The sequence below is a fragment of the Vidua macroura genome, chromosome 6 (assembly GCF_024509145.1).
Source record: "Vidua macroura isolate BioBank_ID:100142 chromosome 6, ASM2450914v1, whole genome shotgun sequence".
Lineage (NCBI taxonomy): Eukaryota > Metazoa > Chordata > Aves > Passeriformes > Viduidae > Vidua > Vidua macroura.
Genome location: NC_071576.1, coordinates 7,064,660 through 7,641,375, shown reverse-complemented (window position 1 = coordinate 7,641,375; position 576,716 = coordinate 7,064,660). Strand labels below are relative to the sequence as shown.

General features: G+C 42.9%; 9 protein-coding genes and 1 long non-coding RNA gene across 21 annotated transcripts; 4 read left to right on the top strand and 6 right to left on the bottom strand.

Annotated features, from left to right (window-relative positions):
- Positions 1–184,410: 184,410 nt before the first annotated feature.
- On the bottom strand, positions 184,411–356,651 carry BRF1 (BRF1 RNA polymerase III transcription initiation factor subunit). The gene is made up of 18 exons (XM_053979768.1): positions 356,429–356,651; positions 342,753–342,833; positions 313,649–313,822; positions 287,904–287,935; positions 279,009–279,081; positions 269,776–269,925; positions 268,097–268,190; positions 258,351–258,477; positions 257,345–257,384; positions 257,162–257,254; positions 256,207–256,485; positions 232,319–232,380; positions 230,259–230,340; positions 230,105–230,160; positions 228,034–228,290; positions 193,454–193,505; positions 190,262–190,430; positions 184,411–188,092 (listed from the first exon to the last, which is right to left on the bottom strand). The coding sequence occupies exons 1-18, from the start codon at positions 356,613–356,615 to the stop codon at positions 188,055–188,057; spliced, it is 2,046 nt and encodes a 681-aa protein (XP_053835743.1). The 5' UTR covers positions 356,616–356,651; the 3' UTR covers positions 184,411–188,054.
- BTBD6 (BTB domain containing 6) lies at positions 273,649–277,087 on the top strand. Of its 2 annotated transcripts, XM_053979770.1 has the most exons (5): positions 273,649–274,233; positions 274,483–274,780; positions 274,977–275,067; positions 275,342–275,460; positions 275,697–277,087. In XM_053979770.1, the coding sequence occupies exons 2-5, from the start codon at positions 274,572–274,574 to the stop codon at positions 276,727–276,729; spliced, it is 1,452 nt and encodes a 483-aa protein (XP_053835745.1). In that variant the 5' UTR covers positions 273,649–274,233; positions 274,483–274,571; the 3' UTR covers positions 276,730–277,087. The 2 variants fall into 2 exon arrangements, with proteins under 2 accessions (XP_053835745.1, XP_053835744.1); XM_053979769.1 differs by having other exon boundaries at positions 273,649–274,780.
- A 19,930-nt stretch (positions 356,652–376,581) lies between the features above and the next one.
- On the bottom strand, positions 376,582–392,208 carry PPP1R36 (protein phosphatase 1 regulatory subunit 36). The gene is given in 10 exon segments (XM_053979682.1): positions 376,582–377,235; positions 383,915–383,949; positions 383,952–384,016; positions 384,445–384,512; positions 387,871–388,002; positions 388,498–388,541; positions 388,662–388,780; positions 389,474–389,557; positions 390,683–390,747; positions 391,978–392,208. Coding segments are annotated over 10 exon segments (1,215 nt in total). The 3' UTR covers positions 376,582–376,863.
- Positions 392,209–400,621: 8,413 nt separating this feature from the next.
- HSPA2 (heat shock protein family A (Hsp70) member 2) lies at positions 400,622–402,994 on the bottom strand. Its single transcript, XM_053979399.1, has one exon. The coding sequence runs from the start codon at positions 402,912–402,914 to the stop codon at positions 401,010–401,012; it is 1,905 nt and encodes a 634-aa protein (XP_053835374.1). The 5' UTR covers positions 402,915–402,994; the 3' UTR covers positions 400,622–401,009.
- Positions 402,995–409,383: 6,389 nt separating this feature from the next.
- ZBTB1 (zinc finger and BTB domain containing 1) lies at positions 409,384–434,322 on the bottom strand. Of its 3 annotated transcripts, XM_053979398.1 has the most exons (3): positions 432,477–432,624; positions 421,147–423,058; positions 409,384–410,663 (listed from the first exon to the last, which is right to left on the bottom strand). In XM_053979398.1, exons 2-3 carry the CDS (start codon positions 423,036–423,038, stop codon positions 410,627–410,629), a joined length of 1,929 nt encoding a protein of 642 aa, XP_053835373.1. In that variant the 5' UTR covers positions 423,039–423,058; positions 432,477–432,624; the 3' UTR covers positions 409,384–410,626. The 3 variants fall into 3 exon arrangements, with proteins under 3 accessions (XP_053835373.1, XP_053835372.1, XP_053835371.1); XM_053979397.1 differs by lacking the exons at positions 409,384–410,663; positions 432,477–432,624 and adding an exon at positions 432,949–434,322 and having other exon boundaries at positions 420,541–423,058; XM_053979396.1 differs by lacking the exon at positions 409,384–410,663 and having other exon boundaries at positions 420,541–423,058; positions 432,477–432,623.
- A 1,832-nt stretch (positions 434,323–436,154) lies between these two features.
- On the top strand, positions 436,155–439,912 carry ZBTB25 (zinc finger and BTB domain containing 25). 3 transcript variants are annotated; one of them, XM_053981425.1, is made up of 3 exons: positions 436,155–436,264; positions 436,944–437,123; positions 438,264–439,912. In XM_053981425.1, exons 2-3 carry the CDS (start codon positions 436,951–436,953, stop codon positions 439,399–439,401), a joined length of 1,311 nt encoding a protein of 436 aa, XP_053837400.1. In that variant the 5' UTR covers positions 436,155–436,264; positions 436,944–436,950; the 3' UTR covers positions 439,402–439,912. The 3 variants fall into 3 exon arrangements, with proteins under 3 accessions (XP_053837400.1, XP_053837399.1, XP_053837398.1); XM_053981424.1 differs by lacking the exon at positions 436,155–436,264 and adding an exon at positions 436,367–436,650; XM_053981423.1 differs by lacking the exon at positions 436,155–436,264 and adding an exon at positions 436,367–436,866.
- A 5,235-nt stretch (positions 439,913–445,147) lies between these two features.
- AKAP5 (A-kinase anchoring protein 5) lies at positions 445,148–454,685 on the bottom strand. Of its 7 annotated transcripts, XM_053981038.1 has the most exons (4): positions 454,127–454,685; positions 453,463–453,583; positions 450,320–452,759; positions 445,148–450,067 (listed from the first exon to the last, which is right to left on the bottom strand). In XM_053981038.1, the coding sequence occupies exons 3-4, from the start codon at positions 452,124–452,126 to the stop codon at positions 449,619–449,621; spliced, it is 2,256 nt and encodes a 751-aa protein (XP_053837013.1). In that variant the 5' UTR covers positions 452,127–452,759; positions 453,463–453,583; positions 454,127–454,685; the 3' UTR covers positions 445,148–449,618. The 7 variants fall into 7 exon arrangements, with proteins under 7 accessions (XP_053837013.1, XP_053837008.1, XP_053837007.1 ...); XM_053981033.1 differs by having other exon boundaries at positions 445,148–452,759; positions 453,420–453,583; XM_053981032.1 differs by having other exon boundaries at positions 445,148–452,759; positions 453,452–453,583.
- Positions 454,686–456,738: 2,053 nt separating this feature from the next.
- Positions 456,739–496,892, bottom strand: MTHFD1 (methylenetetrahydrofolate dehydrogenase, cyclohydrolase and formyltetrahydrofolate synthetase 1). The gene is made up of 28 exons (XM_053980665.1): positions 496,758–496,892; positions 488,825–488,909; positions 486,456–486,515; positions 485,720–485,773; positions 485,227–485,363; positions 485,005–485,105; positions 484,568–484,704; positions 483,044–483,155; positions 479,136–479,263; positions 478,393–478,490; positions 477,670–477,843; positions 477,032–477,168; positions 476,695–476,741; positions 474,312–474,419; positions 474,136–474,210; positions 472,269–472,371; positions 471,040–471,116; positions 469,939–470,079; positions 467,312–467,380; positions 466,657–466,768; positions 466,327–466,466; positions 465,855–465,896; positions 464,739–464,839; positions 463,876–464,053; positions 463,406–463,513; positions 462,048–462,200; positions 458,059–458,167; positions 456,739–457,877 (listed from the first exon to the last, which is right to left on the bottom strand). The coding sequence occupies exons 1-27, from the start codon at positions 496,796–496,798 to the stop codon at positions 458,078–458,080; spliced, it is 2,808 nt and encodes a 935-aa protein (XP_053836640.1). The 5' UTR covers positions 496,799–496,892; the 3' UTR covers positions 456,739–457,877; positions 458,059–458,077.
- Positions 496,893–516,156: 19,264 nt separating this feature from the next.
- LOC128809105 (uncharacterized) lies at positions 516,157–516,512 on the top strand. Its single transcript, XR_008437612.1, has 2 exons — positions 516,157–516,280; positions 516,401–516,512. It is a non-coding gene; the product is annotated as an uncharacterized LOC128809105 (long non-coding RNA).
- A 27,040-nt stretch (positions 516,513–543,552) lies between these two features.
- On the top strand, positions 543,553–571,360 carry ESR2 (estrogen receptor 2). The gene is made up of 8 exons (XM_053980452.1): positions 543,553–544,019; positions 548,181–548,356; positions 551,155–551,271; positions 559,071–559,370; positions 563,904–564,042; positions 566,591–566,724; positions 569,006–569,180; positions 571,171–571,360. Exons 1-8 carry the CDS (start codon positions 543,586–543,588, stop codon positions 571,358–571,360), a joined length of 1,665 nt encoding a protein of 554 aa, XP_053836427.1. The 5' UTR covers positions 543,553–543,585.
- Positions 571,361–576,716: the final 5,356 nt, after the last annotated feature.

Below are 576,716 nucleotides of genomic sequence, written 5' to 3'. Positions count from 1 at the left end.
ATCCAGACTGGGATTGATGTCAGGGGCACAAACACAACACAGATGGTACCTTCACCTCCTGGGGTTTCAAGCAACCTGATTGCTGCCAGCACCTGCCTGGGGAGCTGTTTGTTCCCCAGAGGGCACCATGGATAAGTGTTTTCCAGCACATGAGTGAGGCTTCAACTCCTTTGCTCATGAAAGGCTGGTGGTTTCCAAGCAGCTCCAACTCACTGACATCCCAATTTCTAATGCTCCAGTGTTCCTCCTGCTAAGCCAGCCAGCAGAAAGGAGAGGGATGGATGTCCCTCGTGCTCCCTACAAGGAGAGACCATCACAAGGGACAAGACTCACTGGAGACACCACCTCATTGTTGGAGGCAAGAGTGGTAAAGCCAAAATTCTCAGAGGGGACTCATCAGACCAGAGTTACTTACAGTGGTGTCTCTCAGGTCCCATGGGACGTGCAGCCCCAACCCATGGGCTGAAGGAGAGGGAAGGAATGGGTCTGCCATGGACAAAGCAGGACAGGGAGCCTCAGGTGTGGCAGGAGGGAAATTTGCTGCATGGGAGCAGAATCCCTGAGCAGAGCAAAACCCAGACTGCAGCCACACAGAGGAGAGGTGGGAGAAGGGAGAAGGGAACTGCCTGCACGGATGCTTTGCTGCATAAATGGGCTGGAAATGAGCAGGGACAGCTCTGCCAGAGGGGACACAGACGGGACACTTGCTCCAGCTCACATCATGAGAATAGGGAAAGATCTCCAGCCACAGAAGAGGGCTTTCATCTTGGTACTGTGCTCTTTGCTCTCCATTAGCCGAAAGATCCCATTTGTGAAATTAAATCTTCAGGAAGATTTCAGGGTCCCAGCCCTGCTAATGCCTCTTCCTAACAGCAGGCAGCAGTATCCAGAAAGCCTGAAAACTCTAAAGGCCAATCTTTATCAAATACCTTAATTAGAAAATGTGTGCAGCTGAAAACAGCTGCATGATGCCTGTAGGGTGGAGACAGTTCTACAGCTGGAGATGGACTGGGGGGCAGCAAGGAACAACATCACAATCAGAGGAGGGTTTGATGGATGGAGAGGAAAATTTTACACAGACAGGAAAGAGCAGAGCTTTCTTAGCTGTGCCAGTAGTGGAAGGGAAGATATCAAAGAACAGCAGGAGAGAAAGGAACAAAGCAAATAATTAGGCAAATTAAATATTTGTCCTCTTTGCATTATGATATGCTGAGGCAGTTAGTAGTAGAGGATCTCACTAAAGGTCAGCCTGCTCAGGGAAAGCAGTCAACTCCTTTCTGCACAGAGCCAGAAAAGAGCAGCCTGAAGCAGCTCCACCTGAACCATCCCAAACAGATGTGCATCTAACCGGGGTTAAAATCCCAGGGCTGAAGAGTCCACCCTCTCCCCAGACAATCCATTTCAGCATTCCACACATCACTTCGAGGAGGCTTTTTCTAACATTTAAGCTCTGTTTCTCCTTGCCATAATTTCAAGACTCTTCTCTAGTCCCCTGCAAACACAGGGAACAGCTGACCCTGGCTGTCTCTGCAGTCACCTTTTACACTTACAGCGTCAGTTATTGCATCTCCACTTTTATCACTCTCCCTATCCAAGGCTTGTGAAAGGACCCTGTTACCACAGAAGCTGACAGTCTCACATCTCTAACGGCGTCACTCTATAAAAAACACCCTTCTGAGAAAGCCAAAGCCAGGCCACCATTCTGTTTATGGTCTAAAGCCTGAATCCTGCGTGACTTTCCCAAGGTCAGATGACAAGGCTTGAAGAGAAGGAAGCTGCATCTCCCACTCTCTCTCTCTCTTCCAAAGCTACCCACTGGGCTCTCCTCCTCCTGTTCCAGGCTGCTGGGTGAGAACTGAGTGCTGCAGGCTGTGTTCCTCAAAATGACTCACTTTCGCAGTGTTTTCATAATGTGGAGAAGAAGGTGACTCAGAAGCTGCTCCTCAATAAATAAATCATGGGCTGCTCACAAGGGGTGAGCTACAAAAGGACAGTGAGTCTTTTCAACGCTGTGCAAGCAGCTTGTGTTGTACCTCCCGACCACTTCATAGCTGGAGCCTCTCCAGCATCTGCCAGACTATTTAAGATAATCTGTCTGCTTTATCTCAGGATTGGTGCTATGAGATTGTCTGGGGGCCTTGTCCAAAAGGAAAGCCCCCAGTTTATAAACACACAGCAATAAATGGCCTCTCCCCAGCTCTCTCTCGAGGCAGCAGGTCCGAGAGGTGTGATTTTGCAGACAGGGAGCGAGGCCCACGGAGATTTGGTGATCTGCCAAGAATCACACAGGAAAGCCATGTCAGCTCAAGGAATTAAACCACACTCTGCTGAGCCCCAACCTGACTGTGTGCCTGAGCCCAGCTCCTGACTGTTCCTGCAGCAATGGCTCCCGCTGAGAGTGCATAGCTCAGAAGCTGTCCATGGATCTTAACCAGAAAGGAGATCAAATTAAATATTTGGAACTGGTTCTCCAGCACACTAACCTGAGTTCAAGTATTTGGGTTTTAACCTTTCCATATAAAAAGAGAGGTCCTTTCAAAAGTAAAAAAAAAAAAAAAAAAAACCCAAAAAAAAAGTTATTTTTGGGAAAGAGAACTCACCCACAGAAGCTCAGGGTACTTTCTAAGTCTCTTTGATTCACTGGGCTTTCAGGACATAGGGAGCCTGAAAGTCCCTAAACTCTGAAGCTCTGGGGCAGCCCAAGGAATTTAGGCTGTTTGTAGAGTGAGATGGGAACATTTCTCTATTCAAACACCCAACTTCTTAACCTGTCCCGAAAAGCAGCTTGGACACACACAGACATCCTTACCAGATGCCTCTTTCCATGGAAGGAAAATCCAGGCCTGAGGCCAAAATACACACCTTATCTAGAAGATTAGAAAACCAGGGTCAAGGGATGTTCTTAAGTACAGAATATAAATCGGCCTCAAAAAAAAAAAAAAAACAATCTTGAACATATTTCAAGATCTTAGTCCCTCTTTCTTTTACCTTCTACTTCCACTCTATGGGAAACCTTGAAATCTAACTTGGCCCCATTTTTACATGATTTCTCCTGCGAAGCTTCAATTTCTAATGAGCTCTGCTTATCAGCCCATTTTTACCGTCCTCATAAGCAAAGCTCATTTAAACAGTTTTAGTGCCACACTACATGATCATATACCAGTGGCCCTAAAAGAGAAGTTGAAAGGAAGAACTGTGCAGGCATAAAGCTCCATTTGCAGTGACCAGGAGAGCAGATCTCAATTCACCTGAGAAGGTGCTTGGTGCACATTATGTTATCCCAAATTGTAGTCTTTTTTGTACCTTCTTCATCAGCTCAGGGATCTGTAAACAACCACTATAAATTTGGAAGATAATATTGATGCCATTTTGCAGGTGACATGTTTAATAGTTAATATATTTGATTCAGGAACTGACAGCTGCAGTTTAGAGCTGTAAGAGATTTGATTTAATAAGAGATCTATCCAGGCAATTTGGTTAATGCAAGAAAGAATTTGGTTTGCAAGTGATCCCTTCCCTTAGAAAAAGGCAGCAATGCCTATGTTTCAGTGCCCTGAACCAATTACTCTCACACTCCATTTCAGCATATGAGATCTGCATTTCCCAATTAATAAACATCTCATACTGCTCACTTGACTTCTTTGGTGTGTCAAGTGTCTGCAGCATTTCTGAGTTGAAAGCAGAGTCCTCCAGCACCTCACAAGTGACGGCAGAGTGACCAACTCACTCAATGCAGATGCCTTGAAATCCATGCAGCAAAAATGCCAGGATTGTAAAGGGAGAAGGGAATTCCAGAATCCTATACATCTGAAAATAAGAAAGCAAATGGTGAGGCAGGACTGTTTCCTCCTGAAGGAAAAAAAAAAATCCAAATATATGAAAGGGACAGGACTATTTTAAGTTTGATGTCAAGTCACCTTAGGCCCTACATGCAATATACATTGTGGGGTTGTCTGGATTTATACAGGGAGGAGGAATTTTGGTAGTCTTGGCTTAAGTAGGTGCATTTGTTGTAGCTGTCTTTTGCTAAAGCCACATTAGTGATTTCTGATGCAAAATGCTTCCTCCCAAAATGCCTGGTCTGTATCCCTTAGAACACTATGAAGGTTACACCATTGTACACCTGACACCTTTCTTTTTAAAGCTCTTACCAATTTGTCAAATGTTGTGTCTTCTTTCCTTACCCCATGTGAGACATCTATCGGACACCTCCAAAGTCCACTTTTCCAAGTAAAATTATAAGCCTAACAGACTTGGTGTTTCTTCACAGTCTGGAATAGTTCTACCCATTTTGGTTTTCATGGACATCCCGTGTCCTGGACCAAATCAGGGTGGACATTTTCCTTTTTCTGACAAAATAAACACTTAAGTCTGTATTTATATTACATTAATTCTGTTAAAATCAAAAGCTTTTTTTTTTTTTCCTAGTTGCCTTTCTTCTCAACCTTCTTCTGCCCCTGCTTCTCCTTCTGGAAATGGCACCATGTCTGCTAAAAAGCTTTAAAGGGGAATGGGGTTTTTTGACTGCATGTATAGAAAATATTAATATATATTTATCTCTTTTTCTTCTTCCCCTCTAGTAAGGAAGTGCAGCATGACTTTAAAACACCCAGATACAACCAGTGGTGACAAGCTCAGCAGAGAGGCCAGCAGTGGGAAACATCTGAAAGCAAGAGGATTGTGGGGTCTCTCATGAGCTCCCTCTCCACAGGAAAGGTGGGAGAGAGAGTGTCCACCTCACATGAAGGGAGCAGATCAGAACCAGGACCTGCTGTGAGGAAAGGTGCCAAATTTGCAGCATGAGCAAAGGCTGGTTGATGCGACAAGCACTGTTACTGCGTAACTGCGGATGGATTCAGTCCTTTGCATGTGCCCCAGCTCTGCCTCCACATTTAATTTATGCAGGATGCATATCCACCCTCCTGCCTTCAGCAGTGCCCTGGCTTATGCACGCATGGTCTGATTAACCTCAATAAATGTGTGGAGGGGAAGGGGTTAACTTCTTCATTTGGAATTTGGTTCCACTGCTGATGCACCAGCAAGAATTGAGTCCACTGACACTTGCTCTCTCTCCAAATCATATTAGCTTTCCAGGCTCCATAGGGATAAGAAAAAATAAAAAAGAATTTAAAAATCCCCAGAGCCTGGTCAGACAGTGCTTACAATCTGGTTAGGATGGTTTAAAGACTTATCCCCCCCTCAGCTGCGAGGCAATACTTGGATTTACTCAACTGCAGAGGCTCATCTGCTGTGTCCTCACCACAGACCCCAGCCCTGCAATTAACTGTGCACTGGCTGACTGCTCTCCCTCCTGGAAACCTGTGACCCACCAGAACACACCAGGGGCTCAGCAGCTCCTCTGTGACCCACAGGATGGAGGATCAGAGCTCTCACCAGGGAGCTGAACAGCCTCAGCCCAGACACACACACACAGGTCACTGAGCTATTCAGCAAGCAGGGCTTCATTACTATGCTTTAAACACAGTGCCCTTTAAAAACATAGGCATACTTTTTAATTAAGCCTTTGGTGTTTCTTTTCAACATCAGATATCTCAGTGTGCTGTCCTTTCTTTTTCTTAATATAATTTGATTGGAAGTGCATTTGGCCATATCACATATATTACAAAAGGCATTTTTTTCCTCATTGCTTCAAATTATTTTTCCAATCATATTCTATATACTGTGCTCAGGAGTGAATTATAAGGAGTTAGGCAACATACATGGTGTTAATTAGATAGGGGACGTGGAAGGCAATTTTTCCATGACTCCAGGGAAACCTTTATGTTATGCTTATAAAGCAAACGCAAACGGCCATGCGATACAAAGTGCTCCTTAAAAATCAAGTTACACACTGAAATAAAATACTAAGAGCAAAATTAGTTTCTCCAATTTAATTCAGTAAAACTTTAATAGCATATGACTGCTCACTGCAAAAGTCATTAAAAAAATTATAAGGAATTCACAAATGACTGATAATGTGAAAACACGGAGGCTCAGATTCTGCTTCCAACAAAGGTCCTGGTGCAGCAAAACGCTGGAGCCCTCACCTAATTCTGCACTCCAGGAATGTGCCTGTGGGCCAAAGTTAACAGCCAAAGTCACACTGGCTTCAGCAGGAGGCTGATCTGGCGCAGGAGGACGTGGAAGCTTTGATCTGGAGGGAAAGGTTCAGGGAACATTGGAAACCTGGACTGAGCCTTGTGCACACATCAGTAATTGTATGTGCTAATCAGGTAAACACTTCTGAAAAAGAGGACAAGCTTGAGCAGGAGAAAGGCAGGCGCAGCAAATTAAGGAGCCAGTGGGTCTCTTTTATCTCTGGCTCCACGATAACCAGTGGAGGATGTTGGAAGACTCGCTGCATGCACAGGAAAACACAAATGGAAATTTTCCTAAATGTCATTCAGTAACTACAGACAATAGATGGTTCTTACAAAAACGGAACTGTTAGGAGCAGGAAGATCAGAGGGAACAGAGCTGCCACTCATGTCTTTGCTATGGTGGCTCAGAAGAGCACAGTGGTATGAAAAAAATACTTTTCTGGAAAAGTGACTTTTTCAGTAGGGATTTGCAGAGTTATGACTCGCCTCACATTTCTTTTTGTGTAAAGTGGAGGGCATAAAGCACAACCAATCATATAGGAAACTTTTCAACTAAAGATTTTTCTCTCATCTTTGTGATAATTAACACTCTTTCATTAAAATGCTGTGTCCCCCCTGGCCAGAGCAGAACTGTGCATGCCTTGCACCCTGCTCTTAATAATGTTTTTAAGGTCTTGAATCTTATCAATTAATATTTTGGAGTGATTCATACCATTTCTAATATGCAGCTACTGAGCAGAATCATGCAGATAAAAATATTTTCTGAGGAGATTCAAAATAATTGCTTTTTTAAATTGCTGATGGGGGTTCTGCCACTCAAGCAGTTAAGCCTGAAAATGTGCTTAAGAGATTAAACAAGGAAAACTGAGCTGGTCTGGTAGCTGGCCCCTTTCCATGTGTCAGAGAGTTGTCACTACTCCAAGTGCAATGAGATGACTTAGGATTTGCTGTGGTTCATCCTGCACACAAGACAGACAAGGCGCAGAAGTTTCTGTGTTCAGCCAGGCTTTGCACAGCTTTTTTAAACAGTCACCAAGGCACTGACTGGTTCATCCGAGGGAAATATGTGTGCCAGGGAGTGATATGGGGCTTGGAATCAGAAAACTGCTGCTGGCAGATCCAAACAGGCAGCGTGCAGTTGGCGTGGGACTCCCAGGGAGGTTTGCAGGGCGATGGCTGCAGCCCCTGTGGGGCCAGAGCTGTTTTTTACCTCTGTGCACTCATCAGGAGGGGACCTGTCCCGTCCTTCCATGGGAAGTTTCCCACATTATTCAAAAATATAATTTCTTAACACAATGGTGCTTTCTGAGGGACTGTGCCCTTTGTCAAGGCTGAAACATGGGGCTTGTTTGCTGCACAAAAACACCGTTTTGGATCCACCACCAAACTGCGTATGTGCATACACCCCTCCTCTGTTCAAGATTGTGTATTTGTGCAGTTGTATATATGTTTTCCCATGTTCATTCATGAAAATAAACAGTGAGGAAGCCTTTGAAGTTTCTCTGTATGCAAAACTAAAAGCAGATGGAAATTTTCTCTTGATTTTATGTATATAAATACAGTTGAGTCACAGTATATATATCATTTTTCTTCTAAAAGGAGAGCCCAACTCTCAGCTTCCCTATGTACTTGTGGAGCCAAAATTTTGGGTCATTAGAGGGTTGACTGCTCCCATGTCAGGTGCCTAAAGACATGTCAAAGCTGTCTAATTTCCATATATTACATCTAATCTCTTATTCCCTGTATAGCATTTTTATGCACTGCAGTATTAAGGCACCTGGAGTCACCAGTCACTGGTTAGATGCCCTGATTTCACACACCTGAAGCCCTTCAGCAGCCAGGGAATCTGCATAGCACTGGAGAGGAGCTGATCACTTAAACATCTTAAACTCTTATTCTAAAAATCCAGTCTGTTTTTTAGGCTCATATTTTCAAGGATGTCTTCCAGAGCTCTCTCTCTCATCTCCAGGGAATGTCTGTGCTACCCTCTAATGGAAGAGCCAAGGGAGCAGGGAGCAAGCAAGTTAATTTAGTGTAAGCCATAGCACAAGCCTGCTCATCCCTGCAAAGCTGAGGGCAGGCAGGTGAAAATCTGTAGGTGAAAAGTTGTAGTGAAAAGCTGAGGGACCTGCAGGACAAAGAATTCCATGTGGGCAGGCCCTGGCAGGTCAAGGAGGAAGGCAAGGAAGACACGGTCAAGAGGCCCCAGAGACTGAAAACCTAACAATAATTAACTCACAGGTTCTCCTTGGAGGCTCACAAGTTCATATTCAAAAGATTGCCCTACTTTCTGCTCTCAGATGATTTTTGCTTCGCAGCGCAACTTCATTACTTGCTTTTCACCAAGGGGACTCCCTCCTTCCCAGGTGCCAGCTTCAGGAGGCAGGCATTCTCCTTGCTCTTACACAAGCTAGAGAGCTGACACTGAGTCCTTTTTTTAGGTAATTTTGTCCATTTAAAAACCAAAAACTCAAATATTTATTTGAAAAGAAAAGAAGAAAATGCTGGCCTAGAAGAAATTATTAACCATGCAAAGGGGAAAGGTGAATAACACAATTAGAGAGACAATCTAATGGCTGTGCTAAAAGCAGATGGTTTGTTCTTCTGAAATTAAGCCTTGAATTTTATTCTCCATTAATAATGGAAAATTTGACTGATAAATCAAACATGATTAGTGGTGTGGAACAGAGATAACACGAGAATAAGCAGTAATAACTATGCCTTTCTCTTGCAAAACTGGCCTTTTTAGTGTTCTGCAAAAGGAGGAATGCTACTTGTGACTATGGAAATGTGCTGAGCTTTGTAAATAGTTGATTTTTACTTCTCATCCTGCTGTATTCAGTAGTATCTCTAAATTGCTCGTGGTCCATGTTGCTCACCTGAGCACCAGACCAAAATAAATATGAAAATGGATCATGATAAGGACACTAATAAAACAAATGCAAATGCTTCAGTCCTTAAGACAGCTCAACATAGGCTGGTCTGTTATTGCTGGAGAAATCTGAGTTTTTAGGAAAATATGTATCATAACAAGAATATCAAATTGTATAAGTATTGGATAATGCCTGAAATACATCATCTCTGCCTGGATACCAAACTTGTTCTAATAATACCATTCATCTGAAAAAGATTGTATAATTGTTTGTCCCAAAGACCTGTATAGTGCACTGAATAAAATCCATAACCTACTAATTGTAGTGTGGTTATCAGTTATTTTAAATTAGGACACACAGATTCAAAAAGCTTTATGAAATTCCATTTTAAAATTTCAATCTCTTTTTTAATCAGAAGTGAGTATTAGGGAAGACCCCACGCTGTTGTCCTCAGTTCACATTGTTTTCCTGTCATACAGCATCCAAAACAAAGTGAGATTCAGGAGTACCCTGGAGAGATTAAAATCATAGGACATTCTGGTTAGAAAATAAGTGAATGCAAATTATTGTCTGGTACAGTCATTGCACCACTGCACTGCATGTCTCCAGTCCTATCTTGGATGGGCTTTGGGTCCATGTTGTAGCCCTGTGTCCAGCTCTGACTCATGGATCCATTTCCTACTGACTGCACCCTTTGTGTGGGTCTGGTGCAGCTCTTGCCTTCTCTGGCAATGCTGAGGGACCCATCGAGCTCTGCCCACCACGTTTAGACCCTGTAGCACTGCACCCCTCACTGCCCAGGCTGGGATCACCCTCATCCCCCAGCTTGTCCTCCCTTAGGGAGAGGCTGTCCCTTACTGCCCTGGACAATGAGCTGTTCTGTCACTTCAGTCTGGTCAGCTCCCTCCTTCCAGCATCCCTAGGAATATGTTGCCAGAATTATCCCTATCTTTTCCACCTCTCCCATTTTTCAGCCTGCACTGGCTTCCATGACCTTCCATGAAGATCCTTTTGGTGTGCTGGGACATTCCTGACAAGAACAAGGATCTTAGTAAAGGAGGGAAAATCAGGTATCTCCCTTCAGAGAATCCAGGTATCTATTCCAAATCCAAGTGTAGCATTCTGCTGCTGACTCTTCACAGAGAAATAGCTTCAGAAAATTTAGGTTTGTGCCTTCTTCACATCCACTAAAAAAGGAAACACCAGATATGGAAGATGGTTAATTAAAAAAAAACAGAGGGGAATTCCTCTTGATTGGATGGGGCTGGCTGGCTGAGGATATCCTCAGGTAAAGTGTTCTCCAGCAGAACTGAAGCATTTCCTACACAACATCCCTAACCCTTAAGTAGAGCCATTCACAAATTACTTCTGAGACCTCATAGGCCCTGGCTCAGCAAACCTTAGCACTGAGAGTGGGGCTGAATCCTTCAGTACCCCAGGGTGACCAGCAAAGACAGGTATTGAGTGCTCAGTGTGCCAGGATTTCCAGATCCTCCTGTGGAAATAGCAGCTTTCTCAAGTAGAGGTAAAAAGCACAGGCAAAAGGCAGAACACAGCAGAAAGTAGGTTCCCCAACACCCACACAAGCAAAGCAGCAAAGCTCACAGAAGGAAGCTAGAGAGGTTAAGTACCATATTAAACTGCTGAAATAAAGCCAGAAAATGCTGCAGCTTCTTTTTACTTGCCCTATTGGAGTGTTGGACAGAGGTTTTGCAGTCAGCACAGACACTTAAGACATGGTGGGCCAACTCAACAGCAAGCAAAATGAGTGAGCTCTCCCACAGTCACAGTCTTGTGCCAGCTGCAAAGTCCCTCAAGGGCTGATTTACCTCGTTGAAATGTAAGAACACAGTCAGAAAGAAGGTTCAATTCACAGGAGAGCTACATGAACTTCCACCCTGCCATTGGCAGTGTTTTCTGCCTCTGAGAATCTGGGAAGAAGAGAGAGGAGAGAAATGCAGAGTCACTCCTGTCACCACACCTTTTGTCATCAGCTGGATGTCCCATAGCCATACACATCTGCTGTGCAATTATTGCTGTGCAGTGAGGCCAGCATATACTGCTGGAAAAGCTGTATGTCATAAAATTGTTCATTAAGTCCCAGCAAAAGGTGGGTGCATAAATCAGGCTATCAGTGCACTTTCCTTGGGAAGTGGAAAGAAGTCTGGTCTGAGCCAAAATCCATAGAAATCCAAGATCTCTCCCAGCTATTACCACTGGCTTCTATTGGAAAGTCTTAAATCCTTCCTGAGTGCAGAAGAGGGGAGAAGGAGCTGGAATGGGTCCAGCTGAGGACACTTGGCTCCCAACACAAGTCCTCCATTTCCCCAGGGAAAAACCTCCCTGACCTCTTCTGCTCAGCTCTGTTTACCTTGCTCCCCTCCCCACAGGGCTTCCACCCACACAGGGCAGGAGGAGAAAGAAAATGGGATGGATTCTGCCAAAAACTGCAAAGTCACAAAGCCCAGAGCAGCTCTGAATTTGCAGAAAACACAGCTTCTCTTGGAAGCAAACTGCAGCCTTGCAGTACTCACATGGGCAACTTAGAAAGGTGTGAAGGGTGACAAATCAGCAGAAGACAAGACCTATTTGAACAAGATTCCAGATTGAATGTTTTTAATTATAGGCTCTGTGTTTTAGATTCTGTTTTTTTCCCTCTTTCAGAGAGGCTTTTGATAACCATTCTTCCATGAGCCTGCTGAGCCACCTAAGTGACACACCACGGCAAGACCAAAGGTCTGAGATTTGGGTGCTCTCTGTGCTGTGCTGAGTCCCCTGGCTTGCCTGGCTTTCCCATCCCTCCCCTCTGCTCTGCTGTCCTGTGTTTCCCTTCACTTGCTCTGTGCTGTTTCTCTCTTAGGAGGGTCCCAGTTTCGAGATCTCTTCCCTCCTGTTCAAGCAGTTATGTGTGGGTTCCACAGCACTCAGACCTGCCAAGGCAATTGCTGCTTTCACAGCCATCTTCTGTCTTGATAGTCACTGCCTTTCTCCTCCAAAAATCTTTATCTCTGAGTTGAAAAGAAAAATGTCCATAAAAAGGCAAGTGTCTCAGCTCAACTCCCATCTCGGCTGGAGTCAAAGGGAAATTCCCAATGACTTGAACAGCACCAGAAGATAACACAATCCTTTATCTGTGCACTAATGGTCTTCTGCTGCCATTCTGCTCAGCCAGAGAGTCCTGTGAGTTCCCACAGAGCACACAAAGTCACTATTACTTATTCTCTAACACAAGACAGTCCCACCAGAGTTTTTTCCATTGCCTTGGATGGACTTACTGTGTGCTAATATGCATGTAATGTGAACATCTGTTTCAGTTTCAAACAAAGACAGTAGGAATTCGGGGAGTAAACAAATAAAAGGAACTGTAGGAAGCAACATCATAGGATGGGCAAGGTGTGCAGCCTGGCACGTGGGCTGCATTGCAGAAGGTAAATGCTCTGCCTCAGACCACACAGCCAGACACAGGGCTGAGAACCCAGCTCCAACCTCCCACAGAGCCCTCATTGCACTGGGAAAGGATAGACTGCCAGGGTGGCAGCTTGGGAAAAAGAAACAAGGAGAACCCAGGACAAAATGGCATACAGAGCATTTTGGCAACCCCCGTGTTTCAGTCATCCTTGCTCAGGCTGTACACGAGGAGGTGGTTCCATGAAGAATGAGATGATGAACATATTACTGTCTGCAGGGCCAAACCTGAAACTGCAGTCCAAGACAAATTCCAGGCAGCACTCACTGACTGAAAAGGCTCTTTCAAGCCTTTTATTCATTGTTAATGCAGAGAACCCATCAGTGATCCAATCTACAAGTATATATATATTTGAAAAAAGGAAAAAAGTGGCTTACAGACATTGCTTGCCTGTTATTTCAGGCTTAAAAGACAAGCAAAACCTTCAGAAAATATACATGGTTATTTCAGAAATAACATTAGTATTCAGTAACACAGTAATTATTTATTGTTTTTATTCCTGGCTGCTCATAAGACTTTCAAAGCCATGGAAACAGCAATCACCTACCTCTCTACTTTGACCATTTCAATATGCAGTGGTGTTAGATTTTGGCTGGCTATAAATATACACACATATATATACAGGCACCAGGTGTGTAACACACCTGCATGTGAATCTGCTAATTATCTCAAACCCTCTCAGGGTATAAAAACATGAGGGGTGACTAATTGGTTACAGAGGGTTTCCACATTGCATTTACCCCTCGGTCAGTGCAAAATCCCAGGTTTGCAGCTAGTGGACCAACAGTATCTCTGCCTTGGCACAATTTCACGTTAACCCTGTTCAGAACATTATTCCCAAGCCCATCCCGAGAGCTTAGGACCTTCCATTTGATTTGGCATGTTTGGTCTCAGGTAAATGTGATTTGTCAAAGGGGTTATGCCAGCACCACCCTTCCAGCCTGTGTTCACGTCCACACTCACCTGTGGCAGATAATGCTGTTATCACTCACTACAAAAATGCTTTACACTATCTACACACAATGAGACCCTGCTTTCAGCTGATACAAATTTTGTTAAATGTTAACTAAAGAACTTAGAATTTCCCATGTGGGTGTCCCCTTTAGCTGAATTTTACTATTCTCACCTCAGGAACGAAGCAGGAAAAAAACGGGTTTTTAACTCATACTAAAAAAACACAAGGAAATCCTTGGTTAGATGATTATATCTGGGGGCAGGAACCTGGCAGTGGTGGCTGGAGGACAAAAGTTTAACAAGGACATGCTTCCCACACCCCCATTAGATTTAAAAACCCTGTCCACATTTAGCCAAGTTTATGTTCTGGTTTCTGCTTCCAGAGGTTCTTGCTCAATCTTCAAGGACCACTGTCCTCACAGGGGCCAAACCAGCCATGCTGGCTGTACTGTGAGAGGGTACCTGGGCTGAAAGCAAGGACATTGCCTCTCCCACTCTCTCAGCTGCATTTTTAAAAGTAAATTAAACAGCACCAAGGCCTGTAGCACAGTCTATAATGTTTAATTATTAGCATGCTGCCTGGCACAGTTTTGGCTTGTCCTGGGGAGTACTCTGAGAGACTGTGTCTGGGCAGGGTTCAGAGAGCAGCACTTGCCAAGGGCTATTCCCAATAGGCAGAAAGGATAAAGCCATCCTGTTATGGGAGGAAGAGAGTTTAGCTGTATGGATGTGAGCCAGGCTGTGCCACTTGCTCTGAGTGCCAGCAAATGGGCTCTGGCCCAGTTTAATTACAATGAAGACATATAATCGGGACTCCTCTGTCAGGCATTGGCACTGAGGAAGGAGGAAAAATCAAACAGCGGAAAGGGAAGAGCTGAATCCACTGGAGGGGAAGGGATGGCAGCAGGAGAGGGTAATTTTAGAGTTCCAGTTTGGGGTAGGAAAAAATGAGAATGGGAGCTGGTGTGAGGGAGAAGGTAGGAATGGACAGAAAGAAATAAAGAGGTCAGGAAGAAGGATTTGGATATGGATGGGAAATGCTTTACTTTGAGAAGTTTTGTAAGTGGAACTAAACAAGGTTGCTCAAAAATAAAAAATGAGATGAGAGAAAAAAAGTATGAGGAATAGATGAGATTGTGGAAACTGGAAAAGGTTAACTCAGGAGAATGGGACAAAAAAAATCAATCAGGCCCTTGGGCAAGCAGAGGCTACAAAGCCTTTTGAGAGAACAAGGAGAACTTCTGTCCTCCAGCATTCATGGCCCACCTGGTCCTGAAAAGGAGCTCAGGCTTTATCAGGGGTTTTCATGTGTTGCTTACATATTTGGTATCTTTATCTTTGCCTTTCACCTGTGTCACTTCTCATTCTTTCAGAAGCAATTTAATCTTCCAATCTCAGCAGCCTCATGGTCAGGTGGATGAAATGTCAGAAACTGTTAAGGTAACCCACCCTGTGTGTATCCCTGAGCAAAAAAGTGGAGCAGCAATTTCCATCAATAACTCCCTGCGGAGATTTGGAAAGGCTCCATGTTCCCTTAAAGGTATCCTTGAAGAATCATTTTAATTAACCGTTTACCTGCTGCACATTGCCCCAGGCTTTCAGCAGCTGACATTGCAGTCACTTTAGCATCAGCCTGTCACTTGTCACATGAGCAGTCTAGGTAGGATGCACTTGCAGTCTTTGATTTCTCTCAAGAGAAGTACAAACCACTCTGGGGTAAAAATCTATACTGGGAACTATCTGACCCACCTGAAAACTGAAACACAAGAGACCTCAAAGTTCTTTCTCATTGCTTCTGCAACATAAATATTTCTTTTTACTTTTTTTTCCCCCTTATAACTGAATATTTTACTGACCCTGCAAAAAAGAGAAATCCTCTTACCATGATCAGAAATGAACAAAAAAAGCAGAAAGCTCCCACTGCTATTGTGCTTGGAATATAACAGTCAAGGTTAGCACATAATAGCTAAACAATATGCATTTGAAAGCCGTCAAGAGAATAGTGCTTTGTTCTAATGAAAAGGATTGAAATGTTTTCTACTGTCTGCCTTGACACTTCATGTTACAGTACTTGGAATTACTTCAGTCAGGGAAGCTGTCACATCACTCATAAAGTGCCTGTAGAGCAGCAACACGGCAGCACCGAGCTGATGCAGTGCTCCCACAAAAAGGATCATTTTTATCCTCCTTCCTTGCCAGAACCACATTTGCTCAGGGACCTCCAGAGGAAAGCAGATTTCTGGTAGGTTGGGTTGGTTTTTTTTTTTTTTTCTTTTTTGACTGTTTATCTGGCACTGTACCAGTGTATCCTGTGGGCCAAAGCACAGTGTTCAGCAATTTCAGCAGAAGGAGCTGCAGGGTGAGAGGCTGCTCAGGCACAACACTGTCCATTTTAAGTCTGCCCACGTGTTTTTTGCTAATCCCATTTATCTCAAGATATAAACCACAGGGTGGAAATTCTGCTCCTGACCATATCAGGCATGCAGAGGAAAAACAATTCAAACTGCTATAGGCTGTGTCTGCATTATTATCAGGCAGGTGTCTTAAGATGGGGCTAAATAAGGCTAACTGGGACAAGCCCAGTGCTGTAGAGGGAGGAGGTGTCTGATGAAGCTGTATGAGATGGTGTTGGGTTTTGGAAATATTTAAGCATAGAGTCAGGAAGCAATTACCCTTTCAGGTGTAAACCAGTTCCAGAAGGACATTCTGGCTTGTGGAAACAGCCCTGAGCAAAAACCCACTTGGTTTGGAGGGTAATTAATGAGATCAGTAATTAAAGAAGCACTGAAGTCATTCCTGCTGCCCTCCTCCCTCATCAGTAAAGGACAGCCACAGCCATTCTCAGAAGATTAATTCATCCACCGTAGTGGCATAAAATTATGTAATGGAAAAGCATAAAAGCACAGCTCTGTGAACCAAAAAGAAAAAAAAAAGGGAGTAATAACAAAAAAAAAAAAAAAAAAAGCAAACGAAACAAAACCCCAAACCAAAACAAACAAATAATAAAAGTTAACCAGCTCTTCTGCAGTTCTTCTGCAGTGAGACTCAGTTCAGCTTTAACTTCACTAGTGTGTCATTAATGCACAGGTAGAGCTGCAGCCTAGCACTTAGCATCACCAAGGAACCTAGTGTGCATCCCTCTTATCACTAAAAAATTCCCAATTCTTTGTGACAGGAATATCTTTGGTAACTGTGGTCTTTCGTCCCTCTTCATTCATCTGCCATCATCACAGACAGTTGCTCCTCACTCCTGGGCTGAAGATCCGACCCAGATCAGCCTCAGGCACAAAAGCAGGAGAAAGGCAGAACTTGGTTACCTCAGCTCAGGGCCACAGTCCTCAAAAAACCTTTGTGGACACAAGTTCTCCTTGGATATGACCAACATGGCCTTTGCCTCTCTTCAGGTAACTGAAGCAGTCACCTGCACACCTCAGGAGCGTTTTTGAGTGGTGCTCAATGCACTTTCAAGTGAAGTCCCCACATCTCAGTAAGGCAGGGCAGCCCTGGGCACACAGAAGTGCTGCTGTAGATGCTTAAACAGATTTTGAACCCAGACACTCTTGGGATTAGGCAGCAGCAGATTCATGTACAGTTTTGTCTGCAGGACCTAACTTTACCTCTGCTCTTTGTTGGGTACCCAAATCTTCCTCTGGAATGAATCTCAACCTAAACACACTCTTGCCAGGAGCAGAACTTCTGCCCTATTTCCATTTCTACCTGGGAACCATCAGCACCCTCTCACTATCTAGCCTGGAACTAATCAGCCCCACATGTCTGCTATGCAGCAGTAATTACCCTCAACCTCAAAGCAGGGGTTTCACGCCTGAGCCTGGGAGAAGTCAACAGAAAAATCTCTACCAAGAACAGATGTGTTCACAACTGGCTAGTGGGCAAGTGCTCCGGGGGGATCCTGGTAGCCAAAGAGAAACACGGTTACGCAGTCATTAAATGGTTCCATTAAATGGCTCCTCACTGTGCTCAGCTCTCTCATGTGCTTCCACCCGACCCACTGCGTGTCCCCTGACCATCTGAATGCTATTTCCAGTCCCTCCCGGTGTTGGCTTTTGTTGTTTTCCCACCAAACAAACCAGCACTGACATCCTGAAGAGTTGACAGAGAGGTCTGTCAGGGGGCAGTAACTTAACTTCCTTCTCCTGAACAGAGCAGCCTTTGGGGCCAGGCAGCCTGTGACAACAAAGGGAAAAATTAATCCAGAGTGTGCTCTTTTTTGATCAGAAATACAGAATTAAGAGTTTGAAACCAAGCTCTCCTTTGCTCATCCAGGAAAATAAAACCTCACACCTCAGCTTAAGGAAAGAATAAAATATTTTTCTCACTTTTGATGCAGAAGATAAAGGTGGTGTTAATGACCCAAATGTCTTCATGCTAATATTCTAAATGATCTTTCTTTAATTTAGAGGAATTAAATGGTTAATTAAAGGGTTATATTCATAGTGTCTGAGTGTATGAGGCAAAATTTTTTTGTAGGTAATTACGAGCTCAGTCTTTCTGAAAACAACACAAGTGTATTGCAAGCGTATTTCCCAATGCAATGAACATCATTCCTATTTTTAACTAGGTAAAATATGACGATCAAGGGGCAATCTTTAAAAAATAATACAAAACACATTGCTCTTCATCCTTCACCAGAATGTGACATGATTTGTGACAAACACCAGTGTATTCCAATACCTTTTAGTTCAAAGCCAGAGGAAGGAATTAACTTGCAAATGTTTCTGTGAGCAGGAACTCTGAAATATTTAGACTCAGGAATTTTGATGTATGTTGCTCTGAAAAACAATTTAAAATAATTAGTTATTAAATACAGTAACAACAAAAAATAACAATGAAAACAATGGGGAAAAAACCCAAGCAGTTTTTATATGAGTAAAATATTGTCAGAGAAATAAACAGAACAATATTTTTAATTATGTCAAACAAATATTTTTAATTATGTTAAAACAATAATTTTAATTATGTCACTTGTTTTAAGGTGTCAGAGTTCACAGGCAACTGCTGGATTTTGATGAAACTGCCATTTTCTTGGCCACATGGTATTTCAGAGGACACTGTTTGCTAGGCAAGAGCTCTGGGTTCACTTCCCACCTCTGCTGTTTTACAGACTGCTCATACCAACTCAGGCAAATCATTTGGCACTTCCAAGCCTTGCTTTTGATCTCAGTAGCCAGGATAATATTTATTTTCTCCCACCCTTGCCTAGTTTGGTTAGCTTGTATGCTCTTTGAAGAGAGACCTGCCTGTTCCTCCTTTAAATAGCACCTCCCAAGAGGGCAAAGAGGAATAGCTTTGTCTTGCTTGTACGTGGGAGTAATGAATGACACGCTCTAGGATGTGCTTGCAGTCACCTTCAGCTCCTTGCTGATGGGCTCTAGTGCTGTGGCAGTAACTTGTGAAGCTGTGCATACCTCAACCCCCAGCCCAATCTCTCCCCTGCTTCAATGAAGTAGTTGTGACAAATGGCACCTCGTTAGAAAACTAGCAATGGCAAAATGAAAAATAATGGGTGTAGGAAGCAGCAGGAAGCACAAGAACTACAGTCAGAATGGAAGCACAGTGCTGGACACCAAGGGCAGAGGGAACTCATGGCCCTTTTGGGTGTTATTGGCTGTTATGGTTGAGTAGACACTGAGCACCATGAGCAAGCACCTACAGCAGTTGTAGGGATGGAGAGATGCACAGACAGTTCTGCTTTTAAATGTGAAACTGGGAGACCATTTCATCACATCTTCTTCCAGACTGAATAAACCCAACTGAAATCCAGAGTAACTCTCTTGCTGCTTTTGCATCAAGCACAGGGGAGGGAGATGTGGCTCTCACCAAGGCAGCCAACAGCTGTAACCACCACAGGCTTCAAAAGACCGTGGCTCATTTTTCAACATTAGCTCCTTCCTGTAATAGAAAGATGAGTTAAACTTGTCTTCTTGGGAGCAGCGAAGCAGCAAGAAAAAACCTCAACTGTGCCTCAGTCACAGCAGGGCAAGACACAAAGTCATGTCCTTCACCAGATCTTTCTCCAAAAAGTGTGACTTTTTTGGAGGAGAAATGCTGTGGCTCAAGCAGAACAATTCATCACCATTTACCTCCACAAAACCTGAAAATCAGTTTCAGTAGAAAGAGGATTTTCAGGGGCAGTGTTGGATGGGCAAATACATATTATAAAGTCAAGGACAGTGGAATGCAATCACAGGTTTCTCAGAAGGTTCTGGGCCTTCCTTACATCTGCCTTCAGACACCAAACTAGTCATGTCCCAGAGCTGCCTCCTGAGCCAGAGCAGGCTGAGATGGCATCCAAATCCACAGCATGCTGAAATGCTTACAGGTATCCCCAGGGGATTCATCTGCTCAAGGTCAGAAATAGCCATTGTGGCAGGAGCTTAATTCACCGTGACTTTTCCATCTCAAGTGGCAGCTAAGTGTTGTCAGTGAAACATTTTCTGGTCACAGCTTAAAGGAAGTAGAAATGCTAAGTGCAGGTGAGCCTCTGGCATCCAGACCAGAGCTATACTAAAAAGTGAGCCAAATGCTGTTCAAAATTGAGCTAAAACATTTGGAAACTTTGTGACCTGTCCAGTTTCAGGAAAAAAAATCCTGAAGTATTGCAGGTATCAGGCCTAGGCAATGACTAAAACACTTATCCAGACCCTTCCAAGACTCAAAGATTTTTACATCTGCTATTGGCCAACCACTTGGCACCTGGTCTCAAGTTTTAGTGATCTGGATGTCATTATAAACCATTCCACTTGATACATGAAGCAAAAGAGTATATATGTGGGAAAGCAAAGTTTAAAGACCTAGAGTCCTCCCACCCAATATAACTGAGTACACAAACAACTCTCATTGCAAGCAGCTCCTTCCTCCCAGTCATTAGAGAACCAGCCTTTTCACCAGACATTTATTAAGGGACCACTCAAGAAGATGCTTGCTTGCCAGTGGAAATTGGCCTCATCAGAAAAAAAAAAAAAAAAAGCTTAGCACTTCATGCAGCACTGCCAGCAAATATCATGGCTCTGTTAGACTGGAGAAGAGCAAATGAGCTGCCATACGGGGTCAGTCAAAGCCCCATCCTGGCTGGTGCCCTGGTTTGGGCAGTGAGTAGGGGAGGAGAAAAGGAGCCATGCAGAGGGCGAGCACCCCAGGCATATGCTGGGTTCATTCCCAAGTGGGAAGTTGCATCCAGACCATCAGGTTTAATAATTGACAATGGGACAATCAAAAATAGTTTTAAATTTCAAGCATAATAAATTGACCAACGTTTACAGAGCCCAACCTTTCCTCCTTTCAACAGTCCACCAGAGTAAATTCATACACTTTAACAGAGGTGCATTTGTGTTGGGTTTTGTTTAAGCTGGCGTGGCGTAATTAACCAGCCCCTCAATCAACGGCTCTTGAAATTTGTCCCTCCCTCTTGGCCTCCCTCACCCTTTCATAGACCACAACAGAGACTTTCTAACATGCCCTTCCTGAAAGCTGTCCATCAAACTTGTCCTCTTCCTTTTCCCCACTCAGCTGAACTTTGCTTTTCTGTGGATACTTGCACATTAAATTCAAGTCCCTAGACCAGGGCTCAAAAGAGCACTGAAGCAAATGAGGCCAAAAAAAAACTGAAAAAACAAAAGTGTTGAATTGTGAGGTTTTTTTTGATCATTCAAATGCCCATGAATTGTCAGAAAGCTGGACAGGTAGTACCTTTTCTAAACAGAGTCTTTAATTTGGAAAAAATATTAAAAGCTCAGCATTTCACGCCTCCATTGAGATATGCCTCTGGCTACCCTTTTATTTTTCATGCCGTGTTTTCTGAAATGTTACATTCAAGAGAATACATTGCCTTCAAATCATGTACACATGCATGTTTATTAAGTCATTACCATAGCCCTAAGTCCATAAAATCACTGTGGACTGCAATACCACATGTGCATCCAGCAATTAGATGAATAAATTAACCCTGAAAATTTTCTGCTTGAGGTGGAAGGGAACTACTTGTACTCTGAAAGTTGAAATAACACTCCAGAATAGAGGAATCAAATCATTTTGTATTTAAAAGACTGCTACCTGGCTAGTGCTCAGGGAAAAAAAAAAAACACCACCTAATCATGCTGATGAATACCAATAGCTTTAAATTTCTGAGGAAAAAAAGGAAGGAAAAAAGAGCAGAAAACAAGGATTTGGCAGAGCACGCAGTTCCAAAGTGCATTACTCCGTCAGTGTCATTTTCTATGCGGCAGTGTTCTTTCAATTATTTCTTCCCCTCTCTTCCTCTGTGCAAAGAAAATTGGCAGAAAAAGTTGCCTGCAGGATCAGAGAGGGGTATTTTTATCAACCTACAACTAGATTAAAAAATTCTTTATCTGAAATGCAGCAGAGGACTGGCCTAAATTAAATCCCATCTCCCTCTGCTTTTGAGCTGTGAAGGAGTACCACACAAATGGCATCTTGCTTAATTTGTATTATTTTGTAATTTCTGCTGGATTTAGTTTGCACTTGCACCAGTTACTTATGCAAAAAGGGAGTGGTACAGAGAGCTACATTGCAAATGTCCAAAAGGGGATGCCAGATGAGGGATGTTTGCTGAAACATCTGGTCAGTCCATCACCTGAGGACACAGAGCAGGTCAAGCCCAAAGCTCTGAAGAGCAACTTCTAACCAGTGCATCAGTACCCAGATATCAGCTTGTTACTCTTGCTGCAGTGCCCTCTTTATCTCCACAGAGACTGTTCACATGGCAGAGCCTTTGCAGAACCTGGGCTTGCATGAATTTTTAACGGTATTAATAATCACTGTTTGTGGTGTTGCACTGCAGTGGGACTACCAGGGAGCCTTCCAGTAACTGGGTCACAGAACTGCCCTCTGTCACCGTGCCCAGCCCTGCTGACACAACCACCAGGTGTCAACTGTACCCACACTCTTGGAGCAGCTTCATTCTGCCCATTTGATGCCAGTCTCTTTCAAAAGCACAGCCCCAGGGTCCTGATGTTGCAACACAGGAGGACAGTAAACAAAGTTGTGAAAGAGAGGCAGGAAAAAACAGGACCTGAGAAGTTGGCATCATGGTCTGACTTGTTTCTTACCTGTAAGCAAACCACCTGGCTCATACAGGAAGGGTTATAAACATTTGTCTCTTTCCTTTCAACCCTGTTAAAGGATACTACCACCCAAAATGAGGTTGAGTGAAGAATCAGCAGAGGTCCTGTCCAGGATATTTTTGGATAGTTGTTCCAATTTCTGCTTTGCTGGCTTCTCTGGCTCTGTCTCGAGTCAGAGTGTACAGGAGCAAAGAGCTATTAACGTGCCTCAGCAGTGATTGCTGTGCACAGTGTCCTGGGCAGAGACTTTTCATTTAATTTTCATACATCATTTACAGCTTGCTGCACCCATTCCAGAAAGTCAGCACCAATCTCCTTAAGTTAACATGGAACAAACAGGAAAGGAGATAGAATTCTTCTGTTGTTATTTAAAAATCTTGTCATGTCTGGGCACATTTGGTGTTGCCACCGATTTCATTTCCAATATACTTCACTGATATAACGAAGTCATTTCCTTGAGAATATACAGGGGAGTGCTGGACAGCATTAATGTATTAAAAAAACAAACACAACCAGTTTGCTTGTAACAAACCTATATTCAGCATTGCCCTTTGTTTGTTGTTGGGTATTTTTTCCTCACATTTTATATTAATATGATAGGCCAGATTCTGATTTTCAGCGTTGCTGTAAACCCCTCCAAGGAGCAAACAGAATTTCTGTGGATTTGTAGGTGTAACACAGATAAGAATAAGGCCCTGAAGCTTGTTTTGAAATAGATTATACAGCCCCACCTGTTTATTATTCAATTGGGACTGCTAAAAATTATGAAAAGTGAAAAGAGCTCAAGAGAAGTCCAAGAGTTATTCTGCCCCCAAGTTGAGCAATCATTATGTCTGTGTCCTTTAATCTTTTATCCACACTGCTGCAGTTACACAGTCTATGAAGAGAAGTATAATAATAACTCCTTTGCAGCCTCTGAAGGCTGTAAGGAGGATTAATTAGTTAATGTTTACACAGTACAGGGGCCAGGCTCTGTGCTGATTTATTCTTGATGCATGTCAGCAGGGGTGGATTAAGGTGGGAGCCAACACAGATCTGAGTGTCTTGCAAAGAACTCACCAGATTTGATGTTACCAATTTGCCCATTGTTTAATTTTTTTTCTTTTTCTTTTTTTTTTTTTTTTTTATGACTTCATAGAGCTGAAAAGGCTTCATAGCTATCCAGGGAGCTCTGCACCTCTTCAGATGGCTGTGAGGACCCAGCCTGGCAGTGGTCTTTAGGGAATATCTCAGCTCACAGAGATGAAGCCACAATAAAAAGCTCTCCAGAGCAAGGAGTGGTGGCACAGAGCTGTGACTCCATGAATAAGGGGACAAGTATACTTTCCTTTAAAACAAATTCAGGCTACAAAAAAATAGTTATTTAAGGAAAAAACTGATTTGCTGGTTCTCCTACATATTTGCTTTGCACAGAAGATACTTCAGTGGCACTGGTGAAGTGATGGTGCATACTCTTAGAGTAAAGCAAAATAAGCACAAATGAGTCTAATCTGGTTTTCACTTTTGAAATTCCTCTAGACAGTGATTGCATGTCACTGCATAGGAGCATATGGCACTATTACTTGATCCTCTTACCAAGGACAATGTTAATGACTTTTGCCTAACTCAGCAGTGCACACTGTTGAATGGTTAAAAGGATGTTCCAATAAACAAAATGCAAAAAAGCCAGGGCCTGTACTGTCATCCTTCTCCCCTTTGCCCTTTGAATGCTGGCCAGGAACATCTCATGTATCATATGAAAGGATTGCTGTGGTGAGAGCACAGTGACAGTCACACTGGTACCAGCTGCAGCAGTGAGCCCTGCTGTGCAGAGCTTGATTTAGTGCCTGCCTATTCTGGGAATCATGAGAAAGGAAAAATACTGTACTATTTGCCCCATGCAAACTAGGTCCCTGTGTAATTTTCCCGGAGGTGCATCCCATAATTTTCCAAAATAGTTCAAGAATGATATTTGGATGAGCTTTCATGTGAAACAGGCCAGATTAAGTCCTGTGACTGAACAGTGGGCCTTGATGCTTTATTCAGCTATCTATATGAGATGCCCCAAACCAGAGAGACTAAGTAGCCCTTGTCAAATAACAGGTCTGCTGAAATCAGCCTGTCTTACAGTGCCCCATAATACTCCTGACTGACAAAGTAAAAGCATCAGGTCCAGAAATCCTGATAGTTCCTAAACTTCAGAATGTATAAAGCAGTAACACATCAAAGAAAAGGGGAACAGAAGGAAAAAAACCCCTTGTATTTAAGACTACCACAGCTTACACAGTACTTTTTGTCAGGCCCAGCTCTCAGGATCTCTTATGTGAGAGTTGTGCAAGGGAGAAGTAGGGGGGAGAACTCTTTGCCTCACTGAAGTTAATAGCTAGCTAAATTCAGGGGAGCTCAATTCCTCTCTCCCTGTTTGCTTCTTGGAATACCATGTTCGTTGTATTTGGTCCTACTGCCCTCTGCTACACAAAGTATTACTGCATTCCCGGGCAGAATTTCCTCATTTTTTTGCTTTAGTCATGGGCCCATAAAAAACTGTTTCAATGGATAGAATTTTTAATTGCAGGAATAGGGAAATAGATATGCCATCAATGTTAATATTCTTTGATAAGTGGCTGTCTAGAAATCACTTCAAAGTAACGAAGAGACATTGATGTAATTTCCATGGAGAACAGTGCTTGATAGACAGACACACGAGCAGGTAAATAGAACCCTAAGTTAGCAGGATGGCACATACATATTTATATATAAATTCATGCTGATGCAAAAGGGCTCCTTCAACCGATACAGCGAGATGCAAAATATTTCGGTGAGTCACTCTATTAACCAGGCTCAGGAGCCGCTAAATGAGAGAGGAACTGGGAGGCTACATAAAGACAGCAAGCTCCTGGTGGCCCTCTCACAGGGAAAAAATTGAGGGAGTGCTTCCTGAAGTTGCAAGTACAAATGAAAGGACAAAATACCTATGAAAAGAGTCAGAACAAGGGTAGGACAGCACCAGGAAGGTAGTTGGAAGTGCTGAAGAAAACAGGAAGGATTCCAGTCCTAGCTTTGAGGACACGCTGAATCAATAAGCCACAGACTGACATACAGTGAAGGTGAAGAAGATTAAAAGGCTTTTTAAAAGAATGTGTTAATGAAAAATAGGAACTCTGGGCGGTGAAGGAGTAGGAAGGTATTCAAAAGAATTTTTAAACACATCTGTGAATTTTTAAAAATTAGCAACTTTTGATGAGCTTTAATTTAAGATGCTCCAAAAGTAGACTAATGTAGGCACAATGATCAAAGATTTTTAGGGACAAAAACTCTAAAAAAAATCCTCAGGAAGAAGAAAGCTTGGAAAATATCCAAAGAGGATTATCTCATGAGAGACATGGTAAGAACACTGCTTCTTTATTTTTCTGTTCGTATTGAACCCATAGTAAACTGTTGATTTTCAAAGCAGCCACAAAAAATCAATCGTCAGAATGATGTGCATATGACCAGTCTGGAAACATCCAAGTGGGAGTTCCCTGGTATGATCTGTGCAGTTTGAAAAAGGATCATTCATAGCAGCGTTACGGTGGTGTCTGGGGGCCTGGCTATGGTCTCTTTGTTCTAAGCTCTGAACAAACAGTGCAGAGAGTTTGCCTGAGGAACTAATGACCTTAACAGACAAGACAAAAGTTGGAGAAGGAAACAATCCAGGAAAGACAGACTATTCTCCCCACATGTGCCAAGACAGATCTATGTCTTTGTGTAAGCAAGAGCCAGTTACCAAAAGCAGGCTGGAGGATCCCAGTCTTTTGAACACAATCCCATTGTCTGAGCAACTCCAAAGTTCATACAAGAACTGCACACTCCTGGTTACCTTTGGTTTGCAGGTCATAAGTCAAAACTTAGACCTCCTATAGGAGGCTGCAGCATTTAAAAAACATGTGCTTTTTACTGGAAGGAGGCTGAATGTAGCATATGTAAAAGATTAGAGGAACATCAGGCAGCTGTTAAAGGTTTGCGTGATATGAACTCAGCTTTGGCAGCATTTTCTGCAAAGAGAGAGGTAAGACAGAGCAGGAAAAGTGTTGGTAGCAGAGTGGTCTCAGTGGACTCACAGAATTTCTGACACCTAAGAACACTGTGGCACAGGCATGCAATACATGAGGCCATTAACTTGGTCATAATTGTTAATCACATTTTCTTAATTGTTTGGCCTCAGCTGCCTTTATTCCTTAGAAGACCTAGAGCAGAATTCCATGCTTCCCTGGCATTTCGCTCAGTGACATGCTGCCTGCCAGGGCACGGAGAAAGCACTGAGATCATTTCCAACTAAAAAGGTGACTGGAAATTAAGCAGAAATGGCAAGAACATACCACACAGAACTGAGCACACCCCAGGCCTGTACCAACATCCAGAGAGAGGAAGATCAAAAATAAATTGTTAATAATCATAGAATGATTTTGGTTGAAAGGGACCTCAAAGACCATCTAGTCCCACCTCCCTGCTAGACCAGATTGCTCAGAGCCCAATCCAAACTGTTCTTGAACACTTCCAAGGATGTGGGATCCATGTCTCTGGGCAACCTGTTCAAGTGCCTCACCACCCTATAATCTTCCTGTGTTATCCCTAGTCATGAAATGGGAATAATTTTGGAGTTGTTAAAATCTCAGTACGCTAAAGTCCTTTGCTCATCACTGTATGTGGAGTTATAGAAGCATTCCTACACATTAAAAATCCATCTCTTTCCAAAAAATGGTCAAAGACAGAAGTCCAGGGTAGAATATTAGACAGAAAGGTGATACCTCCTCAGGATAAACACCTTGCCTACACAGGCTTTCTGAGTCAGAGGTACTGGCAAAAGTCTCCATTAGATTACTTTTCTTCCATTAATCTGCCTAGGGCTGGTTTGCTTTTTTTGTTTGTTTTGAACCCTATAAAACAGGCACAGCAACCTGTGGCAAGAAGAAGTTTCACAGAACTGCACCATAAGAAGAAACATTTTTTTCTGCCTCCTTTGAACTAACAATCTGCTAGGTTTTCCTCATACCTCTTATATTCCCTTATCTAGGGGAGTACAGTGACCAATCCCTGCTTATTTACTATTTTTATGGCATCCCAGCTGTCAGTATTGATATCTCCAATTATCTCCAGCTTGGAGCCTGTTATCTCAGTCAGTTGTTCCTCAGACAAAAGCTCTTCCATATTACATTCTTGCTGCCCATCTCTGAACCTTTTCTATGTATTCTATATCTTTTATGAGATGGGATGTACCAGAAATGCATACAGCATTAAAGAATTACAGAGTGACATAAAAATGCTCCCTGTTGTGTTCTCTGTTCCTCTCTAGACTTTTTAGCATTTTATTTACTTCTTTATCAATATCACAGATGATGCACCATGCCATTCAGGAATGAGATTTGAGGAAAATAAATATGTTTTCACGGACACAGAAGCTACTACTGGCAGCATGGCCCAGACAGTCTTAGATGTAATTGCCAACAAATTAATTCACCAAAGAGTGCTGAACCACTGATGCTATTTTAGGCTTCATTTTGGTAAATAGAAAGCGCATTACAGAAGTGATCAAAGAAAATAACCTTTGACTGAGAGATCACAAGTTGATTCAGCTTAAATTAAATGAAGGGTAAACAAAAGTAGGTCTGTAATTAAGGTTCTACATTTCGAATGGGCGAAATTTGAGAAATTAAGGGGACTAATTAGTGAACTCAGCTGGACTAAAAAGCTGAAAAGCATGAATGTGGGAAAGGCCTGTGATTCCTTTCAGTGAAAAGTACAGAAATTACCTTCAGTGCATGTCCCAAGCCAGGGAAAAATAAAGCCTGTAAAAATTAGTGTTAATGTAAGTGAATGGGTAAACTACCTCAACAAAGTGTAATAGCAATCATGGAAGGGCCAGCAAAGAATGGAAAAAAGACAATCAGCAAAGAGAACAGTATTTTAGAGGCCAAGAAGCCTGAGACTGAAATGCCAAAACTCAAACTGAGCGAGACATTGCAAAGGATACAGAAGTAAATAGAAATGGGCTGTCCAGCCCTATGAATAAAATAAACACTGTGAAAAGGAGTGGAGCAGACAGGCAACAGCTGAAAGACTTGACAGTTCCAGCTGCAAACCTAGATGGTTACTTTGTACACACTGATTTTTCAGCAAAGATAATAGTGCTAAACAACGGTAGGATGGCTGACAATCTCAAAAGTATGGCAAGGACCACATCTGAGGGAAAAGCTAAGCTCAAAAAGCATAGCGCCTTCAGAAGAATCTCCATCTTCTTGGTGCTGCAGACCACAGTGGCCCAGCACATCCAAACAGAGAGTTGGTAGAGGGGAGGGTTTGGAAAAAGGGGAGAGAAAAGGAAAGGGAATAGGAAATGAGAGTAATGAGGTGAGCCAATACAAGAGGTTAAAATTAACTTCTTGTGATGTGCTGTTGAATTATCCCCAGGAGCCAGAAACTTCAGAGACAGTGAAGGCCACAGTGGGATGATGGGAATTTTCATTCCCAAAACTTGTGTTTTGCTCCTCTGAGAACAGGCTGTCTGCCCCAAAAGCTATCTATCTTCTCTTCCTTCCTTAATATGGGAGAGCTGCAAATTTGAAAAATCTACAAAATACTCTTGAGAGGCAGCAGTACTGGGCTAATGAGAGTGCTCTCCTATATAAATATTGGCTGTAGGAAAGTCTCAAGTAAGGCTTGGAATAAATGGGATGACCTTTTCATTTGGGAGAGTTTAAAATGCGAGTCGTACCATCTGGGAAAACTCAACAGAAAAGCTTTTGGGAAATTTCTCACTGCTGAATGTTTAGGTTTACACCATTCTAAATTAGTGCAAAATAAAGTAAATTTGGTTCTGCTTGGGGAGGGCTCATCAAGAGGGCAGTATTGTCTACCAGAGGTACTGAGACAATAACTCATTTAGAGAATTATTTAGCTATCAACTGGGAAACACATCACTGTCATTTTCCAGGGCATATATGGCTTACAAGACATTAATCAGGTATCCATTGGAAAAGAAAATAGTGATACTTTTACAATAAAGTGTAATTTCAAGGGTGATTAATAAGTGAATAAATAAAACAACTTTCAATATGAGTAGGTGCATTTTTTTATCTGTAAAACTCCATTAAAAGAGCCACACAGCCCTTTCATCATACTGAATTAATGTTAAAATATCTTCCTGACCTCAGCTGCACTCTGCAGCCTTCCACACTGCACCACAGCTTTCAAACAGCCTCCCAGTGAAGCATTTCCTTGCCCTTCCTTGCTGCACTCACATATCCAGCATGTGCAACATCTGTCCCACCAAATGACCCACTCGTGGAGTCCAAGCCCTGCTCAGCATCTGCTCTGAAAAAATTGCTGAAATCAGCAGCAGCAGAGAGGCCAAAGCCCTTTGAAAAATCCTGGTCTCGGTCACACTGCAGAGCATCAGCCACAGGGTTGCCATATTTCTGTCCCAGGTTTTCAGGAAGCATCAGTCATGCTCTGCCCACGTTCTGCAGATGGTCTGTGCTGAGAAACACATGGCATTTATTGTGCATATACAGACCATCTGTCCAGTGTACAGACCAAAGGCCCCTGGAAATGCTGGACACATCACACGTGCTCCAGAGCAAATCTGGGCACGTGCAGAAAATGCATCTGAAATTTTTACTCTGCTTGAACAGTTTCTGAAATCCTGGACAGAAGTAATGAATAGCTTAACTTAAAATACTGTAGGGGAAGAAAGTGTGTGTTCTCAGAGTACAACAGCTCAAAACACTCATTTTCACTGGATATGAAGGATCTTACAGTGCTGCCTGCTCTGTAGTGTGCAGAACACTGGTTAAAGTATCCCACTGGAAGGGAACCAGGACCTCTCCACCCCCCAGAATGGGTCTGAACCCTCTAATCAAACAGCACAATGAATCTCAGCCTTAAGAGCCAGAAATGCTGGATGGGAGTTGTCATAAACTGAAAAACTTGGCAGCTCCAGAGCAGTGCCTTGAGATTTCAGGAATACAACCTTATTTCTTCCCAGCCATACTCACTCCCATCAAAGACAGTTGGGGTGACTGCCTCACATGTCCCTGGACTGATCTCTGCATAAGGAGATATAGAAGATCTGACACAGTTTCCCTATGGTCAAACTCCACAAAAACTCCACTTTCCACAGCTCTCTCACAAACCTTTTGCAAAACAGGTGCTGGGTGAGGGATGTATGAGCAGAGGATGGTACCCACTGACCAGTCAGCCTTAAAAAAGCTGGTGAAGCTCAGAAGAAGGCTCAGCTTCTCTGCTATCACTCCAAGTCACTGTGATCAAATCTTGTTGGATACTGAAAGATCCCTAAGATAATTTCTAGCAGTGATGTTGTCACTTATACAGAAATGTATTTTCTTCCTTTTTGCCTAGGTAATCTCAAATGCCTTTGTCATATCGAGACAAAAGACATTGCTGGACCTATTGCAAAGGAAAAAAATTGTACAGAATCTGCTGCAGCCTTGGGAAGATGCACAAACCTCTCAAGGGTTATGTATGCACATGATAATGCTGCTCTGAGCAACAGGGCACCCACATGATATTATATGTTCCCTGATAGAAAGGAAGCTATAAAGAGATGATAGTATACTTAACACCTGGATATTTCAGGCAGTCCTGCCCTGGGGCTCTTCTCTGAATCATCTGATCACATATCACCTCAGCTGTAGTTCCCTGGGTGGAGAGGAAGAGTGATGATAGCATATGTCTTCTCCAAAGGTTACACCTGCCAGCCTGAAAGGCCTCCTGAAGATGCAGTAGCAGCTAGAGGTTACTCAGCTGCTCTCCACCTCTCACTTTCTCTTCTCCACATAAAGGGCAGCAGAGCAATTACTGAAGGAAAGGAAGGAGCAGCCTATGCCTGCACACGTGAGGATCCTATTACAGGAACATAAATCCTGAGTCAATGCCATTAAAATGCAGCATGAAAAACACCAACTTTGACAAAGCTTGCTTTATTAGCACTATTTAATCACAGGAAGGTGCCTGGGTGCACACCTGACTGGGAAAACCTGTGTGGTGCCACCAGTAGCTAAATCACACCCTGGACCTGCAGTTAGAGACACCCCAGGATCCTGCTGTGCCCAGGGGACATGAGCCTTCAGGGGACAGCCCATCACCCTCCTCAGACATCTTTGGGGCAGAGAAGAGGTGGAAATCAGCAGGATAGAGGGTGCTGGAGCAAGGAGTCTGTTATGAAGTGTCTGACAGGGCAGTGTGGAAGCTCGGTTGGAGGAAGACATCAAGGGAAAAGCATCATGTCCCAGTGGTTGTGTGTACACACACCAGCCACATGAGGGGTCTCTGGACACTTGGTGCAAGAAAGAAAAGTCACCAGGCCTTGTGAAATCATAAACAGAAAGAAGAGTCAGGTCAACCCAAGCAGAGCTGTGCAGTGAGACATCACAGTGCAGCCCTGAGGAGGTGGAAAGGGAGGGTGGCAGCGGCGCCTGCTCGGCAGCTGGGAGGGTGAGAGAAGCTGCAAAGGTGAGTCTGAGAGGGAAAATGACTCACAGGTTTGACGCATCAGACAAATGGCAAGCATAAATAACCACAAACACCCAGATGCTCAGAGCTGGGCAGCCACAGGAGATAGCCAGATTAGAAAATCTAAGTAAATGTGTGTGGGAGTGGGTATGAGATCAGAGGAGCAGGGTCAGGCAAGCTCAAAAAACAAGCTCTGGAAGTCTTTAGCATTCTATTAAACTTGGTCAGGAGAAAAGGAAGCCTTTGAAAGTGGTAAAGGGACAGGGACATGTAATACCATAGCCTGCGCGGAGAGAATAGCATGGCTTTGGCATAATGAAAATCGCTGTGCACCATTCTTCTCTCACTTAGCCTCGTTTAAACCATGAATAATAACATGGAAAACTACAACAGGTTAAAGCCAGTGGGAGTGAGAGAAGAATCACATCCTTTTTGTTTAGAGAGAGAGGCCTGCAGGGAAAAAAAATCCAAAAGGAGATTTACAGTAGTCAAGAGGGAAAGCTATCAGGGATGGCATGAGCAGGAGTTGCACAGGCAGTGCTGTGACAAGGCACTGTCTGGAAGAGGAAGCAGATGTGCAAAGAAGGTTACTCAAAAATTAGGGGCAAGCAAAATTTGATGTAACTTCAGTTAGAGGGACAGCTTTGCCACATGCCCCAAATCACAAAACATCTTTTTCTACCTAGAAATGTGAGCCCAGGACTGGCTGTGCCTGCACACATGGGTTCATGGCAGCTTCTTCAGAAGGTTTGGGAAGGGTGGACAGTGCTTCCACCACTTCCTTTTCTGGCAGCTGAATTACATGAAAAGGACAAAAAAAAAAATAAACCCAAAACCATCCATCACTGCCATGAAATCAACTGTTCCGGTCACCACATGAGAGCAATGCAGATGGAGCAGGGCAGGCTGAGTGGGAGAGCTGTGGGGACCCTACTGATGGCTTTGGAATGTTGTCCCCACATAAGAAAAGATTTATAAATGAGAGCCCATTATCAAGCAAAGAAAGGTCTCTAGAGATGTTGTTGTCATTTTAGATGGAGCTTACAGGGCAAGAGGTTACATGAGATATCTTTTAACACAGCTAACAATTGCTTCATTTGCCACAAGGAAAAGAAAAAAAAATTAGTTTGGGACCCTATAATAGAATAGTTTGGGGTGATAATTTTGTGCTGACAATCCTCTGATGCAAAAGAAGAATGAATATAAATATTTATTGGGGTTTGTAAGTGAATCTCAGATTTTTGAACTGGGCAGGGTACACTGTCTTGCTGTTTGTCATATTATACATATAAATTATCCTGCTACCACCATCCTATCAAATTGAAAACACAGCGTAGCTGTGCTGTTTCTGCAAGAGAGACATCTTCTGTTTATTTCTCATTTAGGGAAAAAATGACATTGATAGCAAGCAAGAGATTAGTGCGTGTTCCCGGATAGGAAGAATAGCAGTGGTGGAAAATATCCCCTATTCCCAAATGATAGGGATGAGTATATCTAATTAAAAAATAATCTTTTATTGTCTGCCAACTCAATCTAAGTTTCAATATACAAACCAGCAATTACAGGAAGTAGATAATCAGTTATGCATTTTAAAGACTTTCTGCTGAATTACATGTCCTTTAATTACATGTACATTTTTTAAAACAAAAATTTGATTTCTTGGAAGTGAAGGAGAAGAAGTAACCAGACTAGGAATGGATTTACTCTGTTCCTGTATATCTACGGCCAACAGAAATTATTTGGAGTAATAAAAGCTAAGCATCCTATTTTAAATCATGTGTCACAAATACCTCTAAGAAGTAACTTTCATTGCCCTGAGGCACCTCATGTCTTCTTGTTATCCTTCCGATTTTTGAAGCATGAGCATCGTTGAATTTTAAGCACCAAAACCAAATGCTGAGAACTTTAAAGGTGTTGCTGGCACATGTGTATATATGTAACAGAGGCTTTAGTTGGATACACATTTTTCTGTCATATATACATGGTTAATACACAACACTTGTTCAGAGGTTTCTGTGCAGTGGTGTGATTTTTTCAAAGTACATTAAGTATGCCAAACCTGCAGGTAGTAAAACACAGGGTATGAATGTCAGGTTTAAAATATTCAGGAATGTAAGCGGAAGCAGGCACCCCTCTTACCATAAGGAAGGCTCAGGAGTCAATGTCACTCTGGCAGCACACATTTCTGCCACCAGCACCACTCCAGTTCTCATTAAAACTCACTCCAGTGTTGGTCAGAAGGGAAACTGGGCTGGCTGTGTGCTGGCTTTCAGACACACCAGGCCTCCCAAGTATAAAGGGGCAAATGGAAAAAGGGTGATGGGGGCCTTACAAATTGGGCAATTTGCTGATTACCTGCTGCTGATACATGTTGTTATTTCTGTCTCTTAAGAAGCACTGCTGAGTATTGTTAGATCCCCACATCTTCTCCGTGCTGTGTGCCCTGTCTCACAATTCCCTTCCATAAAGCTTGTGACTCTCTTCCATAAATCAGATTCTTTAACAGTGATAGACATCACTACAGCTTCCTCCAAACAGATTTTTGCTGCAGGCACTGGCTCTTCCTCAAGAGTGCCACTCCCTGGCACTGATTAGCTCTAAATCTAGCAGGAACTTTTACAGACTTAAACATCAAATTTGGTCTTCTCCTTTTTTTAGAATTCTGGGTGGCCTTTTGGTTGAAAGACTTTTTTTTTTTTTAAGGCAAAATAACCCATATATGTGCAAACACTGCTGGCTCTGCTTGCATGAGCTCACCGGCAAGCTCAGAATATGTGTTGCCCTTCTGCAGTGTTCAGCACTGAACATGTCTCTGCTCTCCAGGACAGGCTGTGAACTGCAGAGAACAGGTCTCTTTCAGTGGCCATCTTCTGGCAGCATGCTTGGATGAGAAAGTCAAAGGGGTGACAATATTCTGGAGAATTGCTCTGGTACAGGATCTGTGGATGTGACATTCCCAGCTCCTCTGGTGCAGAAGGTGGGGGCAGGACACAGGCTTCAGGCCAGGAACATGCTAATGCTGATTTATGGCTCCAGCAGGAGGAGAGGAATCCGCTTGCTTCATATCCAAGTCTCTCACCTTTGAGCAATCATACCGACTCAGGTGTGAGTAGATGCCAAAAAAACATATTCAAAACCACTTCTTTTGAATTGCAGGGTAAGGGACTACCACTTCCATGGAAATGTCACACTTATAAGAATTATGTTCGTCACATCTTGCTGGAGGAAAAATTGTCACCAGCATCCCACTTCACTTGTGTCTGCCCTGCTCAAGTGTGAGAGATCAGATTGGCACCAGCTCACTTATCCTGCCTAATTGGATACAATTATTGACTTCCTGCAATTTAGTGTTTTATTGGGATTTTGTTTTGCAGAGGGATTTGGATTTGGCAGACTGCAGCTAGTGGTGCTGCTGTGTTTTGGTTCTCCTGGACAGCTGCTAAGTGCCAGTGCACTTACCAATCTCTGTACAGCCTTTTCTTCAAAGGTGCAGAAATTCAAAGGGCCTGCCTGCAAAGGGCTCTATTTTCAGCTGGTGCATCTTGTTTAATAGGAAGGGGCATTAGTGTTTGGCCTTTATTTATCCTTCATTAAGACATTGTGCATTCAAGTTGTTACCTAGATGTATTTTAATATATGTAACTCTCATTCTCTGAGGCCAGTATCTATCTTTTGAAGGACACTCCTCTTCTTAGCATCTCAGAAGATATTAACGATAGCACCATTTTCCTTTGAAGTCAGCCTATGCACCACATTCCAAGTATAGCTGCAACAATCATTTTAATGTGCCAAACAGCACTTTAAACCACACCTTGTCAGATTTTACTCCTCCAGCTTCTAAAATCAGTCACTTTTACCTTCTTTCAATTTATTTTCTGTGTGAGAGATTTTCCCCAAAAGAGACAGGACTCATTAAGGAAAATCTGCCAAGTCCTGTTTCCCAAGCACTCACCTTTTTCTCCAAAGGTTCCCCCATTGCCCCCAGTCATGCACTATCACTGCAATTAACCAGGCACATCACAGGTGTAAAAAGGACTTTTCAGTTCAAAGAGGAGTTTTTGGTCATGAACACAGCAGTGTCCAAGCAGACTCCAGCTGTTGTTGCAGTTCAGCAATGCAGGGTGATATCCTGCAGGAACTCTTAACAGATCCTCCTCCATTATCTCCTCTTGGATTAGGAATAGGACTCTACATTGCCTCCAAAAAATCAAATATTTTTTTTCTTCCTGGGCAACTACCACACATTTCATCCACTAGCAGGAGGAAATAATTTCAAAATGGGCAACACACCTTTTTTTCAGTATTCAGCTCAGGAAAGGACATTTAATTCTTGTCCATGCAATTTCTCTTTTTGTCCCCTTCATGAGGAGAAATTGGGTATACTCCAAACAGATGCCTGAGCACAGGCCATTGCATCAGCTCTGCAGAAAGCTGCTGGGGTCTCTGGCATTAACAGGTACCAGCACAGCCAGCTCCATGGATCTGCAGGAAATGCAGACACTGAAATTTTAAATGAGAATGGGAAGAAACTATATTTTCAGCACAACATAAAAGCAATCTAACATACACACATTCCTTGAGAAATAACTAGTTAAAATGCAGTTTAAAAATAACATGTTTCCTCTAAAGCCATATAAATAAGTTATTTGATCATATTCTCTGGCCTCAGCTTTACAAGAGGTCAAGGTAAAGAACATAATAGCCCCCAGTGGCTGGGAAAATCTGTGAGTATATGGTCATTTGCAGTTTTCAACATTCTCTGAAAAATTTATTCCAGCCTCTATTTTACATCTAGGTAGCATGACTGATTATGAGTGAAAAAAGTCTTCAATGAACAGAGTAATCAATAGAGCAGTTGATGCAAAGGGCTTTCTGGGAGTAACAAGATACATTTCTCACAAAGGAAACAAGAGCATGGCTGCTTTTCCCCAGGGCTCCTGCATTAATTAATGTGTTCTTATCAGAGTGATGATGACAGTGGTGTATGGCAAAGTTGTATAAATGTCAGGACAAAGAGCAAGAAGAAAATGCATTTTATCAGACATCAGGAATTGTCTGCTAGGATTGAAGAGTGGTTTCTGGCCCTCAGCAGTGATGTGCTGAAGTGAGACACAAATTGGTGGTGTCTCTCTCCTGGAAGAAAAGAAAACCTACAGGAGCTACAGCAGGCTACAGTGCTGGGTTTCCTCTCCAGCCATTTTCCTGTCCTGACAACCAGCCAGGATGTCACCTTCTGCTTGTCCCCAGTCTCCACAGGGGCAAAACACTGATGATAAAGAGTATTTCCTGCTCTTCTGTCCCCCATGGTGGCCTCAGTCTTACCTGAATTCTCTGTGTAATGATGCAGAAGCACCTACAAGAGTCACCCTGGTTGCTTATAGCAGCTTTAACTTTCCATGCTAGGACTCTGATATCAATATGTAGGGAGAGGATTGTCCTTAATATAACCATAGCTGGAATTATGTATATTTTCATTGCTCACCTGAGTTCTTTAAATCTTAAAAGCTTGCAAGTCTTAATTGCAGTCCCCACCTGTTTCTATCATGGTTGTTGTTTTTCCCCTCAGTCCAAAGGGCCCAGGTCTCTGTCCCCCATCTTTGGCCAGTAGAGAACTGATCACAAGGTTGTTCAAACAATATGGGAAATTTGCCTGTCCAAGGTTGTTAATTCACTCCCTTTTTGCCCTGCACTAGCCCACCAAATCTGCTGCAATTGTGTGTTCAACCTGCACTCAACATTCTTTTGGTTTAAAAAGCAAAATCTTTGGGGCAGAAGCCACATGGCCCTATCCAGGAAGGATTTTAATCCTCCTGCCTATATTAGCCAAGAAACTCACATGAAATAAAGAGGAAATTATTTATCCCACATATGCCAACACCAAGGTTCTACCACTGTCACCCAAATACTGTTTTTAGAGATAGGCCACTGGCCTGATATGACTGTGGTAACAAACCAGATTGCAACTCTGAGGTTACTTAAAGCACACTCTCCAGTTATGGTGGCTGCCAAATCATGAATAATTCACCACCTTATGTCAGAGTGCTTGAATCTGTGCACCATAATTGCAGATGATGTCAGCTCTGGGATTTTCCTGAGAGGCTAAAAGCTACTGTAGAGAGCCATTGTCTCTTGTGGCATTTTTTCAGCTCCTAAAGCAACAAGTAATGCAGAAGTATAGGTCTGAAAAAGACAACCTGTAATTAATATCCCACAAGCAGTTAAAATGCTGTGAGAATGATGGAGAGCAGCTGATTTCCAGTCATGGAAGTTTGAGCTCAGCAGCAGTTAAGATCAGCTGTAGCAGGCAAAGGATTCCACTTCTGGTGAAAAGGGCTCCTGGTTTGAGTGACAAGAATCACAGGAATGGCAGGAATGTGTGTCACTTTGACCAGTCAAAACCTCTTTGCCCAAGCAGCTCCCAACTTCTGGTCTGGAAATCTGCCTGTGTTGTACAGGAACAGCAGGCACAGGGTCACATCCAGGGGCACTGCAGGGTCCTGATTCCCTTTTCTGAAAAGGAGCCATTCCTAGAAATGCTGACAGCCAGAATTTGAATACAGTGCTTTTCAAGCAAGGAGGAGACAAATTTCCTGTATTCTTTTTCCCTTTTCTTTCAGAGTTCTAGTGTCAGAGTACAATTCTAATGCCAGAGCTAGGAGTAGAGAGAGGACAAGGGACTAGAGAGACAGGAGAAGGACACTCATGCACAACTGGACTCAGCATGGGCATATCTACAGGCTCCCTGGCTGATCAAGGCACACAGCTGGGAAAATGTTCCTCCTTGTATCTAACATGCAACTGTCTTCATTTTGTTGTTTATTTTGTTTAGTTCATTCTTTACTGGAGTGCTTAAGATGTACCAGAATACAGCACAGTAGTATGAAGCTCAGTTAAAGCCTTTGACTTGAGCTTCTCTTTATTTTTCCCAAGGAATGACAAGGATGTCGCCACCCTGCATGTTCTGACATGACAGATCTTCCCCAGAACTACAACCCAGAACAACAGACTGAGTCACACCCGAGAGGGCTCCCCACTGAAATTCCCAGCAGGCTGGGCTGCCTGCCCTCGCCTCCCAAGCCCATGACATTGCTAAAGAGCAGCCTGGTGTGTGCTAATTTTTCAAGCTGCCCTCATGGGGCCAGGCATAGTCTATGTGTGCCACAAAACACAGGGCTGGTTAAACCCAAAACAGGGCATGAGGCTCAGCCTGGAGCTGGCATTTGTCACTAACTTGCAACTTGTTTGGATGGGTGAAGGTTTGGCTCATCGCAGTTAACCATGGATATGCCTGTTGCCTCAAGCAGCTTTCAGAAGAGTGACACAAAAACACTCATGTTACAGCCAGGAGAGAAGAAAGTTTTGACAGATCCCCAGAATGCCCCACACCAGGTCTCTGGAAGGAACAGGCTGGGACACAGGTCACTCCAGAGCTCTGCAACAGAGTGTCAGTTCAGCAGGGATTTTATTCTAACACCTCTTTTCTTCCTAGTGGGCACAGACAGCTGGTTTCCATACAGCTTTAAATTTACGAGTAATCAAATAGCAGACCCTGTTAATTACCTGTCCCTATTCAAAGGAAAGTGCAGTTTAAAGGCTTCAGTTATGCTCCAGCAGCTGCATTAATGTCACAAGGCTTTATTGCAATGAAAATCCAGGAGCTGGTACTCCAGCCCTGCACAGAGTTCCTACGTGACTCCTGTAAAGGGCCGGGAAACAGCCAAAAGAAATACTAGGATGGGAAAAGGGAGATGTCCTGATTTCAGCTAGAGCAGAGTTAATTTCTTGTCAGTAGTGGTTACAGTGCTATGTTTTGGAGTCAGAATGAGGATGGTGCTTATAACACGTTGATGTTTTGTTTTTTTGCTAAGTCGAGTTTAACTCAAGGCAAGGACTCTTCTTTTTTCTTTTCCCATGCTCTGCCAGTGAGGAGACTCCCAAAAGAAACTGAGACGGAACCTGGGTGAGACAGGTGACCTGAACTGACCAGAGGGATATTCCAGACCCCAGAACATAGTGCCCAGTATATAAACTGGGAGGATTTACCCTGACAGTGCCAATCTGGGTTCAGGAAGGGGGATCTGACACTGGCCAGTGGGTGGTGAGCAACAGTATTGTATGTCGCCTGTTTTTTCCCTTATTATTATAATTTACCATTGTTCTTTTATTTCACTTTATTTTCAACTGTTAAACTGTTCTTATCTCAACATACATGTTTTACTTCGATTCTCCCCTCCATTTCAGCAGGGCGGGAGAAAGGAGAGGCGGGAGGTTGAGCAAAAAACTATGTGGTGTTTCATCTCCAGCTGGGCTTAAAACATCAACAGGGGAAGACTTTTCTTGCACAGCTCTGAGCTATTTTGTTTTTCTTGACATGGAAGAAAATGCGGGGGGTGGGGGTGCCAGGGTGTCCTGGGGTGCAGTTATTCTGGACTACTAGCAGTGCAGGGAAGGAAGCCCTTTAAGCCAGAGCTTCAAAGCAGTTTGGGGCCATTTGAACAAGGGGAAAAGGGTAGGTCAAAGTCTCAGAGAGGGCAAAGAGACTAAAATTAACTGGTGCAAAAATTAAGGGGCTAAAATTAACTGGTGCAAAAAAAAAAAAAAATGCAGCCATGAATGAAGCCCAAGGAGCAAAACTCCTTTAGGAAACCTGGCTCCTAACAGACCAGAGGAGCAGAATTACCACAAGGAAGGTGTCCCCTGAAGGAGATGGACCCAACTCACCTGACAGAACAGTGCAGGAGGGTGTGATAATACCCTGAGCAAGGGACCTTCACAGAGACCTCCCTCTTAAAGAGGCTTGCAAGGGAACAGTCACTCAGGAAGGAGCTTTGTCCTGTCCTCTCCCACAGTAATTGGGATCATGAACCACAGGTCATTCCCATTACCACTGCTCACACTCCAGTTAGGAACTTGTCTCCCCAGGGTGGTTCCATGGAGGGGTGAATGCTGTTGCAGCTCCTAGCTACATCTTAGAACTTCATTCTGTGGTGGGCACCATAAAAAGAGTGTTAATTTTAGGAATTCCCTGTGTGTGGTCAGACTGAGAGTCAGTAAAGGGGCAAGAGAGGGGTGGTTGTTTGCTTATTTTCATTGAAAGCCTAATTTTCTGTGGAATGTTCTGTTTTCTGTGTTTTCTAATATGAAAAATTACTCTTCTCAATGCAAAATGTTGCTTTTTGTCAGAAATAGAAACTCTAAAAAAAAATCTCCTAAAAAACAATAAAAAGAAGTGCTTTTTTGGCTGGAAAAAGCAACATTCAACATATTCTGGCATTTCAAAGTGAAATATCTCAGAATTTGGAAACAAGAATAGCCCACCTCAAGCCACTGCTGTGCCCATGGGAATCGTAGTGTGAGCTCCTCAAGTCCACAAAGGTGTCCATAAACCAGGCTGCAATGGGAGGCTTTGTAGCTTCCCATCGAGGAAAGACAACGAGACATCGGGAAAAGGTCAAAGAACAGAGACCATGGCATGGCCTGAGACAAAGCTGTAACTCTTATAAGCCCCCATGTGAGCAGGCACTCTTCACTGAGTTGCCAAAGCAAAACTTTTGGCTTGGTTTGGCTCAACTCCAAATGAAATGTTTTGGTTCTTGAGGTACTTTGATTTTCAGAAAAAAAAAATACTTTTAAGGTTTTCAATAGTCAATAGTATCCCATGGCAACCTTTAAAGAGAAAAATATTTTCATTCTCATTTACATTTTCATTATGATAGATAAACAGATATACTGGCAACCTGTCTTCCCACACCTTTCAAGGGAATGAACCTCAGGGAGCAAAGTCCCTCTCATTGCAAGAGAAGATCAGGTTCAAGGCCACCTGAGGAATATGAACACACAAAAGCCCATGGGATCTGATGGGATGAATCCCAAAGTCCTGAAGGAATTGGCTGATGCAGTTACCAAGACACTCTCCATGATATTTGAAAAGTCACAGCAGTCAGGTGAAGTCCTTGGTGACTGGGAAGGGGGAAACATTGTACTCATCTTAAAGAAGGGTAGAAAAGAAGACTCAGGGAACTCTGACCTGTCAGCCTCACCCCTGGGCCTGGGAAGATCATGGAACAGATCCTTCCCAAAGCTGTGCTAAGGCACACGGAGAGCTGGGGGTGATCTGGGACTGCCAGCAAAGCTTTACCAAGGGCAAGTCCCACCAGCCCAGTGGCCATCTATGATTGATCAGTGGACAAGGGAAGATTTAGAGATGTTTTTTATCTGTCAAGCCTTTGACATGGTCCCACACAATGCCCACATCTCTATCTTGAAGAGATATGGATTTGAGGGATGGACTGTTTGGTGGACAAGGAATTGGTCAGATGGTCACATTCAGAGAGTCATGGTCAACAGCTGAATGTGCACATGCAGACCAGTGACCTCAGGATGGGGTCCATACTGGGACCAGTACCACCTAGCATCTTTAACTGACATAGACAGTGCCATTAAGGACACCCTCAGCAAGTTTGCAGATGACACAAAGCTGAGTGGTGCTGTTGGCACACCTGAAGGACAGGATGCCGTCCAGAGGGACCTGGACAACCTTGAGAATTCCATAGGAATCTCATCAGGTTGAACCAGACCAAGGGCAAGGTGCTGCCCAGGGCAAGGGACAGGGAAACTCCTGTATCAATACAGGAGCTGGGGATGGAGGGATTGAAAAGAGCCCTGCAGAGAGTGACTGTGGGGTACTGCTGGATGGAAAGCTGGACATAGACAAGAGTGTGTACTCACAGCCCAGAAAGCCAGCCGTATGCTGGGCATCATCCAGAGCAGAAGGGCAGGTGTAGGGAGGTGATTCTGCCCTTCTGCTCTGCACTCGTGAGACCCCACACAGGGCACTGCATGCTCAGCACAGCAAAGATTTGGGCCTGTTGGAGCTGGTCCAGAGAAGGCCCAAAAAATGATCGAGGGATGGATCACCTCTTCTGTAAGGAAAGGCTGAGAGGGGTGGGGTTGTTCAGTCTGGAGAAGAAAAGGCTCAGGGAGACCTTAATTCACTCCTTCAATACTTAAAGCCACATCAAGAGCTTTTCATGTCAGCAAGGACAGCAGCTTCAACAATTTTGAGCAGATATTACTTTAGCTTGCAACTGGAAACCTTCAATGAGCCTCCACAGTTAACCCAGGCAATCTAACCCAGTCCTTAACTACCTTTACATCAGGAAGTTTTTCCTAATGCCTTAATGACATTTCCCTTGCTAAACTTTAAGCCCATCACTTCCTTTGCTGTCTGCTATGGAGAACAGACTGCTCTGCAGCTGCTTGTTGCATATCTGAAGATCACTGAATCACACACCAATCCGCTCTTCTCTGGGCTAAGCATGCCCAAATTTTTTTCAGAATCATGTTTTCAGTTTTTTGACCTACCTTGCTTCTGTTGATCTACATTTTTCATGGAGTGTAGTGTCCAAAACTAGATATGATATCCCACCTGAGGCTTAAACTGGGCTTTGTTATGAAGAAGAATGTCTCACCTCTGTTAGTTTTCAAGTAAGTTCTTATTTCAGTCCCTAACACTAGCCAAGATTATGATATTATCATTAATTCTTCATCTTTATAAGATAAATCCTAAAGAAATTCCAGAAGCTCAGATGGTGTGACCTTAATCAATGAAAATGCACTTTGTCTTTCTAACAGAGTAGCACAAGATGGCTAAAACCTCTTAATATTCAAGACTTGACAGTCTGTTTATGTTCTGTGATTGGAATATTTTTCTTTGTCAATAAGATGAGCAAATTTACAGCTCATGATACTGTGAGGAGCCTGGAAACCCTTCAGCACTTCTAATCGTCGAGATTTACCCTTAGAAGTAGAGTGGGTTTTTTAAACCATCTAAATATATCCTCTTAATTATTAGTCTGACTGTTACATGCCTCAGAATGTAAAGGCTTAAATCCCCACATCTAATTAAAGCTGTGCATGGAGAGCCAGCCAGAAGACTAGGAGGGAGCAGTCCATCTTTGCAACAACTAACAACTTGCTGTTTTCCCTATTTTTGAAACAAACAAAGTAGTCTTTTAAAGATGAAGTAGAGGAAAACAAGTGTGGTTTGTACCAGTCCTACCACTCAGTGGTGAAACTAATTACAGAAGAAAGCAGAACCAGACAACCAATACAAGCACATTTGCAGCCATGAGAAATAAGTGACAAACATTTGCTGTGATCAAACCAATAACTTAAAGTGCACTTTACAAATATTTCTTATTCATCTCTAATTCCGGAAGCCCTTCTTTTCCCCTGTTGTGCTAATTGTCTTATATCCAAGCCTCTGGCCCCCTGCCAGATATTTGCTGTTCTCTGAAAGGCTTCTCTATTCTAGAAGATAAATGCCAGCCCAGCATGGAAATCATTTAGCAGCCAAAGAACTGATGGATTTCCAGTTTTGTTTCACTGTACTTCAGGACTATTGTAGCTCTAAATACTGTCTGTCTTTTTGGTAATAGGTGTTGGGTTTTTTTAACACCATTGATGTTTGGTGGCAGTTTCAATAGAAGGGAATATCAAAAGAATTTTAAATAGAATATTCAAGCATGGAAGGGTTTTGGTTTTTTTTGTGACTTTGAAAAGTCACACCGCTTTCAGATCAAAGTTCCCAAACAAGGGTTTGGCTGGAAGATTAAAATAAATGAACCCTGACTAAATAAATTAGGTGTTGGGATTTTTAAATGTCATCTGCAAAACTCAACATAGCACAGCATTGACTTCAAGCCTTCTGAGTTCAAGCATGTTATATATTCATGAAGGCAACCTGCCCCTGTCCCTTTTCTCTGGCCATATAGATGGAAATCATCCTGCTGGATTTTTGTCTAGCCCAGGCCAGCAGCACAATCATGATCTGAAAATATTCTTCAAAAACTGGTAGAGGAAAAACAAAGATTAACCTTAGTTATCCACTCTCTTGAGCTCTCAGCTACATGCTATTTCCATTGCAGAATCTTTTGCCCACAGTCCATCTCCCTTTGTTCATCAGCCACCTCCCTCAAGGGAAGAAGCACAAGTCGTTTAGGCCTCCTCAAGTCACCCAGAAAAGGTGTCCTTTCCAAGAAAGTACCAGCTAGGCCCATGAAGGTGACAAGTTCCATGTTGATAATGACCGATACAAAGAACTTGGAGAAAGTGACTCTCTGCTGGGGAACTGAAGTGTTTGGGTGTTGAAACTCCCTTTTTCCTTCAGTGCAGCATTAGCTGAACCTTATCCTGATAAAGTGATTTATAAAAATCAATACTGAATGTCCTTTCCCTAACTGGTTTCTACCACAGTGTCCCTGCACACCCCTCTCCAACTCAGGGAACAGGCTGAGCTCTAGTTGCAAACATCTGCTTGTATGTACTTTTGGGCTTTTTCCTTTATTATTTGAGCCTCTCTCCTGTGCTGAGTGATAATGAACTCCCATTCATTGACTGTGTGCCGATGAGGACATCTTCACATCTCTCTGCAAACAGGCAATTGTGCGCCATCAGCATTACATGTCATTATGATGCAGCTACAGTACTTCAGCCCTTTCCTGTACTTTGATCAGCAAAGATTAATTACCCTCGACTGAATTATTAGTGGTGATTAAACCTAACAGAAAATAAATGGGACTGCAGTATTACTGGGTTATAATTTCACCAGTGTGGTCATTTGCAAGCAATTTCCTTATGCACAATTTTTTTCTTAATCATTATTCTCTAAGAGTTTTTCTATCATGTATTAATTAGGAGGAGACAGCCAGTACACAATACCACATTGTACATTACATGACATATGCAAATCATATGCAAAGCCCACATACAGCTCTATGTACAAAGCTCAAGCTGACTTGGTCAAAACTTTAATTGAAGTCAGTGGAGGTTGGCTCATGGTGGAGTGTGATCTTTGTACATGCAGCTGTACGTGAGCTTTGCATATGATTTGCATATGTCATGTCATCTTGACCCAAGATTTGATCAGTTGGTTTACAGGGTCAACTTCTATTAAAACTACAGCTTACAGTGATTTCCTGTGAATTCTGAATGTGATAAATATTAAATGAGGAACTTACTGCAATCACAGTGGAGTTAGGCAGGAGCATCACTTTGGTCCTCCTCAGAGACTTCACACGTCCCACACGCTCTCCACATCACTCTGCTCACATCCTACATGGGCAGAGACTGAAGAGGCAGACTCAGGAAGGTGAGCAGGGATATATGGCACCCTAAGCACTGCCAGGGTTAACCTCCCTCCAAGGTTAGCTCAGCTCTCAGAGCATTATGAAATATAAACCCCTGGCTTTCACTTTGGCTCTTCTGTAGGACCAGGTATTCTCAGAGGTTTTGTTACCAGAAGAGCTCTGTACCACGTGTTACCTCTAAAGCATCTAGGATTTACCTTCCATTGCAGGGACAGCATTTTATTGTTACTTGTCCTCTTTTTCCCTCCAATTCATCAATACACCTGTAGCAAAAAGAAAAAAAGAAAAAAAAAATTGAAAAAATTTATTTTACAACATCCTCCCTTACTGCCCATATCAAACCAAGAGGCAAATAAATTTTTCACCCCAGGCTTCTCATTCCCCAGCCAATAGTCCCTGGAAAGAGAAGGAATTGCTGGAACAAGCCTTCTTTTACATAACAACAGTCCATAATTTTGCAGTCTGAGCAAGTCTTGGTTTTGGCTTGAACCATAAGGTCGCTCATTAATTAGCCCAATCCCCTTCTTCAGCCAGACCTTTTCTTGTTCACAACAACTGTTTGCTCAAATGTTTTTGCTGTCTTATTCTGAAGCAAATCTGATGGCAGGCTGTGAGAGCTGTGGTGAGCACCGTGCTTTTAAATTCCTCTGTTGTAACTCCAGCCTGGAAGTGCCCGCTTTGCCTCTCAGAGCACCACTTAATGGTCTCCCACAGGCTGCACCATTACCTGTGAGGACAGAGCTCCTGCAGTGGCCTTGGCTCCAGAGCCAGAAATAACCAGCAAAGATTTTTTTCTCTGAGCAGAAAATCTCTACTCTAAACCAGAAAACAACTTGCTTTTTATAAGATTGTAATAAGGTCAATAAGAGGCCTTCCAAGCCAATACTCTGTCTCCCGCAGTGACCAGTAGTAAACACTCAGGGAAGAGAGGGGCTTGGGGGGTTTTGATTTTTAACTCTTCTTTGGCAGGAAAAGTAATTCGCAATACCTGAACTAATACAAATATTTTCTTCATGTTTCTGGCAAGGGCTGTACAACATGCAGTCAGTAGGAATTACTTGGTTTTTCTGACTTCCAGAGCTGCAGAAAGAGCTCCTGCTCTATGGCTTTGATCAGCCTTTTGCTTTTCCATCACTGAGATCCCTCAGCTCCTGAGCCATCTCTCCCTTCTAGATAGGCATCCTGCACAACATGCATGCAGTCACAGCAGCCCTTCTTGTGGGATTCTAAAACCCAGAGTCCAGCTATAAAATTTTGCCCTATAACTCTTCAATTATTTGGGAAACCAGCTACAGGATCAGCTTTTGTTCAGTGAAATCTACACAACAGCCTTATAATTTTAGTGTCACAGGAAAGAACATGTTTTGCAAAACTGCAGGGGAAGATAAGTGCCAAAAGGGACCCTTTCATTTGATGGTCTAGTGTGTAAATCACCTCTATATTTGTTAAAATGCTTGGATAAGTAATTTGTGACTCTGTCAGAGTGATAAATCCAAGGTTATATATAAGTATACACATACACACGCATGCACACTGCAGATCAAAAAGGCATCTGGCTGACAAACATGAAAAAGAAAACAAAAGGTGTAATTGTCAGCTGTCTGCCTTGGACACCTGGAGCAACAGCTAATGCAATCATCTGAAAGGCACCTCCGAGCTCCTGCCATGGCTGTGGCTTTCATGCCAGGCAGAAACTTCTTCCAAAGGCAGCTAAAAGCCCACTGAGCTTGATTTAATTTCTCTACCCTCTCCTGAGACCTGTGACAAAGAGATCTGGGCAGCATGGCTTGGTTGCTTTCTTATGGGGTTGTTTCTTTTTCAGGAAGAGCGGCTAAGAAGATTTTCAAATTAGTTTGGTCGCTGTTCCCCATTAGCTTTATACATTAGATGTGCACATCTGTAGCTAACAATGTGATTTTGTACTACAGCCTAATTAATGTTTTGTTTTTGTTTTTTTTTTTCTTAACAGTCCAACCGAACTAGGAAAAATAAATAACTACCAGTCTGTCTGCATCTGTGAGAAGCCACCCTTGTCCTTGCTGCCTCCTCCGCAGCGCTCCCCTTTCACAGGTGGTGCTTTGCGTGTGCGGACCGGCCCTGCCCGGAGCGAGTCCCCGCGGTGCGGCTGCCCCGGCCCGGAGCCGTGCGGAGCCGCTGCCGTGCGGAGCCGCTGCCGGGGCCGCCCTCCCCTCGCTGGGCCCGGGGCAGCGGGCGAGCAGCTGCTCCGGAGGCGCTGCCGGCGCTGCCCGTGGAGGGCGATGCCAGCAGGCAGCACGGAGCCACAATGTGCGCTGTGTGCGGCCGCTGAGAGCTCGGACGTGCCTCTGCCAGCCTGTCCTGCGCTTCCCTCCGACTAGTCCTAGGCTCAGGAGCGCTCTGAGCCCGCTGATCCCTCTGGATAATGCAGCAAATCCCCCTGCTGTTCTGCAGGGACAGCCAGGGAAGAGCTGTATGACGCTTCGCTGAGTTTTTCTGCCTCTTGAGTTGGTGGCATCTCCCCGTTTGGGGCTGGCAGGGGAGGTGAGCAGCAGTGACAGCATGTGACAGCAGCCACGCCGTGCCAGCCCTCCCAGGGGTGGCAGGTCTTTGGCCCCACAGCGCACGCTGCTCTCATACTGCCCCAGCGCTTGGCAGCCTGGTCACCCCTCCCAGTCAAGGGGGGCTCCCCAGCCAGGACAAGTGCTGAAACACACACTCACCTCTCTCTGGTACGCAGTAGGGTTTTCATCCCAGGGACTTTCCTTGCCCTGTGAGAAAGCCTGCATCCTACAGACGTGCCGCTGCAATGTCCTATTGCTGTTAAAAATAACCTTTCCCCTTTTGCCTCAGGTATTAAACCTGGTGCTAGTAAAGAGGGTTTGTGAAGACAGTGCAAATCAGTTACATCAGAAATGTGCTGTCTTCTAGCAAGAAAAAACAGGTTATTTATTTTCAGCACCACTGTCCTGAATTCAGAGTTCAGTATCCCAGACCATCTGTATGGTGCACTGCTTGCTCAGCTGGATTACACTGGCATAGCTCCTTTGAACTGATGGAGCAATGCACAAGCACAGCAAATGGGAGTCTGGGTCTTAAAAATAATACAATGGAGCAAAACTCTACCTGGCCCTTAATTCACGGGAAGAAGAAAGGAAGAGCAGGTGCCAAGGGAAATGCTATTGCCTTGCAGACAGAGGAAGCAGAGCGATTTCAAGCAGCTCTGGAAGCTCCAGTTGTTTTATTTTGCAGGGAGATTCCCATCCCAGCTGTGCCAGCACACATGCTGGGAACATTTTAACTGGAACTGGCACTTATGTCTTAAAGAAATGGCTAATTCCCAGTACGTGTAAGAATCTATAGCCTCTCTGTGCCAGAACTGTAAGGGAGAAAGACAACCTCATTCCCTAGAGGATGTTATTATCTCCCCAATATTATTATTCCTCAAATTCCATAATATTCAAGATATTATTATTCCTCCAAAGCCTTGTCAGCATGAAGCTGCTTGTAATCCAATCCCCGCCGTACGGCAGCCAGAGATAGAGCCCCCCCCGAGAGGTATTTGGCGCTTCCCTGGAGAGCAGAGGACCTCGGCAGCTGGAGGCTTCATCCCGCCTCAGCTCAGGGGTGTACAGGCATAGACCCCTGCACCCTGGACTGATTCGGGCCTTAATGTATCCAAAAACAGCCAAGGTTTTAAACCCACTCTGCTTCTCCCCCCCAAAGGCACAGCGCTGCCTGGAACAAAGAGTCACAGCCGTGCAGTGGCACATGACTCCCCGCATCAAAGCCCGGCGTTAAGCGGGCAGGGTTAAGCCTGCCTGAGCCATGTGAATGGGAAAGCCCAGGACTCTGCCTATTCTGGTCACTTCTAGCCTTTGATCACAAAACTGGTGCAGATTGTACAAAAAGGCAGCAATCCTTGCAGAGACTCTCCCCTTCCCTGACTCCTGAGCCAGGCTGCCCTCCCCCGGGAGAGAAGACAGAGGGCTTGAGGGCAGATTCGCCTCCCTTGCACATCTAGAGTGATTGCACTGACGTCTGTGGAGTTATTTCAGGTTTGAACTTGTGTAAAATAGATAGCTTTTCATCGGAAGATTCTTGCTTGGGGCAGCAATTAGTTTTGCTCTCCTTGTGCTTGCTCTGGAAAGCCCAGATCATTCACACCATCTCTTAGCAAAGTGAGCCTGGACGACACTGTTTGACAAGGTATCTTAAGCAGCTATTCAGCAGTAAAAAGTGAGACTGGGATGTGATGGGCAAAATCAAGACTGTTTCTGAATTTGCTCAAAGCTAAGGAGATTAAAAAATATATATAATCAAGGGCAGAGAGGCAAGGAAGCATTTGGGTGTTCATATCCCACCTAAACACGATGTCTGTCCTTCAGTGATTCATGACAAGAAGAGAAATTGCTTTAATGCTAAACCTATAAAGCCTCATATTTCAAAAAACACCCTGTCTTAGAAATATTGCTTTTTGCTTATTCAAATTCAACCCATATTCTTCCTCTAGTATCCGGCTAGAGAAGAAAAAAACAGCATTCTCCTTCTCCTTTATTTTCTTCAGATTCAGTCCAGTGGAAATTTAGCAGCCCAGATTTACTCAGGCGTTTTGAAGTCAGGCTGTGGTTCCTGCTACCTGATCCCACTCGTCTGGCATCTGGCACAGTCCTGCTTTTGTTTCCTATGACTTAAGCATCAGGCTTTACTGATGTGTGGCCATATTTTGCTCAGCCCTGCAGGTCAAGTGAATTCCATGTCTGTATTGGTTCCCAAGGGGCCAAGAAGGCGGTCGGGTATGAGCTCTCACATAACCTCTTCTTCTCCAGCCAACTTTCCAAACGGCTCTTATTGCTCTTCATGTTCACTGAGGGGCTTTTATTTAACTTGGCAATCGCTGTCACTTTTCATGTCCATTTCCGCCCTCTCCTTTTGATGTGTAAATTATCCCTAGATATTGGCAAACAGGACAATTTGGGTATTGCTGAGCACCCCTAGCCTGACTTCCCCCCACCTTCTACAATCATACAGGCCTCATTGACTATCCTTCCTCCAGCCCCCACTTTTAATTTGTTGAAGCAGCCTGAACATACACAGTCAGTAATTTGACCACTTTTAATCAGACACTGCAGCTTTCTGTATCCCAAGTCCTTGCCCTGGTTCCTTTCTGATTTACTGTATGTACAAATTGGTCATGGTGCCAAAGAGGTCCTGATGCAGCAAAGTGTTTTGGCACGTGGCTTTAAGAAAGAGACAAGCTCTGTGCTGCGGAGGGACCAGGCTCCCCAAACCCCACTGCAAAGCCAGGAGAGGATTTAGGCCCAGCACTCTTCATGGCCCATGGGCTCTGCAGCAGCACTCTGGGTCCAAACAGTCCGCCCAGTGTTTGGAAGGAGCCAAGTTTGAGACCTGGTCTTGAAAGGAGCTCAGATCTAAGCATACCCGAGAGAATGCAGCTGAGCATCTGAGCGTCTTTGCTAGGGTTGTTTCCCCTTCACTTCAAGTGCCATCGTGCTACCACTCTTGGGACAGACACACGGTGTGTCACAGCACCCCAGTAAGAATAACCCATGACAATGTGTCACAGGTGTCCTAATGAACCTTTGTCCAAGTACCCTCTGCACTCCAGTTCATTAACCTCAAAGTGGTGTAAGAAAAACACAGTACCTGTGAGCCCAGACCAGGACATATGTAAGCACTAGACTGGTTCAATAAATTGTGTACCAGATGAAAGCCTAAATGAGGGACCTCTGAAGGGTTTCTCACAGAGAGTCAAATTATCCTGCCTGGGGTAGTTGGTCAGCAGCTGGAAGCAAAGAGAGAATGACGAGTGTGGTTAGCCATGGGAGAGAGGGACTGATTTCCTCTTTTCTGTGCTTGACTGGTTTCCAGGGAAGGGGAACGGCTGTCATCTGGTTATGGTGGCACATGTTTTTTCTGTATTTGCATTTCAACTCAAGGGCATCAAGAGCAGCTGGAAAGCAGCTATTTTGTCCTGTTTAAATAAACAATGTGTGTGTGGCAGGTTGGCATTCTCACCGTATCCAGCCTTCACTGTATCATCAGCTGTGAGAGATGCTTATGGCTTGACACTCAAAAAATTAAAGTGCTTCTGACTGATTCTCTCAAGGTTGACCAACAGGTCCAAAAACAATCCTTTTCTGCACAGGCTGGTGTGGTTAGAAGTAAGTTTTGTGCTTTTCAGGGAAGGGATAAGCTCAGCTACAGATTGTCTTGTTGGGAGAGGGTCTCCTCCTCCTTTAACCCAGAGAAATGACCCACCCTAACGAGCTGGCTCAGAGTGTGCCATCCAACCCGGCAAAATACCTCTGGTGAGGGAGATGGTAGGGCAGTTCTTATAAATACAACACCCAAAAAAATATAAGGGAACAAAGTGAGTGCAAGGAACTATCCTTTTAATAGATCTACACAAAACACATGCTCAGGACCTTTAGTTTTTCTAGGCTAAAGCAAGGGCATCAGTCTTGTTTTCCTAGGACTGTTCACACCTGAAAAGCCAGGAGTTCATCTCAGTGACTTTGAAGCAGTAAAACCTTGAAGATATAATGTGGCTTAAACACATGGAAATTCCTCCAGGCCTTAATTAATTTAGTATTCTTCCACAGAAAGACTGTTGGTGTAGTAAATTATTCATTAGATATTATAGACTCACTGATCTCAAATTTCATACAAAATTACAGCAAAGCTTTCAAAATGTGGGGGAAGAAAAAAAACCCAGCTCACAAATTAACCCTTGCATAATGCATTTCTAAAATTACATCCATAGGGGATATTTTTTTGGCTGACTTTTTTTTTTTTTGTACGTTTCTATCATTATTGCTAATACATATAATTGCCTTTCATTTAATGAGACACTACTAATTTCATATGAAAACCAACAGCCACTACCAGCAAAACCCAGGAGTTCATTTTACAGAAAACTGAGACATATTCATCCCTAGTGCTTTAGTTGTTTCACTCCAGGTATAATAAACTAGGCCAGTGGACAGAGTGTGTCAAATAGCAGTTGCTGGTTGATCTGTCTCGTACTCTCAATTTTATTCTGCCTGGAGAGTCCTCCTGATGAAAACACACCACACCATAAAACAGATTAACAAACAGAGCATAATGATAGCATTTTCCAAACCAAAATGGCACCCAGCTTGGTGCTCTCTCTCAGTGAATCCTTGCAAATATTCCTTTCCCCAAACACTCAGAACGTAAGCAAAATATAGAATCTTTTTTTTGAATTGCTGCAGAGGGTTTGAAAACCTGGCAAATCAGGTCCATAACACACTATGAAATATTCCAAGAGCTGCACTTATTTACTGCAAAAGCTGCTGAAATTTAGAAATTTTCTCTCAGGTAGAGAAGTATGTTGGGTAATGGGAGTGTCTGTTAATTTTTTTTCACTAAGAGAATCAATCTCTTTTTCTGAAAGAGATGGATCATATTCATGCAGTGAAAGTAAAAAGAATTTGAATTTATATTAATGCAGCCAAACAAACTATTCATTGTTAAAAGTACTCTGTGATTTTGTTTAGTTAATAAGATGTTAGAAAGCATTGTGTGCAACCAATGCCACAACATATTCAATAGAAAAATCAAGATACTAAATATATTCACTCTGGACTAAGATTAAACAGATCATCATCAAACACTCAATAATCAGTTGTCTGACTATTCATCGTCACCCACCAAGGTAGCTGGGATACAAAACACACAAACAGAATTGTAAATGCATCTCACCTTCCCCTCTGTGCACTGGTAGAAGCCTGGATCCTTATTAATATTGAGCAATATATCCTTATTGATTTGGTTTTAACATCCTCATTTCAGGCACACTCCTGCAATAAAGTCACCTTCCTTGGTGTCCCTTCGTCCAGTCTCCCCTGGGATGCTGAACAACCTGGACTAGTGGGAGCTGTCCCTGTCCATAGCAGGGGGACAGAACAAGAAGAGCTTCCAACATAAACCATTCCATGGTTCTGTGTTTTCTAACCCACGTGACTCTAACCCTCTCCCATTCCACAGTTCCAGACTTTGCCACATCCATCCTGGATTCACATTTCCAAGCCCCCCATGTCACAGCCAGGTGTGAAAGCCAGCCTGGACCTAGGCCCACACCTTGCTGACTGGTTGGGTGGCTGCTGACCTGCAGGAGGGATAAATTTCTAATAAAATCTTTCTCCTTGACACAGGTCTTGATTTGCACCAAATGTGTAGGAATGTAATATCTGAGAGGTGGCTGCCCTGTGTCAAAGGTGGCTGAGACCAGCCAATGGACTCAAAAGTTATTAAGAGAATGACTGGCAGGCAGGCAGAATAGGATCATGTCTCATTCCCTAGGGAAACAAAAATAGAAAGAATTGGAGTTTTTTTCCTTTTAATCCAGCAAGGCTGAAAACAAGAAGTGCCTACAATTCAGGTGTGGGGTCCTTGAGGGGGGGAACAGTAGTAAGCGAGGTTATCTTCTTTATTTTTTTACATTAAATATTTTATAATATTGTTTAATATGCAGAGGCATTATTTTTTTAAACTAGATCTAAATTTTGGCCTGATTAGGAGTGGTCTGAAGCTGTACACTACATAAATAGTTGTAGAAATAGAAATGAAACACCATGAGGTAGCCAGAAAGTCATGAGAGACTGAGACACCAAACTAGCTAATTTTGATCCAACTGAGTTTTTAGCCTAAGTTTTAACATAGTCAGAGAAAGTAATTTGAATACCAGAATACAAACATATATTTTGTCTTCCATAAGAATTTTGCACAGATCTTTTCTGTCTTTGGGAAAGTGAGGTATAGTGATTGGAGACCAGCCTACAAACTGTCAGAGGCATTCATAAATCTTACCTATGAATTTTAAAAATGAGATAAATGGCATATTTGTGTAAGTTTTCTTGTTATAAAGAGTCCTAAGGAAAGAAGCAGTCATGGCAAATGTCTCCTGTGTGTGGTTCAGACTCTGCAAGCAGAGATTCTTGGAAATTTTTGGCTGAAACAAGATCATCAAAAATGGCTTGCTGAGTAAAAAAAGAAAATAGATTTAAAAAATGTCTTGACAAATGTTGATCTAATCCACAAAAGACTCTTGAGTGAACCCTGGACTCCTCACAGTTCTGCTGTCTTGGCTAGCAAGGTGTGCTAGTTCCAAGGCAGATGTACTTGGCAGATAGCCTCCAGGATTTGAAGTAAGGGTCTTTCATCCCTCGGCTGTTCATGGAATTAGCAATCTTTCCAGCTTTGAAGCCAAACCAAATAAAAAGTATTCAGAAAACTAGAAATTCTTCTTTTTTTTTAGCCAACTTCTCTGCATGTATTTGTCTTTTAAACTAGAACTGCACAGCACACCTCTGACTTTATGTTTCCTGGCCACATGCAGGAAACTGTTGTTTTCTATATGGATTTCTCTTAGAGAAAGAGACAGCAAATTCTGCTTCAGCCTGGCCCCTCGGAGGGCAGGCCATCTCTCCCAGGCAGACATATGAAAAGTTGGCCATTCATTGCAGGTCTGCTCCTCAATCCTCTGGACAGCCAAGCAGGCACGTGGTTCACATGGGTGTTCAGCCCTTCTGAGATGCCCCCAGGAACCCTGCTTGGCTGCTGCAGCATGGGTCAGATGTAGGTCCTGTGATAATGCTGCCAGACCCTTACTGGTTGTCTTGGATACCCTCACACATCTCAAAAGACCTCAAATTGTATAATGTTTGAGGAACTGGATCCCACCCAGCAGGCTGATGTGATTTTGTGCAGATATTCACCTCATCCACACACCAAAACAACTGGACATGGTCTCGACTAATCCAAAAGCCACATCATCCTATTAGCACAACACTGAGTTTAAAGTCATCAACCCAGACTCACAGATCACATCTGTTTGCAAAAGACCATGTACATGTAACTTCTTCCAGAGAAGAGATCCAACAAAGTCCTTGAAATTCTGGTTTCCAGACACAAAAATCACTTCATCATTCCTCTCCCCACTTGCTGGCTCCACTCAGGCAAATATGCTTTATTTTACTAGCCCAAAGCATTCCTAGAGCTGGTCACCAACAAAGGCATCCTTCATAACATCACTCCTGTGGGCAATGCTCTTAGTTGCTTTTCCTGGCCCTTAAATTCCCTAAGAGGGACTACAGCACTGGCAGCAGAAAGAATGACAGCCTGGTCCCAGCATCTGGCCTGACCACTCTGATGACTCCTTGCCATAGAAGGCAAGCTTCAGTGAGAAAGAAGTGCAGGGCAATTTCTTTGACCTGACTCATTTGAGAGAGGTCAGGATTCCTGACCCAGTAGCTGTTCCCTAGATTGCCAAGGACCACTCCCTTGAAAGACCAAGTGCTGTTCCAAGAAGCAGGGAAGGGGAGAAGCAGAAGGAATGCACTGCCACGGTCAGTTCTTGTCCTAGAGAGATTGTACTCAGTCTTCTCACTGTCCTTCATCTGTGTTCAGAGCACCACTGTTCTCTTGGACTCGTCTGCTGTAGTTCACCACAAGATGCACTGGTGGAACAATTATTTACTTATAAGACCTTCAGATATTGAAAACTACCCCCAACATCTTACCAAGCATATCACAGCTTCCTGCACCACTTTCCTCTTTTTACACCAGTTGCACACTGCCCCCAGTGTGAGCTATCATCAGCCTGAGAGTTTCACAAAAGCTGAAAGACACAGGGTGGGAAAGCAGAATTTTTAGGGAGCTGTAGGGATGAGGGAGAATGACAACAGAAATATCCATCCACCTGAGACACATACCCAGAAATCTTTGAAACATCTGTGTATTGTATGCCACAGGTTACATCACTTAAAAATGTTTTTCTTTTTAAATATTCGTTTCAAGATCTTCCACAAAAGAAATCAATTACTAATGACATACAGCCCTACTTTTCTTCCTGAACCCGTAATTGCTTCCAATTTTAAGCTAAAATTAGTCATTCATGCTATCCAAATGAGCATAGTTTAGTGCTGATGTACGTAAGTGATGCTTTAGATTGTTGAACATAGCTGATCTTTGACAGCTTCTTCTTATAAATAACAGTTTCCTCTTTACACTGAGAACTTTTCAGAGGCGACAGATGTTTGAAAGATGGGACTGAATTAGCTGAATAGCCTGTAAAACCCACCAACCTGAGATTTGCAAATATGAAAACTCAGAATTCTTACAAAGACAGCTTGCAGAAAGCGTAAATCACATCTGCATAAATGCCTCTCTTTCAGCCTACATCCTTTGCACGTCATATTGTCAGCATTTAACACATAATAAATAATAAACAACTTAATAGTTAACAGTGCTGACACAGACAGGCTGCGTTGCAGAGAGGACGACGCTGGGAATCCATTAAATGAAGTAAAAAGCAATGGTAATGGTGATGGTAATATAACAAAACCTTTTGTTTGTTCAACAAGATAGAAAACACTACAGGAAAGCAGAGCTGTGTCAGACACAGACCTGTCCTCCATCTGTGGTTCATGGGCACGTGCTGAACGAAGGATGCTAGGGAGGCAAGGTTTTTTTTATTACTTCCTAACTTAAAAAAAAAAAATTAAAAGTTGTCCCTGTGGCAAAGCATGAAGCTGACACTTCATTCCAAGTTTAACATCTTTTGTACCTTGCTCCCTGTTGAAGAAAAATGAGCATGTTCCAGCAGCATTTCAAATGACATGACTTGTACTTGTCACTCAGATAAACTGTGCTCTCGGCAGGCACAGCAGAGAGTCTCCCAGTGATAAGCAATTTGGTTTTATTTACATATAAACATATGCAAGTACATGTGCATGCATGAGGAGGCAAAACCAAAGAAACATGTTTGACACTTGGGTAGGGAAAGATGAGTTTCATAGTAGTGCCTTTTTTTGGTGAGAAGGAGAGGGATTCAAACCACAACTTCATATCAGCCCCCACATTTTCTCTGTTCCTTCCTCCTGGGATCACAATTTTCTTCATCTAATGGGCCCTACAATTGTTTTTCACCTGTTAAGCCCCTTCAGATTCCTTACAATACCCAGTATACAAGTTATACTTCGGAGGTGCGGAAGCAGAATTTCACACACAGACAATTTTCTTCTCAAAATCCCATTTTCAACATTACTTCTATCAGTAAATAAATCAGACAGTTCTAATCACATTATTATTCCATAAACATCACCCTTTGATTAGCTCTTCTCTCTGGAAAATTCAGACACCAGTCCCAAACTAAATGAACATTGTCTGTTCAAGGGATGTTCTTCATTCTGTGTTTCTTAAAGAAAATGGCTTCAGATTAGTAAAAATTGCAATGACTGTTTTCTTATGCACTCAGTTAACAGCCCAAAAAACATTTTACAAAAGTCACCCACAAGGAATAAGATAAATAGCACCATCCCACTGCTTCCTAAGGTAGGAGGCAGAAACAAATTACCCAACTAACACACAAAGTATACAGAATATATTACAAAGAAAAATATGCATTATAAGAGCTAAATTTATATACCAATTAAGTTGTCCATCTCTTTGAAATCAGACATATTACCTTACTACTTTCAGGCTTGTGAATAGCATTTGTGAGCACTGAAAGGCACGGGTACCAGGAAATTTTTCATTTTTCACACTGTCATTACAGGAGCAAGGTTTTAAAGGCAGAAACAATCCAAGAGCTTCACAAGAGTCACACAAGTCCAGACACACACCTGCATCAGTCACCACCTCTTTGCAAGCATCCATCTTCTCACAGTCCCTCAAGTTACAAAGGGAAGTATTGAATGAGAGAGAACTGGAGAGAGGCTGTTCTAACCAAACCCATGGAGAAGACCTTACAACCCCCCCAGTTCACTCCATCCCCTTGTGTGAGCCCCAGCTATGAGCCTGCACCTATTCCATGCTGAAGCATGATTAAAAATGCCCTCTTGTTCTGATGATCTTTATGATTTTTTTTATTTTGACAGAAAAACACTTTATTTCCTCCTTTTTTCCTACTTCACCTTGCAGTCTATGTTTTTATTCAAGGTGGATCTGTCCCTTCTACAACTGTGAAGCATAAAACACTTCTGAGAGCTTCCACTAAGAAATAAAAATTCAATGCAAATAAGGCAAAAGCAGCAATCACAGAAATTGCCCCTCTTGACCAACTCCCTCTGTATTATTACAGTGTGATTACAGCAATGAAGAAGCTGTAGAAGCAGGAGAGCAGCCTTTCAGGTCCAGCAGGCTGAGCTGGGTATGGAAAATAAAATATGCAAGTGTCCACACAGAAAAATAAGTCAACAATAGACATTTTTAAAAAATCTATTGAAAAAGTCCTCCCATGTATCCTGGGATTCATCACATTCCAGAAGATTTTACTGGCTATATTCAGTAGGTCAGAGAATGACATGTTTGGGGATTCCTCGTGCAGTAAAGACTAATGGCGCATTTCAAGGACATGTAAAAGGAATTAAAAGGTAGACTATTACTTAGCTTGGAGGTGCCCCAGTACTCTACCCTGTATCAGAGCCTTCATCTCACAAAATGGAAATAATCACAACCATCTTTTTCAGGTTACTCTATAATTTGTTCTCTTTCAGAGATTTTATAGTTGCTAATCAACCTAGAGACTCAGGTAGAAAGGCACTACGTAATTATGTGATTAAAGATCATGTCAGCATGCAGATGCCCAGAAGTCAAAGTCTGAACTCTTTCTGTCACTGAACATACAAGCTTTAATATGATGTCTAGAGTTTCACCTCCTGATAGGCTGAAGACAACACCAAATCCTTGGTGGGACAGAATGCTAGAATTCAAGTCCAAAAGAACAGATCCCATATAATCAATTAACAATCATGTCACAATCATGTCTGTGAAGCTCTCACCACATTTGCAACCAGCAGCTGGGCATTGATTTGCAGGAGCTGGATTTGTCTGCAGAGCAAGATATGTCAGAAAACAAAGCAGAAAAACAAATCAGAATATTTAATACCATTGAATGGTTTTAGTTGGAAGGGACATTAAAGATCATCTTGTCCCTCTCGTAGACAGGGACACATTCCAATAGACCAAATTGCTCCGAGCCCTTTCCTGTCTTGCCTTGAATCCTCCCAGGGATGGGGCATCCACAGCTTCTCTGGGAAACTTATGTCAGTGTCTCACCACCCACCTAATGATGATTTTCTTCCTTATATCTAATCTAAACCCTTGGCACCCTATACTTTCATACTGGTGCTGATACAGAGTCTCACCAAGTTCACATGGCAGGAAAAGAAACAGAGAAATACAGGAAGTGCAATTTATAGAACAGATCCTCCTCCTCATTTACAGATTAGCAAATTTTCTCCACTTAGCCACTATGCCCACACTTTGCATAATTAACCTATTTCATTAAAAGAGGGACTATTTTTCTTATGCAAAATAGGAACCCAGGTGCTGTAAGTTATGAAGATTTACTTAGAAAATCCTATTTTCAAATCCTGCTCAGGCGCATTTCCCAAACTAAACCTAGCAATATCACTGATTGAAACAAAGTGACAAGGTGGGAAGGGGAGTGAAAAATACTGAGAACCAAGGACATCACCAAATGAATAATGTTTAATCCGTCTTAATGCTACCAGGAAAATTAAGTTTAAGCTGCACATTTAATTAGTCTGCTAATGCTGTTTGATGGGCCTCCTCGTAATGCCAAGACCACTGGGATCTTCTGTGTGTCCCCAAGAAACCTGAGATTTTTCATTATGTCTGCATCTATGGCAGAGATACGATGCACTCACCCTCCTCTTGGGCTTCAAGCCTATCAGTATTTACACATAATTCATGTGCCTTTTGCTCGTGCATTCGCAGGAAAATGGCCTGTGCTGTTCACAGAGAGTTTTTGTGTTGTCGCAGCTGAGCTTGTGAAAACTTCACCTACTGCCACTTTTAGGCTCCCTCCAAAAGGCTGGATGTGTTTGCCAGGTCTAGCAGTGCTGCTAGCAGAACTTCATATCCCTGGAGTCTTAAAAATAATATCTAGGGGCAGGGGTTCCTGGCAAGATGGTCAAAACACAGCTCAGAGGGCTATCAGCCTCTGTGTTAATAATGTAAGAAAATCCCTCCTGTTAGGGCTTTGGATTAGAGCCACTAAAGAGTAGGTGGATGTAAAGACCACAAAGTTATTCTGTTTCATTGATTAGCTTAGAGAATTTGTTTGTTAGAGATTGCATGAGGTCAGGAAGTCCAAAGGCTCCTTAAGACTCTGTTTGGTCAATGGATTTTGAAGAGCATCACAGCACTTTAACCTTTCCTCGCAGAGCTGGAGGCCAAATGAAGCTCTCTAGCACTAATTATGGAGAGTCAGGTTTACTCCTAGCAACAGGATCCACCAACCAGCAGGTCCAATAGCATCCTCCTGATTAAGGAAAAAAAAAAAAAAAAAACACAAAAAAAACACCACCAAAAACCCCACAAACAGCAACAATTCCTGCCCCCCCACACACATAAAAACAAACAAAACCAAATAACAAAAACAAACAAACAAAACCCAAATGCTTAATATCAGTCTGATCCTTCTAGGTGCATGGATTGGTCTTCTAAGGAAACACACAGAGATATTCAGTCAGATCTGTTTGCAGCAGTCTCTTTTTCAAGTCAGGACAGCAACAGAAAATTGCAAGTTTATATCCCATCTGCATGGTACTGATTCTAGTCCAATCTCCAATAAAATGTTTTAATACAGCATAACAAAACTTGACAGCATATATTTTGATCTGAATCAAAGAAGGCAAGTGGGGATTACACACACATTGAGACAAGTTAGTCTGACTACACCTTCTCTGTTTTTTGACTGAGAACGGTGACTTTGAATTTCAGCTCAATGGAAATGTTTTTCCCAATAGAGGGACACCTAATAATGAGGAGAGATACCAGATATAAAGAGTTCTCTTCCTGACATTAGGCAAAGACACACACACCCATGCACTCTAAAGTAAAAATAAATACATGTCTGTGACCAGGCTTATCAATATGGACAAGATTATTTTACCAACTGCATTGTATGCCTTCAGTATTTCATTATGAAATCTGCAACAACTACTTGCATCTTATATAGCACCTTTTGCTCTTTGGCAAAGCACATAAATACTCTTTGCATCCAGCAGTGGGAAATATTTTCAGTGCATATGTTCTTGATTTATAAGTTTAATTAGAAACTTTTATGCTTTATACTGAAATACCCAGAGAACAGTTTGACTTGTCTGAGCATAAGCAACAGCATTAGAATTCCAAACACATCTTCCTTGTATCTGAATGTTAATGCCCACAGTTTCTTTTGCAACCTTCAAAGAGAGTATTGCAAGGCACACAACAAAAGGTTGGTATCACATTCTCTGTTCTTACCTTCCAATTCATGTAGAAATTTTAGTGCATGCCAAACACTGTGCAAAAGAAGGACTTCTCTGAAGGCAAGAGAAGAAAGGTGTAAAAACTGTGCTAGGGCAGGACCTAACCACAGCTCTTGCAGACCTTCACAGATGGCACTGGCTTGTCCCCACAAAGGTAATGCATTAACTTGCAAACAATTTTAACACTGTCAAGTAACAACCACAGCTCTTGGTCCTGAGTACTCAGCAAGAAAAATAACATCTAATACTTCCAGAATTATGCACAACTGAGGTGGCATCATTAACTTCATCTTATAATTAAAGAAACCAAGGCACAAGGCTTGAGTGATATTCATCAGCAACAGGAAAGCCAGGCATACAATTAACATTTTTGTGGCTGCTCACCCATTAAACACAGTCCATGGAAATAATAGGATAAAGCTAAGTTTAAAGGCATAAAGAAGGAACAAGATGATTCTGTGTTTAAAACTCTGAAATTAGGGCTTAGAGCAGCAAAATTGAGATCCTAGCTCTGTCACAGACTTACTAAGAGATACTGAATGTTTCATTTAGCCCTGTCATATTGAGTCCACTTATTGTAAAACAAGATTAAATACATTTTCTTTCTTGCAAATGCAGAGCATCTCTCTGCCTCTTCAGTAGGTTATTCTCCATACATACTCGGTTTGGCAAAAACACTTTTTGCTGAAAAAGTACTGATCAAAATTGTTCAGCCAGCCATAAATGGGGAAGGAACTTTCTCATTATCTGGGTTTATCAAAGTTTGAAAGGGTCTTGGTCTTTTCTAAGGCTCTGCACAGTACTGTAGCAGAAACAAATGTGATCCTGGTAGAGTACAGATTAATCTCATTCAGAGCATCAGTGGAATAGAATGAACTCATTACCTTAAGAAACAAAATATTATTTCTAAACACAGTCCTTTGTTTAGACACAGTAATGAGTCAGAAATGGCAGTGGCAGAAATTATAAAGAAAGCACATCCCACAAATTATTTTGAACTCTGAGCTGAATGGTCAAGTGTCTGCAGAGAAGGTTAATCACAGGAATAAAGACAGCACTCCAGAACCCTCCAACTCTGCCAATAGGATTTCCACCTACTTCAACTCACCAACTGCTTCAGTCACAATTGCACCACTGAATATTTGTGCCTTGAGAAGGGATACCATTAACAACAAGGGGCCTTTAAATATTTCTGAAGGACTAGAGACTGGAGGATCTTGCAATTCCCCTGCTCCCTTTTAATGTAGAGAAACTCAGCGTAAAAGAAACTCAACAGAAGCATTTTCTGGGCAGCTTTGACTCTGTCTCCCACCCCACACTAATGTGGCAGCTCTTCCCAGATCCTCTGTGTCGATGCTACATCAGAAGCGAATCCCTTTGCCTGTGAAAAAGAACAAAGGGCACTGGCTGTGGCAGCATGTCAGCAGCAAAGAGCACTGGGGAAGAGGAAAATCCAGATCTGAATTCTCCTCAAAGAGCCAGGACTCTGAGTTCAACATAATCCATGGTTTTACCAGAAAACTTTGATAAGGTGGTTAATTATTGTCTGAGTAACCCCTTGCTATCCCTAAAATCGATTACCTCTCCTTCTGAATTGATTAAAACAACCCGTTGCTATTTTCTCACGATCCTGGTTGTCAACAGCCCTGTTAGATGCTCTCTCTGTAAGCAGACTATTCTCCTTTGGCTTTTTCAAGTGCAACTCCTAAGCAGAGGATCAGTCAGTAGGAAGTTTTGTTTTAGTTCTCTTTCTCCTCTCCACAGCCTCTGCTCATTGAAGTTATTGACTGACAGACCAAAGTGAAAATACCTTAACTTTGTACACTTAGCACGAAATAATCTGAAAGCTATAATGTAGCACTTTCTCACACAAAAAAAAAAAAAAAATGCACCCTGATGCTTTTCACCCTTTATTTGTAAATCAATGAATCAATTATTGAGCCAGTAAGTTCGTTCAGCTTCATAACAATAACTGGAGGGTGTCCACAGGAACAAAAGCATAAAGCAACTTTTTGCTCCTCCAGAGTATTCCCCTTATACAACCTCTGAGGTCTTGTGTTTTGTTATTCTGTTTGTAGATCTTTCACCAATCATCAGAACAGGGGCAATGTAGTGCTGGGACTACCAACATTGTATCTGAATGGTAATGTCCAGCTGCATCTCTACTGCCTGGGTCAAATTGTAGTCTAAGGGCACTGATTTTAACAAAAAATCTCCCTGCTATCACCATTCAATATTTTATTGTCGTCATGTCTGGGCCACCCAGCAATTTTTGTGTTCCCATGATGCTGATCTGTATCCAAGAATAACTGGGGTCCCAAAGATCCAGCAATCCAAACTGATAGGACAGACTCAGGCATAAAGAAAGAGAGTGCTATGCTGCCTATTTCTCAAAACTGGGATTATAAAGCAGAAAAAGATCTTGTGGTCAGCCCTGACTTGCAGTGTTTCATTTATGCTTATTTCTCAAGATTCAGCTCCAAGATACTCCAACCTTCAATGACAGCAGATGAGACAGAGCAGATCTGAGCTCTGAAGATCAAATGTCCTCCTTGACCCATGGGTCAGGTGCAGCACATGCAACAGGAGAACACTGTGCTGCTTCAACACAGGTCAGGACTTATCTTCAAGGAGGGAGCGTACCAGCGCCAGGAATACGATTCAGGGATATGAAGAGATTTTCTTGTACTGGCTCCAAGAAGAACATACTGGAGAGCTGGTTAAACACCTTCTTCACTATGTTTTTGAGGTGAAAAACATTTTGATTTTAACAAATTCACAAAGAACTTCGTTGTGAATACAGAAATTTAGGAGGTTTTGATGAAAAGTTAGCTGCAGCAGAGAAATTGAAATTCCCTTCTGTATCAGCTCTCAGAAAACACAAACAACCCTAACTCATCTTATCCTACATTTTGACAGGATGAGGAAAAAAAAAACACCTTTCTGAAGATGAGGTCCAGGAATACATAAGGTCCAGGAATACGTAAGGAAGCAGCAGTACTTGTGACACAACTGTTGCATGGGCTACCAAATGGCAGGCAATATTTTGGGAACACCCCACTCCCACACACCCCTACCAGGTCTAAAAGCATAGGAAAAAAAGAAAGTGTGAAGGAACTCAAGGCTAATCAAGAAAAACTACTGTCAGAACCAAGAATAAGCTCTCTCCTAGTCTATACCCTTTTAACCCCGAACCCAACAGACACAGAGATCTCCTCTAAGTCAGGCTCTGTGAATAAAGCCAGTCCTACACATGGCTCTGATGCTATGAGGGATTTTGAAAGAAAAAAAAAAAAGGAAATAGAAGAAACAGGGTCAAAGCATAAGACTGTAACCACAGTTCATTCTTGTATCACTTTTAAATTACTCTTAGTCATCACAAACTCACAGAACTGTCCCTTCAAAGTGGTAGATGTCACAGAGCTGAAGCTGAGGGCATGTTGATGCAAAGAAGCAGAGAAGCAGGCATATGTCTGGATTGCTTTAATTTTGTGGGTTTATGTCAAAGGCTGAAACGTACTCTAATGCTCCTGCATATTTAATTTCCCTTGTTCTTTTCAAACACTAACAAATGTGACTGCTTGCACTGCCAAGACACTGCAAATTAAAACAATATACACAGTCAAAATGTGACCTTGAACTATTACTAGATCATAGCCCTGCTTACATCAGGCACACCAGCAAGCATGTTCCTCTCCCAGTGCAGTCCCTTCTCATGGCACGTTATGTTACCCAACAGGACAGTGTGGCAGCATAAAGTCCATTGAAATCATGGTACAGTCCAAACTTCCCATCCATTGCAATGGGAGATTGTCTAGTAAAATTAATTAGACCTGCAGGGAACTGTTCCAGAGTCTTGCCAACCCCAGTGAACAAAACCCTCAAAGCTTACCAGTTTTAGCTCAGAAGTTCACTGATGTTCTCCCAGTAGGATCACTCTTCATCGTGAAAACTGAATGTACTGCTGATATTTTGTGTGATGAAGACCAAGGCCTAATGAAAGGCATTTAAATCTGTGCCAGCGAAAAGGAAATTCAGAGTTCTGAAAAGCAAAGAGATGTCTGAGCAGCTGGAAATACTCGGTATGATCCTCCAGCTGAACACAACTGCGCTGGCAGACAGGAAGAAAACTCAGGAAGGAAACAGGGCTTGCTCTTACACACCACCCCATGGACTACCCTCTTAAGGGTTTTCCCCTGCCAAAAAAACAGGAGAGGGGACAGGAGGGAGAGATCAAGAACACCACATGAGAAAAAAACAGCCTAGAGTAAAGTCTCAGCATTATCCATTGTCCAACCAGATGAAATACAGCAGTTTTACTTGAGCAGGACATACTGCTGGTGTCCTTCACAAATCATTCTAATGATGGAACCAGACTATTCAGCTATCTTCTGCACAGAGAAATATGAAGAACTGGATACATGAGGAGAATGGTAATGCTTGGCTAATTAATCCATAGAGTAAATGCACTTACTTAAATATAACCACTAAAGGTAGAAAAGATTTCTGGTTTTCTTCCTGTGTGACTACAGCTGATTTCAAATTGGAGAAGAGAGATCACTCAGGATGAAGAATCAGTTTTACAAGAGGAGACTGAAGGTCTAGCTTGTTTAGACTAGCAAAATAGCTGGTGAAAGGGGGAAGATTTCTCTCTACAAATCTATCTTGAGGATAAACACCAGAAGACAAAAGAGCTATTTGACTTAATGGCCAATACTGACACTAGAACAAATGAATAGAAATTGGCCATGGATACATTTAGGTTGGAAATTAAAAGAGGTTTCCTAATCGCTACAGCAATTAGGGTCTGAAACAGCCTGCCAGTGGGAACAGCAGAGCAGAATGAGTTCAGCTGCTTTTAAGACAAAACTGAACACCTTCTGAAGAGCTTAGAGAGAGGTGCCTGGACTTGGGAACAGAGCTTTCAAGGCAAAGCACATTGGTCCATGGCTATTCATGGTTATAGCATTAGGCACTTTATGTCCAACCTGCCCACAGACACAAAGTCTATTTTATCCTGCACAAGACTGTTAGCAGTGGCCTTGGTCCATACAGGTGTTTATGGTACCAGAATCCCCCCAGCTGCAGTAAGAAGTGTGTGCCCTGAATGCTTTTCAAGCCTGGCACTTGTACAAGGAAGGGGAGTTTCACCCAAAGTCCTTATTTATGTATTTCACTTAAATTAGTAGCATTAAAAGTCCGGTCATTGTCATCCTTCAAGGCCTCTGAGAGAGTCAAAACTGACTTTCCTTGTGGCATAGGGTACTGCCTACCCAGCCCCTTTCAGACAGGGATCTCCATAACCATGTAGCCCCTCATGGAACACCAAGGGAATATCTCATCTCCCCGAGGCTGATGGTAGCTTTGCCATCAGCTGCAGCAGGACTGGGATTGACGTTGGCCGTCTCCTGCTGGCTTGTGCAGCCCAGAAACAGAGAATTGACAGGTGGCAATTTGATAAAGTGCACTGGTATGAGCTGAGCAGGAGCCAGGATAGCTAGAACAGAACCAACAGGAGGGTGCAGGCGATGGCTACTGATCCTGCTTGGAGAGCACTCTGTCAAGTCAAAGTCCACCATGGAACCACAACAGACAATTTGTTATCCTCAGGCAAATGGACACAGGATTTGGCAATGGGCTGTGACTCCCTGAGTATCCAGCCACGTGACAAGAAACTTCTGTGCAGGAATTAATGGGAGAAGCTCACCGTGCAAGGGGTTAGAACACAAAATCAGGTGACTGACTGGCCCGTCTGTTCCATGAAACAAAACATTTGCCCATGTTATATTTTTATGTTTATTTTCATTTTAAATTTCTTTAAAACTATATAGATAACATACTCCCTAATGGAAAGTCATTTAAATGCCTCTCCCATGATATGCAGAACAATTACCAGAGCAAACACATCTGTAGGTTTTGTTTTCTTATTACTGGTGGTTGCATTTGGATTTGTATTGTTTACTTGAAATTTAAAACGTTGTTTTTCAGTATTCTATGGGAGACCACAGATTGCAGGTTAACCTGCCTGGTTTGAAATAAACTGAAAGTCTGAATCACACCCAACCAATCCCTAATTATTTAAGTGAGACAGATGGGTCAACCCAGTCATTCTTGCCAAGAGAGTGGAGAGGCATCATTAACTGTGGGAGGATGGGAGGAGGAAACCACATAAAGCATGGAGTGCACCTCAACCAACATCATGGAGAGGGAAACTTCTCCACTGGATGATCTGAAGACCAGAAGACACAACAAGTCCACTCTCAGTCTTTTTACCTAGAGGTAAAAAGGTCAAAAACTACCAGCAAGGCTTGAACAGAATGCTCTGGGATGCCAGAAGCCAATGCTCCTGGTAACAGATATCCTTAGAGTGACTTTTCACAAGCTAACTCCTGACAGTGAAGCCAGATTCAAATGTCACTACCGCTTACCTACATTTGAGGTGAGGTTGAGAAAGCCAAAATTGCTTAACCAAGATGAAAAAAAAAAAAATACTCAAGGGAAAGGAGACTCTTGTCAACGTGTGAAATACTTGTCCGGGAAAAATAGAGATGACTGATAAACCTCAGTGGTACCCAGTACAGAGGCAACAGGCACAAAATGAAACACAAGAAACTCCCCAAACCCGAGAATTAATTGCAGAGGGAGCTGAATGTGAGAACTGGTTGCACAGCATAGTTGTGGAGTCTCCATTCTTTATGGTATTCAAACCTGACTGGATATGACACTGAGAAAACTCCTCTAGCTGAAACTGCTGTGTGCAAGAGGCTTGAATGAGACAGTTTCTAGAGTTGCCTTCCAACCTCTCTGATCCTAAGATTCTCTTCCACAAAATACTGCTGTCTAGCTGTACAGCACAGTTCTTTTGGGCTGATTTTGAGTCATAGTGGTTCGTCTGTCCATTTTCCACTGTTGTTAAAATAGACCAAGGAGTCTGTGAAACCTGTGTGATAAAAGCAGGAGGCAGGAACACACAGACACTGAGGCTGGGTAAACAAGGAACACCTCTGAACACAGCTTTGTCAGTCAAGAGAGAATCTCTTGGAAAGAACACCCTTAGTGCTACATCTTCCAGGATGAGCTGCTGTAATCATCTCACTGCAATGTCAAAAGAACACAGAAAGGTTTGATACCCCATTTCTGCTTGATTTCAGCATGGGAAAAACAGCAACTTCATGCCTCCATTATGAGGGCTCTTCTGAGACTCATTAGCCTCAAGAGCAGTTAGAAACCTTGGACAAATCTGGTCCTTCATCTCTCTCTACTTCAGCTGTTTCCCTGTAAAATATGTGCCATTGCTTTGCCTGCCCCAGCAGCTTTAAAATAAGAGCCTATCCTTTGCACTAGCCAGAATGGATGTAACATCCAGGAAATGTTACATGTAAAAAGCCTTTTTTCTCATTCCTTCTTCCTGAGCAAAAGAGAATCTGACTGACTCTGCTGGCTTATGACTCAGGAGAAGTTTGTTCATGAGTGCAGAAAGAACTTGCCAATGTTTCCTATTAAAAAAAAAAACCCATGAGACCTGAATAATTAATATCCCACCAGTGAAAAATTGGTCTAATTACCAAAGCAATCCCCCCAAAAAAATGTTAATTGCTTGGCCTATGTTCCTCCCTCAATGGAATGACTATATTGACAAACCTCATACAGGAAGAAAAATCTGGTGGCCACAAGACACACTTGTTACAAATGGATCAATAGCAATTATGAAGTTTTCTTGCATTTCTGAAACTGCTTCAGGCTTCAATCTATCTTAAGACAATATCATACATTTTTATCAAGGTACATTTTCTCCCTTTTTTGCTTCAGCTGAAGATGATTCGCATTATGTTGGGGACAAAATAAACATGATGAAAATTTTTAAACAGTTTTAAACAAAGGAAGTAATTATCAAGCATTGGCAAAAGCATTCAGTTAAATTGCACTCGTGGTTGAAATTAATTTTCTGAAGCAAATTCTGAAAGAGGCAGAAGCCAACAATCAATAATCTCTTAATGAGGTGCAAGAAAAACATGTGTAGACATGACAGGTTTTGATGGCTAATGAGCTTCATAGGAAGAACATTGTTCAGAGGAAAACTCTGAAAGGCACAGAAAATTGATTAATTGCCAGACCAAGATATTGCAGGAAGGCATTTGGAAATTCAGCAGCCCTCAGTCCTCATATCATTTACACCTCCTGTGCGACGTGTTAACTTTGGAAAACATTATAGCTGCAGGGTGTTGTTTTTCTCCCCCCATCTCCCTGGCTGCTAACTCACAATCAATCTGCTTGCTGTGATTTGTTGCCTCAGAAACAAAGTTACCTGGTAAAACTTTCCCATACTGTTTGTGGGGATGAAGAACTGAATGCAAAAGACAGGCCATGGGGGGTCCTGTTTTTCTTTTGTGTTAATAGCTGCTCTTCTGGATGTAGGACATAACTAGGCTAACAGACATTTTGGTCTTCTGTCACTTGTGCTCACAGGTGTCGGCAACACAACATAAAAGATTTCACATTTACTTAAAAAAAAAAAAAAAAAATCAAAAGAACATGGCCTATTTTCCTGCAGTTTAACACCTTCTTTTAAGGTACAGAACTAAGCTCCACTCTATTTCCTGTCAGCAACAAAGACACAGCTCATGTAGGTGGGAACACAGGATCCCAGCAGTGGGGACATGGAATGCCAGCCTGGGACAATTGATGCCTTCTTCACTTGGGTCTTACTGCAAAGCGTGGTCTTGAGGAATCCCCTGAGGCCAGTGGGAAAATTTGGAGCAAGACTTACCCACTGTAGAGGATGATCAGTCATGGGAATATTCAAACAAACTGGACAACAAAGTCCTTTGGGACTTAACTGAAATCAGGGCGACATTCATCCATGAACGCTGGGGGCCAATGTCACTTCGAGGACACTCTCAATACTCACGGGAAGATGGCAAGCTCCTGTAGATGGGGTGGAAGCAAATGTTGCTCCTACCTTCAAGGAGGCCAAGGAAGAGGTTCCAGGAAACAACAGGCCCATCAGTCTTCCCTGATCCCTGGAGTAAATCCTCCTGGAAACCATTTCCAAGTATATGAAGGACAAGTGGGTGATTTGGAATGGATTTTAGAAGGATAAATCATTGCTGACCAACCTGACAGCCTTCTGCAATGAAATGATAGGCTTGATGAATGAGGAAAGAGCAGTGGATGTTGTTTATTTTGACTTCACTAAGGCTTTTGCCTTAACTTGTCTGCCATAACATCTTCCTGGACAAATTAATGAAGTACAGACTCAATAAACAGGCTGTGAGGTGGACAGAAAACTGCCTGAGCTGCTGGTCTCAAAGTGTTGTGAGCTCCTGCCCTCTACTACCACCATCTCAAAAAGTTTCACTTCCACAAATTTTTGATATTATGTCCTACATCCCCCTTCCATCCCAACAAAGCCATTAATACAGCCAACATGCATTTTGTTTTCCAAACCTGAGTGACCACCTTAGCCAGAATCAGGAGATAAGCAAGCAGCTTACTTTTTCTTTCCTTATGTGAAGTAAAATATATTTCCACAGAAAGTGCAAGTATCTTTCTTCAATAAGTAAACATACTTCATCAAGGATCAAAACACACTAAGGCTTCACTAATTGTGGGCAAAATAAGGAAATACAAATATAAGTGAAAGAGAGAAAAAATGAAGATAATTTATAAGTCCAAAAGTTCTGAGTTCAAAGTCAGCTGTAATCACCTGTAAGCTCTTTGTATGAATAGTGACTGGATTGGAAGATCATAAGTGATCCTACTATCTCAGATGATAACCTTGTCTTACTTGCAGTGCCTCTTTTTGTAAGCAATCTGTGCCTCGAGGTCTTTATTAAGGGGACAGATGGTTATTTCTCCAGACTTGTCCTCTAATATATAAGGCAGAGACTAGAAGACAAATATCTCCTCACCAACAACATAAGACATAATAAAGAGATGAGGAGAAAAATTATCCTGTTTACACGGCTCCTCACATACTGACCACTCCTGTAGATCTGCTGTATGATTAACAGCAAGTTATAAATGGTGTAAACTCATCTGAGAACCTCATTCGATCCCAGAGACAAACAGCAGTTGCCAGCACATCTAGACATTGATCCAGAAGTAAAATGGCTCTTAAGGAGAACAGGCAAGAGCACAAGGCATTGGCTTCAAGAATCCCATCTCTGCTGATAAATGTGATACACCAATTACTTCACCTCACTCCCTGTACTCATTCTTTTTTCATTTGCTGCCTAGCAGTACAGTCATCACTTCAAGGTAGTGATTCTCTCTCAGTGCCAACATGATTAGGAGCTGTTCTTGTTTAAAGCCTCTAGCTGTCATTTTTATTTTTATAAAAATAATTTAGGTTAAACACTCCTGGAGCACTGCAATTTAACCCTTGGGCACCACAAAGTTCCTATACATGGTGATGATAAAGTTAGCTTAACCTTAGGGATATGAAGTTAGCAGTTTAGGCCACTACTGGAGCTGTCCAAGTCTTTATGTTGTGGAGCAGATGGAGACACCATCTCATTTGCCCTACTGTGATTCCCAAACCAAATATTTCCCAGCCTAACTCACACCTGCAGAGCCCAGTGCCCCTCCAGCTGTGTTTCTCAGACAGACAGACAGAGATTGATAGCAGCACACAACGCGTCAGATGAGGACTTGAAAAGTCACTGAACAAAACCAGGTAGTCCCACACATGGGGACAGGGACACAACAAAAATGGGGCAAATAAAAACCCAGTTAGGCAATGGTGTAAAAAAACAACTTGTGGACTTATTTATAGGGTTTTTAATAGTACAAAAGAATTCTTCAATTAAGAAAGCATTTGAGAAATAAAGCAAAGAACAGACTTGCACCAGGCCTGACCAAAACATGAAGGTGAAGCTCTCCAGTTTTGACTTCTAGCCTAGTGAAAAATATGTTTGGCTGGAATGCAGGAAGACAGGATTTGAATTCCTCTTCTATCCCAGAGGCTAAACTTCTTATGTCTCATATCAAAGAATCTCTTATCAGAGCTCAGTTACAAAAATACAGCAACACAGCTTGCAGCTCACATCTCCTTCATCTAAATGTGCAGACATGCAGCTGGGCCATCTGTCCATGGACAAGGTCAAACAACAAGAAAGAATAACATCTCTTGGACCCAGCTGGAAGAACAGAAACCTCACATACCCTTGCTTGGTCCCTCAAGTAGGATCATGACAGAAGAGAGGGGACAAGGCTGGAATTCAGCCAAAGCCAGGAGCTCCTGCCTCACATAAAGGTATTGCAAACCAGGTTGTCAAGGAGTCTAAAAGATGTTCAGTCCTACAAGTACCCTGACCACAAGTCTCAAGAGTTACTGTCTCTAGCTAAATGCAAAAATGTAATTATCCCCCATGCAAAACAAAGAGCTCTAAGAAAAGAAGCCCAGTACCTCCTGTCTTAGAAGAATCTCCAAACCCAGTGGGGTTCAAGTCAGAAATGAGGGTTCTCCATCCCCCAGGTAGAGAGAAGATGTGAATAATATCTCAGACCAAGGTCCTAAGATTGTTACAAAATGGGGGATGGGAGAAGGGGAAAACAGAAGTGAATAATACATCTGATCACTACTTTGAGAGAACAGCAGCTGACCCTCCTCAGACTCCAGGACAGAGTGATGACAGTGAGCCCCTGCTGGGGAGACATCATGGAAATTTAGGCACCACAGCACTGAGTCCTTCTGCTCATCAAGCTTTCTGAGTCTGATTCAAGACTTACCAAGTCAATGTAGAGTCAGACTGATTTCAGTCAGCTAATTAAGCCTTGAGTACTCATAAGCTTTACTGTGACCTAATCCCCATTAGAGCTGTAATTGCACAGATTGATTTATCATTTGATACTGAAATTGGTTAGACTCCAAGCAATAAACTCTTTCTGACAAGGTTCTTTCTTTTTTTTTTTTTTTTTAACAAAAAGTATGTTGTTTCACAAAGTTAATCTTCTGGAGGAACGTACAATTCTACTGAAAAATTTTCTGAAGAAAATTATTTCAATAGCATTTTGACTGTCAAAATGTTAGTCAGAATGAAAGTTCAGCTTTTTTTTCATATACTTACACTACACTTAACTGTAAAGTTAAATTTAAAAGGTTACAGCATCTTCTCAGAAATAGAAATTGCAGCCCCTGGCAGCTCTATTCCCAAGAGTTGCTGTAACCCCCTGCTGTGTCTGTGCTTCATGCTCTCTGCCCTGTCTGGTCCACAGAGGAGGAGAGTCTGCTGAAGTTGCCAAAAAGAAGTTTTTGCCAGAAGTCCCACCTCCTCAAAAGTTGTTCCATAAGCAGTGGAACTCTTGAAATCTGTTTTTTCTATGATTTGGTGCCCTGCAGCCAGATTATCCTGTGCCTAACAAGGTGCTAGACCTTCCCTCTCAAGGTTTTCCTGTATCTGGGGAGTTATTCCAGTCTTTACCCACGTGAATTCCTTCCCGCCTAACAAGAGATGGAGTCGACCTTCCCTCCCCATCCACTCTCAGGAAACCATCAGGATGCAAATTACCATCTCTGTCAAACTCAGCTACAAGAGACCAGCAGGTTTAGAACTCATGACAGTCAGGTGCATGCATGTACACACACAAACATCCCCCCTGCTCATGAGCCTGCCTTCCTAAGGAAACCAGCCTAAAAATAACCAGCTGTAGTTGCAATGTGAGCTGTGCCTCTGCTCCCTGTCAGTATGCATTACAGCACTTCTTAATTTCACATTTCCGTAGCTTGTCTCAAAAGAAAACCTGGTATTTCTCCTGTGATCTTTTCCTAGCTTCTTTATATTTTTACCACTGTGTATTCATATTGTTTTCCATGTCAGAGCGGTCCCAAGACTGCAATATAGGCTTAGACATTCTGCATTCAACTTCTTTGCTTAAAGTACTTTATAAGACATGAATTTTAATAATTGTTAGAACAGTGCATTTTATTTTTAACCGGCAAGGTAGCTCACTTTATATGCAACTCAGGCAGAAATCTACAAAAGGTAATTTAGCTGTTAACTGGCACAGTCTATATATGCCAGCAAAAATGCACTGTCACTAGAAAACACTCTATTTAATAACTATGTAGCAGAAGGAGTTAAAAAGAGGTCTTTTTTCCCCTTCAGGGAAACTATTTCTTTAGATTGGATCTGGTAAATGCAAAGTAGCACATGCTAAAGACTCCTGTGCAAGTACTTCAGGTCATTTTTTTGAAAAAAATTGTTTGTATAGTAATATTTGAGATCTTCTATATGGTCTTGCATTGAAAGCCACAATGAAAAGTTTGCATGTGTTCTTTCTCCACTGTCTGCTTTTAGCTGGCCACCATACTCTCCGCTCCAGCTTTGTGTTATTTGTGTTTCTCTGACAGCATGAGCCTCACAGAAAGTGCCCTTTTATTTTGTCTTTCCATACAGTAATAGTTCATCATCACCAAAATCCAATATAAGCTACTTATTTTCAACACATTCTGTAACACAGAACCTTTGCTCACAAGACAGACTTCTGGAAAAATAATAATCCTGTATAATACATCTAAATCCCTCCTGATCAGTAGCATATTCCCAAATAATTTCCTTGATTCAGCCAAGTTTCCACTCAGAGGCACAAAATCTGGAGGGGAGAAAGTTGAGCCGTCCAGGTGGCACAGACAGCATTTCACATCATTCCAGCAGCTCAGGCACTCCTGCTTCTCCTCACTGTCTCAGGTTCAGGGGAGGGACATGGACAGAAGCAGAACTGCAGTATTTGCTGAACATCAGATCTCCTTGCATCAGACCAGAGGCCCAAATATTTAATGCATCACAAGGGAAGGTTCAAACACAGAACACCAAGAAAGAAAATGGTGCAGTTATAGCACCAGAGCACACTGTTTTTGTTTATGTTTGCCAGAGTTTTCAACTGTTTATCAGAATGGCAACAGATGGCACAAGGCAAACGCACGCACTTTTTCACAGTTTCCTACAAAACGAACAGATGTCTTCATTACATGCTACATGACCGCGTTTAACAAAATGTGACAAGAAGCAGAGGTAGAGAAAAATGGCATATCCCTTTCCTAACCTGAATTGCCTCTTGGCACAGATTTGAGTTGTGCCTGAGCATGGGACTGAATGCACAAGAGGGAACTCGGAGCGATTTTGACTTGTCTCTAATCCGTCGTATCCAGCGTGCGTGAGAAACAGAAGCAGGGACTTTGGGGTGGCTCCGTCCCTAGGGACACGCAGCAGCTCTCTGGATCAGCCAAGATGGACAAAGAGATCTTTTCATCATCTCTCCTTAGGAATGTTTTCAGGGGATGACAGTGCTCACCTGCATGAGGGGAGCCCCTCCAACAGAGCCCACATGAACCTTGAGACCTTTTGTCTCTGCCAAAAAGGACACGTTATCCACAGCCCGGTGCTGCTGGGCCACAGACAGCCCTTGTGCTACCCAAGCACTTCCAGAGCCTCAGCAAGGAGATATAGCAGACCTGAACAGTCAAAATGCTAAAGGTTTCTCTAATGATGTGAGTGAGTAGAGCACCATCCACAAAATAAATCTGTTCTGAAAGAAAGGCCCGTGTTGGGTTAAATACTGCCTGTCTGCTCATCTGAGTGGCTCAGCAACTCGAGGAAATGCACGTCTTGCCACATGAGGGAAGATAACAGCAAGAAGGCTTGCTCTGTGCTGGAGATTGATGTCTTCAACATTCATTTTTGCTAACTGCTGCTCCAGCAATCAGACAGACTTTTTTTTATTTTCAAATCAGCAAAAGAAGAAATGGAGAGAAGTGTTCAGGTTTGGTGGGTAATGGGCACTTGACATCCACTCATTCAGGTGTTCTGTAACTAGCTATGGCTCTTAGTAGAGAGTGAATCAGAGTAAAATCACAGCTAATGTGAAAATTGTACAATAGGGCAGCAGACATTCATATATTTTATTTAGTTTCTGCTGCAGGGAACAAGGCCAGCCATTTCAGACAGCTCTCTGAGTTAGACCATAGACATAACTTGCAAACCCATGTGCATTTGTGACTGTAAAGGCAGGGACAGAAGCAGAAAGGTCTGCAGCAAAGCACAGCCTTGGACATATTTCTTCCAGCTGGAAGCTTTGAATTGCTTAAATGCAGAACTATATTCCAGCCTGTTAAAGAAAATTTTAGACTCCATGTAATAAAGCTAAAATCTGTCTCCAAGCCAGGCTGTCACAACACAGTGGGAGGACAAACCCATAGTGAACAGAACAGATTTGCAGGCACTTCTCTTTGCCCACAATATACAGAGTTACAAAGGAAGAGAACGAATCCTGTCCCTCCTCCCAGAGCTTCTCCAAATAGGCCAACAGAGTGGAAACTTTCATATTGCAAAATGCTAAATCAGCTAGTCAGGGTTTTGTCAGGCACCAGATGTGCCAGTGAGGCAAATTCTCTTTCCAACTCTATCTCCTAGTCTTGCTGGGTAAACCTCAGAACTGACTGTCTTTCTCCTTGCACCTTTAAGGGCTGTACAGTCCCTGTGAGGGACTTTATACGGTCAAGGTAGCAGTGTACAAACATTGGCAGACTCCCTTTTTGAGAGGTGTTATCTGCCAGCCCAGGAGCAGAGACCCAGAATCTCCTTCATCTGGTAGCAGGTCACCTCGAATGTCCTGAGATACCTGGAAATTTTCCCATCTAGACACACACTGTTGGCCTGCAGCATCATGCAGTGGGCTTCATAAAGTCGTAATCCAGCATGAAACAGAGAAGGCTCCAGAGTTCAATAAACTAGAATAGTCATCAGATAAAACTGGTGATCAGCTGCATACTATTTATCAACACCTATTTGCATCAATGAGTTGTTGGTCAGGCTGGTTGACACGGCCTGGCACAATGACACGTGGCATCCCTGAGCTGCACAGTGCTGTGACAAAGGGGAACCCTAATGGCTCAGAAGGGCCTGGAGTACACAGAGCAGCTTATTGCTCCTCATTTTACCCTGCCAGAGGCAAAACTAACTAAAAGTTCTCCCTGGGAAAATAGTTTCCCCTCACTCACAGAGGGTTTTATGCAATGCAATCCTCTTCTAGTCACCCATGGCTGTCTCTCTCGGGACGAGACAGCCTTTGCTGCTAGTAAAATTCTCCCACATAAAATGAAATATCTAAAACCCATCTACATTCCCATTCCCAATATCAGGAATCCCAGGTAAATCCTTTGGCTTTCAGATAACTTGTGCTCAGACTAGCAAAACTCCATTCCTAACTAGTTAGGAAGACACCAACCAGACTTCTACTTCAGAATACCATTTTCAGGAGTTGATCCTGTGCTGATGAGAGGCTGTAAGACCTTTCCCAAGGATTTCAGCAGATAAAATCAGTCCCTCTGGTAGCACAAAGACCAGAATGTAATTGCAGGATGACTACCATCCCCTGAGGAGAGAAAAAATATCAGGATGCAGCAGAGCAGGAATTCTCCCAAGGAGCAAGGAAGAAAACATTTGTCATGACTTTAGGCAGGAGCACTCTCACCATTCTTTCAACCATTTTATGACTTTAATGACTGGCTTCTCACTGTCTCAGCAGCTTACAGAATTTTCTCCTCCCTTCCCCTCATCTCCAGCCTGAAGATTTCATCTGCAGCTGCTCACAGAAGTATTGTCCATCTGGAAAGCAGTGACTGCTAAACCCAAAGTTTCTTATGGAGCTCCTGTTCTTAGCAAACTGCTTCTCACAAGCCTTATGTTCATCACCAGTTCTCTGGGACTCTTCCTAGTGGCATCTGGCAGCCCCTGCAGCAATAAGAGATCACACAGGATCTCATTAGCAGCGCAAGGCACTTCACAGCAGGGGCTCTGTGCTTCAGTTGCAGTGATGTCCTTAGCATTTATGTCCTGAAAGAAAGTGCAAAAGTACAGGCAGTGGTGACACAGAACACTTCTTGCATGTGACTCCAAAATCTACAGCAACAGTCTCACTTACTGCACAAAAAGGAAGAAACCCAAATCTATCCTGTGTCTGAGTGCATGTCTGTGTTTTTGTGAGCACATTTAATGCAATCCTCAAAACTGTTCTTAATGCAGTTACCTCTGCACAGAAGGGGCAAAGTTTGACTGTTTCCATAACAAAAGATTAGAAATCTTTTTTTCTATTGAAAGGGGTTGGGGGGTTTGAAACTAGATCATCTTTAAGGTCCCTTTCTACCCAAACCATTCTATGATTCTCTGAAAAACCAAATACAACAGAGATTTCAAATATCTACATCAAATGGCCAATTTCTGCATGTGTCCAAAACTTTGACTTGGGTGTCCTTCCCACCCAGCCCAGAAGTCACTTGTCATCTCCTTATCTTAGCCAAAGGTTCATTGGAGTCTCTGTCTTCATGTTATCTCTTTTGAAGAGACACAAAGGTGGACACATTACAAATCATGTTTTTCAAACAAAAAACTACTCATTAACATATTCACTTCAGAATAAGACTTCTAAGTTTGAGGTTCTCTACAGCCTGAGACTACAAGCTTAGTTCCTCTCTTTAAGTGAGTCTCTTCTCCATTAACCTAGTATTTCTTCCTGGCTATACATCTTACCTATCTTGCAGAACCCACAAGAATAATAAATAGGACCAACCTACAAGCCAGGAAGCAGAAAGAGCTGTGACAGAGAAGCCCTGCCATCCCTGACATCATTCATACATTAGCAAAGAGACCCTTTGATGCTCAGATTACACCTCTTCAGCACTAGAAACTGTCTTTGCTGTCATTTTAAACCAATTCATCGGTACAACTGCACACACTCTGAAGGATTCATTGAAGAAAATGTGTGCAATCTGGCTTTTGCTGCAGCATTTTCCCCCATACAGAGGAGAGGAAAGGTCTCTGGCATTGGCATCTCTTTGGTAGAAAAGTCAGAAGGTTAAATAGCTTGAATTATCTGGACATATCAGACTTTCCTCTTGGAAGGAAGCACGAGCATCCTGAAGCAAAGTTTCTCCTTCAAAAATTCAACCCTCCAGTTCTGCTTCCTCCAAAAATACTTGCCCTGTGAGTTATCATCAGCTATAGAAAGTGAGAAAAGACCATCCACAATTTGTTACATCTTTTGCTCAAAGATCACTGCATAATGAAGAGAGAGACCAAATCAGACAGCAGGTCTTCCATAAACTGAGCATTTGCTTACACACCAGCAAAGGAACTCATAAGACTATGTTTAACACCATCTGGGGATCCTTCCATACAATATTACCATCAATAATAACAGAAGCCTAGCTACAGATTGTTGTACTCTGTGACAGCTAAATATATCAGGCCTAATTAGATAACACAGGCCAAAAAGCAAAAATCTTCAAACACAAGGGAATGCAACCACAAGGGCCAGGAAGATGAAAGAAACCCTGCAAATTAAGTGAAGGGATGAACCTGGATTGAAATCACCAGTCTCAACACTATAACTGAAATTTAGGAAAGGTCAGCTCTAAATAAGGAGCCTGGTTTGAACTGCACAGCTGGGGTCTCTCTGTGACTCAAACCAGAGAGCAGGCTCCAAACACTCCTCAGAGCTAGAAAGAATGCACTGGGGAATTTACCTCAGCTGGTGTATATCAGCCTGGCTCCATTGACTTCAATTAGCGTGATGTTAAATCTCCAGTGTTGACTTCAGTGGGATTACAGTGATTTACATCAGCTGAGGAGCTAGCATTTCACTTTTAGGCAGACTCTTCTGTAGCATCTTCATTAGTGGAAATGCCATATAAAGAGAAGAAAAGGAGTCATACTCTGTTCTTACATCTCCAACTACCTCCTGTAATGGGTATATCACAAATGCAAGACACAGACTGGCAGCCAACTATAATTAGCTCTGTTTTGTTGCAGTTCAATCTGTGGTTACAATTACCCTTTCTTTGCTATAAAGATCCAGCTAAGAATTGCTGGAGCCACTCCTTCCCCTTCCTGCCTCTCCCCTTTATTTAACAGCTCTAAAAGCAGGTTTTCATAAAGGCACAAGGTTCTTGCCCTTTCCTGTGCATGCACAGCTGGCAATTACTGCTAGCAGCCAGCCTTCCCACCTCCCAGCTCCATCTTCCTGCCTGTTTTCCCTAAATCTGTAAACACAGGAATAACTATAATCTTGCTGGATATCACATGTGTATCCCAGGTTTGAATTCTACAAGATACTTAAATCCAGTAAACTGTGAAACATGCAGCAAGACACCGTGGTCCTCCCACAGGCTGCACTGCCAGATGTTGCTGGAAAACAACATGCTGGTTCCTCCCACATTCTAGATGAGCCACTGCTCGTTAAACACTGAAAATATTATCTGAAACACACAAATATGGCCTTTTGAGGAATCCAGGGAAGGCATCCATAATTCCTACTTCTAGGTACCCAATCTCAGTGGTGTGATTAGGCTGCTTTACAGCCAGTGGAGACTTCAGAGACAATTTAAGAGCTAAACCAGGAGTTTACCTCTCCCCGTGGAACATATAACATGCCTAAACTCATAAATTAGGTACCTTTATTAGAAAGCCTTAAGATGGCATGAATATTCTCAAAATACCTGTAAGAGCCATTTCCCCCCCGAACCCTTTTTATCGCCTGACAACATGAATCAGACAAAGTGAGGACCTTTGCTCAGTCCAGGATTCTCTTAAAATATGAACTCCTTGAGATTTGCACAGCTGTTCAGCATCAGGTCCTGCTGCCCAGTACCAAAACTGTATTTTGGGTGGAAAGACGTAAATCATGGACTTCACGTTTCCCGGTCAAATTACAGTGGTTTCAGACTGATCTAAAATGGAAGTTTGAGTGTCTCTGTGAAATTGGCTATTTTAAATACATTTTTCAGCCTGAACCAAAGGATTTCTCTCCAATGTTGTTTTAAATTTACATTTTCTACATTTTGTCATGATGTTCTAAGGTTTAGCTCAAAAATGCAGCATTTTAACTTTAAAAGAGTTCTCTTATGACTCATTTTTTATCTGAAAGTATGAGACTAAACCCAGCTCTAACATGTCTAGTTTCCTCAAAAATTCATTTTCAGTAGATAAACAGGATGTTTAAATGAAAAACATGCCATTCTAATTTGTGTATCAGTGAAAAATACACACATAAATGTACCAAAATCTTATCCTTAATCCATGCACAAACAGGGACGATTTCCTACCAGCTCCTGGTCCTCTAAGGACTACTTTGAAGAGCCAAGTTTCTCTATGACCCAGGTAAATGCCTCTCAGAAGAAGATTTGATTTAACAGAGAATGGCAAAATTCATAATCTGTCACTTTTTCATAGCTTTTTTATATTCTTGACTAAGTATGGAACAAAGTCACATGTAGGCTCTAGTATAAAAATACTTCCTTTACTGGGACAGGCTGTGACTTGGCTACAGGAAAGGTGCAATAATTTCTCCTTGCACACACACTTTACAAGCTATGATGCCTCAAATTCTCCTGTTTCCTTGTTCCCTCTTCTATCTTCCTACCCTCAAGGGCCTAATACCCATCCACTCTTTCCTGGAAAATAACAAGAATCATACTCTCCATGGATACACAGCTCTCTTTTCTGGTAATTAAACATATTTTCAATTTAATGGAATGTGAAGGATGGATTAAAACTGACTGTAGAAGGAAATAAAGGTGCACACACTACTTAGAACTTTTTAAAGCGTAGTCCTATATGAAAAGGTTCATATTCCCTTAGATGAAGTTTATTCCTTCCTTATGTATTTGTACAGCAGTTGTCATCTCACAATATTGGGGTTTAAGACTCACTCCCCAGTCATTGGTCATCATCTCCTACAGAGAGCTTAAGCCCAAGAAAATGCCTTTTTGTGTCAAGAATAACTTTTGTCTAGAGTGTTTCCTGGGTAGTTGATGGGAGGATGAATTTACTTTTCTAGGAAAATGTCACTGAAATGTAAGACACGCTGCTTTGGTTGTTATAATCTCATTGTAACTGGTTTTTTATTTCCCCTGTAAAATTCCCATTTTCAGGACTTTTCCTCCTTCCCTCCTCTTCCCACAGAGCTCACAGATTTTTCCCCTGGTTTTGCATCATGCCATTTTCCAGTCATGGTTTGCATAGCACATTCCTACTCTGCTGTGCTTCTAAGCCTCAAACTAAAGTAATTTTAATTTTAACCATAAAACTGAATTTAGCTCTTCTGAAGGTCTTTAGTGTGAGTCCAATGGAAGTGGGACATTTTGACCTTGCAAGACAGTCAGCTGCAAATGACATCAGGAACTGCCATTCAGCAGCTGCATCTGAAAAAAAAAAAAAAAAGGAATATGGAATTATGAATAAAATTGTCAGAGACCAGGGAGAGAGGAGGCAGGGATGATAGAGAATTCCCAATTTGTTAAAAAATCATAGGAGAGGATAGAAAATGTTCTGGGCAGCTGCTCTGAAGTGAGATCCTGACCTACAGGAACAGCTTAAAAATCGTGCAGATTTTGTAATTCTAGTTCCTCTTACTTGTCCTTATAATTCTAGTTCCTCTTACTTGCCTTTTGAGTAGCTAAATACAGATTCTATTTCCAGGTTTTGAGACAGAGAAAGAAATCAGACTCTTGGCTGGTCACATGACCCCAGGAAGCTGGGATTCAAGAAAAAAGATTAGATCTTTTGACAAATCATGTGGGTATTGACTCAAGTACAGGTTAAATGGTGCCCTGAGCAACCTGATCTAGTGGGTGATGATGATGTTCCTGACCATGGTGGGGGATCTACATGACTGATGTCCCAACCATTCTATGATTCTGTGATTCCATGGCTCACTGGAAGTGCAGCCACGCAGAGCTCTGAAAGAGCTACACTGTAATAGCCATTAAGCAAAGAAAATTATTCTACTCTTCATGTTTTCTAACCTGAAAAGGAGTGGAGGAAGCCCCAGAGCTTCTCCCCTTAAAAATTACTTCCTCTTTAAGGTGTCCTCTCTTTCTCAGTCTTGCATCTCCCCTCTTTTGACTCCTCCTTTCTTCATTTCTTTGTTTCTTCCTCTTTTCGCAGTGATCTCACTCCAAGTTCAAACATGATGCTTTCCTTGCACTTCTGCTGCCCCTGGGCCCATCCTGGGGAGCCAAGGACAATTCCTGCTGCCATGACCAGACATTCCCAAAAACTCTGATACAGCTTGTGGCTGTGCCCTTAACCTCCCTCTCCATGTAATACAATTTAATGACCTTTTGAGTTTACTTTGACAGAGAAATAAGGGATCCTCATCATTACAGATATTTTCCAAATATTGGCTTTGCCCTATTGACAGCTTTATCTGTATTTGGCAGGCCTGTAATTACACAAGAAATTAATATAAACTCTGTTTTTAAGGTTATATATTGAATATTTACCTAGGAGCTGTAGAGTGGTAATCCAATGAATTGCATGAAACCAATAACAACACTAAGATTTTGTACACATCCCAAATCTCTCTCCTTGCCATGCCAAATGTTTTAAAATTCTTGATCTTTTTTTTTTTTTTTAAAGAGTACCCATTCAAAAAATCTTTTCTCTTTCTTTACTCCTTGCCTCTGTGTTCCCTATTCAACATTTTTAATGGCCTTTTTTTCTAATACCGCATTCACCTCAAGTGACATTAAGCTGATGTAATAGAACCATTTTAATCAGTAACAATCAATTTTATTACTACAAAAACCTTAGGGACAGAACATTAAATACATACCATGTAATTAGTTTTGATAAAACAAGCCTTCATTTTAGCAAATCAAATATAATGAAAAGGAAATTTAACAACTATAAAAATCTGTGGCATAAAGTAGGAGTGAATATGCATTCTATATGCACAGCAGTACAGCAGCATATTTAATTTCATCCACACACATAATCCATGTGAGGGCAAAGATGAATTCTGGAAAGTCTTTGGAAATGAAGGAATGCTCCAAATGTTCTTTTATTGATAATATCTACTTTAATTGCTTTGTTTATAAGCTACATCAGTGATTGAATCTTAGAAGAGAGCTCAGCCTGCGAGGAGGCTGCAAAAGCACTAATTGAATGCACTTATTGATGCAATGATGCCAAGATGAGAAGCAGTACTGAGGAAAGCAGAGTAAATATCCACTACCTAGCTAGTGATAAAACCAGAGTTCCTACCTCTGTATTTATTCACAGGGTAATTAATATCTGACATGGTTCTGCATCCTCTGTGCCACAAAGGCTGGAAGTGTTTACAAACAGCCATTAGTCCTGTGCCAGGAGAGCAGGCTGGGCACATAACAGCCTCCCCTGTAGGCACAGACCAATATTTCTCCAGCAACCAGGAATTCCAGCTGAGGTCACCAGCAGCATGAAGGCACTTTATTCTGCTTCTTACAAGGACCATGTTCTTGTGCAGCTCATGATATTCCTCGAGCAGGAACATTTAATAGGACTGAGGGGATTTCGTGACAAATTTTTCTTTTTCATTAGCCAGGGGTTGTTTTGTTTGAAATTATTTGGAAAATATAAATAATGTTTCTACACTTAGTAATGGTCCACTGGGGGCATATTTAAGTTGCAATTCATCAGCCTGGAGTTTTACCACACAGAGTGTAACAGGAGCTGCAGCCACTGAAACGCCATCTTTCCAGGCAGGATTCAGCAGTCTCCTACTCCAGCCTCCTCTCCTTCATTTCTTGGCCAGATGACCTCCTGGTCCTTGGGAAAGACTCAATTCATTTTTCAGATAGTCATTAAGATTACTTTATACTATTCCACCCCAGGGGGACTGAAAAGCTGCACCAAAATCCAGAACAATTGCCATTATGTTCTTCTCAACAGAAAATTGGATTTTCTACTAAGCTTAAAACCTCTTCAAAGAAACTAGATTGCTTCAGAAAGTCTTCTGATTCTAAATCAGTTTTCCCAGAGCAGATTTTGAGTCAATATTTTCAAGGGGTTCTCATCAAAAATCCTGAAGCTTAAAAAAAAAAAAAAAAAAAGTCCTTGCAACTTCACAGGAAAAGTTCTTCACTAAATTCTGTCTATAAAAATTACATTTACTACTTTCCTCAACTCTTGCAACATGAAAAATGAAAACAAGGCATCTCATAACTAGTTCTACTGCAGCATTTTCAGGTCCTGATTTGTCTCACTCTTCCCCACATAAATCAGGAACCACACCACAGCCAAGAGGCTGTAACTACATCTGAGGAAACCCTTCACACTTTACCAAAAATATCCTCTGCAGAAACCAAGGAACCTGATGCAATGGAAACCCTGTGGCCCAAGAACTGAGGAAATATACCTGAGTCTGGGGAACTACAGCCACTGTGGAGTTCCAGGTTTGGGAAGGACCCATGAGATGAGCGATGTCAGCTCTGAGGATGGGAGTTCCTGAGGTTCTGGATCTGGGGCATGGCATCCAGCACATCACTCCAGGGCAGAAAAGCCTTGGTCTGCAAGTCTTGGCCATGGGATGGGACTTGGGACCTTTGGAGTCAGAGGTTCCAAACAGGCTGCTGGCCCAGCCCTGGGCTACCTTCTGCAGGCTGCCCCTAAGTCGGTGGTCCTGGGACAGCAGAGCAGCAGCCAGAGTGGCTTGGTCTCTGATGGAGAGCTGGGACTGTGAAAGCCTGACTGGCACTGGCACCAGTCCAGCCACAATTCCTGAGACACAGAGCAGCTGCTACCAGCAGCAAAACTGACAAGATCATCGATTTCTCTGAGAAGCTGCAGCATCTGGGGAGCAGATTTCATTTCGGAAACGCTGTGTGTTGATGTGTCAAAAACAGTCTTTCCTTGGGTTTTCTGGTTCATGTGAAGTAAAGAGGAAGGCTTGTTTTAGACTGAGAGGGAAAAAAAAAAACCCACCACAGTTTTCTGCCACCTGGAAACCCTGGGGGTTTAGCTGTCTATATTTGGCACAGTTTATGTCTGATGAAGGAAGAGAATTGGGCTGAGAATCCTGCAGGATCAGCCTGACCCATCCCTTTGCTGTGCCTTATTATCCTTCAGTCAGGGGCTGCTCACAGCCTCGTGTAGGCCAGGTCAGCTCTACCAAGGGGGATGTGCAGTCACATCCTCAGCCTTGTATTCCTCTGAACTAGTGGTGACTTATGAACAGGGACAAAATTTTCCCAAGTCATTGCAAGTCCCACAAGCCAAAAATAATTGTTCGAAAGAAATGTTTGACACTCAAAACTGAATCCTTGATTCAAGGTGACCTGCAGTTTTTATTAATGCTTTGATCACCTCTGTGTCTATGAAATGATTAGATTACCATGTGTTACATCTTCACATTTACTCATACCTCAGAGGGTCTAATTTGTGCCTCTGATGTATTTCTGAAGCAATTTCTATGGAAATATATTTTTAAAATTCCTTTAAGTGTATAAATTGTATTATTAATTCAACATACTACTTTTGCTTCATTGTTCTTTTTTTTTTTTCCCTTTCCTAGCTGTTAGAATACGTGAGAGGAAATTTAAGCTGATGAGCCAGTAGGAATGTATCACCTCTTTGTATGACTGAAAGAAACATTCTGGTTCCAATCTGGACCATGTGAAAATAATTAATGTGCTTAAATTCCTGCAGTTTGATAATTCAGGATGAAAAATCTTGGTTTTGCCAAAGTCAGTAGCAAAATTCTTACTGATTTGAATGGGGTAGAATCAAACCTAGAGAGTGACGACAAGGCACCTCTGTTCAGCACATTGGTCTCTCCTGTTATCTGTGCAACACATGGAGTTTGTTGATAACTTAATAGTAATAAAATATTCAGTGACATTTTTAATGTGTGTCTGCATATGCACTGCAGCTGGATGAAGAAGTCATCATTCCAGGATCCTAACTTTTTGTCTGATCACAAATTACCAGCCAAGGCAGTGGTTTTCATCACTTTTATTCTATTTTTCCTAAACGTGCAATGGATCAGTTTAGGAATGCAAGCTGCATTTTGTAACTATCTTACAAATAGCCTGTTCATATCTGCCTTGATCCAAGGGAGAACTTAAACCTGTCCCCAGAAGGACTTACATAAGATGTAAAATATTTCCTTGTCCTGTATGTGCTGGCTGGACACGACAATTAACACATCCCAGCTTCACTAACAGACCTCACAGTTCCCTCACAGGATCCAGGAATGGAAAGGTTGTACAGGGAACAGAGGTACCCTGTGTCCATTAATGGACTACAGCAGATATATAGGGGAGGGTTCTAAACCAGGGCATTGAAACACTTCAAGAACACTCCCCTGATCACCAGCAGCCTGAGGCTCAGACTTCCAGCAGCAGAGGGGCTCGAGGTGCTTTGCTGGTGTTTACTAAATCTGCGTGCATTCTCCTCCATTAACTTGTCCATTAACTCCCCATAATCTCGCATGAGCTCCCAACAACCAGAATATCCTGCATCAAGGAGTTCCTCAGCTTCACACCCTGTCACAGAAGATACAGACTTTTGCTACACCCCCCACCCACACAGGATGTGAACAGACAAGGCCTTAAAAAATCTTAGGAAATATTTCAGACTCTTGAATAGAAAAGATTATTGTTTCTTTGCCAGAGCAGTAGAAATAACACACTGTCAAAGGTGAGGGACACTGCATGATCCCAACTTTGTCACTGCCCAGGGTAGATCCTTGCTCTTACATTTTCCTTGTGAGTTCCCCATGTTACAAGTAAATTTCAGAAAGGACATAGCATCATTTGTTGTACAAACACTCTCATGGATAATTATTTACTATATATTTCTGCTTTCTGCAGAAATTACGGAAGGATAAAATCTCACTTTCTTATCTGTTCGCAAACAAACCAATAAGCAAGGCTGCAATTGCAGCCACTAGAAAATCAATCACTGACATTTCAGTTGGTTTAGCTCATCTGAAAGAGCATACATGGATATATTTGTGCTGTATTTGCCCAATTCTAATATACATTCACGTGCCTGTATACATTCCCATGTCAAGATGCAGTAATTAGATCTATGAAATACAAACAGCCAGGGTTTTATAGTGTTCTTCCTTCCTCCCCAACACTCCTACACTAGTAACTAGAAATAAATACACAGCAACATGAGGAAAATGGGGGAAGGGAAGGCTTTAAAAATGATCTACTGACTTCTGCATGGAGGGGCTGGTTAGGGTAGTAGCAAACCCTCTCAGGGAAAACTTGCTAAGTGGATTTACTGCACCAAGATAACCCAACATGCTACTCCTTAATTACCAGTACAGGATGTGACATGTCATAGCACAGCTGTGGTGGCACTGTAATATACATCTGTCTCCAGCCAGCACCACCCTAAAAGAGCAGTTTTCACAATAGATGTTACCTCCCTCTGGAAACAGGATTCAAAGAAACAATGGTTTTGGCTTCATCCTGAGTGAAATAGCAAAGGGAAAGGGTAATACCTACACAGCACCTTTATTACGTGGGATTTAGCTAGGACTTATGAAATGTGATGAGCTAAACACTTTTGATAGCTGAAGTGCTTAGACTTTCAAATTAGCCATGTTTGTTTTAGAAAGATCTTCAAATAAAACTGGGATGAATTACCTCCTCTTGATTAGAATCCAGTGTCATTCATTTTCCCTTAAAACAAAAAGAATCAGCATGATTGGAGGGAACTGCTGTAAGCATGTTCAAAACCCAGGTCTGCCTGTTTGTGTGTCTGTGTGTTTATTAGTAGACCAAGGAATTATTATTGGAAAACAGCTCTTGTTTTTTAAAAACAATCTAGCTTGTGAACCCTTCCACCAGGAATCAATATGCAAATGCTGATACAGATGTTACCTAAGGTACAAGCCAGATCAAAGCAATGCTTGCAAAACAAGACTCCACTTTTTGGGAAAGGTGCTGATGGTGGAGAGGGATTAAAAATAAGTAGGGCATGATAATTCCAGCATGAAACTCCACTCCTTACGGGTAATGCACCAACCCACATAGAAGATTGCTGAAACACTGAAACCAGCTAGACTGGCAGGGCTGATAGGGGAAATGGAGTCCCTCACGCTGAGACTTCAAACAGGGTCAGATAGCACGGGGATCTGCAGGCTGGGGCAGGAAAGGTAAGAGGATAGCAGAAGATCGGATATCAGGGACTTTATAGCTGGCCTGCTGCCAGCAGACAGGTCAGAGGCAGAAAAGGACACAGTAAAGGAGAAGAGGGAAGGCATTGTCCAACAGGAAAATGCATTACTTGGGTTCCTTCTGTTCTCTGGAGGCTGTCATTCAAGCTACTTCAATACCTGCAGAATGCAAAAGCAAAGGTGCCACCAGTGTTTTAGTTGTTTGGTTGGTCTAGCTATAGTTAAGGATCCTTTACTTGATATTTAGTAAGTCTGGTCTGAATCCCCAGTGCTTTTAACATCACAGACCTGATATGGTTGGACTAGATGATCTTGAAGGTCTCTTCCAGCCTTGACAATTCTGTGATTCTGTGACAACTGCACACAAACTTAATCAAAGAAACCATACACCATCCACTTTCATTAGAAGATGGTTTGCATCCCAGCAAATTCAAGATTCTCAGTCAAAAGATGGAGTCTGAAGATGTTCCCCCCCAGTAAAAGTATCCTGTATAGGTCTTCTCCTGTTACAGCCTCAGAGGTGCAAGAATGAGGCAGATTTTCAGGAAGAGATGTCTTTCAAAAAATAAAATTAAATTAATAAATCTCACACACAGAGATGCAACTGGAAAAGGCCCTGCAGCCCATCTACAGATCCGAGACAGAAGCAAAAAACTTCAGGCTAAGAAGATTCTGAGACAAATGTCACAAGATTTATTTAATTGTACAAATTGCCTTGCCACCCACTTTTAATAAATGCACAACAGTACTCAAAGCTGCCTGAATAACAAGGTATATTAAAAGGTGGAAGGTGAGAGAAATTTAGAGTACTAAAAAAAAATACATCTCAGTCATATTAAGCAATCCTCCTTTCAAGGTGGAGGTCTATTACAGCAAAGTACTCTCTGCAGCTCTTACAGGGAGTAAGAATTGGGCCCATTGCCTTTTAAACAAGGTGTCAGGAAATAAATGTACATTGAACCTTTTATGTTTCTCCTCTCGTTGTTCATATAATAATGAGCAGACACTGTCACAGGACCCAGAAGATTACATTTCCCATCTGTTATAGAAAGCACAGAGCAATGGTTTTACATTACCATGTAGGGTTCAGGACCTATGTTACTATTAAGAATGCATGCTGACAGGAGATTCCAATTAAGCAGCGGAGGAAAGGGGGAAAAAAGCTGGAAAAAAGGCTGCAAAAATTTGGCTTTGAGTCTTAATTTCCTGGAAAGCTACAAGGCTTTGGGCTGGTTCTTCTCCAGGTGAAAATGCAGAGCTCTCTACACAGTAAGAAAAGCACCAAGAATAAGGCTGGACACGTGGCCATGAGCTATTGTCCAAGAGAAATGAAAATCAGCCTTTTGTGTGATTTTGCACAGAAAAGTCAATGAAACTTATTGACTGATTTACTTCACCCAAACAGGAAGGTCAGGGACTCTGCTCAAGGATGGCTGAGTTTGGATCACACCTGGTAAACAGGAAGGGCAGGGACCAGTGTGACAAACCCAAACTGGATATGCTGGAAACCAGAGAGCAAAATAGCAACAGGATGGCTCTGTCACTGCTTCGCAGGATACCTTATCCAACACAAGTCCCAGGAGGACAGGTGACCTGGAAAGCATGAACTCTAACACCAGCCTATGTTATTATTCTCCCCCTTTAGTCTCTAGGCCACCATGACAAGGCTGACCCTTTGTCCTGTTCTTGAAAAGAAACTGTCTCAGGAAGAGCCTCTGGCATTAGCTGGTGTTTGTGAATAAAGCTGACACAGAGCTAAAGATCAAAACTCCCCTTTTTATTCCCTTTTTCCATGCATCTTCTTATTTTCATTTTTAATGTATTTTCTAGCTTTTCTTTAATGTTCTGTTTAGCAAATAAAATAAAAAGCATCTAGTTTAGATGGCCACTACTGGTCATTCTCCAAAGCTACTGTGAGGTTGGAAGGTGCAGGCAACATCTGGACATAGCACTTGAAGACATGGTTTAATTGTGGACGTGGTTGTGGTGCTGGGTTGATACTTGGACTTGGTCATCTTAAAGGTCTTTTCTAGCCTTAAAAATTTTAGGATACTGTGATCTTTTGTGTTCTGTATATTTTATATTGCAAATACATTTGGTTTTGTCATTTCCTCTGCCTTTAACAAAAAGTCTGTAGGTGATTTTTTGAGCCAAAACTCAGCAAGGTGAAGCCTTGCACTCAAACCCATACCTGATGTAGGTGTTTAAAATGGCACAAGTGGCAGAATCTGTGAGTCCTTTCCATACATTAAAATCAAGCATGTGCAAGTGCACCTCTCAACTGTGGTTGAGACTGAAAGCCCTGTTAGCAAAATAAAGCTGCTACTGCCAAGCCCTTGTGTCCAAGCAGGAGCAGCTACAGCTCTAGGTGTTTGTCTCTGCAAGGGCATCATTTGTCAGAGACCACAAAAGCCCCAGGGCAACAAAAGCCTTGCCCCCAGAACAGTGCAGGACTCAGAAGCCACAGATCCCAACCCTGCCCCACGCTGCTCTGCAAACACAAACTTTGCAGCTGGTTGACTGTGGCCCAGCAGAGCAGTGTTGTAAGTAGAACAACCTCCAGCACAGAAATAGAAACGAGAGCACCATGACCAGCATCGATCTGGGCACACACCAATCTCCCAGCCCATTTCACAGACTGGGGAGAGCACAGGGGGCTCGGAGTTTTGCTTGCAACCCTCTGCAAAACATGCTGTGAGCATCCCAGGGCTGGTGAGAGGAGCAGTGTAGTAGTGCTAGTATTTACTCCCCTGCCATCGTGTGATGCAGAGAGTCTGAACATCAAAAAGAGAAGGGGTCATAGCCTTTAAATCATCCTCCCTAAAGCTTCACTTGATGGGCAATCAACAGCAGTGCTTTTGAAGAGAGCTACAGGGCCAGAGAAGTTATGAAGCGAGGCAGCTGCTCTTCTATTCCAGACACAAATGCTACAGATGAGCAGGCTCTGTGCTTCACCCTCCTGTGCCAGTCAGGGGAGGAACCTTGCAAGGGAGGCTTGCAGGATTTAAACTTTAAACTGCTACTCCATCTGCATACAAACCTGCTTCGGGCTTCAAAGCAAGGGCTACACACGGCCTGACTACACAATCAGGCTTTGTACACAAAAGAGGAGTTAAAAATTAACTGTGCAGGAAAGAAGGAAAGAAAGGAGGTCACCTGGCCAAGCTGTGAGCACAGGAGCAAAATGCTCACAAGTAAACTTATTACAATAATGTGGTCACATATGTCACTAGCCAGAGCAGCCCCGTGCCCTCCTAGAGCAGGAGAACAGATGTCTCTGAAATGAAATCACCTAAATGACCTGTATTTTTTGGGCATCACCTTTTTTCCCTTGCTGCCAGATTTGAAAGTCCAATTTGCCAGGATAATATCCCCTGCATGGATGGAGGCTTTCAAAGTTGAAGCATTCGTCTCTTAGCAACTGGAGAGGCTTGAAGGATCTTTTTTTTTTTCCTTTCCCTTGATACCCACTGAGATATGTCAATTATTTAAATCTCCCCAAATAAAGATAAAGGACCAATGTCCTCATCACACTCCCCATCCGAACCACATAATGCAAAGAAGAGAACTCCATGAAGGGGTTAACAAAACACAATTACCTAGAAAAGAAGGAACAACCCAGCCTGCATCCTACTGTCAGATGCAGAGTCCAGGGCAAGTGATACCCATAGGTGCATGGTCTTTTATGAGAAGTGGCAATGCCAGGAGAGAAGGGACAAACCATGTGCTGAGATGTGAGACTCACACTCCCTCTAAATGTGATGGAGATGGTCTGGGCATTTAAGCACAGAGGTCCTGCTCTATGGTAGATGTCCCTCAGGAGACAACTCAATGCTGGGAGGAACAGCACTTTGGTGAGGGCATGGGTGCTGGGAAGGGATGGGCATCCTGATGGAGTGCCACACTACCCACTGGGGAGGAGCAGCAATATATTCATTGATATAAACCAGCAACTTAATGAAGCACATGAGACAGTGGTTTAACAAGATTTAAATACTTGATGGTGAGTATTTACTTCATAGGGGAAACAAAAGTGTCAGGGAGACCCTCCTGTTACGAGATCAGAAAAGTCATGAGGTTCAGAAGAGACCCCCTTGTGTCCTAACCATCTTTTCAAAGGACAGTTCAGGCGCAGCTGGATCCAGACTTAACCCTAGAATTGGTCAATAGTTTAATACTAAGGGATTACATGTGCACAATCAATCCTTTATATCATTTAGCTAGGATTTTGAAGCTTATCATGCTAATATAAATATTAGCATATAATATAATATTACCAAGAATCTGCTGTGGCAAGAAACCTCTCATGCTCAAGGAGAGAGGTGTCGCCTCGAGAAGAGATCTGGTGTGCAGCCTACTGCTGTGCAGGAGAGCTCAAGAGGCCCTGGGCTGTCAGCTATTTATGGAGTAAGATGGTTAAATTATAGAGATATTGGTAAACAGCAAGAAATGTGGTTCACCATTCCAGCCAGTCCCTGGTTACCACATTGCCCTCCATCCCCCCTGAGGTCCAGAGTAAGCTGGATGGAGCCATCACAGCCCTGCTGGTGGTTATGGCACACGGGGAGGCAGCTGGGAAGGTCACGGGAGCAGAGGGCTCTGCAGAGCCAGGGATGGCTGCTCCCCCAGGCAGGAACACCCAGGAGCAAGGGGGATCTAGCCCTGGCAGTGCTCTCACCAACAGGCACAGCCCCAAAGAGCCTGGACATGGTGAGCAGAGACGGATCCTGGTGTCTATCCACAGTCCAAGTCCAGGCAGCTGGTGCAGCAGATCCAGGGGAAAACCAGGGAGTCTAATCAGGAATAAATGGACCCAAAGCCATAGGGAGGGCTGGAAAAAGGGCTACAACGTGGGTCCAAAGCCCACCCAGAAACAGAGGTGAAATACAAGCCTAGAAATAATCTACAAGAACATTCAGAGTGTCCAACCCTGAGAGCAGATCCCTACAGCACAGCACCAAAGAGGTGGGTTCACCAACAGCAAAGTTCATGCAGAGACTGAGGGCATAAGCTTGAGCTTAAACAGAGTCTCTGGCAGGGGTTGCGTTCCAGGTGAGGCTGAACAGAGCTATTAAAACTCATTTATGCCCTCAGAGCCCTTCTAACAATGTGTTTGGAAGCATTGGGGTATGGACAGCAGAAATAAGTTATGGACAATATTTTAAATTTCTTCCTCCATGAACACTTCTCTGCTGAATAACACCCTGCAGCATCATCCAGGTCATATTGTTCCCTCTTCTTCACAGGCAGCTTGTGGCATCGGGAGAGTACCCACCTCACACAAATCGCTGAGACTGCTGCCACAGAGCATTTTCTGCACTGAGTTATGGGACTGGAATCCCTAATTGACCAAAATATCCCCAAAATAACCCCAGTTTGGCCAAACCATGAGCATCCTCACCAGCCTTCACTTCATATGGCACAGGTAACAACATGTTAGGGGAGTCCTTCCCTACTGCAGGTACAGTACTAGCAGAGGTCCTCACCATCTCCCTATTCCCTTAAAGCTAAAAATCAGTGTAAACTCACAGACTAGCATATGGTGTGTCTGACACTACAAAAACAGTTAAACTTGTCAGCATAATTTCAAGAGCTTTGCAGGGATCTTTAGTGTAAATAGCAGGGATCTCCAATGCAAGCAAGGGGAAGGTGGAACCTGAGGCAGCTGAGTCAAGCCTGGCAGGAGACAGGATTCAACACTGAATAACAGAAAATGGAGACATTTCCTCCTCTGCCTCACCCTCAATTGTGCTTTTAAATATCCCAGAGTGAAGGGATCAAGGGGGTCACATTCCTGGCTGGATTCCCAGCTCTGACTCAAGTGTAGCACTGTCCCATACACAGATTTTTAATGGAGCAAAATACACTTGAAATAATTTGTATTCTAATTAGAAACATTGCCTGCAATTTAAATTGAAAAAAAAATCGTATCTAATAAACAGAATCTATTATATCCTCACTGCTGTGCCAAGGTGTTTGTTATGCTGTATTTGCTATCTCTCTTCAACCTGTGGAAGCTTTAACAAGAATGAAAATACATGAGACAAAAATAAATCCATATCTACTTGTGTCCTTCTTTACACACACAAAAGCACAGTAAAATGCAGCTAACCTCAGCAACCAAACCTGACTTAATATTTTCTTGTAATAAAGAGGGTGAAAAACCAAGAAGCATTCGCTTGCATGGGAAGAATAATACATTCTTGGATATTTCTCCCTGAAAGCAATAGGATAGGCCAGAATTTTCTAGTTTAAATTAGGAGATAGATATAACTCAATGGCACTAGTGGAAACTAGTCTCCTTTGCTGCATTTACATCTCACAGTTACTCAACATGTGGGCACACATATTTGATGATGTAGTATAGCCCAAGAACCTGCATGTGAAAAGAGACAAGGTCAGTGTTCAAAAGTGCTTTAAAAACCCATAATGTCAAATGATCTGCTCAGCCACGCTCAGCCAGCGGACTGGAAGCACAGTAAGATGTCAGCATCTCTGGTCAGTGAGCAATTGCACTGCTGAATTCTCAACAAGCAGCAAATGGGCAGGGCAGTCCCAGCAAAGACCTTATGGAGAGTGACAGGTTCAGCCTAATACTCCTTTCTGCTTTTAGCAGCACTGGTTATTCCTTCAAGGTCACCTCAGCCTTGAGTTAACAGCAGCAACTGTCTCAAAGAGCTTGTCTCACATCCCCCAGTCCTTCTCTTATGACTGGGAAGTGGCATTTGGGATGGCCACCCCACAAAAAATAGACCTCCCTTCCCAGAGCAGGCAGTGAGCAGTACTGGGATGTTCTGCAGGCTCTGCCCTCTGCCTGAACACCCTCTGGGGCTGAGAAATCTCAAGAAAAGTTCTTGAGCTGCTCTTGCACAAGAAGTTCATGTGCTTTATCCTTTGCTCCAAAGCCTTGTCGGAGCCCTGTTGCTGTACACATGGGAAAGACACTTCCCAGACATAAAGAAGAGCAGGATGAAGGTTTGCCCACACCTAAAGAGTCGCTGTGAACTCAAATAGATCTATTTTATGGAAAACAGAACAGAATACAAGGTACAGTAAAAGCACACAATGTAGGTCTGGTCTACTGGAATATGTACAAAATTAGAACATAAAACAACTGTCCTTCCGTTGTGTGCACCCTGTCAGAAATAAAAAGGCAAAAGTCCCAATCATCACGTGCCCTTTTTAAAATTATTTTCTGCTTCTGTTTTAAACTATGCAAGTTTATTATTGTGTATACTAGCTGCTGGAAAGGTATGGGTTTTGTAATTATTTGTGAAACTCAGAGAGTATAAGCAATAAAAAGAGTGGCATTGTTTTGAGGTTATTTTTATTATTTCCTCAAAGGAACACAGCCCACCAAGGCTACACAGTTTGCATAAATCTTGTAATCTTTTCTTACAAATGTGTACAGAAATATTTCCCAGTGTCTGCTGAACATGGTGATAGCAAATACATGTAGGCACAGCATGTAATTTAGAGAATATTTTTGTTTTATTTATAACATGGAAGTGAACAGGACAGTCTGTTTGCAGTTGCCATGGAAATTGCTGGCATTGGCTCACTTCTTACCAAAGAGGTAGCAAAGAGCTTTTGACTTTTTTGCTATTTAACCTCTTTTAATATTAAAATCCTATATACTGCAGTAGTACAAATTTCTCCTCTTTGGAAGGTCAAGGGCATTCTAGAGCTATCATTGCTAAGAAGAAATTAGCTAATTTGAGTTCTGTGCATATGCTTGGTGAACATGATATGTCTTGAAACAAATTGAGGTCCTCTGCTTAGAAGCATTTCTCTTTTTTTCTTTTTTTTTTTTTTTTTGAGAAGCCTTTGGATTGTGAAAGCTACAAAAACTGACAAAAGATGTGCAGAGGAAGTTAAAGTAAAGCACTTCCACATAATTTTTCCTAACTTCTCCCTACCTTGTTGCTCACTAATATAATCCCAAGAGATTCTCACCAGTGACATACATTTGTACTTCACTGACCACCCTCTCCACTCTTCAGCTTCAAATAACAAAAGTAACACAAAATCCTTCCTCCCTTGCAGAATTACGACCTAAAAGCGGCAAAAGTAACTCTGTCAAGTCTGTGGTATTTCACTTTTGCCTGTGCAGCTAATGGCAGGTAAAAAGCTCCCAGTTAATATAAAATTAGTTAACAACATAAAACCCCACTTGGATACGACAGCAAAATTCATTTTCAGTGAAGACCCATTCTGCCTGTATCTGTACAATCATGGAGTAGCAGCACTGAATCTCACACAGCCTCAAGCTCAGTGTTGTGAAGGCTGAGTGTCCTCAGGATCCAGCAAGGGACAGAGGAGAAGCATCCACCTTGTCTCAATCACCCATATTTTATTGTTATCAAAGATTAAAAGGCCTGGAGCATCCACTTTTTCCTGTAAGCCTGACCACTGGGGAAAAAACACACAGAAAACAAACATTTATTTAATCCACAACTTGTCTTTTAAGAAAAGATTTGAAAGTTTCTGGTGATGGAAAATCCACCAGCCCCTTGGAGACTGGAAGAGGGGTTAATCCCTTTTTGGGGGAGAGAGGCTCATTTAGCCTATTTGCAGCAGGAAGGAAAGAGGTCAGCCCAGGGGAAGTAGGGAAGATAATTATTTGTTAAAACCTGCAGTTCCTCCTCTCTCTCAGTATGTCCCAGATATCAAGGATGTAAAACTTTATAGTCCTAAGAAAAAAAAAAAAAAGAAACAAGAAAGAACATCAACAGCTTTAATGCCAAACCTAGCTTCCTTTTTACAGCCAATCACAGAAACTGAAAATATTTTTAAATACTGAATAAAAAAGGAATAAGGAACATCTTCATGCTAAGAAGTCAAAAGGTCATTTGCCCACCTTGGTCCTCATTAGTTTATGCACAACAACGCATTTCAACCATTCCCTGCATCTCTTTCTCCTGTTAAGCCCCCTGCCACTCATTTTTCAGCTGGCACTGTGCAGTTTCCCGCAGGCTCCCGGTGTCTGCAGTAACTGTCGGTGGCGTAGGGCATGTGATGCTCCCTGATCCACACGGTCGGCTCCAGCAGGCTGGGAGCGAGCTGAGCTCCGGAGTGCAGGGCTCAGAGCTGCTGCCTTTGGCCACAGAGCTTCCAGCCCCGGCAGCACAGCTCCTGCATCCCCTTCTGGAAAACAGGAGAGACCACTCGGCAGCGCAGGGCAGCCAGGACACTGCAGACATTGCTGGTACCAACGTTAGGTGAGGAAATTAAAAAGATATGGGAGAAAACGGGCTGGACTCATGCCATCCTCTTCAGAGGTGAGCCACAAATAATCTGTCACTAATGCAGGTGATGAGAGGCCAGGTGCCAAGTGCCCTTCCTAGCACCTTTACACGGGGCAGGCAGCACCTGCCCCTGCTTTCACCTCACTTCTCAAAGCAGTCACGGGCAGAAGTGTGGGTAAAAAGGGCAGTTCGTCTTTAACGGGGAACTCTTCAAGTCAATATATTGCTTAACAGGCAAATAACACAGCGCTCTGGACAGAGGTGAAATGTGGAGCTCATCTCTCTATCACAGGAGCCTGGCAGCAGCATTCAGCACCAGCTGGAAATTGTGCAGGGTCTTATCAGGCCAGGCTGTCAGGAGGCAGTCGCAATAATCTAATCTTGATGTGAGAAATGCACGGGTAACCAATTCAAGGTCAGGAGAGCCACAGACCATAGATATTTGTTAAAAGATAAGGGAGCCTCTGGAATAACTTTTAAGATCTTGATTTGCTGAGGTAGGAAAAGTATATTTAAAAAAAAAAATTAAAATCTGCTTTCCAGCAAGGAAAAGTGCAGGTAGCCATGATGGACAAAGAGCACTTCACCTCAGACAGAGCTGCCTTTCAGCACTGCTTCAGTCAGTTATCCATCTGCATCATTTGTAAGGAGCAGTAATAGGCTGCCAATATTTTAATAAGAAGCTGCCACAGAATTCCCTCTCAGCTGTGATAGATCTGCAAGCTCGAGGGAAGGGTTGTTTGTGGAAGGAACAGGCAAGAAATTAGAAATCTATCCATTTGTCTTCCCTTCCCCACTGAAACGTGCACTTCAGCAAGCCTGACGCAGCAAAGGGGACACTGATACCGAGAGATACAGCACTCCACCCACCCTGTGTGCTGGAAAGCCATGAGCTCCCTCCAGAAGCTATTTAGACTCATTAGCACACACTGTGCCGGTGATAATGAGTCCCGTCTTGCAGCAGGGCTCCCCCAGTTACAGGGGGTTTAAACAGGAGGCAGCTGATGCCTGTCTGGCTGAGAGAGGGGCAGGGCTAACCTGCATCCCTGAGCCCAGCTGCACTGCCAACCCCCAAGAGACCAAAGCAGAAAATGATAGGGGCTAGAGAGACCAGGAATGTACAGGCAAGTAGAAGGAAAGGTAAGCAGGATGTCAATCAGAAATGAAGGATTCCATGTTCTGAGCAACCTGAACTGGTGCAAAGTGTCCCTCCCCACAGCAGTGAGGTTGGAACAAAATCTTTAAGCTCCCTTCCAACCACTCCATGATTCTGTGATTTCAGGACACTAATTATTTGCTGGCACACCTGCAATATCACCACTCATCTGGGTTTTTTTTTTTCCATATAAAATCCCATGTCTCACAAAAATGAACACACAACCACAAAACCATCTCTGCTCTGAGTTTACAGTATAGATGTGCATCAGACATTTAGGGCTTTGGGTCAACCCACTAGCACCATCCTAAAGCAATACCCTTGGCTTACCAACCGCTTTTGAATAGTGGCATAGACTATTAGTAGTCTTGCATAGTGGGCAAGACTTCCTTGGGTTGGAATTAAAAGTCACAACTATTTATGCCAAGGAAGACATGGACAGAGTGGAGGAAGTCAGATCATCTATCCAAACCCAGATATCTGGAACAGAACACAAAAGCACTTCTTGGCAGCTGGGTAAATTAAGAGGGACAAGATGGGCCTCAAAGAGACAATTAGCCAGTACTTTGCTGCCGCTGCTGCCTGTCCCTGGTTGCAATGTATTACCACTATCTGCTATTTTTATTGAACTTCTGCAGTCAGATGCATGCTAATATTTTATTTCTGAGGGACAATCAACTACTATAATGACAGTGCACAACCCTGTAAAATGCACCGCTGATCAAGCTCACCAGCTGACACACAGCAGTTAGCTAATGGCTTCTTAATTTCCTCTTTCTTTTCCCTTTTTTTAAAGGGATGATTGTTGGCATTTCAAGCTTTTCTTCCCAAATATTCAGTAAAAATGCAGGTACATGGTATGAGTTAGTGTTTTTTGAGAAGTTTGTTTCTGAACATGATTCAGGTTTTTTTTTTTTAACCAAGTCATCCTATTTTCCCTGCTTTGAGTTTTTAGTCTAACACAAGAAGTCAGGTTATTCCACTTCTTTCAGTTCTTTTACTTAGGTAAAAAAAAATGTCTGTAGAGGATGTTTTTCTTTCTAGCCATAGTAATGAAACACATTTGCTGGCTTCACACCAAGGATTGCAAACAGGTATCTGTCCTTGTTTAATTTCACAGTAAATAAAGTCTTCTGTACATTCTTATAGCTGAAGTAGTTTAAAGTAGATTTATTTCTATCTCTAGTTCTTATGGCTTGGTTAATACCCATAGAAAACTATGTTGGACTGCTACAATGTAATCAGAGCCCTGGTGGAAAAGCAAGAGTCACAGAATAAATATTGTTAAGGAAAAATTAAACTAAAAAACTATCTAGAGAGAAGTGAAAAGGTATTAACTTTGTCCCCTGTCCTCAACCCTCTGACAGCCCAGGGGATTCAGAGTTTATAGAGACTACCTTTCTTCAAACGGTAGAAAAATTGAATTAGCATTGTATTTGCGTGATGATGTTATCAAGTGGAAGGAGGGGAACAGGCAGAATATGGGAACAGCAACAAGTTCCCCTCTTTTTTTGTGGAAGAGCAGAGAAAAGGCTGATAGAAAAGGCCAGCATGATCTGGTCCAAGGTCTATGGCCAGCATGGGGCAGGCATGATTTTTTACAATTCCCATTCTACCACTGCAGTATTTCATGTACTTCTAGCAAAGGTAATGATGCTTTATTAGTTTCCACAACGTCCCTTTCCACTCTGTGGTCAGTTCTGTTCTATAACTTCCATTTTTCCATTATTTCCTCCTTTCCATTTAGTTTGTAATTGCCGTTTTCCCCCTCCAAAGCCCCTGCCAGTCAACCATCATATTGGTGATTTGGGCTGAAGTGGCTCTGAGTAAGCTCTAATGACAGACCGGCCCCGCTGCGCTCAGCAGCCAGCAGGCAGGGGAAGAAAAAGTCCTTTGCTGCAGCCTTGCAGTCCCAGCCCCTCCAGCCTACAATGCTTTGTCTTCTGATTGTTAAAACCTTATTTAACAGCATCCAGCCAAGGTATTGCTAAGGGCAATACGGGCACACGCTCCTCGGGAGACCCACATTGTAGGGGACACTTCCAAACCAATAACCGCATAGCCTCACTTGAGTCACAGCTCCCTCCATCCCTTCTCTGATGGTGCATTCACCTCCCGGGGCTCATTGCCACAGGCTGGCTTCTCGTGAAACAACCTCCCCCTCTGGAGTCTCCCAGCACTACCTTTTCTGTGCTGAGCCTGTTTTATAACAGGCTCCTTGTTCTCCTGGCACTGTCCTGTGCCTCAGGATTGCTTCCTTCCACCGCTGGCCAAACCCACAGCCTTAAAGAAATCCGGAGCTCCCCTGGACGCCCGGCTGCGCCTCAGTGCTTCTGGGCATGGATAGCACAATGCAGGGCTTTATCCTCCCCCAGCCCAGGGCTGGATGCATAGGACTTCTGTGTGTGGAGCTGAGTTTACTCGCTCCAGTCCCTAAAGTAAACGTGGCTGTGCAGCAGCATGCTGGAAGAGAGGAAAACACCCCACAGACATCGGCTGTGAGGCTCCAGTGATGAAGGCCCTCTGTGTTTCACCACATCATAGGAACACAGAAACCTAGAATAGTTTGGGTTGGAAATTACCTTTAAAAGCATCTGTTTCCAGCCCCTCCACTAGATGAAGTTGCCACCCGCTGGATCAAGTTGCTCAGGGCCCCATCCAGCTTGGCCTTGAACATTTTCTTCCTAATATCTATCCCAAACCTCTTCTAGTTTTAAGCCAGTCCCACTTTTCCTATCACTCTGTGCCCACGGGCATAACAATTTAAACAGCCAGATAAGAAATGACAGAAAGTCTCTTCCCAACAGCATAATGATACTCTGTTGGATATCATCATATCAACAGGAAGCTTATCAATCCTGAGATAGGATCGAAGAGATTGTGACCAGGGCCTAATGGCTTCTGAGGCTGCAAGCCAGTGCTGAAGACTCCAGCACTGTGTATCAATTTCCAGTCACTAACATTAAACCACAGTGACCACAAAGATAAGTGCCCACACAGGATCTAAATTAAATAGGGTCAGAAAGGGCAACATGAATACAGGGAGATAATCAATAAGCTTTGCTACCAACACAGATGGGACAGACTGGTGAATTTTTTATGAAACAGTTACTTCAAAATGAAAAGAACTTTGGGTTTCTCAGTGTTCAAGAGCTTTCTGATGAAATACTGGAACTCTCCATTTCATATCTTTATCTCCTTCTGAATAAACTGTTTTTTCCCTATTGTCCTGATACTGCCCCTCATCAAGGCAAGCAGATGGTAAAAACTTTCAACAGTATTTTTAAAGGATGATTTTCAGCATTCTCCATTTCACCACTCTCTATCCAGTGATTTTTGTAGAGCACAACCCAAAGAAGTCTGTAAATACCAGTAACAGCCAATATATACCAGTACACTTTCAGGAAGGTATAGATCATCCAGCATTATCAAGCTGGGGAAGAAAGCACAGAAAAATGTTTTCCAAAGGAAAAGATGGCTAAGCCTTATATTAGAATTTATATTATGAGAATATATGTAAAATATTCCTGATGGTAAAACTAATTACAGCCTGGAATAAATTTTTGCTGATGTTTGTATTGAAAACTGTATATTCAGATGTGAAGGAGAGTGGAAAAAAATTAGGGATGTTGCCTAGTTCGAAAACAAGTAACTTAGTTCTAATTACATAAACAATAAAACCAGGAGAAGCTTTCCAAAGGCTTCAATATGTCTCTGGGCAAAACTCTGGTAGCTAACTAACAGCAGCAGAGCTTCAGGTTGACCAAGATCAAGGACTCACTGAGAACATTAAGCCCAGCAGAGCACCTCAATATCTTATCAAAGAAACAAACTGACAGAAAAATAGATCTTTCAAAAGTCATGAGATTAATGGATCCCTAGAAGGCTGTAAGTATCTAGTAAAGCAGACAAAATCACCTGGTCAAGTTCAGCTAATTCTGACCTAAAAAATTCAGGATGAAAACAAGAATTAACTAGGAAGACAAGACCAAAGTGGAAAAGCATAATTCCAGTCAGAACTGTTCATAACTTAGAATTTCCCTCCTACTGGAAAGTCCAACATTTCACAGTTTTTATTCAGAGTATAAATGAAAACTTGACAGCTTAGTTTCCTGTAGGAAGAAAAATGTTTTAGTTATTTTTTTCTGAAATATATTTTTCATCTTTTTTTTTTTCTCCAAACCAGATGAAAGAGTTTGTAGCCCTGACTCCTAGAAATCCCCCAAATAGCCAGAAAATTGAGAGAGAACTAAATTGCCCACTGCTATCAAGACATCTCCCACTGTCACAGCTGAGATGGCCACAATACACAGAGTATCACCACATGATTTCAGAAAGCTTCAACCCATACAGAGTAACACCACTCCAGAAGGCTTCAAGCATCTGCTCCTCTTGTTCGCCAGCCCAGCCTTTTGTACCCTCATGGTTCATGCAGTGCACCTGTGTGCCCTCTGCTCCCTTTGGTGGTTGCTCAGTGCACCTGGACACTCCATGGCTCATTGCTGTCAGTGCTGCTCACCTGCTCCTCACAGCTGGACCCACTGGGGCTGAGGCTCAGCCACAGCCCCACTCCCAGTTACCACAAACTGTCTACCTACATCCCACCATGAAACTAAAGAGTCTTTCTTTCAGCCCAGCCTTCAGGTCTGCAGCCTCTGGCCCCAGTGCAGCGCTGCACGCTGCTACTGTTGATATTGAGTGCTCTGAAGAAACGTCCCTCTAGGTGCACGAGAAGCCCCTGCCCAAGACAACTTCACCTCTGTTTCAGTCAAGTCCGCTGAAATATGAAAAGGGCAGGAGGTTTATCACAAACTTTAGTGCTGAGGAGCAAAGTGGGAGCAGTCCTGGCCAAAGGTTTGGGCTTGGAGCCAGCACACACAACAACAGACAGACACACAGCCACAGCCTTCTATTGCTGGCCAAGCAAGGAGCAACTGCAGATGCTGCACTAAAGAAAGCTCGTGCTCCCCACAGCTGTTTGCAGAGAAAGCACTCCCAGGACAACCACAGCCCACATGAAAGAACCTAAATGTGCTTCAGCTGCAGAGGACAAGAGTCCAAAGTGAATCGCCCTTGTTTCGTCACAGCTCTAAACTGGCGGGTCTTGACTTTCTATTACAGGGTGCAGATGGTCCTCTGGAGAAATCAGTGGAGAGAGTAGACTGGTGAGAAGGTGGGAAACATTGCCTTTCCAGTGTTCTGCCCTCCAAACTCTGTAGTCCATGCCTTGCCCCAGACATTCAGTCCATGCCTCTCTCATGAGATGAGGGCAACTTGTCCCCAGGTAGTTCTTGCCTCACTGCTGCCTGAAGGGAGCATCATCAGCTGCCAAAGGACTGGGTTGCTCTTCTCCTTGTTCTTCCAAAAGATGAGCTTCCAGCTTCTCCAGGGCCTGGCAGTAACATGCTCCCCATTCTTCCAGGAGCTGTGCCATTACATGGTGGAAGTTGTTGGCCAGTGCTGCTTTTAGCAAGAAGGGCCTGAAAGACACAAGCCAGCTCAGATCCAGCTTGACAGAACCCACACTAGAAACTCCAACCTACCTTATTTCAGAAGATGAACGATTATCAGGACAAGCACTATATTTTCAAGAAAACCTGGCCACTTAGAGAGGCCCTGTAGCAGACAAAGTAAAAGCTCACAAGCCTTTCCAGCACCATTAATTACCAATGTAACAGGCTGGCTTCTTTTAAAGACAGTAATAGCAAATTCCGTCCCACCTCTCTAACTGAAAATTATTGTTTGAAACAAATGGTGCATTTGAAGAGAAATGTCTTTTGATTTTAGAATCCCACACATCTTTACACACAGTGTTGGGATGCCCTAAAGTGTTAAATACTTCCCCACCATCCTCTTCCTTGCAGAAATATCTCTCCTCCATTCTTCCCTCCTCCTCCTTTGACATTAATGACTATAATTGACATTATTGTGCTGGCCTAGAACTCAGGCTGTCTTGTGCTAGGTCTTAGCTTTGCCACAGATTTTTTGTATGACCTTGGAAAAGTCATTTCATATCCATGCATCGGCTTCTACATGGATGTATGTAAGAAGTTTTATTTTGTATAATCCTTCCCTTCTTTGGCACAGAAGATGCACAGTGCTTAAGAGAATGGGGCCCCACTCTAGGCTAACACCAATAGCCATTCCTGCTAAATAAACCCTGCTGTAGACCTTTCCCACAAGAACTGCCAAAAAGCCAACACAAAACCAAGTGAGCCATAACTTGAGCCTTCTGGAGGGAGATGCAAGAATAATTTTAGGACTCAGTTTCAAAGGGTAAGTGTTTCTCTTATAAAAAAGCACCACACTGAATACTAGAAGACCTAATCATAAGATCCTCCAACAGATCACTGCTACAATCAGTTAAAAAACAGGACCTAAAGTAGTAAAACAGCCAAATGTTGCCGAATATCAGTTGGAACTCAGTGCCCAATTCCCTTCCTGCTGCTCTGAAAGGCTGGGGTGGAAGAACAGCTGATAACTTTTGGAGTTTCCATTATCCCTGCTCTCCATTGCCCCTTTTTTGTGTATACTGGGCCCCTGTCAGTGATATCCATTTAACAGCACTCTCCTCAGCAAAGGCCCATAGCTGCACCTAAAATAAATTGCTCTACTAATCAACACAAGCTGAAGTTAAAGGGCTGAGTGGCTCTATGAATATCAAGAGTGGCATTCAATCTGTGGGATGCCATCTGTGGCTTAGGCTCAACCAGAGTGCCTATGTTTAATTAATGTGGCTGTAATTTGCTCAGATCTTAATAGATCATGGACAATTCCACTTAATCACAACACAAAATTTGGCATATTTGAGCCATCCCACATGATATTCTGTGGGCTAAGAGCTGATCTGATGCAGAGTTTGAACTAACTCTTACTCTCCATAGAAGTTTGGGTCATTGCAGAGGTCAGGGACGTGTAAAGCAGCACAGGAAATCTGAGATTGCTGTTGCCTGTCCTGTACCTGACCTGTAAATAAACAGAGGATTGATGTGTCTAACTTTGCCAGTGCCTTCACACTTAAAAAAACAGAGGTCTCTCACTTGAAACGTGAGAGCAAATCCTGGAAGTGAGGAAGAGCTGCCAAAGGCCAGGAGCAAAGAGAACTCAGGGATAAACTCATTCCTTCTGGAGTAGCAACTACAAGGTGAGAGTAGCGCTTGCAGCAGGGAAGAGGAGACCCCAGGTTGAGGGAGATGGATGTGACAGAACAGAGGATACAGAGAGGATCAAAAGCAGCATGAGAATGTATGGGATACAGGGGGAAGGAAGGAAATATATTCTTTCCCAGTACTTCTTTTTTCATCTAGCATCTTCCTGTACCTAAAGTATTTTCTTGATTATGTGTGTGGTGAGACAGTGGAACAGGTTGCTCAGGAGAAGCTGTGTATTCCATATCCTTAGAAGTGTGAATTGCAGCAAATGGCTGCATTTCACCCTCTTAATCAATAATGAAAAGGTGCCTATTTATAGAGACACTGAAAGTTTGATTTCCATAAAGAAGTTTAACGAAAGCTAAGGAAGTGCAGAAGAAAGGTGTAGGGGATGGTCAGTTCAGAACAGTCTGTGAGGGTCTTTATTTTGTGGCATGAAACCCATGATGAGAAAATCAGAAATTACTGGTCAGCATTTAACCAATTTCTGACACAGAAAAAGGTCTCAGGGAGGAGTTTTGATTTCAAGATCACCCAGCCCTGATTTCCCCTGGGAAAACCCCAAAGCACCCTGGTTTGTGCACATCCTTCTCAAACAGGAGGGCCTGCTGAAATGCATAACAGCCTCAAAATCCACAGGTATTACCTCTCCTCTGCTGACATATCAGAAGCCCTAAACAGCCAAAGTCCAGTATAAAGAAGAAATAAAGAAGCTGCCATTTCCCTCCAGAGGCTGCGTCCAAAGCAGAGATGGTGACTGAATGCATCTTTCCAGAGGTCTACACCTGAACTATTGGGATATATTCCCTCAGTTTTTCCTTTAAAAGAAATTCAGGAAAAAGCCCACCCCATCTCAAATTGCCAGGATGCCACTGCAGTAATAATGCTTGCCAGAGAAATGTAACACCCAACGCAACTGAAGAGTGTCTTCAAAGACCTGAATAGCTTCATATGATATAAAGATTTCTTTTCATCCAGCTGAGAAGGCTCCAACATGAGGAGAGCTAGTGATACAAAAGCTCTGCCAGAAAATAAGCACTGAATAGTCCTTTGCTGCTGCTATTTTACAAAAATGACACCTACCAGCAACACGGGAGATCTGCCATCACTTGAAGTCCAAATTCTTTCCCGAAGTGCTATTTCTGAGGTGTTTTCTCAAGTGGTGGTGTCTGTACCATGGGTGGGAAGTGATGCAGCACAGAAGAGGGAGAGAGTCACTAAAAGCTGTGCCAGCTGCTGACCATGACATCCTCAGCATCACAGACTCATCAGCTCTATGTGGCCAAAGGCAGAGCACAACACAGGTGTGTAAGTAGCTCTGGAGGGCAGGGAGGCACTCAGAAACACACCTCAAACTCTGCCTTCCTCAGACAACATTAAATCAGTCTCTCTGGCACCTCTATCGTGTGCCCACAGATCACCCTGTAGTATCAGCACAAGTGTTTCCCAGCAGCAGTAAATCCATCAGTTCTGCCCATGTCATGGCCGAGCTCCAGCCACTCCAGCTTGCTACGGCTGTTGGATTTGACACTTTCTCAGTGCTCTTTTTCACCACTCTTTCTGGGATTTGAAGACATTTCTCATTACTCTGAATGTGTGCCTTTCTAAATGGTAATAACACCCAGATACTGGGACAGTTTCACAACACTGCTGTTGTTTGCAGTTGTTGTTTCCAATTTGAGACACTCAAAGCCTCATTCTCACAAAGTACTCCGTGTGCACGGCTCCACACTGCACTGAGTGTAATGCAGGGCTTTATCTCCCTTGCTATACCTGGCACTTCACACAGATGCCACTGACTTTCAGTGCCTAATATTCCTGTTTTCAGCAGGTGGCAGCTTGTGCTGCACTAGTGGTGCTTCACCAAACTACAACCAGGCCAGAAACTCATCCTGTAACCCTCCTTAGCAGGACTGGCATTGGTCCTCTCCACTCCACTGAATTGCAGATAATTGAAATTAGTGGCAATATGCACTCACTGCAAACTGCTTAAATTTATGCCACAAAATTCTGGATCGCTGTCAGAGCTAATATGACTATTGGAAGTAGATGTGACGGGACTCATCTCAGATTTTGCTTATCTTCTAGTAGGACAGTGTTTTGAATCTGCAGCGCATTCACCTTAGTGTGTCACTTTTTGTGGTGTATCACTTTGAACATCCCTTTTCTTTCTCAGTCTCCTTTCCTATAGAGTTCTGGATTTCTGTGTGCTTTATGTAATTCATTTTAGGCTTGATAACTCCCTTTGCTTGTGAAATGCCAATTTTCACTGTTTAATGCTTTTCAGGTTATTTTGGCCCCATGCCTTAGTGAGGATACAGTGAGGATCTCAAAGACCTAATCCTTCTGCTAAAACAGTTAAGTCCCAGATCAGTACCAGATCTGACACAAACTCCAGATCTCCAATTTCTGTTCTTCATTTTTGCCCTCCTGAGGGAAAAGATTAAAAAAAAAAAAAAAAAAAAAACCAAAAAAAAAAAAAAACCAAACCAAAAAAAAACCACCAAAAACAAAAACAACCAACCAAACAAACAAAAACCCCAACACAACTAGTGAAAACATCAAATGCTTGAGAAAAAGCTGTTATCAAAATCAGGTCACCTTCTGCCACATTCCTGTTTGCTGGCACTTGTACCTTGCACATACAGAGTGAAATGGGGAGGGCTTTTATCCCCCAAATAACCTGCATAAAAATGTTTAGCTCTAGCAGGACTTTTGGTGGTTTTGGTTTTTTGCTCAGTGTGATTTCTTTTTCCCTGGGTGGTTTCTTCTCCACTCCTGAACCCACAGGTTGTTCAGAACCACTCAGAGCAGAGGTGTTTGAGGGTCATTCTGTTTTAACTGTTTCATCTCAAAGATCAGATCCCTGTGGCTCTGACCCTTTTGTGCATCAACATATGCTATAGAGGGCAGCAGTTTAGACAAAAAATGGATGGAAAAATCTTGAACAGTAAACATCGATAAACGTGGAGGAGGAATGGAAAAATACAAGTGTTTAACAACAGAATTGTAATTTCCTAATGAAACAATCAGCAGAACAAAGAGCTTCTCTCCCAGCACAGGGAGAGGCAAATGGAAAGGGAGAGCCTTGGGAAGCCAGAGATAAGAAAATCACATCTGTTGGACTCCCCTGATGGTGCTGGCCACCAGCCCTTAACGATCCCTAGCAAAACTGTGTACATGTCACTAAACCAGTCCAAGCTTTACCAGCTGGAACAGTGGGCACTCAAGTTCAAAATGAGCCAATTTTATCCCAGAACATCAACACTAAATTGTTCATGTCCAGTCATGAAAAGGATTTCAGCCTAAACAGATGGAGTTTCAAGATTTAACAAATGGTCAGTATAACACAATAGGGTCACTGGAGTTTCTGCTCCTGGACACAAAGCCCTGTTGGTAACTGTGCCCATGCATGAATTTGCCATGAAGGCAGGGGGGTTTTGCCCCCTCCCTCAGGCTCACCACTTGCTGTGAACCAAAGGGGGCGAGTGGGAAAGGGGAGCTGCAGGGTACAAGTCAAAGGGGGCGCAGTGAATGACGTGTCTGCAGCACCCGTGTCACGCTGCCTGAAAGGAGAGCACCCCAAAGACAGAGGGCTCAGAGGCACAGGGCAAAGCTGACAAACCTGCCAGCCTGGCAGCGCTCATGGCCTGAAAGGAACACCAGGGGTAGAGGAAAGGTTAAAAAAACATCAGACCAAGGGATGAGTTGGAAGGGATACAGAAAGGGAAAGCAGAGATGTAAAGGCAAACCAGGACCCCAGATGAAGTTGAATTTATAGCAGCCAGATAGCACCACTCCCACCCCTTTAGCAGCTGGAGCATCAGTCAGCTGAACTCTAATGGAGTCAATTTGCTGCTGGGAATAATTACTAAATTACTCCCATTTGACCACTGAAGAGGCTGAAGTCAAAATAAATGAACATCGGGAGGTAACTGTTAGTGTCACCGAAACTGCGGGAAAAACAAAAACCCTCCAACAGCATTTTTTAAAGTTAGAGAGCCAAGGCATTACTTTATTATCTGGATGTACCACAGAAATCATCTCATCCACATATAGCCCAGGTGTAGCATGATACATGACTTTTTCAGATCTTTTATACAGTCAAAACTCATAGAAACTAATTGGGTCAGAGTTCATTGGTCCCAAGTTGTGTCGTTCTTAGTATTTGGTCTCCTATTAGATCTGGATTTCTTTCCTTCTGATGTTAACTAGGTCTTCATTCCTTGATTTCTTACCAATCTTTTCTGGAGGAGATGTCTCCAACTCTGCCAGCAGCAGAGTCTGGGGTAGATGTTTATATATATGGCCGCTGATGGCCCTTTATCTTTTGGGCTACTCCCAGTCTGTTGATATGTTGAGTTCATCAGACCCCACCTGGTGGAAAAATGCCCTTGAAAGACACTTAGAATTCTTTTTCCTGAGGCAAAGGCAAACAAAACCCCTTGACTAAAGTTATATAAAAATTTTTAAACTGGTGTGCTTTCCAACATCAGGAGCAGGCTGATGCGTTGTGAGGTTTTCTTTGCCTGCAAAGGGAATCCCCAGCACCCTTCAGCAGCACCAAACTTCTCTTCCTGCAGAGCCCTTCTATCAAGCTAAAGTTTCTGCCTCAGTTCCTGCCAAGCCCCAAGGAAAGACCTCTGGGCCCAAATGCCAGCTGATAAATGAAAGGGTTTATTTGAGGAATAAACAAGGGACAAGCCTTGCAGCAGCAGCACTTCTAACCCTGCCCTGGCCCACCCCCTGTTGACAGTGGGGAGAGAAGATCAGTCACTGAAGAGAAGAGGAAAGGGGCTGTTTATTTACCATTTCTGAACAGGCAATGGCAGTCACAATCTTTGCTCTCAGCCCTGGTAGCTGAAGCTGCTGAGGGTACAGCAGCTCCTGGGGAGTTTCTAGACCAGTGGCACAACACCCCTGTAAGAATCTGTGTGTCAGAAGATGTGTGTAATACAGCACTGCTGGAAGGTCTGAACAGCATGGGAGAACCAATTTGTTTCATGAGAGACTCCTACAAAATCCTGGTCCAAATTGTTAAAAATATGTTGGAAACTATTGTAAAATAGTTGATAGTTGTTAAGCATGTACTGTTAGTTTGGTTATGGTAAAAGGAGTTTGAAGGGGTAGTTGTAAGAAATACGGTATACTCAACGTACCATATTCCTGTTTTTAACAAGATGGATTCAGTTCAGCCGTTTCACCTGGCTGCCTCTGCCCATTGCAGGATGAAGGCAGGAGCCCAAAATGGAAACTAATGAAAAGTGCAGATGAATTCCCAAGTGCTCTAAAATAAGCAGAAGTTTTGCCAAGAGGCAGATCCAGAAAACCACTTAGGCACCAAAGCCCTCAGTATTTCTCTTGCAGGCTCTGACAGCAGGTAGGAGACATCTCCTGGCTAAGCCCCTCGGCTCTCCCCAGGGGCTGACCTGCCTCAGGCCCCACAGCCTGCTCTCACCAAATGCTGAATTGCAACAGAGGCCAGGCTCCTCTTATTTAGATGCTTTAATGCCTGCCTTTTAGGAGCTCTTTCTTTTATAGTTTTTTTAGGGGTCTTCTTTGAATCTTTTCCCAAGAGCCATCAGGGTGTTTATTTCCTCATCCTATATAGGCAATTATTCTGTTACTGTTGCCAGGATAAAACCAAGAGTGAGGCCCTGGCTATACAAGCCTTGTGTGACAAGCCCTGGGAGACCTGTCAAAAGGGAAATGAGACTGAAAGAGATGGTTTCCCACCCCACACACCCCTCCCCACCTCACTTCAGCACCAGTTGATGATTCATATGCTGCCTGTCACTCAGTGGGAAAGATATTGCGACACTCCATCAGCATCACCCAGCCCTGATCCACACAGACATCCCTCAGAGAGGCAAGCTTCAGAGTTAAAAGCAGCAGCACTCACAAGGGAGGGAGCCAAGATATTCCACAGTGAGCCTGCACCACCTGAAGATGCCTGAATACACTCCTGTGGTTATACAGCAGTTCAGTAACAGGTCCCAGACTGTGAATCCACTTGTCTCCCTTGTTCCTGTCACCTCTTCCACTCCATCTTCCCCATGCAGCTGAGTGAAGGATCCCTGCAACCCCCCTGTCACTGACAAACTTTGGTACTTTGTCATTTGAAGAGAGAGTGTTCATTTTATTTCTTACAGGAGCTCAGTAGCCCTAGGTCTCCCTAGTGATTTGGCAGGTTTGAACTATTTTGAAAGAAGTCAAAAGAAAGTTCCAACAATTCCCCACACCTGAAGATGATGAGGAGCAGATCCTCGCACCTTGCTATAGTCAGGGCTGTGCACACAGAAATGGCCCTGGCAGAGACTGCATTCACTGGGTGCCTCTCAGCTGCTTGGACCCCCTCCTTCAAATTAACAAAGCTTGGTCTTGAGAAGGAAGGGGATCTCAGCCTATTACACACTCTTGCATTTGCTCTTTGAAATGCAGTTGCATTTTCAAAGCACATTTCAGCTGGTAGCTGAATGCTCCCTCCTGGCTCCAGGCCTCCCAGTCACCCACCACAAGCCAGGAACAGAGCACCAGCAGGAGACAGTGACAGTGACACTGACAGTGACCTCACCCACAGTGCTGCCCTGCCATTGCAGCAGAGATTCCCCGAGCACCGGGGCTGCAGCGTCATCGCTGGCTCAGAGGTGGCCCCAGAACCAAGGGCCACCATTGCTCAGAGGTGGCCCCAGAACCAAGGGCCACCATTGCTCAGAGGGGGCTCCTCAGCCCCAGCATTCAGATCTGCCATCCTCATCATTTGGCAGGGCCTTTAAACAGATTAGGGATACAGATAAGGTGCTCTGCACATTATTCATGGCAGAGCTGCAGGTAGTGGATGAGCAGAGCTGGTTTTGGTCATCTTCCTAACTGGAATGATCTTTCCCTGCTCATGGCCCAGCCTCCTGCCCTGCAGCGTTAGTATGCAGGTCCCAGAGACTCCCAGGGTGAGTCACTGAGTGTAACACATCACAGTGCAACCAAAGCTTTAATAAACAAGGCTCTGGATTTTTAACTTTATTTCCATAATAAAAGCTTTCTGTTATTATCTGTGCACGTACTTGTCAAATCAGAATATTCACAGGGATATTTTTAATTCCCAGTCACTCAATAACTTATAAGGAATGCAGAGCAGACACGAAAGCCAGGACACCTGGGGTCCTGTGTCTTGGAGCACAAGCACAGCAATGTAACTCTGAGTGAATGTACTGCATATCTGCCCAGGAGGATTTTCCAGCCTTCTTCAGACTTATCGTTGCTGAGATTAAACCCTCCCAGCACTGGGCAGCTCTGCACTTGCACTGCACGAGGGTCAGTGGTACTTGGCACCTCATTTGCCAGCCAGGGTAGCTGGCATTCCCCAAGTTCATCTGTCAGATCAGACCCAAGGAGGAACAGCATCTTCTCAAAGAGAAAAAAATTCCAGCTGAGCTTTGTAGGAAAGTTGCCTTGAAGACAACTTGTATTCCCCAAGGGCTGTGCCACCTTTCTCACTGAGCAGCAGCCACGGCATCCCAGACTTCACACCCTGCTGCTGATCCGTGCTGTGACACTGCTCCTAGCTCGACTCCAGGGTAACAGCCCCTAAAGCAGGGACTTTCTGCAGTCTCCTCACGTCTCCAACTGTTCATTCTGTGTGGCCTGGCTCACCTTGGCATGGAGACAGACAAAAATCAATACTTGACCTATCTTTAGATGTCTCTGACATATTTCTCTTCAAGACTTCTATCGTATTTGTTTACCTACAATGAACTAATGTTTTCCAGATTTTCTAATCAATATTAGCCAGGACTTGAAAAAGGTGCTGAGCAAGATTATTCAAAAATGATCCAAATGAATCAATGAAGACAGCTAGACTACAAAGTTATTACTGTCATTGTACTGGGGAGACAGTGGGCGATGCTGGGCCAGGCTGGTATTTTGGGAGTTTGTTGTGTGACTGTGCAACAAAAGTCCTCGGGGCTGGGCTTTAGTGATACCTCCATAAATTCCTAATGCTCACAGTCATGGAATAGATAAGATAGGCAGTGGAGATCCAGAAGAAAAGGTTCACATTTAGAGCTGATTTGAAAACTGTTTTTAGGACGTGCTGGAAGAATGAAGGGGTGAAGGGACTGGAGGGGCTGATGCTGGGATCTGTTCTAGAAACCCAGAGAGAGGAGAAATAAGGAAGAGAAGAAATGAGGACAGGAGGACATGGACAATTCAGGGTGAAATCCAGAGGGTTTCAGAGAGGGTCAGAGGGCCTAGAATGGAGGCAGGTCCCAAGGGGCATCTCCACCTGATCCCTCAAATTAGACAATTAGACCAATTGCCTCCTGACAACAAGCTGTTACAGGAGGCTGCAGCTGTGCCCCTAGAGCCTTGGCAGCCTGGTCCTACCCCTGCTTTAGCCTTAGGAGAGGTGCAGGTTCCCCTCAGGGAACAGTGGGGTGGCACAAGGGTAGTGGGCTCCTGACAATGCCACCATGCTGGAAAGTTCCAGGGTCCTACAGGTCCCACAGCTGCTGCAGGGCAGAGGGCAGAGGGTTTCTGCACTGCCAGAGGGTGTAATTACAGTAGTCCACTCAGAGGGAGCAGGGTGCAGGGGTACATTCAAGCCATTTCACTCATACCCTTGAGAACTGAGAGCTTCTGCATTGTTTTCAAGGAGAATTCTTTCCACAGGGTGAAAGGGAGCACCCCAAGGACAGAAGGAGCTGAAGACTGGCAAAGGCCTGCTCTAACCCACAAAGCTGAGATGCAGGGATCCATAGATAAGGCTCAGAGATGCTCTGACATCCTGGCACCATGTGGAGCCTGTGCTGCTGCCTGCTGCCCAGCAGGCTGCCACAAACAATTTCCATGCCAGCTTTGTCCCTGCCCTCTTCTAGCCTCTGCCCCCAGCCCTCCTTCTTCTGCCATAATCCCACATATGAGCCCAACTTTGAAACTCTGCCTTTGCACTGTGTTTTTTCCCCTCTGCAGTCAAAATTGCTGCAGCTTAACCTCAAGAGGGTGAATCTCCCAAAGAAGCAGAAAGGCACTGCTCTGCACAGCGCCTGCTAAAACCCAGCCTGATTCACCCCAGAGCATCTGACACTGCACATGTGTGACCAGCACACATCCCTCAGATGTCTCACCCTAGGTGTCACAGCCATTTCCTTCTGTCTCATTCCATCAAGCAGAGGCAAGTTCTGTCCCTGTGACTCACTAAGGACTTTGTTGAATTATGTTTGGGATTGGTTTTCTGCCTGCACTTAAAAATTGCCAGAGATAGGAGCCCTGGTGATCTGATCCAAAGCTCCCTCTGAGTGCACTGGATGTACTCTTCCTTCTCCCCTGCAAAAGGTGAGCAGCAAGGATATCACACTGTTTGGATGATGAAGGCCTCTGGCAACAGCATATAATCCTTTCAGGCATCCTAAATCTGGGGAGCTAAAACTACATGAGGAAGTGAGCATGAGTTTCATGAGTTTCAGGCTCAGGCCTCTCTCTCCAGCAAATCCTGGTTCAAGTTCTGATAAATCCAGGCTTAGAGAAGCGATTTAGGATTGAGCTGCCCCTCATGGGCGCATGCAGGGAGAGGCTGGGTAGATCAGGACATGAATTCAAAGAGGAGGTAACTATAGGGACTGCCTGTAGGGAACAGCCCCTGGAGCAAGGGTTCCCGGAACAATACTGGGATTTACATTCGAAGAGAAATAGCTGATTGCCTCTGAGGGCCTTTTTGACATTCATGGGGTGCTGGCAATCAAGAGATCAGGATGTGAGAGCAAACAATGGCACTGGTTTCTTGGACAGTGCAGATAAAACCTCTGGGAGTAGGGTTAGCTGTGGAAAATGCTGTTGCTTCTTAGGAAAGAAAGGGAGTGGAGGACTTGGCTTCTCCTTTGGCACGACATCTATAAAAGGATGAAAATAGACCATGACTATCCCCCCTGCCTTGGTCAAAGTCGTGCCCTGACCAGGCTGACCCACAAGAAATAGCAATATCTATATTTCCTTCTGCTGTACCAATGGGAAAGTCCTTCACCTTTTTTGGATTCAGCTTGGGCATCTGCACAAGGCACTGTGACACACTGAGACATTCCTAAAGAGTCTTTTTATGTCCCTACTAATTACCTATATTTTTAATTGCAGAAGGGAAATTTTGAAAGCCACACAAAGAGCAAAATCTAAAAGAAGATTAGTGAGGTGACACAGAAATGCCCTGAAAGTATACATTCAGGTAGCAGCAAAAAGACTTTTTGTCGTTGCTTAGAGGCATACACTAAAAGTATATTTTCAGTGCCTGGCTGCCACAAATAACTGTACTACAATTAGATGTGTGTATTATAAAATTGTGTGGGCGTGGTAATTATCACCCTTTGCAGCAGAATATATTTATACAGATCCTAAATTACAGCAGAAAGAAACATCATTTGCGAAGGTTTAAAAAAAAACCTGTTGGGGGGGAGGATTAAACTTTCCATTTTATTTTTGGGAAGTATTCTATGAAAAAGTAGAATGCATCACATGTTGTGTTGGCCTAGGAATGGGTAACTATGCAGTCAGCGGGAGAGGTAGCCTGTCTCTATTCATCACAGGAGTGTGTAAGTGTGCTTTTGTGTGTGCACACATCAGAAGGACCATTCCAGAGCTGCTCTGGTGCTGCTCTCTGCCTAAAATTCTCCTTACAGCAAGCTGAGTGTGATGTAGCAATCCAGATCTCACTTTGGGTGCACAGCAGCTCATGTCTGCATACCTAGGATGAGAATCAGGCCTTGTCTGTGCAGCATCATCTCACCTTTAGGTAGCACTGCACCTGCAAATGCTTCTTCAGCTCATGGAAAAGTCATGGGTACAGCTGTGGAGAGCAGCTGGATCCTATGCCCACAGGGTATTTTCTCCAAGAATCTTCCTTTTTCAGTTCTAACTTTTCAGTTCTAACCTTGCATTTGGTTTCCAAATGCAAAACATCCTTGATCCTATAATCTACTCTAGCCTGAGATTGTTTTCTTATGCTGTACTTCATACAGCAGACACAGATGAATCCACCACAGCTTCCACCTTTGCCTCTACTGTGATTTTATTGGAGATTCTTTTCATCCCAAAGTGTTTCTATTACACATGGATCCATCACATTTATCTCTTATGTAAGACTGCTTAAGCACTTTCTTGCAACCTCTTAACATCTGCCTAAAGCCACTACAGCTCACTGCAATGAGATGGAGCTTGACTGGGAGCTTTTTATTATTTGGAATCCAATATTCCCAGCTTGCATATTATATTTGCAGAAGCCTTGTGAAGCTTTATAAAAATTCTGTCACATATATTCTATTTTGATAGGGCTATTTTCATTGTGTTTCCAACTCTATTATTTAAAAATTGTCTAGCTCGGTCTCCCAAATACCATTTTCAGGCAATTTCTTCTCCTAATTTGATGAGCATCTCCTCTGTCTCTCTCTCACTTTTTACATAGCTCTGTTCAAATTTTCCAAGAGGTCAGCTTAGAGGGCAGAACATGTTCTTTATAACTGGTGTATTCTGGGTTTTCTTGGCTGTTTAAACAGAATCAATATATTATCCTTCAGTGATGTTGTATTGACTCTCCATCTGCTGAAGGCTGTAGTCTTATTTGGTCACAGCATTGTTTGTGTGAGCTGGGGGCCAGAGGTCAGCAAGGTCATGACTCCACCACAATAGCAGGTTTTGGTGTGCCTCATTTCCTCCCTCACCCATCAGCTTTTCAAAGGCCTGGCAGCACCGGGGTGATGAAACAGAGTTGGGCTGATGAAACAGAGTTGTCTGCAAATTCAGGATGGAGCAAGGCAGATCATTGGCTGCTCTTTGTGCTGATACCACACAGCAGGATGATGGAAGTTTTTTAGGGCATCCTTGAACTAATTCCCAAAGTTACTGCCCTCTGCTGCTACAAGAGCTCCCTCAAGGAGTGCTTTTATAGGATACCCACAGCCAAGCACTGTAGTAGAAAGATCAAGACCAGTGCACATGTGAGACAGCCCCACCAGCAGCAGAAGCCAGTGCTGCACCAGTGCCTCTCTCAAAGGCTGCAAGGAGGTTTACACAGCATGCAGGGGTGCTTGTGCTCTCAGCCCTCCTCAGGCTACAGGCCCTGTGTGACACTGGGGACAGATCTGGCTGAGGAGGTTTCAGATGAGGTGTGTGGGCTGCAGGTACCATCTAGAACAATAAATCAGTGTTTCCAGCCACATTTCTGACCAGAAATTTGTCAAGGCAGTTTTTCCAGCTTGCATAGGAAAGATTTTCCTACCTACCCTCAGTGAACACCTGGTTTCTTACAGCAACACTGATCAGGCTGGCAGGAGCCAGATCAACACTGTCCACACAGCACTGGTCAGATCCAGCAAGTCTATGGATATTTTTTTTTTAGCTATGTATTGGAAAAAGCAGTAGTGCTGTGAAAAGAGTATGAATGCTGAAGACACAAGGAAAGAAAAGAAACCAAACAATTCAGTTTGCACAAGAACAGCTATAGCAATAAAGTCTGGGCCTACAAACTAGTACTGCAGTGAAGCATCAATTCTAAATCTATCAGAAAAGTTGCACTGTTGATCAGACTTGAAGGTTTTAGAGTGAACAGACAGACGAATATCCCAACATGAAAACATCAGGGACTCCTAAAAGCAGTGGAAAGCACCAGCACTAGAGTCAGGTTTCTGAGTTTGCTCACCAGCCATGGCACATCCTTTTATATCAGTGTACAGAGAACCAGCAGGCTGGCAGAAACAGATAAACAGAATTTCAAGTGGAAACTGTTAATGGCAGTACCACTCATTAGAATTTTACACTGAATGACAATCTTCCCCTAAAAACTTTTTTTAAAAAAGTGTTTTGGCAAAAAAAAAAAAAATAGAAGCTGTAGATCCTGATAGGAACTCTAGTTACTTTTTTTTTTTTCTGTTAATTTGTCTACAGTGCCAGATCCTCAAATGTGTTGTATTTCCCATAGAGCATCAAAGCCCTAGGAGAGGATATGTGAGAAGATTCAAGTGTTGAAAAGGAGGGGGCACATCTGAGAAGCACAGAAGAATAGAGACTCAAGAAACACCTAGAACTCAAGCAAAGAACCACTGCCCTACTTTGGTTCCTTGACTGAACAGTTTAATAAAAGCCACAATTTTCTATAAAAGTGTCTACCAAAAACCACATCCCACAGGCTGCTCCCTCCTAGACACCTTCAGCCTTGCAGGTGTGCAGCCTTCTCCACACAGTCCCAAAAGGATCATCATTGATCTTTCAAGGATTTAAGGTCAGAAGTTCATTATGAACTACTGACTACTCCAAAACAAAGAGCCACACCTGGCCAGGGGTAGCCTACAACTGGTTTTGGAGGTGCTTTTCCCTGACACAGACCATAAGCATCAGAGCATCCATGCCAGCCACAGAAAGAGGCCACAGGTGGAGCAGCACAGCACACAGCACTCTGCTTCTAGAGTCAGTAGGGAATCATGGAATCATTATGGTTGGAAAACACCTTGAATATCACCAAGTCCAACTGTTATGAAGCTGGACATCTCCCTGCAGAGCAAAGGAGACTATTGCTGTGCTCACCATGCCAGAGCCCTCCTGGGGCATGAGTCCCCAGCCCCCTGCTCCACATCCAGTCTGGCAGCAGTGCAGTTGGGTCCCTGCTTCTAGGTTTCCTGAGTTATTTCATGGCCAGTGAAGATATTTTCTGTTATAGATGGATAATGACATAATCCATCTATAACATTTCCTTTATGATATGATAACAATTTACAAGATTTCCTTCTAGAATATATTTACTTTTTTTAGTGAAGATGTTTTCCTTTGTGACGTAACACAGATTTATAAGATATTCTTCTGGAATATATTTACCTTTTTGACCCAGGAGGAAAAAAAAAAAAGAGCTAATTATTAGTGATATGGTCTACAAACAACTATTGCAAAAATTAAAAAAAAAAACAACAACAAACAAAATACAAACAAAACTTGAAAAGATGTAGAAGTTTCATCTCAAAAGTTTTCCCTTTTTTGCTTGAACTTGAGGTTTGATGAAAGGCAGAAATTAACAACCACTTCAGAAGAGAACAATAGTATTCAGCCAAAACCCTTGAGATTTTTCATTGAAGATTTCAGCACTCTTGTTTTGGGGGTTCATTGTTTCTATGTTGATGAAAAATCTGTGCAAGAACGCTTTCCCCAGTGGGTTTTGAAAATTAGAATTAGAAGTTCTTGCTTCTTTTATTGCATTTTTTTTTTCTCCTATGGGCCCTTCTCACCCAGGTTTACTATTTTTATATTGAGTCCCAGCTGCTAACTAAGCCTTGGCTTAGTGCTCTTACTGCAATGATGAGGCATTTCCATTTCTGATTTCTAGCATATGTTGCACTTAATATAACACTGCCCTTGTGCACCAGTTACCCTGGAATAATGGCTGTGCCAGCAATAGAACAGGGCTATAGTCCCTCGAGAACAACCAGGGCATGAAACCTGTGCCAATATGCAGATGTCACACAGTTAATAGAACAATGATAGATCCTTGAGCTGTACAGAGAGGTATTTTTGTAATGTATACAGAAATATGTTTGATACTGCAATGAAAGCTTCTTTTTTTAGATTTCTCTTAAATGAACTTGGAAAAAAATATCTGCAAAAGAGCCAAGAGATAATGACGAAAACCCGAACAAATAATTCTGGGGATGAGGCATCCACAGCCTGAGCTGATTATTTTTTGTTTCTTAGGTCTGTAGCCTGGACTAGATGATTGCAAAGACCAAGTTCTTGTGTAGGATTTATGGGACTTTATCCTTTTCAAAGAGGAAGAGACACTATACTGCAAGATCTGCCTTTTGCAAGGTTTTTTTACAACTTCTGCTTTGGGAAACCAGAGCAGAGCATCTGAAAAAAGATAATAAGCAATGGATTTGAAACCACTATTGAATGCAATTAGCAAAGATTATTTGCTGATGGCTGGTACTTTGCATGATGCTGTGAGCAGTGTCACAGGAGGTTTTCTAATGGCTGTGTTGTGCAAGATGCTGAGCTTCCTTCACTTCTGGAGATAACAGGTGAGGCCACACCAGTCTCACCAGTGACCTGACTGAGTTCTGCACCAGTCAGGATTTGTGACTCAGATCCATTTTTGCTTTATTCTAGGAAAGGTTTAGCTGAGCCAACATCTTCAGGGCCACGAGGTGAAGTTTTCAGCTGCAGCTGAAGAAGAGCATCTCCTTGCCCTGGGACCCAGCCCAGGCAGCCTTTGGGAAGGTGCAAGCTGGAATTTCTGGGTGGCTTGGCTAAATCTGCACACCAGACCTAGCAAGCAAAACCCACCTTAAAGCTCAGCTTTTGGCTGGTGTAGAAGCTTTTGAGACCAGTGCTTATCTCCCATCCATACAGAGCAGCAGAGGCAAACACAGGGCTGGGAGCACTTGCTGAAGAAGCAGCTTTCCCTGCTGCAGGAGTATTTGTTTCTGCTTCCAACTAAGTCAGAAGTCAAAAAGAAATTCTATCCAGGAGATAAACAGTGCATTACATAAGACTTAATAAAAAGTAAATTGTCATCAGATTTATCACAGTTAGAAAAAGGCTCTTCAGTCTGTTGGCATAAAATAAATACTAGGTTTTAAGAGGCTTGTGAGAATGAATGAAACAGTATATTTGGAGTTCCATGTCCTAAGGCTTTCTGTGCAGGGACCTGTCAAGCTTTTGGAGCAAAAATGTTTCAAAATATTTTTTTAAGGTCATAAAATTGTATAAGATATAACTCAGAAACATCAGGTCTTGATCAATTTTGCTTGTATGTGTAGTATTAAAACAAAACAATAAAATCAGATTTAATATTCCACAGCGAATTCTGATCACTGAATGTTTGTTTTCCTCTCCAGGCTGAACAAAAAGCTAAAATATCAAAGTTCTTTTCAGAATTTAAGTTCAAAGATTATTTAAACGATGAAAGATCTTATTTTAACATCATTAGAAACAGCTTGCTTCAAGGCTGCTTGGCACAACTGCATCAGCTTATGGTCCTTGATGCCTACTACAAGTGGATGTTTGTGAGTTCATTGCTCTTATCCTTCTGTGGGTTGGGCTTCATACCAAGCATAGATCTCCTATGATGCCTCTATAGGAACAAAACCCAGTCAAAGCAGAAAAACCAGTAAAGGAGCCAAGTCTGTGCTGTGGGCAGTGATTTTAGGATACAGACAGACCCAATCTAATAATGTTCAAAACAAGAAGCTTCAGTTCAGCTCAACAAAATAAATATTTTTATTTGGATAAAAAAAAATATACCATTTTAGGGGATTTTTTTTCCCCTTATGGATTTTTTTTTTTGAGAATCTCTGTGTCCAACCAAAACTAAAATGCAGAAGATTTTACCATTTGTTATGGATAGGAATATTGCATTTAATCTAAGGATCACTTAAAAACCCAGCACTGTATGAACTGATAATCTCAATTCTTTGTCCTTTAAACTGATACTTTCCAGTAAATCACACAAAAGTCTCAACAGGCAGGAAAGACAATGACTCTTGATTGGAAAGAGAAGGAAGCCAGTCAGTAAACTCAGATCCCAATTAGCTCCAGCTTTAAGCCAAGCAAACTCCCCAGTTTAATGGTTCACAGGGGAACACATCTATACAGTAAAAGCTACCAACCAAATAAATTCCATTGCCTTCCCCCAGACTCCCCTACTCCCACAGGTCCTTCAGACAAAAGTCTATTTCCCTCCTTAGTTGTTAAAAATATTTTTAGTGCTCTTCACATACGGAAGGCAGAAAAGGAAATAAAAAAACAATAGAATTTGATACAAAAGCACCCTTCTCATTAGGACTTTTTAAATAGCATTAGAGCTCATTGAATTTCATACACTATTAACATTCTTACTCAGTCCAAGGCAAACCAGTCAAATCCAAATCTATCAGATTTTACAAGCAAAGGAATATTGCCAAGTTCTAATATTTCTCCTGCATTCAATGTTAGAATGGGGTATGGAGTCTCTTCCAAATTTCAGATTTCCTCTTTTAAAAATCCCTTTAAAATCTACTACTCCATGGCGTTAAAAACAACAAGAAACCAACCAACCAAAAAAAAAAAAAAAAAAAAAAAACCCACACACAAAAACACAAAACCAGAGTTAAAAAGGAAGTTAAATCTTGAAAGCAACATCTAGGCAGGATTCTCAGATAAACAGTGTTTTGGGAGTGAAGCTGGCTTTAGCACAGCAATCAGCCAGGATTTGAGATTAAAAAGTAGCTAAGACCCTACCAGACAAAGCCTTTGTGCAGATAAAGCTGACTGTGACAATAATAAAGCCCCCAAAGACACAGAGGCATGTCTGAATCCTTGGCCAGTCAACACCAAGCTGCCTCTTCAACCGGGAAAAAGCAGCCAGGGCGCCTGGTGCCACTGAAACCAGTGAGACCAGGCATGGGCTTGAAGCCCAACAGGAGATGCTGGTCCCTCCAGTGCTGCTGGGTTGAGTCCTTCCTGCACAAGCACTGAAGGCTCACACACATAACTGCAGGGATCTGCAGTCTCAGCCACCTCCACACAGCCTTGCTATAAGTGCAGCCACTTGCAAAACCTTGGTGGAAGCTGCGTGAGGTGCTGTGGCTGCAGGAACAGCTGCCTGAGGGGTGTGTGTGTGTGTTTGATACATTTTCATTGAATGGCTGGTGAATAGAAGCGATAAGGAAGAATAAAGTCTGTAGTTAGAGCTCATTTTGTATGGTATGGGATGTCTTGGGGGTTTTAAGGGTTTAATATATTCTCTGCTCCTGCTGGATCTCAGCACAGACCTCCAGATGAGAATATCTACTTGAGATGCAGGTTGCACTACAACTCATTTATAATGAATATAACAACTTGTGAAGTGGATTTAGAAGTCATTGAGTTATAGATTATTTGGGTAAACGGGGCACAAGCACTGCAGCAAGAAACCCATTTAAATATTAAGGAAAGCTATAAACTGAGAAAAGAACCGATGACAGGGTAATATCATGTCAGAACATGCCCTCCAGAGAGGGACCTCTACTGTGTATTGATCTGAAAGAGCTCCAGAAATCATTCTGCAAGCCCATAAAGCTCAGCAGTAAATGCAGAAAGGTGAGCTGCAAAGGCCAGCAGAGAGAGATGGGATACACGAGCTGGACCAAACCCTGCCAGCCTCATCTCATGAGTAGTTTCTCTCCCCTGGTCTGTAGCACACTCACCAACGCAGTGTTAATCAGTGAATAGGAGTGGAAGAGTCACTCCCTTGGACTGAAAAGCCATTTCTGGGAGGATTTTCACCCTCTATGTATCAATTCTCTTACTGTTCACAGGTACTTTATTAAAATTATTGATAACAACTAGTCATCCAAACGTTCCCATGTCAGAAGCAGCAAACAGGGTTTTCAGACTTGCCTGGCACTCTGCTTAGTTCAGAAAGGTTTCATTAAAGTTTCAAGACCCCTTGAACCCAGCATTGTTCCTCCCTGCTGCTATCATACACATAGCACATCCAGGTGAGGCTGTGTGATTCAGCAGGAAGGGCTCAGCAAGAGAGGTGAGCACAGTCCATTCAAGGACACGTAGCTCCTGAAAAACAAGCGGTTCCTGTCTGGCGTGCAATTTGCAACACAAAAGCACTGTTACACTTGTTTGTCCTCTTCCCTCCCTCCCGCCCTTGTTTAGAGAATGCTCTCCCATCTTTTGCCGCATCAGGGAAAACACTGCATGTGGCTGATGGGCCAGGGGCACCCGACACCGCTTACTCGGGGCTGGCAGGTGCTTTTAGCGTGAGCACTGAAGCACGCTCCTTGGATGATGGAGCACTCTACACAACATTAAAAATGCCGAGGAGCAAAATTCAGGGAGAAGTGCAGGAGACTGTGAAGGTGTGAACTGTTGTGCATTGAGCACAAAGAGAAACACGGTCCCAGTGAGATGGGGACTGGGGAGAACGAATGAACTCAGTCTCAGCGTTACACCCAGTCTTAATCAATTTATAGCAGGACATTATAACCGGTAATAACAATCTAATGGGAGGGCATAGCTGGCACTTCTGAAACCCTTGGATCTGAAGGTCACTCATTTTATCATCGAGACAATCTTTTAAAAGCCCCGTTGGCGTGAAGCATTAACGGGAGGTGATCAAGGCTTTTAATCTAAAGCCTTTTATCCACAGCAGGCTGCGGTGGCACATCATGCACCTGAAGACTGGGAGCATCACCGAGCACACCCGGCGCGGTGCTGGCCCCCGAATCAAAGTGCCCGGACACCAGGAAGGGGCTGCACACCACATTAGCCCTTGCGGGCTGCCCTCCGCGCTGGTGGCCGGCCGAGCGGCGCAAAGGCGGATTCCTGCGCACGGAATTCCACCGGAGCGTCTGCCGCTCCAGCAGCCGGGTCAGGCTGCGCTGGGGGCACCGCGCCAAAGGGGGTGGCTTTTATCAGGGCCAGACCTCTCCTACAGCAATTAGTGGCAAAGCCTAATAACAGGATTAATTAGGATATTGCCAGAAGAGACTAATTGTCTACTGCAAAACTGGCTCCTTAACCCGTTTCTTGGCTGAAAAGTTTCTCAGTGACCTGTGTGAGAGCTCTGCAAGCCAAATGCAGGCACAGTCCTGAAATGAAGCTGAGAAGGGAAAAGCATGGTAAAGGGCTGTGAAGGGAGAGAGGGAAAAGCTCTCCATTCACAGGACTTCTTTATAAAGTGTATGGGCAATGTCCCACTGAACCTTGCTGATTAAAGACATTCCAACATCAATGGGTGACAGAGTTCCTTCTCTGATAATATTTCATGAGTTCCAGAGCTCACAGTTTCCTAATGGATATCAGTGAGCAATTTCTTTTTAATCATCACTGAAGAACAACAAAACAGGACCCCTATTTTCCCCTCAGCTCTTACACTAATTTCTTTCAGGCCAAAATTAGAATCACGTTAATTACAACTAATCTAATGGCTTTCATTCCATGTTTTACCTTTACAGCCACCTTAACAGGAGATACATCACTGCCTTATTAAAACAAAACCAAACCAAAACAAAACCAAACCAAACCAAAACAAAACAAACAAAACAAAAATTAAAAAAAAAAAAAAAAAAAAAAAAAACAACAAAAACCACATTGCTTTCTGCATGCAGTTCTTTTTGCATGTAAAGATGCAGAGTGTATTCGGTGTAATACACACCGAACTTGTATTACTCTTACACTTTATAAAAATCTAGGGATTGGAAATCATATTGCACTTTAGAAATATGAACTATTGGATATTCCTTTTCCCCAAGATAATAAGAATGAGGTATTCAGTTAGAGTTACATCCTGAAAATCTGGTCCTTAGTATTTTGCTGTTGCCCTGGGGTTGTGAATTAGAGATGTCCTAAAACAGTAATACAATTCCACAGGACATCCATCTCAGTCCTGCCTGGGATTGCATGGGAAAAATGCACTCCAGTTCCATACAGATCTGTGAAGGTTTTCAGAAACATTCCTCCTCCTAAGATGTGGCAAGAGGCCAGCACTTCAAACATTTTTGGTTACAGTGAAATCCCCCAGGACCACAATTTGGAAACATCAAAGCTCAACATTCTCCCCAGCATTCTCCAGCTGCTAGTCTGGCACCCAACAGTAAAACCGTAGCTGCTGTGGATTAAAACTGGCATGGTTCCTCTCTCACCTATTCCTTGAAAACAGTTCAAAATCCATTGTTGCTGCTTCTTCAAAGGCCTGTACCTCTGAAAAGCACATTGCAATCTACAAGTGTGAATCAGTGTCTTTGAATTTTGGTGACTCTGCCTAGTAGGGTGCTTAATCCCACCTGGGATTCCCAGCTCAGCAGCAGATAAGAAGCCAGACAGGTGATCTGTCAAGAAGCTATCAAGAGTTCCTTAGATGAGTCTAGCCTTGAGAAAGACATTCAAGAAGTCCAGGCCCTTGAGGAAATACAATTAGTCACCAACAGCTCACTCCTATCATTCTCTCGCCCACACCAAGCGACTGCAGTAAATCCACCAGTGGGAATTGCACACTATCCAGTTTCCTGGTATTGTGCCTCTGCAAAGAGCTCAGATCACACTAATTGCTACTTAATGTTCAGGACAAGGCAGAAGAGGGAAGAAGAAAAGGAGAAAACAAGCAGAGAGTAGTGGAAACTGGTAAGAGCTCCGATGTGAGAGGGAAACATCTGGAATAGTCATGAGAACATTCTTCCAAATGGCTGTGAATTGTCATTCCCTCCTAAGGGACCCATGAAAAAGTAACTGTGTGCAAGGACAGAACTCACCCTGGCTTCCACCATGCAGAATCAGCTTTTAGAAGAAATTCTCTTTCAGACTTTGGAGAGAGAAATTGCCATCCTCCCTGCCCAAGACTGACACTAGGACCTGATTCCCTGGCTCACAGGGAGGCTGCTGAATAAATAGGGAATTCTCGCTCCATCACCTGAGCAGTGAGGCTTCCCAGCAGGCTGAGCAATTGCTCTTAATCCTGACATACCAAGCCAATTGCTAACCAACTCCTGACATTATAGTTTTGTTAACACTGCACATTTGGGATGCTGGATAATCACACGTTCTCTCTCCTTTTTATTCCTTCTTTCCCTTATCCGTGTCAATATTTCACTGAGTTAAAGTAGTTGCTCTATTCTCCTTCACCTTTTCCCTCCTGCCACCAGTATGATTTTATTAAAATTACGTACTTGTTTATTCCAGTACAAATTTCCCCCATTCTGAAGCCAAACAAGAAGAAGAAAAGTTGAATTTAGAAAGATTTGGAATTCCTGAAATAGAAGACAGCTGAGAAACGACTGGTATGTTAAATCATTCAACTTCACAAACACCTTTCTCTCATTTAGGCTTGACAGATGTAAATGCCAGCCAGGTACCACCTGCTAGTAATGCTATCTATACTTAAATTAAGCAAAGACATAATAGAAAATCCTTTTCATGTATGTTAGCCATCTGCAGAAGAGTGGCTCTCTAGCTCCTTCCCCCCCCCCCCCAATTTTTCATTTATGTCATGTACAGTGGTGGGAGGACAGGCTTAACACTTTCTTCAGGTTAAATAACTAAGAAATCATCAAATGCTCCTAAATCATGTCACAAGTTCTGCCAGTGTCCTGTCCTGAATAACATATTTTTTTTTTATGCAACCATGAATCAAAAATACTGACTAGGCCTGCAGTAACTGCAGTGATGAGATAGCAAGAGAAGGGCAATCTATAAGAAAGCCAGTCTTCACAAATGTACACAGAACAAAAATGCCTGCCAGACAAAATAAGAAACTGAAGGATTTTATCCATTTAGAAACCAGGCAAAAAAAACCACATTCAATGCCAGATTGAAATTCAGACTGAACAGGAGGTTTCAAACCAATTGCCAGGTCCACCAAGCAGCAGCACCTTCTGCTGTGCATAGGAGACTCCTGGTTATATTGGCAGGTGCAGAGAGATCTGCTTCGGGCATGGCACCGAGGTCGTGGCGCCAGCTCACTGAAGGTCACTCTGAACACAATATACTCCAGAGACCTGGCTTATCTCAGCTGAAAATTGCAGGGGGTGGAAGGATGGGATGGTGATAGGCTTCAAATAAAAAGATCCCCATGTTTGAGGTTTTTCACTAAAATAGGATTTTCTATCAGGAGAATTGCCAGCTGCAGTCTGAGACCCAGTGGCCCCTACTCACAAGGTGATACACTCAAACAAGAGGCTTACAGACCATGATATTTCCTTGTTCAGTGTGTGAATGCCAAGCAAATACTCAGTTAAAACTGGGTGTTTTAGAGGTGGAAAATTGGATGATTGCAATGCTCACCTCTTTGTGGAGGATGCCTTGCACTGGGAGGAGGGAATGGGAGCTTGTGAATAATGCCTTGCACTGGGAGGAGGGAACAGAGCCTCCTCTAATTTTTATACTGTCTAGGCAAATGAACAATCAAAAATGCAGGGACAAGAGATTCATCAGTGAAAAAAAAAAGATAACATCTTCCATCTGACAGTCCCCATGCCAAAGGAGAAAATCTTGGACATCCACCCTGCGGGCCCCAGGATTTATCAGGATCTGAGCCCTTCTATGCCAGGAACTGTGCAGATTACAATAGCATACATATAACCAGCCCATGCCCCAAAACACTTGTAGGGTGGTTTTAAGATGCTGTCATTAAGTGGAAAGAGGGGGGAAAGGCAAACACAGGTCAGTATCTTGGGTTTGCTATCTGGAGTGAGACAGTCTCACCCAGTCACCCGCACACCAAAACCTTTATCTCCTGCCTTTCTCCTTTGTTTAGCCCCATGTACCAGGTGAAACCAGTTATCCTGTTTGACACTGACAAAGAGACCCTTTTCCCATCATATCAGATCGCTCAAAGTGCTTGGGAGAGAGAAAACACATCCCCAGGTCTGCACCCAATTTTCATTCTGATTCTCCCTGTACAACCTCCTCTGGAAAAAAATCTTGGATTTGGTATAGGTAAATGCTTCCTAAAAAAAGCCAAGGACCTCAGGATGTGTCCTAGGGATGACAGAAACCTGTGGCATATACAAGTGGGCAGATCCAGTTCTCTGTCTTTAGCTCTATCTGCAGTGGTGCAGTTTTAACAGAATTGTTCAAGCTCCTTCTCAAGGCTGACAGCGAGAGCTGAGTTCAACTCTTGTTAATTGTATCACTCACTGGTGGAATGTCCCAATGTTTCAGACATCTTCCAAAAACCTTTAGGAAAAAAACAATGTACTTGCTTTCTCCACTTTCTTCTTCACTAAAATCAGTCACGTGTTTTCTTGAGGTGGCTCAGCTCTGCTGCTCTGTGGGTAAGACAAACTCTTGTAAAGGGACAGAAGGAGGCTTGATGTGTCCTGAGAACTGCAGGTAGTTACCACACAGCCAAAAATCCTGGGGGCAGCCACTAGGAGAACAGCAGGTTAATGCATTCAGCAAGCAGTGGCAGCTCCATCCCAGGACCCTTAGACATGCCAAGACTGAGCCAATATAAAAATCTGCTCAGTAGAAATCTGTCTCAGAGCAGCAGCTCCAGTGCTGTGAGCTCCACAGGGGCAAGCAGGGCAGTGATCAAATCCAAAATCCCCTGCACAACCTATCCAAATGTCCTGCTGGGACAGGACCTGAGGGAGTGTAATCTCTGGTGAGTTGCTGAGAGTCTTCTGCCTGTATGGCCCCTTGTGAGACCTCCAGATACTCATCCCTGCCCAGGAGGTTCTTGTATACTGGTAAGGTCAAGACTTGGGCAAGCAGCAGCAGGGAAACTCAGTATCTAGCACAATTATGGCTGAAGCAAATAAGAGTAAATGTTAGTGTGCTAGACACTGTACATAAACAGCTTCAATAAAAAAATTCTGAATATATAGGTTGTAAAACTGCATATAGGACATTAAATACATAGAATATCAAATTCTGCACTCGAGTTCCCCTTAGACTGCTGCAATGTGTCAGCTCCACTGTGTTTCAGACACACTCAGATGTGAGCTCAGGCTGGGATGTTTCCCTCCTACCCGGCACTGTAGCCTATCCTCAGGGAAGAGTTCAGAGAGAGGTATTCCTCACTGCAGGGAAAACAGCAGTGCATTTTAAACCCACCTCTAAATAACCCTGACAGTCTCTCAGAAAAAAAGGATTTGGTTTTCTTTGGCAGCAACGTCTGCTGCACACCCAGATGGTTTCTGTGCCCACCCCAGCAGGCTCAGCCCAGCCCAAAATCTGTCAGAGTCTCTGACAGAAGCAAACACCAAAGAACAGCCTTTCACTTCTCCTGGAGATGCACAGAAAAATCCCTTCCTCTGCGATGCAAATTCCAGCTCTCTCCACACCTTTCACACGCCCTCCTCTCCACTACCGTCCCTGAGCTCAGCTGCCACCAAATCTGACTGATGAAAGGTGGCAGCTCTATTATATTAATTCCTTCCAGAAAACAGGAAAAAAAGCCTCACATGCTTTTCATATCAAACTCATAGCACATTTCAGGGTTTCTCTGCCTGCTCTGGCTTCTCTTCTGCACGAAACGTGGCCATTGAGGGGAGTGCTCCCCAGCCTTGGAGATGCTCTTGTCAAACAAATGGCAGATTTTCACTTACTGCTATTTTCATATTGGATTAAGATTAAGTATGCTCTTTGGCTGATCCAGTATGATAGCTGCCTGCAGCTGCTCCAGTCTTAGGGACCCAAGCCCTTTCTGGGTGGCTGGAAAGGTGTGCTTGTAGAAGACACCTGAACTGCTCCAGTACATGAACTCACACCAAAGGCACAGTCTTAACAGAAAATTAACAAAAGCCATACCCCTAAATTTTCCCAAAGTAGGAATCTTTTTATATACAAATTGTCATGCTGCATAAACTCAAATTAAAACACCTCCTGTAACTGCATCTTTATTTTAATGACAGCCTGCTTTCATCCTCATATTCCGCTGCCCATCATACCACTATGGATGGTTTTTACAGCTTAAACACCATCTTGATATCAGGTAATTGCACCAATCTATAAAAAGTTTCTCCACATGACAGTAATTCCCAATAAACAGTCATTTGATCACCTGTATCTCGGTCTTTTTCTTTAGTTCCCTTTTAGAAAGCCTGAGCTATGGTTTGTCCCAATACTGTGCCCTGAGTGTTGGCAAAACCCCTTCACCACAAGATTAACCACAAGGAACGGAACTGGACCAAAGAACCAATCTTGCCTGATAAAGAGGTTATTTATTAACAATATTCACAATTTATTCAAGGCAAAACACACTGAGGGAGACAATTGTCTCTAGTGTCTTTAGAATTTAGTGTTTCCCACACTACATTTGCTTTCTAAGCAAGGCAGCTCACTCACACCCTCACCCTAGACTGGGTCTTTCTTGGAGGGCATCCTCAAGCTCAGAGGCATCTTTCCAGAATCTTCCCCAAGTTTCTGACCAAGCCTTCTGTCTCCAGAACAAGCCCCAGCAGAAGCAAAGCAAATGTCCCCAGGACACCCAACCCACGTCAGAAAACTGGCCCAGGCAGCCAGCTTTGTAATGAGCACAAATCAGTCAGAAAAGCTGAAAACACTTGACCGTTGTCTTCTCCACCCGTGTATAAAGGAAGGAGCAAAGCTCCCAGACTCCGGTCACAGCCGGAGGACTCGGAGGCACAGCAGGTCCCAGACGAGCCCCAGAGAACACAAGGCAGCAGGATATGGAAACTTCCCTTGGCGTCCAGACATGCCTTTTACAAAGGCAGGGGAACTAACTGCATTTTGCCACTCCTCAGTTTTGGGCCAGTTCCCAAAGGCTCTTTGTGCCCTGCCGGGCGGAGGAAGCCGACCACCCCGAGGAACAAAGGGCTGGGGGACAGCCCCGGCTTCAGGCTGGTGCCGCTCTCCTTGGCAGCAGGCTCTCCCCTGAAAATCCCTACCAAGCTTTTTCCTTTGAGACTTTGTCCAAAATCCTCTGCAGTTTAGAGACTGCACAGCATTCAGTGGCCTTTGAGCTAGACCCTCCTCTGCATTACTCTACTGGCCACAGCAGTAGGGAATGGCTCTACAGCAATTCCTGGGAAACTGAGAGGAAAAGCAATGGGTGGCCAGACATGCATCACCTCCTTCGCAGATTTCTGGTAGAGGGTGCAGCCCTGCTGCTGGATGTAGGAGTCAGACTCTGACAGAAGAGGATTATTTTGAAATCTAACAATGAAAGACTGTTGTTCTCGTTACAAAGTGAAAAAGAGAGTGAGAGAGGGAAAGTCCCTTCTGCAGTAGTTTCTCAAGCACGAAAGAGAATATGAACAGGTTTTTGCAGGAGCAAAAGGGGAATTGGGGTCACCCCATTACTCTTGTACAATACTTTGCCATGGAGAACAGCTGCACATTTAAAGAGTGGTTAAAGTGGATGCACATGCAGACGTGCCCATTTATTTAGCACTGCTCCTTGGGGCACTGCAGCCTCAAATCCCACAGAGGGGTGTCTCTCCCTCCCAGCATGGCCCCCACACCCAGATGGGCTGGTCTGGGGAGCTTCACAGGTCCCCAAGCACACAGGAAAGTAGGGCTCACCAAAATGAGAAGTACCTCTCTCTCTCTCTCTCCCTCCTCTCTCTTTCTTTCTCTCTGTGTGAGGCCATATCTCTGGTTTCCACTCCCCAGCGCAGCAACACTTCCCAGCCCACCCAAGTAGCCCTTTGACTGTGTCAATGAGACCCTAGAAAAGGACAAGGGGAAGTCATTAAGTTGTTTTTAGAGCAAGGAAAGACCCTCCCAAGTAACTTCACATCGCCAAGATGGCCAGTCAAAGAACAGCCTTCACCCACTACCCATGTCTGCTGGCCTCAGAGGAGAGAGAAAATCCCAAAGCTTTTGGATGACAAACTGGAACATAACTGGAACATCTGCATCTAAGGTGAGCACAGGAGGCAGTGTGGGTGAGCAGAGGACATGGAAGCACTTGGGGACAAATGCTTTCTGCCATGGCTCCAGCAATCTGTAGCACACAGCCACTCCTGTTCCCAGGCTCCTCCATCCCAGCTCTCTGTAGCAGGGATATGTACTGCTGGAACTGGGAGTGACCTCGGCTGGGGTGGGTGCTCACATGAATTTCCTGGTTCAGGAAACTCATCCACCAATGGGTTTACTGAGGAAGAAGCTACCACACACTCAGGTCATCCAAACTGCTTTGCCAGGCCACTGCAGCACCACGTGTCCTACCAAACCCAAATGTAAAAAACACGGAAAAAAATTTATTGACTGCCACACAAGAAAGAGAAAAGTAAAGTCATTCACTATGGCCAGTGCACTTTGAGTTTGGGAGGTTATTTCCTTGCTCCTGGGGAGATGTGGTTGTACTGGGGATGGGGATTTTCTCCCGGTCACCCTCCTGTCCCAGGCCACACAGCCACACCAGGCAGTGATAATGCAGGGGTGAGAATTTGCAGCCCTCTCTGGGAAACCTCGATCTGATTTATTCAGTGTATCTTCTCTGTTTTCTATGTTAGGTGCCTGGCATTAGTCTGTATTAGGAGTAGCAGTTGAGCCTCTGACTTGGAAGAAGTGGGGAAGACCAGGATGGTGTTTTTTCCACAGCTGAGAGATCCCACATGCCTGAGGAATTTCCCTCTCCTGCTCTATTAGTAGCAGTAGGAGTGAGTGATGGGGGCAAAGCTGTTATCACATTACAGTCTGAAGTGCCTGTGCTCGCTCCCAGCTTTCCCACTGGATGAGAAGTGTAAACACCTCTCCCTCACAGCCCGTGCCCCGGCACATGGAGAGCAGCAGCTCCACCGTGGAGGTGGCCAAGGAGACAGTGCAGCAGGCTTTGGGTTTCCTGCCAAGGGAGTGCAGGGACAATCCAGCACAGTGAAAAATGATCTGAGGGGCTGCGCTTCGAACTCCCCCTGCTCTGTCTCTATCAACTCATTCCTCATCCAGCTGCTACGAAAATACTCCTGGAGTGCTCAGAGGTTATGTACTATGGTTTGGCCATTTGCCAATTCCGTGAGGCTTTTTTTTTTTTTTTAATATTACAGCCTTAAAACTCCTACTAGAACTGGGTCCTACAGCACAAACCTTCATTGCTAAGCTTAGCTGCCAAAACATTGCATCAGCCATCACAATAGCCTGGCACCAACTAAAGAAATACGGCATCTTCTCCTTGTGCTCAGCTCAGAGCACAGATGTCAAAGTCATCGATGGCTGGAGCTGCTTGGAGATTTTGGGATGAGGCTAAAGTTTTGTCAAAACATTCAAGTTCCCTGGAAGAGGAATTGTTTTATTCAAAGCCTCTTCAGTCTGATAAACATTAGCTTGGTGCAAGGCAGAGGTTTCCAGTAGGTCAGCAACGAGAACTGGGACCAGTTCAAAAGCAGGTGATGAATGCAGGCAAAAGTGCAGGGCCCCAGACAGCTGTATAATGTCATTGCAATGTTGGCCACCATCCTGATAACAAAGCTGCTTTACTGAGCAGCTGCATGGTCTAGGGACATCCACTTGCCAGAAAAATGGAAATATTTTACTAATGTTCATAGTGAGATCAAAAGCAGACATAGAGAAACCAACATTTCTGGCCAAAGAGACAGCCTAGTTTCCAGACAACTGTCTTCAAGATCTCAGATCCAACTCTCTGCCTCCAGTCTCTTTGCATGCCTTGCGTCCTCACTCAGACATCTCACCTTCCTGAGGATTAATTTTCCTTTGGTTTCCATGCTACTCTTCTGTCCTGTTTCTACTCATACCTCTCTCACAATGTCTCTGAAGATCCTCCTCACCTCCCTTGTCTCCTGATGAGAGGACCCTGCTCTCAACACTGCCTTTTCCCATTGCTTCCAAGACCACTCCCATCCCAGACACAAGTTCAGCAATCCCCTCAATGCAGGTGGCTCCTTGTTCAACCCTGACCCCAGACTGCCCAAACAAAGCCATGCGCTGTCCTTCAGTTGCAAGCTTAGACCATGTCACTGAGACAGACTCAAGCCTGCCTTGTCTTTCCACATCAGAGCCAGCTAGGTCGTCCTTCCAGGAGGAATTCCAACTATAGTTTCCCCCCAGGATCAGCACTGCCAAGCTGAACCTTCCAGGTTCAGTCTTAATACCGCTATACAGGCATGGTCTTTTCTGCCATTCTGAATAGCCAAAAGCCTGGCCAAATTCTCAGCTTCTCAGTTACTGCAGCATCATCTCTTCCATCCCTCACAAATGCAATCCTCTCCCCTTCAGAGCCACTCTGAAGGCTGCTGCAGAGACACACAGTTTGCATCTGTGTGCCCTCAAAAACTCACCCCAGAGCACCAACTCCAACAGAGTCCACTTTCTTTTCTTTTCCGCCCACTCTCCCCACTACCTATTATCCCTGGGCCAAGAGACCACCTCCTAAGAGCTCAGGCTGAGATACAGTTTTCCACAACCACTCTTTCAGACAGGTACCCTGACGCTTTACACATCTGAGCTGATCCTTCAAGTTCCTCTTTGCTACGACACCTCCAAGAAGCTGGATCCTTCGAAAGTTTCTGCTGGCTGGCATCATGGCACTGATCCTTTCTGCTGCCTTATCTGTCTGTCCCCACCCACTGTTGCTAATCCTGTATTTAGACTGCAAACTCTGAATTGCACCTGACACCACCAAGTCCTGACTGAGTTAGGAAAAACAATTGATAATAATAACATCATACACTATCCTGACTACCAGCCTTAATTCAGTTCTTGAAAAAGCTTTAAGGCACTTCGTATTGTATCAGTTCCATTCACTCCCTAAAGCACTTAATCCTGAACACACCACTCTGGTCTCAGTGCATCTTCCTGGAGCCCATCAGCAGTGGAATCACAGCAGAAACCGTGGCCATACCCACCTGCACTGCACTCAAATCATGGAGAGGCAAAGATGCTGTATCCTGTTAGCAGTTCCCAAGTATCCAGTAAAGTTCCTACATGAGAATCCAGCCAGCTGCCTTGTCCTGCTTGAGAAAGGTGTTATTGTCCTACAGCTAAAGTAACATTTAATGGGTTTGATGGTGTGCTGGGCATGGAGTTTCATGATTCACCACACTTGCAGCATTGTCATTCCTGGGCAGGAAATAATTCGGACACTGCTTTAGGCTGTGTGCAAAGCACTGTTGCTCATATTTATGATGCACAGCATGTTAGTACCACAACACCAGGCATTTTTCAATGCACACAGAGTTGAGCAGAGACCAAGCTCTAAACTGATTTTTAGGGTTGGCACTAGATCCAATTTGGATCTTGCCAAGCTGTCCAAGCTCAGGATTGGCCTGTAGCTGTCTCTCATTTTGGGCCCAGGAAGGCCAGAGGTAGCTGTTCATTCTGTTTTTGCATGGCCAACCCAGCTGCTTCCTGCTCCATCCACTCACCATCAGACATTGTCAGTTGTGTTTCTTTGGACCCACAGTGGCAGGAACTGGTCTGGAGGAGCACTGGGGTGGCTGTAATGGCTACACTGTGCCAAGATCACTGCCTCTCATTGCAACAAACCAGCAGGCACTGCAGTGCAAAGCTGCACCAGGCAGAACATTTTTGCCACTGAGCAGGTCCTGGCCCTCAGCATGACCCATCTATCCCACTTCCAGGACCAGGCTAATGTTGCTGTGCAGCCCTGTGCCAAACATCTGTGTCATCCTGCTCAAAGGCACCTGGTGAGCTCTGACTCAGATCAGTTTTTCTGATGCAGACGTGCTCTCAGCCAGCTACAGCCATGATCCTGCCTGGAAGGGCTTTCAATGCCATCAGTCAGACAAGCAAACATGAATTTGGGTCACCTCTGCCTGTAGTATTTTTTCCTCATCCCAAATGTCCTTCTTCTCTCCTTCTCTCAGTCCCAAGGACTCTCCCTCCTTGTGGTTTTAGCAGGACAGGGAGTGCTGGAGCTGCCAAACTGGGTATGTACCTTGGCTTCATCCTGACCTTGTGTTGGAAAGAAACTTGTTTATCTAACTTTCTACAACACCCATGTTTCCACCAGAAAAAGCCATCCAGACGTGGAAAATTGATTTACAAGTCCAAACCCCAGGTTTGTTTCCTGTGCAGGGTTAGTTTGCCTTAGCTCTAAGAGGGATGCCTGCTAGACCACAACAGAATGACAGTAAAAGCTGTGCCCTTAGAGTGGCCAGCAAGCACTGCATCCAGCAAATCAACACGGATTTGTACCAGAAATAAATAAATAAATACTGCCAAAAGACACATTAACCTGCTTCTAATTGGGAAAGCTGCAGAATGGAAAGACTGTGTGAGAAGCATTAGGAGTAAAGCCGGGCAGAACAAATGCCTTCTCCAGACACATTTTGGAAAAAATTCTGCTAATAAGGAACCCATGTTGTTGCACAAGAAGAGAGTCTCTGTCATATTATTCCCCAGCACCTGATGCACAGAACAGCAAAGGGCCTCCTGTATAAACAACAACTCTGCCCAGGCCATTTTTAGATCATGAAGTTGTTGCTGCTTCTGAGGCCGTACTTCAAAGGAGCCAGGACAAACAAGGTTCACACAAATGTACGTGAAGAGAAGGTAAACTGCCAAGGAAGACAAAAAATAAAGTCCAGGGAAAGGAAAATATTTTATGAGTTTTCTTGTAAAAAGAAACTTGCATGGATGGAGGAAACAATCTGGTATTTAGCTGAAAGACAGGACCAGATAAATTAGAGAGTCCCATAAAGACATCACCCAAAGAGAAACGACTGTAGAAGACTGATAATCTCAGAGAAATGAGCTGGAGTGCAAACAAACAGGCAGTGTCACTGAAAGGAGATCAGTATTTGAGTGTGAAAGAAAAAGGCCCTGCACTCCTCAGACTTTCAGACAAGACCAGAGTGTGCAGCCAGCTCACAAGCAGAGGCCATGGCCGTGCCCAGACCAGGGACACTCAGAGCAGGGCCCACATCCATGCAGCACACAGATGTATTTCCATATCTGAGGAAAACTCACTGCTTTAATCAATGGGACCCAAAATCTGACAATGACAACCTGGTGGGTGTGCAAAGAGGGGCCCCAGGGTATCCTTTGGGTTTCACACTAAACACACAAAGAAAACATTGCACAAGAGCCTTCCTTCAGCTACTGCTTGGAAACTACCCACAGCTGACAACACAGCTTCTCCACCAGGACAGTCTGAGATGACCCTTTTATAAAATATTGTCAACATGCATCAGCAGTTGTTCAGATCCCCTGAGGCCTTCCACAAACACATTGAGGCTGGACACAGTATGCAAGGTAGATCTCCAACATCCCACCTGCACACCAATAGTCCATCTAATGCTTTTAGCCACATCCAGATAACATCTCTCCTTAATCAGCTTTTGCCAGTGTTTCCCCGTTTTTGCTGGAAAGGGGAGGAAGTCTAGCCTGTCCTCACTACTCTGAAGTTGACTTTCAGAAATACAATAGTTTTGTCTCAAATCTCCTCAATGTATTGTATCAATTCACCTCCACTGCCATAAACCATGTGAATGGGCCTCGGTGTGTGGGAGACAGACGAATACAGAAGGAGCAATTCTCAGGCTATGAAAGGAAAAGGGTTGGAAAGCTCCCAAAAAAAGGTCTTGTGCAGGTCAGTACAGGAGGCTCAGCTCTGCACCACTGAGGGAGGAAGTGGCTTCGTGTTACTGATAGGTGAGGTGTGTGAAAGAACAATAAAATGCTTCAGCTGTGGGACACTTCAGGTTACACTTGGACGTTTCATGTCACACCTAAATTAGCACACGTCAGAAGTGACATTTTCAATGGCACTAATGCCACTGAGCTGCTGCAACAAAAGCTCAGGGTTTTATTACACAGGGTTTTATGAAGCTCTCGCTTACAGAGAGGCCCCTTTACGCCTGTCTGGCACTGGAGAATGGCCTTACAGTGGGTGCAAACAACATCACATTCATCTTTGTGCCCTCCACACTGGCAGAGGGCTGCAAAGGGGCCCTGTAGCAAAAACAAGGCCTCAGTCCAACCTATTGTCTTAAGGAATTATATAGCCTAAATCACCAGAGTACATATTTTCTTCCATAAAAAACTAGGTTCAGAGGATGGTTTCACAAGAAACAAAACTTTAGGATGTATAAACTGTAAGATGCTAAGTGGGTTTTTTTCATTGGGTCATCACAAAAATTTCCATCCCACTGTGCAGCTTTGCTTTGTTAGCATTTTTTTAACATTGCTGATGAATCCATAGAGCACCTTCCAGATGTGCAGCTTGGTATTTCAGTTTAGGAGCATGAGTATAGCTGGACTCTTCCAGCTGAGCTTGTTTTTCTCCAAATTCAGAAAAATAAAATATATATACACATATATAAATAAATGCAGTAGTCTTCCCCGAGCTTAGGGCATTTCAGATCTAGGTTACTTCTAAAAAATCAGTCCTATTCATCCATAGCCAATTTCTGCTTTCCCAGATACTTCAATGGGAGCCCAGCTTTACACCGCCAGCCCCAAATCCAGGCAGCACAGTCTGCTTATGGGTAAGGCATACTCCTACAGGCAGAGAAAATGTTTTTAGCGTAGCTCCCCCTCCTTCCACGCACTCCTGCACCCCCAGCAGTGCTGCTGCCAGACTGTGCCTTCAGATCCGTGAGGACACCAGGAGCAGGACGGGGCGCCCAGCGAGCGTCTGGCTCGCAGGCGCAGCCCCGAACGCCGCGGCTTTGCAGCAACGCTCGGCAGCGTGCGGCGAGGAATTAGGTTAGCACTGATTGGGGCAGGCTGGCAGGAGCATCCTTTGCTTTACCCATAGACAGGCTGGTCACATGAGGAAGAGCTGGAGTGCGCACAGAGCCTTCTTTAATTAAAGTGCTACTCGCCATTTTTCTGGCAGCGCTCCCAGAAAAGCAATAAAATGGCAGCAGAGAAAACAAATACTACATAACACACTTCCACTCTCCTTTATGTTCCCAAGACCCCCCCTTCTCCCCCAAGCCTAATCTCCTTACTTTCTTTTTCTTTGTTTTTTGTTGTTTTTTTTTTTATTTTTATTTCAGTTAATAACTATTCCTCATTTGTGACAGGCTAGGAAAGGAAAAGGTCAAGAGGGAAGAAAAAAAGGGTCAGGAGAATTGAAGAAGCCATTCACTGCTGTTCATGATTAAACATGTGGAACAATGTACCTGCTTATTAGGACATCTCCTGCTCCGGGAGAACATCTGCAGAGCGCACACACCTTTTTCGGAGCCGCGAACACACACCGGCACCTCACGGGAACATAACAGCATTCACGTGCCAGTCGTTATGGAAACATTTTCCTTCCCCCCCCCCCTTCCTCCCTTGGATCTACTGCTTAAACAAGCTTGGGATTGTCAACACACCAATAGCTGTTGTCTTATCCCAAATTAGCCAAAGTTCATTTTGTTTCTCCAACCTCTGGCTCCCATCAGAAGAGCCCAAGGAGAGAGGAGCGGTGCCTGTCCTGCAGCACACGGACATTTCACAGATGGATCTGTTCCCAGTGAGAAACCTGTGCAAGGATAATAATAGCCACAATGCTATTTTTGTTGTTGCTGTTGTATTATTAGGCTCTCTCCAGCACAGGGCACGGAAACAAAAATGCAGGGACACACAGAACAAAAATGTGAAATCAAAGACAGGTACACGTTTGTCCCAGGACAGAGGAAATGCATAATCATCTTCTGAAGGGGACCAAGGTTATCAGGGACAGAGGTGCTGAAACACAAAGGGTGTTTCACTCCAGGAAAGCATGTTGGAGTTGAGAGAAATCAGGAGCTAACTCAGTTCATGAAGTTTAACTGGAGTGCAGTGGGACATGGGGTGTGAGAGCCAATCCTCTCCGAATGCGAGGAGGGAAGCTGGACCTAAATGAAAAACCAGTCCCAAGTCCTCAAACCCAAAGCCCGCAACGGAGCTGATCTGAAACAGAGAATGTCGGAAATCTGGATTTGAGGTTTTCAGCTTGAGCCCATCTCTGTGTCTGAGATTTACAGTTTGACATGTTTATATTGAAACAAGATGGCTATAAATACAGTATATTTTTCTCCCAGTAGATTCTAAGGAGAGGAATGTTTAAAGCACTCAGCAGGGGACTAGCACAGCTCCCAGTGAATTTAATTATAAACTCTCCCTGCTTTTGCTCCAACTAGTTTAGGCTGGGAGTAGTTAGACTGCTTTTGAAAATCCTGCTTTATTTTTGAATAGCTGCAAATCATCTATATTTATATAGCTGGATGTGCATCCTAAGAACATACACAAGAACATATTTTTTATTAGGACAAATCAGAAATTTTCCAAGCAGAACTCTTTTAATTTAGAGGGTAAGGAAGAGAGGACAAAATTAATTCTGCACATAGGGGAAAAAATAGCAGTTTTGACAAAGCAAATTGATATTGTAAATAACCAAAGAAATTATTTCACTTTATATCAGTTGGCCTGAACCATTACCTCTCAGAACTGCTGGCATAGCCTCAGGTGCTGTGGATGGAGGGATGGACCTATTCTCTGCCACGGGCTGGGATTTCTGGCCAGACCACATGCCCAGTCATGCACAAGTCTCATTACTGCTTTAAAAGCAGCCAGGTATCATTTGTGAATAAAAGCAACATGGCTATTAACTTCTTGGGCAACACTGGCCTACTTAAGAGTTTTATCAGATCTATCTGATGATCCATGGCAGGGACAAGAACCTCTTGCAAAATTTTATCTGTGGCCATGTAATCCTGTGTGATTATTTTTTCTCATTGTCTGAGCAGAATTATTTTGTCTCACAAGCATTTCTGGCATTTTACTCTGCACAGAATGAACGAGTTTTAAAAATGGAAAAAGGTGGAAGGCAAAAAAGCTATTGTTGATGTACAGAGTCTTTAATTATAGTACTTTACCTTCGGAGAAAACTATTTTTCATTAACTGAATGGGTAGTAGTATATGATGGTGATTAAGTTTAATGGAGCTGAATCCAAGGTAGGGAAGATAAAGTTACAACTGAGAATTTACTTTAAGTCCAAAGCCAGCTTCTGTTTGGAGAGGTGTTTGATGGAAAACTGCACTGCTTCTAACTAAATGAGGCTTAGATAGGTATAATTTTGTATGTATTAAAATTAAGGTTCCTCTAGGCATAAACTATGAAAGTTTCCACACAATTACCACTCTTGAGGAGCACAGAGAGAACACAGCATAAAGCAAATGTCACTTTTTGATTTAATAAATGAGACCAAACACATGCTTTTCCACTGGGAGAAGGAAATAGAGCCATCAATGAGCGAGGTTTAACCAAAATAACAGAATAAACTTCAAAACCATTCAGTCCAGTAAATTCTGCCTGTTCCAGTCTAAAGGAAATGTTTTTCTTCCTCACTCTGGTTTTCCTGACTTGGGCTGTCTCTCCTCCTGCCTCCTGTGGACCCTCCATCCCCTAAACCCTGGATGGAGACTCGGGGCTGTGTATGAGCGTGGCCTTTTCACCCCCCTCTGCTCCCTGCATTTAATCCAGAGGTTTATCCCAGGGAGGATAAGTGCAAGTGGGAATTTCTCCGCCACAGGCTCATTTGGAGCCAGGCCCCTCGAGCCAGGCAGTGACCTGCCCCTATCTCTCAAGCACCATGAAACACAGAGAAAAAGGCTCTAACTTCTTCATTAACCATTGTCAGCACAGGGAGCAGAATAATGGAGTAAAAAGGTGGGAAGGTAATAAACAGACACCATCTCACAGGGATGGCTTGACGAGACAAATATCAGACACCGAACAAAATGCATCCCCTCTTAAGTGGCATTTCTATATTTAACACCATGTAAAATGTGATAATTTACACTGTCACAACATGTCTCTTAGAAACAGTCCCATTTTACTTGCAGTCAGCCAAAGTCTGGAACTCAAATTCCGACCTCCTTTCTAGTAGGAAAAAAAAAAAAAAGAAGGAAAGGAAAAAAAAAAAGGAATAAAAAATAAAAGGAAAAGCTAACATCTGGCAGAGCTGGGTATTTATTAGACTTTATAAAACTCCAAGCTTCTGTTGTACATAAGACAGGCACAAAAGGGGCCCCCAAAGTGTTATTTCCCCACCAGTGTGAAACAAGTGGCTTATTCAGTAAGTTTTCAAAGAACAGAGGCAAATGGATTATCTCAAGGAGAAGTTAAACACAGAGAAATGCACTGTAGCTCACTGTTGGGTTTAGCTGCCTGCTGGATGTGGAGGAAGGGGGAAAATCTATAAAATCTATCATCGTGGTGTCCAGCTGAGACTTTACACTTCTCAGGGAAATCTGAGCTGTGAAGCACCAACAGCTGCTTTTCTCCCAGCTTGTGAAATCACCCACAGAACGAAAGTGTTTTCTTAAGAAATTCTCAAAACACAGCAAAGAGGAGCTCACTAAATCCTCTGGCTCCTGAGGCCGGGTCAGGATGACAAGGTTTTTCCAGCCTAGCTGTGACTGTCAGGCACAATGAGGTGTGATTTGTGACCAGTGTAGCTGGGCTGGTGAAAGCCCCAGTCCAGGGAGAATTACACAGGCTTTTGCTTGTTTTCCTTCATCCAGCCCCACCAAAACACGGGTTACCTGCTCAAAGCCAAGTCCCTCACCAGGGGTGCCTGAGCAGTTCCCCACTCCCAGCTTTCCAAACAGGGGCAGATCCAAGGTAGGACTGAAAGTCCTCTTCACTTTGCATGCTGGCACAGTGCTCCTGGGATCTGCTCCAATAGGTGTGCCCAACACTTAGATCACACACAAACCCAGTGTTTCCTTAGGTCTGCAGGGTAAAAGAAGCACCTTTTACCTAAAAGTGTTCAGTTGCAAAGTGAGAGCCAGGACCCGAGAGTGACCTTGTAACAAGAGCGATAATGTTCCTACCTAATTCAAAAGCAAAAAAAAAAAACTGTTCTAAATTTGGATTTGTAAGTTGTTATCTTTTGTCTTGCTGAGACTGAGATGTTTCTGGTCTCTTCAGGATGAAGGATACAAGGGAAGGCTGAGGATGGTGGATAAAAGTGAAGGATGCAAGGGGGTTTATGAGCAGTCCCATGGGATGATCAACACAGTACTTGGTCTTGGGGCTGTTTATTGGGCACAAAAGTAAGAGAACGGTACCAGAGCGACGCAGAGCTGCTGGAGATTGGGGACAAGGTCCAGCCTGACCATGACACAAGTTCCCCAAACCCTGGGGTCAGCTCAGGGAGCTCAGCTGAGCCCTTTCCTGGTAGAACCCAGCAACTCTGTGCACTGTCTGGGCGAATTAGTTTTTCTTTACACCAGAGAAATTCTGGCTGCCATTTTCCAAAACAAGCAGGTCCTTAACACAGAGATACCATCAACCAGTAAAATGAGTTTGAGGATTTCTGCTTGGCACAGCAGTGCAACAGGCTGGAGGAGGTAGACCTGATATGTGAGAAAGCAATTTTTTTTCAAGTATACAGGGAAGCTGCGAAAATATCCTGCTTCAGCCAACCTGAAACAGTTTGGGTTGCACTTGCTGAGTACTCTTAAATGTATAAATAGTTTCAGGGCATTTGGCACCTTTCACAGATTGAGAGACACAGCTGATGTCTCTTCTGCTGCAGCATCTCAGGCGTTAATCTCAGTTCAAATCGCATCCCTGTTGAATTCAAAGTCTTTCTCCTCCAAAAATAGCCTGATCATGCAGCTACAGGGCATGTCCAGGGGTGGGCACAGCAGGGTATTCCCACACAGAGTGATCAGTTTCTTTCCTGAGCTTGGCAGGACAGAGAGACAGACTAGACAGATGATCTGCCTCTTCACCCTTCTGCCCATTCATGCTTCACACAAATGGTAGAAGAGATGGAAATCAGCCCAATTCCAAGGCACCCTCGTGGAGGGCAATGACTGAGACACGAGCCCTCCTCTCAGGGTATGGTCAGAAAGGAGAGGGTCATGACAGGTATTAGTATCTGTTCTGAATGTCCAACCTTTCACTCTTATTTACAGGACTCATTTTTGGTCAAATAAAGCATCCATTTAACCCCAGAACACCTTTTTTTTTCTTTTAGTCTGCAAATCCCGATCCAGTCAATTTGGGGCCAATCTAAGTAATTACAATAATTGCTTTAATGTTGAGCTATTCACTCAACCTAAGGTAATTTATTCATTCAGCCTATTCCCCTTCACCTAGACTCCAGGTTTTATTCCACCCAGCAGGGGTGACACCCAGCCCAGAGTGCCTCTACAGTGTCCTACCACCCTTGAGGATGGTCCCCACAGCAGGCACGGAACACCTTTGCTCTGCATCAAGTCGTGTCAAAACATCCAAAGAAAAAGACCAAAATAGCACCCTCAGTCCTTGTCTTACTCTGTCTGCAGCAGAGATGTGCCAGTTACCTAATGGCATCAAATTAACAAATGAACAGGTCTGGTAGACCAATTAGCAGAGAGTGCAAGCAATTTTCAAACAGGCTGCAATTGTCAGCTAATGACCTTGGAAAAAGCTTTTATTTTTCTGGCTCACTCAGAAAAGTCCATATTAAAATTGTTGATAGCTGCTGAGTGTCACTTTTTGGGCTTTCATGTCATGGAAGTGAGCTGGGTAAAAAAAAATATTAAAAAAAGGGGAGGCCAAATAGGTGTAATTCAAGCATCATCTCACTGCCTTGGCAGTCATTTAAGAGCACTGCATCTTTGCTCAGCAGGCATATCAGCTTCTCTCTGGGGCCATTAACTTCTCAACACCCAGTAATGCACCATGCATCTGCTGGAGCACAACAGGATGGGCTGAAAGATCATCTCAGGTGCACCCTGCTCTTCCAGACATCACTGGGGCTTTCCTTAGGGAAAGGCAGCTCCCTTCTTATGCTTCTCAAGGAAAAGCCTGGAACTGAGTCTTTCCCTCTGCCCCTCCTATTTCTTAAATAAAATCAAGCCAGTGTGTTGACCCACAGAAAACTGTCCATCCCCATCCAGGAATTGATAATTTGTGTGTTCCAAAGGTCGGTTACACCTCAGTGCCTCCCAGGAGAATACATTGCTGAACATAAGGTGGGATAAGACAGATTTCTGCATACCAGAGCATTTCATTCGGGACCATGCTGATGTGCCACTTTATCTTACATCAGCTGGCCCCTTCCCAGGGGCTGCCATCAGTCCTGGAGCTGCCCAAGAATTAACAGCCAGTATCACACGAGCCCTCTGGGCAGGAGAGGGAAGGTTTCCTCACCCAGAGGAAGCTGCTGTGGCTCTGTTGAAGCCAGCTGAGTCCCAGTGCTTTGGAACAGGGAAGGGAAATGACCTCATGGGGAAACAAAATCCCAAGTGCTCGGGGCATGCAGGTTTTGGTCCTCATTCACATCCCTCCAAGGTGAACCAGCAAAGTTTTGATAAGATGGCCAGAAACACAGAGCATGTTTTTGGTTGGCTTGGAACTCCCCAATCCTCTCCTCAGGCAACTGGAGTCCATGACTCCCAGAGAGATCCCTCTAAAAAGGATAGTATAGAGAGGGAACAAAATAGTCCAGGAGAGCAGAACCACTGCTGGTTATTTTTCTTGATTTTACCTCTGATTTTGATACATTCCTTTGCAACACACCCATGATATTTCAGGTGCTCCCTTCTCTAGTACCCAACTTTTGCCACACCTGGGAAGGTCACGCTGGTGTCTCTGGTGGTGATCCCCCAAGGCTTCCTCGTGCTGCCATTTCCACAAAATTCCCAAGATCTGAGTGTCTTTGAGACCTCCATGCCTCTATCAGCTGCAGTTGGAATCAACTGAGAGGCTCACCCTTATTAAAGGTCAAGAAGATAGACTGTAGGTGGATAACTCCTGCAATTGTGTGTGCCTTGTTCCCTTAGGAAAGCAGGTTAAAGATGGAGTGGAAGGGATTAAATTCTCTGAAAATGCTTCAGAACATGTTTTTCTAAGAAATATACTGCATATCCACAACTCTTCACAGGAAAGAGCAAGATGAAAAGATTTTAATGGTAATTTGCCTCAGAGGAACAAATTATGAATTACTTCTGGCTCAGATGCTCCTGAGTAAGGGATCAGACCAAAATGAGCCTGACAAAGCCTTTGTAATTTCTCCTTACTATGAGGTAGTAATAGCATCATCTGTCCTGCAGCATCAGGGTCACAGATGATTGTGTAAATCAATAAAGTAGACAAACATCTTTCATCTGAATCAGCTACTCTGTGTGCTGTTTATTTGCTACCATTGTGACTCAGAAAGCTTAATTCCTATTCTGTTATTGGACCTGGTCCAAGACCTCAGCAAGCTCCCGTGCCTCAGTTTACCCAGTATAAAACAGGGATATTGGTATCAACACAGTTTCAGAAAGGGCTTGAAAACAGACACTGATATTAAAAGGTGACCATGACAAATCTCTTGCTGTCACATAGCCTTGAGTGTTCCACAATTTGCTATTGCAATGAAAAAAATAGCAATTCAGTACATCTCCACATACAGGTGTTGACAAGCTGTCCTTTAGGCACCCTGGGCACTTCCAGAAGCAAGAAGAGATCAAAATAAAGAGCAAAAATGGGCTACTACCCCTCCTTTAACTCTGCTGTCTTGCAGTTTCAGCCTTGGAGGTGCCTGATGCCCGGGGCTTGCTTCCCTCATTGCCAGCCCGCCTTAATCCCTCCCTGGGGGTGTTGGGATGGATCCAGTTTGGTTCGGTCTGCCCCTCTTCTCTTACCGAAGAGTTTTCAGGGTAGTAGTGAAATTTCCACAGGCATGGCACAGACGTTGCCAGTCCTGGCTCACAGGCAGGGAATCAACGCCATAACTTCATAAAGACCCTCCCAGACTCGTTTTCTCTGCTCTGTTTTGGGCCAGGCATTTTCACACGGGCTCCATCCCCACATCACATCTGATAAGCTAAAGGGCATAATCATTCACCTAAGTAAGAAGTGGGAGCCAAGAAGTTTCAAGTAAGAGAGAGGACATTTTCTGCTGAGATAGGAAGTGAGATGATGAGCTGATAAGTAGGAGAGATTTTACGTGGCTATGAATGCCTTGTGTTTATATGGCCTTACACCATAAGGGTGAGTTAATAAACAAGATGTACTTATATGGCTATCTCTCACGTCCAGGTGGTGATAAGTACATTGCAATGGCATAACTCTACATCCCATATAACCAGATTAAAAGGCATGACTTCTTTTAGCAACACACCGTACTCTTTCTGGACATAAATTTACTTTATATTTAGTATTTATTTATAATTTTCTTGGTATTTATTTGGCATTCACCGTGTGTGTGTGTGACAACGATTACATTTCATGCATTTGTCTCTGTCTGCATGCATGGATTTGTACCCCTATTGCAGACTTATTCAAACCTTTTAGGATTCAAACATGCCCTGCTCCTGCTGCTTGAAATTTCACCTGCACACCTCACCAAAAACGCTGGGTTCAGAGCACTGCCAGACTGGGTTCACCACACCAGAGAAATGAATACCCTGATTTAAGGTCATCACTTTGCAATCACACCTAACACAAGCCAGGTTAAATTAAGCAAACAAAAAAATATTTCAAAAGTCCATAGAAACATCATCCACCACCACCAAAAGGTCACTTCTTATAGTCAAAGGATGTAAACGGAGAATGCAAAAGTGCATTCACTCAATAAGGGTGAGGGGGATAATCAAGAGTTGGTGCAGCCTTGTTGCTCCCCCTCATTAAAATCAAGGTCCCTTCAGTCCCAGCAGCACTGATGCTCCATCAAGAGGACGCAATTCCGCCGATTTTCCCGCGGGGCTGGGGAGACCTCTCCTCTCTTTGGAAGTGCAAATATACTCAGCTGGGTGGCCAGGTGCAGCCATCTCCTGTGCTTGGAAGCCATTAGCAAGTGATTTAAGTCCTGAAGGAGAAGCTGCTCAGTCCCACCCGGGCAGGTGCTCGGCGGGAAGCCCTTCCCATCCTTTGTCGCAGGAACACCAAACGCCAGCTCAGTTCCCGGGTATGCACATATGCTAATGCTCGCAAATGCTTCTCCACCCAGCTGGACCCAACAGGAATCTGTCCCTTTTGGATGCAAATGCCCCTTGAGGGGGCTGATACCCCCATTCTTATCTGAGAGAAATTCTCCTGCTCTGTTGGGGATGAATCGCTTCTGCTGGGAAACACGTTGCAGGTGTGAACACCTGCAGAAGGGTGCCCGCCTGTATTTCCTTTTGAAGTCTATCTCAAACAGCATTTGTCATTCATTTACTGTGAAAAAACGATTTCATTTTTTTATTGAAGTCCACTTGAAATTTCCTGCAAATCATGGTTTTATTCCTCCTGGCACATGAAGGGGATCTGCAAAGGGGATGAAGGGGAATTTTCAAAAAATGCGCTCGTTTTCAACTTACTTTCTTTCCTCAAAATCTCAAAACTTCTGGTGCTTTCTCCTTAGGTGTAATTCTGAAACGAGAGTTGTATTTTAGAATACAATAACAGTAAGTTTGTTTTCTTTTAAGAGCCTTAGCCAGGGGTTAAAATGACAAAAAGATCCCTTAAGCAACAGCTTTCAAATTTCTTTTTTTGCAAAGTATAACTAACCAACCCATTTCAGATGGTGGAATATTATAAATGATGGAGGGAAACTGCACACTTGGGTATGTACATGAAAGCAGTGAGTTGCCCCAAGGACACAACTGCAAAAGCCCTTCTTTTATACTGCCTTTGGCAGGGGAAGAAAATCTTTAAACACATTAACCAATTTAAATAGGCAAAAGGAAGTTATTTCCTTTAGAAACTATAATGCACTCTAAATCAAAGAAACTTTCTGGAAAATGTAGTAGACATGAGATAACAGATAAAAGACAAACCAAAAGAAACTCAACTAATTGCTACAGAAAACAAAAAAAAAAAGTATGTTCAAACTCTGTTATGTTAGATCCCTGTTCCCTGGGAGCACAATTTTCCTTCAAAAAGAGAAAAGAAAGAGGCATGTAGATCTGGTTTCTGTCTGCCTCAGTTCATCCAGTGTGTGCCCAAAAGATAACCAAGAGAGTTTGGTCTGTGCTGTCATACATCTTTAACATCTCAACTAGCCAAAGGGATGCTGAGGATGTCAGGGAAAAGAGCAGCCCTGTCGGACCCACCTTTGATCTTTCGTATGTGAGTTATACAAATAAAACACTGCACATTAAAACTGGTTTGGTCTTTCCATTTACTGTGATAGAGAGGCAATGCTGAAGCACAGAGATGACTGAAAGGAGAAAGGGTGCTGGGTCAGAGGATGCAGAGCTCGCCTGGGGACATCTAAAGACTATTTTATGAACCAGGCTACAGCTGAAGTTCATAGACCAATTTTACTGCAGTGCTGCCCACTGAGCCCCAGTTAGCAGGACTCCTGTGTGGGGTGTAGATATCTGTGTCTGCCAGGTTACAGCCCATGATATCCTTGCAAATTGTTGTTCCTCTTTGTAGATGTTATAATTATTGAAGAAATCCCTGAGAAATGTGGTAGCTCAGGGACTAACAACCTGTACAGCCAGCCCTGATCCAGGAGGGGTCACACCAGGCAGAGGATCTGTGTGGATAATCGTGGGTAAAACCTGGTTTGCCTCCCTCAGCCCACCCTGACAGGTTGCATGTATCACAGCTTAGTTTTTTCTGTCTTCACCTGCTTTTATCTAGAATGAGGGAGAAGGATTTGTGATTTAAATGTCTGAGACCATCGCTTCAAATCGCACCTACCCCTGCTGAGAGCCTGTGACAGGTGCCAAGGATGCTGTTTGATAGTCAGCAACATCAAGGCTGACTCAGATGATGAGAGAAACCTGTCCTCTGCTGAAATCAATGACAGGCCTTTGCAAAGTGCCCTACTGTTCTGTTTGTGAAGCATGAGACCCTGGGAACACTATTTGGTGTATATATATTTTGTTGGCATGTTTCATTACGTAGCCACTTGACATTTCCTCCAGAAGGGCATTGCTCACTATAACAAACGTGTTTGAGCAGCGAGTCAATGCCAGCCAGCTAAGAAGAGCTTTTACTGCCTTCTCTGTCTGCAAGGTTAGAAAGCTGGGAGGAGAAGAGAAATCCATTTATTCTAGCTGGGATCATGGTGTGATCACCACTGGGGATGTGCTCAGCACATTCAGTCTGCAGAGGTCTGCTGGGGATGAGGGCTGAACCCTCTGGGGTACCACAGGACAGTGGGAGCTGTGGCAGGTGAAGTACTCTGACAATTCAGGTGCACTGCAGGGAGGTACTTGGCCTCCTTGCAGACCTCTCAACATCTCTCCATCCCTCCATTACTCACCTGGCAGCAACAGGCACAAGAAAACCCCAAGAGAGCTTAAAGCCAACAGGAGCTCATGCCTGGGGCTGTGTGTGGAGCAATAAGGAGCTAAGTGTCTGCAATAGCTGCTCAGTAAGTGAGCACCATCTCTCCTCAGCTGAGACAGGCTTTAGTGGAAGAAATAGGTTGTGACAGTGTAAGTGAAGATGATATCATGGGGAATTAGGGTTGCATGAGCAACCCTGAACCTGGCCTTCCCTAATGCTGAGACCTGAGCAAGGCTCTGGGAGCAGCAGTGGGATTTCTGGGGAAGCAGTAGCCCACACTTAATATAAGAGTAATCACACGGTGAATAAAAATACTCCAGTTTTCTGGTTTTTTGAAACCTCCTTATTTCCCTCAAAGAAAGAAGGGATATAAGACCTTCATAGCACCATGTTGCCACATACATTACACAATTCCTCCCAACAAATATTGCATTACACCAGGTCACATAGTCCTACAACATGCAAGATAACATCTAAGCCATGGGGCAAGCTGAATATCTCTGCTTTTTCAGCCAAAAAATATGCATTCACTGTGGTCTTTGCACTTCTTCATCTGCTTGACTTTCCTATTCTTGTCTCAGCCCATAGTCTTCCAAAAAAGTAAAGGCTTCTAGTTAGAGGTGAAGGTTAGTTTGAGATGTCATGCCCTGGTCTTAGTGCCCCCTGGGATAACCCTGCCATGGTCCAGTCCACAGCCCTTCCCAAGCACACAGCTCATCCAGCAGTGGGATTAAGACACAGAGGTATCTGTGGCCAATAGGACCTTTCAACTCCAAGCTTCAGCTCTGAACAGTTGTCTAAAACTATCTGGGTCTGTGGGTCCTCACCTTTAGCTTTCCTCTGGCACGAGGTTTCAAATCAACTCAGGTTTGCTCTCTCTGGAGACACCAGAGGACACTCCCCTGCCACACTGCATCAGAAAAAAAGAAATCAGTGAAATGTCTGAGACAAATCTAAAAACAGCATCCTTCTCCATAAGTTAAATATTTTTAATAACAGTCAAAAAATCTAGTACAAGTCCAGATTGTCTGGCCACCTCTTCCTGTTCTCCAGGCTGTTAAATCAATGCCTGTGCTGAGTTGAGTTTTACTTTGTTAGCAGTAGCTCTTTCTTTTTTTTTTCCAGACCACTGCTTCTGTTCTTCTTGGGGACATTTGCCATCTGTTTTATAATTTCACCATTATCTGATGGTAGGACTCAATGACCTTTCTAAACTTTAATTAAAGTTTCTTTCTTTTTAAATGATCTTCATCAAATTCATGTTTCCAAGCCACCTCTCTTGTGAATATTTTATCATTCTGACTGCAAGGATTACATGACAGAAATATATTAATTACTTTTTATTTTATCAAACTGATGAATTAATCTGTGATTGGGTATGAAAAGGGTAGAAAATGTCTCCTGAAGTCTACACAGATGTCATGTTAGTCATTCTATGAGTCACTTTACAATTTTTACACTGTTTGAGTTTTCAACTGCAAATGCAGGCTTTAGCAGTTCAAACCCAACATGTGACCACCCAGTTAAGCCTCGTTAGGCATTTACAACAGCTGAACCTGGCTGCATCCTGCACAGAGCAGTGGCATCACTTTCCCCTGCAGAATGTGCTGAAGAGGTCATTATCTACCCCAGGTGGAGGGACCAGGACGGGAGCACTTGGGATGTGAGCTCCAGGTAGGTGACCTCTGAGCAGGGAGATTCTCCAGTCCCAGATGGAGCCTTTCCTGGCACTCACTGTGGCCCTTTGGCCAGTGCTGCAGGGCTTCTCTGCGTGGAGGAGAAATACTCAGTGACAGGCTCCTTTCTCCACTGTGGAATTCTTTGATGGCTGCTGTCAAGACAGTCAAGCTGAGCTTTAGCATCTCTGCTCCACTCTTCATCCATAAAACAGAAAGAGGAGAGAGGAACACACTCCTGTACGTCCCAGGGAGCTGTGGATAAACACATCAAAATCTGCCGTGCTGTCAGGCGCTGTGTCTGTGTGGGGACATTCAAACTCACAAGCTTAGAAAGTCAGCCTCTGCTTTTGAGTAATCAGCAGGACAGGAGTGATTAGTCTCCCCCTCTGCTAGCTTCAGACAGGGACACTTCCCTCCAGGCAGGGGAGGAAGGGAGGAACCTCGGTTGCTCTGTTTCCTCTGCTGAAGGCAACAGAGCCCCAGTGATGAACTGTGAGTGCAGGCTGGGCTGCATCTGTTCACCTGCTCTCGCTGCCAGGGCTGCTGCTGCCGTGGTGCTCCCAGGGCACACAGCTGGAAGGGAAAACCTCTACAGGGGCTGAGAGGTGTTACTCAAATTAGGAACCACATTTATCACTGAACCACCTGGAATACATTGATCTCTTTATTGTGCTTCCACAATAGCACCACACGGAAGTGTCACAAAGGTCTGTTTGTTTAATATTTTGTAATGCCAAGTGTGAGGTTTTACAAGAGTATGGCCAGAATGGAATTAGAGGATTAAGTAGCCTAATGTTCAGACTGATGGTTAAATCATGAAAAATAGGAACTATTACTCAACAAACCTCTTAGGAAAGCAAGGAGAAGGTAAGATGAGTCCATCCCTCTCTAGTCCCAAAGTATTCTGTGGTCTCATGGAGCCCATCCCTGCCAGCAATGAGGGAAGGACTCTGAAGGCAGCTCTGGAGCAGTTTAACCTCAGGTGACATTGCATTTGTTCTGTGCCTTTTTGTCCCCTAGAAAAATCCCTATGGCAAGGAAATTCCACCTTGAGTTAATAGAGGGTGATTCCAGATTCACCTAAGGGAAAGAGAAAAAGAAACTGGGAGATTAAACCCTGGATATTAAAAATGGGCCCCTGGAGCATCACAGCAAGTGTCCAGCTCCCTAACACATTCAAACACCACTAAATGTGCTAACAGAGTACATGCACACCCTGACATGAAAATTGTCAGAACAGAGCTCAGGGAAGGAAGAAATGTCTTTCTCTGGCAGGGAGGAGCATCCCTGAACCCCAAGGAGTTTGTGAAGGACACCAGTCATTTCTAACAACCAAAAGACAACACACTACTGGTATACCCATAGAACACTGGTGTTTAGGCTGTCCTAACCCCCACCACTGCACTTCTCTGTCTCAGTACAAGCTATACTTGGAGAAATCTGCCTTTGTTCAGATGTGCAACTGAACAACTGTGTACACCTCTGAACAGCCGTGCAGGGGATACCTCAGTTATGCATGAAATATACATAAACTGATGCTTGAGTTGGGAGTTTAGGCACAGAAGGAGAGCCCTGGCTTTATGACAGGGCTACAACAGGAAGGGAACAGAGTGTGAGCTGTCTCTCCTCAAAGGTATTGAGCCTCTCAGAGTGAGTGAGAACACCAGCAGTGCTGGAATACCTGCATTATGGGTGGTGAGAGGATCCATGGAGGCATTCTGTGTCATCTGGAAGCCAGATTGATGCTAACTTCCAGTACACAATCCTCAGGGACACTGTATGTCTTGAAAAATGTAGATGTGAAACTTACTTTTAAATTGAGGGAGCAAAGGGACACTGTTTTCACTAAAGCAGGACAGGGAGCAAGGATTCCTCCGCTCTCTACTTTGGTTTCCTCTAAACCATCTGTGCTAATTGCTGAATTGTTTTGTGCCTTGGTTTCCCCTCCACCCCTGAGAAGTGTCCTAGAAGTTCACAGACCCTCAATAGGGACACAATATTCTCTTAACTCTTTTGGCACTCTAACCAGCCAGTGCTGTGCCTGTCCATCTGTCCATCCATCCCTCCACCTGCAGGAAGCATCACTCAAGTCTGTCCCCTTGCTTTGGCAGGCTGTCTCTCTCCATGCACCCTGCTGTGCCTCTGCTGCTTCCCTGATTCCCTGCCCTGACTGCAGAGCAAAGGATGCACAGGACGCTTTGGGACTATTAGCTGCTCTGAAAACAAACCCTTCCCCTCCCACGCTGGAGTCTGCCTCACATACCAGCACCTCGGGGAAATAACTCAGCTCCACTGCCTGCTGCTCACCTCCCTGACCAGCTGATCCCACTGATCCCACTGATGGTTCCCTCCCACCCAGCAACTTCCCGCTGAATTTATGGCACAGTCCAAACATGTTGCACTTGGGTTCTTCCCCTCTTGCGGTTGGAGAAGGAGGAGCAATTGCATTTGTCACCTCTGATGGCACACCCAGAGCCCAGGGAAAGTGAGCCATTATTCTCATTTACAAACAGGTAGGTAATCTCTTCTCACATGCCCTCAAAAATCTTTGTGCTATCGGAGCAGGCTGTGCAGATTAGCTGATACTGGGAGATTGTCTTCAGCAAAGCAGTAAAAGCCTTAAGTGCACTAGATTGGTTTTTGATTGACTTTTGGAGGAATAGTATATCAGAAGAATCCCAATATGCTCTCCCTGTGGTACTTTAAGTGGATATAATGGTCAGAACTGACAGACAGTAATGAGCCTTGTAGACAGGGGCAACTGTATGTTATTTAATTTCCACTAAAGAAGATACCTCAGCATGGAACCTCAGGTCTAAGACAACACACAGACACTCAACAGCCAGATTTTGTTTCTAACACTGCTGAAGCACAGGGTGGTGCAGTTCCCTCTACTGCTTAAAATTTGGGGGCAAAAATCTTAAATGTCACCAGGCAAGGAATGCAAATAAAAAATTACTTCCTCTTTGGAAAGGCTGAGCGAGAACTCTCTCATACACCCCACTTCCTACCATCTAATGGCTTTCACACAAATCATTTCAAGCTGAAAACGTGAGATCACTGATTAGTATCCGGGGAATTTCAGCTTGGATGTGGGAGAATGGATCCCCTTCGCATCAAACGTCAGACAGCAAAACATGGACACCCTGCAGCCAGGGATACTGTGGGGTTTTTCTTTGAAGTTGTGAGACTTGAAGTAGAGTTTCTTAGAGAACGTGGGTTAATTACCCTGTTAGACACTCCACACCAGGTCTCAGGAGGGTCTCCTTGGCTTTCCACTATCTCCTGATTGAGAAAGAGGGGAAGCTAATTTTAAAATAACACTTTAATGAAAATTCCGGACGATCCATAAAACATTTGCTAAAATAAACAGGCCTGGTTGGGTGCTTTCATCCACTCTACCAAGATGTAAACAGACTCCTTTCTGACTCACAGCACTGCTGTTTTCTCATGGTTTCTTCCCAATGGACAGCAGGACACTGAATTTCAGCTCTCTCTGGCGGGGTCAGATGGGGCTGAAGGCAGAGCAGGCAGCTGCCAGGCCAGCAGGGAGGAGCCCCTGCCCTGTGCATCCCCAGCCAGGACCATTCCCGGGAGAGAAGCGGAGCCAGCCCGCGCTGCTCCAGCGCCCGGCCCATCGCAGGGTCCTGTCTGCTCTGCTCCCAGCAGTGCAGCACAGCAAAGCAGCACAGCAAACCTCTCCTGAGCCCCCTCCCAGCACCTCATCCCACTGGCTGGCAGACCCCATCCACCCTCCATCCCCTTTCCTCGTGACAGGGGGCTGAAGTGGCAGGGGAATATATTATACTGCCCCTGTTCTCATAGTGTTGTAAATAGTTTTAATGGATTTATGACCTCCCTTCAATTTCTAGAGAGCTTGCCCTATGTGGACCTAAAAACTGGAGTCATTTTTAATAGTTTTTTTCCTGGTTTTCTCATATTCCTCTTGGTTTTCTCAGCAGTTACCCCATCGGTCTGTGCTGCAGCCTATCCACTTACTTCCCTGTCCTCTCATGTCCTCTTTTTAATTACATGCAGACAAAGATGATAAGTCCCTGACAGATTTGGTTAAAATGACCCTAAGCCTGGAGGTTTTCCTTTATGGCAGCTACAGCTTGTCCCCTCACCTTCTAAAGTCAGGGCTGGTGTGGTGCAGCCACCGTGCCCTATAAATGTGCTTAAAGTCCTGACACTGTTTGCCACCTGGATGGGGAACAGACTCATCCAGCCTGCTGAGGGAGGCACAGCAGATAAGAGGCTAATGCAAAATCTATAGGAAATTAGATGGCAGTAAATCTGCTTGTTTAATGAGAGATTCGGGTGCTGAGGCTTGGTCTGCTTTCAAGAAAAGAGGAATTAGTCGCTGCTCAATCCGTCTGCTGCCGAAGCAGAAAGACCAATATTGAGAAAATGCTGTTTGTGTGCTCAAGATGTGTGTCCAAGGGGTCCTGGCTGGAATGCACTAAAATGTGTGGAGCCCTGTGCCAGTGACAGCCCGTGAGTCCCTGACAGCCGAGCCTGGAGCCACACACAGGGACACACTCTCCCACAGCAGCCCTCAGCCCACATGGATCGGGTGGAAAAATGCCTTTATATGTCCCCAAGGGAAGGGAAAACGTCGTGTCAAGGAGCTCCAGTGGAATTCAGGGCAGGCCTCAGCGTGGCTCTGTGGAGTGGCCTTTTACCGTGCTGTTTTCAGCACACAGGCAAGAAGAAGCCGGGTTGTGGCCGTGGCTGGCCATCACCCCAGGGCTCAGCAGCTTCTGCAAGGGCTGAAACCCCTGCTCAGCTACAGCTGCTCTGAGGGGCTGATAGCAACACCCCAGCATTCCACCCCCTCGTGCCATGTTTCTCAAAGTCCTGCTTTCTGTCCATGTGCAAGTTTGGAGTGAATTAAATTGATTCAGTGGCAGTGAATTAAGAGGTTAAAGGCTGCCCAAGAAGTGCATTTCTAATCCCACCAAGCCATCACAAACTATTGTTTTTCTTTAGCTTAATGTTTTACTTAATTTCTTTGTGGTTTTTTCCAGATTTTGCAGCATTCTTTTCTCTCTAGAGATGGTCTGAAACTTGCTGCTTGTATGCCTGGGGATGCACTGGATATCTGTGACCCCACCCACCACCAACCCCTCCAGCCCACATGAAAACCCAAATCACACTTGCTAAACTGAGCCAGAGGTGATAGAGAGGCTTTTCTCATTCTCTTGTTGTAGCAGGGGGCTGTGACAGCTGGGAGACCCAAGAGTCTCCATGATTTAAATGGGTTTCACTGATTAGATAAGAGCTGCAAAGCCAGCACAGGCAGCTCCAGAGCTTGCTATGACTGTATGTAGAAGATTTAAATAACAAAAGACACATATATAAAACCCCTGGTTGTCCTGCCTCGTAATTACAGTCCCAATATACTAATACCTGCCACAGCATTCAGAAACAAAAATTCACACAGGTGCAGTAATTCAACACACTGAGCTAGCTACAAAAATCTTTCCAAACTCATCTCGTGGTGCCTGCCCTTCCTCTCCCAGTGGGATGAGAGCTCTCACCTTCCCAGAGGCTTTACAGAAAAACTCGCGGTTTTAAGTTCATTTTTACCAAGTTCTCCATCCCTCAGCACTGGCTCAATGGACCTTGTCCTTAGAGGAAAGTTCAGGGAAATTAACCCACACAGGAAACAGCTAAGCAGGATTTGTCTTGCCTCTCATGTTGGGAGTTGAATGACAGGGGAGAGGTGATAAGGCTCTATAAGCTCAGGAGTCTGGAGAGGGTGAGCAGGGACTGATGTCTCATTGCCTTCCACAGCACAGGAGCAAGGTGGCATCAAACCAGTGGATGGCAGGTTAAAAACAAACAAAAAAGAGGGCTTTCTAAAAATAAAACAAGAACTAAACCAATAAAACCCGACCAACCAAACAAAAACACAAAGAAACAAACAAACAAAAAAATCAAATTAAAAAAAAAAAAAAAAACAGCTCTGGGAGATCCTTGCAGCACTGCCCTGAGGATGCTGAGGGTTTACCTGGCTTCAAGAGGAGAATGAAAGAATGAACATCTCCACAGCAAATAAATCTGGGGGTGGTTAATCAGGCTTGGGAAGTGCCTGGTAGGGGCTGGGGGTTGTTGAGGGAAGCCACTCCCTCACGTTTGCTCTGCTCATGTTTGCTTCTCCCGGCGTGGCCAGGATCCAGGCATCCAGCAGCCTGCAGGATCCTGGGGCTGTGTCAAACCCAGCGATTCCATGGATTCCATGGACTGGGCTGGAGCAGCCCCTCCAGGCCAGGCTCCAGGGACACTACAGCACCAGAGGCTGCAGACACGGGCTGGCTCATCAGGAGTGTCCACAGCTAAGCAGGAAAGGCAGAGATCCACGAGATGGAGTGTGCAGAGCAGCAGCCAGGGCTGCCAGGCTGGGCTGGGGCTGCCCCCGCACCCACACACGTCCCATGGCACCGTCTCTGACTGCTCCATCTCCAGCTGCACGCTCAAAGGAAAAACAGCATCGAGTGCTTAGACAGTGGTTTTCACTTTCCACCACTTTCTAATCAGCGACTAATTAATTCTCAATGCCCCAGTGAGGTAAATATATCTGTTTCATGCATTAATACATATATATACTATGTTTGATCTTTCCTTAACAAGTCCCCGTAGCCCTGGAAATCCACACTGAAAACGGAGAGGGGGGGGGGAAAGAGCACCAGCTTTGAAATCCAAAAGATCTTCATTTGTATGTGAGATTGAAAGTAAAAAGAAAATAGTTATTTGGCAGATCTGTTTCCGCTGAGGGATTGGTTTGCCTCAATTTGTATTTAATAAGTGTACCACCAAAAAGTATTTAATGCATAATGTATACTATAATACAACTAGCACTACACTAAATAATATCCTCTGACTTCAAACATTAATGACTGTGTGTGACTATTTCTTTTGAATTTCAAACTACACAGAAAATATTTGTCAGCAGTAAAAATAAGCTTGTGATAGATAAATAAAATACTGGTGCAATAAACCCGAGCCATGATGTGCCTATTTAAATGCACATATACCTCTATTTAATGCAGAACAGTGAATGCTGGTTTGGGATAACATTCTGCTAATGTGTACACTACAATATAGTAATATTCAACATCTTTTTTCCTTCAGCTGCAGAAGAATTGCCAATTCAGTACAACACTTGCTGCTGAAGGATATGTTTATATCTTCTCAATTTTATAACTTCTTGGTTTTATGCAAAGATGAAAGAAATTGTTTCACTCACATACAGACAGGAGATTTCACACCAAAGTGTATTTAGATGACATAAATCCAATTATTGCCATTTTATTTAACTGTAGTTTTTCCATTTCTGGGAACTGTGCACTAGGCTCATTCTCTTTACCCAGGGAAGCAGCAGCTTTCATGGGAACCTTTGGGACAGCAACAAACTGGGCTCTGGAAAACACATGAGCATTTTTAGGGCCATGCTTAGATCCAGTTTAAATACATTCCTAAGGCTGGGAGCACATTTAAGTGCTGTTCTAGCTTGGGCTGAGTTGATTCAACTTCACAACTGTTATCTGAGCTGGGACTTGAGCTCTTCTATTTTTATTTTTATTTTTTCCAATTGGATCTGATATCACACTTGGCTGGCAAGATAAGATGCAGTACTACAGCAACAGACAGTCTTGTCACTATGATGGTTATGTAGATCAGAGACTAAAAGTTTGTCCCTCACAACATTTTTTAGTCCTTCTGTTGTTCAGAAAATTCCTCATCTCTGGAAATCTGCCCTGAGCTGTCACAGGAGACCATCCTGAAGGACCTGATGCTCTTCAAGCCAAAGTCACACTTGACAACACAAATGTCAGTTCACCCACAGCTTTCATATGGGGCATGGTGCCAGAGGCAGGACTTGGGGGCATAAGATTGGGAGCTCCACACAGGAAAACCAGCCAGAAATATTAAGGTGCAAAAATATTTTTTTTAAAAAATGAAGTTCTCAAGATGGCCAGATTTTATTAGCTTGGACTGAACTTATTGGGTATGTTCCAAATTAAAAAAAAAAAAAAAAATGAGGGGAGTGGAATTCTTGGAAATTCAGCCATGAAATACATGGCTTTGTTTCAACCTTCATAATGAAAAAATAACAAAGTCAAGTACCAGAGCAGTCAGACTTTATGTTCTCAGTAAAACAAAATATTTTGCCTAATATTTCACCTTGCAAAAATACTTTTAAAAATCTACTTTGAACTGATCTAACCTGGGCTTCCTTCACATTTTGGCCAAAGAACAAAAAATAGAAATCCAGCATTTGCACAGTTCCCTTGTGTTCATGTGGGCATCCTATTTTGTTCTGACCCAAAAAAGATCTTTCAGTCCTCTGATACTTGGTGAAAGGGAGCACCTGGGCCTCCCACCTTGTTCTGCTCAGGATATGGAAGCTGAGCACAGGCAAGTGTCTCAAATGTCTTTAAAAGCCTCTACAAATTCTGTTTCCAAAGAAAAGTTAAAAGTGTGGAACAAACACAGGTGACGCAGAAATATTTCCTTGAGTGTGCTGAGAGCCTGGAACAAAGATCTGTGGGGTGCCTCTCTCAGCTGATGGAGAGATGGTTCTTTCTCCAGCTCTTCAAGGCAGCATAGGAAAAAATAACTAAATGTATAATCTGGCAATCTCCGTAAATAGCAATAGGTCAAGGGCATGCTCGTTTTGGTACAAGGAGGCCTTTACAAGGCACTCAAATTATGAATGCTGTGAAAGTGCTGAGTTAACCTATCTGCTGGTAAGTGCAATTTTAACCCAGGGTGCAGGCATTCTTGTGGCACACAGTTGTCAGGGTGGGGTCAGAGTCAGGAAAAGATGGTTTCTGAGGCATTCAGGTCTGTGCCACTGCTTTATTACATGAGAACCAGTGATAGCTCTGAAGTATGGGCCACATGCTGCTCTCTGTTATACTGGATTAAATCTGTAACCCATAGGGTGCTAAATCTGGGTTTACACTTGCTTTGAAAATGCAGAGTCTGGTCTCTGGCCCTGCGGAGCGTCAGGAGGTGCAAACACTCGAGACAGTCACTGCAGCATCCCCGGACTGCACTGAATGCAGCATCCTCTGCAACCCAACCCTCATTCACAAGCACCCAGCCAGTTTTCCAGCCAGCCTGTCAGAGAAAAATGGCCACAGAAGAGCAGAAGTATTCCCAAACCATGAACCACTCAGTGTTTTCATATGCTGCTCGGTTGATTTTAATGAGGTTTCTTCAAAGAGCTGCAGTGGACACTCCGTGCTTTTACAAAAAGCCGTGCAACCTCCATCACCTGAACTTCAATTATCCAATTTCCCTGGTACCTGGAAAGGCAATGCATGGTAATTACACTGAAAGTTATTTTAGTAACTCAATCATTCAAATTTTGCCAAGCTCCTCATAAATTCAGAGAAGCCAAGGTTATGCTATAGACATGGGTGTGTTCACATGTCAGCTTTGGGTATCTAAAAAATTAAAGACTTGACAGCAATTTAGAAAATGAGTTGCTGGGTTTTTCAAACACCAAGGAGATCAAAGGACTGATGCAATTTGGGGAGATGTTGTAATCATTAACTATTTCAGAAGGGCTTTCCCAGCCAAGTGTTCAGCTTGAGGAATTGTTTGGAAATGTACAGGATAGCTCTGCATCTCCCAGCCTCAGAACCAGCACAGAAATATGCATGGGATTTACTGTGACAGGGAAAAAACCCTCCTCATTTGGAGTTGGGCTAATCTCAGAGCAGGACAGCTGAGGCAGGAAAAGCCATTTAAGTAATGTCATGTTTAAAAGGCCTGGTCTGACCTTCATCTCTATCTGCTTTCTTGCAGGGCTGCCTCTGAAGTGCTGTACAACATAAATAGCATCTGCCCTGGGATTTTAGCCTGAGCTTAGCAGAAATGGCTCTGGTGGCTGTGATGCACCCTCTTACAGTGATTAGTCACTGAAGTTTTCCAGTTCTTCTGCCATTTGGGGCATGTGTTACACTTCTATTTATCCAGACATGATTGGGGAGGTTGCTGATTGGTAGTGACTGAGGGTACTCTTACTCAGCAAACCTGTGTGCCAGATAAAAATAGCAGAGAGCACATAAAAGGGGAGGATGAGAACCAGCCCAGCAGAGAAGGCAGCTTTAGGACACAAAGTTTTCCTTCAGCCTGCAAATCTGTTGGAGTTTAACTTGTCTCCAGAATCCAGTGATCAGACTGGCAGGGACTTCAAGGACTTTCTTGCCCCCTCTGTAGCACAGACAGCTCAGACAGCTTCCCAGGTGAGTTACACAAGAAATTGCTGTTTCAGGGACTTCAGCTGATTTGCGCAACCTCCTCTGCCCCTTTTCTGATGCATTTACACTTCTTCAAAAAAAAAAAAAAAAAAAAAAAAATTCCTGGGTCATACAGGGTGTCAAGAAGTTTCTGTAACTTATGGCAGGGTTTTATGTGGCTCCTCAAGGTGACTGCTGGGTTCAGGAAGAGGTCAGAAGCAGGATCCCTATGAACTTTTATGCACAGCTCAGCCTGCAGCTGCTGCAGTTTTAATAATGCTTCTCCTCAGCTCATCACCTCTCGTCTGATCCCGTTTGCACCATCATCCGTTCTCTGGTCTCTGAATGATGTGGTCACTGACTGGAGCTGGGGAGCAGCAGGGGGGATGCTCACTCTTCCCTTGCACTGCACAGAATGTCCTGCAGCAAGGAAGGCAGAGGGGGACCGTGCTGCTGGTGGAGAGAGGGAGGGAGGCAGGGAGGGCTGCACAGCCCTCCACGGGATGCCCACATGGAGGAGAGGGCTTGGTGCAGGCACAGGAGCAGGGACGAGTCTGCAGAAGCACCAAGGGAGGCTGATAAAACATCAAACCCTAACTGAAAGCAGAGCATAAAACAAACCAAGTGCCAGGCACATGGATGTCCTTATTGGCTTTAACAATGTTATTCATTCATTTAAAAGCAAGCACACACACACTTTCCAGCCAAGGACCTCGGAGGGGCTGGCAGGCAGCTACAGCGCCTTCTTGGACGGTGCCTGAAATCAGAAGAGCAGCTCTAATTCCAGCAAAGATTTTGGGACAAGTATTTCATGACATTTCCAAGCTTTGTCTGACCTTCTGAGAACCTCACAAAGTTTCTCAGAGCACTGGCAAGGACAGACTATATATTAAAGGCCTCTTAAAAGCCCAGAAATTCTTAGCACATCTAGCAAGCTGCCAGCACCTGATGGAGCAGAATCAACAGTCCTGACTGGACAGTGAAATCACTCAGAAACATTCAGCCTCAGGCACTCACTTGTAATAGCAATCTGAGCACTGAACGATTCGAGCATTTCTTCTCACCACATCTCACATGTTGTACAGGGAAAAAAAAAGACAAACCACCAAACCATGAGACATCTTCTTAGTGCAAATCTAACTTGCCAGCTCCTAATCCAGAGCTCTGGATAGCCAGGGACATCATTTCTCCATAGGGTTACCTAATACACCATGGGGTGGGATGATCCCACGTGTGTCCTCTGGGAACTCTTGGGATCCCCATTAGCTATTTGTAAATTTGTGCTTGAGGTTTCTCTTATAGCTCCTGCCTGGACACAGCAGTGCTTCTAAATGCTCCACACAAGTCCACAGGCCCCTGCTATGATACCTCATCCAGTCCCCTGGGTTTACAGTCTCCATGACCCAGACAATGCAGGAAGGGTGAGGAAAATTGCAGAAGTGAAGATTGTGTGAAGTGAAGATTTAAGAAGCCTCCAGTTTTGAAATCCAGTTTCCAAAGTTCCTCCTTCCCATTGGACCCCACAGCTCTAGTTGCAAACAGGGCCACTAAAATTACCCCGGGTTTGATCTGGTTTTAACGTAGGGTTAAAAGAACATGTATCCAAAAAGGATATCTTTAACCTGGCTCAGGTCAGAGACTCAGTGCTCAGTCATTGTCAGGGCAGAGCAGGGCATTGTGATCTGTCCCTGACATGTCCCTGTTTCTGTCACATCTAGACCTGGCCAGCTGAGCCCCCAGGGACCCTGGAGAAACCATTGGTCCCACAAAGGCACCTGGTGAGCAGAAAGGGTTTGCAGAGCTAGCAGAGACACTGAGGAGAGTGCAAGCACTTTGGACTTCCCTAAAAAGCAAAAAACTGCTCGGGTGAGAACAGAGGTTTGGTTGCTTCCTTCTGCCAAGATGGAAGTTCACATCCCTCTCTAGAAAGACCTGGAGCAACATGTGCCTCATCCAAAGTCAACTGGCATGAATGGGAGCTGGGTATTAACTTCTAAGGCCAAAACTTCCAGTCCTTAAACAAAGAGAATATGAAATACAGACAAAGTGCCCACCATTTCCAGCATGTTTTCAAGGAGCAGTGTTCACTCCCTGAGACTGAGGAGAAATCTCACTAAGACAACAGGAAGAAGTTAATAAAGTTTTTCCATGGGATGTTTATTTGGTGTCAAGTATCAGTCAGTTTGCCCATCTGGGATATTAATAATGCAAATAGTGCTAAAGGTTGCTTTGCTCAGAAAAAGCCACAGGAACTTATAGAGTTCATTAGACTCACATATTTCCTCTCCTCCCATTTAAATAAAGAGAGGGGACACCATGCCGTTTCCTTTCACACAAAAGTGTTGGGCTTTGGCAAGGTTTTTACATTATTTAATTAGCCCACTCAAATTTCACTGAATTGGGAATATTCTAGTGACAATAATGTCCCTCTCCTGCTGAGTATCAGAAGGTGGAAAATGAAAAGCTCTGTCATGCAAATGCAGCCTCAGCAAAGTGCCTAAGGTGGTTGGAAAATATCGTTTAGTCCAATTATTCTTCCCACGATTCTTGTGAATTTGGGGAAATGAAAATGAGCCAGAGATGTTCCCCCTCTCTGAAACCTGCTGCTGCCTCACTCCAGGAAAAGCCACTCCACGGACCAGCCTTGCCCACTGTTGGTGCAGTGCCCCAGTGCAAACACCTCTTGCAGTCACCAAAAAGAAAATCAACCAACACAACACGACCCCAAATATGATTAGCAGACAAAAGCCCGATCCAGAGCCTAATGTAAAATATCCTCCTGCCGTTCATGGGAGTTAGCAAGCAGACAGATGACTCACTGATTGATATATTATCCTGCCCTGCCAACACATCTGGGTACATTGCAAAGTGGAAAACAGTGCATTAATCTCTGTCAGAGGGAAATCAATGGGAATCAGGCACCTAATTCCCTTAGCTGCTTTGGGAAGTCCCGCCCTTTCTCCACTTACCATAAATCAAATTTAAAAGAAAATCTTCCCCTGCCTGTGAACATACTGCATCTGCCCAGCCGTGATCTCTTCCCTCTGAAATTCATCCCTCAGCATCTGCTCCTGGGGCCTGAGGACCAGGTGCCTCCATGGTTCTTTCCAAGGCCCGTGGGTGATGCTGCAGGAGGCTGTTACGGTTTTGTTCCCTGAGTGAGAGTCACCTCCTCTGTACCCAGTTATCCTTGAGCTGGTAGGTACAGGGGAAAGCAAAATGAAGGTGTCACCTTAAAATAAATATAGAACTGAGAATCAATCATTAATTTTGCAGTCATGTACCTACTGGCTGAGCTATTCTGCTCCTCAAAGCACTGAAGCTTCTGCCTGCAGTAGGAGCATCAGTCAAAATCACTTTCGTTATTGGGTTGGTACCACTTCAGCAATTTAGATACATATCTATGAGCAATCGCTTCCTCATTCCTGGCTTGCCATGTTCTGGGCAGGATTTTCTGAGGAAAAGCTGATTAATCACAGGAATTTGAGGGTAACAGAAGGGCTGAGCAAGATGGATACCAGGTGGATTTGTCTTCTGCACAATATGGAGCTGGGTCCACAGAGTGGCAAAACGTATTCCCTGCTGCCAGGCTGCTGAAGTTCACTCCCAAATCTGTGTGTGGTGGGCTGAGCCCATGCACATCCCCCTGCATTTCCCACAGAGGGAAGAGATACACGTGGAGGAGGTTTCCTGAAGAAGAGGTGGTGCTGCCTTCAGACAAAGAGGAAAGAGATGACCACCTGTCCACCCCCCTTTTCCACACCTCTAGAAAGCATCTCAAACCAAACTATGAAAGTACAGGGCAGCCAGTCTGGGACCAAGGGGACCTGGCTCAGCCATGCCTACAGAACCCCCCCCCCCAGCCCTGCTGCTGCTCAGACCCCTCCACCAGAGAAGATGTGGGTCAGTTCCAGCCTGGGCAGCGAAAACATCAGTCTCCAGTATCCCTACTGAACAGCAGTACCACCACCATGCTAAAAGCAAACACATTTTCTTTTTTTTGGTCCTCAGGTGGTGGTGGTGTTTTGTTGTGGTGGATTTTTTTTTTTCGTCTTCAAAAGACATTGATTCATGTTAAATTGTATAGAAATAATTCTCCTTTCACAGCACCACCTAAGTCCCTTTCTGTCACAAAGTCCCACCCCTGTAAAGCTGTTGGCTTCCTTCCTATTAATTTTCTCCTTCAGAAATCAGGAGATTTCTGAATCAGGAGGACAGGCAGAAGTTATCCCTGCAGAGATGTGAGCTCAGCCAGGAGCAGGGAGCACTGTAAGGCCCCAGCTGCAGCCCAAAAACACAAGTGCTTCAATACAGAACAGCAATTTTTTATCTTACACTCTGATATTGCTGCTGCACCAAAGGAGTGATGGAAAAACTTCCCAGACAAGAACAAAAGGCAGGAGAGGAGCAGGGGCATCTGGCTGGGGGCAGAGGATGCAGAGCAGCTTTCTCCAATGCAGGAAGGAAATGCTTTGTTCAGAGCTTATGCAATTGAAAATGCAGATTCAGATGGACCCAAAGAGTTCACAGATGCATGTCAGGCTGGTTAAAACAAAAGGGAGCTGGAAGGGTTGGCTGACAAAGGGAAGTTTGACTACAGTATTAACAAATTTTTTAAATTAACTTTTCTTTGTGAAGCAGTGTTTCAAAAGTTTACACATTATCCCTTACTATAAATACTAGAGCAAGTGTGCATTAAATGTAACTTACATTTCAGGTGTGTGTGTGTGCATAGTAAATATTCAAAAACACACAGTTTCTCTGAAGTGAAATCGGATATCTCGACTGAGATCAGACAAAGTGTTTAGAACAGCTTTTTTTTTTTCTTTTTTTCCCTTCAATGTTTTAGCTCAGCCAGCAAATCTGAACGTCCATCATCACCCTGCTTATTCTTCCGTCCTGTCTGATAATGCATCTCCACATGGGCATCAGAAGCTGTGGCTTCCCACAAAGCCCACCTTCCAAAAGCACAAGTAAATAAGCCTCAACAAGCCCCACAAGAGCTGCCAAGGAGCAGAAAAAACACACACATGAAAATGAACTAGATCAAATCCGGAGCTGTGCATTCGTTTGACAGGTTGTGTCCTCTGTAGTTAAAATAAACCTACTGTACCAGGGATGTTTTCACTGTAGTGCACAAACATCAAGTGCTAAGAGCATTTCAGTTTATTGCAAAGAATCTGTTTCCCAGCAGCTGCTCCAAATCCAATTGCATTTTTCTCTGATCTTGCTATTTTTGCATCTATCAGAGACTTTAGTCTCCTGCTACTTCTACAGGATCTTAAACCCGACTCTGACAGGCTTCAGGAAGCAGGACAGCCCTGAGAAACCCCTGGCAGAGCAGCCTCTCCTCTTGCAAGCTGCTTTCCAGTTTGTTCGTGCTGTTGCTGTGTTAATGAGGGTTTGCAGGCACATTAAAAAGTGCATCATAGAACCAGAGAATCACAGATTGGTTTGTGTTGGAAGGGAACGTACAAAACTCTTCTAGTGCCAACCCCCCTGCTGTGTGCAGGGACATCTTCCACCAGACCAGGTTGCTCAGGGTCACTTCCAGCCTGGCCTTGAACATTGCCAGAGATGCAGCATCCACAGCTTTTCTGGGCAACCTGTTCCACAGTCTCTCCACCCTCTCAGTAAAGAATTTGTCCCTGCTATCCAATCTAAACCTATCATCTCTCAGTTTGAAGCCATTCCCCCTTGTTCTGTCACTCCATGCCCTTGTAAAAAGTCCCTCTGCAGCTCTCCTTATTTAGGTCCTGGAAGGTGCTATAAGGTCTCTCCAAAGCCTTCTCTCCTCCAGGCTGAACGATCCCAACTCTCTCAGCCTTTCCTCACAGGAATGGTGCTGCAGCAGAGCAGTGTCCTGAGGGGCTCCCAGCTCATCCACACCTCATCCTCATGGCAGAGCTGATAGCCCCCCCAATCTTCACAGCCTTCCCTGAGTGTGCAGTTAATAAATACAGGGGAAAACATGAAATCCACAACTGTTTTCTTTCCTCGAGCCTCTGTGCTGGCCCAGCCCCAGGACAGTCCTGTCCCACTCGCTGGCAGCACAGCATCATAGCAAAATAAGGATAAAATGCTTCCCCCAGCCATCTGAGCCTCCTCTGGCTGCTTTCCTGGGGGTAAAGGGATGAGCTCCATCGGAATAACAGTGCTGCCTGCATAATCCTACAGCAGGAGTAAACATTCAGGCTTAACTGTTTTGCAGGCACAAACTGAGCTGGCACAGCAGGAAGATGCTACCCCAGTGCATCAAGACTGTGGGTGGCAAGGTTTATCCCCAAGAACCTGAGCTCCTACAAAAGGAAGATAACCTCATTTAGGGTAGAGGATCTTAATGCAAGTTGGGAAACTCCTGTTTCATTCATTCCAGCAAAGCCCCTTTGCCCCCATCCCTTGCAGAGCCTGTGGCAGCACAGGGAGGGAGAGTGCTGGCTGGGATATCACTGCTGGCAGGGTTTGAACCAAAGCTGGGGACACAGCTGCAAAATCAGATGGTGGCTTGGCAAACAGAATTAACTGAGTGTTATCACCCTCCTGGCCTCAGAGTGGCTTCCACAGCACTTTAGGATTCCTGAGTTTTATCCCTGGCCATCCACAGCATCTTACCTTGCCTTTGTTTGCCAGCTCTGCTGCCATGGCACCCTGGCACACATCTGGAAATGCCATCATAACTGAGGAAGCAAGACAAAGTTTTTGCTTGAAAAATAAATAAATGCAAAATAGGTCAAGTTCTTTTTAGGGAGACTTTTGCCCAGGCCCCATCAGTGGGTTCTTTCACCGAGTGATTGGTGTGACACTGCAATATGATGTGTGCTAGGAAGTGGTAGGTGGGAAAAGAGCTGGCAGGGAAAAAGCCAAGAGCTATAAAGGTGCAGGGAAAAAAAAAAAGGAGGTGAGATTTCAGCTGTTAACACACAGTTTCATGTGTGCAAGCAGCACTTGGCACCCGCAGCGTGAGGGCGGGAGTCGTGCTCATTGCTTTCACAGGTCACCCCGCCAGCCCTGCCCCTCCACTGGGCCCACAAACAAGGCAAAGCTCATGTACAGCCCATGGATTGGGTGCTGCAGGGGATCTGCATGCCAGAGACCTCCATCTCCCAGGGGCTGGAGCCACCTGAGGTCCTACTCACCCTGTGGGGACTGGATGCTGCTCCACAGGAGGACAGCTGGCTGTACACACCACAGATCAAAAACAGTATTTGAGCTAATTAATGCCAAGAGTGATCATGAAAATCAGTGTAATCACATCCCTCTTCCCATGACATTGATGCATCCACTTTAATTGGCTTTTCTGTTGGCCCAACATCTCTTGGTTTCTAAGCAGGAGAGGTTTTGCATCACCAGTGCTTGACCCTATTGAAGACACTTCCAGGAGCCAGCCCCAGGCAGCCCTGGAGGTGGGATGGAAGGACGGTGATGCCTATCAGGGGGGCAGGGCAGGGCTTGGGATCATTCATAAACACATTCATTTTATGTTGCTGCCAGAAACAATCAGCAGCAGGACAGTCAGAGATGTTGGCATGAACACGTTGGTCATTACATTCCAGACTCATCCTCTGGGATTCAGAGAGACCAGCCTTTATCTCCCTCTCCTGAATAAACAGAACATAAAACCAGGAGAAACTCCCCAGAATACCAAGAAACCTTCCAGTTTTCAGCCTGGATTACTTCATGGTTAATTTATTCTTATTTATTCTTATGCAACCTTGGGTGTTTTTTTTTTTTTTTTTTTTTTTTTTTTTTGCTTTCTATTTTCCCCAGTGCCTGCCCCTTTGAAGTATTTTTAGATTGAACTCAGATCCTCTCTTTGCCTTTGTGGGGTAAGACAAGACACACTCTTCTGAGTCTCTCCTAAGATAAATGCTCTATTTTCCTACCAATCTGCTCCCATTTACAGCCACATCCCAGGAGTGACCAGGACATGAGATCTGGTAGTCCAGGGTCAGGCTCACACAACCAACTCCTTCCCTTTGGGGCTGCACTTCATGGTGACTCTCCCTTGCTCAGCATCCCATGGGCCAGACATCCCTTCTGCAAATAGGTCCCAGGCACTGGAGTGAGGATAAGGACACAATTCCTGTTGTGCAAGGTGGTCCTGTCATAGTCATAGCATGATTTGGACTGGGACAATAAAGATCATTTAGTTCCAAATCCCCAGCCATGGGCAGGGACACCTTCCACTTGTCCAGGTTGCTCCAAGCCCTGCCCAGCCTGGCCAAGAACACTTCCAGGGATGGGGCCACAGCTTCTGTGGTCACCCAGGGCCTCACCACCCCCACAGTAAGGGATTTCTTCCCAATATCTGGTCTAAATCTGTCCTCTCTCAGTTTAAATCCATTCCCTCTCATCCTACCAAGATGCCCTTATTATAAAAGGTCCCTCTCCAGTTCTCCTGTAGCCCCTTTAGGGTGCTGTAAGGTCAGCTCAGTGCCTTCTCTTCTGCAGGCTGAACAGTCCCAGTTCTCCCAGCCTGTCTCCATCAGCAGAGATGCCTCAGCCCTCTGAGCATCTTTGTGCCCTCCTCTGGACTTGCTCCTACAGCTCCATGTCCTTCTTGTGTTGGGGCACTCAGAGCTGGACACAGTGCTGCAGGTGGGGTCTCACCAGAGCAGAGCAGAGGGGCAGAACCGCCCCCCTCGCCCTGCTGCCCACGCTGCTCCTGATCCAGCCCAGTTTATGTTTGTCCTTCTGGGCTGGGAGCACACATCGATGGCTCACAGTGAGTTTGGTGTCAACCAAGACCCCAAGTCCTTCTCCTCAGGGCTGCTCTCTATCCATTCTCTGCCCAGACTGAATTTGTCCCTGGGATTGTCCTGACCCATGTGCAGGACCTTGCACTTGCCCTTGTTGAACTGTCCCCACAGCCCAGCAGGTGACTGGGAGCTCCTAAACCAACACCAAAGCTGAGGAAGGGAAGATGCACAAGATCCAGGGATGCAAGCAGGGACACCCAGCCCTCCTTTCTGCCAGCTGCTGTGCCTCTATCCACACTGTGAGAATCAGTGGTGGTTGTCACCAAATGCCCTCTTGCTGCCACTCAGGATCTTGTCCCTCCTAGCAGGATGCCCCAGGGCTTGCACAAAGCTCCTGACCCAGAACTTTTTAGTGGCTGCCCCGCTCACACCCCAGCAGCTCTCAGCTCTGTGGTCCTGCCCCCACACATCTCAGCTTCTCCTCTCTCTCAGGAGCATTTTTGGGAATTTCACAGTGAGGCAGCTCCACGGTGCTCAGCAGTGTTTGCCTGGGAAGCAGCAAGCAGCAGAAGTGGTCTAAATACTTTCAGGATTCTGGCAGTTCAGAGAGCAATACCCCAGGCAAAGAAAAAGATATCTTGATTAGAATAATTATAATTGTCTTTTCCTTCGTTCTTTCTACAGAAATTCCAGTCTAAATTATCATCTAATTTCAGAGAGCTCCATGACCAAGATTATCTATGAGTCATTTGTAATTATGTGCCAGATTGTATTAAAGCATGAAAATACAAAGGTTTCTCATCAAATACTGAGGGAGTTGGGGGAAGAGAATCAAATTACATTGGAGTAAGATAACTGTTCCAACCACTTTCTGATTCATGGCATCCAGCAAATGCAAAGGAAAAAAATGGAGAAAATTCGCATTTTAATAATTGTATAATTGCGAAAACCGACAAATTACAGGAAATCACAGTTTAAGGCTGACATACCATCCCCTTCCAGTTCTGCTCTAGAAAACACTGTAAGGAGCTTTAAGACTCTCCCATTCTGACTCCACACTAGTTCCCATGGGAATTTCTACAGCAGCTTCGCCCTGGGCCTGAGTTTAGTGTTAAAAAGTGGATAAAAACTGCCCGTTTAGAAATGCAGTCTGTATCTATCCAAACAGCTTTAGCTGGGGGCAGCAAAGACAGCAGCTGTCTTCCTGCACAAAAAAACCCACTCCAGCAGCAGAAAACATCCTGGGACTTCTGCATCTCTCTCTGGCAGCCTCCCTAGCCTGACTCTCCCGGGACAGGACCTGCACTGGAAAACTGGGACTCCTCTCCCACAGCAGCACATCCATGGCCGCAGTTCTGCAGCATCAATGAGGAGCCCCAGGGTCAATCCAGGCATGCTGGATGCTGTATTTGAAACAGCCAGAGGGAAGCAAAGGAGAAGATGTTCTCCATGTGGAAGCATGGGAAGGAGAGGAAGGAGGAGAGGGGATATTGGAATGAGGGTCATTGGCTGCAGGGACGAAGTTTGGGGCTGTGTGTCAAGGGAGACCCAGATGACAGCCCTTGACAAGGCTCTGTTTACTTCATAAACAAATGCACACATGAATTATAAAAGAAATATTAACATGCTGTAGAAATTGGGTGGGACCAATTGTCCTTCCTGAGAGAACTGAGTCCTGTTTTTCCCATATAACTGAGCAGTCCTAAACAGCAGGAAAAAGTCTCTAACCCCAACAGCCATGTAAAAACAAAGCACAAGATGATGAGAGATTCCATGTGATACAAAGGTCTGGGATGGGTCTCCCCAGAAATTTTCACACCTTTGGTTAACTTGGATGCTGCCCTTCCAGCCAGAGCCAGGGCTCCTGCACCTCCCTGCCACTTTCCAGGGCAGCTCACGCCTTCCTCTGCTCTCCACAGTCACAAACGTGGCAGGCAACTCATCCTCACCATCACAGGCACAGCTCTTCCAGAGAGCTGTTTTGGGAGGAAATTAACTTCTTTTGTTTTCCTTGACTTTGCTGATGGCCTCTCAACAAACCTGCAGGCAGAGCTCTGCCACAATCCACAGGAATTCCCCACTACCCTGGGAAGGGGTTGCACTGGGATTCGTGCCCTAGAGTCCTGCTCACAGGTTTGCCCAGCTCCAGGGAGAGATCAGCCATAGGGTTACACAGGTGCCTTCAACCATGCCTGGCTCACACAGGCCAGGTGAAGCAAAATGGCAATAATAGCACTTATTTACTCAAGCAGTACCACCATTAATCTGTTTGGAAAATCCAGGGAGCAATTAAACTTTTAAAAAATTGGCATCTAGCATCCCTAGCTTTCCATGGTAACCATCTCCTTCATTCCTCGGAGTTACCCTTAAGCCATTCCTGCCAGCTGACCCCATGACACATCTCACTGTGAAAAGGAGAAGCCTCCACATGTACCCATAGCACAGCTTTGAAGCCTTCCAGGGGACATGAAAACTTACTCTTTTACTCAGAAACTCAGTCCCTTCCTGCTGCCAGGAGACATCCTGTTGTTTTACCCTATTGAAATGAGGACAGCTTGTTCTCCGTGGGATGCAAGTGTTCCCTGGAGCCTTAAGTACCTGCCCTGCCCTTTAGTGACCCCCTGCCCCAGAGAAGGGCACTAACTCCCATTTTCCTTCCCTATCACACTGGTGTGCCTGAAATCAATTAGATCCTTCAGGTGAAGCATCATTTAAAAAAGAGTTCCAGAGGCAGATGGAGCAGTCACTTCTGGAGGGATCAGAGCATCCTGGGAATCTCCCTGGAGGGCTTCTGATGAGTCCAAGCTGCAGCACATGGACACAGGCACCACAGCAGTGAGCCAAGGGACAGGAGGAGACCCACAGCTTTCAGGATGTGGCTTAACTTGGCACACATGAACTTCAGATTTCACTGATGGAGCCCACATTAAACAAGCACAGGCTCCAGGATGTGACACAACTTCAGTAATAAAGCTTCAGTGTGGGAACTGCCAGAGAAAGAAGCTAGCAGCAGCATCAATAAATGTGCAGGGCAAACAGGCCAGCTGCAATTTATTCTGCATGTGCTTCAGACATTTCACATTGTCTTCATTCTTCACAAAGTTTTTGTGATGCCTATCGCATGAGCATGTTCTGAACACCAAATTTAGCTGCAGTGAGCATTGCTTAGCAGCCTCACAAATGCTCCCCCTGCCTATTGTGGAGGGGAAAATAAACAAATTATTAATCTGAGATATTTATGGTGCAACATTTTACGATGACTAGTCAGCCTGACTATACATTAAAAGCTCTTTTGTTTTGTTTTGTGGCACACTATGGCTAGTTAATAGTAGAAGGGAGGCACTCCAGCCTTTCCTTTCCTCAGAACAATTAGGACTATAAAGGAGAGGTGAGACAGGTGCCTACAAGATTGACACTCTGTCCCAGCAACTCACCAGCAGTTCCTTTGCATTCAGTGGAGAGCAACAGGTAGCCCAGGGAGTCACCAAGCTAAGGCTTTAAATGAAGGAAAATGTCCCTAGAGAGTAGACTGCCATGTGTATATCTGCGGGCGTGGCTGGCACTGCCACACCTGAGAGCCCAGAATGGTGAATTTGGAAGTCAGTGATGTAAACAGGCCACATCAATGGTGCACAGTCAAAACAGAGCAAGAACAGGAGTCCCTGTATGTTTTCGTATGACCACAGAGACACGGGTCTGCTTCCCAGAACACCCTGGCATGGAAACCTTCCCAACTGCAAAGGTGTTTCTTCACCCACCTGAAACGCAGGGCTCCTTCCTGCCCCTTTGTCCCCTTGGCCACCACACAAGCCAGCACTGCAATTTGAGAGTTGGAAACTGTAACCTCTGCAGTGCCAAGCCTGGCAGAGCTCTCCGGAGTGGGCTGACTGGAATTCTGCAGGAATGACAGAGCTGTGGGTGGCAATTTGCTGCTCATCAGCCCCGTGGCCACTTGAAGGCTGTATGCCAGGGCTCATCACGTAGGCCATCTACTGCAGGGGGCAGAGATGCTTCTTGTCTGTCCCTGGCAAAGGGAGGGATTGTTTTCCCTTGGCAAGTGACCCTTCTTTCAGGACAGGGCTCCACAGAAATACCCACTGTTGGACAGAGGAAGCAGCAGAACATGACAAGGGTCTGTGTTACCAAAGAGCTGCTCAGGAGCTAATGGGGATGACTGCAGGGATGGTGACAAAATGACAGAGGATGCTTCCTATTTGGTATTAATATCACAGAGCAGGGGAGAAGATGAAGAGCTGGTGCTTCCCTTGATACATCCCTTCACTACTGGGATCCTGAAGGGCAGTTCACCCTGATCTCTGCATCCCAAGCTCCTCCTGAGCAGCTGGCAGGGAAACACTACTTTTTGAGGAAGGAAACTTCATGACAAGTCTTTGAAGCTCACAGGGCTTTTCAGACCAACTGTTATTTTCCTCAGGGCTCATAAGTAGAAGAATTCTCCTCTGCTGAGTGTTAATATCCCAGCAAACTGTCCCATTTCCCCTTCTTTGTATTGGTCAGGGCATCTCTAACAAGTCTCTCATTAGAGCTCCTACACACATTAGAGATGTTATTTCTTGCTGGTGTGTAGTTGGTCCTACACACTTTATCTGGAGAGAAAGGGGAAGGATTTCCTTGAGGACCTGTGCTTAGCTGTGAGGCTCTTCCAAATCTGAAAAAAAAAAAAAGTTTTTGAGATTGGATCAGCCAGATCTAGAAAAACCTGCAGGACAAAGGTCCCCAACAGTGCAAAAAGCTGACACTGAAGCTTGGCCAGGTGTAACACGGTCAGCATCCAGAGGAGGAACAAAGGGTTGGACAGCCTAAGGAGGTAGCCAGGCAATTACTCATTTAGGAGGCATTTTTTATTGCTTTGTGAAGCATGATTCATCTCTCAGTATGGACATGGAGAGTCGATCCTCTGGCTGTGCAAATGAATCAGCACACACTCCCCTCTCCCTGCCCCCATGAGGCTGAGACCCTGCACAGCCAAAACCAACCCTTGGAGGAAGCTGGTCTGAGAGTCAGCAGCTGCTCACACCACCACAAACAAGAATTCACATGTTTAAAGGGATATAAACACCTCTTGTCAAGGACTGGGTGTTGTGGATGTGAACATATTCCTGTAAGGCAGCTCACACCTCCTAAGAACATGGCACTGGTTGTGCAAGAGAGAAATATAGAACTGGAAGAACCATCAAGGCCTGGAAAGGGTTTTTTGGTCCACCAAGTTCTTACCTGCTTCCAGCACAAGCATCTTATGCCTCAGGAAATTTAGCAGGAGTAGGATAAGGCCAGGTTTTCCCACATGGAGAGGGTCTCAGTGCTCTCCAGCCTCATTTATCTCATCCCCACATGCTGCTGATGCTGACATCCAGAGATGTCCAGAAGGAGTTGTCACTCTGCTGCACTGCCTGTCAGGGGGCTGCCTCTAAGCTTCCCAAAAAATGTCTTGACTGCAGCAAGGGAATGAGGTGAATATACAAGAAATGTACTATTTCTCCTGAATTGCATCAAGTTAATGATATTTTCCTCCCCCCTTGCACCTCTGTAAATCAGCACATGACTGTGGGACTCAACAATGTTGCACTGATGTAGAACCACACTTGGGAGGGAACTGGCTGGTGTAAATCATCCCTTTCTATTTCCTAGTACATAATCTAGTGCCAAGTTCTGTCAAAAACATGGAGAAAACATTCACTAGATTTTTCCAATGGCAATAGTCTGTCTAAACACAACTTTAAATGTCTGCCATTAAAGTTTTCTTCATCTCATTAAAGCAACTTGCAAAACCATCTGCTAGCTAATGAAGAGTTTTTAAAGCTTTAATATTTTATTTTATAGTAAAATATGCAAAGGGGAAAACAGGACAGGTATTTAGAAAGACAATGGCAACAATCTGCTGTTCTTCCACAGAAAGCTGATGATGTTCACTCCCATGGCTAATTACAGTGACTGAACACTTCAGCCCCCTTGAATATTCCTTGTACAAATAATACAATTCCTATTCTCAGGATATTTGCCTAACACACAGCAACTGAAAGCAACACTTCCAGGAACTATTTCTCAGCATCCTTCTCTTCCAAAAATACCAGTGACTGGTACATTACAGAGAAGGGCAGACAACATTCCTGTTAAAGATCTACGTGCACTTGCCAGAATCCCTTGGTGGTTCTAGATTCCCTCAGCCCTCACATTCACTTCCTTGAGTTGCTCAGAAATCAAACAAGAGATGAGAAATCATGGTGAGATCATCAAGGACAGTGATCAGCCAGACTCAGAGCAAAGGCTTGGGCGAAACCCCAAGGGACAGCACTGCTCTTTCCAGGAAAAGGAGCTGTTGCCATTACATCCCAGTCCCTTTTCCTGTGGAGTCACAGAGCTGGGCAGGATCTGGCTGTAATCACCAGCAGAAGAACAAACTGGGTTCATGCCCCTGTGAGCAATTAGTGGCAAAGGGTAAGGATAGCCATGGGGAGCCATCTGAGATGGTTCCACCACCCCCCTCAGCAGTATTAGGGAACAGAGAGCCCATCTCAGAGCTGAAATGAGGAGGAATTTCAGGTCACAGCTTACCAGACCACGTCTCCTCCACTCGCTGCTCGCTTCTTCACCTCTGACGTGGGACATCCCTGGTTCTGATACCTGGACCACCTGATACTTTCACACTCCATGTTTCACCACCATTCTCTGTTTGTGCTGCTTCCCCCTGCTTTTTGTCTCATTTAACATCTCTGCTCCTCAGTAGTGATTGCTTACTCCTGCTGAGCACCGAGGACTCTGCTCAGAAGGAAAGCCACAATCCTAAGCACAGTCCTTGCAAAATATGGCAACAGAGGGAATAACTTAAAAAAACACACACATCCCACCCCAAAACCCCCCAAAGCACTTTCTTGGATAGCAAGCCACCCTATGGCCCTATCAACCTAAGATATAACCAAGAATTTAATGACAGCTAAGCCTGACTGTGAAAGTAGGCTTGAAATTAACTGGCAGAGCTACAACCTGCCTTTCAAAGCTCTGCTAAGTCCTGTAATGGCTGTGTCTTCATCCTGCCTACTGCTGATCTTCACTTGAGGTGTCACAGATGGCCTTAATTGCTTATCTCCTTCTGAGCTTCATACCTGCTGTGGTAGATTAACAGATGGGACTGATCAATGGGCTGAACGCAGCCCTTGGGACCCCTAAAGCACCTCTCTGCAGTGTGATTAGTGCAATGGTTCTCCCCACTCACATAAAATTTGTTATCTTCTAACTGATGTACTGTCACGTCTCACCTTTGGTGTAGCCCCCTGCACTCTGTGCTACATCCACAGGCGGTGACAATACCTGGGGTCTGTGCTGGGCAGCTTTACAGGGCTGCCACTACCCCTGCTGACAGAGACCTTTTGCCCACCAAGAGGACAGGGGAGATCACAAAGTCCACACTTGCACGTGTGCCAAGAGCACTGGCCAAAAGTGTTTCAGATGGCATCTTATTCATGCAGTGCAGCCAGCAACTCTGAACCAACATAAATTATACTGGGAAGATGAACAAGATGAAAGATCCTTCATCTTACCACAGGCAGAAAATACACTCAGACTCTGTCTCGTGGTGCCTGATGGCCCAGAAAGAAAACACAATGATTTACATCGTGCTGATTTGCTGTTGGAGACCTCAGAGCTTATCATAGGTCCTACTGATTTAATGCACCATGCAGCAGTAACTAACAATTTCTCAGTGGCCTTGCGTAAGAATTTGCTTGAAAGCAGCGAGTAGAGTTTTGAAAACATTTGCTTTAGCTGTATTTTATGCCATGCCAACCCATGAATCTTACCTGAATGGTGCTGGTGTGTGTTGGACTCTCCTCTGCTGAGCTCCCAGAGCATGGGCAGGAATCACAGCCGATACAAGGATTAATCTGTTTCCCAGACACAGTGCTGTGCTGAAGAACTCTTATTCAATTACAACACACCCAGCTCAGAGAAAGGCTGTGACCACCTAGAAAGTTCTGACAACCTCAGCCATCCCCATTTATATTAAAAGCAGCAGAATAGGTAACTCTAGATAACTCCTCTTTGTTGTTTAATTAGACATGGCTTGACAGAGTAAAAAGGGGACTTAGTATCTGGTTTTACACCAGGACTGGTTTTACCCACAGTATTCTGTTTTACCCCAGAGCACTTCTATCCCTTCCTTCACTACTGCTACCACCTCTAGAGACTGTTGGTAACAGCACAGATCCTTGAGTGATGTCAACCAGCAAAGCTCTTCCTGCCTCATACTCACTGCTTTTTGCACAGTGCAGTGCACATCATTACAAAGAATATTCCCTCATCTTTCTGGTTTTAATGCAGCTTTTCTCCTTAACATCAAACTACAACCCTTAAACTCACTCTAAATAATTAATATTTTTTTTTCCACTCAAGAAACAATGATAGCTCACTATCTCTTCTTCCTCATCTGGCTTGGTGTCCTACCTCTTTCAATACCCTCCAGTGGACTGCTCAGGCTATAAATGATGAATATAATGCAGGATATACCATGAAACAGAAGAGTCTGGAACTCTTGTGTGGAAAATGGACAACACTGCCTCACCTCTGCTGCTGCCAAGATGCAGCTTTTGCCCCTTTTAGTCTCTGTGCACAAATCCCTTTTACTTTTCCCACAGAAGAGCACTGAAGAAAAATTACCTGGAAATCAGAGTGCTGGTACTGTTTCTTTTCATTGCTCTGTTCAAATTCCTTTCATTTGCTGTATTTTTCTGCTTTTAAAGAATTGAGAAACTTTACTAGGAACACTGAGAGCACTAAGAAAGCATTCTTGCTAAAATTTGGCAATAGAAATGGGTAACACAGTGATTGCCATCCTCGTGCCCAGTACTGTGTGACTTACTGCCCTCCCACACAATAACAAATGTACAGTTCAGGCTACACGTTGTTAAATCCTGTGCTCCTGGAGTCCCAAGGCAAGAAGAGAATTTTATTTTGCATTTTTATGAACTGTATGTGCCTCCCTAATTTCCATGAGAATGCACAACAGGTCCTGAAAGAAAAAAATAATTACAATGAAGCAACTCACCAAGTAAATTTGTTATGCCCTAAGTCCTGAATTCTCACTGAGCCTCCTTTCTCATGTACTTAACTCCTTTTGTTAAACAACCACCACTCACCAAGATCACTGCCAGGTATCAGGGTGGGCAAAAAAAACCCTGAATAATGTGCTGTAACTCTTCTTATAGAAGAGACAGGAGTAGAAAACTGCAACAGCCTCTTCTGCATTACAAAACACAAACATAAGAACAAAAGTGCTATGACCTACTGGTGACAAATGAAGGTAATATAAAGCCTTGTAAGATTTCAGCTTTATTAGCATTATTTAACTTCTGAGACCATTAAAGGAGGCATATTTGATGAATGCAGCTGTGGGGACAGAATGGATTTTGTTATGGTGTGGCACAGAAGAGAAAAATGAGAGGACAAAGCCAAGAGCTGTACAGCTTGGGAAGAGCAGAAAAGATGAGGCCAAGGCAGTCAGAACTTTTTAACAGCTCAGATGTTAGCAGGGAGAGGGCATCCGTGATGGACACTGCTGGAGAAGTGCCCAACTCCCAGGGGAAATGGCTGGAACAGCTGAAGAGAAATTCAGATAAAAACATCCCAATGTCAATGAGAGCAGAAGTGTGCCTTGATCACACTATGGGAACACAGTGAAATGCTGGAATGACACATACTACCTTATCAAATCTACTGTTAATCATCCTTTTATAGGCTAAAACTTTGCAGAGACACTCCTGAGGATCCAGTAGTACCTCGTTTTCCAGCAAAAACTAAAAGGAGCAAACACCCATCTGTACAAAGGGCAGATGTGGATTTTTGTCTCCAAACTGTGGCAGCCAGATGTTGATAAAATAACATGATTTTTAACTCAGCACACACCTTATTTATCAAGATACAACTTTCAGAAACAAGCACTGGAACAGTTCCACTAAATACACACACCATATATTGTTCCCACAGTCAGTTAATTATACAGCTTAGTGGAAAAACCTCATTAATGTTATGCACTTTACAGAAAGTATCTACATCTATCAGTGGAACAGTATCTTGTAAAAAACACTTGCCTGATTGTTGTGTCTTCCCTTTTAGAGACAAAAGAAAGCTCTAAATGACAAATTTTGGCCACGACCAACCAATCATGCAGCAATCAAAACAGAGCATTTTTAAGAACTAAGACAGAAAAATCAGAAATCATCAGGAGAGCATCATAGTAACAGATGGGCTATGTAAAGGTTTTATTTTTTATTTACAGCAAATATATTACAGTAAAAAAGGTTAACATGACTCATGGTTGTGGAAGGATGGTACATATGCATACATCAAAAAGGTTTCATTTCCTTGGCACTAACTGAACCAAATACAAGGATTCAACACAAAAATAAGAAACAGAACATTTATTAGGCAAACTCTAACTGTACACATCTGCATCTGGGGTTTCAATGCAATCCAAAGAACACAAACAAGTCATCAGGATGGCAAGGACTTTTTTGATGAACATGTTTAACCCTCAAGACAAGGCTGTCTGGCACCATTTAAAAGTTGCTGTACTGAACACACTGATTTTAAAGAAATGTCACAGATGATTAAGACACTGAAAATGCACTCAGCACAGTGAAGAAGCCCATTATTTTCCTTATTTCTTTTTTTTTACTCCCACAATACCAGAGTGTTAAAAGGCTGCATGGCAGACAAGCTGGATGCAACAGCTGGAGAATTTTGCCTGTCAAGCAAAGTGACTTGCAGCAAGAGATGTGCTTTCTGCAACAAACCAAATGATACACAGCTTGTGTGGCTTCAAGGAAGATGATCTAAGAATAACAAATGTTGAAGCCTTATAAGCTCTTTACATCATAATCAGAATCCTGAGAAAAGCAGGATCCAAATTACTCCGAGTGAATTTGGGCTTACTTATACACAACAAAATTGTCCAGCTATACCAACAGTAGTAAACAGAGTTAATGCAGTGTTAATCCTTTTACATTTTAATGACTATCTATAAAAACAGAAACTAGCATGTTCAAATCTGTTTACATTTCCTGAGCTTAGTTAAAAGAAAAAGGAATGAACATTACAAAAATCCCAGTAAGTCACCAATAAATTAAAAATGTACATAACCACTATAGCTTAAGAAGCTCAGAGTGAAGTCTGCCTATCCAATATCCTTTCTTTAGGAATCCTGTACAGAAACCATGCCATTAACTTCACCAGCAATACTGAGATGCTATGGAATTGTAGGTCTTTATTTTTTTTCCTTGCTCTTCCAGCAGATTGCCTGATGGCCTTTCCTAATCAAATCATATGAGAGCATTCAAAAACTGCAACCCTCTACTTGCAGTGCACAAAACAATGTTCTCAGCAACACAATGTACTACTGAAATTCAAATTTCCTAGCTGTAGTTATTTGGGTGGGCTCTCAGCTCCCACACACAATACCACCACCCTGGCAGCAGGTTTGGTATCCTGTGGGGGAACAAACCAGGAGACTGGACCCTCAGCAATATCCATCTTAGCCCATCTTAGCGGTTTCTTTAAGAGCCAACATCTTGCATTTGAGAAAAGCACTCGACCTACATGAGTCATACACATGTTTATTTATGCATGTTTATTTCCTGCATAGAGAATACTGTGTACCTTGGAATAAAACCCAAGCCTTGAGAATTTACTGAGAGTATATTTGTAGCAGTGCTATGGAAGGTTAATTCAAACCCAAACAATCAAACTCAACGGTCTCAAAGACTTGCAGAGCACAAACTTTGATAAAACAAACCACTTTTTAGAAAACTGTCTGCTTATAGCATACTTCTATTTTATGGTGTAGATAAAAGAGAGGTAGAAAGGTTTATCTCCTCAGTATCAGTTTCTGTGCAGTATTTATAAAATGTCAGAAAAAAAATCTATAGCTTTTTGGTGAAAATGCCAGCTTTTCTCCTAAGAATTACAAGGAATCTCTTCTTTCCACTTAAGTGCTGTAAACTAAGCAACTGGAATCTGGTTCAGAAGAGCTCTTCTTTCCAGTAGCCTTACCACACCAATTTTGTTACTAAGTTCTGCTTCTAATAAGTCACTACAGAAATACTCCTATACAGGGCTCAAAAATTCCTCACAGATACAACCCACCAAACCATATTTACCAGCCAAACAGTATCAAGTCTGCTCCTAAAAAAAGCACTCACTCTTGCTCGACTTGCATGATCCATCTTACGCAAGCTACCAAGAGGGATAGAGAAGAATGGAAGTGTGGAAGGCCCTGTGGCCCTTCTCCTCTTTGGTGATGACCTCAGATGTGAGCACGATCATCACCCTGTCTGGCAGAGCATTCTGAAGCAGCTTCTCTTCCTGCCACAATCCAATCTCTGCAGCAGGATGATGGATGGCGCTTTAGTAATGAGCACTCCTCAAAAAAGATAGGAAGGAAGACCCGACCAGGAGACACAGCTGAACAGAAACCGTGCTGGTAAGATAAATATCCATCTTTCCCTGGTGTTAAGAGAAGCCTGCAGCATTACGGTTTTCATGATTGTCATCAGATAAGGGAGGGAGATGGAAACATCAGCTGCAGACATCAAGAGTGTGATCCAGAGTGCAGTGGATTTCCCACGGAGCCGAGAGCCTCGGGTCCAGCAGTGCCAGGGGAAGGCAGGTCAGAGGCACCAGGGTGGGATCTGCCCACAGGGGCTCCACTCCTGACCCCTGCTCTCATGGCACTGCCAGAACTGATCTATCTGTGACAGAGGACCTGCCTGCTGACATTTCAGGGCACACAGGGCTGGAGCTCCAGCTTTATTCACATAGCAACAACTGTTCAAGGGTGGGATTTGAGCCATGAAAGTCAGGCTGCTGCATGGTGACCTTTAATTTACCCAGTGAATGCTAAGCAAATTACATTAAATTAAATTCAGTCAAAGCAGATGCTAGCTTATTTATTAAAAAGCTCAGCTTTCTCTTTCTTTCAACTGGTTTTAGAGACCAGCAGCTCTTGGGAGCAGACCTTCACTCCAACTTAGTCAGGCAAGAACAGCTCCACAGAGATGGCCAGAGTGACTCTCCTGCAGCAACACCAGCCTAAAGAAGACCTGGCTTTCCCTAAGGATGCCCAGCAACAGCTCATGAGCACAGCATCTTTGCCTCCTTGCTCCCTGCACTTTCTACCCGACCCAGGTGTTCTCCCTCCTTCCACAAAAACCACATCAGACTCACGGTGGAAGACAGTTCTTCATTGCCTTCTACTGTCAGATATTTTAAGAAATCCATGAATTTACTAATATACAGAAGTATTTACTCTGTTTCAGAAAACCAGTGCTGCTCTGCAAATATATAACTTGTCATTAACTTTTGACAGGGGTGGGTAAGGGAACTCATATACAGTAACATGGTCGCATTCACAATCCAGGTTGGAAACATTTCTTTCTGTCAGTTGTAGCATGATGAGACTGACTAATGCTCCTGTACTCAAATAATCAACAGGCCTTGTCCTTCAACCTGCTCCCTTTCAGCAGTATGCCTAAAAGCAGTCACATAAATAAGAGATGGGCTGCTTTCAGCCACACAGGCTTCATGCACAGTCTGTTTTGTCTCATTTCTTTTGTTCTCTGGAAACATTACTCTCATTAATTTAATTCTCCATCTATGATCCACCAAAATAAAAATAAATTCAAGTAGGAATCCAAACTGGTTATTGCTGGGTTGTGGGTCAATGTAAACTGACCAGACCCAATGCCAACCTCGAATTCACTTTACAAAAGTAAGGATTGTTTGATTACATTTGCTGACCATAGACAGCTTCTTTCACTATTCATAGAGTTTGAAGACCGAAGATTTGCTGAGAACAAGACACAGCCCATGTCCCCTGGAAGTAAATGGAGCTAATAGCCATCATCTTCATCCATATCACAGCCATAATCTGAAACACACAAAGACAAGGGCATATAAAAATGCAAATATTCTGGGTAGATAGAAAACACAATAGAAGTATTGCTTCTTTAAGGTTGTTCTCTTGCTATGTAACTACAAGATAAATTTTGCCTTAGGCAAGCATTTTAAAAATCATCTGTTTTCTTAGGCCTAAAAAGGTTCTTGCATGTACTTCCCTCAATGAAATAAAATTATTTTTAAGCATGTATGTGTAAATATCTCTTCTCACTTGTCATTACACCCTCATTTAGGAATACTTGGCACATGTAAAAGTGAAATACTTGGTTTAATTTAGAAGCTAAGGTGATCAAGCCTGATTGCCACAAGTGACTTGGCACACAGTGGCTGATAAGCAGCAGCATTACATTTACAAGTAGGCCCATTTTTCACCAGATACAGGCACCAAGGAAAAAGCTGGTTTGTTTATATTATTCATGGATTTATGAGCTGAAATTGCAAGGGTTCAGAGATAGCTCAGAGTTTCCATCAGCATCAAAAGAGCCCTGGAACGAATCCTGACCAATGCATCTGACTCCGATCTCCCCTATCTTCTTACTTCTAGACTTAAAATCTTTGCCCAGATTTTTAAATCCAGTTTTGTTTTCTTAAACAATACTGAGTGCAAAGACTGTGCTGTGTGTCAGAAGGCAAGTCTGTATGTTTCTAATGCACCAATTTCTCTTCTGTGTGCTTCTGAATGCACTGACACAGATATTTTCTGCTGTGCAGAACCTATGGATAATTATTACATAAGAAGAAAGTTAAACTTTATTTTCCAAATCCAATACAGGGCAACATCTCACCCAAAGAGACAAGCAAATGCTCAGAAGCAGAATTAAGTGTAATCTATAATGATTTGTGTAGAATGGGTGAAGTTCACCATCTGTAATTCATGTAGTTATTCCAAGCAGACAGGTCTAAAATCCACAGAGAAAGCAGCTAGGAAAGAGTTATTTGCTGTTCTGAGCAGCTCTGTACACCTGCATTCGAATTCTGGGAATACTCCTTTTCTTTTCCTCTTTATTTTTATTTTTTAACTCTAATTTTTCAGCTGTTGTCCAGACCAGACAGGGAGTAGTGGAATGTTCTCAGAATGGTTCAAAATTAGTAACATTCACAAAGAAAAAAAAACAAAAACTCAGTGACCTTTATTCTATTTTTGTGGGGGGTTTATTAATAAACATAGACCCACCCTCCCCCACATGGATGCCTTTTCTTGGGAACGTTATTCTAATAATAAATGCAGGCAACAAACTGTTTTTCCTACAGTTCAGCAATTATTTTCCAGCAGAGAAATCAATTTAAAAGCAACAGACACTTTTGTGAAATGTATACATATTGTCCATGAAAACTAAATGAATAGTGATGGAAAGACTTTTGCAGTAAATAACATTTCAGTAGGAAACTTATTCCCATCTTGAGTCTTTCCAACCCATAATTAGCAGCTCCCATTTTAAAAATAATTTTGTGTATTTTCAAAGCTTAACTTCTAAAGGGAAGTTTTTAATAAAGGATAAATGTGGATGTGTCCAGCTAGGAAAAACCACAGTGGAGAGGAGACTGCCTTTTCCTGCCAGCAAAGAAATCTAATTAAACCAGTGGCTTTGCTGGGTAACCCAAAGAAATTAGCACACATCTGTGTACCATACATGCACCACCAATGCCATTCCTGCACTTGGGGAACATCTGCTTCCTCCTAACACCTTCCCCAGAAACAGAGTGTGATGATTTGTTCTGTTTTGAGCTGGACAGACAAGTCCCCAGGGCTCATGGACAGCCTGGACATCCCTGCAGCCTCCACTGAGGAGGCACAAGGAGCAGGGAGGGGAGGCTCAGGGGGCTCCAGGCACAGCCAATGGAAGGGTTACTGACCCTCTAACTCCTCAGATCCACCTTAATAAACCTAATTCTGGAAAACACCTCACACTTCAGCTTGTTCTTGAGAATCTCTTAGCCTAAAGCTCGAGATGCAAAGTTTTCTCAGGAGGTGTCTCTAAGGTCAGCTTTCAGACAAGGGTGATTCCAGGCTTCGCACAGGAATGGGCAATGATGAAAAGGCAGCAGGAGCTCCGGGTCAGGGACAAGTAGGAGAATCCTGTGTGTCCCCACCCCTGCAGGAACAAAGCCCACAGCACCAGAGATGATAGCCCCAGCTCACCATTTCCTCCCATTAACTGCAAGGCGCTCATGCAGTGATCTTCATCTTCTTCTACCTCTTCCTCTTCCACCTCTTCATCAGGGTTGTAAGCTACTGGGCCACTCTCCACAAGCACAGCTGCTGGTTTTTCTACATCAGAGGCTTCAGCTTGTGCATTTGGAAAGGTAACCTGCATAAAAGAAGAGAGAACAGTAGAGCAGCTCTTCCTTTGGTCCAATATTTGTACAGAACTTTAGCAGCTTCCAAACAATAGGGACAGGAGAGATGGAAGCTCATGTCCAGTGCTACAGGTTCAAGAGTTCTAATGGAAATCTGAATGAAAGTCAGGCAAAACCACCCAGTTTTCACTTATTCCAGAACCAGGCAACTGAAATATCCTGTAATGGTAAGAGCAGAACAAGGATTTTCTGGCAAGCACAAGGGGAGGAGAAATTTGGGAGCGAAGGCTCCTCAGTAGAGCTCTGTGGGAAAACTTACAAACCTCTCCCACAGTGTGCTCAATTCACATCAGGCCTATTACAAAATAACAACGTTATTGACAATTTAATGATAGCAAAAATGTACCCTTCAAATCAGAAAAAGCCCAACATGTATTAGTTTTGACAGCTCTGGTCGGATTTATTTGGCGGCGCAATGAGCTGTGGAACAAATAGCACTCTGTAGACAGCACTTAATGTGATGGCAAAGCACTCAGTTGATAATACACACTGGCACCTGTACCATTACCTATGGAATTCAGCAGAATAATGATCTCCAAACACTAACTTGGGAATGAATCATTGACAGGGCCTGTTCCATCCTCCCCAGCTGCTCCAAGGTTAGGCAGGACACAGCATGGAGGGAGAGAAAGGGCAACACCACAAGGGAACAGAGGTGAATTTGGAGTAGGTAATGCTGCCTTTGGTTCACTAAGGAGACATCTGGGAACAGGGCAGGAAGCAGCAACAAAGCCTGTGCCAGTACAGCCCAGGCTCTGGTCTTTCTGCTCTTTCTTCTCATTTTCATGGTGTGCTCAGTCTGGAGCTCCACCTCCTGCTCTCATCCAGGGAAGAAACATCACAGGAGCTTTACCTCCATCAACTCTGCAATACGGTATTTTCCACACCCATTCTGTACTTGGACTGTTTGGGGTTTGTACACTAGAGCCCATGGAACACAAAACCAGATAATTAGTAGCAATTTGAAGAACCTTAATGATTAACCATGAATGCTGTGTTGTCATGTAAAGAATTCTGAGAAGGGAATATTGACAGTACCTGTCACCAGTCAGCTGTTACCAGCACTGAGTCATCTTCCCCAGTAAGAAAGATGGAAAATACTGGGACCTCTTCCTTGGAAGGACCAGTGGTGAAGTGCTTCTAAAATGAATGGTCCAAAGGAGACCAAAAAAACCCAGCTCCTCTGGTCCATACCATGAGAAAAGTGCCACAGTGCTCTAGTTCTTAAATTTCAGTACACAACTCTGTACTGCTGCATGTTCTCCAATTCCATTGGCAGCAAGCTCTGATAAAATGCTGCAGTTTATTTTTATTTATTTATTTATTTATAAATGTATTTACTTGGGATGCAGTAGCTCCCAGAATCCCTGTAACTCCAGGCACTTCAGAGATACACCGTAAGAGAAAATCCCCGTACCAGAAAGTTGATAGTCTAATTATTCAAACATCAAAGCTGTTCCTGAACTTGTCATATACCATGACAGTCAACCTAAAGAATCTGCTTGAGTTTTTCAAAATCACCTCAGGGTTTGCTCCAATAGCTCATTAATAGGGAAAAAGACACCCATTAATTTTAATAGAAAATCAAGTATTTAGATATTCGGATCAGTCAAAGACAGGTTTTCATTATTTTTTAATGCTCAAATTAATCATATTATTTAGAAGAACTTCCCTCCAGTTTATATTTTCTACCACTGCTTTTGCCTCTAGAGTGATCAAATTGAGTCCATCTTGGTATAAGCAGAAATAGACACAAGAGTTTGAAACAATTCAGCACCACAATATACATCAATTTATATGTTTAAAAGTATCCATCTGCTCTGAAAAAGTGGGTGAATATAAAGGAGCTACAATTGAGTCATTATTTTTTAAAATTGCTCCATGCTAATTAAAATGTGACCTTCTTCTAATTATCATGTCCACTTCCAGACTGCTGTACTTCTAAAAATGTGCAGAGTTTTCTAATGAGCACAGAATAAGAAGTGAAAATGTATTTCCCTAGGCAGGATATCAAACTGTTTCTGAAAATCAATGACTTTTAGTCATGTTAAAAATAAGGCAGTCAAACAACACCTTTAAACAGAACTTCCTGAACTCCCAGACATCCTGGACTGGAGTTTGGTCCTTAGCTTTATTTATGGATGGGCAATTGTCAAAGGTGTTAAACTACCCAAGGGAACTGGCTCACTTTCAGAAGGGTGTCGGTGTCACACATTCATGGGCAAGAGGGACAAATACCTTTGGTACACTGAATTTTTAGATATGCAGTAGACAGTTTGCTGTACACAGAATGCCTGTGAATACTCTGTACAGTGTGAAAATAATAGTGAAAGAAAGCAGCTACCATTGTTACCTGGTTTCACTATCAGAAAATAATCACGATCCCTCTGGGAGGTGCACAAAGCCACCCAAGGAGAGCTTCTGGCAGTGGCCAGTTACCAGCACTAACTTCTCTGTGGCACTATTACATTTTCAAACTAGACAAGCAAAGCAGAGTAAGCCAGGCTGTACAGGGTTAGCTCCTTCCACACTGGTCTCTGACAGAAGCCCAGCCCATCCCTGGGGTCAGCTCTGGCTGCACAAAAGTGCAGTTTGCAAAGTCCTTCTTCTCTGTGAGGACAGCCCAAGTGCTGAGAAACAGGCACGAGCTCTGCCCTCTCCTACTCCTCCTGACCATTTATTTGACAAGGAGCTTTTTAGATGCTTGCAGGGAGTTTGCTCTTTTTTGCTGTCCAATGTAGCATCATGAGGCTGTGCTAATGTTCCTGATGGATAAATAAGGCAAGTCTGGGTTAGAAAACAGCCGAGCTCAGCTTTGCAGTGTTCACAGTAACCAATTCCTGGCCTGATCAGACAAACAAGACTCATTTCTTTTACCCTTATCTGCCACATGACCACAGCCAGGCTGAAAATAGCTTGTGGGAATTTCCAAACTCAACCTGTTGCACCAAGAGAAGTGCTGGACTTTTCATACCTCTTCAGTGGCAGCCTTCTTAGCAAACTGGGTTGAAATCAAGGGTCTTAATCTGCAAAGAAAGAAAGAAAAAATGCTGAACATCAGAAAAGTTGCACAAGAGTTTGACACAGAGTATTCATTCTCCAAACAGTGAAAGCACTTTGCTAGTGTTATGTTGTGCAATTACTTTTTTAATGATTTAAGATAAAGAGCAGAGAGCCACAAATGCCACGATAATTAACACACACATTCCCTTGGAAGCATCTGTCCCAGATCAAGGTAATAATAAAAGATGCCAGCACAGTAGCAAACCCTCATGTCAGACTGCAGCCCCAGCTTCTCCCCATGGTCTTTGAAATAGCTGTGTTTGTCACATTTTACAAAAATCGAAAGAAAACTGATTTTTGGAAGAATGCAGACATGGCAAGACTGGGCCACACTCTGATTACCTAGCACTGGTCTGCAACTGCTTCTCTGCATCTGATGATACATAGAGGATACCAGTAATATTATGCATGCAGGATACCATCATCATCACAGGCAAGAATTTAACATCCAGCTACAGAAAACATAAAAAAAAAAAACACAAACAAAACAAACCAGGGACCCTGAATACCTTGAATGAGAAATGACAGAAATTGAACATAAACATTTTTTAAAACTCTGCATCAGATGTGAAAGAGACCTGCATATTTGGGGGAGAAGAGCTGGAGTATAACTTTACAACTAAGTGTTAAATATTATTACTTCTGAAAAACATTTCATAGTCTGTTGTTTCCTTGCTGCCAATAAGGCTGTTCTCAATCCATCATTTAGTGTTATTTTCTGGTCTCTCCTGCTCATCTAGATGTATCTAGTCACGAAGAGGATGACTTGCTTTCTACAGAAACACTGCTCAGACAGTTCCTCAAGCACGTCTTTTAACAAAGTCTAGGCAAACAACTTAATGAATACCAATTTATGCCTCCAGAGATACAGTCTTTTATGATAAGCAGTATTTTACTCTCATTTTTCTCTTAGTCATTTCTCCTTGTTAACACACAGAAACTCCTTGTTTTCCTACTTATTTATTTATTTCAAATAATCAGCAGGAGGAAACAAAACCCCAGAGAATGAGCAGGGGAGACTCAGATCATTATCTCTGATGGTGGAGGCAATATTAAAATACAAGATATTAGCTAAGCTCCAGAAAGGTTCAAAAACTGGCCATCTCTGAAATGCTTTGCAGGACCCAGAAGGCATTTCAGTAACTCCAGTAATCGAAGGTGCCTCCTCCCAGCAGATCAAAACAAAAAGAAGCTAAGGGAATGTTTCAGGAGCAATGCCACTGAAGAATCCAGAACACGTTATTGTGCTACAGATACTTCTTGTCATATTACATAATTACAAAAAAAAAAAAAAAAATCAAGAAAGAGATTCACTTGACCTACATAAATATCTATTACTTAAAAATCCTGGTCAACTTCTGGGCTCAGAGAGATTATATTTGAAGACATGGACACACTCCTCCCTATGTGCTCAGCCTTCTCTTTCTGTTATCTAACCCCAATTGTAGAGTTTTCACCTTTAAATGTTGTCAAGTCCAACCTGCTGCAAGGAGCAGGGGTATCTTCAACCTGACCAGGTTGCTCAGAGCCCTGTCCAACCTGACCCTGAATGTTTCCAGGGACAGGGAATCCACCACCTCTCTGGGCCTGTGCCATTGTCTCATCGCCCTCATAACAAAAAAATTCTTCCTTAATTCCCGAGATTTGAGAGCACCTATCTACTTTCAATCATTCTTTTCCAAAAAAATCACCCTGTTTAGATGTTTATAAACATATGGATGCAGCAGAGCCAAAAGGTTGCATAGCTGAAGGATTCTAATTACCAAACAGGTTGTGTTTCATTGACATGACTGAAAAACACCCAACACTGGTAAGAAATAAAGGACTTTTATTTTAAATTCATAGTCATGATTATTGCAATTAACATTGTACCAAAGATAGCACCTTTTCCCTCCTGCTACCCAAAGACATCAGACCTCCCTGGAGCACCCTGAAAATATTTCCTCCCCCCAATTAAAATCAAGCTGTTGAGTAAGACTCACAAGGTAATCAGAAACTGCTGACATTTCTTTTAGAGCAAATTATACATGTGCTCACACAGTGAAGAAAACAATCACAGCTACAGGAAGCAGAGTAAACATTCCAGTTTCATTTTAATTAAAATGGTCCCCTAATGAAAATAAAAAGATTCACGTTTATGAAAAGCCTATTTGCAAAAACTTTAGTGCTACATCCAAGAGCCCTTCTATACCATTTCTCAGCAGCAAGGGACTCTCACACCCAAACTGAAATTAAAGCTGTATTTCTGTTCCACAAGAGCCACTCACAATATGCACATCTTCACTTCCTTACTGCAAATACAGCACTGCCATCTGATTTGGGCAATACAGTTTCTCTCTCAGCATAGTACAAAATGCATCCAAAAGCAATGGGGTGGATCCTGCTCCTGCCATGGATGGTCAGCACCTGCTGCAGGCCAGATCCAAGGGTGGATCTCATCACCTGGGTGGAATGGCCCAGCCCACTGCCCCCCATACTATCTGCTTCCTAAAACACCAGCCACAACACTGGAAAAAGGTAAAACCATCACAAAAACTTACTACCCCACTGAAATAATGGCTTTGATTCAAACTACAGCTATAAAAGTTATAAATATATAACCTCCTTGGCTTTCCTTATGCCTAGGGAGAACCCTACTATTACTGTACAAAACCGTTTAAGAAGGTTTTATAGTTGGGATGTTGTTTTGTTTCTTAAATGCCCCAATGTCCTGACCTCCTTAAACCAGAGCAGCTGCTGCCACACCAGCCATATGGAGCAATAAATTACTGGCTGCCATGGCTACAGATACAGGCTCCTTCTGCTGTCTGGCTGCACCTCAGAGGGTGGAAAAAAGTGTCTTCATGGAAAAGCATGACCACTTTTGAGGCTGGGACAGGTCTGAGTATCAATGATCAAAAAGCACCTTGAAAAAAAATCAGTAACTGAAGTATCTTATCCAGCTTTCACTGGGCATGACTCAGCCTCATCTGTAGAAGGTTACCAAGGTACACACATGCACATATACACTACAGAAGAAAGATCCTGTCCATCAAAGTCCAGACTGAATTAGAGGTTCACAAGCTCAATAAATAATAACATCCTACATTAAGGTACAATTCCATATATACTGAAGTGACAACAGCATCCATTGAAAATGTAATGTTGTGACTGGAAAATAACGGGGCTCCTGGTCTTCCAAAGTGTGCCAGTTGTCGTTCACTATTTATGATGACTTCTAGTTTGGGGCATTTTCCTTTTGAACTTTGCAAATTAACACAGTACCCTGTGGGAGGGAAAAACAGAACAAGCAACTTTCTGAACAGCAATGTAATCCGTAAAAGGGGATAAAAAAGATTTCACACAGCCCCAAGTGTGTTACATCCACACTTCAAACTACTTCAAAAATTATGCAGATCTACTAATGCTCATGTCAGCCAACACTGGAAGCAGATTATCTTGACATGTTTGTGACAAAAACTAATGGCATGGTACAAGGCATCAGAGGCTGCTCCCTGCCGAATCCACTCCGCTCTCAGCTGAGATGCACACGATAACGTCTGGGTTTGTCCTCCAGCTTAACAATTTAAAAGAAGATTCAATATAATAGCTCCTGACAGGGCTGGAGATCACACAGACTGAACTTTCAAAGTGTTTTTCTCTGCAAAACAAGCTGGCTGTGACAAACAACAGTTTTTATTTTGTTTATTATTTAATAACAAAAGATTACACAGCATAGTACATAAAAGAGAAAGAGCAGTGAGAGGTAATAAACCCACCTCACTTGCATCAGACTGTTCATCCACCAAAAAGTTTGACAATACGATAACAATCTCCTCAGTGCGATCCTACAAGTAATTTGGAAACTCACCCAAAGCTCTTTTCTTACTGAATTTTAATTTAATCCACCCATGTAGGGAACATCTTATTGCTGCTTACCGCCCATACTAATTTTATACACGGATGGTTCCAGAATATGCAATGGGAAGCAGAGATTGAGCAGAGCCCACAGCCACAAGCCTGCAGTGTAATTATGCAGGTCATCCAAGACAACTGCCCATGAAACCTATATATCCATGCACAGGTCTTTCATGTGCAGGGACAGAAAAAACTACTGAGAAATGACTCAACAAGAGACAGGTCAGGTTCTTCACGCTGGCCGAGATCCTCCTCCCACCTGAGGCCAGATGGTTTTGCCTCAGGAGGTCAGTTTACTAGACATCTGTGTGAGAAGGAAATGAATATAAATGTTTATACAGGCTAGGAGTGCCCTTTAATTAGGTACTGTCAATGTTATCCTTACCGGAAAGCTGGGATTACCTCTCTGCAAGGATTGAAATCTCTTCTTGGAAACACAACAGCATCAGGAGATACTGCCCGCTGTCCTGCCATTGGGTCAGGACAAAGGGGTGACCCTCCCGGACTTGGATGACTGCTGTTTCCCAGAGGACAAAACAAAGGCTGCAATGACAACCATGACCCTGGAGCACTTCAGGATTTGCACATCCAGCTGTGGATCCCACCATCTTCTACATCTGCTTCTGCCTGAGAGCCAGATGCTCATGGGAGCCTCTCCCTCCGCTCGAGAGGAAGTGGAGGCACACAGCCAAGGCCAGGGCTGGCTGTGACACCCATGAACAGCAGCATGATGCCCTGAAGAGAGGAGCTGGGGGTCAGGGTGTTACTGCACCACCTCAGAAGTCCAGATACAACCACAGACACCATCATGCTCTGCAGAATGACAAAGCACCTGTGATACTCGCACCTTGAAACTGTGTGTGCCTGAACATGAGGTAGGCAGGTAGTTTTGGCTTTCTCAAGACCAAGCTCTTCACCCTGTCCAGCTCACCTTCACTGTGAAAGCCCCAAGGAGCTTCCTTGAATCGCTCCCCCACGTGCCAGGGCTGCAGAGACCCCAACTAATGGCAGAAAGGCCCCAACTAAGAGCATGTCCAAACTGCAATGAGCTCAGCTCCCACACAGCAAGGTTCCTTAGGAGGTGGCTCAGTGCTGCCAGCTGTACCAATGTGACTGATGGAGCAGCAGGCAGGGTATGAACCCTCCTGGATACTAACAGACAGCTGAGCCAGTTCCTGCTAACTCTGCTCCAACATCCCTGTGTGAACTCCAACTCCACCAACAGTCAATGCTTTCCTCCTGTTTCCAAGCAAGCAACACTACGGAAAGAGCCATTTCAAGCAGGAAAAAAGCAAACTGAAGTTGACAACAAAAACTAAAGTGGAATGAGGAATTGTTCCCACTTCTGATTCCCACTCAGCCCTCTTTCATGCTGGATCAGAGGAGCTTGGCTTTCATCAGTGCAGCACCAGACAACACGGCACTGAGAACATCTTCAGTGCTAATGAGAGCAGCCTCTCCCAGCAAATGCCTGGAACTGAGCACTGAGGGACCAAAACTCACAGGAGGAAACTGGAAAAGTAGTAAGAACCTCTATTATTCTTTAAGGAATAGATTTACCACTGAGGAGCTAAGCACCTACATCACTCACCAACAGGCTTTTGAAAAGCAGGAACTTTGCTAGTGTGTCGTGAGTTAAACACCTATTCCAGGCTTTTCAGAGAGGGGCAGGGGCTGTAACATCTGTCTTCAATAACCCAGCTCAGAGTGGGCAATATTTTTCTGCATAGCTGCAACACTTTTTCCTCAATTAGATACTGGAAAATAGCAACTTGCTGTTCTTCCCACTGACTAAACCAACAGATTTTCAACAGCAAAAATGAAAAGAATGACATCTAAGGCCAACTCATTGGGACCAAATGAAATTATGCTCCTGCAGCAGATCCCAAACAATATCTCCACATATCTGCTTCTAAAGGAAATTGCTGCAGACCATGGGAAATTACAATTGCTTCAGGACAAGACAGGCTGACTGATCTAATATTTCTGGTTGACACACCTTCTTCCTGGGTTTGTCAATAAAGACACTGATGAGTTCATCTCTCCACAGGTCAGGAAAGTATTAGTTGAAAATATGTTATTCCTTTCACCATGGAAATTTTTCCAGATGAAATGATGGCAGCAAGGCAAATCTGCACCTTGCTGAGAAAAGCTACTTAAAATAAGGAAGCTATGAAGCATTTTAATGAAGGTAAATGAGTAATCATAATGGTCTCAGTTAAGCAAGTCTAATGGCAGTGTCACTTTTAAAACATGGGCGTGAGACAACTCATGTGGTGACAATCCATATGTCTTAACTATCATGTAGCGCCGTCTTTCAAATGGTAACAGTGCAGAAAGCAACTGCTATGGCAGAAAGAGCCATTATTAGCAGATAAGGCAAATAAAAATAAATTTTAAATGGTGCTTGAAACTATAGTAACAAGAAGTGAAATTTTAAAAGTTAAATGAACACATTATCATCTCAACAGAAGGATTATGCTATTGAAAAATTCTCAGTAGTAGCACTGCCGTCTGTTTCTGGTGCAAATGTATTTTTCTAGACTCAAGCAAGGAGGATTACAGATATTTGCTTTTGGACAAGTGTTTTGATCAATCTTAACCTCATGAAAGCTTCAAATGAAGCAAAAGATAAAAAGAAAACACCTTAGTAACCTGCAGTCTCTGGGAACAATTCATTGAAGTTGTTATACCCAAAGGTGATGCCAGATCGATCGCTGGCTCTTCCCTGTTGACATTACAAGGACAAAAATAATGCCAGACAAAAGAGGAACTCACTTCTTCCACACCTCTAGCAGCCTATACCACGGGGCAAATTCAGTTTCTCTCATCCAATTACGCAGGCAAAACTAATATTTCAGAATTCAGGCAACTATAGATTCATACAAGTAATCCATCAAGGAATAAAGATGGATGACTGATTTTTTTTTTTTTCCTTGTGTCTGGTCTATTATCCATTAAAGAACAATTTCACTGGCAGCCATCTGGAAATCAATGTATTCCAAGCTTTATTTTATGATTACCAACATTCCCCTTCATAACTCATTTCTAATTATAAGCAATAAATCATTCCTTCTTGCTTGTAATTTATAACAGCCAATTATGTCAAACCTCTTATTTAAATAGCAAATCTCACTGTAAAACATCACATATTTTGAGGTATGCACAGAACATCTAATCACGCAGCCAAATGGTAGAGCGATGATTTTAATGTGGGTATTGCAGCCACCAAGAAGACACAAGTGGAAGAATCCACCCTCCCCTGTGGCCTGTACAAACCAGAACTTTTCAAAACTGAAAGCACAGGTCTCATCTGCCTGACTTGATGCAGAGGAGAATTACATGCAGCAATAAGAGAGCCAGGACACAACTCAGGGAAGGCTGGTGTCAAGGATTCCCTTTACTGTCAGGAAATGAATAAAGAAGCTGCGCCAGAAGAAGCTGTAGGTTGGTTAAGTAAGAACTTCTGGGCAATGTCTAGTTTCATTTTAAGAACTAACAGTGAAAGAACACAGCTCTAAATTTAATATTTAAAAAAAAAAAACAACTCAAGTAGTTTTTCCCATGTCTGGATTTGTGTTTGAAATGGGCTGGCCTCCTCCCCCCAAGCCAAAGGACTCCCCCATGCACTGCCCAGGTGCTCAACATCACACCTACTCCCTGTTACATGGGTTTTGTAGGTGTTAGCATAGAGTATGAGCAAGACACTCACTCAGATCACTTCTCCCCATCCCTCCCAGCCAGGAAGGATCAGGCAGAACAAAGCAATGAAACAGTCAGCAGAGAAAAAGTGTCACCAAATAAATCCAAATTCTTCCTTTGGGGAGAAGCCTTCAATGGTGGTTTGCTATGGCAACACTTACCAACAGAACATCAGCAAAGAAATGTAGTGGAGGATGTCAGAAGACCAAACAGGGTCAGTCCAATAGCACAGGCAAGGACACAGAAAAAATTTTAGTTATATTTGTTCTTCAGTGTAGGTCTGAGTAACAGGCATGTGAGTGCAAACACAAGAGAGAGGCTTCTTATAAATAGCTCTGCTGGGATTTGTCCGTTAGGAAAAAAACCTCACTCTTGTCAGAAAAGTATTTGATACAATTTTGGATAGAGAATTTATTACATGAGAAACTGATCTCAGGAACGTGGAAGTGGTTCCCACTGAGATTTTATTCGGTCATCACACAGCTCGAGTCTGTTCCAGCTTCACATCGTGTCATCTGGTAAGCGTTTACAGTAGGAATCTAGGGAACTGGATTTGGAAAAAATCCATCACAACTGACCTAAATCTGATCTGACCTGAATAATCAAACTGAATACCAAATTCAAAAATGGCCAGACAACAGAAAGGAGTGGGAATTCTTCAGCTGCAGGAGATATCTCACGCTCTCCTCGGCTATACATTGTGTTAGGCACCCCTCTTTTCTTTTCCCAAACAGCCAAGGCGATGGAGGCTGTGGGAACATCCCCTTGTTCCAAAGGTGTCAAAGACAAATGCACAAGTGCTGCAGGCTCCACTGTGCTCCCTTTCCTTTTGAAACACCATTCACTCATGAGAGAAGGTGGTGGTGCATTCCTCCCTGCCAGGCCGCACTATGATCTAAGCGAAGCACCTGGAAATGAGGAATGGAAGAGAGCAAGTGAATAAGAAAATCCAAAGAGAATGCTTTGGAAGGGCACTGGTGACCATGTCAGTACCATCTGGTTGTGTCTTTGCCACAGAGTCACCCCAGAGGGTGGCTTTGGCTGACGTGGTGCTGCAACAACCACCGGGAAATGTTTTGTTAGAGCCATGGGCACACCAGCCCACCCTACAGCCACATGTCAAAGTCACAACCTGCCTTGTCACCAAGCTATGCCCGTGTTGCTGCTCCAGGGGGTTACACTGCCAGCTCTGATTTATTGCTAGACACTGAGCTGAAGATGTACAGGTGCAGCACCACCTAAGCAACACACAGCAACTCTCCATAGATGGACCATTATTTACAGAGACCTTGTAGTGATGTGTTCAACAAAAAGTTTCACCACTTTCAAGATTCCTTATCTTCTTTTTATGAGAGATGTAAGTATTATTTATTAGTCTTCTCCACACACAAAGCTCAAAGGCATTTTAACATCTGGTTTACTCTCTCAGCAGTGAGAACAAAAACACTCTGAAGAAAACTAAAAAATCACTGGCTTGATGTCGGTGAAACTTGTATTTATGAGTAGTATTTCTGGCAAAAACTTTGAACAAGGATGCAAAAAACAACCTGTAGAAAACTAAAGGGAGGAAGAAACAGACACCAAAGCCTATAAATTTCATTTTTGAAAATAAGGCGTCATTCTTATTATGCCTGTGGATGTGTATCTTCCCCATACAGAGTTTGAAAAGCTTTATATAAACTATACTTCTAAGCAAGCTTGTAATTAGCTAGGGGCAGGCTTGGCTTTAATTACAGCTTGAAGAGGCACACATTATGGAAATACTTAGCTAATAACCACAGTGATGCTCTGTTGATGGCTGAGGTCAGGCCAGCATGTGATTGCCATGCAACCACCTGAGTACTTTCTGTCCTGTGTAAACTGGGCTCCCTAATGAAGGAGCAGGACAGGTCTGTCAGATCTTCCTCCCTGCTCTGCCATACAGGCTAAGTCAGGCTTTGCTGGCAGCAGCGCTGAGATGTCCTGAGTGCCTGCATCTGGCCTCCCTGCTCCTTACAAGAATGCTGTGGGATACTTGTTCTCACCTCACCTGGAGATGCTGTGCAAAAGGAACCTGACAGAGAGAGATGAAACCGCACCATTTCAGCATCAGGCAAGGACAGACTGCACCCAGTGCATGAATTGGTCAGATATCAGCATACACTGTGAATATATATATACATTAACCTGTACAGCTTTTTTCCAAGTTAATATGAGGTTGATCCCACATCCCATCCCAAAAACCCAACAGGATACTCAACAGGAAGAATATACCTCCAATACAAAATTCCTGCAAGTTCACACAGCACTCTCACAATTTTGGATCCAACCTTTGCTGGCATGAGAAAGGACCAGAAAGTAAACTGTTCTTTATTTCAACCTCAGAAACTGCTTGCCTGGCAATCTCTACTTGGGTATAAGTATGCATGGATAATGAAGTGCAAAACCAATACAAATCACTGGGAAAATGGCTATTTACCATTGAATATGACACAAACCTAAAATATGCCTTGCTACACACTGTGGGTGCTTGCTCATACACTCTGTTATGAACCAGTGCATCGCTGAACTGGGTCACAGAAGCTCTTCATGATCTAGAAGTCCTGTCTCCTTCACAATGCATTTGGTACAGATAAAGAGATGAGTACAAAAATGCAGCCACACTTTTTTACAGAAAGAAAATTCCAAATGGAAATATTATGAAGGAAAACAATTCTAATTGCTGTTTTAAAATCTGTGTGTAATATGTGCAGCTGCTTCTGAGGGATGAGAACACTGATGTGGGGAGCAGACAGCACCGTCTTCTCTGGTGTAAGGTTGCACATCTGTGGTGAAGTTAGGTGAGCTTTGCAGGGGATCCTATGGGTAAAACAGACTTGATAGTGTTTTGCTTTAATACAGCTTAATACTAGCGTTAACAGATACAATTATCCAATAGAAAGCTCACTCTAACTGCAGGGGAGATGCCTCTCACAGCCGCTCACGCTGGTTTAACTGGATCAACTGGAAAACCTGTCCAGGTGAAGACTGCACTGCCCGCACGTGGCTGGTGAACAGGGGGCACCTCTGGGCCACCAGTCCCTAATCTGGCTCAGTCAAAACAAGCCAGGTCAGCCTGAGGAGACCTCTGCTAACTATTACCTTTCAAATTGCTGGAGTTTTCACAATCAGTTGAAGAGCACTTGCACAAGCACGTCAGGCAGCAGATTGAGCACGGAGAAGCTGAGTTCAGCTGGGAAGATGTTTTCCTGACCTTGGCTTACACCCAAGGCTCCTAACACCACCTTCCACCTGGAGAGGTGGAAGGCTGACCCCAATTTCCAACACTCAGATGGCCAAAATTTCTGTAACTGGGAATCAGCCACTCCCCATCAAAGCAAAACATGGCAAAACACATGTGACAAGATCTGTTTAAAAATCCTTACTCCACCTCAATTTTTCACTCAACCCTTCCAAGAAATTGTGGCCCCTGCTGTGTAGCTCTTCAGCCAACAAAAATCCAGCTTCTGAGAAGCGCCAATGTAACAGCCAAGAAAGCAATTCCTCCTGCTGAACATCCTTTCCTCCACTTCACTGTAGCAATGGAAGATGCATTAAAAAGGTAAAATTGCTGCAGCTACAAGGCTCCATGCAAAAACTGCTCATGCACATCCTCAGCTCTGTGTACACAGAAATACCGAGGGGCTGGAGTTGTCCTCCAGCATTGTGCTGCTCCATCTGAGAGGGAGTCACATAAATGCTGTGTAAGCTACACTCCTACCACAATTACTAAGATATGGGCTGTGAACAGTAAAAGAAATTCAACTGAGCATGAAATGTGCAAATAATACAATAAATAGATATTTATACACTGTCTTAGTTATACAGATTTCCTCCTTCCCATCCAATCATTCATATTTTGTCACCGTATTGTGTCTAGTTTTTCAGACAATTTTGGACATATAACAGATTTTAGTACAACTCTAGTGACAATGTGTATAATCTTAAACAAATGCTATCCATCTCAAGTAAATCCCTGCTTTTTCCCTTGTACTTAGCAGTGCTTGCTCTCCAACCCCATCGTGAAATAACTGTATTGAACAGAGAAGCCAGCAAATTCTCACTGTAGTTCAAATCCCTCTAAATACTAACCTATGTTTGAAGATCAATAAAAAAATTGTACTTTCAGGTTAATCTTCTGCCTCTTTTTTTTATTTTTCTTTGAATAGTTTGAACTTCAACTCCTCCCAACAAAAATTCACAGCAAAGAAACTGATATTCCTGCAAGACCTGAGCCACTTGAAGTGAAGTGCTCAGCAGCATTGTGAGGCTGGGTATGCACAGCCCCTTTCCAGGCTTTGTGCTGCACGCACCCTCTCCAAAGGCAAGGGGCTCCCTGCTGCACACAAAGACCAGGCTGTTCGGGCTGAAGTCACAACTTCAAAGACCAGCAGCACAGAATTTGCCAACTCGCTTGGCCATTCAAGCAAATGTCAACTGAAACAAAAGCACACCGAGGAAAAGTTGTTACTGAACGCCACGCTGGGAAAATAATGCAAATTTGTATCAATGATCAACTTAGCTTTAACTGAGCCTAATGAGCAAGCTGCTTACGTTCTTTTTTTTTTTTTCATCACCACACTCATTTTGCTCTGTAAAGGCATTTCTGAAGCATCAGTTTCAGAAAAAAATTGATTAAAAAAAAAAAAAAAAAAAAAAACAAACAAACAGTGACACCCTCTCCTGCTTTTTAAAGAAACTTCAATGCATAAAGTTTAGATCTCCTACATTCTGTACTTGGTCAAAATATGCAGTAAATGCCTAAGAAGTGCTTGGCCCGAGGGAGACAACAGTCTGCACAGGCTCACTCGTAACACACGCCCGCCTTTCAGCTGTTTAATCTCCATACACTGTATTTCCTTTATCAGTACCACAGCATTGTTACACTTTGCCATAGTTTTTTGTGTCTACAAAGTATCGTGAGAACATCAATATTTGGCAAGCTAACACTTGGGCTTTTAGCATGACATCACAGGTTACTTTGTTTTACAGACATCTCTGGGTTACTTTGCTCCGTTGGTTAGTAAAATGTTACAGCAAATAAATAGTCGTATAAAAGAGGGCTTTTTGTTGTGTGGGTTTTTTTTAATGCAATTTAAGTGCTCTATTGCAACATAAACACTTTTTACTGTGCGTGTTTTTATAGAAAAAGTTTACAGAGTAAACTGCTTTAAAGAAACTGAATCAGATTTAACACACACACAATAGACTTACATTAGAAATTAATTTGGTAGCAATTTATGATCCTTTGGTGTGACTTTTCACAGTCATTCTTAGAGCAAGAATGTATAAGTTCAGAAGTGTTATGTTTTGCCTGACCTCAACAGGGAAATGACAGTTCTAAGGTTCTTGTTACCTCTGGGCTTCTGAGTATTAATAATTTATTTGAAAATCTTAATACAAGAGAACAAGAAAGCAGCCTAATCTCTTAAACAACATGTATGTTTCTACCATAAACACACTTCACACAAAGGTGCTAAAGCCAATTGCCAACACTGGCAAAAGTTGATCAATCCAATACTGAATTCATTTACTGCCTCTGCGTCTTCCCACTGAATTCTGATGCCCATGCAAGCAGTCCTAACCTTCAAATTCCCCATCCATCTCACAGGATAAATATGAAAAAATACACTTCAGAGACGGCATACGAGCGATGTGGTGTTTGCACCAAATGGCAGCACCACGCAGAGAGCCCGGGAGCAGATTTCTCTCATCTCTCAACAAAAGCAGTCTCGGGAGGTGCTGTCACCGCAGTCGTGCCCTGGGCTCCTGGCCCACCAGCCCTGCTGGCAGCACGAGGAGTGTGTTTGGCAAAACCACACTGGAGCAGCTCCCTCGCCTGCCATGCGCCGATCCCTGCGATCCCCGCGGCCCCCAGTAACAGCTGTCGGTGTTCAGTGCACTTTAGCTCAGACACAAAATCTACGGGGTGTTCCAGCTCCCAGGAAGCTCAGGGCACAGGCTCGGGAGCCTGGGATCACCAGTCGCTCTCCTGTAGACATCACCTGAACAAATCCTCCAGGATGATGCAGGAGAGGCCAGGCTGATGCTGATGCCTGACCCACCAAACCCAGCTCTGCCCTCCTCCCATTTCCCAGTTTTCAGAAGAGGACTGCATCAGACTCACCCCAGCATCAGCAACAGCATCTCAGACCCAAGCAAACCCGACTGCTCCCAAATGCTGGTATCCACCTTGGCCAGCAAGCAAGTCCAGGTGTGTGCCCTTCTTACACAACCAGCATTTTTGCAGCCTGGCTTTTGCTTTCCTTTCCCTCACACATTTCAACATCACGGTTCAGATGAGAAGATGTGAAAGCCCCTTACAGTTTTTTAAAGATAACAACACCCCGAGTAGGTATCTTTAGCAGCAAGAGCTAAAAAGTGAAGACTCTACGTGTCAAACTGCAACTCAAAGTTGGCTTTAGTTCTGACATGAACAGCGTGCAAGCCTCATATTTATTAAAAACAGATGAAACAAGTCCCAATTCTTTTTGAATAGCAAAACTACCGACGAGACCGGTGGAGTTTAGCACAGTGGGAGGTTTAGTTGTCTATCACCACACGTTTAAACACTTGAGGTCTCTGCAATAAATGTTGAATTGAATTCACCATCAAAAGACAAAATCCATGTTCTATCTGCCAAAATCTTTAGCAGCCTAAACAGAAAATGTCACAATTGATTTTCACCAAGGGTACAGAAATAAAAAACAACGTTTTCTAGTCTTTAGGGGACAGATAGATAGACAGATAAACAGCATGACAGACAGATGAATTTATTACTACAGGTAATTTTTTTATTCCTTCTAAGCAAAAATTAGGCTTCAAATGGATTGTTACAGCTAAATAGATTAAGGAAAGAAACTCCAACTAATGAATAATTTTATAGTCAAATTCTCTGGTCTGTCGCAACCATCGGCCTAGAGGTATGAAGCAAGCAGATTTTTTTTTTCTAAAACACTACTATTTTATTTGCATTAAGGTTAAAGAGCTTCCTCTCTCCTTGACTGGTGTCAGATATAGTAAAATAAAACCATTTGAAAGGAGAAAAAAAAAAAAAAAAACAAACAAAACTGCCCGGAGAGATTAAAAGTGCTGTTTTGGAGGCTCTTTTACTACCTCTGGGCTCACTTCACACCACAGAGCTGCTGCTGGGGTTTGTCTGCAGAGCCCTCCCAAACCCCGTCCCCCTCACCCCCAGCCAGCTCCAGCTCTCGCTGGCAGGAGATGCATTGCTGGCCATGCAATTCCACCAATTGGAATCCCCTCTTCTCTCTAAATTTAGCATGGGTTTAAAACTCCTGATTTAAAGAGTGCAGTGAAATACAGAGCAAAGGAAAGGCGAGCCAGTGTCTGTAAACTCTCAAGGCTGACTCCCAGCATTTAGTGAGCACACGATGCTGCAGCGGCTGCTGAGCTGATAAGCCGTCTGCTCTGCTCTCAGCCAGGCTCCCACGTCTGAGGGGGCTGTGAAATAAGCAACTTCATACACTGCTGTAAGGGAATTAATGCCAATATTAGAAAAACTTATTTGAATAATTTGAATAATCAGACTCTGCAAAATTCAGGCCTACTAAGCAGCAAGCTGGACCACTTTCAAAGCTACCACGTAACCTGTTTTCATACAACCCTTTCAACATGAAAAACTGATCTGCACCCAGCATCAGTTTTTAGTTTGCCACACTAAAAAGCCCAAACAAACAAACAAAAAACTTAAAGCAGCTGCTCCTACTTGAAATGGTAAAACATCTGTGAGAACGGCCACCAGACTGGAGAAATAATTAGCTGATGATTTGTTTCTTTAGGACTAAACCCACTTTAACAGGGTCAACAGGAGCAATGGTGGAGAGAGGTCAAAACAGCTTCACTTCACACCAGCATTGCAGGCAGGAGCTTTCGGCTGCCCCCATTCCAAAGAGCATGTGACAGCCCCACTCATGCAGGAGAAACAAACCAGCCCTGGTGATTTACAAACTCCTTTTAAGATGTTTTCAAACCCTTTTGCACTTCTACTTGTGTGAGTAGCCAGAAAAAAGAAACTTTTCAGGTGCTGACTTCAATGAAGGGAGATGAAACTGGCCCAGCCTGGCATCCTCATCCTGCCCTCTCACCCATTAGTGACTGGAACATGCAGCATCCTCTGACTGCACAGTTATGGTTCACCTCCAGCTACAAAGGATCCTTGGAAGTGAGTAAATGCTTCACCATCACCATTTATCTTTCTTCCAGTTCATGAGTGCACTAAGGAAGAAATTCGGACTTTGTCTAATCAGATACAGCTCCAAAAGGAGACAAAGATCTTAATTCTCTCCAGTATTTGGTCTTCAACCTGTATTTTGACTATACTGTTTTCCAACACAGCATCCAACCTTACCACCACTGAGATTCCTGCTGTCCCAGCCTTTTCCTCAGCTGTATCCCAGCTCTATCATGCCTTGTGCTGCTGTTTCCATCATCAACACCCCAAAAGCTTGCACACTTCCCTGTTCGTGGGCTCCTTACTCCACACTCTGGATGGGGCTTCAGCATTTTCTCCAGATCACCACTATTTTCTCTCTTGCTGAAACCACACTAATGACTCCCATTCTCTCATTTGCAGAGGCAAATGGTTCTCCAAGACAGACCTAATGCCTCCCTAATCTGTCACATGCTGTTCCTCCAATGAGTGGCCCAAATTGGTCTTTTTGTAGAGCCTCATATCTAATTTGCAGTCCACTATCTCTTTATCTTTTTCAGCCTTATGGCTTTTACAGCTTCTGCTCCCATGTTCCTCTGCATTTCAGATTGTAATTCTTTGGATGCATTAGCCTGGATGTTTTCCAAGATGCTCTTTTTTATTTCCTACTCTCGGTTATATTTTTTTTCCTTAGCAGCACTACTTTGCACAGCCATTTTCAGTCGACTTTGCTGTATGACTCACTTTATTGTCTCCTGCAGATTTCATTAGTGCAGTTCTCCAAGTCATTATGGGGTAGGACTGAATTTCATGCATTGTTCAAGTTTTCCACAAAACATCTTCTTGCAAGTTAGCACCCTCCTTGCTGTTCACTTTGGCAGTTGTGGAGCTGCTCCTCAAAAGGAAAGATCTTGGGGTAAGAGAATCTGCCTAAACAGAGCAAATTTCCTGAAGTGCTAAGAGGAAAATGCTAACAGAGAATCCGGGTGTATCATCAGCAGCTCCTGGAAGACTTTGGTTTTTCCCATGACCTGTTTTGTTAGGTATTTGAAGGTAACTCCTTGCCAGGAACAGATGGTGTTCAAGCAGACAACTGGCAAAGGAGCCAGAAGAGTGCACTGAGATGGTGGTGTGTGAAAGTCTGGCCCGTTATCCAAAACAACGGTATGAATACAACAGGAGCTGCCAAAAGGCATTGTTTTGGAAAGAAAATGTAGTAAGTAGGACAAAAAAACCCTGTAGGTGACGAAATTTAAGAAACTTTCTGATACAAGGATGGTGCCTTGGCTATTAGCTCAATTTTTGAATTTGTATCAAATAGTCTACAGATGGTTGGAAGTGAGTAATGCTTTGACACGTGCCCGCATAAAAGAATATGATAATGATCTTCCACAGATGTGATGGCACAATTAAAATAGCGGACAAGAGAAGCACTTTTTGAGAAACACTTAAAACCAAACAAATCTTAATGCTCCACCAAATGCCTTCAAGTGGCTGAATAAATTTCTTCGCCATTTTTACTCCAATATTACCTTACTTCAGACCAAAAAAAGGGTAACACAGGAGACCTTCAAAAGAATTACACTATACATTATGTATGGGTTTCAGATAATCTCTGCTAACTCTAAAAACATTTCATTTTCAGAAATTGCATACTCCCCCAGCATAAACATTTCTAATGATGCAAAACAGAATCAGAAGGGATTCATCCCCTTTCTAATGCTAAATATTGCACAAGTAACTACCATCTTTGTAATCTTAATGCTGCATCAACACAATATCCGAAATAGAATACAAAATTGAGAATAAATTGTTAGGAGATTACTCTTCAAGAAAACTATTGCCAGTAAGCTCCTAATAAGACCTGTCACTTTGACCTTCACGCATATTTTTTAACACCTTCACTTGCTGCAATGTTTGTGTGAGTCTAAGTGCAATGAAGAGCCCATTTAGGGAGCAGTCTCTTGGGCATTATGCCTCAGCAAGCCACAACCTTGAAATACCCATGGAACCATTTAAAATATTTACAGCCCCCAAGGTCAAGCTCTGGAGTGCCTGGACAGAAATCTATCACACTCTGAGAAATGGAAACATTTCTGCCAAGCCTCCCTCCCTGAAAAAACTATGGTTAATAACAATGTCAAAGAATTGTTTTAAGCAAACCCAGCAGATACAAGGAAACTCACTTTTTTTTTCCTCATAACTCATCTCTCTGCAAAACACAGATAACATTAATCTTTAGAATGCCCCCTATAAAAATTAGGAAGGAAGCCTAACCACAGATTTCATGCCTTTATTTTGAATGACTGTATTTTTGGGGAGCAGGGGATGCTGCAGGTGTGAAGCCAGAGCCAGCATTACAACTCCAAGTGCCAAACAGCAGCAGAAAAGCCCCATAGAGCTGTTTACCAAGACTGCCCTGTTACTCTATTACTCATCAGGGAGCAGTGGGGCCAGAGCAGCTGCTGCATTTCAGGTTGTGATGTAACTCACTGTATTGCTGCAAAGCCTCCCTGAATGCCCTGAGGTGTCATCACCCGTTCATGCCAGCTCCATATTTCTCTCCTATCAGTGCATGTATCTACCATGTAATGGACATACAGGCAACTCCACACTTTGCAACATCACAATCCATTTAGAATTCACTTTTTGCCCCTTAAGCATCCCTCCCTGCACATCATCTGTAAATTATTTTGATTAGGGTATCTTAAGTACAGTCAAATAATTTTGATTATGATATGATGTTCTCATAATTGAGCAATTCAGGGAAAGTTCTAGTTTTATGCAGGCACCATTTTGAAAGAAGTTCTCTCTGTTCCTCCCACTTAAACAGCAAGTTGATCTTTCTCATGCTAACCAACAACTGAAGGCTACTGAAGAGCTACAAAGCCCACAAAATTATACTTGCATAACCATTAACTGAATGTTTGCTGCAATCAAGGCAATAATTAAAAGCCATTAAAAACAAGCCACAGGCTGACCCAGCATCAGTCTCAACCCTTTCAGGCAATGAGAACTGTCACTAGAAGTGACAACTTTCTGGCTCATCAGGACACTGGCAAAAAAAAGGCCCCAAGAAATCTTGTAATTTTTTTAACAAGATCCTAGTCTATCTCACAAGTGATGTTTTCCACTGCCAGATGGTCGATAGGAATGCTAATGGAAAGAGTTGAAGCTGAAATAAATCTGCCACTTTTAATCAATCACAGACAACCATGTCATCAATAAGGGACTCGTGTTATGACAAACTCCCTTTGGTTCTCTACAAGCGAAGTTGATAAAATGCATCACATCTATGTATTCATTACCAATATTGGGCAACACGAACACAGATGTTTTTGAGGGTTAAAGGTGATTTTTGAGGTTATTCCTCCCCTAGCAATGCGGTGATTTTGGATCCATCTTGAAAAAAAAAACAAAACCAGTTACTAGATGTTAGAAGATATTTAGATAAGAAATCAGTTGGAAAAAAAAAACAAACAAACAAAACCCAACAAAACCAAATGCCACACTACTATAAGCTCAGAAAGTCCCATTAATTTATAGAATCATAAAACAATTTGGGTTGGAAATTACCTTGAAAGGCCATCTAGTCCAACCCCCAAAAATCAGCTACTACCTAAAAGAAATGCACTCCTGATTTCCAAGTCTTTGCCCACACAAACAAGGTGCACTCTCCACTGTTTAGAAAAGATAATTATGAAAAGATAACTTTGCAATATCCTGACACTCCATCTATGTCTCTAACACTCCACTCCAACCCCTCCAAACATCTGATGACCACAAGAAACTATAAAGGCAGAAGTCACCAAGATAAACAAGTTCCTTTGTGAAAACTGGAAGTATGAAGTGGAGATTCAACAGAGTTCCCCCATCAAAGGGGAAGGAATCAAGCACATGCCACACAGCCATCAGCTGTAGAACTGGGGAACATCCTTCAGGAAAGGAAGGGAATGACCAAGGTAAAAAGATGGCAACCAGTAAAAAATTAGAGTTTGCTACTTCCATTGCTTACCGGTTGTTTTCCAAACATATTTTTAACAGAGACTTCCAAATTCAGCCTCAGTACTGATCATATCTTTTTGCTTTCACTGACAATTGTCCATCATTGTTTCAAAATGTAATTGCAAAACCAAGACTCCACCATTAGGTGAAGGAAATCTAATATTTTCCCAGATTAGAGGCAATGTGGGATTCAGTTGCTTGGAAGAAAAAATAATAAATTACCAAAGTTACTACTGCACAAGAGCAAACAAGTCATTTCAAATCCATTTACAGAGACACAGGAAATTATAATTAGCCCAAACTTCATAACTTGTCTATCAGTACAGCAATAAATACATCACTAAAGATGCTTCTGCCTCCTCAACCAATTACAAACTCACAGTATCTAACAAACAAAGACCATAAGTCAACAGAAAAAAAATTCAAGGTGGATTAGCAGCTCTCACTGGGAAAAATCAGGCTGACACAGACACTCCTTTGCCTTCCCTTCATCAGCCAACTGAGAGATGACATCTTCGCAATGATGAGCAACAGAAATGAAGCAGTCACAGTTTGCTTGGGTTTCTTGGGTTTTTTTACATCCCCATCCAAGAGTAACTGTGCTGGACAGGATCACTGGAACAGCACACTCGTCCTTCAATATAATTTTGAAGGAATATCGAACTGTGTCTGCACACAGAGAACACTGTGGATCCATTTTATGAAATAATGAATGCCAGGATAAATATCCTGATATCTTCGAAATTTAAACCCAACAATTTTTATTCCAGTAATAATACTCTGAAAGATAATATGTTGGAGTTATTATAGACTCCTGCAGCATCATAGATTAGTCTCACAGTATTGATTCTCAGGAGACCAAAATGGCAGATACGTGAATGTTCCCTACAGTGAGTAAATCAGTGAGCCCCTTTCAGCGTTTCTGAATTATTTTTCTCTATTTTCCTATTTAATTTTTTTATGCCTTTGAAGTTCTAAGGGAAAGAAAAACACAGCTATTTTCTCCTCTTCATGCAAAATGAAAGGTTCTTTTTCTAGATTTTGAGAGAACTGCAGTCAAAAAAAATATGCTTAGGAGCCTGTTAAGACAGAAAAATAATAAATCACATTGAGATATACTTGGTAAGAGCTGAAGAAAGATCATTAAAAACAAGGATGATGCCCATCCAAAAAGTCTCACAAAATAAGAAAGGAAAATATTTGCATCAGTAGAATAGACAGCATCTACAGTAACTTAATTATCTGAGAAAGCTGCAGCATAAATTGGCAAAAATTCAGATGTTTTAAAGTAGATTGTTTCACCATCTTGTCCCAAAAGCATGCACAATGCCTGACTACATCCATTTAGTCAAAGGGCTGCCTTGTAAGGGACAGAGCCTCGCCATTTTGTGTGGTGCCTGTATACATACCAAAAAATCCCATATGCATACCAAAATACACATTGCTCAGATGTGAGAGCATGAACCAAAGTCCACCAAGGTCAGTGAGACAAACTCCAGGCCCAGGTAAGTACAGAAAATCTTCAGGTGATCCATTAACAGAAGATTTGGGAGATTGGCATCATGAATCACTTACCTGAAGCATTCCTTATCTCATCTTATGACATTTTAAAAGCAGCTACATCTAAATACCTCCTCAAAAATTCTCCTGAATATCAGTGCTTCTGCAGCTCCTGGCTTAGACCCTTTGGTTATGGTGGTAAATTGAGAGTGTTTAAATCATTTCAAATTTACCCTATTAAATGAATTTAAACTGGAAGCTGGCCAGATATCTCTGGAGCAGTGATGTGGAGCAGAGTGCACAGGCGAGAGGAGCTCTGCTGCTCAGAGTGCTTTAGGAAAAGATAAGTCTTCCAATAAAAGCCTGAAAATCTTCATCCACTTTGAAAATTACTTGGAAGTAGAGCCTGAAGTGGGTCACCTCTGCTCCACTATGTCCCCCACAGCATATGCCAACACCCTGCCCAGCACAGGCAACCACAGCACAAACATCAACTCCTAAAAGTGTGGTCTGTAGAGAGGTAGGGTATTAAAGGTCTTGATTAGCTATTTCATTTGCTTTAAAATGGGTTTTAAAATGAAATCAGCAGATACTGGAATTGAAAAGAGAGGGAAAGTAATTTAGACAAAAATGCATCTGTTCCTGTGGTTGGCCTCTTACAAGTACTCTGCAAAAGCCATCTGAAGTGTGGACTTCCCTCAGTTGCAAATCCTATCAGCAAATGCTGAACCATAAACTTGAGTTTTCCAGTGTCTGGACTTCACCAAAAAGTTAATATAATGCTGTGCTTAATACCTGTGAGCTACTGAAGTAGCAACAAAATAATGAATATATACTATACTGCAAGCTCACTCAGTGCTTTGGATCTCAGGATTTCCTACTGCTTCATAATTTAAGACTTCCTTAAGCTTTAAGGAGTAATTTTAAATTGTGACCCAAAGCTAACAGAAAACTACAGCCTTGTAATCATCAGATCTCAGAAATGTTGTCAATTCTCCCCACGAGATGGAAATAAATGCATGAAACCTGCATTTTCCTCCAACAACTATCTGAAGAAATTTTTCTGTAAAACTTGTGTGTGTGTATATATATAACTGCATGTGTAAAAAGACATATATATATATATAATATATATAATTATATAATATATATATATATATATTATATATATATAATTATATATATATATAATTATATATATATATATATATATAATTTCTTTTAAAATCCAGACTCTGCAGATTACTATGTTGAAAGGCAAACTTTCAATGTGATGCAATTACATTCGTATTTTCTGCCGTTGAACACAGGAGTTATTTATCCACTCCCGGATAAAACACAGGAAGCACCTGAAAAATGCTGGCTCAATAAACCCAGCAAATCTCCCAAACAAGTTTGGGCAAATGAATCCCGGAGTCGGGTTTCCCATCCATCATGTCAAGAGTGGTGGGTTGTTTTTCCAAGGATGGCCAGGCTGACCTACAGCCAGGGCTGCATTGTTGGTGCCAGCGGGGGAAGGCTCCGGAGCAGGAGCAGGCTGCTGCTTCCTGAGAAATCCCTCCTGAACACAATGGGGCTCCGGCAGACAATAGTGTCTCCGGCTCCTTTTGATGTTTGGAGTTGTTCTAATCTCTTCAGGTTAGATTAAGAGAGAGGCAGCCAGGGTCGGCAAAGGTCAGCGAGATGAGGTTTATTTTTACAGAAACCTTTCCTTTCCATCCAAGATCTCTCGAGCTACTCAGTCATTTACTATGAAGTTATTTTGCATTATACAGAATTTATGATTCCTTACAGCTTACACACACCATATTTTACATTTGACTCAGTTCACTGGTTGCAAAAATGTCCAAACCTCAGTGGCTTTAAATCCTTAATTAGCCCTTTTTCTTTGTCTTTATGCCCTTCATGGCTTCCCCACCCTCCTTAATTTTTTTTAACAGAACAGAAGCAACTATTGTCATCTCATGCTTTTAGATTTGCTCAATTCATATGGCATTAGGTTTATTTTCATGAAATGTATGACAAGGTCTATCTGAGCTATACAAGACCAATGTATGAAATCCAGTTAAATAAAATTATTTCATTACCCTAATGCTTTGCTCTTGAAAAGGAACAAGAATATTTCAGGAAATAACAGGAAAATGAAAATAAGAATGGATAGAAAGTATCTCTATTCCTACATGGATTTATGGAAATTTAAGGTATATATACTCTGGACTTTTCCCATTATGAGACTAAAGCTTTCTCAGCAAGCTTCTCTCATGTACTTTTGGAGTATTTATGCTCTGACTTGAAAAATAAATTACATGTAATCTGATGGTAAGGCCCAATACTGTTTTATATTCCACATTTCCCAGGGGTTGAAATCACACATGGACCAGACCAGCTTGTAGGCAAAGCAAGCTCTCAACTCACCACTGCCTTTAGATGGTTTTAGAGGTGGGGCAACAAATGAACATGTTGGCAAACAGCAATTCTTTTGCACTGTCCCATCACTGAGAGCCATTGATGATCCTAATCTCCTGGACACTGTCCAGAGGTGGAGGAGAAAGCTCAGAAGGTACAGCCTGACATGAGAACACCCAGACAAAGCCCCAGGAGGCACCATCAGTGATATGAGCAACCCAAGCTGCCCTCCCAGACATCTTGTTCCACAAACAATCCACACAAAGGAGTTCACTGTTCTGCTGCTCTGTTCCCATCATATTTCTCTGTAATATTTCAATAGGTATGAATAAAGTGCAAATATGTCTAAAACCTGCTGTATTTGCATATCAAATTTTAAGCCAGTATTGCTTGCACACAGTTTATCTGGCAGGAAAAAGAACAAGCTTCTAAATCACCTCCAGTTAAGGAGCACCTTCAGGCACAGAATTAACCCTTCCATTGATTTACTAAGCCCAGACTGGACAGTCCCACCTCTGCGTCCAGGAACAAGGCAGCAAGTGACACTGCCTTGTAATAACCTGCTGCAGTGTTTTAAACTACCCTTATTCCTGTCTTGCTTCTCTTCATCTAATAATTTGATTCATTGTTGACTTTCATCTCTGTTATTAATTCATCAGATGACTGATTGATTCAACTACAGCTTTAATCTGATGATTATCTCATTCAACTTCAGCAACAGCTTTAGCCAGGATTCCAAATTATTTTGTTTCCTTACTGCTCCATGATAAAATCCATGCAGAAGTGTGCAAAGCCATTTTTCTCTTAAAACTACTATGTTACCCCTCTAGACAGGCAAAGATAACCTTAGAAGATAAATATGCCAGCTGCTTCATTCCACTTCCAAATCTGTATGTGTGTCCTTCATACTTCAGATTAAATATCTCAAACTGCTCAGATTAAATATGTTGATAACTTCTTAAAAGAACACTCTGCTGTAACAGCATGTATTTCTTTCACATAAACACCACATCTAAAACCATTTCAGAATAAAGAGGCGACAGACTACTGAATACACATCTGAATACTTCTGTTCTGGATGTGGCCTGAGAGGGCTCTCAATGTCTAACATCTTTCAGTGCTTCAATTCAGCAGGAAGGTTACACTCAACTCTGAGTATAAACAAAGATTTAAAACCTATGGCACCATGTCATGCTGTGGGCTGTCACAGCCTCCCTGTATCCTTTAAATTGTCTGGGTTTTGACAGCTGTTGAGCCAAGCAATGCCTGGGAAGAGTGCTCAGGGCCAGAGGTTCTCCACTGCACATGGACAGCAAGTCCTGAGGTCCACACATGCTGTACTCTACTCTGTGTCTTCCCATCCAACCTCTGTGACTGCACAAGTGTTCTGTTCATAGGCAAAACTTTGGGGGAGAGCAGAAGATCTACAAAAAGTTGGTGGTTTTCCTCTATCATACTTTGTAGGTCACGAGGAAGGGGCCTGTATGAGACAAGAGGAGATGAGCTGCTCTAGACCAGGTCAGGAAGTGTCCTCAGTTCTGAATATCCTGAACACAGCAATGGGTTTGCTCAATCCATGGTCTTGCAGCACTGGAGGAAAGGGAAAATGCTGGGCAGAGATTTCAGACTCACAATAAATTTGAAATCCAACAACAGAAAAATTTGCCGCGTATATCTTCCAAGACCACATGTAGAAGTTATCTCAGAATGTTTCAACCTATATTTAGCAATAACTGCAGCCAAGGTAAAATTGAACTCAGCCAGTGCACCAGCAGCATCACTGGGTAATGGAACAGCACTTATATAAATGACTAAGATACAGCACACTAGCTGATTTAAAACTAATTATGTGGATGCTGTTAAATATTATGTGAGCAAATAGTACTTCAAGTTTTGTAACAAACTGCTGCAACGTTCCAAGCCTTTACCCTGCCATGGTGAAAGAACTGCACTCCTAACCACAGAATGGCTGCCAGCCATCCCTTCTGGAAATGCCTGCATACAGCAAGGAACAAGAGGCTTCATGTGACTGCTCCTCTAGCTTGGGTATTGGCCTTGGTAAAATAATGTATGCCATACTGCAGTGAGGGAAAGTTAGTATTTTGTTTGGTTGGCTCCTTTCCCTTCAACATTTTACAAATACTCACTGAAGACTCAACTTCACTGACACATCTAAAACACATCAGACATACACTTCCCGTGGTTTAAACGGGAAAAATGAGCAGACACACACTGTAAAGATCAACAAGCAGACCCTGCTGGAAAAGGGGTCAAAGAAAAATCAATTCAGAAATGAATCATGTTCCACCCATGAAAAAAAAAAAAAAAAGAAAAAGTAAATCAGAAAAATCTACAGACTGAGAACAAGCATTTCACAGTGCTGAAGCCCTCTCAGCCACAGGACATGCACCTCCAGGGTTTGATAACAAGACACATAACACTTCCAATTTTTTGTTTCTTCCCACTCTCTTCATCCCTGAACCACATATAACCATATAACTATTTTTGCTAACACGCTATAAAGTTCAGACACTGCACATACATATTTATATTGTCTCCCATTAGACCCACTGAGTGTAATTTGGAAGAAAAAAGCTTGCAGAGTCTTTTCTTATAACCAACCTGAAAATGAGAACATAGACAAACAAGGCACTCGCAATCCAACTGTCACACAAAATTATCTTCTGGGCTGAAATTGCTCCTATTTGGTTTTAAAATGCAAGAAGAAATTATTTCAGACAGTCACCAAAAACCCCTCTGCATTTTTGTGCTGCCCAACCACCCTTCCCTGGAACCAACACAGGGATGACTTTCTTGAGTGGGAGGCAGAAAATAAATATCCAATTTATATTAAACAAACAAAAAAGCTGCTGTAAAAATAAGGAGACTTGACCTGGGTCTGGGCCACAAGGTCGAGCCGGATCAATGCCTTTTTAGTTTTAAATTGAAGGCATTCTAATAATTTGGGGTAAATGCAATAGAGCACTGGATTTGGCGGGTTCTTGTTATTCCTGAAACACTCACGCAAGTCTAGATGTGTCCTCACCCAATCTTGAAGGGTTTATATATGTATATTTCTCAAAGGTTCTCATAACTGCCAGCAAATGACAGCTCAGGAACACTCCTCTGCAGTCCCAGCAGACAATGCTCCCTTATCCTTACATTAAACCACATTCTGACAGCATTAAAAGTCTGTACTATGAAATTTGAAAGCTCTTAATGAATGATGTACAACTAGGGATGGATGATTTGCAGCATCACTGAACTTAAATAAATTGGTACAGGTCACATCAAGGAGGCTTCTTTACATTATTTCCCCTATCACTAAGCTATTTTTTCTCCAACTGTATTTTGCAGAGTGAGGATACAGGAGGGTTAATTGCCATACTGAAATTCTGGCATTTTATTCCAGAATTCAGAAACTAATGAACCCCAAACTGGGATTTTTAACAAGAATACTCATTTTACTAATATAACAAGCTAGAAAATATTTTAAGTTGGCTTCTCTTGACTCACTGGCAGAACAGGCATGAAAGGGGAAATGATTCACCTCCTACAGAAGGAAGGAAAGAATTAAGGGATGAAGGAATGAGTTTTTTGCTAACCTCACCCTAAGAAACGTGACAAAAAGTCCAGAGATGCTGAATGAGCAGGGAATGACTGTCAGCAGCAGCTCCTGCAGCAGGCTGGGGACACAAGCCATGCCAGGCAATGGCTGGGTGGGAGCTCCCTTCCCAGTGGTGCAGAGCACAACCAGTGTAACACTATCCATACATGCTTCAGAGCTTAATGCAGCTGTATTTTGAGAGGTATTGAGCCTGACAGACGTGAAATAAAAATGCTGTTGTATCAGGGGGATTGATCTTCACAACAGTCTGAATAATAAGAATAAGCATCAATTCCTGACAAACACCTGACAGCTTCTGTAAGGACAGGTTTGGGAGAGTAGGGGGGAGGGGGGGTTTGCTTTGTTGAGGCATTTTTTGTTTTGTTTTGGGGCTTTTTTTTTTAAGAAAAAAATATTCTTTCTTCATCTTTCTGTCCTAGCTCAGTGTCAAGAGAAGTGAATTTCAGGGTAAAGTAATAACCTGCTGCATCGTTGCCTGGACCCCAAGCTGGCTCCTGCCTCCCAGTCTCTCAGTGGCATTTCCTCAACTCTGCATCCTCTCCGAGAGTGGTGTTGCATGCAGAAGATGATGCCTTTTTCCTCCTGTGTCCTCACTTACTGAGGAAGGAAAGACTGCTGGTCATCACATTTCAGCATTCAGACACTGAAACCACACACTCTCCTTTAAAACATGTTGGGTCAGATCCATTTCTCTCCCTTTCTTGCCTCTGCTTTATCTCTTTATTACAAAAGGCTGCTTAGCTCACAGGAACAGCAGTAACCTGCAGCATTAGCCAGGTTACAACACTACAGGCTTGAGCAGATCCACTCCTCAAATCAACTGTGAACAAGCAAACTCCAGTGTCAGCTCCTTTCAAGGTCATTCAGGAGGCTCTCCCACAAAGACCTAACTTTAATAAGGAGATGCATGACTTAAAAGGCAAAACCTTGGAAGCCTTGAACTCATTTTTTTCCTTGGCTTAGCTTTTTGTAAATAAAATGCTAAACATAATTGGTATAAGCTTGTCCCTCTAGAAGTTACAAGATTGGAAAATACTGGTAGGATTTATTTAAAGTGGAGGTACTTATCAAATGTCACCGTTTTCCTGTTCAAAATGAGTAATCATTTTGATTAACCTTTGATTTAAATTATTATATACCACAGCAAAGCAGAAACACACATGAAAATACACTCCAAAGAACTCTCAAAGCACAGATCACATAAGAAAACAGTTATGTCCAAGTGGTTAGAGAATTTATTCACCATGTACATAATATTCAAATGAAAAACTGACTCCACACACTCCCACCACGTGTACCCAGGAATCACAGTGTAGCCTGAACCCTGCAGCCAACATGAGACTGCTTCCATACAAAACACTAAATAATACCAAATAACAACTAAACTATAGAATAAACTCCTAACTACCATCTCAGCAAGGAATCACCATATCTTCTGTAAGAAATTTTATTCCAGGTGGGAAATCAGTGTTACCCCTTTAGTCACATATAAAAAGAAGGCCTAAAGCAGCACAAGAAAAGAAATAAAATTTAATATCTCACTTTGAGTAAATACACGAATTTCAAACCCTGTAACAGAATTCAAAGCAGAGAGAGAAAAATGGGATATCAAAAGTAAATTAGACAAAAAGCCTGATTTTGAAAAATAAAAATACATGGTAGAAAATTAAAGCATATTAAAATCTCATCCGAAAGAGCCCATTTGTAGAAAGAATGATCATCAAAGCTAGCACAGAAAAGACTCTCAAAAGCTTCATATCCACCAAACATAGGGATCTGTCCCTCATCAGGAACTTTGTTTCATCACCAATGGCTAACCTGTAGGCACTGGTTGCAGACACCCACCAGCCCACCAGACTCCACTGCACCACTTGCAGACAAGGAACTTTTAAGGTATTCATTCCCAAACTTTTAAACTATTACTGCAATGTCATTTTTCTTAACAAAGAAGGTTCTGAACCAACAACTCTCTTCTTGACCCAGTGAATCAAAAGTGCTCTAGCTTTTATTATCACCTGGTTTAACTAATACAAAGGTTTTAAGATGTTCAGGAATCCCTTAGATTATTCAAGCTGAGCTTTGTTTCATGCTGGTTTGGATTGGCCTCAGTCATTTGGGAAACATGAGCTGATGCTCCTCCCCTCCACAAATACCAGTCTCATAACGTAGAACTAAAAATATTGTACATGGAAAAACCCATTTCCCTTGGTTTTATAAAAATCAGTGACAAGCCATGGCCAATGTAGAATAAGCATTCATAGAATCATGGAATCATAGAGTAGTTTGGCTTGGAAAGCCAAATAGCTTTCAAAGGTCACCTAATCCAGCCCTAGGGACAGCTTTCACCAGACCAGGTTGTTCAAAGCTCCATCCAACCTGGCCTTGAACACTTCCAGGGATGGGGCATCCACAGCTGCTCTGGGCAACATTCAGACTCGCAGCTGAGTTTGGAGCACCCAGCCTTACAGAGCAATAACCCCATCCTGGACACCAAAAAGGGACAACTACAAACAAGGGTGGAGGCTGAGGGAGGCAGCTGAGGGACTCTCATTGTTTCCCCAGGCTCCCTTGGCAGTGTAGCATTGCAGGCCCCTCCAAAGCATCAAAATTAGGCTTCTGCCCATATTTTAGTCTCCAGGGAAATATGATTCCAATTAGAGACAAGAAAGCACCAAGCAATTTATCAGGGTAAACAAGATGTCGCATGCTAGGCTGCAAAAAAGCATCACATACATTCTCCCTAATAAAGAAGATTTTTCTGGACTTCTGACACTCATTGAAAACCTAACAAAAATTTAGTTGGAGCAGATGCTAACTAGAGCAGGAATTTGAGCAGCAGAACAAGTCCCTGGTACTGAAAGGGCACAATTCCCAATACCAAAATTCCAAAGAACAGGTGGAGCCATGCACCAAGCTGTACTGGCAACATGGATAGTCAGCAAACACAAGGGAGACCGTGGAGAGAATCTGGAGGTGAATTTTCAGATCTAATCATATCTGAGATCACTGCCAAGGGTTTTTGTCATACTCATAGCAGGCATGATTTGGTTTGCTATTATATATTCATATGGTCCCGTTCAGAACAACCTTGTTTCATTACAACAGATTCCACTGTGCTTCACAGTCCTGCTTCATTTCTTCCAAGGCAAATTCTTCAGGAATTAACCTGACACATTTACTCCCCTGATAATGGATCCTGTCTTTTCTGATATCATTACCAACTTCAAGCACAAAGCAAGAAATAGGCATAAAATTTTTTAAAAGTAGTGACTTGAAAGCTTTCTTGTTTCCACATTTTCTTGGTACAACACATTTCACTTTACATGTAATGTTGTAAAATTCAGCTCAAGTAAATATAAAATAAATTATTAAGTTTCTAACCAAATACTTCCAGTCCTAAAAACCCTCTTTATTGAACTTGAAGTGCTTCAGTGCATAGTACAGCTCTAACTACAGTTCAAATTTTAAGAAGCTTGAAGCAGCAATTGTTCTTTTCTTGGAGTTCAACATATTATTCTTATGTTTCATATGCACAGAACATTAGCGAAGATAAACTGTGCAACTGGTAATTGAAATTAGAGTTGCAACAACTATTATGGTAGCATCCACTGTGCCACATCTCCAACACACTGGGAATGAAAAGGATTTTGCATATGAAGTACCAGTCGTGATACTCACTGGAACAAAAATTCAATAAGAAATGGAATGAAATACATTTACACAACATAAAGTTTCCTAAAATTACTTACATTGTCATTTACTAGTCTTCTACCATCTTGACAGATAAATTAAGTAAACCCCCAGTACAATTCTGGGAGATATGTCTGAGGAAAGTCAGGCTTTATCTAAAGCTTAAAAAGTTCACAGTAAAGAAACCTTTTGAAAACATCAGTTTCCTTCTGAAAATGCAGATGTATATAATAACTGCCCACCTAACAAGAAGAAACCTGAATGATCTTTGGAAGAATTCTTTGAATTACCTTCTTACCAAAATTGCAGAATTTACCAAACATTTCTGAGATTTCAAAATTAGAATTTTTGATAAAATAAGACTATACTGTCTTTGAAATCCAAATAACCATTAAGTGATTATAGTATCAACAAATTTCTAATAAAAGGGCCACCAACTGAAAGACTATCCACTTCAAGCATATTCCTGGGACCTGCTTAGCATTTCAACTCCTTATAAATTTCTTCCAAATCAACAACTTTTTACAAGACTGTAAAATTTGCCTATCATTATCACATCAGGAAACAAAAGCTTTTCTTTATTTTAACTGATTAACACAGTAACTGCTACTTTATGTGATATTACAAAAAAGAAAAAATACCCAGACATTGCGCCCTCTCGGGTTGGGGTACCCATTCTTTAGGGATAACCTAAAGCCTTCTGTGTGGAAATAACAGCACAGACTATTTTAGAGCAAGAAGCAATTAGAAAGTTCGAAATTAATATCAACTTCCTATTTCCAGAGTGCTGCAGACTGTATATGAAGATAATTTCTAAGACACATGACAAACTTGGCTACATCATCTGTCCAAATCTGGTGTGGTAAGTCAAATAACTTAAAAGGAAAGCAAGAAAGATATTTATCTATATATAAAAAAAATTTTCCATTTTTATACCGTTACAGGAGCACTGCTTTAATCACCAAGAATGAGTATTCATTTCCCATCCTGTAACTTGGTACTCCCTGTACTGGCATCTTTTAATTAGGATCAGGACTAAAGTAATAGCTCTTTAAAATCTGACTACAACTCCAATGAACTAAAGGACTGGATCAAAGCCTGGTTATCCACAGTGATACTGCAGTCAGACGCAGCTTACTAAATATTTCAAATACATAAAGATAAATATGCAGGCCTGTAAATCACTACAAACCAAAACAAGAGATGATCTTTAAGGTCCTTTCCAACCCAAACCATATGATCCCATTTCTGCAAATGCCTCCTGGAAAAAGACAGATTATCTGCTTCATTCATTTTCTAATGAGCAATGTTCAGGAGTTTTATTATTATTAATTGCATATAAATTATCATGATTTTTGTATCCCTGGGAAAGTATTTAGCCATTCACCTCTCAAAGGAACAGTGCTGAACAAAAGGCAATGAATGCAAGGCATATAAGAACAATGTAGAACACAGAAATTTATGCATGCCATTTAAAAGGCATGGCATTTAAAAAAATCAAAAGTATGTCATAAATCTTTAATTATAAGGAAAAAAAAAGCCCAACTAATGTTTGTCAAGTCCTTGATAATATTTAAGCAAGAGCACTGCCTACTTCAGGAGTGCAAAATCTTCTTAGCTCACTTATTTGCATGTATCCTCAACCTCCTCTGAAGTGTTCTGCTGCAAAATTCATTGTATCTGAGATCTGCTAATCATCATCAGGAAACTCTGTTATGCATCTTAAGGATGTACTTTAGGCTCTCAAGAGGAAAAATAAATACGTTTTATTAGCTGCTTTTGGAAAATACTGATTTGTATTTATTTAGAAACCTTTTCAAGTTGCACCACTGTTAAATTAAATATTTATGGCATGATTTTCCAAAGAGTTTAACACCTGTTAAGAGTTTTACATGCCAACCTCAACAGGAGTTCCAAGGGCCCAGCATTTCTGTAAACCTCAGCAGTGACAAGGTTGGGATGTGGTGTAGGAGCTTGAGCTTGGACATCACTGCTGAGCTCTGAAACGCAACCAGGATCCTGCCCAGCCCCTGCTTCCCACCCAGCAATGCATTTCAGACAACTGAATTGGTCCTACTTTACTGGAAATACCAGAAATATGACTCATTAACACCTGTTAATTGCAAATAAAACATAAGCTAAATGCTGCTAAGTTAATCCTCAATGCATCTTCCCCGTCCTTTGCTAGTGGAAAAGCTACATGCAACCTACAGGGGAGCCTGACATCCTCAGTGAGTCAACAACTGGAAAGCAAAGCTTTTGATACTGAGAATGAGAAGTTGAATGAGGATGAAGCAAAAATACAGAATAAAGAAGAAAGTATGTCTGATACACTGTAAAAATCCCTATCTGGTGACAGTGGGGCCAGTGACTTTGACATGTGGTTTCTCAGCCCAACTGAAGTTGTGCCTCTGGCCTCACTGTCAGATGAAGTTAAAATAAGGGATTAGGTTTTGCCATCCTTATTCTCCTCAGCTTCTGAGGGATTTGCACTTACTATCCTTCCCAGCATCATGTTTTCAGGTACCCCATGTATCCTGTTCTTTCACAAACAGATGTTTTCTCACACTCTGTAGGTGGCTGCCCTCCTGCCCTCCTGGGTCCCTTACCCAGTTTCAACACATGCCTAAATCTGAACAACTGTGCAAAGACAACATTTTATATTTCAAAATTAAATACCAAGATTTCCTTGTGACATTTGGCCTATAATTCTGGCAGTAAATAAACAGGCAATAAATAAATAAATAACATCTAACTAAAAAATTACTATATGTCAAAATTATTCAAATGATGATCCAACGTGACTTCATAAACCCCAGACAGATAAAACAGTTGAATATTGCAGATTGGACACATCAATCTCCTTATACATTTTACTGCACACTACAAATCTGCCCAGCAAGTTGAGTATTTCTCTCATTAAAATAGGAGCTTTCATGACACTATAAAACATTTTCAAATGCAGACAAGAAAACCAACAAGAATATTTACCATAAAGCTTTGTATTTGTGTCATCAATTAACAACAAAAGTTTGGAACAAAACTAAAATAAAAGCTAATCAAAGCAGCTAGCTGTCAAAACAGATGGGAACTATAGTTTTCAAATCAAGCAAAAAGGAAAAGCTTTCAAACATTTAGTGTCACGTCAGCTCATACACACAACTTAAAGGAAGGACAGCAAACGTCAGGATTTTATGAAGAAAAGGTGTCCCTGACTGATAGATTCACATTTATGAATTTCCAGTGATTTTGTGGGTTTTTTGGCTTCGGGGCAATTAACTCACACCAAAGCAGACCTCTGAAACGTGAACTATAAATAAGGTGTCGCCATGACAGTGCAGGCAAAATAAATAAAAACAGAGCCTCGACATTATTTTAGCCTCAAACAAATGCTTCAGTCCCTACATTGTCTGGCTCAGAAAGATACATAGACAGTCTCACAGACAGAGATATAAATGAACAATTGTAGTACCTTTTTCCCACACTGTTTACAGGGTTGGCTATATTCCTACTGGCAATAGATTTTCTTCTTGACAGCTTCTTGGTGTTGGTGCTGTCATCAGTGCTGTCATCCTCTTTCTTTGGTGTGTTACTTCCTTTGCTGTTCAGGTCCCTTAGCACATTATAATTAATTTTACTTGAGATTTTCTTCTGTTCTAACATCTTTTCAATTGCCTCTCCTGCTGTGCTGGCTTGAATTGGCTCCCGCTTCTTTGCAGATTTCTTTGGCTTAATTAAAATATAAAATTAGTGATGTAGATACAAACAAAGTTTCCATGAAGCAGAGGGGCAAGCTGGAATGCAGCAGTCCTGGCTCAGGTGCTCCTGATGTGGGGGATGCAGGTGATGTGCCCAGGCTAAGCCAGTGCTCCATCTCCTGCCACTCAATGGGATCAAAGGGTCTCTTTTCTCCAAGAGATGAAGGTTTGCTTTTCTGCCAAATGCCCAGAGAGTTTATTAGAAATTCTTTACTTATTAGAGATAGAGAAGAAGGATGGGACATTTTTCACATATGAAAAAAAAAAAAGGGGAGTGAACTCTTGTTACAGGAATGGGGACCTCACAGCATCACCCAGCATAGAAATAAAGAATCTCCCCTGCTAAAACTGCCTTTAAAGCGAGAGCGAAGCTGGGTCACGACTCCCCAGAGCACTGACAGCAACACGGAACTGCGGCCGTGTTTCAGATCAAATCTGAAGGCAGCGTGGGAAAGGCTCTGCCCAACTCCTCCTCCACGCTGAGAAGGGCCCAGAGCAGGAGCAGCAGCAGCTTCCCAAGCGTGGGCTGGCATGGGACAGGGAGCAGGAGGCTGCAGGCACAGGAGCTCTGTCACCTGCAGCTGCCTTTCCCAGGCACAGGCTGTGAGCCCAGCTGATGCTGTGCAGAGCCAGGCAACCAGGAATGACACTGGAGAACATTTCCAGCCGTGTCCCATGCCTGGGTAGGTACGAAAAAGAAAACAACCCAGAACTTCTGTTTCTCATTTGGCATTTTCCTATTCAAAGGAAGGTTTTAACACCAAGCTCTGCAGGAGATTTATTTTTTAATGGATAATAGCCCCTCTGTTTACCTACATGGGTCAAGTGCTACCTTGAAATTGGAAAGCACCATATTAATCAAGTTCTACTCGAGCTGTCAGAAACAATAAAAGGTTAGAGAAAAACTCCTGTGTTGTCCGAACAAAAAAGTGGGTGTTTGGGCTACTTGGCAGTGCCAACGAGTTATACAATTTTGAAAATTGCTGGTAAACTGCCACGTCTGCATAAACGCAGGATGAATGAGAAACTCTGAAGTATAAAACAGTGTTTCATTGTCTGGTTTTGTTTTTATTGTTGAAATACCTAGGGGAAGCAGGAAACTCTGCCTTTCGCATTAGTCGGAAAAAAAGATAGAGGATATACACGCTAAAAACTAACATGGTTTTAGCTGCATGTGGAAGATTTGAGTTGTCACTTGCTCAATTACACCAAATACTAATGCTGTAAATCGTGAATATACAGCCAATTAGGCTGCTTTAAACTGCTAAACATGGAGACAGGACATGCCATTTGTTAACATAACCATTGCATTCTTCATGAAAGGTAGAACAAAATACCCCTTCAAGTGACTGTAACAAGGATCTGTTCAGTTCTTCATAAAGAAATCATTATTGTAAGAGCAAAGAAAGCTACTGAAGTTATGGCAAGTACAAACAAATTCCCCATGCACACGTTAAAAAAAATCAGACGTCTTAAAACCTGTATTTTAATAAGCAAGCAATTAGAACAGCAATCATAAATGCAAAGAGCTAGCTCTGACTTTGACATGCACAGAATTTTCACATAATAGCAATTTAAAATAAAAGTTTGGGCAAGAAAGTGTTTTACTCACCACCTAAAAAAATACAGCCTTGCAATTCAGTAACAGCTAGATGTACTGTAGCTTTTGCTCCTTTAGTGGTGACCTGTACCATTATGCCCATACATCTACATGGAGCTGATCAGCAGATATAATGAATTTCCAGGACATTTTCAAACAGACACAATTAACAGTTAATTTAATACCTTGTGCTCCTTATAAATGCCAAGTTCTTTCTCTTTTGCTATTCTTGCTTCCTTTTCTGAAAGATGACAAAAGGGTAACCAGCATGAAAATTACACAAGACTGCGTATTTCAGCAACACCAGCCAAAAGGCAAATTTCAGTCCTACATATTTACCTTTTTGTTCTTTCAAATAATCTGCATTTTCTTTCATCCATAGCTCTGTTTTTATCTTAGCTTCAGCTTCATTAAGTATATACTAAAAGAGAAAACAAATTTATCTGCTTTCAGAAATCAAATTGAAAACCACAGAGCAAAACTGAACTGAAAAACCACTAGCAAGGTCATTTCATATTCCATTTTAAAAAATACATTAAAAGAAAACATGAGTGACATAAGACAATCAGAGAGTATTTCTAGTAACATCTGAAGCTGGAACAAGCAATAACCTGTTTATAAAAAACACTGCTTGGTTTCCAAACTATGATGAAGTGACCTACATGGTCTGTTAATTAAACAAAAATGATCCTGGGTTTATGATCTTTTTCAGATGATACAAGAGGTTATCATGACAACGTGGTTGTCTGCAAGTAATTCTGTGTGTTGATGGTGGTCTGTAATTCAAAACAGGATGGCAACCATTGCCCTGTGCGACCAAAACAAAAACATGTGTCTTCTGGGTAGGTTTCTGTGAAGCTTTACACAGAGATTATTAGTTCAATGGCCACATCTGTGTGAAGGAAAGCAGCTCAGATTGCTGGAGCTTTAGCCCTCTAGATTTCAGACAGCTGGGTTCAGTAAACACATGTAGACGTTCTGCAGTTAACTCCAACTAGTCTCAGTAACCTCTTTAGTGGGAATGGAGCTGTAAAACACATCTAGGACTATTCAGATGAATCACAGAAATAAATAGACAGATAGGTAGCAATTACTTAATTGTAGATGACCTAAATGTAAAAAATAACCCAGTATTTAGCACAATTGCCAATTAAACAAAAGTTCTCTACAGATGATGCTGTTTGGGAGTGAGAAACAGCAGAGTGGAGAAGACAAATGAGGTCATCCATCATGAACAAGACACTTCAGTTTTAAGCAGTGCACCTGAGACTTGCAAAATTATGTTTAAGTGCAAGAAAAGCAATCTGAGGTTTCTCCATCTTTTGGGTCTGAGCATTCAAGATTTTCTCCAAAGTAAGATGTACATCTAGGATTTCAATATCCATATAATATATCCAATATATATCCAATATATATCCAAATAATCCAAATCAAATGAAACTAATGCAGGGAGGAGTCCTTCCTCCAAGGGCTAAGCAGGAGAGCAAATGGCTGTGCAAGTCCTGGTTTATCAGACCAATATTTTCACTCTTTCATCTGCTTCTATTAAAAGTCGGCCATAACAGTAAAATCCACTTATCCCTAGCTCAGTTATTCATCTCTCTTAGGCTTTAAGAGATTTCATAATCTTGGACTTACAATATTACACTCTATTGCCACAGAAATGAACATGAAGTCATAAAAGCAGACTTATGACCTCATCACAGAGCCTAGGAAGAATAGAAAATGTGTTCTTCCCCTGTGATTGTTTTAATTATGGACTGGCTATGGTGAAAAACCTCAGCCTTCCTGCTCCCTCCATTCAATGTCTGCTCAGATCGTGAGACTCTAATGCCCAGCCTAGCAAATCCCACCTCACAGCTACGTTTTGGAGATCAGTAATTCCTGTGCAACCTCATCAGTCTCAGTGATTTTGTACCCCAAAATGAGTTTTTAGCACTGGCATTATCTGTTCAAATGACACTGTAAACCAGGGTGGCAGCTGGAGAGGACATCAGGCTCAGAGAGCTGGACTGTGGCGTGTCCAAGTGCTGACCAGCTGTGTGGCCTCCAACGAGCCCTTTTCCCCAGCCATGGGTCTGTCCCACTCAGTCTGTATGTTAAATGGTATTTTTTGCTGCCACACAAATAAAAATAAATCCAGAAAACATAATTATTTCAGCATGTTAAAAGCAAGCAGCAGCAGCCTCATAAACATATATGTAACTTGGGCAAGGAACACCAAATTCACAGGTTTGCATGAACATTAGATTTCAGATCACTGAAATTGCTCAAAGCTCTCTATAGATCAGAGAGAAGAGGCAGTTGCAGAGAGGATAAACCAGGTAAAAACCATTTTGTTTTTCTAAGATATCCAGACAACCAGGATAAGACACACCAGGGACAACAGGGCACCTTACCCGATCTATTTCACTGTCGTCGATTCCACTCAGATCTAATTCTCCATCCCCTGTATTCTCACCTAGAGAAAAGAACACATTTTAATCAGCCCATATGTTTGTCCAATACCTATTGCAACGTAAGTACTGCAGCAATGTAACACTTTAGGACTGTCCTTCAGAGATTTGCATCCTTCTGCCTTCATCCAGGTGGTTTAATGTGTTGCTGAGTATTTTCAATGCAGAACTTCATGCACAGAAATTCACCACATTGGATTAATTTAAAATTCAGGAACCATTAATTTAAAATTCAGTCTTCATCACTACTAAAAATCTGCCAGAGACTTCCAGTCGCCTTTTTTTCCACCCATTTTAATTTACAGCCACAAATGTTCAGCAGGAAGCTGGGGAAATCATTTCAAAAAGATGACCACTTTTCTTTCATCATAACAAAAATTTCTCTGTTGGAGCATATAGGTCAGTAATTTATCTGTAAATTATGACTTAGAAAATATTTTCTATTTTCAGGGAAGCAGCACAGACCGCTGCTGAGTTACACCATGGCTTTCTTCTTGACTTTCTATAATTACAATTTCAGTGCAATTTTGCTAGTTTGATAGTTATTAAGACTTCTGAAAACAAATTTTCAAATATTCCATCCATTAAAAAGCATAACAGCACAGAACTGAGGCTTAATTTGGGACTGGAACAGCATACAGCTGCAAAACCTGATTTTCCACATCACATTAAAGAACTATAGTAATACACTATTAATGTAGTCCAGGTAGAGAAGAAAACAAATTATTTAACAAAGACTTATGCTGGGGAATGAAGCAATCATCTTGGTCATCTCCATTACATCTAATAAAGATCAAACAAGGGATGATCTCATTAGTTCACTTGCAGAAAAATATAAGCAAATTAAGTTTCAACAATCAACAATAACAAATTAAAACCAAAGTGGTGCAGAACAGCTTGACATGTCCACAGCTCCCACTCCCCAGTACTGGGCATGTGCCTCCCCACAAACCAAGATATTTGAATGCATGATTCCCCAGCCTGGTGCTCCTGCACAGTGCTGGACCAGCAGAGGGTGATGCCACGATCCCATGGCAGATCATGGCAACCAGATGGTAAAGTCAAGCAAAGCTTGGAATTAAGAGCATCCCCAGAAGATGAAACAATTATATGCTTGGCAAAAGTCAGGGGTTTAAACCAGTTGCCTGAAATATGTGAAATAACAGGGCTGGGAATCCAACCAACACACCTGGTTAGGAATAAAGTCTGAGCTTCCTGGGGAGGTGCAAAGGGTATGGCTGCTCAACTCAACAGACATTCCCTGGGATCAGCCACTGAGCACTCACAAATGTCTTTTCAAAATCCACCTTAACCAACAGAAAGTTTTATACTTTCCACCCCAAGTCACAAGCAAAATGAGATTTAACCCCCCAAAAACGTCCCGTCACAAAGAACAGCATAGAACCACAGAATGGTTTGAGTTCAAAGTGACTTTAAAGATCATCTTGTTCCAACTCCCAGCCATGGGCAGGGACACCTTCCACCAGACCAGGTTGCTCAAAGCCCCATCCAACCTGGCTTTGAACACTTCCACGAATGGGGCATCCACAATTTCTCCAGGCAACATATTCCAGTGTCTCATCATCTTCACAGTAAACAATTTCTTTTTAATACTCAGCCTAAACCTTCTATCAGTTTGAAGCCATTCCCCATTGTCCAGTCACTCCATGCCCTTGTTAAAGTTCTCTCTCCAGCTCTTTTGTAGCTCTTTAAGGTACTGAAAGGCTGGAGATGGGTCACCCTGAAGCCTTCTCCAGGCTCAATAATTTCAGTTTTCTCAGCCCCTTCTCATAGCAGAGGTGCTCCAGTCCTCCATAACACTACGGTTTGATTTTTTTTTTCCTGAGATTATCTCATAAAAGTAATATCAGGTTTACCAGTTCAGAAAATGTGGTGCTAATTTGACCAAAAAGGCTTTAAAGAACATTTTTCACTGTCACTACATTTATAAAGTAATTGCATTAGTCTCAGGCACCAGATTTACTTTACAACCCCTTTTCCCCAAAATACTTTAGAAGTGCAGAAGAATTTATAATAACTACATAATTGATCAGTACATATGTTTTTCTTCTGGTCTGATCTCTGCACAGTGCAGTAAGAGCAGAACTGTCTGCACCAGTGCCAGCAGCTCCTCATGCAGGCACCCTGCTACCAGCCAGGACATGGCCAAGCACTCCCTGGCTTCAGGATGGGGAGGAAAAGCAAGGTGACTAAATACATAATGCAACTGACTGATATTTTTTTAGCAAAGCAAAATCATTCAAAGCATGGAGAGGAATCACCCAAGGGATTGCAGGGTATTCTTCAAGACAGTACTGTACATCTCTCCTGCTGGAACCGAGACAGAAACTTCCAGTGAGCAAAATGGCTGAATTTTCACCAAGGAAAGGCGCAAATACTGTAGCCCAGTGTCTGAGACACCTTCCCAGGAGCTGGTCTACCTGGGTCCAAGAAGTGTTCCATCACATAAAATAAAACATCTCAACAGCAGAGTGCAAGGGGAGTGCAGACCAGGATTACCTGGCTCCTAGGTTGGAAGGAGTTCATACAAAAATGGGACTTGAACTGGGTCTCCCATAACCACCAAGTTGTAGGACAGAAGGGGGGGATGGCCTCCACGTTAAATGCATTATCTACCCCTTGTTTCCTCAAGGGGAGGATAGTTTCTTAGGGAGAAAAACCCCAAATTTTCAATTTGGTTTACCTGCATGAAAAAAGGATTTATTTTTCTTCACTATTCATTGTACCAGATAAACTAAATCGGCCACTGTCAACACAGGCTTGGAATTATCAACAGAGAAAAATGGAGCCAACCTTGAAAATCACTAGTAAATTCTGAAAATCATAGGTTAGAAAACCAAAACTTGGAAGTGGTGATGGACATACTCACTGTTTAACTTTACATAAAATTGATCCCAATATTTATTGTAGTAAAAAACGCCAAAGCATCTTAAAAACAATAAAAGTATCCCACTGAAATGAAGCTGTCACTGCTTTTCATCATTATACACCTTGCTCCTCCTATACCCCGATATATTTTTGGATCAGAGGTTTAAAATTTAATATGTCACAGTACAGTAGGTGCCTGTTTTCTTATATAGCCCTAACATGCCAGACTGAAAACGATGCAATTTCAGGCACCATGAGCAATTTCACTTGTCATTTTAAATATAACTTGTTAGTGAATTAGGTGCCAGTTTTTCTCATTGGATCAATTAGCAACAGGGACAGAAAACTCATTCTCCAACTGTTAAATTGCAGAGAAGAATCCAGAAGCAAGTTACATGTAATAAGCATTTCTTAGACCCCTGTAACAGCAGCAGAGGGAGTAATTGCAGGATATCCCTCTGCCTGCAAATCTTCCTTTTTCCTGCCATGGCGATAGGCATTCATTAAATGAGTTTTTCAGAAGCGAAGGTGCCTTCAAATCCCTAGTTCAATGCTTTCACTGAGAAAAAAAATGTTTCATTACAGACTGCCACTTCAAAATAAAACACATCCATTTTGGCATGAAAATTTCCATGGCAATAGTTTCCAACAGGAGTAGACCCTACCAGCCACAAATATTTGTCTGCTTGATGCTACATGGCTCACTGCAGGGCATGGAAAGCAAACCCATTGCTTTTATATATACCAGAAAGATCTTCCTAGCTGCTAAACTTTTCAAAGTGATTTCTAAATTATCATTTTCTCTTTTAATAAAAGGGTCGAAATGAAATGTTCGACGAAATAAAAACACAGATGTGGCCAACATCTGGTCCAGCCTCTTAAGAGCTTATTTAAAAGCAGTAGCATCACGTGGCACAGCTCTGAGACATCACAGATTTCTTCTGTTAAGAAAAACAACCACTGTACTGCAGGGCACAGGCAAAAAATAAGTTGGGCATTAAGAACAACAACACTCCTCCCCTTCCCTCCAAATCCAGTTGTTAAATGAAAGGATCACCAGGAAGAGCTTAGAGCAAGGACCAGCCTACTCCATCCTCACCCAACACCTCTGTAGCAAGTGGAGGAGGATGGGCACTTCAAGAGCTTTCCATCAAGGTACTGAATCAGCTACATTCATATTACCTAAAACCATCAATCATCCAGCAAGCTCCCCAAAAATTTAAAAATAAACTCCCCCCCAAAGCCCTCCCTTTACAGCCTTCTAACATCTTTCCAACCAATTCCAGTAGACATGAGGGCTACAATCAGACACTGGGGATTAGGTCTGTAAACCTGTAGGATTATTTACTGTTCTTGTCATTACTAAATACACACTAAATCGTCTTCTAACACACCCTCTGCCCCTCTCCCTACCTCTGTGCAGCCAGTTAAATGTATACACAGTGCACTATTATGGGGATTTATTACAGAAGAATCATTCCACCCAATGTATTTTAAACCCTACATTTTTAAAAATTGCCACGTGAAGAATACGTTTTTCTGTTTCTATTACAGGAGGCAGCACTATTTATTGCTCTGCCCAGATAAGAGGATTTCCTTACAGACAGAAATGGAGGCTGAACACTTCCCAGGAAATCCTCTAGAGCAGATATAATAGAAAGGCACTTGGTCCTCTGGTCCTATGCAGCAAATACATCCTTCACCACACCAATTCATAGCAAAGAGTTTAAACAAAGAACCTTTCCACCTATTTGGCACAACACCAGACACTAAGCACCTCCAGTATTCCAGAAATACTTTGGAGCTAGAGCACGACAAAATCTGAAAAGAGTTGGGAGATACATTTTCAGCTACAAAAATCCTTATGCAACAAACCAAACAACCTGAGGCTGGGGCAGCAGAAACACTGGGATTGATTGCTGCTCTCCAGGGAGGGATTAAATCCAATGGGAGCCACAAAAAGCTCCCGCAGACCATCGAAGGGACCCAGTGGGCAGAAATGCTTTAACATCTCAAATTGATGAGCGACGCCGGTGCCACTTTGGGGAGTGCGAAGGGAAGGCAGTGGCTTAGAGACAAAAAAGGAACTGCACAACCACACCAGGATATAATTGATTAGCTGATCAGAACCCATCTGGAGGGGGAGATAACTGATTTACCAGAGGGAGTGAAGGGAACAGTCATTAAGGATGGGTAACCGGGAGGGGAGCGGCGCCGGGCAGACACAGTGCCGTGGTGATCGTGCTGCAGGGACCGGGCAGGGAAGAGAAATGGATGTGAAAACGCTGCAGCAGCAGCAGCAGCACAGGATGAAGTACAAGGATCAATGGGTGTGCAAAGGAACACACCACACATCAAGGCGTGAGCGGATTCTGTGGGGCCATGTGGGCAGAGAACACTGAGTTTCACTAACACAGGGCAGGAGTTTCCCTCCAGAGCAGACTGGGAGGGAATCCTGGCTGTTTTAAGCTGCTGCCAGCCCCACTGCTCCAGGTAAGGCGCCTCTTTGTGCAATCCCAGCCCACCCTACCATGCTCCCATCCCACAGCATGCACCCTGCAGCTGCCAAGGGCTCCAGTTCCCCCAGCTCACCTTCGGCAGCGCAATCACGTGCTGTCACAGAAGAAGTACTCCACAAAAACAAAACGTAAGGGCAGAGCAAAATTAATTGCACTTGCTGACGAAATAAGGTCACAAAACACTACATGTATGCTCATATTTAAGAGAAAATGTTTTTCACTTTATTGTACCCGGAGACACCTTGAAAATTACAGCCTACTCCTTCACAGTGCCAAATCAACACCAGGATTTAGGTCTGGTGGTGTACGGAGCACACGAGGCCATGCACACAGCATAAAGACAAATGAAGTCTGTCACTTTATTATTTCCTTCTGCCAAGGCAAGGTTAAGGGGTCCTCTCCAGCCAAAGCCAAGTTTCCAGCCTGCTAGTTCCTCAGAGAAAGCAAACACATCACAGCACACAGAGCGAGGCCCCATCTTCCCAGAAGCATTCATTCCTGCCCACGAGGGATGGTGGGGAGCGCTGCCGGCTGGCACCGCGCTGCCCGGCAGTGCCAGGGCACACAGCCCTGCCTCTGCAAGGTGCCCACTGGCCAGCTCCTCACACTGGGACCGTAAGAAGAAAGCCCAAAATGGTGCAAATGAAAGGCAAAGAGGGAAAAGGCACAATTTAATAAAAAAACCCAAGGAATTCCACATACTATTGCAGCTGTGCAAGGTCAGCCTGTACAAAAGCTGGGATGTCCAAGCTCATCAGCTATTTCCTCACTCCTCTCTACTGAAAATAGGACTTTCTCACAAATCAAAGCGGAGTAACAGCTAGGGCCAGCCCTGTCTGGTTTGCAGGCACTGCACTGGGCTCATCTGCTGTAAGCAGAAGATTTTCCTCCAACATTGGGCCCTAATGCAGCACTGGACTAGAAACCCATCTTTATTAAGTGCCTGCTTCCATTTCCCCACACTGAGACTCAAGCTGCAGATGCTCTGTCTGTCCTGCACAGCTGAGTGACACCCGACAGCCTTCCCCTATCAGCCACCTTCCTACGGCGGTCTCAGAACCATTACCCTGTCACAGGAATGGAATTTCAGATTTCTGTGCTTAATGATATATGGGAATAAATTATGAGGAAAGCTTTTTCCTGCAGTCAATCACTCTCACAGAACTTTTATTAGATAGTGAACATATTTTTTATAAATTAAATTTCAATTTTGAAAAAAAGAGCACCTAACCAGCAACCCTGCTGCTTTCCTGAGAGCACATCCATACTGAAACAAATGCTATTGTTTCACCTCAAAGTCCATGGAGGACTAAGGAAACCACATCCTCATATTTTATATCCAGTTAGAGGTTATACCACTTGTCTAACAGACATGGAAACTTCTTAACTTGAACTTAATGCTTCGAAGAAACAGTTAATCTCTCCATTCTTTCCAGAAATCCTCCCTGCAATATGTATTTTTTCAAAGCAGGTAGTACAAAACCAGTCCAGCAATAAACAAAATCCTTCTGATTATGAAGAATTTTCTTTGAAAAGGTAAGCTCATGTTCATTGAACTACATAGCAACATAAAAAGCCTTTAAGAAAAAAACCCTTTCAATCTCCCAAAATAAATACAGCTTAAAATGAGGCTTTTGAACAGAAGAACACCTTGACACTGTCCTCAAAACCAGCAGCAGATGTTCTTCTTCTGGAATAATGTTCATGTTCCCCCAACACCTTTGGAAAACAATGAAAAAGAGCATGGTTTGTGCAGCCTACTTGTTGCAACCTGTCGTTCTCATCTGAGCTCGCAACCCCGCTGCCATGACTGAGTGCTCAGAGAACAGCAGCTCTGAACAGTATTCAAAAGAATTCAAAAGAATTATCTTTTGCTGATGGAACCAATAACCAATAATCAAACTGACCAATACTCACCCAGAAACACACTACCTAACTACCACAAATGACATTTTTCAGTGCCAAACTCTGGAAACTGTAAGAGCTCCCATGCACAGACATAACTCTTCTCCAGCCTGTGATTTCTGCACCCAGCAGTGCCAAGAACGACCATGGCACTAGTGCCAAAAGTGCCACACACTCACACCTCAGCCTACATTCATACATCCACCCCCTCCTGCCTGAACAGTTCTGGACTTAAAACTTTTTAAAATGAGAACTATAGAGACAGATTTCCCCTGCTTATTGTGCTTTTCCAGCCGATCACCAATTCCCTGCTGTATTTTCCTCCTTTGCCTTTTATGCTGTTCTTGGCATCTTTTCTCCCCTTTCCCTTCCCCCAGCCTCCGTTTTTTTTTTGGTGCCTTCTGGCCTGTATTTTCTGCATTTTTTTAAAATCTGTGCAGGGGGATCCAAGAGTAACAGTTTATACAAAGGGAGAGACCAAGGAGAAGAACTGACCAGCATCTCAATCAGCTCCCCTCTCCAAACCCCACAAGGGCAGAGCGCTGCCGTTATCTCTGGCAGAGGGCGAGGGCAGTCCAACACCCTGGAGAGCCGACAGCAAAAGCAGCCAGGCTCAGATCCCACTCCAGCTCGCCCTCCCCATTCTGACAGACCACTATGTAAAACAGCAAGAGCACTTTACACCCGAGCCAGCCACAAAGGGAACAGCTGGCTTCATGTTTAAGTGCTGAAGCATCATTTCTGTAACTCGCCAGGTCTTGCTGTGGGCACTAAATGCTCTGCTGTCCGTCCCTGCAAGCCCAGGATCCTTGTCTGGCCAGCACTCAGCCACCCCAGCATATGTTTGGTTGAGAAGTAAATCTCCTCCTGTAACCCCCCACATCAAGTAAAACACAATGGTGAGCTCTGCACTACAGAGAACTTAAAAGCAAATCCTAGAATTCTGCTTGGACTATTATAGTTTGTTGTTTTTTTTTTTTTTTTTTCCTTTTAATTGTAAATCAATTTCTGTTCCACCAGGAAAAAAAAAATTATACAGCCATATAAGTATACAACATACACAACCTGATCTAGTGGGTGGCATCCCAGCCCGTGGAAGGAAGTTGAACTAGATGATCTTTAAGGTCCCTTCAAACACAAACTGCACCAAAGAGCTGCTCTGGGTCAAGAACAGCCTACTAAAATAACTTACCCAGATGAGCAAGAAAATGAAATGAGTTGAACTTTCCACTTATAACTTGCATCTAGTACCACTTACCATCTCTTAGCAAAGGTGTGCTGATTTCTACCCTCTCCTTTGAGGTTCAGAGCTCAGCTATGGTAGATCTGGCTGGTAGACAAGCCACCAGAAGCCACCCAGACCACAGAAATGCTTCAGCTGAAAATTATTAGCATTAAGACAACATCAAAACATAGAGTATGAAATTATATACCCAAGTCTTTATTTAGAGGAAAAAAATCAATTTGTATCCAGGCCATTTACCACACTGTCCGGGCTGGCTGAATGGTGAGAAGCTGTTAACTGAAAGAAAATTATTAGGTAAGAAATTTCTCATTTTGTTACCCAGCTTCTTTCCTTCATTGCTAATGAGAAATAGCAAACAGGGAATTACAGAGATGGGGAGAAGAAAGAGAAGATAAAAAATTATTCTTATTGTTAAATAGAACAACAGACAAGAGAGAAGAAGCTGCCCTATCAAAAGCAAGGTGGGAACCTGGCCCACAGGAAATGGGGCTGGACTCAGAGCAGAGTTCCATGTTGCCATGACCATCAGAGACATGGAGCAGAGAGAAAGGACACATAAGATCCTGACTGGTTCGGTGATCAGGATCACCAGTTGGGGTTTACAGACATGGAGGTAGGAGATACTTGGTTTGAGTTCTTAAAAGGTGTCAGCTACAGAAATGGAGATCTGTGGTGAGAGCGTCAGCCACTATGCAGCAGAGACCTGCAGCCAGCACAGACCATGTTTTAAAATAAAAATTACAGCAGTTGCACTGTTTCTTGTTAGATGAAGTGCTATATTTTTGTCTCTGACTATGCCTAATGGCTGAGAAACATGTAGGTGATAAAAGTACTCCTCTGCAGGAACTCCTCAGGAGGGTGGGCTCCGTCCCTCACCTCCTCCTCCTCTCCCCTGCAATGAGCCTTTTCCCCAATGCACAGCAGACAGAGAAGGATTTTAACATTTTGCCTGCAGCAGCTCTGAGGCCTTGGCATTTGGACAGACTGATCCATAAGCACTGCACAATTAGCATGTGTACTCCATATGCTTGAGATCCATCCATTACAGTGCTGCAATGCCCTCTGACACCACAACTCTCCAAAAGAAGAAAGTTGTGGAGAAGTTCCTGGAGAATAATTTATCTTATCCTCCAGGAACAGTGGAAGAAGGCACTTTTGTGCACAGGAGGTTGTGGTGGAGCTGGAGAAATAACCTTTTCCCAACAAAGCCCAGCAGCATGATTCACCTATAAAGCACGAAGCCGGTTTCAAAGCCAGCCTTTCAAGCTAATGGCTATCAGAAAGGCCAGCCATCTGCTTGTGCAACCTGTCCTTATGATTAATCTCAACATCTGACTTGTATATAAAGTTTATATACTAACAGCACTATACTTCATATGTCATTTTAGCTAAGTTCTGCATTGCTGATTACAGTTTCTCCTCAATCTGGCCATCCTCTCCAGGTTACAGGCACACAAAGGACCCTGCTTAAATGCTGATTAGGTGCACAGCAAAGCAAAGACTTTGGAAAGATTTTACTAAGTCTCAAAAACTTAGTAAGCATTTCAAAGAGCTTACTGGAAAAGACAGGTCCCACATCCACATGTAATTAATTCTTTATTTAAATATATTAGGCCTCTATTTAACACCGTGTTCCAGAGGCAGAAAGTAACAAATCATGTCTCAGTCTGGAAGGACTCATGGCTCTTTCTGCCACGCAGCCATTTTATTGTACAGCATGTGGCATAGTATCAGAGTTGTTCTTTAATTAACTGAATAATGATACTTTCTGTGGAGCTCAATCCAGGTCCTCCATAATACACAGTATTATGGCACCCATTTTCAGGAACATGAGTACATGTCCACAGCCCACTGGGAGAGAGTGATATTCTTTTCTTGTATGAGTTCATTTAAACACATTCAGCACCACAGGTAATACCCATCTCTCTGAAAACAAGAAAGTTTATTTTGAATTAACAAAACCAGAGTTGTCTTCTGAAAATAAGTTCTGGATAACATTTTACTATTTCATTACAAAATCCCACCAGATAATGATTTCAAATTCAGATCTTCTATTATCTATGGAGTGGACATTTATTTATATATTATTTCTTTTATTTCTTTAGGTAAGAATAGATGGATTGTTCCTTATGCTAGTTTTAACTAGGCAAATTCTTTCCACAGCAACCTTTAGCATCATGAACTGTGCAGTGAAATGAGCCCAGGATAATGAGCTGACAGAAGGGACCGGTGAGGGAAGAGCTTGCAAGATGCACAGACAAAAGCCCTGTCTCCTGAAGGAGTAAGATTTTAAATCTTGCTAGCAAGATAAAGCAAAGAATACTAAGTCCAGACAAAACACTCCCATGCAATTCCCTTCACGCCATCAAAACCAACATAAAAATCATTAAATGCTAAAATAAAGCCAAGCAAAGGAACATTTCTGTCAGCAACTGCCAACTGAAATGAATGACCTGGGTTGAAAGCGTTTGCTGATGTAGCTACAAGTTGCCACAAAGGCTTGAGGGTTGGGGCAGCAAACTGGTCTGTGGAACAGCTCAAACCAAGACCGAGGGGTTGAAGCTGGAGCTTTGACACTCAAGGGCCTTTTGGGAGCAGGAGCACCCGCATCCCTCTCTCCAAACTGGGAATAACAGACCCAACATCATGCCAAGTCACTACCTCAGACAGCAGTGGGAAAGAACCCAGGAATTCTGGCCTTTGGCCAAAGGAGGTTTGCAGGTCGATGACAGCACCTTATAGCTCTGACACCACTGGCAGGCACCAGTGGGGCTGTGCCAAGACCTCGGTACCCCGGCACCACCCAGGGAAATCCAGAAAAGGAGCACCCAGAGGCTGTGCCGGAGGCTGCAGAGACACAGATCCCAACATTTGCATCCACAAAACTTTAATTCTCAAGGTGTTTCTCAGCTGCTACCAAGAGACAATTTCACCACGGCAGTGACACTGCAATCAACCAGCTTGGCTGACCGAAATGACGCATCTATCGGCCATAAAAACTTACAGAATACATTATTCTGCATTTTGTCCAAAAGGAGAGGGCAGATTTGAACAATACAAGTCATCTAAATCACAGCCTTAATTGTGCTGGCACTAAAAAAAAAAAAAAAAAAAAAAAAGGAAAAAAGAAAAACAATTCCAGGCTTTTGTGTTAATTTTAGATGTTACATTTTCCTTCACATTGTAGTAAAATCAACATTAGAAATCTTTGGATGAAGCAAAGAAAGTGAGGAAACTTGCCAATTTTTGAAGAATCAACAATTAATGTTATAGCAATTAATTCAGAAGCATAACTACATGATATTATAGGGTTCCCTCTGTGTTCTCTCCAAGTGATTGCTTAAAAAAATTTTGAGCCACAAAATGAAGTAAAAAATGTTCTGTTTATTTTTTTTTTTTCTAAATTACCAGCACTGCAAACTCATGCTGGTATTTGAAAGTCAGTCTGGGCTCTCCTAGTTATACATCCTTATTATCATAAAGATTCCACAATTGGAAATTACTTTTCGTGACACTTAAGCCAAAAAGAAAATAGCTGTATTGCATCTGCAGAAACAAAAGTAGTAAATTGTAATAAACATTCATCTTTGTCACTGGCTCTGCCAACCAATCTGTTCAGCACGAAGGTGCCATTTTTACACAGTTGCTTTATTACTACATAATTATTGATGGATCAGCCAAGTGCTCTCTCAAGGAAAACCAATCTTAAAAACAAGCTTGTTAAAAATTTAAGTGTAAACCTTGGGATAGAAACTAGCAGTTAGGTTTCATCTGATATAAACTTTTAAAGAGGAAAAAAAAAATTGGAGGGACAATTTTGAAAAATGCTACATTTGAGGCAGGCATGAAATTGAAGCAGACAAGAAACTTTAATGTGATAGAAAGAAAGAATTTGGGACATCTGTACTGAGAATAAGCTGTAAGAAGCAAGAGGAATTATCAATCTAGTGATGTGCCAGCTCTCTGCATTTCAATTGCTTCACAGGCCATACCATAAAAATTGTTTGCAATGAAAGAAGCATGAAGCATCCCTAGATTTTATTGCTCCCAGTGATATTTCCCCCATTTATGTGTGTACACCAGTTGTAGCCTTTCAAGTACAACACTGTTTCATATTAGTACCTGTTTAAATTACCTGCCCACAAACATCGTTCGGTGTTCAAAATGCCTCACTATTAAATTTTCTGTTTCAGTCAAAGTACTTCAAGAGTTTCTATCAAGCTTTCAAAGGCAAGGAAGTTTCATGCAGGTTTTCTGAAAGTCAAGATAAAGCAATAAACTTTGAATTTAAAAGGAGGCTTTTTCAGGAGAGAATTTGGCATACCTTTTTGAATTCCCTCCCCACCTTGTTAAACCAAACTTCTTCACTGCTCCCAGATTTCTAACTGTTGCATTTCAGGAGCTGAACTTCCAAGCACCAACCTTACTCTCTAAAAAGACCCTGCATGTAAAGTGACCTTGGGCAAGAGCATACCTGAAATTGCCAATTCCAAGTCACTGATAGATTGTAAAATTTTTCCAGCACTGGAACCTCAGCACAAGCACAAATGCCACTCTCAGCCTCCAAAATACACATTCTTTGCTGCTGCAAAGACATGCTCTGAAATGCTCCTCCAGCCCCAGCTGTACTGGGGGAGCTGGTTGCTTCCCCCACTGTTCCCCTTCCTTCTGCTTCCCCCCCACCTTCCACTGCACCTGCCAAGGTGTCACTCCCTAACACACATCCATCAAAATAACCCTGCCATTAAAAAAGCCCACACAAGCCTGTGACATTTTTGACAGAGCTGGGTGAGGGAGGCAACCATACATGCACTGATGCCAGCAGATAGGAGAGGGATGAGCCAGTAAAGCAAGGCACTTCTTAACCTCAACCAACAGCACCCACAACATCCCAACATATCTGCTCTGTCTTAGACTGGAGGCCAAATGCAAACAGTGCAGCATAAAACAGGGAAAGAACTTGGGACAGGAGCTTTAAGGTAGTCTTGCAGCAGCTACCAAGCCATGAGACACAAAAACAGTGCTCCCACTAAGTGCAAAAAAGTCTGGGTTGAAGTGAGAAGAGAGACTTCATGGAAAAGCAACTTCTCACTGATGTTTTATTTAATGGAAGCCACTGCCAGAATATAATACTGCCACCAGTGACATCATTTCATGTTCATAAGATGCTACTGCGTTTCAATACATGACTTTGATAGTAGTGTGGATCTGCATTTTTCACTTTTAGCTGGAAATTAATAACCATTAAGCATAACTCCCCAAATCAGCCATTTGCCCTGATCCCATGCTAGTGTTAGGGATTTGGTCACAGAGCACTATCTTACTTCCTTCCCATCTGTGAGCACACAGTGGCTTCCACACCATAACTAAATCAAAGCTGGCATGTAAGTAGTGTATTTGCTGAAAAATGGTACCCTTCTGCCCCCTGCACAGCTGTTTACTTCTAGCTTCTGTGCTTATACCTGTCTCAAGAGCCTTGTTCCTTGCTCCAAATTTCTTTCCAGGTACTACTTAACAGCATTATTTACTCACTCTTATTTCATATTCATTCCCTTATTCCTGCTACACAGTTGCAGATATCCAGATCTTTCATAACAGAAAACAATTTCTACATTCTTATGTGTACAAGTGTGTTTCAATATGAGAGCTGAGCCTTACCTTAAAACTGCTAATTTCAAAAATAAAGTATCTTCTGCTTCCTTTCAGCAAAATTTGGCTGCAGAAACTCCCTAGAGGCAATTGTTTGCAATTTTCCCTTAATTTGCAGCTACCCCTCCCTTGGCAGCCTGCCAGCATCTCCTCCTCTGACCGCTTGAGACATTGGCCCAACATAGTCCACCCAAGCCGAGATAAAAGATCACAATTTTTGCTATTAATAACCAACCCAAAGTTGTTCTTATCTGCCCACTTCTTCAGCTCTGCACCACTGCAATTAATGAACACCAAAAACTCTACCCATAATTTTTTCAGCGCTGCTGAATGCATTCTGCTGAGCGCCTATGAAATAAAATTAAATTGAAAAGCTGAAGAGTACAGTAGCCTCATGTTGACAGGTCACTCTGATTCCAGGTCAAAGCAGACTCTATATTTGGCTGCTTTGATTGTAATTGCTTGCAGGATAAAAAATAAATAGCAATTATCTCATTGTCACACAAGGAAAAAAGACCTAATAAATGAACCAATCCTAAAGTAACATTGAAAAACAAATTATTTCAAAAGCAATCAGCAGAAGTAAAATTCAGTTTCCAGGATTGTTTTTAATTGCCAACAGTGTCAACATTAATATTCTTCCTATTGGATAATAAATCCCTCTCAGTTATGAAAGCATTTAGCAAACTAAAAATGTCAAACTACAATTATACAAGGCTAAACTCAGGGCTGTTTTCATCCTGAGTCCACAGTGCCACAGCTGAAATCCCTAATTACAAGGGTCATCTACACAAGTCGCAGTCCAGCCCATGCATCTTGCCTGCTGTGACAGTCCCACAGATTTAAGACCAACAAACAAAACAGATGAAGTGTTTAGGGGTGTGATGAAGTTAATCCTTAAGAGGATATAGGAATTAGTTTTTCAAACTAAATTCAAAGCTACCAAACAAAAGCAAAACAGCACAACTGCTGCATGAAACCATTAAAACCTTGCAGAAGCAGCACTCCATTTAAAGGGTTTACTTCAGTGGATTTTCAGTTTCCAGGTACCGCCTTTACCAGCTGAACCTGTACCACGAGAAAATAAAGTACTAAATGGAGGATTATTTTAGCTTTTTCAGACAAACCCAAGTGGTTGGGATCCACCACAGCACTGCACACAGATTTATCACCCACCGTGTTAAACCCAAAGTAGCTAAGCCTTGCAAATCTCCCAGCGCTGTATTTCCCTCTTCCAAGGCCACGTTTTGTGGCTCCTTGACCTCGGTTAATAAGTCTTTATTCTCAGTAACAACTGGGACCATGGAGACTCCCTGAACTGAACCCAGGCCTCCACTCCTGACATTTCAGATACTGTGATGAATAGCTGGGATAACATCCCCCTCAGCACTCAGCTTTCCCTGCAAACTTAGTGTCCTTTCTGTAGCCGCCGCACATTTCACTTTCCACAGCTCTCTGAAGAAAAATTTTGGTTATCACTTGAGTTTTTTGATGACTTTTCTTCCTTTGTGGCAGAAGGGCAGGGCAGGCATGTCTGTTTCTTCTGCAAAGGGGCCACCCACCAAAATAACTGTGAGCATTACTGGGCTCCAGTTCTGGCAGGTGCATAAAAGGATCAAATAATTCTTATACCAGCAGGGAGTTCTTTTAGCCAGGTTTTCTGAGTGCCTGTGGGTGTCTGAGTCATCACCACCAAACATCACCTCCCCAGTCTTGTTTTAGTCTGCAGTCTATGGGGCTGAGGGTGGTAAAACACTGGAACAGGTTGCCCTGGAAAGGGTGGTGGATGTCCCATGCCTAGCAACATCCAAGGTCAAGTTGGATGGGACTCTGAGCAACCTGATTTTGTTGAAGATGTCCCTGCTCACTGCAGGGGGCTTGGACTAGATGACCTTTAAAGGCTCCTCTCCAACCCAAACCATTCTGTAACTCTATGATTCTATTTTAGCCAAGGTTTAAGAGCAGGATAGTGATTCTTTAGATGGTTACACTTCCACGGATTCCTTAAGAACTGACCCCCAGAAAGACAGGAGAAATTATAAATGCCCCTGAAAGTATCTCCCATGCAGAGAACCAGCATCTTTTCAGATGCCTGGGAGTGCAGAGAGGAGAGAACCTTGAAAAGAAGCCTCAACAGAAGGAAAACCTTAGACTGGCACCCACAAATGCTGAGGCATGTAAGTCAGCCACAGAACACAACCCTCCCTTAGTATTTGGGGAACAGCTGTTTATGCAATTCTGTTATTTAGGTACAGAAAAAAGTCCATTTCTAAAGCCCCAGCTGAGCTTCTCCTCCCTGCTTGCCCAGCTTTGTGCTCCTTAATCCTAAGCCTAGAGCAGGTGACAGCAGACCTGGACTTGCCATCAACACAATGGAAAACAATGGATAAAAAAACCTGCTGGGGCTGGCTGCTTCTCCTTGCTCCACTAAAAAGCAGGATCAATGCCACAGCACACACATGTCAATTATCTCACATGGAACAACACCACAGAGCCCCTTTTCCACACGTCCAACCTCTCCAAGCCAGAGACACAGCCCTGCTGCCACCTCCTTCTCCAAAGAGCCCGTGGCCAGCAGCCAGCCGAAGCAGACAGAGGAAAGAGCAGCTTTTTGCCCTTTCTTCCCTCAAGCAAGGGAGGATGAGGTCTTGAGAGGCTGGTTAGACTCATCAAAGAGCAATGTAAGGCTTTTACACTACTCAGACTGAAAATAAAGCTCATTTTCCACCATGCTTTTATTAGAGAAATTCAAGACAGAAAAGACACTGCAGTCACAACACAGCAGGGAAAAAAAAAATCCAAGCCTGGAAAATCTTTCAGTATTTTAACATTCCCCATTCTAGACCAGAATTTTACCAAACCAACAAACTAGAAAAGAGGAAGGCAAGAAAGATGACAAGAAGGAAAGAGAAAGAGAGAAAGAGAGAAAGAGAGGAAAGAGAGAAAGAGAGAAAAAGAGAAAGAGAGAAAGAGAGAAAGAGAGAAAGAGAGAAAGAGAGAAAGAGAGAAGAGGAGAAGAGAGAATGAGAGAAAGAGAGAAGAGAGAGAAGAGAGAAAGAGGAGAAAGAGAGAAAGAGGGAGAGGGAGAGAAGAGAGAAAGAGAGAAAGAAGGAGAAAGAGAGAAAGAGAGAAAGAGAGAAAGAGAGAAAGAAGAAAGAAAGAAGATGAAAGAAAGAGAAGAAAGAAGAAAGAAAGAAAGAAAGAAGAAGAAAGAAAGAAAGAAAGAAAGAAAGAAAGAAAGAAAGAAAGAAGAAAGAAAGAAAGAAAGAAAGAAAGAAAAAGAAAGAAAGCCTCTCCTCTAGAACAGTTGGGGTAGGAGGGGGATAACAGGACAGCCAGGCTGGTCAGCCAGATGCTAAGGGCCTTTATTCACAGGCAACATAGCCAAGTAAGGTTTAACAGATGGGTCTTCTTCACTTGGCTCAGGAACCTGAACACAAATTTCCAGTATCTTTTACTGACCCCATCACCCATTACTCCAGGGCACTTCTGACAAAAATGACACAAATTTTCCTATAGGGAGTGTCTGTATTGACAACCCAATCCTTTGGAAAATTCCTAAAACAGCCACAAATGCTATAAAAATGTATTCATATGATTCAGCTTATGCTTTCACTCAAATTTATCCCCTTGATGGCTCTAACAAACTGCAGGTCTCTCTCCAAAACCCCTCTCTAAATTTGTTTAAAAATCCTTCAGCCAAACTCTATGATTAGTTTTCATCCCTTAACCTTTCTAGTTACTCAAGGCATGAATATGGAATGAATTTATGGCATTCCTATCCCTTAATGAAATGCAAAGATCCTGCATGAAAAAGCACGCACATAGATTCTGGAGTGAGACATGCACACATAGTACTTGTGTGTGAGTGACATACATAGCCAAGTAAGAAAATCCTGTCATCTGTAATTCACACCCAAGACTTCAGGTATCAAAAAACTGCACTCAAAGCAGCTGGTGGTCTTGTGTTACCGTGCTGGCTGCAGCAAGCTCTTCACATCTCATTAACGGCGCAATGAAGGCTCAATCAGGGATACAGCCTATCAAGACTGCCAAGCACAGGCACACAGAGGCCAGAGGAGAAAGATCAGCCTGTACCAGGGTTTTTATTGTTTAGATCTTGAAATTGGGAAAGAGCTAGTCCTGCCACAGAAAATATTTTCCAGTGAGCAGACAGTACAAGGAGACAAAGAGGAAACCCTCCAAGTGCTTGGAAGGCTGTGCACAAGGAAGGTGGCACCAAGCAGGTCATGCACAGGGCTCGTTTCCACAAGTGGGGCATAAAACCACTGAAGCAATGGGGGTGCTGAAGCCAGAGATCAGAAGAGCAATCAGGACGGGGACACAGACCCTTGCACTGATGACCAAGTGTCCCTTCAATATGTAACACAATTAGCACTAAACTCAGCAGCTTTATTTCTCATGTATGCAGCAATTATTTGTAGTAGGGCTCCCTAATGTTCTCTCTACTGATTATATCATAGAATCAAAGAATAACAGGTTGGAAGAGATATAAAGGATCATCTGGGCCAACTTTTCATAGTCTACACAAGATGGTCCAGCACTCTGTCCAGGCAAATCTTATCAGTGTCCTATTTTGGGGTATCCATCACTTCCCTGGAGAGATTAATCCAAAGGATGATCTCACCATGAAAAACTTTTCTGTCCAATGAAAATCTCACCCTTTACCCCTTGTCTTTTCCATTTGACTCCTTGCACAAAATTAATCTCCATCCTCTCTGTAGCCACCCTTTAAATACTGGAACACGGTGATAAGCCTTTCCTAACACATCTGTTCTCAAGATTGAACAAAGACAGATCTTTTTCTATGTAACATATACATTTATACATTTCCAAATATTTGGCACTGATGTGTGCAGACAAAATCTGAGGAAGAAAGGATGCTGGAAGAAGAAATCAGTACAAAGAGGGATCCAACACCTAACCATTGATGGAGCAACAACAGCACCAGCAGTGGGCCTGCTGCTCACCATCCTGCAATCCATGCTGGGATCCCAGGTGGGGTCAAAAATTCTCCTTGGCACATGCCTGCAAGACCCTCAAGCATCCTTCCATGGCAGCTCAGACCCTGCCAGAAATGTCACATTTCTGCAATCTCCCCTGCCCACAGTGCTGCTGGCACTGGTCATCTGCTGCTGTCAAAAAAAGGAGGAGGGTAGAACACACATGTGTTCTTCCTTGCTGGGTAAGGGAGCTGAATCTGCTCACAGAAGGACTGGTGAAACCCCAAGGCCAGGATGAAGTATGAGGTGGGAGCTGGCAGCTTCAGGAGATGAAATGCAGAAGACAAGAGTAAGACCCAGGTGGATGAGCCCATCCCCACCTCATATCAGATCACCTTTAGCCGTTTTTCACATCCTCCTTGAATAAGAAGCTGAGCAGTGCTGGGACACAGGGACAAGGACCACGATCAATGAGCACTGCCTGCACGGGGTCTTTAACACCCCCAGAAATCAATGGCAATATCCTTCAACCTCAGCCCCTGCCAGATCACGCTTGCAGCAGCAATGGAGGCGTAAATACGAGGAGCAATAAAATGAGCAAAGTGCTAATTGTGAAGCTTTCCCATGTATTCTCTGTGAAGCAGGAGTGAATGCTGGGTGCCTGAGCAGGCACAAGATGGTACTTGCACGGCGACTGCTCACTGCTAAAGCCGCTTGCTTTCTTGGGGACGTGCAGGAGCACGTTACCACCCACCGCACACACATTACTTGAAACTACCGCCCTGAATGACTGCATGCGAATTTTGAACTGAAACAAAACCTAAATTGGGTCTCAAACCTTACCTAGGTTATGAAGGGGAAGTTATATAAAGTAATTAGGTAATTTACACCCTATATTTTACCTTTATCTCTGCTATTATCAGACCTTCTCCACTTTTTCTTCATGTGGCAAGAGATGAACTGGCAGAGTATAGCCCCAGTGTGGGAAGGACAAGGGACAGCCAGCAAACAGCAAAATTACACAAACACCAAGAAAGATTATAAAATATTTGAAATGGTACAAAATAAAAAATAAATTGCAGAGAGAAATTTCACACCAAAGGGTGTTATCTCTTGAGAACAAGCTCCATGATATTTGATTGTGATAGTCTCCTAGAAGAAATGGTGCACTTTTTTTGGAGAATCAGAAAGACCATGTAGAGTGTGGAGAGGATGCTGGGATGCTGCATGGCCAGGAAAATGGACAGACTGATGTACCCAGACTCCATCTCTGAAACTGAGATCTCACCATAAAGCACTTTTATCATGAAGAATAGGAGACAAATAGTTTGCAAAGACTCAAACAGTTTTCAGCTCAAAGTCTCTGCAAATTAATACCAGTCAAATGCAGTGTTTATTCTAGGCACTTTACTGCTTCAGACTCATTAACCTGGTACCTTACATGCTGTCTTTGTAATGCAAATTTGTTAAAATACTGTGCTTTTCATAAAACATTCATACAGACAAGCTCACACTGCACAAATACCAATTGTAAGTGGAGCAAAAATACACTTACTTTTTCCTAATATTTCAGCTCTGCACCTAAGTCTTATCCACATCAGCAGTTTGTGAGAAACCTGCTGCTGCTGCTGCTGCCACTGTAGCACAAAGGTAAAGATTTCCCCAAAGCAGCTGATGTAGACAATTATAAACTGAATTACCACATGCCAAAGCCAAATGAAAGGACTTTGTAGAAGGTACCTGCAGCAGAGGTTTTTTGAGGAAGAGAGATCATTACAGAGAGGAGGAGAGACACCCTGCACTTAAGGAGCCAAACATTGCACATACTGCAACCTGTTTGCTGAGCTCCTATTTAGGAGCCCCCCTGCCCTGTCTGCAGCACATCAGCACAGGAGTTTGCTGCGCATCCTCATGCAGCACCAGGCACGCTGCTTCCAGCTGCTGAACTGGCTGGACATGATTCACCCACCCAACAACACGAGGAGCCCAGCAGGAGACACAAAATCATCTCCATAAGATCTCTAGCCCAGCTTGACCCACACAACAAGAGATGACTCAGGGCTGGAGAGGGCTGAGGGAAGGAAAAGGTTCCTGATTTACACCTTACACAGCTGTGGAGAAGGACCAAAACATCACCTTCAGGGTTCAGTGCTACGACAGCACTCTCCCTCCTCCAGTGGACTTAGATTTTGGAACATGAGCTACCACAGCAAAGCCGTGGCCAGCTGCAATTCACAATATAAACTGCACTAAACCAAATTCAAATACACAGGATAAACCCAGGAAATTTTGTGAGCTTTTCTTCCTCCCTCCATGCTTAGCAACTACTTTTGTTTCAAGACAATCTACAACTGTGCTATCTCAATTTAAACTCTGAGCAACTGCTCTCATCCTGCATTTAGTTTTGAAAACTGTCATTTCTTTTTCAGGCCTGAAAAAGGGCCCACAAACCTGGAAAATATCTAGGTTTTATAACTGTACCAGTTGGTCTGACAGAACAAAAATACTACCTTCCCAGACTTCCCAGAGCTATGAGCAGAACTCAACAACATTGCCTGAGGTGCCAGAACCATCTACACTGGTTCTCATCAGGTTCAGAGCTACGACACAAAGGTAACCAACATGAGGCATCTTAACAAGAGGTTTTCTTTATTCTGCATAATAACATGCGAACTGCAAGCCAGGTGTACTTCCCAACCAGTCTGCTAGACCTAGTCCCCACTCACCCAAAACACAAGGTTCCATTACTGCTCCTGAGCACAGATGACTTCCCAAAGGAAACCAGGTCCTCAGGGGGATGATGCACACATCACTGGGATGCACCCACACCACACAGGCAGCACATGGCAAGGGCCTGGAGACTGGGAACTGCATCCAGATTGACTACCCTACAGTACAGGCATAAATGAAGTGAATGGAACTTAACACGGAACTTCTAATAAAATAATAAATAAATTTAGAGAGTCTTAAAATAAATTAACAGAATCACAAAAACAAAGCAACAAAGAAATCCACACAAAACTCCCTCAAACACCCTCCTCACCACCCAAAGAAAACCTTCAAATCCAACTAAGACTGGGGCAAGATCTATAATCAAAATAAAACCAAAACAGTAATTTTGCATATGTGCTTCATAACATGTTAAGAAAATAAGTACTTGTTCAAACACCTGCAATGATTTCTCAGATGCAGGAGAAGAGAGTGAACATACTGAAACCTGCTTGGTTTCGAAATTCAGTTCATTTGGCACATCCTCCACTTTTGCAAGAAAACAAACAGCAAATGCAGACAAGCCATGGCATGAGTAGCCCTGCACTCTCCTGCCTGAAGCCCAACTCAGAGGAACCTCCCTGTCTACACCAGCTTAGCTTCATCTTTACACTCAGTCCTCAGCCTGCCCATTAAAATGGTCAATAGCAATGCCAGCTGAGAAATGTCCATCACTGAGAACTCCTTTTTACAGGTCACTGGCCAACCAGACAACAACAGCTTCTAGCCACGACTGACCTCTCTGCGACACGAACCGCTGATTTCCAGGAGAAAGACAAGCCATGAGCCATCCGTTTTCTTAATCGTAATTAAAACAAAACCAAGGCCACACAACTGTTTCTATATGTATTTGTTTGTACAAAATAAAAACGTGCAATCATCCTGCTATGTTTCTGGACACTGAACACTAACGTAGTAAGAATCTGAATGCATTCAGTTCATCTACTGTTGAACAGAAATCAGCATCACAACAGTTTGGATAACAAAATGTTCTGCTGCACAGACCTCCAAGTAAGCTGACAAAACAGATTCAGAGGGGTGTGTCTTATGATGGAAAAATTAACTGTGATAAAGAATAAAATGCCCCTTAGATATGTTGTTTTCAGAGTCATTAAGATGCAAAAGGAATTTTAAAAAAATTGCCATCTCCATGAAGTCCAAGCACATGTATGAAAAAGCAAACAAACCTGCCAGGATGACTGACTGTTTGCAATACTGGCTCTGGCAAAACTGGCTTCTTTAGTTGATCAGTCCTGCTCCCACTGTGCTATACAGAGCTGTATGATGCAAATAGATCTGTAGGTTTTAAGAAAAATGGAGCAAAACCAGCACGATACACACTGAAGTTCATTTCAAAGAAAAAAGCATAACACCACTTATTTCCTCTTGCAAACATTTTAAGTGTTTGCCATTTGCAGACATTCTCAATCAGAGACAGACTGCATCATGTTTGACTCCAGTAAAATGTCTCCTGAGAAAGTCTGCCTTGATCTAAGATTCTCATACTTGGGTTTTTATTTCCAGTCATATTTACAGGAATCTGCTTCCTCCAATTTCCTAACTGAGAGTGCATGGCTTGAAATATGCCCATCAGCTATCATATGACTGCAAATCAACTATCAACTTAACCAAGAGATACACATTCTCAAGTTTCAGAAAATAATTAGGCACACCAGATTTTCCTGCAGCTTCCAGAAGAGCAGATGTCAGCAACAACATCAACAACCAAGAGCACTGGTCCCATCCAGCCTCGCAGCTCCTGTACCCCGACATCTCAGTGATTCACAGAATTGCTACCACAGTAACCAACAAGATACATGGAAATGACACAACAAACCCACAGCTGGCTGCCTGTGTCCAGTTTCTGCTCTGAGCTGAACTCCTACTCACCAGGCTCTTGGTCCTTCGTGGATATGCACTCTTTGATGGACTCTGTTATGCCAAGACTAGCAGCAGTGGGCAATGGGCCAAGCAAGGATTCCAGTGCAGGGGGTCTTACAAGAGTTTCGTTTCCATTTCTGCATTCCCCATCTTCATTTCTTTTAACTCTATCCTTCTCATTAAGTTCATCATAGAAGTCCTTGTTTAAGTGATTAGCAGCTGCTTCTAGTTCCTCATCTTCTACCTCCTCCTCTCCAAGAATGCTAGAGGCATTATCTTCTATAGAATCTGTAAGGGGAAAAAACCCAACAGGTCATTGCATATCATCTGTTACAGAAATTAAATAAATACAGAGGTGCTCACTTAAAGAATAAAAATCTTCAGAGGAAATCTGTAAAAGAAATACACAATATTTTAGTTCAATGTATGAATACATGGAGTTTCCAGATGCTCTTCAAATTCATTACCTTGACTATTAAAATGCATTTTTGTGAGTACAGTCACCATTTAAAATAGAAGCATCATCTTATCATAATACTTTGTGAGAGAAGTCAGCTATTTCCTGGTAAAATTACAAATTAAAAATAGCCAGTTAAACCTGCACAAAGCCCTTCCATATGGGAAGTCAACTGGGGAATTTGGTGACAGAAGGGTCTAGAAACTGGTCCACTACACTTCCAGTGATAAAATGAAGCATTCTCAGGTGCCAGTGCCAAGCTTATACTGCATCAGGAAAGAAAAACAACTGAAATCATTAATGAACTATCCCTGCAATGAACAATGTGGTTGTTTTGAAGACTGATTTATGAACCACCTATTTGGCAGAGAGAACCCCAACACAAGAGATCTTGTACTATGCAAGCATATATATGATCACATTTATCACCATAACGTTCATACACTCCAGACTGCCAGATCTGAGCTCAATACTATTTAAAGGAGTCATAAGACTTTAAAGACTTACCATCTTTAGTGAAATTTGCAAATACGCCTTTTGCTTTTGGTCTACTGTTTTCTAATTCACTCTCTATTTCATCTTGGTAGCTCGATATTTCTCCTGTGGTGTTGAAATAAAAATAAAAACTCAGCAATCATTGATGCAATATTGAAGAAATGAGTGATATGTTACACTAAACACAACTCATACCTTCAAAATCCTCCAGCTTTTTTGATAATGCCTTTTCAAGCTGAAATGACAATAGACAAAATAAACATGAAATTACTAAAATAATATGCACAATTTTAAATTGTTTGTGAGCTATACATAGAGACGGAGAATGGCAGGGTAATTCAAAAGCATAAGCAGGTTTTGAATCACCACTGAAATTACTTTGTAGCGTCAGACAGGCATGACAGACAGGTCTCAAAACTGACCAATTTTAAAATGTTATCTCCCCCATCTTTACACTTCAAAAAGAGCCTCCAGCCTGACAAGCTGTAAATAAAAGGCCTCATTCTGCAGCAGTCAGACCCTGTGACTGTGCCTGTAGATGTGAGAAGTGCAAGGACAGTGCTGAAACTGGAGTGCCCACACCAGACAGAGCAAACTGGTGATGGCAGAGTGAAGCTCTGCCCTGCAGCACCTGGCTGGTTCTTGAGAACATCACTAACACCCCTACAGACCTTTAAATGATAGCACAGTTAGAACAAGCGAAAACCCTAACAAACCAATATTAAAAGAACTGACTATGGCAGCAGTAAAATCCTCTCCTCTGCTGCCAGCTTTAGTTCATGATTTGTAAAGAAATTCAGCCACATGAAAACTAATCTCTGTGGAAGTGGGTGGTGTACCACACAAAACCACCAGCAGACTCATTAAAGTAAATGGGTTATTGTTTTCATATCTATTTTTTAAAAGTTCTCTGTAATGGCACTTCTCCTAACCACAGGTACCACCTTAGAAAGAGTGCATGGTTTCTAATCCCATGACATTTTTAATTGGGAAACTATCCCTTTGCCAATAAATAAAAAAGTATCTTTAGTTAATGGGTACCATATGCACTAATGCTCATTCCTCTCTCAAGAACCTCAAAATAAATGTACTAAATCTTAACCAAGGGCTGGTCAGTTAGGATTTAGCATTAGCTGAATTCAAAATGGATTGCATGGAGGGAGGAGAGAGGAAGGAGCCATAGAGAGCATCCAGATTTTACCTGCTGTATCTTCAATTTTTTTTGACCAGCTGTAAACGAAGGAGGATCACATTCTTCCTCCAAGTCAATCTTCATAAATTCATCTATGGTTAGCTGACTGGTTGGTGTATCTTGAAACTCTGTCAACCTATTAACAGCAACCAACATCTATAAGAACTCCTTTGAAAGTAAAAAAAATTGCAAACTGCCAAGCTATGGAATAAACATGTCACCCTTAGCAACTCTGGCTCAAACACAGACTACATTAAAACTGAAGTGCTACTAATTGTTTCATCTGCTGCAAAGAAAGTATCTTTTCACATCTCAAATTAGCTTTTGATTTATTAGAGTATGTAACATACTTTTTTTTTTTGATGAACAAAGACTGAACAGAAATACTGCAGCCCCTACAGTCAATTAAGTATAGACAAAACTAAGACAAGAAACACAGCTCATTCCTCCCCTCTCGTTGCTTTGGTTATCAACAGCAACAACAAAACAGATTCACCAAATAAAATATCTGTCATCCTGGTTTAGGAGTTTGCTCAAAAATCTTGCTGATATGTTATCATGATTAATTCACACAAAGCAAACATTAAAGTAACATCTCTCCAGCAGGGTGGAAGAAGGACAAGAAATAATCTTTCCAGAACACACAGAAGGAGTAGTAAAAATAAATTGATCATTTGCACATCACATAGATTAAATAGATGGATGAATATAATTTGACAATAATAAACTTTGGATTTGTTTAATGTTTGCATTTTAAAAGTTCCCACCTATGTGAGAGATTGGACTGGCTCCATGGGGAATTGCCATGAAAGCAGATGAGTCTTTCACAGGAATTCAATCTTAAGTAAGACCACGTGGTCATAACTTAATTCACTAATACCAGCATTTTATACAGGTGGCTGAGAATAAGCACATCCATTTTACAGATGGAGAAAATGAGACAAAAGGTTAAGTACAAAGCCAGGTCAGGAAACGTCTGGCAGAATGCTTCTCTGACAGAAAATGCCCTTTTAATAATATCAACATTTTCCATGGGAAAATGGCAGTGATGGGTCTGCAGCTGCTTTGCTGGAATATTCCCATCTTTCAGAGGAAGCAGAGCTGACAACAGCTTCCATCTGCAAAGCTAGGAACTAAAAATGGAGACTCAGTGCTCTCAGCACAGGACCTTTCTGCATTTCTCTCCCCCTAAAAACAGTTGTGGTTTTCTCCTCAGTTCTCTCCTCTACCTCTGGTTGCAACAGAACTCTTACTGAAGAAGGAATTTTCTCTAGGACAGAAATTCAGTTTCTAGACAATACCAGGGTCAAAGCCAAGAGCACAGGGCCACACTCTCCTATGTCCTCATCAATCTCTGCATTTCTTCCTTTATAAAATGAGGAGCAAGACAAGACAGCCCATACAGAGGTGTAGGCGGGCTGCAACTGCAGGAGACTTTGCCTGGAGACATCCCACTCCTGGACCAGGGGTCACAGGCAGCATCTCATGTCATGAAATGCAGAGCCAGGCACCTCTGTGTGACTTCAACAGCAAGCAGCACGCTAAGCCCATGCATGGCTATGCCAGCCAGAGTTAGTGCTGCTGAGAGGAAGAAAGCCTCTGAAAATCAGACTTGCTTTTGGAATTCAAGCATCTCCACAAAGCCCCAAATTAGCCATGTACTTAAGAGTGACTGACAGCCCAAACCCTTCCCTGGGAGTACCAGGGACCAGCTTCCTCCTCCTCTCTTTCAGATCAAATTGGAAAGGAGAGGAGGATGCTGTTGGCAGCAGCAGCACCCAGCTTTTAATTAAAAGACTAGAAATCTTTCTTGGCATTAATGGGCTTCCAGCAAGCTTTACCCACCTTCAAGGAGGGAGCCACATCTATCAGGTTAGAAGGAAAACCTGGCTAGGGCACTATTATTATTATTATTAAAATTCAGGATTCACTTAATGCCAAACCCATACATCACCTGAGGAGCATGTATCTTCCCAGTCACAATCATTAAAGAACAGCCATCCATCTCTCCACGAGTGAATCATATACTCACAGGCAGCCCCACTTCAGCAAGAGTCTTCCTCCCAGCCAGCCTCACCTTATTAAAATATTACTCTCCTCCCAGTGTTAAAAGCCAAGGTGCACTTTGGCAAAGACACCCAGTTTGTTTATCCAACACTTGCTCTGAGTCTGAGATGAGCTGCCAGAGCCCCACCAAAGCAGCACCACCTCTGCGCATGCCAAGCAGCCAGGAAAACACCAGGAGCAAAATACATGGACCCAGGCTGGGGACAAGATGACCATGCCTGGGTGTCAGCACCTAACCCCTGCAGACACAGACACCTTGGGCTCTGCCTGTCCCTCTCCTGCCCACAGTGTCACCTGACTCACGTCACGTACCCTGCACCATCAGACATCAGCCCTGCGGTGAGCCAACGTGCCAGGGCTGGCACGAGCTCCAGCCCGAGCCCCAGCTTCCACCCCAGGGCAGGAGGGGTCTCTCCCAACACCTTCAGTGTGGCTGCACTAGGACAGGGCAGAGCTACATCGTCTTTACTGCCAAGGAGCTCAGACCCACAGCACAGCACAGTTCAACCATCAGACCAGCCCCCAGTCCCACGCCCCTGCCCTCCCTTCCTCAGTCCTGATCCAAGCCGAGCGGGGCAGGGCTGACCACCCCAGGGGGAAGGCTGCCAGCATCACAGTTTAAGCACAGGCTGGTGGTGATGCAAATTTAGAGCAGCACATTATTTTTTCACTTCTCCCAAGTCCTGCCCCTACGGCTCTAACCCTTCTCCCAAAATGAGGAACCATCCCTGATGGTCAGGATCCCAGCTTGAGCATCATCTCTGTGGGAGAGCAAGCTGCACACTCAACAATTTCTCCTTTAACTTGATATAAATAAATACCTGTGTTTGCCAACCACTCGCCTGCCTCAACATTTTACATTGGCTGATATCCTGTCTACGTATTTTTAAACATTTCTTTAATTTTATCCACTGTTTGGACACATGCCACCAAGGCAACAAACTGATGCTGCAGCAGTCTGCACCACATGAAACAAAGCAATATTAGTTTGGCAGTTAAGAAAAACTGACACAACTTTAATTATAAACACAATAATGTCAGGGCAAGGGAGTGGCTTAATGAAAAAAAAAAATAACTACAGGCTATTTTTTAAGTCCCACATAAAAATGCTATCCAAGTTAATTTTTTACTTTTGTTAACCTAAAAAAAAAACTAGTAAGAGCTGCCACTTTAAGTTATGCACAGACAGAGGGAAAATAAACAGATATACAAATTAAAATATTATTTCCTTGGCACAAATTCAAAAAGGCTCTAAAAATTGAAATTTGGCAGAGAAGGATTTTCTATTTATAGTCAAAGCAGAGGCAAACTAAAGCTCAGGCTAAGATTCAACTTCCAGTATAAACCGTCCTCTTACAGTTTCTCATAGCAAACTCTTTCAAGAAAATTCCTCTGGGAGAAAAGTTTTTCCAGAGCCTAGTGTCATCTGCCTCTAACCTCAACCATGTTTTACAAAGAAAAATTTCCATAGTTGTTGTTTCATCCATTTACAGACAAAACCACACCTCTGCTTCTGATAAAGCACTTTTGTGCACAAACCAGTAAACGGCTTCTATTCACACTTAATTTAACTCCCAATAAGGGAAAATGGGTCAATCATTTTGAAGTTACATGCAATGTCCTTTTTACTTTGTTTTGTTCCAGGGATACCCTCCAGTGGAGACTCTTGAATCCAGTCTACAGTGATGGAAAAAACAGACTCGTGTGTGCAGCTAAGGGCTCAGGTTCAGCGTTTAATTCTGCAGCAGTGGGGAGCAACAAAGAACACAAAAGAACAAAGACTTCTGGACTCCAAGTCACAAATCCTTCAGGAGCCCAAGTTCAAAGCCCAAGAGGGACTTCTAAGCAGAGACCATTCAGGACCAGCCATGGTGTCCTTCTACCTATACACAAACAGCATCGAGCTCTAGAAAGCATGAGCAGAGGTATCTCCATGCAGAAGGGCAAACAAATTACAACTGCAGAGACAGTTCTTTTGTTAAAGAGGGAATGTGGGGTTTAGCCTGAGCCATCAATCTTTAAGTTACCTGTTGTGAGAGGTCTTTTTAAAGTTCTTAAAGTATTTTATCAATGGATTAGAAAAATAATAAACTGAATATGCCACACTGTTAGCAGAAATATATGAAAAAGAACCTTTATTGCAAGGTAAACTGGTGCTAGTAACTAATCTCCCCTGAGTTTTCCCAAATTAACAATATAATTAAAACTGTAAGTAATAACTTACATGATACCTATATAATCTTAAGTGTCATATCAACTACAAATATTCTAGCAATAGATCAGCTGATTTGACACCTCAGACAATTCCAGACTCTGGCAAAGGGATTTACTTTCTTAGTGAAGAACCAGAATATTGCAGAACATCCCCACTGTTTTAATTTAATCCTCATCAGTGCTTCCTGCCACTCCAAACCTGTGCACCCACAGCAGAGAAGCTCAGAATTCACACTGGTGTTCAAACCATCACTATTTCTATACTACAAATCTAACAGTCTATTGCATCATCCTTCTCTCCTTATTTTTTTCCAAGCCATACAATGTTTACAGATGAACTATTTATGGAAGTATGTAAACACATACCCTAAAAGTGATACTTAATATAGAACATATATCTGAAATAGTTATTAAATGCTTCCTACATAACATAATAAAAAGTTTTCCAGCAGCCACCAGTAAATAAATAAATAGAAATCTTCTGTTATGTAAACATTGTACATAAATATAATTTTACCTGTATTTGCACCAATACAAAAGGTAGTTTTAAGCCTGTATGAATATCTCATTACTAAAGGTAAGGACAAAATCAGAGGTGATCCAGTTGCTGTGGTTTTACAACTTACAATTTATCACCCGAGCTGTGCTAAATTATTCTGTCTGTCCCCGGCCAAATGCAACTGTTAAAGAGAAATATTCTCCCTTTACACAACTTCCAACATTAATACACATCTCCTCTTTTTGCAATGGACTAAGAGCATACACACAGTCATTTACTTCCAATTAATAGGTGACTGATAATTTATGGGGCTCATTTGCTGGCAACTCTCTGATGTTTCTTTAAGTATTAAGAATAGGTATCTCTAAAGATTGTACTAAATAAAGCACCCTTTAGAATTAGTTCCTGTTACTTGCTCACACCAACCCAGAGACACAATTTCATTACCATAATTTTTAAAGTCCTCATTCTACAAATGCTTACACACAGAGTTAACTTGTATTAGCACTTGTGACCCACTATCAGCCCCTGGATAATCCCACCAGCACCTCCCTGGCCATCCCAGAATTCTGACTAAACCACCTGAAAATTATTCTTCTTTTTTCCCCTCTGATTCAAATGCTCGCACCATGCTAATGAAACAAAATGTGTTAGCATTCCTTAAAGTTCTGCTTCATTAGCATGGTTCCTCTACTGTGGTCTGTCAAAAGCACTCTATGATCTCCTGGAAAAGAAAAATAGAGCTGTTTAATTTCTCAACAACCACTCAGATGAGGAAAGTCAAACATAGGAAAACTATTTACAAGATCTAAGCCTGAGTTAGTACAAACAAGTTACTGATTGTTTCAAAAGTAAGAGTCACCAAATAATTTGGAAATTATATAATTAAGTATGATGTACTAAAATATATTAGGAATCTAATTAATGTATTAACTTGCTAACTGTATAGAAGCTGGACTTATAAAAAGGAACATTGCCTGTGAAATTGGATTCCTCAGAAATAAAACCTTTTTTTTTTCTTTTATTAAACCAGACCATCCAACTTACAAAGGTATGCAGTATCAGCCCACATGGATCAAGTTATATTTTACTCACCATACTAGAAAGGTTTCTGAAATCATCTCTAAGCCACTTGAATTGATTTAACTGGAGACATGAGATATTTCTCAATTTAGCTTATGGCAGCCAGCAGAGGAGCTGCTCAGTTGCTGAGCTGAGATCAGAGCAGACACCACCACCAGGTCCTTCACATGAAATAAATTTCCTGGCGTTCTAAACGCTTCTCTCCACATCACACTTCAAGCAAGAGCCCTGACACGACTCTGACATTCTGAGCATCCTCAGCCCCTCCATGCTCAAACACCTCCGGTGGCCAGCTCTCCCTGATTCACTGGATACCCTGCACAGAATTTTAGCATGGCTGTACTTGGATCACAGCCCAACACTGACTTCTACACGCCTTTCCCTTCAGTCCTAGCCTTGACAGGGCTTTGGTGTTTTGAGTAACAACAACCTCACAGCCACCTCACAGCTACCCATGTCCCTGTTACCTTCCCTTCTCATCCTGACTCCTGAGCAGACTGGCTCCTCTCTTTGCCTGCTCTCTCAGGCATCTGTCCAGCTTGAGACAGACACAAGGTTTATGCCAGCCACACATTACAGAAATTAAAAAAAAAAAAAAAAAAAAAAAAAAAAGCTGCAGGCAGTACATTCGGGACATTTATCTCTACGCATAAATCTTTATTTTTTCTAGAAAATTACCACCTCAGTCATTGAAAGAGTTGTAAGAGGGTCCCTAGAATATAAGCAAAGGACCCCATTTATAAAAGTCCCTGCAGCATCTACAACTGGTAAATTAAGATCCTTCGTAACAAGTCTTGTCTTCCTTCCCAAAACACTATGAGGTTGTGAGAAAAAAAACCATTCACCTCAAGAACAAGCTATTTAAACCCATTCTGGCCTTTTGTTCCAATTTCTTCTAAATGAAGCTTTACTGCTTCTGAAGTTCATCACAAACAAGTTTTTTAGCAGATAGTACTTTATGGAACTGAGAAGTATTTTTTCATGCAAAAAGCAGTTCAATTTAAAGATAAAGTGAACAAGTCAAAGCAGCAAAATGCAAATGTTAAGAAAGATAAGCTGATTTTTTTTTTTTAATTCTGTGGAAGAAGTGCCTAAGATCTTCAAACAGGCATAAGTACTGCACAGTATTAGATAATGCACAATGGACAAGTTTCACAAAAATTACTCTTACTGAAGATAACACAAAATGTAGAACACAGAGAAAGCATGCAAGAGGTGAATAAAAAGATGAAGGGGCAGAGTATTTAAAGGTTAAAAAGACAGAGGCGAAGACAGGTGCATTGAAACAGGCACAAATGTGAGGACTGAACTAAATAAAAGGACTGGGTTTATTAAAAGTTAATTTCTGCTACCTCCACGGATGATTACATAGAAAATAACAATTTGACTAATTAGCTAATATTTGTACAGTACTTTGAATATATAAAGTGATATATAAGTTAATATAATTTCAATTAGACTGGAAATGAGATAGAATTATCAGTGCATTTATTAATATTTAATAAGTTCACTTTCAACAACAGCAACAAGCTTTACATTTTAATTGTATGCTTCAAAACATAAAGCTAGAAGGCCCTGCAAAGTGACTACAAACTTTTCTCTACCAATATTACCAAAAACCCACTCACATTAAAAATAAACAAGCACTGCTTTTTAACCAAACCTGTGCCAAATAAAGAACTCTTGGTTGGAAGATTAGTGATAGCACACGTGGGCCATGCTTTGTCACTTTTTCCTTCCAAAACAGATTCCCCTGATGACCAGGTCGTGAATTTTTATGACCTGGGGATACTTCACATTTTTGGGAACCTCCTCCTAAGAGCTACTCCTCCAGCTCAGAGCAGAGAAAGAGGACACAGCCTCCAGGCAGGAGGGCTTGGTGCTCTCCAGATGATGGACAACAGGGTGAACTAATCCAGTCCCACCAGCTGCTCTGCCAGGACCAGAAATAGGGCCCTTCTCAGGGAAGGGCTGCCACCCCTTGCTGAGGGTCTTCCCCAAGCACTCCCAGGAATTCCCAATCAGGATTTCTTAAAGAGCATCGTTCCCGCATCCTCATGCACACATTGCTGTCCCCCCCAGGCAAACACACATCACGTGGGGCACCAAAGCAAACCCAGCTTCCAATGGCCTGTGCTTCCCCAGGAAGTCAACTGGGAGCTAAATCAAACCACACAGCAGATCCTGCAGGCTGGAAGTGTCAGCATTATCTGGACTCATGTTGGGTTTCACTTCTTGAGCTGTCAGGGCAAAGCCATCAGCAGTGAGTACAGCATCCAACACCTTCATAAAACACAGCAGCAGCTACTCCTTACCAACCAGAGTAACTATAATTAAAAGGAAATAAAACTGCACATCCAACTGAGAAGCAAAGGAATTTTCAAGAATGTGAAATAAGTTCTTATTCATTTAGACAAATTCTATTTGATGGCATTTTGAAAGGAATTCTTGAAAGAAGAGGAAAAACACTAGAGTGCAGAAAGAGTTATTCAAAGGTATTTTTTTTATTTGCCTTCGTTAAATACTATATAACGTGCTCTTATTTGAAAAACATCAATCAAATTTATAGATTCGTGATAAATAGTTGTAATTATAGCTGCCTGAAAATAATTCAGCTGTCACGTTTACCCTGTCAAAGTAAATAAGGCTGTCATTTTAGTTGATGTGTGTGACTTGAGTAAACATTTCAAAGCATGAATTTTGAAGTAAGATTTTCTCGCTTGAAACAATTGCTCAAATTAATTTCCCTTCCAACTCTAATTTATTATGCTTATTTTCTTAGTAAGTACAAACTCTTTAGCTATTTAACCAAAGCATCTTGGAGCAGATTGTGGTGCATAACTCATTAATCATACAAAATGCACAACTGAAACACATGACCTTTTGGCCAGAGAAAAAAAAGGTGGCATTGGTACTGCTCCATCCTTATACTTGTAGTACCTTGAAGCATTTAAACACTTTAAATTTATCCCTATACCACCCATGCATAGATGGAAAATAACATCATTCCTGTTCCACCAATGAAGATCTGGGACAAAAACATTTTCCAAAATTAATAAGTGAATATTTTTAACAAGTATTAGGCTCAGTTGGATGTGCTTAAGCTGATCCCAAGAAGGTGAAGAGAGGCACTAAGGAAGCTTTCTAAAGACAGACCTTGGGGGAACAAACATCAGAATATATTGGTGATAGAAGAATTTCCAGCTGTGGGCAACAGAAATCATGGTATTTCTGTTAGCTCATTTTTAACTCAACCTATGGGGAAAGAGTATTTTACAACTTTTCAGTTGTAACAACAAATGACAGAAAGTGGGTCTCTGCTTACATCATTAAACTATGGAAAATACTAATTGATCTTTAAAAAAATAAAAAGGTACTTGGAAAATTCCCAGGGGATCCTTCACTGATCTTATCATTAGGTTCACTGTGCTGTCTTCTATTTATTAGCAGTGCAACACTACCAAAAATGAACACTTCAGCAAAATATTTTGAAAAGTTCTGTTCAGTAACAGCTTAAAGACAAGACTTTTCATCACTTGGCTTCTGGATTAATGAAAAAAAATCTCGCAGTAGACTGTCAGCTTTGAGAATCAATAAATTATTTTTTCTGAGGGCATGACAATACTGTTAACATTACTGACATAGCATTATTTTGCCTTCAAGTGTTCATCTGTTAAATAGGCAAAGTGCTCCTTACCATCTTGGCTGAGCATTTGAGGCCTTACATAAAAGGCAAGGTGATAGTACTTTAAAATGACCAGCTAAAACATATACTTATTTGATTCATGGCACTTACAAAAATAACCTGGTTCTCTCCAATATACATTTATTTTAGACTATATCACTGTTCAGTACTGTAAACCAAAGACAAAAGCAGTAAGACTGCACTGACCTTTTCCTTAATGTAGACTCACAAACCTTCACCACCCTGATGACCTCTTTAACAGTCCGTCGGAAATCATGCATTCTTGCTGCCACTAGCAGAGCTAGAGAACAAGCAGAGAAAGTTTTATCAAAAAGAGGGAAATTTCCTGAAGAAAAGCAGAAAACAGTCAGGTAACTATACCCTCTCTCTGTCCCTGTCCTCAGTTAAAGAGCTGTAAATGCCTATGCTCAGCTGTGTCCCTGAATACTGGTGATGGACCTGACTTCACAAAATTTGCTTTCTACCCACTAAGCCAAGTGCAAGTTGCACCTTGAAAAATTCTGTGCTTTAACATTTGGGAAACCATGGGTTATCTACAGCACAAGAATATTTCAATGACCACTTATTTTCAGTTACCATCTTTTTAGCTGAACTCACTGAATCCTATCCAAAGTAAAATGATCTCCAGAGAAACACTGAATGTGCCTAAGCTGGGCTCCTCATTGCTGCCACGACTATCCCTGCCTTGCTGGTGCCCAAGTGCTCCCCTGCAAGACCCTCTACACAGCCAGATAACCAGTTGCATTTACATGGTGTGCTGATTCAGAGCACCAGTTCTGTTTTGAAGCACCACCCCCACTCATCATACAGCAGCTCACTACACAGAGCAGTTTTAAGGCATAAAAAGGGGCTTTTTTATAGAGGAAACTAAACCAGAGCTCCACTTCTGGTATGTGTTTAAAGTGCTCCTAACAGGAACATCAGGGCTGAACTAACAATTGGTCATTTGAGCTATGTGTGACACAGACTTTTAAGCCAGGGAACCAAACTAAACCCAGTCCACAGTCCAACATGTGAGCTGCATATTGCATGGATGGATGGAGGGGGCTCAGCACCACCTGCTTCCATCTATTGATCCAGGTCTGTTGAATTAAATTACTTGCTCGTGTGGATACAGGCCATGTAGCACATCAAAGAGCAGACTGCTCTCCCATAGCCTATATTCAAGTTTTTAGCAATGTGCAACAATCAAGTACTATTAACAAAAAGGGGCTAGAAATGTCAAAAAAATTTTTGCATCGTCCGAGATTCTCAAAGGTTTGAGCAATACTTCTCATTCATGGATAAACATGTAAGATCTTTCAAATAAAATAAAGCACATACATAACTCTGTGACTACCTACACTCTTCATTACTCTGATCCCACTGGCTACTATATTTTAACTGGCCCTCCCAAACCCAGAAGTTTTATGCAAACATCATGACAGCGATGGATCTTGGAAAAAGATGAAGAAAGAGAGAAAAATAGTTTCATAAAACAGGTCAAAGAGGGCACTTCTTGCATAAGACTCAGTGTAAAGACACAAATCAAAGTGCTTGCACTAATGGTGTCATTTTAACTGACAAAAAAAACCTTTTAGCAGCTAGAGCCTGCAGAGTGGGGGCAAGAAAAGCACCAGAAAGGAGCTTTAAAAAAAAATTCCAACTGTAAGCTACAAAGGGTCTGAGCAAGTACTGTAGGAGCAAGGGCAAAAATGAAGTTATACTTTCAGAAACTATTTCGATGAAGACCTATATAATCTGTCTGACAGAACAAAACCCCTAGAAGGCAGGTATCACCAGTGAGAAGGGGAAGGCCTCATTTGGTCCAGGCTTTCCCATCCCTCGTGCTGCGGGGGAAGGGACACGGCCAGGCTGTGCCGTACCTGCCCCGCAGAGCCCCGAGGGCCGGCGCCCGGTGTGCATCCAGTCCCGCTTCATCCTCTGCAGCAGCCTCAGAGCCGTCATGGACACCTCGTGGTTCTTATCCCCGAACTCCAGCATGTGTGCAAAACGGGGAATATACAAACACGGATCTGCAACAGAAAGTAACACAGTTATGCCTAACCCTAACACCGATTTAGGAAATGCAGTGCAGCGAGGCTGCTGGGCTTGTCCGGCTTCACCTCAGCAAACACAGACTGTGCTGCTGGGCAGATCCTCCAGCACTCAGCTTTAGAAGCACTTTTTTAGATAACCTAAAGCAAAATCATTTCTTGCTCTCTAAACAGGAGATCTTTAAAGCACTGCACAAACATTCCTACACGCTTTTCAGCATCCAAGGCTGCACATGCTGACTGTGACATGTGAGCAGTGATAGCGGTATCAGGGAAATCATGCCCAAAGTGAAGCATTTACAAAAGCTTTTGATGAATGAGGACACGAATTAGGCCCAAAACTTCTAACATCTCTCTTCTAACATCTTTCAGAAAGTAACAAGGTAACTTGCATGTTTCATCTCAAACCTAACTACCAACTAAGCTTTAAAAAAAATTAATTTGCTTAAATCCTCCCTAACAAAAATCTAGTTACCTTCAAAGCTAATTCCATCTGCTTCTCAGACTCATATTCCAAGAATACAGAACACTGTTTATTACAGACACTAAGGCAGACTTCCATCAGCATGAAGTGCTGGAACACAATGAACATCATTAGCACTACGACAATTTACATGGGCCACAGATCTGCCTCCAGATGTATAAACTTATTTCAGGCGTTGGTGTTAACAGCTTCAAACTAACCAAAATATGTCAGTACAGACTGTGCTCTGCCTAAACCAATTTATAATTTATCAAACAATCTTGTAAAAGCTACACTTAACACATGTTTACTCTTAGTTGAGATATCAATTTCTCATTTCCTGCCAGCCTTTTATCACTTGACCGAAAATCCATGATGTACGGTAAATTGTTAACTATTAGTCTCAACTCAATTTCCTCTGCTGATCCCCTACGTGGGCACTTAAACCGATAAAGATGAACATTCAGCTCAAAATACTGTTAAAATCTTAGGGATTTACAGCTAATCAAAGCAGTTTCATTTAGCACCAAGTTCTAACAATGATGCCCTGTTGCTATCCATAATTACAAAGATCACACCATAGGTGATAATGCCTGTCAGCCCCGCAGAAGCATTTAAATGAAAGCCACTCATAAAGCAAGAACTTCAACCTCAAATTCCCTCAAAACTGAAGAAATTCCAGGCTGCAGTTCCCTCCCAAACATGACCCAAAAATTTAAAGGTTTAGGAGAACTTTACCAATCTCCATGATTCTAGGGACAGGTGTTCTGTACTTCCAAGTATGACTTTATGAAGCTCTACTCCAGAGAAATGACATATTCCAAATTCAACAAAAAACCCAACCTTTCTGAAGCTATAGCCTGGGGTTCACCATACATTTAAACTTTGCTCTTGGCACTACAGGAACACGTAGCAATGCCTGGTTTGCTTTTCCATTTCTTCTTATCCAGAGTGCCCAGCTTCAGCTCCTGCAGCCACCAGAATGGAGCAGACAATATGCTAGCCACATATTTTTTAAAATATACATTACTTATTTCCATCCCCCCACTAGGATGAGAATTACAAGAGCAAGGAATTCCAACATCAGTTCAAAGGGAGACAACTAAATATCGCCTCTGGGTCTGGCCCTCATTCTTGCCCAAGACAGTGGCAAGAGATGTACCTACAGCATCTTAGTTTCTATCACCAGCTTCAAAAGGTGTTTCTTTATTTCTCCATTCATTCTTTCAATGCAGCCTGAGCTCTGGGGGTGCCAGGGGACATGGAGGTTCCACTGTATTCCTAAAGCAGTCAAACCCTTGAAGGATCTTTCCTGTAAAAGGAGTTCCCCAAGCTGAGTCTATTGCTTCCACAATCTCGTATCTTGGAATGATTTGTTCCAAAAATACTTTAATAACTAATCCTGTAGTTGCCGAAACAGTTGGAAATGCTTCTAGCCACCCTGTTAGCTGACATACTATTGCCAGAAGAGATTTCAACCTTGACACTGGGGGTATTTTGGTAAAATCCACCTGGCATCTTTGGAAGGGACGTACAGCCCAAGACCTCCCTCCCCTGGCAATTTTCTTTGTAACCCTGTTATTTGTTTTAGCACAAATCAAGTAACCTTCAGTAGCTTGCTTAGAAGAGGTACAACAATTACACTTACCATTGTTAGGGGCACCCTCTAGTAATTGGATTGAATTAATAATAGTAATACATGATGCAAACAAATAGGCTCACCTTTAGGAAAAGCCCCTTTTCAGTTATCACTTGTCAATCAATCCATTATTTATGTGGAGTCAAAATTTACAGGACCAAACTTTGGCCAGTTTAATAATACTACCAACTGGACCAGAATTACCACCATTCTATTCACCACATACCTCACCAGATTGCGAGGAGCAACTCTCAGCTCTCTCTTTGGAGCTGAGTTTCAGAGCTGAATTTCGGGAGCATTTACACATTTGCATTGTAGCCATTCAGACATTTGTGCTGGCATTCATGCCCACAGGTCATTTGACAAAACATTGCACATCGTTAATTTGAATTCTGAAGCTACCAAACAGCCAGAAAATGAATACGTGGATGGGTTTTAAATAGCAAGCCTTAAAGAAACCAAAAAAATGTAGCACAGTGAATATATAAATCAGAGGCGAAGCCCACGTTAGCATATACATGTCCTGCACGGATGCAAACATTTGAAAATAAATAAATAAGAGCTGTTAGAAGCTGCAAGCCCCGAACACATTGCCTCATTCCAGGGGCACCACACCGGCACGCGTGCACCGAGGGCGCCCTGCCCGCAGGAGGGTCCCCTTTGACTTTGGGTGACTTCTGGGGGTGCAACCCCTCCACACGCGAGCAAGTTACAGTCGGGCAAAACTGTTGGTTTTCCGCTCAGGGGATGTTGAGGGCCATGAAGCAGATCACAAGAAAAGCATTATTTCATGTTTTAAGAAAGGAGCATGTGTTCTGCTGAAGACTTTCCCTTCTCTCCTGATCCCAATTTTGACTTGGAACTTTGGAAGAACTTTGATGCCACACAGTTACTAAGAGGGATGTAAGAACAATTTCGAGTCGGGTTCCTACTGAAGAGGGCTTCCTACTGAAAGCGGCAGGACCCGCAGCGAAGAGCGAGCCGATCCCCGCTGCAGGTCGCCCCAGGGAACGGGCACAGAGAGGGGGACAGTCCTCGCCGAACGATCCCGGAGGATGGGCGGGACGGCCCCAGAGGGGACGGCGCGCACAGGGAGGGCAGGGCGGCTGCGGGGAAAGGGGAGGAACCCCAACCAGCGTCCCTCGTCCGGAGCAGCCCCGCCGCGGCCGTGCCCCCCGCGCCCCGGGCGGCGGCCCCGCGGGGCAGCGCGGCTCCCCCGCCCGGCGCAGCGCGGAGCGGCGGCGCCCCCGCCCGGGCCGCCCGGGAACGGCGCTGCGCGCTCGGGGCCGCCCCCTCCGCCCCGCCGCGGTCCCTCCGCGCTGCCCCGCGTCCCTCCGCGCCTGTCCCGCTGCGGTCGCAGCGGGGACACCGGGCGGTGCGGGGGGGACCGATCGTGGGGTACCGCGGGGCCCGCTCCCGGCGGGCGCTCGGCGCTGCGCACGTAGGCGCGGGGGGGGGGGCGGATGACGGGCGGGCGGGGGGCGGCCCTTTCCCCGCCGCGCCCCGGCGCTCGCCATTGGCGCGGGCGGCCGTGACGCGCGGCGCGGCCGCTGCCTCTTAGTGCGGGAGGCGGAGGCAGGGCCCGGCAGAGCCGCGCCGAGCCCGGCCGCGCAGCGCTGCATCCCACCGCCAAGGGAGCACCCAGGGCAGCGCCGCATCCCTCCCGCCCGCCGCGGAGGAGCCGGGGCGCCCCGCGGGCAGCAGCGCCCCTGGCGCGGGCGGGAGGAGCGCGGAGGAGCAGCAGCAACGGCGGCGGCCGCCGCGGAGACCGGAGCAAAGTTGGTGCGAGCGGCGGCGGGGCCGCCCGGGAGCGGGACTGCAGGGAGCCGCCGCCTCGGCTCGGCCCGGCCGCCGCGGATGTGCCCCCGCCGGGCCGGGAAGGACGGAGCGGAGCACTGGCAGCGGGGATCGGGCGGCTGGCTGCGCTTCACCCTCGCCGGGCTGCTGCACTCGGAGGATTTGTGGATTGACTCTCGCTCCTGACCCACCGCCTCTGCCGGATTCCTGGGGTTTTGTCGCTGGATTTTGGCTTTTTTTTTTGTTTTGTTTCTCCTTTTTTTTTTTTTTTCTTTTTTAATTTTTCTCTCCCCGTTCCTTGGGGAAGGAGCTGCCTGCCGGCCCTGCTCGGGCTCCCCGCTGCAGTCGTGGCAGTGCCGTGGAGGCTGGGACCCCCCCACAAGCCAAGGTGAGCGCTGGCACTGATCCGACACAGCATCACCCCTTTCCCCCCGGAAAGGTGCGTCGGGCCGGTAACCAAAGAGCAGGCACACACTCCAAAAAAACCAAAGGCCACCCTGCATCTAGAAGCGTACAAAATATCCTGATAGTGGGACTCGCATTTGGGATCTGTTAGTTCTCTTGCTCATGCCACTGCCCCCTGGTTGCCTCAATGGCAGGATCATGAAGTGTTTGACTTTTTTTCTTCTGCTTCCAGAGACCTTAAAGAAGTCCAAAAAGAGTGTGAGGTCAAACGGCAAGGTGCCAGGATGCTATGAGATAGTGCCCCTGTCCCTGAAGAAGAAGATGGCTGCAGAACTTTACCCTGCCAGCACCAACACTAACATTGCAAACAGCAACGCCGCCGCCGCCGCCACCGCTGCCAACAGCAAGAAGAACGCCCTGCAGCTCCAGCAGAGCGCCCAGCCGCCCCCGCCGCCCCAGCTCCAAAACCTCAACAACAACAACTTGGAGAGCGCCAACTGGCAATCCTTCCATCCCACTCTGCGGGAGAGGTAAGGGCCAGGCCCGCCGGACCCTCCCCGGGCGGGCGGGAGAGAGAGAGAGGCGCCCGCCCTGTGCACCTGCGCCCCGGCCGGGCGTGAGCGCAGGGCTGGGCTGGAGCCCCGGGGCCGCCGGCGGGAGGCTGGGGCACCGGGCGAGGGGCAGCCCGCGGCTAACGGGGCTTCTCCCCCCCTCCCCTGCTTGCAGGAACGCGCTGATGTTCAATAACGAACTCATGGCTGACGTTCACTTCATCGTGGGCCCGCCAGGGGCATCCAAGAAAGTTCCTGCCCATAAGGTTTGTGCAGATAATTTTTGGCTTTTTAATGCTGCTGTGCAGGTCGCCTTCTCCCCCTGCCTTACAACTAGGTTCCACTTTTTTTTTTCTAATTATAGCTCTTGTCTAATCCCAGAAGTAATTCACATACACTGCAATTAAAGGGAGCAGTCTAAGGCAGTGTTCTGCTTCCACTGCAGCTTGTAACTTTCGCTAAATGTAGCTTTTAGGAAAGCCTGCACGCTCAGCTGTTCCTGATCCATGTTACTGAGGCTTCTCTCTCTTTATTTTCCAGTATGTTTTGGCAGTTGGTAGCTCTGTCTTCTATGCTATGTTTTACGGCGATCTCGCAGAGGTCAAATCTGAAATCCATATACCAGATGTGGAACCTGCAGCTTTTCTAATCCTATTAAAGTAAGTGGCCACTACAAGTCTGCTAATTATATGGACAGAATCAAAGTAGCTTATAAAATATACATCTCCTAATTGACATTGTGCAATATGCACTTAATGCTGTTTACTTAATGTGCTGACAAATATTGAATGTCAGATTCACTGCCAGCAAAGACGAATATAGATTATTTTCATGGCCTACTTTTTTTTTTTTCCTGAGAAACTAATTTTTTTCACCCCCCCCCCCCCCCATCTAGATACATGTATAGTGATGAAATAGACCTGGAAGCTGACACAGTTCTGGCTACACTCTATGCTGCCAAGAAGTACATCGTGCCGGCCCTAGCAAAGGCTTGCGTCAATTTTTTGGAGACCAGCTTAGAAGCGAAGAACGCTTGTGTCCTGCTGTCTCAGAGCAGGCTCTTCGAGGAGCCAGAGCTGACGCAGCGCTGCTGGGAAGTGATTGATGCTCAGGCAGAAATGGCACTGAAGTCAGAGGGCTTCTGTGAGATAGATCAACAAACACTAGAGATCATTGTAACCCGGGAAGCACTCAACACCAAGGAAGTGGTAGTTTTCGAGGCTGTTCTCAACTGGGCAGAGGCTGAATGCAAAAGGCAAGGGCTGCCGGTCACGCCGCGCAACAAGAGGAATGTATTAGGGAAAGCTTTGTACTTGGTGCGGATTCCAACCATGACTTTGGAAGAGTTTGCCAACGGAGCTGCCCAGTCCGACATCCTCACCCTTGAGGAGACTCACAACATATTCCTTTGGTACACGGCCGCAAATAAACCCAAATTAGAGTTCCCCCTGACGAAAAGAAAAGGACTCGTGCCTCAGCGCTGCCATCGGTTTCAGTCGTCTGCATATCGCAGCAATCAGTGGAGGTACCGGGGGCGATGTGACAGTATTCAGTTTGCCGTAGACAAACGGATATTTATAGCAGGACTGGGATTGTATGGGTCAAGCTGTGGCAAAGCTGAATACAGCGTCAAAATCGAACTGAAGCGCTTAGGCGTTGTCCTTGCTCAAAATCTGACAAAGTTTACCTCCGACGGCTCCAGTAACACCTTCTCTGTGTGGTTTGAACACCCTGTGCAGGTTGAGCAAGACACGTTTTACAATGTAAGTGCTATTCTTGATGGTAACGAACTCAGTTACTTTGGACAAGAGGGAATGACTGAAGTGCAGTGCGGGAAAGTGACGTTCCAGTTCCAGTGCTCCTCGGACAGTACTAATGGAACCGGAGTACAAGGAGGACAAATACCTGAGCTCATTTTCTATGCATGATGCATTTCACCTTGATTGTATTCCAGTGCTGCAATGATGCACATTAAGGGATTTTTCGGTTTTACTACGAACTCTGCAGCAGTATGGAATGTTATGCTACTTACCTATCTGCTACATCAGGCTATACAAATAAGTGAAGGAATGCTCTTGAATTTAATCTTATTTTATTTATTCATAAGCTATTTGACTTAATTATTAAGACTGCAACATGCAGAAAAATGTTAAATTTTGCACGTACTGTGCATTTATTTTGTATATAGATAACTAACTTGCAGACTGCAGCTGACTCAAACAGAATGTTCTAAACTAGAGCAGTTTATGAATCTGTGAAATATAAAACATTTTTACTTGCCCTAAATCCTGTGTACTTGATCTTTGCTGACCTTATGGCTCGTGTGTGTTAATTCATGTACAGCTAACAGGGGTGAGACACTGTAGTCTGGTCCCTGTATGCATCCACACCCAGCAAATAGGAAGGTTCCCTCTCTTGGTAACTGAAACTATCTATCAGCAGCCTTTATTTTCCCTTCATGAGAAAAGGAGCTGACATTTGAGGATTTTTTGTGTGTTGCCCAAGCTGAAGATAGACAAACCATCAGTGTAATCAAAGCTGATCAAAAGCATCCTGTGGTTATATTTGAAAACTCTTAATGCCCCTTCACATGCAGCATTTTTGTTAACCTCCAGCCTGCCCACCAAACAGCAAAACTGCCACTTGCACCTGTCAAACTACATTCCCCCCCTTGAATGGCCAGAGTCAAGACACACAGATGAAGTTAATTAATTCAGTGAAAGGGCTGCATCACAAATTTAGCCCAGGGCTGTATTACTGGCAGACACTATGTGAATTTACATACCATCCTTATACAGAGCAGCAGGCATTAGAAAAATACTTTCAAGATGGTGTTTAGGTTCACTTAAGATTACTAATTAGAAATAAGCCACCTTAAAAAAAAAAAAAATGCTGTTGGATCTTTCCTCCTGCTCTTTTTTTTTGAAAACACAATCTCAGGCATTATCAGCAATCATTCTATGCCAGTACTTTCCTCAGAAAGTGATGAAAGTTTTTTCTCAAAGGTCTCATCATCATAGCTGAGCCAATTAGAAATATTTACTGGATTTTGTAATTCTTAGGATGAGCTTGGAAGAGAGTACTCAAACAGCAGTTTAAACCAGTATCTTTTCTGTGTATAACAAGTACCTCTACATCTAACATGTTTGCCTTTTCCCAAGCTGCATTAATTTTCACCTTGAAACCAAGCTGCAGTGCAAATCCTGCCTGTTTTCTCTCTCTAAAAAAAGACCAAAGAAGTAATGAAAAATAAGAAGGGAAGTGGATTACTGAGAACAAGACCTCTGTAGCAGAGCTGGAGCTGTGCTGCGCGGTGCCGCCCGGCTGGGCACTGCTGTGGCGCTGCTCCGTGCGCGAGCTGCTGCTCCCCTTGCTGCAGAGGCAGCAGCCCTGTGCCAGCCCAGCACGGCTGAAGGGGTGTGCCTGTGTTGTTGTCCTCCTGCAACACAGCCATCTGATTCTCTCCATACAGATTAAAGAGAGTGGGAGTGAGAGTGGGTAAAGATGCAGGCAGATAATTCCTACACAGAGGTGGATAACAGTCACAAGACCTCACTATAAATGCACTCTTTAACTGGAATTGGCACAAATTCCCTTGGCTTAAACCCACAACCTACAGAATGGCTTCTTTCTCTAGGTGGTGGGGTTTAAGTTTTTGACAGGTTAAACCCCACCTTCCTATCACAGTTACAGTGAATTTCAGTGTTAACTTATTAGAAGTTATTCACATGTTTGGAAAAAGTTGCTCCTCATTTTCCACCAAGCCACTTGAATTTCAAGCACTGAACAGCTCAGCTACAGGTGATGGATAGATAGTAAATTTGGCAAATACTTATCAAATGTTGCATCTGTGGAATTGAAGCGTGACAGGCCTGTAGGAGCTTGCTGACACACACAAATTTGTTACACGTCAGTCCATTGTCTTAGTATAGCCCAAATTATTCTTGGAAAAAGCAACAAAACTATTTGCAAAAGAAAACAGCATCTAGTTCCAAAAAAGCTCTTCCATAAAGAAGAACAGGCTCTTATAGTCAGTAATGCTTCTCTGCCTGGATTGATTCCAGCTTCACTATAAAGTTACTACTTGAGTATTAACATACAGTACTGTGTATCTATACATACATACTCTTTTTTTTTTTTTTTTTTTTCAAGTAACCATAGGAAAAAAAGACTCAAATAGTCAAAAGTCAAATCATTAAAAAAATACCTATGGCTGGAGCATTTATGCAGAGTTCTCTGGCCAACACAAGGAAAGTTTTTCCCAGCACATAGACATTCACCTATTAAAAAGACAAAAAAAGCATTATTTAGATCATAAACCACAAATGTTTTTAATAGAACATTTATATGGAAAGGAGAAAACCCCAACTTTTGAAATCTTAACCTGCTTAAAAAAAATCAAGTTATACAAGCAATATTCATATGTACAGGATAATACTCAGTGCCTGTCAAAATCTGCACGAATTAGCAATGTAAATCAAAGCGTAAGTTTATATTGAAAAAATTATAAGAAGTTGTTCATCATGCTCTTCAGTGGGCTCAGTGCTGCTCTGTAGTACAGTTTTTCAGTTGTCATATCATAAGGCATTAAACAGACTTATATGTAATATCAGTATATATAAAGTGTCATTTATCTTGTACCATTACAAAACCTGAACAAGTACAAGTCAGTGCAAATTTCGGTTCTGCATGATCATCTGTAGTGGCATAATTAAGTATTGCACAAGCACACCACCAAACTTTTCACCAAATCAAGGAGTGGTGCTACATGCCCCAAGGGTTATTTGTCATATCTTGCTGTTTGGACATTGCCTCAGATCACATTAAAAACATTTAAGAACAAAACAAAAAACAGCACAAGAAAAAAAAAAAATCAGAAAAGCCCTAAACCACACCAAACCTGCTCAGGCACCAGGGACAGAGCTCTGCTCCCATCCCCTCCGTCAGTGCTGCACCCAGGAGGATGTAAATTGAGGGTAGGAGTTATTCTTCATACTCTGATTTGCAATTTATAGCACAGACAACCATATTTGTATTTTACAAGTCTGAGGAAGCTTTCTTTCTCTATCTTAAGATGTGTTTTTGTGGTCAGCAAGAAAGGCAGGATATACTCCAGTTCCCAATCAGTCTCAAACATTCCCACGGAGCTCCGTGAACACCTTGCTTCCCCCGAGGCATATGTAAAGGTCAAGGTTAGTATAAAAACTCCATTCCTCCTACACTCCAAGCAAGTAGGTTTTTGGTTTGTTTTGAACAATGGTACATACTCTTGCTTTTATGGAACAAAACTGCCCCTCTCTTTCCTATGCCTGGATAGTGAAGGTGTTTACTTAGCAGTCAATTACACAACTGAGTGATGATTATGGCACAAGCCTATGGAATTAAAAAACTACTGCTCTTTCCATTTCATCAAAGAGCTTTGCCAACATTAGGTTAAAAGCAGGCTTTCCTCCCAAGTGTATAGACGGTTCTACCAACCTAGCTAAAATAGATGTATGCCAACAACAACCAAACCCCCAAACAACTGACATATTTTCACCTAGCCCTTCAAAATGTTTACGTGAAAATGTTCTTAACGTGTATTTTTCTCACATATATTTTAAAAATCAGAAATTAGAACTTCAAAGATATCCTCAGAATGATCACATATCCTGAAAGTGACTGTGCAATCAATTATATGTAATATGATGGTAATTCATTCCATATTTAGTGAGAAATGAGTGTATTCCATTCCATGTCTGACCAATGGTTGGACTGACCTAAAAGATGCATAAATATAACCTTAAATTTTACTGCCCTTTTTCTTCCTGAAATAGCAGACAACATAGAAGCACTATTCTAGGGGAAGGAAAAGAGCAAAATATACCCTCTGAATGAGAAGTCTATTTTCTAGGAAATAAGTTACCAAATTTTATACAGAAAAGAATACATACCTACTGACTCTGGCAATTCATACTGGAGCCTGAGAGCATGTGACTTTCCATGAGCCACTGAGACAGAACAGATATCACTAAAGCAAAATGTCTGCAGCATTTCAGTTGGCTTTAGATTCACTGCAAGCTCAAAAAGGGTTGTTTTGACCTTTTGTCTAAAAAATATTAACATAAAGAATGAGTGTTTGGCTGTAATATCAGCCTTCTAAGCTGGCCGACCAAGTTACTATAAATCTTGAACCTCATCACTCAGATCTTGTTCTGCAAGGACGATTTCACCGCGCAAATCAATAAAGTTACTTCAGTGGAGCCAAGTGCGTATGACGTTTCCTTTAGAGGCTTCACAAACTCATCTAGTTCTCTCATATTAGTCTAGGAAAAAAAACCCACAACATAAAACTCTAATCCAAACAAGTAGTTTTTCCTTCTAGCCTTTTTCCTTGTCACGACATCCGAACACGATGTTTGTCACCATCAAACCACATCACTCTCTAAGAAACTCCTCCCAAGCAAACTTTCCATCAACGCAGTAATAAAGAGCAAATAAATATGAAGAGGCATAAAGAAGCAGGTATTTTTTTTCTAGTGAAGTTCTAACAATCAAAGTGACTTCCAAATTAAATCTAAAGCAAAGACAAATGAATAAATAAATGTGCTCAATTACTATTTATCCTTCTTTCCTTGGACTAACTAAAAGTCTCCTGATCTATGGTTTATTTGAGAAGTAATGTACTTAAATCTAACCTGCTTTTCCACTTCATCCACATCATCAGTGTTTTATGACTGACTTCAAGGTGAAGAGTGTATTTGCACAAAGTAATAAATTAAAATAGAAATGGTAAATGAGGGAATTTCTTTCTTTTGCTCACAAGCCCATTTCTTTGTAGTTTCTGCTTACTACCAATTTAGAAAGAAAGCAAAATATACAGTACAGTCCATGTTCTGTATTTTTTTCCTCATGAAGCTCACACATTTTTAATGCCAGGGTCACAAAAAGAATCAGGAATATTTAATTGCTTCCAGTTTTTCTGGCAAATCAGTACGAAAAAAGACTTCAGACCCTCCCAAACAATATGCTTCCCAACTTTAAAAGTTAACAGACACTCACAGGTTCTGGAGCACTTCTCATAAATGAAAAATTAAAGATGGCATAAAGTTCACCCAGAAATCTGTAATGCCATTGAACTCCTGAAACAGGATATTTAAGATCTCGTGGGTTTAGTGGAAGGTGGCCCTTTCACTAAAATTTTATTCTGCTATCACTGATTTCAGCTATTACTCACATGCACACAGAGATCCCGTGATAGAAGAGATATGATATAAAATAGGCATTTAGAGAGGTCTTTCTTTACTCTCATCATTTGGTTTTTCTGCACTCCATTAAGCTTAGAAAATTAGGAGAATTAATTTAGAGGCCTACTTTAATTTCTAGTTCTTTCTTCATTAAGAACTTCTTATAAAAATTCATATACTCCAATCCATCAAAAGCTTAACATTCTAAATTTAGAATCATATGACATTTGCATTTATAAAACCTAATTTTATATGAGTTCATAGAATGGTGAATAAACAAAAATGCCCTTCTAAAAAGATGTCTCTGGCTTAAACTTGAATTGGTCCAGCTTTAAAGCTTACCACGCCAACTTCAGCCTTTTTTCCCCTTAATTTAAAAGGATCATACTGAAAAACAGTATTTCTTCAAACTCTCCCCAGTCAAAACTGCTGAAGTGAGACAATTGCTTTATATACTTTCATAAGACTTGTGCTCTTTTTTTGCAGATTTTCACCACATAGTAAAATTTCCTAAACTTGATGCAATCACTAGGTTTAAGCATCAACACCTAATGCAAAAGAGGGGTGTCAACCTCTGTTAGAGGGGAGATTTTAAAATATCTACATACCCTGATAGTTTTTACCATATTCTCTTACATTCAACTCATATTTAACAGAGTAAGTTTACAAGCATGTGGACTCATCACAGATTTTTTATTTTTAAAAAAAGGCAAAACAAAAAAAACAAGTAGCTTCTTTGTCAGGAAGATGTTTTTCAGACAAAGAACTATGTGCTCACCAAGGCACTGCAAAAACCTCTTTTTACAGGAGACCTTAAGATTCTCTAAGATGTTGTCCTTTACCAATAGTTAATTTCTGTTCTCATTATCAAACACATTATGTTAATTAAAAGGGGCATTTAGTGAGGGAATGGCTTCCAATTATTCAGTTACATCTTCACAACAAGATCCTTCTACTTGTTATGCTCTTTGCCCTTCACAGTATTTTTTGGAGACAGTCTTTTCATTTCACATCTGTCAGTCATCAGACACTGATTTCAAAGGGACACTTCCAGAGAGACTCTTATCCTTTCATAATTTCCTCTTGCTTTCACATCATGCCTGATCTGTTCACAAATACCAATATACTTCCACCTTCAGAAATAACAACAAACACCTCATTTCCAGTAACACAGGAATTCATCAGTCTAACACCTCCCAGAATTTTAAACTCTCTTGGGGAAACAAAGAATCTCCCATTCATACAGTTACCAGGTTACCAGGTCACGTTAACTTCTGGAGAGTAACAAAAAGTAAAGCTGCTACCATTGAATGGAAGTTTCTGTTTGACTGTAAGTTATAAAGTTATAAAACAATAATCCTTCTACAAGCAATTTCCAAAAAGGCTTTTCAAGACTATAGTGTGGCATTCTGGCAAAGTACTACAAATGGTGACAGTGGTTAAGATATTCCTCTAGAAAGACAAAGACCGGGCAGTTGGAACACAATGAGAATTCACACTGTGAAACATCCATGGCTGCTTGCCTAAATAATTAAGCAAGCATGAAAAGCAAATGAGTTTTTAAGGAGAGTGTCTGTTGCTGGGGAAAGAGGCACCTGTGGTTATTTGATTCATTATTAACATTTCTAGTGTAGTAATGCCTGAAGGTCCCAAACAGGTTGTTTAAATTAACTCCATCAACAGCAATTTGCATAGGGGCAATAAAGGCAAATACAGTCAACATGTTAATAACTTTAAATGAACAAAGGATATTAAAAACTGAAGAAAACCAGTACAGTCTTTAAAAGAATACTCTGTTTTACCTATCTCCATGCAATAGACCAAAACATTTTATTTTTTTTGATCCATATTGCATTTAGAGCAGTCAAAAGGTAACACACAAAAATACAAACAAGTACAAAATTCAGGTTGTCAGGCTGTCGATCAAAAGAGACACAAATCAAAATTAAGCAGCTTCCCTCTCATACTGGGCTTTAAAGCACTGCCTTCAGTCATGGGACTCCAAAGGAGACTCTCCTGCTAATCACATCCATGGCAGTCCTGGAGTTCCTCCTCCAATACCACAGCAGTACAATAAGCCATTATCAAACCACCTATGCAAGAAATCAGAGAGTAATAATTTGCAATAATCATAGAGGAGTCAGGGAGCCCAATGCTGCCTTTATATTAAATAAATGAAAACAAGTGTTCAAAAGTAATTCACAATAAAAATCCTTCTAGACAAACTGCAGATGAAGAAATAGGGATAAGAGTTGTGTTTTAAAGTGGAAGAGAGACCAAGCAAATACTACTTACTGATTTTCACTTCTTGGGCATCATCTTCCCTTACCTAGAACTACAGTGTAGCTCAAGTGGGAATGGATCTCCATCAGGTCTCCAGCCCAACCTCCTGCTCCAAGCAGGCTCAGCCACAACAACAGACCAGGTTGCTCTGGATCTTGAGAGCCTTGATGGATAAAAACTTCAAAACTGCTCTAGACTACCTGTTTCCACACTTAGTTGTCTTCATAGTGACAAACCTTTTCTTGATATCAAGTAGAGACATCCCATTTTAATTAATTCCATCCATTGCTGGTAATTTTCCTGCTGCACACTCCTATAAAGAGCCTGGCTCTTCAGATATCTAAGATCTCTTCAGTGAACACCAGCCTTGTTTAACAGCATGACACACCACCATATTTTATTAGGCTGAAACTGGGGATCAGAGCACTGCCAACCTCTTCCCCAAAGTCTTTTACAACCCCATGGCAAAGACCATGACACTGGAGATGATAAGAGACTAAAAACCCCAGCCATTTCTGAGGATGTGAAAGGCAGCCTTTTACCACACCAAGGTGAAACTTCAGCCAAATAGTTCTCCAGGTGCAAGGAATGGGATGCTTGGAAAGATGGGAGAAAACCTAAACTGTTCAAAACTTGGCCAAGGCTAGACAGGCTTTGCAGCTCTCCTAAACAAGCCAGGCCTGTCGCTTAGATTGGACTAACAAAAAAGCAAACAAAGGGCCTGATTGCAGACCTCTCTAAGGACTATATTTGCAAGTAAAATGCAGGATCTGAAAATATAAGCAAGTACTTTCCCTGTCCTTCCAACTCAATCAACAAGCAGCACGACTGAAGGAAGGCGCCTGATTTGTAGCAGTGCTCTGGACATTCTCAGCTCATTTCATATCATGCTTTGAAGTCCAAATGTATCAGAGGCATTCTGGATCCAACAACACTTTCAAAAGGAGATTTCCAAGATGTAAGATGCATTTTACATGAAGATAAAACATCAAGGAAATTGCCTTTTCAATTAGAAAAAAAAAAAAAAGACAAAAAAAAAAGACTTTTTGTCTTTTCCCAAGGTGGCAGCAATTTTGAAGCTCCAAAAATTATTATGAAAATGCAGCAGTTCCCCAGTGAAACAAGACGAACTCCCACATCTCAGTCATCAGCATAAGAGGAAAACTGATACAACTTTTTAAACAGACTGCCATTAACAGTAAAAATTAGTCTCCTCTATTGCTAAGTTTTAGCAGCATAATACTATCCTAAAAGCACATTACACTGTAGGGGACTTTTTTTTTTTTTTTTTTCATATTTTTAAGTCCCAAAACAATTCAAGAAAGACAGGAAGAGTGATTGTACAAGTAAAAACCACATCATAGGAGGGCATTCTTAGGATTTCCTCTACCACTTTTTTTCTAAACAGAGCAGCAAGAGAGAAAGAATATAAGTTACGTCATTAAACAAATACTGAGTTGCAGGTAACAGCAGATTCAGGATTTGGTTAAATGGTGGACATGGTGGTGGTTGATGGCTGGACTTGGTGATCTTGGAGGTCTTTTCCACCCTTAATGTTTCTATTACTTTTTTTACCCTCAAATGCACTGAAACCTATTTCAGGGTGGTCAGTAATTCAGTCAATGGCCTCCATGAAGAGAATCTGCAAGGATGTTTCATGTGGTGACTTTCCTACAAAATTCCTGCAGCCAGATGACAAGGAGCCCTGCAGGACCCTCACCTCCCACTGCAACTGAGCTGCATCAGGAACATTCTGAAGAAAAATCTCAACATTCGCCATTAGTTTCCAAGCAAGAGTTGGTGCAGGTCAGTAGTAGCTCATTTTTTAGACTTCAGATGTGATTTTTTTGGTGATACAAAATCAACACCTTTCTCATCTCACCTAGAAAAAGTTACCTGGACCACTATGACCAATTTTGTACAGATGAGTATGAACAATTTAAATAATTTGGAAAGATAATACCACTGCCACCACTACTACTACTGCTCTCGCCTCTTCTTCCTTAAGAACATTTATATCCCAACTTCAGGATGGGAGAGTAGTCCTTGAAAAAAAGAGGCACTTCAAAGTAAAATAGTATCATCTAATGAACTGTTTTTAATAAACCAATTCTTTTTTAGGTTTTGTGGGCAAAGAATTACCTAAAGCAGAATGTACTGAAATTTACAGCCTGGGCCACAAATATTTTGCTACTAAGGTGGCTTGGGTGGTTGTTTTTTTTTTTGGGGGGTTTTTTTTGTTGTTTTTTTGTTTTTGTTTTTGGGGTTTTTTTGGGTTTTTGGGGTTTGTTTTTTTTTTTTTGGGGGGGGGGTGGGTTTTTTTTTTTTGGCTCAGTTTGTAGTTGTGGTTTTCTGTTTGGTTTGTGGTTTTGTTTGTGGGAGTTTGTTTGATTTTTTTTTTTTTTAACCAGACTTGGGGAGAGAGGAAAAAACCATCAAGCTGGAACCTGAAAAACTCATTTATGTATTCTTAAACAGGACTTTCTGGATAGGCAGAGTTAACAATAACATTCTACATTCCTGTTTGCTCAGATTCACCTTAAAGAAGCCATAAAGTACAGCTCATCAGAAGACATAGTTAAATGCAAATCAAGATACTGAAATCTTGGGTTTTTCTCTTTCAGGGGGGTTGATTACTTCCCTACTACTCATATATTTCTGTCTCTCCCATCTCCTCAGTTACCCCTCTTTAACCTTTTGGTCCTCGTAAGTCCCATCTCAGAATCTTTTCTGGCTGGAATGCACTGAGGGGAAAAGACAAATCATTCAATCTTTCTGTTTCTGCTGACAATACATCTTTTCCTTTTCCTCTTACAGATACAATACTTCTTCTTCTCGTTCACATTGTGACTGTTCTTCATATTACTGTGATCATTCTATTTCAAAACCATCACCATGAAAAATTACCTGTGTTTAGAAGGAAACAAACCTTCCATTCTACACATGTACTGTTTGGTTGTGAGCAATCAGAATAATTCAATCAGAGTTTAGAAAAGAGAAGAAAGTTACTAAATTTCAGAATTAAAGATGCATTTGATTATTGCAATTCCAGCAGATTGCTTCAAGCAATAAATAGTCTTCAGAGGGATGCCATTTACCAAGACAGCTGGGAGGACAAAAATAGATGCAAGTAACCTACTCGCATTGTATGTAAAACAGTTGTAACAGAGAGAATGAGGGTAAGACAACATATGTCAGTAGAGCTTTCTATTTCCACAGACAGAGCAAGTTTGTATTTCTCTCAAAATACGTTTTATAAAACACAGTTCTGAAGTGCACAAATACATTTACACAGCATTACCTACCAAAAAAGTTATTTCTGTCATCAACAACTGTTGTTTTAAAAATATGCAGCATCTGACCCTGTGCCACTGCAGTGACTCTGAATCCTGATGAAAGGATCATACTAACCCTTGCTACATTGTTTGCAGCATTAAAAGCAAAAAAAAAAAATTTGACATTTAATTTTACTGAAAAATTACTCAGAATTCCAAACCCAGTGATTTTCCACGCTGAATTTTTTGAGAAAAATGAAAACATGTTAAACTTTAACAATTAAAAAAAAAAAGTCAAATTAAAAAAGGGTACAATACCTGAAGAAGGTCACTGAGGTCAAGTAACATGTCTGTGGAAGAAGTCAAGGAATATACATGCTTCTTGAATGTGACAGTATTTCTTAATTTCATTTCATTAGCAAGCCAAAGAAAGGGAAGAAATAAACCCAGGTTAACTGTCAAAGAAACCAAATATGGGTTAGGTCAATTCACCACTTATGCTTACAGCCAAAATCCAGTTAATTGTTCAGCTGCCTGAAACAGCCAGCCAGCACCTGCTGAATTTACTGTTCAAGTTGACACAGCAAAGTGATGGTCTTTGAAGCCAACAACTTGTGTGACCTACAACACTCACCATATCCTGCAGCCTAAGAAAGACCCAGTGGTAAGGGGGTCCTCTGCTCTGCTCAGCCCCATCTCCAGTGCTGGGATCTCAGCACAGGAAGGACACTGAACTGCTGGAGAGAGTTCAGGGGAGGCCACCAAGATGATCAGAGGGATGGAGCAGCTCTGCTATGAGGAAAGGCTGAGATAATTGGGATTATTCAACCTGGAAGAGAGATGGTTTTGAAATTACCTAATTGCTGCCTTCTGGTACCTGAAGGGAGTCTACAAGAAAGATGGAGAAGAGCTTGTAGTGACAGGACAAGGGGGAATGGCTTCAAACTGGGAGTAGGGTTAGATTGGATATTGGGAAGGAATTTGTTAGTGTGAGGGTGGTGAGGCCCTGACACAGGTTGCCCAGGGAAGCTGTGGATGCTCCATCCCTAGATGTGTTCAAGGCCAGGTTGGATGGGGCTTGGAGCAACCTGGACTAGTGGAAGGTGTCCTGGCATGAGGCAGGGGGTGGAACCTTTAAGGTCCCTTCCAACTCAGGCCATTATATTATTCTGTGATAACTAAAAACAGTAATAGCATCAAGATAGAACACCATTATTACACTTTAGAATATAAAGCATCATCAGTCTCCTATGCCAGCTTAGGAGCCCAGAAACACAGATGGAAGAGCAAACTAAGAAAACTGAAATGAGTTTCTTTTGTTCTCTTCTATGAGGACACGTCAAAGAGCTGGGAAGGGAAAGCTGCTTTGGCTGCTCCCTTCTCCAGCCAAGCAAATCAGCTGTTACCTTTCAGTTTACACTCCCTTCATGATATCCTGTGCTGCTGCAAAATATTAGGTCACCATCTACTCATTATGGGCTCACTTGGAAAACATAATAGTTAAAAACAAGCCAAACCACTACACGTTGCCATTAGATTTAACTGAAAGCAAGCACACTTATGGGTGCATTGTATAAACAGTATCCAAAATAGAGAAAGAAAAAATAAAAGAAAGCACCATGAAGCCCAAGGTGCAAAGGTAGCCCTTTTGCTGCTGTTAATCAGCACATGCTGGATGTCCTATCAGCTACTCAGGTGTGGCTCACATGTTGTAAAAGGGTTTTATTATTAAAAGGAGTGTCAAGGTGAAGTGTGAGAGAAGGGGAGAGAGTGAGGCACGCAAAGAAAACATGCATGCAGGGCTGTGTGTGAGTTTTTGTATGCAGCAATGTGCTAAGAAATCCAGCATTAAATAAAATGCAGGGACACCAGTGAAGTTTGGTGCATGCTGTGGTAACATTAGTGAATGTTCTTCAAGTAAGCCAGAGTAATACAGCGCACATTTCTCCTAAACATTATCAGCTGTGAAAGGAGAGTAATTCAGATAACGTAATCAGTTTATACATAAGCATTTTCCTTGCTAAGAACTTTTATCCTTGAGCATTTCTACCTTTAGTTTGCATTCAAAACTGTATGAATGTACTCCAAATTTAATATATTATGTTAATATTATTTGGCAGAAATTAATATCCACATTAAAAACCACAGCATAGCTGGGTAGTTAATTAGCTGAAAATTCAGTATGGCTCTGAAAAAAAGAATCAGAAATCCATTATAGGTAGTATTATGCAAGACATTACAGTAATCTGAAATTTTAACACAGTAAGGAAACTGCTAACAAAAACCATCTGTAAAATACACAGCTTAGAAATCTACACAGAGCAATACTGAATTCAGTGCAAATTTTTTGTAAAAGTGAAAAAAGAGAAAATGGAAAGACGTTAGCAATGCAATTGCCAAGGAACCATAATAATTGTCATCTCATCGAACAGATCTAGGAAGAAATCACTATGCCAATTTTGTGCTCAAGAAATATTCTAAGTCTGAAAATGTTCCCAGTTCATTATTGACTTGAAGTGCCTGATTATTCTATGCCCACCCTGAGACACTGTCCCAGATGAGACAAAGCAAAATTATCACTCGTATCTGACAGATCTCACCACAATTTAGGAGGGGAAAAAACCCTGAAACACCAAAAGAAACGCATCTTATAGGTTACTGAGGCACCAAAGTGAGTAACTGAGTGGTCCTAGAGCCTGTCTGAGACAGAAAAGAGTCAGGAGGAACATCAGTGCCAAATGCTACTTCAGATTTTAGGTGAGCCAGAGAGGTGCTTTTCTAACCCAGGCATTTCAGTTCCAGTCATGAAATCTGCATACCCAGAGTATTCTTCAACCTCCTCAAACTGTTGAACACACTTTGGTGGAAAATCTAAACTTATTAACACATTACAAATGCTTGGGTTTTATTACTGCAAGGAAAACAACCCCACCTTTTTATGCATTTATAATGACACAAGATCAGAGCTAAGGATTGGGAAATTCACAACAGGGTTCAGGCGACTCTGAATCAATTTAGAGCTACACTCTAGATGCTTTAACACACAGTTCCCTTGCTCCTTAGGGAAGTTAGTTCAAATGTCCACCGAAATTGTAAGCAAAGGTCACAGTAAAAACGTGGTGCTTCTGGATTTCATTTAAGGTAGCCTCCAGCAATCTCTCTCCCTGATTAGATGTGTAGCTACTACAGCAAAGCAAAAAGGGAAACTTGAGTCATGCAGTAGCACTGGGTTGGCCTTTACTATGAACATTGTGGCCACGATTATCAGCAGGAAGTGGTTGTAAAAACAGGCCGTTGTTTTCAAACTCCTTTTCAGAGCTGGAACAGTCCAGGAGAACATACAACAACAGCTGAAAACAGCAGATAATACTTAATATGTATTCAAAAATTATACAATCGTAAGAGAAATGTTTTCTTTGAGGCTGGAAGAAAACAATGATCATTTTACATATGGAGACTGCTACCCACATGGAAAAGCTCCTGAAGGGATGGAAAGCTACTGGTACTGTAGATATACCCATGCAAATAACAGGGTACAAGGGGACTTAGATTATAAATGAGTTAAAAAAAAATAAATGGAAAAAAAAAGCATTAACAGTTTAAATTGCTTTTCCTTTGCTGTTAATTGTTTAAGCAAGTTTCACCAAAGTATGCAACTGTCTGTCCATCACTAGAAATGCCTAAATGTCTAAATCAAGATAAGTCTACAGGCATTCTTTCAAAAAATTAAATTCAAGAGAATCCTTTGGCCAACATGATGCAAAAGGTCAGATCAAGTGGCCAAAATGTTCCTTTTCTGCCTTTATAATGTGGATAATATGAGAACTCCATGATTCACAGCAGTAATGATCTCATTCTCAGCACCAGAGGAAACAAAAGTTCATGAAGAAATGAATAGTACCGGAAACCTAAAACCCAAAATACCAAAACAAGCATGCATTTGTACTACAGAGAGACCTACATTTTACATATTCCAGCAATCCTAAAGTACTTGTGCAGCAAAATCCCCCTGACTTTCAATAATAACATCTAGCAGGAGGCAAATCTGCCATTTGCAGGATCAAATTGTGATAGACACTCTTAAAACAACAGCTATCATTTACAATACAGTTGTTACCCCTCCTAAAGAAATCTTAAAAAAATTAAAATCTTTACTGTCTGACAACCTACCATAATCAGGAAATCTTCAGACTATTTCATGCTACTGTTTCAAAATTCTTCTACTGTGTAGCATGTCGTATCTGGGAGACACAGGCCCGTATTAAGAAGCAGGGAGAAGACAAAGGGTCTAGCATTTATTTTAGTTAATTAGTTAGTTTTTAAAGTTACCCTTATTTTTAACTTATTTTTACAAGCTTACTACAAAAGCAGCCATACCATGGAAGGAGGACTGGTGTCAAGGAACTGTGGCTGCAAGCCACTCAGGAGAAATCTGACATCCATAAAAGTCCTGCTGACTGTAATGAAGTGTCACCTTTATTCAGCTTAAGCTAAAATGCTTTCTGTTTCTCACAAAAACTAAAAACAGATCCATTAAACATATAAAATATTCAAACATAATACTTAGTTATACATTACTTTCTGTACTCAACAGTAGCAATTCAGCTGGTTGCAAATAAAAAAGCAAAGCATAATAGGAAACATGTCTGAAAAGCAAAAATAAAAAAAAATCTGAATATTAGAACAGAATTTTCTCAAGTTCTTAATGAAAATAATTATTTGCAATTTCAGTGTCAGGGTTCTGGATAAACAACATAACAAATGGGAACTTCCCAGAAGCACTTTCTTTAACAAACACATGGAGAAAAGACAAAAGGGAGGCTGAACACAGAAGTGGGGTGATACCAGGATGAAAAACTAGTGACAGCATTTGTCTGGCCCGGAACCCAGTTTCCAGACTTTCAGATCAACACCCAGTTCACAACATTCCCCTTCCATAATTTCATACACCATATGATTTCTCATCATGACTTATCGTGATTATACCTCTGCTGCTTTACAAACTTTCACCATTTTAATTAGCCATTAATTGAGACTGACTGACAATGCTAATTGTTTAAGGTAAACATTTTTCTTTCCAATGACACCCAACTAAAACAATTAGAAAATAATACCCAAACACAATTCTTTTGTAGAAAACTCATTTCTGACAACTCTAATGAAAGTTTTGCCTCAAGGCTGAATTCCTACAGAGCCAGCTTCCGAAATTTCTTCAGTCTCTAATTTTGCCTCTGCAAAGAAGTCCACATAGCACAGGCTGCACTCGAGTACACAAATAAAACCAGCACTTAACAAATGAAACTGCTAAGCACAAATGCCATTTTTATAAAAAGCAATCTTTATTTATGTGTAGATTAATGCACGATAAAAAAAGAACTGCATTTTGGTCTGCGAGGTTTTTTCTTCTTTGCACACAGCTGTATGACTGTGCTTCATAGAAGTGTATTGCTCTAAATTCTGTATTCTAAAATCCCCAAATTGAAAACAAAAAGCAGTGCCCCACTCCTTCCCCATGTCTATCAGGATGCTTCTGCAGCAGTTCTCTTTCAGCACGCGCAGCCTCACTGCCGTCCCAGCCCAGGCACAGTCAGCAGCAGTAATTCAGCATGGTGCCGGCACCAGGCAGATCCAAGAGCAGACAGGCATCTGGGGCTGCATTCAGCCTGCCTGATGCCGTGGCATTAACTGGAAGGGTTGCAAGTGGGGCTTTCTGGCTCACCTAAGACCTGAACAGCCTTTGACACCACCTCTCCCCACCTGCCTCTCCAGCAGCTGCAGACAAATCTGGGCTGCTGCAAATGGGAGGGATCCAAGGCCTGTGAGCTACATCAGCCTTCAGACTCCAACAATTCACTCTTCCCTAAACTAATGCTGCAGCTTTTCTCAATAATTGTCTTCAGAGTCATTGCCATTTAGAGGAACATTTTCCAAAGCATCAAGGCTGGCTCAATATGCAGGGAGCATTCAGCACTTCTGAAAATGCTGCCCTTGGAGAACGTGGTCTTCAAAGGACTGGGGTTAAGCTGTGCTCCCAGTGTTACTGACTTTAAGTAAAAAACCTGCTTTGTAGGGTAGTGCCAAGTATTTACACAGTCACGTGTAAATTTTTAATAGTCACATATAAATTTATAGCACAGTGCAACACAACAGAAAAAAAAAGTAAAAAATACATTTCTTGTCTCAGAATGCTTGTACAGTCAACTTGCAATTATATCAAAGGGTATCAAAGGGATAAAATATGCAAAGAATATCCAGACTAAGCCCCTGAAAGATAATCTAGTTAGTATATTTGCTTAGGGAAAGAAAATTTAGGCATAGAATGAAAATGTAAATATTAATTTAAAAGTTCTGAGAGACATGAGGTTAATCTTCAACTTGACTGATGTGGCCATGTATAAATAACAGTTGGCTATATTCAAACAACAGAAAGTCTCCAAACAAGAAAGAGAGACCCCATCCCCTGAACAGTAAATTGAACAAGCACTGGTGAGGGAAAACAAGAGAGGTTGCTAGGAGAAGCAAGGTTTAAGGAAGAACTTGAAGAGCAGGGCTGGCAGATGAGAATGGGAGAGAGGCAGCAGGAAAGGAGCAAAGCTCAAGCTGCAAGAGGAAGAAGAAACCAGAATAAATTGTAAAATCACTGCAGAAAACACAAGCAGGTATGAAAGTGCACAGTCCAAAAATCTGCACAGAGTAACAATTTGATAATAAAGTGGGCTTTTACAAAGAAGCTGGGAAGGAGGACGTTGATAGTAAAGATTTAAGTAAATGTAAAGGAGTTCAGTTCTCTCTCTTTTCTGTGTGTACAAGGTCTATAAAGGTTACGACTCTTGTACCAACAGTGAAAGAAAAGTTCTAAAGATGTCAGAGGTGCAGACTTAGAAGAACTATTCTGAGATGGCTCTCAAGTATTCAGCACAGCAGCAATGCACACATTTGGAAATGTGAAGCAGCTGGCCAAGAGAAGCAGCAGAGGAAAATCACTGCCTGCTCAGAGGTGGTAGAGGAAAACCAGCAGAGTCGTGAGCCTGACACTCTGCTTTTTCAGAAAACTCCAAATGCAAGAGTTTGGAAATATGTAAAAATATGAAAAAAAAAATCTGCCATAACTAGCTTGATTGCAGTTCATTACCACCCCCTCCCCATGGCTGCTATTTGTGCAGCAACATGGCAAACTAGCCAAAGGAACTGTCTGAAATTAAGTCTTGTCTTTTTGCCTGTTTTCAGCTGGATTAACTCCCCAGTTCACATGTAACTGCATAAACACCTGGGCTGATAGAAGGCAGGGGATGGAGTGAGGGAGGACTGAGAAAGCAAGGCCAAAGCAAGATAACTTCTTTCTGAGGCTGTGCCAGCTCACAGTGGCTTAACACATTCTCTAAAACTAGAGCCTGAGACAATCTCTCCATCACCCATCCCGCCTTCTCAAATTTCTCTTTAAAGTTTGCACAGTTTTTCCCAGCTTGCTCCAAAACACAAAGACCTACCTTATCTGAAAGAGAAGCCTTAAAACAAGTAAGAAAAAATGAGTAACTGTACAGTAACTGCATTATAGCAACCAAAAATGTCATAAAACTGGTAACACCTCCCTTGTTTTAAGTACACACACAGTTGCTGTGTGAGAATCGTCACAGTGCCACTCTGGTTTTATCCCCAGTAAGCACTCACCTTCTTAAAAATAGCAGCATTACAGTGCTCAATTAAATCAGAGTAAAACCAAATTCTGTGGCCACAGAATGTTTTACATTTCCCACGCCAGAAGCCAAGTGTTACATCTTAGCTTTCATACCCATACTGAGGCAAATGCACTGGTATTAAGTGCTCCTGGGTGAATTATCTCAGCAGACCTTTGCTGGGATGGGAGCATGGCAGCTGTTGTCCCTGCACTGGGACATGCACACAAACTCAGATGCTGCTTTTCTGCCAGGATCAGTGGATGATCTAATATCATACACATAAAATACTGTCACTCATTTAGCAAAAAAAAATTTCTGACACTAGAGCCTTTGTTTTAAGAGAAAATACAGCTTCAAAGGGAATTAATTGCATCCTTGCCCTTCCAAGGCTGCCCGGCTCCTTAATGTCCTTTGGTGGGAAGTACAACAATGGGATGTGTTAAATTTCCCACTCTCAAAGGCCTTTAGAGAACCATCTCTGCATGTATCACATAACACAATGACAAACCCTTCTCTATCAGATGCCCACAGGCACACACCTGCAGAAACCTTTCATTACCTAACTGCACCAAAGGGAGCCCTTGTGTTCTGGACGTGGGCACTACAGAAATACCTTTCCCTCAATGGTGTATTCGTGCAGATCAGGAAACCTCACCTGGGCAGGTGTAAGAGCTCCCTGCGTTCTCATCCTCCCTCACACCCACAGCACTCCACTGGGAAAATGTCAGGTGTCATGGCTCCATGGATGGCTGGCTCTCTCTTGGGGCATGGGTGGAGCAATGCTTCCACAGATGCTGCCAAACTGTTTATTACTATTCTTGCAGTAATCAAAGTTCGATTAAAGGCATTACAGCAACTCACAGCAAATTCCCCAATCACCTGTGCTTCTTACAGAACTTGAACTCAGTGCGGAGCTGGAAACTGGGCTCTCAGGACAAGCTCACCAGCAGTGCTTGGAAATCAAGAGAACACCCCACTTTTACAGTGGCTGAACTCCTCAAAGCAAAGTTCAAAACTCCTCCTGGTTTAGGTGTCATCAATAAAATGAATACAAATATATGAAGCTGAACTGATGCACTGCATTGGTGGGTTGAAAATTCCTCAGCCCACGCTTTCAACTTAAGAAATGCCTACACTAAACCTAAAAAAAGATTCCTGCGTGCTCACTGTAGCAGAAAACGACGTAAGTCATAACAGCACTGAGGTATGCTGAATTTGGTTTTTATTACAGAGTTGCCTTATGGTTCATAAATAGCAGCATATCCCAAATGAGTTACTAATGAAGCATTTCACCAAATTATATAATAATGCATCCTGCTCTTTAGAGTACCACTGGAGGAGTGTTCAAGGGAGGTTTACTGGGCAATAGGAGAGGAGAAAACTCAAATTACCTCCTTGGACAGCTACCCAGGTATCTTGGGATATGATAACAGACAGAAGTACTGAGTTAGCACATCTGAAATTATCAACCTGTGGACAAGATGCAATATGCAAACACGTCTTCACTTCTACTTCCCAGCAATGCACAAGTGAGAGATTGCCTTTAGCTGTCACTGGCAGGGTAAGAAGATACTTTCACTGACACTTTCTATTCAGCCCAACTGAGCAGAGCTCAATAAGAACTAAAAAAAAACCAAAAAAGAACTGCAACAGCTTTTCTAACTTTCAAAATACCAAATACCAATTTAAAATACCTTTCAGGGCTAGGGAAAAGTGATGCATCATACCTTGAAATGAATACAATTCTCAACATGACACATTCTCTTTAAGGACCTAATACACTGGATTTTAAAGTTAAAGCAAATTTATGTCTCAAAAGGTTGTCTCTAGAACAAGATTAAATTTGGTTCTTGAACAAGCATAATAGGGCAAGTGGAGGGAGGAGTTTGCATATCTGAGATTTTAAAGGCAGCTAACTTTTCAGAGAGTTAAATTACAAGAATAAATCTTTGAGGTGATCTATTAAGCAGGGAAAATGCAGTCACAGGCATTTGATACACTTTGTATTTTATCTACACAAAAGGATGGGAAACAAATGCTTCCCTTTGGGAATCTATCTTTCCCAAGGAATTGAAAGGCATAACCCAGAGGGACTCTTGGCTGTGCCTCAGGACTCTGGATTTCTGTTTCCATTTTTGCCACTGCCCGACAAAAAACATTCCATTCTTTATAATGTTTTTGTAATGAAGATAACAGTTTCCCCTTCCTTGGTAAAATGCTCTGAAATATCCTGATTATCTTACTACTATAATACACATTTTGACTCTGGGGTTCCCGAGTCTCCCCAAAAGGTCACAGAAATAAGCTTTCAAATGTATTTCAGCTATAATACCCCAGCAGGCAACTAACTTTATGGGCAACAATTCTTCTTCAGACCAGCTCCCTGCCTTTGAAAGACCCAAGCTACATCCTTTCTATGCAAATCAACAAAGAAATCTGTCCCCCTGTGCAAAACATGCAAAAGGGTTTAAGAGCTAAAGAGATATCCTGAACTTCTTACAATAAAGAGATGCAAGAGATATCACAGATTCAGTCCCTCCTTTCAAGTATCACAGTCCTAATTTTCATGCTTCTATTATCCAACACACGTAGCTAAGCACCTCCTACAATAACTTTAAAACCCTTTATTCAGTTTAATATTTAATTCAATTTTGTACCAATTTGCTCTAAAATCACTCTGTAAGCACACATATCAATTTTCAGTGTTAAAAAAAAAAAGATAAAGTGAGTATCAACTCATTTTTTATTGGTTACACATCTTTATGATGGGATCATTAAGGATAAAGGAAAACTCTTTACAGGGCCAAGATGTGTGGGGAGAACAGAGGGTAGGAAGGGGACAGAATACCCACACTGATATCTTGATGAAAACTTGGGTATTCAGTAAGCAATCTGGTACAATTCACTTGTCAAAGATATTGGAATTCTGTTGGCATTATTGTCAATATTTCCTTCACTTAGGCAGGAACTCTCAAAGCATCTCAAGACAATGTTGCACAGCATCAGTTAGCGAACATACTGAAGTTAATTTACTTGCAAATGTTATTTCTGATATTCTTACAAGTTAACAACTTTCATTAAATATGTTTAATCAAGCTGGAAAATAAGGTGTTTTCCTGAAGTGTCATTTTAAACTTTTATCCTTTTATTATCTTCTTTTGAATGCTGTAGCAACAGCAAGCACTTATCTCACGTCTCTCTTACAGCACAGAGACTGCTCTGTCATTATCAGTTTTTAAGAAGCTGTAAACTTATCTCAGGGGCTGGAAGTTTTCATGAGAGAAAGCAAAAAAAAGTCAGTCATGATGTACATATCATCTGCCTCTGGGAAAATAAAAACTGCCAGTGATATGCTGGGAAAGATCTGCTTAGACGCCTTTCACGGCGTCTTGCAGCAGTTTTATTGTAAGCCAGCAGTGTGATTTCAAATAACGTTATCCAGCACGCTGATGGCAAGCTCCTAAAATACAGCCCTGCTCTGAACAACTGAGAATGCTATTGTGAGTCTCATGTTTACAGCTGCTCACTGATTGTGTCGTATTTGCAAAGCTTTCAATAAAAATGATAACTTTTTTCTCACCAGTGAGATTTATAAATTCAGCCTAGAATTTTGCTAACAAGCTCAGTGCAATACCAGAGCTAGTGCAGAATTTGCTCCTCTTGGTAATTTTAGCTAAAAATTCCAATAAATTTAGCAAATATACTTGGAAAAGTATAGTCTAGCATCTTAGAAAATTTAAATAGAAAGCAATATGTACAATAGGGCTCCTATATTATGAGAGGCAGCAGTAAGAGGTATAGACACACAAAGGACAGAAAAATATCTACATCTTGATGAACAAGTCATTTTGCTTCCCTTCTATGCTTCTATTTCTCCAAACAGATTATGAGAATACTGACCGTCTCCATAAAACACTATAAATAATACACCTCCACTAACAGGACCCTCAGCTGGGAAGAGGCAAACTGGAATTACAGTACTACTGCCACAACTGTTTATGCATTAGGTTGAGAGAATAATATATAATTAATACATTTGTAAAAAAAGAAACACACAGGAGTAACCTTAGAGAAAGAAGCTGAACTAGGTATACCCACCCCCTCTCTAAGCTTGGCCATTCACCTACAAAAGATTCCATTTGTTTGCCTTTCTCCTGGCCTCATAATTCCCATGTTTCAGATTGCACAGCAGCAACAGCTTCAAAGGAGAATGGGCAGTGTTTGGCCCTGACTCCTCTCTCAGCTTTTAACTCCTCTTACAGACGTGAATCTGGGGTTTGTGCAAGCCAGGAACAGGTTTTAGTCACCAGTACTTAAAAAACCCCTGAAATTAAATCAATGAGCACCTGCTGTGTTGCCCATCAGAAGACAGACAGCTCCAGACTCTGAGCAAAGAGAAATCCTCCATGCAGAGCACCAGCCAAAAAACCTACTCTGTGCAGAGACACAGCTCAGCTGCGCCCCTGTGCAAAGTGCCACCTACCCATCACTTCTACATGGCCCCAGGAACACCAGCTCAGGGACACTGGCACTGCAACGGGAGCTGCTCACTGTGACTTCAGCAAAGCTAACACATGGTCTGCCACGTTCTTCAAGCCAAGCTGTTGAGACATCATGGCCTGGCTTGCTGGCCTGGGCAAGCATTAAATTGGCTGGACTGCCAGGTTTGAAGGGCTGTGGATTAAGTGTTGCATTTAAATTTCATCAAACTCCACTCTGTTCTCTAACCCCTTCTCTGAATTAGCAGACTGCTGCTGAAGCAGGCACAGCTTCTCCTACTCGTTAACATCACGGACACGCTGTGGCAGGGATCCAGGTTAATAGGACAAAGTGCAATTAGCAGACAGGTGCTGCAGGCATCCCTCGGGGACAATGGTGTCTCCATCAGCAGTGGGACAGGGAGGCAGAGGCACCCCAGGCAGGCGTGCAGATGGCACCGAGCTGAGAGCAGTCCTACAGCAGAGGGTGGGGCTGCACTCAGAGGGACCTTAGGAGGCTGGAGAACTGTGTTGACAGGAGCTGCATCTGTCTTCCAACTTCCTAAAAAGCCTCACACACAGACAGAGTAACCCTTTGCTACAGTACAGGCTGGGGCTGACCAGGGAAAAAACAGCTGGCACAAAGGAGCTGCATGTCCCCACAGAAAAGCTGAGCAGCAGCCAACACTGGGCTCTTGCACTGAGAAAGGCCAAACAGGTACTGAGCTGTGTTAGCAAAAGTGCAGCCAGCAGTCCAGGGAAGTGGATATTCCCCTCTATTGACTACCAGTGAGGCTGCACCTGGAGAGCCTTGGCCAGATCTGGGTTCTCCAGTACAACATCAGAGTGACACTGACACGGTTGAGGGGCTGGAATACATGATTTACAAGGAAAAGCTGAGAGAGCCTGGCTTGTCAGCCTGGCTTTAGGGGACACCTAACACTCTCTGCCTAATCAGAGGATACAGAGGAGCCAAATTCTTCTCAGAAGCAAACTGTGGCAAGAAAAAATCTGTTTACATATTTGGAAAAACCCCCTTTGGCATGACAGTAGTAAAGGCCAGAGAGAACATGGCACGTCCATTGCTAAAGACAATCAACATTCAACCAGAGCAGGGCTTCAGGAATCTGCTGAGCATGTAAGCAGGGAATGGAGAAATTACTTCCATAGGCCCCTTCTAATCTAAATTATTCTACAATCCTGCATAGGGCACAGGCTTTTCTACATATTTCATCACCTTCAGATACATTACCTATACAAACATTTACCTGCATCCCACCTCTGACTACTGGAGAAACAGTGGAAAATACACTGTATTGTCTTTCATCCTACCCTAGAGCCTGTCAGTAGGAAGGAGTGTTGTAATGAAACACTTCTGTCAAGCTACATTTTGAAGCTTCTTTATTTGATGCTGCCCTCATGTTGTGGATACTATCTCTAAGTCAATGTTCTCAGCTCCTGATGGTGCTCCCAAATTCTCCAGTTGAAACAGGAGGAAAAGTGACCAGTTCACAGCTCTGCTGGGAGAGCTGCCAACTTTATCAGCAGAAATCAAGGACTGGAGCATTGTCTTGTTTCACCATTGAATGACTGTGAGAAACAGCTGAGACACTGAAGCCACCCATTCAAAGTCTGAGGAATGAGAACAGCAGCAGTCAATACTTGAGTTGCTTTTCTCTGCCACAGGGAGAGTTTAGAGTCAAGGTGCATGATAATAAATATTAAACTGGACATTGACAAAAAGTACTTTTTCCACCGAAAAACTATAACCAGAATATGCTCTGGAAATAATTACTGGCAATGAACTGGGTCCTCCAGATGTGACAAGAATGCAGTGATCTGCGAGTCCCTCAGAGACAGCAGCACAGATGCAGTCCAGCTGCTGCATCCTCTAGAAGACTGATCCTGTAAGGACCAGAAGTTTTCGAACGGAAAAGAAAATTCAGCTTAGATCCTGCAGAAGTTAAAAGCACTCACGTGGGAAAACCAAACTTTGAACTCCAGATAAATGCAAATTGAATGTTCTCTGATCCCAGGTACCAAGTGAGAGGCAGCAGCTGCAACCTCCCGATGTCTCTTTAGAAGAAGACTTCCTAAGTAATGACTAAAAATTATTTTGTATTTCTTTTCTCATTTCCCTGGAGATCAAGGATGGTCCACGGGTGATTTCAATGGCAAATTTCAAAAGAAATAGTCTCAATTTAGACAGCCCAGCTCTCTTGTCCAAAAGCGAGAGTCAAAGAAAAGCATCTATAATCTCACAGCCTTCAGAGATGGATAAGCAGAACTGCATTACTCTGAAGCCATGGATTCATTAAGGAAAGAAAAAAAAAGTATTTTTAATGCAAGTGAACTAGAATGGGGCAAAATCCTTGCAAAGTGAGGGCACAGTGGTGCTTTCTCAGAAACAAGCAGGTTCAGGTAACCTCTCAAATTTTCTGCAGCCTAATTTGAAACACCAGGTCCTTGTTTGCCTTAGAGTTGTGCCACACAGTACAGCCCCTGAAATGACAAAACCCACTTTGTTTTCCCTTGGAAGCTGCAAGGCCACTACAGAAACAAAAAAAAAGTTTAAAATACCAATTGCAGAAGGAAAAATACTGTAAAACAGATAAGGTGAGAACTTCTCTTGACAATAAGACAGAGGCAATGTCTGGAGTTCTGGTTTTTATGCAATAAGGACTTTTCCATTTCAGTTAATAGATGTCATGTTGCTGAATATGCATTTACACTGCACAGTCTTCTCTCCATATTAAAAATATTATAGCCTAGTAGAAGTTACATGCTATTTTTTGTCCACACTAAAAGTCTTCTTTTTTCACTCTGTATATCTCCCCTGTTTCAAAATTTGCTTTCTATTATAACATATCACAACAAAAAATATATTGTTCACTATTCCTCCTTGCATATCAACACAAAATGAATCTGAAGAGCACTCGGATTTCTACTCCCTGCCTAGGCATAAGCTAAGACTTTATTTTTGAGAGCCAAGCTGCTCCTTCATTGAAGAAACAGCAATATATCTCCATTTAAAAAATACTGATTAGCAAATCTTATAGCACTTTACTAACACATGCAGCCAAAACAACACTGAGACTACCGTGTTTCTCCCAAACTGGAAGGAAGTTGAAAACTTAAATGATTCAGTTACAGCTGATCTAAGGATGAGAGCTCCGCAATTTATGTTTTATTGTCAAATGTTTAAAGGATTAAATCTAAATAAAATACACAGTACACAAGCTTTAGAGCACACGTTATCTTTAACATCTTATTTCCAATTAGCAAGTCAAAATAAAGAAGACATGGCGAACATCTGGCTTCAAAAGAAAAGCTCTGGAAGAAATCAAGATTTTGGTTCTTTTGGGCCTCATTTAAGGCTGCTATTTTCCCAGACTCTTGAAACTGGGTGAGATGGAAAGATTATTCTCTCTCTCAAAGAGGGGAAAATAGCAGACATACCACCATGTGATTGAGTATTACATCATTCATACTTACAACAATACTGAGCCAGTCTGGCAGTTGAACTGAAAAGACATTTTCTTTTGCCTTCGAGGAAGGACACGGCCGTAAAGGCAGATGAAACAGGGAAAAGTTAGAAAAGGCTCAGCTCTCCATTGCACTTGGCATGAATTACAAAATGCTAGAAATGTTTCATTGAGAAGCAATTCCACTATGAGGTTTGCATATGAAAATTACATCATGCAAACAAAATGCTAGTGACAAACATCTGAAGGAAAAAAGACAGCTCTTGAGAAGGACCTTCACCCATTTTTAAAAGGCTTATACTATACTGGGATGTAGGAAATCATTATCAAGACCACTTTCAAGATATAAGGCCGGGTCAGGTGTGAGAATGAATCCTGATTTTACAAAACAAATTTGTCAGGTAATACTGTTTCTCTGATATACCTTCACTTTGTTCTTAACACATCAAAAACTGCCAAGACAGAAAAAGCTGCGTAAGACTTAAGAATAGGATGAAAGTGGACACAATTTGAGAAAACCTCAAGCTAAAATACTTGCAGATAGCAAGCACAGAAGGGCTTATAGGTCTCAACGCACTGGCTTTTGTTCATCCTATTTTGCATTACTGATCTTAATTAATCTAATAAAATGAATTTGTGTTCTGAGGCAGCATTCTTACTGCATTAAAATTCAAATACACAATCTCGTATTTTAATGAAAGAAAGCATTTAATTTTCTAATTGACTTTTAAAGTATTAAAATGCATAAAATATTAGTGATGGCTACAACCAGGAATATTTTTCAGTGACTGAATCAAAAACATCAACCATAATTGATCATGTTTGCTATCAGCATTTATTTAAACAAAGCATCAGGTAACACTTTTTTTCTTTTTTTTTCTTTTTTTTTTTTTTTTCCTTAAGAGGAGCATGGCCATGCAAGGAAGGAAGGGGAAGCATCTCCTCCTCATCCCACACCATATCCTCTGACAAAAGCAAGAATGTGCTGCACAATAACCAGCTGTACCCCACTGTTTTTATTCAGCTGGTGTTAGCAACATATTAGCTCCCATCAGGTCAAAACACCACCCAGCTATAATTCTGGTTTTGCTGACATAAGCCTCAAAATTCAGATGCAGAGATAAACCGTATTAAGCAGAGAGCCAACTTAATTATTTCCTCTTTTAAACAAGCTTTAAGAAGATTGTTAAATATTTATTTTCACAAGCATGCAAGGATTGCTGAAGGTCAAAGACATCAGAGGTGTGATCCCTTCCTTATCATCCCTCCTTTGTATTTATTTCCCTGGAAGGAGGCCTCTCTGCCATCACACTTCCCTCCCCTCATCCATCACCCAGAACTCATCCTGACGTTGTTCCTGTGGTTATCCCCCATGCGTCTGCCACCACCTTTCAGCTTCACCCCCTCTCAGTGCTGCCACTGAGGGCTGTCCCTTGTATTTCTACCCCAGAATTACTGATGTCTTTGTATCTCTCCTGCTCCCTGCTTCTTTCCTTGTTTCACCTTTACCATGAGAATGTCTCATCTGTTCAGACACCCCAAACTGGAAGCTAATTACTAAGAGGACAGACCATGCAATTAATTTCATTAATTATTATTTTTATGCCTGCAATAGCAGACCAGTATTGCACACATTAAAAATCTGGCTCAGATGCTTCTGCTGTATTTCTGGGTTACACAAGGCCTGACGTGGTGACAGAGCACAGGGTTGCCAGACACTTCTCCTACCCACACAAAATGTAATTCAAGCTCACAGTGACAAAGGCTTCAGTGAACCTACTCCAGAATCCTGTCCCTTCATTTCAAACGGCAGCAGTGATTCTTGCTAGTCCCAACACAGAAGGTATGATGGGCAAGGGCAAAGGAGCTCCAGAATTAAAACAATGTAGGTGCAGCAGCTCTACTGACTGTAAACCCCAGGGGTTTCAGCAGTCATAGAATATCCTGAGTTCAAAAGGACCCACAAGAATCATCCAAATCCAACTCTTGAGCCTGCACAGAACACCTCAAGAATCACACCCTATGTCCAAGAGCATTGTCCAAACGTTTCTTGAGCTCTGTCAGGCTTTGTGCTGTGATCACTTCCCTGGGGAGCTGTTCCAGTGCCCAATCACTCTCTGGGTGAAGAACCTTTTCCTGATATCCAACCTAGACCTCCCCTGACACAGCTTCAGGCCATTTCCTTGGGTCCTGTCACTGTCACCACAGAAAAGACATCAGTGTCTGCCCCTCCTCTTCCCCCATGAGGAAGCTATAGGCTGCAATGAGGTCTCCCCTCAGCCTCCTCTTTTCCAGGCTGAACAACCCCCAAGACCTCAGCTGCCCCTCGTGTGGCCTCCCCTCACAGCTGTTCACCATCCTCCTGGCCCTCCTTTGGACAATCTAACAACTTAATGTCTTTTTTATATTGTGGTGCCCAAAACTGCACCCAGGACTGGAGGTGAGGCCACTCCAGTGCTGTGATTTGAGAAAAAATTGCCCAGAGAGAGACTTGAAACACTCTGCTCTGCAAAGCAATAAAGCATTTCTGCAGATAGATTTCGAAAGAGTATTATTTGGACCTCTACTGTTCAAAATTTCCCTTAAATGAGGAAAACAAAGCTATCAACACCAGCCAAAACCTGTAATCTTGATAGGCCATCTTGTGACCCTGTCCCCCTCTCCATCTCTGCAGATGGTTTGTTTAATGCTGCATTATGGAAAAGCTGACAATTTGAGCCACCTGCTGTGTACCAACATCCTGAAAGGAAAAAGGTTGGTCACCCCTCTGCACAAAAGCTGGTGAGAATTTCATCAGTAAATTTAATGGGGCATGATCAGGTCTCCCCTTGGCAGGACCAAAGGTCAAGCTCTATTTTATCCAGAGTTAGTAACAAGTGAACAGAAAAGCAAATTTTCAGAGTGAGCAGTTCTTAAACAAAACACTAGCCTGAGCACACACATATGCGTGCAAAATTGCAGTCCTCCTGCTTCTTTTGGATGATATATTTAGAAATCCTATTAGCTGGAGAGATCAACATTCTTATCTGAATTTCCAGGATGCTGTAACGTGCAAAATTAGAGCAGCTCTCTTAAGTGGGTCAATTATCACTACTGCACTTACAGCAGCTTTTCCCCTCCCTCCCTGCAGCATCCGTAATGGGCATTTAGCACAAGGATTTCAGCAGTCAGATGTTGACTTGACACAAACCACAATGTAAAGTTCCCTTCCCCATTTATATTTTCAGAATCTTAAAGGAACAAAGGAAATCACCCAAGTACAGAATCTCCACATTAAAATTGCAGGCTCCCAGCAGAAAGCTTCGATGACTTCCAGAACAGGGCACCCCGCAGGATAATTCCAGGCAGCAATCACACTCACTGTTCTCCTGCCACATCTGAGGCAGGCACAAGTAAGGTTTATGGCTTTCCCCTCCAAGGGATGAGAGGAGAACCTGAGGGCCACTAATCATGTCCCCAGCCCTGTCCCCCAGGGTGCAGGGCTACACAACCAGTTTGAAAGGCTTCAGGTTATTATCTCCTCAAGAAGGAATCATCTTTAAAATTAAAAACGCTGCAAAGCACCAGACACAAGTGGAGCAATTCAAGTACCCAGCACCACTTCAGATGCTACAAAGACATCCAGAGGAAACACAGGCCCTCCTGCAACACAGCTGGAGGCCAGGTGAGATATCTGAGAGGCTCCTTCTGCCTCACTGCCCCACTGCTGCCCACCCATGAGCAGCCCTGGCAGAAAGGGGATGCAGCAGGGAAGAGGAGAGAGCCACACAGGGGAATACATGATGTCAGTGAGCACATGGAAAGGAAAATTTTACTTTCCCACCAACTGGAAACATGAAACACGTCATTCTCTCAGCACTACACCTGCTTTATACATACCTCTTTACAGGGAAAAAAATGTGTGAGGCAGCACTGCAAGTGAAAGATGGTATGATTCTCCTTCATTCCATGGAAAAGCAGACTGGATATGCAGGCTTCAGGTCATGAGCCCTGCTGTTGAAATTCAACAGGTCCAGCCCTGGCTGGAGGAGAGGGTGATGGGGAGAAATTAAGGTGCAGAAATTAAATTTCTATTGCTGTCCTTGGCTGCCTTCTTCCCTACATCTTCAGCATTTTCTTGTGTGGTACTAAATAGGAATGATCACAAAAGCCAAGCATTACCAAACACCCAACTCTTTGGAAATCTATGCAAATGACATGGGGCAACAACAGTCACACCCTATTTAAGGCAGCAATTTTTCCTTAATAGATGAAACTCTTCCAGCTAAAATCCATCCACTCAAAAACAGCAATTTTAAGACTTCATTTTGAAATTATGTGAACAAGGCTTTTGCAAGCCTTCAAGTTCAAGCAAATGCTTTATTAGGAAACATTTCTTCACCAAGAATGTGGTCAAACACTGGAACAGGGTTCCTAGAGAGGTGGTCAAAGCCCTCAGGCTGTCAGTGCTTAAGAAGCATTTGGAAAATGCCCTTAACAACATGGTGTAATTTTTGGTAAGCCCCGCATTGATCAAGCAGTTGAACTGGATAATCATTATAGGTCAGTTCCAACTGAAAATATTCTACTCAACTTACTACGAAGATCTTGGCATCTCTTTCCACACAGTGAAATGAAGTAATTTGCCTCAGTAAATATTATATGTATTTTAACCGTGCAATTTAAAATCCATTTTTATTCTCTTATGTCCTTGTCACACTCCACACTTGAACAAAACACATTTTCAATGCAACACCAGTTAAGAAAAAAAAAGTGAAAGGTCAGTTACTAAAAAGAAAGTCCTTAACCAGAGAGAAATAGAAACTGGTTTTATTAACCTCCCTAACCACAGCTTTAAATTTTTCTTGATTAAAGCCTAATTTCAAAAGTTAACTTTTTAATCAGGAACACTAGGGCCTGCTGGCTCCAGGAAGTTTTAGTAGAGGTCAAAAGATTGCTGGAGATCTAATTTTTCATTTTTAATAAAAAAGGAAGTCTTGCCCTTTTCCTTGCAAAGACAGACCTTGAAGTGTTAGTAGAGAAACAAAGATTGTATCCATCAAAGGTTCTCATGGCGAGGCTGTACAAAGCTTCCCAAGACCATATGGAGGTGACAGAGCTGCAAATGCTTGCAGGGGATTCTTGCAAAGAATGTTGGTCTTCTTGCAAAGACCAACATGGCAGAAAAGCCAGGAGCTGCTGCCTAAGCAAGGATTAAAGAGACCAGTTCCTCATTCCATCACAGATTTTCTGGGTAACTCTGAATGTGTCACTTAGCCTCAGTTCTGCACCTGGAAATGAAGATAAATACTCACAACTTCCCTTTCTGTGACATGAAAATAAACACATTAAAGCAGGAGACTTTCAAATAGCTTGGCAAAAAAGTACAAGTACTGCAGACAGATAGGAAATAACAAAGTGCTGCCCCATTCAGCTGCCCAGCTTTTTCCCAAACCCTTCTTGCCTGCTGGGATCTGGCAATGCCTTCGTGATCTTCCCTCAAACAAAAGGGAGGTTCACAGGGCAGAGGAAGCCAGGGAGGAAAAGCTCCTTATGCTTTCCCACCCAGCTCAAGTTTACATCTGAAAGACTTGTAGGCACCAAACGTTCTCCTGACAGCCTTCTGCTCCCAACGCCCAATCTGAAGAGGTTATTCTCCTTATACATTTCTCAGAAATGCTCTTTTGCAAACAGCTCAAGAGAGAGGCCTCACTTGGCTGTCTTGGTCTGACCCCAGGAGATCCCACCTCTGTTCTCTGACAAAAAAGAGCTACCAAAGAGCCCCTGAATAATTCAAATAATAACTCAGTCTCAGAGGCTGCCCAGCCCAGAGTCTCCAATCATAGAGACTGACCAGCTTTACTGGAGGGAGAAAAACCTACCCTGAATTTACCTTCAGAGGGTATTACACAAGATGGCTAGTGAGACTAGGGCTAGGGACTCTTCTCATGTGGAAAAGGTTTTATTTACTATGCTCTAACAAGACAGGATTTGGTTTACAACTAAAGGTGCATTTTTCAGAGAGTTTCAAAGGAAAAGAATAAATAAATAGTATTAAAAAGGTGTATGTGTTGGGATAAAAGACATTTACCATGTAAAATGTTGCTATAAAAGACCCCAGGTGGTAGCACTGGAAAATATTACACAAAAGAGTGGACAGTTGTACAGTTTTTCTAACTGTTGTGTACAGTAACAGGATTGCAAACAGAATGAAATGTTCCTTGATTAAAACAAACTGATATCCCACCTGGAAAATCCTGGCCAGGCTGTCATTGTTCCTGAGTGAGCCTGGGGCAGCCACAGGTTACAGCTGAGCCCATAAGTCACTCAGACACCCTGCCTGGCTCTTCCCAAATTCTCTCTCTCGGGAACGGCGAGAGCAGCTAAAGCGCCCTTTGTTTCCATTCTCACATGTGCAGGGGTGGAAAAGCTGTTCAAAACATTAGAGAGAAACAACTCAGGGCTGTTACTATTCCAAGAAACAAATTAAAAGGCAGAGTCTGAACTGCCCAGAGCGCTGGCAGTGCCAGACAAAGTCAGACGTCACTGGAAACGCTCAGCATCGCTCAGTCCCTGGGAGAGGGACAACAGGTCCCATCACACCTGAGGGTTTAAAAACCATCTCATTCAGATGGATTTTCTGCATTATATCTTTACTTCAGACACTGATAATGCAGACACATTGACACATTTTATAAAGAGACTAATAAATTGAAGCTTTTATGAACTCATCAGAAGGATGAAACACCTCCCAGATCCAGCTAATAGTTAGCAAGCTGTTTTCCCTGGAAAACATTAACACTGACAAGCAATAAAGGAAGGCAAATTAAAAGCTATGCCAAAGTGGCTGCACTGGGGGGGTTTGTGTCACATAACCTAATAAAAACCATAAACTGATGTAAAATCAATTCGCATATCAAATAATAAATATAAAACTTTCAAAGGATTACAAATAAAAGCTGCTCTTCAGATTAATAAATTTTTATTTTCTCCTTATGTTATGGAACTATTTTTTCAGATAAAAAAAATTTGAGTTACCAGAATATTTTGCATTTTTGCATTAATTAAATAATGCATAAGAACCAAGGAGAACATAATGTTTTCCTATTTCAGGCTGAGGTTTATTCAGGCATAATTCACACTGCTCTAGTAGACTTGGCTAAAGTATTCTTCACATTTTCACAGAGGCTGGCTGGTGACATGTGTATTATGAAAAAAAGAAGAATAAGCAGATAACCATGTTAGATAAATGCATTCCAGTCGTTCAAACTGAACTTGCAGACACAATTAAATTCTCTTTTCCCTCTCAAATGCTTCCCACTCCTTTGGTTCTGCCACAAGAACACAACATTTCTTGTCACTTCAGTCCCTTACTACATCTCCCTGTACCTCCCCAGACATTTTTGCTCCTTCTACCACACAACTTTTTAAGAAACTACTTAGCGATGTCTTCTACTGTTAACACTAAGCTGTACCCAGGTAACATCTCCTGCCTCCACAACTCCCAGGTCACTTGGATAACTCATTTGGGCCACCCAAAATTAGTGAGCTGCCCCTCAGTTCTGAGGATACTGCTGCCATTTGCTACTCCTTCCACGTCACCTCTTTCCTCTAAAATACTTTCACCAATCTTCAGCTTTTAACTTCCTTGTCTAAATTTCTCCCACAGTTCTTTGTTGGAATTCTAAAATGAACACAATGACAATGAACACTTGAAACTCAGGAACCCGGCTGTGCAGTGTATTTCCATGCTGAAGTGTTAAAAATACTGCAAGTCCTTTGTTCAGAATTATTCAGTGTACTGCTCCTCTTTCCAAGCCCTCCTCAGCACCTTCTCCAGAAGACCAAAACCAATGGCAAGTTTATTACCCTGAATATGGATTTTAATTCTTGTTAAAGCACTTTGTCCCATGGCCATCCTCTCTACACCTGCTCTTGGCCCCTCTGCTCCAACGGCCCTGGGAACACCCCTGCCTCCTGTGGCCAGGTCTGTACTGCCAGATTTAAGCTGGGAACAAGTATAACATGCTGATAATGATCATCATAATTAATCTACAGAGCCTTGAACATATCTTAATTTCAAAGGTCAGCAATTTGCACCCGTGGCCCTCAGGTTTTCAAGTTCCAATGAAAGGAAAAGATACCAGAAGAGGAATTTGTATTTCATTGTTGAGAGTCTATAATTTATTTGGGCTTTTTTTTTTAACTACACTGGATTTTAAATAGTAATAGAAAACAAAACAAAAACAAACAAACAAACAAAACCATAGCAGAACACAGGCAGAAGCTGAATGAATGCCCTCTCCCAAAATGACGAAGGTTAAATTCTTAATATCAACTACAAAATTTGGTTTATCTAATGGATTAAAAAAAAAAAAAAACACTAAAAAACTGAGCTTTATGGACATCCACAACAACCTTTTCATTTCCAGGTAGCACAGTAACTGTGCAAATGAGGGTGGAGTATTATTGATATAGAAAGACAGAAGTCATCTTTGCAATTTTATTCATACTTTACTCCCAGTATTTTATGTGGAAGTGTCACACAGGACATTATCTTCATTTAACAAAGAAAGCTGGGAAATTCATTTAGGGATTTATTAAGTGTCAACCAGACCAATACATCTTGCACACAAGTGAGATACATGCTGAAATACTTTAAAGAAGGTTAAAAAGCAAGTAAATTATTTTTGCTTTATTTGTTTGCTACATGTTAGCACCACTTGCTGCACAGATGGCTGTACATTGCAGTGTACCTATCTGCCTCTTACAGCCCACATTTCTTCAAATGCTTTTTATCCCTGTCAGTGGGGGGAAATGGATTTGCAAATTACAGCTGGGCTATCATTCAGAAGTATCAAATAACAACTGTAAAAAAATTACTTTAAACATGACATGAGGATAGATATAACACAGAATCATAAAAGGGATCTTAGAGATAATTTATTTTCAACATCCCTGCCGTGGGCAGGGACACCTTCCACCAGACCAGGTTGTTTAGAGCCCCATCCAGCCTGGCCTTGAACACTGCCAGGAATGGGGCAGCCACAGCTGCTCTGGGTAACCTGTGCCAAGCCCTCAGTTTCCTCACTGTAAAGAATTTTTTAATAGCTAATCTAATCCCACCCTCTTTCAGGCAGTTACCCAGAAGATATATTATCAAAATATGGGTAACAACACTTTAAAATCAACACTGTCTTTATGGCAATGATAGAGTGCTACTGTTCAAAGTTCACATGGAGACTTTACAGTAGGAAAAACCAGTGTAACAGGCAAGCCTGCCTTTTAATTCCATTATTCCTGCAATACCATATTTTTTAAACATGCAAATACAATTACCACAACACTACTACAAGATCAGAAAGTACTACTTTTAGAATACTGAATTTTCTGAAATGACAAAAAAAAATCTCAATTTTAAAAGGAAAGCTAAACTGTTCAACTACAAAAATATAGAATGAGAGCAGCAATCTAGAAAAAGCATCAAATCAGACTACTGAAGATGCAGAGATATTATTTCAAAGTAGAAAGAAACTAAACACAGAATTGTAGAATGATAAAATGATATAATGGTTTGGGGGTTGGAAGGGGCCTTAAAATACATCCAGTTCCAACACCCCTGCCATAGGCATACCTTTCACTAGACCAGGTTGCTCAGAGCCAGAGCAACAGAAGTAATTGTTTGATACTCAACTCTGAATTCCAGCAACTAAAACACAACATAAAAGAAATAAAAATATGCTAAACAAATTCATTTGGGTGTCATCAGTATTTAAAGCTTATGTGGGTTTCAATTAAGTTCCCCAAGACAAAAATAAGGATGGTAAAGCAGGGAGTACTCACTTGGAAATCTGTTCTGTGTGCACCTCCAGCCACTGATTTCCTGCATGATTTTTAAGCAAATTTCAGAATTTATAAAATATCTTTTTTTTCAAGAACTAGAACAGGAGTGATATTGTCCTTCCTGCAAGTATCAGAAGAAGGAAATCCAAATATGTCGATGAAAAACCCACTGGAACTCTAATCTGTTCTTTGATGCTGACACTGCAGGAGGTTTGGGGTTAACTGTCATTTACTTTAAAAGAGAAAAACAAAATAAACAAAAAAAAAAAAAAAACACAAATAATAAACCCTAGCAAAGCACAGGGGAAGTGCAATTTTATACTTGAAGCAAATGTTGTGAAAGAAGAAATTCAGAGTTAGTGATGAGAGGCAGAGTGACATTTATAGCATTAAATACTAAGTATTGTACATTTAGAAAGGGAACAAATTTACTTGAACCACAGGAAACACTCCCATCCACTTCCACGTATAAAACCAGCAACGACCAAGTTAGCCCTTAAACACTTACCTTTTCACATTTTGAAACAAGGTCTGACTGGGATAGTTGACTTGCTAAAAGTGGGTCTTCTATTTATTTACATTTTATAGCTGTGAAAGGATACGAGGAGTTCCTTCTGTCCTACACACCAGGTAGAGACAGGCAGCAATGACGTGGGTCCTCTTTCTGCCCCGGGTTAGATGTTTGCTCACAGCCATCTTGAAAAAATTAAAGGCAGTATCCAGACAATGCTGATTGAGTTGAAGCTGGTTTCCCAAGTGGTGAATCTGACGCTTCCCTAGGAAAATTAACAAGGAAAACAACAGCTTAAAAACTATGCTGTTAATGTGCTTTTAGGCTGGGGTCTTTTAGTGTTGGAGTGGTTTTTTAAGACAAAATTAAGGAGGCAGATTTTGGATTTCATCTCTTCATGAAATACAATGACCTCTCAAGTTTCAGGAACTACTTAGCCTGAGCTCCTCAGGACAAAAAAAAAAAAAAAAAAAAAAAAAAACAAAAAAACACCTTGTTTTGGACTGCTAAAATTGAAACACATGCAATCAATGAGCTCTGGAAAACTAAGCCACAAACATCAGTCCCACAGAGGATCCAAGCCATAGCCAAGACTTCTCAGACAAAAGATTATGCCCCTCTCCCTTAACATCATTTGCCAATTAGCACTTGATTAGCTGTAGCCAAAAACCAGAGGTCATGATGTGTTTGACACTGACTGCAAACAGAGAAGACGTTTTTCTGCAGCTCTCCAAGAAGTGATGGAGTTTGCTGTTCCTCTGTCCACAAATGAAGTCCACAAGGACAGAGCTCTGCTCCTGGCTTGCCCGAGATCCCAACGATGGGAGGCACTTCCTTCCTCCAAACACATTCACACCCCAGCCTTCATTTGAGGCTTGTCTGCCAGACTACTTAGATTAGCTTGTGGCTTCAGGAAACAAATGTGCCTTCACCCTTAAATAAAACAATAAAAAGAAAAAAAGTGTGTTTTGGATGATTCATGGCAGGAAGTGGTCCAGCTGCTGGGACAGATGCGGGAAGCGAGGTCCAATCCGTCCCCACAGCTCCAGCTTCAGAAGGATGTGCTGAAAAGACAGCTGAAGAAAAAGATGGGGGAAGTCATGAGGAAAACAGAGCACTCAAGTTCCTCAGCATACGGGGTCAGACAGCACATCAAGAAAAATCCTTTAATTCAATGCGCCGGGCAGATGTTTCCAGCACATGTATTTACAGGAAACTCATCTGTTCCCTTCAGAGATGTCAGGAGCAGCTTGTGGAAGGGGCACAAAGGTGCCTGCCATGCCCACCACTGCTCACAGGAAGTGATGGCAACCACACGATGCTTCCCAGAACACCACCAGCTCCTGATCACACAGATCACACATCTTAATGCAAACCCCTACACCATCATCACTAATACCATGGTAAAAAAGCTTCACCTCTGAACACCTTTTTGCCAAAGATGCTGGTTTTAACAAGAAGTGACTCCAGCCAGGCAGCTGGGGTCAGTGGGACTCCGGCCAAACAGGAGCTGCCACAAAGCAGCAGCTTCTCCTTCCTGCACTCGTGGAAATTATTGCACTCACCACCAAGAGATCCTTTAAGGCACATAGGTCAACCAGGTGTAACATGTTTGGATGGTGAAATAAGAGCAGAGGAAGGATCCATCACCCTCCAGGGGAGGTGTGGGCACGATAAGCTACTCAAGGGTAATCCAAAGCCCATTAGGTGAACAGTTTTTCCACTGCCATCAGCAGGCCCTGGACTGGCACTCACCAGCCTCGAATACAAATACCACATCTTCCTAAAATTAAGGTACTAACTAGCACCTGGTCTTTCCGGAATTTTATTTCACACTCTACAGTCTGTATGCTGCTTCTTCTGTCCCTAAGAAAGAGTCAGCTTATACTTATTTTGGGGGGGAAAAAAATGCACTTGAGTACTAAAAACTCATTTTGCAGCAGCAGCAAATCAGCTTCCCTTCAAAAACAAAGAACACATCAAAAAAGGAAAAAAAAAACATAGAGGAAGATATTTGAAATTAATTTCTTTCATAAGCTATTTTCACCACTGAGCTGCTCCCATCCCCAAGCTACCATTAATATTCTGAGTATTTAACCTTTTCCTAATTTCAAATGTTAAAATATAATTAATTCATCATAATCCATCCTAAGAAAACAGTATGCTTGTTTGAGTAATACATGCTTTCTTAGCTGAACTCTTCATCCCCCATCAATATTTTAAAATAGAATTACTTTAGGGGTAATTGTCTACTGAAAAAATACCAAAGAGATCTAAGAGAAAGGTACTTGTCTACTTAGGAAATGCTATTTCTCAGCATGCTTTACTCAGCCTTCTGCAGACCAGAGAAGGTTTTAATTCTGTGTGCTAGGACTCCCTCAAGCTGCCCTGTGGTATTATATCAGTCATACAGTTTGTGGGAAAACAAGACAACTGTTACACTGCTGCTTATCTCCAAAATGAACAACTTAATTCAGGACAAGAATCATCCTAGAAATTATGTGTATCTTGATGACTAACTTGGTTTTGTCCTTATTTGTGAGAAGAGAGAAAGAAATGTACTGCTTACAGTATCATCTAAGACAAACATTTACATTTTGCAACCAGTCTCCTATTTACTAAAGAAAGATCAAAAGCTTTGTTGTTTCCCCATCACCACCTCCACCCCTTGAATTTAACATGACAACAAAATTCTATTTTTCTGGTATCTTATGTAACACTAAGAAAAAAATAGCTGGAAAAGTTAGCATTAGCAAGTTTGCTACTAGATTTCTCTACAGGAAACTTCAAGACACCCTTTACCCCTTCTGGTTCCTTCCCAGATTCAAGAATGCACTTCACAGAGCCCAAGAAAAGGCAGATACCAGTTAGATGGCTGTCACCCCAGTAATGCAGTACACAACCAGGCCATTGTAGAGTGCCCTCACCCTAGTCAGATGACAACCAAATGTATGTCATTTTGTGACTTCCAACCTTTTCTGCTTAGCTGGCCAATCTGACATTTCCAGAGCTGAAAAATGTGCCTCTGTAACATTTTATTTAACTATAAATACAGTGATTTAATCTGTTGGTATCTGAAGAGCAGATGATCATACATAGAGAAACTGGGCTTTAAGAAAACAACTGATCAAAATAAACTCTCTATCCAATGCTCCAGTTACTGCTGACAAACAAGAAAAGAGGCCAAATACTCATTCATACTGCCAGAGCTCAACATGAGAAGTCCCCAAAACTGAGCAGTAGCAGCCACAAACCTTGCTAAGTATTGGGATGCTGCTTCTCCAGCAGCAGGGTCAGCGCAGGAAGGAGCTGCTGAGCAGCTGCAAGCTCCAGGGCTGGGAAGATGAGCAATTCCCTCCAGCAGACCTACAGCACTGCATTATGGCCATCAGCCCTTGAACATCCTCCCACTTCCAGTGCTCCTTGCTAGCTGGGTGGCATTTTATAACCTTGCATTTGCTGTTTCCCTCCTGCCTCTGTCTTTGCTCTGACTGCCAGCGTGGCTTCAGTGCCTGCGCTGCCACTCTCACCGTGTGCTCCCAGTGAGCTGCTCCAGCCAGCTGCAAGGATGCAGCAAGCCTGAGGATCTCAGCCAAAACAGTGGGAATATCCAACAGTACAATGCAGTTTATTAGCAATCTGCTCCACTCAGTGTTCACCCGATTCCATCACAGTGTTACAAACGCCAGTGAACTGAGATTCTCTACTGGATGGAAAAGAACTGATACACCTTTAAACCCTATCATGATCTGGGTTATAGAACACTCACAACAACACCTTCCTGACTTTCTTATCCATTTTATCCTGCAAGACAGCTTTTAAAAAAGGCTCAGTGTGACTCTGCTCTAAAAACCTGCAGCTACTATCTCAGTACAATAAAGGAATATCATCACGTGGAACAGTCAGAATTAAGTATTGCATTTTTTTTTCCCGAATTGCTACATAGAAGCACAAGTTATAATACAAAATATATAGGGGTAAAACAAGTCTCTTAGTAGATGCATCTTTTATTAGTAACTTGCAATTGTCTCTTTTGGGCCTTACAGGTTTCTGACAGATGGTGGGATTCTTTTTTTAAACCACAAGAAATAGCACCTTTAAGGTCAAAGCTTACACTTCATGCTGCCCTTGCAATTTAGTGATGGCAAGAGAATTGGTATCTAAGTACCTCTGGGAGAAGGGCAGGGAACAGTGTCTTTTTAAAAAGGCAGGACAAGTCCAACAGCAAGGTTTAAAAAAATTCTCCCCCATCCCTCACCAGTAAAAAGTAAGAAATTTTCTTTTAAAGAGCAAAAGAACAAAAGTCTAGAAACTACAGAAATTTTGCAATGCACTGAGCACACACCACGCAATTCCCATTTATTTCTCAAAGGCTCATCATACCATCGGGTGGAGGGGGAGGCAGGGGGTGAAGTGAGAGAAAGAAAGAAGTTTGCACTTCTGTAATCAACACACAAAATCAAGTTCCCAGGCTACCAAGTAGTAAAGTTTATCACGCTCCTGAATCTGCAGCAAAAAACAAAAGGCCCTTTTCAGCTTTTAGTTCCAAGCCTACTAAAAAAAAAAAAAGTGTTTCTACCCATCTACTCCCAGCATGCTGAAAGGAACACCATCATCTTCTCATCCGATGCCAACCTCAATGCTTTGAACTGGCACAGCAGACCTGAAGTGACAAGTTCACACAGGACCACAGAACACTACTATCCTTTTATTTCAGATAATTTCCATTCTTTTGACAGAGGAAACGGTGGTTATTACAAAACAAAATGTGTAGGCCAGAAATCACTGTCAAAAAAAATAGATTTGCAGAATATCTTGGTTCTATTAAATGCTTACACAAGAGGCAGTTGAAAGCAAAACTGCAGCTTAAGTTATAATAAAAGCAAAGTAGAAAAAGAGGGAAAATCAGACATATTCTTTACAAGCAATTTTCTTTCTTTTATGATCTCGTTACTACAGAAACATCTTGTTCTCTTCCCCAATGGAAGAGGAATCATACCTTTTTTTGGACCCCTTAAAAGTCAGTAATGTCAAGCAGCTACAGCTCTACATTACTCTTATCTGGCTTCTGCCAGCTCATCTGCAGCCTTCCCTTCAGTCTGACAGAGGCTGTAACACTGCTATTTCATATACTTGTCAGGATGAATCATAAGTTTCTAGGGAAATAACAGGCAGTACAAAGCCAGAGCCTAAATGAATTGTTATTACGATACTAAAGTGCATCATCAAAATCCAAGCATATGGATTTTCCCCCCTTTCTGCAATTTGCTCAAGGGGCCCTGAAAACTAGTGCTACCTGAAGCAGGGAACAGTCATGTTAACAGCACTAATCCTTCTTTTGCAAAAAGGATTGTTATGGTAACAAACACTAGATTCTATTAAAAGAAACATTTCGGATGGTTTTCTCTTGGATATTCATTTCCACCATTTGAATTGCTTTACCAACTGAATTTTATGTGCAGATTTTGTTCTGCATTTGGGTTTTCATTCCTTTTCTTTCTTTGAAAAGGTTGCCCAAAAGAACTCCAAAAAAAAAAAAAAGGGAAAAAAGAGCAGTTTTTATGTGTGAGCATCCCTGCATGTTTTGTCACATCTTTCAATTTCAGCAATTCCCAGCTCAAAGCCTGAATGAATTTCCTGCTCTTTGCTCTATGCCAGGCTTCTATACTATTTGTATTACAAATCAGTAAAACAAACAAACAAAGGCACAAAAGGGGCAGACCAGCAGGGTTACACTCATGAAGGCTGGTCCCAGCAGCCTAATCAAGGGAAGAGTCCTGTGATCAAAGACAAGAAAACATTTAAAGGGAGGGAAGCGAGGCGACGGCTGCAGCGCTCACACCGAGCATTTCCAGCACACACGCAATACTGGGAGCAAGGAACAGCTTCATCCCTGTGAGCCTGTAAGGAAAAAGGCCAATGAGCAGTAAAAGTAGCAGCACAGCAGGACATTGCAGCAGTGCTGACCCAGCACAATAACAAGTTTAATTTTATCAAGGTTAGCTAAGAGTTATTCCCAGTAACACCTAATTGCTCGTGAGGAAAATGATGACCACGTTGGCCTCGTGCCCATGCTCTGCCTCACTCAAGCCCAGCTCCAAATCCCTCCCTTGCCATCTGCTTGTGGGTGCACCCCAAACCCAGGCTCTTCCACAAGAAGTCCCCAGTTCCCCTAGGGGATGTGTCAGTCCCCAGGCTGAGCAACCTGGAGCCCGGGAACACTTGGCCCCGCTCTGACTGATGCATCCTCAGTGCCCATGCCACCTGGCAGACCTGCTTCAGGGGCTGCCCAAGGGTACACTCTGCTCCTGTTATCTCAGCAGAATAAAGCAGTCCCTGGCCCTTTCCCTGTGATATTTCACCAACTGTGCCAGCAAAACTGTTTGTGGCAATGAACAGAAAACCAAACCAGTAAACTGACCTGTGTTAAAAATAACCTTGTGAAATAAAAGACTTAATCCAGACCTGTTTACTGAAGGATTGATGCCTCCTCTTTATCTCTGTAGGGCCAGACCCAGACTAGTTGAGTGCAGAGACCTGTATTCAATTTCTCTGCCTGCTGACAACAATCCAACCCATCCATTTTGCCTCCCATGGGAGTGCCCCATCTACCAGGTGCAGGTCCCTTCTGTCCTGGTAAAGCCCTTCCAGAGCACGTCAAAGGCTCATTCACTCATTCAGCTAAAGAGAACAACCATGCATCTTTAAGACTAATGTCTTAAAAATTCAGATGGTGGTCACTGCTGCACCACTTTTTAAATATTTGATACTAAGCTACTTTTCTTTCACCTAGAAAATTTGCTGTTAACATCTCTTCTCAGCACTTACCTGTACTTCTTTAAGTATTCATTCCCTCAAAATTGGCCCTTGTATTCCATTAATGCCAAAACAAGCCTGCAAAGCCACACACCCACACAACTTCGCCCACCCCTCCTCATCAAGCACATTTTTCATTCCCTGATCCTATGATACCACTCCCTCTTTGCATATCCAGCAACTGTCCATTTCAATTAATTTGTTTTAACCACTCTGAAAAATCTGGCATCACAAGTGGTTCCTCTGATTTTCTGCATGCAGTTCCTGGAATTCTGCTTCCCTCACAGGTGGCACTTCTTCTGCTGCCATTTCATTCCCATTATCCATCTCACTGCTACCCACACTTCAACAACAGACTAGAAGCCATACAAGTGACGCAGGGGCTGCACTCAACCTATTGCTAATCTTGCCCATCATCCTCAAGACAGCAGCTTGCTCATTTCTTAACCCTGCTTAATTATTCTTCTCAGCACAGCTAAAAGTCCATACTGAACTTCACTTATGGTGTCATGTTGGGAAACCACAGTCAATGCTGATATTAAAAGAAAACGAAAGCAAGAAAACCCCAACAAAACCCTTATCTGTTGATTCACCAGCACTGAAGGAATTGGATCACAACTGTTCTAAGTGAAGCTAAAGCCCAAGCTGTTCCTGCAGACAGCGTTCCCACCTCCAACATGGTTTACATGGCCACACACTGATACAGATGAGGGAATTTGCTGTGCTGAAAATCAACCCAAACAACAAAAAAAGCTGAATTTTAATTTGGACCAGTTCCCTCATGTAACTCAACAAGCAGCCTCCCAAGCCCTAACGGCAGCAGAATGTGGCAGGGGTGAGGAGAAATGCTGTCAGCAGCCACATACACGTGGATCAACTTAAAGAAATGTGAGACTGAAGCCTAAATGGGTCAAAGAGAAAAGTACACGCTATCCCTTCGCTTCCTCCTGCTTCCCTGCTACTGCTGCCAGCCCTCGCTGCTCCTCCTGTACAAGGCAGCTTACACAAAAGTCTGATTACCACAGTTTAAACAAATGCTATGGTGCTCATTAGTTATTTGTCTATTAGAATGATTCAGGTCGTTTCAGATTCATTTTGAAAGAAAGCAAATACAGGCTTTTTTATATCCAAAAGTTTAGCTTACTGAATTTTTTTTACTCACAGAAGATTTGCAGCTGTTTCAAAGTTGAAACAGCTGGAAAGCTGCACTACTGGCAAGAACTGTAAGCACATGTATGATTAATGTAGCATAACCTTTACCTGTCTCACATCAAAGGAATTGGAAAGAAAAAATTATAATATCAAGAACTTTTAGACAGTGGTAGCTTTTGGACATGCAAGATTTCCTTCTGAAAGCACCACCAGTTAGGCCGTGCTTTAATCTTCCTCTGTATTGTTTGGACAGCGATTTTTTTTTTTTTTTAATTACATCTTAAAGGACAGTTATTCTTAGAGATTCTTCTGTATCTGTATACATGTAAACCTTTTCCCTTACACTTATAAATTACCAGTTGTTACTGTTGTCACAACTAGAGTACATTTCTGGTGTCACACAGCATTACTGCTGATCCAAGCACAACCTTCAACCACCCAAAATCATTTTTACATCACTGCAAGAAAAGAAAAAAGAAAAATATTTGCTTATTACATAATCTGAAGTTTTTAAAAGATCACTTTTCAAAAGTTTTAAAAACCTGCAATTCTAGCCTTTTGAGAATGACAGAACCTATTTCATACTTTTACAATATAAAAAGCATTTAACTAACAAGCAACTGTCATCAATCGACCCAGCTAGAAAAATTCATGAATACAGCACAATATAGGAGAAAAATTCCACTGCCTATTGGTAAAAGTTATCAAAACCTTTAAACAAAACAAAAATGAAGACTGAACACAAAGGGATCCATTGCTGCAGTGGAAAACTTTGCAGATGCGAGCAGCATATAAATCAGAGCAGTGTTATCTGCTCGCTGACAGCCAGCTCTCCTGCCTTCCCTGCAGATCGGGGCTTTGGCGAGGCACGGCGGAGTGAAAGCTGACAGGAGCCATTCCTCAGCCTTGCAAGCACCACGGAAGGCGACAGGAGCCCCGGGAGTCACAGCGCGTCTCACGGACGAGGAGGATGCAGGAGCTGATGGTATCCCCTGCCAGAACTGCCACTGAGACCCAGGGACAGGGACAGGGACAGAAGTAATTGAGTTACCACAGCTTGAACAATTACAACTTCCCAGCTGCACTGCAGCAGCCATTAGATAAGGTCACACATACTAAGATTGTTTAATAAAAAAACCAACAAAAACCAACCTTCCTGTTTAATCCATATTCCCTGCTATAAAAGCCAGGCCAGCCTTTCCCTTTTCCTGCCAAGAGGCCCCTGTATATCCCTGTGAACCTTCCCTACTTTCCTAGTCCACCTTTAACACTCACCTTTTATAACATGTCTGAGAATTTACTTGTCCTCAGACACATGCAGAACAATTTTCCTCTCCTAGATTTCAGCCCTGCTCCTCTGCACACCACTTGTTCTGTCAAAATACAATTGTCAGTGGTAAGTTATTTCCACTCTCCATCATCCAACTGTGCAGGCAGGAAGGACCATACAGACAGACACTAATACCCACTCTCCTCTCAGCTTCTACTTAAGGTTGCTGCTGCTTCCTCAGGACTGCAAAAGGCCTGTGAGCCCAAAGCTACTTTCGGGCTCTGATTTTCATTGTGGGGTTTGTTTTTTGGGCTTTGAGGTTTTCTTTCCTTTCTCTTCCCCTGTAATTCCACATACACATCTAACAAAGGGCACTCTCTCCACATCCTGACCCTACCCAAGTGGCAGTTAAAGAAGATGACACAGTCATTTTCAAAGTAAAAATTTCATAAACATAAACTAATTGGCCAATCTCTTAAATCATCAAAACACATGGAAATACAATGAGATGGCATCAAGGTAAAAGGATGCAGAGATAAGTAGTTGAGGGGGTGAAGAAAAAGAGGGAGTTATTAAAGATATCAAAGGGATAAGAGATAAAACATGATCTAAAAATGGAAGCAGAGAGAACTGAAATCAAGCAGGGAAAGGCACAGAGCTGTTACAAAAGCAAGAAAGACTGTATTAGGTTAATACTTATTTAAGGTACTTTTATATGAAGCTGACAAGTGGTCAAATACTTATTCCTTTATACAGAAGAGATAAGAAACCTGGCAGTGAGGTAAGACAGCATCAATCTTTATCCAGGCTGCAGCTGAAGAATTAAATTCTGCCCTTAGCTTGTCCCTGGCAGCTGAGTCCATCAGCTACAGCATTCATGCAAGCAGTGTGATTGTGCAGGGGCTGCTCTCCTTTAGCACCACAAACGGCCTATTTAGATCAAAGCTACAGCTGCCCTTGGTAATTGCACCTCTGTCCTGCCCAGAGATGACAGAAGACATTATGGACAGGGCTTCAGCCTCTATTTTGCATTTCCTTCCCTTTTAAACTAAGTATAACTGAAGGTTGCCACACATCTCAGCTAAACCATGTAGTGAATCAGTGATGCCATTTATCAAGTCAGTCTCTTGTGGTATCGACTTCAGCCTGGAGTTGGAAAGAGATTTATGTTCAAAGACAGAATGCACGTATTTCAGGAACAGCCTTGTATTTCTTTAAACAATAACATTTGTGTAAGTAAGATATACAGATTGTTTCAGTAAGGAATTAAAACTACAATGCCATCTACATATTTCTAGAGAGCTAACATGGCCCTCTTAGAAAGTATTTGGCATCTCTGAAAAATATTTATCTGTATGTTTGTGATGCCTTCCATTTATATGAGGCTACAATTCATGTATGGCACGTCATACATACTGTTTGGGATGAGGAAATTTTCACCAGACTTTGTTCTTCTCCTCTGGAGCCCTGATCACCATAGAATAAAAGATTGAGAGCATGGCTGGGAAATAGGGGGTGGATGTTTAAAGACCCAGAGATTGAACTTAGAACCTTCACCTAATTAGCTGACATGATTTGTTAAGAGAAAAGCAGAAGATCATCAGATCTCTGGAAGATGAGGGAAGTTTAAGCCATAAATAGATATAAGCATGAGTTCATGCTTAAGGGCCAATAACATGAAATTAATGTAAGCACTATGTTAATAGGACCTTACAACAAAACTCACTGGACCTCATAACAGTTTCCCAAGGGAACTGGTGGAAACTCCCACTGCTTGGAACATATGAATCCAGTAAGGGCAAAACACAAGAAAAATTCATTACATGGAATGATGCTATATAAGAGAAATGGGCTAAGATGATTTACTAGGTTAAAGGAAGTTATTATGCTTTTGCAAAACTGTAACCTTTAGAGAGAGGCTGCTTTGCATGACAGAATCATTCTGTATTCTGAGTGATCAAAACAAGGGAAAAAAAATCCCTCCACCCTTTCCTCCCCAAGTAGCCACCACTGCTGACTTGTACAACAGCCTTGAGCCTGCTCAGTTTGACACAGAACAGCCTGACCTGGACAGCAAAGATCCACCTACTCAAGTTTCTGCCTCTTAAATTTTTTTTCCAGTCACCACTCCATTCTAATTTTCCTAAATTAAATATTTATTAAACATTAAATGGCATTAATTATTTATTAAATATTGTATTAACAGCACATCCCACAAAAAAATCTCAACACTTACGCAATAAAATCTGAGAATTTTTTTCCATAACCAAATCTTCAGATACCAACTTCCTTTGCTCTTCTAGATGATCCACTTACCTCCTGTGCGCCAGTCCTTAGTAGTTAAAGAAAATTTTCAGTAAGCACAATTACATTTTTCTGTTCTTTATGTGCTAAACCTCAAAGATCAATTACAAAAGGGCTTTTTCTGTGCAGCCTGACTCCAAGATAGGATGTGAGATCATCCATTAAACATACATATCCAAGACTAGATGCATTATTAATTCCTTTTCCTCTAGGTAATATGGTATGGTGAAAAATAGCTACCAGAGAACATACTGACTACTGAAGACTTAAACAGAAATCAGTGGATTTATGTGATGATTGCTATGTAGCATCCTAACAGATCTCATTAAAGGAGACATGGATTCTTCTCCCCTGATACTGCCACTGCTCCTACAGGATGCTCAGCACAAGAAAGAGTACTGATTGCAACAAACCTCCAAAATAGTCCTGGGACCAGCTGAGAGAATGATCTATCTGAATTTAATATTGCCTGGGTCTGACTACAGACAGGTCTAAATTTCATAGCATTTTCTGATTGGTGACAATGTTTAGAATTTTTTTTTTTTTAAATAAGCTGACTATAAAACACAACCTGCCTCAGAGTTTCAATCAGGCAGGTGCTCTGAAGATCAAAATGAGCTTTTTCTTTGACTTTGTGGAGCTGTAATCAAAAAAGCTGCCCTAAGGAATCGCTTAACATCAGCATCATCTTGCACCTAACTAACATATTGCCTCAATACAGTCCACAGAGTAAATTCTATTTACTGACCTATTTCAAGATCCACAAAAATAAACAAACACTTCAATCAACTGCCTGCCTCAGACCTGTTTATGCTACAAGCAGCTCCTCACTGAAGGCCTCAGAAGTTCTATTGCTACATTAATCAGCCTCAAGGACCATGTTTTCCCTCTGCAAAACAATTATCATCTGGCCCTTCCTAACTTTTGTATTTTACTCGAGTGTTATGAAAAGCAGACAGGCTGATGAAATTCTGCATAGCTTTGTGCAAGATGACTTTACACCCACGTATCCATGTCCCTGGCAGCTACAACAGCAACAGGACACACCAAAATTCACATTTCCCTATGGTCAAATGCCATTCTACTGCACTGTCCTACATCAAGAAGCATAGGTGCTGCTTTGTTTAGGCCAGCTTTTATTATCTTAAGCACTCAACTCCTACTGAAAGCCATGCTCCTATGCATGGGAAGCTGAACTTGGCACAACCAAACATTTCTGAGGGCCTCAAATCAACTGTGGTCTTACCCTCTAGTAACAGTGCCTGTTATCATTTTGAAATCAGAGCACTCAAACTTTAACAACATCTTGTTGCAAGTGGCTGTTGTTATGTCATCTCCTTTTTATGCTTTCTACAGACTGAATCAGGAATGGATATGTGACACAAGGATCCTTCTTAGCTTAAGAGGGAGTGAAAACCAGAGATGGAGGAGATGGAAAACCAGACATGATCCCCTGAGCTGAGCCATGGAGGCAGGTGACAGCCCTTGACTTCTGCTGCAAAATGCAGAGGTGACAATTCATTCCAAATGTACTTTTTTAAGAACTTGATTTTCATTTCCACATGACTGCTTGCACCCCCTTATGCTCCCCTTTTTCTTCTGCTGAAGTTTTCTTAGGATATTGAATTTGGTATGCAATACTCAGTGTCACTGTAATCCCACAACTTGACTTTGCTGGTGTGACAAATCAGCGTTTCTCAGAAATCCCAAACAACCTCAAAGCTTTTTTTCCCTCTATGTCAAAGACCTTGATCAACATCAAGTTTCCTCTTCTTCTTAAAGGTGGAATCAAACACTGCAATGATCTCAGAATGAAATTTGTTGTGCATGTCAGATCAAAAAGCAAAGAGCAATGCTGGGGGTAACAAACTACCCACACATGCAGTAGGAAAACCGTGTACCTGATGGCAGAAAGAGCATCTGAGCACTGCTGTAATCCTGCAAAATGAACATTTTTTCTATTCCCAGCTCCCCCAGATCTATAATAGGGTGCAAACTACCCTTGAGGAGACCATCTGCCATCAATGCATGGTGGATTCACCATGGACAGAGAACACAAAGAGACAGAAGTATGTTTATGATCCATGGGATGTCTAACAACTTTATTTTGACCAAAGCTACAGATACCCATTTTCTCTCAAGAAAGAAGCTGGCAGCAAGCAAGAGTTAACTTTTAGTATAGGCCAGCTGGAATAACACAGACCACTCAGACAACAAACGTCACCTCACAAGCACCCTGGATTTGTTCCAAAAATCACTTGAAAAGTGGTATTCTTTCTTGACACACTCAAGGACTGATTCAGCTTGCACCAGAAGCAGTATTTTTTTTTCCCTAGTGCTTGTCAGGAACCATAGTTTCTAAATCTACTTTGAGATGCCTTTGAATAGTCTCAAGATAGATGTTTTCCCACAGTATCACTAAGCAACCTTGTAAATTATTTTCCTTGTATTTAAGTTTAAAAACAAGATTTCATGTAGCTAAATATGTCAGATTATTTCCCCACCTCCTACTTTCTAAAAAGAAGAAACCTTTAGATATAGAAATCTTTTTTTAAGGTGGAAAGGGACTGTATTTGCAAAGCTATTCACCCACGTTAGTACTGCTGTGAAATCACTTACAGGATTTCTGCTGACATTCAATAATTTTATTTCTAGCTATTTTCCCTGAGCTTTCCCAATGAGGGAGCAAGCAAACATAACACCTGCTTGGATTTGGCAAGTTGCATGGGGCTCAGGATAATAAGGCAACCCCTCTAAAATCTCCTAATTTATAGATGCTGATTTGTTGACAATAGGAGGAGAGCTTCATCCTCACCTTTGAAAATGAGGATGAATTTGGATTAGCAAATTGTGAGGATTCATCTCACATTTAAAATGGAGGCTGGTAATTAGAGATGAGTGAATGATGAATTAAGAGCTATTAGTGATTTACTGCATTTTCATATAAAGTCTGTTTTCCTCTCTTTACTCCACAGCAAACTTAGAGTAAAAAGCAGGAGAGGACACACAAAAACCTCAGCCTGAACACTAGATTCAACTGGACCAGCTAGGCCTGTACTTTTCATCATTTTAATTTTTGTAATTATCCTTCTTGGATTAGAAGAAATCTACTTTTTTCTTTCATAATATATCAGGTAAAATAGCAGAGGATGAAGTTGCCAGGGATAGTTGAAAGGGGAATTCCAACAAGCCCCCCACCACATCCCACCACCACCCCTTGCACCAGCTCCCAGTGCTCTGAAGATTTTGTGCTGAGACACAACCCAAGGAAAAAAGACAAACAGTCCATTTTCTATGGGCATCAGCCAGAGCAAGAAAGAGAAATGAGACAAGCCTTGGCAAGAAGTGCAGCCACAAGCCTTGAGTGAAGCTCATCAGTAACACACAACTTCTATGCTTTGTCTAAGGCTATAGAAACATCATGGGATCAAAGAATGGTTTGGGCTGGAAGGGACCTTAGAGATAATCCAGCTCCAACCCCCCTGCCACGGGCAGGGACACCAGACCAGGTTGCTCCAAGCACCATCCAACCTGGCCTTGAACACTTCCAGGCATGGGGCAGCCACAGCTTCTCCAAGCAGCATCAGCCACTGTCTCATCAGCCTTAAAGGGAAGAATTTCTTCCTAATATTTAATCCAAACCTAACCTCCTTCAGCTTAAAGCCATTCCACCTTGTCCTGTCACTACATGCCATGAGCAAAGACATCCATCTAATTTACAAATTGTCTTTTCCCATGTAGAAGTATTTCTATGCATCTGAGCTTGCACATATATGCACACGTGCCCAGTGGAACCAGAAATGCATCACCTGACTCTGCCAAACTCTGGAAATAAGTACCAGGATGACTTTTAAGGATGATCACCCATGCTTCAGCACCTGTGCAAACCCGTGAGAGTGTGTCTGGAAACCACAATATTTATGTCTCCCTTTTAGACAAGATAATGTGATGCTTTCTAAAAAGGAAAGACATTGAAGGTGGCTTTGTCTTATGCATCAATTTTGTAAGGACAGGAAACAAGAAACCTCAGGTTCCTTAGTTCTATATTGCTATATTGTTACCAAAAAAACCCTCAAGCCTCAGACCAGACCTAATGACCAGTGTCTGTAGAGCAACCCATTCTCAGAAATTCATTCTAAGTGGATGGGTTACAAAGCAAAGTAGTAAATTCATGATTCCTACTGTAAAAATGGACAGAGTGCTTTCCCTGACTACTGATTTATAAGAGCAATCAAATAGCATATCTAAGGTACAATGGAAACACTAATCAATATTTTCTCTCTAAGGAATGACAGCCATATAGGAGGAGGTGTAGGTGTAATTCCTGTACATCCGAAGTGATTGCACAAACCCAGTTCTGTGTAAACCTCAGAAACTGGAGCTGTGATCCTAATCTGCTTTCTTAATATTATGCACTTCATAATATACTACCCAAAAGTACAAATAATCAGCTGAGTGACATTAGGGCACATAAAGGAAGAGTATACAGCCTTCTTCTAAAAATCCCATTTCTAATTGATTTCATTAAAAATCCATTTATATGCTCATTCGCATAATATAACTTCTTAGGGAGTCACACATTTGGATATAATTAGCCACTTGTTTTGTGGCATCCAGTGCTAATGACCTTTCTTTGAAGAAAGATGCATGTTTGATTTTTCTATTGTTCAAGCTTAAGAGAAGCCTCTTTGGGTTGGAAACACAGGAATCCTCTGAACTGACTTTAAACACCTAAGCAATCAATGGCCTTTCCAATTAATTTTCACTGTGTTTGTTTGGGACAGCTTTGTTGTAACAGCATGAAGGCTTTAAATCTTGGTGATTAAAGCCATCTTCTAGCTACATACTTGGTGTCCCAAAGAGTAATGCCAAGCAAATACAGCTCCTGCTGACAGCCAGGGCAGGTTTACACAGCATGGATCAAAACCAGGCTTATGTATGCTAAACCCAGCTTGCCACACTGCAGCCTGGGTTTGAGGGGACCACGCCGTACTTCCCTCTCTGCTTTTTAAGCGTCATTTGCTTATAATGTCTATTCGAAAACAAAGTTAAAAGAAAAATCTCTGTGTAGGAAATAATAATGTTCATTTTTCAAGTGTTACATTCTTAATGTAAGAAATTACATCTAAAATTACAGCAATAATAATGCCTTCAGGAGGGGTATGCATTTGAGAATTCTTCCCCCCTCCTGCAATTACTTAAACTTCCTTCATTTCTATCTACATGTTTAGCACTACTTAGGTTTAGTCTAAGCAGCCTAGTACTTAGCTGTTTTTATTGTCCAAAATGATTCAATTATTTGAGTACAAAGAGGGAGGAAACATCTTCATCCAAGTTTGCAACTTTAAACTCATGATTTCCCACTCTACATTTAACAACCAGTTCTGCAAAGCCTTAGGAAAAAAGCAACTTTCTTTACAACTTTACAATTACGTTACAACTGCTGAGGGAAAAAAAATTTACATTTTATATGTATGTTGCAAAGTTTTTTTCTAAATAAGAGAAAAAGCATTACATTTACTGAAGACATTGAAAAGAAATTGTGCATTAGGAGCCTGGATTTCTTTTTTAAAAGAGAGTCTTTCCAGAGTATACTGGAGTTCTTGCCCTTGCAAAGTCACCAAGTTAAATTACATCTCATTCATGAAACAGGTTATGTCCAGCTTATGAAGAGACATCACTCTTCAGCTTTTCATCTTTGCTAAAACATTCAATATTTGCATATTACACTCCTTCATTCCTTATTGCAAGCCTTCATAATCTCAGCACCCAAGAAGGAATCACACTGGCCACAGCCCAGACATGGTCCCACACAGCCAGCATCCAACCTTCTAAATTATCCCATATAACGTTTTTATATCAAAGACAGTCATAACCATGTGAGAGAAAATTCCACTCTGAGCAGCTCTCACAAGAGCAAACCCAAAATTGTCAGGAAAAGCTCTACTTTAAAGACACGGCTAAAGAAAGAAACTCTCTTTCTTACCACTCCTCCCATGAAATTACACTTGAATAAGTATGGCAATGGCAGAATTGAAACTTATTTTCCAGGCATGTTCTGAGCAGTGTGTAACAGCACCACCTGGTGATTGAGGCTGTACAGCATTTTGAAAACATCCACTAAGTTAAGGCATAGTCATCAGCACAGAAGAACAGCTTTTAAGTCTGGTTGTGTATAATTTGGCTCTTTTTTTTCCATTAAAAGTACACGCAATTTTTACCAGCAAATGGCAAGATTAATCAAACTCCTCAGACCTAATATCAGCTGACTTCTGACGGTAAGTAAGGAAAATTCTTGACATAGGAACACCCAGTTCAGTAAAATACAGTAATTGGTTCAAATGTTTTAACATATTGGGTTAACCAAATGATTGTTTAGAGGTTTGCTTTGTAGTTTAGACAGATAGAAAAGCCACCTCAGAACCAGAAACAGTCAAGCCTGGGTTACAAAAATACTTGAAAAATATCAAACTGGATGTCATATATGCTGTATTTTCTAAACTGATTAATATATAAACAGAATTAGAATCTTGGTCCTAAAATGCATTACAAATTTTACTGCTGCTCTATCGAAGCATCACAGAACATCTCATACACACTGTTGGAAAAAATCCTTAGGGATCCTGAAATGAAAATGTTCTCCCCAAAGATGTCATGAGCGACAAGAATTCTATTAGAGCTGAGCATTTCTTCTTCATCACTCCTTTTAAGTTGTGACTAAATTAGCACAGCCTGCACACTCCAGGGTCTGTGCTGGGAGGAGGGAGGGGGAGAAAACGGAAGATATCAAGGCCTGAGGCACTTCAAGCGGAGAGCATCCATCTGCCAGCAGCAGTCAATGAACAGAACATTGCTAGAAGTCTTCCCACTCATATTAAGTCAAGCCAAAAGAACAGAAAACACCTTCCTTCACTCTGACTGTGCAGGACTGAACGTAACAGGACAGTGGGTTATAAATAAATGTTTAAAAAACACTAAGAGAAAAAAGAAGAAGAGAGAAAAGCTCACTACGCAGCTCTGCGTTCAGCCTCTCCGGCTGCAGAATGGGTTTAAGAGGCTCCTGCTCATCTCTGCGTCACCCACTCCCTCCTCCAATCTATGGAGCCATGTGGAGGAGTGAAATGATAAAAGGAAAACAAGGGTTGGTTCTTTTTATTTTTTTATTTTGCTTGTGAAACCCAGATCTTTTCACTGTAAAGAGGTGCATTGCCCAAGCTACAGCCAGCATATTTGGATGAAGGGGGTGGGAAGGGGCAGTTGAGGGATGGGAAAGGCTGGGATTGAACTGTTGCTGTTACAAGGTGGAACTGGACTCCAGAGCTGCAGGATTCTGATGGCAATACCACCCAGAGGAGTTCCCAACCCTTTACACAACAGCCCCTTCCCACATACCACACCAAATCAGCCCTCTGGGGCTAAACCTATTAACAACAAGCTGCAGGGAGAGCAGCAAACCCCAGGACTGCAATCACAGGTCAAAGAGAACCTGCTTGTGTGCACAGAGCTGTTGGTCAGGCTGGGACCAGAGTTTGGTTTTGAGGTTTTTGGTGGATTCTTTTTTTGAACAGGGGGCTGACATAGGTCCGTCTGGTGTAATAATAAATAAATTTGCTGGTGTGGCTGTACTGGATACAGGAAGCTCCCACTGACACACATTTCACACCTGATAGAGAAACCCAGTAGTTTCTGATTTTTTTTCTGTTGTTATTTCTACAGAGGTCCACAAGTTTAATGCTGTGGCTATCATTTTAGAAAAGCAATCTTCAAAAAAAAATGCAATAGCTCCAAAAGCAAATCACACTTGCAGACCCTTGGGCTTAGGGAATGCTTTCCTGTGCTGCCACATCACCAGCACTCCAATTTATTCCACAGAGCAAAACAAAAAGCACTTTCAATACATGACAAGAACTCAGCACTATCAGAGAACACAGCATTAAAAAGCAACAACAACCTTCCTCCTCTCAAGTTTTGAGCCACAGTGCCTATAAAATGACACAAACACTTCAAAACTCACGTTTCAATGTTTAAGACAGTCCTATGTCACAAAAGTGATGTACATATTCTTTCATTATCAAAAAAGAAAGCAGAAGTTACATGGAACTTAAACCAAAGCTGTATTACCTGGAGTATTACCTGCTTGTCTAACAACATTGCAAAGCCAAAATGGCTTAATTCAGATGCTTGTTAGAAGAGGCCCATTACTAACATTGAAATGTATAGATATTACTAGAGGGGGAGGAAGGAGAGAAGTAGTCACCTGTTTTCTGCCACACTGTACAAGAAGGAAGATAAACCTATTAATACCCAAGTTCATTTCCTCATGAATAGTACTATAAAAAGCAAATATTTTTTTAAAATTAGCCTACTAGGTAAACTATCTTTAAGTACAGAATTGCTCTCAAGAGAAATGACAGGTTTCAATTACCTACACAAGCCTGCAGGGAGATAAATCTCCATCAGTGAATTCCACAAATGGGATCAGTATCATGCTACTCTGTCACAGAGAAACTGTCAAATTTAACAGAGACAAATTTGGAGATAAAAAAGGCCAAAACTTTAATATCCAAGGAAGAAATTTCACAAGTGTGCACAACTTTAGAGGGTATTTCTTCTCTTGTTTGATAAAATGAAGGAGATATTTGTGTTTCCCTGCCACAAGAGTTCTCTTGCCCACAGCCAGCTAATAAACCAAGAGACAGAGCAGAGACCAGAGAGGAGACAGAGCAAAGGAATCATGAAAGATGCTTTTAACTCCAGAGTCACAAACAGGCCAGTTCAAAGCAGCTGAACATGCAAATATTTCTAGTTATTAGTTAAGTCAATACAAGTCATGTTAACTCATTTGATTAAGAGTGCAATTTTATTTTTTTTCAACTTCAAAGACAACCTTCAAAATTAAAAGAAAAGGTAACAACAGAGACTGTCCTCAGTCACAGGACAATCTCTCTGTTTACTCAGTCACATACAGACTGAACCAATACCTCTGTGGAATTTTAGAAATGCTTTTTCTAACTTTTCCCTTTTCTGGCTAAGCAAACATAGGAACAAAGTTAGGAAGACCAGCAAAGCTTGACTCACATATTTCAACCCAGTGGACTGCTGTGCTAAAAGTTCTAAGTTGTCAATCAGCCTCTGGGTAAAATCTGGGCATTATCTCCAGCAGATCCTCTACTCTTAAAGGATCACAGATCTTCTTCTTAGAAACATAACAGATCTCATTAAAGGACACATGGACTCTTCTCCATTAAACTGTTACTGGAAGGATAAAGAGCACATCAAATGCATCTCCATGACAGGTACTTTATTCATCATTCTGCAGTGAAACACAAAAATGGCCAAGATTTAAGACAATAAAAATTTTAAACTTTCAACTCAAGTAGAAACTAATTAATCATTGTATAACCAAAAGGTTGTCCCTGATCAGCTGATGAACTCAAGTGGTCTTTTAACAAAGGTAACTGGAGATGATGAAGGACAGGGTCTCATTAGCAAAATGAGATTGAAGAGATTCTCCATGTGTCTAAGGAGAAGCCAGAGTACCAACCAGAAGGATCCCAGCTCCCTCAGAAGCCTCTGAATCAAACTCTAGAGTAATAGGGAAATACAATTTTCTGCTTTTAACCAAATTCTTGCAGTAACTCATGCTGGCTAAAGAGTAGTTTTTTGTTTATTTTTCTTAAGTGTTTTTCCTATCTCTTCAAATCTCTGCTGATTAGTGCAGTTGCCTGCAAACCCTGGAACATAAAGCTCTAAGAAAAGTGTGCAAGATACTGAAATACTCTGAAGATTCAGCCACCAGGGAGTCCAGCATCAGGCTGTGGAACTTACCATCAAAGCAGAGGACCAGGAAAGCCCACATTTACTGACATCCAAGCAAGCATCAGAAGCACAGAGGTCCAGCAAGCTGGAAGTCAAACACAACAGCCCAGTAACACCAGGGAAGTTCCCTGTTGAATTGTTATGGGATCAGTAACAGCAATCACAAATGTGAAAGGGCAAACAAGCAGGGAAAACAACATTCCTTTAAAAATTGTTTGATGAAGAAGTTGAGGACCAAAGAATTAGCATTCCAGGTCACAACTTTTCTGCATTCCAGGCTCTGGAGCATGTTCTGATGAGAGAGAAAGAGTAATGAAAGTCAAGAAATACTTATTCAAGAAACAAATATGTGAGTGTTATGGCTAGGACACACCCATAGTTTAGCAGATGCTGGAGAGGGTGGATCTACAAGACAGGAGGAAAGAAAGCTGTGAGTGGCCTCAGTGGGAAGAAGTTTGAACTTGTTAACATACAAAAGGCCAGAACAGTTGGATGGAATTCGTAGTTCAGTTTTGGCCATGTTAACTCTATGTCAACAAGGAGATACACAAATACAGACAGATTCAGCAGACACCAAAGCCTACACTTCATCACCCTTATCTTCAGAGATGAGTGACTGGGCTTAGTCAATATAGACATCCTTTCAGTGAGTGAAGAGAAACAGACGCTTCAGAGAATGAGTCATTGACTTCCTTTCGGATTAAATTAATCACACCCTAAATCTGTCTGCCTCTATGCAGAGCCTCTGAAAGGAGATGAGAAACAGGAGCTCACACAGACATCTAAATTTTGCCACCTATGTCCAGCCATGACATAGGACTAGATGGAAGAGGTATGTTGGGGTTGAAGAAGTTTACCAAGGGAAAAGGTTGGACTTGAAACATCAACCACCAAACAAAACAACAAAAAATCCACCACCCAACCAAACACACTGACACAAAAAACATGCACTATCATCCCAAATGAAAAGAAGATGCCCCCTTATCCTCCTTCAAAGAAAGATGAGGGAAGTTAACATATGAAATGTGAAGATGAAGGAAACGGATGAGAGAGAAATTGCTGATGATAACAGAGGACTCGTAAGGGACAAGGCAGTAGGCAGATCAAAGAGTAAAACTGAAGCAATGGTCTGGCTAGAAGAGGAAGTCTTTCAAAGCCTTAATGAGTAAAGAAATTTAGGAAGATATGAGAACCAGAAAAGGAGAACTTTAGGCAATGATTAGTTTAAAAGACACCAAGAGAAAACTCAATGTGGTGCTAATAAACACAGAGATGAGAGGATTAGGATTAGCTTCTATCGCAACAGAAATGAAGGCAAGGACAAGATAATGGCAGAGAGCCTAGACTAGAAGTTTCATTGTTGAAGTCGAAGCCAGGGACAGGAATTGACAGAAGAGGAAAAGTCAAAGAAAAGATTGCATCTAATGAAGGAAAGAGTCTGGAAGACTTCAATGCCTATGCACAGCTGCAAAACTACAAATTCACTGGGGAGTTACAGACCCACTGTGGAACAGCTCACGTGCCTGGAGTAATGAGATGGATGGTAACAGGCTGCACAAGGACAGACAGGGAAGGTGACAGGGATTCATTCTATACAAAGGAACAGCCTGAAAGTGTGAAGCTCTGCTGAAAAATGATTGACAGGCCAATAAAGAGTAAACAGGTCTGCATGAGAGGCAAGACCAAAGGAAATAGTCACAAGCATCTGCCATAGACCATCTGATCCTGAAGATGAAGCCTTCTTTAGAAAGCAGGAAGACCTCCAGCTTCTCATGGTGAACTGCATCCACCCCAGCAGCTGCTGTAGAGGAACCATAGTGGGTCACAGGCAATCCAGTGGAATTCCAGATCACATCAGAACAGGTCAAGCAGAAGGTGTGATACACCTACCACTCTTTGGAAAGGAAGAAGTGGTGGAGAGTGTAAAGTCTGATGGCAGGCTTGATTATAGCAATACAAGATAAACAAGATCTTGAGGGGTGTGAGAAAGATGGGTAGCATAATTACAACATATTTCAGAGGGCTTCATTTGGTTCAGAGAAGAGGCAGGCAACTATCCACAGTAAAGAAAGACTGAGCAAGGGCTCCCTTATGCACAGTCTACACACACAAGTTAACTGGACTTGATAGGACACATCTGAGAATGCAAAGGGAGACAGTAAAAAGAGTAATCTCTGCCATCTTCAAAAAGTTGTAGAAATTTGAAGAGGTTCTCTCTGACTAGAAAGCAGCAAGCATCAGGCTTCTCTTCCAGAGGGAGAAGTAGTTCAACTGCAAAGGTGGGTCAGGCTCCTCTCAGCCCCTTGGAAGGCTACAAATCCACCTGGAAACCATTTTCAGACATACAAAACCCAAGAAGGCTACTAGGAATTGTCAGCACAGATTCAGTGAGGATAGGTCATGCCCAGCTGCAACAGCTAGAATGCAGTCAAGATAAATTCTAACTACAGCTCTTCCCTCATCCCATTTCATCATTCTCCCTGGTAGCCAAATTGCAGAGATCTGGACTAGGCCAGTGACCAGCAACTTGGCTGAAAGACTGGCCTGGTTCAAAGAGTAGTGCTCAGCACTTTCACCATCAGACTTACACTGGGATCAATACTGTTTAATGCCTTCATTAACAACATGAACAATAGGCCAGGAGGTTTCCTTTGCCAGCCTACAGATGACATCCCATTGGAACAGTGGCCAATATGCTGATGGGCAGAGCCACTACTTAGAGGAATCTTAAGATGCTGCAGAAATGAGCAGACAGAAGCCTCATGAGCCACATGTAATTTTTCTGCACCCGGGACAGAAAAACTGCAGGGCAAAAACACAGGCTGGGGACTGTTTGACTTTTTTGCAGGAAAGGGTCTAGGTTCCTCATGGACAAAAAGCTGAACATGGCTCAGCAGCACCCAATCACAGCAGTGAAGGTTAACTTCATCCCAGAGCCACGTTATTAAAACTGCAGCCAGCAGGTCCAGAGAAGTGATTATCATCCCCTGCTGAGCACTTGTGAGACTATATTTAGAGTACTTTGTCCAGTTCAGGACTCCTCTGCAGAAGACGCATTGGCATATTGGAGCAAGTCCAGCAGAGAGTCCCTATGATGATATGGAGACTGCAGCACGTGGATGAGGCTGACAGATGAATTTGCTGAGTCTCAGGAAAGCTGAGGGAGAATTAGAATTCTCTTTGGTGCCTTCAGCTTCGCAGTAGGAGGTTATAAAGATGCAGCCAGACCTGCATCACCAGAGATGCACAGCAAAAGGACAAGAAGCAAGAGTCGCATTTCATCAAAATAAGTTCTGACTCGACACAAGGAAAAAATTCCTCACAGTGAGGGTTGCTAACCATTGGAGAACAGGCTGTCCAGGGAAACTGTCATATCCTTCCTTGGTAATAACTGGAGCTCAGCTGCCCTAGGCCCTCAGCAGCTTAATGCAACTTCAAAGCCACCGTTTTGTCAGCCTCCAGAGGTCTCTTCCAATCTCAGTTATTCTAGAATTCCACTATTCTCCCTTCCCTTGCTGTTCTAGTTTTGTTAAACAGTGCTCTCTGTTCCTCCCCTTTGGATACTTCTGTTTTTCACGTGTATAATATATTGTCCTGTTCTAATTCACATTGTATAGTTCTGGGAGGAAGCAGAACCCTCCATAATTACTTGTAACAAACCAGCTATAAAATGAGTGATGACAACAAATGTTAAAGAATTAAGCAAATAGTTTAAATGTAAACAGCAAAAAATGCATTACAGACCATCTTCAGAAATACTTTCCCATTTAGCATTAAAATACTGTTAGCTATGTTTTGGTATTTAAGAGGACTGAGGGAAAACACACTTTCATTTAAAGAAATAATTAAAACCACAGCACAACAGTTCAGAAATTGGATTAAGCTAGATGGAGCTGCAATTTTCAAACTTAGTTTAAACCAAATTTGAATATCTGCAACTGAAACTTTCAATAATCATATAATATATATAATCATGCCATTGACCCTCCTTCCCCTCTCCCTTTTCTTCTTGGTCACTGAAGACTATTGAAAGTATCAGAGCTCCAAGTCAAGAACAACTCCCTTGTAACAACGACTCTGACACTGATACAGCGAGAGCAGATTGCCTGCAAGGAAACAAGAATAAACTGGCTATTTAGAGAGATTATGTAATGCAGCACAGAACTGTAAAATGGGATTTAAAGAGACATCACTCTGCATTTCAGCTCTGGAAGTAACTGTAAGTGTTGACCAATACTGTAGAAATTTGAAGAGGCTCAGGAACAGAGGAAGATGTCTTGTCAAAGAGTCCCCCCCTCTCTGAGCTGGTATTTTATTCATAATTCTTCTTTTTCAGAAAATCAGTACTATTTAGCTATTTTGTCATATCCCTTAAAACGAAGTTGAAGCTGAAATGCTACATCGTCTCACAGGTGTGCAGGTTTTTACTATAAAAATGAGGTCTGTGTGCACAGATACAAAGCATTTTGTGGGCCTGAGCTTGTTGAACTTGTGGAGCTTCATACTCTCAGCACAGTACTGCACTCTGAAAATCAAAGTGATTATGAACAAATTCAACACTATTAAATCTTCTCTGCATAAATATTTTAGCAAGTGTAAACAAGACTCCAGTTTCTGTAAGCAGCCAATTCCCAAACAAACAGACACAAACATAAGATGGTTCAGAAAATCAAGGGAGAAACTGAACAGCCATGCCCTGCTGCATTAAATAGAGAGGAAAGGTACAGCAAAGGCATGTGTGGTAAGGGAGACTAGTTCTGTGTAATGGACATTCTTACACAAACATGAAAACTACAAAATGTTCAGGTTTTGCCCATGGCTTTGTTTAGAGCATAAATACACATATTTATAAAAACACCAATGCACACCATGATTTTGTAGAAGAGTCCAGAACTGATGAGCAGCTGCTGGGAGATTTTTACTTTTGCATTTCTTCACTTCAGAATGTATGAAAAAAAAAAAAAGTTATTACCTTAAGCATTCTAATGCAAAACTGTTCTTCATCTAATTCTAAACATCCTTTCACAAAAAGCCTCAAAAAACAGCAGCATCATAGACTCAGCCAAGCCCAGCTGCTTTGCTGGTAATTAAGTAAGAGACAGTGAGTCCAGATCACCTCCCTTCCAACTCCCCTGGAAAGACAGACTTTACAGTAAGGAAGAATTTGGCCCAAACCACATGGGGAAGGAGTGGGGGGATGGAGGGATAGCAGGGGGAGGTGGTTATTTTTTAAAACCCAGCAAGTCCCTGCTCCATGGCTGGACTTTTCCCCGCAGGTTGCTGGCAAGCAGAGCAGGCACGAAGCAAGACCTGCCAGCACTCTCGGACCACACACGGGCTCTCAGCTGCTCTGCAGCACTCTGGGGACTTCATCCACCGCCCATCCCTGCTTCCCAGGGCCTGGCTCTTCCCTTCAGCAGGAGGGAATAACATGGAGCACTGACAGCACAGGAGAGAATCGTGTGTTCCCAGCACTGAAGGCAGCAGCAGCAGCCTTGACGTAAGAGCCACCAGCAGCCGCCCTCGCAGGCTGTCCTGTGCCAGCATCCCCACGGGAGCGAGTTCAGCACCTCACCTGCAGCACAGCTAACTTTGGAAATGCCAACATAGTGGCACCAGCAAATAAATAAGTAGCTCAGCATTTTTTATAACTGTTCATTTTTCATACAGCCTACTACCAGTGCACTTCAGTTTCATTCAATGAACAACTCCATACCTCTCCTTTAAAATACGTCCAATAATTTCATATACCTTGCTACACTTTCAAGTCTAACCATGATGGATATTTAACATCATTTCACCCCAAAAAAAAGCCGTGATCGTGGGCCCACAGTGACAGGGTGAGATTTTGTAAGCTCATTGCCATAGCTCAATTTGCAATTAAAAACTATGTAAAGCCAGAAGTGCGATTAAAAGCAGCAGACAACCGGCTCATTATACAGCGACAGAAAAGAAAAGCCTTTCAAACACCAATTGCTCTACCTGAAATATCAGCTGCTGTTGTCATGCCTGGGACTGAGCAAGAACATCACTTAGCTCACTGAAAAGAACTTTTCCAGAGATGGATTGGCAGTATGACAAATGCAGGTTGGCTACAGAAATCAAAGACCAAATACTTGCTCCTTATATAAAGGATAGACACAGGAAAAAAAATAGAAGAAAGCCTGCAAAAAGCTTCAGAGAGGTGTAACTAAAGAGACAAATTATTTTCCTGTTTAAAGACTATTTAGGAGATAAGTTCATGTAAAGCAACTAAATTTTTTTGTATACGATGCTGATATGCTTTAGCCAAGTCACAATCATTGTTTTTGATCAGGGAGGCCCCCCACACAAAAGCTGTGGGGAAGGAAGATGCTCAGACATATTCCCCAGCAAACACTCATCCAAGAAAAAAGCTGTGTTTAGATTCTAGAAAAACGCCCACACTGTCTTTACTTGTGATTACCTTTTGGCATAACCAAAAGGGCTTTTGAAGGATTCAAACACTCCACGAAGCAACAAGACAGATTTACTTCCATCAGCATTTTACTTTTCTACAATTACAGACAACTGTGAAGTTCTTATGCACAAAAAGCCAATTTATTTTTAAAATGCCTGTTCAAAATTACAGTTTTGATTAAAGTGCTTTAATCCAAAACCAGACTTCATTAAGTTTAGTGGCTTTATCCCACTGCTTATATACGTTACGTGTTAGACAGGAAATTTAAAATTCCTAAGATAGTAACTTCAGACCTGACACTGACACTACCTCACCTGAAGTGCAAGCTTTATTTTGCCAAACAAACAGGGCTCAATACTCTTAAGTAAAAACAGCTGAATAGAACATTCTGTATATAAAACAACCTGTATATATGTGTCAGCTGAATAATGCTGAGTAATCTGACATCAATGACACAGATCAATCTTAGCCTCTCTATACCTGTGAAGATATAATATCAGATCAATCTTACTCTTCATACACCTACAGAGGTATAATATAGGCAAGACTTTTCTGTATTGAGTTGCAAATGTAAGATTAATTTAGGAAAATACCCTTCTCTAAAATATCTCCCCCAAATGAGTACCTTATTAGTAAAACCCATTTACATCCATGGTTAATTGCATGTCAGCTTCTGAGACTTTGCTATGACAGTCCATCAGCTGTCATCTCCAAGAGTCATGAGGCAGAAGTATTAATTAACCAAAAAATGACAACTCCTGTCCCTTGATATGAGCAACAGCAAACTGGAAGACCATTCTGCTCCTGGAATAAAAACTGGTTTTATTCACCCTCCTTAAAGAGTTAGAATATGGAGATCTCAATTAAAATGTAAAGCGTGTAATGAGAATATTTATTTTAATGTCATCTGTGCACTAAAACCTTTTTTTCATTTTTTCTCTCTCTATTCAATGGTCCCATATTAAACACATGATTACTTATATGCATTATCTCACACTTGCATTGCTTAAGACCAAAAATGTTTGAAGAATTATACTTATAAATAAACATGAATAAAGTATTTCAAGAAGTCTGAAAATGGACTCAATAAAAAGTCACAATAGGTTTAACAGATAATAAAAAGGTGCAATGGGCATGTCAACCTTGAAAAAGCCCTTTTAAACCACAGTAATACTGTCAGGTGCCATTACCCTTTGTCAGTCAGCTACATGAACTCATAAATCAGGTGTAGCAGCCAAATGAGAGCACAATGAAAACTCAGCACTAGGCAGACTTGTCCACTGAATAATGAGGGGCCTGCCAAGGTTTTGAGGTCACATTCAAAACTAAAAATTAATTGTATCAACCATATTAATAAAAATAATTCATATCAGCAAGACTAAAATTTGCTAGTACCATTCTGTAGAGTTTTTGCTCGTGACTCCTTTCCCAGATTAGCGTGGAATCCTCCTCCTAAAGTCGGTGTTTTCCCTGCACCTATTAGGGGAAAAAAACAAACACCAGATGTCAAAGAGAGTAACATAATTTAAATATTAAAATAAAACTTATTGTGCCAATATAGTCGGTATCTGTATAATCTACAACATGCCAAACTACATTAAGAAGGTCTTAAAGTACTTAAGACATCAAGTACCAATACTGTGCAAATTATTTCTTTCCTGGGATACCATAAGAATTACATGGCTCCATAAACCCTCCCAATCTCAGTTCCAAAGAAACTACAAAAATCTCCCAATGTCTATTTTAAGCAGAACATGAAAACCAGTACTGTAAAACATTTCTTAAAATAAAAGAGGAAAAAATTGCTTAGTTAGTATTTTTGTCTGAAGAATATTCAATTAAGAATTTACAGAATTTTAATAGGTAATTATTGGCATTACAGAACATAAAACATGTTTAGCATTCAATAATGACTGTGTTGGCTACTACAGATGTAACACTTATTTTAAAGTAACTTCAGTTTGTCATTAGGTAAACACAGCAACTTAGGCTACAAAAACTGCAAGTCTGGAACTGCTACTTTTACAGCCTGAAAGGCTGGAGACTTAAAAGAAGTCTGAGTTGTAAATCAGCATAAACTAGAGGCTGGTTTGGGCATCCATGCCAATGCTGAGCAGCCTGAATACAGAGATTGCTGGGAGTCAGTGGAACTACTCATGCAAACCAATCTTGCAGAACAGGGAATTAAACTACCAAGGACAAAAATAGTCTCCCACTGAAGCAGGAAGGTTTTTTTTAAAAACAATCAGGGTACCTCAAGCAGGATATCTGAATCCATCAGCTTAGCAGCAATTGAGACCAAAAAGCTAAATTGCACAGGATTGAAAACACGCAATTTGTTAGTAATGGACTTCTGTTGTCCATGATGTATACAGCTTTTCCTCAAGTTCTTGTGGCTGTTTCCTCCTCCTAGACTAGCTCTTCAGAACAAACTAGAAAGGCTTTTGGATAGACCCAGAGAGGGGAATGATGTCACTCTTTAAAGCAGTTCAGGGCATTTCTTGTACACACTTAAATAAGATACTTCCATGGCAGGTACAACTGATGAGAAACTGTGACCTAAACTGTTCACTCTTACCAGACTTTTTTAGCTCTTTTTCAGCTCCTCTCAGTTGCACTTAATGTACATCTATACTGAGAAAAAAAACCAAATCCAAACAAAACCAAAACCCAGAAAAGCTAATAAGCTAATACTCCTGCAGAATTACTATCAGCCTTCAAAGCTTATTTTTCCATATAACCTTTAAATTAGGTTTCCAGTGCTATCCACACTTGAAACCAATTTCACTTCATTAACAGATCCTTTAACAAAAAAGAATCAGTTCTTGTGGCAGTGCTGTCACAGTGCAGCTGGTCTGTAGCTGGACAAGGTAAATCTAGCCGTAACACAAATCCAATGTGGCTAGCCTGGCTTTTTCCAGAAAAACAGATAAACAAGTCCCCAGTTAGGCTGGATTCAAACCTATACAGGGAACAGCCAACCCTGTTCAAGCCTAGGTGCAGAAACACCACTGGCCAGAGATCTGGGCAGAGAGATACCCCAGCTCTGAGCCTGGGAAATTCAAATGCCCCATAAAAAGAAGTTCTGAACAATAAAACAAATTGTTTGTCCAAGACACTCAGTGAGCTTGTGTCGTCCCTTGTCTCTGAGCGACGACCTCACATAAGAAGCTCTCACATAAATGCCCCACAGATTAAGTACTTCATCCTAATATAAGAAGTGAAAAACATTCAATAGTGATCTCCTCACTGGGTACAGAGGTAACTCTCCCAACTCTGTGTTTGACTATCAGAGACAGCAACATCTCCTTGTCATTCTTACAGGTACAGCCTTTTATTTCCACAAACACTTGAAAACAAACCAATGTAGCAAACCAGAGAGAGGTTACCAAGCTACAAAAGAAGGCATAACATTTTTGGTGTACATTTAGTAAAAATGGTTTACCTGGCAGAAAATATATCAACGATGCAATAATTTTACATTCCTTTTCTTCAGTAGCAAATCTAAACAGGAATTCTGCCTTTCATTTTCCTTTTTTTGTTGTTGTTTTAAGGTTTGCTTTACTACAAGCTTCCTCACTAGTCTGATTTGCATCAGGAGAGCCCACACTCAAGCATCAGTACATGGGAGGAGGACACCAACCACAAGCTTGCACAAAACAATCTCACAGTGGTGATAAACAATACTAATAACTAAATAATTTAACTTACTCAGGAGTTAAAATCCAAAATAATATAAACAAAATGAAATTAACTTGAGATTTCAATTATTTTGTTTTTTAAGACCCTTTTTCATTAGCCATCAAGCTATAACATCATACATAAAGTAATTTCCTTCCAAGCTATAGAGACTGCAGCAGACACCAGCAGAGCTATCTGAAAGACAGATTCAGCTATCAGAATTGATGTACCCATTTTTCAGCAAGTTAACTAGAAAGGCTGAACATCTCTACTTAGCATTTGTCTTTGAAAACTGACAGAAAACTAGTCTGTTGAGCACTTACACTCTCAGAACTGCAAACTAATGTTGCCATTGACTATGTAGTCTCACCATCAGCTTTAATCTTACAAGCAAAATGCAAACCAAACTCATTAACATAACTGTTAGGCTGGGTAATAAAAAGATAAACTCTTAAAAAAAGAAAACTGAAATAATCAAATTCATTTAAAGACAAAAATCCCTACAAAGCTAGCAATTTAAAAAGTACAAAGGAAAGGAACAGCAATTCTAGGCACAACCAAATTAACATCCCAGCATAACTGCAATTTTTACATTTCTTGACCTTTTCCATTCTTCCCCCACAACTTCAAAAGTGAATTAAGCAGGCTTTTGGTTTTTCACATTCAGCTTTAAAGACATATAAAAATATATCCGAGAAGTATTTGGTGTCTTCAAGTACTGCCTGCCAAATCTTCAACATTAACACTACATTTCCCTAAGGGAACTCAAATGCACTCCTTCATGAGTGTTGTGGTTTGACATGGAAGTGAATTTTTTCCAGGAAGTTGGGTCAAACCAATCAGTGGTCAGGTTTGGATATTAGCACCTGGAGTGACCACTGAAAGTATGGACACGCCTCTGAGAACACAGGGGGTTAAAAGCCTCCCAAGGTCCATTGCCATCTACTCATCCCACCTGCTGAGGAGGGCCAGCCATGTCCTGGGGACATCAGGCACAGCATCACCAGCTGGGTGAGGGAGGGGACTGTCCCACTCTGCCCTGCACTGGGACAGCCTCACCTCCAGTCCTGGGGGCAGTTTTGGGCACCACAATGTTAAAAAAACATGTTAATAAAGCCATAAGAGTGTCCAAAGGAGGGCCATGAAGACAGTGAAGGGCCCAGAGGTGAAGCCATACAAGCAGCTGAGGGCACTTAGTCTGTTCAGCATGGACACCTCACTGCAGGTCCAACTTCCTCCTGGTGGGAGGAGGAGGGACACACACCGAGCTGTTCTCCCTGGTGACCTGTCCCAGGACCTGAGGGAACGGCATAAAGGTGTGTCAGGGGAGGTTTAGGTTGGCTTCTAGGAAAAAGTTTTTCACCCAGAGGATGGTTGGGAACTGGAACAGGCTCCCTAGGGAAGTGGTCACAGCACCAAGATTGGCAGAATTCAAGAGGCATTTGGAAAACGCTCTCAGACATTTGCTGTGATTCTTAGGGTGTCCTGTGTAGGGGCAGGAGTGGGACTTTCATGATCCTTGTGGGTCCACTTCCAACACAGGATATTCTATGACTCTCTGATTACTTTTAGAAACTCACTCAGATTTGCAGCTTCACATAACTGAAGCTTCTTTTTCTCTTCAAGTTTGCTTTGGACATTTTCATGAAATTTTGGACAACAGAAGGCGTGGAGAGATGTGTTAGGCAGCTCAGAAACACAGCTACTCCAGTTTTTGTGTGGTACTCTCAGTGGGCTACACTGCCTTAACACAACAGAACTGAAGATGCAGGAGATCATGTCTGGAAACTTGATGATACTCAGTCTAAGCTCACACAGGTCCAGACCCACACCATAACTCTGCATAATTCAAGTGTCAAACTACTTGTCAGAGCTGGATTAACATCTGGACTCTACAATCTTAAAAGTTTTTTCCAACTAAACAATTACATGGTCCTAGAGTGACTATCCCTCATCAGCCAAAAGCAGCCATTCCCACTCTGCTGCTCACAGCACAAGCACCTCAGCCGTTTCTGTTTTGCTCCACCAACTCCCTAACAAAGTCACATCACTCTGCTTCTCCATAAAACTGCTCCTCAAGTTGTAAAAGGTGAAAGCAAAGCTTGCAGTCTGGAGTAATCTTAAACAGCAACAAAAAACCACAGGTAACAGGAACAGCACTTATCACTCCACACAGTGGAGGCAAAGAGCAGCAGCCACGTGGGCATTTGCAGCTTAAAGGGAACTTTTCTGTCAGGTAGTGACATGATGAGTTTCAGATTCAACACCTGAAGGAGAAACAGATTCAATCCCAGCATTACAGATTTTGCTTCCTCTACATAAATGAGCAAGTGAAGACAGGGCAAATGAAGCTGCTTGTAACCTGAACTGCAGTGCACCTGCTATCTGATAGGACCAATCCTACCAAAATCCTCCCCTGTAAAATTAAACCCAGAAGCCACCAGTCCTTTCTTCAGGACAAGGTAAGGGCAAACCTTCTATTTCAAATACATGTATTTACAGATCCAGCATAAAATCTGGTAAAGTCTGGTAAAGAATGCAAACTGCATCACACTAATGACTTCATAATTGGGCAAGACAAAGTAATCTAATATAAAAAAAATTAATGAGCTTCCTACTGAAGTTAGACCATAAAAGTAAAAAGAAGGGTGAGTAAACCTCCTGCTACAAATCATGCCTATAAAAGCAAAATTATGTGATTCAAGTTCTGAAGATTGTAACTGAAACAATTCTTCTTTCACTCATTTTTCCAGGAAAATGAACAGGTCTGCAGGCACCAGAGCCTGCTGAAGCTCTGCCACAAACTTACATAGACAAACTTTAAATCTACTCCATCATAGCTTATTTTCCTAACCACCAACTGTAGAGATAAATATAGTTGCATCCACCACAACCCAACTTAGGATTGCCCAGTTCTGTGAAATCAGTCTGCATCCAAGTTATGTGCACTATTCTGCACTGCCACGGCTGACAGCAGCACCCTCTGTTGTTGCCATCCAAGGGACAGGATGGAAAAGACTCAATGCCAGAAAAAGCTTCATATTAATTCTGGTGCACGATTGCCACCTGGAGGATTTCGGGAGAGAAGCAAAATTTATTTGATTCCTCTCACTAAAACATACAGCAGATGATTATTTTAGATGGAAGTTCCCCCTTTTCCTTCCCAACACAGCATGATTATGAATTAATCATGTTTTGTAATGAGAAAATCTGGCACAGAGTAGAACAGGTAAATATTCTTCAGGATTTCCGTCAAAGGGTCTGCAAATCCAACATACTCATACTTCCTTTCTCTGTATTGCAATTGACATAATGAACACTCTGCATAACTTAAAATTAACCACGAATTAGTGTCATCTCTAAAAACCACAAATATAAGGAAACTTGTTGGTATTAATATTATTTTAACTTTTCAATACCAAGTGTTTTCATTTCAAGTTTAGCACATGCATTATTGGCAGAGCCCAGTTCAGGACTATTTGAGGCTGCACTGTAAGAAACATTTAATGTCAGGACTCGGTATATCAATATCTTACATGGAAACTGATTAACAACTACCAATTAAAAACAAAACCCTTACTCTTTTCACTTTTTTAATATTTGAAAATACACAAGAATCCTTTATTTACATAAGAACAAAGCAGACAAAAGCACAGAATCCTACACAAATACAGAGTTCATACCCTTTCCCAACTGTCTCACTAGCAATCACTGTGACAGTAATTGATCATCTTAAAAAGTTCTACAGGACAAAAAGGTAGAAAAGATGAATGACTAGTAAGCTCAGCTTAAATTTTACATAAGTTTTTTTCTCTGTGTAGTCAGTCCCTCTCTTCTTTCCAGTTTACTGACCATAACTTTTCATGTCCATAATCCCCAAAAGACAAATATTTAGATCAAGGCAAACTCTTGTTAAGTTCTGCATGCGAGGTCAATGCAGCTCACATGCCTCAATGTAAAAACATAAAGATTTTAAGGATAAAACAGTAAAGAAAATACTTCAGTAAGCTTCCACAGGTATATCTAAAACATTGAGCATACCACAGCTTTACTAAAGAGCTAAGGATAAATCTGTCATGGGACACTGAAGAGTGAGAGTACACATTCAGGATTTCTGGCAGTGCTAATGGGTCTCTGTAATAACTTCATTATAATTCACTTGCAAAAAAAAAAAATTGTAATAGTAGAAATAAATTCTTCTTTGATATTCTAAAACTTGAACCAAGCTACTTACAAATGTTGTGGAACCTCCTACACCAAAAACTTTAACGAACACTTGTTGGTGTGTTAAGGATTACCAGTTCACAACTTCCCTTTCCCCTTATGAGCAAAAGCAGGAAGATAACCTCCCACCAGCCTCAAATTAGTGCACTGCAAACTCATGTACATTTGGAGATGCAGAGTCTTAATGCATGTTTGCTGTACCAGAGCCAGAGAGCCTGACTCAGTGCTGAAGAAGAACTGATGCTGTCAGTGCCCACTGCAGAATCCTGTTTCTGTGACTGTGCCTCTGTATTTGTCACTGCCCTAAAACCTCCAGGCTTAGTCACTAAGTTAAAAGATTTATTAATAATTCTCATTTAAATCTGTACTAGAGATGTGACTCTGAATTCTATAGGGCAGGGACAGGCAGAGCTGAGGGCATCAGCCATGGGCACCTGAGGGCACCTCCATGGGTCCAGGGATGGGCTGAGGCCAGGCAGGATGTCAGACTGCACAGGGGGGTCAGGGTCAGGCCCAGCAAGGGGAACAAGGTCAGACACAGCCCCCAGAATGTCCAAACAGAGCCACAAGGATAGGCTGAGGCCAGACAGCACATGGGCCTGGCTCTACAGGGTCCATGGGTAGGCAGGGCAAGGCAGTGGGGAGCTGGAGACCTGCCCTGCTGTGCAGTTCCTGGGGCAGGGGCTGACATCCCTGAGGACTGGGATGGGGTCCTGGGCCACAGGCAGCCTTGGGGGAACCCCAGAGAGAAGCTAGTCAGTGACAGCAAGAACCAGCAGTACCTGGTTCGTGACCAAGATGCTTATCAGATCTGTTTTTCTCAACTTACTACCAAGCATTTAAAGGGAATTTCTGGAACAAAAGAAGCTGAGCTTCCCCAGACAGTGTGCTTGAGGATCACAAGCTCAGTACACCTTGCAGCATCGTTTCTTTGTGCTGTATTTCTCAGTTACATCTTCCAGCTTGCTGCTATGCTGCCTGCACATGAACCTTCCCAGGTGGGACTTTTCTTCTCCTTTGATTACTGTCAGAAGTCCCAGCCTTCACCTTTCTCAGCTTCTTTAAACAAAAACCTGGAGAGAGATCTGGGCTGTCAGGTTTGCTCCATGCTCAGCTTTCTCTCACTCTCTTCAGCTTCAGTTTTTCTCCTGTCAGCTTAAAAAAAAACAACTTGTAAAAACAGTTCCTCCCAACAATTACCACAAGACAGGGGACTCCCACCCAGACACAGCGAAAGAGCAATCAGAGAACTCCAGACCTTCAGACATGGCACACAACTCTTAACTTGCCTTTCTACAAAAGCAGCAGCCATCAAACCCGTGCAAACTGGCAAAGGGCTCGGCGTAACTCCATCCTCCAGGATGCAATTATAGCATAATGGAGAGGGAGAAATGTACCTTGCTCTTAGACCCTGTGTTGCTGTACTTCCTGCTGGGATGTGTTCAAATGTAACAATTGATAGGCTGCTAAGAACTTGGGTATGAAGAAAAATAAAAAGCAAGACACATTCATTGCAATTAGCAGGATTCAAAAGCTCTCCAAATTTAAGTTAAGAAGTCAGAGTGAACAATCTCTTTGGCTAGTCTGAACTGGCTATCAATTATAGAGTGAATAGTTATTGTTCAAAACTAGATTCAGCTAGGAAAAGTACATGCCTCAAACATTTTCTGTGCAATCAGTAGAGTTCCTTGAAGCTAAAACAGGCATGATAACGCTTCTCCACTAATTCCTGACTTATCCAGGGTCAAATCAGTCAGGTTCAAAAACCAAATTTCAAGACAGGGCCTTCACAAGCTTTAAGACAGTAACATAGCTAGGGTGGAATGTTGAGGCTGGATTATTTCCTGACTGTGACCACTCACAACAGAATTTAGAATTACAACTAACTAAACCTGTATGGGGCATATCAAAGCTTTCAGAGGACTTTCCTCTCAAAACATCAAATACAACAAAACAAAACACAGCAGCTCCTTCTAGTGAAATAACTTAGCAGCTCATAACCCAGGAAGTGACAGGTACCTTGCAAGAAGAGCTGATTGTCAGTCTTTCAGACAGACATTGAAAGGAATGGTAGGATTAGCTCTGTAAAGCTCAAAGAACATGATCTTCTTCCTGTGAAGTCTCAAAAGAACAGCTGTGCCAAATCACACTGAAAGACTAGTCCAGTATCCTACCTCTGAATGAGAAAGCCTATTTATATACATGCCTACAGGGGTAACACAAAACACAGGAGGAAAGCTTGTTGTGATAATTCTCTCATATAATCTCCCAGTTTCTAGAGATCTGTGGCTCAAGGATTTCCTGAACCAGAAATAATGTATTTTATTAATGGCCATGATACATTTTTATTCTGTCTGCCCAATCATTTTAAGCACATGTAAACTTCTAACATCCACAACTTCAGATTCACATGGTGGGGGGGGGGGGGGTGTTCTGTAAAAACCAAAACCAAACAAACAAAACTTCCTAATGCTTCTGAACCTCCTGCCTACTACCTTTGCAATCAGCTAGCTGCTAGATTTCTTAATACTCTCTAGCTTTTGCATTATGTGACCCTGAGCAGCTGCTCATCCTTGCTGTGTTATTTTACTGCATATACAAATCTCTACTATGGCCCCATTCAATCATCTCTTTTCCAGTCTGAAGAGGCTGAGTCTATTCAGTCAGTCTAACTGAGAAGCTCTTCAGGAAGCTCTCCTCTTAATCACTCCATCTTCCTCTCTGTATCTTTTCTAGCTCTATTAGAGGTTTTCCTGGGGAGGGGGAAGAAAAGAGAAACCCACCAGAACTGCACACAGCACTTCAGCTGGAGGTAACACTGTGGATGTATAATGGTGTACAGACATGCTGTATGTGCTCTTTTAACTTCTAACATTCCCCTCCCCACCCAGGTTCTTTTGTACCATGAATGAACATTGAGCAACTTGTTTTTATAAAGCTATCCATTATGACCTAGGGATTTCCTTCCAATGTTACCCTAGCCAGTCTGGATGTAGAAGAAGAAACCATCCCATATGTGGAAGAAAGGAAAAATGCTAACTCTCACAGCAACTCTTGATCCCATCTGCTATCTACCACCCATCCACTAAAAGCAACAGGTCCTTCTACAGACTTTACTACCCCAAATAATTTAGTATTGCCCACAAACCTCATTAACTCACCAGTCACCTGTTTTCCAGATCATCAGTCCAGATTCTATGGAATTTTACTGGCACCTCCTTCTGTACTCTCTAGAGTATATTTGTTATCATTTGAAGAGTTACTCTGCTCTGTAAAGACTTCTCCTTATCAATGACAGCTCAGATTCTATAAAAGCTTCTGGTGAAGGATCCTGCTGACCTTCCTTTGAAAATGCAACTTTCTGCTTTATCCACTTACCAAAAAGGCTTCTGGTGAAAGATCTTGCTGACCTTCCCTTGAAAATCCAACCATCTGCTTTGCTCACTTACCAACTTCCTTAGAAAACTCCAAAGGATCTTCAAGGCAAGCCACTTTGCCAAAAAGCATTGTTATCCTGTATTTACCTGTGCAGAACACATATTTTGTCCTTCACTACTTCTACCTACTTGGCTCACCCTGTGCATGTAGATGTGGCACTCAGGAACATGATTCAGTGATGGACTTGGCAGTGCTGGGTTAACAGTTGAACTTGATAATCTTGAAGTTCTCCTACAACCTAAATGATTCTATGATTCTACCCCTTTGTCCAATACACTTAACTAGCCTGCATTTTCTCAAGACTTCATGGAGAGCAAAGCAAACCCCCTCACTCACAGCCAAGCACGAGCCCACGCTTTCTCAGCACACCAAAACCTCAGCTGCTAAAACATAAAAAACATTGAAAGGAACTTTCCAAAGGACTCACACATCTGCACTGGAAAACACTGGCTACACCAAACTTCTTCTCTGTGAAAGGCATCAGTGTTGAGGCTTCCTACACCAGGCACATAATTAGCTCAATGTAAATACTGCCAGAGAAAACTTAACTGTGATCTCACACCTTCCTCCAACCCTGAGAGGATAAAAGAAGGGATTTTCAATGTTTTATAGGGATTCTACATGACTTATTAGCAAGGACTTGGCCACTTTGTGTTAATACAGAGAAGTGCAGACTCACTCCTTCAGTAAACAGATGCAAGATTCTGCCATCTTAATATGTAGTTTGGCAAAATAAAAGGTTTTGCTACATGTAAAAAAGAAAAATCAGTGTCTCAGTGCTTTCCACTCCCTTTTGCTTTTTTATGATGAAGGTGAAAATAAATTATTAATAAATGCATCTGTATTCAACATGTTATAACATGCAAACAGAAGCTGCTGTGGATCTTTAAAGGATTTGAGGAATATTGTTGTTCAACCAGTAGCTCTGAGCTCTACAAATATCAAAAGCCCCGTTCAATTCCCAGCCCTGCAATAGAGAACCTGACATCCCTCATCCTTTGCAAACCTTAGACAATGTTCTCTGAGACACCCAACCCTACTAACCATGAGCCAGGGACTCAAAAACAGCACCCCAGGCACCTCTGACACTGCAAATGCTCCACACAGTAAGACTCTGAGATCAGACCACAGTCCAAGGAGACTGAGACCAAAGCATTTCATTCAATTTTGGTGGAAATTTACTAATACAATCAAAAGTCACTGAAAGGTGTAACTTACCAGAAAATGTTGCTTTCAGAAAGTACATGGTTTCTGACTTAAAAGAAATATACATTCGTTTGTAAATTCTCTACCCTTGGGAGAGATACAAAGTCCTTCTTACACAGTAAATGACTTTTCTTCCCATTCCAGAGGATTTTAATCAGTCATAAACACATTAATAGACAAGCACACATGATGAAGACATTGTTATTGCAGTACAAATACATCTTTTCGGATTAGCTTGCATCACTCAGTTTACGTTGAGGAAAAAAAATTATTCACAACAGAAGCATCTGTTTTGGAACGTGAAGAACTGTACCAGCATAAGTCGCCCATATCCTAATTTCCTTGAAATATTTCTGGTGTGAAACAGGGCCTGCACTCACAAAATCACAGACTCAAGACTTACAAAAAAAGAAAGGCTATACCTTAAAGAAATTTTGTTAAGCACTGTGCAATTCATCCATAAGGGTAAAAAAGCCTCAGTATGGTGCATTTCTCTCTTTTCCTTTAGATTTACTTTTTAAGGATAAAGGCATCCCAAAATGCGCTCTAGCTTGCTTGCCATCTGTCCTGCATAATTTTGGGTGGGAGGGAAAAAGCAGAACAAGCCATTAAAAATGTAGCCTCCACATCACAACAGGAAAAAGTGAAGGATACAAGAGCTGCTTATAAGCTGTAAAAAAAGTAATGCCAGCACCCTGAGTTGGAAGGCAGGAATGGCATCAGACAACTCCTAGCCTACAGTAAACTCACAAACTCCAATTTGCAGTGCTGCATTCTCTACCACAGAAAGAATTCCTCTTTCTTCCCCATGGCTATACAATCCATCAGAGCCACTTGTTTCACTGCTAAGCTCTTTCCCATGCTTTTGCTTATGTTTCTTTCTCCTTATACACATTCCCCATACAGATTTTCCATCTCTCCCCTTTAAAACACTACATCCTCCCCACACCCATTTTCCTTCTCTCCCCTTCTAAACACTGTTGTCTTCTTGATGTGGCCTTTTTCCACGTTTTATCCTCCAGAGCATTCACACAATCACCCCAACCCAACTACTGACAGGAGACTCTTGACCCTTTACGTACAGTCTGTTACTCCTCCTTGTGCCCTACATATTCCTCTACCCATTAAACACCCAACCCAACCTTTCCTGTCCTCTATCCCAAATCATTTCATCTACCTCCCCATTTCCTGCATACCCAGCCCTTCCACAGAGCCCCAAACTTTCTCACACACCTGCCCCAGTCCCTCACACATGTAGTCCATCATACCCAGAGCATCTCTCTAATCCTGCACAGCTCTTTTCTCCTATTCATACTAGCCTCCCCCACCCCATTTCTGTCTCACCCTGCACAGCACGCTCTCCTTCTCCCCATGCATTGCCTCTCTCATTTCCACTCTGTGCAGCACAAGCTCCCACATGCACCATCCATACCCCTTCTTTGCAAAACATGGTTTTCCACAGTCTGTTCCTCACACCTTTTGCACAGCACCCTTTCCCCTATACATTGTCCTTATCTCCCAGCACAGTGTCCTTATCTCCCCTATACATTGTCCTCACTCCCCCATGCAGCATCCCCATAACCCCACCCTCTGGCAGAGCATCTCCCCATCCCTTTCCCCACACTGTCCCCTGTTCCCTCAGCCCCATGCCCTGTCCCTGAACTCACAGAATCACACGATCAATTAGGATGGAAAAGACCTCTAAGATCCCTGAGTGCAACCTATGACTGAACACCACCTTGTCAACCACACCATGGCACTGAGTGCCACAGCCAGCCTTTCTTTACACACCTCCAGCGACAGCGATTCCATCACTGCCCTGGCCAGTCCATTCTAACGTCTAATCGCCCTTTTCATGAGGAAATTCTTTCTAATGTCCAACCTAAACCTCTCCTGGCGTAGCAAAAGACTATGTCCCCTCGTCCTGTCACTCGTTCCCTGGGAGCAGAGCCCGACCCCCACCCAGTTCCACGCTCCTGTCAAGGAGCTGTAGAGGGGCAATGTGCCCCCTGAGCCTCTTCTTTTCCAGGCTAAACAACCGCAGACTTGTGCTCCAGACCCTTTCCCAGCTCCGCTGCCCTTCTCTGGATGTGCTCCAGCCCCTCAATGTCCTTCCCGAATTGAGGGGCTCAGAACTGAGCACAGCACTCAAAGTGCGGTCTCACCAGCGCCCAGCACAGGGGGACGATCACTTCCCTGGTCCTGCTGGCCACGCTATTCCTGACAGAGGCCAGGATGCCACTGGCCTTCTCACCCACCTGGGCACGCCTTGGGCTCATGTTCCGCCGCTGACGATCAGCACCCCCAGGTCCTTTTCCGCTGGGTCGCTCATCCCTGCGCTCTGTCCCTGATCCCACACCCCTTCGCCCGGTCCCTGTCCACGCCTCTTCAGCGCCCTTTCCCTTCTGCCATGTGCCCCATCCCCGCAACACCCTCTCTCCATTCACCGCCCGCTATTCCCCACACCCCGTTCCCCGTGCCCCCCGCCCCGCCCCGGCCCGGCCCGGCCCGGCCTCACTCACCGTCCAGCGACACGAACTGCCCCACGGCGGAGGAGCCGCCGCCGCTGTTCTCCACGAACTGCACCTCGGACACGATGATGTTGTCCTCCAGCACGGAGCCGCAGCCCGTGCACACCGCGTCCCCGCGCGCCGCGTCCACCTCGATCTCCGCGCACCCGCAGGCGCCGCACACCCTCCCGCCCGGCATCCTGCCCGCTGCACCGGGACGGGCCCGGCCGCCGCCCCCGCCGCTCGGCACTGCCCGGCACAGCCCGGCCCGGGCCCGCGCAGGCCTCGCTCGCCGGCACCGGCACGGGGAGGAGCGCGGCGGCCGCCGCCACCCCGCCCGCTCTCGCGAGGCTTCGGCCGCCGCTCCCGCCCCTCCGGAGCGCTCCTCCCTCACGGCCCGCGGAGCCCCGAGTCCCGCGGGGATCCGCTCTTCTGCCGCTCCTCTGGCGCTCCTGCTCGCCCCCAGCTCCTGGTTCCAGCCCTCTGCCGTGGGCAGGGATGCTTTCCACCGGACCGGGTTGCTCAGAACCCCATCCAGCCTGGCCCTGAACATTGCCACGGATGCGGCATCCGCAGCTTCTGTGGGCAACCTGTGCCAGGGCCTCAGCACCCTCTGGGCATCCAATTGATCAATAAAATTCATCAGTCAAATTCATCAGTCAAATCTATTCAATCGTTCTGTAATGCTGAGATGAAAGTTGTTGGGGCCCAATGAATTTACTTCATTACAGCACTTCGAGCCCTGCCTGACAAAGGCAGCATAAAGTTGAAGTCTGGTGCTTTGGAACTCTTTGTTTATTATTGTAGAATTACAAAATGGTTCGGGTTGGAAGGGGCCTTAGAGATCATCTAGTTCCAATCCCTCTGTTTGGACAAGGACACCTTCCACTATCCCAGGTTGCTCAGAGCCCCATCCAGCCTGGTCTTGAACACTCCCAGAGATGGGGCAGCCACAGCTGCTCTGGGCAACCTGTGCCAGGGCCTCAGCATGGCCACAGTAAAGAATTTTTTGTGAGTATTTAATCTAAACCTTCTGTGTCTCACTTTGAATCCATCCTCCCTTATCCTGTCACTACATGCCCTCGTAACTAGTCTCTCTCCATCCTTCTTTTAGGGTCCTTTCAGGTACTGTAAGGTACACACAATTAGATCACCCCAAAGCTTTCTCTTTTCCAGGCTGAACAATCCCCATTGTCCCAGGCTTTCCACACAGGAGAGCTACTCCATCCCTCTCATCATGTTGGTGGCCTCCTCTGGACTTTCTCCAAGGGGTTGATGTCCTCAATGATTCATAGAATCACTGAGTCAAAGAGCTCAGTTTTCATCCAAATTATTGCTCACTTTAGCACTCAACCCACATGTAGCAAATCAGCACCATAACACAGATGGGAAGGAAGCTGTGCAGAATAGCTGCTGTAGCTGGATGTTTGTATAAACTTCCATCTGTCGGCTTTTGAAATGCACCATTAATGCAGCAGCAGGAATTTTCACCTTATAAAACTCAACACTGTCAGTATCTGTCTTCCACGAAATGACTCAGATGCAGCCAGGGATCAGGTACAGACCTCCAGGAACTGACTGGAACAAATGTACCATTTGTACATGGTACAAAATGACTTGTTCATTTAGAGACACACTGGGGCACACACTAAAGCAATGTCTTTCCATCCAGAAAGCTGAGCGTCTTATAGCCCTCAAATTATGTCTTTTGCCTAAAAATTTTAAGGTTCTGTGCTTTGGAAAAGAAAAATGGCAATATCATAATGGAGATTTTACCACTATGTACACAGTTGGTCTTTCTTTTTATTCTATGCACAGAGGTGTATTTTTTGAAATAAGAACGTTGTGTCTCTCCAGATTCCTTCTGCTTCTGAAGGTAATTTCCTTCCTGAAGTTCCTCCTGCTGATGATGAGGTAACGTGTGCCACAGTAGCCAAGCATGATCTCACAAAATTATACACTGTGTAGATAATATCTGGGGAAAATTATATTCCTGATAAACAACCCCTGATAGGCTCTGACAAAGGCCAGCATGAACACAAGAAATCCTGCAGTGAGCAGTTTTGAAATATCTTTCCATTAAAAAGTTTCTTTTTACCTCACTTAGGTAGAGACTAATGTATTCCTGTCCCGTGAGGACTTAGGTTTCACATCCTTTTGAAAATTGCTGGTGCTTTAATTAAGCGTTGCAAGAAGCTTCTGTGAGTCCCAAACAAGTTCAGAGTGTTTCACTTTGAATGTGAGAAGCAGAGGGCCCTTGAGAAAGCCTAAGATACAGCTGCTGTCCAAAGAAAGAATCTCATTTAATGTCATACTGAAGAAGGATGTCTGTTCTAATATTTATCTTCTTATAAAGTGAGGTTAACGATGATGAAATAAAATGGGTTCCCAGTCCAGAAGACTTCAGTCTTTGCCTCTCACTCATGAAAGCTTTCATATACAATACCCCTTAAATATTTCAAACATTTCCATAGGACTGTTTTCTACCAGCCAAAATATAAGTAATTTTTCACCCCTTTAATTTCTCTTCCTATTCTGCTTGCTAGAGGATTAATGAAACTTCTTTTGACTTATAGCATTGAGCCTGCTGAATTAATAACCCCTAGGTCAGTTTATTGAACTTAAAAAAAATAACCTTTTATTAAATTGTCCTAAGCCTGAAAGTAAGAGCTGGTCATTTATAAATTTGTATTGACAAATCTCCTTTCCCCGCATTATTTTGTCCTTTTAGTTAAGAGGAGGAAAGGACCTGCTTTCCATTTCACCTACTCATGTTTAATAACTCTTATTTTGACCCCTAAGTGTGCCAAAAAGTGGTGATCAGGATGTCTGTTAGCCCAGACCGACCAATTTCCTTCCTGCTGTGCCTCCAAAAACATCAAATACAATCCACCTGTGGGTGTATGGTTTTGACATTCAGTTGTTGAGGTTTCAGAGAGAGGAATTGTTCTTATTTGCTTGAAAATTATATATATTTTTTCCCTACTGCTTTTACAGCATCAGGAAGAATGAAAATGGGGTGTACAAATCCAGCCTGGAGTGTGAGGGAATCCTACTCTGTTCCTGCAAATGCTGTGCAGCACAACAGGAAATATGCCAGGGCAAGCTGATGACACAAGAGACAGATCCTCCTCTATGAACATTAAGATTGGGAGTAGCTACTTCAGTGCCAAATGACAGAAAAGCCAGAGCCTTTCTGGCTTTTTGGTTGTAACTCAACTTTCTGGGCACTGAGTTTCCCAACACACCAGCCTGCATGGGAAATATTTTCATAGTTGAGGTGAACAAAACTTAATCCCTTAATTTGATCAGCTTCTGTGAGCATCCTCAGCTTTCTGGCATTTCAGCTGGAATTGTTCCTCTTAAAATCATGCCTAAGAGCGTTGATGAAGTCACTCAAGAAGTTTGAAAATGCACAAAACTTGAGGCAAAAGACAAGCAGAGGAAGCCTTTTTTGGTTTTGGACAGTCTGAGATAAGGCATAAACTATGCACTCAACCTGAAAGTTTACACTTTGGAGATGAAGTCATAGGGTTACTAGACAGAGGGGTGGGAAAAAGGATTTTGAAATGAATTAACCTTATAGGGTGATATCAAGTGCATACTTGGGGTTTTTTGTCTGTGTCAGTTCAAACTGTAGCCTCGGCTACACTGGTGATGGACACGAGGGGGCACCCAAGGAAATGAAATCGTCGAGGAGCTGCAGTGCTCCCAAAGTTCAGGCTGGTTTTCCTTTTTTTTTTTTTTTTTTTTTTTTCTGCTTATTTTGTAATTATTTCCACACATTGTTTTCATGACGCTCATCAATGAAAGGTAATTGAAAAAGCTTTTGGGGGGGAACATTCTGAGAAGAAAAGATTTTGGCATCTACTAAATCACATCACTGCTGTCCAGAGATAGCACTTGATGGCTCAGCTTGATTCCTGAGTATACGGCAGAGACCCCGTGGCTTTCCCAGTTACTTTCCCAGGATCTGTGCCGGGTACAATTCATAGTACATGAGGACAACAGGAAGCACAAATTCTGTCACTTAGAAAATCTGCCAAGAAATTAGCAGAGGAAAAGTCCAAAGGTATTGAGCACAAAGATCCAGAAGCTACCACCCCAGAAGTCTCTCATAAGCTGGAAGCTGGGAGCAGCTATTTTGCTCTGAACATCTGCCCCTGCCAACACACCACTTGAAGATGCATGACTTGTCAGTGGGTGCTTTTAAGAAGGATGTAAGCAAAGTAAAAATAGATGTGTCCTCCTGGTTTCTAGCAATCTGCAACTTAAGGATTCGCCAGCTGGAGGCTCATACACACTAGCAGACTTTTTATCTCTTTAATCCATTTTTTGTCTGTGTGTGCTTTGAAGAACTACAACATCTGGTGCTTTGAGGTGTATCAATATAGCTCGGTAGCAAGTGAAAAAGTTTAAAAATGGCCCAAACATATCACTTGGCAATCCTGTTCTTATGCTAGAGTCAGTGGTGAAGAGTTGCTCCCATCACACTTCTTTCATGTAACTTGGGATTTTTTTACTCCTGTTTTACAGTTTCCCTCAATCACGATCACTTCACAAGAGTATCTCTTTCTCCAGATAAATAATGTGATGCTGATAAGACAGTCCTAAAACAAAATAATCTGTTCAGGGAGTCATTTAACAGGAAATTCTTTTTAGTGAAACACTGGTTATGTTCTGCACTGAATAACTGCAGGCCTCCATCAAGCACAGGCAAATACTCTTATAAAAATGCAATTCTGATTGTTTGCAGCTCTTGTATTCTGAAATTTATTTATTATAACATTAATGGATTCATCACTCACCATCAGAGAACCATTCCAGTCAGCCAAGTTCCTGTTTAAGCAACTGTCTGCATAAGGAAATTGAACTGAAATGAGGAAATTCCAGGTTACAAGTCTCATTTTTGTGTGCACACTTGATACTTTGATGCAAATATGTCTCCTGTATAGCCTAAAAATGAGGCCTTCACTAAATATTGATACTCATGTGCAAGGGTAAAAAACCAGGGACTTGACACTGAGTGGTTCTGCATACTCAAACACAGAAGCAAACCACAGATCTCACAGAGTGTTCCTATTGTTTTCCCAAATTCGGAACAGAAAGCCAGAAATTCATACTAAATGAGCTGGAAGCATCAAAAAGTAAATATGAGCCTCCTTTAGTTCTGAAGAATAAGTTTGAAAAAATAGCTGTGCAGTGGTTCATTATCTGCTTTAGCATTGACGTAAATTCAATGCAGTAAATTCAGTGCAGTTTAAAAGTATATATACTATAAACTCTGTAAAGTACCTAAGATAGTGCTGACCATTTATAAATTATACCTGACAAGTTACAGATAGGATTAAGAGAAAAGACAGCCACTTAAACAGGAGTTCACTAGCGTTGTGTCAGGACATTAAAAACCCTGCTGTCACCAGGCAGTATTAATAAACTCTCTTTATTGGCATTTCTTAGGCAGAAGTCTGCCATGACCAGAATGAGTGTGCTGGCATCGAAGGAGAGTATGCCAATCAAGTGTTGTGGAAGACCATGAAATACCTGTGTGTCAACATAGACTCAAAAGTGTGTATTTTTTAATGTCATGAGCCTTTTGGCCATCAAGGACTCCCTTCAGACTGAAACCTGCAGCATTAAGAGAACATTGCTGCAGCCACACTCAAGCCTCTGCTCTTGCCAGCATGGAGGAGAGGCTGGAAGCAGGGTCAGGAACAGAGTGTCCTCCTTCACACAGCCCATTAGTACCGGGGGAAGTTATGATGGAGCAAGGAGCTTGGGTCAAACAGGCTGGCCTGTGGGTGAGGCCAGTTCTTGCCTGTTTGGGTCATAGAGGACATCAAAGAATTGTCCTTTCAATGAGCCGTGTGTCATTGCCAGCTTTTCTGACAGGAGAGTCCCAGTGCCTCAAATATGCCAAAGGTACCCAAGTGCCAAAGAAACCATCAGTCAAAACTGCAAGTGCTGTCTACTGTCTAAAGCTATGAGCAGGCTAAATAAAAGCACCATTTTACTTAGAGAAGTTACAGTATAATAACTTCCTGTCACTGGAGAATTTTCAAGAATTTGGCAGATTTCCTAGTTTGAATTAGTTGAATAAATTAGACAAGTAACATTTTTCAGAGGGCAGACATAAAAATGTCTTGAGTAAATCAAGTTGTTTCATACCAGTAAATTGAGTCAGCTTAAATTACAAAAAAAAAAAAAAAAAAAAAAAAAAAAAAAGATGAAAAGAAAAATTGCTTATATTTTCTTTAAGTGTGGAGTTATCACAGGGAAAATCTGCCACAATTTTCAAAATGAGACATTTATCATCAGCTTAGGTCTCCATGAGTGTATTTTTTTTTTTCATTATAAAATAGTTTAAGAGAAAAATTTTAGTACTGTGCAAGCACATATTTCCTTCCCCAATCTTACCCCAGGGTAAGAAGTTTCTTAAACACGATCCATCCCCAAAGAGGCAATCTTGCCATTTCTTCAGAAAAAAGACCACATCAGTAGCACATAGGGGGAATGCTGTCACCACAGCCATGCCAATCTCTGTTTTACTCAGAAAGAGCTGGGATCATCTCCGCCCTCTGTATTTTACAGTTCACCTTACTTTAGTTGGGAATTGGGAGCCACAGAACTGATGGTGTGAGTGAGGGACAGGTCTGGAAATCAGCACTTCCCTGGGAGGATCTGTTGGTTCACATCTCTTGGCTCTCTGTTTCCAGGTGCTACAGATTCAGACTGCCACCTGTCCCCATTAAAATCAAAGTTTTGTGTTCTTCTTCCCCATCTCATGAATTAAAAATGTTTGGGGTTTTTTTTCCTGTAAATTAAAAGTGGGAATCTGATATAACAATATGCCAGTAAGGTCTGGAGCCTTTGGCTTGCCCTTCCATTGTCTGTGCTTCAATCAGTCAGCTCACACCAAGATTATAAAAAACCTGACCCAGGAGTTTACAGTCTGAAGCCCAAATTGAACAGAGCCGTCAGCAGATTATGTATTCGACCAAACAATGAGGTCTTCAGTCCCTTTTTGAAACAGTTTTCATTGCAGGGGTTATGTTTGCAGGGTATCATATTGCTGAGAATTACACAAAACTATTATTTTTGAAATGAGTACAGTAGACAACAATGTTGTCAATAAGGCAAGTTGTTAGTAAAGTGTGTATATTTATAGCAGTGTGAGAAGTATTTCAGAGAGCTCTTAGCATGTTCAATTCCACATCCACATGCACACAACATTCCAGAAAATGTAAAGCTTAGCTACTATATGCTTTCCTTTGCAAGGGAAAGCTAGAAAACTATGTTCCCATACATTTTCTACCTATGATATTTTACATATTGAAAGCCCCTATTGAAAGGGACTTTATATATAAAGTCAATAGAAAGGATGTCCAAAAAAAGAATAAAATTATACTGCTGGCATTTCTAACAAATAAACTGTCTTCCCTTCCTAGTTTATCCCATTCTAAACAGTAACTGTGGAACTTTCTTCCTAATAAAGCTTTAGAGCTACTGCCATGACTTCTCACCCATGCTACAGAAATACTATCCAGATGACCAAAGATTTTGTAATGCAGCAAGCTGCAACAAATATCCAGCTGAAACAGCAATTTAGTGGACTCAGAGCAAAACCAAATTATTTTTATGGGATATAAAATTATGAGGAGCCTTTCCCAATATATACCATGACTAATGATCATCAGCCTGTACAACAATGACACTTTAGCCACTCCCTCTGTGGTCACCTTTCATTTGCAATCATCAAGTCTGCTAAAAACAGGAGGAGAAATTGCAGTTTAAAAGTGAGATTTTATCAGCTTTCCCAGACAGTGCCAGATTGGGAAAGAAGAGAAAAAGAAAACTTCCTCTCATAACTTAAGGAGTAAATGAGCAACTAATAAACATTCTAATTTAATAAGTGCACACATCCTGCTAACAAATTTTCTTTTGAATAACACAACTGAAAGGTTGATGTGGTGTTTTGGTTTGGTTTGATTTTTTCCAAAGAGTAAAAGTAAATCCCATAATTAAATTATAGCAATAATGAAAAAAAAAAAAAATTGAGCAATGTGCATATAAAGTTTAAGCTGGGAAATCACAAGGCAAATTTCATTTTCCAGTTTGGAAATAAAATCCTAACCTGCTGATTTATGTTCCCTCCACACCATTTTTCACTCAGTGAAAACAGCACTGGCCTGCATTGACAATTCTCTTGAAAAGCCCATGAACCTCGAACAGCATTGCTGAAATCCTGCATTTCTGCCATAACAAGCCTGGCAGCCTGGACAGAGCTGATGTAACTGGCTCCAGACATGTATTCTCCACGTCAGCAGAGCTTTGCTGTGCTGTACTGACATGGGGGATGCTGACATGCAGCACCGAGGACACGGCTTGCCCTGGGTCCCCTGCGTGTCTTCATCGGCCCAATCCAATCCAGCAGCTTCTGGGACTGAAGGTGAGACTTTTTCAATCAAACTCCTCTGCAGATGAGCTCATAGCACACATTCTGTGCTACCAGGCCATGGCCTCTTTCCTTCTGTACCTCTGCCCTCCTGCACCATGACCCATGGACAGCTACCTCTGCACTATAGAGTTTTGGAGGGAAAGCCAGGGTGTCATCTAACTCCATGTAATTCCACTGGGTAGCTCATGCATGGTTTTCAACTTCTGATTTGCCACAGGATCACAACCCATCAGTTTTCCACCATCCACAACGCTGCCACTTCAGCCTGTCACTGCCACATAATTCCCCCTAAGCGACATCTCCTCCTGGGTGTAAGGTTTTATACTAGAAGAGGTCCTGAGAGACTGAAATGACAAAAACTAACCAGCTCTGAGGAGATCTGGGAGAGCAGCAAAGTGCTGATCAGGACATTCACCGATATAACACTGTCAAGTCTTCTGGGAAAACTTCATCAGAATGGGAATCTTAATGTAAACAAATGATTACTTCTGGATTCTTCCAGCCCAGCAGGCCAGAACAGGTAAATATCTACTATCTCAGCATTCCAGCAACTATCAGAAATGCACAGATAGGTTTCAATCATGCTTAATAATTAACAGTAAGGAAGGGTGTTTGAAGTATTGTGTTAATCAACAGGTGCTAAAGGAATATGACTTTTTGGAGGCAAAGTTTGGCATGGCAGTCAAAATTTTCCATACTAGAAAGCACAGAAACACAATCAGCAAGATCACTTTCTTGCTTTAAGTCTCAATATTTGAACAAATGAGTCACTGATACATGCTTCAGATATTCCTACGCTAAAACTAGATTATAAGTCATATGTATGAAATCCACTCCTGTGCTATAAGCTCCCTGTGACAGCTTTTTCCAAATACTGACCTAGAGGATGTCTGGTATGTTCAGACTGATCTAAGAAGTCTGGATTTTATATTCATGATCCCAATTTATAAGCGAATGTCACACAAATGGACTTGTCTCAGCGCTGATTTCAAGAACTAGGGAAAATGCAGCAACAGAAAAAGCTTTGCTGATCCATTGGCTGAAGAAGTCAAATTTCATCACATGTATGTTCCATTGCTTTAGTAAAGGGAAAACATGGATTTTTCTGGCAGCATGTGAGTATAAAATCTGAGTATGAAATAAAGAGTATAAAATCTGAGTATAAAATAAAATCTGAGTATAAAATAGAGTTCATGACTGAAACTGTTAAATATGCACTATTCATTAGTACATGCAGAAAGAAGTGTAGAAAAGAGCTGTTATAGGTGCTCTAATAACTAAGATAAGGGTCTAAGATTCAGGAAAGCTGGATATAATTGCAGGCTCTGACACAGACTTTCCTTATGACCTTGGGCTACTCACCAGATACTGCCAACCCCAAGTTATCCAGCTATACATTGAAGACATGTTTAATTCAAGCCCCCCACTCCATTTTGCTTGGTTCTCCTATAATGTTACACAGAGACATGGACCAAGAGGGAGATTTCTTTGACTACAAGGGAAGGGAGGGATGAGGTGTAAGAATCCTCTCAGAGATGAAATTTATTTGATCCAAGAAACAAACAAAGCACAGCTCTGGCAAGCCTGGGGGCTGAAGGAGATGTTTCATCCATGCAGGTGGCATGGAGTTGGAGCTGGAGGACACAAATTGCTGTTGGGAGCATTAGCACTGTAGGGACAACAGAGCCACCTGGGAGGGGGGTGTAGGTTTCACTATCAAAGCCAAACTCATCTCATTTGACTTAATCAGAGCTACAATGATTTGCACCAGAAAAACAGCTGGTTCTGAAACAAAAATAGCTCCTTAGTCAAGGGAATATTCCAGGGATTGAATCATCTTTAGCAAAGGAGAGGGGCTCAGTGTCAGAGAGCTTGACAGGGAACATGGGAAAAGCTAACTGACCTTTATGGAGAATGTCAGCACAGGGAACCAAGGCTTAATCCTCAAAAAGCCCTGAGGTATCACTCTCATTGGTGCCAGGAAATTTGTGCCACTCTAAACAGGCAGGCACGCTTACCAACAGAGCATACAGATCCAGATGCTGTGTGTGCCTTGATTATTGCATAATATTACCAAGTAGGACTTTTTTAAAACCTTTAAAATGCCCTACTTAAAGAAATCCAGCCTCATTTTTCAGAGGTCAGTAAAAGAACCAGTTCATTTCTTTGATGCAAGTATTAACTGAGCCTGTTGAATCTGCTCTCTCACAGAATCAATTCTTTCCCAAAGAGAGTAAAATGATATGTTGTCAGACACAATGAATTTCCTTTTTGCCAACCTGGAATACCATCACTAGAGTACTGAGTGAATTGATCTGGGATAGTTCAGGAAGTACCTTTAAAAAGTGCAGTATCAACAGCTTTGCCTCGTAAGGATGAGGAGCCCTTGACATACACAGATCTCCAAATTTCCTATAAACTTACCTGATTCCTTGTAAAACATTTTAATTCTCTGGGCAAAACCACTAAGCCTTTATGGGGATGCCTTGGTGACTTGCCTTTTTGAGCTCCATCTCCCTCCTTCTGTTTCTTTTCCAGGTAAGAGCAAGTCAAGAATTACAGAGTTCTCTGGTTCACTGCTGTCATCCCTGGACACTTTGCCACTGATAGGGATCAGCTCCTGCATTTTGCTCACCACTCCAAGTGCCATTGCATGGAGAATTATTGACATCACCACTGAGGGGGCTATAGCTGTGTGAGTATAAATAAACACAGTGCTAGGAAAAGACACTCAAGGATAAATAGCAAAGGTAGTGCATTGTGTGAGACCAAAATAACTCTGTGCTGTTCACTGACAGAACCTTCTGCTGGCTGTTTCCAGCCAGGGCCTCTGTCTTCTCCTGAAAGGCAAAAAGCATGTGTGGCTTCAGAAGCCATGGGGCCCCTCTCTGTCCCTCCAAGATGGTGACATTGAGAGGCTGGGACCCACTTATGAGTACACCGCAAGTAGCAGTGCTGGATATCCAACATCTGCCAACATTCCCAGAGATGTGAAGATCCCAGGTAAATTAACAGCACTTGTATGGACTCTTCTCTCTCTCCCTTCCTTGCAGTCACAGGGTCTCTTCAGCAGCCCTCTCTGGCAGGGTCCAGTTTTGGGGTTTCACCCATGCTCTGTACCCCCAGAGAAGGCTTATGGATGGCACAGGGGAACTAAAACATACAAATGATCTCATTGAGAGGCAGAAACATGACAGAAAGATTTGGGCTAAGTCAACTGGTGTATGTTCCCTCAATGTATCTCATCAATTTGGGTGAGAAGGTCTTTGTGTGCTTGGGGCTGTGAGGGGAGAGAAGGATGCAACAGGTCCATAATGTCCATGTTTTGATGCAGTGGGGGGCTTGAGTGAGAGCCAGGGGTCTGTTCTGGACCAATTAAATACCAATTTGATCCTACACTAATGGGTGCTGAAAGAGCCACACTCCTGGCATGTGACTCCATTGATATTAACGCATCAAGGACGAGCTTGGCTTGGATGATACCTCAGATGAGAACCACAGAGAAATATTTTGTCAAAACACAATACGTGGACAAGTTCCTGATCTTCAATGGAACTGACAAAGATTCACATTTAGAACTCACTGGAAAGCTAAAACTATGTTTTGGCATTTATAATGGTGTTTGTAAATGTCTTCTTAGCACTTGAATTATGTTATTTTACTCTACAAAGTTACTATTCCACTGATTCATTTTTTCTTTGTTTGTTCTATTTTAAGCTAGAACATTCTGGAGAAATCCAGAACTCAAAGCCAATTCATCAGTTTTGCTCACCCTGGTACAGCAATGTTTATTTTGAACTGAATCTTTTAATGATCTCTTCCAAATACAAAATAATGAAAGAAAGACAGTTCTTATCCTGCATTAGTTATTGTATTACATGTAAGCCCTTTTAAGCAGTAAATTCCTCATGATATTAAAGCTAGATTCCTGGATTTTTACCTGACTTTCTGCTTTGCTACCAGCCTTCTGCTCAGTGTAGTACATCAGTTTTCCCTTTGAAAAGAATGTCTCCTCTTTAGTGGTATTCTAGTCACAACAGTCAGGTGTTTCAGACTGTAAAGAGAAGGTCAAAAATTTAAAAATAATATAGTTCTAGTCATGCCAAGGGGATAGTAACAGCAATCAGTCCCTGTTTGGAAATGAAATTAGAATAGCACAGAAAGCAATTATTTCAATGCAGATCTGCTCTCAGCTAGGTTCCTCACCTTTCTGTAGTCACACAACTTCTGCTGAAAAATTATACCTGGGATATTTGGACTGTCATTAACCAATAGTTCAGACTCAACATTACGAAGAAGTACTACTCTTCAAAGAGATGACCTAAATTGTCTATTTCATTTCTTATAGGCACATGCAACTTTGTCCTGCTTAAAGTTACATTCTCACTACAACATTAAGCTCAGTTCTTAATGGGTTTTGCTCGACCAGATTTCATCATCCACAGAGACAGTTCAGAAATACTGTGAGTTTTGCTCCAGGACATTCATGGCTCCATGTACTCAATCAGCAGGGGATGCAGTGTCTTGCTTGTCCAGATACACATCTGCTGCTTCAGGCCTGGAAAATCTGTTCATGCTTCCAGCCAGAAGTCTCCAGAGGATTAAGTAGCCTCCAGCAAAACTCTTCTGCAATAGTGTTGAAATAAAAATTGTTAACATGTCCAAAACACTGATTAAACCCAAATTAATCCTGAAGCAGTTATGGCAGCCCTTCTGCGCATATGAACCTGCTGAACCAGCAACTGTGCAACATCTGAAGCAGCAGCCATTCAGGGACAAAGTAAAAGCATAACAAGAAATCCAAGGTCTGCTTGGGGTGTGTTTCAGAGAGCTTGTCTGCTGCTAACTCCTAAGTGGCAAGTCCTTCACTGCACTCTGCTGCCATTGGAACCTCTGCCAGCTCAGTGAGACAAGAACAGATCCACTATCAGCTGCCTCAGCTGATCATGTTGATGTAAATTCTGTTTCAGAGAGGTCTCAGCCCACCCGGAACTCTTATTAATCTGTTAGGGACTCATTAAGTCCTTCACCAACACCTTGAGCGAGCACTGGGAGGTTCAGGCCAGGAAGTCCTGCAGTACCTACAGCACACCTGAAGGGTGGCAGATTAGAGTGGAGCAGCAGGGAGTGCTGCTTAAACCCTGTAATCCTCACAACCACAGGTCAGAGTCCTTCCTGACAGCTCTGGTTCCTGGACCACTACTACTACCACCACCCTCTCATTTAGATTCCCATGTCACGTGGGTGATTTGGGGGCTCTGTGGCATTTAGGACATGCTACATTCAATGTTGCATAATTTAAGGCACATTTCCAGGGAATTCAGCAGTGGAATTTTCTTGGTCTTCCTTTCACTACTAATGCACCTGTAGAGGCCCTTCCTGTTGCTCTTCCCATCATCACCAGCTGTCAGCTCAAGCCCAGTTTTGGCTTTCTTAATCCCATCCTGTGTAGTTCTGCACTGCTCCTTGATTGCCTGTCTCTGCTTTCCCCTGTTACGTGTTTTCTAGTCAGTAGTTTTCTGCCTGCACTGCCTTCTTAACCTCCTGCATGACAGCAGGGATCATGCCTGGGCTTTGAGGAGATGGCCCTTCCACTCTGAACATCCCTTTACTCTTCCCAGCAATATCCCATAACAAGCTGCTTGCTCGTTTCCCGAACAAGCCACAGTCTGGTGTTCTGAGCCCAGGGTCATTTTTCTGCTATTCACCTATCTCTGCTTTGTCATGGTCTTAAATTCTACCACTTCTTGGTCTCTCCAAGGCTGCCATTGACCATCTCAACCCCAAACATTACTTCCTTGTTTGTGAGTAGTAAATCAATCAGAAAATCCCCTACTCAGCGTGGCCAGCACCTGTGTCAGGAAATCATCCCTGACCCACTCCAGAAATCTGGATTTCTTGTCCTACTGTGTTTCCTGCTCACCAGGTTTTAGATCAGGCAGTAAATCTTACAAAAGCTAGAGCTTGAGACAGTGACACGTCTTCCACTAGTGAGAGAAGGCTTCATCTGTTTTGTCTTCTTGGCCAGGTGATCTGTTGCAAATGCTTACCATGATGTTCCCGGTGTTGGCCTTCCCTCTGCTCCTGGCCATCACACAGTCCATAGCAGAATTCCATGCATCTGGGCTGCTCCTCTCTGTGTAGAGCATAACTGCCTTTCACATCTCACCCTCCTCCTTCTAAAATGCACATATCCTCCCATCACAGCTTCAGCTGTTAGAGCTCTTACAGTGTCTAAGTACAAAGGAGCAATGGGTGGGTCAGTACCCTGCCTGTCCAGGTCTGCAATACTGTGACACTGTGTCTCCCAATCCAGTCAATATGGAGATCCAGGCACCATCTGGATCAGCAAGATGACTTGCTGAAACACCTAAATTAGATGGTGCACCTTCATCTCTTGATTATTACTCTGAAAAATGATAATAATAGCCTTGGGGCAAGGCTTTAATCCACAATCCCCACACATCCCATTATGGTTACAAACACGCCATGCATACTCAGTCAGGTTCAGTAGAAAGAATAACTATTCTTTTCCAATGTAGTAAAGACAGATGAACAATGGAAGAAGCCCTCTCAAAGATCTAGTTTCCATTTCCTTCACAAAGTCAAAGACTTCCCTGCTTGCCCAGATACAGTCATGGTTGATATGCTTTTGTTGGTTTCAGATAGGAGAGAAAAAAGGAAGGAGCCAACAGAAGGGAACCCATTTGAGGTCAGACCTCATCAGGATCAGCAGACTTGGGAATTTGTGTCCAGAAGTGACTTGTTTGTGTTTGTTTCTACTGTATTCAAGGAAAGGGGAAAAGCATGTTTATTGTACTGTAAATAACAAGATCACAGAGAGAAATACACTACATTTGCACGAGCATTGTCTCTTCCAAATAGAAAGGCTGTCACAGGTGACAGCATATTTACAGCCTGTTTATTGAGCCTTAGTATGGTCTCTTTCACATGGAAGAATAATTAGGGAAAGAACATCTTGAAATTCTTCAAATTGCAATTTGGTGTCTTTCCTTCAAGCGGTAAAAATCTCATTGCAGATATTTACAATTCAGTTTGAGCCACAGGAGCTGTATCTAGTTTGTGTTTTGTCCTTCCAGTGCAGTTTCTTTAAAGGATGAAGGTCTTAGTCCCAGCCAGCACAGGAGCACATATCACCAACATTTGGAAGCAGGAAAATCCAGAAAGGAAATCCAGATTTTAAGAAAATCCAGATTGACAACCTCTCTTTCTGCAGCAAATCACTGCCTGATCCAGTTTCCACTTCGACTGCTGCTCTTTTCCGCAGTACACCTGCAGGTAAAAAAGCAATACAAACAACACACCCATTCCCAGGTGAGGAGCAAGTGATGGTGCAGCTGTGTTTGTACAAAGGAGCTGCTAATGGTCCTCCTTGAGTGGAGGAGGTTGGTTGGTTGGTTGGTTGGTTGGTTGGTTGGTTGGTTGGTTGGTTGGTTGATGCAGTTCTGGTTTTGAGAGGGTAAGGGAGACAAGCCACGGAATAAACAGGAGCAGTGAGAAGCATCTTTAGAGCTCTGTCAAAGAGTGCTTTGTCTATCTCTGAGGGGAACTAAAGGGATGAGCTAAAAATATTTTTACCCCCAGGCAGAGAGGAAACACTGGTGGGATCAGGAAACACAATGGCATCTTTAACTGCTGCAGCACCCAGTGAGTCCCCATTTTTAGGGACAAAAGCCACATTCCTTAACACGTAGAGAAATGTTAGTTCACTGGTCTCACTAGAGCTTAGCACTACTAAAATGTCTCTATGATTACAAGCAAAAATGGACAAATACTGTTATTTTGCTGATGAAATGCTGGGGTTTTTTTTTCAGAAAAATGCGCTGTTCAGACTGCCTTGGTATTCCATCTATATTAGTACTGGCCTCTAAGAGGACAAGAAGAACAGTCTGAACCAAACAGACTGGAGACAGGGAACCTGCAAGACCTCCAGGTCCTGCCGTGCTGGCTCACAGAGAACCTGCTGAGCACAATGGGTGCTGCCTTCATAGGCTGCTGCTCCAAACCCACTTGCAATACAAGTAAAATGGACTGGAGCGCACTTCACTTTTTTCCAAACCTTAAGAAACCCAACTACACATGATGATCACCCCAAATCCAGCTGCCTTCCCTTGCTACACTGCCCCCTTTCTCACATCTGCGAAGTCTGAGACTCCCAAGGACAGAGTTTCCTTAATTAATCATCAGGCAGAATGTTTTTTTCTTTTCTCTGTCTCTTTTTCCATTTCTGAGTTGCAACATTTCCTGCCAACATTCTGCTTGGAATTAATTTCTACAACAGAGCCATATAACTTCTGAAAATAGATACTTACACTGGAAAGCCTGACACACCCTATATGGAGCCTGTGAGTGGCAGAGCCATAATCAAAAGAGAGTCAAGACACTAGGCCGTGCTAGCAGCACTCAATTAGGCTCTGAGCAAAGCAGCCCTAAGAGAAGAAAGTAAATGGGAACTCTGTAAACGCCCCCAGGCGCTTTTCATCACTCAGAGGCATTTCAGTTCTCTTTAGGGTGACCGTAGCTCAGGAGAGTTATTCCAGTACAGCTGGTATGTTCAGAACTCCTTGAAAAATAAAAATTCTCGGAAATAGCCAGCTGTTGTGATTTCCTGATATGAAACTGCGTGTAAAACCTATGGGGGAAAGAAGCCAGTAGTCATATGATATGTCTGAGCTCTGCCTATCATTAGCAAGGGTGGGTTTTTCAGAATTAAATTCTCCTGGGCCAAATAACAGGAGAGTGATAAATAAAGCTTGTCAACTGCCCTTTCTGACTCACTCTCTCCTGCTCAAGGGTGACTCACTGTCATGTGTGAAAGGCTGCCAGGTCCTCCTTGCATGCTGAAACAAGCATGGGTTCTGTGTTAGACACATATTACCTCAGAAAAAGTAGACACTTGCTGCTGAGAAGGCAGCCCTGGAAAGGACTCTGCTGACTAAAGGACCTGAACTTCAAGGTATTTCTCAATCCTTTCTGAAAAGTTCAAGGTTGTTGTTAGATTACCACAGAAAACTTAGATGCAAAGCCATGGCTGAGGACTTGGCTGGCGAGTGCAGTGTTTTAAACCATGGCTTACTAGGACCATGAAGCTTTACCAGGTAACTCCTATGGAGTGAGCCAGCCAGCACGTTCTAGGTGCAGACAGAAGTAACCAAGACCCTGCCTGGTCTAGAGCTGCCTTTTGTCCAAGGAAAATGGCATGAAAAAAAGCAGTCCCTTGTTGCTCACTATTTCATGGGGCTGCTCCCTCAAGGAGCCTGTGAGGAGCCTGCAGAGGGGCAAACAAAGCACGTTGAACATCATCTCTGAGTGTGAGTAGCTCACTGAGTGTTCCTGAGCAGCACCAGCAGCTGCTCGGCACCCCTTCCTCTCTGCACTGACAAGGACCTTGCAGGTAAGTGGCCGTGCACAAAAAGCTTGTTTGCACCCAGGAGCTTTGCTGCCTACGTGAGTGTGTGCTCCACCCTTTGGTCTCCTCCTGTCATCCTGGGCCCACCGCTGGCCAAGTGCGCAACTCTGAGAAATCTCTGCCCCAGGCACTAATAACAAATCCCAGTTATTAGCACATACCACGGTCTGCATTGCCCTGCAGACAGGTGGCAAAGGACACCTTGCCCTTGTACTCTTTCAAAGGCTCTGTGCACTGTCTGTTGCTGTGCCGTGACAAAGCAAGGTGCTTTTGCAAGGACAAGCGTGCTGGGATGTCAACTGGCAGGTCCCAGAGGGCCCTGTGCTGCAGCTAGAGGGACACAGCTGCACCTGTCCTTTCGCACACAGAGGACTCCTAATGCAGGAGCTGACAGGTTTCTCCCAGGACTAAGAGGAGAAGATGTTCCATAACCTTCCTAGCTCCAGGTATTGGCCAATATCTTTCTGCATCATGTAGAAACCATGCTGCCACAGGGCAGTGATAGCACAGCTGCCTCCTGCATGTTCTGCCAGGTGTGCACCATCCAGGAGTCGCCCGTGCAGCTGGGAAGGACACTCGCACATGCTTTGGCCCAGAAAACCTGCAGCTAAAGCCCCATCTTAAGGTCTCACTGTTGGAGTCCTGGATGCTGAGAATTTTAAACTTTCTGTTCTGAAGGGCACAGACCTGCAAGAAAATACTATACCTGAGGCCATGGAGAAGGCTTCCAAAATTGATTGATAGCACTGGGATTATGGGTGTGTATCTTGATTAGAAGTGTGTAATATCACTGGGCGGAAGACTTAGAGTTTAAGGTTTTAGAATATAGCAATATATATGGGGCAAGATGGAGGTTTTAGAGCAGCGGCTTGTTGTTCTTCTTTACCTTCTTCTTCCTTCTTCTTCATGGGTGATATTTTGTAATTGGACAGAAAAGTCCACATTGTGGACTTTGATTAGTTATTGGGTTAAAAGTAAAAATATTTTAGGTGTCATTGCTAGGTGTCATAACTATCCATTAATTGGATAGTTTAGCCTTAAAAGACCTTGTTACAAGAGATAGTTAGCCATTTTTTGCCTTGTTAGTAGAATGCTGTAAAACTCACCACTTGTAATATAGATAAGAAATAAACACCTAAGCCTGAATGCAAAATATCGTCTCGAAGACTTCAATCCCAGCCTTGACAGAGGAAGAAAAAAGAAGCCAAAAACCAGCATCTCACCACCATTTTTCAGATCATATGATTGCTAACCTGTCTGCCCGGAATGAAGGTATAACCTAGAAATGTTAATTTTGAATGAAATCACAGAATGGTTTGGGTTGGAAGGGACCTTAGAGATCATCAAGTTCCAACTCCCCTGCCAAGGGCAGGGACCCCTTGCTCTAGACCATGTACTCAGAGAATAAAGAGTGCACCATCATTTATATGAGGAAGATATAGAAGCCACACACAGTTCTAAATATATATTTATATTTATTCTCTGGGAGAAGGTTTCCATCCCCTAAAATTTCTAAGAGGTCATATTTAAATATTTTTGCTGTGTACCAGAACGGATGTCTAATGAAAAGCTTAAAGAGAAGCTGCAGGCCACAGCAGCCTCATCCAATGGTAAAAGGACTCACCTGACACATGGAAAACAAGCCTAGGCCACAATGCTACTTAGGCATTTAATACCACATGTGCTGGTCTAAGTGAGAAGACTAAGTGTTAGCTGTGAACCTGCACTCCAAGTGTCTGTCTCAAGCAGGCAGTGCAGGGCCATCCCACAGAAGTGACCCAGTCCCTGGGCTATAGGTTACTCCAGAAGAAGTACATTTCTCATCATAATTGTGCTGAGAATTTTCATCCTTTTAAAAGCTGAACCACATATTGCAAGGGTAAAATAATTGTATTCTTCTTATCCTGCATTCCTATATTTTACTGGAAAACTTCCAAACTGGCACTAATGTGTCAAATTTCTCTTCTTAGCAATAATAAAATATTACACCTGTGGTTTTCTTGAACAGTTTAATAATCCATTATTTTTCCATTCATGTTTATCAGCTATTACCAAGTCAGGATTTCATCCTAAATTTCCATGCTAACATTCCATGCTAAAATTTCCAAGTTAACATTTTAATATTTGGCAGGTACAGATAGTTTTATAGGTAAAATAGTCATAACTAAGGTTAATTCTATCCAAGAAAAAAAAAAATATATGAAAGGAAATGGAAAAAAAAAAAAAAAAAAAAAAAGAAGTGAACACAATATAGTAGAGATTCTGGAATAGTTTCCTTCAGAAGCAAAATTTCACCATTTTTTTGGCTCTACTACGTCATGTCTCTTGATTGTTTTGCTAACTGTTTAGAAAAACAGAGTTGACATTGAAATCAATAATCATATTCATCTGCAGGTGTCAAAGCAATTGTCAAAATCAGCCAGGGAAATAATCTTCTCAAAAATGGCCTGAAGAAGGCATTAAGATGAAGGACCAGGAATTACAGCTTAGATCTCCACTCACCCAGCCCAGTCTCTTGTGTCTCAAACTCCCCCAGCTCTGACAAATGAGTTGAGCATCTTAAGCTGCAATTTCAAAGTGATTTACTGAGCAAAGTGAAACCATGCTGTCCCACAGACACCACTGCTGCCAGCTGCTCTGACTGCAGTCACCTTCTGCCATTGCTCTCTGGAGCACAGTGCTGCCACTGCTCAGCCTTCCTCTGGGGCTTCTCAGGGTGGCAAACTGAAGACATCTCTTAGGATAGAGGAACCAGTTGTCCTTGTTCTTAGTCTTCCTCTTCTTCCTCTTCTCCTCCACTGTCCCATGGGGTGTGCACATCCAGGATTTTAACTCACTACAATGAGCTCCAGTGATGCCTGTCCTGTTAATCTGCTTGGCACAATGAAGAAAAGAAAAACAGGAGAGAGTGGGACAAGTTTGTAATATTTCCTAGGTAAACCAGCAAAGAACCTTGACTCCTTTAGCAGAGAATGCCTGCTCTGCCCCGGGGGAAAACAAATAAACCACGCTTGTACCCTCAGCACCTTGAAAACCCCTTGTGTTTATGTCTGGAGTGAGCGTGCACACAGCATGGATTGCAGACATGCCAGTGAAGCTCCCTGAGACTTTGGTTCCTTTGCATACCAATTACATGACTGTGTCTGTAATGTATAAAGCCAAGATGCTCAGGATGCACCCAATGATCCCAGAGCACAGAACAATTACAGGAGCATGTGCAGCAAATTTCACACTCTCAAGAAATACCAGACTCACCGGTCATGTGCTGGAGACATGTCCAAAGGCTTTGCATGTACAGTGCTGTAGCATTCATGAAGGCAATTCTTAATTTCTCATTTCCAGGCAAAAGAAGAGTTAAGTCTCAAAGGGAGTTTTCCATACACTTTAACAGAGCAAAAATTATTTACTGATAACTCAGTAGTCCTGAGTTATTGCAGTTAAAAGTACTGCAGTGATACTGCTGTTAACCACTGCTGGATGGGAAATGGAATTCCTCTCCGATGGCATACCCAGGCTTGAAAGATTTTGTGTTTACTATTAATCAGGAGAAAAGGTTCTGTTTCTATTACCATCAAAAGTGTATGTTTAAAGTACAATGTAGTAACAAAATTACTTTTTTGGAATAAAGTGTATCAGTAATTTCTGATCAGAACATTATTAAAAACTAAAAGTCACGAAGACTGAAGAAGTTGGAATGAATCATGAGCAAGGAAACAAACCCCATTGTGATTTTCAGAAGTTTTGATTAATTTCTGCTTAAGCTTATATTAAGGCATATTTCATTTCTACAGAAAACTTATGATTTTTAAACAAGCCCTATGATAGGTGCTTTGCCATCAGATAACCAAGAGAACTGTATCTGCAAGCTTCAGGCTCTCTCAGGTCTCTCAGAACCTACTCTCCTGTTCCTCCTGTGCAGACCAAATCCTCAGTCCAGTGGCCCCTCTCCTAGTGAGAAAGGTTTTATCCTTCCTTATGGCACTACAAAATCCATGCATGGACCAGTGAAGATTTGAAAGCACTGGTTTTTTAAAGGTATGCAGAGAGATGAAGCTAGAAACAGAGTGAGCTCAGATGGATTCCATCTTGCTCAACTCTGACCAGTTTGGCATAGTCTTGGCTAGTCTAACCTGAGATCACCACCCAGTTTCCCTCAATAATCAATGGAAAGAGACTGATGGGATGAGTCACTCTGTGGGGGCTCCTATCACACACATCTGTCTCAAGAAGCAACAATTCACTCTCTGGCTGAGCTTCTTCATTCCACAGTGGCTGTTCAGGCAGCTGAAGGCATGGTCTGACTGGACAGAGAGTGTTTAGGCAGCTGCAGGCAGACAAGATGATCTCCACCCTGAATGACAGCATTATTATCAGAGAAAATATCACTACCAAATAGCAGCTCGTTGCATCTCACCTCCAAGTGTCTGCTTGCTGATTAAAAAAATAAAATCTGGCTTTTCACTCCTATGTAACATTTGTCATCCCTGGCATAAACTGAATCAAATCCCTATAAATCTGATCTCTACCAAGTCTGTTCTTGAAAAGATGGCATCACTGGGACTGCTGGCTATCCTTGGAACTAAATCCACAGTTCCACTCTTTCAAGGAAAAGCTTCCCAGTTTATGAAGTACAAAGTATAATTTGGGCCCAGATATTCTGTATTGATTCTGCTGAAGCCCTGCTGCATGGCAAGTCTCACAAATGGCTGCTGGAGCTGTATGTGGCAGACCAGAGGAGCTGATTGGCATCTAAAATGTCACCAAGGGCAATGGAAATGAAAGAGTGTAAAATTTCTTACCTACAGAGATGAAACAATGAGGCCAATGATGAGAAGAAATCTGCAGAGCAGACTCCCCAGAGGGACCTTAGGCTGTGGTGGGAACTGTCTAGAGTCCAAGAGCCACCAAGGGACTGAAACTCCCCAGCTTAGGGCTCCAAGGGGAAAAGGTTTGGGCTGAAGGGCAGAGATGATATTTTGCAGGGACACCTAGGTCCTGGAGGTAAAATTTTATTCTATGCACTCGGCCCTACAAATAAACTGCTGGGGGAACCAAAAACAGAAAGGAGCATTTGGGTGTGTGTGCAAGGGAGGGACACGCTCTGGGCTGACACTCAGTCACACTCTCTGTTTATCTGTGTGATTTTTTACCTCAAAGAAGCTCTGATCTTTGTGCAATGATGTTTTTCTCCTAAGGCAGCAAACAAGAGCACAAAATTAATAGCAGTTGTCCTTTCAGTCCTCTGAACAGAGCATTGAATGACTCATGGGGTTATGCCAAGCTGGCATTCCACCAGAGCAATAAAGTTGTTGCTGGTAGATCCTCATTAACAGCACGCGGAGACCCACTGTCCAAGAGAAAGATGGGACTTCTGCGTTGCCTCAGAAGAAGAAAATGCAAAATATTGTATGGCTGAGTTAATTAGATCTGACAGAGAACAAAGCTGATTGAGAGGAGCAGGCGAGGCTCCCCTGCTATGCTATCTAGACTGAGCTCTCTGCACGGGCCCCTCAAAAGTGGCCAGCACTGATCTAACCCAGTTCCCACTGCAGTCAATTAAAAAACTCTTCCTGACATCACTGGAAGAGCAGCAAGCAGAGCTATTGGGGGCAAAAAGCCAGGACAACGCTGAGACAATAAACTTGAAAACCAGGAAGGAGGTGCCTGATGTATCTCCAAGACGAAATGCAAAACATGCCCAAGAACAACAAAGGGCCTTTGTTAAAGAAGCAGCAATTTGCCCAGTGGAAGCCAAAGAGATGCTGTCGCCACCCACTTGAGCTCAAGATGGTCACACAAAGCCAAATGACTGTCCATCATGGAAGTGCCCATTAAGCAGAGGGTAATGCACACATCCCAGCAGCCACTCTGTTCTCCTGGAGATGGCACAACTCACCCTCATGGGAATGCAAACACATTTTCCCTGCTAACCTACAGATCCCCACAGGTCAGGCTTGGTCCTGCCAGCTGCACAGGAAAGTCTGTCTCCACATCAGCTCACCAGCTCCTGATGTGTCCCTTCCCTTCCTGATAACATCAAGTGGTCCAGACCTTGATTCCCAGCTGCCATCACCCCAGAAATATCAATGCAGAGCAGTCCATGAAGATAGTACCTTTCAGCCCTTTAGTGTGGCAAGCACATTTTTCTACAACACTTTAGTTCTATTTACCATCCCTGGACTTCTATTTACTGATTTTTTAATCAAGAAAACCACGTATCTCCATACCTGGTTCCCACCAGCCACAATCCTGCTGATGCTTCACATACATACAAGGGAAAAGAGGCTTGACTCTGCACGCACAGCATGGCCCTTTGCCAAAGAAAACTCCCAAAACAACTCCAATGATTTGGGTTCCTTATGGATTCTGGTAAAGAACAGCATTCTGCCTTCAGAGTACCAGAGAAGAGAAACTTAAAATGATCCCAGGTACTTAAACCTGAATTTAAATTATGAAACCCAGATTCTCCTTTTAACATTATACAGCTCATGTGGTGTCTGGGAACTAAGATCTTAGTTTAGCAGAGAAACCTATGTAGAAGCCAGGAAGAGAATATAACACTAATAATTAGAGACAAAGAAAGCCAGGGGTCTTCACCCTTCTTTCTCCCAGTGCTTTCTTCCCTGAGGTGAGGCACTAAACCAAAAGACCTGAGTGAAGTAAAGTTTCCTAAAATAAGTATTGAACTAGAAGGCACCTCCCATGTCTAGGACACAGCTGCTAATTAAGAAAATACAAAAAAAGGTCAGGAAAACATCCTGGAGCAACCAGCTTCAGGACAGGACTTGTAAGAAATTTGAAAGAGTGAGCAAAAAGCATCACGGCTTCTAGTAACATAACAATATTTATTCTTGACTTGACATAGCAATATTGATTTCTCAGAGCTGTGAAGGGGAAGGGGTGAGTTCATGCATAAAAGAAAGAGGAGGCCAGCACAGCCCTGTTTGCCCCATTGATGCAGCTTTGGCAACACTCAGTATTGTTCCCATCGTGACAAATGCCCATAAGGAAACTGGCACCACAGAAAGGTTGCACAATCCTCATAACTTAAAAGGAGAAAGCCAGACACACCTATTCCTTCCTTAGCATTGGAGGCACAAAGGGACTAATGCTAGCATACACAAATAACAGGTCTGCAGGAACTCTCAAATTCCAGTCTGGAATAGTGTCAAGATAGGATTTTAATGCTGTATTTTACAAATCATGTAAGTGTAAGCTGAAGATGATCTCCACCTAAGCATCCCTTTCTACAATTTCAGGGAAAACACTTCTGTGAAATGCCAGTAATTTCGTGTGAACATACAGACATTTGGCAGATCTGGCAGAGAAAGCACTTTACCAACATAAGTGTATAAGATTTCATTAAAATGTTGCTATGGTGAATTGGAATGAAAAGCAACAGCTTCAACACCACCATGAACTCACAGCTGGGTTCTAAGGAAATACAGCAAAACTGGGGCTGATACACTATCAAGAGTGTCTCAGCTTTTAATCTAAACATTTTTCATGTTAAAAAAATAACTCATCAAATGTAACCTTCCCCACAGTTTCCATTTCATCCAAACCCATGTGTGCTCAAAAAATTCCTAACCATCTTATAATTAAGAGAGTTAACCAGTTCTGTCCTTTAGCTCTTGTACTTGGCTGTTCATATAATGGTCTGGGAGGATCCAGATAACATTTAAGGCTGGAATGAGTCAGCCTGGAAAAGATTATGTTTATATAATTGCAGCATGGTATGGGAAGTGCCCTATATTATAACAGGCTCAAGCATTAGCCTAACTCTGAAGGCAGCTGTAGTCAGCCACCCTGCTATGAGTAACTCAGTGAGCCCTCTCCTCACACAGTGCCTGCCTTACATCATGAGGGCTTTAAAATACAGCTCTTTTCCAGCCTGTGTCTTTCCACAATCTGGATGCCAACATCCCAACCCAACCCAGCCTCCAACCCCCACTGTGATGGAAATACTCAAGAACACAGTTTCATGCTGGTGGTTGTTCACCACTAGATCTCTTGCTTGTCTCCATCACTCCCTTTCACCAGGCAACAGAAGTAGCTGAGGAGGCAGCAGAGCTGCCTGTTCTACCCAGCTGCATCCAGCTCTTAAATCCAAGTTATAGCAGTAAGTTCCTCCAACTGATTCTGATAAGCACAGACATTAGGGCCACCCAGTAAGTAATGAAATGCTGTCATGACCCTCCCTGTCCAACCAGAGAGAAGGTTGACTCTGCTCATCAGGATTTGGGAGCAAGAATTTGGCAGAGAAGGCTGCTCCCACAGTGCCTGGTGAAGAGCTGATGTGTCAGGATCCAGGGGAAACACATTCTTATTCTGTGTCCAACACCTTTTGGTATGGGACACACTGTAATGGGAGCCCTGTTGGGACAGCAGTTCCAGCCCCCTTTGACTCCATCCTTTTGTGGGTTACTTTCTCCTCTTGATTGCAAAGAAACCCAGGTTCTCCCACCCAGCCAGGAGCAAGGCTGCCTGGAGCACTGTTGCAGGGAGGCAGGTGCATGTTTGTGACTCCTCTGGGGGACTGGCAGCAGTTTCACACCAACTGACTGAAAGTTTTCATGAAACTGCTCTGAGGGGATGCCAAGGGACTGGAGTGCTGTGTGGGGACTGCTTCTTTGTATTGCCAGGGAAAGGAAACATTGTGTGAGGACATGCATGGCTGAGGAAAGAGTCCCCAACACCAGTACAGTGTATAATCTCTCTGCCATTACATTTTCCTTCCATTAACCATTTTTGGTGGTGTTTAGTTGCTGGCCAGGGTTAAACCACACCATCTTCATCACCAGTTTAAAACCCCCTTTTTCTTGTCCTCATCATTCCCTTCGTTTCTCTCCCTTTCCAAACACCTTCTCATCCTCTCCTGCCTTCTGGTTCTTTCTTAAATCTCACTATCAATCTGTCTCCCATTTCAGCCCACAGCTGGGACCATCACTGCTGAACCTGGTTGGTCTCCACCACTCTGAAATAGCCATGCACCACCTTCCCCATTCAGAGGGGGGAATCCTACACTTCTAATATCCAAGCACAGCCCCTTCTTACCTGTACTCCCTGCACATGCTGCCCTTCAGGTGCATTGTCTCCCTCCCTTGCTAGACTTGTCTTTATGCTATCTCAGACTTGGCAGAAGAGAAAATTTATGCAGGCATAAATAGCAACCAGCAGGCACCCAATGATTTGCTTTTAAGACTAAGTGGAAGAGGCAGGGGTAAGATTCAGGGCTGCACTGATTTTTGCCCTGCTGACTTTCATGTTGAGCCCATTAAAGTTTTCTGCTCCGTGTATTCAGCAACACTTGTGCATACCAGGGCTACAGCTCTCCAGTCTGGTACCCGGAGCTCTGCTGCAATTCATTGTGGCCAAATCAGTTGTCAGCAGCTCACCAGAAACACTTTTGGAATTGGTTATGAGATGAGACAGAGCTGCAGGAAGATCAGGACACTTCTCTGTCTCATGATCCCATAGGTCTCTGTGACTCCTTGGCTCACAAGACATTTATTGTCCTGGGCATTCACTTGTGTCGTGCAACAGAGACCTTGACCCTGGGCTACTGAGGCCCTTGACAGAGTCCCCAGAAGGGACTGGCTTGCTTTGCACTGGGCATGTGGTGCTGCTGTGCCATTCCTCGAGGATGAGGATACACTACACCTTGGCAAGGTAGGCCCTGGACACCCCTAACTTCACCAACATATCTTCTCTAAAATATCACAGTCTTTTTTATAACAAAAAGGCAACAGTGTTTTCAGGGAAGGGGCTCTGGACAATAGGGACACAGAAAGAGTGACAGTTCCTGAGAAGCTAGTGTGGATTTTAGGCACCCAAACCAACATGCTGGCTGACACCACCATGAAGGGACCCCTCTGGAGCTGGTTCAGATGCTTCGAGAGCAGCTGGGCAGTGCTGGTGGGGCCACAGGGGCTGGGGCTGGGGCCCAGACGGTTTTTCTTGCCCCACACAACGTATAAGCTGCATGCCCACACGTCAGGCTGCTGTCTTTGATCCTGCATCGCTTATGAGCCCTTCCTGAAGCCAGCACGGAAGCCCTGGGGGCAGGGATCCCCAGGGCTGGCTTTGTCACCTGCAGCCTGGAGCTGTGGGTCTGGCTCTCCCGGAGTCACCACTTACTGCTCTTCAAAAAGGCCCACGAAGCGCTTCGGGACCGCCTCTAAACAGGGCCGGCTGACACTGCAAGCCTGTATTTTAAACCAATTCAGATCAAACACTAAGGAAATTCCAAACCAAAGAGCTTTCTATTTCCTCTGCTTCCCCTGTAATCCACCCGACTGTCTGCCAGTTCCTGGGAGTGCTGCTGGCCTAAAAGCTTCCAGCCTCTTCTCACACAGAAGAGTTGGTTTTATCTGCCCTTCCTTGATGGGCTACAGCTCTAAAGCTTTCTACCCAACCCTTCCTTAATAAATTGAAACAATTACTCTGGGCTTCTCAAGGATAATTGCTAATAAAATTCAGCAGATTTCCCCCAAAAGACATGAAAGGGTTGGAAACAGAACCAGAAACTAAAGGAGAAAGAAAATGCAGGACAGAAATAATAGCCCTTGTTCCATTCATGTCTCATCCACTGCTGGTGAGTTTTTGTCCTTAGTCACATATTTCAGAGATGAATCTTCCCAAGCTGTCTCCAGTGGGGAAATGCCTCATGCTCACTGCTTTGGAAAACTGGTTAGTTGTTTTTAATGTTATTTTACAAGATCTTCCTGAACTAGAAAAAAATCGTGAAACCCTCAGGCTTGGATTTCCAAAAATCAGCAGGGCATCAACAAAGGACAAAGTCACAAGAAGCAAAAGATGTCCAGATTCATCCTGACTTTCTCTGACAGGACCCCCTTCCAATACTTTTTTTTCCAAAGACTGTTTAATGCACAGAAGCAATGAATTCTGAAGCCTGGATGATCTTAGGTGTTCTCTTGAGGGGACTCTGATATTTCTACAAGTATCAGTGGTTTAGGTTCAAGACAGCTGAGGAGCTATTCAGACCATCAGGTCTGGCTCATGATGGACAAAATTAGACCCAACAGATGAGTTAAGCCTCTCAGATAGGCAGCCCAAATGGCAGGAACCCCCAAACACACCAACAAGGAGCAGGAATAGCCAGCTTTGTTTTCTGTCTTGTTATCTCACTGGGCCTGCAAGAAGAGCTGCTGGAGGACCGCACAGCGTTGGATGTGCCTGTCATATGTGAGCACGAGGCTGATAAAGGGCTAGGTGGGTCACCAAGCCCTGTCTCCAAGTAATCTGTCTGTTGGTTTAACTGGGAGCTAATTACAGGCATCACTAAGGAGAAACTTGAAGTGGCACTGGCATGTCTTGCCTCCAGTCTGTCTCTCCTTGTGGCACGTTGCCAGCACTACGCAGGGAAGCAAAAGAGCCTCTGAAATTAAATTATATCTTGGAGGAAGGGGGAGGAGTTTTCTCCCTGAGCAGGCCACTAGCAACAGCCCTGAGCATGGGATTTATGTGGGATAGATACAGGAAAACAAATGACTATGCAATCTTCTTTCACATTTACCCAAATACGTCAGCCTATCAGAAACCCAAGGATTCTTATCACAAGTGTAATTTTATGCCGTTCCAGTTCTATTCTGTAGTTACGAAATCCCTTTCACAAGCTCTCAGAACTCCACCTTCAGAAACACAGTAGTTTTCTTGCTTGCCCCCACTAATTTCAGTGGAAGATCATTCCAGAATTTTACTCCACAGGAGGGGAAAGACAGTCCTTGATACATTTGATTTGAAATATAGCACATATGAGTTTGTAATAAGACCATGTGGACAGCAAGAAATGGGAGGTCTCAAATAGGGAAAGAAGATGTAATACCAGAAACTTCTTCACAGCATGACTAACATCCCCCTGCTTCTCCAATTCAGCTAAGACACTAAAACAATTAAGGTTGAACTTCAACATTAAATAGGACCTAAAATTACCTTTTGTAATTTTATTTTCCTTACTGGTATTTATACTTCAGTAGATCAATATCCTGAATTCCTGCTTCTGCATGGTAGGTGCCTGTTCTTTAATCTTCTCTTAACCCTCCATTCAGATAATCCTGACAAGCAAGCACTTCCCTTCAGGGATGGTAATGAATCTAAATAAAGCACTATTGTAGAAAAGGACAGTACTCGGTATGTGTTTCCCACCAACAGGCAGGACTCACTTTGAGGGCACTGCAGGGCACAATGCACTGAAAAGTCTCATCTGGCAGGGTTTATCCAGTAGCTTATAGCTGATCCCTACTAACCAAAGGTCCCTTGGTCCAGGAAACACAACCCTATATTTCAATAGGTCTGAACTCCCCTTTGTTTCAGTCTATTGCTGCATTTACCACACCAGTCAATGACAGAGTGAGGTGTCCTGACCCATGGTGTGGCCTCCTTGTCCTTTAGCAGCCAAGAGCAAGGCAATCTCTTTGTGAACTGCAGTCCAGAGCACTTCAGCTGATTCTAGGACCTTTGTGTACTGAAGAGTGCTGATGGTCTTCTTTGTTTATAAATTGTTCCTTGAGCAATGAAAGAAACATCTGTAAATCTATGGATGTAGAACAAATCAATTCCTTAGGGACACCAATCCTCCAACACTTTATTCTTCAATCCAGATAAATCTGCCTGTCGTTATATCAAGGCTTCATGAACTGTGAAGCAAGTAATCATTAAGTGATTTAGGAGAATGGTGAACCAATTCCAGAAACTATTAGACTCCAGAAAATCACAGAAGTTTGTTACAATCATAGCTTGTAATTCTGCAGTGCTTTCTCCCAAGGCACATAACCCTCTAACACAGCAGCTCCTGATCTGTTCCCCTGGCATCCCCACTTCCACTCTGCAAGGCAGCAAATGTGGTCACACACCCTAACTTGGGAACTGCTTTCCTAGCACTTATTCCTCATGCCATAACATGTTTCTAGCACCTAAGACTCATCAGAACCTGCTTTGCAAAGTATTTAGAAATGAAGTCTTAAAGCAATGTCACCCACAGCACAAATTAACTCGCAGCAGACTCAGTTGTGACAATTTGCTGCTCTGTTTTGCAGGCAGAAATGGCTGGATGCTAATGTTAGTCCTGGGAAAGGGCATTAAGGGATGGTCATTTGGTCCAGGGGACTCACACAGATTTAACATCAGTGGTAGTAGAAATTATTTATTCAAATCACCTTGTGGACCCAGATTATTTGGTGGCCCCATTGCAGCAGGACTGAACCCTGCCACCACCCTGAACAGGAGACTGTGGTAATGCTGTGGCACGTGCACAACAGAACTCAGCACTCAGGGAAGGGCTGGGGCAAAGCAGGGTTCAAACCCTGTCAGAAAATCTGCTTCTCTCCAGGCAGAGGAGCCTGTGTCCTGGAGAGCACAGAGGACAGGGAGATGGGAGACATAAAATGTGAGACCAAGGGGTTTTTGTAGTGTCCCATACATCCCAATGTAGCCAGCAGTTCCTCCTCACAAGCAGAATCCCACTGATTCTTACCCAAAAGGCTGATCTACGATTCCAGATTTGCTGAGGCAAGCTCTATGTACTTGTATCCCTAATGCACTCACAAAATCAAGGATCTGCATTCCTTTTCCAGGTAATTCCAGGGCAGTTTTTCCCAGGTGAAAAGGTAGGTAGAAGAGCAGGGCCATGAGGAACTCCTCTAGTTTCTCATTCCTAAGTAGAAGGTGGAATGGTCACTGTGAAGTTTCCAGATCTGCAGATAGAGACATCACCAGACCATTATGAGAAAGAACAAAGTCTCTGCTCAAGGGCTACATTATACCAAAAATTAGCAAAACGGCTGAGACCTATTTGTAGCAAGCACTCCAACCCACACTGAGACTTTGAATGTTTTTAGAGAACCACTGACAGTCCAATAAACATACTGAATAGTGGATTGAACTGGGTATTACCAGAGCTATTTCCAAGAAACATATTTTCTACACTTCACCTTCCTTTAAGTAACAGGATAGAAAGCTTTCAAACAGGTGATAAAATTATTTCTCTGCATGTGTTCAACACATCATGAATTCAGTACTATTTCCCACTGAACCATACAGCTGAGAGATTTTAAACCTCTAATATTTCCTATTCTGTTTCTCAATCAGAAGAACAGTCCCTCCACATCCAGCTACACACAAAATTCTTGAAACAAACTCTACATGACATACCTCACACCAGCTACAAAAGGCAATGTCATGTGAGTCATTCACTTCTTTCAAAAGCAGAGCAGCATCTGAAAGCATACAGAGGAGAAAAATAGTATTTCCTCAAAAAATTGCTAGTGTCAGCAGAAACAGCTTTCTAAATGGTGGAGGCAATGCCTTGCTGATGTGAAATACCAGCAATTACTCACATTTTACATCATCCAACGTCACATATTCATGTTGCACCCACTTGGACAGCCTATGCAATTCTCCTTTGTCAGCCAGCCTTCTCTCAGGGAGCATGGCACTGCAATCCTCTTGGAAGATGCTGGTGGTTGACCGATATATAACATTCAAGGACACAGTGCTCATTCCAGTCTAAGAATATTGCCTGCCTGGTACATGTTCTCTTCATTGCACTCAGTTTTAAAGGGACAAGCAGTGAAATGTGCTTGGCAGGTATCCTGAACTAACTTTCAACTGTTAGAACTACAAATCAGGCTGGGGATGTTGAGAGAAACAGGACATTTCACCTCTAAGGTTGCATCTGAAGTTGCTCCTTTAGTTGCTAATATAATAAATTGCAACTGTATTATATAGATCAAAGAGGTTTTAAGTAATGGATGAAAGTCAGCTATACCATGTTGTGAATTTATAAAATTAGTAATAATAATAATAATAATTTAATCTTTGAAGTGCCTTACACAGATGAATTAATTACCTCACAATACTCTTTGGAGTAGATGAGAATTATTACCTCATCGTGAACGATCTGGAAACAGCAACAAAGATGCTGAATGACTTTACCAAAGTTAGACCAGGCTGAGCCTGAGCTAGCATTCAACAGCAGGCATGTCTGGCTCTGTTTTTGTGTTCAGACCACTCATCCACCCTGTTGAAATGACAGCTGGCTTCCTGCTTCATGTGCTTTGTTCAGACATGATCCTCAGACAATGGGTGAAAATATTCCCACCCAGATGATCTTGTTTCTTTTTGAGCTAGGCTAGTCAAATTGAAATACCTCTTTAATGTCTTAACACAAATTTCCTGAAAGAGAGCAGAATTTTTTCCTTCCTTGATGTTTTCCTCAGCTGCTGGATTGGAGCTGAAATACTGAGTATGAGCATGCAGCAGTATGATTTTAAATTACTAGCAGTAGTACGAAGAGGTCAACATCCCAGAACATGAAGATATATCTATTTCGACCTCTAGATGACACTAAGAAAATATTTGGGTTGTGGTGAGGCCATTGTGAGATGTTGCTTTCAAGAATACAGAAGCAAAGAACAAAGGGGCTTCTGGGGGTCCTCTTGCTCTGCCTCCTGCCCCATATGCCCTATGACACATAAACCCTTCCAGCAGTGTCTCAAATGGCTTTAGGAAGATTTCAGATGCAAACTGTCCCATTCCAGAGCTCTTCTTTGGGATCACTGAGGGAAGATCAGGCAGAGGTCATCACAGAACTCACACCTCTCCCTGGAGAGCTGCCAGGCGGAGTCAGCAGCGTTCCCAAACCCAGTGGAGAAGGTGGCTGAAGCTGCTGAGACACAGGCCATGAAAGGTGTCTGCTGTAGCTGTGTGACCAGGACACAGGTGAGTAGGCTGGCTCCAGCCAGACAAAAGCTTGGAAAATGCCCAGCAGGGCAGGAGGCAGCAGCAGGCAGCGTGGGTGACCCACTGCTGCCACACTCCACTGGCTCCCTCTCCCTGAGAAAAGAGCAGGGGGGGATAATTTGGGTGGGTTTATGTTTTGGGGTTTTTTCCCCCTAATGGCTTAAAAGGCCTGATAATGCCCTAATCCACACCTGCCACAGACATTCAAAGCAGAGCTAGGTGCACTCTTTCCCCTGCAGAGTTGTGGTTCCCCTAAAGGTCTGCAGTCCTCCACTGCCCACCATTGCAGAGTCACACACACCACAGGGAACATCACTCCGTGGACCTCCACCTCTGGACACCTGGGGTGGCATTTGGCCCTTGCAACCAGCACAGCTGCCCCAGGGTTTGGGGCACATTTCTGACACAACACACAATTTTAGCTGTCCCTCTGTAGTTCAGCTTGAGAGAAGTATGGAGTAAATGTGAATTTCTCCTTTGCTCCATTACATGATGTAAGAATTTGTCCTGCAGTTGACACTTGGGTAAAAAAAATACTAGACTGAATTTACTTGGAACTGCTGTATTTATCAAGGCCTAAAGCTGCATAATTTGAAACCAAACATCATTATTTTACCTTCCAGATTCAAGGGTGTTAGTATCAGCTTTCCAGTACCACACACCTCAAGTGAGTTTTATCCTCTGCAAGGAAGCAGTGTATAGAGTGCATGTCATAAATCTATGCTCAAGTTCTCAGACCAACAAAGTATTTATAATGCAAATTCTGTGCATATTGGGCACTTTCCATCAGTCTTAAGCCTGCTTTTCCCCCAGATATTGTTTATGTGTAAGTTATTTCAACAGAAGTTCTCAAAGGTGGCCAGTGTAAGAAAGAAAAATGTGTATTTGTTCTTTTTTTTGTCTTTCAGGTTATGAATAACTAACAGGAAATTTGCTAAAGGAACCAGTTCTTTGCCAGTGAATCTGAAAAGACTGAGAAATCAAATGAAACCAGGCATTAAACAACACATTGCTTTGGGGGTTTTTAATAATATTTATTTAATTGTAGAATCTATGTATCAGGAGAAAAGAAATCTTTGCTAAGAGATGGAATATATTATCCATGTTCTCTGATATTCTGAGAACTTCAAAAAAAAAAAAAAACAAACCACCAGATAGACTGTTCAGGGGACACTGAACAAAACTACTAGTAACAGCATTTTAGAGCATCTATGTATTTTTAAGAATTCCAAACAAAAATATCCCCTGGAAATAAATGAGGTCTATTACTCCTTTCTTAATTAACAAGAGAGACTTACAAATCCTTAACTATTATTTGCAGGTCACCTTTAAAGCAAAATTACTCTTATTGCTGAAATCCCTCTGCCTACAAATTTAAACCAAGTGAAACTTTAAGCTTTCCTGTGACTTTTTGCCAGGTATTTTGCCTGTGACTATTCAGCCAGGCAGCCACAAGGCTTTCACAGATTCTTACTCAATCTAATTTGGTAGTAGAGGCTGGATATGGGACAACAGAATAATTTCAAGTCAGCAGCCCACAGCCCATGTGGTGGTTAGACCGCAGAGATGAATATGAGGAAATCATGGCTCTAATCCTTTGACAAAAAGTGGTTATTTCAGCTTGCCTCTCCTAGTCCTCAGCTCCAGCTTTCTAATAGTGTTTTGCCACTCTCGGATGAAAAGGCCCACGCAAATGCTCTACCTTTATGTTACACACAAGGGATTATGAGCCATGAAAGAAAAATAGGAAAGGTGGTAATCCAGCATAGCAAGACCTACCAGCACACCACAGGAAGGAGAAATTCCACCCTTGTTTCTTCAAAATGCATCCCAGCAGCTTCTCACTAATGCAAATGGCTGAATGACTGTGCCAGCCACTGTGCTGGGACAGCAGGACAGGTCCCTGCCCACCCGTGGGGCCTCCTGTGGCCCCTGGGATCTGCTGCAGAGGCAAACATGAACAGCAGCAACAGGATGGAGCTGGGAAGGGTGGGGAGGCTCCACGATGGCATAGTGCTGCCAGGACACCGTCGGGAGTGAAGGGGTGACACTGCTTACAGCAGTGACCATCTGCTGTCCCCTAAGAACTGCAGATCCCAGCACGTCCCCTCCCCTGCAGCCTGCTCTGGCACCAGGACTCATGGCCAATGTGCTCTGCTCCTCCCAGCTCTGCTAAGCAGCTTCCCTGGGTAACATTTTAGTCCAAACAGGGAAATGAGTTTTTTTCCATCTGATAACATCTCCACAGCCACTTATTTATGCTCATTGTGGCATTGATGGTCAGGAGCTGCAGAGATTTTCCTGGTTTTCCCAGGACTGGCATCAGTGAGGGCAGCTGGTCCTGGTCCTTCTGTTATGGGCAGTGACAGCGCTCTGAACGTTAAACACCCTTCAGCTTTGGGCTTTACAAGATTTCTAACTATATCAGGTCACAACCTAGGTCCTTACATGAGCAGTCAGCTCAAGATTTGGAAGCTGCACCTGGAAATAATTCCCAATACTAAGGTAGGTCACTTTAGGGCATGATTTCGAGGTTTAGAATCTTTGGCATATTGTGAAACATTTGGTTTTTCAAGCAGAGAATCTCTCACACATCATTCACAGCGGGTAAGTGTTGTGTATAACTGGTATTGCTTAGTTCACACCCAAAATTGGTACAAATGACAAAAGCACTTTTTGCCAATAGAAGTCAAGTCTCCATCGAGGGTGAGGTTTCACATTACAGCTAAACCAGCCTAAGAGCCAGTTGTTAATGGAAGAAGCATTCTTGATCCCATCGAAATTTTCCCATCATTTACCTGTGTGATGATTCTTTATCTTTGACCCCACAGCAAGGCGGCTCCCTAAACTGTCAAAAGTAGTCATCCAGCAAAAATAAATTAGAAGCTTTCTGTTTAGTTAGCATTTTATATCAGCTCATGGTGGAGTCAGTCAAGGGCCAGATAAATATAAGTGGACAAGGGAAGGAGCACACCTTGCAACAGACCAGGTCAGCTACAACCCAAGAAAATGTTGCTGCACTACTGTATACTTTGAAAGGATGAAAATACTTAATCTAAGACTTCTAGACAGGTCAGGTCAGTAAAACAGAAGGAACATTTCCTGTGCTTCCTCCTCTTAAAAATGGCATCAATCTTTTTTGCAGTAGTTGCTAACTAGGGAAAATAGTCTTGAAAGTATCACAGGTGTTCATGACCATGTGGAAGAACAAATGGACAACACAACGTGGGGAAAGAAAATTTCCATAAAGCAACCTGTCCCTAACTTCCCTTAGTTCCAAAGTCTCCAAACACTGCATCTTTTCTCTTGTGGGTACTATTTAGAGGCATATCCATGCACTCAGAATCAGTCCGTGGATAGGTAAGCAAGGATCTCAAAACAGCCTGAAAATTCCTCTCTGGCTCTGCTCTCTGCAGCCATCTCTTTCCATTTTTTTTATACAACTGCATTGTGTATGTTGTGTTTCCAGTTGCTATTGCCAGCTGCCAAGTGCATATCTATGACTTGGCAGCCAAGTTACATATTTAAGAGGATGAGAGAAGCAGGTTTGGGAACAACCTCAGATCTCATCCGTGGCAGCCAGGCAGCACTGTAGAAACAGGCTCAGGGGAGACGAGAATGTATGGAACTGATGGCTCATTGGCTCATTTTTAGAGAGCAGGGCTGTCAGCAGCCTCAGGAGACCACTGGCCCATCTTGACTCCAGTAAAAGTTATGCTAAAAGAATTGGCAAAAGTAAGGGATGTGTTGCAGAGACCCAGGGCTACCTGTGTTAGTGTTTGAAGTGCAGGAGGCACGGGAGAGAAACCTTCCTCTGTAATGGAAATCTGCTTTGAATAGTCCAAGAAAAGCATAACACTAAATTCTCAGAAAAAACCAGCTCCTTGGCATTTCCAGTGGAAGATGCCATAATAGACACATGGCATTTTGCTTTTGCTGATTTATCACCTTTCTTGTGGGAATTATGCACATCTGAGGGGTAAAAACTAAATAGATAATGTGAAGCAATCAAGATGTGATGGTGATGAGTTCCACAGGCAGCATCCTAAGCAACAATTCTTCTTCAGAGCTGGGTCTGAACAACACACAGTAAATAAGGTGTATGTTCAATCAGAAACTACTACCTTCTTAGAGCTTACACTGCCCATTGTGTGCACTGACTGAGGCTGGTGCCCTGCAGAAGAAAAAAATATTAAAACCTGTTAGTGCATAATTAAAAACATGAGGCATAAGCACAAAGAAAGCAAGCAACAGGCTTGCTCCAATCATCATAATTCTGAACAACTGACCTTGAACTTTTAATAGGCTTCTTTTAGTGTTGTTTCTTGTGGTGTTTATGTGTCCATGAGCATCCCAGTAGCTGAGAACACTCAACAATATGTATATGTACCCATTCTTTAGGTATATCTAATGTTTAATTTGGATATCACACCCAGAAAGTAAACAAATGCATAAACTCAACAAAAATATCACTGACTCACCATCCAGTCATCCACCTCTTCTCTGCCTCTTTATTCTTGCTGTGTCAAGCCTCTGTCTCCCATACCCACTGCATTAATTTCCTCCTCTTTTCCCAGGGGCTGTTAAATGTCAGCCCTGGTTTCTCTGGGAATATTAGACTCCGTGCGTGCATTATTGTTTGCATTGGACACACAAGCACAGATTTCAATGTCACAGTAGCTAATACTGTCCATGACTACGCCATTTACCTGCCAAGTGCTCTGCCTGCTCATTAAAAACAGGATCATGCTGTGTGAATGGAATAAATACTGTCCCTTGGGCAAAATACCATGAACACTGGTGCAGATTTTCACTTCAGTTTTGTGCAACATGGAAGCTCCTAATTCCCTGTTTTTGGCAATTTGAACAGTGCATTCCTTGGATGATCCAAAGCAAAGGGCAGTTTGGTAGCTGCAGTGTAACTTCTAGAGAGGTACTGTGTCCACCTCACATCCAGCACCAGCTGTGCCCCAGAACCAGAGCCCTGTGGCCTCACAGCCACAGCTGCAGCCTGGCTGAAGGTGCTGACAGGCAAAGGCAGAATCAGGTCCTGACTCCACACCAAAAGTCTAAGGGAACTCAGGAGGCAGCAACTGCCTGGCACCACTTACAGGCACGCAGTCTGATTTTGGAAAGCCAGAAAAACGAGCTGCACATTCTTTTAGTGAACTCCTCGTGCCATTACTCCCCCTCTGTGGTTTTATCAGATGAGATTATTGAACATGAGCAGTTGTCAGCCCTTTTCACATAGCTTTGTGCCCCCAACAATCAACCTTTTGTTATTAAAGTGCCTCTGACAGAAAGAAAGAAGTATTAAAAAGTACTTCATACTCAAAAGGTATTTTCAAAATTTTGAATTTGATTCTGTATTCTGAGGCACTCAGAAATCTACGAACCTTACCAAATAGTGTCATATCTTAATTTCTAGTTCTTCTCAGGATATAATAGCTATCTACAGAAATAGAGGGAGAAGAAAGGTGAAAACTTAATATAGAAATGCTATAGACGAGATCTTCTCTATTCAGTTCTGTGAGCTTTGAAGGAAACTAGAAGGAAATTATGGCAGAGAACCTGGCTTTTAGTTTTTCCTGCATGACAGAGACTTTTTACATTATCAAAATTTTAAAATTAGTTATCTCCCACCTGTAGTGCTGGAGGTAGGACTAAGGACTAGCTACCATCAAATGTCTTTAACCAGGCTGTGTTGGAACATTTGCAAACACAAATGCAAATGAATGAGGTTTTCAGCAGGGAAATAAGGAGTCTTCCAAATGTGGTTTTGAAAGAAATATGTGTACATTTTTAGATACAGCCTGGCAAAAAGAAATTCTGCTTTCATCCATGACATGTGATTGCTAGACTGTCAGTGCAACTGTGCAGCAGCTCTTACAAGATTGACAAAATGTATTTCATGATGCTTGGCAGTGAATATAGAAAGGCAACCAAGACCTTCTAAACCCATAGAGGTTTCTATAGAGTGCTGCCAAAGTACATAATATTGCCACTTCTGGAAGTGGTTTTGTCTCCTTAATCCTAGTCAAGATAGATTTTTAACTGCTGACCTGCAAATGATTTGGAGCAGTGACATTTTTAACTGCTCCCGCAGGTAAAGTACAGGTGCTGCCAACTGCTACCTAAGTATGGGCAAGAACAACCTCACACTTGCTTAGTCCCCACACACATCCTGCTTAGTCCAGGATGCAACAGAAATCTGTCAACCTTTGCACAAAAAACAGTTCCTGCATGGTGGGAGAGAGTATCTTCAGCAGTGGAAAAGGGGCAAAAATTTCCTGTACTCGCAATTTTCTTTAAGACTACAAAAAAAGTGTTGGCTCTTAGAGGGAAATTTCTTCCCTCTCTGAAATTCCTGGCTGGTGCTGTTATTGGGATGACAAGGGCAACCAGCTTGTCTCTGTCTCCACCCTCTTGATGCAGGAGAGAGTAAAGGCAAATGGGTCATGCAAGGGTGGATCAGGGGGTTTTAATACTGCCATTTCATATGTGGAAGTGAAATATGTTGTTGCATCTGGAAATGCTGGCCTGCCCAACTCTATAATCACCACGCTGCTGCAAGCAAGAGCTGCTCTAGAGGCAGCTCTGTGCTATAGGCTTCTGCCTGCATAAATATGTGGAAGAGAGAGATGTGATACCTGACCCACATAGGTGTGCTAAAGAAGCTTTACTAGCATAACTTGTTTTGCTGTGGGGTAGGGAGGGGTGATAACTTTCCTGTGATGAGCAACTACAGAACGTAATTTTGCTGCTGTAAGAACATCCACATGCTTTGCTGCTTTAATGTCCCAGGACTCCCGAGTGCCAAGGTGCAGCGTACCTGACTGAGCAGAGATAAGACCACCGTGTGCTTTCTGAAGGGACACAGTAAGGGAAACTCATGCCAGGCACAGGGCCAAGGAGGAGAAACGAGGAACACCTTTGAGATAAGTCGAGTTCAAAATGCTGTTACGCTGCACTGCACTGACAAGACTGAAAAAAAGGAACTTTTAAGTATGCGTGCTGGGTGTGAGCACACATACTTAAATGTGATGCCTCGCATTTAATGTGAGTGCCAAGACTGGAAATGTGAATTTCCTGAATATTTTTTCTCTTTCTTCCTGCTCCTCATATGTATCTGCAGGAGCAGCTCACAATGAGGAAGACAATATTTATGGTGCAGTCCTGCAAGCCTTCATCTCCTACCTTGGCTGCACCCCACAGAGCCCCAAACCTTCAAGGAGAACCTAAATGACAGGCAGCTCCCAAAAGAAACGCTACCCAGCCTGCAGGGCTCCACGCAGTGCCTCCCGAGAGATAAAAGGCAGGCTGCTGGGATGTATTCATTCCTGCCTTTAAGATGGTATCACAAGGGATGAGCAGGGCTGCAGCCTGTCTGCAAGTCCTGTGCGCACAACTTCAAACAGACGCTCCGGAGGCGGCGGGGCCGGGCTGACTCACCCGGCCGGCTGGGTGGACACAGCCTGTCCGAGCACGTCCCGGCTCCCCCGTGGGCTGCCCTCAGACAGCTCTCGTGTCCTCAGCTCCCTCCGACGGCTCTCACACGGCGCGGTGTTTTAGTAATGCTTTCGGCTTTGTCTTTTTTTTTGGCTCTTTCCCCTGCAAAGCGACGGTGGGGAATTGCAGGGCGACCTGCGCCGCACGCAGGAGGCACGGCTTGGCTTTAGGGGTTTAATTTGGGTGATTAAATTCTCCAGTGTTAATGCCACGGGTGTTCCTCTATTTGAAATAACATCATCCAAACTCAATCAGAAAATATACAGAGCCCTCAAAAGTTAATACAGGAGTTGCACTTGTGCTAGGAAGTTACAAGCACTTTACATTCTCCCGTTTGTGGGCTTCATCTTTCTTACACAGCCTTGTGGGAGCGTGGCAAAGTTCAGAAAGCCAGGCCCAGGGTTTTGACAGGAGCAGCTGGCTTTCCTGTGAGTCAGGAGTGTGCACAGGATGAGAGACGCTGAGTGCAAAAGCAATGAAACTGCAGATTTTAGACAAGATTACTTTCCTGGCTCTGCCAAATTCATTTGAAATGTGCAACTGCTCTCCAGAAGGACATGGACACACCAAATGCACCTATTAGCAAATGAGGAGCAGCATTCGGGAAATTGACTTTATTTCTTTAAGAAACTGGGGAGGGGAGGGAAGGGGGGGAAAAGAGACCCACTGGAGTCAGAGGGAAGTTTCCACTAAGGGGATCAGAGTTCACTGTACAGTTAGTACAACATACTGAAAATCAACGTGAAGTTTTTCTCTGTTTTATAAACTAAGTGAATGAATGCAAGGAATCTAGCTCTGAGCTCGTCAAGTTTTCTGCTTCTTGCGTTCTGGGAGCTTGTTCACATATTCGAAAGGCTACTTTGTGCCTCAAGACTACAAATCTTTTCCCAAGCTGTAAGTCAGCACAAGTTTCCAATCCTTTACATACCCCACACATAGCCTTAGGTGTGGGGTAAGTAAAAGTTGTGGGGTGGAAAAAACACCCCTTTCGTAAGAAAAAAAAATTACAACTCTCACAGTGTTAACTTGTTGTTGTCCTCAAACTCTTTCACCATCTATATGGGGACCCCACATCCCTGGTCTCTTCTCCCTGACTGCCCCACTGCTGGAACAGGCAAAGAGCAGCAGTGGCCGAGGGGAGGGGAAGGACAGAAAACAGCACAGGCGTGAGACAAACTGTCTGCTGTGTGCATTTAGCTACATTAACTCTGCAAGACACTTAAATAACAAAAAATTGTGTTTAATAACTGGGAAGCGACGCTGAGGAATGCAAACCGAGGGCTGAAAAGTAAAGGAAACTATGTGGCAAGGGCAATTACCAGTTGGTTAATAGAAAAAAATAGTTCAGCCTGCATTTACAATGAAAATGGGTGCTACCTATTCTTTATTGTTATCCCATAGTAGTGGGATTTTGGTTAGGAAGAGTTTATCTGACAAAATATTACAGTTTACAGCAACAACTTTCCATTTACAGATAATCTAATGCCATCCATAAACATATTACCTATTCGTTCCTAGGGGAAAAATAAAAGTCACAGTACCTTCTCATTCCCAGAGGCCCTCTCTGTGTTACAGCCTGGAAATCAAGAGGTAGTGTAGCTGGATACAGCCAGGAAAGTGCCGTGTACCTGAATGCCAAGAGCCTGATTGCTGCCTTTGGAGATCTCACTGAAGCCCTCAGCAGGTGCTGAAGTTGCTGCAATCGACTTCTCCAATCTCACTGTCATGGCACTGACATTTACCTGCGAACTGCTCCAAAAACCTGAAGTGGTTTTGAGTCATTTGCAACAACAGCTATCAAACAAGCTTTTTAAAAGCCTCACATTCCCCCCTGTGATGACTGCAACCCTTTTCTGCAGCCAGTGAAGAGAAAGCCACAGTCAGTGAGTGCCCTGGAAAGCTATATGAGAGAAATCAATGTAATAAACCAGAGTGTTACATCTCTGCTTTTTATTAAATACTGAACAACTTTATTGTTGCCTCCCTTCTTGACACAAAAAACCTTTTTATAGATTTTTTTTTTTTTTAATATACATCACCCACAAGCTTAAGGAATCAGAGTCCTTCCTAAAAGTTGTTTGCAGTGGGGAGAGCTGGCAGGGCAGCACCCACCACGGTTCCCAGGACACTAACGCTGCCGACATCCAAACAAGCAACAAACCAAAACACGGCAGCCGATTCCCTTCAGCTGCCCACTGCTCTGCAGTTTTTTCCCTTAAAGGACAAGCCAGTCCGAAATGTGCATGCCATCAGGCTGCTGCAGGGGAGCTCATTAACTCACAGCGCCTCGGACTCCCAACGCTGCCTGCCAGGTTTTTTTGCTTTCTTATACAAATGAAAAGCTCTGCAGACAGTTTGCAGCAAAGCCAGACGAGTTTAACTACTACAGATTTTGCCTATTCTATTAAGTTCAGCATACCAGCTCCTTACTCAGCACTCCCAGCTCTACTTCTGATTGTCTAAAGAGGAGAAAAACACACAGTAAAGTATCGAAAGCTCAGCATACACAAAGCAGCCCAAGAATAACTCAGCAACTTTACAGCTGCCCACAAACCGGTCTCTATCGAGCCCCAGCACCTGCCAAGCAGGACTATTTCTGTTGTCCTCATTTCCCTGCTGTTCTCTCCCAGGCACACACACACGATGCATTCCCAAGCTGGGAACTGCAGCCCCGGACACCAGTTGCGGGTAAGAGCAGGTCCTGCCCCAAAACAGCACCAGCACACAACTCTGGGGAATTTCTCCCTGCTGTGAAAATCCCAGGAGCCGCAATCCCTTGGCCCCTGCCACGAGGTTGGGGGGCTGCAATACCAGGACACCCCCTCCCCAGCACCCAATCCAAGCTGGGCTCCCCTCAGGGAGCCCCCATGCTCTCTCCCATTACCACTCTAGGGGCATCAGCCACCCCTCCGGAGCCCAACACCCCCCTGCTCCACTGCTGTCACCACCCAGAGCCACAGACACCACCAGGAAGGTATTCCTTACCCCCTCCCCCCCCCGCCCCCCGCAACTATTGCCCCTTCACAGAGAGGAGAAAGAGGATAGATTTATGCTTTTAAAACATTTTATTTATTACCAAAATTTCCAGAAGCCAAATTTGGCAAATTTTTTTTTCATCTTCTGTAAAGGTTTTCATGCATAACTTGAAACTTGTCAACTGCAACAGTCAAGTGGTTACTTTAGAAGAGACAGAGACAAACATCCAGAATACAAACAGCTGTATCTGAATTAACAACATTTGTCTATTACTAACCTTATAAAGCAGGACGTGCCTTCCCTCTTATCAAAACCAAGCTGACAGATCTGCCTTTATACACACCCAACAGAATAAACTCTGTTATCGGCAAGGACGTTTTCCTTAAACGTTAGAAAAAAAAACAACAAAGCAAAGAATGGAGTGACTGTCCATAAACCAGTCTATACTTCAGTCCTCTTTAATCTACTTCTTCAATGGTAGGGCCGCCGGAGCCACCTGCCCCAGCCCCTCCATCTCCCCGGTACAATTTTGTGACGATCGGGTTGCAGAGTTTCTCCAGCTCTTTCTGCTTGTGCTCATACTCTTCCTTCTCAGCCATCTGGTTGCGGTCGAGCCAAGACACCACCTCCTTGCACTTGTCGAGCACTTTCTGCTTGTCCTGGTCACTGATCTTTCCCTTCAGTTTATCGTCCTCCACTGTCTGCTTCATGTTGTAAGTGTAGGACTCCAGGGAGTTCTTAGCTGCCACCCGATCCCGGTTAGCTTCATCCTCTGCTTTGTACTTCTCTGCTTCTTGCACCATACGGTCAATGTCGTCCTTGCTGAGACGACCCTTGTCATTGGTGATGGTGATCTTGTTCTCCTTACCCGTGCTCTTGTCCACAGCGCTGACGTTCAGGATACCATTGGCATCGATGTCAAAAGTGACCTCGATCTGGGGGACTCCCCTGGGTGCTGGGGGGATGCCTGTTAGGTCAAACTTGCCCAGCAAGTTGTTATCCCTTGTCATAGCCCTCTCACCTTCGTACACCTGGACCAGGACGCTGCTCTGGTTGTCTGAGTAGGTGGTGAAGGTCTGAGTTTGTTTGGTGGGGATGGTGGTGTTGCGCTTGATGAGAGCGGTCATCACTCCTCCAGCCGTCTCGATGCCCAGGGACAGAGGGGTAACATCCAACAGCAGCAGATCCTGCACATTCTCAGACTTGTCTCCCATGAGGATAGCTGCTTGTACGGCAGCACCATAAGCCACAGCCTCATCGGGATTGATGCTCTTGTTGAGCTCTTTACCATTGAAGAAATCCTGTAGCAGCTTCTGGATCTTGGGGATACGGGTAGAGCCACCCACGAGCACGATCTCCTGGATCTGGCCCTTGTCAAGCTTGGCATCACGCAGAGCCTTCTCCACTGGCTCCAGGGTGCCACGGAAAAGGTCAGCATTGAGCTCCTCAAAACGGGCACGAGTAATGGAGGTGTAGAAGTCAATGCCCTCAAACAGAGAGTCAATCTCAATGCTGGCCTGCGTGGAGGAGCTGAGGGTGCGCTTTGCCCTCTCACAAGCTGTGCGCAGCCGCCTCACCGCTCGCTTGTTACCAGCAATGTCACGCTTGTGCTTGCGCTTGAATTCTTCCACAAAGTGGTTCACCATGCGGTTGTCAAAGTCCTCCCCACCCAAATGGGTATCACCAGCCGTGGACTTTACCTCAAAAATCCCATCCTCGATGGTAAGGATGGAGACATCGAAAGTGCCCCCTCCCAGGTCAAAGATGAGCACATTCTTCTCTCCAGCCCGGGTTCCCTTCTTGTCCAGGCCATAAGCGATAGCGGCTGCAGTGGGCTCGTTGATGATACGCATCACATTGAGGCCTGTGATGGTGCCGGCGTCCTTGGTGGCCTGGCGCTGGGAGTCATTGAAGTACGCTGGCACTGTGATGACAGCATTCTGCACCTTGCACCCCAGATAGGCCTCAGCAATCTCCTTCATCTTGGTGAGCACCATGGAGCTGATCTCCTCTGGGAAGAAGGTCTTCATCTCCCCCTTGTACTCCACCTGCACCTTGGGCTTGCCTCCCTCATTCACCACACGGAAAGGCCAATGCTTCATGTCCGACTGCACCGTGGGGTCGTCGTACTTGCGGCCGATGAGGCGCTTGGCATCAAAGATGGTGTTGGTGGGGTTCATTGCTACCTGGTTCTTGGCAGCATCCCCGATGAGCCGCTCCGTATCAGTGAACGCCACATAGCTGGGTGTGGTGCGGTTACCCTGATCGTTGGCGATGATCTCCACCTTGCCGTGCTGGAAGACACCCACGCAGGAGTACGTGGTGCCCAGGTCGATGCCGATCGCCGGCCCCTTGGCAGACATGGTGTCGGCTGTTTGCGCTGTTGTTCGCCCGTGTCCACCCCGCCCGCTCCAGCTGCCGCCGCGGCGCGATATGCCCTGCTCGCGCCGCCGCCGCTCCCTTTATACCCGCCGCTGCCGCTTCTGGAACCTGCCAGAACCCTGACGGCCAATCCGGACGCCCCTCGAACAGCCGTTTGGCCAATCGCCCCCGCGAGCCGCCGGGCAGTGCCCGCCCTCAAAGCGCTGGCCAATCAGAACAGCCAGCGCCTACCCGCCAGCCCGCCCCTCGGGGGCCGCGATTCTTCCGGGTTTTTCTCGTGCGCCATCGCGCTCAGCCAATCCGCGCCCGTGCTGTCCGCTCGCCCCGCCCCCGCCGCGAGCCTCAGCTAGAAAGTTCCAGCTGACATGACGTTATGCCGGGGATTGACAGCAGCGCTGTCCAATGGCAGGCGGGGGCGGGGCGGTCGCTACGGGACGCCCCCGCGCTCCGCCCGCGCGGACTCGCGGCGTGTGGGGGGCTGCGGGTGCGCGGGCGCTCGCGCCGTGCGGTGTTTGTAATTCCTGAGCGCTCGGCCCGGCACTGGGGAATTTGCCCTTACTTGGTCGCAGGGCGGCAGAAATTTCGCCCTCCCTCCCTGGCACAGACACACGCCTCCCTTCAGCTTCCCCCCCCCCCGATTGTCAGCGCGGAGCGGCCGCCGCCCCTGCCCCGCCGCGGCGCCCCCCGAACTGTCATGGCGGAACGCCTCCCCTCACGCAGCTCCGCGCCCTCCCGCTGAGGGAAAGCGCCTGAGGGAAAGTCCCGCCGAGCCCGTGTTTAGCCTTATTTCGCCCGAACTTGGCGGGCTGACAACACCCCCGCCCCGTGTCTGTCCCGGTACCCAAACCCGGGGAGTGGCACCGGGTTCTCCCATCCTGTCGCCCATCAGAACTGAGGGAATGGCAGCGGGCTGTCCCTTCCTGCCCCGGCACCAGAACTCAGGGAATGGCACCGGTGGGGCTTTGGGGGCTCTGTTGCTGCGTGTTCCTGCGTGACCATTCTTGAACCGCCTCCAAATTCTTGTCTGTTGTGCTAATGTGGGATGTCGTCACACCTACGTTTAGCAAAAGCTATGGAGCTATTAACTCGGAGGTAGGAAAGTGCTTTGATGAAAATACATTAAACATGAAAATCCGCTGTGGTTTCTGCAAATTATGCCTCCGTACTCTGAGACAAACACTTCAAAATATTCCAGTGCTAGTGAGGAGGGCAAAACAGCATTCTGAGATTTTTTTTTCTTTTTAATACAAGGAGTCTTAGTGAGTAGCTCCTTTAAAAATGTTGCTAAAAGTTTGCTATCCACAGACTTCAGGAGTTGTGTGAGAGAAGGATTAATGTCACTGTATACTTAAATTCTCTTTCATTAGTTTTGTCCCCAGCCTTCAGCAGTTTGCTGTACCTGGCCTCATAGAAAATGTGTTACAGCTTTTCCCAGAGTGATTCGTATTCATACAATTATTATAGGCACTGTAACTCCTGTTCAAAAACATCCTTGTTTCCATTAGTGTCTTTTTCAAAGCCTTTTTTACAAGACATGAGAACCCCACCTCTTCTGTGCATTATGTGTGTAGTTTTGTGATGGAAGAGCCTGGATTTCTGACTATACATATTGAACATGCTTAAATAACTATAAGTCTTACATGGATCTTGATTTCTTTTTTTTTTTTTTTTTTTTTTTTTTCACATGGGTTCTGACCTTGGAGCAATCTAAAAGAAGTCACTGGAAAATGGGAACCATCAGCTGTCTCTGCCTACAGGAGCTGCTCTGTATATCCCGTGTGCATATTTCTTTGATGGGAAGGGTGTCGGTTTCTCCTGTAGTTAGACCAGTGACTGATTCATCACTGAACCATCTCTTCCTGTAATTCACTGCCACTTCATTCAGTTGATTGTATTATATGGGACAGGGAGAAATGCCAGAGCAGTACAAAGAGAGGTGGATAATAAAGTCTGTTTCAGCTGAAAAGTTGATGTTGTTTATTATTTGTATCCTTTTGAGGACTGTCCCTTAGGAGCACTAATAATGCACAAGAACCCTGTTTTAATAGCTGCAGTACAAACTCAGACCCTGTTATTCCAGAGTAAAAAGAAGACTCCTGCCTCAAAAACATATTTATAGAAACAGTAGATGGAGAGAACAAGTGGAGTAGAAATAACACAATATTGATTAACACAATAAACAGTCTTTGCAGCAAAATTAATCTGATGTCTCATTTAACTATAGCTGTAATCTAACAAGGTTTATCCAATTTAGAAGTGACATTTCATTTATTTGGCCCAAAGCTTTTAACTACATGTTTTATCAGCCCAGGCACAAAATATACACAACAGCCCCAGACAAAACTTGTTTGGGGTTTCCTCAGCCCAGTAACTAGTGTGGCCCTGATATGGTTGTGCTGACACCCACACGTGCTGGTAACCTCCTAAAGAGGTGTTTGCATTGACTGGATTACTGCTCACCCTGTGAGTACTCTCTCAGTCCTGTTTATTTCATCACTGGAGTTGTTTTGATGTAGCAAATCTGGAGAAAAGATCTTGGAGGAACACGTGAGCACACCAGTTTAATGCTACTGGTGTAAAGAGACATCCTAAGGAAAAATTCAAAGCTCTCTGGACTGAGGCTGTTTAGCCTGTTGCAGAAGTATTTCTTTTCCAGCTGGGCACACAGGTGCTGTTTTCTTCTGTACAATGATATGTCTAGATCCCAGCTGCTTTTTAACTTTCATTCCTATTCAGTCAGAAGTTCACAGGATGTTCTTGCCATCACCTCTTACTGATGTCCTTAGAGAAAGTCCAGTCTAACGAGAGGGAGCAACCTCTAAAACCTCATTAGACATATTCTCTCTTCTCAGCAGAGCTATTACCAACCTGCTTTTTGTCAGCAGTTTGTGAACCAACTCATCCATGTAGTCATCCTCTCATATGGGAAGAGCCACATGATTCCCTTTTATGTTGCTTCATATGCAATCATGGTACAGGTGAGCCAAACCAACTGGTTCAGAAATTAAAGAGTGAGCTTTATGGGGAGGACTTCAGCACAAGTCTGATTTTCCCTTTAACAAAACATTCGCTGTTATTCCCTCATCCTGAATCTGTAAGCCGTATTTTCACAGCAACTTCCAGAGCAGCAATTTGGCACCACTGGCAGTGGCAGGCCTCTTTCTGATCCATTTATTTGTGTTTAGGATTGATTATGCACCCATGTTTCCTGTTCAGCAGTGTTATGTAATATGCTGTAGGCTATTCTCCATTACACCACCCAGCCAGAAATAAAGATGATACTTAGTTTTCTTCAGTGAAGCAAGAGCTCAGTATCCGGAGCAGAATTGAGAATTCAACCCTTATCTTTATCTTGATAAAAGGAAGATTTTTCCCCCCACTTGTTTCATAAGGCAATGGAGTATAAAAATAGGACTGAACCCAAGTTACAGTTCAATCAGACATCAGCCACTTGGAAATGCAATTAATTTTTTTTTCAGGTTTGGCAGTCAGAAGACCTTAGACCTTAAATTCTGGTATGCATTTCCCTAATACCCATTTCCCTAGTAAAAATATCCCAAAAAATTGCATAGATCAGATTGTATTGGTGAGAACGGATTATTTCATAATATAGCAATCAGTTCAGAAAAGTCTAAGCAACTGCTATTCTAAGATGTAGTAATACTTTGTCACAACACCTTTTCATCACTGAAATTCTTCATCTCGTTTATATTTGTGAAGATATGTCTGCTGCTTGGAATTCAGACAAGAACTACCAGCATATAAAATGACAAGATTCTTCTAACAAGGTGTTGCATTAAAAATCATAGTGTATGTAGGGGGAACTATGTAACTTACTTTGTATTTATATACCTCCAGGATTTGTGCACAGCTGCTCCTTGTTAATTTAAAGGGCAGCCACAAGACATCATCTTATTTATATAAGCACTCCTTTGTTTTTGTGACTTATAAATAAAGTTCTGCAAATTTATAACATGTTTTTTGGCAAATGACACAAATGCGTGATCAGTACTATGGAAATAGTCATAACAGCAGAATATAGGGCACTGTAATTTCATACTGCCAAACCAGGAGTTCAAAATTTGTGAGTCAGATCTCCTAAAATTATAAACCTAGAGGCTTTATTCACCTTCTGGCTTTTTCATTTTTACCATATGATCAGATTACACTTTTAGGATTTTCCATGTAATTTGCAGGTCTAATGTTTTTTTAATAAATAAAATAGCTCATTACACCATCTCTCAACTGAAATCAGGCTGCCTCAGATTGATTAGAATCAATAAAATCATGGAAGTTGCCAACACTGATTAAACTAATGCTTGATGCTTCAGGGAATAATTGTTTTATAATTAAGTGGTTTTTAAGCACATTTATTTACATAGACTTCTGACAGTTTGCTACAGTATGATTAAAAGCTGAAGTTAGTATCACTAGTGCTAACCAGATAAACTGGTGTGCTGTGCATTTTAGGCAGTGAGTTCTTTATTCCTTTAACTGCAGCCTCCTTTTCTTGCAGGCACTACCAGCTCTGCTGACAGTCCTAAGCAAGTGACTTTAAAGCAAAACACTTTCCAGCAATCACAGAATCAGAGGAGAAAAGGACCTCAACAGGTCATTTAGTGCCATTTTGTGTTTAACCAAGATTCCCTTTCTTCCAATTTAAGGCAATTATTTTTATTCATATTGACTTTGGATATGAGAAACAGTTGTGCCACTTTTCTTTGCAACCAGATTTTATATATGAAAATCATTGTGTTTTCACTCCACCATCTCTTCTGTAAAATGACTGAAAATTACTCAACCTGTACTCAGAAGCAAAGTCTTCTTGGTTTCCAGACATTCACTGCTTTCTCCTGGATTCTCTGCATGTACCTCGTCTCTTAGTTTTCAAGTGCTATGCTCAGAACTGGAGACGTTACCAGCTCTTGTCTTGGTGGTTCTGAAGGAGCAGATGATACTCCAGGTTGTACATTTCAGTTTTTACCTTTATTTGCAACATCATGATGTTGCAGATTCATTTTCAGAATATGATCCAAAATAATGCATCTATTCTTTTCAATTGAAATTGAAAGAGTAAATTTAGTTTAAATATAAGGAAGAAATCCTTTACTGTGAAGATGACTGAGGCCCTGGCACAGGCTTCCCAGAGCAGCTGTGGCTGCCCCATCCCTGGGAGTGTTCAAGGACAGGCTGGATGGGGATTTGAGCCACCTGGTCTGGTGCCCCATGGCAGGGGCGCTGGAATGGGATGGTCCTTAAGGTCCCTTCCAACCCAAACCATTCTAGGATTCTATGAAATTAAGCAGCTGTTCCTTTACTTGCATAGCTAATGGTTCCAGCTTGCACATGTTCCTATTAAATAATATCTTTTCAGATCCCATCTGTACCTTGCCAGGATTATTCTGAATTCTAATCTTATCTGTTAATGTATCCACTTGGTCTTGTTTGAAGATATTAAAAGGATACTCTATATGGTCCAGGGAGTAAATAAATGAAAACAGAAAATTTTATCTAGAACTGCTGTGATGGGTTTAAACAATATACTGCAATTATTGGCAGTAACTGTAAAGCTGGAAAATTATGCTAAGTCTTAAACAAGATAAATGGTGTACTGTAAATATAGGCAAAGACTAATACGTCTTACTCAGAGATCAGTATGTGATTAATCGCTCAGATTTACTGATATGCTTAGTGTGAACAATTTTTATAATAATTGAATGGTAGCATGATATGAATTCCTCTTGTTTTCTCATTTCTATGATTATTTCATAATTATTCATCTCTGTTTTCCCTCTTGTCATTAGCAGGTGAATGGGAAAAACACAGGAGCCGATGAAGCAGGTGGTACCTTCACCCTGTTGCCAGGACTGTTATCAACTCAGGTATAAGATGGAATTAAATCAGAATAATAAGCAGATTTGTAAGAGTATTTTATTAAAGATACTGTTGCAAAGCACAGAATAAGCTTTAAAGATGATGATAACTAACCTGGAATGTCTTTACTGATACTCTACATAGACTGGAAGCAATTGCTAAGTTACAGAACAGTCACAGCCTGTTCTAGATGTCCTATACTTTGTATACTGTTGAAGGCAATGCTATAAATGTATAGCATTCTCTCCTCTGCTTTGTGGTGGTCCTGCTCTTAAGGTCTTTCATGATTTCTATAGAAAGCACATCCTATTTGCTCTTAGATGTCTTGTGCCTTCTCCTGCAGAGTCCCCAGTGGTATCCGGCTTTGCCCAGATAGTCTCCATCCTTCCCTTTACTCCATACACCACTGGGACTGAAGTGTCAGCATTCCAGTGCTGCACTGGAGGCTTTTAAAATACCTACATTAATGTTTAAGGTGTTATGTGTTAATAGAGCTGATACCTTCAACATCTATATGCTGAAACATCAGGGGCTACGTAATTAGATTAAGCAACCACATTCAAAGATATCTGAACATCTTTTCTTGCATTCGTATAGTAACTTTATAAACTCAAAAAGAGTAAAGCAAGCACAGACACATGCCCTATACAAGCTGCAATACAGACAATATTTTACACACTTTGTAACAACAGTAATGAAAATGATGCCAATTATAAATAAAATTATAGACAGACTCTTCTTGAGATAACAGTTATAGTGAACAATTAAACATCCTTTTATAATCATGAGTAGAATTAGTAAGATACGTAACTACAGCAGAATATAATCAGCATGTTTAGTCTGCTTACATGTCTTAATTTGATTCCCTGTCTGAGGGAAGCAAAAGATATTGATATTTTTATAATTCATGCTTGCCCTAATTTTAAACATTTACTGCCTTATTGCTCTTTTAGTTCGGGTTTTTCCCTCCCCCATTAATTTAGCTGGAAACATTACTATTCCTAAAATGTTCAAATATGAACATGAACGTCTGATTCTCTTCTTCGAGCCAGCTTTTGCAAGGCTTAGCTCCAGAACAAGGTGCACCCTGAGCCCTGTGAAGATTATTTTACATTTACTCATCTCCTTGTTGGTAAAAAATTGTCACCATTCTTTTTAAAAGACCAGAGCACCATTTCTTTACTCTCCACATACAAGCACTGTGCTCCATGGAAGGTCCTCTTCAGCTTGCAAATGATGATCATGGCAGCAGGGGAAATCATGTAGCTGGATCTCTCTCACCATCCTGTCCTTTCTCAGGGACCCTCTGTCCTCAGTTTTTAAGATTTTTTTTCACCTCTTACTCTTTTTTTTTTTCCTTTCTTTTTAAACACTTGATAGTTTAGCATTGTGCATGAGTATACACTTGTAATGTTTGAACTAAAAAATCTACAGAGTTTTTGCCAGCAACTCTAAGAAGCCGCGTTTCAGAAAAGGAGCACTCCAGCGTGTGAATAGAAATTTTGCAAATTCATTTCAGTGCAGCCCTTACACCTGGCATCTGCCTCTTTTGGCTGTCTGCTCCATGAAAGACTTCAAATTTGTTTTGCACAGCTGTAAGTAATAGTCACAAGGAAGTAAGATTTATGGTACACAGAAGAGTCCAAAACAACTTTTACTGCATGTTCTAATTTGACTGCTTTGGTGCCTTTTGCGAATGCTGCAGTATGTCAAAAAAGCAAAGGTGGTGCCAATTCAGATCTGGCACACGAGGTTCTGAGTTTTTATGAAATCTTTTGCCGACCAGTTCTTCCTCATGTCTTCTCCAAATCTGGTTCTCTCAGTTGTTCAGAAGCTTAGAAGTCCCTATTTCACTACTGCCATGCAGAAAAGAAATGCAAGAAAAATATTAAAAGTCAGAAGCCCACACTGCAGTACTGTATTTGCTAGCATGATGTGGTCCCTCCCACCTCACCATGTGTGGTTTTGCTCTAAATACCCATCCTTCAGTTATATTCAGAGCACCCACCACAGTCAGGAACTCTTTTAAAAAGCCATACATTTCCTTCAACCCCTACCCCACCAGAACACGACCTTAAACAATGTTGTCATCTTGTTTCAGAAACTTTTGCTTCTTTTTCCTTTGCCTTCTGTTTTCAAAACAGCTACAGATTTGCTGAAGAAAAACTTCATTTCCCAAACCTCCCAGAAGTAATTTTTCATACTGTATGTGTTACTTTCCAGCAGTGGTTTATGGCTTGGCTTAGTGGAGTCTCAAAAAATTGCATGAGTATTATTTCCCCTCAGCTACTCATAGCATGGAACACCCCCACTCTGGAATACTTCTTACTGCTTCATATTTGACTGTATTTTTGGTTGTGGATTTTTTTTTTTTTTTTGCCTAACTCAGAGGCAACTGTTATGTATTTACTCGACACACATAGCCCCCCACACCCCCCAAACTCTTATTTTAAGTTAAATGCAGATAAATTAAATAAATATTTACAATTTCTGGAATTCTCTTTCAACCACAGTAGTTCATTACAAATATGAGCAGCTTTGTGTCCGAGAGGAACAGTCAAGAAACTGGAAATGCATGGTTGTAACTTTTGAGGACAATCCTCAGGGTTGTTGGGTTTTTCTTTTGCACACTGACTTCTTTCTCTGGATATGTGAATCATATTGTATAAAGTATATGATTGTGCCACTTCTGCATAATTTACACTTGGTGTTTCTAGGAGACTGTGGCAGCCCTGGCCCAAGTGGTTGTGTCTACACTGCAGAGGCTGCACATGAAGCCAGGTTTAGCAGCTCTTTGCATTACTTACCTGTCAAAGCATCCTCAAGGCCAGCTCAGGGCTCAATTTCCTGGCACATCTTTGAGAGGAAAGCCTCAAGTGATGCTCCACACCTCGGTGTGCACCATGGCCAGGCCCTCACTCACTGCATGTGCCAGGCCCAGGCTTGTCTGGTATTTTATCTGCCCTCTGTGCCATGTCACATACTTAAGGTGGACAAAAAGGCCAGCTGGGACAAAAGGCTTTTGTTTTGTGCCATGAGGGCAATGTGAACAGGGAAACACGTCTTGGGCAACTGCTGCCTTCAAAGTACTGCTGGTTCTGGCAGCAAGGCCATATGTCTGCCTACCACATTCTTAAAATCTTGGAGGGGAATTCACTGGACTAGTGCTGTTATTGCAAAGTAACTCTTACATGACTAGCTCAGAAGTCAGGAAGTACTTTTTTTTTTTTTTTGGTAAGCTAACAAAGGAGGGGAAAAAAAAAGTGTTCTAAGTACAGTATGCATGTGAGCACTGTTTTTCCCGAGGTGACATCAGTGTTTGCCATTGCTATTCATTACCATGCCGGCCTGCACTTTGCAGTCCAAAATCTCTGTCATTTCCAAATCATGGACAACTCACACACACGACTGAGCTTCGTTCCACCACCTCTCTGAAATACATCGGCTGTGCTGTGTGGGACCACCTCTGAGTGCGGGAAGGTGGGCTGCCTGTGAATATTAAATCACATTTTTTCCGATGAGCCAGCAGAAACACTGCTAATCAGTGCCAACTGTGGTGGGGTGGGGTGTAGCACACACGGAGCTGCCGGCACTGCCGAGAGCCTGTAACCCACAGGAAGGGAGATGAGAGATAAAACGTTGTGCCCTTCTCGCAGACTAAAATGGCCCAGCTGCCCTAAGCACAGAAGTGTTTGGGGATGCACAGCCGCGGGAGGATCTGCTTCGCCCTCCTCGCAGCAAAGCGGAGCATTCCAGCCCCGGGAATAGGGACACGCGCGTTCCCAGCGAGCCACCAGATGGCGCTGGAACCCCCATCCCCGCATCCTGAGCCTCTGCAGAATTCCAGCCCTTCCCAGAGCTTACAGAGGATGCGGCTCCTTCCACTTCATCAAAGTCAGAGGAAGTCCGTGATTAGCTGGATGTTTACAAATAAAAGGAGGATCTGGAGACAGATCAAAGATGGCTCTCCAGATTTGGCCCGATACCAGGTTCCTGCACTAACAGTATCTGCATGGGTTCCACTCTTATGTTCAGTGGCTGAACTTGGTGTATCTCATCATGCATTAATAATGCTTTTTCAAGGCTTAGTGCATTTATTAGAAGTCTGAAGATTCAGCCAGCTAAGGACCCAAAGAAACAAAACCACAACATGCCTCAGCCAACAAGATCTTCCAGGCTCCATCTAAGAGAAGCACCCACTGGGTTCTTCCTCACCCTGCTTCCTGCAATGTAAAGGGAACCAAGAAGCAAAGATAAGCACTGTTCCAAAATCCGAAGGATGTATTACTTCAGACTTAGTAAACAGGAGCAGTAGCTCCTCTAACGTTCTCTAACAATCTAAGTAGCTTGGATGGCCCAATCACACCGTATATGCTTTTCACTAAGGAGAATGTAATTCATCCAGGATCTCAGTGACCTTGTCATAGCCCAAAGGACCAGGGAGAGAAGTAGATGGGAGATTAAAGATGTGGTGTGTGAAATACACTGAGTTGATGTATATCTGTTCTAAGGGACATCTTTGTTTTGACTCTGTCTAACAAACCAGCATAGCTTGTGAGGTCTGGAAGGCCACAGACTATTCCTTCTCTCATACCAGTGCTCTGTTTGAAGTTGGTATTTCTATTTGGGGTCTAAGCCACACTGAACTTGATCAAATAAACATTCTCCAAAGGAAACTGCCTTTGAACTATTTAACCCTTTGCAGAACGAACTAAAGCTGAAAGAACTGTAACAATTACTGTAAAATCTCTTGTGTCTTGACTGAGTTATTTTCCAGTTTTTAAGTTATTGTACATCAGGACCTCTGTCTTTTCTGGCAGAACTGACCGTGTCAGCAATGGCCAGTAAAATCTAAGTGAAACACAATCCATCTGAAAGCAGACTAGGTGGGGCTAACCGTCAGACTTCCAGGCATGCAGAGTATTAAGTGTCATATTTTACAGCATATATAAGTGTACACAACTTCTATTTAATTCACCTGATAATGTAGCTCAGACATCTGAGCTCTCTCCTGGGCTTTGGGACATACTAAGACAATTTCTTCATCAGTTCCAAGGGATCCTACCCTGTATTTCCTCTTCCTACAATATTACTGTATCTATCCTTTTCCCAAAGGAGGGAAAAGGAGGGATACTTTAGATTTTGTCTCTTAAAATGTTTCTTATTTATTCGAAGCAGTTCAATAACCAATGGCTAGAAACCAGAACCTCAGTAATTTGCAAGTTGGGACTCTACCAGTAGGTACCACTAGGAAACCCGCAGGCAGGGAAGAAACCAGGGCACCATCTTTAGCATCCTAAATAAAAGCCCTAACAACGACTCGTGTAAGAGGAGTGTAACTGATACCAGAAGTCTGGTGTGTCTGCTGCCAAAACCAAAAGCAATTTATGGTATTCAGCAAACTCTATTTTTAGCCAGCTTATCTGCATTTCCACAAACTTTCATGTCTTTGGGGCTTTTTGCCATGGAGAGAAGGACAACATGTTATTTTTCCCTTTCATTTTCTGGGGAGTCAGAAGCAGAAGTCCCTCTGGTGACCACCCGCAATGTAGTGGGGTGGTTACCTAAAAAGGAGAGCAGGTATTACTGAGAGTTGTGTAGGTTCAACTGAACATGTGAGAACCATTAAAAAAACCAACTTCTTAGCCCTAATCATTGCTTTAAAACAGAAAGAAAGCAAATCTTCCTTTTCAAAAAACAGAAGGCAAATAAAAGAGCTGAAAGGATGCATTTCTAAAATAGCAACCTGGTCATCAGGGGAGATGGGGGAAAAGAGGGGTAAAGACTGATTTTTGCATCTTTTGTGTTGACAATGCAGCTGCTGCAGAGGCCTTGGCAGTTGCTGACACTGGTGGCACTTTGCCTGACAGACAAATTGAGAAACTAAGGATTTACAACAGTCCTGATTTCCAGTGGATTTCCTACAATCTACACAGCTTCCAGGATTTAGAGGCCTATAAGGAATGCACCCATTCCCTGTCAGGAGTCTGGGGATGTCTACAGAACTACAAGACATATTTATCTGAAGTCACATCTTATTTGCAAACAAAGAAAAGTACACCCCAAAATCTCATTGATGCAAATCACACGTGAGTTTGAGTAAAAACAATAAATGGCAGCAGAACTTTCTCAGAGAGGGAAGCTCTTGAACCATTTATTTTTTTTTCTCCCACCGGAAATTCTACATGCAGCATTGTTTTTGTGGTTGTAGCTGCAGGAAGATTTACTATGGTTTTTAGTATGCCAGAAGGCACAGGAAAGGATTAAACCTTTTCATTTTCTTGCAAGAGAATCAAAGATCCTGACCACGTCTGAACCTCAAGGTTGCTGGAGTGAGGTGTGCCAGGCTGGCTGCACAAAAGAGACAGTCAAAGCCTGGCCTTGGACCATCTGAGGATTTCTCATCTCACAGTTCTGTTATGTTCCCTTTAATATATTAATATGAAACTTTAAAAATGTATTTTCAACCACTCTTACAAAGGGAATCTTCGTGAATTACTGAAAACCATTTCTCTAAAAGCATGATACACAGCATTGTTTTTTTAAATTAATAAAAAAATCCCCACCCTACAAGATATTTGAGGACAAAAATAATCCAAATAAAGATCTGATAACATTTCTCCTATGAAGCTGGCATTGGCCATTCACGTACATGAAAAGGAACACGGGCTGTTTGTTTCAGGGCTGAATATTTATAGTTATGATGAAGTGATTCCTGAGCCATGAGCTCTACTGCCCTGTTACAAATTAAGATTTGTCTTTCTGCATTAAAAAATAAAATCACAATTAATTCCAGAATTGTGGAAGTGACTGTAAAAGTAGCAAAATACACTTAATTTATAAAATGTGTCCTGATTTTTGGCATCTTTCTCCTACAAAATTTCAGCCTACTCACATGTATCGAGAATACACTGCACAGCAGTATTTTAGGAGTTTTTTGGAAGTTGGAAGAAAATACAAAAAACTAATTTATAGCTGAGAACTACAGAAATGTCAGCTTTTGAAAACATGTTCCTAATTTCTAGCCTTCAGCAGACTTTATAAAGTCAAATTAGTCATGCTTCATCTTGTAGGTCTTTAAGTCTGAGACAAGCATCAAACCAGCTGAGAATTAGGGAAGTCAGAAGATTTGGTTTTTAACCCTCTGAGACTGAAAAGCACTTAGAAGCACATAGGGATAGTAACAGATACTGCCAGCATCAGCTTAACTTACACATGAAATTACCCTAAGCTTTCAGCATTAGACCAAAATGAGACAGACAACTGTCCCCCCTTGCTGTGAAAAGCAGAGAGGGGCACAGGGCAACAGAGGAGCTCCACAGCTGCATCTGGGCCCACAGCTGGAGGGCAGGAAGGCCAGAGGAAGGTGGGAGCCATTCCTGGTGTTTGGCCAGACAAGGGGCCCAGCTCATTCCTGGCCTTGGGCCAGGCCAACCACACACAGCCAGTGGTGCAGAGCACTACCCAGTCTGCTTCAAGAAACACTAAGAAAGCTCCAGAGCATATTTGTGGGATGAGCTGAATGCAGGAAGGTTTCCAGTTCTCACGAAGAGGGCAGATAGCAGAGATGTGTCTCATTTGTAAGAGGCTGGGCTGCCTTTTTCCTTATCAGGAAATAAGAGATGAATGTAAGAGTTCAGCTTCCCCGAGGATGCTTGGGGGAGACAGAGACCGAGTTAAATTCGGGACATGCTCCGAGTTCTGGTACAGCTCGTTTAAGCAAAGGAGCCCCCTCCCAGCCACTCATTCCTCCTCTTGTGCCACCCCTTCTATTGTGCTTGCACAAGATCTGACACAGAGATGGAGAGGGAAGCACAGCAGGGAACTGATCCAGCCAAAAACCAGCCCCACAGGGAATAGAAAAAAGCCCGTTGTTTGATTCAGTTCATTGTGCAGCTACATAGGTATGTGCTTTTTGATAATGGAGAGGGTGGCACACAGGGGAGAGGAGAGCTGAAACTAATGGGAAGAAGTAAAGGGCTGCCAGGGCTCAAGGTGGCACAGTCTCCAGGAGCAAATTCGTGTCCTCACCAATAGCTCTGAGACTCTTGATGGTTTAGCACTAGAGTATTCAAATACAATCGTGCAGTCAAACTATTCACTTTTATAACAATGTATTTTTAATACATTCTCCAGGGCAATATATTTTCTGTCTACAGCTTTGAATAAAAAATATGCTGAATTATATGTTTTACACCAACTGAAAGTATTACATAGAGAAATCCCCTAATTAAAGCATAAATTCTTAGAATTCCATGATACTCTATTTATTGAAATCAAGATTTCTCCACAGACCTGTTGGCTACAAATATCATTATACACAAATGTAAATACTCTTTGAACTAACAAGTCAGCAGGAAACATTTACAAGTATATATATATTAACATTTTAAACATCTCCTCTGAAACTGAAAAAGAAGCTCAATAGCTTTTGTGGTATTTTAAAGCTCATACCGCGTCTCCATGAATTCCCTTTTTTTAACTTTCAGTAAATCTTGAAAGCTAAGAGCTAGGCTGGCCACTTATAAATTCTCAGGATTGCAGCCCATAGCACTGCCAAAATGAGAAAAACAACGGAACACAGAGAGGTCCTCCAAAAATAAGAATAGCAAATCACTTAAAAATATAACTTATGGCATCCAGCAAATCTTTTTCTTTCTGGCTACGCCTTGTGCAGTGCTTACACCTCCAGTTTTTAAGATCCTTAAGTGCTTTTACACACTAACATTAACTAAGGAGACAGAAAGGAACAATGTTATGGCAACAGAAAGTACAAATTAGAGGAAAAGAACTCTTAAATAAAATATTTTTGCTTCCCCTTCATGATCTTTCAAGTAACAGCAAAACTTCTAGGGTAACTGCTGTTGATTTTTTTTCATGTCTGTTTTTGTTCTGTCTCCACATTAAATCATTTTTGTATGGTAGGAGCACTGGAACACCATCATTTCACTCTCCTGCAGATGTTGTCCCATTCTGGGGAGAACATTCAGGAGTGTCCAGCCCCAGGCTGCCTCAGCACCCAGACCTTCTCCCCTTTCACAGGAGCCAAATTCCTCCTGTCACTCCAGGCCTTTTCTCTAACAGTTCCTAGCTGTTCCCCTGCCCGCTTTTACATGTCATCTCAAATACTCATCTATTTAAATACCCATCTACTTGCAAGCCAGGCTGACTTGTTTATGTTCTCCTATACTCCCCTTGATCACTTCTCAGGCTACTTCAGTCATTCTATTTTTTTCTGCCTACATGTAAGTAGATCCACTTTTAAACTTCCCTGCAGTGCAATTCATGCTCTTTGTGAGCCTTAGCATGGACTTTCATACATGTGAACTCCAAGGCACTGGGTTTTGTTTCCCTAGAACAGGAAAAAACATCAATTCAAGTGCAGTTGGAAAGGTTTAACAAACTTTACTTTGAAAGGCTACTACAACACAGCTTATAATTGAAAAACAGAGGTATTCAGGGTGTTTATAAAGTTAGATAGTACATGTAAATACCATCATTCCCAGTTTCTCCATTTAACTTCTGTAGTTGACAGGTCTACTTACACTAGGAAGTCACATTTTTTAAGAAACATTTTTGGGTCAAGTTCAGACCAATAGGCTCTAAACAAGGGCTCCTGATCCTGAGCAGGAGGCTCTATAAATCACCCTTAGCCCTTCACTGAATTCAAGACTGATCCCTTACATGGCAGAGGTCACCTCCTGCTTTTCAACAAGGTCTTTAATCTGGGCTGCGCTGTGTCCCCGCAGCGCTGCGGGGCCGGCCGTGCTTGGTACGCACCCCGCGTTCGTGAGCTCATGGCTCAGGCCCACAGCTCCCCAGCCAAGCTGAGTCATCCTCACTCTGGTCTCACAGCCGGGACATTTTATCCACTGCCCCGGCCACCCCCTCCATGCCACCTTTGGGATTTGCTTCCCACTGCACAGCTGTAATCCTGCCTGCCTTTGCCACTCCCTCCCACTCCTCCAGTGCCACGAGACCCTCCTGCCAGCTTGCCCAGTGCTCTCCTGTTCTCCTTCACTTCCCTTGACTGCTCTTCCCCATCCAGCTGATGCTGTGAGGGATAACCTGCATGTCAGAGAATCACTGTGTGCAGTAGATGAAGCCCCCAGCTCTGGAGCGCTGGAGTGTATTCATGCCTGTGCTCTTTTGGCCCCAGTGCTATCGAGGACTGGGTTGACTTCGGCATCGTACAAGAAAAAAAGGATTGAGCAGTTAAAGCAGAACACTAAAAGCCCACTAAACTGCACCCAAAGCAGCTGGTGCCTCAGAGCAGCTGCTGGCTCAGGACCAAGGGCTGGTGGGGGAGCCTTCTCCATCACTGCAGAAATGCACACATCTGCCAACCAAGAGAAATCCTAATGCACATTTGAAACTGAATAAATACAAGGCAACTCACACTACTTTTAACAGCTGGAGATTCTGAATTGTACAGTCACTCCTCTGAATAGTCTAAAATTAAAACTCGATACCCTTCATAATCCCCAAGAAACTAGGAATGGAACTCAACTCTGACAGAAACAAGCACATGAAAGCCCTGGACTAGACCATCAGCTCTTGGCTCCTATTCTCAACTCCACCCCTGGCACATGAGGTGATAAAACATTTCAGCTGGAAGGGACCTGCAATGATCATCTAATCCAACTGCCTTAATTGCTGATCTACATTACTTTCCTCCTTCCATAGCTCAGCAGGAAATAGCATTACTGCCCTCTTTGATAATGTGAGATCTGCTGGGAGAAAGTACAACTAGGTTTTATTTTTTTAATTGTTTTCTGCACAATTATGTATTAGGATCCTTTCCTCTACCCCATCACAAATCACACACTTAACAAACGTTTTGACAGCTGGTGCCTAAGAGTCAAAGCCAGTTGCTCTCTCAAAGGCCAAAGTGCCTCACTGAATTGGTGTCAGCTGGTACTTAGGATTTTTAAATTCAATTAAATTAAGAGACAAGCTGCACAGATTAGGGCTCTGCTAGAATCAGAAAGAAATCTTAAAAGGCATAAAATATCTTTACATTTATTAAGCAAACTCTGCAGTCTTTTAGTCTTTTCTTGTTATATTCTTGTTGAAAAACAGAACATTCATAAAGTATCATGAAAACAAGAAGCAAAAAAACCTTAAGGTCCCAAGCAATGGGAGTATCTCCACACTCACCCTGCTTTTAACTTTCCAACACAAGCAGCAAGGCACAGTTCACAGCTAGGCTGAAAATGCAGTGTTCAGCGCACATGGCCATACTCCATTCCTAGCAACCCACCACAGCAACTCCTTCTTTGTATGTTAGGATAAGCAGGTTAAATATACCCACAGAGGTACAGACAGTGAAAGAAAGGCCAACATCAGTTGAACAGCTCTGCTAGGACTTCCCATCTGGAAAATGACCACTGTGCTGGAACCCCTCAGTTACCCCGAGAGGCATTAATTCCCTTCCCCCTTGTGCACAGCAGCCCGAGCCTGCGAGGGTTAACTGAGCCTATGTGCTCTCACCCCTGGGAAGCACCTTCCAACAAAGCCAAGAAGCAGGGGACCAGGACAGCCAGTTCTGCCCCTGCAGCAGAGTCAGAGCCCAAAGGATTATTTCTTGGCACTGTTGGTTTGGGTTTAGGCTTTTTTTTTTTTCATTTTGAAAATTAATTTGGGGATTACGAACAATTATGCTCTTGCACATTAATCGCTGGCATCTAAAATTTTCACATGAAGAAACAACACATGGAAATATTAAAGCACTCATCTTACGGACATGGATCCGAGAACTGTTTAATAGCAGTCAGTGAAGGGGTAACATTGTGCTTTTAATCTACAGTTTAAAAATAATGATTTGTATATCTACGTAGTAAAACAATAAAATTAAGAACAGAAACTGGTATTAGGAAACAGTGAAAATGTAATAATTAAACACATGATGCTTTTCAAAGCTTTATACTTAATGAGCCTAAATAGACACCTATGGTTAGGAGGGTCTTAAAAAATAATAAAAAAGAGACTTATTTTCAATTTTTTTTTTCCTTTTCAAATTTTTTTACTATACTTATGCTTTGCTTTGGTGTTCTCTCTGCTGCCAACTTAATGCTTTAACAGTATGTTTATGCTTATGTTCTTTTCAAATGCTTGGCATTATAGTGAGATCTCATATCTTTCCTCAAATTAAATTTTGCTCCACATACTCCACATGTATACAGATGAACATCCCTGTGCTGCTCCAGTTGCTCATTATTTGGGAATATCTGAAAGCAGACCTGGCATATAGTCTCTCCAGCTGATAAGTGAGATATCATATGCCGTACATGGTCATGTTTTCGGAAGTTTCCTTGATCACAAATGGAACAGACATACCTGGCCATGCCTTTGTGCATATCATTGTGGAGCCGCAACTGGCGCTCTCTTAAGAACTGCTTCCCACATGTCTGACAAACAAACTGTTTTTCCTTGGTATGAACGGTATAGTGTTCCCGCAAGTGGCAACGCTGATAAAATCCTTTCCCGCAAAGGTTGCAGAAATGCTTACGTCTGTGATCCCTCTCGTTCTCTTCCAACATGGAGTTCTTGAACAGATCTTGCTCCAGGCAGTTTGACATATGTTCAACCACTAGGTTTTCAGTATCAAAACGCTGGCCGCAATTAGGGCATCGGAAAGGACAGGCAGAATGCTTGTATAACTGGTTTTTTTGAAGGCTGTTCATTTGGAAGTGACTGTCCCTGAAGTCCTCTAGCATCTCTGCAAACATCATGTCCCTTATTTCTGACTGCTCCTCGGGGTTTTCTTCCAAGTCCATTTTCTCCTCAGAATTTCTGATCCCGTTCATGGTCAGATCCTGGGGTTCTCCACAGGTCTGTGCATGATCCTGTAGCTGCTTGCCTTTGACCAGTATTTGACCACACTTGCCACAAGCACATATATTTTCTATGTGTTTGGATAAATAATGAGAGGACAGATCTTCCTCAGTGATTGTTAGCCCACAAAGTTCACAGGGAGCATTCTCCACATCTTCCTGCACTGAAGAAGCCTTGCTGTTAAGGTGCCGTGGACTTTTCAAACACTTTCTTTCATCCTCATCCATGGATAAACGAGGCTTTAGAGTCTTCCGAGCATTTCTCTTCTCTCTCATCTCTTCCTCGACGTAGTATCTGTAAAGCGGCTCTTCCTGTTCATCGTCTAGGTCGTCATTGTCAGAAGACTCATTGCAGTCTTTTTCTGCCACCTTGATAATATTAAAATCCTTCAGCTCATCTGTAGGATTGTCCTCTGGCTCCACCTTGATGATAATCCTCTTCCTCTCAGAGGCTCTACTTCCTTCTTCACCTGAGGTCTCAGAGGCAACAGTGCTGCTTTTTCTGCTTGTGATGTTTGACACGGGAGACGATGAATCATCCGCAGCATGGTTCGAGTCCCCCTTGTATTTTTCTGTTTGTGTGGAGATCATTTTAGAAGTAGAGTTCTTTTCACTAAAGTCTATTTTCTCAGCACTGTAGTACCTGGCACTTTGGTAGGAATGCCTGTTGGTGCATGTTAACACGTGCTCATCCAGTAGCTTTTCACAGCTAAAACTAAACCCGCAGCTGTCGCAGGTGAAGCTCCTTCCAAACCGGCGCGAGTGTGACACGCGCTCTTTCGTGTGAGAGAATTTGGACGTGGTGCTTTTTTTGCAGACATCAAACAGTTGCTCGGGGAAGCTGTTGAGGTGCAAAGTTTCTTCCTCAGGCTCTTTGTTATGGGATGTATTTACCGTTGAACTTGGTGGCTCCATGCCCCACCTGTTTGCTTCGCTGCCATTTCTAGCAAGTGCATCTTCATACATTCTCACACCAAATATCATTTTACTAGTCTGGGTGCTAGAAGCAGGAGATGAACATTTTAAACTAGATGAGTCTGTATCCTGTATATCTTCTAGACACTCAGGTACGTTATATAGCTGTAAATAGTTCATGGCCACTTTAAATTGCTCAAAATTGGCAGGGGCTGTCATAATTTTTCCTAAATACATGAATTGTAAAATAAGATCAAAGCATTCAGCGCTAATCTTCATGTTGCTTAGATTCAGCTGGGCTGTAGTGTTTTGATGGTTCATAAAAAACATCCTAAAATAGGCGCTGCAGGCAGCAAGGACTGCTTTATGTGCTTGAAAATAAATATCATCGATAGCGATGCAGCAGTCGCACAGAAAGCCCCACTCTCTTTGCTTGTTTAGCTGCTGAAGGACATAGTTGCTATGGCTGGTTTTTGCCATCTTGTACTTCGATTACAGCCCTGCATAAAGAAAAAGGTATCTGTTAAATCACAAGCACAAAACCCAAAGCCTACTTCAACGTAGGGAGGAACTGCCATCTCTTTGCTCTCTAGATCTTCCTATTCTGACAGTCTGCAGTACAGCTTCCTGTCTGGAGATCTCTGCTGGGAGCTACTTACGAATATTGATGCCAGTGAAAACATCCATAATTCCATGTGCTCACCACTAGACTTACAAGACTAGTAAACTAATAAACATAACCAGCACACATGTCAATCAGAGCTGCTAGAATATAAATTAGCAAATATATCTCCAAGTCCTACAGCCAAGGTTTTCAGATATGAAATCTGAATGCAGAACTTCAAAAACTTCACAGGGTAGACTTCTGTAAGATGGCCCCAGGACAACACCTATACAAGGTAAGCTGGCTGTCAGAAACCACTCTTCAGTCTCAACTTGCCTTTTTACCTGTCAGTCCAACGGGCACATGATGCAACACACACTGGAAACCAGGCCAGGCTCAAACTGGTCTTTCCCTCCCCATTAAAGGAAATTAAGAGACAACAGAGCACCCACACAAGCTACTCCACACATTTTGCTCTTTGTGGCAGCTGAGGGACCATCTCAACCTTCTCTGCAAGGCGTCCTGCAAACCAGGAACTGCAAACTCAAACTCCTTCTCAGAAGCAGAGGGCAGCCTGGCTGTGGTGGCACATCCCACGTTTGAGCCCAGAGCTGCAGATGGTGACCAGGCGAGCTGCGTGACAGCCACAGGGACTGCAGAGGCAGGAAGTGGTGCACGCCGTGCCTCCAACTGCTCTCAAAACCACTCGTTCAGAGCGCTGAAATGTAACCAAAACACGTAGATGGGAAACCGGACAAAGAAAAACTCAGCAATGGAGAACTGAGAGAGCCAGCAAGCCAGAGGTGGAGCCACGGTGAAATGAAGCCTCAGCAAAGACTGGTCTGCCAGTGCTGAGGGTTGCTCTATGTGGAAGGACTAACTCATCCTCGAGAAAAGAGGAAGAAAACATCATGGTTCATGTTAACAAAAAATATCCAGAAGAAATGCAGTGTGTACAGGAGGTGTGTGTTTGATTAAAGACAAACTTCACCACGGTGTGGCCAACACCTAGTCACGACTCACTTTGGAAAACCTTTACTTATACAAATAAGCTGTTCTAACTGCACAGGCTGAGGGGGTGAGGAACCAGAAGAGAGTATAAAGAACACCCTAATTGAAATGAAAAACATAAAGCAGTAATGAGGATTCTTAACATTTTGAAAGGTTATTGCAAACAATGCAAATAACTGTATAAGGTTTGTGCAAATAAAGTACAACTAGTATATACTAAAGGGCATTTTGTGACTCAATGAAATGCATGGATTGATTTGCAACTACTCTTTCAATTGCCCAAAATTTAAACACAATACACACACAAATGCTCCATTTTTCTTCTTATTTTCCTAACAGCTTATATCTCCTTGGGGGAAAAATGGGTAGAGAAATTAAATTCCACAATTAGTGTTGAATTCGCAAGTCATAGGCATTGCGTGGTTTGTTAAGCAGCAAACCTAGAATTAAGTCCCCATTCTTCATTCCACAAAGGACTGCCACAGCAGAAGGGCTCCCAAGTTCTCGAGAAAAGAAAATGCTCACCCCACCCAGCAATATTCCCTACTGCCAACTCACACAGCAGTTCCTAGGGATCACCCCCAGCATAAGATCTTGTCTGGCAACGGGAACCTTGAGATTTGGGTTGAACTACAGTGACAACGAGCATCTGAATGGCAGCTGCTCCTCTCCTCTCAACCCAACCCTCCACACCCAGAACTCCAGGCTAGCACCCTGGCATAATAATTCTCAGATTGGTTTGGCCCAGTGATATCCACTGCAGAAATGCAACTCCTTGCACGGAATTCATGTCTCTTTTTTTACTAACTTGCAAGGCAGTGGCTTTGAAAGTAGGAGAACCTCTGAAACAACTGCACATCTTTTAAACAGAAACTGATTATCGTCTGTGTCACTGGGTGATTTCAGATGTTTCTGTGAAGAACAGCAAAGCTCTTGACATCAAGTAATAATAAAAGTGCACTTCATATTCTTCCAAGTGGTAACGTGTTTTGGATTTGAGGCAATTCATTAGCTGCTTAAATGTAACTAAATCTATTGTATTAAGAATGGCAGCTGCATAATGAATTAACTTCAACTTCCACATTCTAAGAGTGAAAACCAACGAGAAAATGAGATGATGACATTGATGCACCACTGGCCTCTTGGTGTGAGCCGCCAGCACGACAAGAAAAGGCTCAGGACAGCTCATGTTAACTTCCCCATCCTCATAAAGTGGCAAGTTCAAAATGTTTTATTTAATTGTGGTTTTTCTACACTAGATATACTCCACTGTGTCCTCCAATAGAAAAACAGCAATACAAACAGCAAGCCTGTACAAAACAGGTGGTCACAAACAATCTGCAGGCACCTGCAAATGGGGTTGTTTCCAGATGGTGGGAACAACGAGTGACAGCACACAAACTCGCCTTTTTCAAGTCTTCTTCTTTGAAAATGGTAAAAGATATTTCTCCTTTTGACAGATGAACTCCTGCAAAGCTTTCAGCATGTGGATCCTGACGTGCAACAATGACCCACTGGCAATGCCACCACTCAGGGAAAAAAGGGTGGAGCATGAGGCTGCTTGAGCAGGATGGCAAGGTTTTGGATTTGACATGTACTTGGTCTCTACCACAGTAGCACTACATGTAGGTATTAAAACAGAGTGTATGAGGTTATTCATGTTAATGAAAGTCCTGCATCCTCCCTCTGGATGCTGTATTAACCTGCTGGATGTAACTTCCCACCACAAGAGCCTGTGTCGGGCTATTTAGAACTTTGACATATTTCAACCAGCAATGGCAAAACTTTCCTTCTGAAACCTTGGACTGATTACTTTTTTTCCCTCCTCCACAGAAAAGCTCAGCCAAAACGGTTCCAAAAATGAGGCTAAGAAAAAGCTTTCATGTATGAAGATTATTATTTTTTAATTTAGAAATTAAACGTTTCTCTTCCAAAATCTTTGAGGAGACACTTTATGTGGGAGAAAGCGTTCTGTCTTATATATGCTGTCACAATATAAAAATCTGCCTGAATTTGGACAAACTATGTGCTTCAGGGGGAGAAGATACCAATTATCAGTTTATTCACACTTAAGACTTTTGTTAGTTATTGAAACTTCAGATTACAGCCTGGCAGAGAACATTTCATCCTCTTGCAGCTGCTTAGTAAACAAGGGCCTGCCTGAGCCATCCGCAGTGAAATCCCCTTTTGCACAGAGCTCTGCCATGGTTTTAAACTACAAAAGGGTTGATTCAGATACAGGGAAGAAATTTTTTATTATGAGGGTGTTGAGACCCTGGCACAGGTTGCCCAGAGGGGTGGTGGATGCCCCATCCCTGGAAACACTCAAGGCCAGGCTGGATTGGGCTCTGAGCAGCCTGATTTTGTTGATATCCCTGCTCATTGCAGGGGGGTTGGACTAGGTGGCATTTAAAGTTCCCTTCCAACCCAAACCATTCCATGACTCTATGTGCCACCTCCACAATGTCACAGCTGATAGCAAAGCCTCCTGGAGACTGCTCCACAGCATGACTCGCCACAGGGTCTCAGCTTCCCTTGTGGTAGCTGGTGGAGAAGATGCCCAGTTCTGGCAGAGGGAGAGCCAGAGCCAGGAGGGGATGCAGGGAAAACACAGGGAGATTGGGGAATGTAAGAAGGATGTGATGGAAAACCTCTGGAAATCTAGAGAGAAGAAAAGGGCAGGCTGGGAGCATGGTGCTGTGCCAAGAGAAGGGCACTGGGATTAGGAAACAGCAGTGGGAATTAAAAGTGGGTGCATGAGGGTCTAAACACTGGAGGGAAGAAGCCACTAGGGCAAGGGGCTGGGAAGAGCCAGGCTGCAGGGCCAAGGGCAGAAGGGATAAAAAACACAGACAAGCTCTTTCCAGGGAATAGGTGGAAAACAATTGCAGCATTCATGCCTTCAGAGCAGGAACTGCACCCCAAATTTCTAATCCTGCCATCCCTTTGCCATCAACAAGGCTTGCTGATAAATTCCTTCCCAAAAAGAGCAAGCTCTCAGAAAATGGTAATTTATCATCACTTTGTTACTTTAATTGCTAAAATGGCAGCAACCTGCATTTATCACTCATGTGGGGGAATCAGTATTGCAAACTATTTTTGAAGTTTGCTTTAGGGAAAAAAAAAGAGTTATTAGAATGAAAACAAGTCTTTTTACAAAAAATTCAAGGTATACACATATATTATATATATATCAAAGTATATTCTTCCATCCCTCTTACCAAAATTTACCTTACTCAGCACATCCTCTGGATCTGTCCAAGCCTGGATCTGAGCACTACAAGACAAGACCCCTGCTCATTTGGCCAAATATTCGGAGGATGTGAAGTGAATGAGAAGTGTGGGACAAAAAGGAGAATCTCACAGCAATGAACACTGCTTGAAGAACATCATCCCATTGCTGTCAATGGCAGGACAAGAAATTTCAGTCTTTCTGCTTTGGTTGTTTTTAATAAGCCTGGCTTGCATTCTTTGGATGTCCAATTTATCAGACAGGTAAACACCACTGGTGGCAACTGAGGCCAGTGGGAGCTATCCTCTGTAGGTATTAAACACCAAATATCTTGGAAAATCAAAGCACCATACAGGTGAGTTTGTCAATCCAAAGATTTTAATTATTTCTGATCCTCTTTTTCAAAGAGAGGAGAATCACCAGCCACTTGCCCAGTGGACTAGCACACTTTGTGAAGCATGCAAATCCTGGAGGCACCAACCTCACAAGTCCACAAGGAACCCAAGTAACTCCATCTTCAGCAGTGACTGATTTGTGTGGTAAATGCAGCAGAGGCCATATTGGAAGCAATCCTGAATGATGCAGAGGTTGAAAAAATGTGCTAAAAAAGCATCTGATATGAAAATGAAAAGTGAAGGTATTTGACTTGGGTATTTTCACTCTGATTTTCAAACTCCAAGTCAGCACATGCATTTTATTTCCCTAGTAAATATTTATTTTTACACAGCCAAGCTTTGTTTCAAACTACTTGTCTGACACCAGACTTTTCTTTTGAAGCACCACTTAGATACTATTCAGATGTGACCATGAACAAGGTTAAGTTGCACTACTACACTAACCAATTATGTTGTATGTCTGCTAACAAGAAAAAACAGGTATTTACTACAGCTTCATGCCGTCATTTCCTCACACTCGAATGTTTTCTGAGATGTTTTAAAACAAAAGAAGTTAAAAAAGTCCTCAAGCAAAGAAGTAGTGAAGTTCTTTTGCTAACTTCTCTGTCTTTAAAACAGACATACCACAAGGTTCAGAATTCAGGAGCCTTTTGGCTCCTAAAATTAGTATGTGGTTTTCAAAACCCAGCATTTCCACTGCTGAGCAGGCAGAAACATAGAGCGTACATGCTTAGTTACTGGCTCCTTTTCTTTGGAAACCAAGAACAGGCTGGACAAAAGTGTAATAAATGAGTGGAGAATTTGGTGCTAATAGAAAATGGGACTGGAAAACCTCAAGCAAACAACGCCCAGTTATCCAAAAAACAAGCGCACGAGGATCAGAAAGCAAATCTCCCATCGCCGTCTGTCTCCATACCCCACCCTGGTGTGGGTTCCCAAGAACTCTTCCCCCTAATTTTGCCATTGTGGGTCAGACCTACCAAAAAGCCTGGATTCCTAAATGACAGCCTTGACATGCTGCAGAAAATCCTATAGAACATGTATAAATTCTCCACACAATGCCCAAGAAGTTTTTGTGTTCTGCTACTGCACTGACCACAGAGCTGTCGACAGGCTGCAACTTTTACCTACATATACTCAATAGGAAGCCATAGAGATTGCTCTGGGTGCCTCAGTTTACACAAACTGAAAAAACAGCAAAGAACTTGGGGCCAGGTGACAATTGTCCACCTCAACAGAAAGTATGCATCAGTTTGCATTACAAGCATAGCCTTGATCATAAATTAAAACAGCTATGGGAATTCCATGTACTGCCAGGGAAAATGTAATTAAGCTCCATTATCCAGGCTATGAAGGACTAAAGGTATAATTTATCCTCCTCTCCCAGCCTTTCCAATCACCTGCCTTTCAGGCATGCCAGTTGGGAAGATGATTCCAAGAGGCAGATACTCATCTTCAGATACATCCTGATGGCTGAATCAACTCATTTTAAACAGACTCCTGCACAGTGTACAGGAACAAGTTTCATGGCACTTGAACCAGGGGAAGGGAAGATGCTCCAAAGCCTCCAGCATGAGCTGTCAGAGCTCCTGGATGCCCTGTTCTCCACTGCTCCGCCAGCAGGTCTCTGCTGATTCAGCATCCATGCCCACAAATGAGAAACAGACATCAAACTTTAGCAAGTTATGCTTCCCAACTGCTAACTGAAAATTAGTTAAGATACACTGCATGGTCTTAGGTCAGAACACTCCTCGAAACACAAGGAATACAGCTTGACAGAAAAAAATAAGAAAACTGAGTTCATGCTAAAGCCCCATCTCAACTTCAAACAACTTTAGATCAGATCCAGGGAGTAAAAGTCCTAGAGAGACCTTATGCAGTCCTTTAAAGTAAGTTGCTAGCCACAAAGGTTGACTCTAGAAAGTCACAGTTATCTTTTATCTGGCACCTTTACAGTTGTCAGGCAACATGGTAATGATATGTTCAAAAGAAACAATTAGTGGGGGAAAAAAACGATGACACCCAATTTATGCTTTGCAGCAGAAAGGTGAGCCTTTTCATCTCGGCTGAGTTACACCAACTTTCAACTTCTGGAGGCATCTTGGTGGTTTAACCACGTCTTGAGACCCTCAAATGAAGTCACAGGTGCCTTCCAGGAAAGGATCCTTGGCTAAATACAGGTTGCATTTTGGTGTAACAAGTTGCTGGATGCACATGAACGAAGCACGGTAACTTGTGACATACAGATCAGACTACAGGTTTTCTTGACTCTTCCTGGTCTTAAATGTTTCACATTTTATTTTTAGCATACTAAAAATAAAAATAAGGCTACTAGGGTCTCCATCCAATGAAATAGGTCTAAAAAAGCAACAGCCAGAGAAAAAGGTAGAAAAATAGAGAAATAGGTAGAAAAAGCAACAGCCAGAGAATTCTGGAGTTTTGCAGTGACACTGTGTGCACAAATTAAAAATTACCAGACCAATTTGAGGATATAAACGGTCCTCATGCAAATTATGTCAGCTGTTGTGCCCACACACTGTGTCCGCAGCAGAACTCTTTGCGTGAGGGTGTTTACCATTCTCAAGCAAAGGCAGGGCTGAATAACCCAACTGCTGGAGAACCACTGCCCAAACTGAAAAATGAACACATGGCTTCTCACTCTTCATGTGTGTAGGTCCAGAACAACTCTAGTAAGCAGCCCAGCTGTAACAACTAAGAGAAAGGACACCGGGCTTTTATCAAGAAACTTTCACTATCTCAGTTCTGAGCAGCTATTCTATTTCCATCCAGCAGGTAAATAGCTACTGCGGCTTCGTCCATCCTGGATTTTCAGGGCTTTCCACTGTCAGCAAGAACAGAAATCTGTGAAAGAAGCAGCCACTGACATTCAAGTAAGAAAGCATGTAAAAACCCAAATCCCTGGTTGGCATGAGCACTCCCAATGTAATCGCTGCTAATTCCTGTGCCAGTGACAACAGTGGTTGAGTCTGATGAAGACTTGTGCAAGCAGAGCTGAAGCATCTGTTAAGTCTGTGATCTTATTCCACACAAAACTTTCTGGCTACTAGGAAGAAGTGGCTTCTATTACTTCTCGGAGCTTCCCACACAGCACCAACCCACATATTCATTACCTGCATCCAACCCCCCCAGTGGGCGCTGGTTCCCTGCTACCTCAAACATCAGCAGAGTGCAGCTAATACTGCTTGTTACTCTGTAGGTTTTCTGGCCAGTCATCCAAAAATCTCTCCACAATCTTGTCAACTCGCTTTACTGTTGCTGCCTAGGAAAATCTCTGCAACCGCTCGCGTTTGGCCGGTTTTCCCCATGGCCATATGGTCCCAACGCCTCTCCCGCCTCTCCTCTGCTTGCCATGAAAGCTTAACTTGTAATTCGGCAAAAACGAGAAGCCCGCATCCCCCTGTTCACGGCTGCTCTGTGGGTTTTTTCAAGAGCTGTAATGAGGAATGTTAAACAAACACCTTTAATTAAAGGAATGTTTGTTTAGTGTAATTAAATGCCTAAGGAACACCGCACTGTTGCAACCCCGGATAGTTTTGCAGTGCGTGCTTGTACCTTGCGATACTCGAGTGAGAGGGAAATAATGCAAGCGACAACCTAGCAGTAAACACCCAAATATTAAGCAGCGTCCAAGCCATGCTACCCGTTTACCAACGCCTACGTGTCAAGAGGAACCAGCACTCCTGTATCAGCTGAAACAGGAGAAAAACTTGAGAAACTGAGTTACAAAAATCCTGAAAAATAGAGAGGAATAAAACCCCAGCCCCAAACTCACAGCGTTTTTAGTCCCATTTCCTCTACTCTCTTCAACTACCTTTCTATCCGAGCAGGAAAGAGGAGTCCTTTGAAGAACGAGACTTTCGACACCGCTGCCAGAGCGGCACAGGGCTTGTTTTTATGTGACAAAAGTATTCCCCTTCCTTTCCAGCCGCCTCCACGGCGATCCAGCGCACTGCCAGCCCCGAGTGAAACCCAAGTCTCCCGCCTGGCAGGGTGGAGCATTCCCTCCGGGCTGCAGCTCCGCTCCGCTTTTCGCTAAACTGCCGCAACTCACTCGAAGTTTTGGGGCGTTTATTTTGTGAAGACAAAAGGAAGAGAAGCGGCGGGACCCACGGCGGGGGCCGGGGCTAGGCGCGATAGCGGCACTCGAGATGTTTACCGCGACTTCGAGCCCCGGAGCCACGCGGGCGGCGCGGTGCCCTTCCCTTCCCCGCCTCTCGCCCCTGCACCTCCCTAGGCCGCTTCTCGCCCTCCAGCGCGGCATCCCCCCCCCCCCCGACCCCCGCCCCGCAGGTGGAGCGCGCCCGCCGCGACCCTCGGAGAGAAGGAGGGAGGGCAGGAGGGAGGGAAAGAGCGAGCCGGAGCCGGACCAGCCGCCGCGGCGCCGCCGCTCAGCCCCCGCGCAGTCCCCGCGGCGCCGCTCCGCTCCGCGCCGTGCCCTGCCCGGCCGCCGGGCGCAAGGTCACCGCTCCGGCCGCCGGCCAGGGGACCGGCCGCGGCTGGAAAGCCCCTACCTGGCAGCGCCGCCGCCACTATGGCGGGCCGCGCCGGGCCACGCCGCCGCTCGGCACTTCCCACCTCCCGCCGCCGGCGGAGCTGCGGCCGCCTCCCGCCTCCTCCTCCCCGGGTCCCGGCGGCGGCCCCCGGGCCCCGCTTACCGCGGCTCGGGGAGAAGCGGCGGCTGCCGCCGGGGAGCTGTGCCCGCGCCGCTCCCGCCGCTGCTGCTGCTGCCGCTGCCGCCGCGGCTGCAACAAAGGACTTCCGCCCCGCCGCGCTGCCGCTGCCGCAGCGCCGGCTCCGCCGCGACCGCACGGAGCCGGACCCCTCCCCTCGGCGGCCGCGGCTCCCGGCGCCGCCGCTGCCAGCGCTGCTGCGCCGCCGCCAATGCCGGGGCCCGGCGGGCGGCTCCCTGCCGCGCTCCGCTCTCCTCCCATGCCGCCGGGGACGCGGCGCGGCGCGGGCTGGCGCTGCCGGAGCCCCCTCAGCCCGGCTCCTCCCCGTCCTCCGGCGGAGCCCCCCGGACCCGCGGCGGGGCAGCGTTCGCCGGAGGGCGCCCACCGGGACCCCTCGGCCGGGCTGTCCCGCCTCGCTGCTCTCCCGGCCCCCGCAGTCCGCCCCTTCCCCGCGCACCCGGGCTCGCCGCAGGGAACGGGGAGTCTCTGCTTTCCCCCCGAAGAAGCCGTGGCCGGTGCTAACGGGGAGGCTCCGGTCACCCGTGTGGGTGGCCGGCGATGGAGTGCTGTACCGCAGCCCCACGGCCCCCGCGTGGGACAGTTCAACTGCGAGAAAACCACTGCAAGCTGCGTGAGGAAGTATTTCCTTCTCGCTGCAATTTCACACGTTAATACCTCCGCCCTCCCTCCTGGAGCTTCACGGTGATGCAGGAGCACAGGGCTGGCAGCCACGGCCACGCTCCGTCACAGATCCCGAGAACAGCGCTTTTTTTCATCCTTCCAGGAGCTGTTCCAGGCCCTCTTCCCACCAGTGTCTGGACCTCTCCTGTCTGACAACATCCAGCTTCTCCGGAACGATCCCATGTGAGTAAGTGGGATTTCCGGCCCCCCTGCTATCTGCCGCAGATCTGAGAGAAAACATAAGCCAGGTCAGGCTTTCTTCCAGGTCCTGCCACTTGACTTTTCCACCCCTAAAGTGACATCTGTCCTTCAGCACAAGCATTGTAAGTGTTTAATCCACACAGCTCCATCATTCAGCTTCTGGAGATACCATTGTTTTTATGTTGCTGCAACTGAGATCCCTCTAAGTATCTGACAAGTCAAAGGGGCAAACTTAATCATAGCAAAACTAAGAGATTTTATTCCAAATTTGAAAATGGCAAAAGTAACAAAAAAGGCAACAAAATAAAATGCCACAATGTTAAAATGTACCAGCATCCATCTCTTCTTCAGTGACCCTGAAGATTTTCCTGAGGCATCCCTCCTCTGTGTAAGCAAACAGGACAAACCCAACTAACACAATCCTAGTTTCCAAATGGAGGATCAGCCCTTCCTTCTGGGTCTGTCTGGGGATTTTCTAACCACTACAGAATAAAAGCGGAGCTTTCAAAACGTCTTTCAGAATGTGTCTAAAAAATCCCCATTTCCCCTCTCACTCTGTTTCAGCCTTGTCTCAGGGGTACATAGCAGTGCCAAGGGAAAAAAAACCTCTGTGGCTGTAAGACACCAGCTCCCACAGAAGATGGAGGGACCCCCACATTACAGCTACTTTGTAGGTTTTCCTGTTTTATAGGAAGTTAAATAAACGGCCTCCATAAGCCAGCAAGAGTCGTGGTTTTCAAATCACACTGAAAAGTTGCTTTTCTTATGGTTCAAGAGTCTTTTTCTCCCCACCTCTTTACACACCTCAAGGCAGCACAAGCCAAGAGCACCCATGAGGGGCTTGTGCAGCCTTTTGCTCTGTCCCATGTGCACCACACCGGGAGCTCCTGCCACCTCCAGTGGGGCACAAGGCTGTCCCCCTTTCTCACCACCCCCATTCTCTTACTGCCCTCCCACCACACTTACCTTTCCAATTCACTTTTTTTAAAAAATTATTATTTTCTGACCACAGAGGAGGAGGGAGCAGAAACACCCATGGAGAGAGCTGTGATTATGTTCTGATGTCTTTCTGACCCACCAGCACAGACTGTCACTTTGTACTGGCTGTGAGTGATATCACTGCCTGTGCTTTACAGCAAAACACCAAATTTCATTCCCCACCACTGCTTCCATCAGTTTGGCTCTGGTTTCTCTGAAGCTCTTCAAAGTCCTCTTTGGACCAGAGTCAACCTAAACAACATGTAAATTATTAATCATTTAAATAAATAACATGCCATCTGCAAATAGCAACTCGCTCTGTACGCAGGTTAATAAATATGTTAAATAACCCAAAACAGAGTACAAAACCTTGAGCCACCTACTGCCAACCTCTTTTGGGGAAGAAAAGCGGCTACTAATATTTATAGGAGCAGCAAGATTATAGCTCCATGATCTCTCAATTCTGCTGCTGCACAAACACAGGAGGGAAAGATGGTCCCTGAGTCCTGTTAACTTTATATTTAAAACAGAAGAAACAAAACATAAGGCAATGGAAAAGATAAAACTGTGCTGGTCAGTGGGATAAGCAGCAAACACCTGGATGAAAATTCTTTGGAGCCTACGGTCTGCCATCTCTCAGCCCATCTTCATCATCCACCCAGGCTCAGGCTGCCTGGAAACAGCCCCATAAGCTGGTGCATTCTGGTGGCCAGGACATTATTTGCCTTAAATATTCAAGAATTGCAGTTATGGGGATGCAAAAAGAAAATGGACTACAAACTATCAAATGCTGATCATCAAATGATGATCCGAGGCACTGAGTATCTTCTGCAGAGGCCCTGAGGCCGCAGAGATGCCATGGAGGAGGTGGGTGTGATAGATCTTGGAAACTGCACCAAAATCATGACAAAAGCGCACAAATAGTGATTTTCACTGCCTTTTCCAGCTGGAAAAACAACGTGTGAACATCAAATTAACCTGGTGGCAGCAGGACGCTGTATGGACTGGACGTTTGAACAGGTTCAGAACGCAATCTGGTAACGTTCATGGAAAGACACCTCAGAGGTGGTACTGAGTGCCTGAGCGGAGGGGTGGGGCTCGCCGGGGCAGGGGCCGCGCTCGCGTTTCCCGGGAGAAGCCCATCCCTGCCCATCCCTGCCCGGGAGGGGCTGCTGGTGGCCAGGCAATCGCGGTCAAGGGTGGGAGTGCCGCCTGTGCCTCCTCCTCTGCCTGGCACCTCACCCGGCACAGCTGCTCTCGCCTAAAATAACCCCTGGTTCAACATCAGTGAGCGAGTGCGGGAGGCCTGACAGAGGAATGGTTCGTCCGTGGTGGTTAAAGCAGCACAGAGGCTGCAGACACTGGTGAGGAAGCCAGATCGTATCTTCTCATCCATCCCCGGCCAGACCGGGGAAGCTCCTTTTACTTTTTTTTATTTTTCCTGTAAAAAACAAGAAAACAAACCAAAACAAAACAACACCAAACCCAAACCAAACCAGCAAACAACCCCAACCCCACACGCTTTAAGCCGAGAGCTGAGGCGCTCAGCAGACCACACTCCGCCACTGGGCGATTAAGAAGCCGAGCCCCCCAGCCCAGGCTGATGCCTTTGGCAACGCACGGGAAAACACGCACCCTCCTAAAAAAAAACAAAAACCCACGCTCCTTCCCTCCCTCGCACAGGAGCTGCGGGCGAGCAGTGCCGCCCGCAGCCGCGCAGGGGCCGCGCCCACCGCACCGCCGGGGCCGCGCTGAGGGCCGCGCTGAGGGCCGCGCTCGCGTTTCCCGGGAGAAGCCCATCCCTGCCCGGCCCGGCGGGGCCCAGCCCGCCCGGCAGGAAGCGCGGGGGGGCAGCGCCCACCCCATCCGCCGGGCGGGCAGCGGGGGCGGGCGGTCGCGGCGCTTCCGCGCGGGTAAGCGGCTGCGCGGGCGCGGGGAGCCGCGGGGCCGGGCCGGGCCGGGCCGGGCCGGGCCGGGCGGGAGGGCGGGCGCTGGTCCCGCGCCACGGGGAGGCTGCGTTCGCCGCCTCCCGATGCGCGTCGTGTCTCCCCCCCCCCCCCCCCCAATAATTTTCTGCGGAAACAATAGCAAATATCAGCGTTTATTTGCGCAGGGGCCGCGGGCGGGGCGGGGCGAGGCGAGGGCGGCTCAGTCCGCACAATGGGGGCTTTGTTGGACGCACAGGGCTCCTCTGTGCCGGAGCCGCCGGGCTCAGCCCCGCTCCCCCGTGCTCCCGCCGCGGCTCCCGGGCAGCAGGAAGCACCATCAGATCAGAGGGAAAACGCGAGCCAGGTTTAAAGTTAGTGCTGACACCCCGCAGAGCGTAGTTAATCAGCGGGAGAAGCATCTCTGAGTGTGGCTGGCAGATGGGAAAGTCCTCGAGAGGTCTTTAGCTCATTGGTCATGGGTTTGAGCACAAGCGGTGGTATCAGAAGGAGAAACTGTTAAATAGGGGTGCAGGGACTATCTGGAGGAGGGAAGAGGCTCCATGCCAGGCGTCCATCTCGTTTCGGTGGTGAGAAGTCAACATTTGAGCCTTTGGGAGCTCTCTGATTTCCTAATGAGATGAACATCCTGTTCCCTTGCTCCCAGGCACACCATGGATACCACCGGCCACAGCGTCCTCCTCCTCCAGCAGCTGAACATGCAACGGGAGTTTGGCTTTCTGTGCGACTGCACAGTTGCCATTGGAGATGTTTACTTCAAAGCCCACAGAGCGGTGCTCGCTGCTTTTTCAAACTATTTTAAGATGATATTTATTCATCAGACGAGGTAAGAATGCACAGCTCTCCTCTTATCCTTTTACCACTCTCAGCATTCTGCTTTTTCTTCCTTCTAAAGGTATAAAAGGCTAAAATTGAGTATAAATGGAGATGTTAGGTGGCCTGAGATTATTTTCCTAACCCAGCACAGGCCTTGGCTCTCTAAACAATCCAAGTCCAGAAACCACTGCCCTTTAAAACCACTTTCTTAGTCAGCATATGGCAGCAGCAGACCCTGCATTTTGGAGATGAGGCATTTCTGTGACCAGATAAATAAAGTGTGTAAGTACCTACCACCATCTTCCTGCAGCGAGAACCTTGCAGATTTAGAATCCAGGCATATCCTGGTACCTCCTGTCCATGTGCAATATGTCCAGTACTTTGCCTTAGGTTGTTGTCAGGCTTGCTGGGTGAGACTGTCATTTTTGGCAGGATCCACAGGCTTGAAACAATTGAGAAGCTGTGGCCTTATCATAGTTCTGTGCTTCAGACTCTTGGAGATAAGGGCCGAGACTGAGATCATCAATTCATTTCAAGCTGTTGTTCACATGCTTCACCTGGCCAGGTCAGGAGTGGTTCTGCAGGTCTAACAAGAGCAGTGCCAAGGTCTGGCCTCTGACCTGGGGCTGGCTGCTTGTGACAGATTAAACCTTCTTCATTCCCCTTCCTTTCTGAGGGTCATGGCCTCCAGCACCTCTGCAAGATAATCTTTAGGATCAGCTGCATCGCCCCTTGGCTGGAAGTGAGATGAGTTAACTGCCCTTCCCAGTGGATGTTGTTTGCTGACACTTAGTGCAATACTCATAAAGATTACACAGTACTGGCAGCTGAACTTCTTACTCAGATAAATGGTGATGCACAGCTTGCATGGCATCGCTGCGGTGCCGTGTGCTGCAGCTGGCTCTGCATGGGAGGGATGGGGTGGCCAGGGCTGGTCACTCGCACCAGCCTCAGCTGCAGTTGTGCACATGGTCTTCAGAATCACAGGGATAAACACAGACTTAGGCACTTGGCTTTGCAAACAAAGCTTCTGCACTTCTGCAGAGCTTGGCAGGGAATACTGCTTGTAAAAGTGCTCTCACAGCAAATGGGCAGGTAATGGATCGGGATTTGGAACCCTGTATGTACTTAATCATCTGTTTTGTTTCAGCGAGTGCATAAAAATTCAGCCTACAGACATCCAGCCTGACATATTTAGTTACTTGTTACATATCATGTACACTGGGAAAGGGCCAAAGCAGACTGTCAGCCAGAGCCGACTGGAGGAGGGCATCCGCTTTCTGCACGCAGACCACCTCTCCCACATCGCCATCGAGATGAACCAGGCCTTCTCCCCAGAGCCCGTCCAGTCCTCCAACTTGTACGGGATCCAGATCTCCACAGCACACAAGCTGGCAAAGGAGCGCCTGGGAGCGAAGGAGAGCCTGCCCAAGGCGGGCGGCAGGTCTGCGGCCCAGGGCGATCACCCCCAGCTGCAGCTGTCCCTGGCCATTGGCCTGGACGATGGCCCCCTGGACCAGCAGGTCGCTCGCCCCTCGGCCCAGCCCGCGGCTCTGGCCAAGCCGGCGGAGGAGCGCCCGAAGCTCTCGGTTTCCATAAAGCAGGAGAGGTGCGACTCGGAGCCCGTGGTGTCCCAGAGCTGCACCCCTCCTTCTCCAGGGGGAGCGAGCCCCATCCTTGCCAAGGGCAGCCTCAAGGTGCACTTGTGCCACTACTGCGGGGAGCGCTTCGACTCGCGGGAGGGGCTGCGGCAGCACCTGCACACCCATGTCTCGGGCTCGCTGCCCTTCGGCGTCCCGGCCTCCATCCTGGAGAGCAGCAACCTGGGCGAGGTGCAGCCTCTGGCTGAGGACAGGGAGCCTGGGGATGGCCATCGCCTCGGGGCCTTCCTTCTCAAGGAGGATGAACATCAGCTGGAGCATCCGAGCTGCAGCGACCTGGAGCCTCTGCAGATCGGGCAGCTCTCCCTCATCTCCAAGGACCACGAACCGGTGGAGTTGAACTGTAACTTTTCTTTCTCAAGAAAGAGAAAGATCAGCTGCACCGTCTGCGGCCGCGCGTTTTTCCGGAAGAGCCAGCTGCTGGAGCACATGTACACGCACAGAGGGAAGCAGCACAAGTACAGCCGCTGCCAGCGGCTGGAGAGCCCCAGCACCCCCAGGTTTCACCCTTACTGTGACAGCGAGAGTGTGGGTAAGAGCTCCAGCTTGTCCCAGGACCACTTAGATGAATGTATACTGGAGTCAGATCTCATCCAAGAAAGCGTCGATACGATCCTGGTAGAGTAATTCTCCCCCTTCAGATGCTGAAACTGGATGTTTTGGCATTCTCCACCTAGGGAGTGGCTGCTCTGTGCAACTGAATTTCTTGAGCCACCATTCCCCTCACCACTGAGATAACTGTGAAGGACTGTGTACTTTGACTTGTGTACTTGCTTTTTTTACTTCTCTAACTTTTAAATTCGAGTTAATTCCTATCTAAATCCTTCTTGGAAGCCTCTGTGTAATTCAGTTGTGTTTTTCCTGAATGTGAACTTATTCCTACTCTGCTTTACTGGAGTAAAGGCTGTATTGCTGGGTGTGAGATTTAAACATTGTCTAGTACTCTGTGTGGTGCCTAGGACTGTTTGTATCCCATAGAATTGCTCTTTTGAAACCAGATGGATGGAAGTGTAGAGGGAAATACTTATGGTGTTTCCCAAACAGTTTGTTTTTAATGAAAATAAATATCTCAAGGAGATGAATCCTGAAGTTCATGTTGTTCATGTAACTGCAGTTAATAAATCTCTGCATAAATATTTGCAGGAGCCATAAGGCTGCTCTTTTCAAGGGAATTGGCAGTGTTGATGTAGGGGTGGCAACCTTCATTTTGACAAGCCCTGGAGTCCTCATCTGTCTTCTAAATTTACTTTTAAACTCTAGGGATTTGCATGTGTTTTTCCTCCTTCCTACTCCTCCCTCATTCACTGCTGCTGCATAAGCAAGGACAGATTTTGATGCCCCTCTAGGACCATGTTCCATTATTGGACTGTCTTCTCTGCAGGGAGGAAGGAAAGCTGCAAAGGAGTGTTCTCTCTTCTTTGAGAGGAGACATTCCCTAACTTAAGTCTTTACAGGATTAAATGCCATGCACGTATTTTCTGAGTGAAAATGATTTCTGACTTTATAAACAGCTTAGAGTAAACACATTTTTAAATATTACAATCTGTATATTTGCTCAGAGCAAATACACAGCCTGGTATTTTTTCTCTGTTTGCAGAGGCACTGTGAGATGGTGACATGCAAGTTTTTTGCCTTTCATATAAACATAGAATGGTTTGGGCTGGAAGAGACATTAAAGATAATCTAGTTGCAACCCCCCTACCATGGGCAGGGACACCTTCCACTAGATCGGGTTGTTCAAAGCCCCATCCAGCTTTTCATTTATCATTACTTGTTATCTGAAGGGTAATATCCAAGAAGGGGTTAAAGTTACACCTATGCCTCTTGAATTCATAGTTTGTCCCTCTCCAGTTTTTATCCCAGGCTTCCCACCAGATGGGCTGCAGCCCACCCCTCAGAGATGCTGTTAACTCAGAAGGCCCCGAGGAGACACACCAAGCTCTTAGAGAGCCGAGGTCTCTTCTGCAGCACAGAGCAAAAGCCTCATGAGCTGCTCCCGTAATCTCTTTACCCAGATTTTGGGAAGCTGGAGGCTTCCTGCCAGTCCTGGTGGAGCCGAGTCATTGCCTTTGGAAAGGGGGAGCCTGAACAACGGTGTGAGAACAGTTTGCTGTCAGAACGCCTGCTCCAAAGCTCTTTGTAGTCAGACTCTTGAGCTGTCTTTGATATTATCCTGGAGCAAGAGCTGCAATTTAATCACTGCTGAATTAAAAGACCATCTGAGGTCTTTGTAAGGGCGTTTGTTGCTTCTCCTGGGCAGGGAGCTGCTCACTCCAGGGGATGGTTTGGCCACTGAGAGCTGCCAAATTGTGTTTCAAGACAAAGGGGCAAAACAACCAGTCCTCGAGCCTGCCAGAGATGAAGTTGCAAAATGCAGGCTGTGGTTTGGAGTGTGCTTCCCTGCAAGCCCCAGTGCTCCTTTTGCTGCTCTGGTGTGAACACATTTGAACTCTGATTAAAAAGCCATTCTTTGAAACAAGTAAACAAACAGAACCCAGCCGACACCCAGGCCTGTGAATGCTGCATCTGAGCACGGAGCCGTTCACACAGAGCATTTCCTAGAAGAGAGCCTTCTGCCTCTCTCCCAGCCTAATAGCATCAGCTAAATCACATCCAGCACAGGCTGCTCATAACTGGGCAAATGCCCTCCGGCTTCCACTGACCTCTATTTCTACATGACGGGTAAAAAAAAAGAAATAAAAAGAGGTATTTTATGGTCATTCCCTATTTGTATGTGACACTTACTGAGTGGGCTGGCTCCTCCGGGTGCTGCTTTCTTCCCTCGGCTTCCTGCATTTAATTTAAAAACAGAGTTTGCTGGGGTGGCTAGAGCTGTAGAAATGAGCTGTAGAGGGACTGAATATCTACTATTAAGCCAGTAGATAAGCACCTCAGATTGTCAAATAGGTGCCTAACTTGCTTGAAGTAATTGGTATTGAAAGTCAAAGGGCTCTTGATGTCTCTGCAGAGGTATCAGGGTAGTGGTAACAGAGGTCAGTATTGGGGACAGCAGCAGGGACAGCAAGCAGCAGTGCCCAAGGCATCTCTGGGACACGCCGCTCATCCTCAGGTGCGTGGGCTGTTCGCTTCTTGCCCATTAAAAAGGGAGCTTTTATAAAAGCTATGATATCAGGTAAAAGAGCCAAACATCCCTCAGCTGTATGTGCTGTAGGAATGACTCCATGGCACTGACTGCAAACACATCAGCAAAGCTGAAATGAGACATAAACCAGGGCTGTGTTCATGTCCTGTGGATCCTAGAAAAGATACAGCTGTAGAGGATTGTTTTCTGTTATCCTCACACCCCCTTTTAAAGGTGTACTTTGGTTAACCTTTGTGGGACTGAACATCTGTGACATCAAACGTCTGCCAAAGGCTTTTTTTTTTTTGCATCATTTGCAATACAAGAAATGCATTTTCAGCAGTTTTATACTGCAAGTGTTAAAGCACTGTTATAATTAAAGCAGCAGGAAAAGCTGGAGACAGAAGTCATCAGCTCCGAGTTATGTTAACATAAAAACATAATTCTCTCCAAGTCTTATGAATAGAAAATAATTTTATAGGGCAGTTACATTTGCTAAGCAAGGGCAGCAGCTGCTCCTGGATAAATCATGAGAAGTTTTATTACTGTATGTGGAAGACACTTGAATTACCGAGTGCTTAACCTTTATGCCGGTGCATGCTTGGAAATCTGCCTGACTTGCACAGCTGGGTTTGACAAATACTCATTTCTTGTTGGGGTTTGATTTTTTTCTTTTTAATAAAAACCTAAAAGATTTTGTCACAGTGTGCAGAATAATTATACTAGTGATTCCTTCCAGATATCTGTGATTGGTTAATAGATGCACATGGGCTTAGGCAAAGAAAGCCCTGAGGTGGGAATACTTCAAGGCTGGAAGTCTCAAAGCTCTGATGCTGTTGGATCCAACAGTGTCTGTGTTTCTCAGGCTTCTTAGGGTGCATTATAGTGTGTGGACAAAAGTGTATTGATCCCCCTTTGCAGTGTGAGGTCTGGAGAATCTTGCTTTTGTGCACACTGAGAAGGCTGAACAGGGAAATTAAATTAGCTCTTGGGATGTAAACCTGAAGCAGTGAGCATTACAGTTAAAAATAAGGCAAATACGTGTAATACTGCTATCATGACATTTCATTTCTTCAGTGTAATGCTGATACTGAATAGTTTTCTGGTATTTTGGAGGCAGAAAGTATTTATCCTGTGTAAGTGAAGCCTTTAGAACTGCAGTGAAAAGTGACTTCAGCATATGCAATTCAACATCATTGAATGGGACCATGGGCTATCAGTGGCCAGACTTCATGGCCTATGGAAGGCCTCCCACACAACCAGCCAACAGTCGTGCCATACCTCTGCCATGATCTTCAGATTCCCTGTTAAATAAAACTCAGTCTCTTCCCTTCTTGTCCAGGATTGTCAAAACGACTGCAACAGAGTGGGCTTCCCAGCAGTCCAGCACTAAGAAAATACATTCTGAGCAATAAGAAATCATGAGGGAAAAGGTAATGAGGATGGATGTGCCCTAAATTACATGCTGGTTAAATATTTGCAATCAGAGCTGTGTCAAGACTGAGCTCCCTGAGATGCAATCGCGGCATCTACGGGATTTGCATGTTTCATTAAGAAAAAGTAATGACACAACTTCAAAAGCAGCCTAGGAGAGGAAATGTTCTCCACCAACTATTCTAAACCAGAGGCTGCACCCTCAGAACAAAGGCAAAGCTCTCAGCCTTCTCTGCTGCACTGGGTTTCACCTGAGTGGAGGTGGCCCTGGGAAGCTTTGGGGGGCTCCGGGCAGCCCGTGCCTCGGGGGTACCTCCCGGGATGCACAGGGCAGCGCAGCAATGTTTAGCCCGTGTGAATCCTCCTGTTACCGGCACAAACGCTGTAGGAAAACACTGTCTAAAGCCCCCTGTCCCTCCTGGCAATCGCTGGGATTTGTAACGCGTTGGTTTTAGGACATAAAGCCAGCTATAGGCGCCAGGGCAGGGAAACCAGGGCGGCGAGCCATCGAGGGGTGACGGATGCAGGAGCACCTCGCGGCAGGCAGACAGTGCTGTCAGCCACCGAGACAGGATGCAGCGGTGGGCGAGCAGCCCCGCCGAGCTCCGGCCGAAGCGGCGGCAGCGGCGGCCGAGGCTCCGCGTCACCTTTTGCCCGCAGCCCTCCCGGGAGGGACCCGCTCCGGCAGCGGTCGCCTCCGCCACCCGCAGCACCGCCGGAGCCAGCGGGGCAGGCGCCCCAGCCTGTCATTAGGGCCGAGCATCCCCCACCAGGCTGTTCTCCCGATTCGCTTACTCATCGCGCTAATGGTCGGGCTGCGGGTGCGCCTTCCTGTTGTGCCTGTTGCACTCGCCGGCCGGGCCCCAGCCCGCTCCCGCTGCCCGCAGGCTGCCCCACGCACGCCAGGGAGCTTCGGGACGCGAGTCTCCCAGCGCCTCGGCCTCCCCTGCCTTGCTCCAGCTAGGAGATGGAATGCAAATTGGGTTTCAGGCTGTCTGGGCTGCGCCGGAGCCCGACGCCTTCGTGCAGCGCAGGCGGGGAGGTTTGGCAGGCGGGGAGCGGCGGGGGCTGCCGGCAGCAGCGGGGACGCGCCGCTCCCCCTTCCCGGGGGATGCTCAGGAGCTCCGTAGGAGCCGCAGTCCTTGCGCTTCCCACCCAGCTGCCATCTCAGCAGGCTCCCGTCACGCCGAGCTGTCACCGCGCTGAGCCCTGACGCACCGCGGCCTCGAGTCTTCATTAGGATGGCAAATGGCGAGAGCAAATGTGACACGAGTGACGGGCGCTGGGGCGCAGAGATGACATCCATCCCTCGCCAGATGGAAATCTTCTCTCAGGGACAAGGGCAAAGTGATGCCTGGTGTGTCCGTTCACCGGTAAGGACCCGGCATTGGAAAGGCACTTCCCGAAAGGACAGTGGTGCCTGCAGAAGGGCGCCTTGAAACGGGGCTGTCACCTCTTCCAGATTAAAGAGGTTTGGAAGGCACACCTCTGCGAGGTCTAACTTGAGGACTGACAGGGTGACTGCCAGCTCGAGCTGCAGATGATACTTTCATCTTAACAATCTGAATTGCAAAACATGTTTTCTTACCATCTCCCTCCCTTTTGTATCCAGCCTGCTTGTCAGTTTTTATATAACAAAACCTACTTTAAAATGCTGGGCTTGGGTATTTTTGCTGAAATCCACTTTTTGGCTGCGTGGACTTTAACCCCACAGCAGAAAAAAATCCCATCATTTGGCACAGAACTGCACTCTTCACAATTCTCTGCAAAAAGAAAGACATGTGAAAGCTGTGCCTCCTAAAAAACATTAACCTATATTGTAGCTTAAATAACTGTATAAGAAATAACACCCTCTGATTAGGTTTTTTTTAAAGTCACATTTAATGTTAAGATTTTGTCCGTTTGCAAATGAAAAGTATTTCATTACTTCAGTACTACCCAACAAGAGCTGACAAGAACCATTTCTCTGGGAAATAAAACTGCAGAGATAAAATCATATTAAAGCAATTATTTAAATCAATCTGTTTCCTTGGAGCAGTTCACTTTGAGTTACTCATGTTGAAAGGTTCTATCTATAACACAGGAAACATTAGGGCTCCACTGCCTGTAAATGTGGGTCTGGCTTCCATCCATCCATCCATCCATCCATCCATCCATCCATCCATCCATCCATCCATCCATCCCAAGTGCAAACCAGGATTCCCGAGTATTTTGTGAATTTACTCAATTTCTTACATACATCTGTGAAAAAAAAAAAACAAAACAAAACAAAACCAAACAACCCAAACCCAACGAAAACAACAACAAAGCCCCCACAACTGCATCATCGCTTTTATATACGGTGCATATGAGAATGTCCATGATTTGTGCAGGGATTGCACCTTGGATTCAAACACCAGACTCCTGGCTGCTGTAGAGTCAGTCCTTTGAAGCCTATGGAGCTGCCATGACCTTCAGCAGCTGGAGAGCTGCCCCTGTGCATTTCTAACCCATTTCTGGTGTCCCAGGGCAGGAAAGAAAATGCAATATTTGTTTGTGCCATCATTGTCTACTGGCAGTTTCCACAAGGAACTTTTCAATGGATACACTTGTTTTCTGCTGGGCTCAGTGTTGACTTAAAAGAAAAGCTTTTTATCCCCCTGGAAGCCTTTCTGGGTATGAGTTATACTATTTAAACACCCTTTTCTTTGCTGCTAATATAAAAAAGGTGTGGGAGATGAAAATATTCAAAATGACACAGCAAAGCAGGGATGGGGAACTTATTTGATATAGAGCTGAATTGTCCCCACTGAGGAGAGCACTGGAAACATCTGGGACAAAAGCAGCAGCACAGGCTGTGGGGTGAGCAGAAGAACCACTTCCATAATTCAGAGGGCAGCAAGCAATGAATTTCTGGGCAAGGAGCCAGACAGCTCAGAAGCAAGCTGAATAGGGCCATAAAAATGATTGGATATCAGGAAAAAATCTTCCCTGAGAGGAGTGTCCAGCATTAGAACAGGCTGCCCAGGGCAATGGTGGAGTCACCAACCCTGGAGGGATTTAAAAAATATATAGATGTGGCACCTGGGGACATGGTTTAGTGGTGGCATTGGCAGTGTTTGGTGATCTTAGAGGTCTTTTCCAAGCTGAATGATCCTGTGATTCTATGATAATTCCGGATTATTTTAGCTGTTAGTGAGCATGATGATCCTAAAGTCAGGCCACCTTTGGTGCTCTGTCACAGCCATGCAGCCACATCCTCACAGGTTCCCTGGCCCGGCACTCTTTCACAATAGTAAATTTATCATTCCTTCTATGAAAGAATAAATGTTTTATTAATGTTCTACTCTCTAATCATAAGGAAGGAGTAGAGAGTCTTAATTAAATCATTAGCAGCTGTTATGAGCCTATATTTTGTTCTGTAAACCTGAAAGAATAGATAGTATTAATACTATTAAAAATTTATAACTCCGGTCCCCCATATTTTACGTATATTTTAAACTGTCTTAAAAAATTACATGAAGGACATTATTAAAAAACACCAATTAGGGTGTGGGACCAATTTGATCTGCTCCAGAAAGTGCCAAAGCACCAAATGTGCTGTTCCCAAAATGCCAGCCCCAACCTGAATGCTGTCAGCACCACCCTTGTCAATCTGCAGAGCCTCAAACATTTTCCTCTGGTGCCACAGGGTATCTAATAGGGAATTTAACCATGGGGCAGCAGGATGGCTTTTCTTAGCTGCCAGAGATTTGTGATCTTTCACAAATTCCTTACAGCAGTGCCTGGGCAGCCAGGACTCTGTAGTAGAAATGATTGACCAGCAACCAAAAGGAAATGTCATAGAAAGGGCAGAGGAGGAGCAAACCTCCAAAGAATTTGGATCTGCCACCAACATTAAGATTTCTCTCTGCTCACTGTATGACTGCCTGAAAAAGCTGGACACAACAGAGCACTACTGTGAGTTAATCCTTTGACATATAAAATCTCTCCATAGCTGCCCACTCAATCACAAGGCAAGAAAACAACAGGTACATTCAGCTTTAATGAAATAATCATCAGTTCTATGTACAGCTATAACAGAGGGAAAACCAGATACAAGAGAGGATGCAAACCCAACCCCTGACATGGAGCAAGTCACAGGGCAGGGCTGGACTAGGCATTTCTGCCATTCTCCTCCTTTTTTGAAGACGTGTTTCGCCTAAAAGGCAATACTGAAATAACACCAAATCCTCCCAAAACAGCTTAGCAGGCTGACAGAGCATGACAGCCTGGCCCTGTGGGGTAATTTTGTGTTTATTTACTAAAGCTTGGACATCTTCCTCTGCAGCTGACTCCAGTGGGATCCCACAGCAAGGCTGCGGCCCTTTGCTCAGCACCAGCCTGCCACAGTGCCCAGTGTAATCCCATAAGCCACTCCCAGCATCAGGATGGCTCTTCCCAGGGTGCTGCAGCAGCTCCAAAGGTGCATCTAAAAGTCCTTTAAAAGGCCCTTTTTCAAAACTATGGCAAAATACCTGGAAGGACCAGTATGAAGTACAAAGCCATTAAAATTGTACACACTGAATTATCAATAGCTGATAACTTAATAAACAAATTCACAGGAAAAAAAAAGACACCTTTTTTTTTTTTTTCTTTACCACCCTCTGGGTTTTTTTAAGTTTTACTTGCACGGAGATGAGCTGTGGCTCTTGCTGCTCGCAGTCCTCTCATGACATCGAGGAGATGTTTCATCGAGGTTTCAAACATGTTTGTGCACCAGATACGAGGGACAGCCCTTGTATTTTAGCAGGAATCCAAAGTCTGTGCTGGGAAGGGAAATCTCAGCACATGGTCAGTGAGCAATTGCCAAGCGTGGCTGCTATTTCTGTGCCGGCTGCGAATACGCAGGAGAATTTTCTCAGAGGAACACGCTGCTTTGCCCACAGCTGGACACAAATGCCAGCCGCGCAGATGCAATCCCGTATTATTAAAAGGCCCCTTTCTCCTGGACAGCTGGTAGCTGGAGGTGATGCTCGCACACACACTGCACCGGTGCAAATCCCTCGGGACAGGGCAGTTCTCGGGGTTTGACAGCAGTAGGCTTGTCCGGGCATTTTCCAGCCACGTCCTCAGGCCCTCATGTCAGGACTTTTTTCCCTGAGGACTTTGGTAAGATTGCTCCAGCATTTCAGTGCATGTTTCACAGCGAGCTACATGGCGTGCCAGAGCCTGGTGGCAGCGAGCCGGGCATAATGCACGATTCCCAAGGGATGCCTGGGCTGGATGAAGGCAGGAGGGCTTTGCGGCGAGCGGGGAGCGGTGCGGGACAGGCTGCCGCCAGCAGCCGGGGACGCCAGCGGCGCTCAGACCAAATCAAAGCGATCCCAGCGCCGGCAGCACATTGCAGCTTCCCAAACTATGCTGACTGCTAACACGCATGCAGCTCACTGCTATTTATATCACATGCCATGTATAAAAAAATATGCTACATCTGAGGAGAGCTTCACCACGACACCGGGATGGGGACGGAGGAAGGCGAGGGAGGAGGGGGGCTGCCTGCGGCAGGGCTGCTCCCGCCCAGCCCACGCCCGTGATGCCGCAGGGAATTTCGCCCGCTGAGTTCAATGGTGCGAGAAAGGCGCCCCCAGCAAACGAGGCGCTGTCGCTTTCTTGGTGTTCGCGCAGCCCGGGGTCAGCAAGGCGAGGCTGATGCTGAGCTTTAGCGTGTCTGGAGATGCACAGGCTGCTTGTGACAGGGGGAGAGGCCGAGTGAAGGAGAGAGCTCGCTGGAACCCGCCGGCTTCATGCGACAGCAGTGACCGCGGTTCCCGGTGCCTGTGCGTAGCGAGGGCCGGTTCAAAACATAGCCTGGCATCGATGTTTTCTTGTTAATATTGCAGACACTTCGCTCTTCCTCATCTGCAATAAAGCCCCAGCAAGCGTCCAGGTGTTTCAGCGTGCCCCGAATCCAGCCCAGCAGCAGGTCGGGCACTCACTGCCTCTCAGGACCTTTCTTCAAACATATGGTATGTACAGATCTACAGCACGAACAGCGGGGAAACAGGGCACGGGTGACAGCAGAAATGTGGCCTTGACATAAATGTGCCAATAAATGAAGATACAGTCACTGTAACACCTTGATTTTTCCGCAGCTGTGGTCAGTGGCGCTGAAGCCCCAGGGGACACGCTGCACTCAGCAGGGTCTGCCCACATCCCGGGATCCGTTTCACATAGACACAACTGAACGGGCATGCAGAATTAACTACGCCTCAGCCCCAGGAGCTCTCCGAGTTCTCCACACACCCCGCAGGCCAAATGGAGCTTGAAATCACTCCCTCTGCCCTTTCTCTCTGGGGCAAGGCTGCCATCACAGAAAGCTGTTGTGTTTATTCTGTTCCAGGGCCATTTCGTTGACCAGCTGCTCTATGGATGACTGAATGGCCGCCTTCACAAGGGAAGAGGCGGTTTCTATGAGGAGCAGCTCATACTGCTCCCCAGTTCTGTGCCCCTGGTCACCCAGACCTTTCTCCTCTGCCTGGGGACCGCCACCAGCCTCGGGGCCCTCTTTTTGACCAACATCAGCGTTCCTGTTCGATTTTTTATTCCCTTTTTGCTTTTTTTGGTGCAAAACTGGGGACGGCTCATAGGCCTGGTCAGAGTCGGTGTTGTCAGAGTCCTCGGCTTCGGTGATGGTGATGACGATGCTGACACCAGTGCCTGCATTTGCTTCTAGTATCTGATGGCTGGAGCATTCCTGTACACCTGCTGCCTCTTGCACACTTGCTGCATCCTCCACACTTGCTGCATCCTTCACACCTGCTGCATCCTGGGCACTCACTGTCTCCTGCACACTCACTGCCTCCTGCACACTTGTGGCATCCTGCATGCTTGCTGTATCTTTCACACTCATTGCATCCTTCACACTTGCTGCATCCTGCACACTCACTGCTTCCTGCACACTTGCTGCCTCCTGTGCACTTGCTGCATCCTGCAAACTTGTGGCATCCTGCACATTTGTGGCACCCTGCATGCTTGCTGTATCCTTCACACTTGATGCATCCTGCACACTTGCTGCATCCTTCATGCTTGCTGCATCCTTCACACTCACTTTATCCTGCACACTCACTGCATCCTGCACACTTGTGGCATCCTGCACACTCTCTGCATCCTGCACACTCGCTGCATCTTGCACACTCACTGCATCCTGCACACTTGTGGCATCCTGCACACTCACTGCATCCTGCACACTCACTGCATCCTGCACACTCTCTGTATCCTGCACACTCACTGCATCTTGCACACTCACTGCATCCTGCACACTTGTGGCATCCTGCACACTCTCTGCATCCTGCACACTCTCTGCATCCTGCACACTCACTGCATCCTTCATGCTTGCTGCATCCTGCACATTCATGGCATCCTGCACACTTGCTGCATCCTGCACGCTCACTGCATCCTGCACACTTGTGGCATCCTGCACACTCCCTGCATCCTTCACACTCACTTCATCCTGCACACTCACTGCATCCTGCACACTTGTGGCATCCTTCACACTTGCTTTATCTTGCACACTTGCTGCACCCTGCACACTTGTGGCATCCTGCACACTCACTGCATCCTGAACACTCACTTTATCTTGCATACTTGCTGCATTCTGCACACTTTTGTCATCCTGCACACTCACTGCATCCTTCACACTCGCTTTATCCTTCACACTCGCTGCATCTTGCATGCTCTCTGCATCCTGCATGCTCACTGCATCCTTCACACGTGCTGCATCACCTCCAGATGCTAACTCACTGAAATCAGTTACAGTCTCCTCAGCTTTGCACTCCTTAGAAAGATTTATGCTCTTTTCCAATTCATCCCTTTCAGACATCTCTTTGCAGATACTAGGGATTTCCTGCCACTTGGTGATTTCAGGGGCATTGTCAGGTTGATCTTTAGAAACAGGCACTTCGGGAGCAACTTCCCTGCCCTCCACATTGTTGGTGGTTTGGGGCAGACTCCCTTCCTGCAGTTTGTCCTGGGCTGTTTCATCAACTGTCTCTGAATTGGTTATCTCCAGCTGAACAGTGCACTCCGAGTGTTCTTCTGCCTCACGTGTGGGCTCTGTCAAGGGCTCACTCTTCCCAACAGAGGTGTCACTTTCCTTTGCTGTATGATTGTCCTCTTTCACTGCATCCTGGTCCTCTTTTATTGTACCTTGGTCCTTCTTCATTGTATCCTGGTCCTCTTTCATTCTATGCTGCTCCTGCCTCACCATATCCTGCTCCTCCTGTGCAGAGACTGGGCTGAAGGATTCAGATTTGTCTGTTGGGGCCAAATCCTCTGGCTCTTCACTAGCCTTATTCACAATACCCATCACTTCATTTGCTTGAACACTGCCCTCTGACTCCTCCACTGCTTCTGAGGGGCTGGGTTTTTTCTTACCTCTGGAGAACCTCACACAGGGCATCTTCACCCCAGAGCTTGCCCGTTTCTTTGGGAGGTCTCGTGCACAGCTCTCCTCAGCATCCACCTCCAGCTGCACTTGGGAATCAGAGGGCACCTTCTTCCGTGAGGAGGACTTCTGCCTTCTCTGAGGTCTGGCAAGGTTTTTGATGGCTGCCCAGGTTCCTTTGGAGGATCGTGATGGATTGGAAGCTTTCCCCTCCTCTCGGTCAGCGCTGACACATCGGCTTTTCTCCTCTGAGGCTTCTTCGCACGCATCCTTCACAGTCAGCCCCTTCTTACAGGACTTCTTCCGCTTCTTAAAGCAGAGCATGGAGGGTTTTTTCGCTTGTTCCTCTGGTGGGGAACATGTGGCCGCTGTGCTGGGAGTCTCTGCCTCTCTTGGGTTCTCCATTTCAATTTCCTTAGCTGCCTTCACCATAATTCTCTTCTTCTTTGTTGGTGTTGTGCTGCCGATTTTCCTGATCAATGCTTCAGACACAAGGACTGCAGAGATGCTCAAAGTGCATTTTTTTCCTCAAATAGATTTCCAAATAACATTAGTTGCTTTGTAACGAGCGCATGTGGCAGTGAGAAGAAGTTCTGCTGGAGCTGTTGCATCCACTTTATAACTCCCACTTTGCCTTATTACTCACTTTATCACCTCTCCAAGGAATCCCAGGTAGATGTGCAGTTGAACAGGCTTCTCCTTGGCTTTGCTGGCCTCAGTCACTCTCATCTCTGGAGCAACTCACTTCCAGTTGTGCTTGGTCTAACTGTATAATGGCCAGTCCGACATACCTTTTTTTGCCCCCAAAGGATGACAAATCAAGCCAAGAATTAACAATTTTTATTCAACCAATGGACCTGGAAGGAACTTGCACTTTGTGAGCTCTCTGCAATTCCACATTGCCCAGGGAGCTTGATCAAAGCACAGTGGAACCAGCGGCTGTTTTCTGCCCCCCAGTGACAAGGTCAGATGCTGCTTTGCCTTGGCTTTGGTTTCTGCTTCAGTTCCCCTCGCGTCTTGCATGAAATTTGCTGCAAAGCATGACCGAGGCTTTCATCTTTTTATCTGGAACACAATAAATGAGTGATAAGACCCATAGAGAAATTTTTAAAAAGTACTAGAAAGTTTTTCCTCCCTAAACATTTCATTTTGGGAGGCAGACCAGGGCTGAATTCACTATAGCACGTTTTTTTTCACTAATTAGCATTGCTATCCAAAGGCAAAATAAGGCCATAAGATGTTCCATCAAGGAACATCAAGGCCAGTGATGTTCCATCACAGAAAGTACTGTTTTGCTATTTTATGTGGTAAAAAGGCACTTTTAAAAATATAACTGCCCATATTATGGCGAATACTTATTACACAGGCACACACATATTTCCTTCTCCTACGGTTTGCTAAATCCTTTCCCCAGTGCTCCATATGCACTTATAGTTCCAGCTAGGGAAATTACACCCTGAGACAGCAGATATTTTTATCTTTAATGCACCATATGACAATATGCAAAAACAGAGAATACAAAAAGGAGGCTTGAGGAATACAAAAGCGAAATCACATGGCAAGAAGGGAGCTTATTTATACTACGTGCATGCCTCCCATGGCAACCTCAATTAACACCGTGTGTGCTCATCAAAGACATGATGTTGTAAGATGTGTGTCAACCTTAGCCAAAAAAAAAAAAAAAAAAAAAAAAAAAAAAGCTCTGCCTCGAAATATTATCAAAACCTTTTGGACAGAACGATGCAAAAAGGTGTTACCACAAACAGACCAACTTCTGCAGGACGGGCTCGGGGGCTCCGGGCAGGGCTTTACACGGCATTTCGTGCTCTGCTTTTCAGGAGTAGGGTGATTAAGAGGGGGTTCCGCGGCACGCTTCCCCCGCAGCACATCTGGGTTTTTAAAAAATTAATATTATTTTAATGAGGCTATTTTAAGGGGAAACCGAGCGGAGCTGTCAGAGCCGTGTGAGCGCGCACCCGCAGCAGCCGGTGCCCCGAGCGCATCCCGCAGCCCGGCTCCGCCGCCCCCGCGCCCGGCAAGTTTTGGGGGCGTTCGCGGGTGCGCAGCAGGACCCGCCCGGCAGCGCCGCTCCCTCGCCCAGACACGGGGAGCCCCCCACGGCCGGACCCCCCCGAGGCCGTGCGGGGCTCCGAGGGCAGCGACCGCGGAGGCGGCCCCGGGACCCCGCTGGCGTCGCCGCCCCCCCGCGGGTCCCCCCCCCCCCCGAGGCGGAGCCGCCCCTCGCCCCGGCCCCGCGCCCCCCGCGCCCTCACCTGCAGCCCGGCCCGGCCCGGCCGCGCTCCGCTCCGCGCGGCTGCGCTGCCGCCGCCGCCTCCGCCGCAGCCGCGCCCCCCGGGCCGGCGGGGAGGGCGCTGCCGGCAGCCCCCCGCCCCCCGCCAGCCCCCGGCCCGCCCCCCCGCCCCGGCCGGCACCTGCTCGCCGCCTCCTTCCTCCTGTGGGAAAGCATCGCTCCCTGCTCGCCCATCAGCATCCCTTCCTCCTGGCGGGGTAGCATCCCGCCCTGTGGCGGGATAGCACCGCTCTCCTGGCGGGTAGCAGCGCTCCCGGTGGGGCAGGATCCCTCGCCCGCTGGCAGAGTAACCTTCCGTCCCCTCCCAGGCTGTGCACAGCAGCTGCAGAGCCGAAAACCACGAACTTCAGCTCGAGGTGAACGTCCTCCCAGAATTCGAGCTGCGGTTTGTAGTTTGGATCCCAGTGGCAGCAGGAGGCACTGTAAGGGAGCCCGGAGCACGCCCCGCGGGGAGGAGGGACCGCTGGGGGGTTCCTGGCTTTGTGGGAAGGGAGGGGGTCTTGCTCTTGGCAGCTGTTTTTTATGTCCCACCTAAAACCTTCACAGCTTTCAGCACTCACTGTTGGAGGTGCTGCAGGAGCTATACCTTTGGAGATGGAGATAAGGACAGCCAGCTCTTGGCTTCAAACTAATCCATGCCCAAAACACCAGAGAAAGTGCCTCTTTCATCGGAGCCTTTCTTCTCTCCAATGCAGCTGAGATCTGACTTAAAAAAATCACGTCTCCAGCTGTGATGATTGATGGGAGAGCCTCCAGAAAAAGGACTACCCAGTGGAGCTGATGAACTACAGGAAACTGCAGTTGAGATGCCCGAACGTCCCCATTCATCTCCACGGGGAGCTGACGCCCACAAAGGCTTTACAGACATTAACTGCTTCACAGCATGTTTGCACACGAGAAACCGAGCAAAGCAGCACTCTGAACTTGCAAGTGGCTTCCAGTGTAAGCCAGGCTTAGAAAAACACACATGGCCTCCCCCCTCCTCAGCCTCTTCATGGGAAAAAAGGTACAAAATGGATTAGCTGGGTTGAAATGCTAGCCAGGAGGGCAGAAAAAAGTGCATTGAGCATCACAAGGAATTGCCTTTTTAAAAGCTCCCCTCTGAGATGTGTTTGCTCGCATTCACGCAGGATAATAAACTTCATTTGGAAACAGCTTCTCTCCTGAGGTGGGTGGTGGGTTCTAATTATGATCCACTGCTTTATTAAAGCCAAGTGAGGCCCTTCAAAGCAAAGAGCTTTTCCCTCCTTGCAGTTGGAGGCAGGAGGGAGGGAAGCAGACAACGAGGATGGTTAACGTGAGGCTGTGGTGTGATGGAGGCAAGCTGCCATGAATCCTCCTGGGAGCACTTTGCATGGAATCCAATTATTCCTGCTGCTCCAGGGGCAGATGGCAGCACCAATGACTGTGGTGAAAGGGAAATAAAAGGCAAGCCAAGGATCAGGTCAGAAGTTGGGTAAGCTGGACAGAAGATCCTGGCTCAGCTGGATGCTGTTTTTTTTCTGTGGTGCTGGTGACATGCAACAAGTCAACCAGCAACACTTTCTCCTCCTTCTTGTCCCCATCACTACTTACAAACATAAATCTGTGTTATTTCTTACAGGATGTGATGCAGTGCTCTCACAACAGCACAGGGAACGGATGGCCGTAACACCAGCTAAGGACCAGGCCCACAAATAGCCCACAGAGAAGAAATTTGTACATAATTAGTCTTTTCTCTAAGCAACAGGAGGAGAAGAAAACCACTGAGTACTTAGCTAGAAGAAATTAAGTCTCCTCTGTGACCTATTTGATAGGACAAGACCTAGCTGGCACCCTTAGCTGCAAAGGAGAGTATTAAAAAAAAAACCTACTTATGTATCCATCCTGCAAGAGAAAATAGAGGTTGGAAGTGCAGGTTAGAAAACATTCCCCATTAATCTCTGGAGATGCTTGGGGCTATTTTTTGGCCCTTGTGCTTTGTTGTTGTGCAGCAAACCCTTCAAAAGCTCGTGCCTGATCTGCTGCTGTGCCTCACTGCAGGAGGGGGACTAGCAACCTCTTGAACCATCTCTCTCAAGCACATGGCTATGATCTCATGCTAAACTAAAAGGAGGCTAATCTTAGCATAAATTTGCACTTATCCCATCTTAAAAGCATAAAATGAAGGTGGAACACAGAGCACTTGCAGGAAAGCAGTGTAGCAGGGAAGATTAAATGTAGGAACTGACAGCAGACTTGGCAGCATCTGCTCTGGCACCCTGCTTCCAGGGAAGGCTGGACCCAGGAGCTGCAGGTGAAGAGGCACCCTCAGCCAGGCTGGGGGGCTGGGCAGCAATGGGGGAACCCCTCCTGACCCCCTGCAAGGGGACTGAGCCTGCTCTCCTGACTGCCAGGAAATCCTTGGCTGGAAAACATCAAAAGGAACATTTTTAGGAGGCTGTGAATGCATCTCAAATTAAAATATTTAAAGTGTTCTGTCTGCTTGTGTCACAACCAGGTAACTTTCATACAATTATTCTCCCCTACTGAATAACTGAAGAGATAGAGATCTTTCTCTCCATATACATATATATATATTCACACATGGTATCTGTGTACTACAGATGCTCCCCTACGTTGATGCACACCTACATCCTGATCCTCCCAGTTCTCACCAAATTTGGAATGTTTTCAGATTCAGTTCTGATACAAGCAGATGGGCCTCACGACTGTTAATTCAGATATTCTGCAGTCAGATGCAAGTATCTCACATTCACAGAATAATTCAGCTAGTTTATTTCCTATAGACAACATACATCTTCTAGGGAAGGAAACCAGATTAAAACACACACACCCTGGTGCATTGCAGGCTACTTATTACTGCAATAATCACTCCTACTTGTCAATACAATGATTGCTGTTGTGTGTAGTTAATCACAGAAATAAATTCTAATTCAGTAATCTCAGTGCATACATTAAAACCCAAAAAGCACTTGGAAGTATTTGCCAGTTTATTTGTATTAGTTAAAAAATTGGCAGCAATGCTATCTTCATGTTACAAAATGATTTTTGGCCTGCTGACAAAACCTGCTACAAATCACTTGATCACTACTCATGTTGTCTCTATTGATCAAAAAGGTGCCACGTGAAACAAGGCCTGTCAGTGGTGTAACTGCACTTATAGTTGAGCAGGAAATGGTTCAAAGGACACATGTGGTAGAAGCCACAGGTATGGGCCTGAGAGCCAGTCCCTCCAGATCTGCTATCCAGAGCTTTCATTCCATTGACAGAAGAACACAGTCATAGCTGGGCTTGGGCTATCTGATGTGGCTCAGGTGCCTGCAGGAGTAACTCCCAGCAGAAAGCAGGGTAAGCACTTGTGGAGAGCGCTGGGAATCCTCCCTGCTCCTCTGAAATGACACTGGAGCAGTGTCTGGGCACAGCAGGTTCTCCCGTGGTGTGAGAAGAGGAACAGAGGATTCCACGTGGCAAATGGGAAACTGCAGCCAGAAGACTTCTAAAGATAACACATGCTGCAAAACCCCGATGGTTAAGACAATTAAGTCCCAAGACTGTTTCAAACAGCTCCAGCTTTAGGATTTTTAATTATTAAAATCATGTCACTGAATCAAAAGAGGTCATTAAACCCAAGCTTCTGTATTCTGCTTCAGCTACAATTATGAAGCGGGAGGTCTGTAGAGGAAGATTGCTTTATATTCTCAGTGTCAACTAGCTTGGAACACAGCAGTTTAAAAATGATTACAGATTAAAAGTTACTGGTTGATTCTTCAGCACTCCTCCTTCCAGTCACTTCTTGCACTATATTCTCACTGATATCTTGTTCTGACTTAAAAAACAAAAGATCAGAGCACAGTTCCATTTACATGACTCATCAGGTGTTCTTCTGGGAGCTAAAAACAAAAATAAAATTTAATTACTATTATATAGTACTGCAGGCAACTTTCAGGCTGAATTATAATAAAATGTCATTTGGAAACATATGGCATAATATGGGATTGGCTTAACTCCATTATCTTAAGATCTTTGGAAAAATAAAGCCCAAATATTGAAGGCCTTCAAGAAGGCACCAACCTTTGGTTAATCATTCCTTTCAGAAGAGCCCATTTACTTCTCCTGACACTGGGTCCAGGTCTATATCATAGAAGCAGGGTCTTGTAGGAAGTCCTGGCATTGTGCTCATCTGGATAACGAGAGATAGAATGTTAAAGTGGCAGCATTTTGGGCACAAGATCCAACACTGATGACTTGGATGGCAATAGCTCCCTGAACACCAAGAGACCAGAGAATGATGGTCATGGACTGTTTTGAAGCACCCCATGAGAACCAGAAACTCCTGGCTCAGTAGACAGATACTAAGTTTTTGCTTTTTACGAGGATTAAGTTTGGGTTCTGCAGCTGCAAGTAGCTGAGCCCAAGATTTGACAGAGTATTTGGCTGTGCAGCTGACCAGTTCACTGTTGGAGGAGTGTTCATGGACTCTGGTGTGATAAGACAATTACTTCTTAAGTTGTCTGAGTACTAAAGTGAAGATCAAATTTTAATACAACTTTGCCAGCTGTAAAGTCTCAGTTGATTACAATTCTTGAGAATCTAGAACTAGACATGTTAAATAATTAGGAATAATTACTGGAACACACTCAGAAGGGTTGCTCAGAGGCAGGACTGAGACTCATAAAGCAGCTGCCAGCACTACTGCCTCAGGCCAGTCCTCTGCACTTGTCCCACTGCTGAGTACCCAGTTTCAGGGATGCAGAACACAAGGCTGGCAGGAACTACACCTGGCCTGATTTATTCTTGCAGCTGACAGCATTTTCCCTCCCCTAAGGCAGCATTTAGCCCAGCAGCACACACAGGCTGAACACAGACTCCACAAGGGTCCCTGACCATGTTTGGTACTTTGTGTCAGTGGTCATTAAGTGCTTTTATAAAAAGGGAGAACTTGAAAGGTCTCATTCTCTATCTGCATCACCCTGCCTCAGCTTTCACAGTCAGTATTGTTATGCCTGTCTCCATTAGATTAAACATCTCTTTGGCAACCTGGTATTTTCTCCCTGAGCAAGTATTTTGCACGCTAATCAAATTATCTCCTCATCTTCCTTTTGATAATAAGCTAAGCAGCAAGAAGGCAAAGCTCTGTTGTTGAGGTCTTTTCTGCAGTTCTCAAAACTGTTCAGGGAGCTTCTGGAGTCCCAGCCCATTTTCCTTAGCCATTTACAAGTGCTAACACCAGTCCCACATTTACTGTACCACTGCAAGTCTTTCACTGGTTATGCAAAGGTAAAAATCACTTGAAGTCCCCTCTTTGTAATGAATTCTGGGGCTGCTTTAGCTTTTTATGAGAGCCACTGCCTTCCCAGAGAAGAGGGGGGATCACAGAGAGGATCCCCATTCCTTGTCTTTGTGCTCAGCTGTATAAATATTTTGCTCTCAAGAACATCTCAAGAAAGTATTAAGAGGTTCAAAGTGCCCAGAGGGGATTTCCTGTTCTCAGCTCCCAATCTCTGGCCACGAAGAGCAAGAAACTTCCTATTTATTTATGTACCACTGGAGAATCATGGAGCTTTGCAGATCTCCACCTCCAGATTCAGAGGGCCACAGCAGGGGCTCAGAGTACTTCAATAGAGTAGGAGGTGCTGAATATGTGCCTGACTTTGCCATTTCTTGCACTTTCTATTTTGAAATGAACAGTCAATTTTTCCTCCTTTCCTATCCAGAGGGCAGCCCACAGTGGCTACTCTGCTATCTATTACTTCAAGCCAGTCTGCTTAAACCCCAAATTTCCATGCAGTGCAGAATAATTTCCATCCAGGCTACTAATTTTCTGTACAAGTGTCTACAATGCTTCATGCAGTTATTTTCAGAGCTGAGAACTTTTTCTCATTTATCCTCCTCCCCTTTAATACTGCATGTGCTCAAAAAGAACACAGGGCAATTCAGACTAGTTACTTACAAGAAAAACTTAGACCACCTGGGTATAATCAAACCCCTTGCAAGATTTCAAATAAAACTAATACCAACCAAACATATATTATTTGTTGCACTTGTGGATCTTTCAAAATAAATGCCATTTAGGATCTAAAAAAACAAGAGCTGAATAACAGAATTGTTTTCAATTCAGCAGCAGCACCAGAAAAGAAACCAAATCAATCTGAGTCAAATTATTTATTTCATTTAAATCTAGGTAACCTTTGAAATTATATTTCCTTTAAAATCTCACAGTATTTCATGAAGGCACAACAGTTTAAACTTTAAGCCAGAAAGGAAAATTCCAAAACTCAGAAGCTGAGAAAAAAATAAAGCACGATGTGCCTTTGTGATTAACTTCAGATAACAAGAATAGGCACACACCAGTGGTTAATTTCACCTCACATTTGTCCTAAAAGCTTCTCCACAGAGCTACATATTTGTTGCATTTTCAGTTCACAGTTCAATGGCTGCTGCCTAAAATTTATTCTGAAGCTAACACATCCCCTGCTGAATGGGTTTAAAATAGTGATCTGATCCAAAATGCCCCAGATTGTTTCTCAAAAGGACATCCATTCCCTGGGTTTTAGTCACCACAGAAGAGTGATCACGTCCCAGCCAGAAGACTTATTGTTAACTCTGGCAGAATTAACACCATGTACATGGCCAAGAAAACATTAGGAAGTGGGTACAGGAGCAGAAAGGAAAAAGTCCAACTCCATAGAAACTGAAGACACCAGAAAAAGAGCCAAAACGTTAGTTTTAATGTCTGAAAACATCCCTCTCTTGTTTACTCATTAATGCAGTGTACCGTTTCCTTCTCCAATGCTTATGGAATAAATAATAAAATAAATCATTGTTTGGACTAAATCTTGGCTTCTAAAAAATGCCATTTATAACAGGAACAGGCATGCTATCTTTCATTCTATCCCACAACACACATTAGTTTTTAGAACATGGATGAGCCAGACTTTAATCAGGATGTGGTTACCTTATTTATGCTGGATAATCTGGAAACCTTAACTACCTTTTTTTTTAAAAAAGAATTACAAGTAAAAGACAGCCAATATTTGGCTCTTGCTTGCATTTGAAAGAAGAGAGGATCCAACCCTTAAATCAGCAAACTTCATCAACTGAGTCATGCACCCCAATGCTTCTGAAACTTTATTATAGCAAACATGTTGCCATGAAGACCTCGGAAAATGATTCAGGGCTAGTAAACATTAAATAGAGCTGCTTGCTCCAACTGCCTCATGCCCTAAGGTAAACAACTAGTTACTCAACATTTGCCCAGAAGAGATTCCCCAGGTAAGATTTCTAGTGGGTCCATTCAACCTAGTGCTGTTTCTACGGATGCAAACCTGAATGTGGGTTCATTTTGCACATAGCTCCTCTTTCTGCCAGGCAATTCACAACAAAGCTGTTCCAGGATCCTGTTTCCATTGTTGCTACTCTCTCCCTTCTCAGCTGACATTATGCCAATCATATCAAAGAACAGAAACTAAGAACTCAAGAGTGCAGTGAAATGAGTTCTTGGAATTGTTGCAGGCTGAACAGCAAACAGATGGTCAGCAAAACCATGAGAACTGAAGAGGAGGGGAGCCTGATAAATTATTGATAGCAGAGCTCAGCTTTGCTTTGGAGGTGTCTCACACAGAGGCATCTGCTCTGTAAGCTTAGGAGGGGGTGCCTTGTTCTGCCCTGATCCACAGCTGTACACAGAGGTCACCTGCAAAGTGCTTCACCGGGAATGCAAAGTCCCAACAGCAACCACGTGGGCCAAGGATTTCTCCCTCTACCAGACTGCTGTTCCTACAATCCACAAACTACAGAGCTCACCCTTTTCACAAAATCAAGGAAAAGAGAGATGTGAGACCTGAGAGATACAGCAGGGGCTTGCTAATTATTCAAATGTCAAATGGTCTATTTCAGCCTCCCTGTTCCCCCTGAGAAAAACCCCTACTAAGGCATCTGATATCGGACTGTTAAAACACCAACTGTAAATGACAAGGACTCTCCTAATTTAAGACACTTAACAGTAAGTGATGCCTGGAATGCACATGAAGTTTTTTCCTCACCCCACAGTTAGCACATACCGTTCCCACCAGTGGGTACAAGAATCCAGCCCCAACGCTGGCCCGAATGTCTCGGATTGGCAGAACAAAACCTGTAGGTGCTCCTTTTTGTTCAGGGTCATGAGACAATGACAAGTGAGTTTTAGCCATGCAGATTGGCAGGTTCCCAAATCCCTGGGAAAAGACAAAGAAAAGGAATGACATAAGTGGAAAAACCAGTAATTTTTCCAGTACAAAAATGTAGTTGCTCTATTGTGCCATTCTCTGCAGACATCAGGCATTTTATTCCCCAACAAGTGCTTTATCCACAGCCTGTCACATCCACTGATCATTCTACATCCCCATTCCTTCTCTATCAAAATCTCTCTCCACTCTCCATTAAGTACTAAAGAAAGAACCACCACGTCCCTCAGCACATCCAGCTGAGGAAAAAATTAAAGGTATGGAAGTGCCAGATACACAACCTTGACAGCCAACTTACTTCCTACTCTCTTCCCAAAATGTTGAACAGCTCAGAGTTAAAGTTTTGTTCAGATGAAGTCAGTTCATTAGAAGTGTTTGATCAATACAATTGCAGGTTGTGAGGAAGTGGCAATTGCATGCCTTTGGGATTTTGATGGACTTGTAAAGGAATATATAAGAAGCACCAAAGTGAGAAGCTATATGTGCCAGTAGTAAATGGACTGCAAAAGGAAAATTGGTTACAGCACCCTGCAGCCAATGAATTGCCAGTCTTCACAATGCTTTTCTCTTCAAAGACCTTCAATAATGCAGAAGCAGGTAAATTCACAACAATGTCACACTAGAGAAGAGCAAAAGCAACATAATAGCAACCAGAAATCATTGAATTCAATAACCAGATGGCAGGTTCAAAACTTAAGAAACTTTCCACATTAAGTCTCGTATAACCCACAGAACTCTTTCCCCAAAAGAATTGTGACTGAGAAAAATCCACATGGATTCAAAAACTGATTAGTGGAACTTGATCTCAATGGAACATGATGGAAAAATAATCAGAGACTATTTAAAACCAGCGTAATGAGTTGTAATTCCCTAATTCTCTAAATGCTGAAAGAATGGGAGAATATAGTAGGGAAAGATCACTAAATCCTCCTACCCTTTCTCCCCAAAGCTATCACAGATGGGTACCAGGAGGTACTGGGCCACATGAGTGAGTTCTGTCTTCTTCACTAGAAGACAAAGCCAGTTTCTCTTTTCCCACATCCTTTTCTTCCTCTGCCATAGGAGCATTTAATGAGTCCTGGATAAGGACACGATTTGAGTGAGGATTCCCTTCAAACACAGCTTGAACACCCCTGTTCAGTATGGTAATTCTGAATGAAAAGCACCGCTGCTACCAGGTGAGGTAGAAAACTCACCTGCTTGGTGTACAGGGCAACTTTCTCCTGTGCTTCTGGAAGTAGCTCAATGTCTCTTGCCCCATAGACCTGCTGGGCAATAAGCCTGATCTTATCTACAACAGGTAGCTAGAAAAACAACAAAGACAGGCAAGTCAGCATGGCCAAAGCACAAAGACCTGCAGCATCACAGCAGTTTCAGATCCTCCACACGTGTTGTCAAGTGCACTTCTATAGACATAAGGCTTAATTCAATTTGCTCTAAAACAAAATACAGAGTAATTTGAGAGTTTTCAAAACATGCTTCAATATTTTAATGGGTAGCCAAAACAGTAAGAACTGACAAACTAGGTCTGTGAGACTGGTGGAATCAATGTTTCAATTCTAACACCACATTTCTCCTCCTCAGCAGCCTTTTAGCCCCAAGCAACATAAGCTAGTGAAACCAACAGATATAAACAAAGCATGTCTGCAATAGTGCAAGTTCCTACCTCCACATTATAGAGGAACTTGAAGTTGCTAGGTGCCTGGGATGCTCTCTGAACAGCTCGGGCCAGGGCCAGGGCTCCTTTCCCTCCCTCTGCCCAGTGAGTGCACTCCACAGCATCGAATGCTCCTGCCTCCTTTGCATGTTGTACTACAAGGGCCAGTTCAGCCTTTGTATCTGTCCTGCAAGGAGAAAGTTTGCATGTTTGTACCAGAATGCACACACAGTAAATTCATGTTTGTTCTTGGCAAGATCCAAAATGTGTCCAAAGAAATCACAGCTACCAGAAACCACAGCCTCCTCCTTGGCTGGCATCAGCTTTAACACCACAGCTCAAAGTACTTCTGCTGCATAAAAAGACCACACAGTGGTTGTTTGCTGTGAAGTACAACATGCAGAGCCCAATTCATGTATTTTCTAACAATGCAAAACTATGGCCTTCCAGTATCTGAAACTGGAGCTGGAGAAAAACTTACAAGAGCACACAGTGACAGGAGCAAAGCGGAATGGTTTCAAACTGACAGTCAGTTTAGATTGGACACTAGGAAAAAATTCTTTACTGTGAGGGTGCTGAGGCACTGGAACAGGTTGCCAGGTTGAAAATGTTCCTGGAAGTGTTCAAGGCCAGACTGGATGGGGCTCTGAGAAACCTCATCTGGTGAAAGGTATCCCTACTCCTAGCACGGGAGTGGAACCAGATGATCTTTAAGGTTCCTTCCAACCCAGGCCATCCTATGGTTTTATGACTATGGAAATGCTGCCAACAAAACATCAACAGTACTGAGAACAAGAGTTTGTGTTAAACACAGTATATGAAGTGCCACAGTGTTACACCCCTGCACCACCTCCCCATCCCAGCCCACTCACTTGAAAGCATTGACAGCCACGACCACGGGGACACCAAACATCCGCGCGTTCTGGATTTGCTTGTTTAGGTTGCTGCAGCCTTTTGCCACCAGTTCAAGATTCTGTAGAGAAGCAGCAAGCATATTTTATCAGGGGCAGGGAAACTTTTTTTTCAAACACACTAAATCAGAAGCTAAATGTCAAAATGGAATGAAACCACAAAGGCAAATCCATAGTGCTGCTTCTGGAGCAGTCCAGACCACTGCAAGCTCTTGGACAGGAGACAGGAAAAAGAATGACTACTTCTAATGATCACTGGTTTCAGCTCCCAAATCAAGTATGAGAAACCATTTTTTATCACCCTTTGTTAAGCTTAAAAAGTTAATACCTGTTCTCATTAACTCCCCACAGTAAAGCCTCAGTTTCCTCTCTGACACATTTCTCTTTATATATAAAATATCACCAGCAGTGAATTTCATGACATCCATTTGAAGTCTGTGGCAACAGCTTTCAGTTTACATACATTTACATTTTGCAGCATCAGAGACTATTCCTGGAAATTCAGGCATTTCATCCCTTCCTATGCAAAGGATAATATATACAGAAGCTCCAGGAGTGAAAGAGCTGCAGCAGTGTAAAGAGCCTGATCTATTATCCAAAGGGTACACAAGGATTCGAGGCATAAGGATGGAAGGTGAGACTTTAGTTCACTTTCCTCGCTTGCAAACAAGGGGGGATAAAAACAAAAACTGCTGCTAAGGAGAGAGTAATTAGAAAAGCACTCTGGATATTTTCAGAGACAGTATTTCAGCTAAGCAATTACTCCACATTGAGAGGGTTGGGGAAACAGAGTAGATACTACTATGAAAAATTGAGCATACAGACAACTGTGTGAGTTAAGGAGAAAAAAGAGGCTCTGAACACTGCCTAAGCCAAGGACAATAAATGCTTAAAAGAGCAGAGTCAAAGTAACATAATTAAAAAAAAAAAAAAAAAAGAACATTGCAGCTTATACGAAGCAGCCTTTCTGTGGCAGCTAAATAAGTGACACACTAGTAATCCAGGCATGCACTGCATGACACCATCATGTCATGACCACAGTTAGCTGGTCCACTGTCACAACAGCTTAAAGATTACCTCTTCTGTGTACTCCTTTGGCAAAGGTACCCCAGCAGTGACCTGTGGAAAAAGGGAAAGAAATGGAGCCCCATAAGAATTTTATCCATGACAGCAATCCGCACTTGATTCTTATTAAACAGTATCAAGATGCAAGACTCTACTCCACGCTGATCCTTTTTATTTCTAAGAAAAAAATAAAAGGAAGGAAAAAAGACTGCATGATAAAATATAACTCACTACATGACTCACTCTGGGACTGTTACAAGTGGCCCAGCATGCCTGCACTTCATTAGGGCAATAAAACAAGCAGGTATGAACCTGTAACGTACTACAATGAAGCTGCTGGCAAACAGGGAAATATCAATTCCTTTTACAACTGTGATTTTCAAGACGATTTCAAGCTGATCAAATGCTACAAGGCTTTAAGTGACTGGAACAAAACAACAGGAACAGCCCCTCAGACCTACTGGAAACCTCCCCCAGTACTTACTGCAGGTCCTCCCCCATGCATTTTCAGAGCTCGGACAGTAGCAACCAACACCACCACGTGAGGCCGGAGACCAGAATAGCGGCACTTAATGTTGAAGAATTTCTCCATGCCTATGTCTGCACCAAATCCTGCTTCTGTAACTAGAGTAGGAAATAAAAAGAAGTTTGTGAAAGATTTCTGGGTGGAGAAATCATACTCTGATTATATAAATCAGAAACTTCTTCCAAGAAAAAAAAAAATTAAAAAAGCCTGAAGACAGCAATGATAAAAAAAGGCAGATCCGTCCGAAACAAAAAGCAAACAGAAATACCCCACACTCCACACACTTACCAACAAACCCGTCTTTACCCACAAGCTTCAATGCTATTTTGTCTGCCAACACAGAGGAATTCCCATGTGCAATATTGGCAAAAGGTCCAGCATGAACAAACACTGGTGTTCCCTAAGAACAAGGGGCATGTGGGAGAGGGAGAAAGAGGAAATCAGAAAGTACAATTTTGCAAATATGCAGCATGTCAGGAGCTAAGTACTGTGGTATCTGAAAGTAAAGAAAAACACTTTTAGAAGACTGATCTTAAAGCCTTCTGATCAGACATTTGTTATCAGCAGTAAGGACTACAGGGCAAACAGGATTATAATAATCTCCACAAGTGGAGGTATTAATCCGCTTAGGGAAAGGACAGCTAAATCCCAGCAACTCTTTGTCATTCTCCTTCATCCACACGATTTAAATTCCCAAAACACTTCTTGACATTAAAGACAACAGACCAAAGACAGAGCAAAGTTTAGTGCATTTGCTCAGGGCCATCCCACATGCCAGTGGCAGACCTAGGAGGAACCCAGCCCCCTCCCCTAGCCCTGAGCACAAAACCACAGTAAACCCCCAACTCTGAGCTGAGTAGAGCCACACTGACTGTGATGAATTAACTAAATCAGTTGCTCTAAGTGCCTTCTCAGAGCCAAGAACCAAATAATCTGTGCTCACCTCTAGTGTCTGCATGAGGTTTGGTTTAACAGTATCTTTCATCAAGACAGCCAGAGCTCCAGTTACTCCCTAAAAGAAAAGAAGGACAATTTCCAGATGTACCAAGACCTTGAGATGGTTCCTATGCAGTGTAAAGGCTCTGATTTTGTCCTCGTGGGCTTTTGGTACCAGAACCAAGAGTTGAGAAGTCACTCAACATAGAACTAACTCTAGTCAGGGCAAAGCAGAAAAATGACCTTTACATTCCTGTTAAGAGGATCTGTGATTTCTGGTGGGAGCAGCCTCTTGTTTGTGACCTTGCTGGGCCATCACTTTGCTACAAAGGCATAAAGAACAATTAATTTATGGTTCAATGCTATGGCAAGGTTAGCAGATAAGAGCAGCAAGGGAGCAACCTCTCAGTAAGTATGGTTTACTGCAGCCCATTCAGCAGCAGAAAGCAATGTTCTTAGATTTGTAGGTCTATTTGTCTTGGATTTTTCTTCCTTCTTTTCAGCAACTTGGTCTACATACTGGCCTTAAAATGTCATAACCTGCTACATCCTGCTCAAGTCTCTTGTGAAGAAATAACTTTTAAAGTCAACCTCTGTGCTGATGAGAACAATCAGGCTGACATGAAAGACAAACACTGGAGCCCACATTTCCTTCCAGGTGCAGCCACGTACCCTGCTGAATTCTCCTTCCTGTGCAACGAAAGCTTATGATTTCATCCCCACGTGCTTTGGGAAGAGAAGATGTGGGTTTGATCATTTTTGTGACTGACAGTCCAGTGGAAACCAAACCAGCTGTTATCCAGCACTTGAAAAAGTAACTAAAATTGCTGTCTTGAGTCCTGAGCCAAATGTTCACAGCAGTTATAAAAACCTTGACCCATAATCTCTTTTTCTTCCCTTTCAATTTCAACTGAATTGCAGCACTCAAAGATATGAAAGACTATTTCTTTCTAAGACATTCACTGCTTTGTTTCATTAGTTTCAATCTTGCCACATGAAAGCTTATTTAACATTTAATGGATAAGCTTTAAACTTCACTCATCTCCACAATAATGAAAACTGCAGAGCAAGATTTCCATGGCGACATTTCAGACCCGTGTCGCTCAGCTGCTCTTAGATACATCCCATCTCTAAAAACCTGCAGTCAGTTTTTGATTCCACGTTCCTTCCCAGACTTTTTTTTTGCACTTCCTGGTAGCACACCCATGACATTGGTTGCATCACAGCAGCAGGACCCAGCCTGGTCTCTGCAATCACATTTCTGCCTGCATGAGGAGTGGGTAATACGTTCCCCTAACAACATAAGCCACTGGGTGCCATCAAGTGCAAAAATAACAGGCAAGAGAACCTGTTGGATGTCTGAAACCATCCTCCATTCTGCAATTGCAATGGACAGAATTAAATATAATTAGATTTTTAAAAAAGTTAAAAAAATATTGAGATGAAAGACTTCTATCACCTGGACTCTACAGAAAAGTCAAAGAAACTCCCAAGCCAAGCACCATCTGCCTACACAGCTGATGGGCAGTTAAGAAACACTCCTGTTTTCCAGAAAAAGGGTTTAACCCAGTTACTTAAGTTAAACTGGCAGCATGTTAGGTGTAGGAATTAAAATCTCAAAGCTGCCTACAGAACTTTGGCACATGCTCTTTCTCATTCCCAACAAATGTCTCACATAGGGATTTACAGATAAATTGTTCCAGACTAGCACTTTTCCTGCAAGGCCAGAGTCAGGCCATCAATCTACTGTTTCTTAGCCTTATCCTGGGAGGAAGTATAACAAATAAACAACACTCCCACATCCCCCCAGAACATAAGGAAACAAAAGACCTGCAGCAAGATAGCAAGAGCTGGTAAACCTTAATGCCCTGTCCCACCTAGCTGGAAACACAGGTCAGGAAGAAGTGCCTGGGACACAGGGCATTGCCCTGAAACCATGGTGAAGAACCATTTGGGAAAATGCTATTTGACACACTCCACAGCCATGCCAAGAACTAACAATTATTGGAGGGACAGCTGCACAACAGTGCTGAAGCTTGCAACTGCTGCTTAGAGCTGCTTCACACACTGGTAACAGGCATCACCAGCACTATGACATTCAGCATTTCATGAAGGGAAATTAAACATTTGTGTCCCTCATCAAAGACTGCCTTACAGAGAACACACACTTCTTGCAAATACTTTGGCTTTTATAGCATTCACAGACTCCAGAAGAAGATATTTCATTGTCTGTAATTGAATTTGCAAACACTTTGCTTCTGCTCAGTGTTTTCCTCACTCCAGGGAGCCTAAGAAACAGGATGGCCAGCAGGATGCATTTGAGTTCTTCTGATTCATAGACATGCTTTTTATGTAGAAGCCACTACGTAATTCCCCTGTAACTCCTATGGTGCCAGCTGCAACTTGACACACAGCACATCACACAGGACCCTGTCGCTGCCCAGGTCACACACACACCCTCTCTGCACAAGGTGTGAAGGTGCCACACTGAAGGAGAATAACCTTCATTAACTGCAGGGGCCGGGATTTTATCTTTGTTCTTCTATATGTTAATTTTTTCTTTTCATAGAACTGTATCTCTGCTTTTAAATCAAAAACTTTCAGGAAAAAGCATTTAATGGTAATGACTCTTACAAGGTCATCTGCTGTAACTGGTTGTCCTTTTTTGCTGGAAGCTACCACCATTCTGCCAAATCGCTTTTTCATATCATCCAAGCCATCGGCCAGGGCTAGGACTGCCATGATTTCACTGCTCACCGTGATGTCAAACTGAGCCTGCAAGAGATGAATGAAGGACATGAACTCATTAAGATTCCCTCCCAGCAATTCTTGCCTCTCTTCAATCCTTAAAACAAGGCAAATCATCACCATTGTCAATAAAGAAAAGAAAGGAAAAAAATACAGACATACAATATACAGGAAATCCAAAGCATTGCTCTCAGAACACTTCATTTAATTTGGCCATTTTAAACTGGATTTTTTTCCCTGCAAAATTAAATAGAACCTACTCATTCTGTTGCTATTATGTGTCTCTCCTGGCACGAACATTAGTGATTCATGTAAGAACACGTAACACTAACAAATTATATTTTTGAAGACTGAGCTTACTAACTCATCTGATCATTGCTAAACAATACAGTAAAAGACAAAAAGCCCACCAGCAGAAAAACCAGATTCTATAGGAAATGTAGGGTAAAATTCATCTGACATAATGCAGACACTTCCACCTTAGGGAAGCTAAGCACCCTAAGGACATTTCAAGTCAAAAGAAAGAGCACAATTAATTTGAACTATAAATTTGACAGTTACTTAAGGGATGAGGGGAGTCACAGCCCAATTGCCTCTTTTACTCTATTGATTATACAATGAATCTAGACAAGCTCAGATACTGTGTCTAGTTTTGGGCAGATAATCCCCAAGCAAAACACCTGCAGTAGTGAAGACAAACCACTGTCATGACCACCTTTAGAAAGGGCACTCATGTACCAGTGTTATGCCACACACATCCCACTTTGGGAAGCCAATACTCAGGAGACAACAGGGAAGGAGGGAAGAGACAATTAAAGCTAAACACAGCACTGGTAGCAAATTTAACTATTCAGTTGAGAAGACGTTCTGCTTTCTCTTTTAACAAGATAATGGTGAAAGATGAAAACAGCTGGAGTTACAGAAACTTGCTTTAGGAACACCTTTTTCAAAGTACTTTTTAAACATGCGAGAAAAGGGAACAATTACCGTCCGTGAGAAGCCCTTCTCTGTTACAGACTGTCCAATGGTGATTTTCCTAAGGAATCTGTCATTTGTGTCCAGTACTGCAAGGAATGCAGAGAGGTAAGATAACACATTGCCCAAGTCATAAATTCACATCTTTGCCCTGTGACAAACACCCAACCAGGTCACCAATGAAGAAAAGATGGCAGTTTGAGAAAACATCCTCTCCTGAAGAATGCTAAGTGCTTCTCAACATGATTCTTACACAAAAACTGCAATGAAATTATGATACCCACAGATACAGCAGAGCCTGCACTGCATTCAGAGGGAGTCTGCATCCCTTTGTGTGCATTAACCACCAAACCAAAGCTTCTCTGAAAAGCAGAACTGATAATATTACTCCAATTGATTTTTCACCATCATTAACCAATATGAATCCAATATGAATTACTGCAGTCAAAAAGAAATAAAATGAACACTTTATAAGTAAAGTGATAAAATGGTCAGATACTATAATTTAGTGGGAATTGTTTCATATAGCTCCATTAAGTCAAATTACCTTGGAAACACAAACTATGAAATACTGGCTTAAATTTGCTGTTTCCTTCTATATGCTTGAAATATTCAAAGTGTTTTATGAAGTATTTCCCATGAGGCAGACTACTTTAGTCTCATTACATGTTATAAAGCAAATTCCAGAGAATACATTTCCTACTTTATTTTAAAAGAAAGAAGAAAAAGCAATACACCTGGAGCCTAACTCAGGAAAAAAACTCCACTTTTAAAATTCTTTTGATACTGAAATATTAAATCTGCCAGACCAGAGAATGATTCTATCTTCAACTATCCTTCAAAACCTTTTAAAAATCTGGTCTTCATTTGCTCCAGTCCCCGACAGAGCAAGTGGGCAGATTAAAACTCAGAGCAGAATCCTCTCCTTACTCACAGAGCAGTAAGGTAAAAAGGCTGTTGGCTACAGTTGCCAAATTCAACTCTCTCAGTGACTGACAAATCCAGAAACACAAACTCTCACCCATTAGCAAACTCTTACTGTTTGTGAATTCAGAGCAGATTCAAGCCCCTGTGTTAGACCCTTCAGAAATGGGATCCCAGCTGCAGGCAACTATCCCACCAAACTTAAGGAGGGAGTAACTAGCTCTGCCCTCTTTCCCATTTTCCCAGGAAACACAGTTTCAGCTGCAACTGCAAATGTCTCTTTTGACATGTTTTCTTTCATTTAATGTCTCTAGTACCTCTTTGCCATGTTATGGTGTCTGGGTCAATGTCCAGTCTCACAAATGCATTTACTTCTTCCTTTGTCAAAGCCATAGGATCAGTTTTGTTGATGCCCAGTTTCTATGGGAAGAAAACACAAATAAGAGGTATAGTGAAAATATTCACAGAAATGAACCTTTTACTGCAGCATTGAGGCTTTGGCAGCAGCCCCTGCATATTCAGAAATAAAGAGGGGCTGCCTTTTTGGGACCCTTTCTTCCAAATCCCACAAGAACATAAGATGATCCCTATCAGCATATACTGGACAGAGCTTGCTGCTGTCCAGCTCTGAAAGGGCAAGGCAGACAATGGAGCTCATTAGGGCAGGTTGTCACCGAGCTTTGTGCAAGGCACCTACAGAAAGAGTAAGAGACAGCTCTGCAGCTCCTTCCACGCCTTGCTCTCGTCATTAGTCTCACATGCTTACATCCATTTCTCATTAGTTTGCCTGGGGTCACTGCACACAGCCACACGTATTTAAAGCCACTGCTTTCAGCATGCTGCTTAAAGCAGCACAAAGGAGGAATTAAACAATTCAGTCACAAGGCTGTCAGCATCCCAGAAAGCTGGTCCTGAACACACTGAGAGGATGGGCAGTTTGCCAAGTTGCTTAATTGAGGGAAGAATTATCTCAAGAAGCCTGATAGAAGCACAAGCTTAGGCATGAGGGAAACGATACAGTTGATTTATGAACGAGCAAGGTTTTTTTAATTAACCAGACAGTTAAGTCGTATTTTTCTCCTGAAGAACAGCAGGGAAGAAGAAAGTCTGTTCTTTTCCTCTTCAAGCGTATCATTTAGAAAAGGAAATAAACAACAACAATGACAGAGATACCATCCATCTGGAGTATTAGCATTCTGTTTACATCTTGACATTCAATAACCAGAAGAGTGGTTAGGGTAGAGTTCCCTCAGCAGTCCATCAGGAGCACCAAGCAGTATGACATCATTTCTTGCTCAGCAATGGAAGCAAACCACACATTCTCTAGTGGTTTAAGACATTACAGCCAATTAATATATCAGAGTTTTACCTTCCCTATTGCTCCTGACTTCCAAATAGGCAACTGATCCAGCCTGAATACTCTACAAAGTAAGGTTTGTACCTTGAAGGAGCTCAGCAGGGCTCGGTCTGTCCTCCTAGCTGCAAGGTTCAAGCCCAGTGCAAAACTATTCATCCTCTAATCTCATTTTTGCAGAAGCCAACATGAACTTGCACATGCCCTTAAGTTTTGAGGATCAGAGGAGCTGTGGGCTGCTCAGGGCCTGCCATTCAATGACAGGGCTACTTATCTAACTGGGAATTCTTTTTTTTTTTTTTTTTTTTTTTTGGCAGAGGAGAAATTTGCCATGTAGGGAATGGGTGGGTTTTTAAAGTTTTTCTCTGTTTTCTCAATCTGGGCAAGACAAAGAAAATTCTGTATGTTCCCTTTTTGCTGAATTTTATGAATTGCCTTTTTTTGTGCTGCATTATCGACACAGCTGTCACATGGGAACCACTAATCTCTAGCTGTGTGTTAGGTACAGACACTAATTCTAGTCCTTTCTTAAACTGCATTAAGGACACTGAACTGACACCACTAATAAAGGATACTAACCTCTCTTTCTTCCCACTGTATTAATAATAGAGTATTTGATAGAGTTATAGCAATGATTCCTCCCCTTGGGCTGCATCTGTTTTCTGAGCTGTATGAAGGGTTACCACACTTCTGCACACTTTGTGTAAAAAACAAATGCCAGCACAATGACCTAAGGGACAACACAGAGGCTTCTGTAACATAGCTGTGCCTACCTAAAGGATAAGTAAATGGAACAGAACCAGAAACCAACGAGAAAGCAGCGAGCTCACCTGTAGCCTTCGGATCTGGATGTCTGAGAACTTCCTGACACCATTGACAGATGGCACCAAACGGTTGTAGAGAGCCTTGCAAAATGAAACAAGCAGTCCATCAGCACTGCTGGCACATCCGAAACAGCCTGGCCAAAGTGGGCTGGGATCAGATACATGGTAAGGGAGGATTGTACCTGGTCAGACTGAGTCTGCTCGTGGAACATGCGCGCATCAATAGCGGCAGCGACCAGGTTGTTGGCTGCAGTGATGGCATGGATGTCACCAGTGAGGTGAAGGTTAAACTAGAGGACATAAAACATATCAGTTACCTCATCCTGCTGCAATTTTCATTTATTCCAACTCACCGTAGACAGATGGAAAGAAGAGTATTAATAGTAATGTTAAAGTGGGTGAGGGTGGAGGGGGAGAGATTGCTCAGTGCAGTATGTGGAAGAGAGGAAAGAATTTCTTTAAAACATAAAAATGCCTCCCCCACATTTATGTCATTTTACAAACTTCTAAAACAAAGCTCCCAAATAAAAAGTTGTTTGTTTTTTTCTTTTCCTCTCCACCAGAACAGTTCTCACAGGCTCTTTTGGCACTTAAAAGACCCAACTTCAGCACACTCTGTGTTCTGCATTGCTCCTCCTTCACCTTCCTACTGACCCCCTCATTTGCACAGCAGGTTTCACACATACATTAGCTGAAGTGGCTGCTGCTCCCACAAGGGAGTCTGAGCTAAACTGGAACTAGCAACCTTGTGCAGCACTAGCAGTGGAGCTCTGTGGCTGCACAGAGCTCTGCTTAAGGTAACCACCCAAACACAGAATCACAGGCAGAACTTGTAGACCACGTACTACACAGTGACACTGCTAGTAGTTTTCTTAGTTCTATCTCATTAAAACATAGTTTGAGTGGGTTTGCCTGCATGAGTTATCTGGCTGCACTGTAGCTGTGAAGCTGGTGAAGGATCTAGACTGGGTATGAGGAAAAATTTCTTTATGGAAAGGGTTGTCAAGCACAGGAACAGGCTGCCCAGGGAAGTGGTGGGGTCACCATCCCTGGAGGTATTTCAGAAACATGCAATGGCACTTGGGGACACAGTTTAGTGGTGAGCTTGGCAGTGCTGGTGATCCTAAAGGACTTTTCCAACATAAATGATCCAATGATTATGGCCAGTGAGTAAAAGGTGTGGTTAAAACAATCCTCTTCATCTCTAGCAAAGCAGCAAAGGAAGAAGATGAAAAGGGGATATTAGAAAAGATGATATGACAGAATACCTTACAGCACTATTTTACTGAAGCCTTGTTACTGTGGTCTCAAAACTCACAAAGCTACAACAGAATGCAGCTAGTCACACACTGATTATAAATCCTAATTAGTAAATGCTAATTGTTTTATTTGCTTGTCTTACTCTGCATACATGCAATGAGAAGCAATTATTATTACCTTTATTCTGCAGTATGAACTCAAAAGTTTTTCACTTGCTATTTTTTTTTCACAGGATGAAAACTGCATGCAGAATTATTAAATTATGTATCAAGGTCATTATTGTAACTAGTGACTCCAGACACTTTAATTTTAACGGACATACACTGACTAACACCCCCAGAAAACTACGTGTATTTGTACCACGTGGGTCATACTTAAAAAAAAAAGTCATTTCAGCCAGTTTGGTTCCTAGAGTGTGGCTGTTTCCCACTGCAGCACACAGTCAGGTATTTTGGCTTGTCTTACTAACACTCCCAAAGAGGAGGAGGTTATTTTTCCTGTCACATCTATTCTTCACACATGCTCTTGGCACGTGACTAAATCAATATTCTGCCTCCTGAACATCTTTATCTGTTATGGATTTGCTGCATCAATTAGAACAAACAGCCACTTTTGATCGTTTCTACTTTTCTTCCTGAAATTGTCCTGTGTCAATCTACGATGTATGAGACAAAGGTAGAGTTCTACAGGCAATTACTCTGAGAGCTGAGAGAGGCACGAGAGCACATGCTACACGTGCTTTTTAATTCCCTGCCTCCAAACACAGAATTTTACTTGTTGCCAAGTCACACCAGAAATATGCTCCAGCGCCAGCCCCCCATAGGCTGAGGTCTTGGCACTGCTGATTCCAAAATTCCCTTTTCCCAGTTCACATTAGTAAATTAAAACACAAGTACACCAAAATAACTCACAGAAAGAGTCGGTGGCTGCCACAACTGACAGAACTATGCAATATTCTTCCAAAATGCATTAAGCCATTATCATCTTCTTTTCAGCACTGGGAAAATTAGGCACAGGATGTACTTTGCTCCAGGGTACACAGCAATTCAAGGCAGAGAAGGGGAGGGAAGAGAGGAACTGGGAATTCCTAACTCTATGAAGTTCCCTGACCATGAAGGCACACTTCTGAAACAACACAAGGATGGCTGTTTGCTAAAAAAAACAAGTTTTGCTGAAATCAAGCACCCAGTTCTTTCAAGTGCTACACTAGGTCACAAACTCATACATTTTCTAAGTTATCTGACTGCAGTATCTCTTCAGGGTCTGTGAGCTGTGAGTGCAATGAGGCTTTGTACGAAGAATTACCTCTTCCATTGGGACAACTTGACAATAGCCACCACCTGCAGCTCCACCTGCAGAGAGACAACAGTCAGACCACACCAGTGCAGGTGTCTCCAGCCCAGAGTGCTATTACATCTGTTTGCTTAATGGCTCCAAGAGGGCAGCTCCCACTGAGCAGCTGAGTTTAAGTCCCAACACAGTACCTTGAAGACAAAACTGAAGAACTTACCCAAAGCTCTTTTTTCTTAAAATAAATGCATTTGTAACTAGAAATAATGTAAAACTACAGTGCAGAAGAATAGTATTTCTGAATGCCATCTTTGTCCATTTAGGTCAACTGCAAGCAACAGAACAATCATACCTTTTATGCCAAAAGTTGGCCCCTGAGAAGGCTGCCGAACACAGGCAAAGACATTCTGGTGAAGGTGTGCTCCTAAGGCTTGAACAAGGCCAACAGTGGTGGTGCTCTTCCCCTCTCCCAGGGGAGTGGGAGTTATTCTGCAGCAACAAAGCAGAAAAGACACAATTACACCCTTGTACTGGGTGAGAATCAAATCCCAGGGATAAAACAGTCACCCAGTGATTGCAGTTAATGAGAATTCAAATTCTGAACTGGCTCATACTTCAGCTAATCTTCATCAATTCAAAACTGGAAAGAGATTGGCAAATCATCACATAACTGCTGCTCTGAAACAATTTGCTAGTTCTTACTGAAGGCAGGCTACTAGACCAGAAGTTTGGCTAGGAACCAGTCTGCTCTTCATAACCCTGACCTGTAGGCCAAATTCACCTGCTGGAGAGAAATGTTAAGCTACGTTCCCACTGTTTGTCACAAGTGATCAATCTACTTCCCAAACTACTACATTTTCACAAGTGTGATTTACTAAAATCCAGAGCACCTCATACAGTCACCCCACCAAAAGACAATTCCACAACAAGCCATGCTAATAAAATTTCTTTTCATCTTGTAAGTGATGTCTCAGTTCAGGAAGCACCCACCCAGTAACAACGACGTATTTGCCATCTGGCTGGTTCTGCAGACGTTTCAGAACTGAGAGCTGAACCTTGGCTTTAGTTTGGCCATAGAGCTCCACCTCATCGGGGAAAAGGCCAACTTCTTTTGCAACTTGATCAATGGGCTTGGGCATGCAAGACTTGGAGATTTCAATATCACTTAAAGAAAAAGAGCAAGATGAGTTTGCAAGTCAAAGACTTCCACAAATTCCCCGCTTCTGTAGGGAATAAACTACAAACACCTAATCTATATTTTAGAAGTTAATCTTTAAACCCTACTAGTTAAATGAATCAATCCCACAAGTGTCTCTGTTCTAATGTACCTGATAGTCTCAGAGTTGCCTTTCTAAAAATAAAAAAAAGGCCAAACCCAAAAACAAACAACAACAACTCTCCCCAACCTCCCCATTTTCCCAAATGCCTTTTGTAGGCAATGTGTTATAATCCCATATGGTATTTTGCGTATTTTCAGCTGCTCCCTGGGGATTTGAACAACTCCTATTTGAAGATACTACTGTTTTGGCATGCCAGACTGAAAATTTTCCAAAATACAAGTTTTTCACTATTTTCTGAATCAGCAACCATCTAGCTGGCCTGAAGTCTGTGAAAGTCCAAGAAGACTACACTCCAAGAGATATCACAGCACCACTGCAGCTTAGCTCTGTTTCCTCAGGAAGACCTTAGAATGCCTTAATTTGAAAGCATTACCTTGGAACAGGTGTCTTTAGGGTAAGCTGGTTGTATTGGATGGTCCACTTTCCAGGCTGAAACTTCTCCAGAAAACGCTGTGCACTCTCCACAGTGCTCTAAAATGAGCAAGTGAATGCATTAAAGCAACCATCACTGCATGAATTGCATTGGTTAACAAACAGACCACAAAGGTTTGCCCCTCCTGTCTGCCTCAGTTTGAGTTTAAACCAAAGTGCTTCTATTAAAGCATTTGATAATAATCCAAAATGAGATTCTGCTTGCTGTTTTCTCAAAAAGAAAATAAAAATCCCACCATATCTATCTCTCTACTGATCTTCCAGTGTGCTGGATTTTTTGGGGTGTTCTGTACCAGCAGGGTTTCTTAAGCAAAGCATGGAACAGAAGGAACTGGTTTATACTGTTATTCTCCTTTTTATCCTAAAGTCACCCTAAAGATAGTTTCACAATTTCAGCCAGAGCATTATAGGACAGGCCCATTTCTTATGGTTTTGAGTGACCACACTCAAAATCCCCTAAGAAACCTCCCAAAACTGAGCGACCAGAAACCTCTGTTCTAACATTCCCTAAAGTCCATCTTCTTCCTCAGTTAACTGAATCCAAATTGTCTGGACTAGAAGCTGGAAATCCTAACTAGCTTTTTCAAGAGCAAGAAGGGAGCAGCAGCTGTTTGGCAGTGTGCTGATGGTCAGCAACACCCCCCAAAGCAAACACAGAGGAGACGACCACAGTCTGCTCAGTACCTGCATTAACATGGCCACAGTCATAGGCCCAACACCACCAGGAACTGGGGTGATGAAAGAAGCCTTTTCCTTTGCTGAACTGTATGCCACATCTCCCACAACTCTTTTTCCACTGGCCTTTGTGCTGTCTGGGGATTTAAGGAGAAAAGTAAGTTACACATCACATTTCAGCAGAGCAACAGAGGAGACAGCACTGACTGAAGCTGAAGTCTTTAATTCTGCTGGAGCAAACAAAACAGAAGCTGAGTACACAGGAAGCTGCAAAGAAAGATAAAACAGCTAAGACAACATCACAAGATGAAGCTGTTATCATCATACTTCACTTGCAGAGTGTCAACAGCTCATGCAACACATCCTCCCATTAAGCACCATTTATCCTCAGCCAGACAGATCTCCCTTTCCTGGAGGATGCAAGTCTTTTCTCAGTGGCTCATTGCCCACAGGGCAGTTTGAATGAGATATAAACCAACAGTCAGGAAGAGGTGAGAGATTAAACATGGCTGACTTGTTCCAAACCCCCCAGGTTTACATTTGCTCTGTTCCATTTTGGAGGGTGTCTGGGCCTTACTATTGAATAAAATCACCTGCTTTTACAGAAACTGAAGGCAGAAAGTGCTGAGCTTTTCAGTTATCACTGCTAGTTTAATGATGGACCAGTAAATACTGCAGTTCACAGAGATCAGTCTTGTCAAAACAAACTTCACAGGTGACTTAAGAAAGCTTCAGTAGGATAAATTTTTCTCTCAGGCAATGTATTTTGCTATATCCTGCTGAACTATATGACCTGACAATTCAGAAGCAGACATAGTCCTTTTTTCCAGTGATGACCTTTAAACCCACCCATAAAGAGAGGAAGAGACAAAATGAATTAGTAAACTAGCATAGTCATCTAAGGAAGTCACTGATTACAGCACATAAAACCAGAAAATTTAAGTTGCTCCTGGAATGGCAGATTCTCACTTCAGATAAAGGACTCTAGGGAGATTCTAACCAGTGTGAAAACCTGAAAATAGATTTTAATGTTGCTCTATTGAAATATTATATTGCATACAGTAAGTGTATGTTTGAACAGAACACAATCACTAACTTTCATATACATCTGGTGAGGGGGAGGAGTGGAACAGAAACCAAACTCCTCGGCAGCTGATTATGTTAAAACCAAAGCGAGAACAAAAGTCAACATTATTTTTTAGCTGTATTGTTACTGACAATTAGCAGCTTGGATGCTTTGCTGTGTGTTTTAAGCAACACTACTTCTCCCTAAAGCTCAAAGCCTGAACAACATCACAGCTGGTAACCAGTGTTTCTGCAGTCGCTGTCAGTTTGCTGCCTGAACTGCAGACCAGCCTGGCCTTCCCCCCTAGAGACCAATTTAATTAAGGCTGCAAACAGTAAATAATGTAATCTTATTTTCTTCCAAGGATGCCAAGCAGGCTCATCAGCCATCCTGGCCAGGAAGGCTCTCAGCCCAAGAAAGAGGAAAACAAGCTGGCACTCCAAACTGCCTCATCTGTTCCACAGACACAGAGATGAGCACACGCCAAACAATCCCCCAGTCCCTGCTTCTGCACCTCACACCAAGCACTGCTGAGCACAGCCTAGGAGCTATGCAAATACCTGCAAAATATTCTTTGAAAGAAAGCTCACACACAATACTTGCCATCTCTCCTCATAATTTCACCTTCTCAATATTCATCATCCCACTCTTAAAAAATACAAACTAGTTAAAGGGAGCATCAGTGACACTATAACCATGTTGCAAAAAAGCTGCTCTCATATTCCACTCTCACGGCTGCAAAATCCCATAGCAGGGAACTTTGAACAGAGTTGCTTCCTCCATCAGGACACAGAGAGGGACATTCCAGGGACTGTCATCTCTGGGAATATCCTCTACCTGCACTGCTTTCCCTTTCTGTACCAAAGCAAGTTCCACAGGCCTGGAATAAGGCATCCAGAGTATTTGCTGGACCAGCCCTCCAACTGCAGCAGTTGGGGAGAGACAAATACAACCCAGTCTGGAAAATAAGAGGCACTTGTCTGTTCTAGTAGAGGTATCAGGAGATTGCTTCTTCTTCTCTGTCTACCTGAAGGAAATTCTGTTAATTGCAGTACACCAAGCCAGATGTGGCTGAAGTGTCTCTTCCAGCCTCCAAACCAGCACCCTTGGAGCATTCAGGCCACCCTCCATTCAAAAGCACAACAGCTGCATTTGTATGGTGCTACATGGCTGTAATTTGTCCTAACTCCAGCTTGGCAAGACTGCATGATCTATCAAATCAGTTTGGGATCTGCCTGGACAGGGTACCCCAACTAGCAAACCAAAGGCATATCCATTGCCACAACTGACAGCTGCACCTGGGAGGCACCTAGCTGGGTACACTGCTACCTGTGGTAAGAGGTATGTGCTCTCACCCCATCACATTCAAAGCACCATCACAGCTAGCAACAATATTCTATCTGTACAGTGACTTAGCTGGAGAAGCCAGCAAGCTGGCTGCTGTTCTTTCTGTAGCACTGCAATTCCCACAATTCTGGTACTCATTTCCTAAAAGATTCATCTGAAAACTTTCTCGCAACATACCAGAGAGGAAAAAAGTCAGAAAAACTCAGCAGCTTCAGAAAACCAAAGGAAAAAAAAAAAAAGAGCCTGTAGCATCCATCATTTAAGAATGTGACAGTTTCCATGATACTCTATCTAGTCTCAATTATCAAATCTCAATGCCTTTAAGTGTATTCCATGTGACACTGACTGGGCTGGGTGCACAAGAAGCTCAGACGTCAGCACACTGCTCAAGGCAGGCTAATTGCGAAGGAACACGGATGTGTCCTCAGAGATGCAGTTCACATAAAGCCTGAAAAAAGGTCATACCATCATCATATATCAGAAACACAATGGGGGTTTTATTTGCAACGTGTCAGCTGGGGAGACTCCAACCCATTCTGCTTCATGCACATCAGCAGTGACCTTGTGGGTTTTGGCAAATGGCTTAAGTTTGGGTTGTCTGGAACAAAATCATCAAGCAACAAACAGCAACAGCAGATGACTTTTTAGTTTTAATTAGATAGAGGACTAATGTTTTTAAAAGCAGCCTAATGTCAACTTTGAGTAACAAGACCACTGAACAGAAATTTCTTTACATTCTGTTAAATAATGGCAACAAAATGACTGATTAATTATGAAAACTACCTTTTAAAAGCCTTGTGGGTGTAGCACAGAAAGAGTGACTAATTTTCCATATCATTCAATATCTGTAATTTGGATTTAAAATGAGATGAAAACAGAAATTGCCAGACTGTCTGTAGCATCTTTATAAGGAAGGAGCAGCTAAGTGAAACCCTACCCTAAAATCCATTATGTTAAAGCACTTTATTCTATGCCTGAGCCATTGTCACCAATACTCTTGCACAATCTTCTTTGTTTCAAGACAACAGCCATTCAAGCCTAAGAAGTTAATGCTGTGATTCAACAAATCCACAGCTACTTTAAGAGACTGCCTGTCATTTCTGTACTTCAAAGGGAACTGCTTCAACAGATCCAAGCACGAAGTGATGACAGCAATGCCCTGTGCTCCAAAGTGACAACAGTGACAAGACTTCACCATGTAGCTGGGGCAAATTAAATAGATATTCTGTTGCAATATTTCATAGGCCTCCTCTTTCCTCTATTAATCATCAGCCTCATTGAACGCTGAATCAAGACTGCCACCGATCTGCTTTAAGAGAGTCCTTCAGACCATTGTTCTCTTTACTTTGGCATTGTCAGAGGTTGTCATCACTACTTAAGACAGACTTAAGGAGAAAGAAGTCCATTTGGACCAGAGACACCAAGGAAATAGTATTCATGAACTTAGCAACTGCATTTATACACAAACAAACACATCCCCACTTGTTATACACTGCCCACGCACCTGGCACATGGTTAATTCCACAGTCTATTACGATTGCACCAGGCTTGATCCATTCCCCTTTTACCATTTCAGCTCTACCAGCTGCAACCACCAGGATGTCAGCTTTGCCAACCTATAAAAAAATTTAAAAACAACAAACAACTGTGTATCACACTGGCAGGGATAAAATGCAGAGCTGCATGTGCAGCAAGTTGGATCAGCTTGAGCTGCAGTGAAACTGTGCTCACCCACTGCCATTGGAGGCATGGAAGGGCACTCTCAGCAGTTAAAGGCAGCTTGCCTGTTCCTTGGCAAGGACAAATTCCTGCAGCTAGAAATAATGGCCTATTTTCACACTCCTACCCCGAACTATTGCTAGTCAACACTTCACAACCTCCTCTGAACTCCTCCATGATTCCCAAGTGGATCATACAGGCTACATTTAGATAAAATTAAAGCCTGCTGAATATTCTTCTCTTCCTTCAAATATTCCTGCACATTCAGTGCTAGAAATATACCCAGCACTCATAAGACAGCAAGAACTCATTTTGTTCAGCCAAAAACAACCCCTGCACAGAACTAAGCAGTACTTCACTTGTGACAGCACTGTCTTGTGCTTTTCATGTCCAGGACTGCACAACACACAACTCCAGGGGAAGCTGTCTGTATTTCAGCACTAATATTCATTCAGGGACTATTCCGTAAATTTGACAGATCCAGTCATGAAGCTGGTGTTAAAGATGCCGATTAAAGCTCGTTGTCAGTTCCTGCACTGCTTCATTAACATTTGCTTAGGAAGCTGCTGTCCCTTGGATTTTTTTTTTTCCTTTAATCTTTGAGGGAGATAAACTATTTTTAAGATACCATTAAGTTTTAGCACTTCAATTTTTAATCAACCTAATGATGGTCTTGCTGAACAGCAACTTCATGACGTGAAGCATTGCGGTGTTTCTGATCTACTTTGTGAGTTATATTCAAACACTCCTACTCCCTTTTCAGCTTTAATACTTGCCTACAGAGCCTGGCAGTGCTGATGGCTCTACGAAATCCAAGTAGGTGGCAGCACAGCAAAACACTATTTCTGTCACTCTCACTGCTGAAGAGGAAAATGGTACCAACTCCCTGTCATAGAAAATCGACTGAAAAAAATAAAGCAACTGAGAAATCATTTGGCCTAACATTTCTCAGCCATTAGAGCAGAAGACCACCTGGTCTTTTTGATTAAAAAAAAAAAAATTAAAACAACAAAAACATATGCTGTTTTGCCAACCCCTACATGGAGATTAGGAAGGGATGATTAAATTCTCAGCACTTGCTCAAAGACAACAAAAATAATAATTTTATTGTTATAATTAAACCCCTCTAATTAAGTGCCAAAAATAACCAAGATCCTATTCCAGCGGAAGTATTTACACAACCACGCAATGAGCAGGACTGGGAAAGCAATTCAGATGAAAGACACCCCAGACCTAATGACTCACAGCAGCAGCACACTGTGCATGGAGCAGCAGCGGCCTGGAACAAGTAACTACAGCCTGCCCTTACCTCCTCAGCCAGGGTGGAGGTCTTGGAATGGCACGTGGTGACTGTTGCATTATTCCAGAGCAGCAGGTCGTGCATGGGAGCACCCACAATCTTACTGCGACCGATCACCACGGCTCTCTTCCCTGCCACCTGGACACCTGCACCACAGAGAGTCAGGAGAGAGCAGAAAAGAGGTCACTGGTACACACTGACTCTATCTGCTCTGGAGTCTTGGTCAGTTTAAATCTGGTCCTAGCACTTCAGAATTCTGCTCTTCTTTGTTGTGTGTGGTAGGGAATTGCAGCTCCATTTTAACCTAGTTCTTTTACTGTCTAAGACAGCAAAGATGAAATGTCTTATCTCAGCAAAAGTTGTGAAGCAGAGCCTTGCAACGTGTGTGATTTCTACATTTATTGAAGACTACTGCACTCATGAATAATGTATGGAAACCTCCTTACCTGTCTGCCTGATAAGTTCCATGCATCCCTTTGGCGTACACGGAATAAAGCAGTCTCCAAGGTCCCCTCTAGAGAGTTTCCCAGCATTGATGCTACTTAAGCTGTATTTTGAAATAATAAAGGCCAAGTAAGATACCCAGCCTCATTGTTCAAGAGAAAATAAATAAAAAAGGTTTCTTTCTGGAGTAGCTGTCACACTCTCCAGGGGTGAAGCCAGTTTACCCATCCACGTCCTTCTCAGGTGCAACAGCATTGGTTATTTTTTCTGTGTTGATGGGTTTATCGGAGTCGAGTGGCAGCTGCACTATAAAGCCATGAACAGCTGGGTCTGCATTCAAAGAGGCAATGCACTTGAGCACCTACAACAGCAAACACCAAAAAACTAATGGCTGATGAACTGAAACATGACTTATGCAAGAGCAAAAAACATAATCCTATCTGGATTAAAAGATACAAACTTTAGTTTTTCCACCCAAAAGTATAAATCACTTACATCTTTTATTTAAAAAAATAGCTTCTAAAGTCTCTAAATTGTACACTGTGGTGTTTTAGTTTTCTTTAAAAAAACCACAAAAACACATCAGCAGGTTCCAATTATTTTTTCATTAGTTAGTATCAATAGGCAAGTAGTCCTTTTTATACAATGACAAGGTAAAGACATCTTCAGCACAACACTGAAGTTATGTATTTTTTCATCACTGGCTGTATTACTTACATCAGCTTCGGTTGCTGTGTTTGGCAATTTTATGTGATTGGCACTGATCCCAATCTGCAAATGAGAATAACAACAAATTATCTGATTTCTGAATTGACATCCAATTGATCTGGCTAATCTCTCTATCCAGCTAAATCACAGCTGCATTCTGTCACATTTCCCAAGACTATCTCCTGTTCCTGAGGCTCAAGTCCTACAATTTAGAAATACCATCAAAGAAAGATTAGTTCTTTGCCTACTGAGTCTGTCTTTTAACTGTCCTATTCACCTTTTGACATGAACAACATCAGCTTTGCTTGACAGCACACTGCCTTAAAATACCAGCAGGAATGCCAGGTATCACCTAGGGAAAAATGCACTCATCTGTGTTCCTGCCCTGTTGCAGCATGTAGTGTTCTACCTGTGACAAGCACAAAGCAACTGCAGGTACAAGGCACTCAGGGAAGATAAGGACAAGACCACGGGTCAGGAGAGACACAGCACTTCAGACAAATGTAATCTGTGATGATCACACAGAAAGTGGCACCAAGGCACACTGCTGTGACCACAGCACCCCACTTGGCTCTCAGGTTACACACATACGTTACATTCTTGTAACTGACAACTCAGGCCAACACTGCTTTCTCCAATACTGCAAAAACTTAGACAAAAACTATTGACTTGCATCTGTTTTTTCATATTCAGATCTGACCAACTGTAGGAGGGTAAAAAGTAGTCCTAAAAGTCCAGGTATTACCTCAGCAGCAGCCTTCAGCTTCATGTTAATGTAGAGGTTTGAATCATCCCGATTTCCAACCTAAGGATGAAAGGACAGTTGAATTACTGCACAGAATAGAGACCCACACACAGGCTGAGATGGGCTTAACCCTCAGCTTCCTTGGATCTACATCAAGGAGACAGAGGTATTCCTGAATTAATGCAAAACACACTGATAGAGGATATAAACAGCTGGAGGTAACAGGAAAGTTCTTTCAAGTATAAGGCAGTTAAAGACAAGCTGTCTGATCTCCTGCACAAACTATTTGCACCTGTTGAAAAGCCTTAAAAACACAGTGGTCTCCAAAGCAGAAAATATTGCCTACCATCTGATCTGAGAAAGTTAAATCCTTAAGCTAATTAACATCATCAGCAGGTGCTGATAACATTCAATTATCTGATTAAGGCTTTCAGAACCCTTGGGCCTCTTTGATATCCAGGAATCTGAATTTTATGTACATGTGTGCTTTGATGGAGACGTTTCTTCCACTGCTGTTTTGAACCTGGAGAATTTTCCTGCTAAACAAAAACCAAAACAAGGACAAAGTGGTGCACAAAGAGAAAGCACCAAGTGGAACAAATGCCTGCAGTTTTTGGCAGTACTGAGTGCTTACAGTACAAATGCATTTCAGGAGACCACTTGCATAATCCAGTATGTTTTGTTAAAGGTAATGCTCCTTTTAACCTTAAGAAAACAGGGGTCAAATAAGGAAAAGCTGATAAGCAAGCTCTTGAAATTCTGTTCCCTGGTACTTGGGAGCCATTCCTGGTTGTCACATAGACTACAAGCTGCAGGGGTGACCTGATCACCCAGAACACATTGGTTCTTCCGCCCTAGGCACAGATAAAGGGGATGTCTCCCCTGTAAAGTCTGCTGGATTTAGGAAAAGGTTTTTTTCATACAGGGCAGAGAAGCAGGAGATGTCAGCAAACATATGTTTTGTGAAAAAGGAATTACTGCCAACAGGACAAAAAAATAAAGATTAAGTGACTTATTCTTTGAGCTCAGAGGACACCAGATGCCTCCCAAGAACAGAGCACATAATGTATGATGTGCTACAAATAAGAAACAGCTCTTTGTCTTGGCTTCACTGAAAAACAGACAGCTGCAAATATCAATATTAGGAGATGAACTCCAAGCCCAGATTGTTTGACAGCTTACAAAAGTGTCAGACAGCCAAAGAGCAAACAGGTTGTAAAGGACTCTGAGACAATTCAGGACTCAATACAAAGCCCACCAGGAAAACAATCCCATAGTGCCACAAGGCAGCAATTTTTGAACATAGTTTATGAGGTCAACAGTTCAGCAGTTTTCATCAAAGCACTACTAAATTTTTAGACCCTCCTTCTAAGCATCTGCAGATAAAGCTTCTGTAGAGACAATCTACTTAAAGCTAATGAAAAGGAAAACCAGAAAGAAAACCCAAAACAAAACACAAGCACAAATTTGTTCCTGGCATCAAAGAGAAGCACATCCTTTGTGTGCTATGGTGGTATTAACACTGGAATCTACAGACAGGCACTCTGCAGGAGCTCAAAATAGTGAATAAGGACAAAAATCACTTCTCTAAGCAGCCACTGACATTCCCTCAATCCTTTGTGGACACACAGGTCCTTCCTGTAGCATGACATTTGCTACTGCTAGTCATCTTCTGACCTAAGCAGAGTTTCCATTTTTTTATAGCTGTAAAGGAAAAAAAAAAAAAATATGCTAACCACAGGTCAAACCCCTGTACTTGTCAGTTGCTTTTTACCTCTGCAAGCCCTTCTGTGTAGACTCTAACACTTGCTCATTTCTGAGGGCTATCCAATTCAGCAAAAGGATGTTGTTCCATCCCTTGTACTCAAAGTTATCTTGGCCAAAGGTAGTTTTAGTTGTGTTTGGGTTCCCTCCCATCCTCTACCCCTCTTTTCTCTCCATGTTTTGACATAACAGCAGACCAGATCACTTAATAAACATCCCATTTGGAGGATTTCTGGTACAAACACATCTCTGAAAGCTGCTAAACTTCAGGGCTCACTCAAGTGCAGAGATTTGGAATGGAGTCTACAAGCACTGCTTGCTCTTAAAAGGCAATCATCTTGATTTCACCATTTCACAAACACAACACTCCAACAGACAACAGGGTCTGAAGAAAGAAATAAACGAACTTAAAAACCCCCAAAAAATGTTGGGCTCTGATACTTGGCAAAAAGACATAACAGGACTGTGTCACCATCTCACAGAGAACACTGTTCCTAATAAAATGCTACCAACTACAAGGCAGCTTTGATGAAGCTCATCAGCTGTGTCCTTACCACTGCAAAGCAACTCTTATTTTCTGTAGCTGTCATTAAAGAAAACAATACCTGTAAAATGGCAAGTCCTGGTCTGAATCCTGGAAATTTCTCAGTCATCTCAATAACTTGCTGCTTTAGTCTCTCTCTCACTTGTCTGAAAAGGGGGAAAAAAAGAAAACAAATACAAGGTAGAAATTAATCACAGGGCTCAATTCTGATATAGTCAGGAGTTGTAAAAGTGACAGATGGGCAGACTGGCAAACATGTACTTATGCCTTGAGTACACAGCTCCCAGCAATCTTCAAATAAGACTGATGTCCACAAATCACTGAGACACTCTGGAACCAGGTTCATTCAAATTTATTTAAATAACTTTATTTTTTTGAAGTCCATATTGTGCTTCTTCAGTCTCTCATACGATACAAGGGTAAAAAAAAGGGTTCAAAATTTGGCATGGAAACTCTTGGGATTTCAAACTCCTTTCTCAAAAGGAAATTCTCTTTCCACCTATGCTGTACTAAAATTACCTGAATCCCAGAGGCACCAGTTGTCACTGTTACAAAAGCTGTCCTGGTAAAGGATTATGAATCTACAATGATAAAATTCTGGGAAATGACTAAACAAGCAGGAGTTACCCAAAGATAAAGCAGGGAGGAGAATGGGAGGTGGAAAGAGGTGAGGAAAAGTCGCCAAACCCTGGTACACAGCTCAGGTGAACTCTTCAGTAAAGGCAGGTTTAAGGATACAATTGTAAAAACCCACAACTTTGAAACAGAGCACTGATTGGTTGTTCTAGTTCAGATGTGAACTCACACCCAGTTTATCATGGAACGTTTTAATAACGAGTACCCAGCACTGAAATTAGCCACAGACAGCTCAAAGTCACTGTTATCACCTCTCCCCAGCCTTGCACTCCCCTCCACTTTCCCAGCCACTCTCTGGCCCCACAGGCATAATCCTGCACCAGGGAAGGTGGAGGCCCAACTGCTCCATCTCCTCACCAGAGGTGGTCAGGATTCTGAAAGAACTGACCAGTTCTGTCCATCTCAAGGGCTCATGGCACTGGAAAGAGCCTGTGGCACAACACTGTGCCAAATGTAAGAGACATTCAGAAGCAAAAGCCAGGGAAGCAAAACCTCACAGGACATGAGAGGCTTGACAGGTCTGTCCTCCATGTGAACTCCATCCTGTGTCCCATCCCCATTCTCTGAGATGAGAAGGTGCTACCACCACACGCAGCAAATCTACCCTGTACCAAACAGCCTTTTGTTTAAAACACAGGTCACCTTGTGCTCATTTACCCTCAGATCAGTATCTCCAGATCTGCTACTTCCCAGGCAGGACCAGACCTCCCAGACTGGAGCAGGTGCTGCTGGTGCCAGCTCATTAAAAATGTGAAAGGCAAGGGTGCAGGGACAGGGTAGGTAGCTGATGCCAGCTGGGAGGCTGTGATTCCTGCATAGAGGGAAACTCCAGGAAAACAAACAGCCAGTAAGGCAACTCTACCCTGCAACTATGAGCTCCAAATTAGGCCTGCCAGAGGCAGGAAGACAGGGAAATGGGAGCAGCACACAGCTCTCTCAACCCAGCAGCACTGATCCCAAGGACAGCTGCAGCTGGCCCAGCTAGAAGCTGTCCTAAGGCTGTTTGAAGTCTCATCTCAGAGGGAGTCACAGCCTCCAGCTACATCCCAAATCATGCATCTCTCCTGCTGCATCCTGAATCGCGTGGTCAAAGCTCAGCCGTACCTGAGGAGTGGGTTCAGAATATTTAAAGGTGTTTGCATCTGGCCAAGTGGTTCAAAGTCTCTTAACAAGCTTCAGTGGAAGCAACTGTTTTCAGCCTTATTTAAGAAACCGTAGTTCTGAGCCTTCCTTCGGCTGTCACCTCTGTAGAACACTTGACACCAAGACCAGCTGATGAGTTCAGAAAACAGTCTCATAGCAAACCTTATCCCAGCAATTCTTTGTGCTTAAGTGACAAAAATCCATCTGCTGGGTAGCAAAATCCCCAACTGCCTCTCCTTACACTCCAGCTGTAAGCCCCTAGGGAGGCACCTGAGCTGGCTCATGAGCAGCCTCTAACAACACAACAATCTCAAGGAGCATCAGAAACCCCCTCTACGTGGCCAGCGAGCGGGGGCTGTGGAAAACTCCCCAAGGGAACCATTTCTGAGGTCTCTCATGTTCCAGTAAGGAAAGGGCAGCACTGCTTTGTGTCCAGCAAACAAAAAGAAATGCAAACAAACATGAAAGATTAGAAAGGGCCCCAGGTTTAGGCATTACTTTTATTGCAGTCTTCTCAGCTTAAGAGAAACGAGCCCACCCAACTTCCTCTGTGAAGCAGGGCTGTGGTGTGCTTTCACCCCCAGCAGCCACAACTGTTCACACATTACATTGCTGTCATCTTCTGTAATTAGGCAGTAGGTCACCTCCCCTTCAGCTCCTGAAGAGGCAACACACACAAACATACAAACGTGGTGCTGTTGGTGCAATTTTCTTTAGTAGCCTTGAATCAAGAAATCACTTGTTAGACAGCCACCTAGTGTTGGGTACCACTGCTCTCCAGTGCTCACAAAAACCACAGGGGCAAAAGTTTACGAGAAAATTCAAGAAAAAAAGAAGAAATCATTGTTTTTCTCCATAGACTTACAAAAGCCATAAAAATAATCTTTGCAAACCAGCAGCTATTTAGTTATACAGTCTGCAAAATTCTACTGTGGACCTCAGGCCTTCCCAAAGATAAAAAGTTCATATTGATAAATCAACACCACTTTTTACTAGCTGTATGAAAATTCTTTTAAGTCTTCAAACAGAAAATTTGCAATTCTATGTGTCTGCTTCCCCAAAAGCCTTCTCTCTGACTCTAAGCCCCCTCCTGTGCCCACATGCCCTTCCACAAACAAATTCATGCAGCAAACAAAAGTCCAGGGTCCACACAGGTTAAGGACAGCACATAAGCATACAATGCAACAGCCAGCTCCAAAGATTAAAGAACTTGTTAGCATTTCTTTCTGTAGACTGTAACAGAATTTAAGTTTATTAAATTAATTTCCAAGAAATTCAAACAAAGGACAAACCACACTCCTTTAGCTCTGCTGGAAATGGAGAGAACATGGCTCCTGTGTCAGCAGAACGCCACACCCTCCTGTGGGATTATGGACTCTGCTCAGCTGGTGAGGACACACAGCACCATACTGAAGATGACCCCAGGCTGTGTTTCTGTCCCTTCTGTAACAGGCTCAAGGCTCTATGCAAATAGTGCCAAACACAGGACCTGGCAAACACCTCCTCAAAGACAGTGATGCTCCAGAAGAAGCCTGTCCCCAGAGGGGAGGTTTTGGCTTTACTGCCTGGATCACAGATTCCCCAAGGGCTTCACAAACATGCAGCAGAAATGCTCCTGCTGCAGCCCTGCAGAAACAGCTGCATGAAGCTGAGGGTCCTCCCCAGGTCCTGCACCGTCCTGGTCAGAGCTGCTGTCCCTGCAGCCATTCGTCCTTGCAGCACTGCCACTGCTCACCTCCTGTTGCTCCCATGACCAACACCATAATGTGAGAAAAAAAAGCTTTCCCATCTCCAAACCACCATAGTACCACATCCTAGCTCAGGACAACTGCCTTATCTTAAAATGCTGTGAGGGGACTGCAAAGAATGTCACAGATCATCCCACTTGCACCCAAAGGAGGCACAGAGGAGTCTCTCCTGAGGAAAGTCACAGGTTGGCTCAGTGAGTGGCACCGGGATAGGAAATACCTTGGGAAAGACCACCTGAACACCGCTGGCAATTCAACAGATGGCTCCAGTTGCAGGAAGACATCATTTAGAGCTGGAATGAGTTCACATGTTCCCACCCTCTTGTCTCATGCTCCACCACTGCATGCTCCTGGCACACTGTCATTATCTCCCAGGAAAATGCCTGCTACTTTCTACCACTTCCACACTCACAAGGTTTTTTAACCACCTTTTTGGTTGTGTCAGCACAAATACATGCATGAGCTCTCTTCAGACCAAGTAAATACATGAAGACATTTCTGCTTTTTTGGATGCTTTTTCATCATATCCAGAATTTCAGTCCAAGGTGGGTCTGAGAGACAGGCAGCAATTGAGGCACTTTGCAAATGTAGATGACTGACAACAGAACAACAGAGTTTAACACAAAGCTCAGTCTTTAAAACTTAGATGAGTTTGCCCCAAACATCAGTTCTGATAACCACATTCCCATGCAGTAACATGCATGCAGGCCTGCTTCCCAAAATGAATACTGCATATAATACCCTACTATCAGTGATTTAATCACAGGAAAACACAAGAGCAGTAAGGACTCAATCCACCTTTGGACTGAGCGGCTGCAAGCACTCCAGACAATACTCTAGGCCCTATCTACAAAGGTTTGCCTTCTGAAGAAATGATATTGAGATTTTACCCATTCCACAAAGGGGGACACAGCAGTCCCCACATGTTCTTTGCCTTCCCTGCAAGCTGGTGCTGATGTGCACAGATCTGTGGCTCTGTTGTCCAGCAGACAATGTTTTCTTCTCTCTTATCAACTCTTTTGAGCAGAGTCCCATTTTTTTAAACTGTGTCTGCACAGCACTGAACACAAGGGTTCTTGCTCGTATTTGGGGCCACCAATAGCACTGGTAGTTCACTTTAACTCAGCCCACCCACAGTGTGGGACCCTTCAGGGCAAGCCTGAAACATTGTGGGTAGGATCTGGTAAAAGAAAGCTCAGAGATCAGGGGATTTTTTCCACTTCAGACTAGATTTACCTGGAATTACAATAGGAACCCAAAAAAAAAAAAAAAGAAAAAAAAGGCCAAGGAGTTGCTTACTGCACTGTTACCTCCAGTTGCAAGTTCAGCCTGATCACTCCAAACCCAAAGCACTACCTGGCCCATCCCTAGGGGCTATGAGGAGTGCTAAGTCTTCCCTGCCATCACAACTCATCAGCCACTCTTCCAGAGCAGAAATGTTGGTCCACTCCTGGTCCTACCAACCAGTTTGGGCCTACCCAGAGGTTTCCACACCTGGGCTCTTTCAGATGGTAAAGCCTGAACACACAGCTCAGTGCAGGGCACATAAACTGTAAAGAAGAGCCACTATCATGTTTTGCTCTGATTATCTCTTTAGACACAGAAACAGAGATTGCTTTTTCTTCTGGGAATACCAGCAATAAAAGGTGGAGAATATTGTATTTTTATTACCTTCAACCCACCATATCCTGCATACTTAAAGCATTGCTTTTCTTCCTCCCATTAGTCATTTGTTTACTGTACTGTTATACAATAACTCATCTTTCATAACTCATTTGCCAATGAGGCAAATTTAATTTGTAGCAAAATTTAAGGCAGAATTACTGAACAGCCACTCAGAGTAGAGGAAAGCCATCCTGAGGTAATCAGCCAACTCAGACTGATGCAGAACCCATCCAATATTTAATATATTTCACAGACTGTGCAGGCTTCGTGTTTGTACTGACAGAAGCAGACTAGATGCATTTTGATGTTGATACATTAACATCAACACCAAAATCCCACAGAGAAAAGAATGCCTGCCGTGTTCTCCTTCCCATGCCCAGCCTAAACACATTTTCCATCCTCACAGGTAATACCCAAAGCCACTGAAAATGTCAATTTTCCTTTGTACCTCTTCTGAGCCTTCCAAAGGTGTGAACTAGCTTTATCACTTCATCAAGTTTTCCATATTTATAGAGGCAAGGAAACTCTCTCAAAGTATTTATTCTCTTTATATGTCTCACAAGAATAAGTATCTACCTGATTTTTGTTTAAATAGCTGGCATGATTGTGAATTAGGTATTTTTTCATCTGTTTTGAGGAAGGAGTGCTTGGTGGCTGGAGGAGAAAGTTCACAATACTTATGAGCTTTGATTTAAAACACACACAGAAACCCAGCATTACATAGCTAAACACTACCTGTTTGCTTCAACTCATTTGTCAATATTTGACTAACTTACAAATAAACCTTTTTCTTGATTAAAGGGTAAAGTAACAAAATCCACCCCCTACAAGACAATAACTGAAAACGTTTTGCAGTTGATGCACAGTCAGGGACATTCCCTTTCTACAACAGGCAGCTCAGCTGTAAATTCCTAGAAAAACCACATGCCTATCACTCCTGCTGCTGCCAGACTCTTGGCCTGGAGGTGAACTCTGGACAGTGAAAATCCCTTGGACCAGCACTTCTCCAGGGGTCTGGAAGAAAGGGACAGCTATCTCCAGGGCGGACAGCCCAATTCCTCATGACTCCTTCAAGTACTCCAGCAGAAAAAGGCAGAACTACCTAAGGCCCATAGGGAGCTTTTGCTATACTGAACATAAATACAGCACAAATAAAGGAACTGAAGGACAGCTGAGCAACTGCAATTATTTTTCCATTTTGTGGTGTATTCAGCTTAAGATTTGATGACTCTGGAAGTCAGACCTCAGCCAAACACCTTGAGAGGTGTGCTGGAAGTTAATCAAACCTTTCTCCTGCATGTGCCTATTAAAAGCTCATGCCTCTTCCCAAGTATTTGCACATCATGAATGTCCTCTGAGAACTGGTAGTTTATAGCTGCTACTATAGTACAGAAAACAAACAGAAATAAAACATTTCATCCCTTTATCTTTAAAATTAAGTTAGTAATGCAACATGCCATGCCAAGGAAGCTAAAAGTTTTAATGTGAATTATCACTGTACCCAAACTAGCATCTTTCCAGGACCTATTGCACTTCAGGGTGACTTTCTCTGACAGGAAAGAAACCTACAACAGGCAAATCATGAAGTCCCACCAGCAGCAAGCACAGGCATTACAGTGCCAAAAGCATCAGGTGGAATGAAGCATATAAGACTGAGAGATTGCAATACACAGGTGGTACTGGCTCCAGATTTACCAGGTAAAAAACATGCAAGCAGCCTTTCCTCATGGATATTCAAATTCAAGGCACATTAGGCCTACTTTTCAGAACTGCTCCACTGTTGGTTAGATGTAGCTGTGTCATACACAGCAATACCTAAGAGGAGGACTAACTGCTTTGCTGAGATTACTTTATATCTTTTCAAATGTAACCTTTCTGTCTGAATTCCCTAATTATATCGACAGGGGATACCCAATGAACCTACCTAACTGGACCCTGTTTCCACAGAACATAACAGAACCACTACACTGCATTTCCCCCAGGATTAGGGAAATTTATTTGGCTTTCTTACCAAATGTGTATGTTGAGTGGCAGCAGGAAAAACAAGAAAGGTGTTTTTTTTAAAAAGACACAATGCAGGCTCACGTAAACCCAGGGCTTGCCAGCTAAGTAAATGCTGAAAAGTACAAGAATACTTTTGCCTTCAAGGTCTCCCAAATCTTTTAAATTGCTTTGGCAGGACACTTGTGAACGCTCAGCTATGTGTGATCCAATTTGTGGATTAACTTATTTTGCTTTAAAGAGGAACAGTCAATGCTTGTAGAGTATGAAAACAGAGCCCATACCCAAAGCTCATGTTCCCAACTCCTGCTCATAAAGCATCCCAACAGCCCAGCTTGCACGCATGGAAGCTGAAGGTCAGCCGGTGGCTTCACACCTGCCTGGGCTCTCATTTATTTCATCGATGCCGAGTGGTCACCAGGTGCGTCCCGGGGCTGCCGAAGAGACCCCACCAGACGCACCGCTGGTTTCTGGGGAGCACTGACAGCACTTTGCACTCTCCTTAAGACCTTTAATACCGTACTTCGTCCAACAACTCCCAGTTTACAGCCAGGAAGAAGCGAGCTTTGGCTGCAACGTAGTGAAAAAGCTTTAGGGTGTCTCCAAACCTGCTTCGTGCACAGAGCCAGAGCAAAAGCCTCCCCCAGCCCCATCCCGCTGCCGGCACACCCGGGGGCCGCCGAGGCACCTCTCAGCTCCGCGGCCACACCGAAGGGCAAATCCCCGCGGCTCTCGGACTGTCCCGCCCGAGGGAGCCCGGCCGTGCTGCGGGCAGGGCGGGCGGGCGGCCCCGCTACGTACCCGGAGACAATCTTGCCGCTGAGGATCTCGGCGGGGGCCATGGCGGGGGCCGGAGGGCGGGCGAGCAGCGGGCCTGCGGAGGCGAGCCTGGCGGGACTCCCGGGCCGTCTGCGGTTCGCGCCGCTCCCGCGGCCTCCCCACGTGGCCCCGAACTTCCCGCGGCCCCGACCCCGGCCCCGCCGCGCAAGCGCTGCCCCCGTCCCGCCCCTCCGCGGCTCCGCGCCCCGCCCGCGGCCCGGCTGCCCGCGGGGGAGCGCGGCCCAGGGCCGCGGCGAAATGGCCGCCGGAGCGGCCTCCGAAACGCCTCCGAGGCGGCGCTCCCGGGCGTGCCCGACCCCCGCTCCGCGCAGAGCGGGGCCGGCGGGAGGGAGAGGGGAGCCCCGGAGGGTGCTGAACGTTTCAGCTGAGCTGGGCTGTGCGCAGCTAATAAGTAGGAAAATCCCTCATCGGTGTAAGAATAATCTGTGTTCCTTGTCCCGTGGTTCTCATGCCAAGAGTAGAAGTTAAGAGCAGGATCACAGGTTCACAGAATGGTTTGGGTTGGAAGGGAATGAAAAGATCATCTAGTTTCACCCCCCAGCCATGGGCACCTTCCACCAGACCGGGCTGCTCCAAACCCTGCCCAACCTGGCCTTGAACGCTGCCAGGGATGGGGCAGCCTCAGCTGCTCTGGGCAACCTGTGCCAGGGCCTCGCCACCCTCACAGTAAAGAATTTCTTCCCAATATCTAAATCTACCCACTTTTTGGTTTGAAGCCACCCCCCACCCCTTGTCCTATTGATACATGCCCTTGTAAAGCATCCCTCATTTGCATAAAAATAAGTAATTTTAGTTTTCAGGATTTCAGCACATTTGTCTAACATAGAGTCACCAAACCAGTGGCTGACCAGAAAGAGGGCAATGAAAAGGACGTTGGAATTGTGGTCTGAATTCATAAGAGTTTTCAAAAGTGAGAAACAGGTTCCTAATGGTGGCCTCCAAGGGATGTATTTGCACTAAATAATCCCATTAGAACTGGTAAAGGTGGTAGTTTCCTGTCAGATCCATGCAATTGTCCACATATACTGTTGTTTGCATAACCAATGCTTTTCCTTACTCTGCAGACCAGTGCATGTGTTTTAGGACCTTTCTTAGAGAGTTGGTTGTCAGTGGTTTTCTCACACATATGGCAAATGAGTGATTAGCATCCAGCCAGAGCTGGGGATGGAAAAAGCAGTTGAATATCACTGAGACAGACTTGCCCAGGCAAGATAATGCTGTGACCCAGAGAACTGTTGAGGAACTCATCAGTGTTCCCTGCTAATGTCTACCACGTGGTCAGAGAACACAGGAAACTGGTGACAAAGAGTTCTGGAGCAGAGAACTGGCCGATGGGGATTGCTGCTGGGCTGACCCCACAGTATTAGATTGCTTTTGGGGAGTAGTAGCATATTCCTGTGCCTCCAGTAAATCTGTGCTCTTACTGTTTTGGGACTTAGCAACATCTGCCACATGTTGGCAGTACAGCAAAGAAATGGGATAATCTCACTGCAAATCATCAAGCTGTGGAGAATCAGGACTCAGTGCTAGAACAGCAGTGTTCCTGCTGAGAATTTGAGGCTTAAATGGCCTGTGTGAAGTGCTTTCACGTAGACTTTTGCTTTACATAGAATGCATCGGTTTGGAAAAACAAAGTATCTGTTCCAAAGAGTTTCCTGAGAAAACTTTCAATCCTGCTACTCCATAACGTAATCAGCTCACAAAGGGGATTTTGAGAAATGCAGGTCTTGCAGCTTCCACCTAGGGCACAGAACTGCAAGGATAGAAATATACAGGCCCTTCTGTTTCCGAAGGTCAGAGGCTTTAAGGTTGCTTCTTTGGCATTCTAGGAGGAGAATATAAACCATATATAGCTCAAAACTCATTTGAGTTAAGTTATCTTTGTGTTTCATTTAATACACTAAAAAGTGACATCTTTTCTGCTTTTTCCTGCTTTTTTTTTTTTTTCCTTGAGGGTAGAGATTGCTACCTTGGGTGATTAAATTAGCTTAAGTTAACAGCATGTTCTAATTGTAGGATAAAAGGTCAGATATTTCTCTGTAGGAGTGACTTGCAAAAGAGAGAAAACATTCTAGTTTGAGGCTTTTATATGTTAAATAAGAAAAACCATAGAAATAAGTACAAAGAGATATAAGAAACTTCTTTTCCCCCTTTATTTTTCTTCCTGTATTTCCTGGAATGCAGCAACAGGCACTTGCAGTATTATACAGTCAAAAAATAAGATAATGCAATTGGTCAAGAGGAGTGATTTTTTTAGGCTGCTTAAAATTCTGTGCCTTAGTTGTTTCTTCTGTTGCCTTTATCTGAGGCCTGAACGAACTCTTGGAGGACAAAATGACCCAGTGTTAAGGAAAAAAAAACCCTACAAAACATGAATTCCTTCAGCTCAGGACTGGATAAGCTCACAAAAACAACTTTGTCAAAAATAGACTTAACACTCAGGATTACAATGTAAAAATATCAGATAGTGAAAGAAAAAAAAAAGGCCTTTTGTTCAAAATATTCAAGTGACCTTACTTGCAGAGTGAGCAGAAAACACTGTTGCCATCAGGAGATGGAGATTTCCACCCAGAGCTGCTAATTTGCATGATTTACATGTGTGAGAGCAATAAACCTCTCTTCTTGTTTTTCTTAATGCCCCAGCTTTTGAATAACACATATGCCATGATGACAGAGAAAACTTTGAATATTACCTAAATTTATTGCAGGAAAGGAACTAAGAATACTTCCAAACAACAACTTCTATCACTTCTTTAGTTTTGATCCAGATCCTAATTTTCGGTAAGGGACAGACTCATGAATTTTAAATATACTTATGCCAGAAAATCAGACTAACCTTCTTTTGTCAGAGTAGGAAATCCTTTTGTATTTCTAACTTGTCTAATGGGGCAATCAAGATGGGATTTTTCCTCAGAAGTTGTGCACATCATGTCTCTAAGTAAGAACATGTTCTTTAACATTTATTCTTAATTTTCATCCTGACATCAAAATGCTGGAAAAGGAGGGGGAAAGAAACAGAAAAGGGATTGTGTGATGAGAAATGGCTGAGCAGACATTTCTGCCCATCTCAGAGCCATATCCAGCCCTGAAATGCAGTAAAAAAGTTAAAGTTCCTATTCATGTATAGGAACTCTGAGAGAAACACAGTGCAAAGGAGATAAACATTGTGAAAATGTTTACAAAGTTGACAGCAAAAAGCAATGTTTTATGCATTCAGTATCAAAGCAGGCTTACTACTTAATGGTTGTTAGGACTGGGATAAGAACAGTTACTTTGGGATAGGTTGAAGCCTCAGTGTAAGAGAGTTCTCTCTGCTCTGAGTGTTGGTCCAGCACAGTCGTTCTCCCTCCCTCACCTCCCTGCCAGGATCCCTGGGTTTGATTTGGCAACTCCTGCAGTGTGCCTGTTTACTTTTGCATCCACCCCCTCTTACCCAACGTGTCAAAAGTTATGCAGCTTGCTCTTTTAAAAAGCCCTGAGGGCTGCAAAATACATGCCAGAAAGCCTTTCGATGTTATTGGTGAGCTAACAGCTGTGCCTCTGATGACACAGGGCCCCAGAACCTGTCATAAGAAACTGATCCCAAGCCATCAAAGTGAGGAAGAACATTAAGCTTTGCTTTACCCATTAGGTGGGATGGCTAGAATAGGACATTGTCTCTAGTAAAGGGGAGGAACAGACAAGTTAGGTTTGTTTTATAAACCATGGTAAGAAAAAGGATGTTGAGAAAACCTGTTTTCAGGAGCACGCCAGAAAACCAGTATTAGACTTTGATACTCAAATGTTGATGGGGAACTTTTGTGCTTAAAGGTGCCCCTCTGAACAATGAATGAATTACCCAAGAATGTACCTTTATCTACCATGATGAGGGACACAACTTTGTCACGGGGCAACAGTGACACATTTAAACACATGCTATTGGTCCATTCTCCCTTTGATCAGAGCATGACTGAACTTTGACTGTAAGGCTTGAGACTGATCTCAATGTATGCTCTTTGGAACAGCCTTTATGGCTAAGCTGTGTTAATGAAATAGTAGATGGCTTGAGCTATGATTTGTTCCATCATAAAGTGTTTCCCAAGTGTAGTTGTCTCCTATTCTGTAGCCATATAATGTGTTCCATCACTGAAATAAGAAGGTGGTGGACAGCTGTTGGACAGTCACTATGGAAGTTGCTCTCCTGGGTTAGGATGGTGTTTCCTCTCTGGCTTCCTCATGGGTCCAGTCTGATGGCTGAACCAGCAGAACAGACACTTGGAGTGCTCTTTGTCTATTTCAGTGCAAAGGCAGACAAATTAACCAAGCACTTCCAAGCACAGATTTAACTCCAACAAATTGGAGTTAAAACCTGTGAAGGGTACTTTCATCGTAGGTATTTCTGGCAGGAAGGCAAAGCTGGTTGTGCCCCACAAAGTTGCAGTAACAAACAGACCTCTCAAATGCTTTCCTGACCCCTGTCTCCAGTTTGCTGATAACTTGCCTATCATGCAGGGGTTTTGTATTGACCATTGTTTATCTGTCACTCTAAAGACAGCAGTAACAGATCAGATTATCTCTGAATTTCCACTTGTGTTACTATGCCAATGACACAAATTTGTATGTAGTTGAGTGAATTTTCCACTGGCTCTTTTGCTTGTTCTTCCAGCTAGCTTCCTTTAGCTACATCATCTTACCTTCACACAGAAATCCAGCAGTTCCCATTGACCTCCTAGGGATCCTGCAAAAGGCCTTGGTAACAGTTTAAAGAATTTTGTGTCACACTTGATTCCACTGAGAACAGTGCCAGAGTGCTTGATAAATGTGGGCCCTAGGTTATCCCAACTCTTTGATAGCAAGAGAGAATTCAGATCAAAGAGACCATTTTCTAAGTACAGCTCTACAGCATGTTGGGGCACTCTGTGCAGTAAGTAAAAGCCAAATTCACTGTCCCAACCTGCCTGTGAGTCGTGTATTACCACATTTTTCAGATAAGGTAGCTGAGAAAGAAGGGAATATTGATTGCCTAAAGCAGAATACAAACTGAAGCAATGGAACTGTGATTAACTACCTTGACATTTCCACCTCCTCCTAATTCTCTTTGGCTAAAAATTTTTAATTAACAGTGTGTGACTACAGAGGACTTCTCCCTTCTTTTGCTTAAGAGCTGAGTGATTTGTCTGGTAGTTACACCAAGAACTGCTCCATTAATAAATGGGGCAGACCTGGTGAGGCACATTGTCCAGAGACACATGGCTAATGTTTGCCCTGAAGCTGTGGAGTGTGTCCCTTCCCTTGTGCTCAGATGCATCAGGGAAGAAAAGCAGTGATTGCAGTGTTTTAATATCACAAGTCAGCAGAGCTCTAGGGCCTGTACTGCACATCTCTGGGAGAAAGATTTCTCAAAAGAACAGCAAGGCTTGCTCATGTCTGCTGCTGTGAGCTCTCTCTGAGCTTCCTGATTCATAAACCAGCTGGAGATCTCATTAGAAAGTCTGTGCCATGAAATGGTCCATCCTTTGCTCCTGTCTCCAAGGCCTTTACATAATCCAGCAAGGAAGTGGATATGTCAGCCGTAGCTGGCAAGAAGCACAATAAAGACCTTTCTGGTCCTCTCTGTTGTTTTGAAGCTTTGTATTTTGACATCTGTAGCCTGAGCACCCTGGTGCAGGTGCTTGTATATGTAGTAATTCTGTTCTGGAGCCCCAGTGTTTTGCAGATAAAAATGTGATGAGCCTGTGCTCCAAACTGCTCCTGAGATAGAGACAGTGGCTGGTGCTGCCTGGGCCACGGGAAGATTCCACTTGCAGTGGAATGGAAATATAGTGAGCTCAGCAGGGAGAAGTCTGCTTGTCCTGTGACTGTCAGTGACTTCTGTTATCACAGGTGATGCAACAACATCTGTGGTACAATGATACAAACGTCATAATGTAGGTGCTTAACCCCGTGGAGAAAAAAAGCTAACAAACAGTAACAGTAGCTGCCAGCCAAGGCAAATAAAACTTGGAAGAAGGAAAGTTGCTTAGGATTTTTTTAAACTTTTATAAATTTCTATTCTTGTTAAATAGCTCTGAAGAAGAATTAGTCATCTTTTCTTAAATAGTGAGAAACATTTTGGTTATACCACAAGTTCAAAGTAAATGCTCCTGACACAACAAGAGCAGGAATCAGTGCTTCTTTCCTGGAGAAATATGATTTTTACAGAGAACTTCTTTAATTTTACTGTGTGAGGTCTAATGGGGTTATATATCAGGTATGTCCATAGGCTATTCCCTGTGGCCTGAGCCCTCCGAAAGTCGAGAGGCCAGCTGAAAGCAATCACTTCAAATGTGGTTTTAGACTTCCTGTATATGTCCCTGACTGCACAAGTGTGGCAGATACTGCATTTGGTAATGGTGAAGATTAGCACAAGCTGAAAATCTGCACAAATCAGAAAGGACATTTTAAGCTATGTAACAAATGTCACAAGCTCACTCTCTCTGTGTTTTTACACAAAACACCAACAGCTGTGTTTAAACAATCCTGAAGGACTCTCTTGCTAAAAGGCAGTGCTGTCTTTTCCAGTTCTGGGGGAGTGATGGATATGAACTGAACCTTTCCCCACCCTCTCATGACAAGTGGCAGTGACAGCACTTGCTGAACACATGCAGACAGTGGCAGTATTCCCAGCAAAGCACATGCTCCCCTGAGCTTCAGGAGTGGAACTGGCTGGGCCAGACAGCATTTTGCCCAAGGCCTTTCCATGCTCCCAATTCTACTTGGAGGGAGCCAGTTATTTATAGAAAGCAGTGTGAGTTCTCCTGTATCAGTCTCTTCCTTGCAAACCATTGCTCTTCAAGAATATTTTGGCAGTGCCACGTCCTGCAAGTGGCAATATTGTCAGGAGTCTCTCTTGGAAGAGTCCATATACCCTACAGCTTATTTGCAGAGTCCTCTACACCATTAAAAAAAAAAAAAAAAAAAGGAAACATGTTAGACTGCCTGTGAATTAAGCACAACCTGCCATTCAAGCCTGCATTATGAATATTTATAGTTTCCTGGTTTCCATTAGCTTGAACAAGAACTTTGTGGATCTAACTGTTTATTTTGCCATTTGCCCTAGTACCAAAACCATTTGTGGAATTAATCTGGTAAAATTGAAAATGTCAAAAGGCAAAGCAGCTTCCCAATGCCTGGTGTGAGATCTTTAGACTGAGAATCAACAATAGAGTGTTTTTTCTTGCCAGGTGGCCTTTGGGTTTTTTTTTGCCAGGTGCTTTGGTTTTCTCCTCAGAACCCCTCCTATAGCTGTAAGAAGAAAATAGGTTACACACTTTTCTATCAGAGTATTTCAGTACTGCGTTTACACTCCAACATGTAATAAATATGCTCCACTGTACACTGAGTTTGGTGACCACATGGCCCTTGCATGCCAGAACCTGAGAGACTGGACCCGAGGTAGGTGCTCAGTAAATTGTGCAGCTAAAGCTGTTACTCAGATGTTTGACACAAAGGGGAGCTCTGGTAACAGAGAAGAGAAACTTGCCCTTCATCATCCGCGGATGCTGAACGGGAAAGGATGGTGTAAGGCTGCTCCCAGCATTAGTCTGGTCCTACGGCTTTATTTGCAAAACCTAAGTGTATTTATCTCATTTGCTAATAAAGAGCTCTTTTTGTGCAGGCAGCTAAAGCCTCTACAGCTGGTGAGATAATCGCCTGTGTCTGTGTGCTACGGAGCTCCTGCCTGTCTGGCTGAAGACAAAAGATTTCTTTTTGTCTTTCTCATCTTTTAGGTTTCAGCCCCAGTTCTGCTCACTACGAGTTAGTTCAGTCCCTATGACTCCTTGGTTTGTGCTAAGTCTGAAAAACAGGGTACATATTTTATCAAGGTCCTGTAATAAAATGATCTTATATGTATTGCCCCGTTGTTTTTCACAAAGGAAACAAAATAGTATCATTCAATTAATTGTTTTCTGTTTTCCTATGGGCAGAGTAAAGGCAGAAGGAAAGTTAAAAATGGCATAAATTTTTGGGCACTGCAAAATAATTGTCAGGGAGCAGCAAGGGCTGGTTGCTCCATAAGGGGAGATGAGCCAGGAGCAGAGGGTAATTCCAGGCTGGTGAGTGTCCTCACTGATGGCTGAACTTAGAATCACAGAATGGTTTGGGTTGGAAGAGACCTTAAAGACAACTTTGTTCCAAACCCCCTGCCATGGGCAGGGACACTTTTCTCTAGACCAGGTTGTTCAAAGACCCATCCAACCTTTGAATCCAGGGATAGGGCATCCACAGCTTCTCTGGGCAACCTGTTCCAGTGTTTCACCACTCTCTGAGTAAAGAATTCCCTCCTAACATCTAATCTAAATATTTTTGTTTAAAACCACTGCCCCTTATCCTATCACTATCTGCCTGTATAAAAGGTCACTCTTCCTTACCTTTATTACCCCCTTTAGGTACTGGAATGTGCTCTAAGTTCACTCTGGAGTCTTCTCTTCTCCAGGCTGGACAATCCCAGCTCTCTCAGCCTTTTTAAAGAAGAATGTCTTCATGTCTTCATGTCCTGTCTGAATGTGGTGGACAGAGATGGATGATGATAACAGAGTTCATCAACAGTCCCAGACCAGGCAAGTAATGAACCAAATCCAGGGTCCAAACTCAGATCCAGAGCAAATGGAGACAGAGTTATAGACAAGGCTAGTACATGGGTCCAAAGTCCATCCAGGATACAGGGACAAAGACAGGCTGGGGACAAGCTAAAATGTGCATTTTTGGGGTCCATCCACCTATGGCACAGCTCCATGGCCTGTCCAGGACACCAGGTATGAGACCAGACTGGGGATATGTTTGAGTTTAACTCAGCTTGGGCAGGGGCTGCAGCCCCTGATGGGCCTGGTCAGGATTTTCAGGAGTGGTGCAGGGCCAGCAGCCTCCCCTTCCCCCAGAGCTGCCATGGGGACAGGGACCTGCATTCGCTGTGGGACAGCCACCAGCACAGCGTGTAATGAACAGCCTGTCTGGCAGCTGAAAGCACACTGCCTTCAGAGGGACAGCTATAAAATTAATATTGATATGCTGCATTGTGGATTACAGATCCTTCAGAGACTTGGTGAAGTGGGAAAAAAAAAAAATCATCATTTGGGTCTTCTGTAAGATTAGTTTTAGTCATGATAGTGAAAAATGATTATTAATCATGGCTCTTCTGGATTTTTGTGACTGGGCTTTTAAAGCCTTGCAATCTGCATTGCAGGCTTTCCCTAGCAGCAGCCTGAATGCCAGAAATTGTTTCCTCATTTACACACGAATGATAACTTGCTTAATACTTCTCATTTGCTTTTCACACAAAGAGCACAATTCATGAGAAACAAACTCTTATGCTTTTTGAAGGAGTAGGACTTAGTTCTTTTACAGAAAGCAGTTTATTGCAACTGCACACTTCCTGCAGCATCTGGAGGTTTGAGCAGGATATTAAGCAGTTTACCTCTAGGTATGGCAGATAATTTGTTGTGAACTTACACAGTTCCTGTTATCTTTTATATTATTGTACCTCAGCCCAGTAGCACTTCTCTCCTCTGACTGTCCAAGTTGTTTAAGGAAGGTACTGCTCAGTGTAAAGGTGTCACCAAAAGTTTTTATCTGTGGAAGACATTTCTAGAGCCTGTAATCAAAAAGATGTGATGGTTTCTTGATTAGCTAGTACTGTCTTCATCACATCTAGGAGATCTTTGACATTTTCTTGTGGGTCTCACAGTTCTCACATTTTGTCAGGTGGAACTGTGTGGGCAGGTAGCAGGTAGGGAGATAATGGTGTCCACATGACAACCTGGTTTGTTCTTCTGGCAAATACGAATTTTACCTATGAATTAGGTTGCTTGTGTCCTCCCTGTTTTAGATATCCTGCATTTCCAGTAACACACCTCTTATTTCTGATACTAAGCCATGATTACTTGCTCCTGTTATATGGATTGCACCTGCCCATTTAGTAAATCAGATGCTTCATTTCACCTTATGATTTTGGGTTTTCTGCAATCTAATCACGCTCTTCACAGGTATGTAGCTACATTAAGATTAGATGGACAATTTCACACCCACAATCTCCCAGATTAAACTTGTATATCATCACAAAAATCAGAATTTCACTGTTTTTCTTTCTGGCTAGCTGGTTGTCTCCTCTGCTAGATCAGCTTAATGAAACAGATCCCACAGAGAAGAATATTTGTTTTTTAAATTGGGACCAGTATTTGGCCTTTTGGGCCAAAACAATAATGGATCATCTGCAGCTGCTCTTCTTTCCACTGGCCAGTGGATATTACCAGCCTGGCCAAGGCTGGTGGGAGCCAGCCAGACCTGATCCAAATAGAAGTGACTTCTGGATACTCAGCAAGTGAGGAAAGCCAATCTATTATGGTATGACACTGGTGTCACGTCATCAAAAAAGCAGCTAGGAAATAACTAGGAATGACTGATTGGATTTTGTGTTCAGTGATGTGCTAAAATAGATTAGAATTTCAAAACAATTGCAGTAGCTCTAGCAGATTCATGCTGCATCAATTATATAAAGGTATGGTAAAGACTTGTAATTTATTACTTGGAGACTGTACCAAGCACCTCACAAATGCATGGTCTGGAACTCATTAGCTCTCACTCCGATGAGTGCACCAAAAGTATAGCAAATAATCAGTGGAGGGAAAACATCTATCAAAGATCGTATTAAAAAAAACCCAAAAACCAGAAGAGGGGGGGACAGTCATACACAATCACAGTTTCTCATTTTTTTTTACATGAAACTGTGATTAGTTTAAAAGTACCTACTTCTAACACATGTTTCCATGACAACAGGAGCAGCAGCTAGAAATGGCATCCTTGGAGTTCTTGTTGGTTGCATTGGCATGGGAAACTGGAGATATTGTATACAGGCATTGGGACCATTCAGCAGAGTGTTGTCAGGAGAAGAGGAATGTTTCATGGTGTGTTAAAATCCCTTAACACACTTATAGGAATTCCCTACAGCTAATATTGTTATTCTTAAAAAAAAAAAAATTAAAGGTAATTTTCAATTTAAAGCTAAAATCATCAGTGAAAAGTACATTTTGCCTGGAAAAACTGCACCTCTCATGCAGCTAATAACATGAGGCTTGGAAAAGAAACACTTAATGTAACAACATTATTGTATTGTTCTGTGCCTCTAAAACTGCCTGATAGACACTTACTTGCCTTTTATCACATCCTTTCCTTAATGGTATTGCAATAGAATCAATTTCAATATGTGCTGGCAAAACATCTTTTTGCGTGTTGCTGAATCATATATTTACTTGGAGTTTGTTACAACAAGCAGTCTTATTTTTCTATGTGATTTGACTAAATATTTTCTTGGACCAGAAGTGTTTTGCAGTGGAAAACCTAGGCATGAATTCCTACTTAGTTGGGCAATACTGTAAAACCTGGAAAGGATCACCCCCAGCACGATGGAGTGTGGTACTTCTGTGGAAGTTGTTGTTCAGATGTCTTCCATGTAAAATGGAGCTGTGGGCCATTTGTGCAAAATTTCTGAATGTTTGCAAAGTATCAGATCTGAGCAGTCCTGAACTGAGCATGACAGCTTCCTGCTGCTTCCACAATTCTCTCTCTCTCCTAAGAAATATAGACAATTCCTTCATCCAGAAAGTGTATTAAAAAATATAATTTGTGAGTCATAGCACCTATGACTTTAGAATAAAGTTCTACTTAGAGAAACATCTTGTTTTGAACGTTGATCAATAACTGATGTCCAAGAAAAAGTGTGAGGAAGGGTTCCTGTATGGCGTGATCCTTCCTTGCTATGACTACTTCTGGCAATCAGTTAACTGAGTTTAGTTTTTGTGTGAAGGTATAAACCCCCTTTTTCCTGTATTTGGTTACAGATACTTAATTGTGCAATCTTTTCTCCTAAGCTCATCCTTCAATAAGTTGCTGCATGCCACATTTAACTGGATTGAGTTAATTTGCGACCATTTTTTTTTCCCCAAAGGGAAAAACTCTCAAGAAATAAAGGACCAAAGCCTTGAGGTTGCAAGTAACTCATGTTCATGCTGCTTTTGCAGGGAGAGATTTCATAGCTTGTAATTGATGCAATTCCTTGCAGTAACAAAACATTCCTGACCTTTTATTGATCATTTTTATTGCTATTAACAGTTGTTAGCAATTCGGTTGCACCAAGTGGTGACACGTGGTACTCCAAATGAAAGGGAACCATCAGAACCCGTCTGGATCCAGCCCACCCACAATGTGTCTCTGCCAGGAGATAGGACAGAGCTCAGGCCTCACTCTGCCCCCATGCAGATGTTATGGGGCTGCAGGGAGTGGCAGAGGGATGTGCACAATGATGGGATTTGGAGTATGGTTACCCCTGGATTGACAAGATGTGGATCATCCAAGCTTCTCCTGTGATTAGTGTCTTAAATGCCATGAGTAATAATCATAATCAGTGGCATTTTTATTCTTTCAGACAGTGTCACAGTGCCACTAGGCCGGTTTCAGTGCTGTTTCAGAGCAGATGATGGTGGTTAGAGACTCTCTTTCAGTAGAAATCTGGGGCCCTTCCTGGGGACTTCATGCTGCATTGGAAGCTGCACCATGAGGTTGGACCAGAGGCACTGGAACCCTGCCCTTCAAGATTCTCTACCTGATCACAGCCTCTCTTGTCCCCTCCTCTACCCCTGCAGTGGTAAATTGACACAAATAATGCTGGCAACCTCCAAGAGCAGGACATTTGAAGAGACAATATGACAGCATGGAACTGGGTAGATCCAGGCTACATCATGGAAAGCAGCACAGGAGGTATACAAGAATACTCTTTCAAATATTTTCAGAGTATGAATACCTCAAAATTTGATATTGAGTGGTATCATGTGCATTTAAAAACTGTTATGCTACCAAAATATCAAGGGATTGCCTCTGACTAATAGAAGTGGCTGTGAGAACAGTATGTGAACAGTTTAATTTACTGTTTCCTCTAAGGAGATGAAATGTTAAACTCTCAACACTAACCAAAACAATATCTAAACATGCATTTTCAAATATTTTAATTAAAAAATAACTACTATGGACTGTCACGTATAGTCTTATGTCCAATAATAAAGAGTATTTATTATCTTTGGGAAGATCCAGCCTGCAAAGATATTCTAGCCCTCACACACAGGCTGTGCTGCAGCTCATTATAAACAAAAGTAATTATTCCTTGAAAAGTTTTCCCAACTTAAATCAGTTTTCTTAACCCTGAGAAGCCAATAAATATCCAAGAGATGTGCAAATTTTTCTTTCTTGATATCTGCTTATCCCTAGATACCATTTTCAGCCAATTTTGTTCTGAAGAGTGCTCACTCATATTTTATTCTTAATATTCCTGTAAAGGGAGGAAAAGAAGAGCAGCAACAGCCTAAGAAGAATCTGAGAAGCCAGAGGCAGGTTATCCTCTTATATGACATTAATGACAAGAGGATCTGCTGGGATTTCTGCTAATAAAGGTGAGGGTATTCAAGTCCCTCTTTATTTGCAGAGATTACCAGGGGAAGCATTGCAGTGACTTGCTGTGGTAATTTTCATGGCTATGCTCTTCTGTACTGCCAAAGGAAAGAAACTTTTGTCCATTAACTCTTTCTAGAGGGGACATACTTTTGCTGTTGTCTCTGGTCAGATACACCTCTCATTTAGTAGATAATGAGGGAACTTTTGTGCCCAGCTCAGAAACTCCAGCAGATGTGGAGCTTATTTCTGTCATTGGATGCAATTGAATTTCAGCTGAAATAATGATCCTTCAGAGTGACAAGGACTGAGCACATGCTCCCTCCTGTGGGGTTTTGAAGTCTGGAGGCTTGGCTATTGAGGAGGTAAGTTGTGATATCCAACTGTGAGTGATATTTGGGTAAAGTCACAGATGAATTTAAAGCCTCATGCTCCAGCTTTGCAGTGATGCTCAGTAAACACACCCGTGGGCAGTAACAGCTGAATGGAAATGTGCAAACCTGCTCCTCATCATCTCTCAGCTATTACTGCCAACTCCCAGCTGACACCAGTGCAGGTGTGCACAAGTGGATTTAGCTGTGGGTTAGCATTCCAAATCTTCCTGTACATGCAGTGCACCTGCAGTCATGCTGTGTCTGGGACCAAGACCTCAGTAGGTGTGATGGGAGTCATCAGCTCCTCCAAGAAACCAGTAGTATCTCCTCTACAAATTTGAAGGAATATGTCTCACTTCCTGCCTGAGGTGAACTCTAGCTGAAAAAATGACAATGCTGGTAGGGCATCCACGGTGCACATTTTTTTTGTGCTGAAATAAAAGGTTCTAGGAAAACCTTTTGAAGCATTATGTGCATGGATTCCTCACTGCAGCTGACATGTTCTTGTACAGTAATTTCCAGCTGGTGAAATGTTCCTAGAGAATACATTCTCACCAGCTGCTCTAGGTCAGAGTAATCAGTGGCATCTCAGAGGTACAAAATAGCTCCTTTGTTGGCTTGCCACTCACTTTTTATATCCACAAGTATATTAAAGCTTTTTGTAAATAATGAAAGGAGTTTGCTGTTAAGTGACAATGGTGTTCCCATATTGAATTATATCCTGTTCATTACTTTCATTCCCTGACTTGAGCCATAAGTAGGACAGCAAAATGTGTCACTTTCCCTGCACATCTGCCTTTTCTAGCCCTGTGATTCACAATACCTTGAAGGAACATTGGCTGGGGAAGACCAGCACTGCACTCTTTAAAAGGCATTGACTATTTAGGAAATTAAATGTAAAGTTAGTAGAGAAGCTGAAGTGACTTTATCTTGAGAAATAAAGTGAAAAAGCAGCAGCAGCTGTCTTCATTAAACAAGTGATACAATGAAAAGGTAGCAAATTCTTCTTACTGATCTCTCCTGATTGCCATCAGTTGGCTACCTCATTGTGAAGAACTGTTATTTAGCAAAAAAAAAAAGGAAAGCATGATGTCCTTTTTTCCTTGTGAGAAGAATAATTATGATACCTTGGAGTCCTATCAGTTGATGCTCAAGGAAGTACTTATCACAGACAAAGTACTTGTTCTTCTCAAGTTTAAAAGTAGGTCACTTTCTATTGTTGTTGGGTTTTAGTGCCCAAATACTTCCTGGTTAAAAACTTACTGGGGTAGTGGATGATGCAGGCCCTGAAACCAATCCTTCAGGAAGGAGCACAAAGAACTCAGCCTTGCCACAGACAGGGGCAAACTGTTCTAGTTTTCTCAAATTAAAAAAAAAAAAAAAAAAAAAACCCAAATGAAATAAACAAACAAAAAAAATCAAAATATTGTGATATATAAAATGGTTTTTATCCTCTTTGGAGACATACATCTTGCAAGAAAACAGAGAACCTTTATGAAAATTGCCTTGTGGCAATACTGGTGTATTTAGGAGTCATAGAAAGATTTAGCAAAAATGCACAAGTCACAATCTTTCTCTTAGAAAACACAAGTAACATGCAGTATTTAATAGGCAGGAGAAAATAATTGCTATTTTTCTGAGTGAAGCTGGTAGTTGGTGTTAGTTATCATGACCACCTTCACGGCCTGAGAAGCAATGCCTTGATGTAGTTTGGTCCTGTTGACAGACATGAGGCTCTATGGACCATGCAAAATACTGAATGGAGCAGTAATATTTTTACAGAGACAGGTAAAATATTTCCCAAGCTTTAATTCCACAAAATTCCACATAAAGAGGAAAAGAAAAAAAAAAACAAAAAACCCTAACTTAAAATTGTGATCTTACTTTGGTTGACTACATTTGTGAGTAACAGATTATTGACAAATTAAGACCAAAAAAGGCCAAGAAAAAAGATACAATAGTTCTGTGGCAATGAATATTCCAGAAATTTGCAAGATGGATCTGTCCAATTTGAATTGCCATTTCCCTTAGGATTTGTAGTAACAGACTTTTAATATTCCATTCGAACTCTGGGTCATAACTTTTCTGCAATTTTACAGTATAAATAATTTCCAATAGGATTTGAAGTGCTGCAGTTACATGAATTTGAAAAATAGGGCATACAGAACCATATACCTTTTTCTAAAAAATCAGATTTTCTCCATCTTTCTTTATCATAGTTTTGGGGAAAGCTGGCCATTCCCAGAAGCTGCCCCAGGAAGGACTCCTGGGGAGCAGGAGTAGCCAGTCCTGCAGTGAAGGCATGGCCAAAGGATTTTCAGAAGCAAACAAGCCAGGAGATTGCCAGCTGATTGTCGACTAATGTAGGCTCAAGCCAGTCATAAAATCAGAGAATCCTTAAGGTTGGAAAAGACCTCCACGATCCTCAAGGCCAGCCTTAAGCCAAATACCATTATGCCCATTAAACCATTTTGTGAAGTGCCATGTCTACTCATTCTTTGAATGTTTCCAAGGATGGTGACTCAGCCATTTCCCTGGAGAGACTGTTTCAGGGCTTAACTACTCTTTCAAGTGAAGAAATTTTTTTGTAGTATTCCACTCCCCTGAATCAGTTTTCACAGTATTCAAAATATTCTAGAATGCAATATTTAAAAAAAAAACCCCACAACAAACACCAGCAACAAAACAAAACAAAAACTCAAAAAACAAAACCAAAGACACAAAACAAAACAAAACTAAAAAACCAAAACAACGAAACAAAAACCACCAAAAAACCAATAAGGCATGAAAGTCTTGAATATGTCTCACTGAAGATCAGCAGCACAAGGTTTGGACACCCAGCAGAAGGAAGGAACAGACACTTTGCAGTCTCATGGCACACAGGCTGTTTTCCATTGTTTGTAGCACAAAATCTGGTGTTTGCTGTGAGGAGAATGCTGTGAGCTCCCCTTGCCAGCATAATCTTACTGCCCATTTTTAATTAAACTTGAAAGGCTAAGGAATGTATGTGATGAATCAGGTTTGAATTAATAATTTTTTTCCTCTTCTAAATTTGCATTTGACAACAAAGCTGGAAGCCCTGGCATGGGCAGTGGCTTTTTGAGAGGTTAGAGTTTCTCCTACCCTTGTCCTATCCACACAAGGCATCACTGTGGCTCCCAGGGCAGGCTGCAAACTGGCAGGCCTGCCAGAGTTCATCTTTTCCTTTTTTCCCCCAAAGCACCTCACCCTGTAGCCATGGCAACTTGCTGCCAGGAACAGGCAGCATCCCTTCATGAGCTGCAGCATCCCTTTGTGGTCCCCAGCATCCCTTCATGAGCTGCAGCATCCCTTTGTGGTCCCCAGCATCCCTTCATGAGCTGCAGCATCCCTTTGTGGTCCCCAGCATCCCTTCATGAGCTGCAGCATCCCTTTGTGGTCCCCACCATCCCCTCATGAGCTGCAGCATCCCTTTGTGGTCCCCACCATCCCCTCATGGGCTGCTGCATCCCCTCCTGGGTCACAGCATCCTTTCATGGGCTGCTCCCACATCTGTGCCAGGGTTATGGAGCTGGAGATGCTGGACAAGACTGCACATTAAATCTGAGCAGGGAAATGGGTCTGTTCTCTTTGGAAAGGCCGTTATCAACATTTGAGTTTGCTGCTGTCACAAACAGCCCTGTACCCACAGTGCACATTCTGTCTCAAAATCTCAATTGAGATGTGTATTCTGGGGTGAAAAAGGAATCTGATCCTTTTCCAGAAGCAAGGTTAAAGGTGTTAAAGGGATGGAGTAACACAGCCTGGGATTTTTTCCTAGGTTTCTTGGTGTTTGCTATTGCAGACATTTGTTATACCCTGCACTAGTCAGGTTGTCCTTTAAGATACCTTCTCTTTACAGCAGCACTCCCCCTTAGCGAAAATTTCTTCATGAAGATTTCTTCATGAAGATTTCTTCATGAAAACCCTTACTTCAGGTTCCCAATAGGTAGCTCTTTATTAACATAGCAGTCCAAACCCTTTCCTTTCATTGTCTTGAAGCGTCATCCTGCTCCTCCTGGGCCTGAGGAAAAAGAGAAGGTAAGAGAAGAGCAAACCCCCACACTCTTGATTCTGACAGCAGCTTCTTAGGGCTGCAAGAGGAGCTGGGGGCAGCTCCCTTGAGGCACCATCCTGAGATGATGAGTGGAAACCTCACTGGGCACATCCTGACCTGAGCCAGCATGACAGCAGCCTGGTGTCCGGCATGGCTCCATCCTTGCTGTCACCTTCTCCAGGTCATCTCCTGCTGCCCAAAAGCATCAGTGTAACTGGGAGCTGCACAGATTGCACATTGATCCCTGTGGAATCATTCTGGCTTTGCTGGAAGTGGCAATGCCATGCCAGCAGAGCAATGTGTTCCAAAAACGAGCAAAAAGGCTACACCAGAGTCCCAGATCTGCACTGCTCACAGTCTGCAGTGCTGATACTTCTGTGTGCCCAAGTGCCCACCCCTGGGTTTCACAACAAGTGTTGTTTCTCATATAATGATATTCCTGGAAAAGTGCGAATCTGTAGATTCACACGTGCATTATGACAGCAGGGATGGGGAGACTGGAATGGCTGGAAGGAGATGACACTCTGATGACACTTGTAAAAAGAGAGGAATCCATAGGGTTATACTATTCCAAAGAGAGCAGTCTATTGGCAGATTACCACTGCCACCACATAGGTACTTGTACCTTCTGGCTCTGTACAGACCTATTTAACCTTGTGAAGGTGCACAAATGATTCAAAGAATCATAGACTAGAGGCCTTTGATGACACTTTCTTACTTCCAGTGGAAGCATTTTGCTCACCAAATATCAGCTTGATTTCAAACGTAGAGACATCTCGTGGGACACCACAACAGTGGGCTCTGAATAATTGAGGAGGCTGATGAAGCATCCCTGGCCTGCCTGGCCAGAGGACCACAGTGACCAGGACCAGGGCTGCTAGAGTTGTCCAAAACAGACACTGCCAGTGCAATGTGGAAAGGAGCGTGTCTTTCACTGTGCTCTCCTCAATCTCCTGGATGAGGCGAATCATCTCCTCACGCAGATACACCTCACGCTCCAGTATCTTTCTGGCTAAGGCCACGTCTTTTGGGTTATCCTCCTTCAGGACAGGCTGGACAGCCAGCAGAAGCAGAAACAATGTTGTTATCAAGGACATAGCCTGAAGGAGCTGAGAGAAAAGGGGGCTTATCAGGTGGGAGGCAGTAGGGAGCTGAGGGCGCCCAGCTCATCCTCAGAGTCTCTCTGGGCGCTCAGCTCTCTCTCTGGGTTAGAAACACCCTGGGGATCACCCTGGTCCCCCGTCCAGCTCAGCCTTTCCCCTGCATTACAACTTGCCAGTTGCCAAAGTCCAGCTGCACTGGGGCTGAGGCTGCCTGTGGATACCCCTGGTGAGAGGTTCCATTGTACCCCATCCTGAATGATGTCACAACCACCAGAGCCTCATATCCTGGCTGACAAGATGGTGATGGCCCTGCTGACAGCTCCCATTGTGAGCTGTCTCCAGTGATGTCACAGCCATCAGAGTGACATCACCCAGCTGGAAGCCCCAGCCTTTGTCCCGCCCCATTCAGCGGCTCCAGGGCATCATCACACCAAGTGCAAACCCTCCTGAGGAGTGAGGTCCCAGGGCTCTGTGCACAAAGTGGGCAAACTCCCCAAAGCTGTAAATGAAAAAAAGTGCCAGTTATGTCCCTGGTGTAGCATAGAAGAACCACCACTATACCATGTCCCCAAGAACCACATGTCTTTTAAATTCCTCTAGGGATGGTGACTCCATCACTTCCCTGGACAGCCTGTTCTTCAGTGCTTGATAACCATTCTGAGGAAGAAATTCTTCCTGGTATCCAGCTTAAACCTTTCCTGGTGCAACTTGAGGCTGTTTCCTTGTCCTACCACTTGTTACCTAGGAGAAAAGACCAACCCCCACCTGGCTACATCCTTCTGGCTGGACTTAGAAGCAGACCTTTAAACTAGATTTGACAGGGAAAGGGGAGTGTCAGAGAGAAGCCAGGAAACACCAACATTTTGGGAAGCAACAGGGAAATACCTGTAAATAGGCATATTTACAGAACTAGGCTGGGCAGGAGGTGTGTGTGTGTTGTGCTCTGTGTTAAGGAATGGATTGATTGTGAAGAGCTGTGTCTGAGGAGCAGCAGGAACAGGCTGAGAGCTTCTGGGCACAAATCAAAGACCAGCCCAACGGAGGGCACCTTATGCTCGGGGCCTGCTCCAGGGCTCTGACCAGCAGGCCCTGTTGGTTCTCTTGATTCAGCTCCAGCAGCATCTCCCAAGCTCTCATCCTGGTGGGGGTTTCAATCCTCTGAGTTTTCTGCTGGGAGGAGCTCTGCTGGCTGCGAGCAATCCGGGAGATTCCTGGAGAGTGTTGGGGACCACTTCTTGGTCCAGGTCCTGCCAGAGGAGGAGTGCTACTGGATCTGGTGCTCACATGCACAAATAAGCTCCTCAGAAGTTAAGAGTGGAGCAGCCTGGGCTGTGGTGACTGTGCCCTGGAGGAGTTTGTGATCCTGAGGAACATGGGCCTGGTGAGGAGCAGAGGCAGGACCCTGATCTTTGGAAGAATGAACTTGCAGCTGTTTAAATATGCAGCAGGCAGATTTAAACTGTTTCATAGCCCTGTGCTTTTGAGAAAAACTAAAGGCAGGATTTGAGTAGAATATGAGACATTTACTTCAGTGAACCTTTCTTGCTTTTCAGTTTTCCTTTAGACAGCTACAGCAGTTCTGTTATTTGCTTTTTCTCCACATATGAGATTCGGATTGAATGCAATGACTTTACAGAGATGTGACAGACATCCCTGCTGCTCTTCAGCCTTTCTGATAAATCTGAAAGCAATATATCCTGCATGATACATGATTCTGTTGAAAAATGCTTAGTCTCCAAATGTCTGCCCTACTAGTTTTTGGAATGACCCTGAGTAACAACGGGCTAAATTCATCAATAGTGAAATTTCACAGATTATGAAGAAGAGGTATGATGGATTCATTTTTCCTGAAAACCCTTCATAAAAATATTACAATAAATTAGTTCCTTTCATAGAAAACCATCCAGTCTTTTTTTTTCCTAGAAGTCAGGAAATATCCTTTCTTTCCCTTCCCACCGTCAATTTTTCCCCATTCTGTTGCTTTCCTATAGTGTCCTCAAAAAATATTATATTCCCTTTCCTTGTAGTTTTTGGATTAAAAATATTTTATAGAATACAACCATTAAGTCAGTTCAGATACTGTTTGCTCTCCAATTACATATTCCTTACATTAGGGAAGGAATAGACATAAGCATGTAATGGAATCACTTTGCCTTAAATTAAGAATGTTTCTTTAAAAATATTTTGTGCATCTAGAATAATAATGTTCACAGTTGGTGAAATGTCACTGATTTTATTTTAGTTCTATCAGAGTGTGGAAAGATCCTGTTAACTAATTATATTTTTCCTGAAAGTACTTAAATAACATTTTTCTCAATGATTATTTGGAGTTCTTTGTCTCCTCTTCAACACTGTATTATAAAACAAACAGATGAGTAATTGTGTAATATAATTTTGATGAAACCATGATAGAGAAAAGACATTTTAAATATTTTTGCCATTTAATCTATTGCATTTGATGTTGTTCTCAAAAGTTTTATATTAAAAACAACTCATGGCCACTTTTCTGTGAAATTTGTGAATAAAAGGCACTCCTACACAAATTAACATAATGTCTGCTCTCCCTTAATTAAAAATGATTCTTTTCAGAATGCACAATGTAAGTTGCTGGTAACTAGGAAAATACTGCCTATAGTGTTAAATATTGGACAACCAGCTGTAAACATTGTAAATGGTTTTATTTTCCTCAGGGTTTGTCTGTACTGCACATGAGAGGCTCACACAGAGCTGCTGGAAACCAACTGGCTGTGGCATCAGAGAGGTTGGAGCTTCTTGGTGGTGAGGGCTGTGTGAAGTACCAGGCTCTCACAGTTACATGCCCCTGGAATTTGCACTTAATAAAGCTATTTTGGATGTATAGTACAGGCAAACAATTTGTTAAAGTGATGACTGTTTTGAGGCAGAATAAATGAAATAATGGGTAATTGATTTTCCTTGCTACAGCAGTCCACTGAGCTCCTTGACTTCTGGAGCAATGCAAGAGTACTTTGGATATTCTCTAGCCCACCTTGTAAATGCAGATTAATAAAGGCAGAGCACAGTTCTTTTATCCAGTGTTTTTGCAGGGCAGCATTCTTACTTTGCTGCTAATGAGCCTCGGGAAATAAATGGCTACCAAAGTGCTTCATGAATTATAGTCTCAGGTGAGGAATTATTTATTAGCTGGCAAGTGTCACAATCCCTCAGTCACTGAGCTGCCCAGTTTTCTGAGCAAAAGCTGGATGCAGGCACACATGGAGTGACCCTTCTGCAGAGCATCCTCTGCACTACCCTGCTGAAATATCAGTGGTGGCAAAAAGCTTCCACGATAACATTTCCTGCATGGATTTGTTTCCAAGGAACATAGTCTGTAAATGCTCCTAGAAGTGAACAGCCTGAAAGAGGGAAGACATGAAGGAACCAGCATCCAGTGCCAGAGAGAACTGAAGAATTGCTGCAGCCCTGTGGTCACCCCACACTGATCCCAGCAAATGGTCACCAAGGTGATTAAAAGAGATGAAAAAAAGATGATGGAGCAAATGATCACAGAATCCTGGAATGAGTTGGGTTGGAAGGGACCTTAAAATTCATCTAATTCCAATGATGGGCAGGGACACCTTCGACTAGACCAGGCTGCTCAGACAGAGCCTCATCCAACCTGGTCTTGGAGCATGAGGAAAAGCCATCTGGGCAGGAATTTGATCATTCAGAAAGGAATGATCTTTTCAATTCAAATGCATCTATGAACACCCACTAGGAAACACAGCCAGACTCTCCATTCATGTGAACAAGGAAAGGATAAGAAACAACAGAAAAAAATTGCAGCAAGACAAACTCCAATCAGATATAAAGAGAAAAATCTATCATGAGACCCAACCAGCACTGTTACAAGTGTCCCAGAGGGGTTTTGGAACCTCTTTGGGAGATAGTCAGAATTTGATTTTGCTGAGGAACATAATGTAACTGCTTTAAGCAGTGGAGTTGGACCAGATGACCTACATTATTCAGTTTTTCTGAAAAAAAAAATCATCACTAACCTGATACCTATGATAGCAGTGACATCCCTGCCACAGGGCTCTGACTTGAAAAGGCACAGATGTAGTTCAAAAATTTGAAAAGTTGGAAAAAGAAAGCTTGAAGAAGAAAATCTGCCCACAAGAACAAGACTAGAATAAGAGAACAAGATTGAAAAGAAAGAATAGTGGGCAATGTTAAAGGCACTGTCTAATTCAGGCAGTAGCAGCCCTGACACCCCACTGACTAATTTAAACTTTATTTAGCCTTGATGAGGCAGTGACACTGGGGATAAAGCAGGAAGGGACCAGCTCTTAAGGCTCTGGCAGCTCTCAGATTTCCTAGGAGTTTAAAAACACTCAACACTTCCAGGGAGAAGTGACAGATTTTAACAAGGCTGAAGAAGAGCCCAGTGAGCAAGTAACTTGGGAAGTTACTCTTTCCTTTCATTATGTTATTTCCCTTAGTGCTTCTTTTAATTATTATTCACAACTCTTCTAATTTCTCTTGTCTATTAATTTTTCTAATGCTTCATCCAATCACATATGTCCATTTCGTCTAGGATTTTACACATGGTCTGTGAGAAGACAAGAAATAAATACATGTGGTACTTATGTTGATTTCAGAATTCTTCTGGCAGGATCCATCTTCTCTGGTTGCTTTGCTGCTGTACAGAGTATAGAGAAACATCCAATTATATTCTTTATGCCTAGGTACAGCTCTTACCTCAATTTAACTGAATAATCAAATAGAATCGAGACATTTCTGTTTCTTGTGTGCTGCTTTAGAATTAGGGCTGTGATGACATTTCTTATAGATATAGAAGACACCATCTTGTCTTTGTACATTGAATCTGAGATAATGTGCCTTAAAGGCAAGGGGAGTCTAAACAGATTTCTAAAAGATAGATTCTAAAAAAAAAAGGCAGATTCTAAACAGATTTCAAAAGATAGCTGATTTCTTGGCAACCTTGGCTACAACAATGGAAAAATTATGCTGTTTACTGTTATGACTTCTTCACAACACAAAGTAGAAGAATGGCGGATGCTGAAGATAAGGAAGTTGAGTTTATCAGTGCTCTGGGTTCTTCTGGTGTTCTTGGAAAAAGTGGAACATCTTAATGAACAAGACCAGACTGCGCCTGCCACTACTACTTGCACATCTAACCTACTGGAAAGTCAGTGTAAATTTTCAACTTCACATGCAAAATTCAGTGTGATTGATTCCTCCTGTCTCAGGATGATGAATTACTGGTATCAGGAGGTTGCAGTCTTGTCTCATTTACTGTGATTCCATGGGATGCTGCCATGCAATAACTGAATGAGCAGAAACATAATCCAGTGAGATGAACAGTCATCAGTGAACATTAAAAATACAAATATGTATTCTTTTATATTATAAAAGAAAGGCTTCTTAAAATCAGGCCTGCTCTGTTACATCAGTGGCTGGCCTTATCAAGCTAGCACTTTGCAAGTTCCCATGTGAAAGCAATCCTGGTGTGAGCAGTTCGTTAACATAACAATCTATTCCTGGGCTAAAAACAACTAACACCTGCATAAACATTTAATCTATCCCATGAGAACCAGTGAAGAAAATATGTAAAGAATTTTAGAGAGATTTGATGGACAAGTAAAATACCTTTTGCTAACCAATAAAGTAATTGGCAAGAAAACTACCAACCAATTGGAGTCACACACGAGTAAAAACTGCATAAAAATGAGTTGTGTGAATAAAGAATGGGCTTTTTCCACCATGAAGAAAATGGAATCTTGTGTGATTTATTCCAATAGCAAACTCTTCCTACAGGGTACAGAAATCTGTAAATTTAATCTGCAAGTACTCAGATACAATATTGGGCTACAAAGTACTAGTAAAGGCAGCAATATGTTCCATATATTAATGCAAGTTTCCTTGAAGCAAACTTCAGATGAAAAATCTGGTGAGTAGAGTTGAAAAAAAACACCCATCTTTGATAGTCTCACCCGAGAGTAGAGAGGGAGCACAGCACACATGAGTCTCACACAGGTCTTTGTGGCAATATTTTCCTGGTGAGCCTCATCATGGGGGACTCGGGACTTCCTGTTTTTTTACAGGAGCAACAGACTGCTTTTCTCATTCAGAGATTGATGGAACACTAGGACATATTCAGTACTCAGAAAAAAAATCTACTGATGTTTACTTCCCAAACATCATGTGAGTCATTGACTGTTGCTGAAGCAGTCAATTCATGCATTCAGGAAAGAACTTTGGAATAATAATATAGGTGTGTTGAGAAGTAACTGTGCTACCCTTCCCTTGCATTTAAATCTGTTAATCAGCCTTTGTTTTAGGGCATGTAAACAGGAGGAATTCAAGCTTTCCAGGGGACATGCTCTGTAAAATCAATTCTTGTAATATGGGTAAGGTTTCCTCTGGGGGAAAGGAAATAAGTGTGCAGAACAGCATATAAACAAACACCAGAGGAAATTTAATCAGCCTGAGAGAGGCAAACAAGTTTGTTTCAATGCTGAAAGTTTCTCAGAACCTCAAAACTCTCCATGGTGCTGAGAAACTTCAGGAACAGCTCAGTGAAAGGATGGTGTCAACAGCCTCAATTTACAATCTGAACAGTAAGTACAGCAATCCTATTTTACTGACCAGGTAGAGGATATTTCTGCAGATTGCTAGCACAGAGGCATCAAGGCAATTTTTTACAGTTCTTTTCAAGTCAGATGACTGAGCACAATGTTACCCAAGTTAGACCAGTGCACAAAAGTTAGCAGCTGATGCAGTTTTAACATTTTAACCCAAATCTGTATTAGCTGGAACAAGATGTTTCTATTTGACCACAGGTGCTTCAAGCAAATCAGTAGGTAGAGCTATTTCTTCCAGCACCTACATATTTCACAAAATTTAGATAATCATTTGCAGATTTGCCCCATCCCATTCTTTCCACAATAAACGTCTTATTTGATTAATTACACCACAGATCTGTCTGACAAAACCACTAGCTTGGGGAACTTAGCTTCTTGTTCACAGTTTGAGTATTTGAATGCAATTTCTGATTTATTTCCTTTATTTAGTAAATGTATTTTGCAGAAAAAAAGAATCACAGCAGAAACCTCAGTGTTTTGAAAGGATTTTAGAGGGCTAGAGAAAAAGAAGTTTCTGGAAAGGTGGTCACTTTGAAAACGGAGCAAAGCTCCACAGGCTATGAAATAGAAAAAGATGAAGACAGCATATGTTGGAAGCAGTCACTGATGAGCTGCACTTGGCCAAAAGAGCACTTGAAGAAATAGCAAGATGAGGAAAAAAAAAGAGCCAGGTACTTTTTTTTTTCCTCTGTATTGCAGTGAATCATTAAGGTCTCTTAAGACACTCTTTAAAACCTTATTAAACAGGTTTTTGGTACTCTAGTTAATGCAAGTTGGCTCTCTGTTGGAATAATGGTAGCTTAAGGAGTTTTTAAGAGATTGCTTCAGCAACCTGAAAGAATGAGTTTTGTCACAAAAAGAGATAAAATACATTGCAGGAACTGAACAAAAGAACTGTTTGTAAGAGAGGAGTCACAAGAACTGTATTGTTCCTTTAAAAAGCAACCAGGAGTTCGTTTACTGAGAGTTTACAAAAAATGAATGAATAACAATTTTAACGGCTTAATTAAAAACAATTTTGATCTTTTTATTAAACATTATTTTAGTAACAGTCTCACTGCTTTCATACCACTGCTATTATTATAGCTGGGAAAGTAATCATGTTCAGTGGTTCTCTACAGCATGCTGGCATCACAGAACATGCTATGAAGAAAATGTGCTTTAATAGCAATGCCTTGCTGGTATCAGATGCAAACATTAGATGCATAAAGTAATATAGAGTTGCAGTTTCTTGAAGAATTAATTACAGCTTGTCACCGTTGGGTTCTTTAGCATCAGAACAACTAGGAAATACATTCCATAAAATCAGAGTTGTGATGATTTGGGCGTTAGTTTCAAGAGATCAAAATAGGAGCCCATATTCTATGTATGGCTCTGCTCTTATTTGTAATACACAGAGTAGCTCTCATATGTAAAAGCTCCCAGGTGGATTTCTTTTGTGTTGTTCTGCAGAACTATATGTTTAAATATATCTAGAAGCAAGTAAAACATACATATAGATGTGTGTGTGTGCATGTATGTTTAATTTTATGTTTCAAGCAGCCTTGTTGTTAAGAAGGTGGCATCTTCAGGTTAAGGTGGATAATGATGACTCTAAGAGATGCAAAGTTGCTTCCCAAGAGAAAAACCTGGGGATTACAAACTATGTGGAATATTTTAGGATCACCTATAAAGGAGAAAGGAAAGGCTCACAGTTTAGAAAGTCACTTAAACAAACTTGTATATAGATTAACATCTCATTTCCATTACGTGGAAAATATTTACAGTGTATTTTCCCATTAATGGTCGTATAAATTGGCTAATCTACTTTTCACAGTATGGGAAATGGGAAGGAAATAAAAATCAAAATGAGTGCAAGATATAGTCAGGAGATAATGAGGTCTATTACATGTGGGTCTAACACATGTATTTTTTCTTACCAAAAATGTAACTGAAGAAGTGGGCAAGTCCAGCCCTACTGCATGCTGCATCATGGCAAAACAGTCTATTTCCACAGAGCCACATACTGTGAATTGTAGGGAAAATTATTTTTGCTACCTTTGGACCACCTTTAAGTTGATATACTTCAGGTTATATATGTTAGTAGTGCATCCCCGTTCTGGAAAATGTGTTTAACCAAGGCTGCTTCACTAATGAGAGTGGAGCTTGGCGTAAGATTGCTCTGGAGCTCCTCACCCTGTGATACAAGGGGATTTTGGCAAGTAGGTGCAGTCAAGAGAAAAGATGGTTGGCACTGCTGGGGTTGCTCTTGGCAGTCCTCTAGCACCCCTGGGGTGGGTTTGGTTTCCCTGAAGCACAGAATCTGTCTACAAGCAGCCTTCAAATCAAAACCTCAGGTGTTTTGGTGAGCTCAAGTAACTGGCTTCAAGATGTTTAGGTTCTGGGGACCTGAGTGTGCTGTTTGTCTTTGCTCTTTGGTTAATTTTGGCACAGAATGCAGGAAAACTTAGTCAATGGAGTCTTGGGATGATTCTGGATTTTGAATGCTGGCTTTCCTTCATTTTAATCTCATAAGGAAGTAGTGATCCTGGCCCTGGTGAATTTAATGGCAAGAATTCCACTGACTTCAGCAAGGACACGACTTCTCAGAGAGACCATGCCCTTCCACCAGTAACAGCTTCATGCAGCCAAGAATTTAGAGGCAGGTCATAAAAATATATAGAAAGGAGGTTACATTCCCAGAAAAGAATCACTGAAATAGTTTTGAAAATGATTTTTCCAACTTTAATAAAGAAAATGAAATAGACCATTTTATGCTCCTGTCCTTAGACTATGCCTTATACCATGATCAATATAAAAGAAGATTATATTTCCTTGATTACTCATTCAAGCAGAAAATGAGCTCTGTTACCTGAAAATTTAGAAGTTTCCCATGTAATTGGATAGCCTTTGTACATCTTCAATTTTTGATGTTATTGGGTAATTCATGTTATTTACTAAGATGTTTTAGTCTAATCATTTCTTTGACAGGTTAAAATATCACTATTACAGTGGGAACATTCTCCTGACAGTGGAAACCATGTAACAAATTAGATGCTGAATTCAATTTGCTGGTCAGTGATGCAGAATATGCAGTGCATGTACAAGAAATAGTTTAAATATCATCTAGAAATAACTGTGCAAATTACACAAAAGGATCCTGCATTGTGCTGGCTCTTTCCCCTTCTTCCAAGAGTGCAGAAGACATTGGCAGGAATAATTTGAGCAAATAAATTGTATAGAAATCTGTCTGCTTCAGAATTACAGGCTCTTCTTTCAGTGCTGAGCACACTCAAAAAAATAGAGTTTAGGATTTGAAGGAGAGTGGATTAACCAGGAGTATTCATCATTTCTCTCTGGTACTCATACAATAGTCATCAGTCTTGAGGGGTGTCTGCCAAAGACAGGCTGGTACCTTTTAAAGTGTTTGTAGGGAAGATCTGGCACCTTGGCTTGCAAGAGTGTCCCTGAGGCACCTTAGCCCTGGTGTGGGTCCTGTTTGGATTTGTGACTAGTGCACAGCAACAACAGCAAGCCAGCAGTGACAAAGAGAGGTCTCCCAGTCCTTGCACCTGCTGAAGTTTCAGCAGAGCTGAAGTTTAACTTCAGCCAGAACATCCCCACTTGCTCACTCTTTCTTCCCCCCCTGCTGGAGGGATGGGGAGAAAATCAGAAAAGTAATAGTGAGAAAACTTGTGGGTTCAGATAAAGACAGTTTGATAGGGAAAGCAAGAGCCATCCACATAAGCAAAGCTAAACAAGGAGTTAATTCACTGCTTCCCATAGCCTGGCAGGTGTTCAGCCATCCCCAGTAGAGCAGGGCCCCATCACACTTAACACTGAGTTGTGAAAACAGAGTGTTTGTTTTCTAGTTCATGTACAGATTCACCAAAAAGAAAATCTGTGCCTTTTATCCTCATATTTCCTCCCTAATCGATTCTTGATGTCTTCAGGCATCAGGCTCTGGTGTTGTCTGTTTGGCAATTTCCCCACTAGCCCTAGACTGCATGTATTTTATCTTGTTTCTTGTGTCTTTGTACATGCATACTTCTAGGGGGTTTTCCCCTCTAAATCTCGCAAAAGAGTTGTATTAGGCAGATGGTTTTAGTTTGCATGTTGCAAAATTTTTATCTGTATAGAATAATTGAATAGAGTAATTATTTTATGTGTAAAATTTGTTCAGCCATGGGCCTCCCTTGAGAGGCCTATTCTATTTTTTCCTAATGCCTACCATCACTATTACTACATCTCTTCACAAAATAGGAAATTAATTAGTGAGAAGTCTCTAATGTTCTAATTTTTTTTTTTTTTTTGGCTATTCAAAATAAAATAGCTTTGAGAGATAAGTAGAAATGCTGTTTGCATTCAACTGCACCCACCATTTCTAGTTTTTGACACCTTTTTTATTACATTCGTGACTGGTGCAGCAGAAGTAAGTGACTGCAGCTTCTGCTGTGTTCAGAATTCACAATCCTGTGGATTCTGTGAATATCCTTTCCCAACTTTCTTCCTGTCTTCTTGTTTCATGTGAGGATCCCTCAGAGCTTTGCTCTTCATCTTGTTCATGAGGAAAGTGTCAGAAAGAGATTAAGGTTAAAATGTCAAGTTTCTCTCATTTTTAGGTGTTGATTTTATGTGTCCAGTCCCCAATCCTTTCAAGTGCAGTCTGCATTATTGGACTCTCAGATGGAAGCTGCCCTTTGAAAACTAGCCATTGTTGCTTCTTGCTTTCTACATTCTTCCTAAAAATCTCTTTAAGCTGATGGGTGTGCCAGTTGTTTTCCATTCTAGCAGAAAGTGGGAACGATGGTGAGCCCCTCTGTTTAACAATAATTGGAACATGGGAAGCTCCTTCAGAGATCACTCTGAATGCCAGTAAAACCTGGAACTGTTGATCTCCTTGTGGGTGGGTGTGTGATCAAAATAACCAAGAAAGAGAAAAAGAGGAGTGTTTCTAGTATGAACTTGAGAGAAGAACAAAAATTGCTTGGAGCTTTTTGTAAAAAATATTTCTGGAAGAATAAAATGAGCTTCCACATGATTATTTCCCTGATCAGAGAACAAATGGTTTATGTGCATTCTGAAATAAACAGCCAGAGAGAGATGACTGCAGACCCCACACAGTATAGAAGCATGGGCTTAGAACAGAGTTAGACCATGAACACTCACCAAAAAATGGTTTAATGAGCACTTTGGTCAAAACCGTGGTACTGAGCTCATTCAGGACCATCTTCATTTAGGTGCTGTATATCTTCTGTTTCCTTTAGCAAAGTAACAGGTGAAATGTTCTCTGCTAATACATTGGCAGCATGTTTTCTCTAATGTTCTATTACATGTAAAGCCTGTTTGCACTGAAGACTTTGCCTAAATTCCTAGTGATTCTGGAGAAGACCCACCCCTCTCCCCCTCCCTCCCTCTCCTTTTGCTGGGATAGCTTCCATGTGAAGTTCCCAAGCTGAAGCGGCTTCGCCTGGATCAGGGGAGCTCCAGAGCCAGCATGAGGGACAGGGAAGGACCATGAGGTCCTGAGAAGGCATGAGAGAGACACTGCTGCTGGTGATGGCAGCAAACTGTCAGACATGAGGAGGTGTCCAAGCCAACCTCTGCCAGTAACTGCTGCCATTGGGGACATTGATTTTGAGGGAAAATGGAACTAAACTAGCAGCAAAATGAGATCTGATTTAGAAAACTGTACACTAAAAAGATATGTGGCTAGAGCTACCAGGTTTTTCATCTACCTCTTTGTGGTGACACTGAAAAGAGAAACAGCAGTTTCACTACTGTGATCTTGGAGGTGGCAAGCTTTCTTAAGTACCTGCAAAGATCAAAAAATGAAGTTCAGTTGCTTCAATTGCTGTAAAAACTTTAAGAACCACTCAGCCACTTCAGGTGACTTTGTAACTCTCTTCTCTTGTTCTGCTGGCATCATCTGTGTTTGAACTTTGCTTTGCTAGTTAGATTTGGGTTATCTGCTGTGGGCAGAAAATGTATTTCAGCTTACCTGAGTATATTAGTTGTCTGGTAAGAGAGACCGAATTGAGAACAGCTGTTCTGGATGTCTGTTAAAGAAATATTGCAGAGCAGTGGGTGTGACCCCACACCAAAGCCACTTCATTAGTGATTGCTTTAAGCCAGCAGGCCTTACCTGTCTTGACCCACTGTCTGTCCCCTCCCATTGCCTACTTTCTGCTAAGCTCATTGCAAACAGAGGAGGCAGCAGTCATTTGCAAGTTTAGGTGGAGCAGATCTCATAAACAGCTATATGGCATTAGCTGTTATCTTCTGCAATTGGCATGGTTCACATTTTGCATCACCTGTCAGCTGTCTGTAAGGTTGTTAATTCTCCCTGCTGATTTTTTGTGGCTTTATGGAAAGAGCAGCCTTCTCCAAGTACTCCTACACTATAATGTATGTTTTTGGGCTCTAGTTTCAAGAGATCAAAATAGGAGCCCATATTCTATGTATGTTGTCTACATTTGTCTAGTAGGCTAAATGTAACTGGATTAAATGAAGAGGAATAACTAAAAGCCTCCTCAAAAATACTTTTGACTAGTGTAACTGTAGTAACGGTGAACCATTGTCTCTAATCCTTAGTGTATGGGGAAGAATTCCTTTAGGAATAAAGTAGCAGGTTAGGGCCCTGGAGGGCATATGAGGTGGGTGAAAAGGAGAAGAATGAAATTAATATTAATTTCCTGGACAGCAAGAAAAAAAATTCCTTCCCCATGACCTAACCATGGTTGTGTATTGGCAAGAAACAGCTTATGTTTGAAATTTTTGTATAAAAGGGCTTAGTTTTTGTAATCCCTATGCCCCAATTTCTCTGGAAGCAGAGAGCCTGGAGAAACAAGGTTTGATTTTGGAGAAGCAGAGTTACCTCCTTCGTAACACCTGCCAGTAAGCTAAAATCTCAGAAGAAAAGCAATATTTATTATAGTTTATTATAATATATTAATTTAATTGCTACATCAGGACTAATGTGTCTACATACAGGCTCTGCTCCAGCAGGATATTCAAGGCCAAGGAGACCAAGGGAAGATAGAGAAATCTGCTGTAAAGCCGTGAGCCATGGCTGGGAGCTCTATCTGGAAAGACTTCAAAGAGGGCAGAAGGGAGTTTGAGCTATGGTAGGAGGGAAATCCTTTGGACCTGAGAGACCAGGCCTCCTATTTAGTAATATCCTATACTGAGTGTGTGATATGGAGACTGCTGGGTTTTTCATGTATGATTTTTATGGATGTTTTAGATCCATGTTGAGTTTCCTCTGGAAACGCAGGTTTTCTACATTTAAAAAACAGCTTGAATTCAAAGTGACCTATATTGAATGTGTATTTAATGAGGTAAATTGGAGGAAGAGAAAGTCACACAGAATCAAGTAACACAAGTTCTACATTCTCAGCCAGTGTCTTTCAGCTCTTCACTTTAGTTGTCTCTTGCCAAGACTGCAGCTAATTGAGACGAGAATAAAATACTGCAGCAATCTTCAATCCTAATGAATGTTGCAATAATTTAATTTGAAAGAATTTAAAACTTTAGTTGTTTCCTTCTGTGTGGTACTGGGGTAGAAGCTGTGATAGCAAAGCAAGGTATTCACCCACTGTGTACTCACAGCAAATGAGGAGAATATACCTTTGCACAAAACAACACAGGGCTGGACAGTTTCCACTAAATTCTTGTAGGCATAATTGGGCTATTTATTTCTGCTAATGTAATATTGCACCCTTGTTTTCCTTAAAATCTACATCATTTTATGGATATGTGAGAAAATGTGGAGCTATTTTACAGCTATCAGCAAGTGTCCTTAAGGACAATGCCACAGCAATTTAATGAGGTATATAAGGACCTGCAACCACTGATGAACAGTGTCCAGGAAGATTCTTTCTGCAGTTCTGCTCTGACCCGGCTTCTTCACTCCTCCTTCAGAGTGATCCTTTTACTATAACACCTCTAAAACTTGTAAGAGGTGGTAAAAATGTTCTTTGTTAAGTGAATCCTCAAGTTAAGCCACTCTTCAAATTGCTTATATAGCGTGAATTTGCTGTCATGACTGTGAGAGCTGGTGCTAAATACAGTGGGAGCTCTGGGGAGAAAGCTTAGTGCTTTTCTGGGCATTATCTGGGCAGTGCACAGCATGGAATGGGCACAGTGTGTCCTGCGGTCCCAGGAGCTGCTCTGCCTTCATTTTTTTCAATTACCCTCAGTAATTTTAGGTGATAATCAAGTAAGTAAATGTTTCTGTCTGGGACAAGACAGTCATCCAGGATGGGCCTGCATTGTCAAGTAGATAAATTTACCCATTTTATTCTCTACACCACCTTTGTCTAAAGAAACTGCTTTTTGAATCTATTGGCACTAAAGTATTTTACTTCATGTACTTGGACACACAGGGGGAGTGTAACATCCTGAACTCATCTGATTTGGATTATTTTTTCCTTGTGTATTGCCTCAAGGCTCCTTGTAGCTGCTCCCCATGTCTGCTAGGCAGGTGCTGCTTCACTTACAGACTGCTGCAGCTTGGAGTCTAATCATTCCTTTTATGTGTGAAAACTCCTATCTTGACACTCCCATCTTGACAGCTCCCCCTGCAAAAACCCTAGGTGGAAAATACATTAATTAAAGGTCTTAATCTTATATTGCTGTAGGAAATATTAGTTTACATTATATATGTAAATATTTATATATATAATATAGTATACTTATATATATAAAAGAGAGAGAAGAGAATGTGACTTATTTTTCTTTGTTTGCTGCTAACCTGTTCCTGATTTACCATCATTTACCTAGATACTCTTCATTCCATTTGGTTATCTAACATATAAAATCTTTAAAACAATCTGAATTTTCCTTGATTGAAGGATTTTGTTCATATTACCCAAAACAGCTGTGGCTCCTAACTAAGTGGTGATCTGAATGGGGAGGAAAGGTACAATCCACAGGTAACCCCTTCATGCTGCTCCCAATGCTAATCATCAAAAAGCACTGGCATTTAAATCACTTCCAGGTTGCGAAAGGCTTTATCTGTTAAAACAAAAAGAAATTGCAATTAAAATCAGCAGTGTTTGGACCAGCAAAAGAGTAATGTGGGAAAAGGAGGCTCAAGGAAAGTTAGAGACAAATCTGATACTGAGAAAAATTGCATTAGCAAAAAGTAATTATAGGAAGGGCTGACTGAATGACAATGCTATTACCTTGGTCTGGTTCTGGCTGTGCTTGCAGAGAAGATGTTAAAGGGGGCAGAGCTGTATCAGCTCCTAATTCTGACAAATAGTTTTGGAAAGTTGTGTAGATTTGAAGGTGTTTTGGTGTCCAAAATGCAAGGATGAATAACATCAGGCTTTACCCAGGCAAATTTATAAGCATATTAATTTCTCTTGAGTAAATTAAATTAATGCTTAGCAACTAATCAAGGATTTTGGAAGACATTGCAATGTATAACTGAGACATAGACATTGCTGTGTTCAATTTTTTTGAGTTTTTCTGTTGTTTTGGTTTTATGTTTGTTTGGTTTTGTGTGATTTTTTGGTAAATGCTAACTCAGTATGCTGGTTTTGGCTAGGGTAGAGCTATTTTTCTTCATAGCAGCTAGCAAGAGCTATGCTTTGAATTTGTGCTGGAGAAGGTACATCTTGAAGTACCAGTGGCTGTGCATGAGGTCCAACCCTAAGTGACTGCAGTTTGTGGATAAGTGCAAGCTGGAGCAGGAACGAAGGGAGCAATGCTAAACCATAAAACCTCACTCAAAGGGATCAGAAGTGTAGCTGGTAGTGGAAATACCTTCAAACTGTTGTAATCCATGACTTGAGTTGTATGTTATGGGAGTTGCTGCAGCAGGAGCCACCAGAAGCAGAGGAGGACAATCCTTACAACCGCAGCAGACACCCGACCTGAGCTGCCTTTGGAGTCTGATAACTCCCCACAACACAGCACCTCTCATGTCCTGAGTGAGCACCATACCAGATGGAGCACAAAATCATGGGCTGAATGAACCTGCTGGGCATTTTGTGGATGCTTGTGGTCTTTTACGGACATTTTACAGACATTCCACATGGGTGGTCCATAGACTAAGGGAATGCTATCTGTGAAATATATCAAACAGTGATGATGAGGATGGTGGGTAATGGTGATGTGTAGGACCTGAGCATGATGTAAATGGTATGGGATAAGAAGTGGAGATTGTGCTGGTTTGGGCTGGGGTGGAGTTAATTTCCTTTACAGTAGCCAGTATAGGGCTGTGCTTTGGATTTGTGCTAGAAACAGTGTTGATAACAGAGGGATGATTTTATTATCACTGGACTGTGCTTACACAGAGTCCAAGCTTCTCAAAACCCACAAGTGAGGAAACTTGGGCTGCACAGGAATCTAGGAAGGGACACAGTCAGGACAGCTGACCTCAGCTGACCAAAGGTATGTTCCAGACACAGGGTGTCATGCTCAGCATATAAAACTGGGGGAAGAAGAAGGAAGCAAGGGGGACATTTGGAATGATGGCATTTGTCTTCTCCAGTCACTGTTAATGTGATGTAGCTCTCCTTTCCTGCCTGCCCGTGGGAAGTGATGAATGAATTCCTTGTTTTGCTTTGCTCATGTGGGAGACTTTTGCCTTACCTATTCAACTGTTTTTATTTCAGTCCACAAGTTTTCTCACTTTACTCTTCCAATTCTCTCCCCCATCTCAGTGAGGGGAAGTGTGTGAGTGGCTATGTGGTGCTTAGTTGCAGGCTGGGGTTAAAGCATACATAAGCTTTTTTTTTTAAGCATAAAAACCTTTGTTTTACATGCAGTAAAACAAATATATTATCCCAAAGGAGTTCCAGTTAATTTGCTTTTCTTGAAAATGAGTGTAGCTACATTGCAGAAAAATAACCCCCCCTTGTCTGTGTTTGTGCAACTGGTATTTAAAAAACAATGCCAAAGGAGTTTATTTATTGTGATGCCCAAAATACCTAAGATGAGTACATTTCTGCTTCAGAGCAAATGTTAATTATGTTTCAGGTTTTTCTGTGACAAAGATATAAAAAGTTTGATTTAGCCTTTTAAAAACCTCAGTGTTTGATGCCAGAAAATGCTGGTTAATTAACCTTCAGATTTCTGTGCTACATGTGAGAATGCTTGGCTTATAAAATGATTCCATCATGTAAGAGCCTTAACTGCAGTGAACGACAAATTCAGAGGCTTATTATGTCAGAAAGGAGGAGGAGGAACTTCTGTTTAGGTCTTGCCTTCAGAGGGAAAGGAAACACTGATAGTATCCCTGTAACCTTGCACTGATGAGCAGGCACCACGTTGCTTTGGAAAGATTCATATTTGAGATCTGATGACTAAGTGGTGGTGGGCACAGCTGCTTTAGAATCAGAGATAAAGGAAAGAAGGAAAACAAATCCAGAACTGCTATGAGAAAATCTTGCTGACATGTAATGCTGTCAGAGCATTTATAAAGAACAGAAACCCTATTCAGTGTCATTCAGGTACGTGCTATATTGAATGAAATATTTATTATTGTAAATGCTGCCAAAGGTCTGCAATTGATAGTCTCTGGATTTATGAACAATAGCCTCTGTGAGAGAAATGAGATAGGTTAAATTATTGAGAGTATTAATTCTGCTTCCAGTGTAAATTTGTTCTTAAAGTCAATCAGTTTATGCAGATTAAGTGATCCTCCAATAGGGAGGGGTTTTTAAATATTTGTGGATACAGAGAAAATGATGGAAGTTTGCTATATTTTAGGTCTTTGGCTTAAGAATCTTATTAGAATAGGATTGCTGCACTGAGAGCAGAAGGAGTATTTTGGAACATGCATGGTGTTTTAAGGTTTTTGGGAAATTCCACAGATAAATATACTAATAAAAGGTAAATGCCTCTTCCAAGCATCGAAGCAATTGGTATAACCTGATCCAAACCAAATTGGGGTTACTGGAGGTCTCTTGACTTGACTTTTGAAATTCCAAGTCTCTCACTCATAAATGTCTCAGGTTTTGTTTTCACAGTTCTGAAGTAGTTTTCCCATTGAAGTTGGTGATATAGATTTACACTCTTTTAATGAGATCTTCAGCTTTAAGAAGGAACTTCCTAATTAGACAATGAGATCCAAGCCTGTTTTTTAAGTTTGCTTTTGGCACTACTAAAAGGTTTATTTAACAATAACTAAAGATTGGACAGCACATGTGTAAATCTTCATCAAACCCATCAAAACCATTGCCTGAAAGCTCATAAAAGACTTTTGGCTAGCAATGGCAAGAATGATCTGGTCTTTAATCTTGGATGCTTTATAACTAACGTTTTATTAGAGAAAATAAATTTCAGCCTGGAGACAGGATGGGATAAACAGCAAATTGTGCAGTTTATACCTTGGAATGAATGGTAAATGTGCTATTTCTTTCTGGGAAAGGGTTCAGCCTTGTCATGTGGAGAATGATGCACAATTGCCATTTGTGTGTAGAGAAAGATATGATATGATTATGGGTGGCATGACAAACTGCTTTTGAACATAATGTCATTTACCATTTGCTTCTGATGTGGTCAGTGTTACCAGCAATGTGTTTCCTCATCCATATCCTTGAAATTCTTTGCTCATCTGTTGTCCCCACAAGAGGGGGAGTTCTAAGACTGGTGCTTTTACTGAAGCAACAAATGCATGTTGTATTTCTGATTTAAAGCTTGAAAACTTTCATCTGGTATTTGAGAATTTTATTAAAATTCTTCTTTCTGTTTGTGAACAAAGTTCAAGCACTTCTCTGTGGCTGTCCTCCTTTTTGCTTTCCTTTCTGAACTTTCCTGTACCTTTTAAAATAAGATGTATCTTGCATTTTGCAAACACAATGATTGTAACACAGCATTAGTGGAAGACAGCTGTAGTGACTTCCTTGTCAGGCTGGTAATTCTGTGTGTAAGTGAACAGCTCAGCTTCCTCAGGCTTTCAAAGGAAAAATAACAATAAAAATTTTGACCTGAAGAGATGGAGAAAATCTGATGCTTCTTTTCACTTTATCTCTTCAGTGCTGTAAATGAGAACCAGTAAATGGAGCTTCAAGTATTGCTGGAGAAAGTGGAAACACGGAAACTGTTTTATATCACTGAGAATTTTTTGGCTGATAACCTGAAAAGCTTTAAATATCACAGGAAGAAAATGGTCATAGTTTTAGAGGTGTTCTTAAAATGTTGCAACTGCAGAATTGTCTTCAAGAAGTCAGCTAATGTGAGTGTCTGTGATGATGTTCTGATCAAGAATGGATTAAAAGAAATTAATTAAAACAACTATAAATCCAGTTAGTATATGATCTCTTTAAGTACTCTTAGTTTTAGTTCTCGTTCTTGAATATTGGCTTAAAGGTAAAAGTAGCAAAGAGCTTACAGTGACAAGGGATGGTGATCCAGGGGGCTGACTAGATTTTATATCCACTATTTTACTGTGCTCCACTTCAGCTATCTGCAGCATGCTTTTGCTAGCAGCAAGAAATATTCACAGTAAAGAGTTTGCTGGTCCATTCCTTGAGAGACAGAACGTAAGCTCAGCAGGCAGATATTCCAGAATATTTTCTCAGATTTCATTCTACTAAGACTAGGAGGGCATTACAATTCTGTCTTAATTAGCATGTTAGACAAATGTCCGTCTGTGAGAATCATTAACAAAATTCCAGCTGACTCAGCTGAGACAGGATTTTACTCAGAATAAAAGGCAGGTTTTCATGTCTAGGTTAATGATGAGACAAATCTAGAACAGTTTGCTTTGTTTAAGGGACTAAAACATATGCACAAACTTTTGTTACCTGTGGATGGTGCTAAACATATCAGACCTGGGATTTCATGCAGCATTGTAAGAGTGTTTCACAGCTTGAAAGGCAGGAATAAGCAATGCCTTGGTTTCTGTGCTCTTTCAGTGAATTAGTGATGGTGGAGAGAAAGTAAGGGCATGATGACTCATTTATTAGGTTCTTTTAAGTCATTAAAAATCAGGTACCAAAAATTTGCATTGAAAAAGCTTCATTTTAAATAAGTTAGAATAAAATTGCAGAGACAAAGATATTTAGTCTTGAATTTGCTGTTAATGTGAAGATGCACAACCAAATGAATACAATTGGAATAGTCTTTTACAGAAATTCCAGTAAGAAAATCAATTTACTATAGCTAAAACCAGATAAGCAGCCAAAGGAGTTCTGCATTTCGTACATATTCAGACATAGATTTCATTTCCATGCCATCATAGAAAAGATTGCTTATTCAAATTTTATGACTAAAAAGACAAATGTTTTACACTTTTTATTTACTCTTTGGCTGCCTAAATTAATCCTACAGCATGAATCATTTGCATTGTGAAGAGACTATCTGGAAAAAAAGCACCATAAATAACACCATTTTATCTGGGGGAGGAGAAAGTAGAATAAGACATATTGCAAATTGGTCTGACAGGAAAAAAGTCCACTGCTTTTTCTTCATTCTTTATGTCACTGAGTTCTGAAAAAATTATTCCCTGACAACATTTCTGCAAGGAAGGTTTTCTTTTGCCAAAGACTCCTCTGGTCACCTCCATTACTTCTCAGCCTCACGAAACAGGAGGTTATTTGAGGAGCCTAAGGATGCTCAAGGGAAAGCCAATGTCTGCTTAGCCAGGAGCAATGAATCCTGCATTTCCTGGCATACATGCCAAGCAGAACCTCCCACCCTGTCTTTTGGAGCTCTGGCAGGTCAGATCTGCCAAGCTGGTAGAGTATGAACTGCAGAAATAGATGAGTTCCCATCATTTGGGGATGTGTCCCACTTGTCCGTCCAACATCAGACTTGTTGCCTATAGATTGCCAGGGGTCAGGTTTTAAGGGGCTGTAATGACTCTTTTGTGCATTGGCAAATGGACTTTTAATCTTTTCCCTGGTCTTTATGCCTAGTGAAGAACAGCTGCTACCAGGGAAAGTCTCATCTTTGCTTTCATCAAAAATGAGATATCTCCCCTGAGAGTGTAGGATTTTTCAATTCCTGCTCTGTCCCTATTGCCTGATTTACTTGTTTTTCTTCACATATTGACTTTTTTAGCCACCATCTCTTTCCTCTCTAATTTCTGCCTGGCATGAGTGTGTTGCTGCAGGCTCTGCTCTCTTCATGCTGCTGTATATCCTCACAGACCTCAGTGGGGAAACTGCTGTGGGAAAAGGGAATAAATGAGGTGGGATTTCAGTCCTCAATTTATTTATAATACAAGAGCTGTTGATTTGTTGTAAGAGTAAAGAGAAGGAACTTGACTTGAGTCAAAAAATCTCAGCCCCTGTGCCAGCTCATGTCTATACCCTGCCAAGAACAGAGACAGTTATTCAGAAACCCTCCAAGCTGTGTCAAAGTTCTACTGGGCAAAATGAGGCATTTTATCCATATGCTTTTTCCCTTGTTGAGGGCAGATGATTGAGCATGGCACTCGGCTTCTCAGCAGACTAGAGTGATGTAGCATCTTGGATGGTGACGTGGGCAGTGGGATCTAGGGCCCCCTCAGCAAGTTTGCTGATGACACCAAGCTCTGTGGTGCAGTCTCTGCTCTGCCCTTGTGGAAGCCCACCTGGAGTGCTGCATCCATCTCTGGGACCCTCAGCATAAGGAAGATGAAGAACATAAGATTCAGTGAGTCCAGAGGAGGCCATGAAATTCATCACAGGGCTGGAGCACATCTCGTATGAACGCGGGCTGAGAGAGCTGGAGTTGTTCAGACTGGAGAGGAGAAAGCTCTGGTACTTCCAGTGCCTAAAGGGGCTCCAAAAGAGCTGAAGAGGGACTTTCTACCAGGCTCTGTAGTGATAGAACAAGACAGAATGGCTTCAAACTGAAAGAGAGGAAGTTCAGATTGGATATTAGGAAGAAATTCTTTACTGTGAGGGTGGTGAGTCACTGGCACGGGTTTTCCAGAGAAACTGTGGATGCCCCATCCCTGGGAGAGTTCAAAGCCAAGTTGGATTGAGTTCTGAGCAGCCTGGTCTCATGGAATGTGTCCCTGCCCATGGCCGGGGGGCTTGAAATTAGGTAATCTTCAAGGTCCCTTCTAACCCGTACCGTTCACAGACTCAGTTATATTTCTGTGAATACACTTTTTGCAAATGACCAGCAAGAAATGGAGTGGATGAAGGCACATGTATGTTTGTTCTAGGACACTGTCATTAAGAGAGAAATGTTGATTGGAGGAATTAATTCCTCCTGGATCCAAGGAACGGGTGTATTCCATGCTGTTGGGACAGAGCTATGGTGTGGCAATCAAAACAAGAATAAATTTTTTAGAATTAGCTTCCCAAATTGGTATGTGCTGAGAGATCCAAGTGTGCTTCAGAGATGCTGGATGCAGCTGGACATCTCAGATCTGTGAAAATCTAAATCCCCATGCTGCTCTTCCCTGCCCTTTCTTTCATCAGAGGAGATACTTTTTTCTTTTTTAATAATGAAGTTCTTACTGGAAAAGGGTGCTATTCTTTGTACTGGCTTCTGCCATGATACTGCTGCAGGTTGAAGCATGATTACAAAATCCTCTGATAGATCCTTGTATTCATAACTTGTGTAATAGTTTAAATAGATGTTTCTTTTCTAATGGAACACACTAAAAATTTCATGCTGAAATGCAAATATTCTTTTGGACCAAAAACTCCACACAGTACTTTGAAATAATTACATGGAGAGTAAAGGAGCTGAAGTGTCTCAGTTTGTATTTGTATTCTTGAGCAGGACAGTGGCTTAACTTAAAGGCTAAAGAGTGCTCATTTTGCTTATTCCATAGTATTTTTTCCTGTGTGGTTTCGAACTGCACGATTTTATTTAGAGTAGGTGTTGATGTCATTGAGGACAGGTTATTAATTTTGTAGGAACGAGTACAATATCTGAAGTTTGGACAGATAGCTGTGTTTGCATTTTGCTTGCCTATCTCTCCCCTACTTGTTGCATCCAGTCCTTCTCAGGTAATAATAAACTTGTTTACTTGCCTGCCTTCTGTTGGCAATATCTGGCCCTGCTGTGTTTAATGAGTAATAAGTTTGTCACAAAACCTGAAGCACAAGTATCATACGCATCAGGAATGACTTTCCTTTAGTAATCACTTTTCCAGGAGATGATTCAGTTTATTGTTGCAGGGAGTTGTGTAAAATGTAACAGAATATTAATAGAATGCTGTGCGAGATAACTGAGGATCTTTGGCTGTGGGGTGGTGGAATGCACGCTTGCTGAATCACCTCTATTAAACCCAAAGGCTCAATGATTGCACTTTAGTCTAAGCCTAGCAGAGAAAAAGGTCATCTTGATTCTCTATTGCAAAAAATCTTTACTCGTAATATATATAAAATGCTAAGCACTTTGTAGTGTATTTTGATAGAAGAGTGCCTGAGAACATCCGTCACTCCCTTGCTTTTGGAAGTGTTGTACTTTTCTAGTAAAAGCTATTGTACTATGTTCCCAAGCAGACACCCTGCCCTCTCTACCTATTTTTCCCTTTTCCAAAGCTAAAAAAAACCAAACAAACAAAAAAAACCCCAAACAACCAAACAAACATAAAACTAAAAATAAAAATTTAATTAGTTTTTTTCTCCCCACAAGGCTTTTTAAGAGGTACTTGGTATAGGTAATGTGCAATAAGAGGCTTTCGAGTTTGTTGAAATACGTCAGATGGCTTAATTATTTACCCATGTGTCTGACTATGACATCTAAACCAGTCCTTGTGCCTCATCTGGCATGTCTTGCATGGTGACTCAAGATACATTCAGTTGTTGTAGAGTTATTCAAAGACAAGAAACCTAAGATTTTAGTTTTGGTTGCTTTTTTTTTTTTTTTCTTTTTTTTTTATTTGGTGGAGAACATTAATAGCATTCGTTTTTTCCCCAACATCCTCATGGATAGTGGTGGCATCCTCAGGGTACTGGAGCTGATGGAGCTGCTTTATGTCAGAAGTGAATCCTGCCTGTAGTGTCTTAGATTTGTGAATGGTAAGTGTTACTCGAGGAACTGGCCAGAATGGCTGTTGTTTACTTAATAATGGCATTTCAGTTGTTGAATCTCTCGCTAAGCTAAACTGACTTCAGTGGATTGAAACATTTGCAGGCTCCCAGGAGGCTGGAATATAAAAATAATAGACACCTGCTTTGTTTCTATGTCTGGTACAGATCTAGTGCAGAGCTGTTAGACTGCATCTAAATAATGTATTTTATCATTGAAACTTGCTTTTAAAATCTTTTTTCAGAGGAAGAGGGAGTGTTGGGACAGGAGTGCGCTTTAGGAAGTAGTTAATTTCTGTTTAATGAGTAGCATCTAAGATATGAGGACATTATACCAGGATGGAACAAATTTATTAGCCTATTATTGCACTATTTATTGTAATCCTTGTATTAAATGTGGTTGTGCTTCCTTTTGAGGTGTTTGTGCAGTTTTTCTCGAGTCTGAGACCTTGAGATCTGTTTCCCTCAGTCTTCAGTTCTTCTTTAAGACACACACCTTTACAGACCAGCAGCCAATTTTTAGGACTTTCTGAGCAGTTTCACTTTAATTGTGAGGCTCTGGGCTTCCCATTTTAAATTCTCTGGGTGTAAAGAAATGTGATCAATGTGATCTCATGCAGATCCATAGTCTACTGTGGCTAGACTATTTCTGCTACCCCAAGTTAATAATCTCAGGTCAATACTGTTATTTTGTCACTACATTACAGCCTGCTGAAGACCATTTTCTTTAACCTGCTGGACCCCAGAGTCTCCTTCTCTTGTAAATAATTTATGAGCAGTGTGTTTTTCAGGAAGGCTGTACTGACTTCTTATGCTTGTGTGAACTCTTCCCCTAAAACAAGCTTCACTCTTGCTGCTGGTAACTTCTGTGTATGTTTCTAAATGCTGTGTGTTGCCCTTTGGAGACAATATCTCCTTCTGCTAAGCACACACACATTAGTGGATTTCCTCTGCAGAAAACCATGACTCAAATCTCAGCTGATTTCTGTTCATAAAATTCCATAGTAGCTAGCCAGTTTTTCTGCTGCAAAAGCTGGCACAGAAGAATGTCTCTAGCTGTTTGTAACACAGATGTTGCTGTGATGCTGCTCAGGTCCTTCCCTCCGAAGGGTTTGGGGTTCCCCTGTGCTGTGTGCTCTTCCAAAGGAGGCAGAGGGACAAAGGAAGCACAGACAGCTTTTGTTGGACATTCCAGATCCTCTGGCAGAGTGCCCATGCTCATCCTGGGTACCTGCAGCCTCTGAGACTGCAAGGGGAATACAGCTTTGCTTATACTGAATCTTTAAATGTGTGCTGAATCCACTGAGCTCATTGGGCTCACTTGTAGTAACCCCTGAAAATACTCCTCATTTTTTTTGTTCCATCATTTCCTTCTAAGAAATTACCCACCCCATAATCTGGGAGTGAGAGCACCTTTGGGTTTATCAGTGGGGTTTTTTTTGCAGTGAAGTTTGCATGATGCCTGGTTTTTCCTGGAGGAGGCTGTGAAGCATCTGGTGGGGGAAGATGAAGTGTGTGGGTTGTGTGAGGGGTGAGGTCAGAATCTCCTGCTTTGACTGCTCTGGAGTTCCAGTCCAAGAACTGCTGGACACAAACAGCTGCTGAGATATCTCATTTTCCTGTTTCCCACAAAGGAAAAAACAGCAGCTGGGTCTAAAGTGCCTGAGCTGATTTAAATGAGTTATCTGTTATTTCTACACATATCTTCAGTTTCATCGCCAGAGTGAGGAGGGAGGAAGGACTCCCAACTATCCATTTTAGTCAAAAAGACTATTTCTTACATTTCATGCTTCTACTCTGTCCTCACCCTTAAAGGAGAAAAATGTATCAATGCCCCAAGGTGGCGCATTAGAAATGCCATCGGGCTGAGAGCTTTGGGGACAGGGAGGTTGCTGGTACTTCAACAAACCCATGCTTGACTCTTCCTCATCTTGCTTTATGGTCATGTGAGGCAAAAAAAGGTAAGAACATATAGCATCTGTACCTTGGCCACCTGTGGAATAGCAAAGCTGTGGGTGAATGTTTAGTTGTCCTGTGGTTTCTCATGTTAGGATCTTAATACCACTTGTAGAAGTACATTGTAATATCAGTTCAGGGGGCTGAAACCTGCTATTTTGGATACAGAATTGTTCTGAATTGCAAACTAGGTCTGTCTTCAGAGCTGGAATGAATTGCAGATGAAACTCTTAGTGAAGAATAAAGAAAAAATGTTTTTAATGCTACAGTAAAATAATGCTGCTAGGACAGGGGTCTGTCTCAGGAGGATAATTTTGGCGGGCTTTTTTTTTTTTTTCTTTTCAAAATTATTTTCTCTCTTAAATAATTTGTATATGCCTAAATCTGACAAAGAGTAATTACTGTGGGCAATTTAAGGTCTTTGTTTTGATAGCTGAGTGAGATGGGAGAAAGGACAGGGGGTAGTTGGGATGAGGATGAAGAGTTGCTGGGACTTCTGGACTTTATGAAATCACTCGAGTTTTATTGTCAGCTTTGGAAATATCTGCATTTTATGACTTCTACTTTCTAATGGCTCTGTTCAGAGCTGCCGTGCCCAGGGACCTCTCAGTGATGAAGTTGCACCTTGCTGACATCCACTACCTGTCTGCTTCCTCTGTGTGAGGGATGTGCAGTGGAGTTCTGGATTTGGAAGGTGTAGGGGATATGCATGTGTGTGTGTGTTTGTCTGTTTTCAAAATATCTGCTGTTACATGTTTGTGATGGAAAAGGGAAGCACCCTGAAGTACAAGGCTGAAGACTGTAGTGCAGTTAACAGCAGGAGATGGTGAGTTTTGTAAAGAGAATTGATTTCTCCTCCATAGCTGTGGACCTTGGGGTAATTTTATCTCTGATAGAGAGCAGATTTACCCTGGTTCTAACTCCTGGTAAGATCCAAGTTGTCACCTTCATCTTTGTTTCAAGCAGACCTCAAATAGTTTTGTTCTTAAGATTATTATTATTTTTTAAGGGAGTCTGAACTCAGTGTGTGTTTTAGCTTTTATTTTTAAGGATATTCTAGAAAGCTTTCTTTTTCTTTAAGGTAGTAAATTTGTACATTGACTATTTGAGTGCATTTGATATGTAATCTGTTTTAATGAGATGTTATTATGTTTTCTGGTTTACTGTTCCTTTTTTATTTTATAGAAAAGACTTAATGCAGAGCTTTTTTATTTTTAAATTTTTTTTTAATTCTTTATTGTCTTAGGATGAATATTTAAACAGCACTCTTCAATCTTGCTTCAAAATGTCCCTGTGCACATCTTCTCACAAGGAGTTTCCTCAGTTGCTTCCACTTCAGGATATTGGATGCAATAAAACAGAAATTAAAAATTCACCTGCTGGTGTCATGTCTCCAGTTCCTTACAGCTGCAATCAGTCCACGCTGACAGCAGAACACAGTCCACTCTACATTCCCTCATCTTTCATGGAAAACAGGCACGAATACTCCACAATGGCATTCTGCAGCCCTGCTATGGTCAATTACAACATTGCCAGCAACTTTGGGGACGCAGAGGGCGTGACTGCGAGGCAAACCTCCAGCCCCAGTGCGCTGTGGTCTGCTCCTGGCCACCTGTCCCCTCTGACCCTGCACCGCCAGTCCTCGCTGCTGTATGCAGAGCAGCCCAAGAGCCTGTGGTGCGAGGCACGCCCGATGGAGCCAGTGCTGCCCGGGAGCAGGTCAGTGCTGCTTCTTGCTTTAAAACTTGCCTGAGTAGTGTTTACAGGTTCCTTAGCTCAAGTCTTTTCTTTTTACATTTGAATTAAAGTGTTGGTCCCGCTGAAAAACAAAACGATGCAAAAAAAAAAACCTCCACTAGACAAATCAGTCAGGGTATGTGTGTGTTGTTTGTTTGTTTGTTTTTAATGTAACTTCTGAAATGAGGGGTTTTTTTTCAATCTCTCCTTACTATACACCAACACAGAGCATTACAAATAGCTTCCGTGTGGGAGCAGTTTACATTGTGTAAAAAAAAAGTCCAAGACAGCTAGGTACTATTTTGTGTAACAAAATTAATTTTGCTCTGGCAGATTAAGTCCTTTGAGTGAAAGAGGGAAATGCTAATTCTTTTTGCCTCTTCATGCAATATTGTTTGAGTTCATTTTTACCCAGATTTTTTTTTTTTTTTTTTTTTTTTACTGCTTCTAATAGATGTGAAGGCTTTTTGTTAACTTGAAATTCAAGGGAAATGTTTTATTTGCTTTTTGGTTTTAGTATAAGCAGTCACAGGACGCTCACACTAAAGTATAGCAGCATGCAGGATGTTAAAAGGGGGCTGCTGCTGAAAAAGCCTGACTTTATTTCTTGCTGCTGTTCCCATCTGACTTTGTAAAGTTGTTGTGAAGAGCAGAGTCACAGGCTAAATTTTCAGCTGACAAGAAAGTCTGTTTGCAAAAGCACATTCTTGTTCTGCACATTTATTCATATTGCAAACCCAAATCAGCGTCTGGATCATCAGCTGATGAAATTGCTCCATTCTTGGGCACAACACTGGTTGGATGGATAAAAGCTCAGGGTCTGCAGGTGCTGTTCCTGCTTCAGCAGCTGTATGTTCATTCATAGGCCTCCTTATTTAACTTCAGCAGTCATTTGGAGTATGAAAAATAGTGTGTCCTGGTAACAGTTTTAGTTCAATGGTTAATAAAGGATTTGTGCTATTTTTAAGACTACCCACACTCCTTCTGCAATGGGTGGGCTTTATGGAGTGCAAATGTGCTTTCAGTGTAGGTGTGTGGATTGGGAAAGACTCTTTGGGTAGCACTTACATACAGAAGAATTCCCCAAGCAGCTTTGATGTGAATAGGGGTAATCCAAACTCTTCCCACTTTGGTTAAGTTTCCAAAACTTTGACAGCCCTGGGAAGGTTAGGGTTTGAAGCTGTCCAGATGTTGGGACAGCAGCTGGAATAAGCCAGGAGTTAGAGCACCCTGTCTGATGCTCTGCACTGCCCACTTTACAACAGACAGAAGGGAAACCAAACCTGTCCCACTGGAGTTTAAATAAATAAGTCATCAGCTATTTGTATGGATATATAAGGATTATTGCTCATGCAGCTGATGATGACCTAACTTAAAGAGAATCAAGAAATTCTGGAGTATATCCTCTTCTTCACAGAATGGTTTGAATTGAAAGGTGTCTTAAAGACCATCTAGTTCCAACCCCTCTGCCATGGAAAGGGACACCTTCTCCTAGACCAGGTTGCTCAGAGTAGAAGGATGACCAGGAGAAAATCAGTGATTTATTACTTTAAGTGAAGTCTTAATTCCTTTTTAGAAAGGTAGAATTTCTATATAGAAACCACCATCATAAAATAGAGAGGAGTACTAGGAGGTGTAAAGTGATAAATCTTTCACCATGTGGTCCACGGTGGCCACCAGGGTACATCCCCTGTTTTCCTGCATCCTTTGGTGCAGGAGCATGGTGAGCATCCATCCAACCTCTTCCAGCTCACCGGCAGGACCTGGCAGCTCATTCCTGTGCTGAGCATCCTGGGGTGGCCCAGTCCTGCAGCAGCTGGGACGTGCTCTCTACCCACGTGTGGGGCTGCCCTCTGTGGATTGCCCTGTGTGTGGAAATGCTGAGTGCTGGGATATGGGATGTTTACCTGGAGGCCCTGACTGTTTGCAGGGTCTGTAGCACTCACAGACAGCGGTGACAAACTGATGGGGTTTGAGGCTGCAGCTGTCGCCGACGAGCGGCTCTGATGCTGCTTGGCCCGCAGCAGGAATTTGCTCCAGATGGTTCTGCTGCGTGCAGGCTGTTTGCCACAAGCCTGAGGAAGCATTGCAGCTTGCTTGTGTGCAGGGTGGCTGTTGCTAAACTTCTAGGCAAGGGAAGAAAAAGTGCTTTTTAAATACACTTGGCATGACTGGGAGGTAAAAACTGACACTCCTCACCGAGATGTTGTGGTGTGTGGTTTTTTCTTTATTTTCATCCATAATCTCAGTGCTTTATCAAGGGCATTGTTTTCCACAGTGTATCTATCAGTCACAGAGAGGCTCTCCAGCTGATTTTGAGCCTCTTCTGACCCTCACAATTGGATAACATTTCCCAAGTAAAGCTTTAAATATACCTCTTTTACTAATGTGAAACACCAAATCACTTTTGCTTCCAAATACAGGGGAATAGGAAGGAATAGGAATGCTCTTCCTTCCTTTCATTAACAGCATTTTGGGCATGTGTGATACAGCCCCTTTACTCTTGGGGAGAGTTCCCCCTCACTGGTGTTCCCAGCATGGCAGAGAGGGAAATAACTCAGTGATTCACCAAGACCTTAACGAGGTGTGTGTGTAGCCAAAGACTGAGCTTGTTAAATACTTACACTCCTCTGCCTTGCTGTGTTTGAATGAATTAACATTAAAAAAAAAATCTTTGTAACTTAATTGTACAACAAATATCTTAATTTTTCTGCTTTGAAACTTGCTCCAAGAAGCACCTTTTCCTCCTTTCCAAAATTTTTTACCAGGAAATTGGAGCACTTTCTCCTCAAAAACTTATCAACTTGATGATTTTCAGTTGGCATGTGGGTGTATTTGTCCTTACCTCCTGTCAGGAAACCAGCACAAAATCCACTTTTAATATATTAGTTAAAGCCTCTTTGACAGCACTTTCAGCATGTTTCCACTATTCTGTTTAAACTTGCCCTTGTTCTGTAGAAGTCATAAACCATGCTACCTGCTGTCTTACCCAACTGATTTTTCTTCTCCTCCCTAATCCTTCTGGAAGGTTGGATGAGGAAAATTCTAGAGTTCCTAAGTTCTGCCTCTATGCTTAAGTTTATACCTGTAAGTTGGCTACACACCATTCCTTTTCTCAAACTCTGAGCTGCTCAGAGTTTGCACATTACACTATTTTCTCTCTCTCTAGAAATTGTATTGACCCTGAAAGCACAATGTGCAAAACCCACCAAAAAATGAGGTCCATTTAAAAGGATACAATGGATGTACTTCCTGTACCTAAACCCAATGTTACTGATAATCTAAGCTCCTTTCCTCTTGTGTTTGGATCTTGGTGTCAGGAATAGGCTGTTTATTCATGGTTTTTCCTGTTTTAATTTTAATCCCTTCATGAAGAATAGTTCCTGTATGTTGGAGTTATTTGCAACACTTCAGGGATGTCTATATCTAACTAATTTATATAGAGCAATAATTTCTTTAACACATGGAAGTATTTTATTAATTGTGTTTCTTCATTCTTCTTGCACTGAGGCTTCTTTTTGTTTAGCATTAGGGTGATCAATGTGGGCTGTCACCTTGAACACAAAACTTTGCCTGACATCATGAGCTGATCTTGTAGGCTGAGATTCACCTCAGTTATTTGTCTCCAGAATGTCATTGAATGAATTAAGCCTCATGTAAAGGATGAAGCTCTTGAGAATGGATGTGTGTTGTAATTTTGCCTTACTAACAGGACAAAGCAACTGCAGCTCTGTTCATTGTAGCATTTATAATGTCAGTCTGGGCTGTCTGAGTTCTCCTTTTCCACATGAAGCTCCCAAGAGGCAAAATCCACTTGATTCACAAATTCCTGGACTTGCACATTTCCAATAATTCCTCAAGACCCATCAGCATTCCATATGATTTTTCCCAGGGTTCATGTGATTGATTCAGCAGCAGTCCAGTTTTATGCCTAAATCTTTCTAGTGTGTCATTATTGGGATCAGACTATATGCTTTAAATTATCTTATCAGAAAAGGCTTAGCAGTGTTTCACACTATCCTGTGTTCAGGAACGTGAAGACTCTAGAGAGAGAGAATAGAAGACAATGGAAAGTTATGAAACTCTTTGCAGTGCAGTTTAAATTTTTCCTCTTTTATAACAGATGTTTTTCTCTTCTATCAGAGAAACGTTAAAAAGAAAAACTAATGACAATGACTGTACAAGCCCATTTGCAAATAATCCTGGCTCAAAAAAGGATGCCCACTTCTGTGCAGTGTGCAGTGACTATGCTTCAGGATACCACTATGGGGTCTGGTCCTGCGAAGGCTGCAAAGCATTTTTTAAAAGAAGCATTCAAGGTAGGACAAAAAAGTTTTGATAACCTGCTTAAATAAATTGTTTCATGTGACTAGGGGCTGCAGCAGTTGACCTAGTAATGAGCTGGTCTGAAATCCTGGTGTTTGGTGCTCCATGCTGAAAATAGAGCAACACATGATTTGGCTGTTTTATCTCTTGGCTCTGATGTTATCAAGATCTGGAAATATTACAGAGTGAGCAATTGATTTCTTCAGAGAAGAGGTGGAATGCATAGCACAGTGAGGCCCTGCAGCACAGGCATGGCTGGGATGGCACTGCAGACCTGTGAATCTGATGGGAGTTTGTGGCCCAGCTTAGTAGTAATTGAGAATTAGTTGTCATAGGCACAGTAAGAGTAGGCAATTATCTGGAGACTTTTCTTGCTCAGAGCTCTTCCTGACACGAGTCTATTGCCTGGAGCTGTTGAGTCATAGTGTATAATATCTACACACTATGGAGGATGGAAAAATATGTGTAGCATGTATCATGTGCTGACCTGATTATCATTAATGCTCAGCCCTCCACTCCTCAGAGCCTGCACTGCAGTATCTCTTATTCTCCCAGTCTCTCTATCTAAGACTTCCACTTCCATGTTTAAATTCTTAAATATTTGCTATTTAGTTCAAGTTTGCTGCGTGGCTGCAGTGTGAAGTAACTGCGGGGCTCCACATTTGCTGTCACAGCCAGTGGAAGTCACTCAGGCACTGCACTGCAGCTTTGGGGCACTTAGTTTCTCTAACCTTGGCCTAGTTATCCTGATCTTTGGTTTCATCTTGGGTCTTTTGGTGGAAAGTAATTTCTATTGACATTGGCTGCTACACATGGATACCAATGCAGAAAATCCTGCTGCTGTTTGATCTTTAATGTTCCTCTTCTTCTTCTGCCTGCAGAGCCTTTAGGAATCTTTTCTTTTTGCTCAGCATGGCAGAGATGGTGCCACTAGCAGAATCAAATTTAATTCAGAACTTGTTTTGCCTTTTCCATTAATTGTGCAAATTCTGCAGACATTTCTGCAGCAATTTCTACAAGCTGGTGCAAGTACTTTGGATTTCTAAAATAATTGAAGAGAGCTTTGTGTCCAGTTTGTCACAAATGGAGACTGAATTTGATCTCAAGGTGTTTTCTGTCAAGTCAATGCTTTGCTTGCTCTGTGTTGCTCACATGTACTTGGGCCACCAGCAAGTTACCCACTGTGGTCTTTTGTACACGTCAGTGTACCCTGTCAGGTAATGGTGTTTGTAATTCAAATGAAAGAATAAAAAAAGGCAAATAAAATAAAATCAGTTCTTGGCATAAAACCCTTATCAAGCACTCAGTTGCAGTGGTTGTTATGTGGGATATTGTGTATTAAAATAAAAGGCTTCTAGGCCTGCCATAGACCAAAATGTTGGCCTTACTAATAAAATTAAAATTAGAAGTATGACTAAGCAACTGTGTGTGGTCTCCTTGGCTTGTCTGAGTTTGTAGTGCAGTCTGTCCACATCACTGAACATCTGCCTGCAAGTTAAATTATCCCAAGGCCACAAGAGTTTTAAATCACTTTATATTCCTGTGTGCAACAGAGAGCTTTCTTCTCCTGTCCCTCCATGTTGTGTGAAGAGTGATAAACAGTAATTTGTTTTTCAGTCACATCTGCCAGTAACAAATGGGACAAACTGTAATGTGATCTCTTCTTTTTAAAATTGTCAGTTCAAAAATTCAAGGTTAAAATTATTCTAATTTTGCATGGCAATAGTCACAATGGTTCAGTTAAATAATTACTCTTGGGGACATGAACTCTTGGATTTTTGCCAAGTGAAAAAAAAAATCACTCTAGTAGCTGTATTTTTGCCTGATCTTATTCTTGGTTGGGGAAAAAAAAAAAAAACAAACCAATTTAAAAAGCCACCTGGGAAAAAAGATATTTAGAAAAGTAAATGAGCGAATATTTTTTGCATCCTTTTGTAATTGCTGCAAGAGATAGTTCCACTATTTGGCAGGAGATGATTCAACTGGATTTACACCAGGAGCGTACCCAAGTCCAGTTTACAGTAATAAACCTTTGGACCAGATTATTGATTAATGAGATACAGTAACGTAAAGGGGTTGGTGGGAACGAGGTGATATGGGAAAGAATGAGAACAAAAGAGGCTGCTGTGAAAACTGATGAAACTAAGATAAACAGTTGTCCAGAATATCTAAAACTTGCACCCTCTACTTGTGTTTTTCTTTGTAGTTGCAGGATGCAGTATTTCATACCAGTCTGCTTTTATCTTGGCCCTTTTTTTTTTTTTTTTTTTTTTCTGTTAACTTTGGTCCAGGGTCAATCCTCCAAAGGCTTCTTCATTCCTGGAACTCAGCACATCAGAGTTCAGTAAATAGAGCTGTAGTTTACTTAAATCTTTGCAGGACTGAAGCTGCTCTTTTCAATTCTGCTGGGGAAAAAAAAAAAAAAAAAAAAAAAAAAAATCTGGTATCTGCCAGCTATAGACTCCCAATATACAGTAAGAAATTGGAAGCTGGGAACAAATTTCCACAAGAGTGTCTGTTCCATTTTCAAAAAATTAGTTGGTTTGAGAAGGTGCTTGGTTATCTGACAGTCACCACTATAAAGCTGAGTAATGCTGTCTGGTTAAGTTTGAGGCCACAGGCTGATGTTTAAAATATAGGACAAATAAGCATTTTTGCATCAGTTGAATTAATGGAGCTTAGATATATGCAAACAAAAAAGCTGAGTTGTTTAAAGTTGAGAATGTTCCTGATTTGGGAAATGACCAAGATGGCTGGAAATGTTAAATTTTCCCTTCTTGCCCTGCTGCAGGACACAACGATTACATCTGCCCCGCCACCAATCAGTGCACAATAGACAAAAACCGGCGCAAGAGCTGCCAGGCGTGCCGGCTGCGGAAATGCTACGAAGTGGGGATGATGAAATGTGGTGAGTTTGGCATGGCTGCGTTCTGAGCTGGGGTTTTGCTTTGTTGGTTTTTTTCTTCCCTTCAGCCAATTCTGTATCTTGTTTCCCTTGGAATCCTGAGAAGCCCCAACAACTAAAGCAAGGTTTTCTAGGAAGGAATTAACTGATTCTTAAAGCTGAAGAAGACTTGTTATTTTCAGACCTGTGGGAAGGGGCAAGGTGTAGGTTAAGAGTGAAAACCATATAAGCTCTGCAGAAGTTTGGGGATACAAGTTACTTTCATGCCATGCAGAATGGGAAATCAAGAGCTGCTGCTTCCAGAACCTTCCAGAGCCAGTCTTTGCTCATGTGAGGTAAAGGAGCCTGTGCTGTGCTCTGCTGCTTGGATGCACTGCAGGAGCAGCAGCTGTGTCACATCGAAGCAGTAGTTAATTAACCCAGCATTCCACCTCTGATGGTGGCAAGAGTGGGTGCCTCAGGAGAAGTGTAGGAATGAGAGCAGCACCTATGTGGAACTACTCTCAGCTTCCAAAAATTACTGGTTGGGGACGTCAGTAGAATGATAGATTGTCCATTGTCCTTCTTTTTAACCCTATAAAGGCTTAGCATCTACGACATTCCTCAGCAGCTTGGCCACCCGTCCTGGGGGGAACCAGCTCTCTGGCTAGCAGGCTCTTGTGGGGGGCTTTGGTGAGGCAGTGAGGGGAAGGCATTGGAGGACAGTTCCTTTTTTTGAACAAGCTGTCTCGTGGATGATGCCCCCTGGTTCTTCCACCAAAAGAAATAGTGAACCACCACTGTTTGTCATGCACCACTCAGAATTATTCAGCTTTTTCTTTTATACCTGTCTTGTACTTCCAGCAATGTGACTTCAATGCAGTTGATCATTTATAGATGATGTTTTAAAGGTTACTTTTAAGAAAATAAATTATTTGAGAAATGTTTCAATCTAATGTATGCCTACAGTCAAGTTTTGCTGTTTCTTATAGATTCCCCAATGTATGTAACAGAAACAGGCTGGGAAAATAACCCATAAGAACACAGGAGTGGACAGGAGAAGGTCCCTGTGCTTGGCTCTCCATGGTTTGCAGGCGTGTATCTTGTTTCATCCCATTTAATGCAGATACCTATTTCTGTTTCAAAACTAGACAGTGTTTTCATCCTCCCAGAGCTTTGATCTGCAGACTGTTTGCAAAATATGACTTCTTGCATTAGCAACATTGTTTAGAATTTCAGCCTGCATTTATTGCTGAACAATTAATGTCCATTTTTTCTAGCAACAACATTGTCTTTTAGCATAGAGGCTCCTCTTCTCTTTGTTGTTAATGGCCTGGTTTTGTTTAAGGACTGCATCATATCCATTCACAACCTTTGTTTTAGTTGAATAAATAAAACAAGAAAACTTCTCCTCTTGCAAAATAGAAAAGTAGATGAATCTGGAAATCATCAGGGTAGCTTGTCCCTCCACCTGCTCCAGGCAGAGATAACCCAATTTGCACTTGGATGCCCAGAACCATGGACAGCATTCTGGTGACTCTCCTCACTGCAGTAGCACTGATACATTTCTGTTGCTGCAGGAGCTCTCATCTGCTCACATCCCAGGATCCTATTTGCCTTTTTCAAGGTAACATCATGCTGGCAGTTCATAATCACACCATGATCTGTTATGACTGCAGTCTCCCCGTTCATTTCTAGCTGACAACTCCCAGAGTAGAACTGAAATTTCAGCTGTTCCTTGTATTATTTTTGTACTCCTCAAGTACATTTAGCTTCTTCTGCTCAAGTCAGATGATTATTTCTGTGTGAAGCTCCTGTCTTTTCCTGCAACAATGGTGCATCTCAGCTTTATTGGTGTTTGGTCTTACCTCTAGGAAGGAAAGCTTTATGCCTGCAAGTAAGATTGCTTTCAAAATCTTACTTTCTGAATGGTGCCACTGTCTTTTGGTGATTTGTATGACTCAGAATTTTGCTCAAAGTTTTTCCAAGCCCCAGTTTCTATAAAGCCCCAGTTCTGGAGTTGGAAAGGTGTGGTAAAGATTGATTCCATAATGATATTATAAGGTAGACCTCCACAATGCTTGCCTAATATGAATCCTTTTATTCTAGCTGTCCAGAAAGTCCTGATGTGTGATTAGACCTCATAGGCACTGTGGTATTACAAGCAATAAATTATAGTATTCACTTATGTCCTAACCTGTATTCCCTTGAATCTTGTCACATATTCATGAACATGTTTTTCTACAATAATGATTTTCGGCAGGACGTTGATGACTATGCCAGACAAAAAGAAAAAAGACATTGAAACGATAACTGAAAAAAAAAGCTAACTGTATTTTTAAATGATTGTTTTTTAAATAGTAGCTTTAAATAAAGCTTGAAATTCTCGAGAATTTAATTTGTGAGTCTGAACAATTTATTTTCAGAAAAAAAGAACATAAAAATTACTCAGAACTGTCTGAGTCTCCTGATGAGTTAAGTGGCACCTGTGAGTAATGCTGGTGTGTGGACTCATGGTGACAGACATTTAAACCAGATAGATTTTAAGACAGTATTTCCTGCATGAAACGTAAATGCCATTCCCTGCAGACCAGAGCGATTATATCTCAGACATTTTTACACAAGAACTGTGCTTTAATAAAAACTTTTTATTGTAGAAAGCCATAAAAGAGAACACTTTGTTTTTAATGATGGCTTTTCTGCATCTCTGTTCCTTTCTGAGGTCAGTTAGTGAAAGGATTGGTTCACGTCTGCTAAAGCCCTGGATGGGATGGAATGGTTTGTGAGTGCATTTTTGCTCAGTGGAGACTTGTGTCCAGCAGAAGTGATAAAAGAAGTTCGATTGCCACTTTGTAGTTTGAGAGCTCTTCATAAAATCTTGTCACCATTCCCATCATACCTTTAAATCCTCGCTTTGCATATTAGCAATAGACAACTCGAGAGAAAACACACACTTAGGAACTTGTTTAAAACAAGTTTATGTGCCCAAATATGATTAAGCAGTACAGGCCACCTTCCATACAGTAGGAGATGGTAGAAAAGTGTTGCTCTACAGCTTCTTGATCTGAAATTCTCTTGGATGCCATTGCCTTCAGAAATGTTAAGAGGTCAGCCCAACAAGCCACAGGTGTTTTGGTGGAGGCCAGCTTGGGGTGCCTTGTATTAAGGTGAAACTGGATTTTCTTATGAAATATACCATCATTGCCAAAAGCACAAGGGTCGTAGACATTGCATCTGCCAATTCCTCTGCAGGAAATCTATGTTCCCTGCTGTTCCAACAAGGAAGCTACTGCTAAAGTTTGGCAGTAGGACTCCTAACAGTGGTAGAAAAATAATTAACAAAAAATTGCACTGTCATCAGGAACAAAAGTAACAGAAAAACTGCAGTAAACTCTGCCCAGAAAACTCTGAATAAAACAGACCAGGATAGAACTGATCTTCCCTTGGAACTTTCTGGTGTTTACCTGGGGAGCTGAAATGGACTTGGACTATTTGTCAAAGGCAGTGAAGAAGAGGGGAGTTGCTTCATCGCTTTTCACTCTTGGAGCATCTATGCCCTGCTTTGCTTTTGGTTTGCTTCCTGAGGCTCAAATAGACTTTCTTTCACAAGGAGTTTTCAGTTTCCCTGACTTTTATTTCCCTCCTCTGCACTGCTCCTGTATCTTTTTCCCCATGTGTCAGTTCTCAACATGTTGAAATTGTTCCAAAGGTAAAGCTCTTTTCAGCCCTGATTGAGGAGGCTGAGAGGCCACACTCAAGTGATGGAGAGATGCTGCTCTTGAATCCTGGCATCATTTGACAAGTTTGCAGGAAGGAAAACAGATTTCTCTGTGGGCTGGTTCAGGATTTGGCCCTTTCTCCTGTGTGTGGCTGCTGTTTGCAGTTGAAATACTGTAAAGTACTTTTCACACAGAAAATAAGTTGGGACAAAATGTTTCAAGACATTCTCTGGACATCAGATGTATTAATTGAATTTCAGCTTTTGTAGCAACCACTATAATTTCAGCTCACGTTCTCATGTGCACACAGGCAGACAGCAGCTCCTTTGTCAGTGGCTCTACTCTTGAGAATTCAATTTGAGAGTCTGCTCTGGAGTATGTGTTTGCGTTTGCTTTGAAAGATGATTGGAGTGATAATGATTTACCAATATGTACTGGAGCAGGTTTAAGCTCACACACTTTCAAAAACTGATTAGAAAATATCCAATGGTAGAATCTGCTGTTGCTACAGAACTGGTTAGTTATGTGAGCCATTGCCAGGCACCAAAATCAGTATGAAGGGCAACATGCCATGTGATTGCCCACCATATCAGACAGCATTTGTGATTTTCAGGGAATTTGCAAAGCTTCAAAAATAGTGTTTCACTGCCAGTAATACCTGCTGTGGCTAAGCAAACAACAGGCTCATTTTAATGACTTTTTTTTCAATGTGCCTTACTTCTTATTTCTTGGGGTCATTTAACCACAGTCTATGGTGCTGTAGCTCAAGGTCTTGCCCTTGGTCCAGCATTCTCAGCTGAATACAGCAATTTTCTTGCACAAAATAGCTCTAAATAAGGAGAATGTGGTAGGAAGAATGAGGGATTTGATCATTTTGCACTTCTGCAATTGCCTGCGTTACCTTTATAGGAATGAATATTAGATATATTAAGAACAGGGAGTTTGTAGTAAAGTCAAAGATGGCCCCTAATCTGGGAAGCTGTATTTTATTTCTCTGCCTTTACATACATTGATCCACGTCTCTGTATCTACTTAAGCAAAACATGAGGCTGGTCGATAATTATTTATAACATATACTTTTATAAACAGTTATACATGTCTGTTGTTTGCTTATATATGTATATATATGTAAAATTTCTTAGTCCTGCCTAAACTTTGGATTTGAATAGAAAGAAAAGAAGCTCCTTTACATTGTTGAAAGCTGTTGTTTTAATTGGAAAGACTGGTGTTTTCTGCTGTGTCAGCTGACTAGAAAAGAATTAATAAATGATATCTCTTTTAAGTATCTTTTATGCACACTGCTTGGTGATTCAGCCTACTTCTGCTTTGGCAATATATGGTGAATAAAAAATACTGCAAATAACTCAGAATTGCTTTGGTTGGGTTTTTTCCCCACCTTGTTTTAGTCATCAGTTATATTTTCTTTAGTAGCAAGTTTTTTATGTGGAAATGTAATACTCCTAGTCTCGCTTTCTGCACTGGTAATGTTATTATAGAAACTTGGTATATGTTTTAAATGGAGCATATTTTATATAATAGGAATTGGTTATATAATAAATTTGATTCAGTTAAATAACCTAAAATAATTTAAAGGGGTTTGCTAGTTCCCAGTAAGAACCCTCCACAAGTCTTGAGACCTTTAATACACTCAAAGTCATAACCTGATTGAATTATCTTTAGATGGAGCACTGAGTACAGCTGTGCAGATGGAAATGGTTCAAGATTTTGTCAATTAGAACAGAATGCTGACGTTCTTTTTAAATTTGATTTCTTTGATATTCATTAAAGTATCTGCTCAATTATCTGTGTGTTTATATTTTCTCTATATTTATATAAGCTTAAATTTATATTTATAAGCTACAAAATGTTATTTAAAGATCTTTACAACACTTAATTGGAAAGGATAACTCAGATAATGCATTCACAGAGCATTTGGTATTTTTGGATAGCCCAAGAAAATTTTTACTCTATTCTGCCCATAGCTTTTATTCCCTTTGCTATTTTTCTTGTTCTGTATTTCAAGGTGCCCCTGGGAAATGTGCTTCAGCTTTGTAAATAGTGAAAACAATGTGCTTTCTTTCTTTGTGGTTATGGTCTCTCCCATGCTGTGGAGATCAGGGCCACGCAGCTCTGTAGGCAGAGCACCCTGGCACCTGGGCATCTCCTCAGCTGTCCTCTCATTCCAGTTGCCTATTTCACTCTCAGCCTTTACTTTTTGTCTTCCCTGATGGATAATGCATACTTTCTGTGCATTACATGATTTCACAACAGTCTGCAGCCCGCTGTGCTGTTCTAGTATTTTTTGGAAGCTAACAAACCACTGCAAGGTTTTCCTCTTGACCTTTGTGCATTAGTCAAGAAATGAGGCTTAGCAGAGAGTTCACTACATTATCCAGGTGTCTTTGTAGAAAATAGTCTATGCCTTGGTGGCCTTTGACTCATTTCAGGAAGGATTTGCCCAGACTGATGGTGGAAGAAATTGCTTTGTTACTTCTGTAGTTCTGCAAGGAACATTTTTTTTGGGTATTTTCATCAAGTATCATTCTCGTGCCCTGTCTGTCTCTGCTGGTATGTTGCCTTCCCTTAGCTGCTATTCATCTGCTCTGGCAACTTCTAGCTAGTTGCCATTTGGCTAAGCATTTGGTTCTACAAATTATTTATTTCCTTCAATCCATTATTTGTGCAAATATCCTGTCTGCACTCAGCCCATTTCATCATACCCACATCCCTTTCAAAGCTGCAAAACCATCCTTTCTCCAAATGGTGCAGGCCTTAAGCTGGACTTGCAGCTGAAAAATACTTCCAGTTCCAAAGGGCCTGTCCCACTTGGGTGGCTGTGCCCGAGGTCTGTTCATCGAACCAGCTTTGCCTATTGGTCTTCTCCAATCTCTTGGATTTCCAAGAGAAAAGGGAAAGTGTGTTCTCCAATATTCAGAACTTCTTTAATGAGAGCTTCTTTAACTTTCTCCTGCATCCAACATGGTTTACTGAAGTGAGTGAGAGCTATGAAAGATCTACATCCTAAAAGTCCTGGAATACTCTGTTGGTCCTTATTCAATCAAGTTGTTCCTGACTGGCCTTAGCATTCACCCCTCCCACAGACTGAGCCAAATGCTGTTTGACAGCTGCTGAAGATGTGACAGGACTGTGACCTGAAAAGCCACCTCCACCTGAGGTTCCTCTGCCACATGTGCCTGAGAGTCTGCATTCATCCAGCAACTTATTTAGCAAGACAAAACCTTGTCAACAGTAGCTGATATTAATTTTTTGTGCCCCCACTGCCCTATTTTTAATTTGGCTTATGTTTGGACCTCTTTGCTAGCTGAAGTAGAGCTATAGCTGAGTATTTTATGAATGTTATGGTTTTGGAGAAGCTTTTAGACTCTTTCCTTGGAAGCTATGCAAAACTAGGTAACAGTGATGCTACCAATAACACTGACCAAGAATTGAACAATGTTTAGATATGTCAGAATGAATAATTAATTTAATCTGGGAATGTAAAGGACTGCTCTTTGCAACAGAAATAGCCTTCTGCAGACAAAACTCCACACAGGGTGTGGAGTTGTAGATATCTGAATTCCCTTTAGAGAAACTCCTGCTGGGTTTTTGGGGCATGGGGAGAAAATGAGTTGAATCTTGTGAATCCCTGGCTGAGCATCCAGCTAACTCTGAGGCCCAGCTGTGCTTGTTCCTGAGGCATTTAATCTGTAACATAGCCCAGACTTTCAAGTCTTTTATTTCCCCCGTTTACATATAAAGCAAAATTTACAGTCAGCTATCTTTATTTGCCTTTAAAGACCTGATTTATATCTTTGTGCTGTCAATGGGAGTTTTCCACCAGACTTTTAAACCGAGTTAACCGAGGTTCAAAACCAAACATTTTTAAACTTTATTTTTGTCTAGCAGAATAAACAAAACCCCTCAGCTGAAGTCAGCGGGGACAAAGTTAAATCCGTGCTGAACATCCTAGAAACTTAACGTTCAGTATTGCAGCATCCAATATTGAAGCGTTTTCCTCCTTCTCCCCAAACATTTGGGTTCACGTAAGGGAGGAAAAATCTGTGGGAAAAACTCTCCAATGCAGCTACGTGCCTCTCGTGGCAGGCTCGAGAAGAGAACGCTGCGGGTACCGAATCCTGCGGAGCCACCGCAACGCCGAGGACCGCGCGCATTGCCTGGGCAGAGCCAAGAGGTACAACGAGGCGGCCACGCGGGTGAAGGAGATCCTGCTGAGCGCCGTCAGCCCCGAGCAGTTCGTGCTGACCCTGCTGGAGGCAGAGCCGCCCCACGTGCTGGTCAGCCGGCCCAGCAAACCCTTCACCGAGGCCTCCATGATGATGTCCCTGACCAAACTGGCGGACAAAGAGCTGGTGCACATGATCGGCTGGGCCAAGAAGATTCCTGGTGAGAAATTCAGGCTTGTTCTCCTTTGTTTCGGTCCATGGTTTTAGCCGGCAGCGTGTCCTTCTCTGCTCTGCGGTGACAGAACAGCGCAGTCAGTGCATGGTGTACAAGTCAAGCTTCCTATCCTGCTGAGTAATGGAGAGTTTATTGTTCTCAGTAATTAACCTGGATGTTTTTGATTTAGACTCAATATAACCCATAACTTGCTGTTTGTTCTTACTCAAATACTTGTTCATTTTGCTACAAAGCAGAGGTGGTGTTGTAGGTAATTTCTACCTCAGCTACAAATACCTGATTAAGCTAATTTAGAAGGTTCATTTAACACCAAATTCTTTCCTTGAGTCCTGATAGAAGGTTTCTAGTAGTTGGTGAAAATTGAACAGTGTCCAACTCCTGGGTGTCTGCAATCGATTCATTAGACAGAGCTGCTACAGAAAAACATCAGGGGAGCTCAGTATTGATTTCAGATTTATCATGTGCACTGCTTCAAAACAAGTCAGTAAGGGCTTTTTTGGTTGTTGGCAACACCCAGAACATGCACTGCAGTACGACTACCTGTGTCAGTGCCTGAAATGTCTCCAGTGTCTCCATGGCATCATGCCAATGAGCCATTTAAATTCTCCCAAACCAGAAATGGTGAACATTTGCAGTTCCTTCTACATGAAGTACTCATGAGTAAAACAGTCAGAATAAAAACTAAAAGTGAGCTGAAAGCATGGAATAATTGGTACCCATAGCAGTATGGAGCTTGATCCTGAGCTTCAGATAGAATGCACTGCTGGGGGCCAGCACTCCATGGATCCTCTCCTGGATTTTGTGCTGAAGGATTCAGGGTGTGCTGGTGTGTTCCCTGCCCTTGTCCTGGCGTGCACTGTAAAGAGCTGCTGGAAAACACTCATGGGAAGACATGACAGGAACCCTTCCCTCCAGAAACACAGTGTGTGCACAGTGCAGGAAGCAAACTTGGAGGAGAATATTTCATGTAATCCTTAAATTAGGAATTTAGCCATCAGGGAAGCACATCCTCCTTCAGGTCTAGGTGGAGTGGCCGATGTGCTTCCAGCTCCAGCTGCTGAACACATCTCCTGGGGCAGAGCACTCTCACACAGTGTTGGAGGGTCCAGGTGTGATGGTTTTGGGGTGTGCAGATTCCAGGCCAGCTACTGGGGAGGAGATGTTTGCACCCTAGAGCATCTCAAACCACGCTGGACGTCTACAAAGTGATGATAGTTTTGCTGTTAATGTGGGATGTTTAAAAACTGAGAGCCCAAATCCTTTAGACTTATTTTTCGTAGCTTAAGGAACTCCAAAAATAACTGTGAAGTAAGTAACCATAAGGGGTTAAATGGTATCTATTGTTATAATTGATTGTCTAATCATAAAAATGTGATTAAAAGGTGCCATTTCAGAGGACTCCACTTAGTTATGTTTATCTGGTAGGAAGTGAATTGTGAAGGAAAATCAGTCTTAGAAAATTATCTCATTTTAACCAGTATTTCAGTGGTAAAAAACCCCAACCCAACATTTTCTATTTTCTGATTATTATTAATTTCTATTTTTTAACTCTAAGACTTTTTTTTTTTAGAAAAACAAACCCAGAAACCCAAGCCATCCACCAATTAAGATTAATTATTTTCATTTTTTACAAGATCAGTTTCCAAACCAACCTGAATTTTGGCATCAGTCACTTTTAGTTTATTTTCAACATATGTCAGAAAGAAAAACTTTTTCTTGGCAGTAAGAAAACTGTATGAAAAAAAACCATTGAAGCAATCAAACCCCTTCAAAACAGTTCTTGGGAATGCTGACACTTTGTTGTCTCTGTTTGTTTTTTCTGATCACTCCTGTTACAGAGAAGAGAAATAAACAGCATTTTAGAGCAATGCCAAAAATAGCTGTGATGTTTAATGTGCACCCAATTATAAGTGACACTGCCATATTACATGGCAGTTGGACCATTCACTTCAATGTGGATTGATTTTTTTTTGGTTTTCTTTAAAAAGCTGTGATGAAAAGCTCAGGTCATGGAATTTTATTTTTCAAAAACTCTTGCCTGAAGGTAATCATGCCCATCCCTGCCTGGTTCCTGGAGGTAATGTCTTAGGAAAATATAGAGAGTTCTTGACTAATGGCCCAGTGAGTAGTAATTGTACTTTCTGAAAAGCTGAATATTTGCTTTTGTGTACCTAGGTTTGAAGTCCATTTTCATCTCTAAGTTATTATTGGATATTATTCTGACACTCACTGGAGGTGAAAAAAAAATCCTTATTGTATTAACAGTAACTAAATAGGAAAAAAGCATGTTTATATTTGTGAAATTTTCATGTTTAATATTTAATGACAGTCTTTTCTTATGAATTTTACTTTGTGGCTGTATTTTTGTTCTGGAATTTCAGCCTAATGGAGTATTTTTTTTTTTTTTTTTTTTTTTGCTCAGTCAAATAGAAGCTGACATCTGGATTTTTTTCCTTCTGAATTCCAAGTATTTTAATTCTTGGTTGTCAGGCAGCAGAACACAGCTTCTATAGTTGCCTTTTGCTTTGCTGACCTAGTCTAAAAGTGTTTACATGGTTCATTGCTGAACCTGTATTGCAAATCAATAAGATGTTGTCACAATATCGAAATTGGATTCATTATGCAGCCCAGTGTGTTGCTGGCCAGAGCAGTGTGTCTTTTCCTAGTTTTTACACATCCAGCACAAGGTTTTTTTTTCTTCTGTCTTAGCAATTTATAATTAAATGATAAGGAATAGACCCAACAATCTAAGGGATGTGTAACACAGAGAAAAATTATTAGTTTACTGTAGTCTGGAGGAAAGTAAGTGGGGCTCCTGAGGCTGCAGTGAAAGCTGTGGTGGTTGTTTGCTGTCCTGCACCTTTGGAGCATGAGATTGTTAGGAAAAAGAGAATTAGAGTCCTTCTAACAGCTGTGCTAAATGGCCATAGCTCCTACTGCTGCCACTGATAATGCAAATTTAGCAGATGACATCCATGACAAATCTGGATTTTCAAGAACCTGTAGATTGAACCCTGGGACATGGTCTGACATCTCACTCAACTGAGAGTTTTCGAACCTGATAATTCCTTGTTTATGCTAGAGAAATCAGTACATGGCAGTGTAAATGTTTATTTAAATATACGCTGAAATGTCTTCAGGCTGTTGTTTCCCAGGAAACTGGCACTGTCAGTTTTTGTACTATTTCACACTTCCGTGAATATCTTCCTAAAAGCAGTTTTAAATGACGAGAGTGTGTGGCAGATAATCTGTTGTTGGCCATGTGTTCTGTAGTAAATTCTGTGATGGTGGAACCCAGGAGGGAAGGTAGCACTCCTAGGCTCCTGTTTACCCTTCCTATAAAACCAGAGGCAAGGCTGTGCCAGCTTTGAAAAGCAGCACGTGCAGTGATGATAAAGTTGAGCTTTGCCCAGTTCATGTCAGCCCCTGGCTGTCACTGACTGTCTTCCAGCTGAGCAGTGTAATAAGATTAAAATGCATGAAGCATTTGTATGAATTACTGACAGAGAGATTCTTTGGCAGCCCTAACGTCCTGTGTGTGTTTTAAAACCTCAACAACCGGGAAGAACTTCAGGAAACCAGTCTGCCGTGGCCAGGCTGTACAGATTTGTCACCATGCAGTGTCAGAGGTGCCAGCTCATCTGAAAGTGGAGCACCTTTGCCAAGGGCCCAAGCTAAAGAAGCTCAGCTTTGAAAACTGTGGCCTGATCTTGGTTTTGATCACTGAGCAGCTCTTCATCATATCTGTGTTTTCCTCCTGGATTGAACTGTCTGTTTTCCCATCAATGTTTTGAAAATTTACACTTCTGATCTTTGGGTTTGAAGTGTATGAATTTTATTTCTCCTATTTTTTCATTTGACTTCTAGGCATTATTTTTTCCCCAGTCATAATTTTTTTTTTTTTTTGCAGGGGAAGAGAAAAGGTGGGCTGTGACTATGTCTGCCTTCTGGCTGTGCTTCAGTGTTATCTGAGGCCTTGCTAAAAGTTCTAGAGAGAAATTAATCATAGAATCATGGAACGAGTAGGGTTGGAAGGGACTTTAAAGATCACCTTGTTCCAACCCCCTGACATGTGCAGGGGCACCTTCCCCTAGACCAGGTTGCTCAGAGCCCCATCCAACCTGGCCCTAAACACTCCCAGGAATGGGGCATCCACAGCTTTTCTGGGCAATCTGTGCCAGTGCCTCACCCTCGCAATATTTCTTCAAACATCTCTCCTCTTCTAGCATGAGAACATAAAGCAGGTGACTCTGCAGTCATTTGAGTTTCACCAACTGTATGGGACTAATTGCACTAAAACACCACTCTGCTTTATTCCAAATATTTTGTAGATGATGATAGTTGCCAATATTTTGGTTCCTATTTGAAATGGCAGCCTGCCACTTTGGATGTCAGTGCTTCCTTATCATCATATAGTTCTTTCTGGCTTTTTTTTTTGTTTCTCATATGCTCATTTTTCTTTATCAAAACAGAGTATTTAACAAGTTGATTTATTTTATGCTATTTGCATCACTTTAGGCTTCATTGATCTCAGCCTCTATGACCAAGTAAGGCTCTTGGAGAGCTGCTGGATGGAAGTTCTAATGATTGGTTTGATGTGGAGGTCGATTGACCATCCTGGAAAACTGATTTTTGCACCAGACCTTGTATTAGACAGGTAAGAGGAATGAATTTCTTGAGAACACTTCATATTAGCATGTTTGAAGGTGGGGTGAATTGTAAGAGGAAGAGGATTAAACATGGCAGACATTAATAATATTTCATCTAACAATATCATTTACTTGCAGCTGTAACAATCATGTCCTAAGGTTCCACATCCTTACAGGGGCTCAAGGAATGCTAAGGTGTAAAAGCATTGTTGAACTTGCAAATTCCTGATCTCCTGTAGCACTGAGTGTGAAGTTTCTTTGCATTTTTTCACATCTTTTGGTGGTTTTGCTCCCTTTGTTCCAGGTCTCTAGATGCTGAAATTGTCCATACAGCAACACAAGACACTGCATTGTCCATTTGTCCCTACATCCCTCATTAAAAAGAAGATATATTTTAATTATTATTTTTAATTTAATTTTAATTATTTATTTAATTATCGGCAATTTAAAAAATATTTTTAATAGGTTCCTGCCTGTTTTATTCCTGCCACTACAGCAGACTTTATAGTCAGCTATAATAGTGAACACTGGAGCACTAGCTGAGGGGGATTTAAAGATCCCTACCTTGCTGTTGGATACTAAGAATATTTTTTCAAGGTACAGCAGGGTGTTTTCAAGTGTAAAGATTATTTTTTCATAGCATCATGTACCAGGAAGGAAGAATATGGATTAAGTAAGGATGTTTTTTTACAGAACCGTAGAAGGATTTGACCTGAGCTTCACATTGGTAAAAAGTCAGGGAAGCAATCTACTCTCTTAGGTAGTTTTAAAATATCTTTTAGTTTTCCAGCCTGGGAGAATTCAGATTTGCACCACTTCTGTGACTTGCAATCAGTAATTATCATTGTAGATAGGCAAAATAGGCTAATAAGAAAAAAAATATAAAATAGAGGAAATAAATATTATTTGCTCATATAAAATTCAATGCAAGGACATGCTGCACTGTTCAGTGCAATGAGCAGAATTTGATGAAAATGTATGATACATTTAATTGCTCAAGAGTTAATATGTGCTGAATAGAGTAAGAATATTTGATGCATTTCTTCATTTCCTCAAGACACGGCACAGTGGGAGCTTACAAGTGTCTGGGTATGCTGTAATTTTATTCAGGACATCCTTATATGAACCTGGTCTGTAACTTGTTATTTTAGTTGAACTTAGAATCCTAGAATGGTTTGGGTTGGAAGGGACCTTAAAGATCATCTCATTCCACCACCCTGCCATGGGCAGGGACACCTTCCACAGACCAGATTGCTCAGAGCCCCATCCAGCCTGAACATTTCCAGGGATGGAGCATCCACAGCTTCTCTGGGCAACCTGTGCCGGGGCCTCACTCCCTCACAGTCAAGAATTTCTTCCTAATCTCTAATCTAAACCTATTCTCTTTCCACTTGAAGCCATTCCCTCTTCTCCTGTCCCTCCAGGCCCTTGTCCAAAGCCCCTCTCCAGCTCTCTTGGAGCCCTTTTGGACACTGGAAGGGGCTCTGAGGTCTCCCTGGAGCCTTCAGATACCTTTCATATGTAATATTTGCAGACAATATTTCCCTGAACCTCTGTCCTTCTTTTGAATCTGGCAGCTGTCTGTCCTTCTCTAAAGCTTATTATTTTTCTTTGCTACGAGAAACACAGGAAACTGGGCAATAAAAAATACTTTTTGCAAGCACAACCTGCTGGCCTATGTGGTGTTACCTGTATGTTCCTACCTCCAGCCTGAAGGCTCAGCACCTTTCTTTTGGGATCCAGTAAATTTATTTTATTCTGCACTGCTGTGCTTAAATCTGTCTCATCTTAGAAACATTTCAGAGAAAAAAAATCTCCCTTTTACAAAGAGGATAAGGAGCCTCCCTTTGAATACTGTTGTTGTAGAGCTTAATCACTTTTTTAGTCCAGTACATCTAAAACAAAACTAACAAAAAACTGGAACAGCAACCTCAGTAGTTTGAGATTGCCACTGCTGAATTTTAAACAAATAGGAATGACTTGTTTGGGGTGTTTTTCAGATCTGAAAATAGGACCACTTCCCACCAAAACCCCACATACCTTTCCATACCTTCCCAGAAAAAAGTGCCAGGAGATAGGGACAAGAGTTGTTTTATTCTTTAAAAATGTCTTGTTATTCCAAGCAACTTATTTTAGGAAGTCATTCTTTTTGACCAAGTCCTGAGGCCTCCATTAGGTACAAACATTATTATTGGTTGTGGGTAACTCCTTATGAAACAAATCTGGAAAATTATTCAAGGTGGTACTGTGCCCTGCACTACAGGATTTCAAACTGATTATCCAGAATTATACAGGCTGAGAGGATACAGAAATATGATCACACTTTTGGCCAATCCTGCTTGCACTTTAATGAGAAAATCAGTTTCTTATAAATGCTGACCTTTCATACCAGTGTAATTTTCAATTTAGATTTCATGATAGAACCTTTTAAATTCTCCCAAAGATGAGATAAAATAGGCCTCCTGCAGCCTCCTTCATGCTTTGACTTTTATTTGTCTGAGTCAGTTTCTTAATTCTACTTTTTTTTTTGGTAACATGTTGAATGTGTTTCCATAGGGATGAGGGGAAATGTGTAGAGGGAATTTTGGAGATCTTTGATATGCTCCTGGCCATGACCTCGAGGTTCCGAGAGCTGAAACTGCAGCACAAGGAGTATCTGTGTGTCAAGGCAATGATCCTCCTCAATTCCAGTGAGTATGTGCTTGCCTCTAATACTCACCAAACTGCACCTTTCATTTTGAGGGTGGCTGGGAGAGCAGCCTCAAAAAACCCAAATGTCAAATGATAAAAAACTGTTGGAAGAGAATAATAGGAAAGGACTTGTCTCTGATAGATTGTAAAGATTTTTGCTCAGGAAACTTCTCAGCTGTATAATTTGCTGTATTTAGGAGCTGTGTCCTGTTCTAAGAACTGCATGAAAGACCCCAAGTTCTGATAGCTTCTCACAAGGTGGGGCTCATGGCTCAGGCTGTGGATCTGTCCTTTTGGATGGGAAATTTTGCTCCTATCTCTGTGGATCCCAGTCATGTGTAAAGTTGCTGTACAGTCCTACAAACCTGTCCTTAATTCTAGTAATTCTAGTAATACTAGTTACTCAGCTGAGTGATGATTAATGGAGCTTAAATGTTCCTATTTAATGGTAATGAGCTGGTTAGAAATGATTGGAAGTACTCAACAGTTCTGCAGGATGTTTCAGGACAGGAGCTTTGCTTTGCAGCCTCTCACACTAGGTGTGGTTTTGCTAGTTTAGGGTAGCCTGCAGTAAAAATTTTTTTTCCCCAGAACATTTCATAGTCAATATTGACCAAAAAAAAAAAAAAAAAAAATCCCCCAACAAAATAGCAGCTAAGCTATTTACATCTACTGCTTTCAGCAAGAAGCTGCTGCATAATTCCTAGTCCAGTACTGAAGGGGAGCAGTCCAGCTGCAATCCCACTTGTCTGCCAACTTGTTTGAGTTGGAGTGTTGATCTGCTGGAGGGTGGGAGGGCTCTGCAGAGGGATCTAGACAGGCTGGACTGATGGGTCAGGACCAACAGCATGAGGTGCAACAGGACCAAGTGCTGGGTCCTGCAGTTTGGCCACAAAAACCTCCTGCAGTGACACAGGCTGGGGGAACAGTGGTTGGAAAGCCATGGTAATGAGAGGAAATGGCTTCAAGCTGCACCAGGAGTGTTTAGATTGGATATTAGGAACATTTCTTCACCAAAGGGGTGGTCAGGCACTGGAACAGGTTGTCCAGGCAAGTGGTGGAGTCACCATCCCTGGAGGGATTTAAAGGATGTGTCAATGTGGCACTTGGGGATGGGCTTTAGTGATGGCCTTGGTACTGCTGGGTCAAAGGTTGGACTTGACCTTAAAGGTGTTTCCAACCTAAATGATTCTATGGTTCTGTGGACACCACTGTTTCAACAGACAACAAAAGCTGGGGTTTTCTTCCTAAAATATCCACCAAAAAAGAGAAAAAATTGTCAAAAAACGCCAACCAAGCTCCACATTCATCACCCATATTTTTTTCAAAGTTCGTATCTCAAAAGACTGGTCCATTCTCTTCTTCTGTTCTCCTTTCTTGACAAAATTAATAATTTGTCCATAATTTTCAAGGTGTTCTGGAGCTCTGTCCTTCCATAGGTATCTCTGAAGGGACTGTTGAGATTTTTTCTTTCCTTTGTCCCAGGTCTCCTCTACTTTATCAGTGATTTACTGTGTGCTTACAGATTTTCTTAGTGATGATTTTTTTTTCCTTGTCCATACCCCCAAACATTTTCTATTTCTTTCCTTCTTTTTTTTTTTTAGATTTTATTTTTGTGGGGGTTTTGTTGTTGTTGTTGTTTGGTTTTTTTTTTCTTTTTTAGCTTTTTTGGGGGGGAGGTTGTTTTTGTTTTTGGGTTTTTATTTGGGGGGGGGGGTTGTTTGTTTGTTTGGAGTTTTTTGGTTTTTTGTTTTTGTTTTTTTGTTTTTGCTGACTTTCAAGGTTTCTCACTGCAGACATTTGCTGTTATTTTGACAACCTTAGTGATCTGTAGTGAGACCATGACCAGCTGGGTCACTCTGAGCAGTGCAATTGACATGTTCTCCTCCTTCCCTACTATATACACAGGGAAAAAGGGTGTTTTTCAACAAGAAGGGATTAGAACAAGCATAATATTGTAGTTCATAATAATTCAAAAAAGAAGGTACAGGGAAAAAAACCCTAGAGAAGGGAGAGCATGTCATGACCTGGCTGGAGGGTCTATGTGCAACAAGTCTTGGGAGGATTTGGGAGAATTGCTCACTTTGCAAATGATGGGGCCATCAAATTCAAGCTTGATGTGGCATATGGAGCATCATTTGTACAGTCTTGAGGGGTGTGTCAGGGCATGTATGTTCTCTAATTGTGTTGAAATATTACATTTAAAAAAAAAAAATCTACAGTCCTAGCTTTTTTTTCTTCCTCACTAGCAGTAAATATTTCTTCCTCTTCTCTGGTTAGGCATGTTCCCCTTGTCAGCAGAGGAACCTGAAAGCAACAGGAAGCTGCACCACCTGCTCAACGTGGTCACAGAGGCTTTGGTGTGGGTTATTGCCAAGAGTGGGATCCCCTCACAGCAGCAGACAACTCGCCTGGCCAATTTGCTGATGCTCCTCTCCCACGTCAGACACGCCAGGTACAGTTTGCAGAGTGTGTGTAACACTTGTGTTATGTTACTGTTTGTTTACTACAGCAAAAAAGAGGTGGCTGGAACTCCAGAGCACTCCTGGGGGAATGCTGGTGCTGCTCTGCACCTCTGTCACTGTGAGGCTTTCCCTCCTAGAACAAAACAGGCAGTAAACTCAAGTGCTTGCTGGCACTCAAGGACGTGATGATATTAAAATGCTGACTTAACCTTATTACATCAAATTATTCATTATGTGTCTGCTTGAAATGTTTAACAATAACAAAAATAGAGCCTTGCAGAAAAACACCCCATCCAGCCATCAAACCCCTTCTATTCAAAAGGAAAATCTGTTCCAGAACTGATCTGCAGTGTGGGCTTTGGTAGAGCAAAGTGGATTTTGGGGGCCATGTTTTTCCCACACCAAATTTGTTGTCTTTTACATGGAGCCACAGAGTTTTTACCAAATGATTCATGCTACAGCAATGTCAGGCTCCTGTTTTTTCCATGGCAAGTGGCTCCAGTTCCTGGGCCTCCTTGAGAGGTCCACCCTATGCTTGTAGTACTGCAGACTGAAATGAGGATCCCACAAAGAGAGGTTTAGATTTTCAATGTGTTTGTCTTTTTAAATTATTACCCAGAGTCCAGCTGTTGACTAAACTGTCTCATGGCTTGACTTTGGACTGTGTGTCCAGGGAAGATGTCCTGGGACCAGGCTGGAGCACACAAAGCAAGGCTGGGCACATCTCTAGGGACACTGAAAAGGGGATGGCCACCTTTGCAATAAGCTGCCTGGGAGGGCAAAGGGCAGCAGCAGGGACCTGATGGTGCTGAAAGACAGCTTTTAACAGTCAGTTTGTGAACTGGGGGTGAGTTTGAGAGCTGGCCTTGCAATAGCTCCAACACCAGCCAGAGCTGAACCTGTCTCATGGCTCTGATCTCTGCCATCACCTGGATTGTGCTCTGTGATGTGACTCCACATCACAGCTTTGCAGAAGCTGTTCTAGCATTCTGTGAACAAACATCACGAATCTCTGGGAAATTTTTGTATTTTCTCATTAAGCCAAGATCCTTTATGCTGTGTCTCCCTCAGCCAAAGTCTGGAGGCTGCTTGTTGTGTCCTGTCTCCTTTAGGTTGCTTGGTGATGGTCAGCTAATTAGCCTTTGTTCTGGAAATAATTGAGAGCTGGGTGTGGGAGAAGGGCTGCAATTTCTTCTTGCCCATTAACATGTAACTCTTGAACTGTAGCAGAGCCTCGTTTATCTGGGAGCACTGCCCCCCTCCCAGCCCAGCTCACCAGCTCAGCTGTGTGCTGGCTGGCTGCTGCTAGTTCCACTGGGATAGATTTGGAGTTGAGCAAGCACCCTTAGATCTCAACCCCAAACCCCTGAGTGCATCTGGAGTATAAATATGTGTGACTGCAATGGCAATAGCCATTTTCAGTCCAAACCATGATACAGCACTGAGTGTTCAAGCCAGCAAGGTGTCATTGTATGTTAGTGCATGACAGAAAGATTATTTTAAAGTCTGCAGTCACCTGCAAGATAATCTCACTGGACATGCAGAGAGTAAACAAAGTGTTTGAAATTAGCTGGGTAATTAGTCTTCCTACTCAGCCAGGTGGGAGAGGTAAGTAGTCTTTAGTAAACTGCATGTAGTAAATCCACCTATTGCATGAAGGTTCAGTATGGGGCCTCCCACCTTTACAGCATCCAAAAGGGTTTCCTTTCATTTCAATAGGGTCAGTACATCTGAATTATTTCCAGAAAGGGTTTCTGTGGTGTAAAACAAAACCTGCTTCTCTAAATAGTAGAACATTCAACCTTAAAGTATTGGGATGTTGTTACTGTTGGTAGTGAGTAAATGATCTCAGGGACCACAGCAGCTAAATCCTCTTAAATCCAAATTAAAAACAGGGACTCTCTTGAAACCATGGGCGTGTTTTTCTTCTCTGCGCTATTGGAACCAGACTGCTGAGTTATTTTCTGTTCTCCTGCACAGTAACAAGGGAATGGAGCATCTCCTGAGCATGAAGTGTAAAAACGTGGTGCCAGTGTATGACTTGCTGCTGGAGATGTTGAATGCTCACACCCTCCGAGGGCAGAGGAAGTCCCTGGCCACACACCCTGAGTTTGGCCCACTGGAGCAAATGGAGCCTGGAGACAGCCTGAGGAGTGGGGCACCCCAGTAATTGTGTCGAGACCTGGAAATGTGAGGCTTTTCCAGAGCTGTGGGGGAAAACAGAGCTGCTGTGATGGGGCTGCAGCAGTGTGACCTAGTGTGAGTTCTCATCCCTTCTGGATTTGCACATCGGTGTCTCGGGAGAGGCCGCGGGGCGCTCACCTCTGTCTGTGTTCTGACATTGCAACAGCTGCACTGCTGTCGTGCCTTTTCTGAGACTCTGCAAAAGCACCTTATGAAATCAAGCCTCAGAACAGCACTGTGGGACAGGGGATTGCTGCCTCTCCTTCTCAGAGGCAGAACTGAGAGGGAGAGGTAAAGGGACAGGTTTGAGAAGCTTGGAGAGAGCACGCTGGGCTCGGTCTCCCAGAACAAGACTTTTAAGAACTGACTGAACAATGTCCTCTTTCAGCACGGGATGGTGTGAAATCTAGAACAGCATCATTTGGGACAGATGTTTACCTCTGTGTGCTGGTCCCTGGGGAATGCCTGCTCTGCAGCTGATCTAGATATAGACAGCCTAAAGGAGCTTATTCTCAAATATGCAATGGTGCAAGAGCCTTCATTTGAAGGTCATTTGAAATAGCTTCTAGGGTCAGTTCAGAGCCTTTGCAGAAAGTTTAAATTGATCTTAAGTTTGTATTTTGTGGGCCTGTTCTTAACACTCACATTATTACCTGCTTTATAATTCTTCAGTGCTTTAAGCAACGACCAAATCGTCTGAATATCTCAGTCAATGCTGACCTTTGAAATGTGTTTTGTCTGTGAGACTATCATGTTGTTTTATATATTTATTAATGATGTTAAATCTATTCTAATAATTAGGTACAAGAAGTTGCTCTGTGAATATTAACTGTTTGCATTTGTATATGATCTGCTGATCAGGCCTTGTGAAACCAGCTAGAAAAACAAAATCTTCCCACCCCTTTGACTGGTGTGTGGAATTACGTCCTGCCCACCCAAAACCTCTTGCAGGGGGTGAGGCACTGGATGGGAACATGGATGGGGATCTGTTTTTGTCTGCTGCCCTGAGGTTTGCTGCTTGCTTGTTCTCAGCGTGCATGGCACCTTGTGCTGTGGTCTTCATATCTTTATAGGAGCCCTCAAAGAGCGAGGATGGGGATAATGGTAAACATAAAGATAATGAAAAGATGGGGATAATGTAAAGCACTACTTTGCTTTGCAAGTGTGATGACTTGTTTGAATTACACTGAAGATGTAGTGGTTTAAACTTCCTTTTTGTGCTGATTTCTGCATGTGTTTAAGCTGCACTGAGTAAAAAAAAAAAAAAAAACCAAAACAAAAAAAAACGTGATTAAATGGCCTGGCTGATGACCCCAGAGATCAGCAGGGTGGCATCATTCATTCTGGTAACTGTCTCTCTACATGGAAACATTTAAATACAGCACATGCATGTTCTGGGCATTACAGTGAAATAAACTGGGATCACACCAAAAGTATATCTTGAGTCCCTAAATCTTTTGCATTAGGGACTTTGATTAGTATTGCCATTTGCATATTTTGAATATTAGTCAAACCATTAATCTTGGTGGTTTTTTAAAGCCAAGGACAGTATTTTTTATAGGAGGTTTTCAGTGAGTTACACATCTATTGTCTGTTTTAATCTTGTACTAACTATACCAGATGCTGCTGCTGATCTAAATTTTTACTCTCTGCCTTTTTATTGTTTTTAAGAAACTGTAATATAGCAGTGTCCTTCTAAAGATATGTCATATTTACAATGAAAAAAAGAAAAAAAATTGTGAGTACAGTCTGGAACTTACTGGTATTTTCATTTTGAGAGCTGTTTTGCTGTGAAACAAATCTGTCTCAGTATTTCTTGGGCTTTATTGTGTTCTGGCCTCATTGCCTGTTGTGTTGCTCTTTCTCTGATTTTCCTTATCCTGTGTAATCTTTTGGTTTAATACAGTTTTTCAAAGAAATGTTTAAGTGATTTGTTTGTTTTGCTTTAAAAGTGCTAAATTTGTGTACCATCTTGGAACAAACCTTTTGAAGAGAAAATGGGAAAGACTGTGTATAAATCATGAAATTACCTTCTAGATGGAAATTTGCTGTGGATTGACTCTGTAAAAGGGATAAGCTGCAGTTTTGTGCTATGTGGTGGTGTTCATATATGTTGCTATTAGTACAGTGCAAATAGGAAAATGATGTGATTTTAACCTTTTTGTCTTGTTGAACATAATTTTATTAAAAGTTACTAACGGTGTTTTAAAATGAGTGAAAGTCAACAGCTGTGGAGTCTGGGTTAATGAAGCTGTGCTCATACTGGGATGAGGAGAAGATGCTCATCTCCAGCAGCACAGGGAGGTGTGTGGGTGTCTGAACAAGGGTGTCTGGCTCTCTTGAGGGAGATGTTGGGTTTGTCTCGGGTCTGGATCCTCCAGACTGCCTCAGATGCTGCATTCCTGGTGTGGACATCCCTGTCCCTGCCAGCCTTGAGCAGAGCTGTCCCACTGTGCTTCCACTGGGATACTGGGGCTGTTCCAGTCTCAGTGTGCATGAGTGGAGTCCTCAGGACCTGCAGGGGCTCTGAGGAGGGGCTGTTTGATTGCTTTCCTTCACTGCTTGGCTCTGACTCAGCTTCTGCTGGGACCTGGCAGGGGTGCTGCTGCTGCTTGGAGAAATCGTGCTGCACTTCTGGGATGTTCACAGAGGTGAGCAAACCTAGCTCGGGTAAGAGAGACGATTGTCATGAGTCTAAAAGAAAATAGGAAAGAAAAAAGGAAGGAAGGCCAGACTTTTTAACAGCACACATAAGGAAAACATGCTGAGCTTCCTCTCTCAAGTCTGGAACTGGAACCAGATGGTAAAATAATCTCAGTTGTTTTTCTTCTTTTAGTCAAAGAAATGTTGTTTCAGACAGGTGAAATGCTTTGTCTCCGGGAATATGAGACCTTTTCCACACCTCTGTCTTCCTTCAAATTACCATTTTTAGTGCTGTAATGTTTCCAGTCAGAGAGGAGAGTGTGGGGGAAAGAGATATAGATGTGTTGAAACATTCTCCCTTGAGATAGTGCCCGAGAGGGTAAGTGCTCCTGTAAAATAGTGAACTAAGACAGGTTAGCAAACTAAACACTTGAAGATTTTTTTAAAATAAATATGCATATTTCCATAATCATATTATGTTAATTCCTTGCTGACTAAATGATAGCTCTATACAGGGATCATCACGGTGAAAGGAGAGCATCCTTTTAAGTGTTTTAAGTGCTGGAATTTTTATTTTTACTCTTGATGAGCTGGGGATATGAAAGACATTTGTTGTATTTGCATCATTACAGTGGTTTAGCAGAGCCTAAAAATGCAGTGAAGCCCAGAAAGTTGCCTGTTGATCCTATTTGAGCTGTCACCAGTGATCTTCCTCTTCTGAGGGAAGAATTTTTGTGTTGTTTGGACTTTTATCACAGAAGCATGGAATGGTTTGGGTTATGGGAAGGGACCATCTTCCCCACCCTCCATCCCACCCCCCTTAGGAGGTTCTGGCTGCAGATTGTGGGTGTGGGGACTTACTGTGGAATAGTTTTGAACATGCCAACTCCATTTTACCCTCTCATTTCTGTACTGTTGGGATGCAAACATAACTTCTCAGTTTCCTCTAAGTTTACCCCAGGCCATCTCTTCACACTTCCCTACAGACAGCCCTAGAAGCCATGGAAAAACCTTTGCTATCATCACCATCCATCTCAGAAAAAATGGTTTGACATTACTTAGGTGCTGTGAGGTAATGGGTCAGCAAAGCAGGTAAGATGTTGTGCTGACCCAGTGCCAAAACCAATTCTAAAGAGACTGTTGCAAATGGGAGCATGAAAAGCAAGTGGATTGCTACAATGTGGAACGTAAGTATTATTTACATTAAATTTTCACAGCATTTTACCACTAAAGTGAAGTGTGGTGCATTAAATGGCACTTTCATAGCTAAGGCTTTGTTTTATTTATGATCTGTGTAATATTTAACTCCATCTTTACATTTAAGAGTCACCTACACTCTTCATGCATTGCTGAGTGTTAGCGATTTCGATTTATGTGCACAAAAAAAATGAGACTGCTTTGCTATAAAAATGCCAGCATCTGCTGCTGCTGCCTCAACAGACAAAACCTTCTTCACTCATCAGTGTCACACAGGAGCTGGCATAGGCATTACTAGTGCTTACTGCACATCTCCTGTGCCCATTTTCCACAAAAGGTTTTGTTCTGAGTCCTGTCATTTTAGTTTCAACATTGCATTCTCTGTGAGTTTGTAATGGAAACGGGATCCCGACTGGAAGTGGTGCCTTTGAAAGCACTTGATGCATGTTACGGTAATGTGAAAACAACCCCACAGCAGGCCAGCCCCTCCCTTTCCAGGGAGCTGGCTGTAGTTCTGTGAACTGACGGTATTTGTCTGCTGCTGTCATTTAGTTAGGGATTGGTGCAGCTGACTAAACAGGCATCATAAAATGTAAATATATGGCTTTTTGTTCATTTCTCTCCTGCAGCTGAGCTCAGCCTGCACTGAGCACGTAATGTGTGTGCTCAGTGACTGAGGGACACCTTCCACCATTCCAGGCTGCTCCAAGCCCCATCCAACCTGGCCTTGAACACTTCCAGCTTCTTTGCACAACTTATCCCAGCACCTCACCACCCTTGCAGCACCAAATTTCTTCCCAACACCTAATCTAAAGCTGTCCTTTGTCTGTTTAGAGCCATCACCCTTTGTCCTACCACTACATCCCCTTGTAAGAAGCCCACCTGCAGCTCTCTAGTAGGGCCCCTTTAGGTACCAGGAGTTGCTCCAAAGTCTCCCTGGAGCCTTCTCATTGCTGCTGACTGTACTGGAGGGGGCTGAGTACAGCTGAAAACAGACCAAGGCCTCATCTCACTGCCAAAAAATAAGACTTCAATTCAAAATTAGTTTTGGCTTGGTTTGACTTCCCAATGCATGTGCACAACCATAATGGGTTGCTCTCACTACTGCATCTGCCCTCTCTTTAAAATATTTTTTTATCCTTCCCTGAACACTAACAACTCAGTCCTGAGAGAGATAATGACACAAAGAAATTGTTGGGGATATAAAATGACTTGTTTAAAGCAGACTTCAGTGTCAGCCTGTAGTGCAGTGATTATAATCACTTGGAAATAAAACTATTTAAAATAGGTGTGGAAGAAAAAAGATTTAAGCTATTTCCCAGACATTGTTTTTTAGTGACATTTTGAGATGATCTCTTGAAAACTCCTCTTTTTATATATTACATCAGCTCAACAATTTGATATAACTGTTCATAATGAAAGGAAATTGTAGGCTATGAAATTTTCCTTAGACCTTTTAACATTGTTCAATTTTTTCCCCTGCACAGGTTCTTTAATGGAAG

Bases quoted from the DNA above. Each gene is read 5' to 3' on its own strand.
- HSPA2 (XM_053979399.1), bottom strand. From the start codon at position 402,914: ATGTCTGCCAAGGGGCCGGCGATCGGCATCGACCTGGGCACCACGTAC.
- ZBTB1 (XM_053979397.1), bottom strand. From the start codon at position 423,038: ATGGCAAAAACCAGCCATAGCAACTATGTCCTTCAGCAGCTAAACAAG.
- MTHFD1 (XM_053980665.1), bottom strand. From the start codon at position 496,798: ATGGCCCCCGCCGAGATCCTCAGCGGCAAGATTGTCTCCGG. The intron at 485,364-485,719 runs GTAAGTAATACA...TTGCTGTTGTAG, and splicing joins ACACAGCAACCGAAGCTGAT to GTGCTCAAGTGCATTGCCTC. The intron at 466,467-466,656 runs GTAAGTGTGTGG...TTCCTACTCTAG, and splicing joins GGGTAAAGACGGGTTTGTTG to TTACAGAAGCAGGATTTGGT.
- AKAP5 (XM_053981033.1), bottom strand. From the start codon at position 452,126: ATGGTGAAGGCAGCTAAGGAAATTGAAATGGAGAACCCAAGAGAGGCA.
- ESR2 (XM_053980452.1), top strand. From the start codon at position 543,586: ATGTCCCTGTGCACATCTTCTCACAAGGAGTTTCCTCAGTTGCTTCCA. The intron at 551,272-559,070 runs GTGAGTTTGGCA...CTCTCGTGGCAG, and splicing joins AGTGGGGATGATGAAATGTG to GCTCGAGAAGAGAACGCTGC. The intron at 559,371-563,903 runs GTGAGAAATTCA...GCATCACTTTAG, and splicing joins CTGGGCCAAGAAGATTCCTG to GCTTCATTGATCTCAGCCTC.
- BRF1 (XM_053979768.1), bottom strand. From the start codon at position 356,615: ATGCCGGGCGGGAGGGTGTGCGGCGCCTGCGGGTGCGCGGAGATCGAG. The intron at 279,082-287,903 runs GTATTGTACCCT...TCTTTTTAATAG, and splicing joins ACCTCAGTGACCTTCTTCAG to GTGAATGTCTATGTGCTGGG. The intron at 269,926-279,008 runs GTATTTTTTTAA...TTTCTGTTGCAG, and splicing joins CATAAATGCTCCAGCCATAG to ATCCGTGTTTGTATATTCCC.
- BTBD6 (XM_053979769.1), top strand. From the start codon at position 274,413: ATGCCACTGCCCCCTGGTTGCCTCAATGGCAGGATCATGAAGTGTTTG. The intron at 274,781-274,976 runs GTAAGGGCCAGG...CCCTGCTTGCAG, and splicing joins CATCCCACTCTGCGGGAGAG to GAACGCGCTGATGTTCAATA. The intron at 275,461-275,696 runs GTAAGTGGCCAC...CCCCCCATCTAG, and splicing joins GCTTTTCTAATCCTATTAAA to ATACATGTATAGTGATGAAA.
- ZBTB25 (XM_053981425.1), top strand. From the start codon at position 436,951: ATGGATACCACCGGCCACAGCGTCCTCCTCCTCCAGCAGCTGAACATG. The intron at 437,124-438,263 runs GTAAGAATGCAC...GTTTTGTTTCAG, and splicing joins ATATTTATTCATCAGACGAG to CGAGTGCATAAAAATTCAGC.